The sequence below is a fragment of the Narcine bancroftii genome, chromosome 5 (assembly GCF_036971445.1).
Source record: "Narcine bancroftii isolate sNarBan1 chromosome 5, sNarBan1.hap1, whole genome shotgun sequence".
Lineage (NCBI taxonomy): Eukaryota > Metazoa > Chordata > Chondrichthyes > Torpediniformes > Narcinidae > Narcine > Narcine bancroftii.
In genome coordinates, this window is record NC_091473.1 from 47,087,500 (window position 1) to 47,548,755 (window position 461,256).

Consider the following 461,256-nt stretch of genomic DNA (forward strand, 5'->3'; position numbering starts at 1 on the left):
TAATTAGTCAAAAAATGGATGCTAAATTTGCTGAGGTTAAAACTGAATTACAAGTTGGGAGTGATTAAAGAGGAAATAACTAATGAAAACAGGTGTGACAAGATGTAATAAATCTGTGGATAAAATTAAAGTTCAGAAATTTGAAAAAAATATTTATGATTGCCTTATGGAAGTGAAGCAATGTAAGGATAGCGTTAACAAGATTGAAGACTCCTTTACTGATGGGAAGTTGAGAAGAAAAGTTTATTACAAATAATGTGTTGGAGAATCAGAGCAGAAGAGATAATGTTAAAGTAGTTGGTCTGCCTGAAGACTTTGAAGGTAATAATCCAGTGAATTTTTTTCAAAAATGGTTGCCTGAAATATTGGACTGGACAACTTTCCAAATAGTTTGGAACTTGATAGAGCACATCGAGCCCAAAGGAAAAAAAGTATCCAGGACAACTGCCAAGCTCCGTCTTGATTAAATGTTTACATTATCAAGAGAGGAAAATGATTTTAAGAATGGCAGTACAAAGAGCAAGAGAATGAGGACCTTTGGTAATTCAGAATAACAGAGTAATTTTTTAATGCTGATTCAAGCAATGAAATTGTCAAGAGAAGAAAAGAATTTGATCCAGTCAAATTTATTCTGTGGAATAAAGGATGTAAATTTGCATTTCGCTACCCAGCAGTTCTTAAAAGTTTTTTATGGACAATATCCATTTCATTTTTTTCTAATGAATTTGAAGCTTTGGAATTTGCCAAGTTGTTACCCAACATTAAGCAGAATGGAGGTTCTACATCTGTATTTCAAGAATGTCAAGAAAAATTGAGAGGGGGGGGGGCATTGATTGAAGTTCAAATTGAAGCTGATAAAGATCAAGCTAATAGAGACCTTGAAGCTTGCCATACTTGACTGAATAATTTTTTTTTATGATACTCTGTCTGGAGGAGGCAGATTAACTTTTTTTCCGCTTTCCTCTTCCGAGGCCTCGTGCCACCAGTGGCAAGGGCCACTTCTCGTTATTAAGGGAGTTAGCACTGACCTAATTGTTGCTTTTGGGTTTAAAAAAAAATTGACTTAAAAAAAAAAAAATTTCTTTCTAGTGTGCATTTATTTGGTAGTGCTGCTGTGGCAGACGCTACACCTCCTCCTTTTGCAAGGAGACGTGATAAACTGATGATCATGCTGTAATGTGGAGGAAAAACCAAATTACACCAATTAAGAATTTCAGTGTGTATGTACAATGTATGTGACAATTACAAGGTTCAAATGGCATTTGGTCAGGTATATGAATAAGAAAAGCTTAGAAGGTTATGGACCAAATGCAGACAAATGAGTTGTGCCCAAAATACCAATTTAGCTTGCATGAACGAGTTGGGTCTAATGACCTATTCCAAACTGTATAAGACATAGGAGAAGAAGCAACTATTCAGCCCATTGAAGCTGCCCCACCATTCAATCATGAGCTGATCCATTTCCCTACTCAGCCCCACTGCCTGGCCTTGTTATCATAACTTCTGATGCCTTGGCTAATTAAGAATCTATAAATGTCTGCCTTAAATACTCCCAATGGCCTGACCTCCACAACTGTCTGTTGCGATAAATTCCACAGATTCAGCACTTTCTGGCTGAAGAAATTTCTACGCATCTCTCTTCTAAGCAGATGCCCTTCAATCCTAAAGTTGGGACCTCTTGTCCTACACTCTCCCACCATGGGAAACATCCTTTCAACATCTACTCCATCCATGCCTTTAAACATTTGAAATGTTTCAATGGGATTTCCCCCCTCAATCCCCTAAATTCCAATGATAAAAGGCTAAGAGCTGTCAAACACTCCTTGTATGATAATCCTTTCATTTTTGGAACATCTTGGTGAACCTCATTTATACCCTCCAGCATCAGCACATCCTTTCTTAAATGAGAAGCCAAAACTGCTATCAATAATACAAGTGAGGTCTCACCAGTGCCTTATAGAGCCTCAACATCAATATTCTATTTCTCTTGAAATGAATGCCAGCACTGCATTTTCCATCTTCACCACCATCTTGACCTGTGTTTACCTTCAGGTTGTCCTTCACGAGGACTTCCAGGTCAATTTGCATCTAGTTATTTTCAATTTTCTCTCCATTTTAAATAGTCTGCTCATTTATTTTTTTCTGCTAAAGTGCATGACTGTACACTTTCTGACATTATCTTTCATTTTCTACTACTCTGCTCATTCTCCTAACCTAAGTCCTGCTGAAACCTCCATGCTTTCTCTGCACTATATGCTCCTGGATCTACCTTCATAATCATCTGCAAACTTGGCCACAAAGCCATTCATTCCATCATCCAAATCATTAATATGCAAGATGAAAAAAAGCGGCCCCAACATGGACTCCTGTGAAACATCACTAGCAACTGGCAGCCAATCAGAATATGATTATTGGACTCTCTGCTTCCTGCCAAACCGCCAATGCTCTACCCATGTTAATGTGTTTCCTGTTATACCATGGGCTCTTGTTAAGTAGCCTCATGTGCAACATCTTGGCAAATATCTTCTGAAAATCCAATACACAACATCCCCTGCATCTCCCTCATCCAGCCTCCTTGTCACCTCTTCAAAGAATTCCAAAAGGTTTGTCAGGCACTTTTGATTCTCCAGTCCTCTAGGACCATGGCAAAATCAACTGATTCATGAAAGATAATTACCAATGCTTCCATAATCTCTTTCGCGACTTCTTTCACAATCAGAGGATGCAATCCACCTGGTCCGGGAGATTTATCCACCCTAGACCATTCAGCTTTCTGAGCACCTTCCTTGAAATAGCAACTGCACTCAGTTCCCTTCCTTGGTACCCTTTGACATCTGGTTACTGCTAGTGTATTCTATCCTGAAGACCGATGCAAAATATACGTTTGGTTTGGTTCCTCTGGCATCTCCTTGTCTCCTGTTATTATTTCTCCAGCATAATTTTCTAGTTGTTCTATACCTACTCTCGCCTCTTTATAGAAAAAGCTTTTTGTATCCTCTATGATATTATTTGCTAGTCTACTTTCAACTTTATCTTATCTGTCCTTGGGAGTTTTTAAAAAAAACAAAAAAAAAGTAACAAAAACTCATCATCTATGTTCCCACTAATTTTTGCTTCCTTGTATGCCCTCTCTTTTGCCTTCACATTGGCTTTGACTTCCCTTGTCAGTCACAGTTGTAACATTTTTCGAATAGAATATTTCCTCTTTTTTGGTATGTATTTATGCTGCACCTTCTCTATATTTTTTTTATGCAAAAACTCTGTCCATCGCTGCTCTGCCGTCTTCCCCACTAGTGCTTCCTTTTAATCTACTTTGCCAGTTCCTCTCTATGTCACTGTAATTCCCTTGACTCCACTGAAATACCAACACATCTGACTTTAGTTTTTCCTTGTTTAATCTCAAATTAAGCTCAATCTTATTGTGATCACTGCCCCTTTACTCTAAAGTCTCCAATTATCTTTGATACCACAGTCTAGTACAGCTGATTCCCCTCATGGGCTTATTAACAAGCTGCTGTCAAAAGTCATGTTGTAAGCTTTTGTCAAGTTCTCTCACGAGATCTTGTATGATTCTATCTCTGGGGGCAAAGGGATACTCTCTTTGGGTTAAGACCTGGCATCAGTCTTGCATCAGACTCTGTATCCCCTTGTCTCTACAGATCCTTCTTTTCAAATCCATTGCCCCTCTCTATCTCTCCAGCATCATAACTGGAAGCCCTAAGCACTCTAATTCTACCCTCTCAATCACCTCCCATTTAATTGCTGCATCATTTGCCTTCAGCTGCTTGTGCCCTAACCTCTGGAATTCAACCCTTCCTCTTTGTTCATCATTAAGACATTCCTTAAAATTTACTTCTCTGATTGGAAAAAGCAACTTTTAAGAAATATCTTAAGATCTTGTGGTTTAAAATTCTGAAAGCTCTGAAAATGGGGACGTTCAGCTCTTTATTTAAAAAAAAAATCTTGTTTCTTCTTTTAACTTGGTAAGACATCCTTGTTCTGACCTTATCCCTTATTATTCTTAATACTCAGCAAGTTTGATCTTGGTCATGAATATACTCAACAAGTTAGCCTCTGCTATCCTTTTTTGGTAGAGAATTCCACTGATTTTTTTTTTCCCTAGTTAAGAGCCTCTGCCTCACATCTCCAGTGACTTGGGTTCAATCTTGACCTTGGGTGATGTCAGTTTGGAGTTTGCACATTCTTCCTGTGATCTTGTGGGTTTCTCCAGGGTGATCAGGCTTCCTCCCACATCTCAAAGATGTGGATTGGTAAATTAATTGGCTATTATTAATTGCCCTGACACTATATGCCAGTGGTTGGTTAGTTTGGCTGTTCTGTGACCAAATTCAAACATCATCAGATTTTGAGAGACTTCAGTCACCCTGACCTTGAATGTGGGGTTGACAACAGCTTTCTGCTTAGTTTAACTCCATATTCAGTTGTGGTGCTGAGTATCTCGGCTAAGCATTCAAAATGATTTATTTTTAAACTTTATCTAAATTAATGGGCTGTACGGCTAGCGAAATGGTGAGCTAGCTGAAATACTACTACAGCGCCAGTGACCCAGCTGCAATCTGGCAGTCTATAAGGAGTTTGGCACTCTGCCATGTTAACATGTTCTGGTTTCCTCCCACCCTTCAAAAATGTTTGGGGATTATAGGTTAATTGGCTTGGGGAGGGGGCTGGGCCCAGGCCTGTTATGGTGGTGTATCTCTGAATTTTAAAATGTATATAATTGGAGAAGCATGACCAGGAACCTACTTAAAATATTTGTTTTTGTTTTCCATCATTAAGACTCAGTTATGTCAAAATAATTTTCAAAATTCCATTTCCAAATGTTGAAATTAAGAGTAGACAACTGGCCGTTAACATTGATTTGTAAATAAATAATGCACGTAGTGCTCTGAGGGGTGTCGATAAAGTACATTACAAGGAACTTTTCCCAAGAGCAGAGAGGTTTGAATGAGGGATAGAAAATGTAGAGAGATCAGAGGAAGAAGTTTTTCAGCCGAGGGTGGTTGGAATCTGGAGTGTACTGCCTGAGTGTGTGGTGGAGATGGGCTCTCACAACATTTGGTAAATAGTCAGACTCTTGAACCATCACAGAAGTATAGAAGGATGTTTAATAGTGTGCCATAGGGCCTGTTGTGTGCTAATGAATATGACTTTACATATGAGAATTTGCAAATTGTTGATATAATTAAAGGTGTGGGAATGGCATCAGGAAGTTGGTGCTGGTGGGGGAAAAAAGGTAGGAAACTGTGGGTTACTCTGGTTGTAGAAACATTGTTTATTGACATTACCAAGTTAATTGCAGTTTTCTCTCTAAATCAAAAGTTAATGCATAGGCTTGATTTTTATTTTTTATTGACCAAAATAGACTATTGTACCAAATATTCCAAATAAATGGACAAATGTTGGAACTGAACTAAAAAATAAAAATGAAAATATCTTAAAATGAGGGAACAGCTGGTCCATCAAATAATACCATCAAATTGAAACAATTAACATGTATCACGTGGGCTAATATTGGTGCTTGAATCACCAGCGTCACTGAAGGCAGTCTTCAACCAAAGTGAGTCATTCCACATATCCCTACTGTGGGATTCTGAACCTGTGCTCCAGAATTAACTGCACCTCCTCTCAAGCCTATTTAGTTACAACACTAGCATGTACTTGTCAGGGTAAAAGATGAAACAAAAGTAGAAATGTTGGAAGACTCAACCAGTCAAGTAGCCACTGTGAAAATAGAAACCAGTCAGGGACCCTTCCTTGGAACCCTCCAGGCCTACCTGGAAGAAATTATAGAATAATTCAACAGCAGTAGGAAAACAAATAATGCTGGAATTTAAAACAAAAGCAAAAATAAAGGTTCAGGTTTAAGGTTCCTTTTTATTTTCACACAATAGTACATACAAAAAATGAGATGCATGATATACTTCAACTTTTGTCTGTAGTAAGGTAAACAAAGAATCGTCATGAGCATTGCTCACCACCCCCTTCCCCCCCCCCCCCCCCCCCCGCGACAATAAGAGAAAGTGGAGCCAAAAGAGAGTCCTTTCAGAGTCATTGAGAGTTTGAGGATTCACCTCCATCGCTTCTGCAGCTGCACAGATGCCTGTTCAAACATTGGCAACCTGAGCTCTAGGTCCGAACCTCTGATATGTTCAGGAAGCTATGCCAAAATGCTATTCATAGATTCAGTATAGGGCAGCACAGTTGGCGTAGGGCTGAGCACAATGCCTTGACAGCACCAGCAATTGGGACCAGGGTTCGAATCCCATGCTCTCTGAAAGGAGTTTTTATGTTCTCCCCGGGTCTATGGGTTTTTTCCGGGGGCTTTGGTTTCCTCCCACCCTTCAAAATGGCTGGGGTGTAGGTTAATGGGATGTAAATTGTGGGCCAAAATGGCCTGTTACTGTGCTGTATGTTTAAATTAAAATTAATTAAATGAAGCCTTCAGTGCCTCAGGCCCTTCGTGAGCCCATCTTGCCCCAACACCTTCTTAAAATGCTGGAAGAATGCAGCCACTCTCAAGGAAAAATGTGAAAGTGCTGGAGAGGGTGCAGGGAAGATTCATTGGAGGTTACCGAGGATGAAGCCTTTCAGTTATGAGGAGATGCTGAAGAGTCTGGGCCTGTTTGCTTTTACCTGGAGAAATCGGTTAAGAGGGGACATGTTTGAGGTATATCAAATTATCAGGGAAACTGCAGGAAATTTTCTCTGTATCACAGAGACATAACAAAATGGCATAGATTCATAATATGGGGAAAGTGATTCAGTGTGGATAGAAAGGGGTCCTTTTTCACTCTTAGAATGTACCTGGAATGTACTTCCAGACAGAGTAGTGGAAACAGAGTAACTGCCAGGATTTCAGAAGAATCATGGCAATTTCTTAAATGCTCAGATGTAGAAGGTCAAGTGCTGGAAGATGGGATTAGTATGAGTGGGTGTCTGCTGCTCATCAATGGACATGATGGTCCAAATGGTCTGCTTCCATGCCATACAACTCCATCCATGTGGAACATTGCTTGAGTTTGTCCAATCTGGCTAGTTACCCCCATGGGAAGTATTGTCACTCCAGACAAGTGCGAGGCAACAACTGTCTACTTTTATCTTCATTCACATCCTCGAGGCCACTATTGACCATGACTGCAAAAAAGGTTACAATGAAATATAGATAAGTGGCTAAGGATGTGACATGTAAATTGTGAAATTTCCCATTTTTATCAGGAAAACATGAAAAGCTTAATATTCAAAAGAACAGTGATTACAGAGATCTGAGATGCAGAGAGATTTGCATAAGGCTCATATCCAGGTACAGGAAATAATTAAGAAAGCCACTGGAACATTATTATTGAGTGAACAAATGGAGGCTGGAGGCACTTAATAGGTCAGGCAGCATCCATGGAGAGAAATTATGAATTAATATTTTGGGTTGTGAGTTATATCGGGACTAAAGTGGGAAGGGGAGCTTGAAAGCATAATATGGGGGAAGAAGAGGAGCTGGTGAGGGGTCAAGAGGTCATAGGATACTGGACAGAAGGTGAGAGGCAGATAGGGAGGAGAGAATTAAAAATGTTTGTGAAATAGGTGAGAAGAGGAGCAGATAAAGGAGAGAGATAGAGATGGGGGTGGGGAGGCAGTGTTCATGCATTTAAGCCTGTCCAGGAAGAATATTCCAGATCCTTTTACTGCCATCTAATAAAACAGAACATGTGATATTACACAAAATTTCCTTTTGTCTACCATAAGGCAGACAAAGATTCACCATCAGCAGAAAATGCCCAGTGTATTGTTCCACAAGTTCATATTTAGCCTCACCCTGGCAATACATGAGGCTAAGGACAGACATGTATGCGTCAGAATGGTGAGGGGGGAGTATAATGGCTGGGACATTATTTATTACAAGGGTAATTGATGACCAAAAGAGGGAGGTTCTTCTTCATTGGGCAGCAGTGTCCCCAGGACACTGTTTACAGCATTGGCCATCTTATTTAAGAAAGGATAATGATTATAAGCAGTTCAGAGAAAGTTCAGTATATTAATAACCAAAATGGCTGACCTGTCAGACAAGTAAGGCTCATAGGCATGAATTGATTGAAACATTTAAAGTCCTGAGGAGTCTTGGCAGGGTGGATGGGGAAAGAATGTTTACTTGTGTGGAAAGATCGAAAACCAGGGTCTCTGTTAAGTGGTATCACTCAAGACTGAGACATGGTAGAATTTTTTTCTCTGAGGGTGTGTGTCCTCTGAATTCTCTTCCATAGAAGGGACAATGAAGGAAGGACTGCTGGCATTTGGTTTCCAGATTGTTTCAGACCTCTGGGTGGCCAAGTCCAGGTACAGACAGTGGGAGCAACCTACCCTGTAGCCTAAATTGTGGTGGAATAACTTGATGGAGGACAGTGTGTGATCTGATTCATGGAAGGACCCAGGACCTGGATGCTGCCTGGAGTGGTGAGACTTTCTAGGTACAGTAGTAGGATTTTGGAACTGGACCTCTGAAACTCTTCCTTGTTTAATTATCAAGAGGAACAAAGAGGTTTTGTGAAGATTGCATCTCATCTGAAGACCTGTTTTTAGTTTGCAAATATCATCTTGTACAAGCTCTGTTTGTTCAGCTGAATACAAGGACTAAGGACTAGGGTATGTATTTTGAAAAGCATACAAACTCGTGTCTAAAGTGACATATTTCTTGTATCTTGGTATGAAAACATCAAACCTGTCTTTTGTAATAGAACTGAAATTTAAAATCTCAGCTATTGTGGATTTGTCCTCACCCCCACCCTCCACACCATTCATCATGGTTCTGAGAAGGAGGAACTGAACTTGTCTCATGGTGTGTGAAATGGCAGCCCAAATCGTAGATTTTTCAATGGCTCATGTGAAGAAGCAGAAATGGTGGAGAGAGTTAGGGAGTTTAGGAACTTGGCAGCCAAAGGCATGGCCTCCATTGGAGTGATGATTTAACTCTGGGTTGGCTAGATATGGAGGAGTTGTGATCTCAAATAGCTTGTTGGGTTGGAGATAATATATATGAATGGAGATAATATATATGGATGGAGGTGCTGCTTGCCTAGTGGACTAGCTAAAAAGGAGGTAGCTCAAAGAAGTTGTTCTACATCTGTAGGGAGGATTGTGGAGGGTCATGTGACCTCCTTTTGGATCCTGGTAGGAGTGTGGATTGCTGAAGGTCGTAGGACCTCTCTGAAACTTGCTGGGAATGTGAATTGAGGAGGTTCTCGACCTCTCCATCTGGAGCCTAGTTAGAAATCACATCACCTGCTAATCAAGGCTGGACTCTGCCCACCCATTAGTGCACACCTAATGATTACCTGTGCCAGACCCTCCAGCTTACTGTACTATAAAGTCCACCACATGCAGTAGCTCTTCCTCTTTTGCTCTTCGGTCCTGAGATGAACCCTACTCCATTCCAGGCTACAAACTGTGGACCATGCTGGAGGAGTTGCTGGTAAGATGTGCACTACACAGAGATCGGGGCTGTTAGCATTGGAGCTATGCCCATGTTAGACAAGGAATGGTGAGTAGTGTATTGTAATTCTTGGTTGTTACAAGTCTGTAGACAGTTGCTAGTATCGGTAGTGTTAAGTCTGATGTGACTGATTATACTGTGTTTTGTGATTGAGAGTACTAGTGTGTTATCCATGTTGTGATCCCCTTATGTGTCTTTTAATAAAGATCCTTCCTGTATTCAGTCGTTGCTCTTTGAATCTGCCAAACTATCTTCGAGATGAAGTGGTTGAAGTAATTTTTATTCCTAATCTCCCCCAAAAGAAAGAGAATCAAAATGCACCATCAAATATTTCTTGTGCCACCCCTCTCAATGGAAATGGATCCAGATTTCATTCTGCTTGGTGGCTAATTCATCAAAGGGAGAACAAGGCTCTCTCCCTACTTAAAAATTTGCTGCCTTTGTTGAGTGACTCAACCAACAACCCCAAATGGCTGCTCTGAAACAGCATGAAAATTAATCTTTCCAAACTCCTACAGGGTCACTGCTGTGATAATTCATGTTTTAAAAAAAACAAATAAATAAATAAATAAGTAGAAATTAAAAATCTTTATTCTATCACTATAGGACAACAGTGTGGCGGGGCAGGTAATACTACTACATTGCTACTCCAGCAACCATGGTTTGATCCTGATTTCCTATACTAACTGTGTGGAGTTTGTACATTGGGTTTCCTCCTGGTGACTCTAGTTTGTTCCCAAGGACATAATGGATCATAAATTAAATGGCTGCTGTGAATTCCTCCCCCCCCCCCCCCCACCACCCCTTCTTCCCCAATCACTCCCAGTTTAAAGGGCAGTGAGAGAATCAGGGTAAAGTTGATGGGCACGTGAGAGTGAACATTACCAAGAAATATATCAGCAAATGGGATTTCCCTGAGAGCTAGCGTATGCCTGATGGACCAAATGGCTTCCTTCTGTGTCATAAGAAAATATGAGACATGCCATAAAACTCTGATACTCTGGCATCCTTCCAATTTGGGTGGTGCCAGATTCAGAGATTTTCTGGACATTGAATGTTAGTTAATTAAAACCCAAACACATTATTTAGAGACACAAATTACTGCAGGTACTGCAGTAAAACACTGGTGAAAGAATATTTTAAACTCTTTTGCAAGTTATATAAACACTCCAGTTTAAACTAGTGGCTGAAACTTCCAATTCCCCGTCATAGCTTTCAAGTGTCACCCCCCCTTTCAAAAGGTAATAGGGAGAATCCTGAGAATTATAAACTTAAGAGTCATATGTAAGTAGTGTGCAAACTATTTGCCATGTCTACCATACTCTAGATAAGCCCGTGGTCCTTCCTTTATAACCGCAGTACTACCCCTGACCAATAATAATATTTCCCCCGCCCCTTACCTCCCATCCTATTCCTTTAAAACATCTAAACCCAATACTTGCGTCAGCCAATCATGCTCTTCCTCCACCAAAGTCTCTGTAATGGCCATCTTCCTACTGCAGGAAAAATGTACTTATAATGGAAGGAGCATAGTGAGATTCTGCCATTGTTGGTCATGTGATGACTGGTTTTCCAGACTAGTCTTTGAGTTTGGAAGGATAGGAGGTGATCACATTAAAGGGAACAAAATTCTTTCAGGGCTTGAAATAGTAGACGAGCAACTGACATTTCCCCTGGATGCGGTATCTAGAACCAGGGACTGCATAAGCCAGGAGTTGACAGTTTAGGACAGACGTGTGTGAAGAAATGCCTTCATCTATAGGCTAATGAGTCTTGAACTCTTCACCCAAAAGGTCTGTGGATTCTCAGTCACTGACTTGATGCAGGTTAGAGGTCCACAGATTTCAAAATATTGACAAGAGTTGAGGGTTGTGCTGATAGAGCAGAAAAATTAGAAGGAAGTTCGTGGTTGGGCAGATAAGATGGCCTGAATGGCCTCCTATTTTTTTTTCCTGTCTTTCATGTTGCCATCCTCTCAGGATTGGCAGTTGCTGTAATCAGGGATGTGGATCAGCCAATTTGCATGTTGCAAAGTCTAAAGCAGCAATGAGCTAAAGAGCAGTTTGTCTGACCATCTGCTCCACATTTCTGCTCTGCTCTTTTCTCAAGATGCTCTTTGATAAAGATCCTTTTTAATGTCTCCTCCCTTGGCTTGTTTGTGGTTTTAAGAAACCCAGAGGGTAGTCCTGTTAATTGTTGCTACTGGAAATTGAGTAGTATACGTAATTCTTTTGGACCTTTGAGATCATACTTGCCCCATTCCTGCTGATCTCGATTATCCCTGTTCCTGAAAGCTTGCTGGCCTGAACTGCACAGGCCTGCTTTCAATGTATGTGTCTGTCATATTTGCATGCACCTACCTTAATTGTGCTCATCCAATCCCCCAATATCTCAAACTTAACTGGGACCAGATGTGAAGTTGAAGTTGATTTGAACTTCAAATATGTGTCCTGGGAGCTGTAGCTTTTTCCCTCTAATTGTACATAAATGTTTAAGATAGCCAGTGTGTTTGGTAGGGATGATTGGCATGTTACAGTCCTTCTAAATGTAGTCTTCAACTTAGGCTGAAGCTGGCCAAGTACAAGCCACTTCTATTTCATTATAATGTACAAAGAGGATATATATCCCATTGAGCCTATGCTGGCTCACGGAAGAGTAAACCGGGAAGCCCTGCAAATTTTCTTTCCTCAGTTAACTATCCAATGTACTTATCTCTTTTGCCCAAAGCTCTTAGCCTTTGGAACATTTATAAGGCAAATGACATTTCTTATCTAAAACTGTCACAATCTGTCAAATAACCCCACAAATGTCTTGCAAGAACAACTCTGCTTCTCCAAGCTAACTGTGGCAGAAGGCCCTCATTCAGAGAACCATTCCTCTGTACCTTCTCAAAGATCTACTCATCCTTCCAGTGGTGTGATGGCCTGGAGTGGATGCAATGCTCTCAAACTATACAACTATAGAGGATAACTTGCTTGCTTTTGTACACACCATCTCCTGATAATGAAGACCGTGTACCCACATTCTTCATTCATCACTTTCTGAAAATGGACACTTGAAAGAAGGTAGATGCTGGAATCTGGAGCAAAAATCAAAGTGTTGGAGTATTTTAGCAGGTTGATCAGATCTGTGACGGGGTAAGGAATTGGAAGTTTAGGTTGATACCCTACATCAGGAATGAGAGGGAAGATGGCCTGTATAAAGAGGAGATGGGAAAGGGTGAGACAGGCCAGTGGATAATAGGAAGGGTAAAAGATGACAGACAAATGGAGCTGGGTGAGGGAGGTGGGAGGGTGGAATTAGAAGGCAGCTTCTGGAGGGTGTTATGTAGGGACACAAAGGCGACTAGGGCTGGAATCTGATGAGCAAGGTGATTATGAGTGTTTCATCTTTTATTCACATGGATGAAGGAAAAGTTTCTTTAAAGTTGTTGTAAACAGTACCATGAGGCATGCCATGAGGCTGCAAGTCTCCATTACAGATATGCATACTGTATGTCTCCTGCTCTGTGTCAGCCCCTGGTGTCAGCCAAGTCTAATCAAACAGTAAGGCATTGCTAGTTGCTTGCAACCATGATCACTATCATTGCATTTCCCTTAAAACAAAATTAGCTTACTTTTAACTAACATGGTTTCATTGTATAACTCTGCAATTTTAACTTTAACATCAAGAACTTGCATTTTCATTATTATCAACATTGTTAACATTCTTAAAACTTGTTTTGTGTGTTCACATTTACATACACCAAAACTTGAAGAGCAAATAAGGTAGCACTACTTCATTCTATAACAGGAGTCTTTAAATTTGCTCAATGAGCCTCTTAGGAGGATTTATGTGTCTTGACCATCTCCTGATTGATTGCCTTTGAATCTGAGTTGTTGTCCCAGATGATGTCTTCTCAGCTGTGTATTCAAGTTGTTCAACAGTATCTGTCTTTCTAACTACCGTGGCTGGTCCCATTTGAAGATCTCGACAATTTCTTCATGCGTCGGAGGCTTAAAGTATTCTCTCTTAATTGCTTTGTTTAGATCTCTTTGATCCATGCAAATACTAAGCTTTCCATTCTTTTTATCCACAACGACGAGTGAACTCACTCACTCTGTTGGGTCATAGGAACATAGGAAGTAGGAACAGGAGTAGGCCAAAAATGGCCCATCGAGCCTGCTCTGCCATTCAATACGATCATGGCTGATCTAATTTATGACCTAACTCCACCTACCTGTCTTCTCCCCATATCCCCTAATTCCTCTATCATGTAAAAATTTATATTTTTTAAACTTTATTTAAGATTTTATAACATGAATAACATATAGGATTACATTAAAAAAAATTAAGAATAAAATAATAAAATTACAATACAGTATCAGTAATCTAAATAAACTATACCCTCCCCAATAATTATTACACATTAATAACCCAACTCAAATTAGTCCAACCCCCCCTTTCCCCCAACATAAAGAGTGAAGAATTAATAAAGTTAATAATATATGTGAGAAAAAAACCCACTTACAAAAAAAACAAAAACATAACCGATTAAAATACTAACAAAAAGAAAAGTAATTAATACTAAGATATCAGACTTAAAAAACATATTTAAATCAAACTTAAATGCATATATTTAACAAACGAAGTTAAGATGAAACATATATTTAACTCAAACTTAATATAAAAAATTAGTAAAGTTAGTAACATTATCAAAAATTCTTAAACAATAATCAATTCTTAAAAAAAATTGTAGCATGAAAAAAAAGATGAAAAAAAAACTTTCTATAAGAGATAAACCTTCACCAAATATCAACTAACTTCACATCTATCATCATATTAGTCACATAAACCACCATCTTAAAACAAAATCCAAACCTCATTAAGCATTGTACAATTCAATTTTAGTACTCTTCCACCATTTTTCCCTTTTACTCTTGAATAGTTATCCAATAAAAGCTCCAATACCACATTTAAATATCCCCAATCATTACGTTAAAATTCAGATATCCAAATAATAAAAACACATCTACAACAAAATCTATATCTTCAACAAATGGAGCATAAACCACAAACAAAATTCAAGCCTCATTAAGAATTATACAATTCAATTTATAACTTTCACCATTATTCCCTTCGTTCTATAACTAAAATAGCAAAATAATATACAGCAGAATTACCACTCCTTTCACCTTAAAGTTAAAGAAAAAATAAAAAAAAACTTATCCATCCCATTCACATTTAAATTTCAGATATTCCTTATCTACTGAATAAACTTTACAAAAAAAACCACATCAATTTTTAGTTTTTTAAACAATCAAATACTTTCTTATATTTTTTTTAATATTTAAACAAAAAAAACCCCCTTCACTCTTTAATCTAATAATACAAAAAAAGGAAAAAAAACGGGTAGGTTAAAAATACCCCCTCCCGTCTAAACCGCGCAATGCGGTAACTCCCAAAAAAAAATGGGTGTGAGATAACACACACGTAGCAGATGACTTTCAGGAAATAGTGCCTATCCAGTTCTCTCCCCCAACTCTCACTTCATAAACTAACATCATCATTATTTAATATCCCATTTTTTAAAAAAAAACATTAAAAGAAGAGTTGTCCTTTTTTTTTCCTAATCAGCTCCAACTGCCGAGTCACCATTACAACCATTCCTTCTTGGAGCACGGCTCTTTTCTTCCATCTCTTGTCTCCTTAGAGATCGCGGCGGACTATGTCTCTGTTGAAACAGTAATTGGCAGCTCTTGAGCAAATGCTATAGCTTCCTTTGGAGAATCAAAGAACTTTGGTTGGCAACCATCTTGAAAAACCTTCAAAACAGCTGGATATCTAAAGGTTGCCTTGTAACCTTTCTTCCACAACAACTCTTTAGCAGGATTGAATTCCCGTCGTTGGAACATAACTTCTTGACTCAAATCCGCATAGAAGAAAACTCGATTATTTTGAATCAACAAGGGTGATTTTCTCTGTTGTGCATTTCTAATAGCCACTCGTAAAATTATTTCTCTGTCGTAATAATTCAAGCAACGAATCAAAACAGGTCTTGGACTTTGACCTGAAATAGGTCTTCTATGCAAGGCTCTGTGAGCACGTTCCAGTATTATACCTTCCAGGAAATGTTCTTGACCCAGCACCTGCGGAATCCATTCAGTAAAAACTTTTCTTGGGTCTGTCTGGTCCCTCCATACCTTCCGGCAAACCAATAATCTTTATATTGTTCCGTCTGGATTGGTTTTCCAAATAATCAATCTTTTTCACCAAATTTTTATTTTGAGTTTGTAAGTCTTCGACCATTTTGGTTACATCAAAAACTTGATCCCGTATTTCGTCTATATCTTCTTCACACGAATTAAATTTATCTCTCACTTCAAGCTTAAAAGTTCCAAACTCAGCCATCTGTTGAGAATGTATTTTCACCAGAGTATTAAACTTAGTTCCAAGTTCAGTCATAATCTTGGATAATCCCTGCATTGTATAAGATAATTTAGATTCAAGATTCACAAAAATCTTTTCAATTGGAAGAGATTTTGGCTCAACAGATTCCTGCTTCTTCTGCATAACCAAAGGATCTTCTGTTCCTTCCTTCATTCTGGTTGCCTTCCTTGTAGTATAACTGCGTGTGGAAACCCCAGCCACAGCCTCTCCAGCAGTGACTGGAGGACGCTGGCCGGGGTTTTCCCCAGTCCATAATGTATTAAGTTCTCCCAGTACGTCAAGTTGTATAGCTTCTTCTATCTCAAGAGGTGAGGTTTGCAGCGCCACCACTACAGTTGACAAATGCCTTTGAGTAACTCTTTGTTCTAAAGGCTGTTTGGCGCCCTCTTTAGGGGGCTCTACCGACGTAACATAGAGCTCTACATCCGAACACTGTACCTCTCTCCTGGGATCCATTTCTCGCTGAGTCCCGGTGTTTTTCCTGTAGGTAGCCTCCAAAACTTGAACTTTTGGAAAATATAGTTTTTTGATGATCTGTTGTCGTTTTTTTTTTTTTGCTCTTTTCCACCAATTGTACCATCATAAGTTAAATTAACAGCACTGAAATTATCTAAACTTTTAAAGAATTTTAACGGGCATTTCTAGACAAAACAATAAAATAGAGTCAGGAGAGGACTGGAAGGCACGTCTGATCCTTACGCCATCTTGCCACGCCCCCCGTAAAAAAAAAAAAATTTATCTAACTGAATTTTAAATATGTTTAATGAGGTAGCCTCAACCACTTCCTTGGTTAGAGAATTCCAAACATTCACTACTCTCTGGGGGAAAAAACTATTTTTCCTCCTCTCTGTCCTAAATTTACTCCCCCGAATCTTGAGACTGTGTCCTCTCATTTTAGTTTCCCCGGCCAGCTCAAAAACCTTCCTACATCTATCCTATCTATACCCTTCATAATCTTGTATGTTTCTATAAGATCTCCTCTCATTCTTCTGAACTTGAGCGAATACAATCCTAGATGATTTAATCTTTCATCATAAGTCAACCCCTTCGTCCCAGGGATCAACCTAGTAAACCTCCTCTGGACCATCTCCAAATCCAGTATATCATTCCTCAAATATGGAGACCAGAACGGGACACAGTACTCTAGGTGCGGTCTCACCAGTACCTTATACAGTTGCAACATTACCTCCCTACTCCTGAATTCAATTCCTCTAGCGATGAAGGCCAACATTCCATTTTCCTTCTTAATAACCTGCTGCACCTGCAATCTATCTTCTGAATCAGGTTCAGGCTTTCCATCCTGTCCAACTCTGCTTTTATTTGCTTTTGAAGTATAAATGGAACTTTTCTGCATGTATGTATTGTTGGTGGCACACATTTATCCACTCTGAGCACCCTAGACCCTGAAACAGGTCATTGTACTCTTTCTTGAGTTTATCATCGACTGTCTCCACTGCTTTCCACAATGAAGACTCTTTTTACCAGGTTCAGTTTCTCACAGACTGTTAAACCTTATATGGCCTGTACATCCTTTGGTACCACAATGAATGCTAGCATATGCTCTTTGTCCTTGTGTTTCACTTTGACCATGCATTCTCCTTGCACTGGTATATCAGTATCTGAATATTCTGTCACCTTCACTTTTGTTCCATACATCTTTGGTCTGGGTCTAATCATCTTAAAATCAGTCTCTGATATTGCATTAACTTGTGCTCCAGTATCCAGTTTAACTGAAATGTATCTGTCATTCACTTTTAAACTCAACATCCAGTCTGTTTTCTTTATTGTTTTTAGTCACAAGATCTGCATAGATTTCCTCTATCTCCCTTTCATCTACTGCATGAACCTTGCTTTGCTGCACTTGGTTCCTACAACAATGGGCATAATGGTTGCTTTTGTTGAACATATAGCATGTTTTACCATATGCTGGACACTTTTTTGGTAGGTGTTTACCGCATTGATAACATGGCTTTCGATTGACCCTTTAATTTTTGTTTGCTGGCCACTTTGGCGCTCTTTTTGTTAAATTGTTTGTCGGTTCTTGCACACTGCATCCATGTTGCAGCTTGTTTCAAAGAACAGCTCTTTTGCCTGCAATTTTACAGTTTTTGCAGCTCCACAGAGTGCTATGGCTTTTTCCAGGTCTAGATTTTGCCCTCTCCAGTTTTTCCCTTAGACTATTATCTGGAATACCATGCACAAGCCTGTCTTTTATCAGCGAGTCAGTCAGTCCACCAAATTCACACGTTTTGCTTCTGTTTCTCAATTCAGTCACATACTGATCAAAACTTTCTTCTGTTTTCTGTGCATATGTGAAAAATCTGTGCCTCTCAAACATCATGTTACATTTAGGTATGCAGTATGCCTCAAACTGTTCCAATATTTTTTCCAATTTAATTTTGTCTCCTTCAGCAACAAAAGTGAAGTTATTATACACCTCCATGGCTTCATCATTCATGACATGTAAGAAAACTGATGCTTTCACTTTATCACTTTGCTCGTCAGCTCCGACTGCCACCATATACAATCCAAAATGGTGATTAAATCTGTTCCAAATTTCAGCCACATCACCTGTCAACTGGTGGGTAATCCTTCCATTTTTCTCTTTGTTAGCTTCTCTTCACTGATCAGTTGCTGACTTTGGATTTTACCTTTTAAAGCATTTCCTTCATCTCACTTCTGACACCATGTTTCATTTTGTATTCATATGTGTGAGTTCTTAGACAACACATGGATGAACTTTATTTTAAAGTTGATATGAACAGCACATGAGGCTGCAAGTCTCCATTACAGATCTGCATGGTGTGTGTCTCCTGCTCTGTGTCAACCCCTGGTGGCAGCCAAGCCTAATCAAACAGTAAGGCATTGCTAGTTGCATGCAGCGATGATCACTATGATTACAATGGGAACTGTTAGGGGAGAGATGAAGGGCAGATGGAACCAGATATGGGAGGGGATCTTGTGGGTGAAGTATTTCATCCACCTACTACTCACACATGCCAGGCATCAGATTTCCTACCTCACCTCAATCTGGCTCCATCTGTCTGTCATGCTTCATCCCTCCTCATCTACTAATTGCCTACTTGCACTTTTCACTCCTCCTCCTCCTCCTTCTACCAGCTATCTTCCCTCCACCACAAATGCTGCTCGAACAGCTGAGCTGCCCGTCTCTGCCCGTCTCTGCCCGTCTCTGCCCGTCTCTGCCCGTCTCTGCCCGTCTCTGCCCGTCTCTGCCCGTCTCTGCCCGTCTCTGCCCGTCTCGGGGTCCCGCTGTCCCGGTCCCGCTTTAACCATTAGACTGAAGCCTAGGGGTAAGGTCTGAACCACTCCAGAAATTTGTGCTTTTGCATAGATTATGTTTATCATGTCCATGACTGCAGAGGCTATGATTGTACTGCAATACACAACTGTGCTGGACCAAGTCACATACCATCTATAGGAAGAAAGGGTAGCCTGTTCTTGGTTTATCGTTTCACACTTACTGAGCGGGTGAAGCTGATGACTGTGGACCAGAGTTGGCACCGTGTTGTTGTAGGGGGTGACGGGTGTAGTGGTTTCTGGGAGCTGGCAGTGGTGGGGGCTCCAGCCTGTAACCTGCGCTGCTAAGTGTATAACGTGAGGGGTGTGGGGCTGGTGGTGTCTGACCGGTGGCCAGTACTGCTAAATGTGAGGCCAGTAGTGAATGGTGGCTGGGTGGCCATGGCCTCACCGAGGATCGAGGGTCGGTGAGAGTGGCGTGGGCCATGACAGGGAGGGAGGAGAGGCAGAGGTAGCCCGGCCTATACTGAGGAGCGAGGGGTAGCTTGAGTCAGTGGTGGGGCAAGAACAGGGGGGCCTTGCTAAAGCTCAGCCTAGGGCCCAGGTGGTAGTTAATCTGCCACTGCTCCCAAGATGAGGTTTTCCATTCCAGAACATCAAAAATATAATCCTTCTCCAAGGCCATCAACTCAGCAATTGTCCTCACCTCCTCTATTTCCTGCACATCTGCCTGGTCCCCTCTGCTCCGAGATGCAAGAAAGATAAATTCCTCTGTCCTCACCTACCATTCCATACCCTCTGCAATTTCCACCATTTACAACATGATTCCACCACTAGTCACATCTTCCCCCCCTCTCCATTTTCCAAGGCACCATTTCCTCTGGGACTCCCTCGTCCACTCAACCTTTCCTACTAATCACCCCTTGGTACCTGTGACAACAAAAAATGCTGCACTTGTACTCGCATCTCCTCCCTCACCACCATTTAGTGCCCCAAACAGTCCTTCCAAGTGAATCTGGAGGGATCATCTATTGCATCTGGCACTCCTGTTGTGGTCTCCTCTACATCGGAGAGACTCGATGCAAACTGCGAGATCGCACCTTTGCTCTGTCTGCTGAAATAACAGGGACATCCAAGTGGCCAACCATTTTAATTCTAAGCACTATTTCCATAATGACATGTCTATTCATAGCCTTATATACTGCCAAATCGAGGCTACCTGAAAATTAGAGGAACAACATCTAATATTCCGCCTGTGCAATTTTCAACCAGACAGCATTCACATTGACTTTTATAGTGCCTGTTAAACACCATCACCTTGCCAACACTGAATCTCTCTTTCCTTATCCCTCTGTCTCTTCTCCTCTAGCTCCACACCCATTCACTCTTCATTCAGATGGTTACCTCTTCCTCATCACTTCTCAGCATTTTATCTCTTCTACCCTCCTACTTCTATCCACCTATGACCTCTTGGCTGTACTCCACCTCCTGCCCCTTGTCTCGTCTACTCCTCTCCTCCTATCAGACACTTGCCTGCTTTTTGCTAATGTCTTGAAGGGCTCAAGCCCAAAATGTTGGTTACCTTTTACTTCCTACTGACCTGTTGAATTTCTCTAGCACTTGTGTGTTGCATTCCTCCAGCAGGTTGTTTTCCTTCTGAAAGTGTTTTGTCACCTTCAAAGATCTGTGCACATAATCCCCAGATTCCCTTATTCCTGTGCATTTATTAAATCCATGCCATTACATTGAAATGGTCTCATCCTGTCCCATTTATCAAAATACATTAAAATATTCTTCTTGATTTAACTCCCATTTGCAGTTTATCTGCTTATTTTATCAGCCTATCTATGCCCGCTTGCAGTCGATGAACCTCACTATTCACTATTGTAAAATTTGGTGTTATTTTAGCAATTTTATCAAATAACAAATAATCTTGGTTCTGACGTATAAGGAACACTATTGTCCCACCTTGCTCTCGTCTAAAAAGAGTATAGAGGGACATCTGTCAGGTGGAAGCAGTAGTGTTTTGATTGGTTTGGGTATCATGTTTGGCATGATGTGGGCTGAAGAGTCAGTTCCTGTGATGTACTATTCTATGTTCATAATATAGATTGAGGTTCAAATATCCATGAGGCTGGAATAGCTCAGTGGTTAGAGCACTGTTCTTGTAAGCCAGGGATTATGAGTTTGTTCCTTGCTGGGGCCTCATTTCTGTGACATAGTTGAAGAATTTCATGTATGCTATGTTTCTAATGGAACTTTTACCTTTAACTGACTTCTTACTAAGAATGAGATCTGTGACTGTAAAGGGTTAAAGGCAAGAAGCAGAAATAATTAATGCTTGCATTCCTTCCACTCAAGGTATGCCAAACCAACCCTTTTCTAAGGGTCAGGTTTTTCCAAATTACACATCAGACATGTTTTGCCAGAGGGATGTGTTATCTGGAGGTTTTATGTATCCTTTCACTGAAGGAGGTGCAACAGGTCATGTTGTGTACAAGCTTAGAAGTGACATGTGCCATAGGGAGATTTAGCTGTGCTTTCAAACAACCAGTGAGCCTGCGAGGTAGCAAGGCTTCTGCAATTCCGACCACGTGCTTCCCTGTTTTAATATCTATTCCAATGCCATCCCTGTTTCCAAACTAGAGGCCTGAACTATGGCATTCTTACCCTAAATCTTTCTATCACTTTTCATCAAAATACTTGTCACCTGCATTTATGTGGCAGATTTTGCAGCAAGCTCTTTCATTGCTGACTTGGTTACATATTATATGTAACGTGGGAAGTACTAAGAATTCTCTGTCGTGGTGTCCTCTATGTGATAGGGAGTTAAGCTAGTTTCGTGTACAAAATGAGACAGGTTTGTTGGGCCCCAGGCAAAACTAGTCTGTCAATCTTAAATCTTTCAAATCTATTTTGAGGATTTTTGACACATTCTAAAGGTACAAGTTTAAATAAAAAAACATATGGAATATTAATGGACAAGATCACTGCAGGGCTCTTTAACTTTCAGGAATCTTCCTTTCCTCCCACTACCTTCTTAACTCTGAGGTTGGCGACGTTTTCTATCCTAATTAGGAGGAAATCTTTTGCCTTTTTTTCCAGTCTGCGGGCTCTCCCATCTCCTGGGCCGGTTGTGGGTAGGCAGGTGATGTCCTACAGAGATCTGTTCTCCAGAAGTACAAAAGTTAAACTGTTGCAATTCAAAAAATATTCAGATGCCCCAGTGAGCCATGAAGAATAGTGGATACTTTTCAAAAACAAATCTTTGGCCGTGGAGTGATCAGGATCTTTCAGAAGATGTTCTAAGATAGTCTTAACAGTTTTTCCTGACCAATGTTCAGTTGATTCAACCCTAGGGAGAACATTTCTGCTTCTGGCAACTAATGTCAGCAGGATTGCCAATCTTCCAGGATTGTCCTGGAATCTTCAGGGATTACTGCACACAGTTACCAGATACCCGGGAGAAATGTCATAGAGGCATAAAAATAATTGGTGCTAATTTTTCAAGCTACCTTGAACACCTTTCACTTATTCCAATTTTTTTCAGTAAGAGGGAAAAATGGCTTTTTGGCAAAGCTATAGATCAGGGGTCGTAGTCAAGGACATCTTTGCCCGAAGTTGGTGACATTTATTGAGACAATTGGTCACTCGTGAGAGGAGATAAGCTGGGTTAAGCTCTGCTTATTTATCCATTGCAATATTCTGGTAAACTCTGTTTAAAAAAGAGTTGTTAGTTATAGATGGTGTTTTGTGCCTCGAGAGGGTCCTCCATGTCAATAATGTCCTGCCTTAAGAAGCTCCTTAAAAGTTATTGTTTGAACATTATCTTGTGAGTCATTTTTAAAAACAAAAAACATTTTCTTGTTAAAAAATATGTAGATGTGTAGGTTAATTGCTGCTGTAAGTTGCCCTTAAGAGATGAGCGTAGAATCTGAGCGGAGTTGATGAGAATATGGGGGAAAAAAAATAGAATTAATGAGGAATTGCGTAAATGAGTGATTTATTGTCAGTTCAGATCTGGGGATTTTAAAAAGGAATTGAATAGGCTCTGTAGAGAGAATGATTTACAGGTCAAGAGGGAAGAACTATAGAATTTGCTGTACAAGGCCAGATGCCACCTAGTTCTGTGATAATTCCAAGAAAAATAATAATTCTTTCTTGAGTTTGGGAAACATTGCAGAAGAGGGTCAGGGGGAGCTTACACTGTATTTCACTGCATTCCCACTGAATTGGAAAGCTATGGTACTGCCAACGTGCTCCAAGCTTTAAAGGAATGCTTGTGGCAGGCGACCCACTTAGCAGCAAGTGAACTGGCTCCCAAAATGCCAGTGATGCTGTGGAATACATGGGAAATTCAACTGCATCCGATATAGGTTTTTTATCTGGGCTGATGACATCACTTCCTGTCCATATGATAGAAGCAGTGATGTATACAAGCCCAGCATGCAAGCTTGGAGCTGTCAGTCTTGCACTAGACTCTATAGTGTATACATCAACTTCCCCGTGTATACATCAACTCGACAATGTCTACAGCAATTCCACAATAGTAGCTCTTGTTACATGCTATTCTTTTTAAAACTTTATTTAAAATAAAACCACTTAGCAAACATAACAATATTTTATAGAATCCAAATAAAAAGGAAAAATAAGTAAAGAAATACAAAAGAAAGTAAAACCTCCTATTAATCTCCCCCCCCCAGCCCCCCTACAAACTAATAAAAGAAAAAGAGAAGAAAAAGAGGGAAAAGAAAACCACAATAGGAGTACTTCATTTTGGATACCTTTAAATATAATTATAGAGAACTATAAGAGAAAGGGAATATTCGAGATTCATTAAATTTTAATACCAACAATCTGTAAATATTGGCTCCATATTTTCCAAAATGTATATTTATCTCTTAAATTATAAGTAATTTTCTCAAGTGCAATACAACTCTAAACTTCTGCATACCATCTATCCATTCCTAAATCAGTATCCGACTTCCAAGTTATAGCAATACATTTTCTAGCTATTACCAAAGCAACCAGAACAAATTGGAATGCTATTCTTCAAGTCATTTGTGATTGGATTGAATGGTGTGAGAGTCTTGAAGACTATTCCTGCATTTCCACTCTCCAGTCTATTATGAGCAGACACTTTGTGCCTAGGAAGTACAGTATTTTCACTATGATTCCTTTTTGCCAAATGGATGGGATGCCTTCATTAACACACACTCTATTCTCTCTTATTCCAGACAGACACAAGGAAAATGTGGCTCTTGTTGCTTGCAACCATCCAGGCTTTGTTCCTTACCAGCTCAGAGGGACAAGTGCAGAAAGGTAATGCAGTTTGCAACATTATTGGCATAAGATTCAGAATGGATACAAACCCAGATGAGATAGAGCAGCAGCTGGTTGACTGTTCGCTCAGTGGTGACAAACACTGAGTTTAATGTGACAAGGCTCCAGTTAAACCATGCACATATGTATCACCTGGACAAGTCTACTTTCAGACAATACACGTACATGCATGAACATACAGTCATATTCATATTCTTAAATATTGATATACTTCTCCATGGGAGTGTGCCATCTATCACTTAGAGTCATAAAGATATACAGCAAGGAAACACACCATTTAGTCCACTACATCAATGCTGACCAGTGGGCAACTATCCACACTAATCCCATCTCACAGCTCTTAAAATTTTAAATTTTGACATACAGTACCATAACAGGCCTTTTGGCCTATGAGCCCATGCCACCCAATTAACTTACAATTCCTGATACATTTTGAAGGATAGGAGGAAACTGGAACCCCTGGGTAAACCCACACAGACACAGGGAGAATTTGCAAACTCCTTAGACTACGCAGGATTTGAACCGCAGTCCTGATCACTGACACTAACTGCTATGCTAACCGTGCCAGCTTGATCATAACTTTAGATCTTAAGTGATTCAAATGGTCATCCACATACTTCTTAAATGGTGTCAGCAACTCTGCTTCAACTACGCTCGTGGACAGTGTATTCCAACTAAGCCATTCTCTGGGTAAGAAAGGCCCCCAACTATCCCACCTGAATCTCTTCCCTCTTATCCTAAATCTGGCTCTCCCATTTTGTCTTACTTTGATAGGATGAAAAGTTTCTGGCAGTCTGCACTATCTAGACTTGCCATAATTTTCTACAGCACAATTATGACCCCTCTCAACCTCTTCTACTCCAGAGAGAACATATTTAAATTGCTCCATCCCAGGCAACATCCTGATGAATCTCTTCTGCACCTCCTCCAGTATGATTACATCCTTCGTATAGTGTGTGGCTGAACTGTACACAGAACTGCATATCAATTGTGGCCCAACCAATGTTTTATAAAGTTAGACATTATCGCTCTATTTCTGCATTTGGTTCCTTGACTAATGAATCCCAGTATCTCTGATGTCTTCCTGATCACATTATTTACTGCATTACCAGTTTCAAGGATTTCTGGACATATTCTAAGAGTCTTTTGAAGGTCCCTATTGTATTAGCCTCACTACCACCCCCGTACCTTTGACCTTTCCCTTAAACTTTCCTCCACTCTCCTCTGGTGTTGGCTGTTGCTTGGCCTGGGGAAAAGGAGGTGGCTGTCTGCCCTATCTATGTCTGTCATAATTTTAAACAAAACCCTGCCGTAACTTCGGAAAGGGAACACTGCCCAATCTCTTGTTCCAATGCATGTCCTCTTTTATTTCAGCGTCTTGCACCAATGTCTATGCAGCTGATATTGTCTACCTCGTGGATGGCTCCTCAAGCATTGGAAGAGTCAAGTTTGAACAAGTTAAAAGCTTTATAGTAACAACAATTCAACCGTTTGTAAATGTAATTGGCCAAAACGCAGTCAGAATTGGTCTTGTCCAGTACAGTGATGAACCCAGGTAAGATGCGCCTGAAGGGTTTGCAGTTTAGTGCAGAAAGCTGAAGCTTGAGATGTCAGCTACAGACTGTGCTTGAAGGGAACATGGCCAAAAGAATTGTTGCCACTCCGATCCCTTCTGGAGAAAAATATAATTTGCATTTATTTATTTCTTTACATCGGGAATATGAAAATCCTTGATGTATTTGTCAAAAGCTGAGAGGCACGTGTTCCAGGTTGAGCAGACTAAGATCCCACAAACTGCTCAAACCTGAGAGCTGGAAAAACAGATCAGGTCAGACAGCATCTGTAGGAAGAGAAACAGTTAACATTTTAGGTTGAAGACTCCTTGTCAGAACTGAGAGTGACAGTTAGACTGTGACAGTTATGTGTAACTTTACGGGGGAAGTGCTTCCATGCATGTGCTTTTCTGGTCCTGGTGGAGGAGGTCCAATTTCTTAGTAGACCTGATTTAATGTTGTTGGCAGAATGAAACACAAAATTATGCAGATGCTCTGATTATAGTAAAAGCACACAGAGATGCTGGAGGAACTCAGCCGGTCTCGCAGCATCCAGAGGAAGTAAAGATTTATTACCAACGTTTCTGCCTTGCGCCTTTTCTTCAAGCAATAAGAAAAAAGCAGGAAGGTGTCAGAATAAAGACTGAAGGGAGGGAGAAAAGTCTAGTCCAACAGAATGTGTTAATTGAATATGATGAGGAGAGTTGAGAATTGATTTTGGCTCTGAAAGGAGACAGAGGGAAAAAGAGGAGAGCAATGGAGCTGGGGGAAAGGCAATGGTGGAGGAAGAAGGAGAAGGGTGGTTTAATGGAAACCAGAGAAGACGATGTTGGTTCCATCTGGGCAGGAAGGTGTCGGAATAAAGACTGAAGGGAGGGAGAAAAGACTAGACCAACAAAATGTGTTAATTGAATATGATAAGAGGAGAGGTAAGAATTGATTTTGGCTCTGAAAGGAGACAGAGGGAAAAAGAGGAGCGCAATGGAGCTGGGGGAAAGGCAACGGTGGAGGAAGAAGGAGAAGGGTGGTTTAATGGAAACCAGAGAAGACAATGTTGGTTCCATCTGGTTGGAGGGTGATCAGACGGAAGCTGAGGTGTTGTTCCTCCAATTTGTGGGTGGTCTCATTCTGGCTGTGCATGAGATTATGGGCAGACATGTCAACAAGGGAATAGAATGGGTTTTTGAAATGGGTGGCCACTGGAAGATTCACACTATTACAATGGACAGAGCTGAGATGCTCAACAAAGCGATCTCCCAGTTTGCTTCCAGTCTCTCCGATGTAGAGAAGACCACAATGGGAGTACTGCTCAGGGCCTGATTCTAATAATCTGATCAATCCCCATAACAGCAGCTTGCATTTCTATAAGCCAGAAATCATGAGAAATCTGTCATAGTATGTCCTCCATGGCAGCTGCACAAAACGCTGGCATGGAGAGAAGGGAAATAAATGTAGGGAAAGGGAGGAATATATCCAACTCACCCACACCTCCCTTGATTAAGTCCACATATCCATTATTTTGCCAAAAATGGCCATGGAAATAATGCAGGCAATGGAGGGATTAAAGAAGAAATGGGACTGTAGAGATTGCTCTGCTGTAAGATGGTGTGGACTTGATGAGCTAAAGGCCTCATTGGCCACATGAATTAAATTAAATGCCCCATGACACTTTATACCAGTAGTGGACTCTAAAACCATTTCAGAAAATATTGGGTTGGATGACTAAGGCTTGCTCAAAATGTTGGGTGTAAAGAACATTTTAAATGAAGGATTGGAGAGAGGTATAAGGAGTGGTTACTAATAATGGTCACCTATAATGGAATGATTAAGATTAGCGATTTGAACAGGTTACACTGGAAGAATACAAAGATGTGATAAGATTGTAGAACTGGAGTTTGGGAGGATAGAGGATGCTTGGGGAATTGAAAAGGAAATTTCAAAATTGAGGTATTGGTTAATTGGCCAGCAAGCAGAGCGGTGATGGGTGAAGGGACTTTACCATTTCTACTTTTCGAGAGATTTTGAATCCATGCAATTTCATGAATGGAAGGCATTTCATTTCCATTGCTTCTGTCTTATCACCAGGACATCCTAAAGTCCTTCAAAGGCTGTTTATCACCTTTAAAGAAAGGGCAGCTTTTGTCAGCCAACATGTGTAGTGCACTCCCAGAAGTGGCAGAGAAATGAATGAATGGTGGTTCACCTCATAATGTTGGTAAAGGACCTAGGCTGGAACAATGATAAACCTTTCTCCTGCACTCTATGGTTTGCTTCAAACAAGTAAAACATGGCTTAATAATTACATGATATTGCAGATGTTTATGCAATCCAGATACTTGGAAATCTCTCACCCACTTGTTAGTTCATCAATAAATTCCATGTTTCTGGTTCAACCCTGGTCAGCGTTGCTTTAATTAACTTTACATCTGTTCTGATCCACTCGAGCAATCATGCTCCAAACAATTCTAGTGATTCATATGAGTGTTCAGTTCAGAACACAGGTCAGTTTAAATGAAATGGCAGGAGACACAACTGATGCTCTCCGAGTCCCACTGAGAACTGAAGAAGCTACATCAGAATGAAGGATTAATGGCTCATGTTTTTTTGGGCTTTGGGGATTGGATAGTGACTGAATGTTAGTGAATGATTTCCTTTGATATCTGATGGTATTGTTTGGGCCAATAAGAGTCTGAGTTGGTCATTTCATCCCCCAGGGTGATATGACAGGGAAGGTGATGATGAGTTTCGCTTTGAATCGTCAACCATTTGCTCCTGTTCCCTCTTCCTCCCTCTTCCCCCCTCTCTCCCTCTTCCCCCCTCTCTCCCTCTTCCCCCCTCTCTCCCTCTTCCCCCCTCTCTCCCTCTTCCCCCCTCTCTCCCTCTTCCCCCCTCTCTCCCTCTTCCCCCCTCTCTCCCTCTTCCCCCCTCTCTCCCTCTTCCCCCCTCTCTCCCTCTTCCCCCCTCTCTCCCTCTTCCCCCCTCTCTCCCTCTTCCCCCCTCTCTCCCTCTTCCCCCCTCTCTCCCTCTTCCCCCCTCTCTCCCTCTTCCCCCCTCTCTCCCTCTTCCCCCCTCTCTCCCTCTTCCCCCCTCTCTCCCTCTTCCCCCCTCTCTCCCTCTTCCCCCCTCTCTCCCTCTTCCCCCCTCTCTCCCTCTTCCCCCCTCTCTCCCTCTTCCCCCCTCTCTCCCTCTTCCCCCCTCTCTCCCTCTTCCCCCCTCTCTCCCTCTTCCCCCCTCTCTCCCTCTTCCCCCCTCTCTCCCTCTTCCCCCCTCTCTCCCTCTTCCCCCCTCTCTCCCTCTTCCCCCCTCTCTCCCTCTTCCCCCCTCTCTCCCTCTTCCCCCCTCTCTCCCTCTTCCCCCCTCTCTCCCTCTTCCCCCCTCTCTCCCTCTTCCCCCTCTCTCCCTCTTCCCCCCTCTCTCCCTCTTCCCCCCTCTCTCCCTCTTCCCCCCTCTCTCCCTCTTCCCCCCTCTCTCCCTCTTCCCCCCTCTCTCCCTCTTCCCCCCTCTCTCCCTCTTCCCCCCTCTCTCCCTCTTCCCCCCTCTCTCCCTCTTCCCCCCTCTCTCCCTCTTCCCCCCTCTCTCCCTCTTCCCCCCTCTCTCCCTCTTCCCCCCTCTCTCCCTCTTCCCCCCTCTCTCCCTCTTCCCCCCTCTCTCCCTCGTCCCCCTCTCTCCCTCTTCCCCCCTCTCTCCCTCGTCCCCCTCTCTCCCTCGTCCCCCCTCTCTCCCTCGTCCCCCCTCTCTCCCTCGTCCCCCCTCTCTCCCTCGTCCCCCCTCTCTCCCTCGTCCCCCCTCTCTCCCTCGTCCCCCCTCTCTCCCTCGTCCCCCCTCTCTCCCTCGTCCCCCCTCTCTCCCTCGTCCCCCCTCTCTCCCTCGTCCCCCCTCTCTCCCTCGTCCCCCCTCTCTCCCTCGTCCCCCCTCTCTCCCTCGTCCCCCCTCTCTCCCTCGTCCCCCCTCTCTCCCTCGTCCCCCCTCTCTCCCTCGTCCCCCCTCTCTCCCTCGTCCCCCCTCTCTCCCTCGTCCCCCCTCTCTCCCTCGTCCCCCCTCTCTCCCTCGTCCCCCCTCTCTCCCTCGTCCCCCCTCTCTCCCTCGTCCCCCCTCTCTCCCTCGTCCCCCCTCTCTCCCTCGTCCCCCCTCTCTCCCTCGTCCCCCCTCTCTCCCTCGTCCCCCCTCTCTCCCTCGTCCCCCCTCTCTCCCTCGTCCCCCCTCTCTCCCTCGTCCCCCCTCTCTCCCTCGTCCCCCCTCTCTCCCTCGTCCCCCCTCTCTCCCTCGTCCCCCCTCTCTCCCTCGTCCCCCCTCTCTCCCTCGTCCCCCCTCTCTCCCTCGTCCCCCCTCTCTCCCTCGTGCCCCCCTCTCTCCCTCGTGCCCCCCTCTCTCCCTCGTGCCCCCCTCTCTCCCTCGTGCCCCCCTCTCTCCCTCGTGCCCCCCTCTCTCCCTCGTGCCCCCCTCTCTCCCTCGTGCCCCCCTCTCTCCCTCGTGCCCCCCTCTCTCCCTCGTGCCCCCCTCTCTCCCTCGTGCCCCCCTCTCTCCCTCGTGCCCCCCTCTCTCCCTCGTGCCCCCCTCTCTCCCTCGTGCCCCCCTCTCTCCCTCGTGCCCCCCTCTCTCCCTCGTGCCCCCCTCTCTCCCTCGTGCCCCCCTCTCTCCCTCGTGCCCCCCTCTCTCCCTCGTGCCCCCCTCTCTCCCTCGTGCCCCCCTCTCTCCCTCGTGCCCCCCTCTCTCCCTCGTGCCCCCCTCTCTCCCTCGTGCCCCCCTCTCTCCCTCGTGCCCCCCTCTCTCCCTCGTGCCCCCCTCTCTCCCTCGTGCCCCCCTCTCTCCCTCGTGCCCCCCTCTCTCCCTCGTGCCCCCCTCTCTCCCTCGTGCCCCCCTCTCTCCCTCGTGCCCCCCTCTCTCCCTCGTGCCCCCCTCTCTCCCTCGTGCCCCCCTCTCTCCCTCGTGCCCCCCTCTCTCCCTCGTGCCCCCCTCTCTCCCTCGTGCCCCCCTCTCTCCCTCGTGCCCCCCTCTCTCCCTCGTGCCCCCCTCTCTCCCTCGTGCCCCCCTCTCTCCCTCGTGCCCCCCTCTCTCCCTCGTGCCCCCCTCTCTCCCTCGTGCCCCCCTCTCTCCCTCGTGCCCCCCTCTCTCCCTCGTGCCCCCCTCTCTCCCTCGTGCCCCCCTCTCTCCCTCGTGCCCCCCTCTCTCCCTCGTGCCCCCCTCTCTCCCTCGTGCCCCCCTCTCTCCCTCGTGCCCCCCTCTCTCCCTCGTGCCCCCCTCTCTCCCTCGTGCCCCCCTCTCTCCCTCGTGCCCCCCTCTCTCCCTCGTGCCCCCCTCTCTCCCTCGTGCCCCCCTCTCTCCCTCGTGCCCCCCTCTCTCCCTCGTGCCCCCCTCTCTCCCTCGTGCCCCCCTCTCTCCCTCGTGCCCCCCTCTCTCCCTCGTGCCCCCCTCTCTCCCTCGTGCCCCCCTCTCTCCCTCGTGCCCCCCTCTCTCCCTCGTGCCCCCCTCTCTCCCTCGTGCCCCCCTCTCTCCCTCGTGCCCCCCTCTCTCCCTCGTGCCCCCCTCTCTCCCTCGTGCCCCCCTCTCTCCCTCGTGCCCCCCTCTCTCCCTCGTGCCCCCCTCTCTCCCTCGTGCCCCCCTCTCTCCCTCGTGCCCCCCTCTCTCCCTCGTGCCCCCCTCTCTCCCTCGTGCCCCCCTCTCTCCCTCGTGCCCCCCTCTCTCCCTCGTGCCCCCCTCTCTCCCTCGTGCCCCCCTCTCTCCCTCGTGCCCCCCTCTCTCCCTCGTGCCCCCCTCTCTCCCTCGTGCCCCCCTCTCTCCCTCGTGCCCCCCTCTCTCCCTCGTGCCCCCCTCTCTCCCTCGTGCCCCCCTCTCTCCCTCGTGCCCCCCTCTCTCCCTCGTGCCCCCCTCTCTCCCTCGTGCCCCCCTCTCTCCCTCGTGCCCCCCTCTCTCCCTCGTGCCCCCCTCTCTCCCTCGTGCCCCCCTCTCTCCCTCGTGCCCCCCTCTCTCCCTCGTGCCCCCCTCTCTCCCTCGTGCCCCCCTCTCTCCCTCGTGCCCCCCTCTCTCCCTCGTGCCCCCCTCTCTCCCTCGTGCCCCCCTCTCTCCCTCGTGCCCCCCTCTCTCCCTCGTGCCCCCCTCTCTCCCTCGTGCCCCCCTCTCTCCCTCGTGCCCCCCTCTCTCCCTCGTGCCCCCCTCTCTCCCTCGTGCCCCCCTCTCTCCCTCGTGCCCCCCTCTCTCCCTCGTGCCCCCCTCTCTCCCTCGTGCCCCCCTCTCTCCCTCGTGCCCCCCTCTCTCCCTCGTGCCCCCCTCTCTCCCTCGTGCCCCCCTCTCTCCCTCGTGCCCCCCTCTCTCCCTCGTGCCCCCCTCTCTCCCTCGTGCCCCCCTCTCTCCCTCGTGCCCCCCTCTCTCCCTCGTGCCCCCCTCTCTCCCTCGTGCCCCCCTCTCTCCCTCGTGCCCCCCTCTCTCCCTCGTGCCCCCCTCTCTCCCTCGTGCCCCCCTCTCTCCCTCGTGCCCCCCTCTCTCCCTCGTGCCCCCCTCTCTCCCTCGTGCCCCCCTCTCTCCCTCGTGCCCCCCTCTCTCCCTCGTGCCCCCCTCTCTCCCTCGTGCCCCCCTCTCTCCCTCGTGCCCCCCTCTCTCCCTCGTGCCCCCCTCTCTCCCTCGTGCCCCCCTCTCTCCCTCGTGCCCCCCTCTCTCCCTCGTGCCCCCCTCTCTCCCTCGTGCCCCCCTCTCTCCCTCGTGCCCCCCTCTCTCCCTCGTGCCCCCCTCTCTCCCTCGTGCCCCCCTCTCTCCCTCGTGCCCCCCTCTCTCCCTCGTGCCCCCCTCTCTCCCTCGTGCCCCCCTCTCTCCCTCGTGCCCCCCTCTCTCCCTCGTGCCCCCCTCTCTCCCTCGTGCCCCCCTCTCTCCCTCGTGCCCCCCTCTCTCCCTCGTGCCCCCCTCTCTCCCTCGTGCCCCCCTCTCTCCCTCGTGCCCCCCTCTCTCCCTCGTGCCCCCCTCTCTCCCTCGTGCCCCCCTCTCTCCCTCGTGCCCCCCTCTCTCCCTCGTGCCCCCCTCTCTCCCTCGTGCCCCCCTCTCTCCCTCGTGCCCCCCTCTCTCCCTCGTGCCCCCCTCTCTCCCTCTGCCCCCCTCTCTCCCTCGTGCCCCCCTCTCTCCCTCGTGCCCCCCTCTCTCCCTCGTGCCCCCCTCTCTCCCTCTGCCCCCCTCTCTCCCTCTGCCCCCCTCTCTCCCTCTGCCCCCCTCTCTCCCTCTGCCCCCCTCTCTCCCTCTGCCCCCCTCTCTCCCCCTGCCCCCCTCTCTCCCCCTGCCCCCCTCTCTCCCCCTGCCCCCCTCTCTCCCCCTGCCCCCCTCTCTCCCCCTGCCCCCCTCTCTCCCCCTGCCCCCCTCTCTCCCCCTGCCCCCCTCTCTCCCCCTGCCCCCCTCTCTCCCCCTGCCCCCCTCTCTCCCCCTGCCCCCCTCTCTCCCCCTGCCCCCCTCTCTCCCCCTGCCCCCCTCTCTCCCCCTGCCCCCCTCTCTCCCCCTGCCCCCCTCTCTCCCCCTGCCCCCCTCTCTCCCCCTGCCCCCCTCTCTCCCCCTGCCCCCCTCTCTCCCCCTGCCCCCCTCTCTCCCCCTGCCCCCCTCTCTCCCCCTGCCCCCCTCTCTCCCCCTGCCCCCCTCTCTCCCCCTGCCCCCCTCTCTCCCCCTGCCCCCCTCTCTCCCCCTGCCCCCCTCTCTCCCCCTGCCCCCCTCTCTCCCCCTGCCCCCCTCTCTCCCCCTGCCCCCCTCTCTCCCCCTGCCCCCCTCTCTCCCCCTGCCCCCCTCTCTCCCCCTGCCCCCCTCTCTCCCCCTGCCCCCCTCTCTCCCCCTGCCCCCCTCTCTCCCCCTGCCCCCCTCTCTCCCCCTGCCCCCCTCTCTCCCCCTGCCCCCCTCTCTCCCCCTGCCCCCCTCTCTCCCCCTGCCCCCCTCTCTCCCCCTGCCCCCCTCTCTCCCCCTGCCCCCCTCTCTCCCCCTGCCCCCCTCTCTCCCCCTGCCCCCCTCTCTCCCCCTGCCCCCCTCTCTCCCCCTGCCCCCCTCTCTCCCCCTGCCCCCCTCTCTCCCCCTGCCCCCCTCTCTCCCCCTGCCCCCCTCTCTCCCCCTGCCCCCCTCTCTCCCCCTGCCCCCCTCTCTCCCCCTGCCCCCCTCTCTCCCCCTGCCCCCCTCTCTCCCCCTGCCCCCCTCTCTCCCCCTGCCCCCCTCTCTCCCCCTGCCCCCCTCTCTCCCCCTGCCCCCCTCTCTCCCCCTGCCCCCCTCTCTCCCCCTGCCCCCCTCTCTCCCCCTGCCCCCCTCTCTCCCCCTGCCCCCCTCTCTCCCCCTGCCCCCCTCTCTCCCCCTGCCCCCCTCTCTCCCCCTGCCCCCCTCTCTCCCCCTGCCCCCCTCTCTCCCCCTGCCCCCCTCTCTCCCCCTGCCCCCCTCTCTCCCCCTGCCCCCCTCTCTCCCCCTGCCCCCCTCCTCCCCCTGCCCCCTCTCTCCCCCTGCCCCCTCTCTCCCCCTGCCCCCTCTCTCCCCCTGCCCCCTCTCTCCCCCTGCCCCCCTCTCTCCCCCTGCCCCCCTCTCTCCCCCTGCCCCCTCTCTCCCCCTGCCCCCCTCTCTCCCCCTGCCCCCCTCTCTCCCCCTGCCCCCCTCTCTCCCCCTGCCCCCCTCTCTCCCCTGCCCCCCTCTCTCCCCCTGCCCCCCTCTCTCCCCCTGCCCCCCTCTCTCCCCCTGCCCCCCTCTCTCCCCCGTCCCCCCTCTCTGATGTTGTTTGACCTGCTGTGTTCCTCCAGTTGATTGTGTTTGGCTTCAGAGTCCAGCATTTGCAGCCTCCTGACTGTCTAAACTTTAATATTTATTTTCCTAGAAATTGGATCTCATTCATAAGTGATGCATGAAGTGCTAATGTTCAATGAGAAAAGGTTGCTAAATCGGTGATTTTAAAACATTGTAGGTGAGTTTCTCCCCCATGTTGATGTGGTGACCTGGAGATTGGGCCTTCTCCCTTTAACCAGTGGTTTTCAAACTGCCCTTCTAAAGTCACATTCCACTTTTAAGTAATCCCTATGCCATATGTACTCTGATTAGTATGGGATTGCTTAAGGTGATATGTGAGTGGGAAGGTAAGATTGAGAACCACTGATCAGACCCAATTGTAACTAAAATATTTTACTAGTGAAAAAATTGTGCACATGATGAGTCAATTAGGTAGGATTAAAATAATGGTTTTCAAACTTTTTATTTTCACCCACATACCACTTTAAGCTATCCCTTACTAATCACAGAGCACTTATAGCACAGGGATTTCTTAAGGTGGAATGTGAGTTTAGGGTGGAAGTTGAAAACCACTGTCTTAAACCTTCCCTATCCATGTAATGTCATAGAGATTTACAGCAAGGAAACAGGCCCTTTGGTCTAATGTCTCCTCACTGACCAAGCTGTCCACTCAAACCAGTCCCCTTTGCCTGTATTTAGCCTATATTTCTCTAAATATTTCCTATCAATGTACTGGCATAAATATCATTGCAATTGTACTTGTCTCTTCCACTTCCTGACACCTTGTTCCAATACCTAGCAGCTTTTTAAATCTTTGCCCTTTCATCTTAAACCTGTGCCCTCTAGTTTTAGATTTCTCTACCCTGGGAAAAGGACAATGATTGTTTATCTTATGCATTTATTGATCTTTTAGATTATAGTGAAGTCGAGGGTGGGAGGAACATGTCAGAATCAGGATTATGGCCAATAATTAGTTCAATGCTGGAGCAAGAAAGGTTGAATAGCACTTTCAATCATGATTCTTATGAAATTGTCAATCACATTGACATGATTTAGAATTCTAGTCAGTGAGATTTTTTTTCTGCTGACATCAGAAGAAGACTAAGGTCACCTTTTCCACCACTGGAAGTAACTAGAGGTCTTTCTTGGCTTGGCTGAGTATGTTGTTTCTCTTCAAAGGATTGAGTTCTCATTCCAAGATCACAGCACAGGACTGCAAACACTAAATGCAGTCCGCAACCTGCGCTACAAAGGTGGTAATACTAGGACGGGGGCTGGACTGAAGTACGTAGCAGACAACTTCTTTGGTTCTCCTAAACTACGGCGTAGAGTTCCCAAGGTACGTGAATGAAAACAAATATTGTATGTCTTCGGTTTAAGTCTCGTGTGCTTTAGTGTGACATTATAACACGATAGGAAGAAGATTAGATTTAATGAATGAAGGGTTGATCTCCATTGTGGGAATAAAACACTTCCACCTCTTCACTCTTTCTCAATGAATATAATGGAAACTGTTGCTAAATATTATGGGAATTAAATGGATATGATAAAGTGAGTGATAATTGTTCCACCTTTCTTGTATTATGAAAGCAAATTCTGGTTTCCATAGCACTGAACCCCCCCCTCCATATTTCCCTTTGTCTTTCTCTTTTTCTTTCTCCCCCCGCTCTCTTCGCCCCCCCGCTCTCTTCGCCCCCCCGCTCTCTTCGCCCCCCCGCTCTCTTCGCCCCCCCGCTCTCTTCGCCCCCCCGCTCTCTTCGCCCCCCCGCTCTCTTCGCCCCCTCCGCTCTCTTCGCCCCCCCGCTCTCTTCGCCCCCCCGCTCTCTTCGCCCCCCCGCTCTCTTCGCCCCCCCGCTCTCTTCGCCCCCCCGCTCTCTTCGCCCCCCCGCTCTCTTCGCCCCCCCGCTCTCTTCGCCCCCCCGCTCTCTTCGCCCCCCCGCTCTCTTCGCCCCCCCGCTCTCTTCGCCCCCCCGCTCTCTTCGCCCCCCCGCTCTCTTCGCCCCCCCGCTCTCTTCGCCCCCCCGCTCTCTTCGCCCCCCCGCTCTCTTCGCCCCCCCGCTCTCTTCGCCCCCCCGCTCTCTTCGCCCCCCCGCTCTCTTCGCCCCCCGCTCTCTTCGCCCCCCGCTCTCTTCGCCCCCCGCTCTCTTCGCCCCCCGCTCTCTTCGCCCCCCGCTCTCTTCGCCCCCCGCTCTCTTCGCCCCCCGCTCTCTTCGCCCCCCCGCTCTCTTCGCCCCCCCGCTCTCTTCGCCCCCCCGCTCTCTTCGCCCCCCCGCTCTCTTCGCCCCCCCGCTCTCTTCGCCCCCCCGCTCTCTTCGCCCCCCCGCTCTCTTCGCCCCCCCGCTCTCTTCGCCCCCCCGCTCTCTTCGCCCCCCCGCTCTCTTCGCCCCCCCGCTCTCTTCGCCCCCCCGCTCTCTTCGCCCCCCCGCTCTCTTCGCCCCCCCGCTCTCTTCGCCCCCCCGCTCTCTTCGCCCCCCCGCTCTCTTCGCCCCCCCGCTCTCTTCGCCCCCCCGCTCTCTTCGCCCCCCCGCTCTCTTCGCCCCCCCGCTCTCTTCGCCCCCCCGCTCTCTTCGCCCCCCCGCTCTCTTCGCCCCCCCGCTCTCTTCGCCCCCCCGCTCTCTTCGCCCCCCCGCTCTCTTCGCCCCCCCGCTCTCTTCGCCCCCCCGCTCTCTTCGCCCCCCCGCTCTCTTCGCCCCCCCGCTCTCTTCGCCCCCCCGCTCTCTTCGCCCCCCCGCTCTCTTCGCCCCCCCGCTCTCTTCGCCCCCCCGCTCTCTTCGCCCCCCCGCTCTCTTCGCCCCCCCGCTCTCTTCGCCCCCCCGCTCTCTTCGCCCCCCCGCTCTCTTCGCCCCCCCGCTCTCTTCGCCCCCCCGCTCTCTTCGCCCCCCCGCTCTCTTCGCCCCCCGCTCTCTTCGCCCCCCGCTCTCTTCGCCCCCCGCTCTCTTCGCCCCCCGCTCTCTTCGCCCCCCCGCTCTCTTCGCCCCCCCGCTCTCTTCGCCCCCCCGCTCTCTTCGCCCCCCCGCTCTCTTCGCCCCCCCGCTCTCTTCGCCCCCCCGCTCTCTTCGCCCCCCCGCTCTCTTCGCCCCCCCGCTCTCTTCGCCCCCCCGCTCTCTTCGCCCCCCCGCTCTCTTCGCCCCCCCGCTCTCTTCGCCCCCCCGCTCTCTTCGCCCCCCCGCTCTCTTCGCCCCCCCGCTCTCTTCGCCCCCCCGCTCTCTTCGCCCCCCCGCTCTCTTCGCCCCCCCGCTCTCTTCGCCCCCCCGCTCTCTTCGCCCCCCCGCTCTCTTCGCCCCCCCGCTCTCTTCGCCCCCCCGCTCTCTTCGCCCCCCCGCTCTCTTCGCCCCCCCGCTCTCTTCGCCCCCCCGCTCTCTTCGCCCCCCCGCTCTCTTCGCCCCCCCGCTCTCTTCGCCCCCCCCTCTCTTCGCCCCCCCGCTCTCTTCGCCCCCCCGCTCTCTTCGCCCCCCCGCTCTCTTCGCCCCCCCGCTCTCTTCGCCCCCCCGCTCTCTTCGCCCCCCCGCTCTCTTCGCCCCCCCGCTCTCTTCGCCCCCCCGCTCTCTTCGCCCCCCCGCTCTCTTCGCCCCCCCGCTCTCTTCGCCCCCCCGCTCTCTTCGCCCCCCCGCTCTCTTCGCCCCCCCGCTCTCTTCGCCCCCCCGCTCTCTTCGCCCCCCCGCTCTCTTCGCCCCCCCGCTCTCTTCGCCCCCCCGCTCTCTTCGCCCCCCCGCTCTCTTCGCCCCCCCGCTCTCTTCGCCCCCCCGCTCTCTTCGCCCCCCCGCTCTCTTCGCCCCCCCGCTCTCTTCGCCCCCCCGCTCTCTTCGCCCCCCCGCTCTCTTCGCCCCCCCGCTCTCTTCGCCCCCCCGCTCTCTTCGCCCCCCCGCTCTCTTCGCCCCCCCGCTCTCTTCGCCCCCCCGCTCTCTTCGCCCCCCCGCTCTCTTCGCCCCCCCGCTCTCTTCGCCCCCCCGCTCTCTTCGCCCCCCCGCTCTCTTCGCCCCCCCGCTCTCTTCGCCCCCCCGCTCTCTTCGCCCCCCCGCTCTCTTCGCCCCCCCGCTCTCCTCCACTTAGGTATGGGGTGATGAGGTCCATAATGTTTGGGGCACATAGGTATGAGGCAATGCCTACGTCCAACCAACTAGCCTTGATATTCCATGGAATTATCATCACCGTCAACATTCTCTGCTAGTGGTTCTCAACTTTTTTCTTTCACAAACCACCTTAAGTAATCCCTTACAAATCATAGAGCACGTATAGCAAAGGGTGTCATGGTCACCATTGACCACAAGCTCAAGTGATGCACCTCCTGCACTTTCCACTATCCACAAAGTTGGACTGTGATAGAATACTCACCACTTGTTTGGATGAGTGTAGAATTAGAATGGAGCAAGGACAATGTTATTTTTTGAAGGTGAGGTTCATTTCAGGAGTTTGCTAGCATGTTGAGAGTTGAGTGCTAGTTTGTTTAAATGAACTTCTCTCACATTTTCTCTCGCGCTCGCCGCGCTCGCCGCGCTCGCCGCGCTCGCCGCGCTCGCCGCGCCCTGATGGGGACTGGTCTTCAGATAACAAATCCAAATGGAGCACATCAAATGGGTCTTTAACCATGGCCTCTCGTGGTTTGATGTTTTTTTTTGTTTAGATCACTGTCTTGTTAACCGATGGAAAATCGCAGGATAATGTGAATCAACCAGCCTTAAAGTTGCGGAGCCAGGACGTGAAGTTATTTGCAGTTGGTAGGTCCTCCGTCCATTTGCTTGGATGGTACATGCAGTCTGGAAATGAGGAGTAACATTATGGCACTAAATGTTGGTTGGGTCATGAGAATTATGGTTCAATCTTTACATCTTTCCACTCCAGGGATCAAGAATGCAGATAAGCAGGAGCTTGATGATATTACCTCAACTCCTACTGAGGATTACTCATTTTTTGTGAATGATTTTAAAATCCTTCGAACTCTTTCGCCGCTGATTTCCAAGAGGGTTTGCAGCACGACAGGGGGCACACTGAAGGAACCAGGAGGTAGGAAATAAAACAAACCAGGAGCCTCTTATGATGCTTGCAGTAATGGGGTTTTTACCAGGATTTTGGAAATGTGCACGTGCTTGGACTCACTGAGAATTGACAGTTCAGGCGTTCTCGATCTTTTTTGCCCTAGGCCCCACTTTAATTTTTCCAAAAATACGTATGCCCCATCATTAGTAGAAAAATGTTATATATTCAAAATAAGTTTTAATTAAATAATTTACTGCAAGTTTATTTCAATACACTTGGCTGGGAATGGACTGGAACACATATTTCATATTCTCTCTCTACTACTTCAATATGTCACACATTCAACAATTGTCACTTCAGTGGGAACCTTGCCCCTGAGGTTGGCTGCAGATTTTTTTTGATTCAAAGGACTAATTTTGTTAGTTTCAATCTTAAATCTCCACGTTTTGTAATTTCCAGTTACTTTCTCTTGGCTTGTAGCAAATCACTAACAGCACTGAAGAGCAAAAACACATGTTACGAAAATAAAAAGAACTGATTTTATTTGGAAGTTACCACAATTGTGTCGTATAGACAGTGTTGCCAAGTCACATCTTTCACACCAACATGATGAGTTTATCTTTTCAAACCAACTTTTTAATTATTTCCCAAAATATTCCTACGCCCCACCTTGAGAATCTATGGTTTAAGTAGCTCTCTGTTGTAACTGATGAGCTGGTTGAGCTTTCAGTGACAAATCTGCACCCTGGTCAGGCAGGTGATGGCTATGTTTATGCTCAAAGAGAAGGAAATGGAAATGTCATTAGATATGGGGATAGTGCCGGAGGATTGGCGCATTGCGCATGTGGTTCCGTTATTTAAAAAGGGTTCAAGGAGGAAGCCTGGCAACTATCGGCCTGTAAGTTTGACGTCTGTGGTAGGTAAATTAATGGAGAAAATTCTTAGAGATAGTACTTATAAACATCTGGATAGACAGGGTCTGATCAGGAGCACTCAACATGGATTTGTGGGAGGAAGGTCATGTTTGACCAATCTGATTGAATTTTTTGAAGAGGTGACTAGGAATGTGGATGAGGGTAGCGCAGTGGATGTTGTCTATATGGACTTCAGTAAGGCCTTCGATAAGGTACCACATGGAAGGTTAGTTAGGAAGGTGCAGTCTTTAGGTATAAATTTTAAGATAGTCAAATGGATTGAACATTGGCTGAAAGGGAGAGGCCAGAGAGTGGTAGTGGATAATTGTCTGTCAGGTTGGAGGCCGGTGATCAGTGGTGTGCCTCAAGGATCTGTATTGGGCCCATTGTTGTTCGTTATATACATTAATGATCTAGATGATGGGGTGGTGAATTGGATTAGTAAATATGCAGACGATACTAAGATAGGTGAAATAGTGGATAATGAAGAAGGTTTTCAAGGATTGCAGAGGGATTTGGGCTGCTTAGAAAAGTGGGCTGAAAAATGGCAGATGGAATTTAATGCTGATAAGTGTGAGGTGCTTCATTTTGGTAAGAAGAATCAGAATAGGACATATGTGGTAAATGGGAGAGCATTGAGGAATACAGAAGAGCAGAAAGATTTAGGAGTAACGGTACATCGTTCCCTGAAGGTAGAAACTCACGTGAATAGGGTGGTGAAGAAGGCTTTTAGTATGCTGGCCTTTATCAATCATTGCATGGAATATAGGAGTTGGGAGGTGATGCTGAGATTGTATAAGACGTTGGTGCGGCCGAATTTGGAGTTCTGTGTGCAGTTCTGGTCGCCTAATTATAGGAAGGATATAAACAGAGTGGAGAGAGTGCAGAGAAGGTTTACCAGAATGTTGCCTGGGTTTAAGCATCTGGAGTATGGGGAGAGATTGGACAGATTGGGTCTTTATTCTTTGGAGCGTAGAAGGTTGATAGGGGATTTGATAGAAGTATTTAAGATTATGAAAGGGATAGACAGAATGGATGTGGATAGACTATTTCCGTTAAGAGGAGGAAAGATTAAAACAAGAGGACATGAGTTAAGAATTAAGGGGCAGAGGTTTAGAGGTAACATGAGGGGGAACTTCTTTACTCAGAGAGTGGTAGCTGTGTGGAATGATCTTCCGGGAGAAATAGTGGCGGCGGAGTCAATTGTATTATTTAAGAAAAGGTTGGACAGGTATATGAATCAGAAGAAGATGGAGGGTTATGGGCATTGTGCAGGGAGGTGGGACTAGAAAGGGGTGTTTGGTTCGGTGCGGACTAGAAGGGCCTAATGGCCTGTTTCCGTGCTGTAATTGTTACGTTATGTTAAGATGACGCAGTGCCACAGGATACAACAGAGAGAAATGTTCTTGTTCTCACCCAGTGTAGTCACAGGGAAGTCCTTTGTTCTGGAACATTATTCATTTTTTTTTTCAAACTTTATTTAAAAATTTTCAAAATACTTATCAAAGAATAAATAGAATAAAAATCAGAAAAGAATTACAAATAACCCCAACCCACCAACCCTACCCCTCACCCTCAGCAAGCCCTGCAAGGGGAGCATAAAAAAAAGTAAAAAAACATACAATGATTTAAGATATTACTAAACCCATACATTTCAAATAAGGCGACCACATCTGAAAAAAAATTATCATGTAAATTATGTTACTTTTTCCATATAAATACAAGATCTCAACTCATTATGCCAATGCGCTATATTCACTTCTACGTCATCCTTTCAAGAAATTGCCACACATTTATGTGCTACAGCCAATGCTAAGCGAAGAAAAGTGATCTGAAATTTATCCAACCCCAGATCATTAAACGGAACAATATAATCCAACAAAAAAAATTTCAGATCAAATTAAAATTTAATCTTAAACAGTTTTTGAAGAAATTCTCTAATTTTTTCCAAAATGGTTGAACCCTATCACAAAACCAAACTGAATGTAAAAATGCTCCTATACAATATCCACATCTATAGGGGCCTTTTGGATTTTCCCACTCAGGTTAATATCTCACCTCCAAAGTTGCTCCATTACCTTATTGTATTAGGGATAGAAATCAGTCAGATCCTTTGCCATTGGTCTGGATGATTTACTACTGCCATTGTCCCACATCATACCCATGATTCAGACTTTGAATAGAAATAATTTTCATATCCTGGATAAGGTGCATCATTTGCTTATTTCAGATGCTGGTTCTTCCCCTTCCCTTTCCCAATACATTGGCCTTGCACTTCTAGTAGGTAATGTATCACCTAGCTCCTGATTACTATGACATTAACAGGCTGGTCGACATGCCCAAATGTGAGTTTTTCTTTCCTATTGCTCTAGATACCCAGGTACCTGCTGGTCCATCAAATTTAATTTTCAGCGACAAGGGTTTTGAATCGATGCGGATTCACTGGACTGTGGCAGTTGGGCCTGTGACTGGGTACAGAGTTCAATACACTCCCCTCAACACTCTTGGCTTCCTCATCTCAGATGAACTCCGAGAGGTAAGTGGTGGTCATGGGGCAACTCCAGACCTAAAGGAGAGTGAAATAACTACAGAAAATGCTGGAAATACTCTGCAGGTCCCACAGCAACTATGGTGACATTTAAAAAAAAAAAAAAAAAAAAGTGGCTGGAAATATTTAGTGGATCAGACAGCATCCGGGAGGTGTAAAAGACAGATTACCATTGAGTACTGGACTGAAAGACTGGTTATCTGAAACTATAGATCAGTGTTTCTCAACCTTTTTCTTTTCACTCTCTTACCACTTTAAGTAATCCCTATGCCATTGGTGCTCTGTGGTTAGTAAGGTATGGCTTAAGGTGGTGTGTGAGTGGGAAGGGAAGGTTGAGAATCACTGCTCTAGACCCAATTGTAACTGAAATATTTTGTTTGAGGAAAAAATTGTCATTGGCCCATTTCCTTTGGAGTTATGAACCCGTGCACATAATGAGTCAATTAGGTACGATTAAAATGGTGGATTTCAAACACTTTCTTTCCCCCACATGCCACCTTAAGTGATCCCTTACTATATACGTCCAGAGCACCTATGGTATAAGTGGTATGTAAGTGGAAAGAAAAAGGTTGAGAACCACTGCTATAGACATTCAATAATGAGTTCCAGTAGTTGCAATAATCCTCATCACACCCACACAATCTTCACTCAACTGGAAGTGGCTTTCCTTTTCTGTCAAGGGAGGCTTTTATTTGCAAATGTGAATGATCCTATTTCCTGTTTCACTTGTGAAATTTGTAGGCCCTTTATTCCTATCTTGATACCAATGTGAAGTCCACTGATTACTGCCCAGTGAGGATACTCAGGAGAGAAATACATGAATATTTTCAAAAATCTCCAGCATTTTCTGCTTTTTTTCAGATTTGTAGCATCTGCATTTTTTTGCTTTGACTTTTTAAAGAATGCCAAACTTGAAGGAATTCTGCAGTGCTCTCCATCGGGATTTACAGCTGTTTTCGTGAACTAGCTCACTCAATGCTTTCTGTTTCCTTTTGTTTTTGATAAGGTATTGACCAAAGCTCACTTCCCCAGCCATCCCTTTCCTTAATAAACAGCTTCACCTTATCCCCGTGATTCGTGACTGAAATTTCAATCTCCACAGTTTGATTCCATGAGTGATCACTAGCGTATTCAAGCTTTCCAGTGTTTCTCCAATCACTGCCCTTCTCGCATCCCAGGATCCATGTTTAATGCCATTCATTGACAGGTACACACTTTTGGTCTTTCTCTGAAACAGTGATATGTTTGCTGTCTTTCTCATCCACCTTACACAGCCCTCCACCTATTCTTATTCCCCTTTCTCTGGTTCCATTCCCTTTCAGCCCCAGTTCCCCACTGCACCCTTCCACTTTCTCATCTACCTCCGACTTTCATTTCATCTAGTCTCTCTTTGTACAACCCTTCTCTTATCAGATTTGAACACTGGTAGACTACTCACCCACTCAACCCTATATGACTCATTTTCCTCCACCTGACCCCTGTGTTTTTTCTTGCCTCTCGGTTTATCTGGCATCTGCCAATATTTTAAAGTTATTTTAATGTAATGGCCCTTCCGGCCCACAAGCCTATGCCAACAAATACACCAATCAGCCTACAGACCATGTACATCTTTTGAGGGTGGAGGAATCCCATGCAGGGAGAATTTACCAAGCTCCTTGCAGTCACCGCTGGATTTGAACCCATGTCCCTGCCGCTGTCATAGTGTTGCACTAACCGTGCTGCCCTCCTGCATCCGCCCATCATGCTTTGCCTCTCCCTGGTCCACCAATCCCACATGGGCCTGGATCCTGCTTCTCCCACCCTGTTCTCTTTGCATTGGCTTCTCTGCATTCTCATCTTGTTGAAGGGTTAGAGCCCAAAATTATTCTCTCACTGATGCTGCTTGACCCACTGAGTTCCTCCAGCGGATTGTTCACTTTATTCTTCACCTCTTTTGTAGTTTCAAAGAAGACACTTTGCTTTCCTTTTGGATGCCAAAGATTGCTGAATGGTTGAATCAAGTTGTTTATTTTCATGTGTACCATTTGCATGCTATCCAGGCAAGTCAACCCATACTTAAGTACAGTTGGTAGTATAATGATGGAACAAAAGTCCAGGGTGTAGCTTTGCAAAGAGTCAGAGTACAGGCTGCAGTGTTACAAACATAAAGCGAAAGGTATAAAGAAATTTATAGTTCAATGAGTGCAAAGGCATAATCTTTTACCAAATGAGAGGTCCATTTAAGTCCGATAACAGCAGAAATCTGTTCATGAATCTGGAGGTTTGCATTTTCAAGCTCCGACATGATGGAAAGGGGTGGGGGGTGAAAAGAATGTGAGTGAGGTGGGACGGGCCCTTGAATAGTTTGGTAGCTTTTGTGAGACAGGAGCAGATAGAGACAGAGTTGATGGATGGGTGGTTGGCTTCTCTGATGGTATGAGCTGAGTTTGCAACTGTGTGCAGTTTGATGGATATTTTTCCTCCTTTCATTTTTTTTCCCACCCAATCCCAGACCATGCCATGTTTTTGTCATTCCCTCTGATCTTCCCTGATTTAGTTCCAAGTCAGGATGATGAGAGTCTGGGATGGGGTGGTGTTCTCGTGTGTTGTTTTTCTAGATGGTGGAAACAACAAGTTTGGAAAGATAAGTCTTCAGTCAGACTGTTTCACAAATGTTTTACTCAAATTGGCACATGGCAAATGTTAAATTCCACTGTTTAACATTTGTGGTGGATCCCTGAGCAATAAAGCAAGAGCTTTGCACTGAGATTGGCTTTTGCTGACCTTGGATATCTTGTTCTTGTAGATTATGGTTGGAGCAAATGAAAATTCGGCTTCTTTGCAAGGATTGAAACCTGCAACGGAATATCTGGTGACTGTGATTGCTCAATATGCCAACAGCATTGGAGAATCCACTTCAGGAAAGAGCAGGACAAGTGAGTACTGTGAATATGAAATTGTTTTCTCTCTCTACACCTGCCCAACTTTCTCCTGACTTTGAGAAAGAGAGCGTGTCTGGAGTGTGATAAGTCTATCAGTATTTTGGCTGTCTTTCCAGGCAACAGAAGATGTAGGTGGACTATGCGGAGGGGAGTTTGCATTATATTTTGAGCTGTATTCACTACCTTCTGCAGCTTCCTCTGACCTTGAGCAGAGCAGCTTCCATACCACGCTGAGATGCATCTAGCAAATACAGTATGCTTTGGATGGTGCACCTGCAGCAGTTGTTGAGGAACAAAGAGGATGTGCCAAATTTTCCTAAGAAAGTAGAGGCAGAAAAAGGGGTATGGAAAACATATCCCAGTGGTAAAAGCACAGTGCAAAGTTACAGAGAGATCAGTAAAGAAGCAAAAGGCAACATCATCTTACTCATGTAAGGTTTATTCAGGAATCAACAGTCCAAAATAAGATAAATCAATGAACATGTGTTTTTCCTTTCATGTAATATAAATACTGCTATATTCTTCTTCCACATAGTGCTGGGGATAATTCACATGCAATCTAATTATACCCTCTGTTAAAGACTCGCTTAGTGATTTGCATTGTGAAAGGGCCTCCATCACTGTTTAACCATTCATCTCTTTCAGATGCACAGCCAGGGATATTGAACTTCCGTGTCGTCACGGCCAGACACTTCACACTGCGCTTGGCGTGGAAACCTCCGGCCTTCCCCCTTCAAGGGTATCGGCTGACCTTCAAGCGTAGAGGTCAGTAAAAGCTTGTTATGTAGAGTGTGCTGCCATGTTCTTTTATGTGTTTATTTTTTCCTGTTGTTTCTTTGGGAGGAATAAAACAGAATACATTTCAGAGGGAACAAATTCTCCTGCATGGAACACTTGGACTTCCAGTAGCATTTTCTTTAAGAAAGGAATGTGTTGGAGAAGTATTGATTCTTTAAGTGTTTTAATTAAAAAATAAATGGAGTGTGGCCTCACTCTGACATCAATAAATGCATCCTTCTTTCCTCATGGATGGAAGGCTAAAGATTTATTTAGTTGAGGACTTGTGTTGAGCTTTTACAGTATACTCAGAAATTTTTATTTCTAAGTCTTCACATTGCACAATATTCATGGAACAGTGAGTGTTTATTATAGGCCACAGGATGGAGTATTTATTTTGGGGATGGGACAGGGACTGTTTATTCTGGGGTATGAGAGTTATTCTGGGATTGTATCAGGAATGTTTAAACTAAAGAGCACGTGTGGTCTAAACAGGAATGGGACAGGGAGTGATTATGTTGAGGGACAGGACAGAGAGTGTTTACTCAGGGGTATGAGGAAAGAAGCATTTATTTTTGGATTGGGATTTGCATGAAGTTCCTGAACCTGGGTAGATTCTTCCAACACCACTTGCACTTTACTGGACACGTTACCAGAGGGAGTTGTTTGTCTTCCAACATGTCCTGAGTCTGACCTCCCTGTTTTGTCACATCTCATTCTGATTACAGATGCTCCTCAACTTACAATGGGTTTACGTTCTGTCAAAAAAATTGTAAGTCAAAAAAAAGATACCAAACCTACCATTTTTATTCTTCAATTTTGAATACCTTTATTTCCACACTGAAAAAAAACCATTAACATACACAGCTGAAGCCCACTGGGCATGAAGAATGTATGAAGCATTGAGCTAAAATTAATTGCTGGATGAAGGGGGATGCTAAAGCGACAGGATCATCATTTTCTTTCCTCTGCTTCTTCTCACCAAAAGCAGGAGACCATATGGGTGTTTAGTAGATATGATGGGCTGTTTACAGTGCACTCGTTCATGTGATAGCTTCAGAGACTGTGAGTGTGGTTGAGTCAGCATCGTGAGAGAGTATGCTGTACGATACTCTTGCGCGATGCTGCCTTCGACCAGTGTCTCGAGAGAGTAGTGTTCAGCACATCACAAGCGCAGGAACAGATCGCAATTTGAAATTGAAAGTATGGATTCAAACCATTGTAACATCGAAAGATCGAAAGTAGGGGTGTAGTTCAATTTGTGCTGCTGTCCTTTGTTGGTCTTAATTTTGTTACCGTTTACCTCCAGCAGAAAAAGATTGGGTTGTATCATTTGTTTTTCTCCATGCCCCTCCTATCAGCAGAACACATCCATGAGTGTGAGTACTGGGTGTGTCTCATACTGACACTGTACGAAAAGATCTGTGAGATGAATAAAACAACTAAACTTTCTTATCTGCCACTGCATTCATCTCTGCCAGGTGTACCTTTGCAGGAGAGAGGTAAACACACCTGCCTTTTATGTTTAAGCTTGAGTTTATTTGTTTATTTACTTACACCAAGTACAGTGAGAAGGGTTCTTCTGTGAGCAATCTAATAGTTAACTTGAACATACATACAGCCATGAAACACTGGGAAATGATGTCATCCTCACTTGTAAAGTAAGAACTAATGTCAAGTCTGAACAGCATGAAAATTGTCTGTGGCCCCACACTTTAAATGCACAATTTATTGGGGGTGTGCTTGCAGTCCTGGTGGTTTCAATGTAATCAAATATCAGAAGAGGAATTAAATGCAGAGACAGTATTATATAGCAACAGCTTCAGCGACTGAAATTCCACGACAGGATGTCGTTGGTTGGTTTAGGACATTGAAAAAGGGGTGATGAGTCAGCCTAGAGGAGGGAGATTGAAAGCTTGGCTGAATGGTGCAAAAACAACAACCTTGCACTCAATGTCACCAAAACCAAGGAGCCGATTGTTGATTTCAGGAAAGGAAAGCCGAAGGTATATGATCCAGTGATCACTGAGGGGATCCAAGGTGGAGAGAGTGAGCAAATTTTAAGTTCCTAGGAGTCACTATCTTGGAGGATCTTTCCTGGGCTCAACACACAAATGGCATTGTGAAGAAAGCACGTCAGTACTTTTACTTCCTCAAGAGTTTGTGGAGGTTTGGAATGACACCAGAAACCCTGGCAAATTTCTACAGACGTGTAATGGAAAGTGTGCTGACTGGCTGCATCACGGTCTGGCATGAGGACACCAATATTCCTGAGCGAAAAACCCTGCAAAAGGTAGAGGACACAGCGCAGGACATCACGGGTAAACCCCTCTCCACCACTGAGAACATCTATAGGGAACGCTGCTGTTGAAGATCAGCAGCACTCATCAAAGACCCACACCTCCCAGCACATGCTCTGTTCTTACTGCTGTCATCTGGAAAGAGGTCTAGGTGCCACAAGACTCGCACCACCAGGTTCAGGAACAGCTGCTACCCCTCCATCATCAGACTCCTCAACAGCAAACTCAATCAGGGACTTGTTTAAGGACTCTTACTTTTGCACTTTATTCATTTTTTTTTCTTTGTATTGGTCAGTTTGTTTACATTTTTTTATTTGTTTACATGTGTACATTGAGTCAGATTTTTTTTGCACTGCCAATAAGTGGTAATTCTGCTTTGCCCTCAGGATAAAGAATCTGAGGGTTGTATGTGATGTCATGTATGTACACTGACAATAAATCTGAAATTTGAATGTGAACAGTACAGCATGGTATAGGTTCTTCGGAATCTTTGGCTTGGCTTCGTGGACGAAGATTTATGGAGGGGTATGTCCACGTCAGCTGCAGGCTCGTTGGTGACTGACAAGTCCGATGCGGGACAGGCAGGCACGGTTGCAAGGGAAAATTGGTTGGTTGGGGTTGGGTGTTGGGTTTTTCCTCCTTTGTCTTTTGTCAGTGATGTGGGCTCTGTGGTCTTCTTCAAAGGAGGTTGCAGCCCGCCGAAGTGTGAGGCACCAAGATGCACGTTAAGAGGCGATATCAGCCCACTGGCGGTGGTCAATGTGGCAGGCACCAAGAGATTTCTTTAAGCAGTCCTTGTACCTCTTCTTTGGTGCACCTCTGTCTCAGTGGCCAGTGGAGAGCTCACCATATAACACGATCTTGGGAAGGCGATGGTCCTCCATTCTGGAGACATGACCCACCCAGCGCAGTTGGGTCTTCAGCAGCGTGGATTCGATGCTTGCAGATTCTGCCAGCTCAAGTACTTCGATGTTGGTGATGAAGTCATTCCAATGAATGTATATATTCATTTGGTATACAGTGCATGGTAACCATCAACCACCCATTTTTACTCTAATCCAGTGGTTCTCAAACTTTTTCTTTCCACTCACATACCACTTTAAGTGTTCCCTATGCCATCAGTGCTTTGTGATTAGTAAGGGATTGCTATAAGGTGGTATGTGAGTGGGAAGGGAAGGTTGAGAATCACTGCTCTAGACCCAATTGTTATTGAAATATTTTGCTTGAGAAAAATTGTCATTGGTCCATTTCCTTTGGAGTTATGAAACAGTGTCACATAACGAGTCAATTAGATAAGATTAAAACAGTAGTTTTCAAACTTTTTCTTTCCACCCACATACCACCTTAAGTAATCCCTTACTAATCACAGAGTACTGATGGCATAGGAAATACTTAGTGGTATGTGAGTGGAAAGAAAAAGATTGAGAACCACTGGTTTAATCCAGTGTTATCCTATTTTATTCACCCCACAATCCCATCCCTCCCCAGATTCTGCCAGTCACCTGCATTTTCAGGGCATCTTGCTGCATCCAATTAACCTACCTTTGAGATGTGGGAGGAAACCATGCAGTCACAGGGACAAAGTGCCAAGTCCATGCAGACAGCGATCGAGGTCAGGATTGAACCCAGGTCTACAGAGCTGTGAAGCAGCCGCTTTTCCACCTGCACTATGTATTTGTGTATAGGATGTGCCAGCATTTATTTTCAAGGCATGATTTCCTCATTTGGATATAAAATCGCATATTGGCTACATCAAGCAAGAATAGCAAATCTCTGAGGCACTTGGGGTTATAGGACAGTCCAGTTAGTTTATGTTAACTGCTTCTGAGACTTATTCCAGATTGATTGAAGATACTTGAATTTAAATTTCCCTGTTGCTATTTGAAGATGTTCTTCACATCAGTGGCTGGAATCCTTCAGGTCCAGTAACTTGAGCTTTGTACAACCACACCTATTTTTCTGTTACCTGCCAACCCGAGCTCTTCCCCCTGCCTCCCTCTGTCCATATCTTGCACTTCCTGATGAAGAGATTTTTGGCTGAAATGTTGACTATCTATTGATTTCCATGGATGTTGCCTGACCCACTGAGTTCCTCCGGCGCTTTGTGTGTTGCTTCATCTTAAAGATATGCAGTAAAACCCCTAGTATCCAGGACCTATGGGGATGGGTAGATGCTGGTTAAGTGAATTTGCCAGTTGCTTGAGATTGTGTGTTGAGTGGATTGGTGAACTGACTGCTAGGTGGCACCAACTTTAAACTTCCTTATTTTTTACCTATTTATTTTCTGCTTGAGTCTGCTGGTTGGTTGAATTCTGGATAATGGATATTTTACTGTACAGGTACACAATCCTTTATCCGGAACCCTTGGGGGACGGTGTGTTCCGAATTTCAGATTTTGGAAAGCCAGATTTAAGCCAACCCAAATTGTGCTGCCATATCTACCCCCACCCCCTTCCAGTCGTGCTGCCGGTCTCTCCCCTTCCCTCGCCCGCCCAACTTGCGCTGCCGTCTCTTTCCTCACTTGCCGGTGTTTGGAGATTTCTGGATTTTAGATGTCCAGATAAGGGATTGTTTACCTATACTCTCTCTGCCACACAGTGGCTGCAGCATGGGTTGTCTATAAAATGCTCTCCATCTACTCACTGGGACGACCTTGATAAGGGAAGCAGGCAAATGGCAATGCCACGAGATGCTAGATTCATTTTCTTCCATTGCTGTAGGACTCTGGGATTTCAAACAGTAGTTCACTGATGTTAACTATATTATTTTGAATTTCTTCCTGGTTTTGGGGTGCACTCCCTGGGATCTGCAGATGCATCCACTCAGATTAGCAAAATTGAGTTCGTGGACCCAAATCACAGATAAAAAGATTGCTGTGGTTTGATGAAAGCTGTAATTCAGTGGAACATATTCCGAAATTAAGAAAGGAAACATATGGAAAATATTCATACAAGTCACTGTGGAATTAAACTTTACTGTGGTTGAGAAACATAAAGAGGGAGACTTTTTCTTTGGTTATGAGCTGTGTAGGTGCAATGATATTAATTGCAATTTTACTTTCTCCTGAACACTTAGTCCCATTTAACATTGACACAACCAAATTTTGGAACTGGGATAAAATATACAGCGACTAATATTTTTGTATGTTAAGTACCAGCAATCGTGGACTGTTATTTCCAGTAGTCACTGGTGGGATGTGGAAGCTGCTGACAAGGCCAGTGTATACTGCAGGTCCCTAACTGCTCTTGAGAAACCATCTTCCAAAATGCTGCAGTCCTTCTGCTGAAGATGCCCCACACAGGGAGTTCTGGGATTTGGGTCCAGAGATGATAAAGGAATGTGGTTCATATCATCCCTCTAATATAATGAATGCTTTATTTAAGAAGTTGACATCTGCGCTCATTGAGACCATGAGTTTATTTAAGCATTTTGAATGGACTATTTTCCTGAATTACCCCTTCTCTTCCTCCACCAAGATGCACCTGATTTAAATTCATTCCCTTGTAACCTTTTCAATCTAATTCTTCTCTTTCCCCCACTACTGTAGGTTGCCCCACTATTTCTTTGGTACTCACTTTAGAATGCTTTGCTCAGGTTCTTTGTTCATTCTTTGACCAAAGTCAGTGCTGCTTTTACTCTTCCATCTTCATTTCAGTGTCCTTGTGAATCCACAAAATACCATTCATTTTGGTGCTCATTTAAAGCAAGCAATTTTGGGTCAGAAACCGCTCTGCCTTAAGACCGCAAGAAACTGCAAAGAATGAAACTCAGGACATTGCACAAGTCTGCCTCCCATCCATCAACTTGGTCTGTATCCCCACTGCTTTGGGAAAGTTGCCAATGTGTTAAAGGAACCATTTCACCCTGGACACACTCTTTTCTCCCCCTTCTATTGAGCAGAAAATACATGAGCTTGAAACATGATCCTTCAGATTCAAGGACAGTTTCTTCCCTGCTGGTGTCAGATGGTTGAATGGACCTCTCTATGGGGGAAAAAATGATGCCCCTACATAGATTTTGCCTGTACCTGTACTTTGTGCTAGTAACAATATACATTCTTTGACTTACTGTAACAATATATTTACTTTTAGTTTGATTATTGCACTGCCTGCTACTCTGCAGTATGAATTGCACACAAAGCAAAACTTTTCACTATATCGTGGTAGAGTGACAAGAAGCAATTTGATTCAATTCAGTCTGCGCTCTTGAGAAATTGTGCTTGGGGTTCCCATATGATGGGGGCCAGAAATGAAGGCAAATGGAGGTCATCCCTAATAACGGGGTTGAACTGTGGAACACAGTGGAACTGTGGTTAAGTTGTGCTCGTTTATGACGCCAACAACCTGGGTTTGATCCTGACCTTGTGTGTTATGTGCATGGAGTTTGCATATCTTCCCTGTGACTGTGTGGGTTTTACCCAAATGCTCTGGTTTCCTTCCACATCCTGGAGAATTGCTGGTTGGTTAATTAGTTACTTTAACTTGCCCCTAGAGTAGGTGAGTGGTCGGAGAATGGTGTGTAGGGTTCATGGGCATATGAGGCAGACTAATTGGAGGAATGGGACTGATGGCAATGCTCTGAAAGTCAGAAATAACTGAATGGGTCGAATAGCATTGTAGAAGATGAATCAAAAGCATTTGTCATTTTTTTTGAACACTGATTGATTACAGTTGGTTTTATGCATATGACATTTTAACAAAGGATATTTTTCATTGTGATGTTATTATATATATATATATATATATATATATATATATATATTCAGCATGATGCTGAACCAAGCCATGAGAGACCCCAACAATGAAGACGCTGTTTACATCCGGTACCGCACGGATGGCAGTCTCTTCAATCTGAGGCGCCTGCAAGCTCACACCAAGACACAAGAGAAACTTGTCCGTGAACTACTCTTTGCAGACGATGCTGCTTTAGTTGCCCATTCAGAGCCAGCTCTTCAGCGCTTGACGTCCTGCTTTGCGGAAACTGCCAAAATGTTTGGCCTGGAAGTCAGCCTGAAGAAAACTGAGGTCCTCCATCAGCCAGCTCCCCACCATGATTACCAGCCCCCCCACATCTCCATTGGGCACACAAAACTCAAAACGGTCAACCAGTTTACCTATCTCGGCTGCACCATTTCATCAGATGCAAGGATCGACAATGAGATAGACAACAGACTCGCCAAGGCAAATAGCGCCTTTGGAAGACTACACAAAAGAGTCTGGAAAAACAACCAACTGAAAAACCTCACAAAGATAAGCGTATACAGAGCCGTTGTCATACCCACACTCCTGTTCGGCTCCGAATCATGGGTCCTCTACCGGCACCACCTACGGCTCCTAGAACGCTTCCACCAGCGTTGTCTCTGCTCCATCCTCAACATCCATTGGAGCACTTACATCCCTAACGTCGAAGTACTCGAGATGGCAGAGGTCGACAGCATCGAGTCCACGCTGCTGAAGATCCAGCTGCGCTGGATGGGTCACATCTCCAGAATGGAGGACCATCGCCTTCCCAAGATCGTGTTATATGGCGAGCTCTCCACTGGCCACCGTGACAGAGGTGCACCAAAGAAAAGGTACAAGGACTGACTAAAGAAATCTCTTGGTGCCTGCCACATTGACCACCGCCAGTGGGCTGATATCGCCTCAAACCGTGCATCTTGGCGCCTCACAGTTTGGCGGGCAGCAACCTCCTTTGAAGAAGACCACAGAGCCTACCTCACTGACAAAAGGCAAAGGAGGAAAAACCCAACACCCATCCCCAACCAACCAATTTTCCCCTGCAACCGCTGCAATCGTGTCTGCCTGTCCCGCATCGGACTTGTCAGCCACAAACGAGTCTGCAGCTGACGTGGACTTTTTACCCCCTCCATAAATCTTCGTCCGCGAAGCCAAGCCAACTGACCATTAACAACAACACAACGATGTTCTGTTGTCAGCACAGTAACAGTCGTACCTGATAACTCCAAGAGGGCTCTGGTTTTTGAAAGAGGATTTGATTTGAATTCTAGAGTAGAGATTTATTGAAAGAGGATTTGAATGCAAGAGTGGAGAGAACTTCCTCTTATTTATGGAATTGTGGAGAATTTGCTTCTGGAATATTCTACAGTATACACGTATGGTCTTTGCATCTAACAAAGGATGTTCTTACAAAGGAGCGACTGTATTGGGTGGTAGGGCTGTTGCGTGAGGAGGAATGAAGGTCCCTCCAAGGTTACTGCACCAGGTGACTCTAGAATGACTGTCTATAAAATATGTGCAGTGTTTCAGCAAAATGTATTATGTTTTAATGAAAATATTGCTGTAGTTATATCAACAAAAACATTTGTCAGAAGCCTAGCTTGCACGTATCAATGTACCTACAAGGCTAAAACTCTATGCTAATTTACTTTTTGATTCTTTTTTTTTAAACTTTATTTAAGATTTTATAACATGAATAACATATAGGATTACATTAAAAAAAATTAAGAATAAAATAATAAAATTACAATACAGTATCCGTAATCTAAATAAACTATACCCTCCCCAATAATTATTACACATTAATAACCCAACTCAAATTAGTCCAACCCCCCCTTTCCCCCCAAAATAAAGAGTGAAGAATTAATAAAGTTAATAATATATGTGAGAAAAAAACCCACTTACAAAAAAAAACAAAAACATAACCGAAAGAAAAGTAATTAATACTAAGATATCAGACTTAAAAAACATATTTAAATCAAACTTAAATGCATATATTTAACAAACGGAGTTAAGATGAAACATATATTTAACTCAAACTTAATATAAAAAATTAGTAAAGTTAGTAACATTATCAAAAATTCTTAAACAATAATCAATTCTTAAAAAAAAATTGTAGCATGAAAAAAAGATGAAAAAAAACTTTCTCTATAGAGATAAACCTTCACCAAATATCAACTAACTTCACATCTATCATCATATTAGTCACATAAACCACCATCTTAAAACAAAATCCAAACCTCATTAAGCATTGTACAATTCAATTTTAGTACTCTTCCACCATTTTTCCCTTTTACTCTTGAATAGTTATCCAATAAAAGCTCCAATACCACATTTAAATATTCCCAATCATTACGTTAAAATTCAGATATCCAAATAATAAAAACATATCTACAACGAAACCTATATCTTCAACAAATGGAGCATAAACCACAAACAAAATTCAAGCCTCATTAAGAATTGTACAATTCAATTTATAACTTTCATCATTATTCCCTTCGTTCTATAACTAAAATAGCAAAATAACATACAGCAGAATTACCACTCCTTTCACCTTAAAGTTAAAGAAAAAATTAAAAAAAAAACTTATCCATCCCATTCACATTTAAATTTCAGATATTCCTTATCTACTGAATAAACTTTACAAAAAAAACCACATCAATTTATAGTTTTTTAAACAATCAAATACTTTCTTATGGTTTTTTTATATTTAAACAAAAAAAAACCCTTAATTCTTTAATCTAATAATACAAAAAAAAAGGAAAAAAAATGGGTAGGAGGTTAAAAATACCCCCTCCCGTCTAAACCGCGCAATGCGGTAACTCCCAAAAAAAATGGGCGTGAGATAACTCGTACGTAGCAGATGACTTTCAGGAAATAGTGCCTATCCAGTTCTCTCCCCCAACTCTCACTTCATCTTAAACTAACATCATCATTATTTAATATCCCTTTTTTAAAAAAAATCATTAGAAAAAAAAGGACAACTATTCTTTTAATCAGCTCCAACTGCCGAGTCACCATTACAACCATTCCTTCTTGGAGCACGGCTCTTTTCTTCCATCTCTTGTCTCCTTAGAGATCGCGGCGGACTATGTCTCTGTTGAAACTGAGTAATTGGCAGCTCTTGAGCAAATGCTATAGCTTCCTTTGGAGAATCAAAGAACTTTGGTTGGCAACCATCTTGAAAAACCTTCAAAACAGCTGGATATCTAAAGGATGCCTTGTAACCTTTCTTCCACAACAACTCTTTAGCAGGATTGAATTCCCGTCGTTGGAACATAACTTCTTGACTCAAATCCGCATAGAAGAAAACTCGATTATTTTGAATCATCAAGGGTGATTTTCTCTGTTGTGCATTTCTAATAGCCACTTGTAAAATTATTTCTCTGTCGTAATAATTCAAGCAACGAACCAAAATAGGTCTTGGACTTTGACCTGAAATAGGTCTTCTACGCAAGGCTCTGTGAGCACGTTCCAGTATTATACCTTCCAGGAAATGTTCTTGACCCAGCACCTGCGGAATCCATTCAGTAAAAACTTTTCTTGGGTCTGTCTGGTCCCTCCATACCTTCCGGCAAACCAATAATCTTTATATTGTTCCGTCTGAATTGGTTTTCCAAATAATCAATCTTTTTCACCAAATTTTTATTTTGAGTTTGTAAGTCTTCGACCATTTTGGTCACATCAAAAACTTGATCCCGTATTTCGTCGATATCTTCTTCACACGAATTAAATTTATCTCTCACTTCAAGCTTAAAAGTTCCAAACTCAGCCATCTGTTGAGAATGTATTTTCACCAGAGTATTAAACCTAGTTCCAAGTTCAGTCATAATCTTGGATAATCCCTGCATTGTATAAGATAATTTAGATTCAAGATTCCCAAAAATCTTTTCAATTGGAAGAGATTTTGGCTCAACAGATTCCTGCTTCTTCTGCATAACCAAAGGATCTTCTGTTCCTTCCTTCATTCTGGTTGCCTTCCTTGTAGTATAACTGCGTGTGGAAACCCCAGCCACAGCCTCTCCAGCAGAGACTGGAGGACGCTGGCCGGGGTTTTCCCCAGTCCATTATGTATTAAGTTCTCCCAGTACATCAAGTTGTATAGGTTCTTCTATCTCAAGAGGTGCAGTTTGCAGCGCCACCACTACAGTTGACAAATGCCTTTGAGTAACTCTTTGTTCTAAAGGCTGTTTGGCGCCCTCTTTAGGGGGCTCTACAGACGTAACATAGAGCTCTACTTCCGAACACTGTACCTCTCTCCTGGGATCCATTTCATGCTGAGTCCCGGTGTCTTTCCTGCTGGTAGGCTCCAAAACTTGAACTTTTGGAAAATTTAGTTTTTTGATGATCTGTTGTTTTTTTTTTGCTCTTTTTCACCAATTGTACCATCATAAGTTAAATTAACAGCACTGAAATTATCTAAACTTTTAAAGAATTTTAACGGGCATTTCTAGACAAAACAATAAAATAGAGTCAGGAGAGGACTGGAAGGCATGTCTGATTCTTATGCCATCTTGCCATGCCCCCCACTTTTTGATTCTTCAAATGCATTCTGGTCAGAACACCCCCCCCCCCCACCAACCTAGCTCAGTGCTACCACCACCATCCCGGACATACAAGGAACACTTACTTGTTTCTTCTACGCTCGGTACACTTGGTCCATCGCGGGGTGGGGGTAGGTAACACCCTGAATTACTGCAGTGTGGACACCACTGCAGTTGGGTAATGGGCAGTGAGTACTGTTCCTATTGTAAAAAAAAGTGTTAGGTTGCACTGCAAGCCACAGAGTTTTATTTTACTGAACATCATGGTTGGTGTAGACTCAAGGGCGAGAGGGTCTGTTCCTGTGTTGCACTGTTCTTTCTTGGAGTAAAGTGGGGTTGAAACTGGTCTTCACCAGTTAAATCTTGTGTTGAATTCACATGGCTGCTGATTTATTTTCCATTTTAAGTGGAGAGCACATTCCAGTGAAACCTCTCACTGTGTATATTGTTACCAAATAATGGGCTATGAAGTACAGGTAAACCCTACTTTACGAATACTCGACTTGCAAAAATTTGCTTTGGTGAAGAAAGCAGGGTTTGCTTTTAAGAAAAGATTTGAATGGGTTTTCATTTTTATGAAAATAGCCTCCAATAGTAGTGAATGGGTCTTCGCTTTACCCCATTTTGGTTTACGAAAGGCTTAATAGGAATGCTCTAGTTTTGGAAGGTGGGTATACCTGAGCCACATATTATCCTTGGGAGTAGAATTTGCTTTGCAAGTTTCTTGTGGCATACAGTGCATGTGTCTTTTGTCATCAGTTAATATTTATGGATTATGCCACATGAATTCTTTGCCTGTTCTAGATTGTGGTGGATTTTGAAATGCTGTTATTGTCTTGGTTATCTTGTGCTTGTGATACTGTCGGGTGGGGAGTTTCCAGATTTTAACCTGATTGGTTCTGACCACATCAGGGGACCCTCATTCAGTCCAAGAATGGCCTCATCTTGACCCAAACACTTGGGCGATCTTCTGGTTAGTTCAAATGCAAAGCCCCTTCAGGGTGCCCCGTAAAGTGCCGAGGTCCTTAGGCTACCAATTCAACCTTCTCAGAAGTGACTGAAAATAATTTAACATTAAAATGGATGAGCTGAAATTCTGCTGGATGACAATCCCTGTGCAGTTTCCTACCACTTACAGGTGAGGTGAGACCACGGGTTCCCAGGCAGGACTGGTGACAGCGGTGGGAAGGTGTTAGGGATCAACACTGCTTGGGGAGGTATTGGGGATCGGCGACAGCTGATGCAAGTATTCTTTTGATGCTAGTGGTCTGCTTAGAGAAAATTCCTGAACATCTGAAAAATCCGCCTAACTGATCTAGTCCTAATCATTTCAGATAATAAGAAACTTACTGTATGTGCAAAAATATTTTGGTTATTAAAAAGGTACCCATCCATTGAAATGTAGACCTCTATTATATGGAATAATGAAGGCATCATAGTCCTTTATTGGTATAATATGTTATGAAATCATTAGATAGCGACACTAAAGAAAGGGTCAGCGTCAGAACAAGTCTAGTCAGGGGAGGGTGAGGGGGCACAATCTGATGTTTGAAAGCTTGCTTAGCATGGTGGTGGGATCCCTCTCTACCATGAACCAACTCCACTGCCATCACATTTCCCCCTCCCTCTGACGTGACTGACAAATGGACATCTTGTATCGTGTGGAGACTAGTGACGCTAGCAATGTTAGTGCTGCGGGGGGGGGGGGGGGTCACAATTCCATATTTGGAGGGGGGAACAATGGCCGTGAATGCCCCCTCCTCTGTCCTCCTTGGTGCCGGCCTTAACTAAGGATTTACTTCACCAGGAATGCTTGTCTCTATGGGTGATGATGCTGTTGAAGTGGAGAGGGAATCTGGTTCTCTGGAGGTGTCAGTGGAAGTCTGAGCTCTATCCTATAGACTGTGGTATTTTGGGATCCAATCCTTGGAGTAGAGCAGCATGGTAAAGTTAGGGGAGGAGAACCCAGAAATCTTGATGCACAGAAGACTCCAGATGCTGAAATCTGGAGTGTCTGGACCTTTAGTGCAGAGACGCGAGTTAAAATCTTGGGCATTTAAATCCACTTATTAAAAAAAACTCTCATGATGACATGCATAAAACTACAAGACTGTTGTGTAGCACAATCAATAACCACAAGCAGACTTGAAGTGAGCGATTAAAGGGTTTAATAACCTAAAACACAGGCATGTTGTCACATGCTGCTGGCCCAGTTCCAAGGCTGGTATGAAGAGAGGAGACAAGGGCGGCTCAGCCTTTATTGGGGAATGTTACAGGGAAGAGCTAGTCGGAGGCGGGCCAACCTGTACAGTGTACGTGCAATGCCGTGTTCCATCACATTCACCCCTTCTTTTTAGATAAAGTCCGGTGGGGTGAAGCGCAACAGATTCCATTCCAATACAGGCTTTTACAGTTCACGGATCCAGCTGGTCCACTGGCTTTATCCACTGCTGTGATTGCTGCAGCGCCATTTGTGTAGATGTCTGCTCCTGAAGGGCAGGCTGAATGTCTGGGGGCTGAACTGTATTAGTCCGAACCGGTTCAGGGGGCATGGGGGTGTTTGGGGTTCAGTTTGTGGTTGCAGGGGTGGTGGGGGCAAAGGCCAGAGGGGTAGTGGTGGTGGGTTCAAGCACTGGTTTGTCAGCAAGGGATCGGCTGGTCAGTGGCTAGGGCTCCCGGGTGCACCTCTGCTGACAGACCCCCTATGTGAGTCAGGTCTTCCCATCCATCCTGGTACTGCACATGGGCATATGTAGGAGATGCACCCCCTCAACTAGTGGGTCTGCCTTGTGGTTCCTAATATGCCTGCGATGGAGGAATGGCCCTGGGGTTGTCAGCCAGACTGGTTCCTGACGCCGACCTCCTGGGGAAGGAGAACAGTTTTTCATGTGGGGTGGCATTCGTAGCTGTACACAGGAGGAACCTGGTGGCATGAGGCTTTTCTGGAAGGACCTTTTGCCATTGGGAGACGGGCATCCCTTTTGACTTGAGGGCCAAGAGGATTGCCCTCCAGGTCGTGCCATTCTCCCTTTCCACTTGCCCATTCCCACAGGGGTTGTAGCTGGAGGACCTGCTGGTGGCTATGCCCTTGGTCAAGAAATATTGGCATAACTACTCGCTCATGAATGAGGACCCTCAGTCATTTTGAATGTAACTAGCATATCTAAACAAGGTGAAGAGGTTGCGGAGAGCTTTAATGACTGTGGGTGTGGTCATATCCAGACAGGGAATAACGAATGGGAAGCGTGAGTTCTCATCCATGATGTTGAGGAAGTACATGTTCCGATTCATGAAGGGGAGGGGGCTCTTGAAGTCCATACTGAGATGTTTGAAGGGGCAGGTGGCCTTGATTAGTTGAGCCTTCTCTGGTCAGTAGAAGTGCGGCCTGCACTCTGCACAGACTGTGCAATTATGAGCCAGCTCCCTGATCTCCTAAACTGAATAGGGGAGGTTATGAACCCTCAGAGTGGTAGAGCCTGGTAATCCCAGGGTGGCAGAGACTATCATGGAGGGCCTGGAAGCAGTCTGCTTGCATGTTGGTGGAGGTACACTGGGACAGGGCATTGGGTGGCTCATTGAGCTTCCCACACCAGTACAAGATCTCGTAATTATAGGTGGACACTTTGATTCTCCACCTCATGATCTTGTCATTTTTGATCTTCCCCCACTGTTTATTATTAAACATGAACGTGATGGCTCTCTAGTCCATTAGCAGGGTGAATGTTCTGCTGGCCAAATAGTGCCTCCAGTGGTGCACAGCTTCCACTATGGCCTGCACCTGCTTTTTGATGACCGAGTGGCTGGAGGGTACAAGAAAAGAATGCCACGGGCCTGCCTGCTTGGTTCAGCATGGCGGTCAGGATGAAGACGGAGGCATCACTCTTCACCTTGAAAGGGATGGATTCATCACTGGTGTGCATTGGCAATTTGATCTTTGATGCCATTGAAAGCCTTCTGGGCCTCCGCCGATGTGGTGGTGGTGGTCTTCACCAGGGTGGTGGGCCTTGTCCGCATAATTGGGAACCCACTGGGCATAGTATGAGAAGAACCCCAGGCACCTTTTCAAGGCCTTAAGGTTTTGGGGCAGTGGAAGTTCCAGCACTGGGTGCATGCAGTCGGGATTAGGGGTAATAATTCCATGCTACACCACATACCCTAGACGTGTAGTGCAGAACACATACTCCTTTTGGTTATAGATCAAGTTCAGGGCTTTTGAAAAGGTGAGGAACTTCTGCAGTTCTGCGTCATGTTCCTTCTGGTTATGGTCGTAGGTGGTGACATTGTCCAAATACTGAAATGTTGCTTTCAATTTATGGTCATCCACCATGTGGTCCATCTCCCTCTGGAACATGAACACTCCATTCGCGAGTCTGAATGGGACCCGCAGGAAATGATAGAGGTGGCTGTTTGCCTCGAACACCATGTATGGGCAGTCCTCAGGACAGATCAGGATTTGGTGATAAAGATTTGAGGTCAATGGTAGAGAAGATCTGGTACTGGGTGATCTCGTTCACCATGTTCACTATGTGGGGAAGGGGGTAGGCGTTCAATAAGGTGAACCAGTTGATGATCTGGCTGTAATCAATGACTGTCTGGTGGTTCTCTCCATTCTTCATCACCACCACTTGTGCCCTCCAGGGGTTGTTACTGAGCTCTATAATGCCCTCTGCTAGCAGTCACCCCACTTCTGCTTTTATAAACACTGTTTTTAGGGCTGTATCGCCTACTTTTCATGGTGACTGGTTTGCGGTCCAGGGTGAGATTCTGGAACATGGAGGGGGAAGGGACTTGGAGGGTAGCCAGGCTGTAGGTCTGGGCAGCATTCCGGCATCTGATTGGCTGTCTTCAGAGCAAGGGGTGGGCTATCCAGGAATTGGTTATTTTGGACCATGAGGGGAGGATGGGGCCTGACAAACTGCATGAGCATGCTCTTAAGCTGGCACTGGAAATCCAGTCCCAGTATGACCGGCGCACAGAGGTGGGGCATGATGAGCAGTTTGAAGTTTTTATACTTTGTGCCCCTCACGGTTAGGGTCACTGTGCAGCATCTGTGGATTTGCATGGATTGGGATTTTGACGCAAGCGCTACTTTACACCTCGCAGGGGACAGAGTGAGGGAATAGCGTTGTACAATGCCCAAGAGTATGAAACTTTGAGTGCTACCCATGTCAAACTTTTTACCTCTGTGTCCATCATGGATTGCGCCAGTTGGTGTGGCCTGTTCTGGTTCAGAACAATTGAGGCCAGTCAATTCATTTTCCGAGTTGCTGCTGCTGTACTGAGATGGTGGTTGCCGCCAAATGGCTGTCCTGGAGATGCAGAAGATGCCTCCCCCATGGATTGCATGTGGTGGGGTCTGGAAGAAATGCTGGAAGTGATATCGACCTGTGCCATCTTCCTCATGTTCCTGCCAGAAATGACACCAGAAGTTGGTCATTCTAAGATAGCAATGCTGGTTATGGCCCATATACGGTGCTGCTGGTGGAAGGTTTGGACTGGCATACCTTGGCGTAGTGACCCTACCTCCAGCAGTTCGAGAAAGTCACGCTATGGGCTGGTCAGTACTTCTGGTACTGCTTAGACTGGCCGCAGTAGTTGCACCTAGTGCTCTCTTAAATGCCTCCAATGTTTCATCTTCCATCATTATCCCTGGCAAGGCATTCCAGGCACCCAAAACTCTCTGTGCAAAAAAAAAAAGTACCCCTGATGTCTCCCCTAAACTCTCCTCCCTTAACTTTGTACACATGTCCTCTGGTGTTTGCTGATCCTACCCTGGGAAATAGGTGGTGGCTGTCCATCCTTATCTGCACCACTCATAACCTTGCAGACCTCTATCAAGTCTCCTCTCATCCTTCTGTCCTCCAAAGACAAAAGTCCCAGCTCTGCTAACCTTGCCTCCCAATCCAGGTAACATCCTGGTAAACCTCCTCTGCACCCTCTCCATAGCTTCCGCATCATTTCTATAATGAGGTGATCAGAACAGAACGCAATACTCTAAGTGTAGTCTTACCAGAGATTTGTAGTGTGCTACATGACCTCTCTACTCCTGAATTCAATTCCCCTATTAATGAAGCCCAGCATCCCACAGACCTTCTAACTATCTTATCAACCTGTATGGCAACTTTGGTCTCTCTGTTTATCCATGCTCTTAAGTAACCAACCGTTAACCCTGTACTCAGCCTCTGGTTTCTCCTTCCAAAATGCATCACCTCAACTTATCCAGATTGCAATCCATTTGCCATTTCTTTGCCAAACTCTGCAGCCTGTCAATATCCTCTTGTAAACTTCAGCTCCATCCACAAATCTTCCAACCTTCGAATCATCCTCAAACTTACTGACCCATCCTTCAGCCTCTTTATCCAGGTCATTTATAAAAATCACAAAGAGGAGGGGGTCCCAGAGCAGATCTGTTTGGAACTCCACTAGTCACCGACCTCCAGGCAGAATACTTTCCTTCCACTACTACTCCCTGCTTTCTTCCTCCAAGGCAATTATTTTTATCACACGGCCAAGGTTGGATGAGACTCTCATGGGGGTTCTTGTAAAATGTCTTGCTAAAATCCATGTAAACCATATCTACTGGCCTACCTTCAGAATTTCTTTTGTTATCTCCTCAAACATACTCAATTAGATACGAGATATTATCTTCCCTTCACAAACCCATGCTGACTATCCTTGAGTAGAGTGTAGTTTTCCAAATGCTCATAAATTCTATCCTTAAGAATCCTCTCTAATAGTTTAGACACCACTGATGTAAGACTCACTGGTCTATAATTCCTAGGATACTCCTTGTTACCTTTTTTAAACAAGGGGACTAAATTTGCCATTCTCCAATCCTCCGGCTCCTCCCCTGTGGCCAAAGAGGATTCAAAGTTTATAGTTACTGCCGCATCTATCTCTTCTCTCACTTCCCACAGCAGCCTGGGGAATATTGTGTCTGGCCCCAGGGACATATCAATCTTGATGTGTTTAAGAAGATCCAACACTTCCACTTTCTTAATCTCCACATTATCCAGCACACAGTTTCAACCTCACCGTGATCAAGGTCCTTTTGTCTTGTGAATACTGATGCAAAATATTCATTTAAGACTCCCCAATCTTCTCTGCCTCCAGGCACATGTTGCCTCCTTTATTCTTTAGCAGCCCCACCTTCGTTCTTCACATATGTATAGAACACCTTGGTGTTCTTATTCTACATGCCAAGGCCTTCTTGTGCCCCATTTAAGCCCTCCTAAGTCCTTTCTTAAACCCCTTCCTGGCTACTATATATTTCTCATTAGCCCTTCCTGTTTCCTGTTTCCTATATCTAATTTATGCTTCCTTCTTGCTCTTGACTAATTATCCTGATTCATCAGACATGTTTCCCTTTTCCTACCATCTCTGCCTTGTCCCTTGCTTTGTGGGACAAACCTATGTTGAACCCTGCACAAGTAGTCCCAAAACATCCTCCACATTACTTCTGTGCTTTCACCCTTAAACATCTGTTTCCAGTTTATTTTTGCTAGTTCCTGCCTCATTTCTTCATAATTAGCCCTTCCCCAGTTAAGCACTTTCCCATTTTGAGTGTTTTTATCCTTTTCCATAGCTATGTTGAAGTCAAGGGAGTTGTGGTCACTCTCATCAAAATTCTCCCCCACTGATAGGTCCGCCACTTGACCAGGTTCATTCCCCAGAACCAGATCTAGTGCGTGGCCTCTTCTCTCGTTGGCCAGTCCACAAACTGTCAAGAATCCTTCTTGTACGCAGCTGACAAATTGAGCTCCATCCATCCCTCTTGCAATTGGTAGGTGCCAGTCAATATTCGGGAAGTTGAAATCACCCATAACTACAACTTTGTATTTCACACCATTCAAAATCTGTCTGCTTATCTGCTCCTCTGCATCCTGAGGGCTATTTTGAAGCCTATAGTCTACTCCTAGCACAGTGATCGCTTCCTTCCTATTTCTGACTTCCACCCACACCAACTTATAGGACACTCCCTCTGCAGCGTCCTACCTTTCTATAGCTGTGATACTTTCCCTGACCAGTAATGCAACCCCCCAACTCCAACCCCATCCTTTTCTAACTCCCATCCTATTCTTTCTAAAACATCTAAACACTGGTCTCTACATCAGCCAATCTTGCCCTTCCTCCAGCTAAGTTTCAGTAAAGCCACAACATCAGAGTTCATTGTACTGATCCATGCTCTTTGCCCCCTGCCTGCCCTTCTTCACCAAATCCGTGCTCATAGCATCATGCTTTTGTCCTTCTACCCTAATCTCTGAACTCGCATTGTGATATTCGTCCGCCCCTGCCCAACTAGTTTAAACCCTCCCAACAGCTCTTTGCCAGCCTGCTTGCCTGGATATTGGACTCTCTCCAGTTCAGGTGTAGCCTGACCTTTTTGTAAAAGTCAAACCTTCCCCAAAAGAGATCACAATGATCCAAAAATAAGAACCCCTGCCCCTTGCACCAACTCTTCAGCCATGCATTCAGCTGCCACAACTTTCTGTTTCTACCCTCTGGCACGTGTCACAGGCAGCAATCCTGAGATTATCACCCTTGAGATCTGCTTTTTAACTTTCCTAATTCCGTATATTTCCTCTCTAGGACCTCATCCCGACTCCTATCCATGTCATTGGTGAAGCTTTTTTTATTTTTTTTACATTTTTTTGTTTTTCACACTATGAACCATATTAACCAAAATACACAACATTTCCCTCTTGAATATACACAATGTCATTTTTTTCCCTTTTTCCCACCTCCCTTCCCTCTCTCCTTCCCACCCCCTTCTCTACCCACTAAACATTCAACATGTACATTATAATAAACCCATTAAACAATGTCATCACACAATGAAAATAAACAAGAAAATTGTATCATTTACTTTTACATACTGGGTCAGTTCATTTCGTCTTCTTCTCATTCTATCATTTTAGGGGGTGGAGGTCCGAGGCAAGCCCTCTCTGTTGTGTTCCATGTACGGTTCCCAAATTTGTTCGAATACTGTGACTTTATTTTTTAAATTATATGTTACTTTTTCCAATGGAATACATTTATTCATTTCTATGTACCATTGCTGTACTCTCAGGCTCTCTTCTGATTTCCAGGTTGACATTATACATTTTTTTTGCTGCAGCTAAGGCTATCATAATAAATCTTTTTTGTGCTTCATCCAACTTGAGTCCTAATCTTCTTATATTACTTAGAAGAAAGATCTCTGGATTTTTTGGTCTGTTGCTTTTTGTGATTTTATTTAATACCTGATTTAGATCTTCCCAAAACTTTTCCTCTTTCTCACAGGCCCAAATTGCATGTACTGTTGTTCCCATTTCCTTCTTACAGCGAAAACATCTATCTGATACTGTTGGGTCCCATTTATTTAACTTTTGGGGCGTGATATATAGCCTATGTAACCAATTATATTGTATCATGTGTAACCTCATGTTTATTGTATTTCTCATAGTTCCGGAGCATAGCTTTTCCCATTTTTCATTTTTTTATCTTTATGTTTAGATCTTGTTCCCACTTTTGTTTGGGATTGCAGCTTATTTCATCATTCTCTTTCTCTTGCAGCTTGATGTACATGTTTGCATAAATCTTTTAATTATCATTGTGTCTGTAATCACATATTCAAAGCTGCTTCCTTCTGGTAACCTCAGCCTGCTTCCCAATTTGTCCTTTAAATAGGTTTTCAGTTGGTGGTATGCAAACATTGTACTGTGAGTTATTCCATATTTGTACTTCATTTGTTCAAAAGATAATAATTTATTTCCCAAAAAAACAATTTTCTATTCTTTTGATTCCTTTTCTCTCCCATTCTCTAAAGGAAAGGTTATCTATTGTAAAAGGGATTAGTTGATTTTGTGTCAATAATAATTTTGGTAGTTGGTAATTTGTTTTTTTTTCCTTTCTATGTGAATCTTCTTCGAAATGTTGTACTGATGAACTTCTATGTTGCACCGGTTTTTCATCCCACTTATAAAGTATATGTTCTGGTACCTTCTCCCCTATTTTATCTAGCTCTAACCTGGCCAATCTGGTTTTTCCCTTGTTTGATAAAAATCTGATAGATGTCTTAATTGTGCTGCTCTATAATAAATTCTTAAATTTTGGTAGCTGTAAGGCCCCCTTGTTTGTAACATTCTGTTAATTTATCTAGCGCTATCCTCAGTTTCCCCCCTTTCCATAAGAATTTCCTTATTATTTTCTTTAGCTCATTGAAGAATTTCTCTGTGAATGGAATTTGTAACGATTGGAATAGGTATTGTATCCTTGGGAAGATGTTCATTTTAATGCACTTTACCCTTCCTATCAGTGTTTGTGGTAAATCTTTCCAATGTTCTAAGTCATCTTGTAATTTCTTCATTAATGGCTGATAGTTTAATTTGTATAGATGGCCTAGATTATTATCTAGTCTAATACCTAAGTATCGGATTGCTTGTGTTTGCCATTTAAATGGTGATTCTTTCTACAACTTTGTGAAATTTGCATTGTTAATTGGCATCGCTTCACTTTTATTTGCGTTGATCTTTTACCCCAATATTTCTTCATATTCCTTAAATTTCTTATGTAATTCTTTTATTGATAATTCTGGTTCTATTAAGTATACTATGATGTCATCTGCAAATAGACTGATTTTATGTTCCTTCTCTTTTATTTTTATCCCTTTTATTTTATTTTATGTTCTTATCAGTTCTGCCAAGGGTTCTATAGCTAAAGCGAACAGTGAGGGAGATAGTGGACATCCCTGCCTAGTTGACCTGCTTAATTTAAGTTGGTTCGATTATATATCCATTTACTGTCACCTTCGCCAATGGTCCCTTGTATAATGCTTTAATCCAATTAATATACTTCTCTGGTAGGTTGAACATCTGTAGTACTTTGAATAAATAATTCCATTCTACTCTGTCAAAGGCTTTCTCTGTGTCTAAAGCAACAGCCACTGTTGGCGTCTTATTTCCTTGTACTGCATGGATTAAGTTAATGAACTTACAGATATTGTCCGTTTTTCGTCTTCTTAATAAATCCAGTTTGATTTAGTTTTACAATTTTTGGTACACACTCGGCCAATCTGTTTGCTAATAGTTTTGCTATTATCTTATAATCTGAGTTGAGTCAAGATATTGGTCTATACGATGCTGGTGTTAGTGGATCTTTTCCCGTCTTTGCTATTACTGTAATTATTGTTGTTTTACATGAATCTGGCATGTTTTGTGTTTCTTCAGTCTGGTTCATTACTTCCAGGAGAGGAGGAATTAATAAGCCTTTAAATGTTTTATAGAATTCTATTGGGAGTCCATCCTCTCCAGGCGTTTTATTGTTTGGTAGCTTTTTTAATATATCCTGTATTTCCTCTATTTCAATTGGTTTTATCAATTTGTTTTGCTCCTCTTCTTGCAATTTTGGTAGTTAATTTTGGCTAGAAACTCATCTATTTTGTCTTCTTTCCCTTCGTTCTCAGTTCAGTATAATTGCTCGTAGAATTCCTTGAAGTTTTCATTGATCTCTGTTGGGTTATATGCAATTTGTTTGTCCTTTTTCTTGATGCCAATACTGTTCTTTTAGCTTGTTCTGTTTCAAGCTGCCAAGCTAGTATTTTGTGCTAGTATTTTTCTCCTAGCTCATAATATTCTGCTTTATCTTCATTATGTTCTTCTCCACCTTCTACATTTGTAGTGTTTCGTATTTTACTTTTTTGTCCGCCAATTCTCTTCTTTTTGTTGTATCTTCCCTTGTTGCTCGTTCTTTTTCTGTACTTACTATTTCCCTTTCCAGCTGTTCCATTTCCCGATTGTAGTCCTTCTTCATCTTAGTTACATAACTTATTATCTGCCCTCTGATGAAGGCTTTCATTGCATCCCATAATATAAATTTAACTTTCACTGATTCCGTATTTATTTCAAAGTACATTTTAATTTGGTGCTCAATAAATTCTCTAAAGTCCTGTCTTTTAAGTAGCATGGAGTTTAATCTCCATCTATACGTTATTGGTGGGATGTCTTCCAGCTCTATTGCTAATAACAGGGGTGAGTGATCCGATAACAATCTAGCTTAATATTCTGTTTTCCTAACTCTCCCTTGGATATGTGCTGACAACAGGAACAGGTCAATCCTTGAGTATGTTTTATGTCTACTCGAATAATATGAGTATTCCTTCTCCTATGGGTGTTGTCTCCTCCATATATCCAAAAGTTGCATTTCCTGCATTGATTTAACCATAATTTGGCTACTTTGTTCTTTCTGCTAGTGTTTTGTCCAGTTTTATCCATCTTTGAATCCAAATTAAGGTTAAAGTCCCCACCTATCAATATATTCCCCTGTGTATCTACAATCATCAAAAAAATATTTTGTATAAATTTTTGATCCTCTTCATTAGGTGCATATATATTGACCAAATTCCAGAGTTCTGAATATATCTGACATTTTAACATTACGTATCTCCCTGCTGGATCTATTATTTCCTCCTCTATTTTGATTGGTACATTTTTATTGATTAATATAGCTGCATCTCTGGCTTTTGAGTTATATGATGCTGTCATTACGTGCCCTACCCAGTCTCTCCTTAATTTATTGTGTTCCAGTTCAGTTAGATGCGTTTCCTGCACAAATGCTATATCTATTTTTTTTTCAGTAAATTTAATAGCCTCTTCCTTTTGATTTGGTTATGTATTCTGTTAATATTTATAGTCATAAAGTTCAACATGGCCATTTCATACTTTGTTTACATCTCATTTCCGCTTCCTCACCACCACCTTTCCCCTTTTCCCCATTTCCATTTCTCAGTTTTCTTTTTTTGAACGCACTGTATGACAACACATATTAAAAAAAATAAAATATTTCAACCATTTCCACATCTAAAATTCCCTTAACCCCAAGTGTCTCCCCCCCCTCTTTGAGTCACCCCTTGTCCCTTGCCGGGCAAGCACAACTCCCCTCTCCATTCGGACTGCGAACGCGTTTGCAAGTGTCAACTGATTTTGCAGTGACTGTTATTTTCTTCCACCCAACCCCCTCCAGAAAAGACTTTTATCTTCACATTACAACAAAGCTCCCCCTCTTTTCTTTTTTCCTTTTTATTTATTTATTATTAATTTTTTGTAACCCCTCCTCTTTTTTCCCCCTTTTCCCTTACTTTCCTTTTCTTCCCTCCTTTAGTTCTTACTTATACATTATTTTTACTTCTTTATATGTAGTTTGTCATCGTTCTTTGTTCTTGTTACCTCTCTTCATCTCTCTTTCTGTCTTGCAGGCGTTCTGCAAATTCTAGATCTTTCTCCGGATCAAGAACAGTCTGTTTTGCTGCCCCGGGCTAACTATTTTAAGCACCATTGGATATCTTAACATGAATTTATAGCCTTTCTTCCATAGGATCGATTTTACAGCATTGAACTACTTCCTCTTCTTCAGGAGCTCAAAACTTGTGTCTGGGTAGAAATTTTTTTTTTGATCTTTGTATTCCAGTGGGTTTTTGTCTTCTCATTTTATTCATTGCCTTCTCCAATATATTTTCTCTTGTCGTGTATCTCAGGAATTTTACTAAAACGGATTTTGGTTTTTGTTGTGACTGTGGTTTTGGGGCTAATGTTCTGTGTGCCCTTTCTATTTCCATTCCTTCCTGCATTTCTGGCATTCCCAGGACTTTTGGGATCCATTCTTTTATAAAATCTTTCATATCTTTTCTTCTTCATGTTCCTTAAGGCCCAATATCTTTATATTGTTTCGCCTACTATAGGTTTCCATTATATCCATCTTCTGAGCTAACAACTCCTGTGTTTCTTTAACTTTTTTGTCACTTTCTTCCAGTTTTCTTTTTAAGCCGTTCACTTCCATTTCTATCGCCATTACATGTTCTTCCACATTTTCTAATCTTTTCCCTACATCTGTTAGCTCTATTCTACTCACTTTTTCCTCTGTACTATTTTTCTTTTCATTTCATTAAATTCTAGTGTAAGCCATTCTTTTAATGGTTTCATTTGTTCTTGAAATTTTTTTTATCTATGTACTGTCCATTCATTTTACCTCCTATTCCTCTGTGCAGAGCTTGGTGTTCTTCTTCTGTGTCTGGTCTTGGGTTTGTGTCTTTTATTTCTCTTCCTTGTATCTGTGTCTCCTCTGACTTTCTTGTTGAGCTGCTTGTCTCAGTTTGTTGGGTTTTGTTTCCCCATGGTGTCTTGTTGTTGGTCCTCTTCTGGGTTCGTTATCTGTTGTGTCTCTAGTTTCCTTTTTTCTTTCTCACCCCTCCCGTTCCCGTTGTTTTCTTTATCTTCCAGCTGGGAGCCCTGCTGTCAGGCATCTCGCAGCTGCTCGTGCTGTGTAGTTTCATTCCACAGCTGGTCCCCCCTCCCATCGGTGTTGTCCTTGTTGTGCGCAGTTGCGCACCCCTGTTTGGCTCCATGAGCCATTTTTGCAGTCCTGTGGTCGGTGGGTCGCGACCCTGTGGGGTCACCACTAACCTCAGGGAGTGGGCTCCTCTTTCCACGGTGGGTCCCTGCTTTTTCGTGCAGGTAAGGCCTTCACCTTTCTCTTCCGGTGTCTTTCTTTCTTCTTTTCTTTCCGTTGTTTTTGGCTTTTCTTTCTGAGGTGCCATTTTCTCCACACCTTTATTTTTTATTTGTTGTGATTTGTGTGATTTGTGTGTCTGGGGCTTTGCTTTTTCTTCACTTTTTTCCTTCTTTTCTGGAGAGGGCTCTGATTCTACCGGCCCCTATTCCATCATGTGACTCCTCCCGTCAGTGGTGAAGCTTGGACTGAAACTATTTCATCTCTACTGTTGAAGGATGATTGAAAATTTGCCAAAAATCAAGCCGAGTTTTGTCCAGGTGAAATTCAAGCTTCTTAAAGGAACCTGGATAAGGTGGAAAAAAGACTGGGCGGAGTTAAAACATAGTATATAAGATCTGGAAGTTTACTATATACAATGGGCGTTGGACCACTGTACAGTTTTGGTCTCTACATTTACAAGAAATATGGGATTATGCTGGAGAGGATGTAAAGAAAATTTGCGGTCACTCTAAGGGCTGGATATTTTTAGCTGCAAGGAAAGATTCGATAAAGTTTGGGTTGTTTTGTTTGGCACTACAAAGGCATGTGGGAGGCTTTATGACATGTATAATATTCTGAATTGGCTCAGCCTCAACCAATCTCCCTGACCACAATTCTATTCACCCATCACTTCTGAACACACTAGTTCCTATTCTGGCAAAATATTGTCATTCATGTTTCCAAATTCTCCATGGTCTTGGTGCATGACTGATGCCAGGTTCATAAATTTATAACTTCTTCGATAATTTTTAAACTTTCATAAACAATAGAACAACATTAACTTTCCACCAATTTTCCAGCACTCACCTGCATCTAAGGATGTTTTAAATACCTCTGCCAAGGCCCATGCAATTTCTACACTAGTCTCCCTCTAGGTCCAGGAGAATACGTTGACAGGCCTTGAGGATTTATACAACTTTACTTGCCTCAAGACAACAAACACCTCTTCCTCTGTAATATGAATAGGATCCATGACCTCAATGCTGTTTTATCTCAGTTCTTTAGCCTCAAGTGACTGTCTCCTGAATAAATTGATTAATAGAGAGTAATTCATCAGTCAAGTAGGAAAGCTTCTTTCTCCCTCAGACAAGGGTGGTGCTGTTGTGGTCTAGTGCACTGACCTCTACCTGGCTAAAGCCCGATGACAATCTCAGACACCTTTTCTTACTCATCCCTCCAAAAGGACCCCACCAAAACTCATCAGCAAGATCCACAAACTCAATTGTCCCGGCAGACCCATTGTGTTTGCATGCTCCTGTCCCACCAAATTGGTCTCCGCTTACTATATAACCATATAACTGTTTACGGCGTGGAAACAGGCCATGTCGGCCCTTCAAGTCCACGCCGGTTCACTTGAACAATGCAACAGATTCACTTCTTCCTGCAAAGTGGAAAATCTTAATGAAGTTAATTCTCAGAAATTGTTAGTTCCAGCAGGATTCAGAGTCTGCAATCGAACCTTTAACCCAAATTTTCTCTTTTAGAATGTCACGAACCTAAAGATTTTTAAATGTTGCATCAATAGGATTGTAACGCACAAAACTTCCCACCCAATTCTGATTGGAGACCCTGGTTTGGTTGCTCCAGACAGTATTCAGATAGATATGTACTGACAATAACCACAACAGCAGTGCGAGTATAAGACAGCTTTAATAAACTAATATGTACACTAAGAGGCCTCGACTGTTTTGTCCCTCTGGTCCAGTCCCTCCCCACCTACATTTGGGATGCTTCACACATCCTCCATCACTTCAACAATTTCCCATTCCCTGAGCTCGATCGCCTCATATTTACCATGATATCCATTCCTATACACTTTGATTCCCCAATACTCAGTATCAGATGTGAAAATAGGGTTCATCTATAATCCTAATTTTTTATAATAACATTGCAGCTAAACATTTGTTTCACAAAAATGCACATCATATTATACATTTATTAAAATGATATTTATGTGTCAATCTCAGTTGGGGCAGTTCAGTCAAGGGGGTGTGGGCAAGTGGGGGGGGGGCTAGTGAATTGAGCAGGATTTATTTCACGAAGATGGTGATGGGCATGTGGTAGGAGCTGTCAGAAGTGGTGGAGGCGGGGACACTTGTAGTGTTTGAATGACATTAGAACAGATACATAGATAAGAATGGTTGAGATGGATATGGGGCAAATGGAGGCAAATGGGATTAGCTTAGGAAACAACTTGGTTGGCATGGACCTGTTGGGGTAAAGAGTGCTGTAAAACTCCGACTGCCCTGGAATTAGAAGAGTCAGAATTAGATTTGGATACAATCACTTTGTTTGAGGGATGTAGACAGACATTTAAATAGATGTGAACAGAAAAATATAGTCCTAAATCCAAGGATTAGTGCAGATAGACCCTAAGGATAGTGACCATGGGGCAGACCAGCGAGGGGACTCTGTGGCTGAAGGACATACACAGGCAGTGAGCTGATGGCTTCTTGTGGGCTGCAGGTTACTATAGGCTGGCTCAAGGGAGCTGGGATGCGAGAGGATGCTGAGGGCAAGGACGGTCTCCGAAGGCTTGCCCATTGTATTGAAGGTTTGGATCTGGGCTTGGGTTTCCTATGGTTTGAACTGAATTGGAGTCTATGAAGCTGCAGAGGCTACTGGAGGTGAATGCATGGACACTCAGTGACTCTAGTAAGACACTCTAGCTTCTCTTTCTCTGACTATAAGGGGCACCAGGCAATGCTAATGGTTAATCTTTGGCCTGAAGGCAATTTTGTGTAATTTTATATTCTATTTTATTACATCGCAATATATAGTATCTGAGATAGGAAAAAGGGTCAGCACGGATGTTTCTGTGCTGCATGACTCCAGTATAAGTTAGCGATAACTTCTCCTGATAAATGGGGAATTCTTCCTGCCTAACTGTTCAGAAGTGATGTCTTTTTGAACAAGATGCACAAGGAATTATGCCATTTTTTAGGCAAATAGCATGCTGACTCAGCTCACGTGAAAAGAGTGGTTATTGCAAGAGGTAGTAGTAGGTGATCCATTTCATAGGAAATGCAGGGTCTGATGAAGAGCACTTAAAATCAAATCTGAGGTAAAAGGAAAATAGCCAGCAAGTCAGACAATATCCATGGAAACGAAGGCAGAGTTAACCTTTCAGATCGATGACCTCTACAAATGCTGCATTATCTGCTGACTCCAGTATTTTCTGCTTTCTTTCAGATTTCCATCTTCTGCAATGTTTGACTTTCAAAATAAAATCTAACAAGTCAGTACAGTAAAAGTCTGATAATCTGGCGAATTTGCAATGTTGGTGGTGCTGGATTGACAGATTTTTGGACTATTGGATATTATTCTTATTGATAACCAATGCTTATATAATTGACCTTATGCACTGCATTATCATAAAATTTTCAGGGTACCCAGTAAATTTAAAGGGAATGCAAGAAACATTCCTTGTATGCGTGTACATGTATACAGCCCCCAGCGAATGTGAAGGGAGCACGGAAAACATTGCCTGGTCAGCCAGATGCAGAAACATCTGGATTCCTAAGTAACTTTAATGTGGATTGTCAGAATTTCACTGAAAAATTTACTGATCAATGAACTGCTTCAATATTAAACAGATTGAATAATCAGGAGTTTAGAAGAATGAGAGGTGACTGATTGAATTGCTTAAATTCTTTGAGAGTTTGACAGGGAAAGGACTCAGGGCCTGTTTCCCCGGGTGAATCAACTAGAATTACTGGTCACTGTCTCAGAATAAGGGCTGGCCTGAGATAAGCTTTGTAAGTCTTTGGAATTCTTAGTCTCAAGAGCCTTGCAATATTAGTCTATTTGAAAGTCTCCATAAGTATATGAATGCAAAGATATTTAGAGAATTTGAGATCAGCTTGAAAAGTGGACAAGGTGGAGGATCAGCCATGATCTTGAAGAGTTTGTGGGGCTGAATGGCCTCCTATTGATTCCAAACCTCCCTAATAACGTAATGGCTTTATGTTAATTGCAATGTAAAATTGCATTCATTCATCTCAAGTTGAAATAAGATTTTTCTCGTTATTTCCTCCACCCCTGCTCTCAGGAGACGCAGATAACCTGCTGAAAGAGAAGACCCTAAGTGCTAACACAGCCTCCTTCACCCTCGAAGACCTGCTGCCAAACACAGAGTATATTGTCACCATTCAGCCCATACACCCAGGCAATACCACACTGCCATCTTCAGTCTCTGGAAAGACATGTAAGTACCTTTTGTGCACTGCATTAGATAGACCCCAGCATCTGCAGATTTTTTATTTACCTACATGCAAGTGCCTTTAAAGTGCTTGTCAAGAGACAGTTAGCCAAATCCAACACTTGACTGTGGAGTCAAGTCATTGGGCATATTTAAAGCAGAGTTGATAGGTCTTAATTAGTAAAGGTGTTTTTCCAGACTCTTTTGTGTAGTCTTCCAAAGGCGCTATTTGCCTTGGCGAGTCTGTTGTCTATCTCATTGTCGATCCTTGCATCAGATGAAATGGTGCAGCCGAGGTAGGTAAACTGGTTGACCGTTTTGAGTTCTGTGTGCCCGATGGAGATGTGGGGGGGCTGATGGAGGACCTCAGTTTTCTTCAGGCTGACTTCCAGGCCAAACATTTTGGCAGTTTCCGCAAAACAGGACGTCATGCGCTGGAGAGCTGGCTCTGAATGGGCAACTAAAGCAGCATTGTCTGCAAAGAGTAGTTCACAGACAAGTTGCTCTTGTGTCTTGGTGTGAGCTTGCAGGCACTTCAGATTAAAGAGACTGCCATCCGTGCGGTACCGGATGTAAACAACGTCTTCATTGTTGAGGTCTTTCATGGCTTGTTTCAGAATCATGCTGAAGAAGATAGTAAAGAGGGTTGGTGCAAGGACGCAGCCTTGCTCCACGCCGTTGTCAATGGAGAAGGGTTCGGAGAGCTCATTGCTGTATCTGACCCAACCACCTGAAGAAACACACAAAGATCAACGTGTACAGAGCCGTTGTCATACCCACGCTCCTGTTCGGCTCCAAATCATGGGTCCTCTACCGGCATCACCTATGGCTCCTAGAACGCTTCCATCAGCGCTGTCTCCACTCCATCCTCAACATTCATTGGAATTACTTCATCACCAACATCGAAGTACTCGAGCTGGCAGAGTCCGCAAGCATCGAATCCATGCTGCTGAAGACCCAACTGCACTGGGTGGATCACGTCTCCAGAATTGAGGACCATCGCCTTCCCAAGATCGTGTTATATGGCGAGCTCTCCACTGGCCACCGAGACAGAGGTGCACCAAAGAAGAGGTACAAGGACTGCTTAAAGAAATCTCTTGGTGCCTGCCACATTGACCACCACCAGTGGGCTGATATCGGCTCCAACCGTGCATCTTGGCGCCTCACAGTTCGGCGGGCAGCAACCTCCTTTGAAGAAGACCGCAGAGCCCACCTCAATGACAAAAGACAAAGGAGGAAAAACCCAACACCCAACCCCAACCAACCAATTTTCCCTTGCAACCGCTGCAACCGTGCCTGCCTGTCCCGCATCAGAAATGTCAGTCACCAACGAGCCTGCAGCAGACGTGGACGTACCCCTCCATAAATCTTTGTCCGCAAAGCCAAGCTGAAGAAGAAGAAAGAAGAGTAAAGGTGTTAAATGTTATGCAGAGAAAGAAGTATGGGGTTGAGAGGAACAATGCATCAGCTATGATTTGAATGGGGAAGAAGACTAGATGGGCTGAATGGCCTAATTCTGCTCCTCTGTCTTATGATCTGACACAAGTCCACTTGGCCATCATCGAATCTGTGCAGGCTGAGAAGGGATTCCCAACCAATTGAAATGGAATACATTGGACTTTGCTTACCTTTAGGCAATTTGAGGGCTGATTATTAAATGTGCCTCTATTCTAATCCTGTTAAATTGCCATTTTCACTCCCGTGAGCCATTTTTCAAGGATACATGAGGCACAGAAGGCAGGCGTTTGGTCCACAAAGTTTGTGTTCGCCTTCAAATTCTCGTTTATTGTCCCATGTGCTGAGGAATACTGAGAAAGATCATTTTACGAGCAGTCGACCTCGTCAACTGGCATTTTGCATGGAAGTAAAATTGCAGCATAGAGTTACAGAAGGAGATCAGTTAGTACAGAGCAAAGGCAGCCTTAAACACCACCCGTTCTTTCCTATAATGCTTTGCTGTCTTTTTTTTTCACAATTTATCCAAATTATCTGTTGAACCTGACACTGAATCTACTTCCATCTATTATTTTATGCACTCCCCGTCACATTTAACACATGGTATGCAAATAAACAACATTGTACACATGTTGACTCTTTTTGGTAATTAATCTCTGTCTCCAACTGCGCTCCCGCACCCCACTAACAACAATAAGACCATAATTAGCAGGAGCATAATTGGGCCATTCAGCCCATTGGATAATCTTTCCTGTTTGTCTTGGAATTGATAGTTCTGATGCAAGGTTGTTCACCCACAACATGAACTCACTTTTGCTCTCTCCACAGATGGTTCCAGAGTTGTTGACTATTTTCTCTGCTGTACCAGATTTCAAGCAACTGTTGTGTTCTGCTTCTCAATCTTGTGTTTCTTTTTCTCTCTCCTGCTCTCAATTATTTATTGCCCTGTTACCCTGCTCAAAACAGATCAATTGTGATTAACAAGCATTCTTTCTCTCAGATAGCTGTTTTTCATCTGTACAATCTTGGTCTCCTCCCATTATTCTGCTCTCTCAGCCCTCTAACCCTCTCTTACTTAAGCTGACTATGTCCCCTCTCCATGAACTGCCCTGATGAAAGATTTTTGACAGTCATCAATCCTTTTTCCTTTTCAGATTGTTTGTTACTTCAGATTGCAACATCTGCAAATTCTTGTGTGCTCCCTTATTCTCTCCTCCTGTGTCTCTCTCTTCAGCATGAAAGATTCTCGTTTTTTCAGATGAAGGGTGTTTGACCTGAAATTTTAACTCTCTTTTTTGTTCTGCAGATGCTGCCTGACCTGCCAAATATCTCTTGTCAGCTCCGTTTGTGCTCCAGAACAGTGCTGGAACATTGACTACTGTAATCATTTGTTGTGCTTTTATGTCCGTCAAACCTGGAACGTCCCAGTTCTCTGGCTCAAAGGTTGCTAGTCGGTGGCTTTTCCCAGAAATTGTGGGGAGAAGGACTCTATGAAGAAAAGATTAAAACTGTAACTTGTCTTGTATTTTCAGTGGCTCTGCAGCCGGTACAACAACTGAGGGTTCAGAATGTGACTCCGCAGAGTGCTGAAATTAGGTGGAGGGGAGTGAGTAGAGCCTCAGGCTACCGACTGAAATGGGGCCCATCCGCAGGTGAGAACATCTCACCCAACCCAGACATCTGAAGTCTTTGGAGTCACACAGGAGACTGCAGATGCTGGAATCTGGAACAAGAAAGAAGTCTGGAGTAGCAGCATCAGTGGGAGAAACAAAATGGTTGATGTTTCAGGCCAGAACTCTTCACCTAGATCTTGACGAAGAAGTTGGAACATTCCAGCACAATTCAGACACTTCAGCCCACAATATTGTGCCGACCTGGATAAGCCAACAGTACTTAACAATCTAAACCTTGCCAACCTCACACCCATAACCCTCTCTTTTCTTTGATCCATGTACCTGTCTAAAAATCTTTTAAATGCCTTTAATGTACTAGCATCCACCACCACCCTTGGCAATGCATTCCAGGCACCCACTACTCTGAGGTTTTTTTCATAAAACATACCCCTGACATCTCCCTTTAACTTTCCTCCTCTCTGCCATTTGCTCCTCTTTTCCAGATTATGTGTCTCATAATCTTGTAGACCTCTATTAAGCCACCTCTCATCCTTCACTTTAAAGAGAAAAGCTGTCGCTTTGTAAACCTTGCCTCATAAGATACATTCTCCAAACCAGGCAACATCCTAGTAAATCCCCTCTGTTTCTTCCACTGATGCTGCTTGAATCAGGTAGATTCCTCAGGCAGATTTCTTGTTCAATGTAGTGGGCTCCAGGGGAGAGTGATTATCTTATTGGACCAGTGATACAAAGGCAAACAATGAGCTACTGGAGGGACTCATTGAGTCAGACAGCATCCATGGGAAGAAACAGTCAGTCATTGTTTAGGGTTGGGACGTTTTGGTGAGATTCCAGCATATACAGTTTCTCCAATGATTCCAAGACCTGGGCTACTGATTGGGAAATATTAAAAACCCACCAGTGCACATGGGGAATTTACTTTGAATTAACTGAACAAATCCAAATTATATATATTTTTAAATTTAGTCTCAGTAAGGATGAACATAAAAGTGTGAGATTATAACAAAAGTGTAACTGGTTGAGTTGTGTTCGAGGGAAGCACTGTGGTAATACAACCACCTCACTGGGCTGCGTGCCCACCAGCCTACTGAAAGGGGCAATCTCTGTACCTGCAGGAAGACCATCTGGGAGGCTGACTCCACCTGGCCGGTTGTATATCACTGACCTGTATATAGACTTGAGCCGGCCCCTCCTGGGACAGTCGCACGTGGAGCCATCAAGACTACTACTGGTGTACGACAGAGTTTAAGTGGATTAAAGCCTAGAGTACAGTCTTTTCTGTGTTTTGTCTCTGCTTGCTGCACCACAGTGCACCACAAGGGCATGACCTGTTTTTTTTCCTTGATGTAGTGTGCTTCTGACTCCAAATTCACTCTCTATGAAGTTGATGGCTAATTGCTCTCTGAAGTGGATTTATAAGTCTCATAGTTCAAGAGTCTTACCAGTGACACACACAAAATATGAATCAAATGTCAATAAATCCTGCTTGAAGATAATAGCATTTACAATTTGGCATTGCCCTCCTTGGTCAGATAGCTAGCAACAATAGTCCTTTAGGTAATTTGGTAGAATCCTTTGCTCCTAAATGACTATACTTGCCATCTTTGAGTTGGAGAAATGAGACAGCATTTTATGAGGAGAAATAATGGTTAGTTAGAGTTCAAGTTCACTTTTTCAGAGATACAGTAAAGAAATTTGTTTTGTGTGCTTGCTAGTAGTCAACTCATACACAGCCCCACACTGAAAGCAGTGCGAGAGAGAGAGAGAACACTTTCCGATCCTACATAAGCAATTTGGCAATGTATGTGGGATGAGCCTCTTTTGTAACAAGCATCTAATGACAAAGAGATGATGAGAGTTGATTGTCAAGCACAAAAGTACAATGCACAAATTACAGCAATGTTTCTTCTTGCTGCAGCTACACAGGCTTGTAAAATATTCTAATAAACAATAAATGCAAATTAAATTACCACAAGAGAGAAAAAAATATTAAAGGTAAATTTACATCATTGCAGTTAGTGCAGAATTCTGAAATTCTGTTCTGTTGAAATTCTTATTATGTTTCTTATAACTGCGGATGAATTTCTGACTAACTCTGCTTGATGTTTCTTTCTTCTTCTCTTCAGGAAGAGATGTATTGATAGTCACACTTGATCCATCTGCTGAATTTTACCAAATTCAAGGTCTTCTGCCAAACACTGATTACACAGTAACCTTAACAGCATTGTATGGAAGAAAGGAGGGGCCTCCTGTGAATACCAGGACGAAAACAGGTACCAATCTTACTTCCCAGTGGATCAAAACTGAATCAGTCCCAAGCTCAATGGCTCATATTTCCATGCCTCAGTGTTTCCTAGCCTGATTGGCTGATTGCTTATCTCTCAGTCTAATCCTGATGCCCACCCACATCTACCTTCAATAGTATAAATAACCTTATTATGCTAAGATAGAAAAAGAGATAATAACTCTAAAGGATAGATAAATAAATGTTCACCTTGCAGATAATGCAAGAAGGTGATATTTCAGTAGTGAAGACAGATCTTTTGGTGGTCCCATGGTAGTTTATGGTTAGGGTACTATGGGCAGATTTGAGAGCTGTTGGGGAAAAAAGGCTGTCCTTGAACCTAAAGGTGCTGGACTTGGGCTTCTGTACCATCTGCTGAAGATAGTAGAGAAAAGCAATTATGAGCAAGGTGATGTGGAGTCTTTATAATGTTAACTGCTTGCTTGAGGCAGGACTTCACAGATTTTTTTTTGGTTTAAAAGCTACAGCTTCTTGATGCAACGTCAGCTTTGCAGATCTAAGCCCTGGAAAACACCACCCAAAAATACAGACTGTGCAGCAGTTTTGCTCACCATCATCTTCTCAGGGGGAATTAGGAGACCAAACCCCCACATCTTGTAAAATACAGAAAATAAGCATTTTGATTAATTGTTTACATTCTGGAGTACTCAATTTCCTTTCAAGATAACCGCAGGAACTTAGTACTTTTATTGCACTTCAATCTTTAGAGATGGTTGTGTTGCCAAAACAGGGTTGGCTTTGAGCGTAATAAAGGAAAACAAATTGCAGATTTAAGAACAGCGCAGGAAATACAAAACACTCTGTTTCATTGATGTTTTTGGCATTTGATGCAAAGGAAAAGAAATGCAGAGATCCTGACAATAACCAGACAGCTTACCCACCAATGAGAGGGAAACTGCTTGGACAGGGAAGGCTTTGGAATATTGCAGAGTGGAGATGAATTTGAATTACATAAAGTTTAATCCATTGGGATTCTTAGGCTACAAGTGAATTGGATAGATTAGCACTAATTGGAATTTTAGGCAATGCCTATGTATAGGAAGAGTTTAATCTCTAAGTGTTCTTGACAGTGAAAGGTCAAAGGATTGATCACTAGGATTTTCAAACTGGAATGGGAAGGGTTTTCATCCATTGGAATTTGTGAGAATTAGAGCTAAGAAACAGCAAATTTTGGAATTGGAAACAAAAAAAATGAAGCGCTATAAATATTCAGATAGTTGAGCAGCATCTGTGGGTAGAGTAATCACCCAATGTTTCAGGTCAATGAGTCTTTCTCATAACTGGGGGGAGAGTAGGAGGTCAGTGCTTTCCCCATATCCTATCCCTTCCCACCTACAAATGGTATACCTCGCATGGCCTCCACTATTTTGGCAACTTTCTATTCTCTAGCCCTCACAACCTAAACCACTGCATCAAAACCCCCTCAGAACCTTGTGTATTTTAGTTGGAATCTTCTTGGAGCTGTCTCCATTGCAAATATATCCTAAGGAGATATCCTAAGGTGTCTTGGCTGTAACCAGGAACAGTTAGGTTTCTGATCTCACTAGTGGTCTACTTTCTCTAAGAATTTATACTTTTTTTTCCCAGGTCTGGGAAGAGGGGGTGGTCAAGGAATTTCAGAGGGCCTCTGTGCCCCCATCAGGAAGCTTCCTTCTGCAGTAAAGCATCCATCAGTTCCCCTCCAAAAACACTCACTATCTGACAGAACTTGTTCTTCTCCTGGACAACTTCTCTTGTAACTCTTCTCACTTTGAACAAATCAAAAGTTCAAGCATGGGCACTTGTATGGCTCCCCGCTATGTCTGTCTTTTTATTAGCCGCATCTCCTCTGGCATCACTCCCTAGTTCTTATTCTGTTACCTCGACAACGGCATTGCTGCTGGTTCCTGCACACATTCAGAGCTCGTCAATTCTTGCCACCCTCCTCTCAAATTCACTTAGACCTTTTTCCGATGCATCTTTTTCTGGATCTTTCTGTCTCCATCACATAAGATAAACTATCGACTGACATTCACTATAAACCCACTTGTAAGGACACTGCCCCTTTCTCTCAGATTCTCTATCTCCACTCTATCTGCTCTCAAGATGAGAAATTCCAAATGAAATCTCCTTCTCTCAGAAACAGCTTCCATTCCACTGTTTGATGACTTCCTTGTTCCTGTTTTCCTCCTTTTCCTGGACCTTGGTCTCAAATTCCTTCCTTCAAGCAGAACAGAAGTTCTCACCTTTCACTCTACTAGCATGTTATCCTTCTTCATTTCTGCAATGGGATCCCACCCTCAGACACGCTTTCCCCTCACTCCCCTTTCTGACTTCTAAGGGACCAATCCCTCCATGACTTCCTGATCCATTCATCCTTCCCAACCACTCCTTCCTGAACCTGGCACTTTGCAACCTGAGGAGGTGTAACACATGTTCCTACATCTCCTCCCTCATCAGCCAGGAACCTAAAGAGTCTTCTCAATTGAAGAAGAGGGTCAAGTGTAGTCCTTCAACTTCATCTACTACATTCAATGCTCCTAATGTGGGCTCCTGTACGTTGGTGAGACCATAAGATAAGGCGACCGGTTTGAGGAGCACCTGCGCTCTATTGATTGCACATCATTTCAATTCCCCTTCCTATTCCCACACTGACCTATCCATCCTTGACCTTCTCCACTGCCAAAGTAAGGTCCAATGCAGACTAGAGGAACAAAACCTCATATTCCACCTGAATAGTTTATAGTAGTACAAGCATTGCATTTTCCAATTTCAGGTAATCCTTACCTCCTGTGTTTCCACTCTCTCCTTCTCATCCATCTCTGGGCCTCCCACTTTTAGTCCTTTACCCATATCTGCCTACTTTGTAACTGCCCCAGTCCCATCTCCCTCGAGCCACCTACCACCCACTTATTTTGCCCTCAATCCCATCCTCCATCTCTTTCCATCTAATTTTTAATAGTGGTTCTAATCACCTTCACTTATCAGATCCCAGATTCCTTGATGTTTTTCCAGTACCTATCCCCACCATCACCCTTCCCCCTGCTTCCATCTGTCCATCATCCATTTCAGTTATGAAGGGGGGGGAGGGATAAAAAACGATCAACATTTCGGGCCCATGATCAGAAGTGGAAGGTGCATCGGAATGATACTGTGATACTGCTTGATCTACCAAAAGCTTCTTGCTTTTATTTCAGATTGCAGGCATGGCATCTGCAGTGTTATGCCATTAATTTGTGGGTTTGAACATTTTTCCCTCAATGTTGTTCAATTGTTAGTGTGTAATTTTACACACATCTGTTTTGTTTCTGCCCTTTACTCCATGAGACAATGCAGAAAACCTGATTTTAAGGACAATTGGGATTGGTCCAACTTCCATCCGTATGACATGGAACCCGCAGCGTGATGCCAGTGGCTACAGAATAGAGTGGAGGAAAGCCACAGGTAAACCCACTCAAGTTATGCTCTGATTTGAGGGCCAGGAGTAGATGATAGAATCCCTCAAGCCTGCTTGGCCTCTCAGTGATAAACTGCTGATCAATATTTTTTATTGCGAATTTACTTTTGAACTGGACTAAAATTATAATAATATCATAAATCAGAATTATTGTTGCTCTTTTAATTATAGCCTGGTTTTGACAACTGTATGGTGGCTGTGGACATGAGATGACGTATTGTCCTTGTACAGGGTGGGAGTCTAGTTTACCTGAGGGAAGAGCTTATCAAGTAAAGACCTTGAACTAGAGGGCAGAATAAACAGCAGTGTGTCTGCATCATATACAATGCACAAATTAAACTAAATCGCACACGATCCATATCGCTCCATTTCTGTCATAGTCACGTGTTCATTGAACAGTTCCCATGGTACCTACTTCCACCACTATCCCTGCCAGCACAATTCAAAACTTATCACTGTGTGTAAACAAAAAAAAAACCCCAACCCCACACATCTCCATTAAACTCCCCACCACCCCCACTCAGGGGGTGGTGAGAGAGTGGAATGAGCTGCCAGCGGAGGTAGTGGATGTGGGTTTGATTTCAGCATTTAAGAGAAAATAGGATTGGTGCATGGATGGGAGATATTGAAGGCTATGGTCCGTCTGGTGGAATAAATAATTTGGCATGGACTTTATGGGCCACAGGATATGTTTCTGTAGTGTTCTATGGGTTTATGGAACAAAGATTCTGACTGTCTATCTGTGCCTCTCATAATTTTATATAGTACTCTCAAATCTTCCCTCCGGCTTTTCACTCCAGAGAAAACCAGGCCAACTTCTCCTTATGTCTCATACTCTAATCCAGGCAGCATCAAGCTAAATCTCTTCCACAGCCTTTCCAAACCCTCAACATCCTTTCTATAATCTTTGGCTTGGCTTCGCGGACGAAGATTTATGGAGGGGGTAAAAGTCCACGTCAGCTGCAGGCTCGTTTGTGGCTGACAAGTCCGATGCGGGACAGGCAGACACGGTTGCAGCGGCTGCAGGGGAAAATTGGTTGGTTGGGGTTGGGTGTTGGGTTTTTCCTCCTTTGTCTTTTGTCAGTGAGGTGGGCTCTGCGGTCTTCTTCAAAGGAGGTTGCTGCCCGCCAAACTGTGAGGCGCCAAGATGCACGGTTTGAGGCGATATCAGCCCACTGGCGGTGGTCAATGTGGCAGACGATACTCCAACTATAACCTAACTAGGGTTTTATTTGGCTGCAACATGACTTTCTTATTTTTGTACTCAATGCCCTGACCAATGAAGGAAACATACACCAAGTTAATTGCAAACTGGTTTGGAATAACATCACTGATGGGGCCAAAAGTCTGCAAGTCTCGACATCATTGGGGATGGTACGTGGCCGTATACCATGAATGAGTGAAAAAGAGAGTCCTGGTATACTGACACTACTTGTGAAATGGTGACCTTACTTATCAACCCTAAACTAGGCAAGATCAACCATTGTAAAAAAAAAAACTAAGAAGAGCTGGTCAGAAGACAATGACTAGCAGTCCTGTGTAATGAAAATATTTTAACCTTTCCATTGTTGACAGAGCCACAGACACAGCCCAACAAAGTTGTTCTGACTGCCATCTCTAACAGCTACGATATCATCAACTTGTCTCCTAACACCGAATATGCCATTACTCTCTACACTCTGTACAACGACAGGGAAGTAGCGACTCCAGTAACTATGTCTAAGACAGGTTAGTCATGCAGAGGTCCGAAACCTTAATACCCTCACCAGGTAAGTGGCTTACGCCAATACCTGGGCCATCTCTGTAATGAGTCAATACTGCTTCTGCTCTGGTTATGTCATGGAAATAATGTCGGTTTATACTCTAGAGCAGCCATTTTCATCTTTTTTTAAGCTATGGCCACCTTTGGACTCTGGTGAAAGTTTATGGGCCCCTTCTCTGTGAAGCAGTCAAATTTAGTTGGATTCTTCTGTACTTGTCCCCTACCGACTACATTAAAAAATATTAAAAAGTATTTTATGATTTCAGGCAATGGTTCCACCCCTTTAAATGTGCTGTGGTCCCTGGGGAGGAGGTGGGATGGAGGTGATGTAAAGCCCCTGTTGAGAATGGCTACTTTAGAGCACTGATGATTTGTGGGAGCAACATGGCTCATTCCCACTCCAGGTGCTGCAAACAGCTTTAATGGCCGAAATATTGTTTGCTGCTGGCCTTTGAGCTCCCTCCCTGTGTTCTGTACAAGTGCTCTAAGTTTAAGGTCAGACCTAATGAATACATGCACAACATTGCTTTTGAGTCTTGCTCCTGATGTTAAACTTTCACAGAGTCTCATAGAACCATGGCAGCATGGTTATTACAGCGAATCTGGTGCTGTCTTTAAGGAGTTTGTATATTCTTCCGTGACCTGCATGGGTTTTCCCCATGGGTGTTCCAGTTTCCTATGAACCCTGCAAAATTTAATGGGTTGGTAGGTTAATTGGATGCAATTGGGCAGCACAAATTTTATGGGCTAGAAGGGCCTTCCACCGTGTTGTATCATTCAAAAAGAAATATAGTAGTGAACAACATTCTGTTGGTTCTGAGCAGTGAATCTTAAACTCCTTGATCTCTTTGTGAAAGTAGGCTGTTTAAATTTCCCAGTTCAATAAACAAACTGCTGGAGGAACTCAGGTCAGGCAGCATCTGAGGAGGCAAAGGGATGATTGAAGTTTCAGGTCAAGGACTGGTCCAGAGTCTCACTGCAAAATGTTCAAGATTCCTTTATTGTCATGCAATAAAACAGGTGTTACACAAAATTTGCTTTAGTCTGTCATATGTCAGACAGATTTGACATCAGCTGAAATTTCAGGGAGCCTCTTTTAGTCAGAGAAAGAGAAACAAAAGAGGGTTCCCCCAAAGTCATAAAGTGTCTGTGGATTCGCCTCCAGTACTCCCACAGCCTCTGCAGCCACACTGAATCTTGACCAAACCATTGGCAACCCAAGCTCCACATCTGAACCTCTGTCACAATCAGGTACCCCTTCAGTCAGTCTCGAGCTAGTCTATAGCTTGGTGTGAGTTTTTTGACCATAGTCACCAGCAGACTACAGCCTGTTTGGGTTCCTCGCCTTGTCATCAACAGCCCGCAGCCTGTGTGTCCTTCAGCTGCAAAGCCCCACATGGTCCACCACCATGGTTACCATTGCATCAGTCGTCTCCTCTGCTTCTCCTCAAATGGGAGAGAGGGAGAGGTCTCCCCATTTTCTAGTGCCCTGCCCCAATCCTCTTCATCGCCTCAAGGCTGCTTCCGAACATAGATGCTGTGGCCACAGGATTTTAAATAAACCACTGTGAGCTCCTTTAACAGGCCGTTAAATGCCAAGTCTGTGGTTGGACTTTGCGGTAGAACCCTGGGGAGAAGTGCTCTGTCTCCTTTCCTCGCTCTCCACAGGGTTGATCAGATGAGTTCCTCCAGCAGTTAGTTTATTGCTCCAGATTCCAGAATTGGCAATCTCTTGAATTTCCAATTTTTGGTGTCAGGGAGTAAGCGACTTGTTGAGGCATTGTTTAGTGATAATTGACACCTGAGTTCATCATGGCTGTTTTCCTGATTATTGTGGTCATTCTTGTTGTACACACAGAATGTGGAAGCAAAACATATTTGTGCACATTATGTGTGGAGAGAGGAGAGGAAGGGGGATGATGATGAGTTTATTGTTATATACACAAGTATAATGTACAGTTGCACCAAAGTTCTTTTTTACTGCAGCCAACACATCTGTAAAATACACTAACAAATAAAAAGGATAAATTAAATTACCACGAGGGGAAAAAAATCATAAATTTAATATTATTCACAGTTAGTGCAAAAATATGTTATTAATATTCCAGGGAGGTTTCAGAGCTTGATTGTTGAGGAAAAAATGTTCATGAACTTAGTTAGAGATGTTGGACCAGGCTTCTGTACCTTCTGCTTGAAGTTAACCATGAGCAGAGATTCTGAACAAAATGATGGGGGTCCTTTAAGATATTGGCTGCCTTCTTGTGGGAGCGCCTCACATAAATGTTTTCAATGAATGGGAGGTCAGTGCTCGTGATGGAATTGACAAGGTTTGGCATTTTCTGCAGCTTTCCTTGGCACTCGAGGAGAATGAATGGGTTGCAGTTCGGGGTAGTGGCGTATAATGACATGAATTGCAAGGGAAATTCGCAGCTTCTAAAATGTAGGCAGAATAGTTGGATATTGGAGTGCAATATTGTACAATTTTGTGAATGTGTAATATTTGATGCTTTGTATTCTACTTCCCAGTTTTCCAAGACTGGTTTGATACCCAACCATCAGCTGGTACCTACTGGTGATTGTACTGTAAAGGCTTAAGTATGGACCCAGTCCGGAGTATATCTTATGAAAGGTTAAAAATGGCCGGAGTCCAAAAGGTTAATCACCAGCACTCTCTGCTGTGTCTTGTGATATTGGTCAAGCAGTTCCCCTATCATGCAATGATGCAACCTGATAGAATACTTTTGATACAATACACAATACAGACAACTATGGAAAGCATTAGATAGTCAACATCTCAGGCCTGAGGCTGATGAAGGGCTCAGGCCTGAATCATCAACGGCCTATAGCTGTTCATGGATGTTGCATGACTCCTGGGTTCCTCCAGCACTTTTGTGTGTTGTTAGAATAGTTTTGATGATGCAGTAGTTGAGGGATGCAGATGTCATGCCAAATTTCCTCATGCTTCTGAGGAAGTAAGGGCACTGTGGTGATTTTTTTTGGCCATCTGGTTGACATGGGTGGACCAGAAGAGAAATGGAGATGTTTCATCAAGTGACTTAAAACTGTCCACTATCTCTACCCCATCACCATTTGAGCAGCCAAGGGAGTGAGATTTGTGATTCTTCTGGAAGTCTACGATGAGCTCTGTAGTTTTGCTGGTATTGTGGGAGAGATTGTTGTCCTGGCACCAAGCCTTTTTGTGTTCCAACTCAGAATTGTTTCAAATCTGACCTACAATGGTGGGGGAGGTCATCTGTGAATTTTATTGAAGGAATTGGTGTGTTGTTTGTCACACAGCCATGCGTGAACAGTGAGTACAGTATGGAGCTGAATAGTAGACACATTGGTCTGTTTCTGCCTTCAGTCATCACAAAATACTCGGGTGAACATGCCGCTGTGTGATCACGGAGCTGCTAACATTGAAGTTAGATCTCCTGAAAAGTTTTAATGAGAAATGGCATTTTGTTTCCTTGTCTCTCTCTTTGTATTCTTTAAGCAGTTGATAAACTGACAGCTCTGGGCACTGTGACAAATTTAAGGATTGTAGAAAGAACCCACAACCGAATTCGGATCAGCTGGACGGGAATTCCTGGAGCATCGGCGTACAAGATAATCTGGAGAAACCCTGAAGGTAGGTCAGTGTGGTGAAAAAAAATTGGTAGAGGAGTCATTGAATTGAAATTGTTATTGTCTCGAGTATTGGGCAGTACTAAAAAGCTTTGATTTGCCTGCTATCCATGCAAGTCAACTCGTACAACAGGTAATGCAATAATAACAGCAAATAAATAAACAGCTAAGTAAATAACAGTGTAGGGAGTAGTGATACAGTGTCAAATAGTGCAGGATTTGCAGAAAAGTACATTTACAGAAGCAGTATGCGGGGCATTATCTTCTACACCTCCCACTGCCTTGGGGAAGCTGCTAATTTATTCCTTCCTACCCCAGTCACACTCTCTTCTCCCCCTCCCCACATCCATTGGTCAGAAGATAGAACATAGAATAGTACAGCACAGGACCAGATCCTTCTGCCGATGATGTTTGTGCTGAACGTAATGCTCTAATTGAACAACATCTCTGCTGCTTGCTAACAATCCACATCCCTCTATTCTTTGCACATTCATGTGTCTCTCTAGAAGCCTCCCAAATGTCACTATCATATCTGCTTGAACCACTACACCCGGCAGCCTACCATTCTCTGCGAAGAAAGAAAAATATGTCTTGCACATCTTTAAACTTTCCACCCATCCCCTTAAACACATACCCTCTACGATTAGATTTTTTTTACCTGTGGGAAAAGATCCTGATGTCAGATCCAGCCAAAGTCTTGCACAGGCTGCATGTACCCTTCTAAATCCTCAACATCTTTCCTGTAATGGAGCAACCACAATTGAACATGTATACAGAGTGCTTTTTAACATGAACCTCCAGATTCAAGAACAGTTTCTTTCTTGCTGTTATCAGTCTCTTAATTAGACCTCTCATTGGAAGATCATGATACCTTTGCACTGTTTTTAACTCTCCCTTTTTTAATGCACTGTACTGTGTTTTTGTACATTTCTCTAAACTCCCTTCACTTTAAAAAAAAATAATGCACTCCCTGTTGTATGAGTTGACCTACCTGGATAGCACGATAAAACATTTTGCTGTATATCAGTACCTGTAACAATACACAATTCAATTTAATTTTTTTCAATTAAGAGCCTGATAACAGCAGGAAATAAACTGCTCTTGAATCTGGAGGTTTGTGCTTTCAAGCTCATATCTTCTGCCTGACGGAAGTGGGAATGGGGGAAGGTGAGCTGGTTGGCAGTTTTCCTGAGATGGAATAGACAGATTTGATGGAGGGGAATTGTGCCTTCTGAGGTGTGTTTGCAGCTCTGCAGTTTCTTGTGGTCTTTGGCAGAATACTATCTGTACCAAGCTGTGAGCATTTGGATAAGATATTTTTTATGGTGCATCTGTAATAATTGTTAAGAGATCTTTGGACTTGCCAAATCTCTTCATGTTTCTGAGATGTAACATAACAGTGTTGTTGCAACAGATGTTGTAATATTGATAGAACATTTGATACCAGCAATAAGGTAGACACAGTAAATATGGTAGGTAGCAAATGTAGTGAAGGTGCAGTATTCAGAGAACTGATAGAGTACACAAGATAGTACTGGTAAATACACCGAACAGTGTGCATTGTGATGAAGCCTGAAATATGGGCTTTCCATAATTCTCAAGTGATATCAGGCCTCCACAACTCTTTTTCGTTGGGGAACTTACTGCCTTCGGGGTTAAAATATTTTTTTTCTTCTCAGTCCTGAATGACCAACTGCATATTTTGAAGTTCAGATTTATTGTCAGAGTACATACATGACATCACATACAACCCTGAGATTCTTTTACCTATGGGCCAGGGAGAATTTCTACTGATCAGTATTGTATACTGTATTCAAAAAGATAGGTATAAAAAAGAAAAATGTAAAGAAAAAAATGGTAAATGAACTGCAAATATATGTAAGAGTCCTTAAATGACTCTCTGAGTCTGTTGTTTAGGAGTCTGATGATGGAGTAACAGCTGTTCCTGAACCTAGTGGTACAAGTGGCACCTATATCTCTTTCCTGATGGTAGCAGTGAGAACAGAGCATGTCCTGGGTGATGTGGATCCTTTGTGATTGCTGCTGCTCTTCAACGATAGCATTCCACGTAGATTTTCTTGATGGTGGGGAACCTTTTGTCTGTGATGTACTGGGCTGTGTCCACTTTTTTTTTTTGCAGGATTTTCAGCTCAAAGGTATTGGTGCCTCCCTACTAGGCTATGATGCATCCAGTCAGCACACACCTTCCACCACACTTTCCAGTTTTCCCAATGGCATTCTGAAACTCAAACCCCTGAGGAAGTAGAGGTACTGACGTGCTTTCTTCATGATGACATTAGTATGTTGGGTCAAGGAAAGGTCCTCCAAGATGGTGACTTCCACAAATTTAATTCTGCTCACCCTCTCCACCTCTGATTCCCCCAGTGATCACTGGATCGTACACTTCTGGTTTTCCAGTCCAAAAGGCTCCTTGGTTTTGTAACATTGAGTGAGAGGTTGTTGTTAGTACACCATTCAGCCAATTTCAATCTCCCTCCCATTGGCTGACTCATCACACTTTTCCTCACAATACCACAATAGTGGGCTGTATAGAAATTTGTAAACAGTGCTGTTGTTCTGAGCCACGCAGTCATAGGTTTAAAGCTTGTAGACAAGGGCCTAATAATGCAGCCCTGTGGTAAAGATTGTGGAGTATTATTCTTGCCGATCCACACTGGTGTCCAGAGGTGAGGAAGTCCAGGATCCAATTACGCAGTCGAGTATTGAGTCTAATGTCTTGGAGTTTGCTGATCATTTTGAGGGGATGTTTGTGTTGAATGCCAAACCATAGTCAATAAAGCACGCACCCTGATGTATGCATCTCTGCTATTCAGTTGTTCCAGGGTTTTGTGCAGAGGCAGTGAAATGGATCTGCCATTGACCTGTTGTTGTGGTAAGCAAATTAGAATGAATTCATGCCACCTCTCAAACTAGAGTTGATATGCTTCAACACCAGCCTCTCAAAACACTTCATCACTGTGGATGTGAGTCGTATTGATTGGTAGTCATTTAGGCAGGTAACCACATCTTCTTGGGCACCGGTACAATTGAGGCCTGTTTGAAACAGGTGGGTACTGCACCCTGTTGGAATGAGATGTTGAAGATATCTGTGAATACATTGGCCAGTTGTTCAGCATAGGTTTTCAGTACGACTGGGTACTCCATCCAGGCCAGATGCTTTCCTTGGATTCATTCTCCTGAAGGCTTGAGATAATGACCCCTGATTTTTGACACAGAAATTAGAAGAAAGGTCATCTTTGCATTTACCCTGTCGAGCATCATATGACTTAGGAAGTTTCAACAAAATCACCTCAAGTCCAGTTTATTTTCATCTGATTGTACAAGAACAACCTGATGAAACAGTGTTCTCTGGTCCTCAGTGCAGAATAGGCAGATAAACCCACAACCAGATGCTGTGTGTGGGGTGGAAGGGGTCCTCAATGATTTTGCACGTCGATTTAGTGACAAACTTGGATATATTACATTTGGTCCCCTCATCCAACTCACTAATAGAGATTGTGAACAGATTGTATCATTATGTGATCGTACATTTGGTATTGGGTAATACCCAACTTGATGTGCCCCAAATGGATGAATAGCATGCTGTCAGCATCTCCCAATATGGTATATAATAGGATGGCTGGCATCTTGCAATACTCATTGCTATTTGGATAACCTGCTTTACAATCCTTGTTCAGGTTATGAGATCACTAGAGTTGTGTCACACAAAACAACTTCATTTGACATTGACCGTGTGCAACAAGGATTGAGCTACGTCATCAAAGTGTCTGCACTTTTCGGAGGCAGAGATGGAAGCCCCACTAGCATTGTTGCTAGAGCAGGTAAGGATGGATTGGGTAGGGTGTCAACTGTGAAGCCTTTCTTCTCAAAAGCAAAACGTGTGTCCTCCTGGGAATGCAAGTGTCTGCATGCTAGAATCTAGTGCAAAAAAAAAACTGGGGGAACTCAGTAGATCAAGCAGCATTTGTGAGGTGAAATGGACAATTGAACATTTCCAGTCCGAATTGTGTCTACTTTCCTCTATGGACGCTGCCTGATTGGCTGAGTTCCTCCAGCAGTTTGTTTTATGTCTTCCCTGGAGTCAATCTACATAGTTTTCCTGCAAATTAGTTCCATCTGAATTCAAATATAAAAGGAAGAATAATAAATTAATAAATAAATGGATAATAGTTGTTGTTGATGAGATTATTGAGATGCTTCTTCAGGTGATGAGAGTCTGCCTCAGGCAGTAGGTTCAAGATTCCAATCATCCTCTGGATAAATCTTTCTCAGTTCCCCCTCTCTGCTCTGACCTTCAGAATCTTAGCATTTTATAGCATAGAAAGAGTCCCTTCATGTTCATGCCGAACATCAGGCTTTTCCGTACTAATCCCACGACTGCATCAATTCCATGTCCCTCTTCTCATTCAAGTATTTGCTGAGACTCCGCTGAAAAATTGTTACTGTTTCTGTTTTCATCACCTCCTCCAGTTGTTCATTCCAGATTCCAATGACTCTTTGCCCTTTTGTATTCGACACCTCTGGTAACTACCCTATCCATCCTTCTCCTAATTTTGTCCACCCTAATCAAGTCTCCCTGTTACCTTTTCTCCAAGAAAAATAAATCCAGTCTGTGATGTTTCTTCTATTGTAATAAAGAAACTTCGGGTCTTTTAAAACAACTATACTTTATTAGCTATAGAATAGACCATTTAGAGGCATCCATCTTGAATTCCTGAGCTGCAAATAACTAGTCTCTGACTCCCTCTAGTGGTCAGGAGGATTAATAGCACTCTATCACAAAATCCTCTTGTGATGTTTAATCTAACAACATGACATACTAATACAATATTCATTTCAATTTAAAGTTCATCACAAATGTAAACACAAACACCTGCAGCACAAACTTTTTTTTAAGTGTGCAGTTCTTTTTCATTTAGAGATTCAGTCTGTCAGGTGCTTTGATAACACGTGTGGATCTTCTTAACACAGGTGTTTGTGTCGACTCTGCTGGTCCACTATAGTCGAGCACTAGTGCTGTTTCCTCTGTTGCTGTGCAGGCTGGATCTTCTTCATTTGGCTGTTCCTGCAGTGTCTCTTGCATTTTCAGCAGGTTCTTTCAATTCCTTCTCAGTATTTGACCCTCCTCTGTTCTGACAGTGTAGGATCTTACATTTACTTCCTCCCGAACAGTAGCCTTTTTGTCCCAATGTTGGAATCTGAGACTCACTGTGTCATGTTGTGCCAGTGGCCCCAAGTTTCCTGCTGACTTGTCATAGTTTGCCTTTTGTCTCCCTTCCAGACACTTTTGTTTCCGTTCAACATATCGGTTCTTGTTTGGGCCTGCAGAGTGGGGAAATGTGGTGCATAGGCTGCGACTCATCAGAAGCTCAGCGGATGACATACCATGTTCAAGTGGCAAAGCTCCATAACTCAATAGAACTAGATATGGATCTGAGCTGCTGTCTGGTGCTTTCTTGAGGAACTGTTTAACTATGTGGACTCCTTTCTCTGCTTTACCTGTTTAACTATGTGAACTCCTTTCTCTGCTTTACCATTTGACTGTGGATGCAGAGGACTTAAAGTCACATGTCAGAAATCCTACTCTTCTGCAAAGTTCTGGAATTCTCTACAGCTGTAGCATGGTCCATTGTCACTGAAGACAATTTGAGGAATTCCATATCTTGCAAAGATCAATTTCACATACTGGATCACACAAGCAGCAGATATATTAAGAAGTGCAATCTCCGGATAGTTCAATAGTTAATCAATAACCAGCAAGTAATTATTTCCATTAGCGTGGAACAAATCAGTCCCAACTTGCTGCCATGATTCCGCTGGTACATCAGTTATGATCATGGGTTCCTTTGTCTGCTTTGTGTGATGTTTCAAACAGGTCTCAAAGCTTGAAACCATTCTGTTAATGTCAGCATTTATCTCTGGCCAATAAACCGCAGTTCTGGCTCTCCCCTTGTATTTTTCCACTCCAAGGTACCCCTCCTGCACCCTTTTCAGCATCTCTTGTCACAGTGATTGAGGAATGATAATTCTGCTGTTGGATATGTTTTAAACTGAATTGGCAGGGGGACGGGAACCAGATTGATAGGGAAATGGATAGGAAGGATAACCTAGGGGTAGATCCGATAGATTGTGAAATCTCAAAGACAGAGGCAGCAAAGAGGGATAGGAGAGTTTCAGAGAGGGTGTCAGGCAGCGAATTGGAGAAGTTTCAAGGTATTGTATATGAATGTATGGACTATAAGGAATAAAATAGATGAGCTTTATTGGGGGATATGATGTTATCGGAGTAGCTGAGACATGGCTGCAGGAGGGACAGGATTGGGAAATTAATGTTCCAGGGTATACGACCTATCGAAGACAGAAAGTTAGGGAGAGGAGGTGGGGTGTCTCTGTTGGTGAAGAATGTAATTCAGGGGCTGGAAAGGAAAGTCATTGAATCAGGTGGAGTAGAGTCTGATGGATAGAGTTGAGAAATTGCAAAGGCAAAAGAACTATAATGGGGGTCATATACAGACCTCCAAACAGTGACTCAGATGTGGAATCAGTGCATGTCAGAGTGGTAGTGATAGAGTAGTTATGGGTGAATTCAACTTGCAAGTGGACTGGGAAAATCAAGTAGGTGTGCGAAAACTAGAGAGTGAGTTTATAGAATGTCTCCGAGATATATTCGTGGAGCAGCTTGTGATGGAACCTACCAGGGGGAAGTTGATTCTGGATTTGATGCTGTGCAATGACGTGGAGTTAATAAGGGACCTTGAGGTAGGGGTGCCATTGGGTAATAGTGACCATAGTATGATTACTTTTAATCTGCAAATGGAAAGGGAGAAGCAAAGGAATTCAGAAACATTAGTGCTACAGCTGAATAAGGGTGATTATACAGCTACGAGGGAGGAGCTAGCCAAAATAAAATGGAAGGACATTCTAGCTGGGAGGACAACTGGGCAAAAATGGCAGGTATTTCTAGAATTTTTCTCAGGATTCAGAATATATTCATTCCAAAGAGGAAGAAAGGCTCCACTAAGAGCAAATGGCAGCTGTGGTTGACAAAGGAAATCAAGTGCAGTATCAGATCCAAAAGAAATAAGTGTAAGATGGCAAAGCAGAGTGGGAGGTTAGAGGATTAGGAAGCCTTTAAAAAAATAACAGAGAGAAACTAAGTAAGTCATTCGGGAGGGGAAAATGATATATGAGAGTAAATTGGCAAGTGATATAAAATGAGATAGCAAAAGCTTCTTCAGTTATGTAAAAAGGAAGAAATTGCTTAGGGCCAAAATTGGGCCTTTAAAAATGGAGAAAGGTGAAATTATCAATGGGGACATGGAGATGGCTGAGGAATTTAACAAATACTTTGCATCTGTTTTCACCAAGGAAGATATGTTATGATCAGATAAGGGGTAGGGGTCAAGCAGTATCTAGGGACTTGGTGGAATTTCTGAAGGAAACAGAGAATCTGATGGATATCCAGATCCAGAAGCAGGTGGTTGTGGGTAAATTGTTAGAACTGAGGACTGAGTCCCCTGGGCTTGATGGGTGCCATCCCAGGGTACTTAGAGAGGTTGCTCTGGAAATTGTGGAAGTACTCGTTGACATTTTCCAAAGTTCTTTAGATTCGGGTAAGTGCCTGCAGACTGGAGAATGGCTTAAAAGTACCACTTTTTCAGAAGGGAGGGAGAGAATATGGGAGATTGTAGATTGGTCAGCCTGATGTCGGTGATGGGGAAGATGTTGAAATCCATAATTAAAGGAGAAATTAGCAGAAATAGGAAGAAATAATAGTATCGGTGCTGGTCAGCATGGGTTCCTTAAAGGAAAATCTTGCTTGACAAATCTGGAATTTTTCAAGGACGTAACAAGGAGGGTGGACTCGGGAGACCCAGTGGATGTGGTGTACTTGGACTTCCAGAAAGCCTTTGATAAGGTCCCACACAGGAGGCTAGTTAGCAAAATCAAGGAGCATGGTATCGGGGGTAGGGTGCTGTCATGGATAGATAGTTGGTTGAGAAATAGGAAACAAAGGTTTGGGATAAACGGGCCATTTTCTGGAGGGCAGAATGCGTCGAGTGGGGTCCTGCGGGGATTGGTGTTGGGTCCTGCGGGGATTGGTGTTGGGTCCTGCGGGGATTGGTGTTGGGTCCTGCGGGGATTGGTGTTGGGTCCTGCGGGGATTGGTGTTGGGTCCTGCGGGGATTGGTGTTGGGTCCTGCGGGGATTGGTGTTGGGTCCTGCGGGGATTGGTGTTGGGTCCTGCGGGGATTGGTGTTGGGTCCTGCGGGGATTGGTGTTGGGTCCTGCGGGGATTGGTGTTGGGTCCTGCGGGGATTGGTGTTGGGTCCTGCGGGGATTGTGTTGGGTCCTGCGGGGATTGGTGTTGGGTCCTGCGGGGATTGGTGTTGGGTCCTGCGGGGATTGGTGTTGGGTCCTGCGGGGATTGGTGTTGGGTCCTGCGGGGATTGGTGTTGGGTCCTGCGGGGATTGGTGTTGGGTCCTCACTTGTTTATCATTATTGTAAATGATTTGGATGAGGGGATTAATAACTATCTGCACATTCGCAGATGACACTAAACTGGATGGTAGTGTGAAGTGTGAGAATGATGTCAGGAAATTTTAGGGGGACTTGGACAGGTTAGGGGAGTGGGCAGATTCACATCTGTCTCTGTGGAACTCTCATTGTGGCAGATGAAGTTTAATGTGAGTAAATGTGAGGTTGTCCATTTTGGAGGCAGAAACAAGAGAGCAGAATATTATTTAAATGGTGTTAAGCTTGGGCGTGAGGTAATGCAAAGGAATCTGGGTGGAATTGTTCACCAGTCATTGAAAACGAGCATGCAGGTTCAGCAAGCGGTGAAGAAGGCGAATGGTATGTTGGCTTTCATAAAGAGGGGATTGGAGTAGAGTTGAGAAGCCCACCTGCAGTTGTACAGGGCCCTGGTGAGACCTCACCTGGAGTATTGCATCCAATTCCGGACCCCATATTTAAGAAAGGAAATGCTTGCTATAGACGGAGTGCAGCGCAGGTTTACAAGGTTAGTTCCCGGGATGGCAGGATTGTCATACGTGGATAGGTTAGAAAGACTTGGGTTATATGCGATGGAGTTTAGAAGGATGAGGGGAAACATGATTGAGGTATTTAGGATTATCAAAGGGCTTCACAGGGTGAAATCAGAGCACCTGTTCCCAATGATGGGAGAGACTAGGACTAGTGGGCATAGTTTAAGATTACAGGGAAAGCCATTTAAGACAGAAATGAGGAGAACTTTTTTTACCTAGAGAGTTGTGGATCTGTGGAATGCATTGCCACAGAGGGTAGTGGTGGCGGATTTTCTGGAGAGATTTAAGAGAGTTGGATAAGGCTCTTGTGGGCAGGGGAGTTAAGAGTTATGGGGATGAGGCTGGGATTGGTTATTGAAAGAGAAAGATCAGTCATGATCTGATAAATGGTGGTGCTGGCTCGATGGGCCATTTGGCCTACTCCTGCACCTATTGTCTATTGAGTAGAATCCCATTGACAATACTCAGTTCAGCTCTGATGTTGTAGTATTGGTGACATTCACTTCTAGGCCATCTGCATTCAGATTCTTGATGACCTTCTGTAGAACTATATCCTTTTCTGTTTCATCTGTGATCTGCTTGGATTTCGTGTCAGGTACAGGAAGTGATTCAGTGCTCAGGTTCATGTGGAGATTCACATCTGTCTCTGTGGAACTCTCATTGGGTGCTTCATTCTGCGACGTTCCCCTGAATAATGCATCAGCTAATACAATAAGTTTCCCTGGTGTGTACATCAATTCAAAGTCATAACACTGTAGCTTCATCATCAGTCTTTGGATTCGTGGCAACATTTCACTGATACTTTTCTTGATTATGCCTATTAATGGCTTGTGGTGTGGCTCTGCCATGAATGTTGGTAGATCATATACATAACTGTGGAATTTCTCGAGTCCATAGACCAGTCCATCGACATTCAGATGTTGTCATCATTTTTGATGCGTATACTATTGGCACCTATTCCATCTTTTGAAGCATCCATAGATATTTTCATCCTTCTGGATGTGTCATAGAATGTCAGAAGTTCTGGTTCCATAGTTAGAATGATCTTCAGTCATCCCCATCCTTCCTCGTGGTTGTCTGTCCACTTGAATTCATATTTGTCCTGTAACAACTTCCTTGGGTATATTGTTTTGGAAGGCAGGTTTGGTATGAATTTACCAACGAAATTGCTCGTTCCGTACACTCTCAATACGCCTTTTTTTTTTCAATGGGTCTGGACATCTCTAAAATTGCTTTCACCTTGCTCTTGTCTGGCTCCACACCTTTCTCCCAGAAAGGTGATTTTCACACCTGACTGACATTTTTCTCTGTTTAACTTTAATTCATATTTGAATATTTGATGAGCCTCGCATTGTGTTGTTCTTGTGTGGATCCCCATAGGATCATATCATCCATGTACACACGCACCCCAGTTATGCCTTCTATGATGTGTTCCATTGTCCTGTGGAACACTTCTGGAACTGAGGAAATTCCAAAAGGCATCCTCAGACAAGAGTATCAGGCAAATGGTGTATTAAATGTACTGTATTTTGTGCTATTCTCATGCAGTTTTAATTGCTAGAAGCCCTTGGATGCATCCAGTTTAGTGAAAATCTTTGCACCGGCCATCTTCATTTGTAATTTCAACCCTGGTCGGAATCTGATAATGTTCCCTCTTTGTATATTGGCATTCAAGTCTTTTGGGTCCATGCACATGCATAGGTCACCATTCTTTTTTTGACACACAACATTGAATTCACCCATTCTGTAGGCTCCTCCACTTTCTTTATGACCCCAAGTGCTGTCATTTGGTTGAGTCCTGCTTGAGATTTTTTTTAGTGGCACTGGAATCCATCTTGGCTGTATGTCCTCCTTTAACTATCTTTTGGGTGAATGATAGAACTCTAAACCTCTTGACAATGACTGGAAATTGATCCAGTATTTCCTCGATGCTGCTCCACTCTTTTTCGCTGTTGATATGGTACATTCTATTGACTAGGCTTAAATTTTCTCATGCTTTGTCACCAAGCAATGATTCATTTCCATCTGGGACTATTGTGATTCTAAGGTAGTGCTCTTTATCTTTAATTTTTACCTTGAGTTTACATGTACCTTTCATGTTGATGGTCTGTCCATTGTAGGCTCTGAGCTGTACACGATTTGCATGGATGTATGGCTTTATCTTCATTGCCCTGATGTCACGCTCACAGATCAAATTGACCTTTGCCCCTGTGTCAAGCTTTAAAGGAATATTTGTTCCATTTGTGTATAATGACAGTCTACTTGTCCTGCTTGACTCTGTTCACATTTGGCTGTTTAGATCTGTTGGTTTAGAATCTTTTTGCACTACCATGCCCACGAAAAGTGTATCACTGAAGGCATTTTCTTCTAATAGTATGTATAGTGTGCATGCTTTCACTTCCGTTTTGTTTCCTTTTTGAAAAAACATTCCTTTGTGTAATGATTCTGTCCTTTGCACTTATTACAGAGTTTTCCATAGGCTGGACGTTGTTTTGGTGCATGTTAAGTGCAGTGATTGAAATGAAAACACAACACTGGAAAATCTAAGTGTATTTGAATGCCTCTCCATCTTTTTGTTGTTTCCTATATATTTTGTTTGTTTGTGTGTGTCCAGTCACTGTGGCTACAACTATGCCTTCATTTTTCACTGGCTTTTTGACTCTCACTGAACTGCATGCTACAGAGTTAATTCACTGGTGTGGCATATCTTCAGAGCTCCAGCAAAGTTAAGCTCTGTCTCTCATGCAACCTTTCTCTCCCTTTCTTATCAATAACCCCAAACATAATTTGATAACAGATCGTTGAATCTTACAACGCTCCAAAATTGCATGTTCTTGCTTTTAATTTCAAGTTCCTTTATATATTAAAAAAAAGTATCAAAGCTTACTCCCTGCAGCTGCATGCTCAAGTAAAACATGCACCTCTTGAATGCTTCATTTTTCAAGTGTTCATCAAACATCTTGATAACCTTGTCAAACACATCCTAGTCTTCTGCCTTGGTAAAAACAAATGTATTGAAAACCTCTAGTGCTTAAGGTTCTGCCATGGTAAGTAACAGTGTAATGTTTCATGCATCAGGTTTGCTATCAAGTCCAATGGCTTGCATGTATAGCATCAATCTTTGTTTGTACAACCTCCATTCGTGGTCAACAGTTCCAGTCCAATTTATAGCATCAGGAACCTTCATACTTTCCATTTTTCTGCTGATATCAACAAATTCTCACTCTTAGTTCCAGGTAATGTTTCTCTTATTGTAATAAAGCCACTTGGATTCTTTTAAAACAACTATTTTATTAGCTATAACATAGACCTTGTGGAGGCATCCATCTTGAATCCCCAAGCTGCAACAAACTAGTCTCAGACTTCCTCTAGTGGCCAGGAGGATCACTAGTACTCTATGATAACACAATCTATATGGGTCTTTTGATGGAAATTCTTCACATCATGCAATATCCTGGTGAATCGTCTCCGCTTTCTCTCCATTTAAATAATATCCTTCCTATCATGTAATAATCAGAACACATCTTCCCCCCTCCTCTCCACCTTCTGCAAGGTTGCTTCCTCTGTGAGTCCTTTGTTCAGTCATTCCCTTCTCTCTAATTGCCCCTTGGTACGTTCCCCTGTGATCACAGGAAGTGCTACATTTGCGCCCATACCTCCTCCCTCATTCGGTTCTCCAAACAGTCCTTCCAAATGAAGCAACAGTTCACTTGTGAATCTGTGGGAGTCATCTTCTGCATCCGGTGCTCATGTTGTTTCTTTTTCAACATCAGAGGGACTGAACGCAGACTGGGAGATCACTTTGCTGAGCACCCTCACCCTGTCAGTGTCAATGACGGATTTCTCAGTGGCCAACTATTTCAGTTCTGCGTCCCAGTCCCACACTAATATAAATTGGAGGAGCAACACCTAATATTCCATCTGGGCACTCTGCAACCGGACGGCCTTAACATGGACTTCTCTAGTTTTTGCTAGACCACTCCCCATTCTCCCTTATCCCTCTGTCTCCTTTATCCTCTCCTTCTCCTGTTTTCTTTTGTAGCCTCCTCACTTAGCCACCTATTACCTTTTGCCTGTGGGCCTCTGTTCCTCCCCCTGCCCCTCTCCCACATAATTTTATTTATGCACCTGCCTACATTTTTCTCAATCCTTGATGAAGGGCTCAAGCCCAAAACATTAGTTATAAATCTTTATCTTTGCTATATAAAGATACACTTAGATTTTCCAGTGTTGTGTTTTTATTTCAATCACTGCATTTACAGACTTTCATGTTTCACTCCAGGCATCCTTAGCTTATGGTTTTTTTTTTTGTGGCACTTAATTGAATGTCAGAGATATTAAATGCTCCAAGTGGCTAACAGTACAGGTGGTATGTACTTGTTTGGAGAAGGCAAAGGGTTGTGGCTCCTAATCAGAATGGACAATGTTCCATGTGATCCATCCACCTCCACCTCCAATTAGAAACTGCATCTCCATCTAATGTTCAGCTAAAAGCTGACTAAATGAACCAATCACAGGTCAGGAGCAGCTGGAAACACACTTAACCACACACTGAAATGGTTTATGTTACTGAATCCAGAGGACAGAACTAATGGTCCGGAGAATTAGAATCAAATTGCTCCATGACTGAGAAGAAATTCTCGATTCAAATATTTAAATGTCTGCATTATATTTTTTTATAAAAAGGTCTCATTCACTACCTTCAGGGAAATAAATCTGCAACACTAATGCAGTGTGTCTAATGAATGACTCCAGATTTCTACATTGTGGTTAACTCCTAACTATCCTTTGGAATGACTTGTCAAGTCACAAATCAAGGGATGTTTCTTTAATATTCATTTTTGAGATGGAGACACCACTGAAAAGCTCAACATTTATTGTCCATCCCTAATTACCCTTAAATCACTATGGTCTTGGTGCCATTGAGGAGGGTGTTCCAGGATATGACAGCAATGTTGAAGGAATGCTGATACATTTCCAAAGCTGATTGGGGTGCATTTTGGAGAGGAAGCCATGTCTTCCTATCAACACGCTGCCCTTCCCTTCTTACTGGTAGAGGTTGCAGGTTTGGAAGGTGTTATTGGAGTGGCTTGGGCAAGTAACTGCCGTTCCTTTAGTCGGTGGCATTCACCCATTCTCATTTAGAAAAAAATAAATCAGACCTCCATTTATAACTCATTGAATTAACCTTTTTTTCCCTCTCCATTTGGTGTGATGTAAGATGCACCAATTGGGCTCGTGACAGAGCTCCGCTCACTGGAAACACAGAGTAATCGAATCCGGATTGCGTGGAGGGGATTGCCAGAGGCAACAGCATACAAAGTCATGTGGCAACGGGCAGATGGTAGGTCTCTTCTGTTAATAATTTCAAATCTCAGCTATCCTAATCCTTCCAAAATGCTTCATGGATATTGTGATACATTTACAGCACCAAACAATCACAAATTGTTGCTGAAGGCATGCAAGGTACATTCAATTGAATTGTTTATTGTTATATGTACCAAGATTCAGTGAAAGCTTTGTTTTGTGAGCTATCCAGTCAAGTAAACCCATACCCAAATACAGCAGATAGTGCAATAATAAAACAGAATTGCAAGGTGTAGTTTTTTAGTAATTCAAAAAGCCTAGGGTTTAGTGTTATTTGGACAAAGTGCAGGGGGATGGAGAAAAGTACAGTAGACAGTGCAGGAGCATCATTGGGTGCTGTTTGGTGTCTGCCTTTGCATCAGTTCTGGTTCCACCTTCACTGCATTTCTCTCTGTTTATCTTAGGAACTGAGGAGAGCAGAACCCTGAGTGCTTCCGTTAACTCATTTGACATAGAAGGATTACAATCAAATACGATTTATATCATTGGAGTTTCAGCCATGGTAGGGAACAGACAGGGAACTCCTGCCACAGTCACAGTTAGGACTGGTGAGTTGCCTTTTTTTTTTTGAATATTTTATGTAAAACCTTTAAAACCACAATTATATTTCAATTAATAATGGATTTTGTGTTTGTGTGTATGTCTGTGTGTATATATATATATATTTATGTGTGTGTGTGTGTGTATGTAAATAAAATATATGTGATATATAAACCTAATCCCTCACTTCCTCCCCACCACCCTCCTCCCTTCCCAACTACCCCTTAAAAGAAAGAAGAAAAGGAGATTATCAAAATAGAAATAGAAATTCAAATCAACTGCCATGAAACCAAGAACCATCATCAGGTCAAGCTATTGAGAGCTTAAATTTTCAAACCAACACGTTGTAGATATGGGCTCCATATTTTCAGAAAAAATGGTATTGTAGCGGCTACTACGGTAGAGCTAGTAAAGAAATACAAACACACACCAGAGTAGTCAACTCAAGACTGATCTATTCAGGGTTTACAGGCTTTTTTTTATATACTGTGTGTCCCGGGTTCCATGGGACAAGGTGGGACGTCACTATGAGATTGCTGCCAATCCACGGGACTGGCAGGTTTAAATCTAGCCTTGTAAGTTTCCTTTGCCTTCTGGCAGGAGACTCGATAGCTCAACGTGCCGTTCCTCGTCATTCAGTATACCTCGCACGTGGTCCATTAGGTGAGTAGGCAGACTTCAATATTAGGATTCAGCACACCCGCAGAACCGTGCCAGCGACAGTGTGTGTTGCCGCGCTGTCCACTACATGGCCGCTGCAGTATTTATCATGTAACTATGTTATTTTTTCAAGAGGAATACAAGATCTCATTTCAATATGCCATCTTTGCATTCCCAAATCCATATCAGACTTCCAATAATAGCTACACACTTCCCTGAAACAGCTAAAGCTAATTGTAACAATTCAATTTGATACATCATTAATCTTAATTTTAAACTGAACATTTTAATATTCCCCAACAAAAATAACATTGGGTCCAACAGAAGTTTTACCTTCAATATTTTTGCCAAAAATACTTTAATTTGTATCCAGGAAGGCTTAACCTTAGTACATTGCCAAGTTGAATGGAAAAAAAGAACCTTATCTCTTTACCACATCTAAAGCATAACTTTGAAGATATTAAATTAAATCTTTTTAATTTTTGAGGAGTTAAAATAATTGATGCAAAAAATTGCATTGTACTAATCTATATCTTACATTGGTAATTTTAGTTATATTATCTTTACATAACATTCTCCAATCATTTTGATCTATTGTTCTTTCTAAATCAATTTTCCATCTTAATCTTGATTAATGAATACCTGATTTGGACATTTTCCTTTGAAGTAACATACATTTGGGAAATAAATTTATTTGTACCTCCTTTAGTAACCAACATTTCTATTTCAGACTGTCTAGGTAATCGTAAACTTTGACCTAATTTATTAATTACAAAAAGCTTTAACTTGATAATAACAAAAAAAGGTATTATCTGGGATATTATATTTTTCTTTCATTCGTTGAAAAGAAATAAAATGACCAGCTTCACAACCTTTAGCACAACTAATAAGACAAGATACTAATATTAAAGGAATTAAAGTCAATAGTGATGAATTTAAGATTAATTTATTTGCTGATGATGTTTTGATATATATAACAGATCCTGAAAATTCTTTTTGCTCATTGTATAAATTAAAAGAGATTAAAAGAACATGGTGAAATATAAGGTTATAAAATTAATTGGGATAAAAGTGAAATTAAGCCATTGGTTGAGGGGGATTATAATCAATGTAAACAGATTATCCATTTTAGATGGTCAGATAATGGAATTAAATATCTCGGTATTAAAAATGATAAAAATGTGGATAATTTGTACAAGTTGAATTATCTACCACTACTTAATAAAATTAAAGAGGATTTAAATAGGGGGAATGATTTACTTATAACTTTAATAGTTAGAATGGATTGTATTAAAATGAATATTTTTCCAAAGATTCAATATATTTTTCAATCTATTCCTTGTGTTATACCTCAAAAGATTTTCAAGGATTTAAATTCAGTTATTAGGACATTTTTTGAAAATGAATTATGGTAAGATTATGTTTGGAGAAATTAACTTGGAAATTTGAATTAGGAGGTTTACATCTTCCATATTTTCAAAATTATTTTAAAGCTGCTCAATTGAAATTCATTAAAGGAATGTTTGATTTAGATAAATCTTTAACATGGGCTAAGATAGAATTAATTAAAATAGTTGAAAAATTTATACAAGAATTTGTTTATAAATGGAATACAAAATTATTAATTGGTAATAAAGACTCTCCTGTATTGAAACATTTAATTAAATTATGGATTAAAGTAGATTGTGAGATAGGATGGAAAGGTATGATGTCACATAAAACACCTTTATATCAAAACAAACTCTTTCCTTTTACTGTTAATAATTAAATTTTAAAGATAAGGAATCAAATGGGAACCGGTGAGTTGCCTTGGGTAATTCTATTAGAGTTTTCTGTTTAACTTTCTGGGCAGAAGATTGGTTTGCTGCATTGTGGTCACATTAACATAGAAACTGAATGAGGCCGTTCAGCCTGTTCAGCCAGTGCTGACTCTGAAAAATCATTCTCAATTGATTTAATATCTGTACCACCTTCCCCATAAACTGATCGTTATCAAGAACATTGCAATCTACTATGGTCAATTCCACTAGGTTTTCAAATGGCAGCTCAGATCACCATACCTTCTAATGACATAAAAGGTTATGTTACCAATTGAGTCTGCACAGCCCATAAAGCCATCCCATTCTCCCACTAATTCCCTGAACATATTATCCCAGCATTCCTTAGCTTCCTCCTCTCGCCTACATTCTAATGGTAATCTACAATGTTCTGATTATTTCTCAACTTGCATATCTTTGAAGAGAAAACTGGAGCACCCAGTGGAAATCCATGCACTGACGGGGAGAACATGCAAAATCCACACAAATAACACCAGAGGTGAGGCAGCGTGTCTAATTGCTGCACCACTTTGCGTTCCTCAGTCTCTGTACTCAGTGATTTGAAACTAGACTTGAGGTTGAACCAGTCCCCCTGCATTAGCCCTCCACCACCGTCAGCCTCAGGTTGTGTTGTCTGAAGTTTCTGCGGGAGTGTAAATAAAACATGTCATTCATTTTCGGGATCTTGACATCACCAGCAAGGCCAGCATTTATTGCCCATCCTTAATTAAGAAGGTGCAGTCTTTTCACAGTGCTCTTGGGTAGGAAGTTTCAGGGTTTAGTTTCAACAACAATGAAGGGCCAGTGATAAATTTCCAAGTCAGGATAGTGTGTAGCTTGAATGGGAATCTGTAGGTGATGTTGTTTCTGTGCATCTTTTGGCCTTGTCCTACTTGACAGCAGTGATCATAGGTTTGGATGCTTCTATTGGTCTATGCTGGGTGAGTAACTATAGGGCATTTTGCAGATGATGCATGCTGCAGCTACCATACTACTGCTTCATCAGCTGCAGTGGCAGTAACGGTACTGTGAAAAGTTTGGGTCCACATTGAACACTTGCTGTTCTGGAATGTTATTTTACCATAGTCATGGGCCAATGTCACCCCATGTCAAAGTTAGTACAGGTATCCAAGAGGAAGACATTAGCTAACACCCTTAGAGGCCTGATTAAAGGATAATCCTTTATGAATTGCATTGGGTTGGGTACCCTAACTCTGTCCAACTAGATAAGAATGCCTGAAACACGGTGACAGAACGCATACAAGAGCAACAGAGTTGTAGTGCTTTAGAGTACAGAAATAGGCTCTTTGGCTCAACATCTGTGCAACCCAATCTAGAGCCATTTACCTGTATTCAGGCCATATCCCTCTGAACCTTTCCTTGTACTTGTCTCTTAGGTTTTTTTTAAATATTTTCTCTTTCACCTTAAATTTATAACCTCTAAACTGTGATTCCACTACCCTGAAAAAAAGACTATGACTATTTACCTTGTGTGACCCTCACAATTTTATAAACCTCTATCTCCCCTTAGTCTCCTATACTCCAAGGAGAAAAGTCCGAGCCAATCAAACTTCTCCATATAATTCAAGCACCTCTTCTCTCCACCACCACCCCCCCCGCCCCCCCCCACACACACACACAAAGTCTCAGCACACCATATTTTGGAACTGTGATGTGGCTGTAACAGAGACTTGGCTGGTAGAAGGGCAGGATTGGCTGATGCAGGTACCAGGGTTCAGGTATTTTAAAAGGAATAGCATGGGAGATAAGATAGGGGGAGGAGAAGTATTATTGGTCAGGGCTATAGAAAGGGAGGATGCTGCAGAAGGAGCGTCCATTGAGTCGGTGTGGGTGGAAGTCAGAAATAGAAGGGAGCTTTCACTGTGCTGGGAGTAGTCTATAGGCCCCCAAATAGCCCTGGGGACACCAAGGAGCAGATAAGTAGACAGATTTAGGAATGGTACAAGAAATACAGTCTTGTAGTAATGGGTGATTGTAGAGCTCTTTGAAAGAATCAAAGACTTGTTGATCCAAACCAAGGCTTTTATTAGCAAAAGACAGGAGCTCTTCACAGGTGGCCGACCAGTCCGGAATGATCCGACCTGGCTAGGGACACAACCCTTTAAGGCCCAGACAATAGGTGTGGCTTAGCTCTCAGCCAATCGCTGTAAGCACAGTCTAGATACAGTAACTATATACTCTATGTACATTGGTGATAGATCTGTACTATCACATTCACCTCTTCTTGGAGAACTGACCCTGGGAAAAAAAAACAAAAACGAGGGAGAGAATGAAAGGAAGGGGTAGGTCAAGGACTGTAGCGGTTAGGGGGTCTGACCATCTGGCGTGACCGCCGTGGTGCCGAGATTGGGGTCACTAGAGTGGTGTCGCCAGCGGGCTCGTTGGGTGCGACTGCTCCGTCGCTCAATTCCCCAGTCGTGTTGTCGGCAGGGTGGCCTGGGTCGTTGGGGTGCTGTTGGTCCTTCTGTTGCGGCACAGGGCCTGGGGAATAAAGAGTTGTGGAAGGTTGGGGGGTTTGCTGGGTCTACCGCGTCCTGAGCTAGGTCCCGCACCGAAACAGTGTCCTCCCGCCCGTCTGGGAACTCAATGTAGGCGTAATGTGAGTTCGTGTGGAGTAGAGTCACTCGGTCGACCAAGGGGTCATTCTTTGAGTGCCGGACATGGCGTTGCAAAAGGACGGGGCCAGGGATGATGAGCCATGCCGGTACAGTGGTTCCTGATTCGGATTTCCTCGGGAAGAAGAATATCCTTTCATGGGGGGTGGCATTTGTTGCAGTACATAGGAGGGAGCGGATGGAGTTTAAGGCACTAGTGAGAACCTCCTGCCAGTGAGAGGTGGGGAGACCTTTAGACTGGAGAGCCAGTGTAACCCCTCTCCATATGGTGGCATTCTCCCTCTCAACCTGGCCGTTACCACGTGGGTTATAGCTCGTGGTCCTGCTTGATGCGATACCACACTCCAGAAGGTACTGTTGCAGCTCTGCACTCATGAATGAGGACCCCCTATCACTGTGGATGGAATTGTGGTACCCGAAGATGGCGAAAATACTGTGAAGGGCCTGTATCACTGAGGTGGCAGTGGTGTCTGGGCAGGGCACAGCGAACGGGAAGCGGGAGTACTCGTCGATGGCCGTAAGGATGTAAGTATTACGGTTGGTCGACGGTAGGGGCCCCTTAAAGTCTACGCTAAGACGCTCGAAGGGGCGGGTGGCCTTGATAATGTGGGAGTTATCCGGACGGAAGAAGTGGGGCTTGCATTCAGCGCACACCGAACAGGCTCGGGTCATGGAGCGGATCTTCTCGACTGTAGAGGGTAGGTTGCGCACCTTCACAAAGTGGGCAAACCTGGATAACAGAGCGCCTCATGGAGTTTCTGTAGTCTGTCCATCTGTATGCTGGCGCATGTCCCCCTGGAGAGCGCGTCAGGCGGGTCGTTGAGCTTACCAGGCCGGTACAGGATGTCATAGTTAAAGGTGGAGAGTTCGATTCTCCATCTGGCGATTTGGTCGTTTTTTTATCTTACTACGCTGGGTGTTGGTGAACATGAAGGAGACCGCGCGTTGATCAGTCAACAGTGTAAAGCGCCTCCCAGCGAGGTAATGTCTCCAACGACGCACCGCTTCAACTAAGGCCTGGGCCTCCTTCTCGATCGAGGAGTGTCTACTCTCTGGACCCTGGAGGGTTCTGGAGAAGAAGGCTACAGGCCGACCGGCCTGGTTCAAGGTGGCTGCCAGGGCGAAGTCGGATGCATCGCTCTCGACTTGAAACGGGACAGACTCATCGATCGCGTGCAGCGTCGCAGCGGCGATCTCGGATTTAATTCGATCGAAAGCCGCTCTCTTTGGTCAAGAGGGGAAAGGATGTGGTCATGATAAGAGGACGTGCCTTGTCGGCGTAGTGTGGAACCCATTGGGCGTAATACTAGAAAATGCCCAGGCAGCGTTTGAGCGCTTTCTGGGTATGGGGGGGGGGGGGTTAAGTCCATTAGGGGATGCATGCGGTCAGGATCTGGCATGACTATCACGTTCTCCACCACGCAACCTAGAATAGCGAGTCGTGTGGTCCGGAAGACACGCTTGTCCAACCAGGTACTCATCCTAGTGTTCATCGCTGACGACAGCCGGGGCCCGACCGCTGCGGGGGTGTCTGTGGCGGCGGCAGCAGCAGCGGTAGCGTCGGCCCCGGGGGTGGCTGTGGCGGCGGCAGCAGCAGTAGCAGTGGTTGCCACAGTCGGGACCGAGGCCGGGTTGAGTGTTCCGCACGGGGGCGAGAGGTGGGCCAACACCACGGTTGCGAGGGTGGGCTGCCCCTTCCGGGTTTGGCGTCTCCATGACGTCAGGCGTTGCCGTGCAGGGGAGCCCTCGCTTGCATTGGACGAGAACTCTGGGGAAGAAGAGTTTGAATGGGAGAGTGGCGATTGGGCTTCACACGAGGCACTGTGTTTGCTGGCGGCCATTTTAGACCTACAGACTGCAGCAAAGTGGCCCTTTTTAAGGCACTTCTGGCACCTGGCTTTTCTTGCTGGGCACTGGGACCTGCTGTGCTTGTCCCTCCCGCAGAAATAACATTTTGGGTTCGCACGGGGCAGGGTAGCAGTAGCCGACAGGCCGTCAGTATCTCGGGGGGTGGTAGGGTAGAAGGGCACTCTACTCACATCAGAACGAGGGGTCCAGTCCCTAGAGATCTCGGTGGACTTTAAGGCTGCATCCTCCATTGTGATTGCAATCCGGGCCACGTCCTCTAGTTTTTCTACCCCTTGCTCGAGCAAGCGCAGCCTCATTTCGTTCGATCGGAGCCCGGCCACAAAGGCATCCCAGACGAGATCGTTTGTGATCTCGGCAGCAGTTTTGTCCACACAGTTACAGTCCTTGCCCGACGCCTTTAATACTTTCAAATATGCCCTGCTGGACTCACCAGGCTGTTGCTTCTTCGAAGCAAGCACGAGCCGGGCATGAACTCTGTTCACCGGTTGATTATACATTTCTTTCAGTACCTTTATGGCTGCGGTGTAAGTGGTCTCATCCTGGATGTTCTCGTAGACTCTCAAGGACACCATAGACAGCAATGCTGTTAGATGCTGGTTATCCTCCTCCACCTCAATGAATCTCAGGAAGTTTTCAAAGTTCAGCAGCCAGAAGTTAAAGGCTTTGAAGGCTGTAGCTGACTGTGGGTCGATATCAAGTTTTTCTAGCCGAGTTAAACGCTCCATCCCTTTCAAAAAAAATTCTTTTTGCTAATAAAATTGTAGAGCTCTTTGAAAGAATCAAAGACTTGTTGATCCAAACCAAGGCTTTTATTAGCAAAAGACAGGAGCTCTTCACAGGTGGCCGACCAGTCCGGAATGATCCGACCTGGCTAGGGACACAACCCTTTAAGGCCCAGACAATAGGTGTGGCTTAGCTCTCAGCCAATCGCTGTAAGCACAGTCTAGATACAGTAACTATATACTCTATGTACATTGGTGATAGATCTGTATTATCACAGTGATTTCAACTTCCCTAATATTGACTGGAACAAAAGTGATTGATGGGCTGAATTTGTCAAGTGTGTTCAAGAAGAGGTCATACTGTATCTAATTCTGCATAATGAACTTGGTCAGATGGTGGACCTCTCGGTGGGGAAGCATTTTGGTGAGAGTGACCACAACTCCCTGAGCTTTACCATAGTTATGGATAAGGATAAAGATAAAAGCAGACAAAATGGGAAAGTGTTTAATTGGCGAAGGGTTATTAACAATTGAACGAGACAGGAACTTGCGAGAGTAAATTGGAAACAGATGTTCAAGGGTGAAAGCACAGAACTAATATGGAGGAAATTTAGGGACCACTGGTGCTGGGGTCAAGATGGGTTTGTCCCAGGAACAGGGAAAAGATTGTAGGAAAAGGGAACTAGGGTTGATGAAGCAAGAGAGTCAGCTAGTCAAGAGGAAGAAGGAAGCATATATTAGATACAGGAAACAGGAAGGCCTCATGAGAAATGTATGGTAGCCAGAAAGGAGCTTAAGTAAGGACTTAGGAGAGCTTGAAGGGGGCATGAGAAGGCCTTGGCATGTAGGATTAAATAGAACGCCAAGGTGTTCTATGCATATGGGAAGAACAGAAGGGTAAAGGAGGCAATATGTGCCTGGAGGCGGAGAAGGTTGGGAAGGTCCTAAATGAATACTTTGCTTAAGTATTCACCAAAGAAAAGAACCTTGATCATGGTGAGGTCAGAATAGAACAGACTTGTATGTGGACAATGTGGAGATTAATGAAGAGTTGGATCTTCTTAAAAACATCAAGAGCCAGACGTGATGTATCCCAAGGTTCCTGTAGCAAGTGAGGGAAGAGATAGCTGGGGCAGTAGCTGTGATCTTTGAGTTCGATCGGATAGTCAAGGATAGTCAGTATGGCTTTGTGAAAAGAAAACTCACAAGCCTAATTGAGTTTTTTGAGGAGGTAACAAAAGAAATTGATGAGAGTAGGGTGGTAGATGTGATCTATATGGATTTTAATAAGACATTTGACAAGGTCTCCCAAGATAGATTTGTTTAGAAAGTCATGTGGCACAGGATTCATGGAACCTTGGCTGTGTGGATAAAAAATGGGCTTTCACATAGAAAGCAGAGAGTAGTAGTGGAAGGAAAGTATTTTGCCTGGAGGTAAGTGACTAGTGGAGTACAAAGGTTGCAGGAGTTGTGGATGGAGCTGAAGTTTACAAGAGGATATAGACAGGATTCAGCGTTGGGCAGAAAAGTGGCAGATGGAGTTCAATTTGGACCATGTGAGATGATGCATTTTGGAAGGACAAACCAGAAGGGTGAATACCGGGATAATGTCAGTTACTGAAGAGTGTGGATGAACAGAGGGACCTTTGGGTCCAAATCCATGCATCCCTCAAGGTTGCTGTGCAGGTTGATAGCATAGTTAAGAAAGCCTATGAGATACTGGGCTTCATTAATAGGGGGGATAGAGTTCAAGAGTTGAGAGGTCATGTTTCAAGTCTACAAATCTCTAGTGAGACCACACTTAGTATTGTTTTCAGTTCTGGACTCCTCATTATAGGAAGGATGTGGAAGCTATGGAGAGGATGCAGAGGAGATTTACCAGGATGTTACTTGGATTGGAAAATTAATTTTATGAGGCAAGGTTAGCAGAGCTGGGACTTTTCTCTTTGGAGCATGGAAGGATGAGAGGAGACTTAACAGAGGTCTACAAGATTATGAGAGGCATAGATAGGGTGGATAGCCAGTGCATGTTTCCTAGGGCAAGAATAGCAAAGTGAAGGGGAGGGAAGTTAAAGGGAAACATCAGTGTAAGTTTTTTATTACTTAGAGTTGTGGGTGCCTGGAATGCCTTTCCAGGAGTGGAAATGGAGGCTGAAACATTGGGGGCATTTAAGAGACTCTTAGACACGTGGATGGAAGGAAAATAGAGGGTTATGGTGTATGGAGGGTTTAGTACTCTTTTTTAAGGAATATATGGGTTGGAGCCACATCACAGGTCTATAGTATGCTGTAGAGTTCTATGTTCTATATTTCAAGTTGGTCTGACCAATGTCTTGTATATCTGAAGATAGAAGAAAATAAATAAGATGGTAAATATCTTGGAATAATGGTAGATAATGACCTCCAGAATTTGTACCAACTTAATTACCTCCCATTATTCAATAGAATTGAAGAGGATTTGAGTTTGTGACTGAGTTTGCCCATTACTCTAATTTTCAGAGTCAATTGTGTGAAAATGAATATATTGCTGTGATTACAGTATCTTTTCCAGTCCTTGCCCATTCCATTACCCCAAACCTTTTTTTAAAAAAAACCCTGAATAAACTCGTTGGATAATTTATATGGAACTGTAAAGTACCCAGAGAATCCATGGAAAAATTAACTTGGGACTATAGGAGGCATTCAGTTACTGTTTAAAAAATACTTATTGGAGGCCCAAATGAGATTTATCTCATCCTTTTTTTTTGAGGGTGGAGATGTCCCCTCCTGGGTACAAACTAGATTGGACTCCCTAAAAGAGAAGGTATGCAGTGATTTTATTTATAAATGGAACTCTAGAATTATTTCCAACAGACAACCCTATTTTAAAGCATGATTAAAATATGGTGTGAGACTTGTGGAGGCTCTGGACTGAAAGAGGAAAGGTCACCAAAAATACCTTTGAGACAAAATGTACTCACACCCATGATTTTAAACAACAAAATTCTGGAGACTTGGCATAATAAGGGATACAATATCTGGAAGATTGCAACAAAAAAGGACTTCTTATGTTGTCTGAACAGTTGAAGAAGAAATATGACTTGCCCAACAAGATCTTCTGTTACCTTCAGTTAAGATCCAACTTGGGCCCTGAAATGACTTTACGAGGACTCAATGAAATGGAGAAACTGCTTCATGAAGGAAATGTATATAAATTTATTTCTAAAATGTATTACTTACTGATGAATGAGGGCCCAAAGCCAGGTTTGCATAAATCTAGAGTGAGATGGAATCAGATTTGAACATAACAATTGTTGAAGAACGCTGGTCAGATTTATGTCAAGTAAGTTTGTCACTATTAATGCCAGGTTCATTATAATTTTCTCCATCAGCTGTACATGAGTTGTCAGAGATGTGCTTCAGGTGTGGTATACAGGTTGGTTCCTTTTTACACTCTACCTTACTGTACTCTACCTTCTGCTATGACCTCTGTGACACCCTGGCTAAGATCACAGGAGTCACCTTCCCAGTAGACCCAAGCCTTGCTTACTGGGGAACTTTACGAGTGTTGGTAGATCGTTAACTAATTTCCAAATTAAATTTACAGAAATTGCTTTATGTGTGGCCAGGACATGTATAACAGTGACATGGAAATTTGACTCCCTCTCCTCTTTGATAAGTGGTCTTCAGAAATGAACAGCTGCATTCCTCTTGAAAAGATCACATATAGTCTTAGATATAATGCCTTCCTGAAAATTTGGCAACCTTATCTAGAGCATAAAGGCACTTCACTGACACCACCATAGGGATGCAATCACTTCTGGCTAGCCATTAGACCTCTGTAAAGGATATAAAATTGTGATAATATCATGTCTCTGTATTTTATTGTACCACCTGATGATAGGATTATTTTCTTTTAAGTGTGTTTACACAGAAAGAGAAGAGAAATGGGATTTTCTTGACATTTTGTATTTTGTATAAATGTTATCTATTAAATATACTTAAAAATGAAAAATAAAATAGATAATTTGATTCAAAAAGATTCAGCCTGTGCAGCCAATTGACCTCTCTGTCTGTCTTTCTTTCTGTCTGTCTGTGTATGTGTGTGTCTGTCTGTCTGTCTCTCTAAATAAGAGCATAAAAATTAGAAGCAGGAATGGGACATATGACCAAGCAAATCTTCTCTACCATCCATCAAGGTCATGGCTGATCTTTTACTCAACGTCACGTTCCACCATTCTTATTATATGTTCATTTGATTCCTTGCTTATAAAAGTCTTCTTTCTCTTTACAAGAATCCATCACCGGAGAGGTGAGCAATCTTCAAGTGGTTGAAACACAAAGTACTCGGATTCATGTTGGCTGGGTGGGTTCTGCCAGAGTAACGGCCTACAGAGTGACGTGGAGACGAGCAGATGGTGCGTGTTCCTCTTTGGTTGTTTGGGTCTGCAAGGTTTGGGTATGAAGATCAAAGACCTATTCATTGAGTGTAATGGGTCCACAACACTATCAGTTGCCCTATTGGTCAAGCTTCATTTCATCCTCATCTCACTTCTCCTCAGTGTATCTCCCCAGCATATCCTTCCATTAATTTTCTCAAACACAGAGGTGCTTTTCACTTTGACCACAATCTACTCACTTACTTCAAAAATATATTCCACTGAAATTCTCTGTTGAATTTATTATTGACTTGGATATTACTTCATATACATCAGAACAATGGACAAGCCACACAGGTATGTAAAATCCACCAATTATAGTAACATCAATTACATGATCACAATGTGCCACAAGACAAAAAAAAAGTATAATACATCTGTACAAAGTGAAGGGAGGTTAGTTTAGTGGAGACATCATGGGTAAGTTTTTTTTACACAAGAGTTGTGGGTGCCTGGAATGCACTGCCAGGGTGATAGTGGGGGACGGAACAATAGGGGCATTTAAGAGATTCTGAGACAAGCACATGGATGAAAGAATAATAGAGGATTATGAGGTCAGGAGGGTTTTATTTTTTTTGGTAGGTATTTACGGGTCAGCACAACATCGTGGCCTGAAGGGTCTGTACCTGTGCTGTAATGTTCTATAAAAGGATAGAAAAATACATATTTGCAATTGAATTACTGATGTACCCAATAATCAGAATTGTTTTCTCTGCACTTATCCTGTTGAGCCATGTCATTGTACCTTGTTGGCCCATTCTGGAGAGAGAGAGACCTGGCTTGTCCATTTTTCCTGATGAGTGCATCTATTCTGGTCTGAATCCTTAACATTCAGGTCAGGAACCAAGACAGTTCTGTCTCCCTCTACCCTTTAAAATATTTTTATTGAGTTTAATGTATAAACTTGCATGCAAAAGTCAATGAGGCATAGAACAAGTCATCTCATATACATGTAAAGAAAATCAGAAAAATATAATATAACAGCATTAGCCAGTTGCCTATTCATATGAAAAACCAAGTAATTAACATATTCTTAATGTACATAATTAAATCCATTTACCAAATTATTTGGTTAAAAAGGAAAAAAAAACCCTATAAAACTAAAACTAATCTACCCCTCCCTCTATTCAAGGTTACCATTCGTTATACAAAAGGAAGTTTCAGATCAGACTCTTCACTCTACAAAGGCAGTTTGGGATCATATATAGAATAACAAAATGGAATACAAAGCTAGTGTCAGTAATAGTGATCACGAAGTTACCAAATTAAGTTAACATACATCTGGCTCACTGGTGGCTGTGGGGAAGGAAATCTGCAGTCATCTGTGGCTCAAGATGCACAGCAATGAGGCTGAAGTAGCTCATCAAGCCATGCATTGCAAGGGGCAAATAGAAATGGGCAATAAATGTTGGCCCAGCCAGCAACATCCACACCCAGTAAACCAATTAAAAGCCTGTAACTTAATGTGACAGCGAGTCAGAATTAAAGTGGGGAGTCCAATCTCCAATATTTTTACATTTGCATATTTAACATTTGCAAGTGTTTGAAGTACCATATTTGATAGCATACAACCCCCCCCCCCTTCTTCCCCTCCCTCCCCCCTTTTCAGCAGGGAATATTAAGAATTTATTTTAGTTTATTTATGGGTAAGCATTTAATGTTATTAAAATACTGGAGAGCAGAAAAAAAACTTGTCAAGGACAACAAGAAAAATCGTTTTAATAATAATACTGCTGTAATTTGCAAGAGAAAACAAAAAGCAGGTTAGCTATAGCAGGAAACATTTTATAAAAGCAAACTGTTGCTGCTGGTCCCTGCACTGATCCCACTGTCCTGCTCACTCCTGGTGGCGGGCTGTCAGGGAGGAGAGGGGCAGTGGGATCAGTGTGGGGGCTGATGGTGGGCTGACGTGTGGGGGGATCAGTGTGGGGACCGTCAGCGAGCCACTGGGAGAGCGAGTGGGGCAGTGGGACCAGTGCAGGCTCCGACAGTGGGCTACCAGGAGTGTCTCCTGACAGCCCATCACTAGACCCCATACTGATCCCACCTCCCCGCTCCCTCCTGAAAGCTCGCCACCAGCCCCCAACGATAGATAGCGGTGATGCTAGTGAACCATGTGGCTCACCATTATCACCCTAATTTCAACTTCGCATTTAAGATTTGGGGGATATTTGGAGGGAAAAATAAATGATCTTGTATGCCATCAAATACAGTAAATAAAAAAGATAGCACTCAGATGTTCCTTTTGCATTACTCACAGCAAGATCTTGGGGAATAATTCTCAATCCCTGGAGATTCCTTACCTAACTCTTCTCTTCTGTCTTCTTGTACCTAATTAAAATGTACCCATCCTTCTATCACCCTCTGTGAGAGTGTGGCCAAATTTTCCCTGCAAAGCACCATGAAATGCATTAGGCCTTATATAAATGTAAGTTTTTGATGATAGACTCGATTGGTTACTGGCTTGTTCTTCCGTTGCTCAGGTGTCAAGGACAGTCGACTCCTCAGCAGCAGTACCACCTCATTTGTTATCGAAGGCTTGGAGCCCAATAATGTTTATATGATTGAGGTTTCGCCATTGGTGGGATCTAGAGAGGGGAACCCAGTGGCAGTGACTGCAAAAACCAGTAAGTGATGAAATAATAGCCCACCACTGATAACATCAATATTGGACATAAGAAATAGAAGCAAGAGTGGTCCTGTGACCTCTCAAACCTACTTTGTCTTTCTGTAAGATCCGCCTCAAAGCTGCCATGTATTCGGACAAGTGTGTGTGTACCTGCTCTGAATACGTGTTTACTGAAGTTCTAATGATGGGATGACTTAATAATTTTGAGTGAGAATGTTGACTTCCTATTGGAGCCAGGAATTCCAATGATTTTGGCTCTGGTCATGCTTGTGCGGTTTTTATTATGATACTCTCATATTTCTCTTCAGATTTTGGACTTGAGGCCAGGATTGAATCTGGGTTGCTGGAACTGTGAATCTGCAGCTCTCCTAGGTGCACTGTTGAGTTGTCTAGAAACCTATTTCATGGCCTTTATCTTTGTGGGAGCAGAAATAAATTGCTGTGTTTCTACATAACTCCATTGACTTCCTAAATGGTCCAATGGCCGAAAAGGACTTCAGCAGGTCCTGCAAGACATTATTGTTTCACAAATTTAAAGTTTAAGTTTATTTGTCACAGAATACCTAGTACAGTGAGAAGTGTTCTTCTGCAAACAGACTAACCAGTTGTCTCTAACATTTATGCAGCTGTATAAGGGCACAATTTGCAGAGTATAGGATGGCAATGAAAAGGAAGGATAGGATGAGAGCACTGTGGGGTTCATTCAGAAGTCTTATGGACACAGGGTAGAAACTGCCATTAGCCTGTTGACAGGCCATAACATTCTTAAGCCACCTTCTCGATGGGAACAGGGAGAAGAGTATATCTGGGGTGTGATGGGTCTTTCAGTTTGTTGGTTGCCTTTCCTAAGTCACAGGAGATGTAGATGAAATCTACGAAGGGAGGGAAGTTTGCGTGATGTTCTGAGCTGTAGTCGCCAGCTTCTGTACCTTCCAATCTTCAGCAGAGCAGCTTCCATACCACAGTGTAGCTGTTCTACCTGATAGGGTATCATGATCCTACTGAATTGAGGTACAGGCTTGCGGACCTTGGCAGCCCACTCCTGCTCCTATTTTATTGTGTCCTTGTCCTTTATTGATCTTCAGAATAGAGCTACAGAATCTTTTATGTTGACATTAGAGATGAGAGTCCTTGGTTTAACATCTCAAGCGGCACAGTTAGCGTAGCAATTAGCGCAACGCTGTTGCAGCACTAACAACTGAGGTTTGAATCTGGTGCAGTCTGTAAGGAGCTTGTATGTTCTCCCCATGTCTGCATGGGTTTCCGGTTTCTTCACACCCTTCAAATGTATCGAGGGCTGTAGGAAAATTGGGTGTAATTGAGTGGCACCAGTTTATGGGCCAAAAGGGCCTGTTACTATGCTGTATGTCTTAATTCAAAATGTAAAAAAATTAACAAAATTTGATGCTAAACAATTGCGCGATACTTAATTTCTGTGGGTTAGATTTGTGTTCACATCTGTCGAGTGAGATATAAACCCACAATCTTCAGTAGCATGAATACTACTCATTGAGCCACAGCCAATAAAGCATCAGCAGTAAAGCAATTGTAGGAATATTGATTGATTATAGAAATGGGAGTAAGAGGAGGAATAAAAGTCATATTTTCTGCTTTCAAATCAATTTGGAAATTTAAAAACTCCTGAATAACCTTTTATCTGTGTCTTTTTAGAACAAGATTCCAGTGAAGGAGATGTAACCAACCTGCGAGTGACTACAGTGGAAAGGGACATGCTCCAGATCTCATGGACTGCCATAGGCAGGGCTTCAGCGTACAAAATCACCTGGAAGAGTGCCGATGGTGGGTTTAATATTTCATTAATGATGTAGAGTGGTCACCTAGTTCTTTTCATTGTGAAAATTCTTTCCTTCTCCATAATGTAGTGCAAGGACTGTTTTACCAGACCATTGATCCAGAGGCTTGACTATTTTCACCCAGAACTTTAGGAAGGGCTCAGGCCCAAAATATCAGTAATATATCTTTACTTCCAATGGACGCTGCGACTTCAGCTGAGTTGGTCCAGCATTTCTGTGTTTTGATTACCAGACTAATAATTTGGTTGATAATTTCCAATTCTGAGAGTTTGATTTCCACCTGGAAATCAAGGAGAGTAAAATGTGACTGAAATTATTGGAAAGAATAGTCTTAAAAGTTAAACAGCATGGAAGCAGGACCTTCTGTCCAACTCGTTCATGTCTGCCAGGTTGCCTACCTGAGCTAGTCCTATTTGCTTGGATTTGACCTCTATCCCTCTTAACCTTCCCTATCCATCTATCTGTCCAAATCTTTTGAATATTGTAATTACCCTTATTACTTTCTCTGGCAGTACATTCCACATCTTTGGGTGAAAGATTTGCCCCTAAGATCCCTTTTAAATCTTTTCTCTCTTACTTTAAACCTAGTTTTGGATTCCCCTCCCCTGGGGAAAATATTGTGGCCACATAAATTCTGGAAGAACTCAGCTGGTCTTTTCAGCATCCCCAAAAAAAAACAAAGATATATTGTCAATGTTTTTGGGCCTGAGCCCTTCTTCAAACAATAAGAATGAGCCAGAAGCAGGAACTCTCGGAAAGACTCAGAATTCAGACAATGCTGACAATTCCCTGTCTCTTTTCGCACAAACATGATAAGTTCTTATCTTGTCCCTTATCATATCCCATTCTTATTCCTTGAAGAACTCAGGCCTGAAACATCGGCAATATATCTTTGCTTTTTGGGCACTGAAAAGATTGGCTGAGTTCCTCCAGCATTTCTGTATTTTTAACTACAATCACAACATCTGCAGACTTTCATGTTTCACTCAAAATACTGTGACAGTTCATCTTATCCATGTCCCTCATGATTTTATATATTGCCATATAGTCACTTGATTTGCAAAGGTACGTTGGAGATGGAATGAGTCATCTTTACTAGGACTACCCAATATGTGAGTCCAGTGAACAACCCAGTGGGGTTCAAAATGGCCCACCATCACATTCTCAGGCAACTAGGGATGGCCAGTATGCATGAGAGATACAGAAGGAGTGGGTCACAGAACCCTTCTGTCTGTGCTGCCATTTGAACAAATCCTGGTCAATCCCATGTCTCATTCACAATATGAATGAATACGTTTATTGTCATGTACTTTGTTAGAACGTGGTAATTGGGGTCCAAGATTTCATATTGCATTATAGCCAAGTCAGAGTGCCCATGGATAATCAAACCCAAATAGCCACCCTCCCTGCTGCCGACAGCCCCCCGGCGCAGGAAATCAGGGCTGGAGTGGCCAGCGTGGTACTACGGGGCTGGGGCGGCTGGTGCGGGACTACAGGGTCCACAGACACCAGTGCTATAAGCTATTCTGCGGATTAATGAATTGCATTCTAACGAGGTTTTACTGTATTATGTACAGGTGCAATGAAAGTGTTATTTGTTGCATCTTTTCCATTACATAAAGCACCCAACATGAGGAAAAAACATATTTAATATAAAAGAAAGAGAAAGAAATTCTATACGTTAGTAAAGCTCTTATCAATCACTGTCAAACAAAATGTCTAATCATGTACATCTCTCAGGGTGATCGAATACAAGGATACAAAACACTGAGAGGAGAAATGTCATTTCTCAATACCAAACAGCCCCTTATCCTGAGATATACCCTGGCTGATAATGTCCATGCAGTGGTGATCTGGAACCAGGGCAACCATCCCATCTACAGAGAGATTGCCAAATCTTCCTTTTGCCCTCCTGCAGCAGTGCTCTCCATGTCATTGGCTGTCCAGCTCTTCTAGTGCCAGCTGAGATTTCACAGGGTAACTAGGTGGTGGGAGACACTAGCAGAGTGAGACCTTCAGGTGCAATGGTGACTGCTGGTAGAGCAACTTGGCTTCACTCCTGCTCTTCAATGTGTGGAGTTTGGACTTTTTCCCAGTGACTATGCAGGTTCTTATAGATATTATGATTTCAACCCATAGAATCATGCAGCATTGAACAGGCCCTTCAGCCCAATGCACTTATGCTGTCCAAGATGGCATTCAGGCCTGGTTCGACTTTTCTGCATTTGGTCCATAATCTTCTAAGTCCTTCCTATCCATAAGTTTGTCTTTTGAATCTCCAAATTGTCCCTGCTTCTACAGTTACTTCTGCTCCCTTTGAGTGTGGAAAAAATAGCTCCTCAGGTCCTCCCTAAATGTCTCACCCTCACCTTAAACCAATGCCCAGAACTCCGCGCAGCACTCTAATTGTGAAATCACCACAATGCCTTGTAGAGCTGAATCATGAAGTTCCGAACTTTTAAATTGTTTACTTTTAAAAGTTTTTAAATTTAAATGTAGACATATAGCACGGTAACAGGCCATTTCTGCTCATGAGTCTGTGCCGCCCAATTTACACCCAATAACCTACATCCCCCAGTACATTTTAAACAGTGGGGGAGAAACTGGAGCCCCTGGAGAAAACCCACGCAGGCAAGGGAAAACATTCAAACTCCTTACAGACAGCACTTTAAAGACATTGGGCTAACTGCTATGCCAACCATGCTGCCCATTACTCAGTACTTCACCCAGTGAAGGTCAGTGTGCCAAACACCTTCCTCACCACTCTGTCCCTCTTTCAGGGAACTGTGCAAGTGTGGCACTAGGTCTCTCTGTTTAATAACACTTTGTGGGGCCCTACTATTCACCATGCAAGTCCTACCCGAGTTTGACCAAAGTGCAACGTCTAACATCATCCCAAAAATACATTGGCTCCTAGGCTAATTGAGAAATTGATGGGCTGTGAGAAAGAATGGGTTACAGGGAAATGGGTAGTTGAATGGGACTGATGGGATTGCTCTCTGAACCAGCATTGACTTAGTGAGCTAAATAGCCTGTGTCATCACAAAAATATAAGACTACAGGTTAGAGTTTGGAAGGGTTGGCTCAGGTTAGTTTAGACTTGCGGATTTTAAGCTTCCCCTCTAAACTCACATTCCCTATGCCATAAGTGCTCTGTGATTAGGAAGGGATTGCTTAAGGTGGTATGGGAGTGGGAAAGGAAGGTTGAGAATCACTGCTTTAGACCCAATTGTTACTGCAATATATTGAGAAAAACTGTCATTGGCCCATTTCCTTTGGAGTTATGAAACCGTCCACATAATGAATCAATTAGATACGATTAAAACAGTGGTTTTCAAACTTTTTCTTTCCACTCCCTTACTAATTACAGAGCACTTACGACATAGGGATTGCTTAAGATGGAATATGAGTTTAGGGGGTCAGGGACTTATTGAAGGACTTTTGCACTTTTATTAATTTTTTTTCTCTTTGTATTGTACAATTTGTTTACATTTTTAAATTTGTTTACATGTGTATGTTTAGAGCTTTTTTGCATGACTATTAAGTGATAATTTTGCCTCACCTGCAGGGTAAGGATCTTAGGGTTGTACGTGATGTCATGTATGCACACTGATAATAAATTTGAAATCTAAAGTAATGGAAGAACTGTTTAGTATCATTATAGCATGTACCTACTCCATTGAAAAAATCTTGATCAGGCCAAAAGTTTTTTTTTGTTTGATTTAGCAGGGTTTACATTCCAAAAGATCCTGTTTCAGTGCAGGTTATTATTGCAGTCATTTTTTCCCCTCCATTTTAGCCATTGAGGAGAGCAGGATGGTGAGTGGAGATATCAAGTCATTCAAGATCAAGAACTTGAAGCCTGGGACTGCTTATGCTGTTAGAGTCACACCCATAATTGGAAACAGGGAAGGAATCCCTGTCATCATCATGGCAAAGACCGGTGGGTATTTAGTGGCTTCTGTACAATTTAGCGCTGAGACTCTTCTCAAATCATCCAATCTCCTGCCCCACAGTTGCTGCTCGACTCACGGAACTACTGCAGCAGTTTGTTTTTTGCTTTTGCTTTTGTCTCAGAAAAATGTTCAGATTTGGAATTCCTCCTTAATCATGTGTTGTAAGCCTGGTATGTCAGTGACTGTGCATTCAAAACTCAGGATTATTTCACATTGTACAAGAATGCATTAGGTTGTGTCCTTGAGCAAAATTAATGTAAAACATGATTAGATACAAGAACATGGGTACAGTATGCCATTTGGCTCTTAGGACTGCCTAAAGAAATCTCTTGGTGCCTGCCACATTGACCACCGCCAGTGGGCTGTTATCGCCTCAAACCGTGCACCTTGGCGCCTCACAGTTCGGCGGGCAGCAACCTCCTTTGAAGAAGACCGCAGAGCCCACCTCACTGACAAAAGACAAAGGAGGAAAAACCCAACACCCAACCCCAACCAACCAATTTTCCCCTGCAACCGCTGCAACCGTGTCTGCCTGTCCCGCATCGGACTTGTCAGTCACCAACGAGCCTGCAGTTGACGTGGACATTTACCCCCTCCATAAATCTTCATCCGCGAAGCCAAGCCAAAGAAAAAAAACAGCCCTAGCTATCATTCAGATCATTGGCTAATCCTGTGCCTCAAGCCATCTTTCCTGCCGGTCTCCATATCACCCAGATGTCCAGAAATACAATAAAAATCTTACTAATGAAGAAAATAAACAGAAAATACAGGAAGCACTTAGCAAGCCAGGCAGCAACTGTGGAAAGAGAAGCAAAATTGAACTGAACCATTAATAGTTTCTCTTTCCACAGATGCTGCCTCATCTGTTGAGTATTCTCAGCTTTTCCTGTTTTTATTTCACGTAGTATTTGCAGTTTTGATTTTCATAGTAAGTAGGGAAGTCACTTTATGGTTGAATAACTGGAGGTTGTTATTGTGGGGAAGGATCATACTTGCTAGTATCTTGAAATATGTGACTTCCTCTGTAATGCCGGCAGCATTGTCCCAAGATGACCAGGTCCGTGATGTTCGGGTACTTGAAGCTCGCAGTGATGTTCTCCGGGTGTCTTGGGTTGGTGTTCGTGGAGCCACTTCATACAGGATCAGCTGGAAACGCAGTGATGGTAAGTCCCACTGGTGGCCATATCTGTGACAAAAGTCTCCACACCTGGTTGGAATTTCCTCTGCCTTGAAAAGCTTACTTTAAAACTTCATAATTGAGCAAAGGGTGTAGCAATGTCGTGGTTGAGCTACTGTCTATCAACAAAAAATTTGAATGACTAGTCAAGAGACTGGAATTAAAATTCCACCATCAGTGGGGAATTTAATTTTGTTATTGAATACATTTGGAATTTGGCTCAGTCCGCATGAAACCAATGGACTTCCATAAAAATCCATCTGGTTTATTATTTGTTTTTTCAGGAAGGAAGATATTTGATATTGAACCCACCAATGAGTTGATTGCTAACTCCCTATTTAATTTAGGGGCATGTAAGGGCAGGCTTAAATGCTGGTGTGACCAATGGCATCCACATCCTGTGGGCAAAAATTAATCTTTAGGTCAACTATTGTGATTTTCTTTTCATCACTTGGAGTTGACAATTCTTGTGTCAAATTGCAACAATTGTATAACATCTGTCTGGGCTTCTATACCTCTCTCGGCTGAAGATATCCATATAATCATTTAAAATATTTTTAAAATCTGTTTTAAATAGTTAATGCCTTGTACTGTGGCAGTACACAACAGATACACCGAGGGAAACAGCCACTCCAGAACTGCCCTGTCAAGCACTTCGTGCTGTCCCACACGGAGTAGTTGAGATGAAGAGTTTGGTTACTTTTAAAGGGGAGAAAGAGAGAAGGAGGAATGGGATCTGCTGTAAGGGTCTGATGAAGCAATTCAGCTGAATGGCTTGCATACGATCATTGAATCATTACATATCAGGTCCATAAGGTTCATCTTCGCTCCCACTCCATCAATCTCTTCGGGCTTTGTGAATTTTTTTAACCTTACTAATTTCTTTCTTAAACTCTCTCCTGCAAACTATTCCTTGAGATTCCCTTAATCCACTTACCTCTTCAAGATTCCCAAATTTTGCCATCAATGCTTTTCACCCTTACTGGGACATGCTGGTTCTGAATGTTCATGTACTCCAACTTTTTAAAAAAAAAACTGCCATTTGTTTGTTTCTGTTCACTCACAAGCAATTACTCCCAATCTACTCTCTCTTATTCTTCCCCTATTTTAAAACCTTAACTTGTGAACTAACCTTATTCCTTTTTTAACTATCTTGAAACATAGAACATATACTAGTAAAAACACAAAATGCTGGAGAAACTCAGGAGGTCAAACAGTGTCCTTTATGTAGCAAAGATTTAAAACTGATGTTTTGGGCTTGAGCCCTTCATTAAAGTATTTTGATGAAGGGCTCAAGCCTGAAACGTCGGTTATGTCTCACTATTGGTGAGACATAATTAAGGGAGTTAGTGCTGACCTAATCGGCACTTTTGGGTTTTTATTTTCATCTTCTTTTTCTTCTGTTATTTTATTATTTGGGGTTTCTTGCTTTCTATCTTTGGAGATCATGCGCTTTGAAAGTTGGCTTTGGCGCTGGGATGACCTGGGGTGGAGAGGAGAGTTGGGTTTTTTTGTAAATTATATTATGGTAACACATGGTTTGAATTATGTATCGTATAATGTGAATGGGCTCAATAATAAAAAGGAAGAGAGTTTTGGCTCATTATCAAGAAGTTGAAAGTAGAAATTGCTTAAACTCATCTAACTGAGAAAGAACATTAAAAGTTAAAGAGAGAATGGGTTAGTCAAGTTATAACCATCTTTTAATTCTAAAGCACAAGGAGCAGCTATTTTAATTAATAAAAACATGCCATTTAAATTCCAATGAACAATTATTGATCCTGTAGGTAGATTTGTGTTGGTAAATTGTCAAATTTATTCAGAATCTTGGATTTTTATGAATATGTATTCTCCTAATATAGATGATGAAAAATGTATTCAGTATACTTTTCTTAATGTATAAGTAAATGGAAATATAATAATTGGTGGAGATTTTAATTGTTGTTTGCGCTCAATTTTAGATAAATCTACAAATTTTTAATGAAAATGAAAAAAGCTAAAAGAATATTGACATTAATGGAAGATTTAAATTTGGTGGATATTTGGAGGAAATTGAATCCTGAAGAGAGAGTTTATTCAGTTTATTCTTATCGGTTTGATTCTTATTCTAGAATAGATTTTTAAATTTTTTTGGCTCATCTACAAGGAAGGATTGAGTATGTACAATATAAACCTAGAATTGTATCAAACCATTCACCATCATTGATGTCATGCTTAAATTCTGATAGAATTGAATCAATTTATATTTGGAGATTTAATTCGTCATTATTAAAAATGTAGAATTTTTGTGATTTTGTGAGAAGTCAAATACAGATGTATTTAGATACAAATATTAATTCAGTTTGTTATGAGCCCAAAGGACCCCAAAACCCAGTAGCAATAGACATTCACCAAGACAAGTAGTTACTTAAACAAAAATTGTTTTTAATTATCTTTAAACATGAAAACAGAATCAAGCTTTAACTTGTCTCTATTAACTTAACTAACCTTAACACCCTTCTAATTCTATGCGCACGTGAATGTAATGTGTGTGTAAATTTAAGTAAAGTTCTTTGGTTCACAGCCAATCTCACTTCGCATTCTTCCAAGTTCACGGGTTGTAGGCAATTCTTGCACTGTACACAGAATTTAACATGTATAAAGTTCACCAGGCTTTGATGCTCGAAAGGTAAATGTTTACCACTCAGAAAGGTTCTTCGGAGGTTTGCAGAGAGAGATTTGTTGCTCCAGGATTTCCACAACTGAGGTACCACCATTAGTCACCTCAATGTCTTGCTGATGAAACTTGCCCCATCAGGGTTCTCCAGATGATGACCTCTTTCTTTCAGGCTACCACAGAGTTCCTTTCTGATGCCCTATTCCAAGAGAAACATCAGACAGATAGCACTTCCAGTCATCCGCCACTCTGGAGCTTTCTGTTTCCAACAAGATTCTTGGCTTGCACTGTTCAGTATCTGCACACACACTAGCTGAGAGAGCTTGTTTCACCTTTCTCTCTCTCTCCAATTGAGACTGCTAGAAAGCCCATGTGATTCTCTCACTTGCCACAAAACCCCCACCTTCTTCAGCAAACCACAGGAGTTATCCTTCTGCTTCCATCTGTTGCTTTAGGTAAACAAAACACAGGAGTGACTTTTCTGTGAGCACCAAAGATACTTGCAAACAGCCAGCGTGTCTCCAGTCCAAAACAATAGTCTATTCATTTTTTTTAACTTCATTTAAGAATTTTACAAAATATTTCAAAAAAAGATACAAGATACAAATATAGATATATTAAAAAAGGAAGAAAAATATAAAAAATAATGGTATTAATGATAATATTCCCCCACCCCCCTCTCCTTCCCTCTTCTAACTACATCATGTTAACTTCCTACCCCACCCCTCAGAGTCTTAAAAAAATTATACATTTAAAATTAGTTAATCAACATGCCAACTCTTTACATAACTCTTACTTAAGTTCAATAACCATAAATCGAAATATAAACTCCACATTTTAATTAAAAAAAAGAATAATTATTTTGCAAATTATGTTATTTTTTCCAAATATAAATACAATTGCAATTCATTATGCCATCTTTGTATATTAAATTGCACATAATTTTTCCAAGTTATTGCTATACATTTTCTTGCAACGGCTCACCCTAACTGCAAAAATGCCAATTGTGGCTTATCAGCCAATCCCAAAGTAACAGCATTCATATAACCCAATCAACACATCATTGGATCCATTTGCAAATCAACTGTAAATAATTCTCTCAAAAATTTAATAACTTTTTCCCCCAAAAAATTAACTTTCTTACATGTCCATACACAATGCACAAAAGTACCTGTCTTTTCTCCACATCTAAAACACAAGTCTGTTGGACTAAATCCATATTTCTTCACTTCTCAGGAGTCAAATATAATTGATGAATAAAATTATAATTAACCATATTATATCTCACATTAATTAATTTTGTAACACTATCAATACAGATATTTGAACATTCCTCTCAAGACGATTCAATATCTAAATTTTTTTCCCATTTCTCTTTTTTCCTATATAGCCCAACTTTATCCATCTTTTCTTGCTATAACCGATATAAATCCTTTTGTTTCCTTGTCAACCATTAAAATCTGAAACTTAGATTAACTTGGTAAAATTAAATCCTTACCAAATTGTGTTCGCAAAAAATCTCAAACTTGATAATAAGCAAAAATAGAATTTGCAGAAATACCAAATTTCTCTTGTAATCTATTAATTGTAGAAAATTTACCCGCCTCAAAACAATCTTGTATAATACTAATTCCTTTCAGTTTCCAATTTTTCAAATAAGGATTATTTAAAGAAATTAGTTTATTCTGAGATAATGGTGATTTAGTCAAAATTTTCCATTTAGAGCCCTATAAGCTGATGCTACTTATACCAAATATCCAGTATATGTCTTAATACTGGTAAATTATATTTTTGTAACAATAAGGGATTCCATTTATAAATAAATTGACTCATTTCTTTCTCAAAAATATGATCCAATTCGACTTTAGCCCAGACAGGTGATTGTTGAACATCAAACAACCTATTAATGAATTTCAACTGTGCCACTTCATAATATTTTTGAAAATGTGGTCATTGAAGTCCTCCCCATTCATACTGCCATGTTAATTTATGCATAGAAACCCTAGATAATTTACCCTTCCATAAAAATAATCAAATTACTTTATTTAATTCTTTTGAAATTCTTCAGAACCACACATGGAATAGATGGAAAAAGATATTCATTTTTATACAGATTACTCTCCCAATTAAAGTTGGTGGCAAATCTTTCCATTTCTGTAAATTAATTTTAATCTTATTCAACAAAGGTATATAATTCCAAATATACAAGTCCTGATATTCTTTATTAACCATAACTCCTAAATATTTAATCTTAGCAGACTATTTAAATTTAGTAATCTGTCTACAATCTAAATAATCCTCATTTGATATTGGCAATATTTCACTCTTCTCCCAGTTAACCTTATAACCTGACATTATGCCATATTGATGTAATAAATTTTGCAGCACCCTAAGGATTCTTTAGGATGTATTAAATATAATATAACATAACAATTTACAGCACGGAAACAGGCCATTAGGCCCTTCTAGTCCGCACCGAACCAAACAGCCCACTCTAGTCCCACCTCCCTGCACAATGCCCATAACCCTCCATCTTCTTCTCATCCATATACCTGTCCAACCTTTTCTTAAATAATACAATTGACTCCGCCGCCACTATTTCTCCCAGAAGCTCATTCCACACGTCTACCACTCTCTGAGTAAAGAAGTTCCCCCTCATGTTACCTCTAAACCTCTGCCCCTTAATTCTTAACTCATGTCCTTTTGTTTTAATTTTTCCTCCTCTTAACGGAAATAGTCTATCCACATCCACTCTGTCTATCCCTTTCATAATCTTAAATACTTCTATCAAATCCCCTCTCAACCTTCTACTCTCCAAAGAATAAAGACCTAATCTGTCCAATCTCTCCCTATACTCTAGATGCTTAAACCCAGGTAACATTCTGGTAAACCTTCTCTGCACTCTCTCCACTCTGTTTATATCCTTCCTATAATTAGGCGACCAGAACTGCACACAGAACTCCAAATTAGGCCGCACCAACGTCTTATACAGTCTCAACATCACCTCCCAACTCCTATATTCTATGCAATGATTGATAAAGGCCAGCATACTAAAAGCCTTCTTCACCACCCTATTCACTTGAGTTTCTACCTTCAGGGAACGATGTACCGTTACTCCTAAATCTTTCTGCTCTTCTGTATTCATCAATGCTCTCCCATTTACCACGTATGTCGTGTTCTGATTCTTCTTACCAAAATGAAGCACCTCACACTTATCAGCATTAAATTCCATCTGCCATTTTTCAGCCCACTTTTCGAAGCAGCCCAAATCCCTCTGCAATCCTTGAAAAACATCAGCAGCAAACAAATTAATCTTATACTTTTGTTCACCTACTTTAATACCTTTAATATCCAAATTTTGCTTAATAGCTTGAGCTAAATGTTCTATTACCAAAGCAAACAATGCTGGTGAAAGAGGACAACCTTGTCTAGTTGATTGAGATAATGTAAAAGCTGATGAAATCAGACCATTCATCATTATTTGTGCTGTAGGATTAGTATATAAAGCTTTAACCCAAGTAGTAAAGATCTGTCCAAATTGAAATTTTTCTGAAACTTTAAATAAAAATTTCCACTCAACCCTATCAAAAGCCTTTTTTGCATCCAGTGTCACTATCATTGGTTGATTAGCTTGTTGTCTAGCAGCATTAATTATAGAAATCAATTTAGTGACATTACTAACTGAATATTGATCTTTTATAAATCCAGCTTGGTCAAAATGTACTAATTTTGGCAAATAATTAGCCAATCTATTAGCTAATACTTTTGCAACAATTTTATAATCTACATTTAATAATGATATTGGTCGATAAGAAGACACTTTTAATGGATCACTCTTTCTTTGGAATAACAGTAATCAACACCCTCAAAAACTCTTCTGGAAATGAACCCACTTCAATTGCCTGCTTCAAAACTTCCATATAAACCGGAAACAGCAAATCATTAAATTCTTTATATAATTCTACTGTAAACCCATCTTCACCCAGGGACCTTCCTCCCAACATTGATTGCAGTGCTTCCTTTAATTTCAATTCTAAATCATTAATATCCTCCCTAGTCAATGATGGCAAATTTAAATTAGCCAAGAACAAATCAGTTTGCTCAGTATTTTGTCTACTTTCAGATGAATAAAATTCATTATAAAATCTTTAAAAATCCTCATTAATTTCCTGAGGTTTATGTAATCTCCGAATCTTTCCTAATTGCATTAATCGTTCTTATGCTTGTTCCGGTTTTTAATTGCCAAGCTAAAACCTTATGAGCTCTTTCACCTAACTCATAATAATACTATTTTGATCAATTTTTCATATTTATAGGATTGCAATATATTATATCGTAATTTTAATTTAGATAAATATATCTTATTATCTTCAGTAGAATTCTTCTGAAATTCTTTTTCTAACTTTTCAATGTCTTTTTCCAAATTTTCAATCAAATATTGTTTTTTAAATTCTAGCTGTATAACTAATGATCTGACCTCTCAAATATGCTTTTAAAGCATCCCATAAAACAAATTTACTCTACACTGAATCTTGATTCATTTGTAAATAAAAAATAATTTGTTCCCTAATATATTTAATAAACTCATGTCTTTTTCATAACATCTCATTAAATCTCTAATGATAAATATTTGCTGCCTTCTCAGTACCTAAACAAGAAGCCAACAACAGTGAATGGTCAGACAAAATTCTATTTTTATACTCTGCAATTGAGCTGAAACTAAAAATAAATCATTCTAGAAAATGAATTATGCCGTGCAGAATAAAAGGAGTAATTTTTTTAGTCGGATATAATTTTCTCCATATTTCCACCAAATTTAAATCCTTCATTACCTCAATAATTCTCTTTGCCATTTTAGTTCTCTTCAGAGTGTTTGGAGATTTATCCAACAAATGTTCTAAACAACAATTAAAGTCCCCTACCACTAAGATATTTCCATTCGATTGGTTCAAATTTTAAAAAGTATCTGTAATAAATACTTCATCATCCTCATTCGGTGCATAAACATTCATCAAAGTCCAGGCTTCTGAAAATTTTTTACAGTTCACCACCAAAATCCTATCAGCATTAACAAAAAAAAATCCAAAATAAACGGTACTTTCTTATTTACTAAAATGGCTACTCCTCTGGCCTTAGAATTAAAAGATGAAGCAATCACATGTCCTACCCAATCTCTTTTCAATTTCAAATGTTCCTTCTCAGTTAAATAAGTTTCTTGCAAAAATGCTATAATCCACCTTCAACTCTTTAATATAATCCAATACACGTTTCCGTTTTATCGGATGATTTAACCCCTTAACATTAAATGTTGCAAAATTCAAATTATTCATTATCACCTATAGAGTGACACTTAACAAAATTTACTCTTACAATTAAACCAGCTCCCCTCTAAAACTAATAAAAGTCCTCCAAAAAAGGAAAAAAAGAAACAACAAAAACTTCCCTTCCCCCACTTACTAACTCAACTATCAAATACAAATACAAAAATTCCCCTCCTCCCCTCCCCCCCCCCCCCCCAAAACTGCTAAGCAGTACCCACCTCGTCGACCGGGTGTGATTGATACCATTAGTGGCAGATGACTTGGAATTCAGTGGGTCATCTGCCTCTCCCTGGCGAGACTTCTTAAAAAAAAAAAGCAAAAAGTTCATAAAATTATTGTCCAGTCTGCTTTATAATGCCACATCGATCAGCTGTAGCATCTCTATCTTCTTCAATTCACTCCCATTTCCGTTCTTGACTTTAGGAATGTTGATTACTGGCTTCTTGGAAAGATCAAAACTCAGTTTATTATCTGGTAAAGAATTAGCAAAAGAAAAGACATCTTGAGTTTTCTCAAAAAATTGAAACTGAACACTTTCAGAACAGCAGGATATCTAAATGTCAACCTGTAACCCTTCTTCCACCACACTGTCTTAGCTTTATTAAACTCCTTATGTGGCTGTATAACCTCCTGACTTAAATCCACATAAAAAAACCTCTACTACCTTGAACCATTATTGGATTCTGATCAATTCTGGCTTTCTGCACCACAGGACGCAAAATCGTCTCCCGATTTTGATAACTTATGCATCTAATTAAAACTGCTCTTGGAGGTTGTCCTGGCAAAGGTTTTCTTCTTAACACTTGGTGAGCCCTATCCAATTCCAATCCATCAGGAAACACTTCCACCCCTAATATTTCTGGAATCCATTTACAAAAAAATTTCATAGGGTCTTGACCTGCAAAGTCCTCTGGAAGTCCAACTAACTTTACATTATTCCTTCGACTTTGATTTCCCAAGAATCAATTTTCTGCATAAGCAAATTCTTTTGCATATCCCACCCAGATACTGATTCTTCCACTTAATCTATTCTTTCTTCCACATTCTTTCATCTTTCCTGTACTTCATCCACTGCAATCAAACATTTATTAAGATCTTCTTTCATAGCTGCAATATCACACACATCTGATATTTTACTTTTCACATCCACAAGTTGTTCATCAACATTATGAAAGCCAGTGGTTATATAAGTCATAATATTTTCATTCTGTTTTGTTAACACCTCAAACATTGTAACCACATCAGGTCCAGGTGAAGGATTAGAAGTAGATGAAGTAACAGATTTAAAAGGAGAACCCATTTTTGTAGTTCTGGGCCTATCTTCTATTGCTTCAGTTGCCATCAATAACAACTCTTGATCTTCTTCGTCCAAGTATTCAATTTGATCTTCTTCCTCATCTTCTGGTACCAAAATATCCTCTCTAGTCATCATGCTGAGTGTTTGAACCCTATCCAACGTCAGGCCGACTTCGTCAGCTTGACGTGGAGCAGGCCCCTCTGCAGCACAAAATTGATTTATGACCTCACGGAAACGCGACATTGGGCGCATGCTCATTGGGCCCATTGCATAGTAGCGGGTGCTCGCAGGCACGTTGGCATGCACTAAAGCGCTACTTACAGCGCTATCTCACCCGCTGCTCTGGGCAACCCCACTCGATTCTCTCCCCGGCCACACTGATGGCGCTGCTTCCACGGGGATCCTGGCTGACATTGGTGCCGTCTTTGATCGGTCAAATCATCGGAGACATTGATCTTCTTTCAAGTTGATCCAGGGACATCTTCTGCAGCTTGGGTTCCATCCTTAATTGATCCTGATCCAGATTTTTCACTTTTTACAACAACTTTAGTAACTAATTTCTTCTGCTTCTGACTTTTCCATTTCTTCATTTCTTGCAGCCCCAACACTTAGTAATACATCTAATGAACTTTTTAACTTTTCAACAGTTTATATAACTCGGGTCAGTCCATCCAGGGAGAGACAGAATCTAAATTTTGGTTCTACGCCATCTTGCCATGCCCCCATCTATTCATTTTTTGACGTCATTTCAATTGGCACTTGCTTGTGAAATGTGCATAGCATTCTCCATAGTTTCTGTAAAGTCCACTGAATATTTTCAGTATTTAAAAAAGACACCTGTTTTAAAATGTGTGTATGTATGTAACCTACTCTAATTTTACCAATTGCCTTGCAAATATATATTCCATTTCAAGTTTATAATAAATTTGTTTTAAGCGATGGATTAAAAGCTTATTTAAGAGGCCAAATAATGTTATTTGACTAAAATTAAGAAAAAAAATATCTTAAGGAAGTAGATACATTAGAGAAGGAAATTGTAATTTTGGAAAAAATTTACAAAAAAACCCATATGAAAAAAAGTTAGAATGCGTGTAAATAAAATTGCATTATAATTCGATTCAGAGTGTTATAGGACTGAGAAATTAATTGATAGAACTAAACAAAATATCATGAATTAGGAGAATGAGCACAAGGTTTTAGCTTAGCAATTGAAAACTGAGCAAGCATCAAGGATTATTAATGCTGTCGAGAAGAATTCAAAAATTACATAAACTACAGGATATAAATGATTCTTTTAGAGTGTATTATACTAAGTTAAGTTCATCTCAATCATTGAACAATGAAGAAATTAATGAATTTTTACAGAAGCTTCAACTTGCATCTTTGAATTGCCAAGCTCAGAAAGATTTAGATTCTCAATTTACATTGAAATAAGTTATTAAGCCTTGAATTCTATACAAAATGGTAAATCTCCTGGTGAAAATGGGTTTATGTTTGAATTTTATAAAAATTATTTAAAGACTTATTGATGCCTTTGTAGCGGCTACTATGGTTGAGCTACTAAAGTAATACAGACACACACCAGATTAGTCAACTCAAGACTGATTTATTCAGAGTTTACAAGCTTTTATATACTGCATGTCCCGAGCTCCACGGGACAAGGTGAGATGTCACTACGGGTTTGCTGCCAATCTACAGGACCGGCAGGTTTAAATTAAACCTTGCGATCCTCCTGGGCCTTCCGGCAGGAGACTCAGCAGATCAACGTTGCGTTCCTTGGCACTCAGTATCTTTTGCGTGCAGTCCATTAGGTGAGTACCACGCCGGTGACAGTTTGTGATACTGTGCTGTGCGCCCGCTCAGCCCGCTACCTGGTCGCTACACCTTTATTAATGAAACTATTAAAACAAGCAACTGTAACTTGTTCATTACCAGAATCTTTTTCAAATGCTATATTAACAGTCATACTTAAGAAAGTTAAAGATTTATTAAAACCTGAGTCTTTTTGGCCTATATCATTATTAAATGTTGATTATAAGATCGTTGCTAAAGTTTTGGCAAATAGAGTGATTGAATATTTACCCAAGTTGATTCATATCGATCAATTTGGATTTATTAAAAGATATTCTGCTGATAATATAGCTAAATTAATGAGTCTAATTCATAGGTGTCAGAGACAATCGGATTTAGCATTAGTTTTAACGTTAGATGCTGAACAGGCTTTTGACAAATTAAAATGGAATTATTTACTTAAGGTTTTGCAAAAATTTCAATTTGGGCCAATATTTATGAATTGGATTAAAGCTTCATATAGAAATCCTTTGGCTAGAGTAGTTACTAACGGACAACTTTCTTCTTTTTGATTAACTAGATCGGCGAGACAAGGTTGTCCCTTATCTCCTGCATTATTTATTTTAGCAATTGAACCATTGGCACAATTATTAAGGCAAGATTTTAGTATTAAAGGAATTAAAGTGAATAAGGAGAGTATAAAATTAGTTTGTTTGCTGATGATGTATTGATTTATATAACAGATCCTGAAAATTCTTTAATTTCTTTATATAAAAAGTTACATGGGGAAATATCTGTTTATAAATTCATTGGGATAAAAGTGAAGTTATGCCATTAGTAGAAGGAGATTATCATTGTTATAAATGTGTAGTTCAATTTAAGTGGGCATACAATCTGATTAAATATTTAGGTATTTGAATTGAAAGAAATTTAGACAATCTGGATAAGTTAAATTATGTTCCATTATTTAATAAAATGTAAACAGATGGAATGACTTACCTATTACCTTAATAGGCAGAGTGAATTGTATTAGAATGAATCTTTTTCCAAGGATTCAATATCTTTTTCAATCTATTCCTTGTGTAATACCTCAAAAATTTTACAAAAGTTTTTAATTCAATTGTAAGGAAATTTTTATGGTATCTTTGGAAAAATTAACTTGGAAATTTGAATTAGGTGGTTTACAACTTCCACATTTTCAGAATTATTATAAAGATGCACAATTGAAATTTTTTATTAATGCAATGTTTGATCTAAATAAATCTATTTAGGCAAATATAGTGTTAGATAAAATTGATGAGAAGTCGATGTCAGAATTTATTTATAAAAGGAATTCAATATTGTTAATTTTGAAACATTTAATTGAAATATGGAATAAAATTGATTGAGAAAGGTGGAAAAGGAAATATTTCAGTGAAAATGCCCTTATATAAAAATAAACTTAATTATAATATCTTTATGAATATGTCATAATTAATGATTTAAAAATTTATAAGTAAAATATATATTAAAAAAAACCCAACTTACCCTGATGTCTCCCCTGAACTTCCCTCCTTTCACATTGTACATATGCAATTACAAACCACTTCTCTTCACCATTAGCCTAGTTCCATTTCCTGAGATATAGTTGTGTATTGGTGCTTCTCCAGTAGGACCCTCTGCATATTGTCTCAAACATTTTTATGGCTGCACTGAACAAATTCTACCAATGTAATCCCATATGAGCAATTGCTTCTCTTTTACTCCATCTTTTACAAGTTCTTTACTTATGACTTAATTGAACAACCCTTCAAGGATATCCTTTCTAAATATTGCTGTTATGTTTACCCTAATCAGTGGTGAGATTCCGCCTTTTACATTCCCCTCTGTTATGTCTTAACCCTTTGGACTCCAGCCATTTGTATCTTTTCATAATATATACTCCAGTCTGGGGTCCATGGGTAAACTACAGTACGAACACCAGCATGAATCAGCTGATGGTTGGGTATAAAACTAGTCTCAGAAAATAGGGACATGGAATATATGTGCTTATTGGCAGTCTCAGAAAACAGGGACACAAGAGTCCAAGGGGTTAACCTTCTACACCCCTGAGCATGAAGTTCCCAGCCCTGCTCTTCCCACAGTCATATTTCTGTGATTACAATAATATCAAAATTCCAAGTTCCAATTCATGCTCTAAGCTCATCTGACCTGAGAAGTTCATTGCATTAAAATAAATGCAGTTGAGCCTGCTAGCCTTCCTCTGTCTGCTCTGCCCAATAGCTTGATTTATCCCCTATACCTGCTGCACTGCTACTGTGTTTGCCACAGTCCCCTTCCCCACCAAATTGCTTTAAACCATCCTGAGTGACAGGAGCAAACCTCCCCGCAAGATCACTGGTTCCCTTCCAGTTTAGCCTCAACCCATCCTTTGTGTACAGGTCCCACAAGTTATTTTGAGTGACCAATGCTTGTTGTGTATTTCTTCACTGTTTCCAGGAGGACCTGAGACTAGCAAGGTTGTATCTGGAGATACAAGTACCTTCGATATTGTGGATCTTGAAGGTGGAATTAATTACCTCGTGAAAGTAGTTGCATTGATCGAAAATCAAGAAGGACGCCCTGTAACAATTACTGCAACTACCCGTAAGTCACTCATGGTGATGATGCTACTCCATACTTTATCATTCTTTCTCTCCCAATGGAACCATTCCGCTTATACCCTCCTCTTTCCTGCTGTCATGTGTCCTCTTTTGTGTAGTGATCCAATTTCCTCATTAAAATTGTTATGATTCCTGCCTCAGCTGCCACACGAGACAGTGTTTATAGCAGTAAACCAACTGCTGCTTCCACGTGCACACGTTGTTGAGTCAGCAGATGGGTTGTGAGTTCTTAGTTCTTGTGTGCCGTTTTGGTCGTCGAATTACAGGAAGAAACAAACAGAATAGAGATAGTGCAGAGGAGGTTTACAAGAATGTCATCAGTGTTTCAGGGCTAGAGTTAGAGGGAAAGGTTAACCAGGCTGGGACTTTATTCCTGGAGTGTAGAAGATTTTTTAAAAATATTTTTTTATTTTTCACACTGTGAACCACATCAACCAAAATACATACATGTGGAAGCAGATAAATGGGTGGAGATTGTTGCTGGTGCAGAGAAGTGTCCAAATATTGTCAGATATCTTCCTCAGCCTTCACCTTACATTTGCTATCCTTGCTGGTGAGACTGGCGGTTAGCTCTTGTTTGCAGATTTGAATATATTCCCCCTTTACCATAGTAAGAATGCAGCTAATCGACTTCACAAGTCTCCGATTTATTGTTAGAGTACATACATGACATCATATACAATCCTGAGATTCCTTTTTCCAGCGGGCACAGCAGAATTACCAATAATTGGTCATGCAAAAAGTAAACTGTACACAGTGTGAACATGTAAATGTGGGGATGGTTTTTCCTGTAATCTCCTGGGCTGTGTCCACTACCATTTTGCAGGGTTTTACACTCAAGAGTTATTGGTGCTCCCATAACAGACAGTGATGCGGTTGGTCAGTACACTTTCCACTACGCATCTGCAGAAATTTTCCAGGGTTTCTGGTCTTACCAAACCTCCACAAACTCCTGAGGAAGTAGAGGTGCTGACGTGCTTTCTTCATAATGCCATTGGCGTGATGGGTCCGGGAAAGAATCTCCGAGATAGTGACTCCCATGAACCTAAATTTGCTCACTCTCTTCACCTCTGATCCCTCAATGATCTGGCAGTAACTCTGTGCCCAATGTCCACATGCCCATCCTGCCCCATCCTGTATTAACAAGTTGCAGTCTTTTCTTTGCATTGAAACTACAGCTGCAGTTGAGCGTCCACAAGAAGGAGTTGGGAATCTCCGGGCCATTGCCTCAACAACGAAGCGGATTCAGATTGCCTGGAGTGGTGTGCCAGGAACCACGGGATATCGGATCTACTGGAGACAGGCTGAAGGTAAAGTGTTCATTGTGATTTAATGTCCAAAATCAATGAGAGAATTAATTGGACAGGCAATCAAGAAATTCCTGTAGTCCCTACCTCAACAGCCACATGAGGCAATATTTACAGTATCAAGCCATTACATCTGAAGTGTGGTCCACATTAACTAGCCATCATAAGCAGGGATAAGAATATGATGACTGGATTTGCTTCCATTGCTCACTTTGGGTTATTTTTCCCAGACTCCAAACCTCAGCCTTTTAACTTTGCACTTTTTTCCCTCTGTTTCCAAAGAAGTTAATCGTTTGGAGTTCCACAGGGTGTATTTCCACACTGACAATCCTTTGTCTCCATGCTCTCTCGCTAAGTCGATGCATATCACCACCAATTCCAGGATTATCTACTGCTGCTCATTTGCTTCCACATCTTTTGTTCCCTGGGAGTTGCTTCTGTTGGATCATGGACATGCTAATTCTCCACCAGTCCTTAGTCTAAGCATACAACCATTGCCTTTTCACCAGTCCTTCCTTGAATTGTTGGCTCCATTACATACCCGACGTACTGGGAATCTGCATATCTTAGAACAAGACAGTATCGTGTGCAGTTTGATCACCTACCTACAGGAAAGATATCAATAAGATTGAAAGAAAACAAAATTTATAAGGATGTTGTTGGGACGTGAGGAGCTGAGTTATAGGGAAAGCTTGAATAAGTTAGGACTTTATTCCCTGGAGCATCAGACAATCAGGGGAGATTTGATGGAGGTATACTAAATGAGATTGGTTGAGACAAGAATTTAAGGACATGGGTGAAAGGTGAAATGTTTAAGGGAAACATTCAGGGGAGCTTCTTAACTCAGAGGGTGGAATGAGCTACCAGCAAATGTGGTAGATGCAGATTCAATTTTGACTTTTTAAGGAAAGATTGAATATCAATGGGAAGGGTATGGAGAACTGTGGTCTGAATGCAGGTCGATGGGAATAGATGGAAAAGTTCAATACAATCTAGATAGGCTGAATGGCCTGTTTCTGTGCTGTAATGTTTCATGGAACATTCAAAATGGGAGAAATAGATCATTTGACCCTTCATTTAGTAAACAAAGGCTGATTTGATTGAAACCTCAGCTTTATATTTCTATCTTTCACATCCTTTCTTTTCAAAAATCTATCTACCTCTGCCTGAAAATAGCCGAACTACTTGGTTTTTACATCCCTGTGTGTGTGTGTGTACATACACACATTAAATATAGATATACTGTATTAACTCGTGTAAAAGTCAACCCTAGTGTCTCACCTTGACCACAGCTGTCCACCAGCCAAAGCTCCCGACTCCTCAGTTGTAAACCCGCGCTCTGGCCACTCACAATCCGGAGATTCCAATGCCTCCGATCACGCAGATGTTTATCTTGGTCCCAACCACTCTGGTTCCGCCCTCCATGCCAATCCCTCACCAGTTCCCACACCAATGTCAGCTTCTACAAAGATGACACCAGACACAAACTGCTGAATCCCACAGGCTCTCCCCCTCTCCCCCCCAACACCTTCTTCCCAATCCCCTCCCACCTCTCGCTACTCAACTTTGAACTCCCCCTTTCTTTCCACCCTCCCAATCATTGTGTCTGCTGACTTGTGTGTTTTATGGTTTTTGTGGCTTGTTGGGACGTGTGTTTTGATGCGCACACTCTATTATTACTTCAGTCCATTGTGTTTTTAGTTCTTTGTTCATTTTGAGATCATTTATTTCAGATTCTAGTGTGAATTTCAGTCCCTGAAAAATAGTAACCCTGTAATAGTCGACCCCATAAATTTAATATTAAAAATGGTCTAAAAATTTGACTTTTGCGTATATGGTACTCAGAATTAGCTATATATGGTACTCAGTATATATGGTACTCAGAATTAGCTGAAATTCTCCAATTGGTGCACACCAATGTCCATCACTCTTTAAATGACTAAATCACACACAATCAGACGTCCAAATGCACACACGCATGCAGTCTTTGTTTAGATCATGGTTTGGAAATAAGATTCTGTTTTATCCACAGGAGGACCAGATAACAATAGATATGTTACAGCAAACATCAACTCATTCAACATCTTGAACTTGCAGCCTGGGAGGAGTTACATAATCAGAGTGTCCTCACTATTTGGTGATCAAGAAGGGATTCCTACCACAATCTCTGCTAGTACTGGTTAGTTAACAGGGAAATGTATGTAATTAATTGCAAGTAAATTGAATGGGAATATGATTATACTTGCATTATTTCTTGAATCTTTTCAAAAAAATCTCTGCACTTCTCAAAGTTCTTTACAGTCAATGAAGATTTTTTGAAGTGTAGTCATTGTTAATAATGTAGGAATAGGGCAGCCAATTTATACACAGCAAGCTTCCACAATCCCCAATCTGATCACAACCAAGTAATTAGCACAGAGATACAGCTAATAGAGCAGCTGCCTCAGCACCAGAGACTCTGGTTCAATCCTGACCTTGGATTGAATGGGTGTATTTGGGCTGCATGGATTTTATGCGACGGAAGGGCTTTCTACTGTGCCATTTATTCCCACAGTGAGAGGTAAATTTCACTAATGCATAATTTAAAAAAAATTAATTAAGAATTTAAGAGTACTCTTTGTTAATTGTAGAAAATTCAAGTTGCTGCCAGCATAATTGTTTTTCTTAGCTTTTGAATATTTTTCATTGTTAATGTGTACTAGAGACATTCTAGCTCATTGACAGTTCTGAGTTTGTTTCTCCAGACTGGGGAGTCCTTTACTAGGAGTCACACCTTTGTAGTGAGGATTGGCCAGTTGGGACCAAAGTAGAGAGAAATCTCTTAAATCAGAGGCTGGTGAATGTTTGGAGATCTGTGGAGTCTTTATCATTGTTTGAGCTCCTAACACAGACTGATAGATTATTGTGGTACTTGGGGATATGCAATAGTGCTGGGAAGTGGTGCTGAGGTCAAAGATAGGCAGTGATCTTGATAAATTGTGGGGCAGGTTGGGTGGCTTACTCCTGCTCCTTGATATAACCCTGATGCTTACAGCAAATCATTTCTGAGGAGATAGAGGTGACCTTTTATGTTGAAGTTGTCTTGTTTTGCATTGAACCTGTCCTACACTGTGCAGGATTTAGGAATATTCTCCAAGTAAGTAAGGTCAGGGATGTTCACTGAGGCAGGTTAGATGAGACTCTTGGGTGGAATGGATGTGGTCTGCACTTTGTAAGCTGTGCCCTACTGGGATAGACTTTGGGTCATGCTGGATATTAGTCCTCCATATTTCTCAGACTGTTTCCACTGTTTTTTTTCTGTTGTAGCTCGAGCTGAGGAAGTGCAGGATTTCCGAGTGACAAATGTCGACATAAGCAAGGTGATTTTGGGCTGGAGTCTCATTCCTGGTGCCACCAGCTTCAACCTCTCTTGGAGACTTGCCTCGGGTAAGTTCAAACTGAGAAACCTCTCGCCTTTGTGCGCCTTTAATTGGAGGTCAAAGACATCACCATTCGCAAGCATGACCACTTTCTGTCTCAAATCTGAAATTTAAAAACAAACAGGAAATGCACTGTGTGCTGACCTTCTGAGTACTCTCAGTATTTACTGCTGACAAGTTATTTGATGATGTTAAGAGTTTGTCATAATGCATCAGTGCAATGTACAGAGGCACTGAAATTCTTCCTTGCTGCAGCCACACACATTCAAATGATACATGAATTACAATAGTATAAATTAAATTTACACCGTATGCCAAGAAAAAAATAATAATTATAAAAGGTTAGATAATTATTCAAAATTGCAGTTAGTGAAAGAAAAAGTGATGTTTCAATGGTGTATACAGATATTTTGATGTTCCTGGACTAGACAGATGGTGATGTAATGATTCCATTACTAGATTAATCTGGAGGCCTGGATTGATGAATTATTTAAACATGGATATAATTTTAAAAATAGGATCATTAAGCGAGACCATGACTTTCTGAGTCACTATTATTTTCTTCGTGCAAGATATGACTCTAAGGCCTAGAGAACAGGGTTGATTTTTATCATCTCATTAGCAATCGTCCCAGTTATGGGAGTGGTTTGAGGAAAGTTGGATGGGGAAATAGGGTAGTATGGTGGTGCAGCAGTTAGTGCTGCTGCTCACAGCTCCAGCCTCCTGGGTTTGATTCTTACCTCGGTGTTGTCCATCTGGAGTTTTCATGTTTTCCCTGAGACCACCGGGGTTTCTCCCCGATGCTTATTTCTTCTAGATCCCAAAGACATCCTGACAAGTAATTAGTTACTGTAAACTCCCCCTGGTGTTGCTAAGTGGCATTGGAAGTTGATTGGCAATGATGAGAGAGTTAGATACAAAGGAATGTAGAGATAAAGAGATAGGAATGGGGCCAACTGATTACCATGGACCTGACACAAAAATGGTTTCCTTCAATGGCATTTTAAGTCAGAAATGTTGACTATTCCAGTGATGTCCATCTCCATGAATAAAGCTTCATTTGGGACCTTGCACTCAGCATCTTCAACAATGCATGATGAACAGACCGATTACCATCCTCATCCTTATTCCTGCTAAATACTGATGAATAAATAGGTATTCATTTAGGATTCTGCTCATATCCTTCCCTCCACAAGTAAATGTCTGAGTCTATGAGTTAGTAAAAGAAAGCTTCAGTTAGGACCTTGCTTTCCAGAACCTAAGCATCAAGAAAAGCCAACTGATGAATGGGAATCCCTGGACTGTGACTGAAACAGAATGGAGAAGGGCCCAAGGATCTCCTCTCCTTGTCTGGAGCATGTGAAAGCCCTGAGGAAATAATATTTGGGACAGTGTACTGCCTATTCTATCAAACATCTCCTGCCCTACCCCTGGCAGACCTTGTGGGGCCCACATGGACCTCATTGGGCATCTCAGAACCCAGAGATGTCACCATTTCTCTGGGGCAAGGGGACTACCTAGGTGAAAGCAGGAGAGTGCTGACTCTAACCTAACAAATCTCTTGGTGTTTTCTTTTTTTTAGCACAAGAAGAACAGGAGTCCATCACGCTGCCAGCAACTACAGCTTCATACCCGATCACCAACTTGCAAATTGGGCAAGAGTACGTTTTTACCATCCGGCCCATGTTTGGAACGGAGTTTGGACCTCAAACTTCCATTTCTGAACGACTTGGTGAGCAATATAGCAACACACCTACCAAATGGCTGTCTCCCAACCCAAATCACTGACTGACCATATCTAAGTGTGGATGCTACCTGTCCCTCCAGCTTCTCTTTGCTCATGCTTTTCCAGTTTAAGTCTGCTGTCTTATTTACTCGCCAGTACAGTTGATATTTCCTTTCTCAGAGATACAGAGGCATAGTGATTGTAGCGACATATCAACCAAGTAGAGCATGAGATTGAAATGGAACTTTAATCAACAAGAAACCTAACACAGCCTTGCCTTTAGCCAGGAAGGTCAGAAGTGTTCAATAGCCGATACCTTTGGCCACGTGATGAAATGGCAGGTATCCATATCATCACATTCTAAGTCAGGGAGAAGAATTTTGAGCTCCCGCCGCCCCCACCCCCCCCATCTATACATTTTTACATAGTCAGTTTTACTGGGGCTCTTCTCTGTCTCGAGGACTTCTCCGGACGGGCTCGGGTGCTGCCTAGGGTGAGGGTGGAAGTAGGGTTAAAGGATTGTTTGGGAGTGTCTGATCAGCAGTGTCCAAGGTCAGGGGTGGTAAAAACACATTGTTCTGGGGCCCCGGCGATAACATCACAGTTCCTGGCACTGTTCGGGGCATTCTTGGTGCCGACAATGGTTCCTCCTCTTCTTCTTCTGTGTTTCCTGCTGGAGCAAGGTCCTGCATGGATACCGAGTCCTGTCTTCTGTCAGGGTACTCCATGAAAGGATACTGTGGGGTTATGTGCAGCAGCTCTCCCTTTTCGACAATCGGATCCGTCTTTTGTGTCTTTCCATGGTTCCGAATGAGCACTGGCCCTGGCGCACTCATCCAGCTTGGCACTGCTGTGCCTGATGTAGATTTCCTTGGAAAAGAGAACAGGTGGTCATGGGGGTGGGGTCATGTTCGTGGCAGTACATAAGTGACCGTATCGCTTTCAAAGTGTCTGACAATACTTCTTGCCACCTTGATACTGGGAGGCCTTTTGATTTTAGCATCAGGAGGACCATCCTCCAGATGGTGCCATTTTCCCTCTCTACTTGCCTGTTACCTCTGGGGTTGTAGCTCATGGTGTGGCTAGTCTTAATCCCCCTTCATCACGGTTAATTAATGGATGCTGAACTAATGACCTGGAATGCAAGTAAATTCCCATCCAAATTCTATACAATTTCTATACAAGAAAACTGAAGTACAGTTGGTTTAAAATGTGTGATAATTTTTTTACAAAATGTCATTCTCTATAATGCTGACCATCAAAGTACTGCATTGTTGTAAAAACCCACCAGGTGCACTGAAGGAGGAAAATCTACCATCGTTAATCATCTTAGCCTATCTCTGATTCCAGGTCCACAGTAATATTTGGCCTCAGTTGTCACCTCCGCTTCTCAAAGAAGATTTGGAGAGCCAAAAGTGCTGGCCTTGCCATTGATATTCAGTTCCCATTAATGAATCAAAATTAAGCCTCAGATTTCTTTTGAAGAGATATCCCTGCCTCTTTGCCAATTTTTCACTCAAAGGCATGAGGAACCAATTGATTGGAGAACAGTGTGATCTCAAACACGCTGCCAGATTCAGCTGGAACTTTCAAAAAGGAACTGGGAACATATTTGAGAGGGAAGTATTGACTGTATGTTCACTCAATCTCCTGCCTGCCTGCACATGATCCCTGACCTCTATTCCTTGCATAAGTGTGTGTTTATCTAGAGGTGTCTTGAACATTTGCATGGTGTCTACTTCCACTGCCATATCTGGGCAGCCTGTCCCACTTCCTGAGTAAAATTCCTGTCTTGAACATTTCCCTTAAACATTCCCTCTTTCATCTTGAATACATGTCCTCCAGTACTCATATTTTTACAATAGTAAATACATTCTTAACGTCTACCTAATCAATGTCTCTCATTATTTTATAAATGATCTCCTCTCAGGCTCTGACACTCCATAGAAAACAACTTAAGTTTGTCCAGCTGTTGTTCATACTCTCTTACCCAGGCAGCATTCAGGTATATCACTTCTGAACTCTTTCCAAAGCTCCGACACCCTCCAATGGGGAAGGATGGGAATAAATTGGAGAACTGTAAAAAGAACCAACAGGATACAATGACTATTATCCTGTCGGGTTCTCTGATATATTTTTACTTTTCAACGGGTGAAGGCTTTTGATTCCAGTAATTTCCTCTCACCTTGAATTACTTTTGTGATTGCCTTAAATTTACAAAGAATTACCAGACTAGAAGGCTAATGTTCAAATCTAAAAGGTACTTCTCCTTGGAATTGGGGCCTAATTAGTGTAACATCAATAAGATGTGATTAACCTATCCATTCTCTTCATATGTGTGGGTGGGTAGGTTAATTGGACACTGTAAATTGCTTCTAGTGTAAAGCTGAGTGGCAGAAAATGGTAGGTGTGAATGTAGAAGAGATTGAGACTGATGTAAGATTAATGTAAGTAAGTGAGCAATTATTGGTCAATCTTGATGATGGGCTAAAGGGCCTGTTTCTGTGCTGTACCTTTCTGTAATCCTAGGAGAGCAGGCTGGAGGGCTCTTTTTGCCTATTCTTCCGACTTTGTGTTCTGATGGGACAGTTTTGCTTTGCTTTGGTTGCAGCATGTACCAGAGCTCGAGCTGATATTGTGTTCCTCATCGATGGCTCTGGGAGTATTGGGCTTGAGAACTTCCAAAAGGTGAAGCAATTCCTACACAATGTGGTCTCTCATCTTCCCCACATTGGTTCTGATGCAACTCAGGTACGTCTATTCCATCACATTATTTGTCAGGAACATCGAAGTTGAACTCCTCATGGATAATCTAAATACGGATAGGGATGAGATGTTTGGATTTTGAATTTACCATAACAATGGTTTTAATTTATTCATTTGTGGCTTAATGGAGCTATGGACAAGACTAAGATTTATCATCCATTCTTCAATAGCTACGTAGTAGATAAGCCTGAGTTCAAGCCTCACCGAGGCTTTGAAGACATGAACAAAGTGGATGTGATGTTAAATGGAAGGTGTAGTGAATTACTTCTAAGGGCACAAAAGGAGCCCATTCAGCCCATAGTGTTCATGTCAGCTCCCAGAAGAGCGATCACATCAATCCTCTAGTCGTACTTAAATTTTATTTCAAGCACGGTTGATTCTGGCCATTGAAATCTGTGCTGCCCAATTGCACCCAATTAATCTACAACCCTGTACATTTTTCAGCATGGAAGGAAACAGGAGCACCTGGGGAAAACCTATGTGGACATGGAAAAATTGGGCAAACTCTATTCAGACAAGACCAGTTTCGATCCCTGGTTGCTGGCGCTATAAAAGTGTTGCCCAAGAAACTCGTGCATTCCAATTATACCCAATGAACCTGCCTACCCTGTACATTTTGGATGGTGGAAAGAAAAGGGAGCACCTGGAAAAAAAAACCACACAGGACATGGGGAGAACATAGAAACACTTTGCACACTGTACTGGATTCGAATCTGGGTCACTGAAGCTGTAATGACATTGTATTAACCACTACACTGACTGTGCCACCCTGGTCAGGGCCAGGGGATTTCTCCACCCTTGTATGCTTCGAGACAGGATGCTCTAGACCCAATTGTTACTGAAATATTTTGCTTGAGAAAAATTGTCATTGGCCCATTTTGTTTGGAATTATGAAACTGTGCTATTAACAGGTCATTCAGGCATGATTAAAATGTGGTTTTCAAACGTTCTTTCCACCCACATACCACCTTAAGCAATCCATTACAAAGCACAGAGCACCAATGGCATAGGGAATACTTAAAGTGGTATGTGAATGGAAAGAGAAAAGGTTGAGAACCACTGCTCTGATGGGTCCACGCATAGATTTCCCTTTTAGTCCTTGATGTGGCCTACCTTTAGCTACTCTTTTGCTATTTACAAAAGGTTTGTGATTGTCTTTAACCTTGCATGCCAAGGCCATTTCATGTCTTTTTGTCCATCTAATATCTTACCTGTCCTGTCCAAATACCTATTAAACATTATAATTGTATTTGCCTTTGGGTGCTTTACTGTGTTAAATGTGCAATAGTCCAAACCAAGTCTGAGGTTGAAAAGCAGCCATTCAACCCTGTTCTTCTCTTGTAGGTTATACTGAAGCTTTGAAGTTGTTGGCTCTGACAGTTCCACTCAGTAGTTTGAATAGTAGTGCCAGAACTATTTTATCTTTTAACTTTGTCCCTATCTCTTGATTCAGGTCTCTGTAGTTCAATACAGTGATGATCCCAAAATTGAAATCCCACTGGGCAAACTCACCACTCATCAGGAGCTCCTCCGGGCCATCAGAGAACTTCAGTACCGGCACGGTGGGACGAAGACAGGTAGAGGATCTGAATATCTAACAAATGCACCAAGAGAGGGCCATCTGACAATCTGTTTTTGTCACTGGTGCAGGCTGGCAAGGTTGAAGTCAGGTTGTTTATTCTCTCCAATTCCCAAAATAAAGTCCAAGAGTCAAAGACGTGCAACACATAGAGGTTCTTCAGTCCATTAAGCAGTACCAACCAACAAACACCCATTTGTACAAAGATAACATTAATCAATAGGGCTGAATTTACCTGTTTGTTTATAAGAGAGAAATGGCATATACCTGGAGGAATGGCAAACAAGTAAGTTAGAAGCTAAATTCACTGGATTATGCTGGGAACCTCGTTGCTTTTGAGGAATGTTGCAGCTTCTGCCAGTCCTATTCAGGGTCTATAAAGCAAACTAAATGGAGCCTTGGGCAGGGGTTTTGACTTATTGCGACTTTGTGAATAGGCGAGGTAGAGTAAACCATCCTTCAGCAGATCATGTTGTCAGAAGATGTCACAACAATCAATACAACAATGAATGGAGCTGGCAAGGTCAATATTTCGAGCACATCCTTATTTCCCTTTGAGAAGGTGATGGCGAACCAGTCTGTTGAACCCCAGTTGTCCAGTTGAAGGTGCTTCCATGGTGCTGTTAGGGAATGACCTTCAGGAATATTGTGTCTGGTTCTGGTTACTGTATTCTAGAATGGGAGTGATTCAGTGGAAGACAACGCATAAAAAGGATTTACAAGGATGGTGCTGAGAATGGGCTTGAAGTATCGGGAGAAAATTGATATGCTAGAACTGCTTTACCTGGAATGAAGGAAGCTTACTTTTTTTTCAGGATTAGGTCAGTCTAAAAGAGGGCATAGGGTTTAAGATGTGGGGAGAAATATTTTAAAATAACCTCAGGACAACTTGTAATTGGAATGGACTGCCAAAGAAAATGGTAGAGGTGAGGACAATTAAAAAAAAAATATTTGGACAGGTTCATTAGTTTGGAGGAATATGGGCCAAACTCAGGCAAAGGTAACTTAGGATGGGAGAGTTGGGCCAAGAGGGCTATTTACATGCTGTTTTTCATGCTATAATTCCAGGATTTACACCTGGCAGGGATTTATTTCCATATCTGGATGGAAGTGCTGTTGAAGTAGTCAAGACAAATAGCTGCAATGTAAATTGTACTCACTGTAGCCACTGTGCAAAAAGGATAATCCAGAAAATTATAGGTCAGTAAACCTATCAGCAGTAGGAACACTACTGGAAAGATACTTAGATAGGATTTACTATATATGCCAGTGTATAGGACGACTGTATAGGACAACCCTGGAATTTCCACCTAAAGTGTAAGTTTTGAGCTATACCCTTTGTATAAGACAACCCCAAAATCTGGCATTTACCACTGACCAGTGGATACTGTTAAAAGCAAATTACAATATTTTAATAACAAATTACCCCTGTAAAGGTTTTGATTTTATTAGCATATTTTAAAATAAACTACTGTCAACTCCTGGAACAGGCCGTTTAAAGTGTGCAGAACTGATTATAGTCGGACTAGGCTGATGGACCTCTGGGGCAGTGCTGAGAGTTTGTTGATAGCTAACAAGACATGCCCGAGATTGCATTGGGACAGTGGGAAGATGGCAGTAGTGTTGAGACTTCACTGTCAAGGTTTGGATTTTAGACCCAGTGTACAAGATGACCTGATTCTGAGGTGACACTTTTAAGTTTTGCAGATCATTCTATATGCTGGCATATATGCTATGCACATTTGGAAATTTATAGTCAGATTAGGGACCGTTACCATGCCTTTGTGAGGGGTAGGTCATGTCTTACCAATTTGATTGAGTTTTTTTGAGGAGGTGACAAAGGTAGTTGATGAGAGAAGGCAGTGAATGTTGCCTACATAGACACCAGTAAGGTGTTTCACATGATGCGAATCCATAGGATCCACGCTAAGTTGATATTAAATTGGCTGGCTCATAGAAGATGGAGGGAAGTGGTGGAAGACTGTTATTCAGACTGGAGGACTGTGACCAGTGGTGTTCTGCACAGATCACTGTTGGGAGCCCTGTTGTGAGACACATTAATGACTTGGATGAAAAAGTATATGAGTGGGTTAATGAGTTTGCAGATGATACAAAGATTGGTGGAGTTGTGGAGAGTGTGGAGGGTTATCAAAAATTATAACAGGATATAGAGCAGTTACAGATATGGCCAAATAAATAGCAGATGGATTTTAATCCAGTCAAGTGTGAGCTGTTACACTTGAAACATGTAATGGGAATGTATGCAGTTGTCAAAGGGCTCAGAAAAGTATTGATATGAAAAGGGATCTGAGGTCCAAGTCCATAACTCTTTGAAAGTGACCATGCAAGTAATAGGGTAATATGGTATGCTTGGCTTCTTTGGATGGGGCCTTCATTCCAAAAGTAAGGAGGTGTCTTGGGTAAACTTGTACCTCTCACTTTGTTCATTTTAGATTGGTCACAGTGTTCGAACTACCGAAAGAAAATAGACACACACACACCGAGAGCAGTTCGGTTTATACAAGTCTTTATTACTAAATCTAAAGCTGAATTCACACTACAATATGCAAGTCCTTCCCAATTATACTTATTCACGCCTGGACTGGTCCCAACTGCCGAAGCGAGGCAACGAATGCACACTTGTAGTAGGTTGTCGGGGCGCTGGTAGCAGCTTCTCTACCTCCCTCGACCGAGACGTTAGCTGGACTCTTGAAGTTCTTCTTCTTACTGAGAGATGTAGCCACCTCTTCCAGAGTCTCTCTCTTCAGCAGTGGGACCAGGGCTTATATTACCCAAAAGTTTACTTCAGATCTTATCTTTTTGAACAAATGGTTTATTATTTTCCTCTTGCTGAGAGATGTTGCCACCTCTTGGAGAGTCTCTCACTTCAGCAGTGGGACCATGGCTTATCAAAAGTTGTTTACTTCAGATATTATCTCTTTGAACAAATGGTTTATTATCTTCCTCTTGCTGAGAGATGTTGCCACCTCTTGGAGAGTCTCTCACTTCAGCAGTGGGACCATGGCTGGCTCATATCATCCCAAAAGTTGTTTACCTCAAATCCTATCTCTTTGAACAAATGGTTTAAGTATCTTCAAGGTCTCCTGACAGTCTGCGACCAACAAATGTAAACTGCTCTGGGCCTCATAAGTGTAAATTAGATAACAGCTTCCTATGCATCCCGGGCCCCATGGTGGGTGTTTACTAAATATGCATCCTGGGCTCATGGTGGAATTTAGATTATGTCTGCTGACTCCAAACAGGTTCTCAGCCTTGCAGCTGCAGAAGTAAAAACACAGTTTAAATCTTTCATAACAGAAGGTCATATTGCAGGTATGTAAAACTTTGGTAGGGCTTGATTAGAATACCATATGCAATTCTGGTTGCTCCATTACAGAAAGGATGTGGAGGCTTTGGAAAGGGTACAATGGCAGTTTACCAGCATGTTACCTGGTTTAGAGGGTATGAGTTATGGGGAAAGACTGGACAAAGTTGGATGAAGGAGGCTGAGGGATGACATGATAGAGCCTTATAAAATCATGAAAGGAATTGATAGGGTGGACAGTCATAATCTTTTCCCTCAAGGCAAAAGCGTCACACATTGGAGGATGTGCCTTTAAGATGAGGGTAAGGAATAAGGGAGAGGAGGAGGGCAAATATTTTACAGAAGGAGTAGTGGGTGCTTGGAATGGGCTGCTGGGAGTCGTGCTGGAGGCAGATATAATCATAGTGTTTAAGTGGCTTCTAGGTAGATACATGAATATGAAGGAGATGGAGGGATATCTATCAGGTACAAGCAGCAGGTTTGGAGCTATTCTGTCTGGGCACTCTCCAACCAGATGGCATTAACATTGACTTCTCTAGTTTCTGTTTGGCACCCCTCCGAATCTCTTGTCCCCTATCCCTAAGTCTCCTTTCTTCCAGCTCCCCACCCCTTATCTTTCTCTCTTTCCCTATGCCTGTCTCCTTCCATCTCAGAATTCACAGATATCTGTTATGTAGGGGGGTAACCTCAAGGAGTAATGTTATGGAAGACCAGAAGTAAAGGAGTTAGAGCAAGGGTAGAGTTCTTGTGTGCACATTCTGCACATGTAAATGAATATACAGAGATATTAAGGTGAAAGAGTTGCTGAAAAATTAGAGCATTCTATATTGAATTACTTTTCTTTCCGCTTCCATAAGAACTGATCAATTTTGTCTGGGATTCTTCCCTGACCAATTCTCAGTTTTCCTCTCCTACTCTCCTATTCATGTCCAATTATGGTCTCTTGGCGTTTGCCTGTAATCCTCCCCCTATCCCTTCTTCCCTCCCCCCAACCTTTTTAATTAGGCGCCTGCCTGCTTTTTGTTAATTTCTTGACGAAAGACGCGGGCGTGAGTATGCAGAGAGTATAGTAGGGGACCAAGTATACAGCCTTATTGTGCCCTAATGTTGAGGATAATTATGAAGGAAGTTCTGTCAGCAATCTTCACTAATTGTAGCTTGCGGAATAGTAAGTCATGCATTCTTTGTATTAAAGTGAGTTCTTTATTTTTTCTTTCCATCTCTGTTTCTATTTCTTCCACAGGCAGAGCCATAGATTTTGTCCTGAATTACGTGTTTCAGATCTCTGCAGGGAGACGCCCACAATTTCCTGCCTTGCTGGTCCTCATAACAGATGGGCGCTCAGATGACAGAGTCGTGGAAGCTGTAGCAAGAGCAAAGGGCGCAGGTATTCTTCACCCACTCCTCACTTTGTTGAAGGCATTTCTTGGAAACATGGAGAAGCGATGTAGTTGTGGCAAGGAGGATAAAATTATGCTCCTCACAATGGAATTGCTTATGCAATATGGTTGTGGATGTGGAACATGTAACAACTTTAGAAAATATGCATGGGAAGTAGCATCTCCCAAGCCTGATATCTGTAGCTGTCCAAATTCTTCTTAAACGTTAAAATTGAGCCTGCATTGCTCGTTCCAGACTCCCACCACTCTGAGTGGAAAAAGCTCCCTCTTATGTTCCCACTAAATTTTTCCTCTTTCACCTTTAACCCACCTACCCTCAGTGGAAAAAAGTCTATCTACATTTACTCTGTCTATCTCCCTCATAATTTTAAATACCTATATCAAATCTCCCTTCATTCTTCTATGTTCCAGGGAATAAAGTCCTAGCCTGTTTAACCATTCCCTGTAATTCTTTAAAACATCCTAGTAAATCTTCTTTGCACTCTTTCTATCTTATCGATATCTTTCCTGTAGTTAGGTGACCAAAACTGCACACGATACTCCACATTTGGCCTTGTACAACTTTACCATGACATTCCAACTCCTATATTCAATACTTTGATTTATGAAGGCCAATATGCCCAAAGCTCTCTTTACAACCCTATCCTGTGACATCGCTTTTAGGGAATTGAGTATCTGTATTCCCGGATCATTCTGTTCCACCCACTCCTCAGTGCCCACCATTTACCATGTATGTCCATTATTGCTTTGTCCTTCCAAATTGTAACATCTTACACTTGTGTGCATTAAATTCCACTTCCATTTTTTAGTCAACTTTTCCCATCTGGTTCATATCCCTCTACAAGCTTTGAAAACCTTCGCTGTCCACAAAACCTCCAATCTTAGTGTCATGTGCAAACTTGTTGATTCAGTCTACCACATTATCATCCAGATGACAAGCAACAATGGTCCCAGCACTGATCCCTGAATCACACCACTAGTCACAACCTCCAGTATGAGAAGCAATCATCCACCACTATTCTCTGGCTTCTCCCATTCAGCCATTGTCAAATCCAGTTCACCACTTTACTATGATTAACTAGCATCTGAACCTTCCTGACTAAACTCCCATCTGGGAACTTGTCAAAGGCCTTCCTAATGTCCATGTGAGCAATACCCACAGCCTTTCCTCCTTGAAAAACTCTACAAGATTGGTTAAACACGATCTACCATGCACAAAGCCATGTTAACTATTCCTAATCACTTTCTGCTATCCAAATAATTGTATATCTGATCTCTTAGAAACCCTTCCAATAATTTACCTACTACTGATGTCAGATTCGCCGGCCTACAATTTCTTGGGTTACTTTTGAAGTATTTTTTAAACAATGGAACAACACGAGTACCCTCCAATCCTTCGGCTCCACACAAGTGGCTAAGGACATTTTAAATGTTTCTGCCAGAGCCCCTGCAATTTCTACACTAGCCTCCCTCAGGGTCTGAGGGAATATCCTGTCAGGCCCTGGGGATTTATCCACTCTTAATTGCTTTCAGAGAGCAGGCACTTCTTCTCTTTAATCTGTATAGATTAACTTGACTTCAAAGCTGGTTTTCCTTACTTCCCACAACTCTGTGCCCACTTCCTGAGTGAAACAGATGAAAAAAACTTTTAAGATCTCCTCCATCTGTCCCTTACTATACTTTTGCTCTTAATATACCTGTAGAAACCCTTATGTTTTTCCTTCACATTGTCTGCCAAAGCAACTTCATGCTTTATTTTAGCCTTTGATTTCTTTTGAGGTTTTTCTTGTATTTTTATACTCCTTCAAGTTGTCTATACCTGTTATGCACCTTTTTTCTTCTGAAGCTCCTCTCTTCTTCCAAAACACATCTCCAAAATCCCTTGAAAAACCAAGGTTCCCTATGCCTGTTAATCTTGCCTTTAATCCTGACAAGAACATACAAATTTCACCTTTATCCCAATCTATGCTTTCTAGATCCTTTCTTATTTTCTCAAAATTGGCCTTTCTCCAATTTAGAATCTCATCCCGAGGCTCAGAGGTATCCTTCTCCATAATTAACGAAATTATTAAGGCTTTATGATCTCTGGACCCAAAATATTTGCAAACACATACTTCTGTTAACTGTCCTGTCTCATTCCCTAATAGGAGACCCAGAATTGCACTCTCTTGTTGCTACCTCTATATATTGATTTAGAAAACTTTCCTGAATACATTTCACAAACTCCAAGCCATCCAGCCCTTTTACAGTATGGGAGTCCCAGCCAATATGTAGAAAATTAAAATCTCCTACTATCATAACTTTATGTTTCCTGCAGCTGTCTGCTATCTCTCTACAGATTTACTCCTCCAATTCTCATTGACTATTGGGTGGTCTATAATACAATCCCATGAGTATGGTCATACTTTTCCCATTCCTCAGCTTCACCCATATAACCTCAGTAGATGAGCCCTCTGGTCTATCCTGACTGAGCACAGCATTGATATTTTCCCTCTGAGCAATGCCACCCCTCTCCCACTCCCAAATTCTATTGCATCTAAAGCAAAGGAAGCCCGGAACATTGAGCTGCCAGTCCTGCCCCTCCTGCAACTAAGTTTCACTAATGGCCACAATGTTATAATTCCATGTGCCAATCCATGCTCTAACCTCATCTGCCTTTCCTACATTACTCCTTGCATTGAAATAGATGCACCTGACAACATTTCCACCATGTACAACCTGTTGACTTCAAACAGTGCATGCAATTTGCACATAATCTTTTCCCTTCTCCACTCCTCTATCTGCTTGGCCCTCTGGTTCCCATCATCCTGTATATCTAGTTTAAACTCACCTGAGCACCACTAGCAAACCTTCCCACATGGATATGTTCAGACGCAAACAATTTCATTGGTACAGGTCCCACCTTCCCTGGAAGAGAGCCCAATCATTCAGAAACCTGAAGCTCTCCCTCCAGTACCACGTTTTTAGCTATGTGTTAAATTGCATTATCCCCCTATTTCTAACTTTACTAGCATGTGGTATGGGTAGCAATCCTGAGATCACAACCCTGGAGCTCCTGTCTTTCAACCTAGCATGTAACTCCCTGAACTCTCCTTACATGACCTCCTCTGCCTGTTCCCTTTCCCTCTCCTGACTGTCACACATCTACCCTCTTCCTGCCTCCTAAGTGTGATAGTGTCCCTGTAACTCCTGTCTAATACCCCTCAGCCTCCCAAATGATCTGGAGTTCATCCAACTCCAGCTTCAATTCCTAACTCGGCTTGTCAGGAGCTGCAGTGAACACACTTCTTGCAGATGAAGTTGTCCAGGATAGTGCTGGCTTCCCTAACAACCCACATACTGTAAAAGGAACAGTCCCCTACCTTGGCTGCCATTCCCACTGTCTATGACTAGAGGAAAACAATATTACCTGTGCCCACCTGCTGAATCCTTTTAGTGCCCCTTTTTTAATTTCACCTCCTGCACCTCAGCCTTTTCTCACCAAAGCTCCTTGAGCCAAAACATTTCCACTCTGACTCAGACCATACCAACAATGACCACCCTGCTGCACAGTCCCTCACTTTTTTAGTGATGTTGGGGCCACCTAACCTCAATGCCCTTCAACAGTTGAACTCGATTGCCCAGTCAACTACTTCTCTGTCTTCAACTGTTGAACTTGATTGAGGGATATAGATAGGGTAAGTATTCATAGTCTTTTTCCCAGGACGGGGGAATCTGAAACTAGAGGGCGTAGATTTAAGGTGAGAGGGGAAAGATTTAAAAGGCACCTGAAGTCCACCATTTTTGCATCAAGGGTAGTGAGAATATGGAATGAGTTGCCAGAGGATGTGGTGGAGATGGGTACAATTGTAACATTTAAAAGCTGTTTATACAGATACATAGATCGGGAAGGTGTAGAAGATTTAGAAAGGAAAGATTTAGAGGGATATAGGCTCTCTATATAGGCATATAGGGATATAGGCCCATATAGGCAAGTGGTCGGCTTGGACAAGTTGGGTTAAAGAGTCTGTGCTACAGAACTCTGTGACTCTATGATCTTATCTCCATGTTAGGAATCCACATGTATGCTGTTGGTGTTGGGGAAGCAGATATCAATGAGTTGCAGAGTATAGTTTCCAATGGAGACTTGAAGAACATCTTCTATGCAGAAAACTTTGACTCGCTCACCCGGTTTGAAGGGGTCCTTGCTGATGTAATCTGTGTTGCTGCCAGAAAGCCAGATGTAAGTGACATTTCGGAACATTTTAATTTGGACCAGTGGACACGACATAAGAACTAAACTCTCCTACTTTCCCCACAAAATGAGTAATGTACTCATTTCCCTAACCTTTTTGATCATCTCAGTCTCAGATCATCTGTTTGGGCTCTAAATTCTGCATTTCCCTTACTAAACCTCTCTTCCATCCACTTTCTTAAATCCCACCTTTCTATTCAAATTTTGATCATCTGCTGAGTGACATGGTTTGTCTGAGAACGTGTTTGTCATGCGGCATATGGCTTACAAGTGCTATATAAATGTAAATTATTGTTATAACCAAGTGTAGGATTCTTGCTGTTAATTTTGAAAGTACTGGAAATGCAACATTGCAAGGAAAGGTTAATTCTGAATGTTTTTCTTTCTTCCCCCCACCCCCCCCCCCCCCCACCTTTCCCCTAGGGTCACTGTCCTACCCATTGCCAAAAGGTAAATATTAAGAGTTCTTCCTTCTTGAGCTTTTCAAGGTTGCATGATCTAACAATGTCATATCCTGCATTGAGTTTTCATTATCCTTGCTTTATGTCACTTGCATTTGCTACCCTTTAGGCAACCAGTAATAGCATTTCGAATGAAGACCAGCAAATTTGTGCAAAGGTGCTGATAGAGCTAGTTGTATTTGCTTGATAAGAATTCACAATGTACTAGATTATTAGTTACCAGACTTGCCCAGAACATCAGGGAATCACTGTGGTGGAGCATGCAGTCAGCGCACTATCAACCAAGATAGATGAATATGGAATTACAGAGCCAGGGAGGTACCCAGCAGAGAAATGCTCATGCATCCCACCGACTCCATGCTGACTGTCGAGCACCTACTAACAATAATATATTAATCCCATTTTTACTTTCTTCTCATTCTCATCAAATATCTCCAAATTTTACCACTCACCTGCGCACTATTGGGAGTGTACAATGGCCATTCAACCTACCAATCTTTGGAATGTAGGTTGAAACCAGAATAGTTGGAGGAAACCCATGTAGCCAAAGGGAGAACATGTAAACCTTATCTACGCCACACTGGAGGTCAGGATTGAACCCACGTCACTGGAGCTCCAACTGCACCACATGTTCATACAAGCAAGCACAGCTGCATATTTTTCCACAAAGTCTGATGATCAAAACTCTAAATAGGTTTTTGATCCATAGGTTAGAGCCATAGAATTCTACAGGCCATTCATCCCTTCTAGTCTGTGCTGACCATTATTCCATTAGTCCCGATGATCTGCTCCCATTCTATATCATCCAGGCCTCTCCCGTCCATGTATCTATCCAATTTATTTTTAAAACTTATGATCGAGCTTACATTCACCACATCAGATGGCATTTCGTTCAATACTCCCACCACTCTCTGAGTGAAAAAGTTCCCACTCATGTTCCCCCTAAACCTTTCCCATTTTTCCTAAAGCCATGTCCTCTCATACTTATCTCCCCCAATCTGTGGAAAAAGCCTACTTGCATCTGTATATTCCTCCCATAACCTTATAAACCTCTATCAAATCTCCCCTCATTCTTTTTCATTCCAAGGAATAAAGTCCTAACTTATTTAATCTTTCCCTGTAACTCAACTCTTGAAGACCTGGAAAAATCTTCTGATAACCTTCCTGTAGTTAGGTGACGAAACTGCACACAATATTCCAAATTTGGCCTCACCAATGTCTTAAACAACTTCAACCTAACATCCCAACTCCTATTCTCAATATTTTGGTTTATAAAGTTATAAAGATGCCAAAAGCTTTATTTACAACTTTGTCTACCTGCAACACCACCTTCAGGAAATAAGGCATCTGTATTCCCAGATCTGCAGTTCATGATTCTATTGTATTTCAAGATGGAATTTGTAATTTCAATCAGGAAGTGGCATTTTTGTTTATTTGTTACCTCAAAGAGATAGGAGTGCAGAAAGGGAATACTGAAGAAGATTGAGCTAAGATTGTTGGTTATTTTCTTCAGACATTTCCAAACTAACATTTTGGCCTACAAGTACCGGTGTGTCAGACCTCATCAATTTCCACTCCTGAAATATGACCTCAGGGGCCATGTTCATGAAAATAGGTTGAGGTCTGCAGAGCTTCGTGAACTCTGCCCATATTTGAGGATGATGAGCATGCTGCCTTCAGGAGAGTGAGTCCGAGGAAAATCTGTGCTGACCAACTTACTAAGGTATTCATGGATATCTTCAATATCTCACTCCAGCAGGGTGTGGTACCCACCTGTTTCAAATGGGCATCAATCATACTGGTGCCCGTGAAGAGTGTAGTAACTTGCCTTATTGACTATCAACCAGTAGCACTTACTTCAACGGTGATGAAATACTTGAAAGGCTGTTGTTGAAGCACATCAGCTTCCATCTGAGCAGCCACATGGATATGTTCCAGTTCGCTTACCGTACCACAGATCTACAGAGGATGCCATCTTATTGGCTCTACTCAAAGCCCTGGAACACCAGGACAGCAAAATGCATTCATCAGGATGCTCTTTATCGACTACAGTTCAGCATTTAACACCATCATCCCCTCAAAACTGATCAGCAATCTGCAAGACCTGGGACTCAACACCTTACGGCGTAATTAGATCATGGATTTCCTCATCTCCAGACCACAGTCAGTGAGGAGTTGTTAAAACATCTCCTCCAAAATCTCCATCAACACCTTAGCACCACAGGTCTGTGTTCTTAGCCCCCTGCTCTACTCACTTTACGCCTATGACTCTATAGATCAGTACGACAATAATACCATCTACAAATTTGCCAATGAGGCCATGGTAGTGGGTTATATAAAGAAAGGTGATGAGTCAGCATACAGGATGGAGACTGAAAACTTGGCAGAATGATGCACCAACAACAACCTCACTCTCAATGTCACCAAAACTAAGGAGCTGATTGTTGCCTTCAGAAAGGAAAGTAATTGCTACACAATCCAGGAATCATTGGGGGAAATCAGAGGTAAAGAGGGTGAGCAAATTTAAGTTCTTGGGAGTCACTATCTTAGAGGATCTTTCCCGGATTCAAATCACTAATGACATCATGAAGAAAGCACGTCAGTGCCTCAACTTCCTCAAGAGTTTGTGGAGGTTTGGTATGACACCAGAAACCCTGGCAAATTTCTACAGATACGTGGTGGAAAGTGTGCTGACCAGCTGCATCATGGTCTGGTATGGGGACACCAATATGCCTGAGTGTAAAACTCTGCAAAAGGTAGTGAACTTAACCCAGCACATCACAAACAAAACCTCCTCATTATCAAGAACATCTACAGGGCACGGTTCTGTCAGAGAGTAGCAGCAATTATCAAGGATCCACACAACCCAGAACAGACTCTGTTCTCACTGCTGCCATCAGGAAAGAGGTATAGGTGCTAGAAGACTCATACCACCAGTTTCAGGAAGAGCTGCTACCCCTCCACCATCAGATTCCTCAATAACAAATTCAATCAGGCACTTATTTAAGGACTCTTGTGTACTTTATTGATTTAAAAAAAATCTCTCTGTATTGCAGTCAGTTTTCTTACATTTGTTAGTATTTACAGTTCTTTATTTGTTTACATGTATATGCTGTGTACAGATTTTTTTGCACTACCAATAAGTGATAATTCTGCCTGACCTGCAGAAAGAGAATCTCAGGGTTGTATGTGATATCATGTACATGCTCTGACAATAAACCTGAAATTTGAATCTGAAAACATTAGCACGTGTATTGGAGAGGAAAGACAAAATCTAAAAAGATTAATTTGGAGGAGGTGAGAATAAATATTATACCAACCTCTTTGTGTTCTTTTATATAGAATAACTTCAAAATTCACATTTTTTTTGTTTTAGAGCCAATCCATTTCTCACTATTGCAATGCATTTGGTGCTCCAGTAGTTAAATCAGCAGATTATTACTGCTTCTCCTCCATTGCTGTAATGCCACCTCCTGCCTTACCTGTGGAAGAGTTTATGGTTCCCAAATTGGCTGCATCAACTGCCTCAGGACCTCCAACATTGGAATGGAAGCTAGTCATGCTTGCTCCATTGACTCTATCTAAATTAATGTAACCCAGATGCCTGGAATAACAATCCAGAGACTCAAGTTAAAATCTGGAATTTAGATGCACAGAAAGTAGTCTTAAACAATGTTAACCTCAAACAAAAATCTTATTAGATTTTCACCAAAGCCCATTTGATTCAGAAGTGTTTGGTGGAGGAAATATGATGTTCATGCTTGGTCTGATTTTTGTGACTCATTCCATGTAGTTCATTTTTAAATGTCCCAGTAAACCAATCCTTCAGGGATGGCTCGCCACTACCTTCTGAATTGGTACTCAGTGATGGGAGGTAAACACTGCTAGAGATTACCCTAATCACCGAATAAGCACAATAAAACAATACCATTCCCACCCATAACTAGTCTTATGCCCTTTCTGAAGCTGTAGGATGGGATCAACAGGAAGGTTAGAAGTTTGAACAAAAGAACAGCAGAAGCAAAGGACCAGCTACTTGGTCCACTTTAGACATTTAGATTCATGGCTGAACCCCATGCCTCTTCTGTCCACTCCCAATTCTGAATGCTATGGTGTCCAAAAAATAGGGTTGATCTCCATCTAGAATGACCCAACTGATTGCTCAGCTACACTCCTCTGTGGTAGATTATATTAATATTTCATCATTTGTCTTGGATGGAATTAATCTTATAGAGTAAGGGCTTTCCATCAAGTTAAACCTGCATCTGATGAAATGTTGGCTGATCCTCAGAGTTACTGCCATCCACCAGCAATGACCCCACATCCTAGATTTCCATAATGTTCAATTATTTATCAACTTCTATTCTTGAGTTACTCCATAGCCCTCTGGTGTTTATTATCCATGACCCAACTCACCAGCAAAGAAGGTATTTTGATAGTTTTCAAAATGATTCACAAAATTATGTATGTCTTCTTTCATGTAGGGTGAGAAAGGTGAATCAGGGATTACAGTAAGTATTATCTTTTATAAAATCAGAAATTTTTATATATATAAAAAAAAGATCCAGGGCTTGGATCATTTACCTTACATTGACATTCTCCCATGGGGACCTGGGGATTAAAGTACAATGACTCCACTGTATAAAATGTAATGAAATGTTAATATTTATTTGCCTGCACTTGTTGCACTGGTACCTCTTGGTGGTAAAGCATGCAGGTTTAGGGGTGCTGTTGGAGTAGCTTGTGTGAGTAACTCCAGGGTGCAACATTGCATTGTGCTATTTCAAAACAGGGAAGGAAAATTTATAAGGCCCTGGTGAGACCTCACTTGGAGTACTGTGAGCAGTTTGAAGCTTCTCATTTAAGAAAGGATGTGCTGACGTTGGAGGGGGTTCTGAGTGAGGTTCATAAGGATGATTCCAGGAATGAAAGGGTTATCCTATGAGGAGTGTTTGATAGCTCTTTTTCTGTACTCATTGAAATTTAGGAGAATGAGGGGGGGGGGGATCTCTGAAACATTTTGAAAATTGAAAGGCACAGACAGAATAGATGTCGAAAGGATGTTTCCCATGATGGGAGAGTTTTGGACAGGAAGGAACAACTTTAGGATTGAAGGGCATCATTTAGAAAAGAGATGCAGAGGAATTTCTTTTACCAGAAGGTGGTAAATCAGTGGAATTTGTTGCCACAGGCAGTTGTGAAGGCCAAGTCATTGGGTGTATTTAAGACAATGATTGATAGGTTCTTGATTAGCCAGGGCATCAAATGCTATGGGGAGAAAACCAGGGAGTGGGGCTGAGTGGGAAAATGAATCAGTTCATGATTAAATGGCAGGACAGACTCAATGAGCTGAATAGAGTTGAGTTGAACTGAATAGCCCATTTCTGATTTGATAAGTCATATTGTTTTATAGTTTATATTTGTTGAAATTAATGGCTTGTTGTGTAAACTCATCTGATTCTCCAACTGGGGAATCAAACCCATTGGCCTCATCTGCTGAATCAGTTCATGATTAAATGGCAGGACAGACTCAATGAGCTGAATAGAGCTGAGTTGAACTGAATAGCCCATTTCTGATTTGATAAGATGTATTGTTTTATAGTCTATATTTGTTGAAATTAATGGCTTGTGTAAACTCATCTGATTCTCCAACTGGGGAATCAAACCCATTGGCCTCATCTGCTATGTAATTCCAAACTTGAGGAACTGCAGTTGACTTTGAAATGATCTGGAAGGCTACTCAGTATCAAGAAGGTGATTCAGCCCCTCCTTCTGAAGGCCAGTGAACAGTTAAATTTGGGCTTGCTAGTGACCAAGGACCCATAAATTAGTAACATATTACCAAGTACTGGCATGGCCTCCAATTCTGTCTAAATTAGACAACAGTAGACTGTTTGTTCCAATCTCATTCTGGAGAGTAATTTCAGGACCGATTTACTTTATCAAGTATGGATGAGTGACCATAGATTCAAATTAAATCTCTTAAACATTCAAGTTTAGATTTATTGAGATATGTACTGATATACAAGGTTTATTTTGCATGCTATCCATACATAAGTACAACCCAAAAAAAAAGTTATATTGCTGGAGCCGCTGTAAAGGCAGTCCTGGTGTAGCCCTGCGGGGAGCAAGGAGCAGCAATACAACGGCCCTGCGGGGTCCAATGGCCATCAGGTCTGCACAGGTTTGAACGTCTCATTAAAGGAGCCAACATGTTCAAGTTCTTGTATAGCACATTTTTTTCCAATTTGCATTGACCAAAGTGCTGTACAAACAAAAGCAATCAATCAAGACTAGTACAATTATTTACAGGACAATGGATTAAGGTGTTATAAATATGCCACAATTGCAATAAATAGTGCAAGGCTGTCAGAGGTTTGGAACGTACAAAGGGTTTCAGACATTAAATGCTAATCACAGAAGGTACATCTTTAACCTGGATTTAAAGCATTTGAGGGAGGGGGCTAGTTTATTGGTCAGGGGGATGCTGTTCCGCAGTTTTGGGGCCACAACCGTGAAGGCTTAGTGCGTGGAACAGCCAGGCATCCTGCGGTAGCTGATCTTTGGTGCTTAGGAGTGAAGTAGGGCATAAGCAGAGTGGAGATATGGGGGGGGGGGGTGGTGGGGTTGTTGGGCAAAGTCATTGAAGGCCTTGAATATAAAAAGCAGCAGCTTAAAGTTGATTCTGAGCCACACCGGTAGCCACTGGAGGGAAGCCAGAATTGGGGTGATACCATGTCTCTTTGGCATCTGTCAGGACCCTAGCCATGGCATTCTGAACAAATTGGAGGCAGGTTAGGGAGGACTGGCTAATCCTAGTGTATAGAGAGTTAGCGTAGACCAGATGTGAGAAGATAAGGGCATGAATAACCCTTTCAGGGTCCTTGAGTGAGAGGTACGGTTTTATTTTAACAATGGTGTGGAGCTAAAAAAAAAAAGCAGGGCTTCACCACTTGACTTGACCTGTTTGTCAGATTTGTAGCCAGGGGATTTAACGTGAGGTTTCATAAGAGTGGATCGATTACCTAGGAAGTTGTGTAATGTTTTGGTGAAATTAGGGGGAGCTGAATAAGATGATCTCAGATTTTGCCTCATTGAAGTTGGAGGAAGTTGCGGGCCATCCAGCATTTTATTTCTTCCAGGCAGTTGGTGAGGTTGGTGATTTTTGACTGGTCATATGGTTTTAGGGGGAGGTAGAGCTGGAACAGTGTAACAGTGGAAGGAGATGCCATGTTTCTGCATGATATGGCTGAGGGGGAGCATGCACAACAAGAATGGAGCCAAGGATGGATCCTTGTGGAAACCTGCAGGAGAGGGTGGCTGAGGCCAATGTGTAGTTGCCCATGTTGACCGTGAAAGTCCTGTCAGTGAGGTAAGATTTGAACCAGGCCACGCTACTGATGCCAACCTCCTGCTGGAGCCTGTCTATCAGAATAGCATGATCAACAGTGTCGGAAGCTACGCTGAGGTCTAGGAGCATTAGAACAGCAGCACCGTCTGAGTCCATAGTGAGGAGTAGGTCATTGTATACCCTTAATAAGGCTGACTCTGTGCTGTGGTCGGCTTCGTATCCCAACTGAAACTTTTCTGATATTTTAATTTGGTGAAGGTAGGGAGATAGTTGGTTAAGTATTACTTTTTCAAGGACTTTGGAAATGAAAGAAAGTTTTGAAACAGGTCTGTAAATTTTGGGGATAGTGGGGTCAAAGTTAGGTTTTCTCAGGAGGGGCTGAGCCGTTGCATGTCTGAAGCAGGGTGAGAAAAAGCCAGTGGCTAGGGAGCTGTTGATGATGGAGAGGATGCTTGGACCCGTAATGTTGAAGACATCCTTCAGGATGGTGGTAGGGATAGTGTGAAGGGGGCAGTTTGTAGGTTTCATGGTAAACACAATCTTTCTGAGAGTGGGTAGTGTGATGGACTGAAATTGTCCTGATTACGTGGACAGAGCTGAGGTCCAGTGTCGTTACGGGTGATGGAGGGCGGAATAATTTTTCCTAATGTTCTCAATTTCTCGATGAAAATTTAAAAAAAATTATTCACATTTGTCGGGGAATGTGTCCAGATTGTAGTGTGTGGAGGGCCTACAACCGAGTTTATGGTGCTGAAGAGGACCCTGGGGTTATGGGAGTTATTGGCCATTAAGTTAGCGAGGTATTTTGTTCTCTCGGGTTTTTAAATGAAACAGTAGTTCCAATTAAATCCCACAACCATGGGGTCTGCACCCAAGATGGCAGCGCCTCTGATTGGCAGCAGCCATGAGGAGTTGCAGATTCCAGGGCAATGGAGGATTGGTGTAGGGCACCAACCCCTGCCTAAGAAGGAGAATCAGAGGAGATGACCCATGGAACACTGACCCTGGCAGCAGACCAATGAGGGGGCTCTGTGGCTGAAAGACCTACGCATGAGATAGGCTGCTGGCATCTTGAGGCGAGGAACCCATTGAGGCTGTGAGCTGCTAGAGACTGCTTCAAAACTGGCTGAATGGGTACCATGTATCAGAACTGGGTGTGGAGGCTGCAGAAGCGCTGAAGGTGAGTCAATGGACACTTGGTGTCTCTGGGGGACTCTTTTGCTTCTCTTTCTCTGACTACAAGAGATATTTCAGGCAATTTCTGCCGATGGCAAATCTGTCTGCCTTACAGCAGGCAAAAGCAATTTTGTGTAATATGACACTGTTTTATCTTGAATCAGTTCAGACTGATTAAGGACAAAATTGTTTTGTTCGTTCACTAGTCTGATAATGGTGAGCAGGAAAGTATCCTGTGTGATTTTTACACTCCTGATGCTTATTCCCGATAGGAGAAGAGACTGGGCTGGGTTGAGTGAGTCATGTGTAGAATGTTTTAGTAATTGTACATTAATGCCACATAGCAAAATTACCAAAACAAAAACAGAAATGCTGGGAGAATGCAGCCTCTTCAAAGAGTGTAACCAATTAACATTTCAGATGAGGGACCCTTTCTCAGAACAGATTGACTGCCTACTTAAGCTTATCCCAAAATGTTGGTGGACTTGGTATATTTTTTCCTTCCACTATTGTCTTGCAGCCCCTGGTATCTTTATTTATAACATTCCATGTTTATTCTGCTCCTCAGGGAAAACGAGGCAGAGATGGTTCTGATGGACTGAATGGTGAACCTGTAAGTCTTGTGTTCCACAGTATTTCATCTTTCCTGTAACATTTGTTGCCCACATCCTAACTTCTGGTCATCCATCATTGTGCTCACTGACCAACTCTTGATCCAGCCCTAACCAGCCTTGTTCTATAATTTAGTCCTGAGGGCAAGCCATCCTGATAGTTAAATGAATTTACCTGAATCTCCATTGCCTGTTCAGACAGGTCTGCTTCAAGCAATGGGTAGCACGGTTGGTGGAGTGGTTAGTGCAACACCAGCGATTGGAACTGGGGTTTGAATCCCACACTATCTGTAAGGAGTTTGTATATTCTCCCTGTGTCTGTGTGGGTTTCCTCCAGGGGCTCTGGTTTTCTCCCATTATTTGAAGCATAATGGGGGCAGGACGGGCTTGTGGACTGAAATGGCCTGTTACTGTGCTGTATGTCTAAATTTAATAAAAAGACATGTTTCTGTGTCTGGCCTGTGCTATCACATGTTTACAGACATGGTCCAGCACCTTGAGGTTCAAATAATATTTATTTTCTAATAGCTATCAATCTCTTGAACCTCCCCTCATTATACCCAAATGACAAACTAAACTGGCACCACAAAAAGACCCGTCTGCACTATTTGAAATACCACTTTTTATTCTTACACAAACTGTACCTGTAATTATTTATCATTGATATATCTTTTTAATTTATTATCTATTTCATACTGGGATCATTTGGTCTATACTATTGCTTCCTTTTGACAAAAGTACCTGTTTGTTGCATTCTGTATGTACATTGTACAATATTTGTGACAATAAACTCAACGTCATTATCATCTCGGCACTGGAGTCTAGGCTTGCTTTGTGTGATATTAGGCATCACTGAGCATGCATAGGTTCCTTTGTGTGTTAGGAGCATCTGCCCATAAAACACCCACTTTATACAACTTGTAATGATTTTCTTTTACAATGAATTGATGTTGGCTTGAGGAGCACTCAAAATCCTGGTATAACACTATCCAATTTCTTGGTTTGCTTTTCTGAAGTGGATAGAAAGAAAAAAAAAAGTGTGAATGTGCTGTATTTAAGAAGCTCTTGCTGAAATAGTAACCTCAGGTTGTGTTGACCAGGGTCGGCCTGGTTTGCCCGGACCTCGGGGTCCAATGGGACCAGTTGGGCCACCAGGGAGGCCAGGCACTATCGAAGGGATCCCTCCAGGGCTGAAGGGTGAGAAAGGGGACCCGGTGAGTACATGATGTGCAGTTTCTCCTTCTCGTTCATTGCATAACCTTGTTTTTTTTGGATAATCCTCTGATTCATGCAATGTTTCTGCTTTTCAGGCACATCCAGGGAGGGATGGGACGCCAGGAACCCCCGGCAGGCCAGGAAACCCAGGCTCTCCTGGACCACCTGTGAGTAACTCGTACACCGAGGTATACCCTCCTACCTTCCCAGGGAGATCAGAAGCCTGGTGTCTACACTCATGTTGACCCATAAAGTTGTATTCACAGAAACATGTCCACTGAGTCAGTGCTGACCTCTAATCTCATGTTATTCACTTCTCATTTCCAACATTACCCTCCTCCCGTAGAGGTTGACAGCACGGAAACAGTCCCTTCAAACAACCAAGCTACTCTAATTTCCCTGCTTTCTGATTAGATATCTATAAATCTTTCCCACCTGTCCTTTGAGTATAACAGTTGTCTTCACTTTTTCCACTTTCTCCAATAGCTTGTCCCACATATCCACCGCCCTTTGTGGGAAGAAGGTGCTCCCTTTTAAATCATTCCCGACTCGCCATAAATCTGCACTCAAGTTTTAGATTCACCTACTCCAGAAAAACAGCTATGGCTATTTACCTTGTCAATGCTCGTGAAAATTTTATAAACTTCCATGAGGTCCCCTTTCAGCCTCCTATGTTGCAGGGAGAAAAGTCATAGCTGATCCAGCATCTGCTTACAATTCAAGCCTATCAGTCCCATTAACATTCTCATGAATCTTTCCTGCATCCTCTCCAACTTAATGAAATCTTTCCAAAACCTGGGTAACTAAAACGGCATACAATACTCCGGGTGGCGTGACCAATGTCCTGTACAGTTCCATCATGACCTCTACATTCTGTCATTCACTTACATGTGCGTGGCAATGTATGTTGGCTAATTAATCTACCAGCCCACATCTTTGGGATGTGAAGGGAAACTGGAGCATCCAGAGGCAACCCATGTGGTGATAGTAAATGTGAGCAAACTTCACACAATCAGCAATGGAGATTGAACCCAGGTTGCCGGAGCTGTGTCGCAGCAGTTTGGCAAGCTGCACCATTGTTCTGCCTGCTTCAAACATTATTAATAATTCAAGCGAGGTCACTGAAAAAGCAGTCTGCCCTACCTATTCTTGCCCGTGTGTGACTCCAGTTCTGTACCAAGGTTTTGAACTGTTTTCAGTCCTTGAGCATAGACATGCATGATACTTTGGTTGTATTGAACCATTAAAAAAAAGCATTGCATGGACCACAAAGGTTCTTAAAAAGTGGCCCATGGCTGATTTTTGTCCATCTCCCACCATGGGAAACAATCTTTCAACATCTACTCTGTCCACATCTTTCAATATTCAAAATTTTTCAATGAGAGTCCCCCTCATTCTCCTAAATTCTGAGTGCAGGCCAAGAACTGTCAAAAGCTCCTCGTAGGATAACCCTTTCATTCCCGGAATCATCCTTGTGAATCTCCTCTGAACCCTCTCCAATGTCAGCAAATCCTTTCTTAAATGAGGAGCCCAAAAGTGCTCAAAATACTCCTAGTGGGGTCTCACAAGTGCCTTGTAATGGTTCAGCCTCACAAGCCTGCTCTTATATTTTATTCTTCTTAACGTGAGTACCAGCATTGCATTTGCCTTCTTTACCACTGACTCAACGTGCAGCTTTAGCTTCAGGCTATCCTGCATGAGGAGTCCCAGGTCCCTTTGCATCTAGGTATTTTCAATTTTCTTTCCATTTAAAAAAAAATTAGACTATCCATTTATTTTTTCTACCAAATTGCATGACCATACAATTTCTGGCATTATATTTCAATTGCCTCTTCTCTATCCATTCTCCTTATCTGTCTATGTCTTTCTGCAGTCTCCTTGTTTCCTCAACACTACTTGCTCCTCTGCCTACCTTATCTGCAAACTTGGCCACAAAGCCTTTCATTCCATAATCCAAATCATAAAAAGAAGCTGCCTCAAAATCGACCCCTGTGGAACTCCACCAGCAATTGGCAGCCAACCAGAATCTAATCCCTGTATTCTGACTCTCTGCTTCTTGCCAATCAGCCAATGCTCTCACCACACTTGTATGTTTCCTGCTATACCATGAGCTCTCATGAGGCACCTTGTCAAAGGCCTCCTGAAAATCCAACTACACAACATCCACTGCATTTCCTTTATCCAGACTGAATGTCACTTCTTCAAAGAATTCAGTACATTTGTCAAGCAAGATTTCCCCTTAAGGAAATCGTGTTGGCTTTGGCCTACCTTGTCGTGTGCCTTCAAGTACTCCAGAACCTCATCCTTCAAAATTGACTCCAACATATTCCTAATGACTGACATCAGGTTAACTGGTCTATAATTTCCTTTCTCTGCCTCCCTCTATTTTCCAGTCCTGGACCATGCCAGAATCCATGATTCCTGGAAGATCATTGTGTGATTAACAGCTTAATGTTAATAAATTTTGTTTGTATTTTTAAATGATAATTTTTAAAGTAATTCTGCTAATTAATGTCTCTGATCAGCAAGGACAGTGAAAAATTATTTTGACTGCGTGAGCTGTCAAAGAGCCATCAGAGGCAGGGCTGCAGGTTGAACTGCCTGCATCCTCCTCACTGAATGAATGCTATTATGCCTTGTGGCATTGCCATGGTGGCAAGGAGACAAGATTATAGAGAGCCATGCAGCAACATGAGGTGAGAGTGACTGCAGGAATGGTTCGAGGAGTAACTGCAAGGATTGGTAGGGTTCTATGTGATCCCGCCCATTAGCTATGCCCCCAGCCCAGGGTGATTTGTGGTACCATTTAGTTGCCATATTTCCTATTCAATGAACTCATAACTGGTGGCATTGTGCTCTGGGACTCACTGGGGCTGTGAAAGACATGAAAGAAATGCAAGTTCTTTCCTCTCTAGGGAATAAGTAATGGGTGATAAAATAATATCCACATCCAACAATAAATGAAAGGTGAATATTTCTGCAGTAGACTGAGTGAAAGTGTTGGGGTCAGGTCACTTTTTATCTGAGTGCTACTGATACCATTACCACCTGTAGGGTGGTCGGCGACTAAACTGGCTTCCTCACCAGGCTTGCCTGGTGTGAGCTACTAGACACCCTTCAAGATGAAAAACAAGACCTTTTCAAAGGGTGGACGGTCCCTCTGGTAGGGTCAACAGCCATCTAGCAAGCTTGTGCTGTGAAGTGCGTAAAGGGCATCCCTTGCATCAAAGCTTGGTCTGGTCACTCACTGCAACAGAACTTCCCCCAGCCATCTTGTTCTCACCATACCACTGGATCTTGGAGGGGATGTCGAAAGGGTGGGTCTGGAGCTGTGCAAGCCCCTACTCACCTAAAATCCATTCACGTGCATATTTTTCCTTTCTGAGGAGTGGGATATCATCACATCACACCCTACAAACTGATTGAAAAGAACCATCATCATCCTATGTGGTGGGGAGCCAGAGGAAGAATTATTGTATGTGTGAAAGGGAAAAATGACATCTGCTCTATTACAGTATATCCCAGAGTTTTGGCAATGGCATAGACTTATCTATATTTCAATCAAATATATATTTTCATTTTCCATGTTTCACTGTAACTTTTTTTCAGGGAAGTCCAGGTATTCCAGGACCAAGAGGAAATCCAGTGAGTATAAATTTCAGAAAGAAATTCCTATCTTCAGTTAAGAGAATTGTCAAAGCCAACAGTTCTTGATTTTGTGGGCAATAGATTAAAAGGAAGTTGGTGTCTTAAGATTCAAGGTTCATCTTATTGTAATGTACACAGGATACATTGAAATGTTTTCCTTTGTTTGCCCTTCAAAGAATCGCCAGTTAATCAAGTGCCTTTAATAAAAGAGGAAAGAAAAGCATGAGGCCATGGATTTTACTACCTTCTCTGATATAACCACCCCTGTGGTCAACCTGAGTTTGATGCCTCATATCCTTGACCCTTGGTTGCAATTCCATGAATCATTAAGAAGTCATCGGTGCCTGAAGCCTGTCGGGAGCCCTGCTCATCATCAAACCTGGGCTCATTTGCTGGTTCCCAACATGAGGCTTTTGACCTTTGTCCAAGCTTGAGTTTGCTATAGCAGCCACACTTAGCTTGGGCTCCATACCACAACTTGACAGGACCGACAGATTCCTCTTCAACCACAGCATTCCAATGGCTCAGTGCTGGCTGGTCTGTTGCTGTGGGTTTTGTATCTAGAATGACCTCCCTGTGAATCTTTAGGAAGTGAGGCTAGAGTGAGCTATATAATAAAATCAAAATGTTCAATAGAGAAAGAGCCCTCCGGCCCACAACATCTACACCGATCATTGCACCCATCTATACTAATACCACTTAACTGCATTAGGTCTGTAACCTTTTGAGAGTTGGCAAGTTGTGGCATATTGTGAGAGTAACTACCTCCACCATCTCCTCAGACAGAGTGTTCCAGATCCCATCAGCTTTCCGAGTGAAAGAAATTCCTTGTGATCCTCTCCAAACTTCTTACCACTCAACTTTTACGTAAATCCGGTTTTCCGGGACATCCCCATCGTAGGAAAAAGATTCTTCCCATCTCGTTTATCAATTCCCCTCATAGTTTTATAATCCTCTCTCAGATTACCTCTCCATTTCCTCTGCCTAATTCTTAATCAAGAATGGGGCAGCATGGCAACGTAGTGGTTAGCACAACCCCATTACAGCATCAGTGACCCAAGTTTAAATCCACCACTGTCTGTTAGGAGTTTGTACATTCACCCCATCTCTGTGTGGGTTTCCTCCAGTTGCTCTGGTTTCCTCCCACATTCTAAAGGCATAGTGGGTTAATTAGTCACATGGATGTATTTGAGAACTATATATTTTGATATATAGGCTTTGGCCTACCTGGACCATGCCAGAATCCATGATTCCTGGAAGATCATTGTGTGATTAACAGCTCGTGGGCCAGGAGGCCCAATTACTGTGCTGTATCTCTAAATTAAAAAGAAATAAGTTGGCATTCTCCTATCTGCTCCTAAAAGATGGCTTCACATGCAACTTATCGATGTATGGAAGGAAGGTGATAGAAAAGTTTGAAGAGACTTCTCCAAAAAGTAAATTCAAGCCTTGACAACATTTACTGTCCAACCACCATCTCAAACAAGGAATCACTCATCATTGTCGCATTGCAATTTGAGGGAATTCTCTGCACACAGATTGGCTGCAGTGTTTCCTACAGTACCCAGTGAATACACTGCAGCAGTACTTTATTAGGGTATTGGTTGTCCTGAGGTTGTGAAAAACGCTACAAAAATGAAGTTTTGTTGTTGTTAGTACTTAAAGTACCAAACAAGAGAAAAATTCTGAGAGTTGTTTCTTGTTTCAGGGGGAGACTGGGTTACCAGGAAGAACAGGGCCAGTTGGTCCAAAAGGAGAAAGGGTGCGTATACACATCAGCCAATGGATGATGACTATTGAGAACTACCATTGGGTAGGGCTAAATGCATAACATTGAATAAACCAAAATGAAAGCTCCTAGAGTGCTAACTAATGCATGTGCAGTTGCTATTATAGGTGGAGTTGGGGGGGGGGGGGTCATAGTGACTTTGTTTGGTTTTGCTTTGGGGTTGTAACCCGTTCCGTTGATGCATGTGACCAAATGATTCGTGGGAGCAGAGACAGAGGAGACCAAAATCTGGTGGAGAAAGGAAATCTGGTGGAGGAACTCAGCAGGCCAGGCAGCGCCTGTGGGGGCAAAGGGATGGTTAACATTTCGGTTTGAGTCAAGATCATAAAGGGGAGATGATCAGGCTCTGACTGCCCATCAACCTCTCCTCACCTGGATCCACCCATCGCTTGCCAGTGTGGAGAGATGAGAGGAAGAAGGTGAGGCAGAACCAGGCAAGCAATGGGTGGATCCAGGTGAGAAGAGGTTGATGGGCAGATGGAGCCTGATTGGGGAGAGAAAGGAGGAGATGGTGCTAGAGGCTGGGAGCTGCACCTTCTGAAATTTGAGAAAGGAAAGTGATGCGGGCATCAAGATGAGGGAGGGTGGGTGGGTGGGAACAGCAGGAGGAGGAGGGCAAATAGAACCAGGAGGGTGAAGAAAAAGATGTGAGGTAACTTGGGAGCTGGGAGGGTCTTTGGAATGAAGGGAGGAGTGAGAGGACCTGGGTAGGTCAGAATGAGAGAAAAATGAACAGAGGAGGTGTGGGTTACCTGGAATTGGAGAATTCAGTGTTCATACCTTGTAGACTACCCCAAGTGGAATATGAGAAGCTGTTCCTCTAATTTTCATTTGGCAATCACCCTTGACATGGAGGAGGCCAAGGAAAGATGCTGTAGAAATGGCAAGAGGATTAAAATAGCTTGAATTGGGAGCTCGACAAAGAGGTCACTCAATGTAGAGGGGACCATACCAGAGGACCTAAATGAGGTTGGAGAGGGTGCATGTGAATCTGGAAGGGTTGTTTTAAGAACCTTAGTACTGGTGAGGGAGGAGATGTAGGGACAGGTTTTGTATACTCTACAGATGATGGGGAGAGATGACTGGCAGGGGGTGAGTGAACCAGGTTCTTACAGAAAGAGTGGTCCTTGCAGAAGATGGAAAAGGATGGGGAGGGGAAGTAATGGCTGATGGTGGGATCAGGTTGAAAATGACAGAAATGGGAAAGAATGATGTGCTGGATGTGGATGCTGGTGTGGTGAAAGATAAGGACTAAGGGGACTGTCTCTGTTTTGTCTGGGGGTGGGGGGGGATGGTGGTGAGGCAAAGTGAAAGCAGATGTGTAGGAAAAGGGGGTGTGGATAAGAGCTCCATCAACTACAACAGAAGGGAAGCACCTTTCTGTAATAAAGGACATTTGAGATGTCTTGGAGTACACAGCTTCAACTTGACAACAGATGTCAGTGAATCATAAAACTCTGTAGACCCTGTGATTATAGTAAAAACACATATGCTGGTGGAACTCAGCAAGGTCTTGCAGCATCTAAAGGAGATAAAAATATATAAAGCATGCAGACACTGTGATTGTAGTACCTTGAGGAAGGACATAGGCTCCAAAACGTCGGTTATATATTTTTACTTCCTCTGGTCGCTGAATTCTTCCAGCAGTTCTGTGTCAGAGACAGCAAAATTAAGAGAAAGGAACAGGATAGAACTATAGAACCATAGAATATTACAGCAAAGAAAACAGGCCCTTTGGCCCTTCTAGTCTGTACCAAACTATTATTCCGTCTAGTCCCACTGACTTGCATCCAATCCATAACTCTCCATACCCCTCCCATCCATTACCTGTCCAAATTTTTCTTAAATGTTAAAATTGAGCCCACATTCACCACTTGAGCTGACAGTTCATTCCACAACCCCACTACTCCCTGTGTGAAGAAATTCCCGCTAATGATCCCCCTAAACTTTTCCCTTTTCAACCTTAAACCATGTCCTCTGGTTTGTATTTCACCTACTCTCAGTGGAAAAAGCCTACTTGCATTCACTCTATCTATACCCCTCATAATTTAGTATACTTCATCAAATTTCCCTTCATTCTTCTATGCTCCATGGAATAAAGTTCTAACCTGTTTAATCTTTCCCTGTAACTCAGTTCCTGAAGTCTGGGCAACATTCTAGTAAATCTTCTCTGCACTCTATCCATCTTATTGATATCTTTCCTGTAGCTAGGTGACCAAAACTGCACACAATACTCCAAATTTGGCCTCATCAATGACTTATACAACTTAAGCATAACACCCTAACTCCTATACTCAGTACTTTGATGTATGAAGGCAAACATGCAAAAAATAAAACTTCATTTACAACCCTATCTACCTGGAGCGCCACTTTCACGGAATTATGTACATGTATTCCTAGTTTCTTCTGTTGTACTGCATTCATCAGTGCCCTAGCATTTACTGAACAGTTCCTACCTTTATTTTGTCCTTCCAAAATGCAACACCTGGGGAAAAAATGTGTAGAAACACAAACATCTGTAAATCCTAGAATCTTGGGTGAGCAGTGAAAAGCTGGAAGGACTGAGCAATTCAGGCAGCATTTATGTGATGTATCAATGTTTTGGGCCAGGACCCTTTGTTTAAACTAAAGCAAAAGGTCCTGATGCAAAAAGTTGACTGATCATTTCACTCCATGGATTCTGCCTGGCCCATTGAGTCCCTCCAGATTCTCATCCTTCACTCTGGAAGAAGGTGTAATCCAAGAAGTGGAATGGGTGAAGTAAATGACTTTGAATACTTTGCCTCCTGATATGGAAGTGGAGATGAAGAAAGTGGGAGAGTAGTGTCAGAAATCCATGAATTTGAGGGCAGGGTGGAAAATTGGGGTAAAATTGATAAAAATTGATTAGTTCTGCATGGGTGCAGGAGGCAGCTCCAGTGCAGTCATTGATGTGGCAAAGAAAGAGTTGCATAGTGGTGCCAGAGAAGATTGGAACAAGAATGATTCCACATAGCCAGTGAAAAGGCAGGAATAGCTAGAGGTGATGCAAGTGTCGATAGGTATCAGTTTGTAGAAAATGAGAAGAATTATAAGAGTTCTTCAGTATAAGAAGAGGATCTGCTAAGTGGAGGAGAATGTTTATCGAGAGGAACTGACTGAAGCTGTATTGTGGAAATAAACAGAGGACTTCTAATAGGGAATGTAGGTTTATGGGGACTGCATGATTATGACAAAAATGAGGCAGTGGGATCCAAAGAATTTAAAGTTTTTAAGATAATGGAGAACAACAATGTGTCCTGGATCAATGTGGGAAGAACTAGATAAAGGTATTGGGGGTGGGGGGGGGGGCGGTGGGGTGGATAAGCTCAGTAGGATGATCAGACAGAAACAATGGGCCTACTAGTACAGTCCTGTTTGTGGATCTTGGTTGTGGCAATTCATAGATGCATTGTTTAATAGGAAACATGTGGCATTGATGCACTGTAAATATAATAATTTAATGGCACAATGAATGCAAGGAGAGTCGGGGACAGATTTGAATTTCCTGACTATTTTTATGAATAAAATATACGTTTTGAAGTAATAAAAGGGCAATCATTAAACATTGGATTCCACTTCGAAATTTGATTAAATTTTCTCCAGTTGAGCCAAATTTCACAAATAGTATACAATGGGCAGTCAAATCTGAGTTGTGTTTAACGATAACATCCCAGGATGAACTTCTCCCTAAAGAATCTCGTATTGAGATTTACGTACTGGTTTCCTACAACTTTGTGTAGCAAGTGTGCTCAATCCCACAGAGCAGCAGTAGCCTAGCATCCTGATATTGGCTAAGGAGTGGGGCGATGATCAGAGAGAGAACTGCTTTCTAGGGGTGCCTGATACAGTCATAAGACCTTTGCTATACTGTATCGTTGAGAAAGCAACAGTAAATTTTTTTCCCCCGAGACAGAACATAGAACGCAACTACACAGTACAAGCCCTATGACCCTTGATGTGGAACCAACCTATATATTCCTTAAAAAATAGTACCTCCCTACCCCGTAACCCTCTATTTTCCTTCTATCCATGTTCCTGTCTAAGAGTCTCTTGAATGCTCCTAATGTTTCAGCCTCCACTACCATCCCTGGCAAGGCATTCCAGGCACCCACAACTCTCTGTGTTTATATAAAAAAACTTACCCCAATGTCTCCCCTAAACTTCTCTCCCTTCACTTTGAATATGTCCTCTGGTGTTTGCTACTCCTGCCCTGGGAAACAGGCGCTAGCTGTCCACCCTATTTATGGCTCTCATAATCTTGTAGACCTCTATTAAATCTCCTCTCATCCTTCTACACTCCAAAGAGAAAAGTCCCAGCTCTGCTAACCTTGCCACATAAGACTTATTTTCTAATCCAGGTAACATCCTTGTAAATCTCCTCTGCACCAGCTCCATAGCTTCCACATCCTTCCTATAATGAACACAATACTCCAAGTGTGGTCTCACTAAGATTTGTAGTTACATGACCTCTCTTTTCTCGAACTAGCTGGGGGAAGCAACAGTGGCTGCACCTCTGGCACAGGGTTGGCACCTGTGACTCAGAAGGGTAGGGAAAGGTAAAGGAGAGCAATAGGGGACAATAGTTAGGAGGACAGATGGGGGATTCTGTGGACACAGTAAGGAGAATCGGATGGTGGTGTGCTTCCCTGGTGCAAGGGTCCAGGATGTTGCTGGTCATGTCCAAGGTACCCTAAAATGGGAGGGAAATGAGCCAGATGTCGTGGTACTGGTCCTGAAAAATGAGTACAGGGAGTTAGGTAGAGAGCTGAAAAGAAGGACCGTGAAGGGAGTAATCTTGGGATTACTGCCTGTGCCACGCAATAGTGAGAGCAGGAATAGAATGGGGTAGAGGATGAATGTGTGGCTGAAGGGAGCAAGGGGCAGAGATTCAAGTTTCTGGATCACTGGGACCTTTTTTGGGGGAGGTGGGACCTGTACAGAATGGATGGGTTGCACTTGAATCCCAGAGGGACCAGGATCCTGGCGGGGACATTTGCTAAGGCTACCCGGGACACTTTAAACTAGACTGGTTGGGGGGAGGGAACCAAATGAAGGAGAACAGCAAGGAGAAGGTTAGATTGCAAACAGAAAGCTTGTAGACAGTGTTAGAGTAGGGAAAGGAAGGTGGTAGAGAAGGGAGATGCTCTGTACGAAGATGGAGGGGAGATGATAGAAAAAGAACATAATAGAGTTGTTTGTAAAGATAGGGGCAAACAGAGACTAAGTAGTGGGAAATCTCTGAAATGCATTTACTTTAATGCTAGGAGCATTGTAAGGAACGTGGATGAGCTGAGGGTGTGGATAGACACTTGACAGTATGACATTGTAGATTGTAGGAGGGATGTGATTGGCAGCTAAATATTCCTGGATTTTGTTGCTTTAGGTGTGATAGAATTGGAGGGGCAAGAGTGGGTGGTGTAGCATTGCTTGTCAGGGAAAATATTACAGTGGGGCTTAAGCAGGATAGATTGGAGGGCTCGTCCAGGGAGGTGTATGGGTGGAATTGAGGAATGGGAAAGGTGTAGTCACACTAATAGGGGTGTCTGACCACATAATGGGGAGTGAGAACTAGAGGAGCAAATTTGTAGGGAGATAGCAGATATTTGTAACAGGGTTGTGATAATGGGGGATTTTAATTTTCCAAATATAGATTGGGAAACCCATTCTGTGAAAGGGCTGGATGGATTGAAATTTATAAAATGTGTGGAGGATAGATTTTAACAGCAATACGTAGAGGAACTGTCTAGAGAAGGGGCAGTGTTGGATCTGCTGTTGGGGAATGAGATAGGGCAGGTGACAGAGGTATGTGTTGGGGAGCACTTTGAAGCTAATGGCACTATGATCACTAGATCCAATGTAATTATGGAAAGGGTTAGGTCAGGGCCTGGGGATGAGGTTTTCGAATGGGGAAAAGCTAGGTTTGAGGGGATGAGAAAGGATTTATGAGGAGTGGATTGGGATTATTTGTTTTATGGGCAGGATGTAGTAGAGAAATGGAGGTCTTTTAAAGGTGAGATTTTGAGGGTACAAAATCTCTATGTTCCTGTCAGGAATAAAAGGCAGAGTCAAAAGTTTGAGAGAGCCATGGATTTTGAGGGATTTTGGAAACTTGGTTTGAAAAAAGAGGGAGACCTACAATAAATATAAGAAACAAGGAATAAAGGAGATGCGTGGAGAATACATTGAATGTAAAAAGAATCTTAAGAAAGAAATTGGAAAAGCTAAAAGAAGGTACAAGGTGGCTATAGCAAGCAAGGTGAAAATAGAACCAAAAGGTTTCTACAAATATGTTAATAGCAAAAGGAGAGTGAGGGATAAAATTGGTCCCTTAGAGAATCAGAGAGGACAACTGTATGTGGAGCTAAATGAGATGAGGGAGATTTTGAATGTTCTTTTCTTCAGTATTCACCAAGGAGAAGGATATTGAATTGTATGACAAAGAGGGTAATTATGGAAAATGTAGTGATTAAGAAAGAGGAAGGACTGGAACTTTTAACCATATTAAGACAGATTTTCCCTAGGACTTTGAGAGAAGTTAGTGAGGAAATAGCAGTGGCTCTGACTGTGATTCTTCACGTCATTAGAGATGGGTATAGTGCAAGAGGATTGGTGTATTGCTAATGTGGTTCCATTGTTTAAAAAATTTTTGAGGAGCAAACCTAGCAATTATAGGCTTGTAAGTTTGATGTCTGCGGTAGGCAAGTTAATAGAAGTGTTCTTAGAGATAATATATATAAATATCTGGAGAGACAGGAATACTCAACATGGGTTTGTGCATGGAAGGTCATGTTTGACCAATCTTGTTGAATTTTTTAAGAGGTGACTAGAAATATTGATGAGGGGAAAGAAGTGGATGTTGTCTATATGGACTTCAGTAAGGCCTTTGATAAGGTTCTGCATGGAAGGTTAGTTAGGAAGGTTCAAATGCTAGGTATTAACTTTGAGATAGTCAAGTGGTTTCAACAGTGGCTGGAAGGGAGATGCCAGAGAGTCATAGTGGATAACTGTTTGTTAGGTTGGAGGCTGGTAGCAAGCAGTGTGCCTCAGGGTTCTGTATTGGGTCCCTTGCTGTTTGTCATTTACATTAATGATCTGGATGATGGGGTGGTAAATTGGATGTAAATATGCAGATAATACTAAAATAGGTGGAATTGTTGATATTGAAGAAGGTTTTCAAAGATTGCAGAGGGATTTGGATGGCTTAGCAGAGTGGGCTGAAAGATGGTAGATGGAGTTTAATGCTGAGAAATATGGAGTGCTTCATTTTGGAAGGAATAATCAAAACTGGACTTGCGTAGTAAATGGGAGGGCATTGAGGAATGCAGTGGAGCAGAAAGATTTATAAATAACAGTTCATCGTTCCCTGAAGGTTGAATCTCATGTGGAAAGGGTGGTGCAGAAGGCTTTTTGTATGCTGGCCTTATAAATCAAAGCATAGAATACAGGAATTGGGAAATTATGTTGAGAGTGTTCAAAGCATTGGTGAGGCCAAATTTGGAACAGTGTGTGCAGTTCTGGACACTGAATTGTAGGAAGGATATCAACAAGGTAGAGAGAGTGCAGAGAAGATTTATGAAAATGTTACCTGTGTTTCAGAATCTAGACTACAAAGAAAGGTTGAGCAGATTAGTTCTTTATTCCTTGGAGCGTAGAAGGTTGATGGGGGATTTGATAGAGGTATTTAAGATTATGAGGGGGATAGATAAGAGTTGATGCGAATAGGCTTTTTCCCTTGATGGTAGGAGAGATTGAAACAAGAGGTTAAGATTTAAGGGAAAAAAAGTTTAGAAGTAACATAATGGAAAACTTCTTTACTCAGAGGGTGGTAGCTGTATGGGATGAGCTTCCAGGAGGAGAAGTGGCAGCAGCGTCCATTTTGTCATTTAAGGAAAAATTGGATAGTTATATGGATGGGAGGAGAATGGAGAGTTATGGGCAAGGTGCAGGTAGGTAGGATTAGAGGATAGTACTTGGTTCAGTGTGGACTAGAAGGGCCGTAATGGCCTGTTTCCATGCTGTAATGGTTATATGATTATATAACTAAATCCACCTATTAATGGAGCCCAGCATCCCATAGGCCTTAACTATCCTATTAAATTGTGTGGTGACCTTGAGGTATGTATGGATTTGGACCCCACATTCTTAAGTAACCGACCATTAACCCTGTACTCAGGCTTCTGGTTTGTCCTTCCAAAATGCACCACCTCACACTTATCCAGATTGAAATCCATCTGCTACTTTTCTGCCCAACTCTGCATCCTGTCTATATCCTCTTGTAATCTTCGACAACCTTCAGCTCCATTCACAACTCCTCCAACCTTCACATCATCTACAAACTTACAGACTCATCCTTCTGCCTCTTCATCCAGATCATTTATAAAAATCACAAGGATCAGGGGTCCCAGAACAGATCCTTGGTCTACTCCACTAGTCACTGACCTCCAGGCAGAATATTTTCCTTCCACTACTACTCTGCTTTTTACCTGCGAGCCAGTTTTTTTTATCCACACAGCCAAAGTTATGGATCCCATGCCTCATGAGTTTCTGAATGAGTCTCTTATGGGGGATCTTGTCAAATGCCTTACTAAAATCCATGTAGACCACATTTACCACCCGATCTTCATCAATTTCTTTTGTTACCTCCTCAAAAAACTCAATTAGGCTAGTGAGGCACGGCCTTGCCTCCACAAAGCCATGCTGACTATTCTGAGTAGACTGTACTTCTCCAAATGCTTATAGATCCTATCTTGAAGAATCCTCTCCAATATTTTGCACAACCCTAATGTAAGACTCACTAGTCTATAAATCCCAGAATTCTCCCCATGACCTTTTTTAAAAAATGGGACTACATTTGTCATTCTCCAATCCTTCGCCACCTCCTCTGCATCCAAAGAGGATTCAAAGATCATAACTACTGCTCCTGCTATTCCCTCACTTCTCACAGCAACCTGGGGTATATCACATCTGGCTCTGGGGACTTATTAATCCTGATGTTTTTAAAGAAGATCCAACTCTTCCTTAATCTCCACTGTCCACACACAGGCCTGTTCTATTCTGACCACCCTGACCAAGAACATTTACTCAATACTGAAGCAAAGTATTCATTTCGGACCTTCCCAATTTCTCCACCTCCAGGCACATGTTGGGCCCTTTATCCTTTAGCAGCCTCACTTTCATTCTTGTCATCCTTCTGTTCTTCACATAGGCCTAGAATGCCTTGGGGTTCTCCTTAATTCTATATGCCAAGGCCTTCTCATGCTCCTTTCTGGCTGTCATATATTTCTCATGAGCCCTTCCTGTTTCCTTCTTCCTGTATCCAATATATGCTTCCTTCTTCCTCTTGACTAGCTACCTCTCTTGCTTTGTCAACCACAGTTCCCTTTTCCTACCATCTTTTCCTTGTCCCATCAGGACAAATTGCTCCTGAGCCCAACACAAGTGGTCCCTAAACTTCTTCCACATTAATTTTGTGCTTTCACCCTTGAACGTTTCCAATTTACTCTCACTAATTCCTGCCTCATCCCATCATAATTAGCCTTTCCCCAATTTAAAAAAATCCCATTTTTTTTGCCTTTATCCTTGTTCATGGCTATGCTTAAGCTCAGGGAGTTGTGGTCACTCTCACCAAAATGCTCCCTCACCAAGAAGTCCACCACCTAACCTGGTTCATTACCCAGAACCAGATCCAGTATGGCCTCTTCTCTCGTCAGCTGGTCCACATACTGTATCAGGAATCCTCTTGAACACAACTGACAAATTCAGCTCCATGCATCCCTCTTGCAGTCAGGAGGTGCCAGTCAATATTAGGGAAGTTGAAATTGCCCATAACTACAACCCTGTATTTCCCACACCATTCTATAGACTACTTATAGTACAGTGATTGCTCCCTTCCTATTTCTGACTTCTATCCACATTGTCTCAGTAGACACACCCTCTGCAGCATCCTCCCTTTTTATATCTGTGATACTATCCCTGACCCATAATGATACTTCTCCTCTCTCCTTCCAACTCCCTCTCCCTTTACCTACCATATTATTCTTTTTAAAATACCTAAACCCTGGTATCTGCATCAGCCAATCCTGCCCTTCTGCCAGCCAAGTCTCTGTAATGGCCACAACATCATAGTTCCACATACTGATCTATGCTCTAAGTTCATCCCCTTTATGCCTAATACGTTGAAATAGACACATTTCAGATTCTCTAACTGGCTACCTTTATGCCTGTCCTTCCTCACAAACTCAGAACACAAGCCATCATGCTTTTGATCTTCTGCCCTACTCTCTGAACTCGCATTCTGGTTCCCAGCCCCCTGCCAAACTAGTTTAAATCCTCCCCAACAGCTCTAGCAAACCTGCTCACCAGGATATTGGTTCCTTTCCAGTCCAGTTGCAGCCCGTCCTTTTTGTACAGGTCAGACCTCACCAGAAGAGATCTCAATGATTCACAATCCTAAACCTTTGCCTTCAGTCACACATTCATCAGCCACAACTTCCTATTCCTACCCTCTCTGGTGCGTGGCACAGGCAGCAATCCTGAGATTACCACCCTTGAGGTCCTGCTTTTTAACTTGTGACCTAACTCCCTATACTCCCTCTTCAAAACCTCATCACTTACTCTTGTCTATGTTATTGGTCCCCACGAAGACCACAACATCTGGCTGCTCACCCTCCCCTTCCAGATTACTGTGAACTCGATTAGAGATACCCCAGACCTTGGCACTTGGGAGGCAACATACCATCCTGGAGCCTCGATCGTGCTCACAACCTCCTATCTACACACCTAATGACACCCCAATCACCATAGCTCTCCTCCTCCCCCCCACTTCCCTTCTGAGCCGAGGGTCCAGCTTCTGCGCCAGAGATGTGACTGCCACAACTTGCCCACTTGCCCCAGTAGATCATCCTCCCCAACAGCATCCAAAAACTATACTTATTGTTGAGGGGAATGGCCACAGGAGTGCCTTGCACTGTCTGGCTATTCCCCTTCTCTCTCCTAACAGACACCCAGTTACCTGCCTCCTGATATTTGGGGTAACTATTTCCTTGAAGCTCCTCTCTATCACTACCTCTGCCTGCTGAATGATCCTCAATTCATCCAGCTCCAGCTCTAATTCCCGAACTTGGTCTCCCAGGAGCTGCAGCTGGATGAACCTTTTGTAGGTGTAGTCATCAGGGACAATTGTGCCAGATTTTCCACATGCAGCAATCAGTGCATTCCACTGCCCTAGCTGCTGTCTCCATCAACTCTTCCTAATTTAAATACAAATATCTTATCTGGCCTTACTTTGCCAGAAACAAGCTCGTTGAAGCCTCGTGAGCCAAACCCTCTAAGTCCCACTCCTACCCTGAGCTGTTCTCTTCTGCCCACTCTGCTTGATCTACCCCTCTTTTTATTTGTCACTTGCCCTTATTTTTATTACTCTTCCCACAAATCACTGTTATTTGACCTTTAACGTCCTCCACTCCCTTTTTAAATGCACTCACCTCATCCCTTTTTAAATGCACTCACCTCAAGCTGGTTCCCAACACTCACAGCGCTCCTGAGTCCCTTGCTCCTCCTAATCCAGCAACAGTTCCGAGATAACTATGGCCTGAGTCCCTGCTCTGCTCCCTTTTAAAATGCACTCACCTCAAGCTGGTCCCCAACACTCACAGCCTTCCTGAGCCCCCTTGATCCTCTTCTTCCAGCAACGGTCCTGAGGTTGTAAAGAATTTTGTCGAGACCTCGTCTGGAGGACAATATATGTATTTTGGTTTCTGTACCTTAGAAAAAGCCACTACATTCCTATGATGAAAGGTTGTCCCAAGAGGAAAGATGGTGCAGGATGGGCCGTTAATATTGAGAAATTATCTCATTAAACTATATAAAGGCTGAGAAATGGTAACCTAAAAGGTTGAAAATCTTTGGTAGTCTCCACACAGAAAGCTGTGGATATTATATTGAAGACCACAGTTAGCAAAATGCTGTTTCAGTCCCAGCAACCTGGGTTTGAATCATCTACTGTCTCTAAGGAGCTTGTACATTCTCTGTGTTCATGTGGATTCCTCCGGGTGCTCTGGTTTCATCCCACATTCCAAAGACATACAGGGTGAGTAGGTGCAATTGGGTGGCGTGGCCTCATGGGCCAGAAGGGCCTGTGGCCGTGCTGAATCTTTAAATTAAAAAACCCCCACCGTTGATAGATCTTTAGAAAAAGAGGAAGGTGAGAGGAAAGGACCGGATGTAATCCGTTCAAATGGCAGAACAGAACTACTGACTCTACTGCTTTTGTTTTTGTGGATTGCCTCCTTTTTAACACTCTGGATTTTTTTCTGTTCTAGGGTGAGCCTGGCATTGTGGTTAATGGAGGAGGAGGATACACAGGCAGAAAGGGCGAACCAGGTCGTCCTGTATGTATAGCCTCTCTAAGTACTTAGAACTCATAGCATGAAATAATCCATTCGATGTTTGTCTTGGACTTGAGCTGATTCACGTCCTTCTACATTTTCCCCTGTCACTGTATCCTTCTGTTCCTTTCCCTTGTAATGTCCCCTGAAGACATTGCTGCCATTTAACTCAACCACTTGAGGAAAGGAATTTCACTTTCACGCCACCAACTGGGTGAAAAAGTTTTCCTCAAATTTCTCATGTGATTTATTCTTATATTTATGGATTCTACTTGTGATCTCTCCACATTTCTCTGCATCTTTTCTGTTCAAATGCCTGACTTCATGTCTGCTCTCCTCTATATAACCATTTCTAGATGTCACATTACACTGATCAGTCACAGCATGTGGCTTCCACTGAGTTTCTTGTTAAGGTTTGTACTGCTCATTTGATTACATGAATATTTCAGAAAACATAATTTTTTTTATGGCTGCTCAGAAGTTTGATTTAACTTCTAAAAATGTGTACAAACGAAAATTAACCAACGCTGAAATCTTGGACTGTCATTAAAGTAAAAATTCCAATGTTTATAAATGTCCACCTCTGAATTTTGATCCAGCAAAGCAAGGCTGTGATCTGGGGAAAGGTCCCCTGTTGGACTCCGTGTGGAACAGGGTAAGCATCACCATGTGTCCATTGAATGAGACCATGAAGAGTATCTATAATCTGCTTCAGGTACCCAAACTGAAACAGCCCCTGACATTTTGTCCTATTGGAGGACCTTGATGTCCAGATGCTGATCACCCTATTGCTTGAGTAGAATTCTCTGGCCTTTGAATCAGTTCCCTTGAAGTAAAAAAAACACACACATTCCACCCCTTTCCAAACTCTTAATCTATTTCATTTTCTGAAATCATCATATTGTTGAACAGGAATGGAATTGTGCCTCTTATCTTCTCATTCTTCACCTCACAAATCTCTGCATTTCCCCAATTTTGGCCTTTAATATTGCTCACTTATACCATGCACCTGCCAAGATCCGAGGCTCTGGAATTCTTCCCCTCTTTATCTATGTTCTCACTTTCTTTCAGAGACTTCTGTCATCTGTCCTGATGTGTGGCTCAAAATGTTATTTTGTTTCATAACAAGGGTGACATACCTTGGGACGTTTTGTTACTTTAAAGCTTCAGTGTGAATGCAGGATACTGTTGACCTTTGATGCAATCCCCAATTGATAATACTTTTAACACACATTTCACTGATTTATTACAGGGTGTTCCTGGCTCAGCTGGTCTTCCTGGACTTGAAGGTGAACGTGGGCAGCCCGGTCATATAGGACCACAAGGTCCGATTGGACCTCCAGGTCCTCCTGGGAGATCCATCAAGGTATGTTGTCACCTCAACAGGTACATCAAGACCAACACCTTGTCACTTTTACTTGCTTGAAAAGCTCTATTGTGTTTAATAATTGTCAAAAGAGATGAACATCACACGTTTTAAAAAAAAATCTGCTGGAAGTGCTCAGTGGATTGAGCAGCATCAGAGGGAGAAAAAGAAATGTTATTGTTTTAGAACATCTCATCAAGACATTGACTTAGTATTTGCTGAGTTCACAACCAAAATCGCTTAAGATATTTCAGTAGGCACTTTCAGGTGGCCAATTGCCCCATTTGTAAAGCCGCATATTTTGGCAATATGCGGCTATTGGGAGGCCACCTGAATGTGCAGGAGGCAATTGCAAAGTGAACTTTGTAACCCTCCTCCGAGAGGGATAATCGCCGCAGCACAGTGGCCTCCCCAGCCACCTGAATGACAGTTAGCTGGCGAGTGCCTGACGGCACAGGACGTCAGAGCAGGGGCAGCTGGCTGGGCTGTCAGCGTGGGAACTGCGGGGCTAGAGCGGCCGGCAGGGGAGAAGAGGACTGGAGCGGCCGGTGGGGGAGAAGGGGACTGGAGCGCCCGGCGGAGGAGAATGGGGGCTGGAGCGGCCGGCGGGGGAGATGGGGGCTGGATCGGCCGGCGGGGGAGAAGGGGACTGGAGCGGCCGGCGGGGGAGAAGGGGACTGGAGCGGCCGGCGGGGGAGAATGGGGGCTGGAGCGACCGGCGGGGGAGAAGGGGACTGGAGCGGCCGGCGGGGGAGAATGGGGGCTGGAGCGACCGGCGGGGGAGAAGGGGGCTGGAGCGGCCGGCGGGGGAGAAGGGGACTGGGGCGGCCGGCGGGGGAGAAGGGGACTGGAGAGGCCGGCGGGGGAGAATGGGGGCTGGAGCGACTGGCGGGGGAGAAGGGGACTGGAGCGGCCGGCAGGGGAGAATGGGGGCTGGAGTGGCTGGCAGGGGAGAAGGGGACTGGAGGGCCGGCGGGGGAGAATGGGGGCTGGAGCGGCCGGCGGGGGAGAATGGAGGCTGGAGCGGCCGGCGGGGGAGAACGGGGGCTGGAGCGGCCGGCGGGGGAGAATGGGGACAGGGCTGTTAGCGTGGGGACTGCAGTGCTAGAGCGGCAGGCGGGGGAGAATGGGGACAGGGCTGTCAGCGTGGGGACTGCAGTGCTAGAGCGGCAGGCGGGGGAGAATGGGGGCTGGAGTGGCTGGCGGGGGAGAACGGGGACTGGAGGGCCGGCGGGGGAGAACGGGGACTGGAGGGCCGGCGGGGGAGAACGGGGACTGGAGGGCCGGCGGGGGAGAACGGGGACTGGAGGGCCGGCGGGGGAGAACGGGGGCTGGAGCGGCCGGTGGGGGAGAACGGGGGCTGGATCGACCGGCGGGGGAGAATGGGGGCTGGAGCGGCCGGCGGGGGAGAATGGGGGCTGGAGCGGCCGGCGGGGGAGAAGGGGGCTGGAGCGGCCGGCGGGGGAGAAGGGGACTGGAGCGGCTAGCGGGGGAGAAGGGGACTGGACCGGCTGGCGGGGGAGAAGGGGACTGGAGCGGCCGGCGGGGGAGAAGGGGACTGGAGCGGCTGGCGGGGGAGAAGGGGAACTGGAGGTCCGGCGGGGGAGAACAGGGGCTGGAGCGGCCGGCGGTGGAGAATGGTGGCTGGAGTGGCTGGCAGGGGAGAAGGGGACTGGAGTGGCTGGCGGGGGAGAACAGGGACTGGAGGGCCGGCGGGGGAGAACGGGGGCTGGAGCGGCCGGCGGGGGTGAATGGGGGCTGGAGCGGCCGGCGGGGGAGAACGGGGGCTGGAGCGGCCGGCGGTGGAGAATGGGGGCTGGAGCGGCCGGCGGGGGAGAATGGAGGCTGGAGCGGCTGGCGGGGGAGAACGGGGGTTGGAGCGGCCGGCGGGGGAGAATGGGGACAGGGCTGTCAGTGTGGGGACTGCAGTGCTAGAGCGGCAGGCGGGGGAGAATGGGGGCTGGAGCGGCCGGCGGGGGAGAAGGGGACTGGAGCGGCTGGCGGGGGAGAAGGGGACTGGAGCGGCCGGCGGGGGAGAAGGGGACTGGAGCGGCTGGCGGGGGAGAAGGGGACTGGAGCGGCCGGCGGGGGAGAAGGGGACTGGAGCGGCTGGCGGGGGAGAAGGGGAACTGGAGGTCCGGCGGGGGAGAACGGGGGCTGGAGCGGCCGGCGGTGGAGAATGTGGGCTGGAGCGGCCGGCGGGGGAGAATGGAGGCTGGAGCGGCTGGCGGGGGAGAACGGGGACAGGGCTGTCAGTGTGGGGACTGCAGTGCTAGAGCGGCAGGCGGGGGAGAATGGGGACAGGGCTGTCAGCGTGGGGACTGCAGTGCTAGAGCGGCAGGCGGGGGATAATGGGGGCTGGAGTGGCTGGCGGGGGAGAACGGGGACTGGAGTGGCTGGCGGGGGAGAACGGGGACTGGAGGGCCGGCGGGGGAGAACGGGGGCTGGAGCGGCCGGCGGGGGAGAATGGGGGCTGGAACGTCCGGTGGGGGAAAATGGGGGCTGGAGCGGCCGGCGGGGGAGAACGGGGGCTGGAGCGGCCGGCGGGGGAGAACGGGGGCTGGAGCGGCCGGCGGGGGAGAACGGGGGCTGGAGCGGCCGGCGGGGGAGAACGGGGGCTGGAGCGGCCGGCGGGGGAGAATGGGGACAGGGCTGTCATCATGGGGACTGCAGTGCTAGAGCAGCAGGCGGGGGAGAATGGGGGCTGGAGTGGCTGGCGGGGGAGAACGGGGACTGGAGAGCCGGCGGTGGAGAACGGGGGCTGGAGCGGCCGGCGGGGGAGAATGGGGGCTGGAGCGACCGGCGGGGGAGAATGGGGGCTGGAGCGGCCGGCGGGGGAGAATGGGGGCTGGAACGGCCGGCGGGGGAGAATGGGGGCTGGAGCGGCCGGCGGGGGAGAATGGGGGCTGGAGCGGCTGGCGGGGAAGAATGGGGGCTGGAGCGGCCGGCGGGGGAGAATGGGGGCTGGAGCGGCCGGCGGGGGAGAATGGGGGCTGGAGCGGCCGGCGGGGGAGAATGGGGGCTGGAGCGGCCGGCGGGGGAGAATGGGGGCAGGGCTGTCAGCATGGGGACTGCAGGGCTAGAGTGGCCGGCGGGGCGGGGGGTGGGGTGGGGGGATGGTTGGAACGGTGGCTGGAGCAGCCGGTGGGCGAGAACGGGGGCTGGTGCGGCCGGCGGGGGAGAACGGGGGCTGGAGCGGCTGGCGGGGGAGAAGGGGACTGGAGCGGCCAGCGGGAGAGAAGGGGACTAGAGCGGCCAGCGGGAGAGCAGGGGACTAGAGCGGCCGGCGGGGGAGAAGGGTGCTGGCCGAAACAATGCTGGTACCCGACTTGAATGCCATACTCACCCGCCAGCCGCTCCAGCCTCCTCCTCTCCCGCCGGCCGTCCGGCCGTCCGCTTCAGCCTCATGAGTGGGGAGAGAGCTTGGTAGCGGGATCAGTGTGGGGACGTTCCCGCGCTGATGGCCTGTGCTGGCTGTCCCAGCTGACAGCCAGCCATTCTGAATTGACAGTCCAAGAGACAGGAGCCGGAATACACTCAGATGCACATCCCAGCGCAGCTGTCCTTTCAGGTGGCCAGCGTTGTGCTTTAAATGCTGCCACCTGATCAGCAATTTAAAGGGTTGCTTCTGCTTCTTCAGGCACATTCTTAGCGCAGAATGCACCTGAAAAGCCTAGTGTTTTATTGCATATATTGTATAAAGAATGATTTCCTCTTCTTCAGTGATTGTTGCTCATAGAATCTCTTCCTTTTAAAGCCTATCTCATTTTGTTACAGGGAGAGAAGGGAGATCCAGGTGAGAAGGTAAGTGAATAATTTATTTGGTCAACAATTGATTTTTTTTTTCTGATCACTTAATTTGCTTCTGATTTTCTTTGCCTTTGATTCTGGCTGACATGGTTTTAGTTGATCAGATGCTGTGAACATAAGGCCATGACAGAGGACCAGAAATAGGCTATTCAGCCCATCAAGTCTGCCCCATTATTCATTCATGAACTTCAATCCTGAAGTTGTGCCCTCTTGTCCTAGACTCTCCCACTGTGGGAAACAACCTTTCTACATCTACTCTGTTCATGCTCTTTCAACATTTGAAATGCTTTTTCCAGGTGTTTCATTAGCTTCTCGTACCAGCCATGGTGTTGCCGTTGTAGGAGCCACTCATGTACCCACACTGTCTTTGCCTTCCTGACACCCTTTCTGGCCCTATCCTGAGCCCTGGCCTTTGCCTTGTTCACGGCCAGAGCTATCAGCACGAGGGCCAAGGCCTCCTTCTACTCATCCTTCAGGTAGGGATCCTGCTCCAACAGCATAACAGCCTCATTGCTGATGTCCATGGTGAGAGTTCTTGACTGTCTGACATCTGAAAAGCGAATGATAGATCTAGTTGTAGATCTAGGTATATATAGACAGGGAGAAGTCATGGCGACGTCTCCGCAACCTTGCGGAGACCCCTAGTGACCTCTCGGCAACGTCGTGGTGATGTTGTGGAGGCATTGCCACGACTGCTGGAGATGTCGCAGAGATGTCACAGCAAACGGCCGGAGATGTCGCCGCAACCGCTGGAGATGTTGCAGCGATGTCCTCGTGACTTTCGGGTGAATCGGTCGTCACCTTGTCTGGAGACGTTGCGGAGACGTATCGGACGTCACCCTGGCTCTCACCATTTTTTTGTCTCCCAAGTCGTGGCGACGTCTCTGCCAATGAGCTAGGTCCTTTACTCTAAGCTCTCTAATCACCTCTGGTGCATTGCACGACACCTAATCCAGTACAGCTGGCCTCCTAGTGAGCTCATCAACAAGTTTTCCTAAAAATCCATCTCTCTTGAGATCCAGTCCTAGCCTTGTTTTTTCAATCCACTTGCATGTTAAAATCCCTCATGACTATCATAACATTATTCTTCCAACACACAATTTCTATTTGCTATTGTAATTTGTTGACAACATTCTGGCTACTGTTTGAAGGTCTGTCTATAACTGCAACAGTGTCATTTTACCCTTAACTCAACCCATAATTAGTTCTTTTTCTTCTGATTCTATGTAACTTCTTTCTAATGATTTCATGTTATTCTTTACCAACAGAGACACAACACCCCCTCTGCTTACTTGTCTATCCTTTTAATAAACTGTATATCCTTGGACATACATCCTTTAGCCATGACTCCATGATGGCCACAGCATCATAGCTGCCAATTTGTAGCTGTACTGCAGTCATGGGGGGGTGGGTCTTTGATGGTGTAGGTTGGAGATGTGAAAATACGCCTCTCCTGGCAGAATTAATTAAAACCCAAATAGAAAAACTTTGCTAAAAAATTACTGATTTTAAACCTTACAATGGCTATGAAAAAAAATCAAAAGCTCAAGCTGCAAAAAAAACCCAACTACTAAAGAGGTTAGTATGATTGAAGAGATGAGGCCTACCTTAGTGATCAATCCTGCCGACTCGCTTCCTCTCTCTCCGAGGACAGCCCGACAGACAATGGCCGAAGCCTATGTTATTCCAGCGCCACTTCCTCGGGGAGCCAACGAAGATGGCACTGGAGTGAGGAAGAGAGTTCCTGAACTGGCATCACAGGAGCATTTGCGCATGAGAAGAAGGATTTACAAGGTTTGGAGGGTGAGGAATTGGTAGATCGTGGATACAGGCCCCAATGCATACAAGCTTTGCAAGAAGGTATATTTGAAACCTCTCGAGCTACTCAATCTAGATCCTTCAAATCAATTTACTTTGATCTCACAACAAATTCAATCACTGTCTAATCAAATTAATCAAGAATTTGTTTCTGTTAAGGTTCAATTTAATTCAGAATTTGAATATATTAAAAGTGAAATGACTACTATTAAAACTGATACAGAAAAATATGATAAGGCTGTGGATAAGGTTAAAGCCAAAGTTCGGAAAATTGAGGATTTTCAAGACTGTCGCTTTGATGTAGGACAATGTAAAGATACAGTTAATAAAATGGAAAATTCCTTTACAGCTTGGGAAGTTCAAAGGAAGGATCTTTTACAAAAAATTGATGTATTGGAGAATCAAAGTCTTAGGAACAATGTAAAAATGGTTAGGCTACTTGAAGATTTTGAAGGTCCTAATCCAGTACAGTTTTTTCAAAGATGGATTCTTGAAGTTTTAGATCCTGAAAATTTTCCTAACGGTTTGGAATTTGATACAGCTCATAGAGCTGTTTCCAGGACAGACACCACGCTCTATCTTAATTGGATGTTTACATTGTCAAGATAAAGAAATGATGTTAAGATTGACAGTCCAAAATGCTAGGAAACAACAAGGTCCTTTAACCATTGGGAACAACAGAATATTTTTCTATGCAGATTTGAGTGTGGCTATTGTTAAAAGAAGAAAAGAATATAATCCAGCAAAATCTGTTCTATGGAAAAAAAGGATACAAATTTGCCTTTCGATACTCAACTGTACTTAAAGTCTTTAATGGAGAATTTCAATGATGGTTTTTTTTAAACTGATGAAGATGAAGCTTTGGTGTTTGCTAATTCATTGCCTAATAATAAATAAGACGGTAATAAAAGTTACCCTCTTCAACAATCTAAATTGAGCAAAATAGGTCACGAGACAGATCTTAGATGTTGGAGTACCGAGAATCGATTGATGATAATCAAGTGAACAAAGATCTTGAAGAAGTTTACCATGCTTGATGGACTGATAAATATGTTTTATATATTCTATCTAGGTGGGGGGGGGGGGGGGTGGGGTGGGGTGGACTTTTTGTCCTTCCCTTCCAAAGCCATGTGCCACTTATTGGCAAAGGCCGTTTCCTGTATAATAGATGGAAATAGTACTCTTTTTATTAATCAATACATTTTTGTGTTTTTTTTCCTTTTTTAGGGGTTTCTTACTACAAGATCATCCACTTTATTTCTTATGCTGTGTGCTTTTAAATATAAAACCTTTTGCCCTTTATTTGACTCTGTGTCCCTGTTCCATTGTAACTGAAATTTTGCTCTGTGTCCTTTCACACAAACTCCCAATCAGCTGTCCCTAGTTGTGCACAAGCCAGCTCTTCCTCTGCCACCACTTTGGTTCCCCGCCTTCCCCATTTACCCCCCCCCCCATGAATCTAGTTTAACCACCTCTCACCCTCCCCAACTGCATTAGCAAACCTCCCTGCCAGGATATTAGTTTTCCTCCAGTTCAGGTGCAACCCGTCCCACTTGTACAGATTATTCTGTCCCCAAAAATGTTTCCAATGATCCAAGAACTTAAAACCCTGCCCACTGCACCATCTCCTCAGCCACACTTTTGTCTCCATTGCCTTCCCTAGCTCATGGCACCAGGAGTAATTCAGAGATTACCACCTTGGAGGTCTTGCTCTTCAACCTCTTTCCTAATTCCCTAAACCTACTTTGCAGGACCACCACCCCACTCCTGTTCCATGTCATTGGTACCAAGATACACCACAATGTCTGGCTGCTCACCCTCCCTTTTACAAATATTCTGCAAATACTCAGAGACATTCTGGACCTGAGCACTGAGGAGGCAACACATTATCCTGGAATCCCTTTTGCTGCCACAGAATCTCCTATCTATAAAGTCCCTTATGTCTATTGCTCTACCTGACCACCCTTTCCTTCTGAGGCTCAGAATTGACCACAGTGGTATTGGTCTGACTGCTGCCTGGTCCAGATAGGTCATCCCTCCCAGCAATATTCAAAGGGGTATACTTGTTGCTGAGGGGAATGGCCAGAGGTGTACCCTGCATTACCTCTCTATTCTCTTTCCCTCTCCTGACTGTCACCTTGATACCGTCCTCCTGCATACTCGGTGTAATGGCTTCCCTGTGTCTCCTGTCTATCACCCTCTCAGTCTCTCAGATGATCTTGGCTAGAAATTTGACCTAGATTTATAAAGTAAAATATGCAATGATTGAGGCCTGTTCTCTGTATCTGAAATTCAGTTTTCTTGAAGGTGCTACAAGTTACACATTTAACACGTGCCACAGAACAAACTTCTATTGTGGTTTAGAGTTGACTGGATCTCAGCACAACTTTACCATCATATGATATTAATTCCAGTCTGGATGAATACTTCAGGAATCCGAGTTTACAAACTGTTCTCCATTCTCCCTCTCCACTTCCCCTACTCCAGAATGTGTTGAGATCTGATGTACAGGTAAAGCTTCAAAATATCATCATGTTATCAATGAGTGTACCCTGAGCCTGGATTCTCTATCTAACTTGATCCCAACTCACGTTTCCCTGGATGAGGCCAAAATTTAATTTTAAAAATGGATTTCTGCCTTCTGGGCAGAACTGGTAATACTAGCATCTGTTGCACTTCCCAAAAATGAAGATGAGCTACTTTCTTTAATCCTGAAGGCCAATCTCTTCCACCGTGATTAGGGAGTTCCAAATTTGCTTAGGCAGGGACTAAAGACCCAACAATGATGGTCCACCCTACTTGAATCATTATACTTATTTGGTTCCTTGATAGAGATGACAGCGGTTTCAATACTCTGCATACCTTAATAAAGCTACAAGAGGAATGATTATAGATCAGTATGATTTTTGTTTTTCATCTCCTGTCTGTACCTTAGTCATCTTCACCAATAACCTCTTGTCAGGATTATGCAGATCATGGTTGATGTCATGTTTGGTGACAGGTTTCCTGGACTCCCCATACTTCTACCTTCACATGGAATTATCATGGTACAGGGGAGGATATCTCATTTAGTACAAAAGCAGGTTTGAGTCTGATTGAATACTTGACTTTTCCCACAGTATCCAGGATCTTCAGAGGGTGGACCGGGTCAGAAAGGAGAGCCTGGTGCACCAGTGAGTATGTCAATCATTGGGAATACTGTTGAAAAGTAAGACAATCTCAACATATTACCAATTAGAAATAACTATATCTTTTCATTCAAGGGGCGTCCTGGTGAGACAGGGAGTTCTGGACCCAGAGGATCACAAGGGATTGCAGGACAGAAAGGGGATAAGGTAAAACCGATTCTTTCCATGAGCAAGGAACAAGACTTTTAGAAAGGCACCTTCACTCTTCCAGCTAAATTAGGCTATCTATTGCTTGATTTAAGCTTTTTGGGATAAAATAAACCCTCATCTTCCTGACTAGCTGTTTCTTAAATGAGCTCAGTGAACTTCCCTCAACATCCCATTTTGGAAACATTCCACCTATCCCAGCAAATCCTCACTCAGGATAAAAATGTCACATTAGAGGGCATGTGCTTAAGGTGAGAGTGGGGAAAGGTAAAGGAAATATGCAGGGCAAGTTTACCACACAGGATAGCAGGTGTCAGAATGGGCTGCCAGGGTGGGTGGTAGAAGCAGATACAACAGTAACATTTAAAAGGTTGCTGTATGGACACATGCATATGATAAGCTTATTGTTACATACATCGTACATTGTGCATATACACCAAAACTCTTGCTGTATCTGAACAGGAACAGAATTTGTAGGGAATAGAGGATAAGTATCAAGTGCAAGCAGTAGTGTTTTAGTTTAATTTGGGCATCATGATTACTGCAGGCTGAAGGGCCTGTTCCTTTAGTGTATTGTATGTTTCAATCACCACACAATGGAGTTGATTGGTCAGAGATGGAAAGAGGTTAGTGCATACTGTAAGATGAGTTCCAGTGCAGACAGCTGGTCCAGAAGTGGTTGGATTAAGAACTGAGCTTTATGAAAACAAACCAGAGAATGTGTGTGGAACTGAAAGCACAGTGGCTGGAAATACAGTTACCAATAAGTAGAAATTCTGCCTGGCTTGCAGGAAAAAGAATCTCAGGATTGTATGTGATGTCACGTATATACTCTGACAATAAATTTGACCTTTGAAAAATCAACAGTTAAGAAATGTCATTTGTGAAAAACAATTCAGTAATTTTCTTTCTTTCTTTCCAGGGAAGTGTGGGTGAGGGCTTCCCAGGACCACCAGGTCGTCCAGGAGAACCAGGTGACCGGGTTAGTGATGTTGCAAATCTCAAGAAATGGCAGGGGTGACGACTCTGTTAAATAAGTGAGGAGAGAAGTTCTGGATATTCTTCCTTCTATCTCATCTCAGCTAGTGGATCTGACAAAGAGAAACATTGGAAGAAGGAATGTTTGTCAGGAAGCACGGGTAATGTGAAGGGATTTCTTGGGATAGACACGGAGGAAGTTCTTCTCCAGTGGGGAAATTGGACAAAGAGGTGGGGGTTAGGGGCACAACCCTTCAAATTAAAATAAGGCCATTCAATTAAAAAAAACCATCTGGGATGATATTACTCCTTAAATTTGGATTGAATGCTTAGGGACAACTGAACCTTTCTAAACAGGACTTCAGCTATTTTTATTAGGTATGCATTGTGGTTTGAGAGCAAGTGTAGGTGCATGTGTATGTGTTGGTTAGAGTGCAAATGAACTTGGGTCTGTCATGGTCAGAAGAGACCCAAGGAAAATTTCAATAGGGCACCCAGAAATGTATTTTTCTTTTACTTCATGTATAAAGTTTCAAATCATAACAAGTTTTAATGTTCATTTCCTTTTTTTTTAGGGTCCAAGAGGTCCTCAAGGTGAACAAGGTGAAAAGGCAAGTGTTCCAGAACCAACTTCAGTACACTTTATTTTCTTTATTCTGATTAAGATGAACATCATTTGTTATATTGCAGTTATCGATAGAATTCCTGAGCCAGTAGTGTTTGGAGAGATTAGTGCTGGTACGGGGCCTTGGATCTAATTAATGAGATGTGAATATTGCAGTTTGCTGCATTTTTGGTCTGGCAAAAAGTGATTTGGGAGAGACTATAGTCTCAATGGGCCTGGATTATGTGGTAGGACTATTGGTGAATTTCTCACTGCAGATTAACAGGAATGTGGAAATTAACCAGGACTGCCAGCAATCATGCCTGATCAGTTAAATGTGAAAATTTTGTAACTGTCCTTCACATCACTATATCATTAAATGTCCTCTTTAGCCCTTTTTATAATTATGGAGTCTTATCTAGAACAGACCCCTTGACTACTGTGTCTGCGTTGACCATGGAGCCAATCTAATTAATTCCATCTATCTGCATCCGATCTGTATCCCTTGATTGTTCATGTGCATGCCTCTTAAATGCCGGTATCATATCTACTTCCACCACCTCTCCTGGCAACAGTTAGCAAACACAAGCCACTATGTAAAAAAGTACTTGCTTTGTAATTCTCCTTTTAAGTTTCCCACTCTCACCATAAATCTATGCCTTCTAGCATTTGGAATTTCTACTTATGAGTAAAAGGCTCTTATCAACCCTCTATTTTATAATAGATTGCCTATCAGCCATTGATATACCAAAGTAAACAAATACTGAAGTTGTTCCAATGTCTTTATTGCTAATACACTCCAATCCAGACATCATCTCAGTGAGCCTTTTCTGCACTCTCTCCATAGCCTCCACATCATTCTTTTAATGGAGTAACCAGAACTGCATGAAATACTCCAAATGTGGCCTCAACAAAATTTTATGCAACTGCTAAATGATTTTTACAACTTTTCTATTCAGTGGCCTTCCCAAGTCATGTTCCTTTTTTGTCACCCATCTACTTGTGTTGTCATTTCCATGAAGCTCAGGACACCACGATCTCTCAGTGCATTGATAGCCCAAAAGATTTTACTATTTGTTTCCCCTTACATTTGATCTCCCAAAACACCTCGCCTCACATCTTTCCAGATTAATCTCCATCAACTCTGGAATTAGATTGGCTCCATGGTCAATGCAGACACAGTGACCAAGGGGCCTGTTCTAAACAACACTCTATATTTATAAAATAGGCTCAAGGATGTTTATCAATAGTAAAAACATCATTTTAACAAAAAACTCATAGACAACCCCTTACTGTCTCTGAGGAGTTTAAAAGGTATCTCCAAGTAAGTAAAATATCTTTTTGCTCTTCTACATATTTAAATGGTGAATTTCTTTGTGAGATACTAATTTTTACCAATAATTGACATTCTTATCCAAGTCATATACAGTATATTTTCAGTAACACCTCTCCACCACTACCTTTAAATATTCAAGATTCTTTTACTGTCATGTAATAAATCAGAAAATGTAATATTACTCAAAATCTTCTTTCGTCTGCTCAAGGCAAAGAGTCACCATTAGTATTGCCTGGTCCCCTTACAGATAGAGAAAGAGAAGCAATAGAGAGGCCCTTCAGAGTCACCAAGTGTCTGCGGATTTTCCTCCAGCGCTCCCACAGCCTCTGCAGCCACATAGACCCCCGTTCTATCTGCTGACAACCTGAGCACCAGATCCAAACTTCTAATACAATCAGGAAGCCTTTGGGAGCCCTTCTTGCCCTCAACACCCTTTCAAATCTCAGTTTCAATACTTGGTTCCCATGAACCACTCTCCAGCAGTCTGCAGCCTTGTGACTTCTTTGACTGAAAGTCACCATCAGCCTGCAGTCTGTGTGGGTCCCTCGTTGCCATGGTCACTGTCCTGCAGGGCCATTTCCTATGCTTCTCATTCTTAACAGGGGGTGTTCCTTCCTGTTTCTGGTGCCCTGTGCCAGTCCGATGCTCTTCTGGAGGCTGCTGCCAGCAAAGTTGCCACAATATTGGGCACAGACTTCACAGCTGCAGGATTTTAAATAAAAATGCTATCAGCTCCTTTAATAGGCTGTTCAAGCCTCTTTAGAGCCACCGGTTTTAGAAGAGGGTGGTTGAAACCTGTGGAGGAGCTCTGTGTCTCTGTTTCCCACTCTCTCCAGGTCTGCACCACTGGCAGCGCTGCCTTTACAGCCATTTTTTTCCCATTTATTCTAGGTTCAAGCCAATTTTGGATCAATATAATAACTCAACATATATCTTGTGTGCCTTAATCTTCTGCCCATGAGGAACTTTGTCATATGGTTTCCTATAATTCACATCGACAGCATCCATTGCCCATTCAGCTTCTTCAACTCCTCAAAAACACCTCAAATTTGTGAGACGTGACCTCCCCACACAAACTCAGGCTGTGACTATCCCTCATAAGTCCGTGTGTTTAAGTTCGTAAATCAAGTTCAAGCGCAGCAAATAGTTCACTGCATTCATTTTTTATTGAGCACAGCCCATTGAAGATAAAAACAAGGAAAAAAAATAAAAAAAGATTTTAAAATCTGGGATAAAATTATGAAAATGCTGGCAGTGCAAAGCAAATTTTGCTGTTTCTGTAAATAGAAAGTTATCTTAACATTCTGGTAACAGTGAGAAGATAGAGAGTAAAGTTCTGGGAGGACCAATGAGGATGTCATGGGTTAACCATGCTAGATGCTTGGAGAATTCCATAAGCCAATGGTGCTGGTCTCTCAGAGTTTATTTATTGTTCAAAAGATGGAGAATAAGGAATGTAAAATTATAGTCAAATCCCATAATCTCTTGTGAAAAGAATTGGCAGAAAGCAGTGTTAAATGAAATGTTCCAAAATGTAGATAATAACAGCTTTATTAATGCAGTTTGTTGCATGTTCTTGCTGTTGTATTTAATGAACAGGGAGACAGAGGTCAACCAGGAGAAACTGGTTCCCCAGGATTCCGGGTAAGTGTACATCCTCCCCTTCTCTTCTGTGTATCACTCTTTAGAGGGGAGCTTGACTGAACATAAGTTTACGGAAGTGCACTGCCTAGGCTGGTCTGATAGTACGTTATGACCTCCACAACAAAAATGAGGGTGATGTGCATAGAAGCACCTTCATTTGCAAGGTACCCTCCAAGTCACCCACAGATCTGACTCTGAGATATGTCACCAGTCTTTCACCACTGAATCTCAATCCTGCCACAACACTGGGAGGATCAAAGGATCTGTTGGAGGAACTCAATGGGTTGAGCAGCATCAGTGAGAGAAAAATACATGGTGAACATTTCAAGATGGAACTTTTCATCAAGACTGATGAAGAGTTGATGACTTGATAAAGTGTTCCTATCCAAAATGTTGACCATTCATTCTCTCCCACTAATGGTGCTTAACCTGGTGAGTTCCTCGAGAAGATTGTTTGTTGCTTCAGATTCCAGCATCTGTAGTCTGTCCTGTGTCGTCAGCACTGCGGAAGCAACTTCATCAAAGCCACCTGTGAAGTTCAAGAAGATAGCTCACCACTGCCTTCTTGAGGGCAGTTACAGATTGTGTTCATGCCAGGAGGTCAATTGGTTTGGACACAAAATCCTATCTCCTTGACCTTGCGTTCCGACCCAACCCTGTCCAATGAGGGAACAATCACTAGGAGCTGATGTCAAGTCCAGACTGGCTCCTCGTTATAAATCAGACTTGTTTGGGAAGTTGTGGTTGAGGTGAAATTGTGGGTAAGCCACAAGGATGTTTATTGTTCCCGGCAATGTAGCACCATACCTGCTACAGATTAGATTGTTTGGTAGAATGTCCAGATACTCCAGTGGCAGCCATGCAATTCCCATCCTCTACCTGAACTGGGATACTGTCCCCAGTTCCTGTTTCCCATTTATGGATCAGTCATTGAAGGAGCCTTAAGCTTACTGACATAACATTGCTTGTGGCTACTTGGTTGATATGAGGCCTTTGCAAGGTGTCTCAAGCTGCACTAATAGACTAGTGCTGCACCTGTAGCATATTCTTCTCTGTGTTTGGACAGTCATCAACAAACCTTTTATCCCCCAAGGCTTCATGAGAATTGCAGAGTATCTGTCACATCGTAAGATGGTGATCGATTTTAGAGAAAATACCTGTCTGCTCATTTCCCTCCAACTAGTCAAATAAATGGACAGTACAGAAAAGGCTTGTGATCAATTATGTTGTTTCCTATTTGCAGGGAGAGAGGGGGACACCTGGATTACCAGGCCTCAAGGTAAGTGATATCTATTTGTTTAAGGTCAGTGAGGCTTCATAAAGTTTGGTTTCTAGGTTACAAGAGTTACTCCACTTTACAAATACTTTGTAGAATATAAAATGACCTGAGGTTGTGAAGGGCTGTCATCCCTCACTGTCTTCCACTTTTTAAAAATCTTTTCCTTCCTTTTGTTTTCTTTATTCACTTTATTGCTTGCTGTTTATCCACATCTATTTTTCTCCTTTTGTTAATCACCCTTCCTTACGCTCAATTTTTTTGTCTTTCTCTCAACTAAAAAAGGAAACCTGTTAAGTTCAGTAATTGGGCAGTGTATTTTGTTATTGAACAGGGAAAAAACAAAAGGAACAAATCTGTGCCCTGAACAAATAGATTTACGACAGGACAGACTGTAACTGAGTGAATGACCGTGACTCTCCCCTTGTGGTCTTTCTAGTGATGATGCCAAGCAGATCAATGCATCCATGATATGGAACTAATTCCCAATGTGTCTGGTTTCCCTTTTTATAAAGCACCAAATTACTGCTGCACCACAAATGTTAAGCTACTCTTGCCTAACAGAATGATGGCTCAATATTTCTGACCTTAGGATAAACTGTATTAAAATGAACATTTTTCCAAGGATATTATACCTATTTCAGGCATTGCCAATACAACTGACAGAGAAATTCTTCAAGGAGTTAAAGAAAATAATAAGGAAATTTTTATGGAAAGGGGGGAAACCGAGGATAGCACTAGATAAATTAGCAGAATGGTATAAACAAGGAGGCTTACAACTGCCAAACTTTAAAAATTATTATAGAGCCGCACAATTAAGATACCTATCAGATTTTTATCAAACAAGGGAAAAGCCAGATTGGACTAGATTAGAATTAGATAAAATAGGGGAAAAGACACCTGAACACATATTATATAAATGGGATGAAAAATTGGTACAACATAGAAGTTCTCCAGTATTACATCATCTACTCAATATTTGGAAGAAGATTCATGTAGAAAGAAATAAAACAAATTATCAATTACCAAAACTAATATTGACGCAAAACAAGTTACTCCCTTTTACAATAGATAACCTTTCCTTTAGAGAATGGGAGAAAAAAGGGATTAAAAGAATAGAAAATTGTTTTTCAGGAAATAGATTATTATCCTTTGAACAAATGAAAGATAAATACAATATAACTCAAGATACAGCACTGGCATATTACCAATTGAGATCCTACTTGAAGGATAAATTAGGAAGCAGTTTGAGTTTGCCAGAGGGAAGTAACTTTGAATATGTGATTACAGATACAATGATAATCAAAAGATTTATAACAAATATGTATATTAAACTGCAAGAAAAGGAGAATGAGGAAACAAATGGTAAAACTAAACAAAAATGGGAACAAGATTTAAATATAAAGATAAAAAAGGAAACATGGGAGAAGTTGTGCTCTGGAACGATGAGAAATACAATAAATACGAGGTTACGTATGATACAATATAACTGGATACACAGGCTATACATTACACCTCAAAAGTTAAATAAATGGGACCCAACAGTATCTGATAGATGTTTTCGATGTAAAAAAGAAATGGGAACAACAATTCATGCAATCTGGACATGTGAAAAAGTAGAAAAATTTTTGGAAGATCTCAATCAGATATTAAATAAAATAACAGAAAACAAAATACCAAAGAATCAAGAGATCTTTCTCCTAAGTAACATAAAAAACAAAGAATTTGGAATTGATTTGGAGGATGCACAAAAAAGATTTGTTAAGATAGCTCTAGCCGTAGCAAAAAAATGTATTATGTCAACCTGGAAATTGGAAGATAATTTGAAAATACAACAATGGTATATAGAAATGAATAAATGTATTCCATTAGAAAAAATAACATATAGTTTAAGAAATAATATTGAAATATTCGAACAAATATGGGAGCCTTATATTAAACACAATAGCGAAAACCTACCGGGGACAATCACTACCTAAGTTAACGGAAGGAAAAGGAAATGAAAAGAATGGACTCAGTGGAATTTCTGGTGTATTTTTATTGAATGACAACATTGTCTGACTGGTTTAATGTATCCTAGATTTTATACCTTAAATGGACAGGAGGGGGGAGGTGGGGAGGGTGGGAGGGAAGGAGGGGGGGGGGGGAGAAAATGACATTGTATATGTGTGAAAAGGAAAAAATGTGTATCATGGTTAATGTGATTTATGGTGTGAAAAATAAAAAAATATAAAAAAAATATTTCTGTCCTTAGGGAGAAAGAGGACAAATTGGATCACCTGGTGTTCTGGGATCAGTTGTAAGTATTGTTCCAATTTCATCACTTTTCTTACAGGTCAGGAGTCTGAGGTCAGAACAGCAGCAGGTGCAAATGGGTGACAGATAAGCTGAAGTCAATCAAGAACCAGTGATCAAGGCGATACCGAAGTTTGTCCTTTGAAAGATGATACAAAAGGAATATTGGGACAGTAAGACTGAGATAGAGGGCACAATGAGATCTGGAAAATAATAAATTAGGAGACCACTTTTTATTTGCAGTGTAAGAATGTAGAGCAGGGGAATGTTGGATATGGAGCATTTGGTGAAGTAAATGAGGATAGATGAAAAGTACAAGGCCATGTGATTTGTGAATATGGTGAGATTGAAGCTCGAGAAAAGATGTTAGTTTTGTCATTTACCTGAATATAACACCATAAGGCATAGAAATAGGCTGTTTAACCCATTGAGTCTGCCCCATCATTCAATCACAAGTTAATCCATTTTCCTACTCAGCCCCACTTCTCAGCCTTGTCCCCATAGTTTTTGATATCCTAGCAAATCAAGAACCAATTGATATCTGCCTGTAGCAACACATTCCACAGATTTACCACCTTCTGGCTAAAGAAATTTCTCCATCAATCCTAAAATTGTGAAGTATAGTGCAATATTAAAGATCTTGTGCACCTGTGTAGCTACAGCGGGTAAGAATTGTGTACATTGTACTTATGAATATGACAATAAACTCTTATGCTCATAGATTTAGAGAGTCAGTTAAAAATTAGCCCTCTGACACCCATGCTTAACGTGCCTGAAGCTGTGAACATTACAACAAAATTCAAATTTTCGTTCCATTGAAGTCATTAGAGCAAATATTGTTTGAGAAGCAGAGCAAGGTGCACAACCCTGTGAATATGCATGTTTAAAGCATCAACTAAAAGACTAAATAACTACCTTTGGGTTTTACATCGAGTAACACAGTTAATGCGAGGGGAAGGACAATCCAGAGGAGAGATTGAGGAGACTAGGTATATGTACCCCCATATAATAGAGAATTTCTCCTCCCACCATCTACGCTGCTAAATACTTTTCCTGGTGGAGGAGTCGAGAACTGGGGAACATCATCTCCTGAAGAGAGTTTGACCATTTACAATGGAAGTAAAGAGACATTGTGAATCTTTGGGATTCTTTGCAGCAGAAGGTTGCCAATGCTCAATTGAAGACAATGATCAAAAGCATTTGGATGTTAGGTCAACTGACCCCTGAATGTGACCACACAAGTAGATAGGGAAGTAAAGAGGGCATATTACATGTTTGCCTTTATTGGTTAAATATAAATTAATATTTTATTAAATATAAAATGTCAGAAAGCCATGTTGCAGCTGTACAAAACTATGCTTATACCATGTGGAGTATTGTGTGCAGTTCTGGTTACTACATTATAGTAAGGATATAGAAAATTTGGAAAGGGTGCAGAAGAGGTTCACCAGAATCTTGTCTGGCTTAGAGTGCTCCAGCTATAAGGAGAGGTTGGATAAAGTTGGTTTGTTTTTTTCTGGAGCAGTGGTTCTCAACCTTTTTCCTTCCGCTCACTTACCACTTTAAGAATTCCCTATTCCATAGGTGCTCTGTGATTAGTATGGGATTGCTTAAGGTGGTATGTGGGTGGAAAGAAAAAGTTTGAAAACCACTGTTGTAATTGTACCTAATTGACTCGTTATGTGCATGGTTTCATAACTCCAAAGGAAATGGGCCAATGACAATTTTTCTCAAGCAAAATATTCAGTAACAATTGGGTCTAGAGCAGTGATTCTCAACCTTCCCTTTGCACTCACATACCACCTTAAGCAATCCCTTACTAATCAGAGCACTGATGGCAAAGGGATTACTTAAAGTGGTATGTGAGTGGAAAGAAAAAGGGTTGATACCCACTGTTCTGAAGCATCAATGGCTAAAATGAGACCTGATATAAAATTACAAGAGGAAGAGATAAGGTCGATAGTTGGAGTCTTTTTTCCTAGGGTGGGAATAGGGTCGAATACTTGAGGGGTTAGGTTAAACATGAGAGGGAAAAAATTGAAGAGAGTTTTGTGAGGCAAATTTTTTTTTAACAGAGAATGGTAAATACCTGGAATGAGCTCCCCAGGGGAGGTGCTGGAAGCAGATGAGATACCACCTTGTAAAAGGTATTTAGACAGGCAAGGGATGGAAGGATACTGGCCATGTCCAGTCAGATGGAATTCACAGCCCTCATAGACATCATGTTGAAGAGTCTGGTCCTGCACCATACTATTCAATATTCTTCCTTCTTAATGAAGTACCCTGATTGTTAATCTGGACCAGGCACTACTTTCCAGTATCTTTGTGAGCTATTCAAACAAATTCTGTCTACTCAAGTGCCCTTTTCCCAATAGACACCTGAATTATTTTGACAGTTTATTGTATGAAATAATACACTCTCCTCCAAAGGAGGTGAACAAGAAAAATTTTATACTGTGGTCTAGTGCCAAACACAAAAAGTGCTGGAGAAACTCAGCAGGTCACACAGCATCCAGAGGCAGTACTGACAACGGGCTCAGGCTCGAAATGTCGACTGCCTTTTATTTCCTGTGGCCTGCTGAATTTCTCCAGCACTTTCTCCTCTGAACTGGACAGGTCACAACTACTTTTTGAATGTTCTATGTTATTTCTCCAATAATTTAATTTATTTTTTTGAATAGGGTTTGCCGGGTCCCAGTGGTCCCAGAGGTGAAAAGGTAAGGACACCTTTCAAAATATGTAAGGAGGAGTGGAAGAAGGCCTTCTGCTCATTGTTTAGCAGTCACACATACAGTGGACTCATCCCACCCTGGCCATACTCCCTTCACTCCCCACCAAACCCCAAACCGCATCGGGAAAAGGATTCACGAGTGTAAGGTCACATAATCAGATTCAAGGACAGTCTATTTTCTTTCAGAGTCCAGAACCTAACTCACACTAGTAAAATAATGGTAGAAGTTTCAAGTGAGAACCCGTTATCAAGTTGAATAGTCCAGATGAAGGATTCTGGCCTGAAACATGAACAACTCTTTTTATCCCACTGGCACTGCTTGATCCAGCAGATTGTTTTGATCTCCAGATTCCAGCATCTGCAGCCTCTGTGTCTTTTCTCTCTCTGTAACACTGTACTGTGCTTTTACTGAGTACTATGTATGGGTTGACAAGCTGAACTACTTGCAGATACAAACTTCCTCACTGCACCTCAGTACACCTGACAATAAACTTGAACATGCACCACCTGATTTTCCTCTCTGATACACTTACCTAAGTACCCCCTTTTCCCTGAATTATTCACCATTTGTCATTTACCGATTCCACTCTCTACTCTCCATTGCCTCTTTGACTCAACCAAAGAGGTGAGTTTAAATGCTTGATTCCAGAAACAGCCCCAGCCCATGTTGGAGGAGTAATGCCAGGGAGGCTGTTGATCCACAAATGTGCCACATCAGTCTTAAATAGCGTGCACTCCCCAGACTTTAGTGATCTTCCTCAAAAGTTTAGGTGTCAATAAAATACATCCTCCTGGTTGAACACAAAATTGATGTCAGCAAAATGATAATTAGGCCAAACATAATGGAGCCGATTCAACACCCTTTGATATTGCATGATACTCCTCTAGATGCTGAATGTTAATGAACATTTGCATCTGTACTATAATTGATGTTGTATTCCGGAGATCTGAATTCAAAGTGAAGACACTTCAGTGGAATACCGTATAGTTTAAGGACCCATGATTTTGATAAGATATTAAACCCAAGATATTCTCATCCTTCCATGTGGATGTAAAGATCCCATGATATTATTCCATTAGCCTGGTTAATATTTATCCCTCAACCAGCATCAAACTTATCTCTTCATTGCCATATTATGCTTGCAGGAGCTTGTGAGTGCAAATTTCTCAATATTATACAGTGATTCCATTTCAAAATATTTGAGACACACCAGAGACTACAGATGCTGGAATTTGAAGCCAAACATAATCTACCAGAGGAACACAGTGGGTTGAGCATCATGTGGTGATACACCACTAGCCTACTGCAGGGGGCGACCTGTGTACCTGCAGGAAGAGCACTGGAGGACATCAACACCTGGCCGGCTGTCAATCAGCCAACCTGAATGGACCAAGCCCCACCCGGTTGGCTGCCGATCATCCACCGGGATATAAGCCACATCCGGCCCCTCGAGATCAGTCACATGGAGCCAGCATAGCTAACTGCAGCAGGGACTTTAAGTGGAAGAAAGCCTGCTGATCAGTCTTTAAGTCTTGTGGTCTGCTTTCTGTATGACAGCGCACCACACAGTGGGAGAAAAAGAATGGTCGACATTTCAGGTCAGAACCCTTCATCAAGACTGCATTCTGGTCCCTAAGAATGGTTCCGGCCCAAAATGTCAACCCTTTTTCTACCACCGATGCTGCTCGACCCACTGAGCTCCCCCAACAGATTGTGTTCAGCTTCCAAATATGAAGTTGTGAAAAACCTTTTTGAAATTATGCTTTTTTTCTTTCTTTTGCTGTTGAAAGATATTCTGTATCCAAAGATAAATTTGTCTGAAATTCCAGTTCCTAATCTCTTCTTGTTTCAAAAGCATGGGCCACGTGCTCTTTCTTTGAGATCAGATTTCATAATTTGTGGATCATTTTTTTTCTCCCAGATCCTTGTGATATCAGTTGTTCTCTGTGATCACTCTGCATTTATTGACTGTTCTCATGTGTTTCATTTTCAGGGAAGTGAGGGCCGAAAAGGAGAACCAGGGCAGACTGTGAGTGTCATGGAGTTGTGCAATATGGATGGTGGGATCAAGCTAACTGTGCCTGCAGGGAGCTCCCTAGTTATTTCCACTCTCTTCCCCTATGCCTATCGTTCCCTCTCAAATAATTCCCTAATCCTCTTGTCAAAGCTGCCATTAAATCGGCTTCATCATCCCTGAAAGGAATGAACAATAACAGCAAATAAAGAAATGATTTTAAATGAAGTTAAACAAGAAAGTTTGCAGACACTATGATTGCACTTGAATTCACAAAAGTGCAGGAGAAAGTCAGCTGGTCACACAATGCCCATAGGAAGCAATAACCAATGTTTTGGGCCTGAGCCTTTCGTCAAGGTATAAACAAAAAGCAGGCAGGTGTCTGAATAAAAAGTTGGGGGTAGGAGGAAAGAAGGGGCGGGGGAAGAGCCCAAGCCAACAGGTGGATATAGGTGAGAAGGCAGAAGAGAAAAAAGCTCTTGAGGGATAGGGGAGGGAGGGTAGCTCTCTGGAGAGGGAAGGGGCTGGTGGTAAGGAGAACAGACTAGAGAGAGAGAGCGAGAGAGAGAGAGATCAGGGAGGGGCCTAACAGAAACTGGAGAAGTCGATAATGCCAATCGGTTGGAGAGTGCCCAAAGCAGAATATCAGATATTGTTCCTCCAATTTGCTGATAGCCTTGGTTTGGCAGTGCATGAGACCGTAGACAGACAATTCGGCGTGGGAATGGGGCTCAGTATTGAAAAGATTGGATACCAGGACATCTCCATTATTGCAGCAGGTAGAGTGAAGGTGCTCAATGAAACAATCTCCCAGTCACTAGTCTCTCTGATGCAGAGGAGTCCACCACAGGAGCAGCAGCTTCAGTGAATGACCATTGCAGATTCACAAGTGAAATGTTGCTTCACTTGGAAGGACTGCAGAGAGGGATGGGAAATCTCTTGCATAAGAAATAGGAGCAGGAGTTGACCATCTGGCCCGTCGAGTTTGCTCTACCATCCACCTCCATCTTTTCTCCCATTACCCTCAATTCCCCTACCGTGCAAAAATCTACTGTGTCTTAAATATATTTAATGAGGTAGCTTCTACTGATTCCTTGGGCAGAGAATTCCAGTTAAGCCTTCTCTCTAAGATATTTGTCATAGTCTTCTCAGAAAACACGATTGCCATTTATCCATGTATCTTCAATGCTGCAAAGTGATGTTGAACTCGATGGCTACTTCCCAAAAAAATATTATTTTTGTTCACACACCACATTAAATTTAAGCTAGTCTTTCAATAGGATTAACATCTATTATGTAAGATGTATTTCCTATTCTAAAGGTAATGGAAGGAATGCAAGCAGTTTTAATCAGTCATTTGGATGTTGCAAGCAAAGTCTTGTGAAGCAAACCATGGGATTGAGGATGATCTGCTTTCCGTTACACTTGGAAGGTGATTGAAGTTGAGACCAGTGAAGGCTCTTTGATGTTTCTTTTATTGTAATAAAGAAACTTGGATTCTTTTAAAACAACTATATTATCTAAAGTACACACATGACCATGTGGAGGCATCCATCTTGAATCCAACCAAAGCTGCAAGCAGTGAGTCTATGATTCACTCTGGTGGTCAGGAGGATCACTAGCACGTTATAATTATATCCCCTTTCCTTGAGTTGTTTAATCTAACAACATAATATACTAATACAGTATTCATTTCAATTTAAAGTTCAACATAAACACAAACATCAGCAGTACAAACTTTTTTAACTGTGCAGTTCTTTCTCTTTTAGAGATTCAGTCTGTTAGGTGCTTTGACAACTCAGGTGGATCTTCTTAACCCAGGTGCTTGTGTCGGCTCTGCTGGTCCATTACTGTCTAGCACTAGTGCTGTTCCCTCTGTTGCTGTACAGGCTGGATCTTCTGCATTTGTCTGTTCTTGCAGTGTCTCTGGTGTTTTCAGGGGCTCTTTCGATTTCTTCTCAGTATGTGACCATCCTCTGTTCTGACAGGGTAGGATCTTAGATCTACCTCCTCCAGAACAGTGGCCTTTATGTCCCAAGTCTTGGAATCTGATTCTCAAGTGTCATGTTGTGCCAATGGCCCTCAGCTTATTGTTTTTTTTAATCTCCTTTGCAGATTCCTTTTCCATTTGACATATCTGTACTTGTTTAGGTCTGCAGAGTAGGGAAGTGTGGTGCATAGTCTACGTCCCATTAGAAGCTCAGCGGGTGACATGCCATGTTGAAGTGGCGAAGCTCTGTAACTCAGTAGAGCAAGATATAAATCTGATCCACTGTCCAGTGCTTTCTCAAGCAACTGTTTTAATTACATGAACTCCTTTCTCTGCTTTACTATTTGACTATGGGTGAAAAGGACTTGAAGTCTCATGTCGGAAATAGTATTCTGCAAAGTTCTAGAATTCTCTACAGCTGTAGCACATTCCTTTGTCACTGTAGACAATTTGAGGAATTTCGTGTCTTGCAAAGATCAATTTCAAATATTGGATCACACAATCAGCAGACATGTTAGAAATACTGCAATCTCCAGATAGTTCGATAGATAATCAGTAACCATTCACGTGGAACAGATCAGTCCCAACTTTCTGCCATGGTTCTACTGGTAAGTCAATTATTATCATGGGTTCCTTTGTCTGCTTTCCATGATGCTTCAAACAGGTCTCACAGCTGGAAACCATCCTGTCAATGTCTGCATTTATCTCTGGCCAATAAACAACAGTTCTGGCCCTCCTCTTGCATTTTTCTATTCCATGGTGCCCTTCATGCACCCTTTTCAGCATCTCTTGTAGTGATTGAGGAATGATAATTCTGAGTAGAACCTCAGCTCTGATGTTGTAGTATGGCTGACATTTACCTCTAGGCCATCCTTCATTCAAATTCTTGATGACCTGTAGAATTGTGTCCTTTTCTGTTTCAGCTGCGATCTGCTTGGATTTCATGTTGGATATGGGAAGAGATTCAGTGATGAGGTTCACGTGGAGATTCACATCTGTCTCTGTGGACTCTCATTGTGTGCTTCGTTCTGCGTCATTGCCCTGGATAACGGATCAACTAACATAATAAGTTTCCCTGGTGTGTACGTCAATTCAAAGTCATAACATTGTAGCTTCATCATCAGTCTTTGGATTCATGGCAACATCTCACTGAGATTTTTCTTAATTATGGCTATTAATGGCTTATGGTGTGTCTCTGCCACAAATGTTGGTAGACCATACACATAACTATGGAATTTCTCGAGTCTATAGACCAGACAATCGACATTCAGACATTGTCATTGTCTTTGATATGTACACTACTGGCACCTACTCCATCTTTTGAAGCATCCGTAGATATTTTCATCATTCTGGGTGCATCAAAGAATGCTAAAAGCACTGGTTCTGGACTTAGAATGGTCTTCAGTCATCCCCATCCTTCCTCGTGGTTGTCCACTTGAATTCATATTTGTCCTGTAACAACTTCTTTAGGTACATTGTTTTGGAAGACAGGTTTGGTATGAATTTACTAATGAAACTGGTCATTCCCTACTTTCTCAATATGCCTTTTTTCGTCAGTGGGTCTGGACATCTCTAAAATTGATTTAGCCTTGCTCTTGTCTGGCTCCACACCTGCCTTTAACAGTTTATCACCCAGAAAGGTAATTTCCTTCACACTAGACTGACATGTTTCTCTGTTTAACTTTAATCCATACTTCTGGATGCATTGTCGCACTTTAATGAGCCTCTCATTGTGTTGTTCTTGTGTGGATCCCCATAGGATCATGTCATCCATGTATACACGTATCCCTGTATATTATCTATTAATGACAATCATTGGAGAGGTTATTTTGGCTGGCTGTAATGTCATTGATCGCCACATGATGGTGCTGGTGTTTGGAATATGTCCAAACAAATACAATAAAACCCCTGGTATCTGGAATTCATCAACTGGCAAAAAAATTGAGGAAAATAAATTAAAGAAATAAATAAGAATAAAACAGTAGTTAAAATACACGTTTAAAATTGTAAAAGTAAATGTTCTCTGAAGTAACACATAAACCTTTGGTGAAGATGGGAGCAAATATTCAGCCAGCGAGTGCCTTGGTCGTGCTTTGCTCATAGCAGTTGTTTGAATAAAGTTGTGTGAAGCAGCAATAGCATCGCCCAGGATGAAGAGCTGGTTGATGCCGCTCTCTGTTGGGGTGACTGTCTGAAAGTGAGTCCCTGCTTAGTAAGAGTTGCCCAATCAGAGGCTTTATCTGTAAACTTTGGGGGGGGGGGGGTGTTAATTATCTATAATGTTACTGTTTGTCTTTTGGACGGCTCCATGGAGGAAGAGGAACCTGCAGATGCAACGACAGTTAAGTGCCTTCAAAGAATCTGACTGAAAATAATGTAAAAATGCTTTAAGGTTTATATATTTATGCAAATGAAATTTGTTCAGTGTAAGTACAGCATATAGTATTTTTGTCTTTTAAACTGTTTATTCTTAATGCAGGTGTATTAGGCATGGTAAGAGTAAGTCTCAAGCAACCGGAAAATAATAGTGTCTGGCATCTTTTAATCTCCAAAGGTGCTGGATACCAGGGGTTTTACTATAGATGTAAATGTAATCTAGCAGAATAAAAGTAGTATGTGGTTATAATGTTATAACTATACAAACTAAATGATTGGTCAATGTTAACAATGTGGAACAATTAAATCAGAGAAATTGTTTTCGAACCACCCCACAGAATTAGCCACATTCCCAGTAGAGATTTGCAACGAGTCAGATTATGATCTCCACTATCAGAGTTCCCTCCATAATATAAAAGAGTCTTTTACTGACTTCTAGAGTCTCGATGCTCCACCTCTGGACCTCCAGTGTTCCATAAATACATCACAATGTCTCCAGCTACTCACAAAAGTCCTCAGTTACTCCACAATAGTGGAAAATGTGTGGTAAAATATAGAATCCTGAAGGCGGAGAAGTAGAAATGCTGATAATTCACTTTCATTTATTGGAAATGGGGTCAGAAGGAGATAGTTCAACCCTTGACATGCTCCATCATATCAGGTTCTCACCACTTATCTACTTACACTCTTACATTTCCATACCTTGACCTTGGATACTCCAATGACTCCACCTTTACATCTCTCTGTGTAGAGAATTCCAGAGATTCATGATATTTTCAGGGAATAAATTTCTTTGGTTCCAGTTGGCCCCCACAAGGTGAAGCATCATCTGAGCATTTTCCCTGTCAAGCTCCCTCAGAATCTTATGATCCCAATTCTCTAAATTCTGATGAATTTCAACCCAACTTGTTCTGCCATGCAAGAAAATTGAGGCTGATTCGATCTTGTCCTTGACTTCCAGACATTGATAAGTCTTGACTCCACCAGATCTGTCCATCTTGACCTTGAATACATTTGGTGACTCCACTTCCACAACTCACTGGGGAAGTGAACAGCTTGGAAAAGATGAGCAATCCTCAAATAGAAGGTGTTCCCCTGTGTTCCCGGCAGGCAAACACGCTACCTTTTACTGGCTGTGTTTTGAACTATGTATTCATTTACTAGAATTGGCTGCTGCCCCAATGCACTACATTTTAAATCCTTGTCTTCATCTTTCTTTTCAAATCCTTCCAAAATCTATTCCCTGCAAGCTCCTCCACCCTAATACCTCCACTGAACTGTTGCTATTTCCAGACCTAAGCCTGCAGAGACACCTTGCATTGTTCTGCTGACTAGGCCCCTTCACCTCCACCCTTTGGTACCTTCACCTAACCAAACTACCTTCATGACTTGAACTTTTACCCCCACCTCTGTCACTCACCACTCCAGGTGAAATACTTGGGGGATGGTTAATGGGTCAAGTCTGATGTTTACTCTTGTCAAAAAGTGCCATTTCTAAATGCATCAATTGTTTTGTCTCACTCCAGATTCCTGGTCCAGCAGGAAGTAAAGGCGATCGGGTAAGATAAGTAGCAAAACCTTCTTTCTAAGTCATTTTCTCTGATGTTAGTTGTGCATTTTCAATTTATTTCTGGAAGAGAACATCATTGGCTGAGTCACACTTATTGGCCATCCTGTTATGCTTGAAGTGAGGTGGGGGGGGGGGTGGGCGAGAAGTGAGTGGAGGTATCATTGAAGAGATGTGGGCTTTGCACACTGAGCCAACATTTAACTGCCCTTCCCTAATTGTCCTTGAGAAGGTGGAGGTGAGATGTCTTCTTGAACTGCGACTGTCCCCTGAGGTGTGGTCAGTTAACAAGCATAGGACAAATTGGGGGAGGGGGCTGCCCTTGTATGGTCCTGTTATAGGGCTGTCTACTATGACCTGCTTTCTACTGACACTAGACCTGACTGCTGAGTTTGATGATGTACAGAGTGTAGCCTCCTCCCATCACATATGGCAGACCCGAACTTTAGAAACCTTTAACAATTTGGCAAATCCATGCCCTCCAGGCTGTCAAAACCATCAAATTATTAAAAGTATTGGGCAGAAGATACAAGCTTGAAAGCGTGCCCACCAGATTTGATGATCAGATGAGGACCCTGTGATATCTGTCTCTGAGGGTGACATAAGAACATCATTCAAGAGGGTGACCCCTTGCAAGGCATCAACCCCTGACGGTGTACCTGACAGGGTACTGAAAATCTGTGCCAACCAACTAGCCATAGTGTTCACGTACATTTTTAACCACTCATTGTGGCATATCCACCTGCTTCAAAATGGGATCAAGCATCCCGGTAACCAAGAAGAGCAGAGTGAGCTGCCTCAATGACTATCACCCAGTAGCACTAACTTCTACTGTGATGAAATGCTTTGAGAGGCTGGTCTTGGCCAGAATTAACACGTACCTAAGCAAAGATCTGGACCTTCTGCAATTTGCCTAATGTAACAGTGCTCCACAGCAGATGCAATATTGCTGGATCTCCACTCAGCTGTGGATCACCTCGAAAACAGCAATTCATACATACAGCTGCTCTTCATAGACTACAGCTCGGCCTTCAATATCATTATTCCCTCAGTGCTAGTTAAGAAGCTACAAATTCTGGGCTCTGGACTCCTCTCTGCAACTGGATCCTTGACTTTCTCGTTGGAAGACCGCAGTCAGTACTAATTGGAAGCAATGCCTCTTTCTCTCTGATTATCAACACAGGCACACCCCAAGGATGTGTGCTTAGCCCACTGCTCTACTCATTTTCCAACCATGACTGTGGGACCAGGCACACTTCCAATGCCATCTCCAAGTTTGCCGATGACATCACAGTTGTTGACAGAATCACAAACAGCAATGAGGAAGCAACAAGGAGGGAGATCGATTGGCTCATTGAATGGTGTCATGTCAACAACTTTGCGGCCAACGTTACTAAAACCAAGGAGATGATTGTGGACTTCAGGAGGAAGTCGGGGGAGCACGACCCAGTCCTCATTGAGGGCTCAGTAGTGAAGAGGATCAAGAACTTCAAATTCCTGGGTGTCAACATTTCCAAGGATCCGCCCTGGAGCCTCCATATTGATGCAGTAATGAAGAAGGCTTGCTAGCAGCTATACTTTGTGACGTGCTTGAGGAGATTTGGTATGTCACTGAAGACTCGAAAACTTCTATAGGTGTACTATGGAGAGTATTCTGGCTGGTTGCATCACTGCCTGGTATGGAAACTTCAATTCTCAGGACAAGAATAAACTCCAGAGGGTTGTTAACTCGGCCTGCGACATCACAGGCACTAGACTTCACTCTATTAAGGACATCTATATGAGGCGGTTTCTTAAAAACCAGCCTCTATCCTCAAAGACCCGCACCACCCAGACCCTGCCCTCTTCACTCTGCTACCATCGGAAGGAGGTACAGGAGCCTAAAGACAGCACTCAGAGGCACAGGCACATGGACAGCTTCTTAGCACTGATCAAAGACAGTGGTTTACTTTTTATGCACTACTATTTTAATCACACACACACTCACACACACATACACTTTGTTGTAAGATGATTCATAATATGAATATATGCATTGTGATGCTGGTGGCAAAACACCGAATTTCGTGACTTATTCTTGAAAATAAATTCTGATTCTGATACAGTGATCCTCTCATTAGTAAAATGATCCTTGCACTCTTTTAACTGAACCTTTTCTCTTTAACATTATACTCTGCACTTTTGTTATATTTTGCACTACTTATGGCACATAAGTGTGGGTTGACTTGTCTGGATAACACGCCAAACAAAGTTTTTCACTGTATCACAATACATATGATAATAAACAATTCATTTCATAAACTACTAAAAATTTGTGCTGTGAAAGCATTCTAAAATTATTAATATTTGAAATTATTATAACCTTAAAAATTAAAATGATCTCATTAATTACATTTAACTAAATTAATGTAAAAAATGTACATTGCTTGATGCCGCTTTGCCCTGCATTTGTTCCTTTCCATTCATATGAATGGAGATATGGAACCTGGTGTAAATTGCAGGAATTTGGCATTACACTGCTGCACCCCACACCTGGTGTCGAACCACATACTGAGAGACAGAAACAAGGACTTCTCAGGAGTTTTGAGTCTGACCTGCCCTAATAATTTCTTGGATCAGAACCACCTCACAAAAATGTTGTCTACACACAACTGTAACTTGTGGCATTCAGTCAAGGAGTCGGTAGTGGTTTGAGTGACTGGGATTGATTTTACTGGCAGCCAATTGTGCTGACAGCTGGGAGCTGAGAATGAGTGAGCAGGTAGTTGGGGGATGGGGTTGATGCAGGAGACTTATTGAGTGTGAATGGTGAGAGATTTGTAGAGGAAATGGTGTTAGACTTTTTCGTAGGATTGTAAAGTCGTCCATTTGGTGCTGTGCCCCAAACCTGACTACACTTGTGCCTGCCACATCTTTGCACTGCTCATTCTGGCCTTTGTAATGGTTGCTTTTGTCTATCTCTAGGGTGAAAGGGGACCCCCAGGAATTCAGGGGGAGAAAGGATCAAAGGGTCAGCCTGCAGACAAGGGACAAAAGGTGAGGAACTAATGGTGTGTAACATCCATGTAGGTCCAGATGGTGCATCTGCATGCTGTTCCTGGCTTCTTTCGTGTTCTGTAGTCATCATCTCTGTGGAGGTTTCCAATTTGTAAAGTTCAGAGCCCAGTAATTTCAGGAGACATTTGCTACAAGGCCAGACAGTGACACACAAGCTCCTTCATGCCACACACTCTTTGGCAGCTTGCTCTCGATAAGTCAGGGACACTCCATGTCATCCACCCCTGGAAAATGATTGCCAAACCTCAAGGGTTTGCTTACTTCCGCATTCTACTGCTGAATAATTTTGAATGTTTTGGTCTTTATTCCTACTTCAACCCATCATGCCATGTTTCACAATATTTATCTTTCCTCTCAAATAGGGAGAAACTGGATTTGGCATTCCTGGACAACCAGGACCCAAGGGAGCTGCTGGCGACAGAGTAAGTCCTCAGTATTCACAAGGTTATGACCATAATCATTGAACAGGTTCACTCCCTTAGCTCCTTACTGATGAAATTATCCTCTTCAAAATATCACCAATTCCCTGTGGGAATTCCTGTTCTATCTGCTGTTTTTGCCCTTTCAGATACCACATTATCAGGGTTACAGAAACTCTATGAGTTTAAAACAATTCTTATCTCCCTTTGGTATTTTTGCAAATTCTTCTGAGTTGGTTTACCTCTGGTTGCTATTCCTTATGTCTAAATCCTCTGTTATTTTGAACAGCTCAGTTCCATCAGTTTTTAATGGGATGAATTGCTCAGTTATTTTAAAGAGCTAGAAGAGACCAATGGGCTGAATGGCAACCCTCTACTGTATGGTTCTTTGATTTTGGTCTGAAAGGAAATAGGCTCAGTGTTATTAGAAGAATGACTGGACTTGAGGGATGGAACATTTAAAGAACACCTTGAGTTGATAAGCAGGAGTTATGGAAATGGTCCCTCAGGCTGCTCCCCCATTGAATTCTTCCTGAAAGTGGCCAGAGCTCCAGCGAAGTGAATGGTCATAGGGTTGGACACCAATGTAAGGCCACAGAATAATCATGATGCAAATTACAGGAAATATTGTTGGAATGGGAAAAATGTGATGTGGTGAAAGTTCTTCAAATTACAAAAGGAGGGATTGGGAAGATGGACAAGACCAGTTCCACTAAAGAGCAAGGATGAATCAGCTGAAGTGAGATAAATAATCGTGTCTGAACATTACACCCATTCCAACATTTTTATTGTCCACAATTTATGCACAGTGACAATTTTAAGTATATACTAGATTGCACTAGCGATCATTTTTTTGGTCCATTAATGAATGCTGAAAGTCAAGGAGCAGATACAGCAAGCAATAATAAAGGCAAATAGTACGTTGGACAGAGGGACAGAGTACAAGACATTTTTGTTCCAATTATACAGCTCCCTGGTGAGACCCACCAGGAACACAGTTTAGACTCCTCCCTAAACCTGTAACAGAAAGCATGCAGTGAAGGTTAACCGAGGTTGATTGCTGAAATGGTGGGTTTTTTTGCATAATTTCCCTCACTACAGGTACAGCCATTTTACACTGCATTGCTCTAGCTGCTAAGAGGAGGGTTCTTCCCGTTGATTGGTGGAGCAACAAACTAGCTTCTGTCAGCCTTGGGTAGTTGCCTTTAGCTGGATGAAAACAAAGATTTTTTTCACCAATTTTCCCCCTATTTCTGGATGTGTGTCACATGATTGGGCATCACCACTTGTGCAAAAAGAAAGGTCAATATCTAACTGTGGGACTGCAGAAGTTAAATTGGGGAAGACTGAAATGAGGCTTGTGTTCCTTGGAACTTGGAAGGTTGCCAGGCAATTTGATTGACATTAAGAGGAATTGAGAGAGTGGTGGAAAAATTCTGTTTCTCCCTCCCTTGGTGTATCGAGTGTGGAGGGCAGTGTCCAAGCGTTGGAACCCTACATTTCAGGAATGAGGTCGAGAGACAGTTCGATAGTCATGTCGAAGTTTGCAGTTATTTTTCATAAACTAATTTGATTCTGTGTAAGTTTGTTAGTCATTCATTTTTTTTTGTTGTTGATTGTGAGTTCAAGGTGACATCTGGTTAAGAGCGCCTGACTTAGGCACATCCCTACATCAGAACAAGCCCCAGGAACTACGATCAGGAACAGCATAAGAAGGCTGTGCCTGAAGTGAGGAAAATCATGCAATAAACCCACCATTTCAGCAATCAACCTCAGTGACCTTCACTGTACTCCTTCTGTAGCAAGTTTAGGTGGGGAAACTAATTTGTACAGAGTTCCTGGTGGGGTCTCACCAGGGTGCTGTATAATTGGAAGAAAATGTCTTGTACTCTGTCCCTTTGGTTAACATTTGCTTTTTTCATTGCTTACTGTGTCTTCACCTTAAATTTCAGACATTCACTAATAGACCAAGAAATGATCCCAGGTTAAACCTAACATGCTTAAAATGATCCCCATAGTATAATTAAATTCAAAATTCCAACATACCTTCATACCTTTGTTTCTTTGAATGGCAGAACTAGTTTCTTCTCTCTCTCTTTCCAAATATTAATACCATATATTTCGGCATATAAATCAACCAGTGTATATCGACCTCCTTTTCAGCCTTATTTGATGGTTTGATGGTATATCTGGCATCCTCAATTTTCTGGCTGCCTGTGGTGCCCCGTTGACCGGCATATAAGTCGATTTCCATTGCTCGCAATGCCTGAGATGGTGCGTTGACTGGTGCATACATCGAACCCCCCCCCCCCCCCCTTAGATAGTACGAAATGATTGCTATCATAGAGGATCCATTGACACAACGCAGCACACGACAAAAATATGAAGCAAGTTTTAAGCTGGAAATTATAGAAATGGCCAAAAAAAACAACAGGGCTGTTGCAAGAAAATTTGATGGGTATGAGAAGCTGGTAAGAGATTGGAGGAAGAAAGAAGAGACTTTAAGAAACATACCAAAAAGGGAATTTATTTTGAGAAAAGGAATCACTCGTTGGCTAGAGTTGAAAAATCACTTGCAGAATGGGTACGTGAACAGAATCAAAATTTATACAGGACATAGTCACCTGAAATAAAATAAGAACATTTGGACTGCAGTGGGCCAAGTCACACTCAGACCTCAGTGATGATGTTGAGGCTACAGTAAGCAGGTGCAATTGTTTTATGAACAGGAAAAATCTGGTTTACGCCAAAAAACAAAAATTGCACAGAAACTACCAAAAAAGTTGCAAGTTTTCACCAGTTTATTATACGGAATTAACAGAAACATCAGTTTGCATTGGCAAATATTGAAAACATGGACAACACCACCATGAATTTCCTCATGATAGGTGATAGAACAGTGGAATGGAAAGTTGTTAAAACTGTGCAAACCAGAAGTACAGGCCACAAAAAGAACAGGTTTACTGTAGTGTTATCGTGATAAGACAAAGTTAAGACCCAACTTCAAACGCAAAATTAAACCTAAAGTAAAATTCCCTGCAGGTATTTTTGCACATTTACATGAAAAAGGATGGATGAAAATGGTGTAAAACTATGGATAGACAGTGTGTGGAATAGGCACCCAGGTGGTTTAAGCAAAGAACAGTTTTTGCGGAGGAGGTCACATGATGTTGAGGGAGTAGGAGGTGGAATCTCGGAGCTCCCAAGCCAGGACGAAAATTAGCAAAAGAAAACTTCTGAAGAATCGCCTGAATACCATTAGAAGATATGGGCACTCGTGCAGAATATAAATATGACAAAAATGTTATATTTTTATGTCAAAAAATGGGAGAGAAGGGCTTCTGAATCTGGGACCTGGTGTGGAGGAACCTCATAGCAAAGAAAATGACGGGGCTACATTGAGGCCTGCTGAAAGTGCGTCACCTTCCAATGAACGCTTGGTTGAATAGGAAGACCCCCTCCTGGAAGAAAACGTCTCCCCAGGGTGTCAGACTACAGCAGACAGCCCTGGATCGAGTGGTGGAGGGAGAGAGAGGTCCAGTATTTCCCCCACTTCCACGGCATGGGGCTGGAGTGAGTGGCCCAGTGGAGCGCGGGAACAGAACAGCAGTCCCGGCGGGCATGAAGACTGCGGGTTGGGGGAGCGGAGCACCATGAAGAGGGGCGCAAATTGGTATGTAAAGTGATCAGGGGAGACCATTGCCAAACCCAACCTTTAGAAGAATGGCGCTTGTATGAATCCCGGTGCGAGGCAGTCCTGGCGGGCGTGAAAACAGTGGCACGGATGAGCAGAGTGCTATGGAGAGGAACATGAGTCGGTGTGTAAAGAGGTCAGGGGGTGCTGCTACCATTCTCAATCTTGAGAGAAGTGGCATTTACCTGGATCCAGACAGCTAATCTGTCCCAAAGCCAAGGGGAGTGGCGAGTCCGTAGGCATCGGACAGAGTTGGGCCCGATGTGAAGAGGAGTTCTGGCAGCAGATCTGGCTGCAGGATGAACGAGGTGGCTGCAAGCAGGAGCTGCAGCGGAGGGTCCAGCACTGGATCTTGTGGAGAAGACCGCAGTAGCAGTGACAGTGAGGAGGTTGGGGACTATGGGAGGGCCATGGGTAGGAATGATCCTGGAGAGGGGAGACTGCGAGGAGCCTTAGGGCTCAAGAGGAGAGCCTCAATGAGGCAAAGCACACAGGGAGGCTCACAGCTTTCCCTGCATGATGTTATGTAGGCATTTACTCTCATGGAGAGCAGATTATCCTTGGTCATGGATAAAATGGCTGAGGTTATGGGCAAAAAGTTGGATAAGGTATAGGGGCCCTCACAGGATTAATGGAGGGGGAGGAGAGAGTGGGGGTAACAGAGGACACTATTAATAGCATGGGGAGGAGAACTGACTCTAATTAAATGAAAGGGATCGGATATGGGGAGAGTTAGATTCCTGGAAAATTTTGGTAGGAGAAACAACATCAAAATAGTGGGGTTGAAGGAGGGGGCCGAGGGTCAGAACCCCATAAGTTTTTTTCAACCCCAAGGTGCTGGGCGGAGGCGTACTGGGAGAGAGGGTGGAAGTAGAAAGTGCACACAGGTCCCTCTTCTAGAAGCCAGGTCCTGGACAGAGACCACGCTCTGTCTTGGTAAAATTATTACGATACCAGGACAGGGAGGAAATACTGAGGGCAGTAGCAATTGGGGCGAAACAAAGAGGGGGTTCCCATGGAGATAGATGGGAACAAGATCTTTTCCTACCCCGAGGAAAAGTGAGGAAGGCACTGGAGCCAGCAAAAAGGACAATTAAACAGAAGGGCCATGAGTGCTCACTGAGGTACCTCAGATACTCTGAAAGTGTTTTTGCCGGTGGGTGGGGGGGGGGGGGTGGGAGGGAGAGAGAGAGGAAATTCATTATAGATCCTGAGAGAGCGCAACAAATGGCAGAGGATTTACCCACATTGGTGAGTAAAAAGAAAAGCCCAAACCAAAAAGACAGCTAATCTGCAGAAATATATGGGCTCACTGTGAATTGTAAGATACTTGGGTATTTAAATGAAAAGAAGACAAATGGAAGTAAACGTTATAACTGTAATTTCTTTTTGCTTGGGAGTGTGGGAATTGATGGGGGGGGGAGGTGGTGGCAGCCATTGGAAGGTTGTCACTGACCAAGGAGGGGGGAGGGATATGATATGAAGAAGGGGCAATTGTGGAAGGGTGATTGGGGATTAAACGAGTATATGGTTACAGAGGGTATATATATTTGTCTTTACTTTTTTTTGGTTGGTTCCCTTAGTTTTTACTTTTATCCTTGTCCTTTACTAGTGAAGTGTTGTGAGCGAATGGGGGTGTGGTGTTTCTCTTTTCCAGGGCTTGTCATGGCTCGGATGGAGCGGAGCAAAGTGTGGATGGTAAGAGATTGGGGGGGTGTGGGGGGGAGGGATGTGGTGGCTGGGGGGGGGTGGGGGAAGTATTTAGGGTAGGAACCCAGGGTAATGGCTAAGAATGTAATGTTTGCTACTTTTAATGTCAACGGCTTAAATGATCTGGTGAACTGGAAAAGAGTCTTGGCACGCATTAAAAAAAAAATGGGGATAGATTTGGCCTTCCTTCAAGAGATGCATTTAACTGAGCGGGAACATCAAAAGCTAAAAAGGGGGTGGGTGGGTCAGGTTATATCCTCCTCATTCAGCTCAAAGACAAGAGGTGTAGCAATTCTAGTGGGGAAGAGTGTTCCATTACAAGGGCAGAAGTGATTACAGACAAAATGGGAAGATTTGTTATGGTGCAATGTCAAATATATTCAGAATCCTGGACCCTAATGAATGTGTACACCCCCAACTATGATGATGAAAAATTTATACAGGACATTTCCATATGACCGGCAGAGGGGATCTCAAATATTCTAATGGGGCCATCTATGTCTGGATCCTGTGCTCGATAAATCTACAAGATGGATAACTAGGACCAGGAAGCGAAAGCCACCATTTACTGCATGAGGGAACTGAATTTGATAGATATGTGCGGAGAAAGCATCCAAGAGAGAGGGACGACTCGTTTTACACAAAGCAACATGACTCCTACTCTAGAATAAAAAAAATTTCTGGCTTCAGCCCATTTGGAAGGTAGGATCATGGAATCCAAGTATAGGGCAAGGCTTTTCTCAGACAATTCCCCCTTGGTTTTGACTATAGATATGTCAGATAAGAAAGGCACAGCATATAGGTGGCATCTTAATACTTTGCTGTTGAAAAAGCCAAAGTTTTGTAGTTTTATAAGAACTCAAATAGCCCTGTTCTGTGAGGATAACTGCCCTCTTACTCCAGATAAATTTCTTCTGTGGGTCACCCTTAAGGTGTACTTGAGGGGCCAGATAATTAGCCATAAAAAGACAGACAAGAAAAATTATATGAGGGAAGTGGAAGAATTGGAAAAGGACATTACCCAGTTAGAGAAGACTTTTCAGGAATCAGGCTTAGAGGACCATTATAGAACCCTCACAAACAAGAAATTTGAATATCATATGCTTCAGACGTATGGCATTGATAAGGCTATTATGAGATCGAGACAAAAGTATTATGAGTTGGGGGAGAGAGCTCACAAGGTCCTCGCTTGGCAGTTGAGGGTAGAACAAGCCTCTAGAACAATTAATGCAATACAAATGGGGAATGACCAGGTCTCGTATAAACCAAAGGAAATTAATGAGACCTTCAGGGAATTCTATGAAGGATTGTATAAATTTGAATTGGACAAGCTCCTGGCCAGATTAGATCTCCCACACCTGAATCCAGAGGAATAGGTGGGATTAGAATTTCCTTTTACAGAAGAAGAGCTGAGTAAAGCATTGAATCCGCTACAAGCAGGCAAGTGTCCGGGGGAGGATGGATTCCCGCCTGAGTTCTGTTAAGTATTTAAGGACTTATTAATGCCTCTGTATATGGAGGTGATTGACTAGTCTAGAGAAACATGGCCCCTCCCGGAATCTTTCACAATGGCAATTCTTACAATGATTTTGAAGTAAGGTAAATATCCACTCATGCCCTCTTCTTATAGGCCAATTTCCCTGCTGAATACTGATTACAAGATCCTAGACAAAGCCCTGGCAAAGAGATTGGCGTTGCATTTGCCGAAATTAATAAACAAAGGCCAGGCAGGCTTTGTGCAGGAGAGACAAGCAGCGGACAATATTGGCAGACTGCTCAGTGTAATGCATCTGGCACAATCTAGAAATGAGAGGGGATTGGCTGTTTTCTTGGATGCAGAGAAGGCTTTTGACAGACTGGAGTGGGATTTTTTATTTAAGGTACTGGAAAAGACAGGGTTGGGACCAACTTTTCAAAATTGGATCAGGACGCTATACCATATGCCCAAGGCGAAATTTGTAACCAATGGGCAGGTCTCTTCAGCTTTCCCACTTACCAGATCTAGTGGACAAGGGTGCTCGCTGTCACCGGCTCTCTTTGTGCTGGCAATGGAACCTCTGGCAGAGGCCATTCGTCAAGATCCAGACACTAAAGGTTATAGAGAGGGCCAGGAGGAACACAAAATTAACTTTTTAGCTGATGATGTACTGATATATCTGACATACCCTGCAACCTCTCTGCCTCGATTGCACAAGGTACTGGAGGACTATGGGAAACTTTCTGGGTACAGGATCAATTGGGAAAAGAACGAGGTGATGCCACTCACCTAGGGTTATTATAGCCAATTTAAAGAAAATACTAATTTAAAGTAGCCACAGGAGGGGATCAAATACTGAGGAGTTAATATTGATGGTAACTTGAATAATCAATACAAATTAAACTATGCCCCCTTGCTGGAGAGAGTCGAAGAGACCTAAAGAGGTGGATGTCCCTGCCCATAACAGTGGTGGGCAGGGTTAACTGCATCAAAATGAATGGTTACCAAGATTCCAGTATCTTTCTCAAACATTGCCTGTGCCATTGCCCTGGGGTTTTAAACAGCTGCTACATAAGGTTAGAAGGTTTCTCTGGAGTGGTAAGGTGCCAACGGTCTCTGGAAAAATTAACATGGGATCATAGTCTAGGTGGATTGAGAATGCCAGACTTAAAAAAATATCATTGGGCAGCTCAGTTGAGATGTATCGCCTCTCTTTCAGGGAGGAGGTGTATCGTCCTTGGCACAAATTGATCTGCACTTGGTGGGTGAGAAGGTGGCAGCGGATTTAATTTAGAAATGGGACCCCAAATTGCTGTCAGGGAAGAAGGGCAGCCCCATACTAAAACAAGTGATTAGTATCTGGGCCAAAATTAACCAGTATCTGAAAGCTAAAGTGGAGCTGTCACCAAAAACACCCCTAACTCGTAATAAATTAATACCATTAACGGTAGGTAACGAGATCCTGGACATCTGGCGCTGTAATGGCATCAGATGCATAGAGGTCTGTTATGAGCGGGGGCAATTAATGTAATTTGAGCAGCTAAAAAATAAATATCCTTTGCCAAATCAGACGTTCCACTGCTATCTTCAAATAAGGTCTTTTCTACAGGACGTATTGGGCTCAAATATGGTCCTACCTTGATGCAGAAACATAGAGACCTTGATTTAAAGGGGGAGCAGTATTAAATTTATTTTGGCAATGTATTGCCTGTTCCAGTTGGATGGACCCAAACTGGGCCTTCATAGGTCGAGAGGAAGATGGGATTCAGACTTGGGCATTGCAGTTGATGAGAAATGCTGGTCCAACTTGTGCTAGTAAAGCATGACCACAGTCATCATTGAAAGGTACAGGATGGTCCAGTATAACTTTTTGCACCTGTTGTATCTAATGCTACAGAAAATAAACAGGCCAAAACCAGAACTCTTGGACCAGTGCTTCAGATGTGGCGCTGTGTTTGGGATGTTCATGCACGCAATCTGGTCATGTACCAAGGTGAGGCCCGTTTGGGTAGATCTAGGCCAAGTCCTGGAGAAAATTATAGGCAAGTGATTCCCATGGGACCCAGAGTTGTTCCTGATGGGAAACATAATGGATATAAGGCTTACAATGAAGCTGTCCAAATTTCAAATCCAATTTGTGTTAATCGCATTGGCTGTGGCCAGGACTTTACAGTGACTTTTAAATCTGACTTTAGGCTTAGTATCAAACAATGGAACAAGGAATTGCAAAGCTGTGTTCGCCTGGAGAAAATAACTTGTAACCTGAGAAACAAATACAATACTTTTCGTAAGATCTGGCAGCACTACATAGGTGCATGGCGGTGATCGGTTTCCCTGTTCCTTGCTGCGGCTTCCTCTCCCTCGCTTGTATATATAGTCATAAAGAGAATGAATATATGTATATTTGAATGTGAACTGCCATTGTTAGCTGTACATTGTATGAAAATATGAATAAAAGATTTTTTAAAAGTGTTTGCTGATCTGGTGTATGTTTCATTGCCACTTAGAACACTAAAAGTAGATTAGCACTACATAATACTTACATGGCGTTATCCTGGGTGGTTTGACGTCTATATTGCAACTTCTTGAAGTCTACTTGAATAAGCCATTCAAAGACCATGTGCTTGAAAAATGGAATACATGGACGTAGAGTGCGGAAAAGTCATTTACAAAAGCCAGGGCAGTGCATGCTGTATCTCTTAATGCGCTGTGTAACTTTGTTCTCAAGGCATTGGACAAAGTTAAAGTAGAGATTATGATAAAATCATTTAAAAAATGCGATATCTCTTGTGCAATTGATGGCATGGAAGATCATTTATTATGGGACCCTGACAACGAAGCTGAAACCGCCTCATCAGATGCAAACTGGGACCCATATGATGACTGTTTAAACAGTGAGAGGATGGATGTGCTCGCTGCCATCTTTGCTTCAGACGACGATAGTGAGAGTGATTTTTCAGACAATGATAGCGATTTTGAAGGGTGCTAATTGTGTTGTTTTATTTCAATGAAAAAATATGTTGCAGTCGGGTTTTTGGTTTTTCAAGGGTCGACTTATATGCCAGATCAGCGCGGATTAGATATTAGGCTGAATTTAAGGTCTTAAAAGTATATGCGGCATATAAGTTGACCCGTATTTTTTTTGAGAGATTTTTTTGTGTTTTATGACTTATATGCCAAAATATATGGTAATTGTTTATTTAATCAGTTTTGTGTGTTTGTGATGCCATTTATTGCAATATAGTACTATGGAGATATGCTTAGCATATTAAGTGATTTATGTGCATTTTCCAACTAGTGGATAAAATTGGCATGATAATGAGTTTATTGTCATATACATAGAGCAATGTATATATGCAGCTAATTGCTTACTTGCTGCAGCCAAACAGGAACTTAAAATAACGTTTACAATAGTGTACATTGAATTAAATTGAAAAGAGATAATAAATACAAAAGGTGGATTAAAATTGTGCGACAGTAGTTGGAATAGGTTCATGGTTAGTATAACAAGGGGAGGTGTTTAAAGATGGTCATTTAAACATAAAACCTGTACTTTTCCTGGGTATAGCCTGTATAAAGGGATGAGGAGAAAAGGAATTGTATAACTCAATGATCTCATTAAATGACAGAAGAGCTTTGATGGGCCTATTCCTTTTCATTAATCAGATTTTGAGCAGAAGGATTATGAACGTTGATGAAATGTTGATCATTCTTTTTCTCCCACTGATGCCCCATGACCCACTGAGTTCTTTAAGTGGGTTGTTTTTGGCTCCAGATTGCAGGATCTCTTGTGATGGAAGAGTGATCCTACTAGTTGACAGTAGTCTGCAGTCTCTTGTGGACAGTCCACCTGATGTTAGTGTCTTAGTGGTTGAAACCAATGCAATAGGAAATTGGATGGGTGAATGGGGTCAAGACTACTTGTTGATAAAGAAACAAGTGCTCAGATTGGATATGCTGAATGGCCTGCCTCTGATAAAGCATAAAGATGTATTGCCTCAGATTGACTTAGTGTTTGATGCTAGATCCTAACCGTGTAAACCAATCCACAAGAAGCAAAGTTACATTCAACCTTTGTAAACCACTAGTCAGATTTAACAGGAGATGTGTCCAATTCTGATCACCAATGTTTTGAAAGTGAAAGATGGTTCAAGAGATGAGGAATTTCAGCTTCTGATTTAAACCAGGATTGCTCTTCTATTAAGCAAGGTTGAAAGCAGAGATGAGAGGAGCAGTGCCCATTAACACATAGTTCAAAGGCTGGGGGAGGCAGGTGCAAAACTTGGGGTATAAGACAGAAAGTGGACAAGGATAATCCCAGGTGTTTCGGAAAACCCTAAGGAAAAAGTAGGTGACAATAGTTGGTAACTGAAATTCCTCTGCTGCAGGACTGGTGGAAGTAGAATCAATTGGGAGTTTGAAAGGGGAATTATACAGTTGCTTGAGATAGAATGGGTGGCACCATTAGTGCAGCAGTTGCTGCAATGCTATTAGAGTACCAGCAACTCTGGTTCAAATCAGCCCCCACTGTAAGGAGTTTGAAGGTTCTCCCTGTGACGTGTGTGGGTTTTCTCTGGGTGCTCCAGTTCTCTGCAACCCTCCAAAATCATACTGGGTTGGTAGATTATTTGGGTATAATTAGGTGGCAAGGGTTTGAATAGCCAAAATTTGACTTCTACCGTGTTGTAAAAAAAATTAACAAAATAATAATCTGCAGAAACAGGAAAATGCAAGGAATGGAACTGATGGGTCATTGGGCAGAATGGCCTCTTTTATTGTGTTGCTACATTTCAACAATTCTGTGATAACGTGTCTATGGTCTATATCTCTTTGCAGGGTAACATTGGGCTTTCCGGCAGGCCGGGAGAAAAGGTAAGTGATTCCCAGTGGCAGGAAAAAGTCTTGTCTGGATCCAATGACTCTACTTTCAAATGGCTGCTCATGGTGACTTGTGTTTCAGGGACACCCTGGAGTGCCAGGCGAGAAAGGCGAGCCTGGTAAAACAGGACCTCCTGGATTAACGGGATCCCGGGGAAAAGAGGTGAGTGAGGGTCCAGTTATGTTCACTGTTTGAATTGAATTGTTTATTTGTTACAGAGCAGACATAGAGTGAAGAGGTTTTTTTTCATATTTGAAGGTAAAGGTTCCATTGTCACTTCATACTACATTTAGAATGTGACATACTTGAGATTCTTCAACTTTTGTCTTCCTTAAGGCAGATAGAGAGTCACCACTTTGTCCAGAGCCCCTCATAGAAACCTACACCACCAGGTGTTCCCACGTGGTCTCCCCTCCAAGGACTGACCAGTCCTGAGGCTGCTTAGTTTCTGAGATCAGACAATTTCAGGCATATTCAGTCTATTAGGTGCTGTTCAGATTTAATTCAGATATGCAGCATGACAACAGGCCCTTCTGCCCCACACATTAGCACTGCCCAATTCCACCCATGTGACCAATTAACCAACTAATCCATATGTGTTTAGGACATGGAAGGAAACCAGGACACCCAAGGAAACCCATGTTGCTGTGTGGCATACAGGCAGCTCACATAAAGTTGCCCCGCTCTGGATCCACAAAAATAAAAGTTAGAATGGTTGGATAGATTGGAGACTAAAATCCATTTTAAAGTTGGTTATGGAGTGAAATAAGAAAATCTGCAGATGCTTTGATTGTAGTTAATACACACAAGTGTTGGAGAAACTCAGCGGGTCTCACAGTGTCCACAGGAGGCAAAATTATATAACCAAAATATCATTAAGGACCTGCTGAATTTCTTCAGCACTTTGGTATATTAAATTAGAGTTGGTGATTGTTGGTTATGAACCTATCCTTAACAGTTTCAAATATAGGTTAGGTTTCACATATAACCATGGAGCAGCATGGTTAGGCTAGTGCTTAGTGCAATGCTGTAACAGTGCCAGTGACTTGGGTTCAAATCCGGTAATGTCTGTAAAGAGTTTGTATGTTCTTTCTGTGTCTGTGTGGGTCTCCTCTTGGCAATTCCTCCCACCTTTCCAAACCTATGGGGGTTGTAGATAATTGGGTGTATTAGGATGGCACAGGCTCATCAGCCAGGAGGCCTTATTATCTTGCTGTATGTCTAAATTTTAAAAATTAAATAAAGAAATGGGGTATTGGCATTGCTAACAAAGCTAGCGTTAATTGCCCATTCCTGATTGTCCCTTGGATAGGTGGTGGCAGGCCACCTTGAACGTCTGATGGCCTTCTGATGAAGGTGAACCCCTTTAGGTGATGACAATGTACTTTCAATGTCTTCCATGAGTGTCTTGGGAGATGGGAAGTGTTGGGCCTTAATAATACAGGGTAAGGGTTTAGGAGGATTTGCCAGAACAGTGCTTTTCGTAGCTAGTACATATGCCCACGAATAGATAAACTAATTGTCTTGAATGGTGTTCAAACTCTGTAAAAGCAACAGACTCCTGAGGAGCTATTTTGTGGAATTATTTCAAATGATGCTTCCTGCGCTGATATGCCCGACTGCTCCTTTCCTGCGATAACTGGTTAGACCTCCATATTTTATTCTACAAGTAAAAGAAAGCAAATAAAAGGATAATAAACCAAGACATTTTTCATTCATTCAAAGGAGAGGGGCTTTGAAGGCTGAGCCAGCAGTTAATTGCCCATCCCTAGTTGCCTTTGAGAATTTGGTGCTAAACTGCCTCCTTAAACCTCTGCAGAGCTTGAGATATGGGTTAGGGAGGGTTTTCCAGGATTTTCCAGCAGTGCTGTATTGTGGTCACTACCTAAGGTGTGCAATAAAAAAACCTCAGAGAATTGGATGATGCATGTTGGCCAAGACACTGTGCCCACTTGGGTATGCTGGTCGACGTCAGGAGATCACTAAGCCACAGTGATGGGTAGACAGGAATTAAAACAGACCATTTAATATCTCATCTGAATCCTTCCTGGTACTCCATGTTGAGCCAGACTGCAGGATGCATCAGTACCATTCTTCTTACTTGTATTTGTTTGTTCCAGGGTGAAAAGGGAAGCAAAGGAGAGGAAGGAATGCCGGTAATGTCACTGTTAAAACACATTTCTCTGAAGTTCTCAGCTGTTTCACTTCCTGACTATGGTCATGAAATAACTGATCAGTGCCTTATCTTCTTTTCCCAGGGAGAGACGGGTTCACCAGGCCGGACTGGGGAGAGAGGGCTTCGAGTAACACTGCTACATTTTCTTGTGCACTCTGGATAAGTGGCTTTACTTGCAAAACCCATGTCCTACAGTGCACAATGTGACATTGTCCATCGCTTGTTTAATTGTCCTAAACTTGCCACTTTTGTTTGTCAATGGGATTCCAGTATGTTTATTGCCCATCCCTAGTACGCCTGAACTGAGGAGGCAGTTAAGAGTCAACCACATTGGCCGGAGACCAGATTTCCTTCTTGAGGCACAGCAGTTAACCTGATAATCCAATGATGTCAAGGCTACCATTATTGAGACTATTCTCTTTTTTAAAAAAAACATAGTTCAAGCTTTATCAAATTACTTGAATATAATTCATCCAACTTTTGGGATGGGATTGGAATTTAAATTTCTGGGTCATCAAAATAGTCAGGCCATTGGCAGGAATCTAGCTAACTCTCTACCCTGTTGGAATCTGTCGGGAGAGTTCCTGCTCTCAGACAAACAAGGGAACACCGTTCAAATTGTGGATGGTGTTGGGCAAGCATTTTCATATTCTGGTTTCAAAGAGATGATTGCCTTTTCTGAGCTTTTGGCGCACATCCACTGATTCAATGAGTTAGCAAACTTAGACCCACTTTATGATCCTTGACAGCCTCAACCTCAGCTCACCTGCTGCCTCAACTCTTCTCATCCTTGCCGCTCTCCATAACTGAGCTCCTCAAGGACTTTACCTCCAGAATTCAGTCCAGCAAGCCCGGTTAACCCATCACCCTGTCAGGCTCCTGCTCCAATCACATCCCAGCTTCAAAATTTTGACCTGGTTTTGGATTTCACATGAACTTAGAACTCTCTTTTTCTAATGCCTGCAATTCTGGCTGTGTAGCTGTAGGAAGGATTTCATAAAGCTGGAAGGGTGCAGAAACGATTCACAAGGATGTTACCAGAGCTGATCAATTGCTTCCCATCAGTTTCACAAAGTCATAATCTAGCAGGAAATGGACTGTGGAAAATAGAAATGTAGAGAAGGCTTTACTAAATGAAGAAGTAATTAAATGTAAGAAATGCACAGTGTTCCATTTCCCATGCCAGTCCCAATTGCAATTCCATGCATGAAGAATAGAGTTAAGCATATCATATACGAGAGCACATGTGTTTAAGGCGAGGGGAGAATGTTTAAAGGGGATGTGTGGGGCAAGTTTTTTCGCACAAAGAGTAGAAGGTGCCTGGAATGGGATGCCAGGGTTAGTGGTGGAAGCAGATACAATAGTAGCACTTAAGAGAATTTTAGATAGATACATGAATATGAAGGGATTGGAGGGATATCTATTAAGTGCAAATAGCAGAGTTTTAGTTTGATTTGGACATGTTCAGCACAGACACTTGGGCTGAAGGGCCTTTTTCTCTGCTGTATTGTTGTTATTTATAACTTGTCATTTCTATATTGTTGGCAGTTTTTGTTTGATCGAGTGTATTTGCAATCTCTTGCACTTGTTACTAGTCTACAATTTACCCTATACCCTTTAGTTTACAATTCACTTTGAATGATTAAAAAAAATATTTTCCTAATGTCAGAAGGGTTGCTTTTGCAAGTAAAGCCATTTTTTTTCAATAGCTTTTAAGCATGTTCAACAGACAACAAAGGGTGAGGTTGTTTGAAACTCTTTTCTTGTTTTAGGGTTTCTCAGGAACAGATGGCAGACCTGGTGAAAAGGGAAGTATTGGTGAATCGGGGCAACCTGGGAGAGACGTGAGTACTGACACAGGATGCTGACCTTGTTCTCGGTTTCTTCTGCTCTGTTTTGGGGTCATTGTTCACAGGCCTCAGCACCATTGACTCTTGATTTTTGTTGTTGTTATGCTCTAGGGGACCAGAGGACCTGCTGGCCAAAAAGGAGACCAGGGAGAAAAGGTAAATATATTCCGGGAGTTTAAATGGGAGATTTTGGAGAAATGTGATAACAGAAAAACTACTGAGGGAACTGACAGAAATCTGTAAGGGAATCCAGGAAATTTGCAGCACTGTCTGTCATAATCAAGGCTTGATATTGAATGTTGTGTGGCAAGTTGTCTGATATCACTACATATATCCAGTGTTACCCCTGTAATTCGCTACAGTATACAAATAAAGGATCTAGGCTAATTTTTGGAAGCCTGTGACCTTTACACAAAGGACAAATTCTAAATTACATTCTTTCATGAGACTCACAAAGATGTTGCACAATGTAGAACAATTGCGAGTTCAATAAAAATGAAAGGATTGCCTGACCAAAATAATCCAACCAGCCAGAGTGACCTAGCCTCTTACTCTATCCACTCAGAAGTAACCTACATATCAGAGATGTATAGATAAAGTATTAATTTTTATTTCTTGACCCAGGGATCAAAAGGATCTACAGGATCTCCTGGACTCCCTGGAAAATTGGTAAGTAAAGAAGTTCCAACAGGAAATGGATATTAATGATGATCGCTGTGCCCCACTGAGTTCACCGACTCAACTTCTAAGTTGTTGAGTTTAGAATTCCTATCAACTGGAGGAGCAACATCCAGAATTAATGACTGGGAGGCCACTCATTTAGGTTCACTTAATCATATCAGAAGGGATTAGTCACATGGAAGGGTTGTAGGGGATTGGATGGGTAATAGAGCAAGGGAAGGTGTGTGTGTGTGTGTGTGTGTGTGTGTGTGTGTGTGTGTGTGTGTGTGTGTGTGTGTGTGTGTGTGTGTGTGTGTGTTTGCCTAAGTCTATGTCTTTTTGTATAGTGTGTGTGCACGCGTACGTGCAGGGCGGAGAGAAGTGCAGTGGGGTAGATATGATGGAGGGCTCTTTGACAGGGAGGAGATACAATAGGTACAGGAATAGGCCATTCAGTCCTTCAAGCCAGCACCGCTATTCACTGTGATCATGGCTGATCATCCACAATCAATACCCAGTTCCTGCCCTCTCCCCATATCCCTTGACTCTGCTATCTTTAAGAGCTCTATCTAACTCTTTCTTGAAAGTATCCAGAGAATTGGCCTCCGCTGCCTTCTGAGGCAGAGCATTCCGCATATCCACAACTCTCTGGATGAAAAAGTTTTTCCTCAACTCTGTTCTAAATGGCCTACCCTTTATTCTTAAACTGTGGTAGAGAAGGGGGAAGTGGTGGAAACTAGCACTGTCCTACAGTATGAATGGTAGTTGTGTGATTACATACTAAACCAGTCACCTTTAAAATTGAGATGGCCTCAAATATCCAAGTAAGTCACCATCAGGGGATCCGTTTACATCCAAGTAAAGCCCCATGAGGAGATGTAATTTATAAGCCTGTGAATTCAGGATCAGTGTGGCAGTTTGTTTGATATGTCTGTCGAGTGCAATACACGCAGGAACCTGGTACAATTTCAGAATTGTGTACCTGCTAAATTGCATTCCTTAATGCATTCCTTAATGCCCCATAACAAAGAATCACAAGCTCATGATCTTTTTAAAGAATGAAGCCATAAAGGAATGATTGTCTGAAATGGCAAGTGCTAGCAATCTACATGAAAAATAATGAATAGTCCTTCATTGGAATGTCGGAAACTAGTAGCCAGAGTGAAAGTTAAGCAAGCATCATCACAATTGCCAAAGGTGAACATGGCAGCCAATGTTGCCACAGAGCGACCTTTGAAACGAGTGAGAGAGAAGAGGCCAAGACGTTTTGCAGTCACATTTAGGATTCTTGTCATGCAAATGCAGTCGGGCTTGTTGGAATTCCAACCAGCAACAGGACTAAATATTCATCTTTTCTTGTGCAGATTAATGTACAAGGTGGAATGCCAAGTGTTAAAGGAGACAAGGTAATGTCTGCTGATCTCAATATACCTTTTGATCCTGCTTGATTTACCGGTTCCATGTTTTAGGATTGCAATATATTGCAGCTGCAGAAAATGATTCAAAGAACAGTCTTCTAACAATCTTTGTCTGTGGTTTAGCTGCTTTTTCACATTTGCTTGTAGATGTCTCATCATTGTAATATTTTCAGGAACTCCTCTGTCAAGTTGACAAACAATATTTAATTGTAATATCTGGATTATTAAGTTTCAGTAAGAATTTTTTGTTCACAAATGTCCTTTTATACAAGAAAGCTGCCCTCTTCTCTGGATGACCTGCCTGTAACTGAAGTCCAAGTTTAGTTAAGCAAATGGAATCATAGGAACATAAGAAGTAGGAACAGGAGTAGGCCAAAAATGGCCATTCGAGCCTGCTCCACCCTTCAATACGATCATGGCTGATCTAATTTATGACCTAACTCCACCTACCTGCCTTCTCCCCATATCCCCTAATTCCTCTATCATGTAAAAATTTATCTAACTTTCATAATCCTTTTTCCCATTTCTTATTAGCCGCTTTGTAACCCCTTGTTGTCTCTTAAAGTTATCCCAATCTTCCAGTTTCCCACTGCTCTTTGCAGCTTTGTACACCTGTGCCTTTAATTTTATACTCTCCTTTATTTCCTTTGTTAACCACGGTTGATTTTTCCCTCCCTTGCTGCCCTTTTTCCTGACCGGAATATATTTTTGTTGAGCATTACAAAATATTTCTTTGAAAATCTTCCACTTTTCCTCAACTGTTTCATCAATTAGCCTGTGCTCCTAGTCCATTCTGCCCAATTCCTCCCTCTTCCTATGGTCGTCACCCCTGTTTAAGCATAATATATTAGTTTTAGATCTAACTATTTCCCCTTCCATCTGAATGAGAAATTCAATCATACTATAATCACTATTTCCCAGATGGTCTCTGACTATTACATCATTTACTCTACCTATCTCATTGCACAACACGAGATCCAGGAGAGCATTTTTTCTTGTTGGTTTCTTAACATGCTGCTCAAGAAAGCTATCGCGATGCATTCTATGAAGTCCTTTTCCAGACTCCCACGACCAACTTGATTTTCCCAATCTACGTGGAAGTTAAAGTCCCCCATGACTACTGCTGTATCATTATTACATGCCTCACTTATCTCCCTATTTATTTCCTGTACCACTAAACTATTGTTATTTGGTGGGCGATAGATAACACCCATCAATAATTTTTTTCCCTTTGTTATTCTTTATCTCTACCTAAATGGACTCAACATTATGCTCTTTAGATCTTATATCATCCCTCACTACTGCCTGGAGCTCATCTTTGATTAAGAGTGCAACTCCACCTCCCTTACCATCCCTTACCATCCTGTCTATCACTTTGCACCACCTGATACCCTTGAAAGTTTAATTCCCATTTAGGGTCACCTTGTAGCCATGCTTCCATGATGGCTACCAAATCATAGGCATGGTGTCTTGGGTAAACTTGTACCTCTCACTTTGTTCATTTTAGATTGGTCACAGTGTTTGAGCTACCGAAAGAAAATAGACACACACACCGAGAGCAGTTCAGATTATGCAAATGTTTATTACAAATTCAAAAGCTGATTTCACACTACAATATGCAAGCCCTTCCCAACTATACTTATCAACGCCTGGATTGGTCCCAACTGCCGAAGCGAGGCAACGACTGCACACTTGTAGTAGGTTGTCAGGGCGCCGGTAGCAGCTTCTCCACCTCCCCCGACCGGGATGTTGGGTTCTTCTTGCTGAGAGATGTTGCCACCTCTCGGAGAGTCTCAAACTTCAGCAGCGGAACCATGGCTTATATTACCCAAAAACTGCTTACCCAAGCACCTATTCCCAGCCCAGCAAGAAAGATAAGCGAGCAAGCTATAAGCTAGCATGCTAGGCTTCTATGGAATAACATAATTTTCAGCTTATCACTTGGAATACAATGGTTTATTTTGCATCAAGGCTAGGCCTCTGACAGTCTGTGACCAAAACAAGCAGGAAGATTAAATGTTCTCAGTACACAGATGTCCTTTCATCGGATAACAGCATCTCTGGCCCCTCGGTGGAATTTAGCTTATGTCTGCTGATTCTAAAAACAAGCAGGTTCTCAGCCTTGCAGAAGCAAAGGATGCAAAAGTAAAAAAACGCGATTTAAGTCTTCCATTACATTCCACCCCTTGGTCACAGGCTGTCAGACACGAGACTTGACAAGCATAAGAGAACAAAAAGCGCGCAAAAGAGAAATCAAAACTACAATAATCACAAAAAGAAGCATTAATGCGAGCAACCAACGGAGAATAGTGTGGCCCAATCCACAAACAAAATATAGGAACTGAGACTGGCAATAACATATTAATATAAGCTGCACTTGAGGCAGGTGACCGAGGATTTCCTTGATGTAATGCATCGGACCGTGTCTCCCACGGGCAACTCCCTTGGAACGTCCTCGACATTACAAATCCAATTGTTGGCACCAAAGCAGCTGTTAAGCCAGATCACCAGGAGCGTAAGATGGAGAACCTGGAACAAAGAAGCCTGACACATGTCACTCACGATACCGTAAGCGTTCAGAGTTTAAACAGACTAAATCATCCTGTCCCTCAATAGCTACCCACCGAGTGTTACCCTGGGAAGGTGTCACTATTTCTCTTTTTACAGGAAGGCCACTACTTGGTGGTGCCACCCATACTTTTTGTCCGACATTCTCTAGTTTGGGAGTGGGGGGCAATTATTGTTTTTCCTCTGGAATAGGCTGTAATTTAGAAGCGTGAAGAAGTCGGCGGAAAGGTGTACCTCCTTTTAAAGGGCGATGATTCAAATTGTCAACTGCCTGCTGCAGCACATGGCTCCACCCCTTCAGGGTCCCCAGTAGTGTTAACAAACAAATTTGTTCCTTCAGTAAGCCGTACATTCGTTCAACTAACCCGGCAGCCTGCGGGTAATAAGGAATATGGTGAACCCATAAGATACCGTTGTCATTTGCCCAATCACAGATTGCCTTCCTGGAGAAGTACAAGCCATTATCAGTCTGAATCTCCTCTGGAACATCATAACGAGAAATTAAATGGTTTAGTCCTTGGATAGTGCTAGCTTGGTCAGCCGTCTTGGTGGGAAAAGCAAAAACCAGGCCCGAAAAGGTGTCAACCATTACTAGGACGTAACGTTTACCTATACAGTCTGCCATGGGGCCTATGTAATCAACTTGCCAAACCGCAGCTGAGCGAGCACCCCATTTTATTCGGCCATGCGGACCAGGAGGAACGGTACGGGACTTCACAAGCTGACATTCTGGGCATGTACGCACGACTATACGGTCATCATCCAGATGGATGGGTAAAGTATGTGTATGGGCCCACATAGCTGATCCCTTCTCCTCCAAATGGCCACTCTGTTCATGTGTCATTGAGCCAGGGGGACGGTATCGGCACGGCTGATAGTAGCAAGCTGATCTGCTACTGCATTATGTTGTGCCATGTTAGTCGCCACATTGGTATGGGCATCAACGTGATATACGGTTATCTCACTATGATGGGAAGCATCCCACAACAGCTGCCACAACTGTTTGCCCCATACTGGCCAGTCATGTATCAGCCAGTCGTTCTTTTGCCAGTCAGGCATCCATATCATAAGTCCATTAGCCACAGCCCAGGAATCAGTAAACAGGCGAAGAGGGTGATCATGGGGATCTAGTGGTAAAGTGACTGCCTTCAACTCAGCATACTGACTGGGGGCACCATCCCCCTCCTCCGATAAGTGAGTTCCTGACTTGGGATGGTAAGCCACCACCTTCCACTTTTGCTTTCCTGCACCCACCAGCTGCTACCATCAGTAAACCAGGCATCCTCTTGTTCTGCTGGAGTGAGCGAATCATATGGTTTACCCCACTGAACTGGTGAAGGGGGTAAAGGAGGGGGAAAGGCGGGTTCAACGTCCTCATGACGAGACGGAAGATCAGCCACCTGTTCGTGTATGCGGCCCACCCCTTCAGGCCCTCTGGTCACATGACTCTGAAAATACCACTTCCATTTAACAATAGAAGACTGCTGAGCCCACCCAATCTTTAGATTAGCATCATTAGCCAGGACCCAATTCATTATTGGAAGTGCAGGTCACAATTGAGAACATCTGCATTGCCTGTTATTCTTTCAGTCTCCAACAGGGCCCAGTAACAGGCTAGTAACTGTTGTTCAAAAGCAGAATAACGAGTGGCAGCCTCGGGCATGGTATGTGACCAGAATCCCAGTGGGACTTGGCGGCCCTCTTGTTTCTGCCAGAGGCTCCAGGAGGCCACATCATCAATAACGGAGACTTGTAGTTCGTAGGGGGTATCTGGGATGCAGGGAGCAATGGGCAGGGCCTGAAGAATAGCCTGCTTGGCGGACTGGAATGCCCTTTCCTGATTGTCACCCAATACAAAGTCTGTTTTCTTTCGGGTTACCTTATGTAGACGACGTAAAAGCAATGCAAGTGTGGAAAATGGTGTCACCAGTATCCCAATAACCCCAGGAAACGCTGGGAGGAGTGGCCAAGTCTGCGATTTTATTGTGAACTTTATCGGGAACCACCTGTTCTCCAGCATGCCACTGAATTCCAAGGAAAATAACCGTCTGGGACGGGCACTGTGCCTTGGCGGGGTTAATGGCCCATCCCTCTTTGCATCAGGGTATCTTGAACACTCTCCAAACCTTCCTGTACCATCTCTTCTGTGGCCCCTTGGATCATCACATCATCAATATAATGGTGAATTGAGAGGGAAGGCGATACTGGCACCGTCTCCAAATCACGGGCAATTAGACTGTGGCAAATAGTGGGAGAGTGTACATAACCCTGAGGGAGGCGGGTGAAGGTATACTGGCGCCCCTTCCAGGTAAGGGCGAACTGATCCTGTGAGTCCTCAGCTATAAGAATACTGAAGAAGGTGTTAGCGAGATCAATGACAGCATACCATGTTCCTGAGTTCCCAGTAGCAATGTTTTCAATAAGGGTAACAATGTCCGGAACTGCCGAAGCAAGTGTGGGGCATGTTTGCTCAAAAAACGCTAATCAACTGTCATTCTCCAGGAGCCGTCTGGCTTCTGGACTGGCCAAACAGGGTTATTAAAGGGCGACGTTGCGGGCCTCACTACCCCTTCTTCTTGCAATCGATGGTGGCACTAATCTCTTCTTGCCCTCCAGGGAGGTGATATTGTGGAATGCACACTGGTTTCATGGGGGGTGGCACCATCACAGGATCCCACTTAGCCTGACCCACTACTAGTTTTTTTGTAATAGTCCGAATTCCAAATGCAAATCCCCCTTGGCTACTATTAAGGGCCGTACCGGCCAACATATTAATACCCAAGATACACTCATCAGTATACACTCATCAGTAGCAGCCACCAGGGCATGTAACCAGACAGGGGAAGGGCTATCACCCACCGTGGCACAGACTTTTATTTCTTTTGCCAGGGTGACCACTCCTCCCAACCCCTTTATTTGAAATGTTGGTCCAGTCCAGAGGTCGGGGTTACCCGGAATCACCGAGTGCTCCGCACTGGTATCGACCAAGGCCAAATATTGGCGGTCATTACCCCCACCCCAATGGATTGTTAACAGTATGTAGGGCCGTGGGTCCCCGTGTATCCGCCGTATCTCAATGGAGTAGACACGGGAGCCCTGCCCACACCTTCATGCTTTAGTAGGGTTCGGGGGCTTCCAGGCCCACATGCGACTATTATCCATAAGAGCCTTGTTAATCATTTGTTTTACCTCATCACGGGTAACTGGAGCAAGAGAAGCTGGTTCAATAGGAGCAGCAGTGGGAGCGGAAGGCACAGCTGGGCCAGGAGGACTCAACGGCTGGGTATGATGTTCCCCTGCCTTTCTCTTATAGAGGGCATAAAGGACCGCAGTAGATTTCCCATCAATATCACTTTTAGGTGCACCTAACTTTAACAAGGTTAGAAAAAGGTCCTTTCTTGTCGGTCCATTATTAGCAGCAGCCCCTTGTCTGATTTAACCTGGGTTGTACGTGGGTGGATTTTACCTCCCAATTCTTTGGCTCAGTCCTGACTGGTGCGAACAATATCACTCATCATGGAACAGCGTTGTCGTATGGCTTCTAGCTCCTCCTCTAATTGTTCTCTCTTGCGCTGAGATTCTACTGCTCTTTGAACTGATTCTGCTTCACGCTGAACAGAGTGGCGTAAGGCTGTGGCCAGCAGCCAAAAACCATCAGTCAGCGTCCCCTTTTTATCAGGAAATTTACTTTCTCGAAGGAGAGTGGCAACCCACTCTCCCAGAGATGCACTTGATGGGTCTAACTTCTCATCCCAACTAATGGGTGGTCCCAACAAAGACAGGGTATTGGCCAACATGCCAAACTCATCGTCTTTGGAAGTCCATGCCTGTAGAGCTCATCGAAAGAACCAAAGACTTGTTGATCCAAACCAAGGCTTTTATTAGCAAAAGACCGGAGCTCTTCACAGGTGGCCGACCAGTCCGGAATGATCCGACCTGTCTAGGGACACAACCCTTTAAGGCCCAGACAATAGGTGTGGCTTAGCTCTCAGCCAATCGCTGTAAGCACAGTCTAGATACAGTAACTATATACACTATGTACATTGGTGATAGATCTGTACTATCACAATCCCGAAATCAAGAACTGCTCAGGGCTCACCTCTTTATTTCGGCGAAACATCTTGAGACCAACCCTGCTCGCTGCGCCAATTGTCTTGGGTAAACTTGTACCTCTCACTTTGTTCGTTTTAGATTGGTCACAGTGTTTGAGCTACCGAAAGAAAATAGACACACACACTGAGAGCAGTTCAGATTATACAAATGTTTATTACAAATTTAAAAGCTTGATTTCACACTACAATATGCAAGCCCTTCCCAACTATACTTATCAACGCTTGGACTGGTCCCAACTGCCGAAGCGAGGCAACGACTGCACACTTGTAGTAGGTTGTCAGGGCGCCGGTAGCAGCTTCTCCACCTCCCCCGACCGGGATGTTGGCTGGACTCTAGAAGTTCTTCTTCTTGCTGAGAGATGTTGCCATCTCTCGGAGAGTCTCAAACTTCAGCAGCTAGACCATAGCTTATATTACCCAAAAACTGCTTACCCAAGCACCTATTCCCAGCACAGCAAGAAAGATAAGCGAGCAAGCTAGCATGCTAGTCTTCTATCGAATAACATAATTTTCAGCTTATCACTTTGAATACAATGGTTTATTTAGCATCAAGGCTAGGCCTCTGACAGTCTGTGACCAAAACAAGCAGGAAGATTAAATGTTCTTGGGACACAGATTCCTTTCTTCAGAAAACTGAATCTCTGGCCCCTCGGTAGAATTTAGCTTATGTCTGCTGATTCTAAAAAAAAAACAAGCAGGTTCTCAGCCTTGCAGAAACAAAGGCTGGAAAAGTAAGAAACACGATTTAAATCTTCCATTACACATGGGTACCAATTTGCACCTCAAGTTCACTAACCTCATTTCTAATACTGTGGGTATTCAGATAAAGTGCCCTTATGCCCTTTGTCCTTTTAAAATCTAATGACTTCTGTAACCTTTTCTTTTGATTTTTCTCCCCATTATTTTTCTTTGTAATTTTCTATCATTGACTCGAAAACTCACTGCACCATCTGTTTTTTTTACTTTCTCCTCGCAACATTTCTTTTCCTGGCCATTACTTTATCTTCCCTACCCTTTTCCCTATCACTCTGGTTCCCATACCCCTGTCAAATTTATTTAAACCTTGCCCCACTGCTGTACCAAACATACTTGCCAAAATGTTGACACCTTTTGGATTAGATGCAACCCGTCCCTCTTGTAAAGATCATGCCTTCCCCAAAAGAGATCCCAACGATCCAAGAAGCCAAATCCTTGCCCTGTACACCAGCACCTCAGCCACAGGTTCATTTTCCTTATCCTTATATTCTTTTCATCACTTGCATTTGGAACAGGTAGTAATCCCGAGATCACCACCCTAGCGTTCCTGTCTTTCAGCTTTTGTCCCAGCTCACTGTAATTCCTTTTCATTACCTCCATCCTTTTCTTGTCAATGTCGTTTGTACCCACATGTACCAAGACATCAGGCTGATCTCCCTCTCCTCTCAGAATATTTTGGACCCGATTTGTGATATCTCATACCCTTTCACCAGGGAGGCAGCACACTATGTGGGTATACTTATCTGGCTCACAGAACCTCCTGTCTACCCTGACAATGGAGTCCCCATTTTCCTTTTCCTTTTCTTTTACACCACTCTGCCAGGCTCATTGCCATTGACCTGGTGCCCGTGACCATCTTCTGTCCGGTCATCTCCCTCAACAGAATCCAACACAACATAACTGTTGCTGAGTGGGATAGTCACTGGTGTGCTCTCTGTTTTTCTCGCTTTTTTCTTTCCTCCCTTGACGGTTTCCCACTTAGCTGACATGGGTTTTGGAGTATTTATTGCCCTGAAAGTTGAGTCGATTAACTCCTCACTCTCCCTTACAATCATGGGATTAATTCATAACAACATGAAATATAAAATCAGGGACATTCTGTGGAAGCGGAACAAAGCAATAATTAGCCCCAATGGAATATTGAATCCAATTCTGGTCACCTCACTTTGGGTAAGATGTGAAATGCACAAAGTGGATAAAAAAATAGGGTTGCTGCAGTGCTTCCAGGGATGAGTGATTCCAGTTATGAGTTTGTGATTCTTTTCCTTTGGACAAAGATGGTTGTGGATATGTTTGGTGGTACAGATGCCTAACCTTTTATCCAGGATCGACAGGACCGGACACCTGTTGCTTGGAATCTTCCGGATTTTAGAATCATTTTAAAATGGTGGTCCCTTAAGCGGGGTGTTAATTGAATTTAGACAAATAAAGACCATAATATCACTAGCTTTTCTTTTAAAGTAAGCATTCAAAATAAAACTGGCTCAGACTCCTGCCCCCACCGTCCCAATCCCTACCTTCTCTTAACTTCAATGGAAAGGTGAATCTTGAGACAGAAGCAGGCGGCGGCTGGTGGCTGGCTCAGTGCGAGAGCAATGGGCGTCTTCCTTACCCATAAACCCCATGCAGCTGGAACCACCCTCGCATTGAGCCGTCGCTAGCCGACACCAAGAAAGAACTTCAGGCTCGGCAGCACTGTACCCCTGCTGCCGAATTGGGAGTTAGATGGGACGGGGGGGTGATAGAGGACGGACAGACGGGGGAGGGTGATGGATGGACAGCTGGGGGGGGCGATGGAAGGACGGACTTGGTGGGGGGGGGAGGAGGGCATGGGCGACAGATAGATGGCCGGTGGGGGAGGTGACAGATGGACAGCTAGGGGTGGGGGTGGACGGCTGGGGGCGTGGTGCTAGGAGCGAGGTGGTCAGGTGTTTTCATTACTGAAAAAAAATCTTAGTTTTGGGATTCCAGATAAAAGTTAGGCACCTGTACAAATCCTGAGAGGCTGAAAGAAGGGAACGGCAATGATTTTTATCTCATTAACAGGTAGCTCAGGGACCAGGGGACAAGAGTTTTGCAATCCTTTTGCAAAGGTTATGTTTTGATCAAATCTATTCCAGCTTAGTTTTGAAGTTTGGTATTATTTCATATATATGTCACTGCACTCAATCCAGTTTATCTGCTTTCTCCTGTTGTACCATTTAACAAACTATTTGGATCATCCTGCCACAGTTGTTCAGTATTAAACACGTAAATCTAGTTGTCCGCGGTTAGGGAGCAAGCATGTGGATTGGGTCAATAAAAAAAAATCTGTGCTCATGATTGATTCTGTTATGGTCATAGTCAGTGGCAGATTTTGTGGATGAATGGAATCTATTTGTGCTCCTTTAAGCATCCTGGATTAGAGGGACGTTGAGTAATGAGGTTTTGGAACTGATGCAAGAAATAATTTTGATGTGCAGTGACTGATGTAATTTGGAACCTTCCTGCAAATGGTTAATGATGTGAAGTTAATTGTTTATTTAAATTCAAAGTTGTGCATTGATCAGTTTACTTCATAATCTAAATGTCACCATCTATTGTCCATCTCTCACTGCTCTTGGAAAGTGGTACATTTCCGAGACACTACAATTTTTCTGATGTTCTCACAGTGTTGTGGGGGAGGGAGCTCCAGACTTAGATCCAGCAGTGATGAAGGAACTCTCAATATTTCCAACTTGGGATAGGGTGTGGAACTTGGAGGGGAACTTCAGGTGATGGTGTTCCTTTGCAGCTGGAGGAAGGACATCAATAAACTGGAAGTGGTGCAGAGGGGATTCACCAGAATATTTGTGGGACTGGAGGGCTTGAGTCAGAGGGAGAGGTTAGATAGGTTTGGTCTTCATTCTCTAGAACATCAGAGGCTAAAAGTTAACCTTATAGAGCAGGGATGTCAAACTCAAATTCACGGAGGGCCAAAATTAAAAACTTGGACTAAGTCAAGGGCCGAACTAAATATTTATTGAAAATTTTCAACAACATCTGCATGTTTTCTCTTCTTTCAACATATGTAATAATAGTTTTGGATAAACTCTTTCATTGTCATTGGCCCATTTCCTTTAGCGTCTGAAACAGTGTACATGACGAATCAATGAGGGATGATTAAAGCAGTGGTCTTCAAACTTTTTCTTTCCACCCACAGACCACCTAAAGCAATCCCTTACTAATCACAGAGCACCAATGGCACAGGGACGCGAGTGGAAAGAAAAAGGTTGAGAACTGTTGTATTGTGGTAACTCCACATCTGATTAGGTTAATTGTTAGGCAAGTGGACAGAGAAGGAACCCCCCCCCCCACCCCAAGAAAGGCTTAAATCACAGGAACAAAATAAGCTTCCGTCTCACTGCTCTCAATCTTACACACAGTCCTGATGTGGAATGTGGGGTCGCAGCTCCACGTTCACCCGAGTTCAGGTGTTGTCTCTGTGGAGTTTGTACGCTCTCCCCTTGTCTTGGACCAACAGGTCGGTCGCCTGACGAAGGCACCCGAACCCCCCGTTGAAACGCCGGCGTCCGGGGCGGTGGAGGAATTGGCTGAGAAGAGCGCGTTGCTCCCACCCCCTCCCGTGGTTGGAGAGGGATTAAACTGCGATCTCACGGTGCCGGGCTCGTCTCCAACAAAAGGAGCGGGAGGCAGGGTCCGCCGCACACGGAGCGAGGGGGAAGGCATCGCCAACAAGACGTTCGGTCCGGCGTCGCCGCTGAAGCGCAGACCCAGCGAGGATGGTCCCCAACTCCAGCCGCGTCTGTGTGTCCGGGAGCCGGGCAGGCTGAGTGCGGCGCTCCGATCCCCGGGATTCGGGACTCTGAGATCCCGCCACACCTCCGGCGTCTTCATTTTCACCTTCAGTGTGCTTGCGCTATACTGGCGCGGCGGCCAGCGGGCCAACTCTAATATATATTTAATATGATCTTGCGGGCCAAATATAATTATATCGCGGGCCAGAGTTTGACTTGTGTGTTATAGAGGTTTGTAAAATCGCGAGGGGCATGGGTAAAGAGAACCAGGACTCTGAATCATTTCAACAGTCGATGTAGAAGATTCCCTGTAACTGTTTTGAACTCTATCTTTGCCAATACATCACATGATATTAATACTTTGTTATCATAACACCGTGTGCAAATCTGCTAAGGAGTTTCTTATATCATATTAATGGTTACATTTCAAAAGTGAAGCCACACTTAATTGGTTCCCAACTGCTACAGGACATCCTGAAAGAGTTAGAAAATGCAACATTTTCATTCTGAAGTTATCGTCCAGCTGAGGTGGATATAAGATGTTCAGTGATTAGTTAATTGAGTTTCTTTTCCAGGGAGACCCTGGCAAACCTGGTGAATCTGGGACAAGAGGACTCAGAGGAGAATCTGGCATCCCAGGCCTAGCTGGTGATCGGGTAAGTTTAAAGTTTAATTTTTTCTCAATGTACATCTGAATTCTTACTTTTCTGTGATTTGATATTTCACCACCAAATATGATTTAGACATTAAACTTCCAAATGAACTCAACTCTGATGTAAATGGGCAACGTTCAATGGATCTTTCACTTTGGGTAGAGATGAGCTAATATCAACTATGCTTGAGCATTCAGAGGATATCTTGCTCCAAGTCTGATTGAATTGTTTTGAGGGGAAAAGGTTGGATAAAAAGTTCTTGGACTATCATTGGGCATTTTGCATTAAGTAGATCACTAAAATACCACCATCCAGGGACAGAACCTGGCAAAGTGACATGGGGGAGTCCAGGAGGAGTAGTTAGTTGCTGGGAGTTTTCTCCATTCAAGTTGTCTGTTGAACACTTTCCAACATGACAATAAATTAATATATTTTTATTGTGACAGGGTTTGCCGGGTCAACGAGGTCTCCCAGGACCAGAGGTAAATTCCTCATTGTGTATCATTCTAGCATTGCATCCATTCCATGATGCAGAATATTTGTATAAAATGTTGCAACTCAACATCAGGATTTGACTTATTTTGGGTAATGATTTGGTGCTTAAAGTATTGTTGGCAATGATGCAGACATCAAAGGTATTGATGTCTGACCAAGAAAGTATTTAATGAATTCATATCCTGGTTTTATTCTGCCCGCACTGATACTACAGTTTGCATTAGGTAAATGTCACTTCTCTCTAAATAGTCTCTGGTAATAATCTGCACTGAGTCCTGATGTACACAGCAGAAAGTTAGGATGATTTTAAAAATATGTCCATTGACTAAATGTCAGACCTACAGAATAAGTAGTGAAATCTTTTGAGGTCAGAAGATTCTTTGAGTAAATTCAATTTTTATTTACTCTTAATAAACCCAGAGACTTGAGAACCAATATTTGAAATTCTTGAGAAGAGTATTTGAATGGAACACAGGAGATTACAAAAGAAAAAAAAGTTTGATGATATTCAGAGTAGGTGAAGTGCATGAATGAATCACAGAGAGACAACAAGGAAAGAGGCCATTCAGCCCATTCAGTCTGTGTGACAGCATTCTGGATCATCCCACATCCCCACTCTCCACACATTGACTTTCAAATTCATTCCTTTCTGATATTTATCCAGCTCCATTTAGAACACTACAAGTAAATCACCCCTCACTACTTCCATTAGCTGTGTGTGTATATCGTGCGCACACACACACACACGCACACACACAGACACACACACACACACAGACACACAGACACACACACACACACACACACACAGACACACACACACACACAGACACACACACACACAGACACACACCCCCCTCACATGTTTGGAAGAAATCAAAATTTTTCATCAGAGCTGCAGGGGATTAATTCCATAAGATATGGATTTATTTAATGTTCAAATTTGATCTTTAAATTTGTTAAACTTTTTTCTTATTTTGACTTTCCTTTAGGGAGGTCAAGGCCCAAGAGGATTCCGAGGAGAAAAGGTGATGTTCCTTTTTAAGTTGCAGTAATATTGTCCAATATCCTTTCTTGAAAATAAGGCATATCTGTTTTCTAATCCCAATTTATGGGCTGTCAGGGTCACAGAGGAAATGTAATGGTTCATTTAGACTAATTCTTGGAATGTTAGAATAGTTACAGTTGAATACCATTATAAAGTGGTAGTTGGGGTCCAAAAAATCGCATCATGAAAAAAATGGGGTCGTGCAAAATCAGGATTCAAGAAAAACAGCAGTTTTAAAAAAAAAATAAAGAATACCTGCATTTTCAATCATCTTTATATTTCTTACAATATTCATTTTATTTCTTAAAAAAAGCGATTGAGTATTTGTTGCCTGAACGCAGCGTGCCACTGGCTGCGAGCAAAATCCAAAATGGCTTTGAGCTGGAGGATTTTTATGTGGTCCATATCCTAGGTCTCCAGCCAATGTAGGCTAGCCTCGAGGTACTGAATAGCTTTAGACACCTTTAGAGGTGGGGATGGAGTTCCTCATTAACATCATCCTGTGGTTCGAGAACCGGTGCTATAGTAAAGTTACAGACGATCTCAGAGTCCGTCAGGTGTTCATATGTTTGGTATTCATCATCGGCAGAGTACCACTGGTGTAAATGCACCTTTTCAACTGTGAAGCTGTAGAATCTTCATCATCATCTTCCTTAGTGGATTGTCAGGATGAAAAGGCTGGACCCAGACCCTTCTCCCACACACGAGGAGCTGACTGCTGCCCAGCCCTTCCCACCTAAGTGGCAAACTTCCTTAAAGTTCATGCTTGATTCATCCACAATTCTATGAATTTATTCACACCTGTAATTCTACTTGAACATGAAGATGATCCCCTGATCTAAATGCTGGATTTTAGATGTAGTGTTCTTTGGGAGTTAAACTCTGATATTTCTGTCGCGGCTCACTAGGTTGGCAACTGACGGGTGGGTGGGACATTTGTCGAGCTTTAAGTTCTAGCTTTTACATGCGCAAATGAGCACGGACAGCAGGGACAAAAGTTTTGTAAAACCAATCCTCAAATGTGACACTGGTCATCCAAACATTGCTGCTACGTATGCATTCAAATGGTAATGACTTCACATTGACAAGGTGGATTCTGCGGGATGAGCAAAATTTGCCAATCATGAGTGGTTTTAGCTCATGTGTTCCAGTCTTTTTAACACAAAACAACAACGTCATGCGACCTTTGTTGTTTGAACCCCTTAAGTCGATGGCGTCATCTTTGCCAGACAGTAGCATCTTTGTCTGACAGGTAGCAGCCAAGGCCTGTTTCATCACAGTTGTACACTTGTTCTTCAACGTAGCCATCTTCTAAGAGTTTTTAGTTCTGCTGGGTATTCGCTGGTGGTGGCACTGTCAGCTGAGCGAATTTCTCCAGACATTAACTCTTGAGGAATCCCGTGACGGCGCTTAAACTGAACTAGCCATCTGTTGCTAGCTTTGAACTGTGAGATTTCTCCATTGATCAGCTGGTCAAACCTTTGAGAATAGCCTGGAAATTGGAAGGCCTGCTGAGCGCACTTGAATGAACCACTTGTACAAGGAGACATTGAGGCTGACATCTTTGGCTGTCTTCATGCATTTGGCCTTTTGTCCCGCCTTTTCCTCAACTTTCCAAAGCGACGTGCATAACTTATCTTCCTGAGATTTCCAGCCATGAAGTGTTGATTCAGGTATGCTGAGGTCTTGAGCAACTTGGGTTTGACTTTTATTCTTGATCGCATCAAGTGCGTGAAGCTTATATTTACATAAAAAAACTTTTCATTTTCTAACGGTGCGTTCAATTTTGAAAAAAGTTCACTTCTGGAAAGAGCAAAAAGCTCCAATGGCTCATCACATTAAATCAGGGCGCATTAAATTGGGGTTCCACTGTATATGGGGGGGGGGGGGGATTGACTAGGGTTTTATTCAATTGATCTTGGAGAAATAAAGAGGGATCTATTTAAAAATTATTAAATTTTACCTGAGATGGAAGTGTACAAAATAGTGATATTCGGGTGTCAGATTATCCAGAAAGAGATTTGGTCAGAGCTGATGAGCAATTTCTTCAACCAGGAGGCGATGAGCGTATAGAATTTGTCATCACAAAGGGTTTCTTTCCATAATATTATCCAAATACAGCCATAAAAAGTTAGGTGTTAGAAATGAAAGCGTGATATAATAATGGGACAGAGGATTTTTAGAAGCAGTGTGAAGGGGGTAAAGCCTTACTCTGCACAATGCTTACTTTGCATTTCATTTGTCATTTTTTGTTTGTGGTATGGGAAGCTGTTCCACTCCCCTGTACTGGCACATTTCACTTTGATGGCAAAATATTCATGAATTGCAAAACAGGAAAACAATGTGATTAATTGTTCAAGAGAGTGAAGAATCAACTTTCTACACATTTATACTTTTCTAAGTTTAAGACTATTGGATCTTTTATTAAGGGTTTAGCCATAAATTTCATTCCTTTTCCTTTCTTAATTTCTCCATTTGGATGAAGTTTAATCCCATTCCTGATATCCAGTGATGTGCTTCCAAAAGCTTTCTGGGATTGCTGGTGAGAATACAATTAAAAAAAAATCACCAAGTAAACATTGGTTCTCTCATCTACGCCATCCAAATGTTTGTTTCTGTAAATTATTTTGACTGTCTGCTTATCCTAGTCTGAACTATTCTCTTTTTAATCTATTTGCACTAAACATAGACTGACTTCTTTGCTTTCTTTCTACTAGGGATAATCTCCCATCACTCTCCATTGCCTGCAACCAACAGACTGTGGAATTTCTTTCAATCTTCCTTCTTAACCTCAATATGCCTTTATGGGGTGGCATAGTTAGTGTAACGGTTAGTGTAATACCATTACAGCTCCGGCAAATTGGGTTCGAATCTGGTGCTGTCTACAAGGATTTCATATGTTCTCCCTGTGTATGTGTGGGTCTCCTCTGGGTGCTCTGGTTTCCTCCCACATTCCAAAACTTGGAGAATCATAGGTTAGTTGGGTGTAATTTGATGTTATTGGGCAGCACGGGCTTGTGGGGGTTGAAAGGGCCTGTTACTGTGCTGTATGTCTAATTTAAATTTTAAATTCCATTCTTTCACCATCTTATCATTGATAGCACAACAGAATTTACTTTTTGTAATTTTATTCCTGATGTGTCCTGTTACGAGCCTAGAGGACTCCAAAACCCAGCAGCAAAAGATATTCACCAAGACAAATGATCACTCAAACAAAAGTTGCTTTTAATTATCTTTAAACATGAAAACAGAATCACACTTTAACTTATCACTATTGACTTAACTAACCTAACTTAACCCCTTCTAATTCTAAGCCCACTTGTATGTAATGTGTGTGTAAGTTCAGAAATGTAATTTGATTCACAGTCCAATCTCACTTCTCATACCTCCAAGTTCACTGGTTGCAGCCAATTCTTATACTGTGCACAGAATTTAACATTTATCAAGTTCACCAGGCTTTGGTTCTTGAAAGGTAAATGGTAACTGCTCAGGAAGGTTCTTGTCAGTTTTCAGAGAAAGATTTGTTGTTCCAGGACACCCATAACTGATTTATTTCCATCAGCCACTTCAGTGTCTTGCTGATGAAACTTTCCCCCTCAGGGTTCTCCAGATGATAACCTCTTTCTTTCAGGTCACCACAGAATGCCTTTTTGTTTCACTTATTCCAAGTGAAACATTAGACAGCCAATCCTCTCCTCTTGCATGAACCACAAGGACTTTGACCAGGCTGAACTAAGCACTTACAACCCACTTTCCAAATGGGGTTTTCCACAAGCTTGTCAGCTTGTCCTGTTCCAGTCTCAGCTGCTGTTACTGTCTGTAACACTGTAGAATGAATCTCTCTGTCTGTCTGTCTGTCTGTTTGTCTGTCTGTCTGTGTCTCTCTCTCTCTCTCTGAGAAAGACTGTTTGACTCTCTCTCTCTCTCTCTCTGAGAAAGACTGTTTGACTCTCTCTCTGAGAAAGACTGTTTGACTCTCTCTGAGAAAGACTGTTTGACTCTCTCTCTGAGAAAGACTGTTTGACTCTCTCTCTCTCTCTGAGAAAGACTGTTTGACTCTCTCTGCTTGCAAAACCATATGACCCTCTTAGAACAGCAAGTTTCACTCCAGACAGAAGGCGGCTCCAGCAAACTCTTTCATCTGTTGCCTTTTTGTAAACAACAATTCATTAATGAAGTCTCTTGGGCACTCTCCAAAGCTTTTGCAAAGGTTCTGAGGCTCCGATATGTCTAACATTAGCAGAGCTCCAGTATTTTAGATAAGATATGTTCTAAAGTGTTTGTATGCAACCTACACTAACAAACCCTGCCCCAATTTATCCCTGCCCCAATTTATCTCCCAAAAACATATCTATATACTCTGTCACAATCCTAACTAAGAAATTCATTATGAATTGATACCTCCATATGATTTTGTCATTTCATTGAACTCTGACATTCATTCCATTAACTCCAAACCATATTGCACCCTTGATGAAAGATTATCTTTTTGGACTTCTCTTGGGTTTATTGAGCATGCATTCCAAGCCAGAAAGTTGAGAAGACTACACTAGAGCTTGGGTTTATGTCTCAGGTGCATTGAATATTGCATGACCGTAGCCATTTCAGCAAAGCCTTGTTCATGAGCCCTTAGCTTTCCCTCTCTCCAGTCTGCAGAAAACCCTTTTAATGCCTTTGCCACCTCAAAGCAGCTGATGGATCTGTGCTTCAGCACTTGAATGTTGTGTACATGCGAATATCAGCTGCTTCCCCACCATGCAACCTGCTGAATCCTGTCTGATCTGATCCAGGGGAAAGGAATCCATTCAGGGGCAACTCAATGCCACAGGATATGGCAGTAGCAACATGAGGAAGGTCCACTCTGATGTCCTTCATTCCACCGGAGTCTGTGTCCTTTTTTGATCCAGATTCCAAGTAGGATGAAGTGCATGAGGTGTCTCCACAAACAGCAGAAAGATGTTCTTTCCCTGCCCCCATCCCACAACTCCTGCTGCTTTGAAATGGGTAAGTGTCTTGTCAATTGTATGGATAAAAGAAAAAATCTACATCAATTGACCCTGTTGTACAGCAGGAAGCTATTTCTGACATGAGGTATAGCTTTAAATTAACTTGTTGTCCAAGTGCCTCTAACCTTCATTTAGTGTTTGAGGAAACTAAGGTAATGCGGATATCAGCTTTTGAATGTTCAGTCTCGAATTGATTTTTGTGACAAAAATAGTACCAGTGCCATAATTGTCTCTGGTCTCCAAATGCAGGGAGATAAAGGACTACCTGGAACAGATGGCAGGAATGGAATTGATGGGAAGAATGGTCTCCCAGGACCTCCTGGGCTGAGGGTGAGTATTTCTTTGTCTTGAGGTAAAGGATCCAGTTGGGTAGATTTACAGATTCTGCAACTTGTAAGTAATCAGAAGGAGGGAAAAAAGAAAATAGAACCAGCTGAAAGAATGGGAACTCAAAGTAGATCCTACAGTTACAAGGGCAGAGCTCTTGCATTTGAGAAGCAATGTATCCTGGTACCAGAAGTCCATTATTTCTCCTTTGGTATTACATCTCTAAAGGTAGGAACAGGAGTCAACAATTGAATTCCTCAATTCATTTAATAATACCGAGGCTTGACCCTTGTTTTGACATCTCCATCCTGCTTTGTTCTCTAAATGTGATTCCCTTTCCAACCAAAAATATCTTGATCATAGCCTTGAATATAATGATTGGGCATGCAGTCTCTGGGGAAAATAACTCCAAGGTTTAACTCTCTGAGTTAAATATAAGACTATAAGGCATTGGACCAGAAATAGGCTATTCAGCCCATCGAGTCTGCCTTTGCTATTCAATCGTGAGCTGATCTATTTTTCCACTCAGCCCCACTGCTTGCCCTTCTCCCCTTAACCTTTGATGCCCTGGCTAATCAAGAACTTATCAATCTCTATCTTAAATACATCCAAAGACTGGCCTCCACAACAGCCTGAGGCAACAAATTCCACCCTCAGATTGAAGAAATTCCGATGCATTTCCGTTCTAAGCCGATGCCTTTCATTCCTGAAGTTGTGCCCTCTTGTCTTAGACTCTCCCACCATGGTAAACAAATTATTTACATCTACTCTGTCCATGCCTTTCAACATTTTATATGTTTCAATGAGATTTTCCCCCTCATTCTCCTAAATTGATACAAAACATATTCTCAACTCAGTCTGAAGAGAGAGAGACCCTTTATCCCGGACTGAATTCTAACTGGTGGAAATCTGCATCTCAGCACCTACTCTGTTAGAGAGGGTGAAGCTGGAGGAAACCAATAAGTGGAAGAAGAGAAGCTGACAGTGGTAATGTGATAGCAATTATCATGGGGAGAGGTGAAAGACAATTGGTCCAGATAGAACCAAAGGGGAGGGGATCCTGTTGTGAAATGTGGATAGAAGGCTGATGGAACCATTGTGTTAACAATGCGGCTGATATGCAAAGGGAGTATGAAAAACACAATAAATGTGAGAAATTGGTTAGTTCAATATATTATTCATCAGTTACATTTAACACCACAAAAATTACATAATATTAATTATATTTATTCAGATTTATGTTTTTGATGTGGATAAGAAGTTTGTACTATTTTGAATTCGACTTCCACATTTAAACCTTTTTGGTTTGATTTGGGTAATTTATTAGAACAAATAACTGGAATAAGATTCCCACAGGATCCAATGTTATTTTTACTGGGAGATATTAGGGGAATTAAACCTAAATTAAAATTGAATCTGTATCAAGTAAAATTTGTTCAAATTGCCTTGGCAATAGCAAGAAAATGTATTGCTATAATTTGGAAGTCAGATAGTGATTTGGGAATGGACAGGTGGAATGCAGAGGTTTAGAGTTGTATTCCATTTGAGAAAATTACTTATAATTTAAGAGATAAGTATCATACATTTTGTGAAATATCAAATGTTGGTCTTAAAATTTAAATGAATCTCGAACATTCCCTTTCTCTTATTAGTCTCTGATATTGGAAAATGAGGTGCTCCTGTTGTGGTTTTCTTGTCCCTTTTTCTTTTTCTTTTTTTTAAAGTTTGTAGTGGGTTGGGGGAGGGGTGGGGTAATTTATTGGAGGATTTTCTTTCTTTTGTATCTCTACTTTTTATAAAATACCAATGTATTTGGATTAAGTTTGAAATATTGTGAAATGTTTCCTAAGGGGTTTTATATTAAATAAAATGAGCAAGGGTCTAAGCTTGAGGTGTCTCTGTGTTGATGGCCAGTGAGCAGGAGGTGATGTTGCCAATCCACACTCTTTTCTATAACCTTGCACATTATGAAGTGTCAATCCAACTTCTGTTGGAAGGTACTGAATGAGGCTGTTCCACAAGGTGCTTTTCACATTTTCTCGTATTTTTTGACCAAAATGTTAAATCTCTTTTATGATTCTTAATCTCAGTGGAACCTTTTCTTTCCATTTACTCTGTTTAAACCATCCTGTATATCGCTAACTAATCTAGTCTTACCCTTCTTTTATTTATATTGGCATGACAAGAAATTTGGAGGTGCCGATATAATATTTGGATAATTTGTCCCAATTTTGCCCCCTGTGTGGACTATTTGCTCCAGTGCTGGGCTGATATCCGAGCGGTAATGGATGGGGTGCCTAGCAGTCAGTGGGTAGATTTACATTAGTTGAATCCATTAGTTGCTGCTGACGGGAAATATCAAGGCAGCACTTTCAGGATTTCAGGTTCAGATTGAAATCTGATGTTGACATCAGAACTCAATACTAAAATTATATAAATTTATCGTAGTCACACAAGAAGGCAAAAACTGTGAAACCTATTAAGCACACTGGAAGAAAAGAAAAGAAAAGATTGTGTTTATCTAACACCAAGAATATTTTTCACAATCAAATTTGTCAGATGCACAACAGGAACTGCTTAATGTAAATAATGATTGACAAGTTTTTCTTGGACAAAGCAATATCGCTGTACCATAGTAGAAATTTTAAATTAGTGTCAGCTTTCAGAAAAGTAAAACTGAAACTACACTCCACATGAAGTGTAGCAGAAGCCTTCTGGCTGGCAACACTTCTGAGCATTCACTGTTGTTTGCTGAACATAACTCTGCTCTTCATGCATGCTACCATTTTCCAGACAACTGCTTCTAAATTCAATAATGCAGACTACTGAGCCGCACGTGAATATGCCATTGAGATCAAATGATTTGAACTGACTGTGATCTGCATCAGTGAGCAACATGATCCAAGTTGAATGTGTATTTGTAAAGTTTTACATCATGATTTTTAAAGCCTGATTTTAAACATATATTTTGTTTTGGCTCTTAGGAAATGCAGTACAAAAATTTTTCTGTGGAAATTAATATTCATTCATTATTTTTAAAAATGCAAGAACCATGTTTTTAAACATGGAAAAGTTGGATGCATTCGGCAAGATGGCAAAAATAAAATGGAATTAATTTGTCAAAAAAAATCTGGCTGTACCAGTGAGAAATTTTGAGTTACTCTCATCCCTGCCCACCATGTTCTAACACTTCCCTAAACAAATTGGCACTGGAGTACAGTACACAAAGTGCTGGAGAATTAACAGGTCACACAGCATCCATAAGAAATAAAAAACAGTCAATGTTCTGGTCTGAGCCCTTTTTCAGGAATGTAATAGTTAATAGGTGGATACAGGTGGAAGGGTAGAAGAGAAAAGTGATGAGGATAGCTCTCTGAAAGGAGAGGGAAGTGGGTAGTGGGATAAAGGAAAGATGACAGGGGTAGGGAAAGAGAGAGAGAGGAAAAGCCGTTGACAGAAATTGGAGGTCAGTATTGATGCCATCTAGTTGGAGAGTGCTGAGATGGAATTAAGTGTTGTTCCTTCAGTTTGCAGGTGGCCTCATTTTGGCAGTACATGAGACCCTCCACATCCCTTTCTGTCTCCCTCAGCCCTCCTCCCCACTCTGACCTCCTCTACTCCCTGACTCCTGCTGGATCTTCATTATCCCCCCTCCAACATTTCTCTTTCTGAGACAGAACACTCTGTCCTTGGTGAAGACCCTCGTGCCCCTTAACTCACCACAGTGCTGAACTCCTCTTCCGCCGTCTCAGTCTCCAAACCTAGTTGTTCAGCAAGGATTCTCCATGCCCACTGAGGACCTCTTCTCCTCCCTTGAGCCTTTTTCCTCCTCTTCAACACCTCTTTCAGGTCTTCTGCCCACTCTGGATCTTTTCACTTCTAATTGCCTTGGAACACTGGACAATAAAGATGAACTTGATCTGCCCATCCCATCCTTGTTAACATCGGTGCTTTTGTAGATTGGGAGCAGATGGTGGAAATGGGTGTTCTTGTCATCTCTCAAGCCAGTGAGTACTGGCAAGGGGTGATTAGAGATTAATTTACCATTCAGTTGCATCTATCTGGTGACTTCTGCTACTGAATTGTGGTGCATATGATACTTGAACTTGATTTTGTTAATGCTCATCTAACCATTTCACTTCTTCTTCAGGGTGATCAAGGGAAACAAGGAGAACCTGGTAGAGATGTGAGTATCAATACAAGTGAAGACCTGTGCTCTAATCTATGGTTCTACAAACTGCTTTCATGATTCCTTTTATATCTGGAACCCCATCTAGCCTTCTAAGAACTCCAAAACAGACCCTCATTTCCTGCAGCGTGCCCATCCTTCAACCACCATTTTAGGTTAGCCTGCTCACCTGCAGCTTAAGTTCAGGAATTCTCTCCCTAAACTCTTCCTCTTTTAAGTGCTCCTTAAAACCTACATCTTAGACTAATTTTTAGGTCACCAATCTAAATAACTTATTTATTTTGGGATTTGTCTGATGATTGTTAAAGAGCTTGAAAACGTCATCTACATTAAAGGTGTTCTCGCAAATATATGTTGCAACAACCTTTTCCTTTTGAAAACTACTTAATTGGCAGAAAGGTTTTGGGAAAATCTGGGATTATGAAAGACACTATAGATATAAACTATTTTGTCATGAAGAACAACATAAATAAATAATTTGGAGGATGGATTGGGAATAAATCAAATATAATTGGTATTAAATTCTGCTAGAATAGTGCTTTTTGTGAAAAATCCTTTAAACATGTTTGTCATTAAACAGGAAAGTCTGCAGTTATTGGGATTGTAAAGCAATGCACAAAATTGCTGGAGAAATTCAGTGGGTCATGCAGCTATTTGCCCAGTACCTTTTTTTTACGAGGAAGTATGTTGCAGTATTTGGCTGAAAAAAAATTATTCAATCCAGTGTATTTAGATAAGGTCATATAAGAATAATAATTCCTCCCAAAAGGGAGGAAAATCCTTTTTTATCCTCTCTTCATATAAACAGGGGAGACATTTTTACTTGATGGCAAGCACTTAAATTGCAATGAAATTTGAATTTGTGCAGCAGGAGTACACTTGTAACAACATGTTTAGTGTGAATCAATGAAAGGCAAAGTTGTAAACATCTCATTGAACAGCTTTGTCTCCGAGAGACATAGAGTGCAGAAATGGGTCCCTTGGCCCACCTTGTCCATGCTGACTGTGATGCTTATCTATACCAGCCATTCTTAACCTGTTTCAGGCTAAGCCCCCCTTGGGATTCTGCTCAAAGTATATGGTCCACCTTCCCTGTGAGGCAGTCAATTTTAGTTGGTTTCTTTCATACTTTTCTCTTACTGTCTACATTTAAAAAAAACATAAAATATTTTAAGATTTCATTCCATGAACCCCTTACACTGATCTACATTCACCCTCATTTGCCTACATTAGGCCCTGTATCCCTCACCTCCTTTCCTATCTGTACCTATGCAAATGCCTTTGAAGCATTGGAATTGTACCTTGCTCTATGACCTCCTCTGGCAGTTCATTCCATATCCTCACCACCCTTTTCATGAAAAACCCTTCAAATTGCTCACCATTCACCTTAAAATTATGGCTTCTAGTTCTAGATTCCCCACTCTGAGGGGAAAAAAGATTCTGACTATCCATCCTATCTCTGCCCCTCATAGTTTACAAAACATCTATAAGGTCACCTACTACATTCCAATAAGAAAAAAAACCCAGCCTATCCAATCTCCTTAGTCTTCCATTCCAGGCAACATCCTGGTGAATCTCCACTGCACTCTCTCTATTGCTACCATATCCTTCCAGTGTTGTAGTGACTGGAAATGTGCACAATATTCATACTCTGGTGAAGAGCTTCTCTGTTTCAGAAAGTGTAACTGTTAAATGTAGAATAGGGAATAGTAAGCAGATGAGCAGGCCATTCAACCCTCAATTTCTAAACTTGATGCCTAATTAAACTATATTTCTTTTACCTGCACATGATATACAGTGTATGTCCCATTCCCTGCATGTTCATGTCTCTAGCTAGAAACCTCTAAATCTTCCATTGTGTCTGCTTTCACTACTACTCCTCCTGGCGGTCTGTTCCAGGCACTCACTGTTCCCTGTGTGTATATAAAAAAAAGAACTTGCCCACACATCTCCTTTAAATTCCCCTCCCCCTCACCTTAAATGCATGTACTCTAGTTTTTGACATTTTATCCTGGTGTTATGCTCTAGCGACCCTTTTAATTATGTTTGGGATGAAAAGGTTTTTGTTAGCACTAACACATGATCAGCAATGAAAAATTCACCAGCCAATGACAAATTCAAAATTATAGTTTTAATTAAACTATTAATACCATAACATTTCTAACTTAATTGTAAACTTAACCCCACTACGCACAAATATAAATGTATGTCATTCTGAAAAGTTGATCTTTAAAAGTTCTGCATCATTTTAGTCTTGCAAGAAGGTCTTAAATTTTCAGTTCAGAAATAATTATAAAGAGCTTTTAAACATTGTATCTTCAGGCCTCTTTTATTCACAATGTTTTGCACATGAAGAAGCTGCCCTCTTCTCAAAGACAGCAAATGTGGCTATTTTCTTCCACAATTAAGTCACAAACCCAGACAAGGATTAAACATAGTGGCCAAACACAAAAATAGACCCAGTAGAATTCTGTCTTCTTTTCCAAAGAGGCAGCAAGTGGTCTTCATTAATTCAAAAACCATGGATTCTGTGTTTCCTCTCTTCTAGGAGTAACACACAACAAACAGCACCAATTCTGGTTACTGTAACCCTGTCTTTTACAAGGTTTCAACCTCTTTATGTCACAGGGTTTTGACTTCTGTAAACTGCAAGCTGAACTGCTCCAAAATTGAAAACAAAATGTCTGAATTCATTAATATATTCCTCCAAGTCATGTGACAGTTACATCATGGTCAAGGTGAGACCCAATTCTGGAAACTACATGACCATCAGTTTTATTTCTACCAAAATTCTGTTCTTTTTTCAAAACCATGTCATATCCATAACGACCTCTGACCTCATCTCTGTTCAAGAAACTTAACTGGCTTTGATTAAAAAAAAAACAGATGGCTTCCTCAGCAGTTCTTGAATAATTAAGACTCACTTAGCTCTGCTAGTCCAAGACACATCGACTCCAAGAATGAACGCTCTTTGAAAATAATGATTCTCTATAAATGTGCTGTGACCTGTGTGTGGCCCTATACCAACCCACAGCTAACTTACTAATAATACAGATACAATAGTTTAACTCTATAAATTTACTTTACTAAGATGTTTTTCTAAAAGAAATATAGTTTAACATTAAATTAAAGGTTAACACAAAACTGCTACTCTGGGATTGTCTATCCTATCTACACCTTTCATCATTTTATAAACTTAAAAAAAAAAATATTTTTATTGAGTTTAACAAAAGCTCTTTACACAAGGTATAGTAAAGATAACATAAATAAAATAATATACATATTTCACATACCAATTGTAAATTAGAAGCATAAACAATTATTACATAACTTATTTCATTTAGGACATCAAATATTATAATTATAAACATCCTAACTTGTACTATGTCCAAAAATAATATTGAATACAAAAATTATACAAATAAATAAGCATAAAATTCCCTTATACAAGATATTTTATACTTTTCTTATGTGATCATGTTGTAGGGTGATATGATCCGTGATCTGTAGTTATGCCCCTTTGCTTGTTTGTCTTAATAATAAAAGGGAAAAAAAATTCCTACTAATCTATCCCCTCCCTCTAAACAAGGTTATCTGTAAATATAAATCGAATAATGGCCCGCAATAAACTTCTCTCAGGTCTTTCCTCAGCTTTCAACACTGCAGAGAAAACAATCCAAATTTGTCCAACTTCTCCTTTTATTGCTCCTACCCTCAAATAGTGGGAACATTCTGATAAATTTCTTCACTTTTTCCAAAGCCTCTACATTTCTTTCTGCTGTGGGGTAACCAGAATCGCTCTCAAAGTTGTGAACATCATTAGAAAAGACAGGTGTCTTAACAATATAATTTAAACAGGCTCTGTTTGTAAGTACTGCTATACCTTTCAAAGAGTGAAAATAAAATGACATTCTTATTTTACAACACAGGGGTTGCCTGGCCTTCGGGGAGTTCCAGGAGCTCCAGGGGCAATTGGATCTCAAGGACCACCAGGTCATCCAGTAAGTTGCATCTTTATTTGTTTAATGGTGAAATATCAGAATGATTTCACAGAGCTTTGACCTGCTGATATTTGGTGCAAGCGGTTTGATCAATTAGCAGGAAGCTTTGCTGACATGGGTCAGAATGTTTGTATTGCTTCATGGAAGAAGCTCTTCAACTCTAGTTTGAACTGGGGAATGAGTCCTGAGGAGCCGCGTTGGGGGATGTTGCAGTGTAAATTAGTCCACTCAAGACATCTCCTGTCCACTGCCTCCAGATTGGCACGGGAGTGGTGGAAAGTGACTAACCCAAGCATCCTCTTTCCAAGCAGGAAAAGAAATGGGACGGATGTTGATGGAGGCGAAAATGGTCTTGGGTGATAGCAGAAAATACCGTAAAAATGAAATTAACCAGAAAATGCTGGAAGCACTGAGCAGGTCAGGCAGCATCTGTGTAAAGAGAAACAAATGATGGTTTTAGGGTTATAGTACTTGGTCTGAATTCTGCATTGCAGACCCAACTGGCGCTTTCTACAGATGCTTCCTGACCTGCTGAATTTTTCTAGCATTTTCCATTTTTGTTTCAGACTTCCAGCAGCTGCAGCCTTTTGGATTTATATTCAGTTGAATGAGCCATTTACTCCAATCCCTGACTGATTCCCCTTTCCATGAGATCATTAGAATGTGAAACATGAGAAATGAACTTCCACCCAAAAGCTCACCCACCTTCCCCTGCAACCCCTCCTACATTGTCCACCATATTAGAATGTGAATATTACCTGTTTAATTTAGATGCTTCATAGATTATTATTTATGTGTATCAAGTCAGAGTAAAGACAAATGCTGTGCATTAATGTCTTACAGCTGTTATTGGATTATATGAGATGAATTGCAACAATTCACAGAGGCAGCCATTGGTATGAAATACAGTAACGATCACGGATAAAAATTTGAAGAAATAGAATCAGATTCTTAACCATTAATCATCCATCTCATTTCCTTAAGGCAAAGAGGTCTGACTGTGTAAGACTGTTTCATGTCTGAATGCTACCTAGGAAGAGGAGAGATTAGTCAGGGCTCGTACTCCTGTCGTCTGACCTGCGCTACAAGGAGGATTCAGGCCTCAGTGTGATGACATTTACATTGGAATATCCCACCTGCATTGACTTTCCCAGCAGGTGGCGAGACCAAGAAAATCTGTCTATGATACCCTGCCTGCAGGGAACGAACAGAAAATTTGTTTAAGAATGTGTATTTTCATTGTTACTGCATTATATTTCTTTTCCTCCCACCTACACAGGGCAAACCAGGGGAAGAAGGGAAGCCTGGTCTTCGTGGGAGGGATGTAAGTGTGTTCAACGACTGTTCTTTGTCTTGACTGCCTGCTGATACCAGGCTCCAACAGGGTAACAGGGCTGGTAGTGGGATCCAAGATCTTGCTCCTCACGGGTCTTGACATAAAAATGAGACCTCTATTTTCAAGCAATCAGCAGAGAAATAAGTTAAGGTCCAGTGACAGAAGCCAGGGGATTACATGAAGAACTTGGAATCTCAGGATGGAATGCACCCTGGCAACAAGAATAGTTCTCTTAAAGAGATAGCACAAGCATGGTGATCTGAATAGCCTAATTCTGTGGCATTTCATTCTAAAGATGTACCATATTCAAGAGATATGTGTGAAATTACAAGGGAGGGGAAAGGACTGAGAAAGTAAGGGAGGTGTGTGCGTGGAGGAATCTTGGTTTGGAAAGTAAATTCTTTGACACCTCTTAAGCGTCTTGAAAACATGACATCTTCCAAACCTCCTCCAGCTCCTTCCTCCTTTACTCCTTTTTATCATTGTATTAATTGTAAAAGACATTGTAAATCCTTGAACATTGTTAAATCTGCCAAACAGTATAGAAAGTGAGACTTACTTTGATGCAGACACAAATGCCTCCAAAGAGGTACTCCCCATTTTTCTATTACCTTCCCTAGGATCCTGCTCATCTCCAATCCTTGTTTTTCATTCATTTTCTGAGAACTTTGGCTTTGACTTGAATTGTAAATTTTGTTAAATGAGTGTCTCCTTCAAACTGATGGGAATTTGGTAGATAACTGTTTTTAATTTCTTGGTTTTAAATGTCTGATACAATGTATGCTCCATGCATTGTCCAGAGTAAGTTTACTTTATTTGTCACAAAATATATAAAGAATAAGAGAGAGACACGTGTTGACATAGGATCTGATAGAAAACGGTGCTGGGTAAATTATAATGGGTTATAAAGAGATGGCAGAAGAACTAAATCAATATTTTACATCTATCTTCACTGTGGAAAACATTAGTAATATCCCTGACAGACAGAGGTTTCAGGGAGTAGAGTAAGATACAGTTAAGATTACTAGAGAAATTGTGCTAGATAAACTGAATGGATTAAAGATTGATAAATCTCCCGGATCGAATGAGGTGCACCAGCGGGTTCTGAAAGAGGTGGCTTTGTAGATTGTGGACTCTGGCATGATTCCAGGGGATTGTAAGGTTCCAAATGTGGTTCTGCTGTTTAATAAAGGTGGGAAGCAGAATAAAGGAAACTATAGGCCTATTAGATTGACATTGGTGGTTGAGAAGATATTAGAGTTGATCCTCAAGGATGAGGTTATGAAATATCTGGAGATGCATGACAGGGTAGGACCAAGTCAGCATGGTTTTTTAAAGGGTAGATCCTGCCTGACCAACTTATTAGAGTTTTTTAAAGAAATCTCAAGTTGGATAGACAAAGGAGAGGCTGTGGATGTTGTATATTTGGATTTTCAAAAGACTTTCAATAAGGTGGCACAGGTTAGGCTGGTAAATAAGATGAGGGCCCATGGAATTACAGGGATGCTATTAGACTGGATAGAAAATTGGCTAATAGGCAGGAAGCAAAGGTTTGAAATTAAGGGATCCTGTTCAGGATGGCTGCCTGTAACAAGCAGTGTTCCACAGGGGTCGGTCTTGGGGCCGTGGCTGTTTACAATTTATATTAATGATTTGGATTATGGAGTGAATGGTTTTGTGGCCAAATTTTCAGATGACACCAAGATAGGTGGCGGAGCAGGAAGTGTTGAAGAAACTGTAAAGTTGCAGAAGAATAAAGACAGATTAGGAGACTGGGCAAAAATATGGCAAATGAGATACAATATAGAGAAATGTACCATTCTACATTTTGGCATTGGAAATAAACAGGCAGAGTACTATTTAGATGGGGAGAAAATTCAAACCAAAGGGATCTAGGTGTCCTTTTGCAGGGAAACCTAAAAGTTAATGACCTGCTGGGGTTGATAGTGAAGAAACCAAATGCTTTGTTGGCACTCATTTCAAGAGGAATAGTGTACAAGAGTAGAGAGGTATTAATGAGACTCTGTGGGGCACTGATGAGATCTCATTTGGAATAATGTGTACAGTTTTAGGCCCTCTATCTTAGAATGGATGTGATGTTGCTGGAGGGGGTGCAGAGGAGATTTACTAGGATGATTTCTGGAATGCAAGGGCTAGCATAGGAGGAATGTTTGGTAGCTCTTGGACTGTATTAATTAGAGTAATAGAAGAATGGGAGGGGATCTTGTAGAGGCATTTCGAATTTTGTAAGGTTTTAACAGAGTGATTGTGGATAAGATCTTGGTGGGTGAATCAAGGGCAAGGGGTAACAGTCTTAAAATTAGAAGTTATCCATTTAAAACAGAGATGAGGAAGAACTTCTTTAGACAGAAGGTCGTGGACCTGTGGAACTCACTGCTGCATACAGCAGTGGAAGCCAGATTATTGGGAGAATTTCAACAGGAAATTGATCAGTATCTAATTAGTAAAGGTATCAAGGGATATGGGGAAAAAGGCTGGAAACTGGAACTAGGTGTGAGCATAGTTCAGCTTAGTGTAGAGTTACAGAACAGACTCGATGGGCCTACTGACCTGCTTCTGTTCCTTTATCTTGTGATCTTGTGAAATACCTATTGCAGGGAGAAGGGTTTGTCTGTAAACAGACAAATATTTCATACAGCAGTTTAAAGAGTGCAATTTAAAGAATATAGATTTACAATGAAAAGGAAGATCAATTGGTACAAAGCAAGAGCAGCATGAGAGCATTATTGTGAGGTTCATTCAGATGGCTGAGGGGAGACGGTGCTGCCTTTAACCCTGTTGATGCGTGCATTCAAACTCTTAAACTTTCTCCCCAATGAGGTCCAGCCTGTGATGGGTCTTTCAGTATGTTAACTGCCTTTCCTATAGGCAGTGGGAGATGTAGATGGAATCCGTAGAGGGGAGGGGAGTTTGTGTGATTTTTCTGAGCTAAATTCACCACCTTCTACAGCTTCTTCTAATTTTGAGCAGAGCTCTCGTCCTATGATGCACCTGTAGAAGTTGTCGAGAGACAGGAGAGACATGCTGAACTTCCTTCGTCCCCTTTGAAAATAGAGGCACTGGTGTGCGATCTTGACTGTCCCATCAATGTGCTTGTCTCAGGTCAGGACATTGGAGATATTTACTCCTAAGAACTCGGACATTTCTGCTATTTTGACTTCAATGCCATTAATGTGATCAGAGGAATGGTCTCTGCCCTCTTTCCTGAAGTCAGTGATCATCTTCTTCATCTTATTGATTTCCGAGTATTCAGTCTCATTATTATTGTGGTATATGGTTGTGTGTACTGGCTGGCCCGCCCTCCTGGTGACATCCTGTCCTTGACTCCTCCCTGGTCTCCCCCATATTACCCAGGCCAAAAAGGTCAAGTTCTCTCTCCCTCTCCTCATTTTCCCTAGCCTGGACCCGGGTCAGCAGTCTCTTCTATAATAAAGCCTATCGTTCCCCTCAGTCTTTGTCTCCATAATTATTGGGGCAACTGGTAGCGCCCAACAATTATCTTGAACCCAACCCATTACTGAGTTGTCATCAGCAAATTTGAAGATGGAGTTGAAACTTAGCTGTATAGACATGGGCATAAAGCAAGTGTAGTAGGGGACTGAGTACACATACTTGATGAGTGCTGGTGTTGAGAGCAGGGTCAGCACCAAGGGGGTGGGGGCGCTCACGGCCATCGCTCGCCATCAGACTCATCCGCCTGCGTCGCTAGTGATCGTCAAACACCACTAGTGTAATGCACGCTAGTGACTCTCCACACAATTAAAAACAGCACTTTTGGCTGCTATGTCAAAGGGACAGAGGAGGTTAACGTTCATTCAGCAGGTAGGTTCAAGCACGTCTGTGCTCCCCCCCCCCCCCCCCATTCCAGTTACTCTAATGCCTTCCTTTAACACTCATTCTGGCATCGACCCTGGTTAAGAGTGATCATTGGAGGAGATGTTACCCATCTTCATTAATTGCGGTCTGTTGGACAGGAAGTCAAGGATTCAGTTGCAGAGGGAAGTGCTGAGACCAAGATCCTAAAGTTTGGGAATGAGTTTGCTGGGGATGATATTGAAGGCAGAGCTGACGTCTATGAACAGTAGCCTGATGTTGGTGTGCTTGGCATCCAGGTGTACTCAGGCTAGGTGGAGAGCTAGGGAGATGGTGTTGCCTGTCGATATGTTTGGCTGGTTGGCAAATTGAAGGCAGATGTGAGTCATGATGGTGAATGCTAAAACTATCTGTCAATAGTCATTTAGAGATGACATCAGGAAGTGACTAGTTAAAAGTAACTCAGATTTCAGATATTTATGGTCAGAGTACATACATGACATCACATACAACCCTGAGGTTCTTTTTCCTGCAGGCCAGGCAAAATTACCCCTTAATGGCAGTGCACTCCAGGTAAGATTGGAATTTCTGCCAAGTCTTCTGCAAAGTTACCCCCATAAGTTATTTGGAATACCAAGGAAATTTCTGCCAATAGTTTCATTACAAATAACAGCAGAAATTGTAAAGTGGAAAGATTGATAGCCTACAACTATTTTCACTGGAGTTTAGAAGGTTAAAATGGTGGGGAGGGGGTGGGAGGAGGAGGAGGTGTGCGGGGGGGGAATGAAGGATTGAACGTATAAAATTATGAAAAGAATAGATTAGTTTGAAACAGAAAGGTTGTTTCCACTGGCATGTGAGAATAGAACTAAGGGACAAAGCCTCATGATTCAGGGGCATAGTTTTAATACAGGGAGGAGGAACTGTTTCTCCCAGACCCCAAAGAAGCAGTATAGACTAACAATATTTAAGACAGGTTTTTGAATAGTAGAGGAATTATGGGTAATGGAGAACAAATGGAGAAATGAAGCTGGATCCATGCCCGTCATCTTATTGAATGGTGGAGCGGGCTTGGTAGTAGGCCAGATAGCCTACTCTATCACCTATTTCTTATGCTATAATCACAGCAGCAAAAGACAAGGTCTCACCCTATGAAGACTCAATAACTGATAGGAGATGTAGAGAGGATAGATTGTAGTTAATTGGTAAAAGAAACATTTTCATTCTATACGAGTCTTTCTTTGTTGGCCATCCCACTCATTTGATGAAAAAAATGTCTTGAACCAAGTCTTTCTGCTTTACCACAGGGAGAAGATGGGAGTCCAGGAGAGGATGGAAGGAAGGTAATACCCAACAGAAAGACAGGGCTAGACCTCAATTTGAATCCTTGTGCGGGGTGGGGGTGGGGGGGGTGTAAAGCATGAAAACATCCATCTAGCTTCTTTACAAAAGTCATAATTTGCTCTCAAAAGTGACAAGAACTTTTTTTTAATCATCCTTTGTTGACTCTTTCCAGAACACTTCAAGGATGACACCTTGGGTTTTCATTGGTATCCATGGAATGGTCTATTCAAAATGATTGTAAAGGTTTAAGGGGTGTGTTTAATTTAAAAAAAAATCATTTACAACACAGTAGAAGCTCATTCTGGCCATTGAAGCACATGCTACCCAATTGTACCTAATTAACCTCCCAACCCTGTAGAATTTTGAAGGGTGGAAGGAAACCAGAGCACCCGGGAGAAAACCCACACAGGTCATGGGAAGAACATGCAAACTTCTTACGGACAGCATTGGATTCGAACCTTGGTCACTGGCCCTGTTCTAACTGTATTGGACTATGTTGCCTTGGAAAAGATGGAGTTTAGGATAGAAGAAATCTCATAGTCCTCTGTTGGACCAGGAGGAAGAAAATATTATTGAGTTGGAACTTACCTGAGCATTCACACTGACAACCTTGATGTGATTAAAGGTTCAGGTGGCAGGTAAATGGGATTAGTATGGATAGGTGCACTGATTGACATGGATATGTTGGGCCAATGGGCCTGTTTCTTTGCTCCACAATGATGGAAATGGGGCTTTACATCTCTTCAGACCCCAGGATATCAGTTGTTAAGAGGTTCCCACTAGCCTTTTGTATCAATACCCAGTCAGATTTGAAATGTTCACTTATGAGGATGTACTGAGGAAGAAACTACATGAACAACAATCTGTGCACTGATGATCGTCATCATTTTAACATGCACTGCTACAGATCTCTGCCCATTCTAGCCTATAAAAAGCTGTTGAATTTCGCTGTTGTTCCTGGACAAGATAACAATTACATAGTGCTTGGTCTGCAAGATGCATTGGAGTGAGTCATCATCCCTTCTTGAATATCGGCTTTCACAGCCCACCCCCCGAAACCGCCTCTAGTTCCTGCAAGAGTAGGGGCTGCTGTCGGAGGGCAATGCCACCAACTCCAGATTCTTCTCCAAGGTGCACAGCAACCTGACCCATGTCAAGGTCACTGGTCCTAATCCTGGAACTTCTCATCCAACAGCACAATGGGTCTACCTTCAGCACAGGTGGTCCAAGAAGGCACTGAAAGAATGCCTAACTGCTGATTTGGACCATGGCACCTTAGACCATACATTAGAAATGTCTCCATTATACCTGGTGCCATAGCCACGTAGCCAGGAGAATAACATTTAGGATTAACAATGAAAGGAGTTGTGCAATGAAGAAAGTTCTGTAAAATCTTTGCTGACTGTGTGCGGTTTCAGGTAAATGGAGTGAAATCAATGCTCCCACTACATTATAGGACAATTACACTTTGGCCAGGGCTCTCCAGATAGCATGCTGGGTTGTTGCTCATCCACTAAAGGATTTGTATTTCTGTTGTAGGGGGAAAAAGGTGACCCAGGAGAGACTCCACGAAACGTATGTATGTTACAGGAATGGCTGTAGTTAGAACAAGCTGTTGCAAGGGTGGATGATGTAAATCATCAAAAGTGTTCTACATTTTACATGTAAATAAAACCTTTTATCCAGGAGTGGCTCAAAGCATTCTATCATGTGGCTTCATTTAATTTCTTCCATACAATTCAGATGCAGTGTTGACAGAATTAGAGGATGGTTAACCCATTCTCTACTATCTGCATCATCTCTCCCATTGCAGAATTCAGATGTCTCTGAATAATACCCGACTAGATTCCTTCCCTTACAATGAGTCATAGTTACTTTCACCATTTGAGCCAAGAGGTTTATCCCAATTAGCTGTTCCAAATTTAACTGGTCACTAATTTCCATTTATGGCAATCAGCTCCATTTCAAAAGTTTGTTCCTTTTGTTGATGTAAATTGATGAAAATTCCCAAAACACAGAGAGGTAGTTCAATCCATTGCTAATGCACTCTGGTGGACTCATTCCCAAGGCATTTCTCCATGGCATTGTTCTTTTTTAATTCTTTGAAAAACTATGCCATCCCCTTTTTGAAATTGCTTCCACCAGTTCATCAAGCATTATGCTCCAGATAATGATATCACTTGTATGGCTGGTTGGTGCATACACACCTGGATAGTGAGTTTTAATGTATCAGTTAAATTGAGTCCATAAATCTGTTTGATCCATATTCCAACAAGGCCATTGGGAAATCAGAAGTGAGAATGCTTTCTCTCCTCTTAAGTGCAGGATTAAAGTTTTGTTATATTACCATCCTGAAACTCCTGATTGTACCAGATTGGAATCAAACCTGTAGGCTCTTGCTGGTGAAAACCATGGGGACAAACATTGTATAGATTTCTGGAGATAACTGCACAGATGAATTGCTTGATTGCAAAAATGTCTCATCATTTATTTCATGCTAAATAGGGTCGAGATGGTGTCAAAGGTGAGCGTGGAGATCCTGGGGTGCCAGGACTTATTGGAACTCCCGGACAGCCAGGTTTAATAGGACCTCCGGGACCACCTGGGCAGGTATGCAATATTCTACCTGGAAAATCTATCAGGTTTAAAGAACATGGAGGTTCACTTTTTAGTGTTTGACATTTTTTCAGTTATTTGTTGGCAAGTTTTGGACATTTCTCACAACGCCAGCACTTATTGTCCAAGCCTAATTGTCACCGGACTAAAAAAGCAATTAAGAGCCAATCACATTGATGGGTCAGGAATCCTATGCAGAGACCACACAGGGTGAGGAGGACACATTACTTTTTCCAAAAGTCATTAGTGAACCAATAGACAATACACAAACGTGCTGGAGAAACTCACCAGGACACACAGTGTCCATAGGAAGTAAAGGATAACCAATGTTTCGAGCAAAATGAACCAGATGGCTTTTTACAGCACTCTGATGCTTTCATGCACACATTGAACACAATGTTCAAATCATCTGTTCAAACCCTCACACTTGGTTTGATATTTAATAAGGTTGTGGTAGACCTTTTACCTCAGCCCATTGACTTCAGAGGGATTGAATAGCAGAAGCAGAATTTAATGTGCACGTGTTATACTGTAAAAGTGCTCCTCCATTTGCCTTTCATCACAAAAAAAAGTTCCCACTTCATAAAGATTTAGTCTTGATGATGAGGGGTTCTGACTCAAAATTTTATCAATTCTTTTTCTCCTGCTGATGCTGCTTGGACTGCTGAGTTCCTCCAGCAAATTGTGTTTTGCTCTGGATTCCAGTATTTACAGTCTGCCTCTAAAATTATTTTGGTCACATCTTTGTTTCATAATTAAGGCATTGTTTTCTGGTGTTACCTATTTCTCCAGGCTCACTGCACTTCTTAACTACAGTGAGTTGTACAAGAGGCCGCCAACCAAGAGATTAATGTGAACAGCTAAATTTTGTTGCCTATTCTCATCAACAAGTTTCTGAACTCATAAACCTATAATGTTGGCTATTTCTTCTCTCTCTCTCTCTCTCTCCTCCCCCCACCCCCCCCCCCCCCCCCACAAATGTAGACATAGCTTCAGCAATAAGCTTGACAGATTTCTTATTAATTTCCAGGTCATCTTTATCAAAGGACTTGATTCATCCACACCAGTAACTGGACCACAAGGACCCGCAGGAACACCAGTAAGATAACAAGAATCATTGATTACTTTAGCTGTCTCAATTGTGGTCGGATGCTGGTACACCAAGAGATGGTGACATAGATTCCAATAACACAGTGACCCTGGATAGATCTTAATGCAGCGAAGAGTCCTAGGTGGATTTAGATGAGGAGATGGGGATTGTGGCTGGGCAATATGGAGGGAACTTCACCTTCAATCACAGTTCAATGCCGACTCTAAAACCATTAAAAGTTACATCTCCCATCTGACAAAGCATCTAACATTTGACAAGAATTTTTAAGAAACAGAAATTTACCAAGAATTGTCAAGAGACAATGTAAAGAAATTCGACTCGCCACAAGGTGTGGCTCTACTATTCATGTGGCTTGGCAACATCCAGGTCAAAGCAACTTGCTTGATTGGCACTACATCTACCATTCCTCCAGCAACATATAGTGACTGCAGGCTATCTGATAGCACCTCCCAAGCCTGTGAATATTACCATGAAGCAGGGCAACAGGTAGAGTGGTAGAGTTCTCCACCTCACCATCCTGATTTCTAAATAAGAACACAAGAAATTGGAGCATGAGATGGCCATTTGTCCTTTGAGCCTTCTCCACCATTCAAAAAGATCATGGCTGATCTGGCTCTGAACTCAGCTCTACCCTCCTTTCCCCATTACCCTTAATTACCCTACTATGCAAAAGTCTATCTAACTACATCTGAAATCTATTTAATGAGGCTGCCTCTCCTGCTTCCTTGAGTCGTGAATTCCATAGATTCACTATTCTCTGTTCCTCCTCATCCCTGTCCTAAATCTATCCCAACCTCTCTCCCAAATGTTGAGGCTTTATCCTCTAAAGTTATCATAATTCCTTCAACTCTCTCGCCAGCATTACTGTGAGAACTCCTTCACCAAAAGGACTTCAGTCTTACTGGCAGCTCACTACCACTTTCTGTAATGCAAGAAGAGGCATTCAATAAATGGAGCCGCATATCCTACAAATGCATGAATTTTTAAAAATGTTAAGCTGAGGAGACTAGATTTTATAATGTATAAATGCTAACAACTGTACTTAAACTGTTATTGACTTGATGCAGGACCAAGTGATTGTAGATCTTGTAAGTACACAGTTCTGTGTATTTGAGTCTAAGTGTCAGTAACATAGTTCCTTTTATCCAGTGCTGTCTAATGTCACTAATAATACATGTCACTATTAGAAGCCAACCCTTTTCCACAATGGTGATCCTTCTTCCATATTAATGACAGATGTTGATTTTCAATTTTTTTAAATATTTCTGCTCAGGCCAAAGCCCCACAATATATTTTACAAAAAGCCAGTATTATGTGAATTGCTTTTTTGAATGCTTAAATAGGTTTATTTCTTTTAGGATCATCAAAAAGTCTCTACTACAGGGAAAAAGAGTAGTGTAATGATTGTATTAAAGGGAAAGTAGATCAGCGACCCAGTCTTAACAGACCCGAGTTCAGATCCCACTACAGGAGGTCAAGATATCCTGTTTGCAGTACAATGTTTTATGTGTTGTGCAATGACGTTTTATTGAAATATTATCTTTTTTAGCATGCTGGTAGTACATTTCCAAAGGTTTGTCTGGTTTGCTGTGCATGTGAAATGCACAGCACCCCCCAGGTAGTCAGGTAGGTGGCAAGGGGCAGTGCTTTGGCATCACCTGAACAGACTTGTTTTCTGCATTTGAGACATGTTAATGTCACTTGAAGCAGGGATTAACTTGATGGTTACGACCATGGGTATGGCACAGGAACTGACTCTTAAGTCCACGGTGCCTGCGCCAAACATGATGTCCAAATTCAACTAAAACTCTGCTATTTGCAATGATCCCTATTTCTTTATCCCTGAACATTCATGAGTCTATGTAGAACCATCTTAAACACTGCTATCACATCTGCTTCCACCACTAACCCTCTCAGTCCATTCCAGGCACACCACCCTCTGTGTAAAAAAAAAAAAAAAAAAAAAAAAAAAAAAAAAAAAAAAAAACCACTTGCCCGAATATCTTCTTTAAATTCCCCCCACCCCTCCTCCCCCACTTACCTGAAAAGGATGCCATTCAGTATGTGGAATTTTTGCTCTGGGGAAAAGATTCTGAATCTCTATCTTATCGATACTTCTCATAATTTTGTATTTTTCTGTCAGGTCACAACTCAACCTCTGATGCTCTTGAGAAACAACCTAAGTTTGTCCAACCCTCTAATCCAGTAGGCATCTCAGTAAATTTCTTCTGTACCCGTTCCAAAGTCTTCAGATCCTGTAATAGAGGAACCAGAATTGCACAGAATGCTTCAAATATGGCCGAATCAAAGTTTTATAGAACTACAACATGACTTCCAGGTTGAAGCAAGTTTCTGCTTTAGTTAAAAGGGCTCCATCCTTTCCTGTAACCTTTCTTCCAGATAGGTTCTGCTTTGAGAAGTTTCTATGATAATAATTGTCACCATCCAACAACTCCCCAATCTTTGCATCCAATGATTTTGGATCTCCCTATTGTCCACCCAATGAGCATGATCCCTATCCTTAACCCTACCCATCCTGAACCATAACTATCCTCTCCCCATGTTTGTGAATAAGTCTGTTCTTGTGTCATTGATTGTTGTATGTCTTTAAGTCGGAAAGTGTACTCTAACTTCTGGTGTTTGATGTTGTGTGATTGTCATTGATACAAGGAACAAATGGGACAATATTTGATTGTTGAGCCACCTTCAAACCCTTGCTCCCTAATGACCTATAGCAATGAAATGCATCGGTTCACTCTGCTCATCCATACCTTCAGTTCACAAATATATTGTGAATCATTGGGACCCTCCCAAATTAGCCTCATTGCATCCAGCACATGGGGATCTTCTCTCTGAACAACCAACTCCTTTGGGCATGATATTATGCCTGGCCAGGCTACATTTTTTAAAAATCAATGCTTCTTTGGAAGATTCTGATCTCTTTCCTTTGTCTGGAGGCCACTGATGCTCAAAGAGGAATCTGATTTGCACTGTCAAAGCCACCTAGTTTTGGATGAGATGTCAAACTCCGATTTCTTCAAGTACAATTGCAAAACAAAATGTTTAGGTGACGCCAATACCCTTTCACAAGGACCTGATGTTGGACTGGAACTGGTTTCTCTTGATATTGACGGTCCTTGAAATTGTAGTTGTTATAAGATTCCTTAAAAATATTTGGCTCTGCTTATTTTCTACAGGGAATCCCAGGTATCCCAGGATCTGTAGGCCCTCGTGTAAGTCCTTTACCTTCTCACTATCATAAACTAAGATGTTCAGGCAAGAAATTATTCTTGATAATATAATTTTTTATATGGTATGAATTTTGTCAATTGTCTCTTGATGGCATTACCCTGTTTTATTTATAATGGGCACATTTAGAATGTGCAAAGGAATATTTTAGTTGGCTCCCTGCCATTATCAGTAGCACTAATTTCAGCATTGCCCTGGCCAATGTTTCTCACTCAACCTGTAGTGTTTAACAGAAATACAGTCATCTCAATGCTGTGAAATGCCAGCTAAGGTACAGAACCTAGACTTTAAGGTATTGATGTTGTGGAATTGTGGGCCCTTCTAAACTGGTCTTAAAAACTGAGTGTCATTGTTTCTCACTCATGTCAACCCAGGGCTTCAGGCAAATTCAGCTGTTGGGTGAGGCCACCAGCTTTCAACTGTACTTCATATGTGCTTTAAGGTAGTAGTAACATGCCAACGATAAGGTAACCCCTTTCTTGGCATTTTGCACACAGACACTGCAGGTGTCTGAGACAACCCGAGAGATGTGGTAATGCTCTATGTCAGACATTCTCAACAGAGATCATATGGTCCTCCTGGGGCCATAGCAGATTTAAAGGGGCCATGGACTGAAATCATAAAATGTTTTGAATTTAGTCGGTAGGAGAGAAGTACAGACAAAACCGATTAAGTGAAGGCTTCACATGGGAGGGGTCCTTAAATTTTAAGCAGAGTTTCTTGATTGTGGAATTCAAGTACATGTCTGATGTGTTCTTGTACTTACAGGGAGAGAAAGGAGACATGGGATCCAAAGGTCATAAAGTAAGTACCTCAAGTTCTGTAAAAGTCAATGCATCAAACACTGGAACAACATAATGTGCTCATCAGCCTCTGTAACGTCAAATGTAGTCTCATCAAAGTTTTGGTGGGCTTAATGATTCTTTCACAGATGTGATAATGCCCTCACTTATGCATCATCCCACTCTGGCTCTTTGTGAGCTGGCCCCAGCAGATCTGCTCCTTACATCTGTTACAACTGTTCTACTTTTATTAAGGCTCAACTCTAAGACTATCAGAATAACTAACAATGTTTTCTTAAATAAATTTTCCTTTCCACTGTTTTATCTACACTTTTCTCTGTAATCCTATATCATGCACCTTTGTTTTAATGTTAACGCTATTTTGTTGTGCTTGTGCATGGGTTGATTTGCCTGGATTGTTTTAATGTTAATGCTATTTTGTTGTGCTTGTGCATGGGTTGATTTGCCTGGATTGCATGCAAACAAAGCTTTTCACTATACCTCGGTACAGGTGACAGTAAACAATTCAATTCACTGAGCAGAGTAATCTTCCAGTGCAATACAGAGGGAGTGGCAAACTGGCAAAGATGCAGTCATTCAGGTAAAAGGTTAAATTGTTTGCCTGTTTGGGTGGGTGGTTTACAAATGCTTTCTGCACTCAGAGGCATATTATTCATCCTTGCACACAGTGCCAGTGGTAATTTAGGTTAGGCCCATTTCAATGAAGAGCAGGGATATTTACAACTATACTTATTCCTCAGTCAAGATCATTCATGAGGATAACCTGATTATATATATATTTTTTGTGGGAGCTTGCTATGCATAGCTTGTCTGTTTTTCTTACTTTCTGGTAATGGAATTACTGACCAAGTTTTATGGTTAATGGCTGGGAATGAGATTATACATTGTTGTTTATCTTGATTTGCAACAGGGTGAACCTGGTTTTGATGGAAAACCTGGGGTACCTGGGTCATCCACTGTAAGTACAGAATGCTTACAATTTGGTTCAACTTTTGTTTGATATTGCAAGCTCAAAATACATATCAGAGCACTGAAAATGGAGGTTGGAAATTCAGCACTTTGAACCTGTTTTGCTGTTCATTGAGCTCACTGTGAAATTGTGCCCTCAATCTACTAACCCATCTTGACTCTGAACACCTGTGGTTCACCCTCAAATTTTAACTATTGACTCTGCACCAATTGCTATCAGTTCTAGGACTGTCAAAATGTCTCCTCAGAAACATAGTGGTTTGCACAACGCTATTACAGCACCAGTGACCTGGGTTCAAATTCGCCACTGTCTACGTTCTCCCCGTGTCCGCATGGGTTCCTTCTGGGCTCTCGAGTTTCCTCCTATGTTCCATAGTCCTCCAGAGTTAGTAGGTTAATTAGTCACATGGGTATAATTGGGTAGCATGGGGATCATGGGCTGGAAGGGCCTGTCACTATGCTGTAATAAAAGGAACTTAACCTATGAAGTGCCTGGATCTAATTTTTGAACTTTGGCCCCTGGTACCAAACCTCTCCTGCCATCAGAAATATTTTCTCTCTAACCATGTTTTTCTTTGTACCTTCAAATCTTCAGTTGAATCATTCCTTAACCTGATGAAGTCCAAGGAATACAACAAGGTTTCTTTAATCTCTGATAATTAACTGCTGGATTTTAGGCTTTATTCTATTTCACTCTCTCCAAGGCTAATGTATCCTTCTTGAGGTGCAGTCACTGGAAATACCCACAGTGTTCTGGTTGTAGCACATCAATCCACCACTTAGCATCCGAGTTTTCAAAGAGTTGTTCTCATTTTTACCCTCACCATAACCCATAATTTTCCTCCCTGATGCTACCATGTATCAACACATGAAGAGCAGTTTAGAGCAGCCAGTTAACCTCCCAGCCTGCATATCCTTGGGTTGTGGGAGAAATCAGAGCACCTGGCGAAAATTCACTGGATCATGGAGAACAACCTAACTCCACACAGACAGCACTGGTGGTCAGGATTGAACCTGCATTACTGGAGCTGCACCACTGTATTATTCCTAAATTGCAGAGAATGTAACCGGAGTAACTACCCCGTATGTATTTAATTTCTCTGTACATAGTGATGAAATTTTATTTTGGGTTACATTGATGGGTAGTAAAAGGACAAATGCTAAGAGTGATATGTACATTAAGAAAGATCTGTAAAATCTAATCCCACCCCCCTCCCCCCCCATAACCTCCTCCTATCAAATAGTGAATAGATACATGTCACAATTAAACACTTCCCCTCAAAGCAGTTGCATTTATGCTGTAGTAACCCTCCATCCAGTTGCCTGTCTTCAGAGAAGTGATTTTTTTTCTCTTCGCAGAATGTTGAAGAAGCCCTGTCAAAGTTTGGTGTTAAGGTAACCTACAATGAATTAGGTTTTTGCTCATTTAGAGAAAAGAAAATTCCACTGCTGTGATTTAAAGTATATACTTGTGTAATCATCGATACAGTGTAATAGTCAAACACCCCCCCCTCTTCCCCAGCCCAAAAAATTGCTTGTTTTTGTATGACTTGTGTAAAAGCCGACCTGACAACCCATACACGAACTCACCACACAGTCCCGGCCATCTGAGCTCCTGACGCCTTGAACAATGCAAATACATATCACAGTCAAAAAATTGACCTGAAAAATTTGATGATTACGTAAGTATATATGGTACACTTATTCTTTGCATTGATTGTGTGATCTTGCCTTTTCTCTCATCACTGGTGTTTAAACTTGTCTCCATCAACAGTAAGGTCAGAACTTGCCTTACCATTCCTATTTTCCTGCATTAACTCCATACCTCAATCTCATCCGAATCCATGATTTTATCTGTTACTGTCTTGAATCTTCTCAGTGTCTGAAGCTCTAATGCATTCATGAAGGAGGAAAATGGAGTACATACATGACATCAAATACAACTTTGAAGTTCTTTTTTCTGTGAGCCAGGCATAAATTCCGCTTACCAGTAGTGGAATAAAACTGTACTCAAGAAAAGAAACACATAAAACAATATAAAGATAGTGGGCCTTAAGGAAGATGAAAGAATTTATAAAAGAATGGATCCCAAAAGTCCTGGGAATGCTAGAAATGCAGGAAGGAATGGAAATAGAAAGGGCACACAGAACATTAGCCCCAAAACCACAGTCACAACAAAAACCAAGATCCATTTTAGTAAAATTCCGGAGATACACGACAAGAGAAAATATATTGGAGAAGCCAATTAATAAAATGAGAGAAGACAAAATCCCACTGGAATACAAAGGTCAAAAAAATTTTTCTACCCAGACATAAGTTTTGAGCTCCTGAAGAAGAGTAAGGAGTTTAAATGCAGCAAAATCGATCCTATGAAAGAAAGGCTATAAATTTATGTTAAGATATCCAGCGGTGCTTAAAATTGTTATCCCGGGGCAGCAAAACAGACTGATCTCGGATCCGGAGAAAGCACTAGAATTTGCAGAACGCCTTCAAGACAGAAAGAGAGATGAAGAGAGGTAACAAGATCAAAGATCGATGACAAACTACATATAAAGAAGTAAAAATAATGTATAAGTAAGAACTAAAGGAGGGAAGAAAAGGGAAGTAAGGGAGAAGGGGGAAAAAAGGAGGGGGGTGGTGTTTTAAAAATAAATAAATAAATAAATAGAAAAGTGAAAGAGAAGAATGGAGGGGGAGCTTTGTTGTAATGTGAAGATAAAAGTCTTTTCTGGAAGTGTTTGGATGGGAGAGAATAACAGTCACTGCGAAATCAGTTGACACTTGTGAACGGGTTCGCAGTCCGAATGGAGAGGGGAGTTGTGGCATGGGACAAAGGGTGACTCAGAGAAAGTGGTGGGGGGGGGGAGATACTTGGGGTGAAGGGAATTTTATATGTGGGAATGGTTGAAATATTTTATGTTTTAGAAGTGCTGTCATACAGTGCGTTCAAAAAAGAAAACTGAGAAATGGAAATGGGGTAAAAGGGGAAAGGTGGTGGTGAGGAAGTGGAAATGAGATGTAAACCAAGTATGAAATGGCCATGTTGAACTATATGATTATAAATATTAATGGAATACATAACCAAATCAAAAGGAAGAGGCTATTAAATTTACTGAAAAAATAAAAAATAGATATAGCATTCGTGCAGGAGACGCATCTAACTGAAGTGGAACACAAGAAATTAAGGATAGACTGGGTAGGGCACGTAACGGCAGCATCATATAACTCAAAAGCCAGAGGTGTAGTTATATTAATTAATAAAAATGTACCAATCAAAATAGAGGAGGAAATAATAGATCCAGCAGGGAGATACGCAATGTTAAAATGTCAGATATATTCAGAACTCTGGAATTTGTTCAATATATATGACGATCAAAAGTTTATGCAAGATTTTGTTTTGAAGATTGTAGATACACAGGGGAATATATTGATAGGAGGGGACTTTAACCTTAATTTGGATTCATAGATAAAACTGGACAAAAGATGAGCAAAAAGAATAAAGTGGCCAAATTTATGGTTAAATCAATGCAGGAAATGAAACTTATTGATATATGGAGGAGGCAGCACCCAAAGGAGAAGGAATACTCATTCGAGTAGACATAAAACATACTCAAGGATTGACCTGTTCCTGTTGTCAGCCCATATCCAAGGGAGAGTTAGGAAAACGGAATATTAAGCTAGATTGTTATCGGATCACTCACCCTTGTTATTAGCAATAGAGCTGGAGGACATCCCACCAAGAATGTATAGATGGAGATTAAATTGCATGCTACTTAAAAGACAGGATTTTAGAGAATTTATTGAGCACCAAATTAAAATGTACTTTGAAATAAATACGGAATCAGTGAAAGATTATGTTATGGGATGCAATGAAAGCCTTCATTAGAAGGCAGATAATAAGTTATGTAACTAAGATGAAGAAGGACTACAATCAGGAAATAGAACAGCTGGAAAGGGAAATAGTAAGTACAAAAAAAGAACTAGCAACAAGGGAAGATACAACAAAAAGAGAATTGGCGGAAAAAAAATACGAAACACTACAAACGTATAAGGTGGAGAAGAACATAATGAAGATAAAGCAGAAGTATTATGAGCTAGGAGAAAAAACACCCAAAATACTGGCTTGGCAGCTTAAAACAGAACAAGCTAAAAGAATGGTATTGGCATCAAGGAAAAAGGACCAACAAATTACATATAACCCAACAGAGATCAATGAAAACTTCAAGGAATTCTACGAGCAATTATACCGAACTGAAAACGAAGAGAAAGAAGACAAAATAGATGCGTTTCTAGCTAAAATTGAACTACCAAAATTGCAAGAAGAGGAGCAAAACAAATTGATAAAACCATTTGAAATAGAGGAAATACAGGATATATTAAAAAAAGCTACCGAACAATAAAACGCCTGGAGAGGACGGACTCCCAATAGAATTCTATAAAACATTTAAAGACTTATTAATTCCTCCTCTCCTTGAAGTAATGAACCAGACTGAAGAAACACAAAACATGCCAGATTCATGTAAAACAACAATAATTACAGTAATAGCAAAGACGGGAAAAGATCCACTAACTCCAGCATCGTATAGACCAATATCTCTACTTAACTCAGATTATAAGATAATAGCAAAACTATTAGCAAACAGATTGGCCAACTGTGTACCAAAAATAGTAAAATTAGATCAGACTGGATTTATTAAGAAAAGACGAACAACAGACAATATCTGTAAGTTAATCCATGCAGTACAAGGAAATTAGACGCCAACAGTGGCGGTTGCTTTAGATGCAGAGAAAGCCTTTGACAGGGTAAAATGGAATTATTTATTCAAAGTACTACAGAAGTTCAACCTACCAGAGAAATATATTAATTGGATTAAAGCATTATATAAGGGACCATTGGCGAAGGTGACAGTAAGTGGATATATATCGAACCAATTTAAATTAAGCAAGTCAACTAGGCAGGGATGTCCACTATCTCCCTCACTGTTCGCTTTAGCTATAGAACCCTTGGCAGAACTGATAGAACAGAAAATAAAATTATAGAGATAAAAATAAAAGAGAAGGAACATAAAATCAGTCTATTTGCAGATGACATCATAGTATACTTAACAGAACCAGAATTATCAATAAAAGAATTACATAAGAAATTGAAGGAATATGAAGAAATATTGGGATACAAAATCAACGCAAATAAAAGTGAAGCGATGCCAATGAATAATGTGGATTTCACAAAGTTTAAGAAAGAATCACCATTTAAATGGCAAACACAAGCAATCTGATACCTAGGTATTAGACTAGATAATAATAATCTAGGCCATTTATACAAATTATATTATCAGCCATTAATTAAGAAATTACAAGATGACTTAGAACATTGGAAAGATTTACCACTAACACTGATAGGAAGGGTAAATTGCATTAAAATGAATATCTTCCCAAGGATACAATACCTATTTCAATCGTTACCAATTCCTTTAACAGAGAAATTCTTCAATGAGCTAAAGAAAATAATAAGGAAATTCTTATAGAAAGGGGGGAAACCAAGGATAGTGTGAGATAAATTAACTGGATGGTACAAACAAGGGGGCTTACAGCTACCAAACTTTAAGAATTATTATAGAGCAGCACAATTAAGACATCTATCAGATTTTTATCAAACAAGGGAAAAACCAGATTGGACCAGGTTAGAGCTAGATAAAATAGGGGAGAAGGTACCAGAACAAATGGCAAACCATTTAGGACCAAGATGAGGAGGAATTTCTTTACCCAGAGGGTGGTGAATCTGTGGAATTCATTGCCACAGAGGGCAGTAGAGGCAGGTTCATTAAATATATTTAAGAGGGAATTAGATATATTTCTTCAGTATAAGGGTATTAAAGGTTACTGAGAGAAGGCGGGGAAGGGGTACTGAACTTTAAGATCGGCCATGATGTCGTAGAATGGCGGAGCAGGCTCGAAGGGTCGAATGACCTACCCCTGCTCCTATTGTCTATGTTTCTATATACTTTATAAGTGGGATGAAAACTGGTGCAACGTAGAAGTTCACCAGTACTGCACCATCTGCTCAACATTTAGAAGAAGATTCACGTAGAAAGGAAAAAAACAAATTACCAACTACCAAAATTATTATTGACGCAAAATCAACTAATCCCTTTCACAATAGATTACCTTTCCTTTAGAGAATGGGAGAGAAAAGGGATCAAAAGAATAGAAAATTGTTTTTTGGGAAATAAATTATTATCTTTTGAACAAATGAAGTACAAATATGGAATAACTCACGGTACAATGTTTGCATACCACCAACTGAAAACCTACTTAAAGGACAAATTGGAAAGCAGGCTGAGGTTACCAGAAGGAAGCAGCTTTGAATATGTGATTACAGACACAATGATAATTAAAAGATTTATAACAAACATGTACATCAAGCAGCAAGAGAAAGAGAATGATGAAATAAGCTGTAAACCCAAACAAAAGTGGGAACAAGATCTAATCATAAAGATGAAAAATGGGAAAAGCTATGCTCCAGAACTATGAGAAACACAATAAACATGAGGTTACACATGATACAATATAATTGGTTACACAGGTTATATATCACGCCCCAAAAGTTAAATAAATGGGACCCAACAGTATCAGATTGATGTTTTCGCTGTAAGAAGGAAACTGGAAGAACAGTACATGCAATTTGGGCATGTGAGAAAGTGGAAAAGTTTTGGGAAGATCTAAATCAGGTATTAAATATTGTGAACTTCAGGAGGAAGTCAGGGGAACATGATCCAGACCTCATCAAGGGTTCAATAGATGAGAGGGTTAAGAGATTCAAATTCCTGGGTGTTAACATCTCGGAAGATCTGTCCTGGAGCCTCCACGTCGATGCAATCATGAAGAAGGCTCACCAGTGGCTATACTTTGTAAGGTGTTTGAGGAGATTCATTATGTCACCCAAGATTCTCAAAAACTTCTACAGATAGAGGATTCTGGCTGGTTGCATCACTGCCTGGTACTGAGGTGCCAAATCTCAGGACAAGAATAAACTCCAGAGGGTTGTTACGTGACATCACGAGCACCAGCCTTCACTCCATCAAGGATATTGACATGAGGTGGTGTCTTAATAAAGCAGCCTCTAACCTCAAAGACCCCCACCACCTAGCCCATGCCCTCTTCACTCTGCTACCATCAGGGAAAAAGGTACAGGAGCCTAAAGACGAGCACTCAGCGGCACAAGGTCAGCTTTTTCCCTGCTGCCGTCATATTCCTGAATAATCAATGAACCAAAGGCCCTGCCTTACTTTTTGTGCACTATTATTTCTAGTTATTGTTGTAATAGTGGTTTATATATATGTTTGCTCCATGATGCTGCTTCAAGACACCGAATTTCATGACTTGTTCATGAAAATAAATTCTGATTCTGAAACATCAACCATTTCTTCCTCTGATGCTGCTCGACTCACTGAGTTCCTCTGGCGGAAATATTTTTTTTGCTCCAGACTCCAGCTTCTGCAGGCTATCGTGTGTTTCCATATTTTTGTAAGTGAGATCCAGTATGTGGTGTTCCTCACTTCTTTCCCCATTAACCTCCACATTTGTTCTCTTGGAGCAGTTAACCAAATCTCTCTTGAAAGTTTCAAATAAATACATTCCCCCACCCCACCCTTTAAGGCAGTGCATTCCAGATCATAAGGCATTAAATTTTATCCTTTCATTTAAACCCATGGATCTGAGGACAGATTTCTCTGTGTAAACATTGTAAGAGAATGAAGTTACAGGTGTAATTCCAGTGCCTATTCAAAAATGCCCCTACATAATATCATGGAAGGGAAAGCAGGAATCACAGCAAAAGGATCGTATAATCTTGACAACTCCTGACCAGGAGGTTTATGATGGAAAATTGGTACAGTGGTCAATCTACTTTCTACTCTGTGGAAATGATGAAGGAAAATTTTACATAATCACAGATGCTTTGCTTAAAATTCTTCAGATTTCGATCCTGCAGGATATCCTGGAGAAGCATGACAAGACTGACCACGCGATCCGTGGGCTGCCAGGGGAGAGGGGATTGAGGGGGGAGAAAGGAGACCAGGGAGAAAAAGGACAGAAAGGAAGTGAGGTAATGTGCCATCTTATTGTCTATGAATGGAAGAAAAGAGCCCATGGGAGTATTGTAAATGCGCGAATAATTACAAATTCATAACACATGGTTTAGTACCTGCAGTATATCATGAAAATTAAAACAATAGAAAAAGGAAAAGGGGTTTGATGGTTGTAATATCTTGTATCCTTGAAACTTCTATACTTCTGTTGGAAATTAGTACTCTGGTTAATTGATATTCCACTGTAAATGATAACATTTTGGTTGGGAAACTTAGAGGGCTACCATAGAACTACTTTTAGTAATAGTCTTTCTTGTCAATGTTATGTCCTTTTGATACCATTCATTGTAGGTCTAGGTGGAGGTCATTTGGATGAGGCAGAATAATAATTTTGCAGAGACTAGATGGACTGAATGCCCTGTTTCCATGCTGTAGTGCTATGTCACAATATGGTGATAGTATAGTTGTATATTGAGTCATTTCATTTGTATTTTCTGACTTGTGAGCAAAATAAACTTGTGGCCATTTATAAAAATGGACCTTGTACATTGCCTGAGAAGGACTGTAAAATTCCACTGCAAACAGATGCCCCATCCATCTTCATCATTCCCAACATATCCTCAGTTGGATAAGCAGCAGAGCAGAGGGGCAGGTTGAGTTACCTGAATTGATTAGGACCCTGACAGGAAAGATGTCTCACCTGAGCTACACTGGATGATGGATAAATCAGGGCAATTCCAGGAAGGACCAGCAACATTTACTTTGTAAATAAACTGACAATGTTTTCAACAGCATGTGAACTTTGCCACCAGGGGAGAGAATGCCTTGGATTGGGTATACACTAACATCCCTGGTGCATACGAGGCTTCATCTCACCCCCACCTTGGTTACTCAGATCAGATCTCTGTCCTGCTAACCATGGCGAACGGTCTGCTGGTAAAGCAAAGTAGCTCAGTTAACAGGGTGATCAGAACATGGCCCAAGGGAGAAGGGGGGGAAAAATAGCGCTACAAGACTGCTTTAAAACCACGGACTGAAGCTTTTTCAGAGAGGTGCCCACCCACAATCATCATGTTCGCGAGGTCGGTGACTGGCTACATCAGCAAGTGCATAGAGGATGTCACTGAGATCAACCGCTTCACAACCAGGTCTAACCAGAATCCACAGTTGGATGCAGAGGTCCAGGCCCTTCTCAAAACTTGTGATGCTGCCTTCAGGACAGGGGATAGGATGGCACTAAGATCAGCCTAGGCTGAACTCTCCCATGCAATCCGGAAGGCAAAGTGAGGATACGTGCAGAAGGTCCACAGACAGCAGTGTGACACCAGCGACACAAGGCGTATGTGGCAAGGGACTATTACGGATCACAAGACTGTAAGACTATAGTCTATAACGGATCACGTCAACCTTGTGAATTAAGGACAATGACACCTCCCCTCCAGACAGACCGAATATTTTCTGTGCACAGTTGATGAAAAAGAAAAACAGGATGATCCCAAAGAAAGCTGCATGTCCCCCAATGAACAGACCACCTGCATACTGTGGCTGAGATGAGCAGAACACTATCCAAGGTGAAACCACACAAGGCAGTGGGACCAGACAACATACCTGGTCGGGTGCTGAAGGGCTGCGCAAACATCTTCAACACCTCACTGCAGCAGTCAATTATTCTTGCAGGGTTCAAAACAGCCACCATCATCCCAGTACCCAAGAGAGTGATAATAACAGGCCTCAATAACTACTGCCCTGTGGCACTGACTTCCACCATTATGAAATGCTTCGAACGTCTGGTGATGGAACGTATCAGAGCACACCTCGCAGAGATGCTGGATCCATTTCAATTTGCCTATCGGAGAAACTGTTCCACATAGAATGCTATAGCCTTGTCGCTTCACTCCGTCCTGGAGAATGACACCTCATTAGCCAGGCGGGAATTCATTGACTGTGCAGCTCAGTGTTTAATACGATCATTCCCCAGAGGCTGGTGGAGAAGCTGTCCTTGCTGAGACTCAACACTGCTCTCTGTAATTGGATCCTGTATTTCCTAACTGAAAGATGACATATTGTCCGGGTCAGTAGCAGAATATTGAGCATCATCACAGTGAGCCCCTCAGGGCTGTGTGCTCAGCCCGCTCATGTACACGCTACTGACCCACGACAGCAACACCAGATCCAACAGTGTCATCAAGTAGTTGGCCTCATCAGCAACAACAATGAGCCTCGCACACAGAGAAGAGATGGGAAATCTCGTGAAATGGTGCAAGAGTAACAACTCTGAGTTTCAATGTGGGCAAGATGAAGGAGATAATCTTGGACTTCAGGTAGACCAGGAACGACCATCCTCCACTACACATCAACAACTCTGTAGTGGAGAGAATGGAGTTCAGTTAACTAGAGACCTATCGTGGACACTCAACATTTCCTCATTCGTCAGGAAGGCACAACAGCGGCTGCACTTCCTGAGAAAACTGAAGCGGGCAAGGCTACCATTAGATCAACCTTCTATAGGAGCTGATTCCTGCAGAGAAATGGATTGCGGGTCAATCCACAGGACCATAAGAGTGGCAGAGAGGATCCCTGGAATCTCCCTCCAACCACCCCCCCCCCACCCCCAGTTGCTGTGTTCTACCGGGATCGTTGTCTGAAGAGGGTGTGCAAAATCGTTGAGGACCCCTCCCACCCTGCACACAGCATCTTTCAGCTGCTCCAATTGGGGAAGAGATTCAGAGCCAGCATCACCAGGCTGAAGAACAGTTTCTTCCCACAGGCAGTGAGATGGCTGAACCACCAAAGGAACTTCTCACAGTAACTATCCGAGGCTCTCATTTGTACAAAACAATATTTATTTATTTTTATAGATTTAATACTTGTCCTGCACATGTATTATTTGTCTGTATGTGTGTTATATCTGGTTGTGTGTCTGCATGGTTTTGCACCGAGGACCGGAGTACACTGTTTCGTCGGGTTGTACTTGTACAATTAGATAACAATAAACTTGAAAACATCATGGACTGCTCTGACCCCACAGCATGTAATACTGCATGTACTACTGCAAAGTCACTTGTGTGTACTAGGATCACAAAATATATCTATTTTTTATATTTATTGTCTCTTTTTAATCCAATTAAGTATGCCATTTTAGTTGTTTTTTAGATGTTTTGAAGTTTTCTTACACAGTTCCTGATGGATTGCCTGATAATCCTGGTGGATATGTACATTGTACAAAGTATATAACAATAAACTCATTATCATTATCATCCTTGGAAGTGAGACAATTGTTAATTAGAGGTGAGCTGATGCTTTGCACTAATTAATCAAAAGTTTCTAATCCTTTCACCTGAATTTGCAGGGATTCATTGGGATTCCAGGAGAAAAAGGATTTAAAGGAGACAAGGGAAATCCAGGTGTTCCTGGACCAGAAGGACCTTCTGGACGTGTGGTCTATGAGCAAGGTCTAAAGGGTGCTCCAGGCCAGTCTGGTGAGCCAGGAAAGCCAGGCATCCCAGGGTTACCAGGCCGGATTGGAGAGAAAGGGGAGCCTGCTCAGAAAGGAGAAAAGGTTTGTGGGAAGGATGAGTGTCTTTGTTCTCTGCCTGACTCTTTCTCTCCTCCCATGTCTTCTCTGACTGTTGTTCCTCTCTGTCTATTTGTGTACCTTTTTCATTCTTTCTGGCAGTCCATTCATCTAAATAGCCATGGCAAGCACTTGAAATGCCAAAGCATAAAAGGTTATGGACCAAGTGCTGGTAAATGGGTTTAGTAAAGTTGGCTGAAGGGCCTATTTCTATGCTCTATAATTTTATGTGTGATTTAGCTCTCATTCTTTTTGTATTACATAAAAGTGCTGGAAAAACTTAGTGGGTCATGCATCATCCATTGGAAGTAAAGGGTGTTCTCACTCTCTTTTCCTCCCTCCTTTTCTCTCTCTCTTCTCCCTCTTACATTCACTATTTCTGCTATTTTCTTTCTTCTCAGCACTCACCAGCCAGACGGCATCAATAATGACTGCTGATTTCTGTTACCCCCTTCCCTATGTCTCACTCTCTCCCTCATCCCTCTGTCACCCTTCCTACACATCCCTACCCCCTTTCTCCCATCAGAGAACTATTTCTCAGCCTTCTGCCCTCCTTCCCTATTACTTTTCAACTTCTTCCCTCTCCCACTTGTATCCACCTGCTAACTTGTATTCCTCCCCCTTCTCCTCCTTCCAACACCCCCACACAATTCCGCCCCCCCCCCCACTTTCTTATTTAGGCATCCTGATTTTTGGCATGCCTGAAGAAAGGCTCAGGCCCAAAACATTGACTGCCTTGTGCATGACCTCCTGAGTTTCTCCAGCACTCTTGTGTACTGCACTAGATCCCAGCATCTGTAAGTGTCTTGTTTACCTGCCTTTTTCTTTTCCCTTTTCTCTGGTTCAATTTTTCCCCACTGCTGTCTTCTTTTCCTTTTGATAGCCTCCATTCCCTTATCATTCTCTCTGCCCTGCTTTGCTCTGGCTTCACCAAGAGAATGCTGCATTTTTAGAGTTGCCTTCTCTTGAGTTGGACATTAAACCAAGGCTCCATTTCTAATCCAGACATAGACATTATCACAGCAGCATTCCAAAACAGGGGCAATTTGCTAATATCCTAAAGCTATTGGCAAATAACTGGGTCTTTAACATTGTTTGTGGTTTCCAATGGTTATTAGAGTTTTACTGGAAAGTTTCCTTGATTTTAGTTATATTGCTCTGGAGTTGTCTGTATAAGCATGAGGTAACAACAATGGAGGGAGGTTGATAGAAGATCTGGGTATTGGTGAAAGCTGAGACCATCCTTAACCAATGAGATTTTACAATTGAGAAGAAATGGGTGAAAGACTGTTCATGGAAAATGTAATTTGGAGCTGAATCAGGTACAGAGAGAGAAATAAAGAGCCCGAATGAAAAATCAGATTAGGGAGGAGGGGAAAATGAAAGTTAAGTTGTAGATTTTTGCATCTGATTTCTTGACCTGTTTACTGTCCATGAGAATTTCAACTTGTTTCTGGATAAAGAGGTTTAATCAGAAATCTTAACATTAAATAAGTATTTTGCTGGGATTTTTATTACTGTTCAATAGATATTAGCCATTCATAGACTAAATGTCTTTGAGAATATGGAATGGGAAAAGTGAGCTGGTAAACTCTTGTCTAAAAGTAATACTTCTTTTCTCGGATACAGGGTGAAAGAGGGGATAAAGGTGACCGAGGGGAACCTGTAAGTATTGAAGTTTCATTTTGATATTCCACTCTACTTAGAGTGTATTGGAGCATGTGAGTACCCTCACTCAGATGCTCACTGTCGCACATTGATGCTCACTGTCACACAGTTATTTGACAAGAGACTTGGCATCTTTTATCCATGCTATCTAATTTGAGTCCTATTGTTTGTATGGTTACATCTCCTTGTATTGGACCTGCTTGCTCTAGGGAAGTTTATGTCTCATTAACAATAATTTATGTTCCATTCCAGGGGCGAGATGGGCTGTCAGGCCCAAGAGGCTCTCCTGGACCCAAGGTAATTATCAGAACCATTTAACTTATTTAACTAAATGAAGCATAACATTTCTCTTTATGCTATTACCAGGATTAATCATTTGGGCTGTTCTGCCATTTTTCTGCTATTTATTTATAAATTGAGAAGGTTGTTTGATACATCAGGATTCAAAATGACTGTGTATATTTACATGAAATAATCGGGACTTATGTTCAAGTGTTGGTGAGAAAAGGTGAAAAGGAGTTGTTATATTCTGTAAACTTAGCATTTGAAAACAATCCAGTCCTAGCTTTCTGATGGTGAAGTAGAGACGATCACACCTGAGGAAGAGGAAGGAGAAGAAAAGGATGAATGCAGTGGATGTAATTGGTGATCAGTTGTCCTGGAGAGACCTTGTCCATTGTGCTATAGAGAGTCAAGACTGAGCTACTGGAGGCACCCAGCGAGTCAGGCAGCATCTGGAGGAGGGAAATCAATAGTCAGTATTTCAAATTAAGACCTTTCAGCTGTACATCTGCAGGGTTTGACCCGGACACATTTACTGCCCATTTCCTTCCATAGATGCTGCCTGACCACTGAGTTATTTCAGCAAGTCCAATCTCTTGTGTATGCAGGAAAATTGACTCATTGGATTTTAAGTAAATACTTCTTTAAAGTGAGGAAATATAGTTGATTATTTATGGGATATTTGGCTTAACATTTTTTTGTGCCCTTTACTCAGGGAGAAAAAGCAGAAGTATCAGGCTTTGGCCTTCCTGGAGAAAGAGGACTTCCAGGGCCCCAGGGAATAAAGGTCAGTATCACTAAAACAAGGGTCAAGGTTGGGAATTTCCAAGCATGAGTTATTTTTCCTAGATTGTTTCAAGCTTCTGCTGTCCTTTGAGCATCTCTCCTGATTTGATGTATGTGGAACATATGGAAGGTTAGCTTTGACTATGTCTACAAGGTAACTGACCCTTTAAATCCTGACTGGCTGAATGCAAGAGCCTTGGCATTTATTGTTCAGGCAACTAAAGCTCAGCTTATGCAAAGAAAGCTCACTCTAAACTGTCTTTTGAGACCTGACCAATGATGCAGAGGAAATGTAGTTTACAGCTGAAAGGCTTCTTTGAGAAGTTATTCATTAGCAATGGACGTCTGCAAAACCATGAGTAATTAAGTAGGTACTTAGAACAAGGGGTCTTTCCTTCCTCCTTCCCCATTGGATTGTGAGGAGACGGTTGGCTCTGGAACAATCATTAGAAAAACCCAGACAGTTTGGCTTTTTAAATAGGAGGAGTGACCTTATTCAAACACAAAAGATTCTTGATGACAAAAGCAAACAGCTGGAGGAACTCAGTAGGTCAAGCAACATCTATGAAGGCAAAAGAATGGTCAACATTTTGGGTGATAACCCCTTGATCCTGATGCAGGGTCATGACTTGTCATGTCGACGAACTCTTTGCCTTCATTGAGGCTGCCTGATCTGCTGAATTTCTCCAACAGTTTGCTTTTTTGTTTGCCTTACATTCCAGCATTTGCAGGTCTCTCTAAAATCCTAATAGGGGCTTCTCTCAGGGTAGATGGTGAGATATTTTTACTAGTGGGAGAGTCACGAACATGGGAAGATGACTACAAAATAAGGGAACATTCATTTAAAACTGATATACATAGAAATGTCTTCTCTCAGAGTTTGAAATTCTCATCCTCCAAGGGTGATGAAGGCCTAACTATTAGATATAGTTAAGATGGGGAGCAATAAATATGTGAACTATATGGGGAATTGACACAAGAAGAGTTGAGGTCAGCCATGATCATTATGAATGACGACACTGGGTTGAAAGACCTGGGTTGTATTCCTGCTCCTATTTTCTTGTATGAAATCCAACTTAACGTTGCAAATTGGACACTTAAATACTTACTCTCCTTTAAACATGCTTCCTCTACTGAAGATGTAGAATCATGCAGGGCCTTTTAACCTCACCCAAGTGGCCAATTCTCAGAGACAAGTCAGAGTTATCTATACATTGTGGATGGCAAGCATCCAATCCAGTCCCTCGCTCATCAGAAACACACACTCAGTAAGAGCGAGTGGATAACAATCAAAGTGTAAAGATAGATTTCAGTTTTCCCCAAAGCTTTGACCATTCATCAGAGATCATAATTTTAGCACCGATTCTGTCATAGAGTCATACAAGGCAGAAACACTACCTGAGCTCATTAAGGAGAGAAACAACACCTTGTATTCTGTCTTGTCAGACTCCAACCAGATGCCATCAATATCGACTTCTCTAATTTTCTATAACCACCTTCTTTGGTCTCTGCCTTTCTCTCATCCCTCTGTATCTCTTCCTCTACTTCTCCAGCCCCTTCCCTTCCTTCTCCTGTCAGAGAGCCCTCTGCCTTATCCCTTCTTAATTTTCTCCTCTTCCCAACTATCACCCTACTACCCTGTACTCCTCCCCCTTCCCTCCCCCCTCATCTTTTCGTTCATTCACCAGCCCGGTTTTTAGCACTCCTGACGAAGGGCTCAGGCCCAAAATGTCGACTGGCTTGTGCTCTCTACGGATGCTGCAGGACCTGAATTTCTCCAGCACTCTTGTGTTCTGAGCTATTTGGTCTATAATCCCTTTAAACCAGTGGTTTTCAAACTGCCCCCCTAAACTCACATTCCATTTTAAGCAATCCCTATGTCATAAGTGCTCTGTGATTAACAACAGATTAATTAAGGTGGTATGTGGGTGGAAAGAAAAAGATTTGAAAACCGCTGTTTTAATTGTACCTAATTGACTCGTTATGTGCATGGTTTCATAACTCCAAAGGAAATGGACAATTTTTCTCAAGCAAAAAATTTCAGTAACTATTGGGTCTACAGCAGTGGTTTTCAACCTTCCCTTCCCCTTAAGTAATCTCGTGATGGATTAGTAATCACAGATCCCCAATGGCATAGTGGTTTCTTAAGGTAAAATGTGAGTTTAGGGAGACAGTTTGAAAACCACTGCTTGAAACCTTTCCTGTTCACATACCTGTCTAAATGTCTTCTAAATGTTATAATTGTACCTGTTTCAATCACTTCCTCTAGTAGCTCATTCTATTCACCTGCCACATTCTGTGTGGAAAATATTGACTCTTCCATGGGCAGTGAGAAGGCTGAACAACCAAAGGAGTTGCTCACACTAACCATCCAGACTCCCATATTCATGAAACAACATTTATTTATTTGTATGGATGAAATTCTTGTCCTGCATGTGTATTGTTTGTCTGTATGTGAGTTATGTTTCATATGTCTGCGTGCTTTGCTCCGAGGACCAAAGAACACTGTTTCGTCGGGTTGTACTTGTACAATCAGATGACAATAAACTTGACTTGTCTTAGAAACCCTTTAAATCTTCCATCTCTCTCCTTAAACTTTTGCCCTCCAGTTTTAGACTTGCCTATGGAAAAAGAGAAGGATGGTTCATCTGTCCCTCGTTATTTTTGCATCACACTCTGGGAGAGCTTATTCACTGAAATGCTGTTTCCACAAGTCAGCTTTGTACTGGAAACTTCTGCTTCATATTACTTAAACTTCTCTTTTGCAGGGTGACCGTGGATCAACAGGACTCGTTGGACCCAAAGGAGATAAGGTCTGAGTGTAGTAAGTTCCTTATAGCCTACTACTGTTACACTAAGACCACAAAGTAATGCGTTAAAGCTAACAAAAGCCCAGTAGCACAGCATCAGATTCAACTGAGTGCATTGAGGGCAGCTTTCATGATAATGCCATAAAAACATAAATCCAATTCAAGAGGAAGAAAAATACCCAATTAATAATATTTAATATGGAAATTAAAACTTTTTTAACCAGTTATATTCCTTGAGCAATCAAGCAGCTTGGTTAGTGTAGCAGTTAGCACAACATTATTATAATGCCAGCAGCCCAGGTTTGAATCTGGCACTCTCTATAAGAAGTTTGGATGTTCTTCCTGTGTCTGCATCTTTCAGAAAGTACAGGCATTGTGTAGGCTAATCGGGGTTTTTAGGCGGTGTGGGCTCGTTATCCTGGATGACTAAATTTAAAATGGAGCAATAATGCAGAGGATTTGAAATTGCTTATGTTGTGATGGTTATATTGTTGGATAATGATGAAGAGTTTTACATGCACATAGTAACAACGTACATATGCACCATAAATGTTACTGCTTCAGCTGAAAAGGTCATTAATTTTAAAAAACCAGCTACAATGCTATACATCTAGTTAAGTTAAAAAAGGATGATAATAAACACAGTTACCACAGTGGAAAAAAATGGTGTTACAATAATGCAGACAGTCCATTTGTAGTGCCGGAGCAGTCCATGATTTGCGGTCCAAGAGTCTGGTGGAGGTAAACAAGAAGCCTGCAGATGCTACGGCACAATATACAAGTGCTGGAAGAACTTCATCAAAAGCAATAGGCAGTCGTCGTTTCAGGCTGAACCCTTCATCAGGAAGGCTGAAATCAGGCAAAGTCCCGGGTGGGAGGTGGGGTGGTGCATAACCTTGCAGGTAATGGACAGAGACAGGTGGGAAGGGCTGAGAGGTGATGGGGGAGGAGCGGTTCAAGAGCCTGATAGCTATTGGAAGGAGCCTAAACAGAAGTCAACTGGAGACTTAGACAAATAGTTTAGCATCAGAGGTTAATATCCCATGGCAGAAGCAGAGAATCAAAATGTAGTTAATAAAATATATTGAATAAAATTTGGTGCAGTTGCTAAACCTCCAAATACTGTAAAAGCCCCATTTTGTTCACCAACATAAGGAAGGAAATCTGCCTCAGTTATCTTGTAATCTCTCCAAATGGCCCATCAAAACATTCAGTTCAAGGACTATTCAGATGGACAGTAAATAATGACCTTGTCAGATATATCATGAATGATTGGCTCTGCACACTGTGAAGATCTATTGTATGCTCTTGGAGCATGAGATATATTTGTCCTGGTATTCAAATGCATTATTTATGATTGTTGTTGGCGTCCAGTGTCAATAAGGTCGTGCTGTGAATTGTAGGGTGATTCAGGGGCCAAAGGCGAACGAGGCGAACAGGGTGAAGTTGGAGCAAAAGGCAGAAGTGGCCTTCCGGTGAGTAATTAATGACTTAAACAAGAATGAATCACACTATAAATACCTTTATTTTAAGTTAGTTTTATCACAAGTAAGTCGTATAGTGAGAAGGGCTCTTGTATGATCAGATTAACAGGTTATCTCTAACACATCACCTAGCCAAGTAAAGATCACAATTCATAGCAAATAGGATTACAATGAAAAGGAATATCCATTAATGCTAAGCAAGGGCAACATATATTGGGTTCATTCAGGAGCTGTTGGTTGTGAGGAAGTAATAGACTTTATGTATGTTAGTGTGAGTGTGATAGTACAGATCTATCACCAATGTACATAGTGTATATAGTTACTGTATCTAGACTGTGCTTACATTAGTGATTGTGCTTAGTGATTGTCAGGCTAGTTACAGAAGTATTTATTGTGTTGTTGATTGGCTGAAAAAAGCAGCTACAGTAAAATCTTAGAGAACTGACTGAAGTTGTCCTTTAGATGTTACTCTGCTTTGGCAGCCTGCTGGGTCTGATTAGGTCGGATCATTCCGGACTGGTCGGCCACCTGTGAAGAGCTCCTGTCTTTTGCTAATAAAAGCCTTGGTTTGGATCAACAAGTCTTTGATTCTTTCGACAAGCTCTACAGTGAGTTTCCAATGGGAGGAGGGAGAAGTGAGTGTGTCCAGAGTATAGCAGGTCTTTCAGTATGCTGGCTGCCTTTCCAAAGCAACAGGAGATTTGCTGCCATTCTCAGTGCTTCATTCTTCTTCTGCAGGGTTTCACAGGAGAACCAGGCCCTCCAGGATTAGAAGGAAAACCAGTAAGTAGTATTCACAGTGAGTCCAAATAAATTACAGTTTTTAATGAATTCATAGGGTTGAATCAAGACTCATGTGGTTTTATTCACTGCTCAAGTTTATTTTGAAATTCACTAACCAATATTTTAGCAATGGTGAAAAAGCTAAAGTTAACTCCCTTCGACAGGTGACACCATTGCTAAAATAGAAACAACACCTTTCACGCCACCTCCTTCACTGTGACTGAAGAGCCATCTCATTCTGAACATAGGTATTGTTGAATTCTGAAGCAATTCAGTGCAGTGCCTGTCCCCTGACAGAGGGAGAACTTTATTATCAACATACAATGTGCATGTGGAATGAAAATCGTACTTCTGCATCTTCCCAGTCACATCAAACACACAAGCCGAGAAAAGAAAGATGAATAAAAGATAGAGGAGAAAATTAATAAATAATAATAAATATTATTAATATTTATTAAAATTAAATATTAATTATTTTTAATAAATAATAAATTATTTATTATTAATAAATAATAAATATTCACAGTTGGCTGTAGTGCAAGTCACATTTGCCTTGAAATTAGACACACGCACCAACTTTTATTGTATAAAATGTTTCTATTTGAAGTCACCCTCACTGGGATGTTGGGCATGATTCACTTTGAATAAGTGTCACTTCCCTGGTACCATGATGATGCCATCAATGTGAGCACTCCACAGTTCTTCAATCTTCAGTGATTGAAGTTGATACAAAAATGCACTGCCTGCAGTTTTCATTTGCTGTCAAACAAGTAGAAAAAGTATACCATACAAGGTTGTTGCCTTGGTGACTGATACTTTATGGCTATGGCACACTTCCCATGGTTCCTTGCAGCAGTAATACATAGTTGTGGTTTCTGCAGGAAATCACACCGAATAAATTCATACCCTCAATGAGAGAAAACATAAAAGAAAATTTCACCAATTTAACAATCCTTTGGGGTGCTCAGATTGTGCATGACAGCTGAAAGTGGGTCTTTGGAGAGTGAGGGAATGAAGGGGTTCAGGAAAGTTCATTGAAGTTGAGTGAAATCCATCACACACACACACACACACACACACACACACACACACACACACACACACACACACACACACACACACACACACACACACACACTTGTTAACTCACCTCACCCTGCTATATCACAGGCACCAGACTTCACTCCATCAAGGACATCTACATGTGGAGATGTCTTAAAAATGCACCCTCTATCTTCAAAGACCCCCACCACCCAGGCCATGCCCTTTTCTCTCTTGAATTCAGAGTTGAAATACTGTAAGACCTACTGTTAACCCAGCCAAGCTGGTGTTTTCACTTGCACATTATAGAGGTGGTGGTGATGCCATGCACATGTTGCCATTGTCTTTCTAGATGAGGGGAGACATGGTAATAATAATGGGTTTATTGTCATACAGATTGTATGTACACCAAAATTCTTACTTGTTGGGGTTGAAAAAGTAGTTTGTAAAAGAAAACAACTACATAAACAACTAACAGAACAACTTCAACAGTATACCGAATTGAATTAAAAGAAACAATAAATTAAAAATTGATAATAAATATTCACATCCTAGAGCAAAAAAAGTGACTTAACAGTTCATGCAGACTACTAATTGTTTTAAAATCACAAATACATAAAGTAACACAAAAACTTATAATTAGACAATTATTTTAAAACAACGTATATCGGCTAACAACAGATAGCTAGGGATTGCCCAAGGGAGAAGCATTGGTGAATTGTCCTCAGCTTTCTATCTCAAACATTAAGAGGTCAACAAACATCTGCACCATCTTTGTGTCTCACGAAAACCTTTGTGATTGCAAAAACTCTATTAAATGACAAGTGTTAAAGGGAACATTGGTCTTTGGTGAGAGGCTATCCATTCTTTACAATCCATTCAGTAGCAGGGGTAATTCATCTGAAGGGACACCACAGTGAAATATAAAAAGTGATTGTCAGGCTAGTTACAGAAGTATTTATTGTGTTGTTGATTGGCTGAAAAAAGCAGCTACAGTAAAATCTTAGAGAACTGACTGAAGTTGTCCTTTAGATGTTACTCTGCTTTGGCAGCCTGCTGGGTCTGATTAGATTTGTCCTATCAAACCAATTGGATGATTATTCATGGGGTTGACACACTGTATATATGTGAATTATATCCTAAATTGTTATTTTCATGCAACCCTTGTGTAGATAATTAACATTATAGGCTTTATTCTGCAATGCAACTTGATAATTATGTTGGTTTTAAGATGTGCGTCTTGGGAGAGCCAACCCTTAAATCTCCACTAATTATTTCAACCCAACAGAATATGCCTGGACTTTTGTTCTGTCTTGCTGTTACTTGTTTGATAAATGTGTGTCCTTTGTTATATGTTTCTTGTATGTGGAACTTCATCCTGTCTGTTAACCCACCAACAAAATTCAGGACTGTCACTCAGTAATATTACCATGCAGCTGGATTAAAGAATCAATGATGTTATTTAATGAAAGATCAATTTGGCAGTATTTAAAATTGTTTGGTGATTAAATTCTGGGAATCAAGTTGATTAATTCAATAGTGAAAGATTTCTACTAGACCTGCTTTACACTGACAGTTGTGACACTATTTAATATTGTCTGGCGATAAAGCCACCGGCAGGTGGATGCTCTTGTTTTCTTTTTTCTTTCTATCTTCATTTTGAAGTTCTCTTGCCATTTTCTCTGTTCGATATCTCCCTCCATTGTTTCCTTTAGCTTACTCTGCTGGTCTCTCTCTCTCACTGCTTGATCATGATAAGTCACAGCCTCTGTCCTTTATTCTCTCAATCTCCCTCCACCTCCCCCCTTGTTTCAATCCCACTTTCTCCATCTCTTGAGCTCTTTTACTCAGTATCTCAATCTCATATTTTCACTCCTTTTGATCTCACTCTTAATCTCTCATTCTGTTGTAGTCTTTTCTGTTCGATCGCTCTATCTTTTGATCCATCTCTTTTCCCAATCCCTTCTCTTTGCTTTCTATCTCTTTCTTTCATTTGACCACATGTTCTTTCTAACTTGCTGCCTGTTTCCTTCATGCATTTCCTCAAATTGTTCCCAATCTCTTTGTTCTCGTCTTGCCTTTTTAAAAATTTGTTCTCAAGTTTGGTTTTCCAAAACTCCCTCTCTTTATCACTCATTCTTTCTCCATCATTTTCTATCTCAGCAGAGTTCCTTTTTTTTGTCTGGATACTGATTTACCATCTATTCCCTCTGGTACCCTTCAGTATTTCAGAACTCCATTACCACAACTTTCAACCTATCTGGATCATTAAGGCAGTTGATATTGTTACAATTGCACGTGATTCCTCAAACTGTGAACAATTTTTGGCCTGTTATTAAAATCTCCTAAACTTCATTGCTGTTGTGTTTACACAGTCCTTATCAACCTCTGTCTGAATGCTGCACAAACAAATGGACCACCATGTGTAGAAGAAGAAAATGTTGCCTCCTTGGTATTTATAAGTGAGAATTAGGGAATCAATCAAATGAAATGAAGCTGATGTCTAACTTCCCACCAGTAATATAGATCATTTCTTTTTTGTCTGTTGCATTTGACCACATCTTGGTGTCTCAGCGACTATTGTCTTGGGTGATAAGGTTTTGATGTTATTTGTTATGTTGTCATGTGTCATTTATTTTCTTAAATTCAGGGTCGACCAGGGTACAGAGGGCAATCTGGCCTTCCCGTAAGTAAACCAAATTAGCCTTGCAGCATCAAGTGAGTACACAGGTGCTGAATTGAATAGGACACTGCCTGGACACCATCTTTCTCTGCAGCTGATAGGCTGTTATGTCTGTTTTGTTGTGCACTAACAATAGTAACTCACTGTAAGACTGGAACCATAAGATTGCACAGCTGCTCTGCAAGAGAGGTAGAGTCTATGTCACCATCTCTTCCAGGATTTGCTCAGTTATCCAGCTCCTGGCTCTGGGCAAGAGTGTTCAGAACTGGGACTGCAGCGAGCACACAAGTTGCTTCCTCACCTTAGCCTGGACAAAGGAGGGGCATAATAAGAGGTCTTCAAAATTCCCAGGCCTTTGGAGAAGCAAACAGGTTCCTTGCCAAGTTCAGCAGTAAGTGGTGTTTCATTTATAATAATTAACAAAGAAGTGAGCGGTGCTCAAGAGGGATTATTACACACTGAGATTTGTCTGAAAGACGAATTATTTTGCAGAGGCATTTGTGGCATGGTATAGAATGAATTTGAAGGGTGCAAGGAAAGGGCAGGAACTGATTGTCCAGAAGCTGACTCCGGGACCATGAGGTGTGAGCTCTTCCTGTGTGTTGTTTCAATGATTCTGAGCCAAATTTCTATCCAAGGAGGCTAGTGGTTGTATCTGTGCAGGATTTACTCCACAGTTTGCCTCCCAGAGCAGAACCACCTCATACACTGGCTAGCAGGTAGCACATTGGCTATGAACTGAGGCACAGCAATACTCACCTAAGAACAGCATGAGAAAACCTGAACCTTTCCCGCTTAACATCCAAGGAAGAGAAAAGTTAGGAGACCACCCATGGAGATTTAACAAGTCATGAGCAAATAATAGTTTGAATAAACTTTATTGAAGGGATTAGAAATTAGTTGAAGGAATAGATGAGATTGGAGAAAAAAAATAATTGGCATCACAGGTGAGGTGCCAGAGGATTGTTCTGTTGTTTAAAAAAGGCTCCAAAAATAAGCCAGGAATTTATAGCCTGATGTCAGTACTGGGTAAATTATTGTAAGATGTTCTGAGAAATAGGATATACAAGTATTTTGACAGCCAAGGGCTGATTAAGGATAGTCAACATGGGTTTGTGTGTGTTAAGTCATGTTTAATTAATTTTATAGGGTTTTTTGAGGAGGTTACCAAGAAAGTAGATGAGGGAAAGACTGTGGATGTTGTCCACATGGACTTTAGTAAGGCCTTTGACAAGGTCCCACATGGGAGGCTAGTTCAGAAGGTTCAGACATTAGGTATCCATGGAAAGGTTGTAAAATGGATTTGAATTGGCTGAATTGGAGAAGACAGAGTGGTGGTGGATGATTGCTTCTCAGGCTGGAGGCCTGTGATTAGCGGTGTACCTCAGGGATTGGTGTTGGGATCATTGCTGTTTGTTGTCTATATCAATGATCTGGATGATAATATAGGAAATTAGATCAGCAAGTTTGCTGATGACTCTAAGAGTGGAGGCATTGTGGGTTGTGTGGAAGGCTTTCAAAGCTTGCCAAGGGATCTGGACCAACTGGACAAATGGGCCAGAAAATGGCAAATGGAATTTAATGCAGACAAGAGTGAGGTTTTGCATTTTGAAAGAACTAGCCAAGGTAGGACATACACAGTAAATGGTCGGGCACTGAGAAGTGCGGAGAAACAAAGGGATCTGGGAATTCAGATACATAATTCCCTGAAAGTGGAGTCACAGGTAGACAGGGTTGTAAATAAAGCTTTCGGAATCTTGACCTTCATAAATTAAAGTATTGAGTACGGAAGTGGGATGTTATGGCGAAGTTATATAAGACAATGCTGAGGACAAATTTGGAGCATTGTGTGCATTTCGGGTTGGAAAACTATAGGAAGAATATCAGTAAGAACGAAAGAGTACAGAGAAGATTTACTAGGATGTTGCCGTGTCTTCAAGGGTTGAGTTACAGGGAAAGATTAAACAGATTGGGACTTTATTCCTTTGACCATAGAAGGAGGGGAGATTTGATAGAGGTTTACAAAATTATGAGGGGAATAGACCGATGCAAGTCGCCTCTTTTCATTTAGATTGGAGAGTTAAATACGAGAGAAAAAGGTTTTAGGGTGAAAGGTTTAGGGGGAACCTTCACTCGGAGAGTGGTGGGAATGTGGAATGAGCTGCCATTTGATGTGGTAAATGAGGGCTCACTCTTAAGTTTTAAGAATAAATTGGATAGATACATGGATGGGAGGGTTATAGAAAATGTGCAGGTCAGTGGGATGAGAGGAATGATGTTTTGGCACAGACTGGAAGGAATGAATGGCCTGTTTTCTGTGCTGTAGTTTTCTATGGTTCTATCTGTAGGCAACATGGGTTTGAATGTGGTGGATTTGTAAATAAGTAAGACACCTCAAGTTAGCAGGCAGGAGCTGCCAAAGAGCAAGCATTAATGGTGACATTGTGATGTGGTTCCAGTCTTGTCTTTGTCTCTCTCTGTCTGTCTTGTGACAAACCACCACAATCTGATTTCTGCAGCCCGTTTTATCCATCCTTTCATTTACAGCCTTGTTATTCTTGAATGTAGATTGCAGATAGTGAAGCTGCTTTGCTCAGACAACTTCTTTCACTCTTAACTTTTTTGGCATGACTCAAATGTTCACAGGGGCTGCCAGGCTTCCCTGGAGTACTTGGCCGGCCGGTAGGTGTGCATGCTTTGCTTTCCATAACTGTTTTTATTTGCATGTATTAATAATGCTTCTTTACACAACTGGCTTCTCTATAACGAGAGCATCAGTTAATCTCAGAGTTGACCATACTGGATGCTGTCTTTTGAAAGGGTGTTGCACAATGGGAAAGTGGAAGGGAACAACTCCCTATGCCCAAAGGGATGCTTGGTTATGAAACGCAAACCCAGGGGAATAAATGTGACTCTGTGCTGAATGCACTCTAATCGATGTCAGTATGCTGGAGATGGGATTTGAGAAATAAAAGTTTGGGGGTGCATTTCTATTCCTGGATTTCCTACCAAAATTTTAGGAATTTAATCAGGGTCAGAAATAATGTCTCTTCTTCCCTTGATTAATTGACATGACAATATTAATTGATACCCCTGCGAAAGATCCTGAGAGGTGATTAGCATCATTGTGGAAGGTCAAAGAATTGGATAAAAGACACAATCTTAGTTGAGGTGTGGAACTATTTGCACGTGACCCACTGACTTGTCACACTCCAGTGGGGTCCCATGTATGGAGGTGAATGAAGAGAGATGGGCTGAGTGCATTTTCCTGAGGGCAACACCCATTCTAAAGATTAGAGGAGAAAAATATTGCAATGTTTGCAGGAGGCTCCTGCTGGCAAAGAAGCTCGACTGTACCTATTGTAATGTGTATTTATGGAATAAGCAAGTGGATATGCAACAAAATATAGAAATTTATTTGCCCAGTTTATAAAAAAGTTTCATTAAGGAATTACATCGTTGTCAATAATTTTATGATGCCTAGCACCTTTCAACCGTGGTTCCTACTGAGTTGCTCAATCTTGAGTCCTATTGGGTGCATAGGAACTGAGGCTGATCAGCTCCTCCACTCTGAAGACAAACTAGACTCCAGATGTTAGAATTCTGGAAGAACTCATTCCTGAATCCCTGGAGGCAAAAAGTCTATGTTGACATTTTGGGTCAAGATCCAAAGCTGAGATGAGAGTGGGGAGATAGGGAATTGATGGGCAAATGGGGTCTTCTTTAGTTCAGCTTTCTCAACCACAGGTTCTCCCACCTGGTTCTATCTGCCTATCATTCCCTCCTCCTTATCCACTTAAAATTTACAAGCCTCTATCCCACCCCCACCTCATACTGTCATACACTGGCAATCTTTCTTCTTCCCTCTCAGTCCTGATGTAAGGTCTTGACCCAAAGTGTTGACATACTCCTTTTGCCTCCACAGATGCTTCTTGCTCATTGAATTCTTCCTCCATCCTTTTTTTTGTATCGAATCATTCAATTAAAGGTTTAGTATAAAATCCACCAACTCCATTTGATAATCCACAATATCCTTAGTTGACAAAAACAGACAAAGTTCTGAGGTATTCACTCTCAGAAGTTTACAGAAGACCGCATTAGTTAGGGTGTCAACTTTTCGTTGCCAACTATAGTCCTTGCAGTAGGTCCTTTATTCAAAATTGTGGAGCTCAGAATGGCCTGTTACTACGTAACATATTCTATTCTCCCAGCCTGATAACAGGATAACCTGTTGCTCTGAGCTCACTCAGGATAACAACCCTTGTTAAGTTTGTTCCTGAAATAAATAATTTCCAGAATGATGCAGGAGGAAGGGATGTTTCCAATGAATTGGTTAATATTTCTGTTTTCATCATGATTTGCTTGTGAAGGTTTTCCAACAGTAGCAGCAGATCTGTGAAGTTGCTGAGTGATTCACCTGTTCAGAGCTAACCCCTGCAAACACCCCCTCCACTCTTGGTGATGCTGGGATCCTTATCCAAAAAAAATCAGAATAAATTCACTTCAGCCATCAAGGAATCAATTTGATCAGCATCCCCTTGCCATCTCGGATGCTGAGAGCATTTATTCTGAGCCATGAAATCCCCTTCTAGATTTTGAGAGATTTCAAAGCTCATGAAATAGCACCTCAAGCATTCTAAGGTGGCTTATGTCAGGCCAGAGTGGGCTTGCTGACGGAGTTCAGGTGTTTCCTCTATGAAGAACTGGCATTTAGATGAGGAATCCAGAAAGATAATGGAAATATAGCCCAGAATAATTCAATTTATTAAGGATAAAAGAGGGAACTGTCGATGAAAATAAGATGTAGATTATTGAATAATTGAACCATTAGATGACAAGACCATTTTGGCCATCAAATCTCCAGATCAATCCCACACTGTCTGTTCCCCACTCTTTCTCCATAACCTTTAAATTGTTTTCTCTCATGTGCCTATCTAAATCCCTTTTGAAGCTGAGATTTTGCATCCACTAACCCTTCTTCCAGTGAATTCTAGATTGTATCCACATTCTGTGTGTGTATATATAAAAAATCTTAACCTCCCTCTTGTAATCCTTTGCTCTCCACATAAAACCTGTACAAGTGGTCTCCCTGAACTGTCCATCCATGGGAACAGTTTCCCTCCATTTACCCTCTAAATATTGTTATGGTCTTATACATCTCTACCAAATCTCCTCTCGAGTTTACTTGCTCCAGGGAGAACAATCCAAGGTTTTCTGGACTAACTTAGAGTACAAATGCCTCATGTTATTAACTCATCCCTGGAACCAATCCAGAATGAAATTTATGAACTGGAGAAGAGGCTAAGCCTACATAACTTAATTAAATAAGATGACTGCTGAAGTGAAAGTTCTTGCTTATTTTGAGGCATGTAGACTTTATTGATGAAACAAGCCATTTGGTGAGCAGATTAACCCATTTGCATTTGTTGATCAGGGTAACCAAGGAGATCCTGGTCCAGCAGGTCCTCAGGTACGTACAGATCCTGAGCAAACAGTTTCACAGATTTTCTCATCTAATATAACCAATGATCATAAATAGCCAATATTTTAGAATACTAATATGCCTTTTCTTTCCAATTGTTCCTGGGAGTTGGCAGAAACCTACTCTTTGCCCATCTTGTGTTGACCTCTGAAAGTAATGGCTTTCATTTGCACCAATTGGTTCTGGTCACTTCAGAAGCTGACCACTGCACTCAGTAATGGACTGGGGCAAGTATTTGCTGCAATAAACAGCTGAAACTGGAAAGCAAAGAAAGTCCATCAACTGCACTCTCTTGCAATAAAGGTTTGACCATCACAACTAGAATCTTTTTTCCCTTTTACTACCCAATGTTCAAATATTTTTTGTAGTTTCCTGAGAATAAGAAAAGAACAGTGGAACATTTGAGGGAGAAAGATTATCTCTAACCCTTCCGGGCCATTAGACCAGTCGAAAAAAACATTTGTTTCCTTTATGTTCCCAACTCTGCCTTCAGGAGTTTAATTGGCTCCTGATAGGGGAGCCAATTAAATTCTTTATCTACCACTACCTGGCAAACCATTACAGGGGCTCCTTATCCTCTCTGAAAGAGGACAAGCCTAATATCAGTGTAGACTTATTATTCCAGCTTCAGCTTATGCCCAATTTAAATTGGACCTTCATTATTTTATGGGCCTCCATTAGTAAAAGTAAACAGGACACCATTCCTGGTCCTATCTGAGTGGTTCAAGTTATTTTATCTGGGAATTTTTCCAAAGCCACCCATCTTGTAGGGGAACTGAAACTGGGTGTAACATCCTGTCATAGTCTTACTTGTGTTCTGAATTATGAGGGAATGGTGTCCTCAGATCTATAATGTTATAGCCTGTCACCTCCATAGCCTGTCACCTGTGGCCTCTGGGAAGGAGGGCATGATATTATCTACTTCTCTCAACTTTTAGAAGTGTTCCCTGCAAAATGATACACATATTCCAGGTTCCTCAAGGACGCTGGTAAACAAATTGGGCATTTCTGCAATCCGGTGATCCACTCCGTATCTCTGTGCCACCACTCCAGTTTCATAGCCTCCATGGTAATCTATTATAGCCTAAGATGTCACTTTATTCAGCCAATGTGCTTTATTCAGCTTAAAGTGTACTAAAACTGCCCAAGATTTTGTGGTCAAAATTTGACACCAAATGAAGAATAGGTAGCTAAAAACTAATCAACATGATCTCTTAAATGAAGAAGGATTGAGGGAGAGCATTCCCACATTAGGCTCTGCACCATAAGATGAACAAGAAGATTAAGGGTGTTTGAACACAAGAGGAGGCCACTCAGCCCCTCAAATCTGTCCCACCATTCAATATGATCACAGCTGATTTCAGCTGGCTTCAACTCCTCTTCCATGCCAGTTTCCCATCAATTTTAATTCCCCAAACTTTTAAATATTTATCCGTCTTCATTCTAATGATCTGGCCTCCACTATCCCTTGGGTGAAAAGAATTCTATAGTTTACTAACCCTCTGAGCAATTCAATTTCTGTGCATTGCAGTTTTAAATTTATTTTGTAGTTATGTCCACTTGTTCATGACTCTTCCACGAGTGAAAACACCTCAACATGTTCTTATATGTTTGAATAAGGTACCTCTCTTTTTCCTAAACTCCGAACAATACAGGCCTGAACTTTATAGAAGGAAAGCAAACTTTAAGTTCTTCTGTTGCCTCAGCAGATACAGAATCTACTCGATACTGTTCACTGAGACTTGATCCTTGTAGATATTGCCCCTGGAAAGGCAAAGCTTGAGACACAATTCTGTTCCTGATATATACCATCAGTACTGTGCAGCTGATGGAAAATATGTCAGGTGGTAAGCTTCTGCCAGTACTAACCCATTAGCTGCATGGTCTCATGAAACCTGGATGGACATGCTCATTTTCTTGCTTTTTAGAAAACCTCAGAGGTCACTTGTTTTTCCCTGCTACGGGCCTGATAGAACTTGGTCAAATATAGGAAGTAAATCATCTGAATTGAACATTACAGCACAGTACAGGCCCTTAAGCCCATGATGTTATGCCAACTTTTGTAAACCTATTTCAAAACAACCTAATTTTCCCTCCCTCCCATGTATAAACCTCTATTTTTCTTACTTCCATGTGCCTATCTATATTTGTTTTAATGTCCCTATTGCAGCAGGCGTCCACCACCAACCAGCCCTGGCAATGCATATCAGACATCCACCACTCTCTGGGTATAGACAAATTACCTCTAACCTCTAACTTAAACATTTCTCCACTCACCTTAAACTGATGTCCTCTGGTATTTGCTATTGTTGCCCCAGAAAAAAAAAGGTACCATTGTTCACCCTATCAAATCGCCTCATAATCCCACATCTCATCCTTTGTCGCTCCTCAGAGAAAAGCCATTGTTAACCTTGCATCATGTGACATGACTCCAATCCAGGCAAAATTCTATGCATTCTCTCCAAAGCTTCTACATCCTTCCTGTAATATTTATCTTCTTGATGTAATCCCCAAGACTTCAAAGATTTTGAAAACCAAATCAGTGCAAAAGGGAATTGAAGGGATGAGAACCTAAATATAAATTGACATTGTCCACATCTGCTAATCTTCTTTCTCCTTTCTCCAAGGGCCAACCAGGACCACAAGGCCCAGCGGGTGTTCCCGGAGTGAAGGTCAGTGCTGCTGTCAAATGATGTTGCATTCAGCTGGTAAAGGAGGAGGCAGCAGAAATGTATCAATGCAGAGTTTGTTAGAGTCCAATGTGCTTTACTGCAAAGTAGTGAGAACATTGCATTCTTAAAGAGAACAGGTAACCTTGGAGTGGAGGGTAGCTCAGGGATCTTGTGGGACTGTCCATTGAAGAGCTGGTTCTGAGGCAATGATCTGAATAGCCTCATCCTGTGACGCCAACTACTGCTGGAAAATGAGAGAATAATGAAAAGCTGCTGTATTTCTTGTTATTTCTTGTGGTGTGGGGTTTCCCTGGATCCTCCAGTTTTCTCCTGTATGGGCTGGTGGGTCAATTGACCCAGTTGTGTCGTGAGTGTCAGATTCTGGGGATGGGTGGGAAGTCGAAGGTTGATTGGAATTTTTGGAGAGTAAAAGAAATGGAATTAGTGTAGGTAGATCATTGGTGGGCACGAACTGGATGGGCCAATGTGCTGCATAACTCCATAATGTGCTGAGAAATTTGACTGTGTATGGGAGTCTCCATAAAGTCCTCCACTGATTCCATCTACACTTCCTGCTGCTTTGGAAATGCAGCTAACATAATAAAGGATCCAACCCACCCTTTTCTCTCCTCTCCTGTTGACAGACACGAATTTGAAATCATCTGCCTCCAGATTGAAGAAGTTTCCTACAGTTATCAGACTCTTGAATAGACATCCAACATATAGAAAATTATCTCTTGTTCTCACAAACTGTCTTGACATGAACCTTTCAATATTTTAACTGTACTTCTTTCTGTAATACTGTTATGCACTTTTATTTCACTTAGCACCACCCATTGCACTTAAGTGTAAGTTGACTTTGCCTGGATAGCATACAAAGCAAAGCTTTTCACTGTATCTTGGTACATGTGACAATAATCAATTCACCTCAGTCAGGTGCCCAATGGATTTTCCAACCAAGCAGCAATGTCTCTGTGAGCCCCACAGGAGATTCTTATTTTCTGTCAGAGGAAATGTGAATGTGTGTGTTTAATAGACTCTCGACGGATCATGTTAATTGTATTAATAAAATAAAAAAAAAACTAGCCAAAATCATCACCATTCTCTTTGAACTCATAGACCGTCCACTGATGAGATCTCATCTCACTTTTGAGTCATGCTCAATGGCCTTCCACAACTTAAAGACCAAAATTATTGACAAACTATTGAAAAGCAAATGTCCTCTCCCCGTGGAACTCTGAGCTTCTATTGCAAGGCTTGTGGTGGTGGTAGTGAGAGCTACTAATTACTCTTTATCATTAAAAATTGAAACCTTAAAATATATGGAACCAGATACTTATCCTGGGTTGTTTCTTCTTCCTTGGCTATTTAACCTGGCTTGTTAAAGTTATTCTATGTTGAGCTATTACTTCACATCTTTAACAGATTCTTTTTTTTCTCTATCATAGGGCAACCAGGGTGACGCAGGTTTGAGCATTCAAGTAAGTAAGAACAGAAAACCAGAAAACATGTTGTCTGTGCAGGATTTAATTACCTTTGTGATAAACATTCTTGAATTGCTCTTCCTCCATGCTCTTAATTTTCTATCTCCTCAACAATTCACCACTAGTCTTGATTGCTCATAAGAAAATGGTGGTGAGCTGGTCTCCTGAACAACTGCAGTTCACATGGTGAAGGTGCTCCTACAATGTCTTTTGGGTGAGGAGTTTCAGGATTTGGATCCAAAGCCATTGAAGGGCAGCCAATATATTTCTAAGTCAAGGTGACTTGCAATGGATGGGAATCTGCAGGGATTAGTGTTCCTATCAGTCTGCTTGCCTTGTCCTTACTGATTTTTGAGGTCATGGGTTTAGGAGAAGCCACTGAAATGATGTGGTGAGAGACCACATTGGCTAAATTTCTCTTTCAGCTGGTCTGCACAACACAAAAAGGAGCTTTAATGGAGGGAGTGGTTAAAATGAGGATGGTGGTTAATCAAGTTCAAATGCAATATCATTTGATTTCCAAGTAATGGCTATCCTCTTTCTAGAAACAGCTAAAGCCAATCATAAAAATTCAAATTGGTACTTAGATAATCGTAATTTAAGACTAACCAGTTTAATATTACCCAATAAAAATAGCATCGGATCCTGTGGGAGTTTAACACTTAATATTTTCTCCATATTTTTTTTAACCTCTAACCAAAAAGGCTTTACTTTAGAACATTTGCAAGTAGAATGAAAAAAGGAACCAACTTCCTGATCACATCTAAAATATAAATCTGACAATGTTGGATTCAACTTTTTTAATTTTTGAGGAGTTAAATATAATTGATGTAAAAAAAATTATATTGAAGCAGTCTATACATAACATTTATAATTTTTGTCACTTTTAACAGAATTACTTTGTCATTCTCATCTATTTGTCTATTTAAATCAACTTCCCATCTTAATCTTGATTTATGAATTCCTAACTTGGGAGCAAACTTGAAGTAATCTATACATTTCTGAAATAAACTTATTTGTACCCCCTTTACTTATCAATATTTCTAATTCATTCTGCCTAGGTAATATCAATTTAGGGATGGAGAGATGGCATGAGGAAATGTGTTCTTGCATTTCACCTGAGAAAATAATAAATACCATTTAAAAAAAAAAATTATGGAGCCCATATTTACAATATATTGGTTTGAAGGTGTGAGGGACTCTTGAAGGCCCATCCTGTTGGTAACCCTTAACTCCATTATTGTTTGTATTGAGAATAATAATTCCTTTTGACATTCTTCATTTCTTTTCTTTTCTTTTTTTTCTATATTTAGTTTAGGCTTGGAGGGTGGAGTGGGTGGGAGGGTTCAGGTTTTTTAACACACACACACACACACACACACACACACACACACACACACACACTTTTATTTTTTTGTATACCTTTATTGAATATGTATGTATGAATGTGGTTTTTAAAATTCTTTAAATAAAATGTAAAATAAAGATTATTATCATTTGATTGTACAAGTACAACCTGTCGTAACAGCATTCTCTGTTCCTCAGAGTAAAAACATGCAAACACATGTCCAGACATAACACACATACAGACAAACAGTGTACATACATATATAAAAACAAATGATTATTGTTTAATAATCAGTATAGTCTCAGAGGGTTTGTATGAGCAGTAAGTTCACTTGTTCACCAATCTAACTGCCTATGGGAAGAAGCCATTTCTCAGTCTGGTAGTTCTGGCTCTGATACTCCTGTATCTCTTTCCCGATGAGAGCAGCTGAAAGGTACTGTGTGCAGGATGGTAGGGGTCCAGAGTAATTTTGTAAGCCCTCTTCAAACAATGATCCTGGAAGATCGTGTCGATGTTGGGTGGGGGGGGGGAAGAAGGTGTGTCGATGTTGGGTGGGGGGGGGGGAAGAGAAGGTGTGGGGAAGAAGGAGAGCCTAATGATCCTCTTTGCTGCTCTTATGGTCCTGTGGATTGACCTCCAATTCAATGCTCTACAGCAACTGTATCGCATTGTGAAGTAGCTGACCAGGACGCTCTTGATAGAGCCCCTGAAGAGAGTTGACAGGATGGTAGCTGGTAGCCTTACCCACTTCAGTTTTCTCAGGAAATACAGTCACTTTTGTGCCTTTCTGACTAGTGAGGAGATGTGAGTTCAGAATAGGTCACTTCTTAAGTGGGGTCTGAGGAACTTGGTGCCCTCTCTACTATTGAGTTATTAATGTGTAGTGGAGGATGGTTGTCCCTGATTCTCCTGAAGTTATCTCCTTCATCTTGTCCACATTGAGACTAAGGTTGTGATTCTTGCACCCTCTTCACTGTCATGCCACTCAACATTGACCTGAAATGCCACTTGCGCAAATGGACATACTCCTGAATTTGTCCAAAGTTCTAAATGTATATTTAAAAAGTAAATTTGACTTAATTAACCATTGTTAGCTGTGATTAGGTTACTCTCATTTAAAATAATACCACCTGAAGACTTCCTAAACCATTAACCTCAGTTAACCCACCCATCTTGACCCAGGTGGTAGGGGTCCATAATAATTTTGTAAGCCCTCTTCAAACAATGATCCCGGAAGATTATGTCGATGTTGGGTGGGGGGGGGGGGAGAAGGTGTGGGGAAGAGGGAGAGCCTAGTGATCCTCTTTGCTGCTCTTATGGTCCTGTGGATTGACGTCCTACAAAATGTTGTAAATGTCCATTGCCAGGATTTTTCAGCTATGCTTATTTGACCTGTGCTCCATAAAGTCATACTTTCTGTTTAGGGTGCGTCTGGTCCTCCTGGTAACATGGGACTTCCAGGAAACCCTGGTGCTCCTGGAGCTGTGGTATGTATTATTTGCAGTTTATCTTCTGTGGTCAAATTTTTATTGCTTTCCTGTTCAATCACAGAATAATTGACATAATAAACCTAACTTCACGCTTATGTTTTTGCTGCACACAAACCATCTCCTGCCGTGATTCCCCACAACCCATCTTCTATTCCCTTCTTGCTGTAATTTGTGGGTTTAAGCTGTACTGGTAGTGACCCATTGATTAATTTGAACTGACCAAAGCCCTTGGAAAGAGAAGCAATAACATCAGGGCAAGGCAAGTATAGATAATGATGAATGCTGCAGTGTGTGCTTTGTCCCTTGAACACAACCCTCTTTAATTGCTCATTGGAAACTCAGTTCTGAGTCCCAGGTACAAGAGACAAATGTAGAAGAGCTTACACCTCCAGCAACCAAGGTTAATCCACAATTTCCAGTGTAGTGGAGACGCACTACAGATATTGGAATCTGGAGGAAAAAAAAAACAATCTGCTGGAGGAGAAACATCAGTGGGAGAAAAAGAATAGTCAATGTTTGGGGTCAGAGCCCTTCATCAAGACTGTGTGCAGATGGAAGATACCTAGTATAATGAAGACATGGTGCAAGGGATTTGTAGACCAAGGAGGGGTGAAGGACAACGGACAGATGGGGAGGGTGAGGGAAGGGGGTAGTTGGGAGACATAGGCATAGATTGGCAGGTACAATGCACAGAAATACTGGAGAGATTCAGCAGGTCACAAAGCATCCATAAGAAGAAAGATCATCAACAGTTTGGGCCTGTACTCTTCATCAGGAATTCTTGCTATTGGATGCTTTGTGACCTGCTGAGCCCTCCAACATTTTTATGTATTGTACTCATCCCCAGCATCTGAAGATTTTATTGTTCCACTAGATTGACAGGAGCCAGACATAGAGAAAAAGTCATTGGGGATATTTAAGGCAGAGGTAGACATCCTCAGATCAGGAAGCTTATCAAGGAGTATGAGGAGAAGGCAGGAGAATGGGGTAAAAAGGGTAGTAAATCAGACATGATAGAATGACGGGGTGGATTCAATGGGCCAAATGGCCTAATTCCTCTCCTTGTCGTCTAAAAAGGGGATCAGGAGGAGGAGGATGAGTCATTCAGGGTGAAGCTGGAGAGTCCAGTGGAAGCAAATGCTACAGTGCTGGAATCTAATAAGAAGGTGATATAACAGAAACTATCAGGGTAAAGGACAGATTAAACCAGATAAAACAAAGAACTCTGGAATACTCAACAGGTCAGGCATTATCTGTGGAGAGCAAAACAGAAATAATTGGTTGGCAGGGTTAGTGTAGTTAGAGCAATGCTCTTACAGTACTAGCCAGTCGGGTTCAAGTTCGCTGCTGTCAAAAAAGGAGTTTGTAGATGCCATGTGTCTCTGTGGGTTTCCTCCGGGTGCTCTGATTCCCTCCCACTTTTCAAAACATATGTGGGTTGTAGGTTAATTGGGGTATTTGGGTGGCACAGGCTTGTGGACTGGAAGGGCCTGCTACCATGCAATATGTCTAAATTAAATGAACATTTCAGTTCACTGAACTTTTATCAGAAATTAGACATGCAACCATTTTTAAGTAAAAACGGTGGAGGTCAAGGAAGAAAGAATAAAAGGGAAGGCTGTGATAGAATGGAAAAGAGAAAATATTAAATAGCAAAAGGGGTGATGGTGCAGTGAAATACTATGGTGGGGGGAGGTAAGTGAAGAAACAAAAGGTGAGCCAAGAGGAAGTGTGAACAGCAACAGCTGAATGCTCACTTAGACTTTCAGTTCTTCTTTGCAGGGGCCTCAAGGAGCACCAGGATTGCCAGGACAAGTGGTAAGTTTGAACTTTATTTTGTGGGTGTGCTTGCTTGCAGTTTCAATGTCGAGGGGAAATCTCCGTTCTCTTCAATCGTAACTTTGTTGAGATGAGGAAACCCTCAAACTGTTTCACATACAATGAATTTTGAACTGCAAAGTACAAACTCAAGTTTTGTATTTAAGTGGGAAAGTTTATTGGGTACTACAGAAACACACAAAGTCAATGCTGAGGGAAGGCAAGAAATACAGAGTGAGCTTTGGCTTTAACAGTTCCTGCTTCCTATTTTCTCAAGTTGCAGTGCTCTATTCTTCCTGTGTTCTGTTGACCAGGATCCCAATTCTCCTTTGGATATGCTATTGATTTGCAGGACCCACACTCTTTGAGTTACTGATTTTTTGTATAAAGTCACAGACTGTAGCAGTTCATTATGAGGACCTTTGCCTGTGTCTAGTTTGAGAGAGACTCAAAGTTCACCGTTCTTATAATACGGCATGCTCTCTGTTAACTTTGCTACAGCCTAGAAGCTATAGGCGGAAATGGATGACCTCTTGGCTCTTGGCCTGTGCTCGACCCCCTCGTCTCTCCTTCCCCTACTATTTTATTCATGCACCTGCCTGCTTTTTGCCCATACCTAGACAAAGGGCTTGGGCCCAAAATGTTGGTTATGTATCTTTCCTTCCTATGGATGCTGCGGGCTCTGCTGAGTTTCTCCAGCACTTCATTGCATTACCCCTCTTCAGTCAGTGCAACCATTGTCATTCAAACATACTCTACATTTCTGTGCTAAGTATGATGGCCAATTTATATTAAAACTTTGCTGCTTGTACATGATATGTATCCTTTTAGTCTCTGCATATTGACGTCTCTATCTAGAACATGATTTCTGCTTCCACCACTGCCCTGGGGGGGCCTGTTCCAGGCACTTACACTCTGTGTATAAAAAAAAACCTACCCCATGTACCTCCTTTAAATCCCCGAGCCCCTCAGATTTAAACATGTCCTCTCATATATGACATTTTTACCCAGGGAATAAAATTCTTACTCTCAATGCCTCTCATAATTTTGTAACCTTCTATCAGGTCACCCAAACCTCTCCCTCCCCATATGTCATTGTTAAATCAGTTATTCCAGCTAACACAATAAAGTATTTGTGTCTTAACTGAAGCTTTATCAGCATGTCTTGTGGGTATGGTTGCATCTAAACACAGCAAGTAAATATCATTAAACTACATTTTAATTGAACAAACCTTGCATTCTGATGACTTTTTAGACTGTAATTGTAAACTGTATGATACTATTCATTAATTAACTTGCAGGGAGAACCAGGGAAGCCTGGTGTGCCAGGAAGGGATGGAGTTCCAGGAAAAGATGGAGAGAAAGGACTTCCCGGGCCTAAGGTAATTTAATTTTGTCTGAGTTCAACCATTTTAATAGTTATATAGAAAGCACCTTGGGAGATGGACACCATCAAAAAGATGATGAAGATTCACTCAAAGATTGTAATGCAGCAAATTACAAACACTAACTGTCCCCCAGAAGTTAATGAAGTTCAGTCCCATTTGTTAGAAGTTCATTTCATTTCAACATCGCAGGCCTTGTTCCATTACATTCAACATTTTATTGTTAGAATCTCCCCATGCTGATTTCTTTGGCCTTCCTGCCTTTTTACCTGACAATGAATCTCTTATTCCCTAACCTACTACTGATTTCTGCAGGTAATTTTCAGAATTCATCAAGGTACGGGTGCACTACATAGACACAGTTGGACTTGTTCTTCTCAAGGAAAACTGTAGGTCCATATCACGATCCCAGTGCCATATCCTTCAATGCCTCTACTTGAAAATGATTCATTTAAATCTCAGCTTCACTTGAGTCCCAAATGCTAGCTGCAGAAATTCTCAGGTTTCCTCCACCCCTTGTATAAAGCATTGTTTCCTCCTTTTGCCCTGTGGCCTGGCCCTAATTTTAAGGTTAAGAAAGAAATTCTCTAAATCTATTGAATCGATTTTAAATGCCTCAATCAGAACATTCTCTCATCTCAAGCCAAAAGTGATGTAATTTTCAGAATGCTGCCACTCGCATAGTCAAGGAAATTTTCATGCTACTGGGGTCACTTCCCAAGTCATGTTTAAACCTCTGACTCTGATCCAGTGGAAATGCTGTGCAATTTCAGGTATTGTTGACTCCCATCTTGTTTCCCGCTCCTTGATTTGAGCACAATTGGTGAAGTTTAGCTTTGCTGAGGAACTAAAATTAGCAGAGAGGGAAAACTGAATTGAAATATTTATTGTGACATGCATTGAGGTACAGTGAAAGAAGTTGTTGTGTATGCTGTCCAGGCAAGTCAATCTCTACATGGTACAACAGGAAGTACAAGAATAGAAACATAGTGTTACAATAAAACAAAAGTGCAGGGAATAGCGTTAAAGAGAAAAGTACAAACAGTAAAAAGGCATAATCATTTCCTAATTGGAGGTTCATTCAAGAGGCTCAAACAGCAGATAAGAAACTATCCTTGAATCTGTAGGTGCTTATTTTCAAACCTGTGCAGTAACTTGTTACAAGGTAGAAGGAACGTTCTAACCCATCTGGCCACAGTTCCTGAAGCAAAACACTTCTCAATACTTCCTAGAAATGTGACATCATTGATGGAGTTCATTTCTGATCCTACTTACTGGTAATCCTAGAGATTTAATGATGTGATCTTCCATCTCTTACAGCCCCATTATGTCAAACGACACATTCTCAGGGCATTATCTTTTGATTAAAGTAAAGTTAGTCATAATATATCAGAACTTGTATATACCTAATAAGCAAATTATACAGAGAAAATGCTGAAATATCCAGACAATTGGAATATTAGTGAGATGATCAGAATTGCGCCCATGGGAAGGATGTAGCTGCATTAGAGTGAGTGCAGAAGAGATTCACCAGGATATTGCCTGGATTGCAGGATTTTAGTTATGAGGAGAATTTTCCCTGGAGCAAATATGAGGCAGAAAGATAGAGTTATAAAATTATAAGAGGTAGATAGAATATTTTACTCATGGTAGGAATATCAGAAAAAAAAAGAAAGCACAGGTTTAAGTTGAGAGGAAGAGTTAAAAACATACCAGGGGTGTAGGTTAATGGGGTGTAAATGGGACATAAATGGCCTGTTGTATGTCTAAATTTGAAAAATTAAAAGGGGGTTTTCAAGTTTCTAACCAACAGTGGTTAATATACAGAAGTTGCTGGCAGATGACTCAGATATAATTACTACATTTAGGGGGCATTTAGATAAGCATTTGGGAGGGCAGAGACAGAAAGGAACTAAAACAAGCAAGTGGGATTAATGGGATCAATAGGAAGGGAAGATAAGCACGGATGCTGTAACTTGATGACCCCTTCTGATTTTCTTGCTTATGGGATTCTGTCATGTCTCTCACATTAATCCCTAGTTCCTAGTGATTTAGGGACAATTCAAGAAGATTTTCAAGCGCCAGTTAATGGTTGAGCATCCTCCTTGTGCTTCCAATGATAGTCTAAATTTCTCCCATCCACAAGGTTGAATACAATTGATTCTTTATTTTCAAAATCTACTTGATTAATCCCAGTTCTCACTGATATATACTAGTTTGAAAATCCCACAGGAAGCATCAATTCAATAAGGATGAAGGAACATTAATTTAAAACAGAGATGTGGAAAAATTTCTATAGTCAGAGGGTCGAGAGTCCGTGGAACGTGTTGCCACAAGCGGGTGTGGAAGCGAGGTTGTTGGGTGCATTTAAGGCAAAGATTGACAGGTATTTGATTAGTCAAGGCATTATGGGGAGAAAGACAGGAAGTGAGGCTGAGTGGGTGGATGGATCAGCTAATGATTAGAATGGTGGAGCAGACTCTATAGGCCAATGGGCCTACTTCTGCTCCTATATTCTTGTGAATAAGACATCTTGCTTAAAGTCTAATGCCCTTAATTTTCAGATATGAGACTATCAACTAATTCTTAATTTTTTTTCAGGGAATCCAAGGATTTTCTGGTGTAAGGGGTCCAAAGGGGGAGCCAGGACCTGTAGGATCCCCTGGAAAAGTGAGTTAATTTTGAACTTTAATTGTTAAGCAGATAGCTGGAATGCTTTCACTGTTGAGTAAAAATGGTTCCTTCAGCTCCTCTTGAGGTGCACCATAAGCCCAACACATCCAAACATTAATAATGCATCCAGATCCTACAAAATCCTGGATAGAAATCAGGCACTGTTTCTTAGACCACTCTACTCTAGCCAAAATTTTAAGTGAGGCATCTGTCCTGGCATGATGGCGATTTAATGCACTGAACCATAATATCAACAGTAGACAATTCTGATACTCTGCTCCACTTACCTTTCCTCCCCAACTATTCCAGATCTCTTACCAGTCTTCCCACCCACTAATTGCCTGGTAATTAGTGCTCGGCATTTGGACATGTTAGGACCATGTCAATAAACCAAAGACACTATCTTACTTCTCAAGCACTATTATTATTTTTTTTTCTTACAGGGATGTAGAAAGATGGTATAAAATGAATGTTGCTGCTGCAAGACACTGAATTTCATGACATGTTCATGACAATAAATTCTGATTCTGATTCCCTAGAGTGGTATTGCTGATTGAACATCTTCGTTTGTGTGAAGAGGGATGGATTATATTGGCAGCCCCTAATTGTTCTGGCATTTGATGCTATGTGACATATTAATTGGATCAGAACATCTCCCATCAGCCTCCAAAAAAGGTTGAATGAGCTACCATTTATGAAGATCAAGGCATTAGGCTTATTGAAGAAGACATAATGATGCATTGTAATGGAGAAAACTTTGTCTTAACATCTGGAAAGAATCAAAGGGGTTGAAGGAGCTGTTCTTATACAAATATATTTTGCCATCTTCTGAATGACCTTGGAATGAAACAAGCACAAAAGGAGAAGGATTTGGAGACGGGAATATTAAGATTGCATTCCATGAGATTCCTGTGTAAAAAGTAGTCATTGGTCGATAGTTGCCATGTGAATTCATGTGTCAGTTTACTGAATTTTTTTTTCTTGTAGTCCATTATTGGAAATCCTGGATCACTTGGACCAAAAGGAGAAAAGGTAAACTGTTCTTCTAATGTGCAGAAAAAGGTCATGTTTACACAGAAATTCTAGCAAACTGTTTATGCTCTATGTGAATTTACCCACCGTCCCTAATGTTTGACAAATCCTGAGTTGTTTTTTCAGTCAATGCAAAAACTCACTGCTATGTTTCATTCCCTCACCTTTGATATCAATTCTGCAATAAAATTGAACATTTTGGATTTACTCTATATGGTCCAAAATGTAATCCCGCCAATGTTAAATGTATAGTTTTTTTTAACCTCAAGTTTACTGTAATTTGAGCTTTCTGAATGAACTATATGTGAAGCATATAGGGTTTTGTAACTGAGATTACTGAGGAAGCAGGTAGATTTCAGTAGCATTGTGAATATTGAGAACTTAACCATACCACAAGCTTATCGCCACGTACGCTGATAGACTTCATCCTGATTCATGGAGAACATTATAAAATGGAGATGATTAAATTGTTCTTCCTTGGTATGCAAGGCAGCACCTGTTGCCCATCTCTAATTGTCCTTGAGAAAGTGGTGATGAGCCACCTTCATGAGCTGCTGAAGTCCTTGTGGTCAAGGTGCTCTTAAGGTGCTGTTGGATCAAGTTCCTGGATTTATATTCCTGTGGCAGTGAGGAAACAGCAATATATTTCCAAGTCAGGGTGCAGAGAAACTGTCGTTCTAACATGCCTACTTCCCTTGTCCTTCTTGGAAGGGGATGTTTCAACTTGGGAGCTGCTGTTCAAAGAAGCTCTGGTGAGTGGATTTTCCATGATGTGCTGGCTGCTTAGGTAGGTTGATGCAGGACCAAACCAGCAAACAGCTTCATCTACCCTTGGTATTGGAGCTGTAGTTGCCCACATATGATGCATTTCAATCTTTGTACAAAGGCTTTGCGGTATCAGGAAGTGATTTCCTCACCAGAGGATACACAATTTCTGATCTATTTGTGCATATTCCAGAAGGAAGGAAAGGGAAAGGTTATTCCATGTTCTCCGTGTGTGAAATGAAACAATGCTGCTGCTCTTTAACTTTGGGACATGGTTTTGTACTATGTTACCTCATCTTTCACCTTTCTATTTAGGGAGCACCTGGTGAAGTGGTGCCTGGAGGCTCTGGACAGAGAGGCCTAAAGGGTGATGAGGTAAATTAATGCATCTGGTCATGAGTACTGCACTGTTCTATGCTCAGAATTAAGAACCACCAGCACTTCAGCTTGTTACTGATACCATGAGTAAATATGCCGAACCCATCATTTAATTCAGGAGCTGATATTGTAGGTTGAGGTTGCCATTGAAAATGCTAGCCTGCAAGTATGAAAGTTAGGAAGGTAATTGGTACATCAACCTCTGTGACGAGAGGTTTGGTGCGTGGGACCAAGGACTTGCTGCACATATAGGATATTGGAAAGAACATGTGCATGGAGCTTGGTCTCATTGAAAGAAGGAAATGCTTGCCTAAAGGTTCACTGGACTAGTGCCAGGTTTGAGAAGGTGGTCCCAAGATCAGAAACTAAGTAATGAATTCATTGTTAAAGACATTATACAATGTACATATGGACCAAAATTATTACTTACTACAGCTGAACAGGTACTTTATTTAAAAAAAAGCTACAATTGTTTACATTAAATTCACTTAATTATACAAAGGATAGAAATAATATTCACAATTATCACCATGCAAGAAAAAAGTGGCATTTCATTAATACAGACGGTCATAGAAACATAGAAGATAGGAGCAGGAGTAGGTCATTCGACCCTTCGAGCCTGCTCCGCCATTCAACGAGATCATGGCTGATCTTAAAATTCAGTACCCTGTCCCCGCCTTCTCTCCGTAACCTCTAATACCCTTATACTGAAGAAATATATCTAATTCCCTCTTAAATATATTTAATGAACCTGCCTCTACTGCCCTCTGTGCAATGAATTCCACAGATTCACCACCCTCTGGGTAAAGAAATTCCTTCTCATCTCGGTCCTAAATGGTTTGCCTATTATCCTCAAACCATGGCCCCGGGTTCTGGATTTTCCCATCATTGGAAACATCCCATCTGCATCCATTCTGTCCAGTCCTGCCAGAATTTTATATGTCTCTATGAGATCCCCTCTCAATCTTCTAAACTCCAGGGAGTACAATCCCAATTTGCGCAATCTTTCCTCATAAGTCATTCCTGCCATTCCAGGTATCAGCCTGGTGAATCGCCTCTGCACTCCCTCCATTGCAAGAACATCCTTCCTTAGATAAGGTGACCAAAACTGCACACAATACTCCAGGTGGGGTCTCACCAAGGCCCTGTACAGCTGCAGTAACGTATCCTTGTTCCTATACTCAAACCCTCTTGATATGAAGGCCAACATACCATTTGCCTTTTTAACCGCCTGCCGTACCTGCATGCTTGCCTTCAGAGACTGGTGTACAAGTACCCCTAGGTCTCTCTGCACTTCCCCATCTCTTAATCTATTGCCATTCAAATAGTAATCTGCCCTCCAGTTTGTATTACCAAAGTGGATAACCTCACATTTATTCACATTGTAGTGCATTTACCATGTATCTGCCCAGTCCCTCAATTTATCCAAATCACACTGGAGCTTCCTGACCCCCTCTTCCTTTAATTGTATCGGAGTATTTTTTTGATTAGTGTAGCAAGAGGCTCGTAGCCATTGGAAAGAAACTGGTCTTCAAATTTCTATATCTTCTTCCTGCACGTAGCAGTGAGAAGAGGTTGTGCTTTACGTTGAATAAGCCTGCACTCTTCAGTCCGTGTGTGTGTGTGTGTGTGTGTGCTCATCTCTCCTTGTGCATCTGCATGTCTGTGTTTCACTATTTGTCTAAGTGTCTGTGTCTACGTATTCATGTATATCTGTGTGGGCATGCACGTGTCTGTGTGTGGGCATGCGCGTGGGTGTGTGTGCATGTGTGTGTGGAAATGTCATATGCTTCTGTAAAATGAAATTAATTGAGGAATTTGGGCTTGATGTTTTTTTAACTGATAACAAGATGTCCCAAGGTAAATTTGGTGTAATGGGTATACCATCATATACTTTTGGCAGGCAGTATTATGTCTCTAAACTTGCTCCAGTTTCATAGACGTGAAGAGACTCTGCTCCAGTTCTTATCATTTGTGATTCAAATGAAAGAAGCATGAGATATTAACAAGAGTGAGAAAAATTGTATTTATTTTCTCTCCAGGGTATGAAAGGTGATAAAGGACCAGTGGGCTCGAAAGGACAGAAGGTACAAACTCTATGACCTGAATGTGTGATGCAAAAAAAAAGCCATACAGTGCACAATTTTGGAATCACTTTCACCTAAATAAATTGAAAATCAGGAAAAGTTTGTGATTGAGTATAAAGTAAAGGAGTTGTAAGATGGGATGGTAGTTTAAGTGGACATTGGTGTCAATGATATATGACCAGGTGATTTATTATTTTTATCTTTGTTGAATCCAGTGAGAGAGAGGGAGAGTAGTTGCCAGAGACCGAACCCCCTTTAAGGGGGTTGATCCCATAAGATTCTTGCACCTCGGCACGAAAGATTAAAAATGTTTGGCTCCCACAGTGCCAAACCCCTTGCACACCCTTTACAGGGTGTGTAAATAGAAATATGACTTGGCATTAATTGAATAGAGAATGAGGTTTAGTAGCTATTTTAGATTGCTCTTCATTGCCCCTGTTGGACAATTTCTGAGCTCACTTGATACTCAACCACACTACTGTTGGTCTTGAGTCACTCATAGGTTAGAGCAGGTGAGATTAAAATTTTCACTTCCCTAGATCAGTTTGCCAGTGGTTAAATTATCACTTTTTTCTGATTTAAAAAAAAATCTGAATTTATTTACTTATCAAAATTTAATTTCCCTGGCTCTTCTAGTTGGATTTGAATCTGTCCTCCGATTAGTCAAGGTTTTTTGATTGTGCAACAGCATAAAATTATCATAATTGCTTTGTTACCACACTGGAAGGTGGGTGTTAGATATTGAAAGGTTAATGTTGAGCAAACAATGTGCATGTGATAGCTAGTAACTGAATAGCTGGAATTGCTGCTCTTTTTTGGCCAGCTGTGGTTCTGTGTCCACATTCTGTAAACTGAATGGGTTCTTCAAAAGTCAGGCTAGTTCAAAGGCTGGGCAGCAGAGCTGACAATTTCCAACTGCCTCTAATCTATTAATGTTTCTGCCCTGAAACCTCTCTGATGCTTTACTTCTCACTGGGACTTTAGATGTCCAGTTCTCCCTTACAAGAAGCCAAGGGAGGTTTCCTAGCCTAAACGAAATGTATCCATTGCCATTAGCTTTTTTTGATGATTTCATCTCATTTTACCTCTGTTAATCAAAACTGGGAAATCACGTATATTTCACTGGTGATTATGGCGAGGATTCAAATGTGTTTTCTCTCATTCAAGGGTGAACAAGGTGAACCTGGAGAGCCAGGACAGAATGTGAGTAGACAATGGATTTACTGGGTTCTGACTCTTTGTTGTAAATAAGATTGAACAAGTACGATAATTACCCATAGAAGAAGGATTTCTTTAAGTGGGAGCTGATACATTGTGTAGACATTTAGACAGGTACATGGATAGGAAGGTTAGAGGGTTATGGACCAAGCACAGGCAAGTGGGGGTAAATTAGCTGGTCATCTTGATTGACAGGAAGGGTTGGGTCAAAAGGGCTGTTTCTGTTCTGTGAATCTGTGATAGTGAAGAATGAGTTCACTTTTACTTGGTGGCATCAAGAATTTGGTCGTTGCCTCCAGACACTTCTTTCTAAAACAATCAATAGAATTAAGTGTGAATACCTTGAGAGGCCCTGATGCTCTTCCATGCAGAAGAACTTTGGGTGTTTGAACCTGATCATCAGAGAGACATCAGAATGGAAAATGACTCCAGGGCATTTTGAGCTCAAACACACTTCAGAGACAGACTAATACCCCTTACATCCTCTAGACCCAAGGCATTCTGTACTGTCAGAGATGCTGCTTTTTTTGAATGAGATTTTCCCTTAAAGTGGAAATAAATGCTAAAATAGTTCATCAGGCAGGTCATTTAACAATTTTCAGTATATGAATATACAGTATGCACAGTACAGGTTAAAATGACTGCACTTCGTACTGCTCTATTGCTCTTATAGCATATGAGTGTTTTGAGATTGCATAAGAAATTTAAAATAAAAAACAAGCATACAAAGGGAGCAAACTATACTCTTTCCAAAGAAGAGTTTGCAAAATATTTTTTATCATATCATGATTGATGCACCATCAATTACTTCAAAAGACTAGAAGTTATATAGAAACTGCTAGGCTTTTACTAACAACAGGCTGGAGGCACGTCCTTGATGACTGACTGTCCTGCACTGAAGAGGGAGCTGTGGCAATAGGGGTCTGGGGGAGGAGGCACAATCAGCAAGGGGTGTGTCCAGTGAACCATGACAAGTACTAACACAGCCAAAACATACATTCAGTGGTTTACCGCATTCACTCCGATGGGGTGAAGTGAATTGAATGTTCTTACAAATTGAATCGTTTGGGCGGTCTGGTCTGCTGCTGCAACCGTCGTAGTACTGACTGCAGCACAACTGTTGAATCCTGAATGATCTGGTCTGTAACACCTGTATATTGTCGTCTGCATTGGTTTGGTGGATGCGTGATGATGAATCAGACACGCCATCTACTGGAGCTGAGCTAACATGGCATGGCCCTGGTGCATCATGGATAGTGGTAGGTGAAGGGGGTGCGTGGTGGTCGGAAATGGTCTCATGAACTCCTGAGGGTGCCAGGTCCCGATTGGAGACTGGGTCCTTGTGCCACATAAGGGTATTGGGGGTTGGCGTGGAGGAGATGGTCCCTTTCAACCAGTAGGAATAGGACCGGCCCTGAAGACATCAGCCAGTATGGCAGTGTGGTCTCTGAAGCAGACTTCTTAGGGAAGGAAAACACTTTTTCATGTTGAGTGGCATTGGTGGTGGTACATAGAGTGATCTGATTGAGTGGAACTCATCGGGGAGAGCATCATGCCAGCAGGAGAATGGAAGGCCTCTAGACCTCAGGGCTATGAGGATGGCCTTTCTGACTATAGCGTTTTCCCCGTTCCACCTGCCCGTTCCCTCAGGGGTTGTAACAAGTGGTCCTGCTCGTGGCAATACCTCTGGCCAGCAGGTACTGGCACAGCTCATCACTTATAATATAGCGGGGTACCCGAACAGGGTGGTGGAGGGCCTTGATGACCGTGGCAGTGGTCGTGTCCAGGCAGGGAATGGCAAATGGGAAACATGAGTACTCATCAATGATGTTGAGGAGGTCCAGATTGTGATCAGAGGGGTCCCTTGAAATCAATGCTCAAGCATTCAAAGAGGTGGGTAGCCTTTATCAGATGCACTCTGTTTGGTCAATAGAAGTATGGTTTGCACTCCGCACAGGTAGGTTGCGGGCTTTAATAAAGTGGAAGAACCTGGTGACCCCGGAGTGACAGAGGTCACTGTGGAGGTCTTATAACTGGTCTATTTGTGCGCTGGCACGTTCCACAGGATAGAGCATCTGAGGGCTCATTGAGTTTCCCGGGCGGTATCACAAGATAACATAATTGTAGGTGGAAAGTTCAATTCTCCACCTCAATATTTTATCGTTTTTGGTTTTGCTCTGCTGCTGATTGTTGAACATGAAAGCAATTGCACATTGGTCAGTCAGCAAAGTAAATCGTTTGCCAGTGAGGTGGTGTCTCCAGTGCCATACAGCCTTGAAAATTGCTTGAGCCTCCTTCTCGACAGTATCAAATTTTGTGGCCCTGGAGGGTGCAGGAAAAGAAAGCTATGGATCTGCCCACCTGGTTAAGGATGGTGGCCAGGGCAAAGTCAGACGCATTGTTCTCCACCTGGAATGGGGTGGATTCACCCACAGTGTGTATTGCAGCTTTGGCAATGCCTGCATTGATGCAGCTGAAGAGGTAGATTTGATAATTGGGGACCCATTGGGTATAGTAGGAGAAGAAGCCCAGGCACATTTTCAGGGCTTTGAGGCTATGGTGGAGGGGAAGTTCCAAAAGTAGGCGCATGCAGTCGGGATCAGAGCCAGTGACTCCATTCTCCGTGACGCAGCCAAGGACGGCAAGGCAGGTTGTGCAAAGTACACATTTATCCTTATTGTATTCAAGGATAAGGAGTTGGACGGTCTGGAGAATTTTTTGGAGATCAGCGTCATAATCCTGCAGGTCATGGCCGCAAATGGTGACATTGTCCAGATATGGAAATGTGGCCTGCAGCTCGTACTGGTCAACCATTCAGTCCATCTCCCTCTGGAAGATCAAAACCCCATTGGTGACACTGAAGTAGACCCTCAGGAAATGGTAGAGGTGGCCATCTGCCTCAAAGGCAGTATACTGGTGTCCACTGGGTGGATAGGGAGCTTCTGGTATGCCAATTTTAAATCTATAGTGGAGAATACCCAATATTTAGTGATTTGATTTACCATGTCGGATATGCAGGGAAGAGGGTACACATCCAGCTGTGAATATCTATTAATGGTCTGACTGTAGTCAATGACCATTCTGTTTTACTCCCCATTCTTCACCACCACCACTTGGGTTCTCCAGAGGCTGGTGCTGGTGCTCCCTCATTCAGTAGCCCATGACATGTCTTTGATCAAGTCCAACGTGTTCACTGCTGCCGCCATGGCCTTGCAGTAGCAAGATTGTCCGAGATCATGCAGGGCCCAAAGGTACTCAGTGCTCGATTTCCCCGGGTTGCTGTTCTCGGGTAGCCAGGAGGTGCCTAGTGTATACCTCATTTACCTTCCTCAAGTATTGGCTTTGACTTGGTGTCCATGATCATTGAATATACCAGGGGCCTGACCCAGGAATATAGTACTTGCAGTCAGTCGTTCTCTGATTGAATGATAGTAGAGGAGGCCTGCAGGAATGTCAAAGCAACACAGCCAGAGTTTGAAGCTGTTGGATGCATCAGGCGATTGTGGGTCAAGTTCCAGCTGTTCTGGTTTCAAAATCTGCTCCATTGTTAAAAAAAATCTATTGTTAATAAACTTGATGCACCATCAATTACTTCAAAAGACTAGAAATTATATAGAAACTGAGAGGCTTTTATTAACAACAGAATGGAGGCACGTCCATACTGGTTGACTGTCCTGGACTAAGGAGGGAGTTGGGGCACAGTCGCCTTTACTCAGGGGTCTGTGGAAGGAGCCACATGCACAGTCAGCAAGAGATGTGTCCAGATGAACTATAACAAGTACTAACACAGCCAAAACATATATTTAGTGGTTTACCACAATGATACTCTGTCAAGCCGTAGGTGATGCCGGTAGAGGACCCATGATTTGGAGCTGAACAGGAGTGTGGGTATGACAACGGCTCTGTATATGCTAATCTTTGTGAGGTTTTTCAGTTGGTTGTTATTCCAGACTCTTTTGTGTAGTCTTCCAAAGTCGCTATTTGCCTTGGCGAGTCTGTTGTCTATCTCGTTGTCGATCCTTGCATCCGATGAAATGGTGCAGCCGAGATAGGTAAACTGGTTGACCGTTTTGAGTTTTGTGTGCCCGATGGAGATGTGGGGGGGCTGGTAGTCATGGTGGGGAGCTGGCTGATGGAAGACCTCAGCTCCTAGAACGCTTCTACCAGCGTTGTCTCCGCTCCATCCTCAACATTCATTGGAGCGACTTCATCCCTAACATCGAAGTACTCGAGATGGCAGAGGCCGACAGCATCGAATCCACGCTGCTGAAGATCCAACTGCGCTGGGTGGGTCACGTCTCCAGAATGGAGGACCATCTCCTTCCCAAGATCGTGTTATATGGCGAGCTCTCCACTGGCCACCCTGACAGAGGTGCACCAAAGAAGAGGTACAAGGACTGCCTAAAGAAATCTCTTGGTGCCTGCCCCATTGACCACCGCCAGTGGGCTGATCTCGCCTCCAACCGTGCATCTTGGCGCCTCACAGTTCGGCGGGCAGCAACCTCCTTTGAAGAAGACCGCAGAGCCCACCTCACTGACAAAAGACAAAGAAGGAAAAACCCAACACCCAACCCCAACCCACCAATTTTCCCCTGCAACCGTGTCTGCCTGTCCCGCATCGGACTTGTCAGCCACAAACGAGCCTGCAGCTGACGTGGACATTACCTCTCCATAAACCTTCGTCCGCGAAGCCAAGCCAAAGAAGGAAAGAAAGAAGACTCTGTCAAGTAAAATTTCATTTGGGAGTTCAGGGTTGCGATTCCTTTGTTCATTTGGACTCTATTTTGCTTTTGACATTTACTTTTTATTTACTGCACTGAACCAACTTTTAGAAATGGAAGGACAATTCACACCTACCCCTAGTTAAATGTGTTACACAGAACATTGAGGGAATTTACTGCCTACGGTGTTTTTACCTCTTATTTAACATTTAACTGATCATTTTTTTCTTTGCAGAAGTGCTTTGGCATATGTATTTTTATCTAATTTTCTGACATGAAATTGCTTCCTCACTTCACCTGCTGTCCACATTTGTGCAAAAAAGTGGTCAAATTAATGAAAGAACCTCCACTGGTTTTTCAACAAAAACTAAAAGAAAACAGGAGCCGGCTACGTGGCCCTTCAAACCTGCCCAACTATTCAAGACGATCATGGGTAACCCACCTCTGTGCCAGTTCCACTTAGTCCCCAATCTGTTCAAAAATAACTTTCTCCATCTTCAAAAACTTGCTTAAATGCTAAAGATTCAAATACTTGAATAACAAAGACAAAATTTTCCATTTATCCAATTATGTCAGTGATAACTATACTCTACGTCAGTATAGGGCATGAAGAACCTATATTCAAACATTATTCCCTTTAATGTATTTTAATAATTATATTTATTGCAGGGTTTCAAAGGCTCACAAGGACTCAAAGGAGATAAGGTAAATTATCTGGGGTTTTTTTGCTTTAAAGAGATAACCAGGAGAGTGCATCTGTGTCTTCACCTATATTTATATCATATTGAGTATCATTGAAATCAGATTATAGGATCATTGTAATGGGATCATGGTGTGCGTAGACTGGCTGCTTTAAGTTCTTAATTGGAAATGGAGGACTTTGTATTGAGGTCAGGAAAAGAGCTATAGAAACACGAGTCCTGCTCTGGTGTTGGGGAGCAGGTCCTGTACACGAGGACTGAGTCTGCTGTTTTAATTTATTTAAACAGCAGATGAAAAAAAATCAACAAGTACAACTTTTTGCCAGTTGTGATTCTGATGTTAGGAATGGGGGTAGAGAGTCCCACCCACTGAATTTATAATAGAAAATCAAGGTGTGAAGGAAAGAAATGAGACTAGCTGGTTACCTAGCCATGTCCTCATACCACGTGTAACCACAACATCCTGTCTCCCCTTCCCTCTAGGAAAGTAAATGTCTGAGGAAGAAAGCCTCAAGCCATTTTTGACAGTCTAAGAAATTTCACTATAACCCTGCAGTAAAATGCAAAGGGCCACTTTGACCATCAATTAAACAACCCTTAACACAATAAATCTTTCATTTTAAGGATTCTCTTCAGCTCGTTAATCTGAAGACTGAAGCAAACCCATACCCATTGGTGACCTGCTCCACTCTCTACAATGTGCATGATTCCCCATGTTTCCAAATCCTTGTATAGGCTCACCCCTCACTATCCCTGTTATCTGCTTCAGCTTTTCCATCGTACCTCTTCAATGCAGTGCAAGTTACTAAATGCAGTCAGGAAGAGGAATGTTGCCTGGTTCCACACTTCACATTCCCATTTGAGGTTTATGGAAGTCAACACAACCAGGAATGGCCATCATCCCAGAACCTTCTCTACATGAATGGTTCTGCAGGACATTAACCAACTGAGTTATGGGAACAACTGTTAACTATGTCTTCTGGTGCAAGTTAGTTCAGTGACTGAAAAATCTTGAAAGTACAAATGGGGAAATCTTGCATTTTTTAAAATCCTTCTCCAATTTTCCTCGTAGGGACAAGCAGGCATTGGATTACCTGGTCCCACTGGATTGCCTGGACCTCCAGGTCTTAAGGTGATTGTTGTGTTTTTCATTATTACCATTATGTATTTTTTCTGATATCTTTCTATCCAAAAGAGTAAAAAAACCTGGAAAATAAATTAGCACCAAAAAATCTGAAATAAAAAGTAAAATATGGTGGAAAAGCACCTCAAGCCAGTTGACATCTGTGGAAAGAGAAACAGTAAATATTTTCAGGTCGGAGAATGAGAGAAATGGGTTAGTCTAAGTAACAGAGAACGTGGGAGAGGGTGATGAAGAGAATTTCTCTAACAGGTTGAAATAATGAGATTTGAGGTGAAAACTGTCTAACATCTTGCTAATGTTGTATAGTCTATGCAATGTTGTTTCATCTGTTTTTTTTTAAAAAAGACATAAAAATTTGAAAATAAGCCAGAGAAAAATTGAAGTAAACAATGTTTCTCATACAAAGAAAAAGAGTAAGCTAAGCAAAGTTGGAGAGTTCAGTGTTGATTACACAGACAGCAACATCCCCAGACAGAAGATGGGTTATAGTTAATTGAGCTTGACTGAACAAATAGAAGCTGGAGAGATTCAATGGGTCAAGCAGCATCTATGGAGCGCAATGGTCCGTTAACATTTTGATTCAGTACCCTTTATTGAAACACTATCGTTAAAGGATCCCAACCCACAATTTTGACTCGTCTAGTTAATGTGGTGCTAGGTGTGGCCTCTAGCAGTGTTTGAAGATTAGGGGCAGCAAATTAAGAGGGACAAGTGAAAGTGTACCTGGAGACTGGCCTTGCACAAATCCCAACACAAGAATGCGAGCAACTTTATGATATTGACCCAGGTTCCCCATCTTGCTCATCTCTTGCTACTGCCCAGCATAAATGTGCCTCTTCAGCTTTGTAGCCCAGGATCTTGCCATGCTCACTATCAAAAACACCTGCCATGGCAGATTGATGCCACAGAGCCCAGCCTCACCTCACACCACCCTTAACAACTCTAACCTGCTATCAATGTCCACTGTAATTTGTGGCCACAATCCTTTCCAGACATCTTCTGCATTGGTGCTCTGCCCCTATCCATATTGCTGCCACTGTCATACAATTCCTGGCTGCTGTCACCCTTCCCACCTGCCTGGTTACATAACCCACACCTCTTCCCCACATAAAAGCCTCTGCCCTCCTCTAGCTATTGAGCATTGGATTGGAAGTGGAGTCAGGACAATAGGATGTAGGATAGACCAGAGTGTCAACCTGTCAGGTCTTCAGCCCCAGGCGAGTCCATCCACAGACTCCTAACATTGCACTGCAAAGTGAATAACATTTTATTTTGCTCTTTTCAGGGAGACCCTGGGTTCACAGGCCCCCCAGGCCAGCCAGGACAACAAGGCCCGATTGGTATGTCTGGGCAGCCAGGCCTTCGTGGTGAAGTTGGACTACCCGGCCTACAGGGAGCAGCGGGAGAGAGGGTATGGCAGGCACACACGTGGGAACTCCCACAGCCAAAAACATAATCTTTCTGACCATTATTCTCTTATTTACAATGCTGAGACCAAGGATAAAATGATAAAAGTAACATTAGAGACTTACCGAGACTTGGGGTAAATTAAAAATGCAGGTATAACCCTTGGTTGACAAAAATGTAAACCTTGAGATATGTGGATGAATCCTTTCAGATCCCACAACAATGGAAGGAAGAGTAGGGATCCCAAAAAGAAAATCCAAATGTACAAGCATCCTATTCCATTTGAAACTTATCTATAAATCACCTCATGAATCTTGTGTATCACTCAAAAGTAGATTCCACATCATGGCAAGTTTTTAACTTTGCAACTTGCAATGTAGAGAACGATTCTCCTCATCCGTCTTGTATCCATACTGTTAAGTGCTTACACAAAAATGCTGGAGAAACTCAGTAAATCATGCAGTGTTCTTTATGTAGCAACGGTAAAGATACATAACCAACATTATGGTCTCAGACTCAAACACTGGTTATATATCTTTGTCTCTTTGGGATTGCATAGTTATCATAGCGGTTAGCGCAATGCTGTTACAGCACCAGTGATCAGGACCGGGGAATGAATCCTGCACTCTGTAAGGAGTTTGTACATTCTCCCTTTGTCTGTGTGGATTTTTTCCGGGTTCTCCGGTTTCCTCCCACTGTTCAAAAATACCGGGGTTGTAGGATGTCGTGGACGTGAACTTGCCTGTAGTGGAAGTATTCGCCAGTCCCACACTTCCATGCGGCGGGAATGGCGCCGGTCACCGCAGATGACGTACCCAGGGCAACACGCGGGAGTAGTAGCATGCACGTGCAGATCAGCTTAGAATTGGCTGCGTTCACAGTGATGGATCTTGGACACAGGAAGAAGAGATTAAGAGCGTTTGGTGGATTAAAGATTTCATTGTTGTGTCTGAGGGGAATAAAGATGGATGACTCCATTTTGTACTGATGAACCGGTGAGAGTATTCTTTTGATTATGTGTATATCGGGCAAATTATATCTGTTACAAGTGGTGACCCAAGGGGAGGGTCACAGGACCTTCTAGGTAAAAATGGAAAGAGATGAGATTAAACCCCTTACAGGAGCAGTTGGGGAGGTCAAGCTGTAGCCCCCCCCCCCAATGTTTATTAAAATATGCTAGCATGGCTCACAATCCTCAAGGCATGTTTCTCCAGCCTCAGTGTGACAAGTCAGAAGACAAAATTCATTTTACTTGTGGCTCAGCTTCCAGAGCAGATTGCCTGTGAAGTGGAAGATATTTTAGTTAATCCAGATGGATTAATCCCATATGACATCTTTAAGGCTGCTATTTTGGAGCATGCATGCAGCCATCTCAAGAGGCTCGAATTGCCGAATTGGTAGCTGACGATGGCCTAGGTGATATGAAGCCATCACAGATGCTGAGAAGGTGACGCAGGCTAGCTGGGACAGACCCTATTGAAGGAATGTATGGAAGCAGAGATTCCTCCACTGTTTACCTCCTCGAGTTCAGAGACACCTGGTGAGTGCCTTTCGCGCAATTTGGCAAGATATGCCGATCTTGTTACATCCACAACCTCTGCAGTAAAGCTAGAAGCAGTGGCCACTCCCCCTAATCAAAAGATGCAAACGGACCTGGAACAACTGCTTACTGCACCTTGTCAACCTAGGGTTACTGAACTGGAGAAGCAAATAGCAGTACTAACTACACAAGTCCAGGCTTTGACCACCCAATGGAGTTACCCCTGCCAGCCTTGTTGGAATCATGATGGTCGAGGATGCGATAGAGGCGACAGGAGGCATATTTGTTGGATGCACTGGAAATTTGTGGCAATGACCAGGCCCAGCAGTAGAGGCAACTGCTGCTCGTGGGCACTTCGACCACCACCTCTTCCTCAAAGACAGTCACTTGGGTGTTCAGTTTCTTGTTCATTCCAGCGCAGAAATTTCTGTGGTCCCTCTAACCGCTGAAGACTGCAGACCCCATAATACATCATGTTCTGTCAGTTGTGAGCGATTCTTATATTCAGACATTGGTCAGAGGTCACTCACACTGGATTTTGGTCTCAACAAACCATTTCAGTGGGTATTAATGGTTGCAAATGTGGTGAATTGCACTTTTGGGGCAGATTTTCTGTCACATTTCTTGCATGCAAGTTAGCTGCATTTGTTGTTCCTCCAAAGTTGTCACCCACCTGAAGAGCCTCCAACCTGGCTCCTGCCCTTTCCGAGCATTGCTCCAGTATTTTCCTTGCCTACTCACCCCATTGTATTGTTATGGAGATATTAGGCATGCAGTAACCCATCATATAGAGACCTGGGATCCTCTAGTTGCAGCGCAGGCTCGTAGATTACCCCCAGATCATCTTAAATTCGCAAAAGTGGAATTCGACCACAGGCATAGTCCGCAGATGTGACAGCTCCTGGGTGTCGCCATTGCATATAGTTCCAAAGAAGTCTCCTTAGGATTAGTGGCCTTGTGGTGATTATTGTGACCTCAACAATTCCACCGAGGCTGACCAATACAACATTCCCAATTTAAAAGATTTTTCAACAAATCTGCACAGCAAATGTCTATTTGGAAAAAATAGACCTGGTGCATTCTTATTATCAGATTCCAGTGGAGCCATCTGATATTGCCAAGATGACAGTAATGACTCCTTTTGGCACATTTGAATTTCTTCGAATGCCATTCGGTTTGCGAAATGCTGCTCAGACATTCCAGCAGTTTATGGACCACGTACACTCCAGCCTCAATTATGTATATCTCTATATTGACGATATTCTTATAGCAAACATGGATGAAGAGAAGCTCATGCACCATCTTATATCACTGTTCCAGAGATTTGATGAATCCGAATAAATGCATTTCTGGTGCCGTTAAACTAATTTTTTGGGACATAGAATTGCCCGGCACGGTATCTTGGCCGATGAAACGAAAGTGCAAGAGATTCAAGATTTTCCTATACCCGTTACATTTGGCCAGTCACAACATTTTTTTTTTATTACAGATGATGAATTTCTACTGCCATTTCTGACAAATGCAGCAGTCTCCTGTACCCCTGATCGAACAACTTAAGGGATCTGATAAGTCTGTTTGGGCGATGATGTTTTCAACTATGTGAAGTCACGTTACTTGTACACCAAAAGCCTAATGCCTTGCTCTCTCTTACCACAGATGGCTAAGTCAGAGGTGTGGAAGCGGTGTTAGAACAAAGAGTCAGGGGGAAGTTGAAATCTTTGGCATTCTTTTCAGCCAAGCTCTCACTGGTTCAGGCAAAATATAGATTGTTCCGGTGAGAACTCCTAGCCATCTGTAGTGAAGCATTTCCAATTTATGTTGCAAGGTCGCCCTTTCACCATTTATACAGATCACCAGCCTCTTACATATATTGCACATACAAGCACACATCTTTTCACGCAACAGGAAATTTGGCACTTGGACTTCATCTTACAATTTCCCTCGGACATACGGGACATCCGAGGGAAGGCGAATGCCATGGCCGACACCCTGTCCTGGTGTGACATTGAGCTCTTACATACAACGGCTACCATTGATTTCACTACTATGGATTGTGTACAACATACCGATCTCAATCTAATTCAGTATCACTGGATCAACACAGGTCTCTGGCTACAAGACGTGCACCTGGATGAATCAGGTGAACCACTGGTTTGTGACTTTTCACAGGGAAACCTCAGTCTTTTGTGCCAGCAGCAATGTGGCAAGAGATTTTAGATGCTCTTCATAACCTGCCTCATCCTGGTAGAAGAGCATCCATTAAACTGATTACGGAGCATTTTACCTGGCCTCACTTTAGACAGGATGTTGGATTATGGGCAAGAACCTGCTTGCCGTGTCAACGGTCTAAAGTCTCCAGGCACATGAAATCCAGGCTGGGAGATTTTGCTGTTTCGGATTCCCATTTCCAGCATGTAAACCTGGACTTGGTGGGTCCTCTTCCATCATCTAGAGGATACACTCATCTGCTCATATGTGAGGACCGGCTTAGCAGCTGGCAGGAGTCCATTCCTGTCACCAACATCTCTGCGGAGACAATCGCTCAGGTTTTTGTGGATCGCTGGGTTCTGTCTTTCGGTGTTCTGGGCACCATGGGACCAAGAATCTCAATTTGAGTTGGTGTTGTTCCAAGCTCCCATTGATTGGGCATTACTTGTATTCAGACTACGACTTCATTAAGTGTTTCCACCGCCACTTGAAAGCAATATTGACAGCAGGTGGGAATGCATTACTGTGGTTCTCCTTGGCATGCATATTGCTGTAAATCTTGGATGTCTAATCTTGGATGTTCAGTGGCAGAAATGGTATATGGCACCACACTGACTCTGCCCGGCGAGTTTGTGAATCTGGCTCTGGGGACAGTGCTCTATGATTCAGGGAATTGTGTTGACCATCTTCAGGAAAGCATATGGTTACTCAGACCAACACCTATGCGACATGCATCACCTGCAGTGTATGTGCTGGATCATTTACAATGCTGTATGCATGTGTTCCTTTAAAATGATGCTGTTTGCAGACCACTTCAGCACGTTTATGAAGACTTTTGTGAATATCACAGAAATGGGAAAGCTGACACTGTCTCCATTGACAGGTTGAAGGTGGCATATGTTGACGGTCCATGTACTGCGTCGCTGCCAACGTCGAAGGAACAGTCACACTCGCGCAGTTGGAGTATACTTAGCTGCGTCAGGAGCAGTGCTGGTTGCCGCAGATGAGGCGTCCAGGACGACGCGCGGGAGTAGTAGCGCACATGTGCGGGTCCCTTTAGAAATCTGCATTCATGGTGATGGATCTCGGATGCAGGAGGAGGAGATTGAGAGCGTTGAGATCACCCATGTGGTGGAGAGCCAATGAGAATGTTGGGGATGGGGTTTAGCTGGGTGGCATTTTGTGGATTGAAGATTTCATTGTTGTGGCTGTGGGGAATAAAGATTTTGTACTGATGAACCAGTGAGTGTATTCTTTTTATTATGTGTATTTCTGGTAAATTATAGCTGCTGTGACATCTATCAGGTGTAATTGGGCAGCATGGGCTTATGGGCCGAAAGGGCCTGTTAATGCCCTTTATGTCGAAACGTAAATTTTTTAAAAAGTTAGTAAAGAATGCTATGCGACTCACTGAGTTTCTCCAGCATTTTTGTGTAAACTATAAATCACAGCATTTGCCAATTTTCTTGTTTAACTCCATTCTGTTAAATCTATGACCTCTGTGGCTGAATTTTTCATCTGGTTAACTCAAGTGTTAATAAAACCTTAAAGTAACAATAAAAATACATGATGAATACAATGGGCAGCACAGTGGTGCGACTAGTCGAGCTGCTGACCCACAGTGCCAGAGACCTAGGGTCAGTCCTGGTCTTGGGTGTTGTCTGTGCAGAGTTTGCAGGTTCTCCCAGTGACTGCATGCATTTTCTCCAACTGCTCCAGTTCAATTCCAAAGAGGTGTGAGTAGTAGGTTAATTAGCTGGTGTAAATTGCATCTAATGTGTAGGTGAATGGTGTAATATGAGGGGAATTAAAAAAAAAACTGAATTAATGTAGGATGAGTGTAAATGGGTGTAGCATGGATTTGATGGGTAGAAGGGTCTGCTTCTATGCTATATATGATTCAGTAATCAAGTTATTTTGACATGAGGCTGAATTGCATGTGTATTCTTTGAATTTAAGGGCTTACCGGGACTTCCTGGAAGAGATGGAACAATGGGTGCCACGGGAGCACCAGGATTGCCAGGACCTCAGGTCAGTTCACCCACCCCCACTGTAATGTTGAGCTCAGTTTATGAACGGTAGCTGACTTCAGAATCCAAGCTGTTTCTCCCACTTTCCTGCATGTGTGAATGCAGTACTGTTTGGAGTTGCTGACTGCACCCGATTCACAATTCATATTTACCATACATGACTCAACATACCATTCACAGATGTACAGCACCAAACATCCTCCCAGGGCCAAGAACACAGTGGAGCAGCAGGCAGACACTGATTGGGTTAAGGCGCCAGAATCTGAAATCCCCAAACATGACTAAACTCCCCAAACTGTACAGTCAAAGTCTCTTCCCTGTCTCCCAATGTAACTGATGATCAGATGCATGGACAAACAACGAAAGATATCAAAAACTAAAAACTAATAAATTCAATTACAGTTTGGCATTTAACACCATCGTCCCCTCAAAACTGATCAGCAAACTCTGATACTCAACACCCCACTGTGTATTGGATCCTGGATTTCCTCATCTCCAGACCACAATCAGTGAGGATTGATAAGAACATCTCCACAATTTTCATCATTACTGGAGCACCACAAGGCTGCATGTATTCTTAGTCCACTGCTTTGCTCGCTTTACACCTCAGACCATGTGCCTAAGTACAACATCATCTACAAATTCACTGATGATACCATGGTAGTGGGTTGTATAAAAAGGCACGATGAGTCAGCATGCAAGAGGGAGATTGACAACTTGGCTGAATGAAGCACCAACAACAACCTTGCACTCAATGTTCCCAAAACCAGGGAGCTGATTGTTGATTTCAGGAAGAGAAAACCAGAGGTGTACAATCCAGTGATTATTGGTGAGCAAATTTAAGTTCTTGGGAATCACTAATTTGGAGGATCTTTCCTGGACCCAACACACCAATGGCATCATGAAGAAAGCATGTCAGCACCTTGATTTCCTCAAGAATTTGTGGAGGTTTGGTATCGCATTGGAAACTATGGCAAATTTCTGCAGATGTGTGATGGAAAGTGTGCTGCATTGTGATCTGTTATGGGGACGTTAATGTCCCTGAAGGAAAACTCCTCCGAAAGGTTGTGGACGCAGCCCAGGACATCACAAGCAAACCCCCCCCCCCTATTGAGTACATCTACAGGGAACGTTGCTGTTGAAGAGAAGCAGCAATCATCAAAGACCCACACCATCCAGCACACTTCTGTTCTCACTGAAGCCATCAGGAAAGGGGTATAGGTGCCACAAGACTCGCACCACCAAGTTCAGAAACAGCTGCTACCCCTCCACTATTAGACTCCTCAATCAGGGACTCATTTAAGGGCTCTTACTTTTGCACTTTATTGATTTTTTTTCTCCTCTCTGTATTGCACAGTCAGTTTGTTTACATTTCTCTATTTGATTATACATGTCCATTTTGTGTACAGCTTTTTTGCACGACCAGTAAGTGGTAATTCTGCCTCCCCTGCAGGAAAATAAATCTCAGGGTTGATGTGATGTCATGTCTGTACTCTGACAAGAAATCTGAAAGAAGCTAAATCCTACAGTCCAAACAGTGATGGATGGGTGCAAAAGTTCTTGGGATCATACTTAATGCAAATAATTAAGAAGGAGGGAATTATGATGAGAATGAAAATAGTTATATTGATTAACACTAAATTATTTTATACAGGGTTTGTCAGGGCCACAGGGTCCACCTGGTGACAAGGTAGGAATCAGATTTCAGATATTCTGTATTGCTCTCCTTTTATTGGTGACGCATTGTTGATTACTTCAGTGGTAACTTTTGTAAATTCTGTGAAGGGAGAAACCGGAACGGGAAAGCCAGGATCAAGAGGAGAGAGGGGAGATCCGGGGCCAAGGGTAGGAGCTCTTTTTTGTTGCACCTGAAGCTTAAGAATGTATAAGGGCTCAGGCCCAAAACGTTGACTTTTTTTTAAACTTCCTATTGATGCTGCGAGACCTGCTAAGTTTCTGGATCACTTGTCTAGACCCCCGCATCTGCGGACTTTCTTGTTTTCACTTTTATGCTTCATCAAAGCTGGAATGTAAAGATGCTGCGAGGTCATTCGGCACAAGAGCAAGGTGCAGAGATTCTATTTCTTTTGGACATCACGTTCAGTGCAGACAAGTGGGCTGAAAGGTTTATTCCTGTGGTGTATTGTTCTATGTGATGTTAAAATGCTCAAAGTCCAGTTTGACAATTGTCACAATTAATCTTGTTAAGTTGTTTTTACTATGTGATTTTCAATGGCAACTTTTTAGTGATTCTGGGATACGTTGCAAAATTTTTCACTGTATCTCACCACATGTGACAATAGACTATTAACTATAAAATCCAAAGCTTCCCTCACCCCTCTCCAATATCATATAATAATCTGGTCTGATGGACTGCTTTTGATTCCTATCTTAGAACAATTTGGATCAGCACCAAAGATCATTTTAGTGCTTGCACACAGACACCCAGAATACTGGATTATTATTTTCAACTGTGGGACTTTGCAGAGATAAACAAATTGGCAAAGGGTTGAACTCAGAGGCTTTCCCTGTGAAAGTTACAGCTTTAAATATATTTAATTTTGGAGGTTAGCATTATTGGTGGGTCATACACTTGGGACATTCAGGGATTGTGAAAGGAGCAGAATAATACTGCGGTTTTTTTTTGCGGCTGCTTTGATTTAAAGGTAGTCTAATTATTTTCATTATCAATTGCAGGGTGAAGATGGAAGACCAGGCTTAGCTGGAGACCGTGGACCACCAGTAGTTAACATTCTCTTTTAACTTTCTACATTAAAGTTTTACTTTACTGTTTTAATCTTAATTTTAAAACATACTCCATTATTTTTTTTATCAGGGGCTACCTGGTAGTCGAGGTGAACCTGGAAGCAAAGTAAGTATGTTCAATGCAGATACATTGTAAGATTTCCATTAAAAGATGTTGAGGGAATAGACATTTTAAAAATAAAACCTCACTACAGAGACACTAATTGGGCAACAAAGACAATGACATTGTGACCATTGGCATAGCAATTTACAATAGTGAGTGACAGGTTAAAGAAATTGGCAAGATGAATGGGGTGAATTGTGGTAGTGATGGTACAGGTAAGTAGTCCAAGGAGTTACAACCCTCAACATGTGTGTGTTAATGGTAAAAATGCAGAATGCATTTACAAACAGGAAACAAAATGGAAGCAGGAGACCACATGCCCACACACAAACTGATCTTGCACATAGGCAGGTTACCTGAGCTACAATTACCTATGGAAGCTATCTGATGGACTGAGGGTTAAAGTAAACGGTACCTGCCTCCCCTTCCACAATGTACAGGCACAGTACACAGATTAAAGAAGTTATTATCCAGCTATTAAGAAAGTGCAAGTTAAACTGGCTGAACCATGATGATTCACCCAGGTGTGCACAAAGACTGAAACCCCACACTTTGCAGCACACACCTGACAATTGGTTCTTTGGCACTGCCAGCGGATCGCAGCCAGAAGTGGTTTCAGGATAACAAAGAGAGAGAATTAAGCACATATTACTTTTTATACTCCTTGGGCTAGAAATAGGCTCAGGTATCAAGTCATGTGACTTGAGGTGAAGAGGATGAGACGATGGCATTGGCTGAGGGCAAATCTGATATATATCTGGATAAAGCCGAAGTGTCTTTCGTCCTTTGTCCTGTCTGACCAGTGAAGTGTCCCTCCATGTTACAGGGGTAAACATAGAAACATAGAAGAGAGGAGCAGGAGTAGATCATTCGACCCTTCGAGCCTGCTCCGCCATTCAACGAGATCATGGCTGATCTTAAAGTTCAGTACCCTGTCCCCACCTTCTCTCCGTAACCTTTAATACCCTTATACTGAAGAAATATATTTAATTCCCTCTTAAATATATTTAATGAACCTGCCTCTACTGCCCTCTGTGGCAATGAATTCCACAGATTCACCACCCTCTGGGTAAAGAAATTCCTCCTCATCTCGGTCCTAAATGGTTTGCCTATTATCCTCAAACCATGGCCCCGGGTTCTGGATTTTCCCATCATTGGAAACATCCCATCTGCATCCATTCTCTCCAGTCTTGCCAGAATTTTATATGTCTCTATGAGATCCCCTCTCAATCTTCTAAACTCCAGGGAGTACAATCCCAATTTGCGCAATCTTTCCTCATAAGTCATTCCTGCCATTCCAGGTATCAGCCTGGTGAATCACCTCTGCACTCCCTCCATTGCAAGAACATCCTTCCTTAGATAAGGTGACCAAAACTGCACAATACTCCAGGTGTGGTCTCACCAAGGCCCTGTACAGCTGCAGTAAGGTATCCTTGTTCCTATACTCAAACCCTCTTGATATGAAGGCCAACATACCATTTGCCTTTTTAACCACCTGCTGTACCTGCATGCTCGCCTTCAGAGACTGGTGTACAAGTACCCCTAGGTCTCTCTGCACTTCCCCATCTCTTAATCTATTGCCATTCAAATAGTAATCTGCCCTCCGGTTTGTATTACCAAAGTGGATAACCTCACATTTATCCACATTGTAGTGCATTTGCCATGTATCTGCCCAGTCCCTCAATTTATCCAAATCACACTGGAGCTTCCTGACCCCCTCTTCCGTGCACACAACCCCTCCTAGCTTAGTGTCATCTGCAAATTTGGAGATATTACATCCAATCCCCTCATCCAGATCATTAATGTAAATTGTGAACAGCTGGGGTCCCAGTACAGATCGCTGTGGCACCACACTGGTCACCGCCTGCCACTCAGAAAATGAGCCATTTATCCCAACTCTCTTTCTTCTACCTGTCAGCCAGTTCTCAATCCACATCAATACTTTGCTCCCAATCCCATGAGCCTTGATTTTGGAAGCCAGTCGTTTATGCAGGACCTTATCGAAGGCCTTTTGGAAGTCCAGGTACACCACATCCACTGGCTCTCCCCCATCTATTTTACCTGTCACCATCTCAAAGAATTCCAATAGGTTTGTCAAGCACGATTTACCTTTTGTACATCCATGTTGACTCCGTACGATCCCTTCTCTGCTAGTCATATGCTCCGCTATTACATCCTTAATAATGGATTCCATCATTTTGCCCACTACTGATGTAAGGCTCACCAGCCTATAATTCCCCGCTTTTTCTCTACCCCCCTTTTTAAATAGTGGGGTAACATTAGCTACCCTCCAATCCATGGGTACTGATCCTGAGTCTATCGAGTTCTGGAAAATAATTCTTAAAAGCATCTGCTATCTGAATGGCCACTTCCTTAAGTACCCTAGGATGTAGATTATCAGGCCCTTGGGATTTATCTGTCTTCAATCCCATCAATTTCCCCAAGTCCATGTCCTTAGAGATACTGATTTCTTTCAGTTCCTCCCTTGCATTAGTCTCTATGTTTCCTAACATCCTTGGGAGGTTATTTGTATCCTCTCTTGTAAAAACAGAACTAAAGTAAGAATTTAATTGGTCTGCCATTTCCTTATTCCCCATTATATATTCCCCTAATTCCGACTGCAAGGGACCTACTTTGGATTTCACCAATCTTTTCCTCTTGACATATTTTTAAAAGTTTTTGCAGTCGGTTTTTATATTTGCCGCAAGCTGACTTTCGTAATTTATTTTTGCTCTCTTGATTAATCCCTTTGTCCTCCTTTGCTGCATCTTGAACTGCTCCCAGTCTTCGCTTGTGGTACCTTTTTTGGCCAATTGATATGCTCTCTCTTTGGACCTAATGCTGTCTCTAATTTCCCTTGTTATCCATGGTTGAGTCACCTTTTTTGGTTTATTTTTATGCCAAACTGGTATAAACGATTTTTGCAATTTCTCCATTAGATCTGTGAACGCTTTCCATTGTCTATCCACAGTCAACTCCCCCATAAACACCACCCAATCAATCTTACTCAACTCCCGTCTCATACCATCATAATTCCCTTTATTTAAATTCAGGACCTTAGTCTCGGTTTTAATTTCATCACTCTCCATGTCGAGTGAGAATTCGATTATATTGTGATCGCTCCTACCCAAAGGGCCTCGTACAACAAGATTGTTGATTAGCCCCTTATCATTGCATAATACCCAATCTAAAATGGCCTGCTCCCGAGTTGGTTCCTCGACATATTGGTCTAGATAACCGTCCCGTAAACATTCAAGGAATTCCTACTCCTCAGTATTTTTACCAGTTTGACTAGTCCAATCTATATGCAAATTAAAGTCTCCCATGATGACAGCTGTTCCCTTATTGCATGCTTTTCTAATTTCTCTTTTAATGCCTTCCCTCACCTCTACACTACTATTTGGAGGCCTATATACCACCCCCATTAGCGTTTTCCACCTCTTGCTATTCCTCAGTTCTGCCCATATAGATTCCGTATCTTCCGAGTTGATATCCTTTCTGTCAATCGTGTCGGTCCCTTCTCTCACCATCAATACTACCCCACCCCCTTTTCTTTCTTGCCGATCCCTCCTAAATATCGTATACCCGAGATGGTAAATAGTGACTCAGAATCAGAATTTTATTGTCACAAAATCCATTGTTTTGCAGCAGCATCAAACATTTATATAAACCATCTTACAAAATAAATAATAGTGCAAGGTAAAGAAAAAGACAAAATAAGGCAGTGTCTGGTTCATTATTCATTCGAAAATCTGATGGCAGAGAGGAAGAAGCTGTCCTTGAGCCTTGGAGTACTCATCTTCAGGCTCTTGTACCTTTTTCTCCGATGGTAGCAGAGTGAAGAAGGCATGATTTTGGTGGTGGGTGTCCTTGAGGATAGAGGCTGCTTTTTTTAAGACACCGCCTCTTGTAGATGTCCTCGATGAGTGAAGTCTGGTGCCTGTGATGTCGCAGGATGAGTTAACCATCCTCTGAGTTTTTCCTAAGCGTTGGCACCTCTCTACCAGATAGTGATGCAACCAACCAGAATGCTCTCCACAGTGCATGTGTAGAGGTTTTCAAGAGTCTTCGGTGATGTACCAAATCTACTCAAACACCTCACAATGCATAGCCACTGGCGAGCCTTCTTTGTGATTCCATCAATATGGAAGCTCCAGGACAGATCCTCAGAGATGTTGACATCCAGGAGTTTGAAGTTCTTGACCCTCTCTAGGCTAAAGGTAAAGGGATTCTCTCCACAATAATTGATTTTTTATATTTTTAATTTTTTAACATTTTTTATTTATGGCATGGTAGAAGCCAATTCCACCCATTTACATCCAAAATAACCTACAATCCTGTACATTTTTGAAGGGTAGGAGAAAACCAAAGCACTCAGAGGAAACCCACATAGAAAGATAGTACAAACTCCTGGCACAGGGGCGAATTCAAACCTGGGTCACTGGCACTGTACTAGCATCATAGTAACCGCTACACTAACCCGCTGGAAATCCAAACACATTACATCTACTGGTTTCCATTCATCTTGCTTGTTTGTACATCCTCGATGAACTTGGCAAATTTGTCAAAATATTATTTTCTTTTCATGAAACTATGTTGACTTATCATATTGGTTTTATAGTTTTCTTAGCACCCTTCTATTGGACTTTGAAAATAGATTTCTGGATTTTCCCAATGCCAGATGTTAGGTTAACTGACTTAAAGTTTCCTTTTTTCTTTAATTTTCCTCCTGGCTTGGACTATAGTGTTACATTTGCAGTTTTCCACTCCTCTGGGTTTTGGAGACAGGTATGGATGTGGTGGGCTTGGGAGTTGATGCCAAAGAAATTATTTGGTTCAGTTCTTCCTATGTGGTACCTAGGGCAGCACTGAGTTCCAGTGATGCAGGAGGCAGATGTTCAAAGCCAGATGCACACAAAGCTATTAAAACGTGTAAAATGAGGAGAGTTCTCTGTATTTGTGTTGCAGGGTGATCGTGGATCCAATGGGCAGAAGGGGGAGAAGGTATGTAAGACCTTGCGGAACACACAAACTATTAGCAAACCCAAGCACAGAAGTCTTGTATCTTGCATTTGTTTTCTACTTGTGTTGTGAAAGTGGAAGAGAAGCAATGTGTTAAGAATCATCTGAAATGGAAAGAGTCACGTGATGGAGTAGTGGCCGGACGGTGAACTCCAGCCCTCTCCAGAAAAGTCGGAAAAAACAAAGGAAAACACAAAGGCACAAAAATAAAAATTAAAGAAAAGTGAATATAAAGGTGGAAAGAAGATGGCGACGAAAAAAGAAAAGTCGAAATCAACGGTAAGAGAGGAAGAGAAGACAACGGAAGAAGAAGGAGAAGGCCTTACCTGTTCGAAGAGGCCCGCGGTGGAGAGAGAAACCCGCTCCCTCAGGTCGGTAGAAAGTGGACTACAAAAATGGCTCGCTGAGCCGAGTAAAAGTGCGCAACCGCGCATGCGCGACTCCTTGCGCATGCGCGATGCGCATGCAAAAGAACACACCGACGGGAGGGGTGACCAGCTGGGGAGTCAATCTCCACAGCCGGCAATGACAGCTGCAGAACACCTGCAGCAAGAGGAGAACATAGAAGACAACGAAAACAAGAAAGAAGAGAGGAAAAGGGCAACAAAGAAACAACAGATGGCCAACCCAGAAGAAGAAGAAGAGGAAGAGTACAGTGAAATAGAAGAAGAAGGGAAAGGCAAGATAAAGGACATACTTTCTCTTATTAAAGAATACATGGAGTCATTTAATGAAAGGCAAGCGCAAGAATTTAATGATTTAAGAAGAAGAATAAACAATACAGAAGAGAAAATGAATAAAATAGATATGACCTTAACAGAAATGGGAAAGAGAATGGACAAGATGGAAGAGCGGGAAGCAGCAGTAGAAATGGAGGTAGAGGACTTAAAAAAGAAATTAGAGGAATCTAATAAAAAAGTTATAGAGACACAAGAACTATTAGCTTAGAAAATAGATATAATGGAAAATTATAACAGAAGAAATAACATAAAGATAGTGGGCCTTAAGGAAGATGAAGAAGGCAAGAATATGAGAGTGTTTATAAAAGATTGGATCCCCAGGATCCTAGGGTGTCCAGAACTACAGCAAGATATGGAAATAGAAAGGGCACATAGAGCATTGGCCTATAAACCACAACCACAACAAAAGCCAAGATCTATTTTAGTAAAATTCCTAAGATATACTACAAGAGAAAAGTTACTGGAGAAGACAATGGAAAAAGTAAGAGAGGGCAACAAGCCACTGGAGTATAAAGGGCAAAAAATCTTCATTTATCCAGATATAAGTTTTGAACTCCTGAAGAAGAGAAAGGAGTTCAATACAGCAAAGGCGATTTTATGGAAGAAAGGGTATAAATTTATACTAAAGCATCCAGCAGTATTGAAAATATTTATTCCAGGACAACAAAACAGACTATTCTCGGATCCAGAGGAAGCACGAAAATTTGCAGAACAATTACAAAATAGACTGAGGGATGAAGACGTGTAACGAGAGTACAAAAGACTGCGAACTAAAAAGACACATAAGTTTTGAACTCCTGAAGAAGAGAAAGGAGTTCAATACATCGAAAACGATCTTATGGGGGAAAAAAAAACTATTCTCGGATCCAGAGGAAGCAAGGAAATTTGCAGAACAACTGCAAAACAACCAGAGAGATGAAGATATGTAATAAGAGTAAAAATGACCACGATTTATATGTATGTGGGTAAAGAGGTATATGTGTGTGTATATGTATAATGTGCATACATGAATGTATCCGTATTTAGAGGAAAATATAGATAGTATAGACAAGAATTAATAAGGGAAGGAAATGGAATAGAGGGAATAAGGAGGGAACTAAAAGAGTGACCTTTGTTACATATGAAAAGTGAAATCTTTTCTGGTGGGGCTGGGTGGGGAGGAGTTGCGGTCACTGCAAAATCAGCTGACGCTTGCGAGTGAATTCGCAAATCCAAATGGAGAGGGGAGATGTGGTTGTCCGACAAAGGATAAAGGACAACTCAGGAGGGGAAGGGGAGATTGGGGCTAAAGAAGTTTTAAATAGGAGAATAAGGAAAATGTTTGATGTTTTAGGAATGTTGTCTTATAAAGGGTTCAAAACAAGAAAACAGAAATGGATAAGAAGGAAAGGTAATGATGGAGAAACGGAAAGGGAAGATAAACAAAGTATAAAATGGCTACGTTGAACTATATGACTTTAAATATTAATGGAATACATAACCAAATTAAAAGGAAGAAACTGCTAAATTTACTGAAAAAAGAAAAAATTGATATAGCATTTGTGCAAGAAACACATTTAACTGAATTGGAGCATAAGAAATTAAAGAGAGATTGGGTAGGACACGTAACAGCAGCATCGTATAATTCAAAAGCAAGAGGAGTAGCTATATTAATTAGTAAAAATGTGCCATTTAAAATAGAAGAGGAAATAATAGATCCAGCAGGGAGATATGTAATGATAAAATGTCAGATATATTCAGAGTTTTGGAATCTACTCAATGTATATACACCTAACGAAGAAGATCAAAAGTTTATGCAAGATATCTTTTTGAAGATAGCAGATACGCAAGGGAACATATTAATAGGAGGGGATTTCAACCTGAATTTGGATTCAAATATGGACAAAACTGGGAAAAAAATTAACAGAAAGAACAAAGTAACCAAATTTATAATTAAATCGATGGAAGAAATGCAACTTTTGGATATATGGAGGAAACAACACCCAAAGGAAGAGGAATATTCATATTACTCGGCTAGACATAAAACATACTCAAAAATAGACCTATTTTTGTTATCAGCTCGTATGCAAGATAGAGTAAGAAAAACAGAATATAAAGCTAGAATACTATCGGACCATTCACCCTTAATATTGACAGTAAAGTTAGAAGACATCCCTCCAAGAATGTATAGATGGAGATTAAACCCCATGTTACTTAAAAGGCAGGATTTTAGAGAATTTATTGAAAAACAAATAAAAATGTATTTTGAAATAAATACGGAATCATTGGAAGATAAGTTTATACTATGGGATGCAATGAAAGCATTCATTAGAGGGCAAATAATAAGTTATGTAACCAAGATGAAGAAGGACTATAATCAGGAAACAGAGCAGTTGGAAAGGGAAATAGTAAATATAGAAAAAGAATTAGCAATGAAGGAAGATACAACTAAAAGAAGAGAATTGGCGGATAAAAAAATAAAATATGAAACACTACAAACATATAAGGTGGAGAAGAATATAATGAAGACAAAACAGAAATATTATGAACTAGGTGAAAAAACGCACAAAATCCTAGCATGGCAGCTTAAGACAGAACAAGCTAAGAAAATGGTATTGGCATCAAGGAAAAAAGACAAACAAATTACATATAATCCAAAAGAAATTAAGGAAAACTTTAGAGAATTCTATGAACAATTATACTGAACTGAAAACGAAGGGAAAGAAGGGAAAATAGATGAATTTCTGACTAAAATTGAACTACCAAAACTACAAATAGAGGAACAAAATAAATTAACAGAGCCATTTGGAATAGTAGAAATACAAGAGATAATAAAAAAATTACCAAATAATAAGACACCAGGAGAGGATGGATTCCCAATAGAATTCTACAAAACATTTCTTTGGCTTGGCTTCGCGGACGAAGATTTATGGAGGGGGTAAAAAGTCCACGTCAGCTGCAGGCTCGTTTGTGGCTGACAAGTCCGACGCGGGACAGGCAGACACGATTGCAGCGGTTGCAGGGGAAAATTGGTTGGTTGGGGTTGGGTGTTGGGTTTTTCCTCCTTTGCCTTTTGTCAGTGAGGTGGGCTCTGCGGTCTTCTTCAAAGGAGGTTGCTGCCCGCCAAACTGTGAGGCGCCAAGATGCACGGTTTGAGGCGTTATCAGCCCACTGGCGGTGGTCAATGTGGCAGGCACCAAGATATTTCTTTAGGCAGTCCTTGTACCTTTTCTTTGGTGCACCTCTGTCACGGTGGCCAGTGGAGAGCTCGCCATATAACACGATCTTGGGAAGGCGATGGTCCTCCATTCTGGAGACGTGACCCATCCAGCGCAGCTGGATCTTCAGCAGCGTGGACTCGATGCTGTCGACCTCTGCCATCTCGAGTACTTCGACGTTAGGGATGTAAGCGCTCCAATGGATGTTGAGGATGGAGCGGAGACAACGCTGGTGGAAGCGTTCTAGGAGCCGTAGGTGGTGCCGGTAGAGGACCCATGATTCGGAGCCGAAAAGGAGTGTGGGTATGACAACGGCTCTGTATACGCTTATCTTTGTGAGGTTTTTCAGTTGGTTGTTTTTCCAGACTCTTTTGTGTAGTCTTCCAAAGACGCTATTTGCCTTGGCGAGTCTGTTGTCTATCTCATTGTCGATCCTTGCAACTGATGAAATGGTGCAGCCGAGATAGGTAAACTGGTTGACCGTTTTGAGTTTTGTGTAATCATGGTGGGGAGCTGGCTGATGGAGGACCTCAGTTTTCTTCAGGCTGACTTCCAGGCCAAACATTTTGGCAGTTTCCGCAAAGCAGGACGTCAAGCGCTGAACATTTAAAGACTTATTAATTCCGCCCCTCCTGGAAGTAATCAACCAGATTGATAAAACACAAAGCTTACCAGATTCATGTAAAACAGCAATAATTACTGTAATACTAAAGCAAGGGAAAGATCCACTTTCACCAGCGTCATATAGACCAATATCTTTACTTAACACAGATTATAAGATAATAGCTAAACTATTAGCAAATAGATTAGCAGAGTATGTACCGAAAAGGGTAAATCTAGACCAAACTGGATTTATCAAAAAAAGACGCACAACAGACAATATTTGTAAATTTATTAACTTAATTCATGCAGTAGAAGGGAATAAAGCACCTACAGTAGCAGTTGCTTTAGACGCAGAGAAGGCCTTTGACAGAGTAGAATGGAATTATTTGTTCAAAGTATTGCAAAAATTCAGTTTACCGGAGAAGTATATTAATTGGATTAAAGCATTATATAAGGGACCGTTAGTGAAAGTGACAGTAAATGGACATGTATCAGAGCAATTTAATTTAAGCAGGTCAACACGGCAGGGATGCCCACTATCACCTTTATTGTTTGCGTTAGCTATAGAACCACTAGCAGAATTGATAAGGACAGATAATAATATAAAAGGAATAAGAATAAAAGACAAGGAATATAAAATCAGTTTATTTGCGGATGATGTTATAGTGTACTTAACAGAACCAGAACTATCAATAAAAGAATTATATAAGAAATTGAAGGAATATGGAGAAGTGTCGGGTTACAAGATAAACGTAAATAAAAGTGAAGCAATGCCTATGAATAATGCGGATTTCTCAAAATTTAAGAAGGAATCACCATTTAGATGGCAAATGCAAGCAATAAGATACCTAGGTGTACAAATAAACAGAAATCTCGGCCAACTATATAAACTCAATTATTATCCACTAATGAAAAAATTACTGGACAATTTGGAGCATTGGAAAGATTTACCACTAACACTAATAGGAAGGATAAACTGTATTAAAATGAACATTTTTCCAAGGATATTATACCTATTTCAGGCATTGCCAATACAACTGACAGAGAAATTCTTCAAGGAGTTAAAGAAAATAATAAGGAAATTTTTATGGAGAGTGGGGAAACCGAGGATAGCACTAGATAAATTAACAGAATGGTATAAACAAGGAGGCTTACAACTGCCAAACTTTAAAAATTATTATAGAGCCGCACAATTAAGATACCTATCAGATTTTTATCAAACAAGGGAAAAGCCAGATTGGACGAGATTAGAATTAGATAAAATAGGGGAAAAGATACCTGAACACATATATAAATGGGATGAAAAATTGGTACAACATAGAAGTTCTCCAATATTACATTATCTCCTCAATATTTGGAAGAAGATTCATGTAGAAAGAAATAAAACAAATTATCAATTACCAAAACTAATATTGACGCAAAACAAGTTACTCCCTTTTACAATAGATAACCTTTCGTTTAGAGAATGGGAAAAAAAGGGATTAAAGGAATAGAAAATTGTTTTTCAGGAAATAGATTCTTATCCTTTGAACAAATGAAAGATAAGTACAATATAACTCAAGATACAGCGCTGGCATATTACCAATTGAGATCCTACTTGAAGGATAAATTAGGAAGCAGCTTGAGTTTGCCAGAGGGAAGTAACCTTGAATATGTGATTACAGATACAATGATAATCAAAAGATTTATAACAAATATGTATATTAAACTGCAAGAAAAGGAGAATAAGGAAACAAATGGTAAAACTAAACAAAAATGGGAACAAGATTTAAATATAAAGATAAAAAAGGAAACATGGGAGAAATTATGTTCTGGAACGATGAGAAATACAATAAATACGAGGCTGCATATGATACAATATAATTGGTTACACAGACTATACATTACACCGCAAAAGTTAAATAAATGGGACCCAACAGTATCTGATAGATGTTTTCGATGTAAAAAAGAAAGGGGAACAACAATTCATGCAATCTGGACATGTGAAAGAGTAGAAAAATTTTGGGATGATCTCAATCAGATATTAAATAAAATAACAGAAAACAATATACCAAAGAATCCAGAGATCTTTCTCCTAAGTAACATAAAAAATAAAGAATTTGGAATTGACTTGGAGGATGCACAAAAAAGATTTGTTAAGATAGCCCTAGCCGTAGCAAAAAAATGTATTATGTCAACCTGGAAATTGGAAGATAATTTGAAAATACAACAATGGTATATAGAAATGAATAAATGTATCCCATTAGAAAAAATAACATATAGTTTAAGAAATAATATTGAAATATTCGAACAAATATGGGAGCCTTACATTAAATACAATAGCGAAAACCTACCGGGGACAATCATTACCTAAGTTAACGGAAGGAAAAGGAAATGAAAAGAATGGACTCAGTAGAATTTCTGGTGTATTTTTATTGAATGACAACATTGTCTGACTGATTTAATGTATCCTAGATTGTGTACCTTAAATGGACGGGAGGGGGGAGGTAGAGAGGGTGGAATGGGAGGAGGGAGGGGGGGGGGAGAAAATTGCACTGTATATGTGTGAAAAGGAAAAAGTGTGTACCATGGTTAATGTGATTTATGGTGTGAAAAATAAAAAATTTAAAAAAAAAGAATCATCTGAAATTTATAAACAGTTGAGTTAGGCATTGAATAAATTTTGGATTTTCCCCCATGACACTATTCCAACATTTCAATAATGTTGTCACTGAATCAACCCACAAAGTATATTTCTTTTCCAATCCATTAACCTCAATCTGAACACAGTAAAATCCCCGTTATCCAGAATTCAAGCAACTAGCAGATTTGAGCAACAGGCAAAAAAAATTGTTGAAAATAGACAGGTAAAAATATGTAAGTTTAAAATTGGCACCCCCTCGCAGTCAGTTCACCTGATCGCAGCATGCAATCTCAAGAAACCAGCAAGTTCATCATTCCGGCATCCATCAATCCCTATAGCTCCATGATACCAAGGGTTTTACTGTATTTTCAGAAACTTAGCACCCACCCATAGTCGATTGATACAGAGAATATCAAAGATCCTCAAAACTCTGTGCAAAACAAAATCACCTCAGACTTGGGACCTGACCCTTGATTTCTGAAGTCTTGTCTGAGAGGAAACGGTTGATGTTTCAAATCCCTCCAGAGCTAGAAGCATAAAATCTAGTCTAATAGTTCCTGGAAGGAGAGTACTGATTGCCACTTCTCAGAGAAGGTGAACAATTATCTTTGCAGTGTAATTAGACTGCTGAGGTTACATTACAAAGTGGGATTGGACAAAGTACAGTTACACAAATCAAGATTCAGAAAGAATGGTGGAAAATGTCCATGTTATACCGTGCACATGAAAGCCTTGCTTTCATTACATCTAATTTAAGCCCCCTTTCAAATATAGCAGCATCATGGCATAGTGGTTTGTGCCTCTGTCTCCAAGACCTATTAAGAACCTGACCTCGGTCCATGCATCCCAAGGATGTGCTGGTTGTTAGGTGAAATATCTACTATTTCTCACCCATAGCGCATGTGTGTGGAAGGAGGCATAGGGTGAAGATCATTAAATTGTAAATGGAAATAGGTTTCTGGTAAATAGGTAAGGGAATGCGACTGATGGGAAAGACAGCATAGACCCAGAAGGACTAATGGGTTTTTATCATGAGAGGTATTCATGAGGATGCTACCACGACTCATGGGCTTGAGTCATCTGGATAGGCTGAGACTTTTCTGTCTGAACCAAAGTAGGCAGAGGTTAATAAAATCATTAGGAGTCTAAGTAAGATAAATAGTCATAGTCTTTTCCCCAGGATGTGAGAAGGCGTAGATTTAAAGGGAGGAGGGAAGGTTTACAAAGGACGCTGAGGGACACCTTTTCATGGAGAGGGTGGTGGGCATTTGGAATTGGTAGAGGCAGGTTCAATTGCAATGTTTGAAAGACATTTGACTAGGTACAAGACATGATAGGAAAGATTGAGATGGAAATGGTCGAAGACATAATGGGAACAAGTTTGGGTCGAAAATGGCAAATTGGGCTAAGAGTCTGTTTACCTTTTGTAAAACTATGACTAAATCTGGTAATATGATCATTTTCAGCTTCAGAGAGCATTCAAAGGCTTAATAATAACACCGTTATGTTCCCTGTGCAGGGTGATGCGATTGCTGTAATTGGAACACCTGGGATCAGAGGAATCAAAGGAGAGATGGTAAGAAATAACATTCTCACACTTTCGAAAGGAAAAAGCAGAAGTATTTTTACTGCTGCTGAAGAGGGGAGGTGTTTGAGATGCTGTTAAAGTCTCCTTTACTCACAGGGAGACCGTGGTCAGAAAGGAAGTGAGGGACAAAAGGGAGTGAAAGGAGAAGAAGGACCCAGGGGAGAGAAGGTACGTAGTCTGGTGACGTACTTTGTAAAAGAAGCATTGTGATCCAAAGGATCAGAGTTCATATCCGACTGGAGCAGACTGAGCCTGTTAATTTAGTCTTGAAAAGAGGCAGGAAGATGTGAATAATTCTAGATTAGGTCAAAGTTTAAATTTATTGTCAGAGTGAAATCACATACCACCCTGAAAATATTCTTTCTACAGTTCAGGCCTCATAATTTCTATCCCAGTAACTGTAAACAGTCCCAGTAACTGAAAACAAACTGAAAATACAGATGTGTGTATAAATATGTAGTAATACAATAGAAGTCTGAAAATAGGGACTGCTCGGGGATTGGGTCGGTCTGAATTTTTCAGATTCCTAGGTGGTACTTTTGAAATTCAATTTAAGGAGGAATAAAGAAGAGGTAGTTTATTCATTCGCAAACACAGCATGCTTCAGTTATCAAAATGAGCATTTTTAAAGAAAAATAAGCAGTTGTTTGTGCAGCTGTGCAACAAAATTTAAACTTAGACATGCAGCACAGTAACAGGCCCTTTTGGCCTAGGAGCCTGTGCTACCCAAATATCTCAATTGACCTACAACAATGGGAAGAAACCAGAGCATCCAGGAAAATCCACGCAGACACAGGGAGAACATACAAACTCCTTAGAGACAGCGTGGGATTCGAACCTAGGTATCTGGTGCTTTAACAGCATTGCGCTAACCGCTTTGCTAACTGTGCCACCCGCTAAATTTTGAAAGTTTAGAGTTTTAGAAAAGGATGGATTCTTGGGTGATCTGTATTTCTGGCATCCAGATTTTTGGACTTCTATTGTAAATAATGAGTAAAACATGAGTCCTTAAATGAATCTCTGAATAAATCTATTAATCAAGAATCTGATCGTTGAAGGGTAGCGACTATTCCTGATCCTGGTGGTACGAGTCCTGTGGCACCTGAACCTTCTTTCTGATGGCAGCAGCAAGAACAGAGCATGTCGTGGATGGTGTGGATCCTTGATAATTGATGCTGTTCTCCATGTAGATGCGTTCCATGTAGATTTTCTCAGTGGTGGGGAGACATTTGCCTGTGATGCACTGGGCTGTATTTGCCTTGTCCACTTCCTTTTGCAGGGCTTTCTTCTCAGGGGTATTTGTGGTGCTCGTATCAGGTCATGATGCAGCTAGTCAGCAAATTTTCCACCACATATCTGTAAAAGTTTGTCGAGGTTTCCAATGGCATATCAAACCTCGACAGGCTCCTGAAGAAGTAGAGGCAGTGCTGTGCTTTCTTCACAATGACATTTATATGGTGGGTCCAGGACAGTTAATCAATTGATTTTAATACTGATTGCTTAATCAACTCAATATAAATTGCCAGTCACAATGATATGAATTGTTATTTAGTCCAATCCTCTGGGAATTTAATTTGGTGGCATTTGCTCTCCCAGTATAACTCAGGATAAATGTGATCTTCTATAGGGTATCTTCTATACCCTAGTGATACTCGACTATACTCCCTCTACATTCATGACAGTAGAGTCAAATCCGGTCCCACTCCATCTTTTTTTTTTGCCATTCTTTTTTTTTAAATTTTTTATTTTTCACACCATAAATCACATTAACCATGATACACACTTTTTCCTTTTCACACATATACAGAGCCATTTTCTCCCCCCCCCCCTCCTCCCATCCCACCCTCCCTAACTCCCCCTTCCCGTCCATTTAAGGTATAAAATCTAGGATACATTAAACCAGTCAGACAATGTTGTCATTCAATAAAAATACACCAGAAATTCCACTGAGTCCATTCTTTTCATTTCCTTTTCCTTCCGTTAACTTAGGTAGTGATTGTCCCCGGTAGGTTTTCGCTATTATGTTTAATGTAAGGCTCCCAAATTTGTTCGAATATTTCAATATTATTTCTTAAACTATATGTTATTTTTTCTAATGGAATACATTTATTCATTTCTATATACCATTGTTGTATTTTCAAATTATCTTCCAATTTCCAGGTTGACATAATACATTTTTTTGCTACGGCTAGAGCTATCTTAACAAATCTTTTTTGTGCATCCTCCAAATCAATTCCAAATTCTTTGTTTTTTATGTTACTTAGGAGGAAGATCTCTGGATTCTTTGGTATATTGTTTTCTGTTATTTTATTTAATATCTGATTTAGATCTTCCCAAAATTTTTCTACTTTCTCACATGTCCAGATTGCATGAATTGTTGTTCCCCTTTCTTTTTTACATCGAAAACATCTATCAGATACTGTTGGGTCCCATTTATTTAACTTTTGAGGTGTAATGTATAGCCTGTGTATCCAGTCATATTGTATCATACGTAATTTCGTATTTATTATATTTATCATCGTTCCAGAGCATAACTTCTCCCATGTTTCCTTTTTTATCTTTATATTTAAATCTTGTTCCCATTTTTGTTTAGTTTTACCATTTGTTTCCTCATTCTCCTTTTCTTGCAGTTTAATATACATATTTGTGATAAATCTTTTGATTATCATTGTATCTGTAATCACATATTCAAAGTTACTTCCCTCTGACAAACTCAAACTGCTTCCTAATTTATCCTTCAAGTAGGATCTCAATTGGTAATATGCCAGCGCTGTATCTTGAGTTATATTGTATTTATCTTTCATTTGTTCAAAGGATAAGAATCTATTTCCTGAAAAACAATTTTCTATTCTTTTAATCCCTTTTTTCTCCCATTCTCTAAAGGAAAGGTTATCTATTGTAAAAGGGAGTAACTTGTTTTGCGTCAATATTAGTTTTGGTAATTGATAATTTGTTTTATTTCTTTCGACATGAATCTTCTTCCAAATATTGAGGAGATAATGTAATATTGGAGAACTTGTATGTTGTACCAATTTTTCATCCCATTTATATATGTGTTCAGGTATCTTTCCCCCTATTTTATCTAATTCTAATCTCGTCCAATCTGGCTTTTCCCTTGTTTGATAAAAATCTGATAGGTATCTTAATTGTGCGGCTCTATAATAATTTTTAAAGTTTGGCAATTGTAAGCCTCCTTGTTTATACCATTCTGTTAATTTATCGAGTGCTATCCTCGGTTTCCCCCCTTTCCATAAGAATTTCCTTATTATTTTCTTTAACTCCTTGAGGAATTTCTCTGTCAGTTGTATTGGCAATGCCTGAAATAGGTATAATATCCTTGGAAAAATGTTCATTTTAATACAGTTTATCCTTCCTATTAGTGTTAGTGGTAAATCTTTCCAATGCTCTAAATCGTCCTGTAATTTTTTCATTAGTGGATAATAATTGAGTTTATATAGTTGGCCGAGATTTTTGTTTATTTGTACACCTAGGTATCTTATTGCTTGCATTTGCCATCTAAATGGTGATTCCTTCTGAAATTTTGAGAAATCCGCATTATTCATAGGCAGTGCTTCACTTTTATTTACGTTGATCTTGTAACCCAACACTTCTCCATATTCCTTCAATTTCTTAAATAATTCTTTTATTGATAGTTCTGGTTCTGTTAAGTATACTATAACAGCATCCGCAAATGAACTGATTTTATATTCCTTGTCTTTTATTTTTATTCCTTTTATATTATTTTCTGTTCTTATCAATTCTGCTAGTGGTTCTATAGCTAATGCAAACAATAAAGGTGATAGTGGGCATCCCTGCCGTGTTGACCTGCTTAAGTTAAATTGCTTTGATACATGTCCTTTTACTGTCACTTTCACTAATGGTCCCTTATATAATGCTTTAATCCAATTAATATACTTCTCCGGTAAACTGAATTTTTGCAATACTTTGAACAAATAATTCCATTCTACTCTGTCAAAGTTCTTCTCTGCGTCTAAAGCAACTGCTACTGCTGGTGCTTTATTCCCTTCTACTGCATGAATTAAGTTAATAAATTTACAAATATTGTCTGTTGTGCGTCTTTTTTTGATAAATCCAGTTTGGTCTAGATTTACCATTTTCGGTACATACTCTGCTCATCTGTTTGCTAATAGTTTAGCTATTATCTTATAATCTGTGTTAAGTAAAGATATTGGTCTATATGACGCTGGTGAGAGTGGATCTTTCCCTTGCTTTAGTATTACTGTAATTATTGCTGTTTTATATGAATCTGGTAAGCTTTGTGTTTTATCAATCTGGTTGATTACTTCCAGGAGGGGCAGAATTAATAAGTCTTTAAATGTTTTATAGAATTCTATTGGGAATCCATCCTCTCCTGGTGTCTTATTATTTGGTAAATTTTTTATTATCTCTTGTATTTCTACTATTCCAAATGGCTCTGTTAATTTATTTTGTTCCTCTATTTGTAGTTTTGGTAGTTCAATTTTAGTTAGAAATTCATCTATTTCCCCTTCTTTCCCTTCGTTTTCAGTTCGGTATAATTTTTCATAGAATTCTCTAAAGTTTTCCTTAATTTCTTTTGGATTATATGTAATTTGTTTGTCTTTTTTCCTTGATGCCAATACCATTTTCTTAGCTTGTTCTGTCTTAAGCTGCCATGCTAGGAGTTTGTGCGTTTTTTCACCTAGTTCATAATATTTCTGTTTTGTCTTCATTATATTCTTCTCCACCTTATATGTTTGTAGTGTTTCATATTTTATTTTTTTTATCCGCCAATTCTCCTCTTTTAGTTGTATCTTCCTTCATTGCTAATTCTTTTTCTATATTTACTATTTCCCTTTCCAACTGCTCTGTTTCCTGATTATAGTCCTTCTTCATCTTGGTTACATAACTTATTATTTGCCCTCTAATGAATGCTTTCATTGCATCCCATAGTATAAACTTATCTTTCACTGATTTCGTATTTATTTCAAAATACATTTTAATTTGTTTTTCAATAAATTCTCTAAAATCCTGCCTTTTAAGTAACATGGGGTTTAATCTCCATCTATACATTTTTGGAGGGAAGTCCTCTAACTTTACTGTCAATATTCAGGGTGAATGGTCCGATAGTATTCTAGCTTTATATTCTGTTTTTTTTTACTCTATCTTGCATACGAGCTGATAATAAAAATAGGTCTATTCTTGAGTATGTTTTATGTCTAGCCGAGTAATATGAATATTCCTTTTCCTTTGGGTGTTGTTTCCTCCATATATCCAAAAGTTGCATTTCTTCCATCGATTTAATTATAAATTTGGTTACTTTGTTCTTTCTGTTATTTTTTTCCCAGTTTTGTCCATATTTGAATCCAAATTCAGGTTGAAATCCCCTCCTATTAATATGTTCCCCTGCGTATCTGCTATCTTCAAAAAGGTATCTTGCATAAACTTTTGATCTTCTTCGTTAGGTGAATATACATTGAGTAGATTCCAAAACTCTGAATATATCTGACATTTTATCATTACATATCTCCCTGCTGGATCTATTATTTCCTCTTCTATTTTAAATGGCACATTTTTACTAATTAATATAGCTACTCCTCTTGCTTTTGAATTATACGATGCTGCTGTTACGTGTCCTACCCAATCTCTCTTTAATTTCTTGTGCTCCAATTCAGTTAAATGTGTTTCTTGCACAAATGCTATATCAATTTTTTTCTTTTTTCAGTAAATTTAGCAGTTTCTTCCTTTTAATTTTGTTATGTATTTCATTAATATTTAAAGTCATATAGTTCAACGTAGCCATTTTATTCTTTGTTTATCTTCCCTTTCCATTTCTCCATCATTACCTTTCCTTCTTATCCATTTCTGTTTTCTTGTTTTGAACCCTTTATAAGACAACATTCCTAAAACATCAAACATTTTCCTTATTCTCCTATTTAAAACTTCTTTAGCCCCAATCCCCCCTTCCCCTCCTGAGTTGTCCTTTATCCCTTATCGGACAACCACATCTCCCCTCTCCATTTGGATTTGCGAATTCACTCGCAAGCGTCAGTTGATTTTGCAGTGACCGTAACTCCTCCCCCCCAGCCCCCCCCCAGAAAAGATTTCACTTTTCATATGTAACAAAGGTCACTCTTTTAATTCCCTCCTTATTGCCTCTATTTCATTTCCTTCCCTTATTAATTCTTGTCTATACTATCTATATTTTCCTCTAAATACGGATACATTCATGTATCCACATTATACATATACACACATATACCTCTTTACCCACATACATATAAATCGTGGTCATTTTTACTCTTATTACATGTCTTCATATCTCTGTTTGTTTTGTAGTTGTTCTGCAAATTTCCTTGCTTCCTCTGGATCCGAGAATAGTTTTTTTCCATAAGATTGTTTTCGATGTATTGAACTCCTTCCTCTTCTTCAGGAGTTCAAAACTTACGTGTCTTTTTAGTTCGCAGTCTTTTGTACTCTCGATACACGTCTTCATCTCTCAGTCTATTTTGTAATTGTTCTGCAAATTTTCGTGCTTCCTCTGGATCTGAGAATAGTCTGTTTTGTTGTCCTGGAATAAATATTTTCAATACCGCTGGATGCTTTAGTATAAATTTATACCCTTCCTTCCATAAAATCGCCTTTGCTGTATTGAACTCCTTTCTCTTCTTCAGGAGTTCAAAACTTATATCTGGATAAATGAAGATTTTTTGCCCTTTGTACTCCAGTGGCTTGTTGCCCTCTCTTACTTTTTCCATTGTTTTCTCCAGTACCTTTTCTCTTGTAGTATATCTTAGGAATTTTACTAAAATAGGTGTTGGCTTTGTTGTGGTTGTGGTTTAAAGGCCAATGCTCTATGTGCCCTTTCTATTTCCATTTCTTGCTGTAGTTCTGGACATCCTAGGATCCTAGGGATCCAATCTTTTATAAACTCTCTCATATTCTTGCCTTCTTCATCTTCCTTAAGGCCCACTATCTTTATGTTATTTCTTCTGTTATAATTTTCCATTATATCTATTTTCTGAGCTAACAGTTCTTGTGTCTCCTTAACTTTTTTATTAGATTCCTCTAATTTCTTTTTTAAGTCCTCTACCTCCATTTCTACTGCTGCTTCTCGTTCTTCCACCTTGTCCATTCTTTTTCCCATTTCTGATAAGGTCATATCTATTTTATTCATTTTCTCTTCTGTATTGTTTATTCTTCTTCTTAAATCATTAAATTCTTGCGCTTGCCTTTCTTTAAATGACTCCATGTATTCTTTAATAAGAGAAAGTATATCCTTTATCTTGCCTTTCCCTTCTTCTTCTACTTCACTGTACTCTTCCTCTTCTTCTTCCTCTGTGTTGGCCATCTGTTGTTTCTTTGTTGTCCTTTTCTTCTCTTCTTTCTTGTTTTCGTTGTCTTCTATGTTCTCCTCTTGCTGCAGGTGTTCTGCAGCTGTCATTGCCGGCTGTGGAGATCGACTCCCCAGATGGTCACCCCTCCCGTCGGTGTGTTTTTTTGCATGCGCATCGCGCATGCGCAAGGAGTCGCGCATGCGCGGTTGCGCACTTTTACTCGGCTCAGCGAGCCATTTTTGTAGTCCACTTTCTACCGACCTGTGGGAGCGGGTTTCTCTCTCCACCGCGGGCCTCTTCGAACAGGTAAGGCCTTCTCCTTCTTCTTCCGTTGTCTTCTCTTCCTCTCTTCTTACCGTTGGTTTTGATTTTTCTTTTTTCGTCACCATCTTCTTTCCACCTTTTTACTCACTTTACTTTAATTTTTATTTTTGTGCCTTTGTGTTTTCCTTTGTTTTTTCCGACTTTTCTGGAGAGGGCTGGAGTTCACCGTCCGGCCACTACTCCATCACGTGACTCCTCCCGTCCCACTCCATCTTGAGGTTCATTGATGACATCACTCATGACGGAAAATAGCAAGAAGATTGAGAGTCTAGTGGCAAGATAGCAATGTCTTTCTGAATGCCATTAATACAAAGGAGCTGATCATGGAATTCAAGGAAAGGAATAGAGCTCATGCTCCTGTCCACATCAATAGGTGTGATGGAAGATAGCATTATGTTCCTGAGAGTAAATATTTCCAAAGAACTGACCTGGACAATCCACATTGACAAGGTGGTCAAGAAAGCACACCAATGCCTCTCCTTTCTTCGAAGACTAAGGTAATTCGACGTGTCTTCCATGTCATTAAACAACTTCTATGGGTGCACCATTGAAAGCAGACTTGCTGGGTGCATCACAGATCGGACAAAGCTACAGGTGAATGCAGCTCAGAACATCACACAATCCTTCCCTCCATGGGCTCCAGGCACACCTCCTGCTGCCATGTAAAACAACATACTAAAGGACCCATCCCAACCTAGACACGCAGTCTTCTCCCTCCTCCTATCAAAGAGATGGTTCAAGTGTGTGAAATTGTGCATCAATGGGCTTAAAGACAATGTATTCCCCACAGCCATCAGGCTCCAGAATGAACCACTTTACAATGCTACCTGCTGCTCTTTCCATGTACTAACTGATCTTTCTCATTGTAACCTTATGCTCCATATCTGTGCTCTGGTCTTGTTATTTTGTATGGCTGTATGAATGACAGAGTTGACTTGATAGACCACTCACAGAAGAACCCTTCACTCTACCATGTAATGTGACAATATACTTGAAAAAAATTAACAATTGGACATCTGGATGGTAATGCCAAGAAGAAAGGTTTCTATCATTCACAGTAAGTGAGTGCTTAGAGTGTTCCACAGGCAAACATATCCTAATCATTGACCATATCAAGATGAGTCTAACCACATGGACGTGTTTTGTGTCTGCTCACTGTTAGGGCAGTGCTGCTTCCACATTGAACATTGTAGAACAGTGGTCCTCAACCTTTTTCTTTCTGCTCACATGCCACTTTAAGTAATCCCTATGCCATCGGTGTTCTGTGATTAGTGAAGAATTGCTTAAAGCGGTATGTGAATGGGAAGGGAAGGTTGAGAATCACTGCTCTAGGCCCAATTGTTACTGAAATATTTTGCTTGAGAAAAATTGTCATTGGCCCATTTCCTTTGGAGTTATGAAACCGTGCACATAACGAGTCAATTAGGTCCAACCAACCAATTTTCCCTTGCAACCGTGTCTGCCTGTCCCGCATCGGACTTGTCAGCCACAAACGAGCCTGCAGCTGACGTGGACATTACCCCTCCATAAATCTTCGTCCGCGAAGCCAAGCCAAAGAAAGAAGAAGGTACGATTAAAACAGTGGTTTTCAAACTTTTTCTTTCCACCCACACACCACCTTAAGCGATCCCTTACTAATCACAGAGCACCTATGGCATAGGGAATACTTAAAGTGGGATGTGAGTGGAAAGAGAAAGGTTGAGAAGCCCTGCTGTAGAAATTCAGCAAATCATTGAATCACCGTGCAAACCATTCAATCTGTTGATTATTAATTGAACCAAGACTGAAGAATCCAGTTTGCTGGCCTTTCCCTCCTTGTCTTTTAAAACCTTTCAAGTTCTCTTCTTTGCTGCAAGTAAACCAGAAGACTTTGGTAACGACTAAAGTCAGTGTGTATGTATTTAGATATTGTACTTAATTTTCTCTTCTCTATAAAGGGACCGAAAGGAGAACAAGGTGATAAAGGTTCAATGGGCTTCCCAGGAGCAAGAGGTCCTCATGGTCAAAAGGTATGAACTTTCATTCTGTTAAATTCAATACAGATATTCCTTAATTTGTGAGCATTCACTTTTGAATTTTCAATGCAACACCATTTACAACTTCGATGGACAAACCTATTTTTTTGTAATAATGAATTGTACGCATGATGTCTCAGGACCATAAATTCAACAAGCCGTACCAGTAGTTGCCTTTATGTCTTAATCTATTGAATCTCAGATGGTAACACAACCTTTCTTTCCATGCATAACCTTGCTGCTATGAATGTGGAACATGGAACAGTACAAGTGCAGGAACAGGCCCTTTGGCCCACATGTCTGTGTCAAACATGATGCCCTAATTAACTGCTGTTTGCACATGATCCATAGCCCTCTACAGTATTTCCAGCATAGTTATCTGTCTATCAAAAAGCTTCTTGGAAGCTACTATTGCATGTACTTCCAACACTAGGACATAGAATAATACAACACAGTAGAGGCCCTTCAGCCCTCGATGTTATGCCAACCCATATATTCCTTCCTAAAAAAAAGTAATAAACCTTCCCTTACCCTGTAGCCCTCTATTTTTCTTTCATCCATGTGTCTGTCTAAGAGACTCTTAAATGCCCCAAATGTTTTAGCCTCCACCACCATCCCTGGCAAGGCATTCCAGGCATCCACAACTCTCTGTATATTAAAAAAAAAAATACCCCTGATGTCTCCCCCAAACTTCCCTCCCTTAACTTTGTACACATGTCCTCTGGTGTTTGTTGATCCTGCCCTAGGGAACAGGTGCTGTCTGTCCACCCTATCTATGCCTCTCATAATCTTGTAGACCCCTATTAAGTCTCCTCTCATCCTTCCTTGTTAACCTTGTCTCATAAGACTTGTTTCGCAATCCAGGCAACATCCTGATAAATCTCCTCTGCACCCTCTCTATAGCCATCCTTCCTATAATGAGGTGACCAGAACTGAGCACTACTCTGTGTGGTCATAACCAAGATATGTAGAGTTGTAACATGACCTCTTTTCTGCTGAATTCAATCCCCCATTAATGAATCCCAGTATCCCATAGGCCTTCTTAATTATCTGATCAACGTGTGAGGCGACCTTGAGGAACGTATGCATCTGCACCCCAAGGTCCCTCTGTTCATTCACACTCTTAAGTAACTGACCATTAACCCTGTACTCAACCATCTGGTTAGTCCTTCCAAAATGCATCACCTTACACTTATCCGGATTGAAATCCTTCTGCCACTTTGGCCAACTCTGCATCCTATCTATATAGTAACCTTTGACAACCTTCAGCTCCATCCACAACTCCTTGAACCTTCGTGCCATCCGCAAACTTACTGACCCACCCTTCCACCTCTTTATCCAGGTCATTTATAAAAATCACAAAGAGCAAGGGTTCCAGAACAGATCCTTGTGGCACTCCACTAGTCACTGACCTCCAGACCTAGAAGTCCATTCCAGCCACCTACTATTCTCTTTAAAAAAAGAAAGGCCTTGTCCCCCATATCTCTTTTAAACTATTTCCCATCACCTTAAATGCATGTCCTCCAGTATGTGACATATTTTCCTTAGAAAAAAGATTCTAATGCTATCAATGCCTCATAATTTTATAAACTTCTATCAGGTCTCCCCTTAACTACCATTGCTCCTGAGTAAACAACCCAAGTCTGTCCATCCTCTCCCCTTTGTACATATCCTCTAATCCAGCCAACATCCTGGCTAATCTGTCCTCTTTCCAAAGATTCCATATTCTGTCATGGGACAACCAGAATTGCATACAGTATGCCAGTATGGCTGAACCAAAATTTATATAGCTACAGCATGACTTCCTTACCTTTACACTCAAATAAAACACTCAAAAGAAATGATCAGTATCATTGTGGTATTGCTGGTTTTCTTGGAAAATAACTCCCTTTGCTCTCTCCTGGATACTGTTGTCACATCTGTTCATCATTGCACATTGGAGCACTAATGTGTGGTATTCTATCATTATACTTCGGTGACTGTATATACCACATACTATTGAGCTTTGGGTTTCATAGACCGGGATGAACCTAGATCCCAGATTCACAGATCCCAAGTCTTTGAAAAGGCTGAGTATAAATGCTTCAGTATGCATTCTTACATCAGTTGCATTTCAATATCTATCATCTGTTAAGCTATAATATGTATATTCCTTTTATGTCTGTTACACTACTTCCTGTAACAATATATGAACACTTTCCCATTCAAGCTACATTTGGGGTTATATAGTTTGACTTCTTGCTGGCTCTCTACTCAGTTTCTCGGTCTACTCTCAAGGAAAGGTTCACTTTGGCCCTTGTTTTATCTCCAGGTACAACCTTTTATTACCTGAGTTTCCTGCTTTATGACTACACTTCAAAAAGCCAGTATAGAAATTAGTACCTGTATCTAGAGGCCCTGATAGCGCCTCATTTCTGCGAAGAGCTCTTGACAAAGTGGTGACTCTCTGTCTTCCTTATGGTAGACAAAGAATTTCATGTATGTTACAAAATGTTTTATCATGTGATAATAATGGAACCTTTACCTATTTATTTATATATTTGCTTGTTCTCTTGTTTTCTCTCCCTCTCCCTCATCTCCCTGTCTTGCTCTCTCGCTCTCACTCTTGCCCTCTCTTGCACTTTCTTTCTGCACATCTTTGTTTGGCTTCTAGGATAGGTATCAGGAGTGTGGTTCAGCCAGCTTGGTCTATAATGCCACTCAAGAATATCGTGCCAACACTCACTACCTACATTTGCAAGCCAGCAACCACTTCACTATTGTAAAAGTAATCCCATATAACATTCCAACCCAATTTAAAGATGTACCAACTTCTACTTTTGTGGTAAACCACTGTTCTGCTAAGATTGGCTTCTGCCAGCTGGACACGCCTCCTGAGACCTATCCTACCCTTAGCCCTTTGCATGCTTCCCATTTCACTCTGCCTTGATCAGTCAATGACGTTGACGGCTGTTCCAGTCTTTAGTTAATTAAAGCCCATCAGTTTCACAACTTCAGTCTTTTGTGATTATTAATGGTGCATCATCTTTATCTCTTGTTACCAGGGTCAGCAAGGTGAAACTGGGGAACCAGGGAAACCGGTAAGATTGGCACTCCTGTTTCCTGTTGATGCTTGAAAATGTGACCTGTTAACTCATTACTGTACATTGCAACTGAAGGTGCAAATTCAGTGCACTGACAGTGTGTGACAATTCACCTTAGGGCACCACATCATCAAGTGTAAATGCACTGCAGAGTTTAGTTTGAATCTTAAATGTAGGGTGGAGGTCTGCATTCTTGGCCCTTCTCTATATTGTCTCCATGTTCCTGAGCAGATGACAATGCTTGGTGTCCATTTCTATGACTAACTTTATTTTCCTTTGGGTGGATTATTTTTAGGGAATACCAGGAAGAAACGGTGATCATGGAGCAAAAGGAGACCATGGTGACAGAGGAGAAGCTGGTCCGAAAGGTTTCAAAGTAAGTCACTGCGATTGGTGCAATGATACCTGGATAAAATCTTTATTATTTAGTACTCGAACTGTGAGCAGCTTTGATCACTTAATACAAAGGGGTTTTCCAAGTATGAGTGTGATTCTGCAAAAATACAGTTAAGTCCAAGCTAACAGTGGGGTCATTTACAGTGAGTTGAATCATATTGGTCCACATTTAGTTACGAACTGGATTTTGCCTTGAAAATGTCAAAGGATTGAATAAAAAAGACTCTAAAAGCCGTTGTTGTTAGTCTCAGTATTGTGTTGGGATCTAGTCCAAGGGTCCACACGTCAACTGCCAGGAATTCCTCCAAGAGGAGCACATTGTCTCCAAGGTTACATAAATGGGGTTTCACACACACCTTGTGTATTTTATGCAGTAAATTGCATCTGCATAATTGCATCTGTTGTCACTGTTTCAGCGCACACAAGTCCTTCATATAAACAAAGTGCTGATGACCCTTAGGGTTTGTATATGAGAATGAACAAAGAGTGGTGTACACACAGGCCTTGTGTGCATAATTAGTCACAAAGAGCTAGTGCACACAAATGAGTTGGTGTGTACCAGAGCCCAGTATGTGTCGAGTCAGTGTCCATTGTAAGCAGCACCTTTGTTCATTTTACAGGGTGACAAAGGAGTGAAAGGCGCCTGTGGTTTAGATGGAGAAAAGGGAAGTAAGGTAAGAAGCTGGCAGAACTGATTGTATCTGACTTCAAAAAGAAAACTGTTGAAAATTGCTGGTTAAATAATACTAGAGTGTAATCTGGTTACTGACTCCAGTAAAGTGGTAGTTTATGTATGCAATGTTCAATATGAGTCTTTTGTCATATCATCAGTACAAGGTGCCGATACATTGACATTCTATTGTCATGTCATCAGTACAAGGTGCCGATACATTGACATTCTATTGTCATATCATCAGTACAAGGTGCCGATACATTGACATTCTATTGTCATGTCATCAGTACAAGGTGCAGATACATTGACATTCTATTGTCATATCATCAGTACAAGGTGCAGATACATTGACATTCTATTGTCATGTCATCAGTACAAGGTGCCGATACATTGACATTCTATTGTCATGTCATCAGTACAAGGTGCCGATACATTGACATTCTATTGTCATGTCATCAGTACAAGGTGCCGATACATTGACATTCTATTGTCATATCATCAGTACAAGGTGCCGATACATTGTCATTCTATTGTCATGTCATCAGTACAAGGTTCAGATACATTGACATTCTATTGTCATGTCATCAGTACAAGGTGCCGATACATTGACATTCTATTGTCATGTCATCAGTACAAGGTGCCGATACATTGACATTCTATTGTCATATCATCAGTACAAGGTGCCGATACATTGACATTCTATTGTCATGTCATCAGTACAAGGTGCAGATACATTGACATTCTATTGTCATGTCATCAGTACAAGGTGCCGATACATTGACATTCTATTGTCATGTCATCAGTACAAGGTGCAGATACATTGACATTCTATTGTCATATCATCAGTACAAGGTGCCGATACATTGACATTCTATTGTCATATCATCAGTACAAGGTGCCGATACATTGACATTCTGTTGTCATGTCATCAGTACAAGGTGCCGATACATTGACATTCTGTTGTCATGTCATCAGTACAAGGTGCCGATACATTGACATTCTGTTGTCATGTCATCAGTACAAGGTGCCGATACATTGACATTCTGTTGTCATGTCATCAGTACAAGGTGCCGATACATTGACATTCTGTTGTCATGTCATCAGTACAAGGTGCCGATACATTGACATTCTGTTGTCATGTCATCAGTACAAGGTGCCGATACATTGACATTCTGTTGTCATGTCATCAGTACAAGGTGCCGATACATTGACATTCTGTTGTCATGTCATCAGTACAAGGTGCCGATACATTGACATTCTGTTGTCATGTCATCAGTACAAGGTGCCGATACATTGACATTCTGTTGTCATGTCATCAGTACAAGGTGCCGATACATTGACATTCTTTCTCAATTGGTACATGAGAAACACCAACTTCGATAGTACAAATGTAAATTACCACAAAGCTAATGTATGGATTTTCATTGAAAGAGTACATTAGTCCAAGCCCAATGCATCCTAGATGAGAAAGGAAGTAAAATAAAGTGCTTGTGAGAAATATCATCAAAACAGCGTTTTTTTTAATAGCTAGGAAGATTATGGGTAGAATAAGAATGAATTCGTAAAATTAATGTGGGAGGCAGAGAGATTGTGAGAAATGATTAGAGGACAACATTAAACTGAACTTTTGAATTCTTTGTAAACATGCCAGGTCTTAGCAGTCAGCAAGGGAAAAAACTAAAGCAATTAGTGCCTGAAGGAGATCTTCAGAGGGAGCAGCCATGCTTAATGTATTACATGAGAACTTAACATCTTCATGAAGGAAGTAAATGATGTGACAAAAAAAATCTCGAGGTGAGGCAAAGAGAAAGTGGAAGGAATTAATGTTTCAGGAAGTTTCCAAGGCTCTAAGCCCAGGTTCCAGAAAAAAGCAAAGTTAGAACTAGCTGATGTTTTCTTTCTGATACAGCCAAATGCATTTGAGTGTTGGAGTGCTGAAGGATTGTTTCGGGAACATTGTTATTTTAGAAATGAAAATTAAACCAGGAAAGTATAGTCCTGTTGGTGAGAATAAATTCTGTTATTGAATGATGATCTACCGGGACCAATGCCTGAAGAGGGCGCACAAAATCAGTGAACCGGCCGGACTCGTAAGGCCAACATGGCCTGTTTCCGCTCCGTAAATGGTTATATGGTATGGTTATGGTTAATAGATTACAAGCACAACCTGATTATGCTTCAAAGTGATAAATCACAGGTTGGAGGTCTGCAGAGTATTGTCAACAGCACATGAGGAAAGATGTAAAGGGCACAGAAAGGGCAGAAGATTTATCAAAGTGGAGGGAGTTCAGTTGTGAACAGAGCTTGGAAACATTTGTACCATTCTCTTTGAACAGACAAGATTAAGCCATGGCCAAATAGAGTGTGGCAAGCGGTTTAACTGAGCAGAAAGAAGAGAAATTTCTGTGTCCAGCAAGTGATATGTGGTAATAGAACCATAGAAAACTGCAGCACAGAAACAAGCCCTTTGGCTCTTCTAGTCTGTGCTGAACTACAATTCTGCCTTGATCCACAGACCTGCAACTGAACTATATCCCTCTATACACCTCTCATCCATGTACCTATTTTAATTGTCAAAATTGAGCCTGCATTTACCAATTCAGCTGGAAGCTCATTCCACACATTCACAACTCTTTGTATGAAGAAGTTCCCTCCAATGTTCCCTTTGAACTTTTCCCCTTTCATAACCCTTGTCCTATAGTTTTTATCTCTCCTAATCTCAGAGATGGATTCAAACTCATTGTAAAAGAGTTGGAGAAGACGGGATAAGAATATTTTCATTTAGAGAACTGTAAGGAATTGGAACACTGAAGCAGAGCTGGTGGAACCGATTCCATAACATTGTTAAATGAGATTTTGGCCATCTCTTAGAAAAAATGCAGTAAATGACAGAATCTTGGAGAGTGTTGTAGAATGGGGAGACCCAGGGGTACAGTATATAGTTCCCTGAAAGTGGTGACAGATATGGTGGTGAAGAAGGTGTTTGGCATGCTTGTTTTCATCAGTCAAAGTGCAGGAGTTGGGACGTCATGTTACAGTTCAAGAAGACATTGGGAAGGCTACATTTAGATTATTGATTGCAGTTCTGGTTACTGTGTTGTAGGAAGGCTGTCAAAATAAGATTCACAAGCATGCTATTTGGACTGGAGAGCTTGAGTTATAATCAGAAATTGAATTGGAGAGAGTTCCCCCCCCCCCCACCCAGAACACTGGAAATGAGGGATGACCTTTTGGAGGGGGCATAGATGATAGATGAGCTGAATAATCAAAGACTTTCCTCGGAGTAGAGGAATTTACCAGTAAACCAAGAGGATATAGACTTGAGATGAGAAGTGAAAGATTTAGAAGGGACATAAGGGGCAACTTTCTTGTAGAGAATGGTGGTCATATAGAATAAGACGCCAGAGGCAACTATAGAGGTGGTGACAGTTAAAACATTTTAAAGATGTTTGGGCAGGTACATGGATAGGGAAGGTTTAGAGTGATAGGGGGAAAATGGAGGCAAAAGCAACTAGCCAAGATCAACAACTTGGTCGGCATGGACAATTTGAGTTGAAGGGACTGTTTCCATCCTGTAAAGTTCTATAACTCTTCGAGGTGCAGACCCAGTTACGGGCCCAAAACATCTGGCCTTTCGAAGAGCCTGTTGAGCAGAATGTTTTCCTGCTAAACTTGTGATCCCAGAGCATGGCTTATCTGCACTTGCTCTCTCTGCTGCCTGTAATACCTTTCACAATCAAAAATATTTCCAAGCAAATTTTAAAATATTTTGTTGACACCTCCATTCCAAATCAAGGTGGAGAATTCCAGCATCATGGTTAGTGCAGGGACAGCATGGTTATTGTCAGGGTGGCATGGTTAGCGCAATGCTATTACAGCACCAAAACCTGAGTTTGAAGATGGCGTTGTCTCTAAGAAGCTTGAACCTTCTTCCCATGTCTGAATGGATGTCCTCTGTGTGCTCCACTTTCATCCCATCCTTCAAAACATACAGCTTTGTAAGCTATTTGAGCATCTCAGGCTCATGGGCCGAAAGGCCCTGTTACCGTGCTGTCTGTGTAAATCCACTCCTCAATGTATGCCGAGAAAATCTGTCATGAGAGAGAGAGAGAAAGAGAGAGAGAGAGAGAGGAAGCTGCCACAGCTGACAAAAATAATTAAGCAGCCATTGTGAAGCAAATGGCCTTTTCCTGTTTGTGTCTTGCTGTTTTGAAGAAATGCTCAGTTTTGTTGTTCATGCTGAATAATCTTTTTCCAATTGGATAATTGTTTCTCAACAGTGTGCATTTATTCTGTTGATGAAACAGAAAATGCTGGAAATATGGAGCTAGTTAACAGTGTCAGTAGAGTGAGAAATAGAGTTAATCCATATTTCCCCCCTCCTTCTCCCTCACTCCCCTTTTCTTCCCTCCTTTAGTTCTTATTACATTATTTTTACTTCTTTATATGTAGTTTGTCGTCGTTCTTTGTTCTTGTTACATCTCTTCATCTCTCTTTCTGTCTTGCAGGCGTTCTGCAAATTCTCGTGCTTTCTCCGGATCTGAGAACAGTCTGTTTTGCTGCCCCGGGATAACTATTTTAAGCACCACTGAATATCTTAACATAAATTTATAGCCTTTCTTCCATAGGATCGATTTTGCTGCGTTAAACTCCTTCCTCTTCTTTAGGAGCTCAAAACTTATGTCTGGGTAGAAAATTTTTTTTGACCTTTGTACTCCAGTGGTTTTTTGTCTTCTCTAATTTTATTCATTGCCTTCTCCAAAATATTTTCTCTTGTCGTGTATCTCAGAAATTTTATTAAAACGGATCTTGGTTTTTGTTGTGACTGTGGTTTCAGGGCTAATGTTCTGTGTGCCCTGTGTATCTGTGTCTCTTCTGACTTTCTTGTTGAGCTGCTTGTCTCAGTTTGTTGGGTATTTTTTTCATGGTTTTTTGATATTGGTCCTTTTCTTCTGGGCTGGTTATCTGTTGAGCCTCCTGCTTCTATTTTTCTTTCTCATCCCTCCCTTTCCCGTTGCATTCTTTTTCTTCCAGCTGGGAGCCCTGCTGTCGGGCATCTCTCAGCTGTTTGTGCTCTGTAGTTTCACTCCACAGCTGGTGCCCCCTCCCATCGGTGTTCTTCTTGCCGTGCGCATTGCGCAGCTCTGTTTGGCTCAGTGAGCCATTTTTGCAGTCCTACGGTTGGTAGGTCGTGACCCTGCGGAGTCTCCACTAACCTCGGGGAGCGGGCTCCTCTCCACGGCGGGTCCCTGCTTTTCCGTGCAGATAAGGCCTTCTCCTTTCTCTTCCGGCGACTTTCCTTTTTTTCCCATTATTTTTTTTTTCTTGGGTGCCATTTTCTTTCTTTTCTCCACACCTTTATCTTTTATTTGTTGTGTTCTGTGTATCTGCAACTTTGCTTTTTCTTCTCTTTTTTTCTTCTTTTCTGGAGAGGGCTGGTATTCACCTACTGGCCACTACTCCATCACGTGACTCCCGATATTATTTCATCCATATTGAGAAATGTCTTTCAATACCATTTTCTGTGAAAGGTCTTTGAATCTGAAACATTGACTTACTTTCTCTCTCCACAGATGCTGTCATACCCACTAAGTAAATTTGGTATTTTATGTTTTAAAACAGTTCCCATGTTTTCCTGTTTTATTCTGTGGTTGCTACTTCTCCTAAATTGTGCATTTGTTGTTTTAGGGGGACCCTGGAATTCCTGGGAGAATTGGGTTCCCTGGCAGAAAAGGAGATCAGGTAGGAAAATGTCAGAATGCCACACAGGCCCAAGCACCTTCAGCTGATGTAGGGTTGGGATGCTTGAGTCCATTGAAATCATCACCATGTGACTGAACGACAACTTCACCCAGCACGAGGACCAACATTGATCTGTTCTTCTATTACATCATTCTTATATAAAAATAGACCCCAAAGGTCAATCAAAGCTTCCAAAGCACAGTAGCAGAACTATTGCCTCACAGCTCCGGAGACCTGTGTTCAAATTGACTTCTTGTGCAGAGTTGCACTTTCTCCCTGCGACTGGGTGGAACTCCTCCAGGTTCTCTGGTTTCCTCCCAAATTCATAAGATTGCTGTAAATTTCCCCCAATACATAGGTTGGTGGTAGAATCAAGTGGAGGTGAGTGGGAGAAAGCTGGGCAGTGGGGCTGAGTGGTTCAGCTCATGATTAAAATGGCATAACAGACTCGATGGGCCTACTTCTGCTCCTATACCTAGTGATCTCATGAATCTGGGGGATGTTGAGGAGAATGTGGGGAGAATAAAATTGGATGACCATAGGATTAGTATAAATGGTTGGTTGAAGGTTGGTGTAGATTCGATTGGGCATGTGGCCGACTTTGGTGCTGCATTTCTCTATAACTAGATAAAACTCCAAAGGCAAGACATCGAGTCCCCAGGAAGTTATTTTAATTGTTACCAGACTATTGTACCTTGATCCCATGCTGGGCATAGAGACCACAGGTGATTCCCTGTAATAATCCCTCCAACATTTCCTCTCTAGTTTACTGATGACACAATATTCAGCTGGGCTGAATTCTAACAGGAAGAATGGAGTTACTCCATTTTCATTCCTATGTTTTGTCTTGCAGGGTGAACCTGGAATCATTGGATCCCCAGGTTTAACAGGGAAAGAAGGCCTCATTGGACCCAAGGTATGACTCCAATGGAAAATCATTGAAGAATAGCACCAAGGGTTACAGGGATTTCTGCCACTTGACCTTTTTGTCATTTATGGCATTGGTCTGTTCTTTTCTAGGGTGACCGAGGGTTTAATGGACTCCAGGGGCACAAAGGAGATCGAGGAGAGAAAGGCGAGCGAGTGAGTTATAGTTACCAATACAAAGTGTGCGGTTCTGCTTTACAAATCACAAAGATAGGTTGCAGGTACTGCTCCGGGTTTTCAACCTGGATTATAGACTCGTGATCCTGGAGTCGGGCAAACCTCAAGCCTTTGGCTCAGATAAAAGGTTGCTACTACCTACTGAACTGTGAATCACCATCATTATGCAGCTTTGCCTCTAAAATGGAATTGGATTCTCTGGTCAGTGGAAATTACTCTAAACTTTGCATCTTCAAGAAGATCGTCCGGGAGGAGTCACGTGATGGAGTAGTGGCCGGACGGTGAACTCCAGCCCTCTCCAGAAAAGTCAGAAAAAACAAAGCAAAACAAAGAGGCACAAAAATAAAAATCAAAGTAAAGTGAATATAAAGGTGGAAAGAAGATGGCGACGAAAAAAGAAAAGTCGAAATCAACGGTAAGAAGAGAGGAAGAGAAGACAACGGAAGATGAAGGAAAAGGCCTTACCTGTTCGAAGAGGCCCGCGGAGGAGAGAGAAACCCGCTCCCTCAGGTCGGTAGAAAGTGGACTACAAAAATGGCTCGCTGAGCTGAGTAAAAGTGCGCAACCGCGCATGCGCGACTCCTTGCGCATGCGCGATGCGCATGCAAAAAAACACACAAACGGGAGGGGTGACCAGCTGGGGAGTCGATCTCCACAGCCGGCAATGACAGCTGCAGAACACCTGCAGCAAGAGGAGAACATAGAAGACAACGAAAACAAGAAAGAAGAGAGGAAAAGGGCAACAAAGAAACAACAGATGGCCAACCCAGAGGAAGAAGAAGAAGAAGAGGAAGAGTACAGTGAAATAGAAGAAGAAGGGAAAGGCAAGATAAAGGATATACTTTCTCTTATTAAAGAATACATGGAGTCATTTAAAGAATGGCAAGCGCAAGAATTTAATGATTTAAGAAGAAGAATAAACAATACAGAAGAGAAAATGAATAAAATAGATATGACCTTATCAGAAATGGGAAAAAGAATGGACAAGGTGGAAGAATGAGAAGCAGCAGTAGAAATGGAGGTAGAGGACATAAAAAAGAAATTAGAGGAATCTAATAAAAAAGTTAAGGAGACACAAGAACTGTTAGCTCAGAAAATAGATATAATGGAAAATTATTACAGAAGAAATAACATAAAGATAGTGGGCCTTAAGGAAGATGAAGAAGGCAAGAATATGAGAGAGTTTATAAAAGATTGGATCCCTAGGATCCTAGGATGTCCAGAACTACAGCAAGAAATGGAAATAGAAAGGGCACATAGAGCATTGGCCATTAAACCACAATCACAACAAAAGCCAAGATCTGTTTTAGTAAAATTCCTAAGATATACTACAAGAGAAAAGGTACTGGAGCAAACAATGGAAAAAGTAAGAGAGGACAATAAGCCACTGGAGTACAAAGGGCAAAAAATCTTCATTTGTCCAGATATAAGTTTTGAACTCCTGAAGAAGAGAAAGGAGTTCAATACAGCAAAGGCGATTTTATGGAAGAAAGGGTATAAATTGATACTAAAGCATCGAGCGGTATTGAAAATATTTATTCCAGGACAACAAAACAGACTATTCTCGGATCCAGAGAAAGCACGAAAATTTGCAGAACAATTACAAAATAGACTGAGAGATGAAGACGTGTAACGAGAGTACAAAAGACTGCGAACTAAAAAGACATAAGTTTTGAACTCTTGAAGAAGAGGAAGGAGTTCAAAACATCGAAAACGATCTTATGGAAAAAAACAATTCTTGGATCCAGAGGAAGCAAGGAAATTTGCAGAACAACTACAAAATAAACAGAGAGATGAAGACATGTAATAAGAGTAAAAATGACCACGATTTATATGTATGTGGGTAAAGAGGTATATCTGTGTATATGTATAATGTGCATACATGAATGTATCCGTATTTAGAGGAAAATATAGATAGTAGAGACAAGAATTAATAAGGGAAGGAAAAGTAATAGAGGGAATTAGGAGGGAATTAAAAGAGTGGCCTTTGTCACATATGAAAAGTGAAATCTTTTCTGGGGGGGCTGGGTGGGGGGGTGTTACAGTCACTGCAAAATCAGCTGACGCTTGCGAGTGAATTCGCAAAACCAAATGGAGAGGGGAGATGTGGTTGTCCGACAAGGGATAAAGGACAACTCAGAAGGGGAAGGGGGGATTGGGGCTAAAGAAATTTTAAATAGGAGAATAAGGAAAATGTTGATGTTTTAGGAATGATGTCTTATAAAGGATTCAAAACAAGAAAACAGAAATGGATAAGAAGGAAAGGTAATGATGGAGAAACGGAAAGGGAAGATAAACAAAGTATAAAATGGCTACGTTGAACTATATGACTTTAAATATTAATGGAATACATAACCAAATTAAAAGGAAGAAACTGCTAAATTTACTGAAAAAAAGAAAAAATTGAAAGAGCATTTGTGCAAGAAACACATTTAAATGAATTGGAGCATAAGAAATTAAAGAGAGATTGGGTAGGACACGTAACAGCAGCATCGTATAATTCAAAAGCAAGAGGAGTAGCTATATTAATTAGTAAAAATGTGCCATTTAAAATAGAAGAGGAAATAATAGATCCAGCAGGGAGATATGTAATGATAAAATGTCAGATATATTCGGAGTTTTGGAATCTACTCAATGTATATTCACCTAATGAAGAAGATCAAAAGTTTATGCAAGATATCTTTTTGAAGATAGCAGATACGCAAGGGAACATATTAATAGGAGGGGATTTCAACCTGAATTTGGATTCAAATATGGACAAAACTGGGAAAAAAATTAACAGAAAGAACAAAGTAACCAAATTTATAATTAAATCGATGGAAGAAATGCAACTTTTGGATATATGGAGGAAACAACACCCAAAGGAAGAGGAATATTCATATTACTCGGCTAGACATAAAACATACTCAAAAATAGACCTATTTTTGTTATCAGCTCGTATGCAAGATAGAGTAAGAAAAACAGAATATAAAGCTAGAATACTATCGGACCATTCACCCTTAATATTGACAGTAAAGTTAGAAGACATCCCTCCAAGAATGTATAGATGGAGATTAAACCCCATGTTACTTAAAAGGCAGGATTTTGGAGAATTTATTTTGAAATAAATACGGAATCAGTGGAAAATAAGTTTATACTATGGGATGCAATGAAAGCATTCATTAGAGGGCAAATAATAAGTTATGTAACCAAGATGAAGAAGGACTATAATCAGGAAACAGAGCAGTTGGAAAGGGAAATAGTAAATATAGAAAAAGAATTAGCAATGAAGGAAGATACAACTAAAAGAAGAGAATTGGCGGATAAAAAAATAAAATATGAAACACTACAAACATATAAGGTGGAGAAGAATATAAGGAAGACAAAACAGAAATATTATGAACTAGGTGAAAAAACGCACAAAATCCTAGCATGGCACCTTAAGACAGAACAAGCTAAGAAAATGGTATTGGCATCAAGGAAAAAAGACAAACAAATTACATATAATCCAAAAGAAATTAAGGAAAACTTTAGAGAATTCTATGAACAATTATACTGAACTGAAAACAAAGGGAAAGAAGGGAAAATAGATGAATTTCTAACTAAAATTGAACTACCAAAACTACAAATAGAGGAACAAAATAAATTAACAGAGCCATTTGGAATAGTAGAAATACAAGAGATAATAAAAAAATTACCAAATAATAAGACACCAGGAGAGGATGGATTCCCAATAGAATTCTATAAAACATTTAAAGACTTATTAATTCTGCCCCTCCTGGAAGTAATCAACCAGATTGATAAAACGCAAAGCTTACCAGATTCATGTAAAACAGCAATAATTACAGTAATACTAAAGCAAGGGAAAGATCCACTCACACCAGCGTCATATAGACCAATATCTTTACTTAACACAGATTATAAGATGATAGCTAAATTATTAGCAAACAGATTAGCAGAGTATGTACCGAAAATGGTAAATCTAGACCAAACTGGATTTATCAAAAAAAAGACGCACAACAGACAATATTTGTAAATTTATTAACTTAATTCATGCAGTAGAAGGGAATAAAGCACCAACAGTAGCAGTTGCTTTAGACGCAGAGAAGGCCTTTGACAGAGTAGAATGGAATTATTTGTTCAAAGTATTGCAAAAATTTAATTTACCGGAGAAGTATATTAATTGGATTAAAGCATTATATAAGGGACCATTAGCGAAAGTGACAGTAAATGGACATGTATCAAAGCAATTTAACTTAAGCAGATCAACACGACAGGGAAGCCCACTATCACCTTTATTGTTTGCGTTAGCTATAGAACCACTAGCAGAATTGATAAGAACAGAAAATAATATAAAAGGGATAAAAATAAAAGACAAGGAATATAAAATCAGTTTATTTGCGGATGATGTTATAGTATACTTAACAGAACCAGAACTATCAATAAAAGAATTATATAAGAAATTGAAGGAATATGGAGAAGTGTCAGGTTACAAGATCAACGTAAATAAAAGTGAAGCAATGCCTATGAATGATGCGGATTTCTCAAAATTTAAGAAAGAATCACCATTTAGATGGCAAATGCAAGCAATAAGATACCTAGGTGTACAAATAAACAAAAATCTCGGCCAACTATATAAACTCAATTATTATCCACTAATGAAAAAATTACAGGATGATTTAGAGCATTGGAAAGATTTACCATTAACACTAATAGGAAGGATAAACTGTATTAAAATGAACATTTTTCCAAGGATATTATACTTATTTCAGGCATTGCCAATACAACTGACAGAGAAATTCTTCAAGGAGTTAAAGAAAATAATAAGGAAATTTTTATGGACAGGGGGGAAACCGAGGATAGCACTCGATAAATTAACAGAATGGTATAAACAAGGAGGCTTACAATTGCCAAACTTTAAAAATTATTATAGAGCCGCACAATTAAGATACCTGTCAGATTTTTATCAAACAAGGGAAAAGCCAGATTGGACTAGATTAGAATTAGATAAAATAGGGGAAAAGACACCTGAACACATATTATATAAATGGGATGAAAAATTGGTACAACATAGAAGTTCTCCAGTATTACATCATCAACTCAATATTTGGAAGAAGATTCATGTAGAAAGAAATAAAACAAATTATCAATTACCAAAACTAATATTGACGCAAAATAAGTTACTCCCTTTTACAATAGATAACCTTTCCTTTAGAGAATGGGAAAAAAAAGGGATTAAAAGAATATAAAATTGTTTTTCAGGAAATAGATTATTATCCTTTGAACAAATGAAAGATATATACAATATAACTCAAGATACAGCACTGGCATATTACCAATTGAGATCCTACTTGAAGGATAAATTAGGAAGCAGTTTGAGTTTGCCAGAGGGAAGTAACTTTGAATATGTGATTACAGATACAATGATAATCAAAAGATTTATAACAAATATGTATATTAAACTGCAAGAAAAGGAGAATGAGGAAACAAATGGTAAAACTAAACAAAAATGGGAACAGGATTTAAATATAAAGATAAAAAAGGAAACATGGGAGAAGTTATGCTCTGGAACGATGAGAAATACAATAAATACGAGGTTACGTATGATACAATATAACTGGATACACAGGTTATACATTACACCTCAAATGTTAAATAAATGGGACCCAACAGTATCTGATAGATGTTTTCGATGTAAAAAGGAAATGGGAACAACAATTCATGCAATCTGGACATGTGAAAAAGTAGAAAAATTTTGGGAAGATCTCAATCAGATATTAAATAAAATAACAGAAAACAAAATAGCAAAGAATCCAGAGATCTTTCTCCTAAGTAACATAAAAAACAAAGAATTTGGAATTGATTTGGAGGATGCACAAAAAAGATTTGTTAAGATAGCTCTAGCCGTAGCAAAAAAATGTATTATGTCAATGTGGAAATTGGAAGATAATTTGAAAATACAACAATGGTATATAGAAATGAATAAATGTATTCCATTGGAAAAAATAACATATAGTTTAAGAAATAATATTGAAATATTCGAACAATTACAATGGAATGGGAGCCTTATATTAAACACAATAGCGAAAACCTACCGGGGACAATCGCTACCTAAGTTAACGGAAGGAAAAGGAAATGAAAAGAATGGACTCAGTGGAATTTCTGGTGTATTTTTATTGAATGACAACATTGTCTGACTGGTTTAATGTATCCTAGATTTTATACCTTAAATGGACGGGAGGCGGGAGGTGGGGAGGGTGGGAGGGGAGGAGGGAAGGTGGGGGGGGGAGAAAATGACATTGTATATGTGTGAAAAGGAAAAAATGTGTATCATGGTTAATGTGATTTATGGTGTGAAAAATAAAAAATTATAAAAAAAAAAGATCGTCCATCAAAACCCCACAGAAAAATACTTCAATAAGTTGGTATTCTTTTCCAGATGCATCCTGGACATGAAAAACAGGAGTAAGAAGAGGTCATTCAGACCCTTTTATCTGCTCAAACTTGTAATTAGATTATGGCTGATCTTTTGTTTCAGCACCATTTTTCAGCACTGACTAATATCTTTAATATCCAAAGTTTCATTCATCTCTCTTTTAAATGTATTTAATGATCGAGCCATCATAGCTCTCTTGGGTAGAGAATTCTTTGGGTGACCATAATTCTTCTCAGCTCTGTTCAGAATTGCCATCCTCTTGTACGAAGACTGTGATGTCTGGTTCTGAACATGTTTGACAGCTCCTGGCCTGTACTCGTTGGAATGTAGGAAAATGAGGGTGGATCTCGAATAAATATTTTGCATGTTGAAAGGCATGGACAGAGTAGATGAAGAAAGGCTGTTGCCCACAGTGGGAGAGTCTAGGACAAGAGGGGACGACTTCAGGATTGAAGGGTGTCCATTTAAAAAGATAATTTTCTTAAGTCAGTGGGTGGTGAATCTGTGGAATTTGTTGCCACAGGCAATTGTGGAGGCCAGGTCATTGGGTGTATTTAGGGCAGAGATTGATAGGTTCTTGATTAGCCAGGACATCAAAGGTTATGGGGAGAAGGCTGGGGAGTAGGGCTGAGTGGGAAAATGGATCAGTTCGTGATTGAATGGCTGGGCAGACTTGATGGGCTGAATAGCCTATTCTGCTCCTATGTCTTACGGGCTTATCTCAGCCAGGGGAAACATCTTCTCCTCCTCCCTACACTCCCCTCCCCCATCAAAGGTAAACAAGAGAAACTGCAGATGCAGGAAAACTGAAGAAACCACAGAAAATGCTGGAGGAACTCAGGAGGTCAGGCAGCATCCATGGAAGGCCAAAGGTAGTCGACCCTCCTTCTTCACTCCTGATGAAGGGGTTCAACTTTCTAAACAAAAGACGGCATATAGATGGTGCCTTAATTCATTGCTGTTGAAGAAATTGGAGTTTTGTAATTTTATCAGAATAGAAATAGCAATGTTCTGTGAGACTAACTGCAATTCTCCTACCCACAAATTGATCATATGGGACACTTTAAAGGCTTATTTAAGGGGACAAAATAATTGATGACACATAAAAGATTAAGAGGGAGGTAGAGGAATTGGAGATAACCCAATTGGAAAAAGATATTCAAAAATCGGGCTTTGAGGAAAAATACAGGTGCTTACTAGAAAGAAGGTCAAGTATAATACTTTGCAGTCATAAAATGGAAAAGCTTATAATGAGAACCAAGTGCTAGGGGAAAGAGTCCACAAGTCCTATTCTGGCAGTTAAAACAGAACAGGTCTCAAGAACAATTAATGGGATCAAAATGGAAAAAGCCAGGTCTTCTTATAAACCTCAAGGTACAAATGAGACTTTCAAACAATTTTAACAAACCTGTATAAATTAAAAGCTGAAGGAGATTTTAATAAAGTAGAAGATTTCCTATCAAAATTTGAGCTTCCAAATTTAGATTTTGAAGAATGAAAGGGACTGAATGTTCTCTTTACTGAAATGGAAATAAAGAAAGCACTGTTCATTACAGGTTAATAAATTTCCTGGGGAGGATGGGTTTCCCCCTGAATTTTATAAGGAATTCAAGGACCTCTTGATGCCCCTTTTTATGGAGGTGATAGATCAGTTAGCTGAAACTTGTACCCTCCCAGAATCTTTTTTGACAGCAATAATTATGGTGATCCCTAAATAAGATAGGAATCCATTGAAACTCTCATCTTATAGTCCGATATCATTATTGAACACATACTATAAGATAATTGCCAAACTCTTGGCAAATAGATTGACAAAGCTTTTGTCAAAATTAACAAATAAGGATCAAACAGGCTTTGTGCAAAAAAAGTCAGTCTGCAGACAATGGAAGTAGACTGCTTAGTATAATACATCTAGATCAATCAAGAGGTGATCCGAGTGTGGCTGTGGCCTTGGATGCGGAAAAAGTTTTTGATAGACTGGAATGGGATTTCTTGTTTAAAGTGTTGGAAAGATTTTTATTAGGGCACACTTTTATAAATTGGATTAAGGAATTATATTATGGGCCCAAAGCAAAAGTTGTGATTAATGGACAGATCTGTCTCGCATTCCTGTTAACTAGTTCTAGTAGACAGGGTCATCCATTATCTCTGGCTCTTTTCATTTTGGCTATTGAGCTATTGGCAGAAGCTATTCACTGTGATATAGACATTAAAGGATTCAGGGTAAGGCAGGATGAACACAAGAACAATCTTTTTGCAGATGATGTACTGATATATTTGACAAAACCAGCACAACCATTGGAAAACTGCATTCTGAATTAGAAGATTATGGGAAGGGATCAGGATGCAAGATAAATTGGGACAAGAATGAAATAATATCACTTACGGGAGGGGAATACAGTTATTATCAAAGAAAATGTCAATTTAAATGGCCGCTCAATGGGATAAATATTTAGGGATTAAAATAAATAACAATTTACAAGATTTATATAAATTAAATTATGTCCCCCTTCTGATTACATTAGTTGATAGAGTCAACTATATTAAAATGCATATGTTGCCAAAACTTCAGTATCTCTTCCAAACATTGCTCAGATCATTGCCCCAGAGATTTTTTTTTCAGGATCTAAATAAACATATTAGAAAATTCCTCTGCAACAGTAAAATGGCAAAAATTTTCATCGAGAAATTAACACGGGATTATGCCATAGAAGGATTATAGCTCCCAGATTTAAAAAAAATATTATTGGACAGCCTCCAGTCCAAGTTTATCTCCCCGTGCACAAATTGAGCTGCACGAAAGGATAGCAAGAGATCTTATTTATAAATGGGATGCTAAACTGGCTTTGGGAATAAGAGAAGCCCCACTATTAAAACATGTAATTAATGTTTGGTATAAAATAAATCAAAAGATTGGAATTAGATTCAAAATAGATGATTAACATCAAAATTGGATAACAAAATCCTGGACACCTGGATCAGTTGTATCGAGGACTGTTATGAGGAGGGGAAACTTGGTCAATGGGTCAGTTAAAAAATTCCTATGGTTTGTTAAATAATTCTGTTCCCTTCTATCTTCAACTGAGATCTTATTTGAGGGACAAATTAGGTCCAACAATGACTTTACCGAAGTGCAGTGTTTTGGAGACTCTGATTCGAAAGGGGATTATAAAGAAATTTATTGCAGCAGCGTATTTCCTATTTCAAGCAAACTCTCTTAAAAGGGGGTTACGTAAGTCAAGACAGAGGAGGGAATCCGACTTGGACATAATAATTGGGGAACAGTGCTAGCCTGATCTATGTCGAGACAGTATGGCAAATACAGTTATTGTTAGATATAGACTAGTACAGTATAATTTCTTGCATGAGTTGTATCTCACACTGCAAAAATTAAATAAACTTAAATCAGAAATTTTAGACCGATGTTTTAGATGCAGCACAGAGGTGGGAACCTTTCTACATTCAATCTGGTCATGTTCCAAGGTGAGGCCCTTCTGGATAGATCTAGAGAATTTCCTAGAACAAATTAGAAGCAAACATTTTCCACACAACCCAGAATTGTTTTTATTGGGAAACATCATGGGCATAAGACCTATAATGAGGATGTCCAAATTTCAAACGCAATTTATAAAGATGGCTTTGGCAGTGGCCAGGAAATGTGCAGCTGTTACCTGGAAGTCTGATTCCCATCGAGGAATGGTACGATGGAATGTGGAAATGCAAAGTTGTGTTCCCCTTGAGAAAACCTCTTACAGTTTGAGGAACAAATATGATGTTTTTAATCAACATTTGGCAGCCATATTTATGGAAAATAGCTGTAAATCTTTAGTTATCCCCCCCCCCCCCCACTTCAGATCACCCTGTCTGAACCCCTCCCCTGGATCTAGAAAAGCTCGATAATTTAAGGCCTGGAAGGTGGATGGTGCATACTTGATAATTTCTTATTTTTTTTCTCTCTTTTTATTCTAGGCTTCAATAATCTTGTTTTCTTGCTCTCTATTCTTTTTCTATTTTTCTTACATTTTCTCAGGGGAGGGGAGGAGAGGTACAGTTAATTATAGTTAGATATGCAATAGCTATTAATTGATGTAATACTACTATTTTTTGGAAACTTATTTTGTCCTTTGCACTGTTTGACTTGAAAATTTGTAAATAAAATTTTTTAAAACTTCATGGATCTGCCTGACTCGCTAAGTTTCTCCAGCAAATTGTGTGTGTTTTCCCCTGTCAAAACACATTGTGCATTCTTGGAGAGTCCCAAGTTGAAGTTGAGATGACTATAATTGGCCTTTTTTTTTTCCCAGGGTCTTCGGGGGGGGGGGGGGGGGGGGGGGGGGGGGCCGGGGTCCCGGGGGGGGCAGACCAGGGGAATTCCTGGTCCACCAGGGCCACTTGGGCCAAGTGGCCCCAGGGGATCTGAAGGAATGCAGGGCCAGAAGGTAATGAATGAATCTTTTTCTGAAGTTAATGAAACTTTTATAGTTTCCCTTTAACTAATATTTCATGTCACCTTTTCACTTCTTGTTGCTAACACAGTGGAAGTCTTCAGCATACAGCAGGTAAGCAAAATTGGAGTATGTTCCCATCAGAACTACAGATAAATTATGATTGTTGAGGTCAGTGAGCATCAGAGGCGTTACCTCATTACACCTCCATTCACTTTTGCAAAGCTACAGTAACGTTTTACAGTTAAGTTACATTACAGGTAAGAATAGGCAAGAATATGATGGGCTAAAAAGCATTGTCTCTCCATATTGTTCAGACCGGTTATAAAGTACAGTCCCCCAGAATATGAGGGTTAAATACCAGAGTTTTGACCATTGTCTTGCCTCTGCAGACGCTGCTGAACCCTTTGATTTCAGCATTTTGATTTTTGTTACAGCTAATTTATTTTCCCTGCCTTTCTCAAATTTATTCAAAATTTATGGATTTTTTTTGTACATGCCACAAATTAAATTGTACAGTACAAAAGACTTGAACCTAAATGGCATTCACAAGCCAGGATGGTTAGTGTGGATTAAATAGCATAGTCTCTCCATGTAGTTCTGAATGAAAGGGTTAAATGCAGTGGATTGGCATTGAATTGAATTGTTTACTGTATTATATACTGATATACAGTGAAAACTTTGTTTTGTGCATCATCCAAGCAAGTCAACTTATTCCTGAGTACAACAATTAGAATCAGAATTTATTGTCATGAACAAGTCATGAAATTCAGTGTTTTGTGGCTGAATCATAGAGCAAACATTTCATATTATAACTACCTTACAACATTACTGTAAAAAAAAATAGTAGTGGATGAAAATGTCTTTGGTTCATTGATTATTCAGGAATCTGATGGCAGTGGGGAAGAAGCTGTCCTTATGCCGATGAGTGCTCATCTTCAGGCTCCTGTACCTTTTTCCTGATAGAGTGAAGAGGGCATAGCCTGGGTGGTGGTTAAGGATAGAGGCTGCTTTTTTTAAGACACCGCCTCATGTGGATGTCCTCGATGAAATGAAGTCTGGTGCCTCTGCTGTTGTAGGCTGAGTTAACAACTCTCTGGAGTTTATTCTTGTCCTGAGAGTTGGCAACTAACCAGAATGCTCTCCACAGTATACTTGTAGAAGTTTACGAGAGTCTTCACTAACATACTGAATCTTCTCAGACACCTCACAAAGTATAGCTGCTGGCGAGCCTTCTTTGTCATTGCATCAATGTGGAGGCTCCAGGACAGATCCTCAAAGATGTTGACACCAGGAATTTGAAGTTCTTGACACTCTCCACGACTGAGCCTTCGTTGAGGACTGTAAAATAAACGGAAATGCAGAGGATAGTGTTGAGAAGAAAATATTCTGTTAAAACCATGCAAGGACAAGATCATTTTATTAATGGAAGGTCTATTTGGTGGATTGATAACAGCTGGAAAGAAACAATCTACTGTCCAGAATACAAGATTTAATTGATAGTCTCACACCCACCCCACTGCATCTGAAATATGAGGGGTTAAATCCTTAAATGCAGGTAGGAATAAAAACAATTTTTTGCTCACAGCCCAGGGGTTCCACACTTTATTCTTCACTCTTGAGTTTTCATGAAAGGCCAACCTACCTTCAAGAGAGATTTGGGTGAACCACTGTCTTCATTTAACTTTTCTAAATCTATGCCCACTCGCCTTTTGCAATGGTGTTTTCTTCTTCCAGTGGTCCTGAGATTTTCTCCTTGGGTTGATCCTGATGTGACCCGGAGCCTGTTTGCTAATTACAGTTTTGTGGCTGCTTGTGTTTAACTCTAGGGTGAAAGAGGCCCTCCAGGAGAGAGTGTTCCAGGACCCAGAGGAATTCCAGGAATCCCAGGAGAAAGAGGAGATCCAGTAAGTATCCTATGTCCCTTATTTTTATATATATATTATACACCTCTGTATCCAGCCTCACTTTATAGCTCAAGCCCTCAAATGCTGGCAGTATCCGAGTAAATCACTTGACCTTTCTAAAGCTGGGCAATGAGAACTGCACACAGTGCTCCACTTCATTTACTTTATTCTTCACTCTTGAGATTTCTTGAAAGGTCACAAGATCTTCACAACATCTTGTACACCTGTAGCAAGTTGTTCCAACTTTTGTACTCATCTCCCTACCTAATGAAGGCAAGTGTACCAAATGCCTTCTTCACCACCCTGCCTACCTGAATCATTACTGTCAGGCAACGATGCACCTACATTCCTACTGGGCTCATTGCCATGACAGGACTGAACCTGGCATTTGAGTGGTCAGTTCAGGAAAGAGAAAAGAACTGGAGCTTTGTTCCTGGCTCCCCATCACTCAGCAATGTGCAAGGTTGTAGCCATGACATAGGCCATGCTGATCTGAGCCTCTGCCACCATTTCCACACCTGTTCTCGAGGAGAGGGCCACTTGTTGAATACCCACCTCTCTCCATTGATGCTGCCTGGCCCATGAGTCCCTCCAACTTCTTATTATTGGTGTCAGCAGTTTCTTGTGACTCGAGATCTTGATCTTTGATCATGGTTTTTCCTCACCGATCGAAGGCTGTGCTTGATGACCTGGAAAATGTGGGAATTTTAACACTAACATCAACCTTCATTGAGAGTTATTAGCTTCAAGTTTCTGATATCCATATCCACCTCTCCTACGGCCAGGACTATGAAGAAGGCATACCAATGTCGCCACTTTCTAAGTAATTTGAGGAAATTCAGCAAATCGTCAATTATTCTATTGACTTCTGTGGATATTCTGTGTAAAGTGCAGTGATTTGATGCATAATGGCCTGCTTTGGAAACCTGAATGCCCAGGAATGCAGAAGGCTGCAGAAAGTGATAGACATAGCCAAGTACAGTACAAGCATCGCCCATTGAAAAGATCTATGTGAAGGGCTGCTTCAAGAAGGGCGCCAATGACATGAGACCCCTGTCACCCTGGCCTTGCGCTCTTCTTGCTGTTACCTTGAATCAGAGATATAGAAACCTTTACATTCAAGAATATCTATCAGACAATCTTGAACCACCCTGTACTGCCCCAACCATAACGCTGATATAAGACCACAGAAGATCTGTCTGCACTGCTGACTCAGCATTTTTGCCCTTATGGCCAACTGTGAATACGTATTATTTATTCTTTAACCCCCCCCCCCCCACCTCTTCCTTTTATCTTATAACTTTTATTTCTCTCTCCCTGTCTGTTTTATGTACCTGGGAAGCTGCAGCACATAAGACTTAATTACATGAATGTGTGTGTAATATTTTTAAAACTTTATTCAGATTTGTAGTGTATCTTTGTTTTTGGATATTTACTCTGAGTTCGATCCTCAACTCAACTTCTGACATGATTTGGAGCTCACTTCCAAATGTCCACACATGCAAATGTCAATGGTATATGGTAAATTAATGATTAATGTTAGGGTGATCATGGTTCTGAGAATGGAGATGGTGGAGCCTGAATAGTTTCCTATTTATTCTGCCGATCAACTCCACCACAGCGGAAAACTCATTGGAGGTGAGATGCAGTATTGCACTAAAGAAGGTTTAGAAAAGGTTAATGTGATCCCTTGCTTGAGCCCAGACTCCACTGGGATTGGATAGATTAATTGGGATCATGGCTTGCAATTTATGTAGCAAGCACAGAAAGATGCTTTATTTCCATAGCCAGCAATTATTTTATAAACAATTTTTTTATTTTTCACACTGTGAACTATATCAACCAAAATACACACAAACATTTCCCTCTTAAATATACACAGTGGCATTTTCTCCCCTTTTTTCCCCCCTACCTTCCCTCTCACCTTTGCCACCCCCCTCCAAAACCAATAAACGTTCAACATATACAATATAATAAACCCATTAAACAATGTCATCGCACAATGAAAAATAAACAAGAAAAATGTGTCATTTACACACTGGATCAAGTCATTTTGTCTTCTTATCATTTTAGGGTGTGGAGGTCCGCGGTAGGCCCTCTCTGTTATGTTCCATGTATAGTTCCAAAATTTGTTCAAATAATGTGACTTTATTTTTTAAATTATATGTTATTTTTTCTAATGGAATACATTTATTCATTTCCACGTACCATTGCTGTACTCTCAGGCTCTCTTCTGATTTCCAAGTTGACATATACATTTTTTTGCTTCAACTAAGGCTATCATAATAAATGTTTTTTGCACTTCATCCAGTTTGAGGCCTAATTCTTTACTACTTATATTTCTTAGAAGAAAGATCTCTGGATTTTTTAGTATGTTGTTTAATACCTGATTTAGATCTTCCCAAAACTTTTCCACTTTCTCACATGCCCAAATTGCATGTACTGTTGTTCCCATTTCCTTCTACAGCGAAAACATCTATCTGATAATGTTGGATCCCATTTTTTTTAACATTTGGGGCGTGATATATAACCTGTGTAACCAATTATAATGTATCATGCATAACCTTGTGTTTATTATATTCTTCATTGTTCCAAAACATAACTTTTCCCATGTTTCATTTTTTATCTTTATGTTTAAATCCTTTCCCACTTTTGTTTGGGTTTATTGCTTATTTCATCATTTTCCTTCTCTTGCAGCTTGATGTACATGTTCATTATAAATCTTTTAATTATCATTGTGTCTGTAATCACATATTCAAAGCTGCTTCCTTCTAGTAATCTCCGTCTGCTTCCTAATTTATTCTTTAAATAGGCTTTCAGTTGATGGTATGCAAACATTGTACCATGAGTTATTCCATATTTGTACTTCATTTCTTCAAATGTTAATAAATTATTTCCCAAAAAAACAATTTTCTATTCTTTTAATTCATTTTCTCTCCCTTATAAAGGGGATTAGTGGGTTTTGTGTCAATAACAATTTTGGTATTTAGTAATTTGTTTTTTTTCCTTTCTAAGTGAATCTTCTTCCATATATTGAGTAAATGATGCAATACTGGTGAGTTTTTATATCGTACCAGCTTTTCATCCCACTTATAAAGTATATGTTCCAGTACCTTCTCCCCTATTTTATCTTGCTCTTTCTTAGTACAATCTTGTTTTTCCTTTGTCTGATAAAAACCTTAATTGTGGGGCTCTATAATAATTTTTAAAGTTTGGTAACTGCAAACCACGTTGGTTGTACCTCTCTGTTAATTTATCTAACGCTATCCTTGGTTTCCCCCTTTCCATAACAGACTGGAGAGAGTCTGTGACCTGTACAGTAAGGACGGGTTACACTTAAATCCCAGGGGGACCAGAATCCTGGCAGGGGTATTTGCTAGGGCTACTCAGGATCCTTTAAACTAGAATGGTTGGGGGGAGGGAGCAAAATAGTACAGAGCAGTAAGGAGAAGGTTAGAATGCAAACAAAGAAAGTTTGTAGTAAGTATTTGAATATGGATGGGAAGGTGATAGAGAAAGGAAATGCTCTGGAATAAGATGAAGGGCAATTGGCAGGAAAAGGAAATAATGTTATTATTAAAGATGAGGGAAAACAAGGATTAAGAATTGGGAAATCTCTGAAATTCATATATTTTAATGCCAGGAGTATTGTAAAAAAGGTGGATGAGCTGAAGGTGTGGATTGAAACTTGGAAGTCTGATGTGGTAGCGATTAGTGAGACATGGTTGCAGGAGGGATGTGATTGGCAGTTGAATATCCCTGGGTTTCGTTGCTTTAGGTGTGATAGAGTCGGAGGGGCAAGAGGAGGTGGTGTTGCATTGCTTGTCAGGGAGAATATTACAGTGGTGCTTAGGCAGGATAGATTAGAGGGCTTGTCCACGGAGGCTATTTGGGTGGAACTGAGGAGTGGGAAAGGAGAGGTTACACTTGTAGGGGTGTATTATAGACCACCCGGAGGGGACCAAAACCTAGAGGAGCAAATCTGTAGGGAGATAGTGGATATTTGTGATAAGCACAGGGTTGTAATTATGGGAGATTTTAATTTTCCACATATAGATTGGGAAATGCATTCTGTGAAAGGGCTGGATGGGTTAGAGTTTGTGAAATGTGTGCAAGATAGTTTTTTACAACAATATGTAGAGGTGTCGACCAGAGAAGGAGCAGTGTTAGATCTACTGTTGGCAAATGGGATGGGTCAAGTGACGGAGGTTAGTGTTGGCGAGCACTTCTGGTCCAGTGATCATAATGCCATCAGCTTCAATGTAATTATGGAAAGAGATAAGTCAGGGTCAAGGGTTGAGGTTTTTGATTGGGGAAAAGCTAGACTTGAGGAGATGCGAAAGGACTTACAGGGTGTGCATTGGGACAATTTGTTTTATAGGCAGGATGTAGTAGAGAGATGGAAGTCTTTTAAAGATCAGATTTTGAGAGTGCAAAAGCTTTATGTTCCTGTTAGGTTAAAAGGAGGTTGGAGAGAGCCGTGGTTTTCAAGGAATATTGGAAACTTGGTTCGAAGAAAAAGGGAGGCGTACATTAGGTATAAGAAGCAGGGAATTAAGGAGATGTTTGAAAAATACATTGAATGTAAGAGGAATCTTAAGAGAGGAATTAGGAAAGCTAAAAGAAGGTACGAGGAGACTATAGCAAGCAGGGTGAAAATTAATCCAAAAGGGTTCTACAAATATGTTAATGGTAAAAGGAAAGCGAGAGACAAAATTGGTCCCTTAGAGAATCAGAGCGGAAAACTGTGTGTGGAGCCTAGAAAAATGGGGGAGATATTGAACAGTTTCTTTTCTTTGGTATTCACCAAGGAGAAGGATATTGGGATATGTGAGATAAAAAAAGCAAATTGGGTAAATATGGAGAATATAGTGATTACGAAAGATGTAGTGTTAGGGCTTTTGAGGAATATAAAGGTGGATAAGTCTCCGGGACCAGACGGGATCTTCCCCAGGACATTGAGAGAAGTAAAGGAAGAAATAGCAGAGGCTCTGATGGTAATTTTCGAAATGTCATTAGAGATGGGGATAGTGCCGGAGGATTGGCGTATTGCGCATGTGGTTCCGTTATTTAAAAAGGGTTCAAGGAGGAAGCCTGGCAATTATCGGCCTGTACGTTTGACGTCTGTGGTAGGTAAATTAATGGAAAAAGTTCTTAGAGATAGTACTTATAAATATCTGGATAGACAGGGTCTGATCAGGAGCACTCAACATGGATTTGTGGGCGGAAGGTCTTGTTTGACCAATCTAATTGAATTTTTTGAAGAGGTGACTAGGAATGTGGATGAGGGTAGCGCGGTGGATGTTGTCTATATGGACTTCAGTAAGGCCTTCTATAAGGTACCACATGGAAGGTTAGTTAGGAAGGTGCAGTCTTTAGGTATAAATTTTGAGATAGTCAAATGGATTGAACATTGGCTGAAAGGGAGAGGCCAGAGAGTGGTAGTGGAAAATTGTCTGTCAGGTTGGAGGCCGGTGACCAGTGGTGTGCCTCAGGGATCTGTATTGGGGCCATTGTTGTTCGTTATATACATTAATGATCTAGATGATGGGGTGGTGAATTGGATTAGTAAATATGCAGATGATACTAAGATAGGTGGAATAGTGGATAATGAAGAAGGTTTTCAAGAATTGCAGAGGGATTTGGGCTGCTTAGAAAAGTGGGCTGAAAAATGGCAGATGGAATTTAATGCTGATAAGTATGAGGTGCTTCATTTTGGTAAGAAGAATCAGAACAGGACATATGTAGTAAATGGGAGAGCATTGATGAATACAGAGGAGCAGAAGGATTTAGGAGTAACGGTACATCGTTCCCTGAAGGTAGAAACTCATGTGAATAGGGTGGTGAAGAAGGCTTTTAGTATGCTGGCCTTTATCAATCATTGCATGGAATATAGGAGTTGGGAAGTGATGTTGAGATTGTATAAGGCGTTGGTGCGGCCTAATTTAGAGTTGTGTGTGCAGTTCTGGTCGCCTAATTATAGGAAGGATATAAACAGAGTGGAGAGAGTGCAGAGAAGATTTACCAGAATGTTACCTGCGTTTAAGCATCTAGAGAACAGGGAGAGATTGGGCAGATTAGGTCTTTATTCTTTGGAGCGTAGAAGGTTGAGAGGGGATTTGATAGAAGTATTTAAGATTATGAAAGGGATAGACAGAGTGGATGTGGATAGACTATTTCCGTTAAGAGTAGGAGAGATTGAAACAAGAGGACATAAGTTAAGATTTAATGGCAGAGGTTTAGAGGTAACATGAGGGGGAACTTCTTTACTCAGAGAGTGGTAGCGGTGTGGAATGAGCATCCGGGAGAAATAGTGGTGGCAGAGTCAATTTTATTATTTAAGAAAAAGCTGGACAGGTATATGGATGAGAAGAAGGTGGAGGGTTATGGTCATTGTGCAGGTAGGTGGGACTAGAGAGGAGTGTTTGGTTTGGTGCGGACTACAAGGGCCTAATGGCCTGTTTCCGTGCTGTAATTGTTATGTTATTATGTTAACTAGAGGTCTTAACATAAATTTATAACCTTCTTTCCACAGGATCGATTTTGCTGTATTAAACTCCTTCCTCTTTAAGAGTTCAAAACTTTTGTCTGGGTAAAAAAATATTTTTTGACCCTTGTATTCCAATGGTTTATTATCTTCTCTAATTTTATTCCTTGCCTGTAAAGTATATTTTCTCTTGTTGTATATCTAAATTTTACTAAAACGGATCTTGGTTTTTGATGTGTCTGTGGTTTCGGAGCTAGTGCTCTGTGTGCCCTTTCTATTTCCATTCCTTCCTGTATTTCTGTCATTCCCAGGACCTTTGGGATCCATCCTTTTATAAATTCCTTCATATCTGTGCCTTCTTCATCTTCCTTTAGGCCCACTATTTTTATGTTGTTTCACCTACTATAATTTTCCAACATATCAATTTTCTGAGCTAACAACTCTTGTGACTCTTTAATTTTTTTATCACGTTCTTCCAATTTTCTTCTTAAGTCATTCACTTCTATTTCTACGGCCGTTTCTCATTCTTCCACATTTTCTAATCTTTTCCCTATTTCTGTCATGACCAGCTCTAATCTATTAACTTTTTCTTCTGTACTTTTCATTTTTCTTTTCATTTCACTAAATTCTAATGACAACCATTCTTTTAATGCTCTCATTTGTTCTTGAAAAAAAAACTTTATCTATATTCTGTCCATCTGTTTTACCTTCTATTTCTCTGTGCAGATCTTGGTTTTCTTCTTCCTCTTCTTCTGTGTTTGTACCTATGTTTGTGTCTTCTTCTTCTCTTCCTTGTATCTGTGTTTCTTCTGACTTTCCTGATGAGTTGATTATCTCACTTTGCTGGGCTTTTTGCTTGGCTTCTTGCTGTTGGTCCTCTTCTTCTGGGCTACTCATCTGTTGGGCCTCCTGCTGTTGCTCTTCTTTCCTTTCACTCCCTTTCCTGTCGCTTTCTTCTTCTTCCAGCTGAGAGCCCTGGTGTCGGGCATCCCTCAGCTGGTCGCATTGTGTTTGCCCGTTCCTCGGCTGAGCCCCCCTCCTGTCGGTGTCCTCCTTCTCCTTAGTAAGTGCACTGCGCACTTTTGTTTGGATCAGTGAGCCATTTTTGCAGTCCAGAGGTCGAGGGGTCGCGACTCTGAGGGGTTGTCACCAACCTCAGAGAATGGGCTCTCTTCTTCACATCAGCTCCCTGTTTCTTCATGCCAGTAGGGCCTTCTCCATTCTCTTCTGGCGTCTTTTCTTCTTTTTTCCCCGTTGTTTGTACTCTTTCCTTCTTGGGTGCCATTTTCTTTCTTTTCTCTACAACTTTATCTTTTATTTGTTATATTTTGTATTTCTTGAACTTTGTATTTTCTTCACTCTATTTCTTTTAAGGAGAGGGCTGTAATTCTCTTACTGGCCACTACTCCATCACATGACTCCTCTCATATAGACAGCAAATTGAAGAATTATTCTCCATACTTATGTATCTGCGGGTGTCATCTACTTCATCCGGTGCTCCCAGTGTAGCCTTCTCTACATCCAAAAGACTGGAAGTAGACTGGAAGATTGCTTCAGTGAGCACCTTCGCTCTGTCTTCATCAGTGACAAGGATCTCCCAGAGGCCATCCATTTCATTTTTGTGCCCCACTCCCATGGTGACATGTCTGTCCATGGCTTCATGTACTGTCAAACCAAGACCACCTGTAAATTGGAGGAGCAACTCCTATTTTTCATCTGTGCCATCTCCAAACAGATGGCATTAACATTGACTACTCTGGTTCTTGCTGTCCCACTCCCCATTCTCTCTCTTCTCTATTCCTCTGCTCCTCTCCTCCAGCTCTCCACCCCCTTCCCTCATAGAGCCATCCCTCCTCCCCTTGATGGCTGGTGTGCTCTTCCCTCCCTTATCCACCTCTTACCTCCTGCCTATTGGTCTGTGCTTCTCCCTCTGCCCTTCTTCCCCCCCCCCCCCATTTTGTTTGGGTAACTGCCTACATTTTGCTTGTCCCTTGATGAAGGGGTCAAGTCCAAAACGTTGGTTATCTATCTCTATCTTTGCTACATAAAGGACACTGATTGACCTGCTGAGTTTCTCCAGCTTTGTGTTTTTATTTTAAACCATTCTCCATTGCCCCTTATCAAGTGGCCTTGTGTGGTTGAGAAAGTCCGTGCATAACACTGCTGCGGATTCCTGTGGATTTGTGAAAATCAAGTTAATTGCATCTCAAGTGTGGCTGATAGACTCCAGTGATTTTCCATGTGACAGACATGTAATGCGCGTCGTAAGAACCAAAGACTTGTTGATCCAAACCAAGGCTTTTATTAACTAAAAGGCTGGAGCATATCACAAGTAGGTCGACCAGTCCAGAATGACTTGGTCTGCTAGGAGCAATCCTTTAAGACCTGCCAGTAGGTGTGGCTACACTCTCAGCCAATCACAGTCATCCTACACTACCATCTGTACATATGTACATATACACATTGGTGATAGAATCTGTACTATCACAAGACAGGATGGAGAGCTGTCAGTGTAATGTTTATTCCTTGAAGAAGAACAGCCTTGCATGGTTTTTAACACTTAAAGAACTTTATATTTTCGAGCTGCTTAAACACTCGACTTCTGTCGTAGTCTACTTTTATTCCCGTGCAAACCCCATGCCATGCCTACTAGGCAATGTATTTCTTTATTTATACACGCATAGCAACACATCTTTTCCCTTTTTAGAAAAAAGGAAAAAAACACAATACTACATCTACATAACAAGGTATTTACATTCTGTGGCCAGTCTCTTTCCACTCAGAAACTTTCAATCAGTCTCTGAGCTGGTTTTAACAGTCCTTTTTGGTCTGGTATGTGTTTCCACTGGTGTATTGCTTGCATTTGCTGTGTTAGTATTTGTGTCTTTCTGTGAACTCTGAACAACATGTTCCTTTTCTACATGTGCTGGCCCCTTTTGTGCACTGACAGGTGATAGGTCACAACCATGGGTTGGAGATTATGGTCGTAGATCCATGCAGTTCATTCTCAGAGGTGCACCTCCCTCTAGCCATTCTTAAATTGCAGCCCCTGGGTAGCCCTCCTGGGACCCGAGTGCAATTACTGGGGCAAAGGTGCAGGAAGTACCTATTAAATTGAAGGGGGATTGACCCATTAAATCGCCAACCTGGCGAGTTAAAGGGATCCTGCCCCTACAATGATGCATCACGCACTCACCAGAAGAACTGCCGGATGTTCAGATGCTGGCTGCCAAGGAGTCGCATGCACGGAAGCGCTGACGTCACCGGAATAAGCGGGTCGGCCGTTTTCATTTTCAAATTGGCCATAGATGAGACCTAGGTAAGCTTAACTGGGTTCACTGACTACCTCTGAGGTAGGTCAGGGACCCAGTTGGGTTCTGACGAAGTTGACCCAGTTGGACCCTTTCTAACTACTATGTAACTGGGACGCTAATTGGGCAAATTGCCCGGTTAACCCCATTTTACATGGCAATTTGAAAGGGCCTTCCATTTGAAGCATTTCCTTGCATAGCAACACTGGAATCATAAACCTGTTCCCTTTGAAGACTGTATCTTTCACAAATGACAGTTCATCTCTGCATGCCCAATAATCCCAAATACCTATCGGACTGTCATTCTTAGCTGCTGGCCATCCTTTCCGTATTGTTTCTTTGACTCATTGTTTCCTCTGTCTCTGTTGCTTTCCTGATCTGCTCTGTTCTATCCCAGGATACTGGAAATGAGGTGATAATCATGCCAAAGTAGGTCTGTATCTGCGCATTAACCTTTCGGTCGCTTTTTTTCTTTCTTGTCAACTGCTCGAGACTGTGCATCAGCTGCAAACATGTATCTTCCTGGCGTGTAGATCATTTTCACATCTTATTTCTTCAGCCTTATCCACATGTGTTGTACTCTCATGGGACAGTCATTCAGTGGTTTGGACATAATTGAGACCAGTGATTTATGGTCTGTCACCACTTCAAGAGCTTGTCCATAAATGTATTGATAGAACCTTTCGCATGCATAAGTGCTGGCAAGAAGCTATTTCCCCATCTGTGCATAATTGGCTTCTGCACTTGTTAAAACCCTTGATACGTAGGCCACAGGTTGCCATGTGACCTCATGCTGCTGCAGTAGTACTGCTCCAAGGCCATAACAGGATGCATCATCTGAGATCCTGGTGCACTTTTTGGGAGCATAAAATTTTAGTACAGGTTCTTCTGTCAGGACTTACCTGGAAGCACTCTTCTTGCTCATACGACCAGATCCGCTCATTTTTATGCTCAAGGAGTGGTCTAAGTGGTGCTGACACACTTGACAGATGAGTGATAAACTTAGCCACGTAAGTCACCATCCTCTTTGTTTTGGAGCCTCACAAAATCTTTCTTGGATCAGGCTTCATATATGACATCTCCTATGAAGGTCGGTGTCTTTACACCAACTCACATTTCTCTTTATTTAATTTGAAATTGAGATTCCATGTCACGTCAAACACTTGGCTTAGTCGTGTGTCATGTTCATTCTTGGTGGACCCCCTGGTCTCAACTCCAGGTATATTTTCAAAGATTATGTGGATGGTTTTATGGTAGACTTCTGGTTCAGAAAAGATCCTACAAAGAAGCCAAAGAAGGTGGTATCTTCCATGTGGAGTATTGAAAGTGCACAGTCTCGAACTTGCCTCATCGAGTTTCATCTGCCAAAATCCTGATGATGCATCAAGCTTATTAAACCACTTGGCACCTGAAAACTGGGACATGATTTCCTCATGTGTCAGCAATTTGTGATGTTCTCTCTTGATGCCTTTAGTGAGATCTCTTGGGTCCAGATATGTACTCAATGCTCCCTTTTTCTTTTGCACCATGACCAGAGAGCTGACCCAATCTGTAGGTTCTTCAGAATTCTGTATGAATTCCATGCATGCTAGTTCTTGTTTAAGTTTGTCTCCAAGTAGAAATGGAACTTTCCTGCATGTATGGACAACAGGAGCCACTGTCTCATCCACTTAGACCTTGTGTACACCAGGTAAACATCACAAGCCCTTCAAAAACATCTGTGTACTCTTCCAAGAGTGTTATGTGGTCACCTTCCGTCTGTGAAGCCACTATGAAAACTCTTCACTAGGTTGAGCTCTTCACATGCACTCAGATCTAATATTGGCTGTAATTCTTTTTTCTATAATCAGTAGCTGTGACATTAGATGCCGTCCTTTGAGTTTGAAGATCGTCAAACAGACACTTTTTACTGGAATGTTCTCTTCAGTGTAGCCTGCCACTTTTCACTGGATAGATCTTGCTCTTTATGGTGAGTGTCTTGTAATTGTCCACAGAGAACAGATTCACCTGGGTTCCGGTGTCGAGCTTAAATGGAATTACTGTCTCATTCTCAGTCACTGGAATGATCCATTTTGTTTTACCAGCAGCATCAGTTTGTCGTGAATCCATGAAGAATCCCTCCATTTCTTCATCCACTGTGTGCACCTTTTTCTTGGTAGTCTCTGCTTTGCAGCACTTTGTAAAATGATTCTTCTTCCCTCATTTATTGCAGGTCTTTCCATGGGCAGGGCACATCTTTGGAATATGTTTTCCTCCGACCTGCTGTATTTGCTTCTTGAGCTTATCTCTTTGTTTTGCTGTAGCTGTGGGAAACTCCTGGTGCTCTGCTTCATTTTTTTCACCACATGCACTCTTGTTTCTATCCTCTGCAGCTCTTTAGCTGGTTCTCGTGTGGTCTCTGCTGCCCTACACATATTCACAGTCTTTCTCAAGCAACAGTCTTTCTCTAAGCCCATTATCTGTGATTCTGCAAACTATTCAGTCTCTAATGAGTGAGTTTTTCAAATCTCGAAATTCACAGGACTTACTCAGTGTGTGAAGCTCAGCTAAGTATTGGTCAAAGGTCGTACCTTGTTTCTGGTCACATGATAAAAACTTGAATCTTTGGAACGTGATGATTCTACTTGGAACAAAATACTCCTCAAATATTGTCATCAGCGTGTCCAATGTGAAAGCTGTCTCATCAATTTGAAAACTGTTATGGATGTCCAAGGCATCTTCACCATAACGTATAGAAATATAGATGTTTTCAGTTTTTCATCAGTCTCTCCACTCCATTAACCTCTAAATAAATGTTGAATCGCTGTTGAAGCATTTCCAATTATGGGTTAGATTGCCAGTAAACTGCATTGGTGTGGGACGACTTATCCACGACGGGAACTATTGTCTTTCATACTTAACTCACACACATCTGATACCATGCTATGTTTGTTCCTTGAAGAAGGACAATCTTGCATGGTTTTAATGCCTAAATAACTTTATTTTTTTCAAGCTGCTTGAACCAACAATGCCCTCGATGTCTGTCGTCGTCTACTTTTGTTCCCACACACATTGCCTACTGGGCAATGTAGTTTATTATACACACATAATAACACAATCAGTAACTACTATAATCCTTTCTTAATGATCAAAATTATAACTTTGAGTTCTCTTGAGATGCTCTCTTCTTGCAAATGCATGAGATGAGGGCAAGGAGTCATGCCAGAGACATTTCTGCTGTATTTTAGAACAAAAAACATTGAACATTGTAGCACAGTATAGGCCCTTTGGCCCACAATGTTGTGCCGACCTATTTTACCAGCGAATTTAACTTATCGACTGGCCCATGTCCTGTCCAATCTGAATAATTACCATGCATCTACCACAGGACTGCAGCATATGTGAATCCTCTAAATATATGCTTGCAGTGTAATGCTACTGCAAAGTTTCTTTAGTATTGAACCAAAACCAAATTAAAGCAGGGGAACCCCACCCCCTGCGGTTTGAATCCAGATCACATCTCAGTCTGACTTGGAAGTATAATAGCATGGTTCTAAACTCAGCAGTTTAGGTAGCATCTATGGAGTAAGAACTGAGTTAATTTGTCAACTAAACTATAGATTGTAAAAATAAGAAACGTGAAGATGTCACAAAAATTGGCTTTTGATAGTAAACCCAATGAGATGAAAGCTTTACACAGTTGACAACCCGCAGCTTGAGCTGAGATTCCACCAAATCTTGATTACATTATATAGGAAAGTTGTTATTTTATTTCTGTAAGTTTCTTAAATTGACATTGACCTAATATTTGCTTTATATTTTTGTCAGCCTCATGTTACCTTCACCAGTAAATATAACCATTTAAATTGTTCTTTTTATGATTAAGGGTGAGATGGGTCATGATGGTCCAAAGGGAGACCAGGGAAATCCAGGAATGACGGTATGTGGATTTTTGTTTGGAAATGTAATGGAACTAAACACATTTTTTTAAAAGTCAACGTCATTTTACCGCTACTTTGCATTTAATATGGTATAAATTCATCCTGACAAAAGGACTGTCTGGACTGTAGCAAGTCACTTTTTTTTGCACTAGGGTGACTGGAATATTTATTAACTGCAGATATTTATTATGTCTTATATATTTATGTCTCTTTTACTATAACTAAATTAGTTTACTTTAATAGTTTTTACAACTGCTGTACCTGTTTTGCTGCAGCTGGGGAAGAATTTCTGTGCATATGTTTATTATACATTATGGATGACAATAAACTCATGAACATGAACCCACACCTCTTTGGGAGAACGTCCAAACTCCACACAGACAGCACCTGAGATCAACATTGAACCCAGGTTTCTGGAGCTGGGAGGCAGCTGCTCCACTAGCTATGCCATTGTGCCAGATTCTTTCTATCTAAGGAATGGCACATAAATTAAAAATTGAAGAACATGTTAAAATTAAAAGTTCCATTGGTTCTAGTTCACACCAGATTTAAATGCAGGGTAGGTGTTCACAATTACTGCAAAATGTTGTCATATACTTGACAAAAGTTTTTAAGCAAGGAATACATTTGTACAAACTGATGCGATTAAGAGGTACTGTAGACCTCAGAGTGTGTGGATTTGAGTAGCAGTCAAGCAAATATCAACATATACTCAGACCTCTTCCTCCCACTGTCCCCTACAGGAGGGACAGATTCGTGTCTACGTACGGCAGGAGATGAGTGAACACTGCGGTGAGTGAATTTATTCTGATTTGAAGTTGACAACCTGCAGTTGACAACACCTACCGCCACTCCTATCACAATAATGTAGAGCATATCCTAGCCTATTGCATGTAACGTTGACAGACGGAGTTTTTTCAGCAATATATACCAGATTGCAAGTGTAAACTCATGGAGATTGACAACACAATAAAGCACAAAAGTCTGCAGATGCTGCGATCAAAGTAAAACCACAGAAGGTCTGGAGAAACTCAGCAGGTCTTGCAGCATCCATAGGAGCTACATATATAACCGACATTTTGGGCCTGAGCCCTTTTTTAAGAAGGGCTCTTGAAGAGGGGCACAGGATTGAAATATCATTTATATATCTTTACCTCCTATGGATGCTGTGAGACCTGTTGAGGTCCTCCAGATCTTCTGTGGTTTTATATCTACAATACAGAAGCAGGCTCTTTGGCCCAACTAGTCCATGCTGACCAAACTGTCCCATTTACCTGTGTTCGGTTCATATCCCTCTAAACCAGTGGTTCTCAACCTTTTTCTTTCCACTCACGTACCACTTTAAGTAATCCCTATGTAACTGGTGCTCTGTGATTAGTAAGGGATTGCTTCAGGTGGTATGTGAGTGGGATGGGAAGATTGAGAATCACTGCTCTAGACCCAATTGTTACTGAAATATTTGGCTTGAGAAAAATTATCATTGGTCCATTTCCTTTGGAGCTATGAAACAGTGCACATAACAAGTCAATTAGGTACGATTAAAACTGGTTTTCAATCTTTTTTTTTCCACCCACATACCACCTTAAACAATCCCTTACTGATCTCAGAGGACCTATGGCATAGGGAATACTTAGTGGTATGTGAGTGGAGGAAAAAGGTTGAGAACCTCTGTTCTAAACCTATCCTTCCTATCCTTGTACCTGTCTAAATGTCTTTTCAACATTACATTTGTCTCCACTTCTACCTGTTTCTCAGGCAGCTTGTTCCATACGCCTACCAGCATCTGTTGAAGAAGATACTCCTCAAATCCCTTTAAAATCTTTCCCCTCTTGATTTAAACCTGTATCCTCTCATTTTAGATTCCTCTAGCTTGATAAAAAGCCTATGCCAACTTACCTTACCTATGCCCCATAGGTTCCATCCCTCAGCCATCAGGAATGGTATGAATGAAAATGCTGGCCCAGGTGCATGTTTGGTGGCCATCAATAGACTGAGACATTGAAACAACAGTGAGAGAATGGAAAATATGTCAGTCAATGCAGCCAAAAATGCCGCAGGCTGAGGCCAACCCATGGAAATAGCCTTCCAGACCTTGGCATCGGATTAACGTAGACTTTGAAGGGCCATTCATGGGAGAGACTTCCTTTATAGTAGTGGACGCACATTCCAAATGGCCATTAATTTTGCATATGAAAATCACCAAAACCGATTCTACAATTGAAAAGCTACGGGCCATGTTTGCCATATACTGAGTACCTCACGAATTGGTCATGGACAATGGACCCCAGTTTACATCAGAACCTTATAAGAGATTTATGTGTGACAACAATACCAGACATATTTTGTCAGCACCCTATCTCCCAAGTACTAATGGGGAGGCAGAATGCTTTGTGTAAGCATTCAAGAAGGCGATGAAAACCAAAAAACTTGCCTCCTGGACTCCAAAAATTGCAGATTTCCTATTGAGGTACTGAAACACACTGCATTCTACCACAAATCGCACCCCAGCAGAATTGATGTTTGGCTGCAAATTGTGGCTGCAAATGGATCTGGGCCTCCATTTAGAAAAATCCACATCGCCACAAACTTTACCTAGAACACTGGAGATGGGCAAGAGAGTACTGGCACAGGATTACAGACAAAGATCCATGGATGGTAGGGGTGATCCTACAAATGTTGAGCCCCTACTCATACTCTATTCTAGTGGGAGACAGACTGTGGAAATGACACATTGACCAACTGTGGCCATTGTCTGACACCAAAGTCCACAAACTACCTCACGACCTGGAGGAGGTAGAACCAGACCAGCCGTGGCCTGCCATGGCAATCCAACCCCTTGGGCTGAGTGAAAGGGGTGGAGACAGGTAGCCCAGTAACTGCAACAAACAGCCCAGCATGTAGAACCCTGAAGGCCAGCAGTCACCGTCGACCTGAATATCCATGGGTCCCACCCAGAACAGCCTCGAGCAAAAAGCAGTCCAACATGCCACGCCAAGACAGTCCAAGAGAGAAAGAAGACCACCCACCTGAGCACTTTAAGGACTATGTTCCATAATTATTATTAAGTTCCTTACCGTATTATAATCACTCAGTATATGTACACTAATTCTCATGTAGTCAGAGGCCCAATGTAGTAATAGTAGTTAGAGGGGGCCCATTCAACATTTATTGCACGGGGGGGGGGGGGGGTGGGGTGGGGAGAAGAGTGTTGTGTATAAGGCCATCCTGCTGTTCATCATGATACTCACATCATGATGTCACCATATATATGTATGTATGTATATATATATATATATATAGTGTGTGTATTATATGTAATACACACACACACACACACACACACACACACACACACACACACACACACACACACACACACACACACACAATCCTTTATCCGGAACCCTTGGGGGACAATGTGTTCCGAATTTCGGATTTTTCCTGATTTCAGAAAGCCTACCCAAATTGTGCTGCTGTATCCACCCCCACCCCCTTCCAGTCGCCCGGCCGTCTCGCCCCAACCGCCGGTCCCTCGGCTGTCACCCCGACCACGGTCTCTTGGCTGCCCGGCAGTCTCCCTCGGCTGCCTCCCCCGACCGCCAGTCCCCGCTTGCCGAATTTTGGAGCTTTCCAGATTTTAGATGTCCGAATAAAGGATTGTGTACGTGTGTGTGTGTGGGTGTATATATATTATATATATGTGTGTCTGTATATATATCTGTCAGTAGCCATGTTAGTCTGATGGTATTAAAGACTGAGAAAAGCACCATGTCTCCGAGACCTCATTGTGGAAGTGCTTACACAACAGATATAAGAGGATGTTGTCTAGTAGGAGATCTGACTAGATTGAGGTTGTTTTCTTTAAAGCAAAGAAGGTTGAGTGAAAATTTAATTGAGTGTAAAATTATGAGAGGCTTGGACAGCATAAACAAGAAAGACCATTTTCCCCTCAGTAAAAATGTACATAAAGTATAGATTTATGTTTTAGCATTGGAAGGAGTAGTGATGATTTGGAGAATTCTTTGTTAGCCATGGAGAAAGAGGTGTACTGTGTGAAGGGTACTTTATAAACTCCCTCATGTACAGGGTTACTGGCTGATAGATGGGTAGTGGAACATACCATATGTACGTAATAAAAGTGCTTTTAAAGCGTCATTCTTGCTGATACGTGGTGGATCCCGTAGGAAGTTGTCGACCCTCTTAGCAATGGCCTAGTCCAGGGCACTGACAAGATGGTAATAATGAATGATGTCCAATTTGACTTTCCGAAGGTGAAATTGAGCTTCAGCCTGTTGGATCCACAGTTTAGGCTCTGTTCAGAAATGTGGTAGCTTCACAGCAACTGCTGCAGAGTCCTTGTTTGTCCAAAAATAAGTTTTTGGACTCGTCAGAATCACCAATTGTGGCCACTGGAATCACAGTGGAGACGACAAAATAACTACACCAGGCATTACTCTTCATCACTCACGCAACCTTTTAAAAGCCGGAATCATGTGCTCAACATGCGCTAATGTCATCACACACTGACATCACATGGCCGATATGATGCCTCCTGAGAGTTATAGTGCTGCCATAGCGCCGCTACATGTGCAAATTCAGGTCCATATTGGTTTACGTGGATTAGATAACCATATAACCACTTACAGCATAGAACAGGCCAGTTCGGCCCTATTAGTCCATGCCGTAACAAATCCCCACCCTCCTAGTCCCACTGACCAGCACCCGGTCCATACCCCTCCAATCCTCTCCTCTCCATGTAACTATCCAGTCTATCCTTAAATGTAACCAATGATCCCGCCTCAACTACGTCTGCCGGAAGCTCATAAGTGCAATAAATTCCTGTACCTCTGAGGATAAGGATATATAAATTAACGAAGGATGTAAAGGGGGAGAGAAAGAAAGATGGGATTCAGAAATTTTAAAAAAGATAAAACGAGAATCTTGTTTTTTTAAAGATTTTAAAATTCCCCTTTCTAAATTCTCCAGCAACAACTTACAGTCCAATGAAGTGACATTCTACACATTTAGTTGTTCACATTCTAGGCTAAAGAGATGGATTGGTTAATTATTAAATCATCATTGTTTTTTTAAACTTAAATATTAAGCTGATCTTTCTGAGTGAATTTAAAGGCAAATAACCCAAAAATGCTGCAACTTCATCAGACAAAATGGGATCCTGACGTCCTACACCCTCCAATGTGCCTGCACTCTCAGAGACTCACAGGAGGACTTACTCCAGTGAAAGGGATAATGGTTGGGACAGGGGGGGTTGGGTGGGGATGGCTGATGGTTTCAGCATTGGAGAGAAATGTAGGCTGGAATACTTCAAACAAGTTATCTTTGTTGCTTCAAAAGATCATTCTTGTCCCAACAGTGTCGCATGTTTGTGTGTAGGACAGTTCTAGCTTCTGATCCTTATCCATTTGCTCCACTGAACAGCCATCAATCTTGAGAATGTCTGTCCATTTGCACCATGTTGGAAATCTTTGAAAATTGTTGGATGTTTCATTCTGTGTTCTGAGGGAATCATACCACTTTGAATTTCGGTAGATTGTTGACCAGGTATTTGCTGTACATCATGTAAAACAAAAGGGCATAATTTCAGTTCAGCCATCTAATATCATACCAGTCAGGCCAGATGTGGTCTTGCTCCCTTCCTCTCTTCTGCACCAGCATTCTTCAATTAGTTCTTTAGAAAATATATTGATCCTGTCCAGGCGCATCACTACATGGAACAGGACCTGTCCTGCCTAAATCCACAAGACACTGCAGAAAGTTGTGAACAAAGCTCAGACCATCATGCAAACCAACTGTTGCTCCATCGACTCCATCTATATCTCTTGCTGTCTTGGGAAAGCTGCTAACATAGTAAAGGATCAATCCCACTCAAGTTGCATTCTATTTTCCCTCCTTCCAACAGGCAAATGAAACATGAGCTTGAAAATACAAACTTCTTGATTCAAGGATAGTTTTTCCCTACTGTTATCAGACCGCTCATTGATAAAAGATCATGCCCTTGTATTGTTTAACTGTAGCTCCAAGAGAAGTGTAGCAAACAGAACTGTATGCGATGTTTGTTGGCCTTACCAAAACATTTGGCACTGAGCAGGAAAAGTTTGAGGCAAATCATGGAATGACAGGGATGCCCGCCAAAGTTCCTCAGCATGGTCATCTAGCTACATGAAGTTCAGCGTGGCCAAGTCAAACACATCAACCTCTCAGAGCCCTTCTCAATAGGCATTGGTATAAAGCAAGGTTGCGTCTCACGTCGACTCTCTTCACCATCTTCTTCAGCACGATGCTCCAAAGGGCCACAGAAGACCTTGATGATGAGGACAGTGTCTACATCTGATACTGCACCAATGGCAGCCCATTCAACTTGAGGCGATTGCAGTCCCACACCAAGACAACGGAGTAATTCATTTGAGAGCTACTCTTCGCCGATAATGCTGCCCTTCTTGCCTACACAGAGACAGCCTTGCAACGTATAACATCCTGCTTTGTGAAGGCTGCAGAGGTGACTTGTGACTTTGTCACCAACCTTGAAGTCCTAGAACAGGCAGAAGTTACCAGCATCAAGACCATGCTGATGAAGATGCAGTTATGCTGGATAGGGTAATGTCTCTAGGATGGAGGCTCATCGCCTGCCTAAGATTGTGCTAAATTGCGAACTCTCCACTGGTCACTGTGACAAAGGGGGTCCGAAAAAGAGGTACAAGAACTCTGTGAAGAAATCCACTTGGTGCCTGTCACATTGACTATCTGCTCTAGCCTCGGATTGCGTGGCCTGGCGATACACCATTCACCTGTCTATCTTCTCCTTTGAGAGCGAACGCAGGGCTGGCCTTGAGAACAAAAGGATATGGAAGAAAAACTGATACAGCAGAACCAGACCCAGAACCAAAGTTCCCTTGCAGCCACTGTATCCCACATTGGCCTCATCAGCCACCAGGGAGCCTGCAGCAGACATTGTCAGCCCCCTTCCTAAATCTTCATTCGTGGTCAAACCATGATACTTTGCACTTTTGTTTAATTATTGTGCAATCTGCTGTACTCAAGTATGAGTTGGATTGCACTCAAAAAAAAAGCTTTTCACTGTATTCCAATGTACATGATATTATTCATTTAAATTGAATTCTATTCAATGACTGGAAAATTGGTTCGGTAACAGTTCCAAATTTAATGAGCTGCTGGAGGGACTCAACTGGTCAGGCAGCATTCATGTCAGAAATGGTCAGTCAGTATTTGCTGTTTGGACTCTTAATGAAGAATGCTGCGCTGAAATGATGCCTGGCTTGCTGAGTCCCTCCAGCTTCTCAATGTTTACTCAAGTCTTCAGCCTCTGCAGTTTTTGTGTTTCTCAACAGTTCCTAATTAATTGTCTTTCTTTCTCTCCCCAGCCTGTGGAGGTGAGTTGCAACAATCATTTATCCTATGCTATTGCATGTTGTGATCACATGAGTGACACTGGAGGCCAGATTTATGTTTGTTAAGTTGGATGGGGTGGCCTGGTCATAGGATCTCATTTAAGGGTCTACCCCAAGCCAGATAGGGAAGAGGTGAGAAAACTGCTGTGAAACTCTTTGCCCTCAAAAGTGGCTCATTACTGCCAAGGAAAGGATATACCCTCCACAAAAAGGTGAAGAAAAGCCAGAAACAGGTAAGATTTTTTTCCAATTATATTTAATGGAGATATCAGGGTTCTAAGGTACTGAAGGTATTCAGACCAATAACAAGTCTAATGGAAGTGCAGAGTAAAGAGGGGGAGTTTACATTTGAATCTCATCTCATGAAGCATCATACTATCACCAAATATAGTCCAAAGGCAGATAGGTCGAACCCCAAACTCTGCTCAAAGGAACCAAGAGAAGCCCCTGGCCTCATAAGCACTAGAACTTATGCAACCTGAGCAATTGTCCTGAGTGCTACTGTAAACTGGGCAAGATGGAGGGATTGGGGATTCAGCTAGACTGAACCCTAATCTCTGCATTCTTCACAAAAGGGAATTTTGATCTAAAAGACTTTAGCTCTTTGGTCATTGAATATACTAAACAGAACATAGAACCATCAGTTATGGACCAGTTTTCATGAAGGAGTTTTATAGACACAGATAAAATTGGAGTGGGAGAGTAGTGTTGAAATAGAGGATCTGCCACAATATAAATATGCGAGTGGCAGGTTTGGGGGCTTTTACATTCAATTCCCATCCCTAAGAAGTTGGGTTAATTTAAATAGCTTTCGTGTGGGTGACATCAATGTAATGTTACCATTACATTATTTTAATTAATTTCTTTTGCACTTTTTATGAGTGAATTATTGTACTGTTCAGAGTTGGAGCCAATCAAGTTAATCCTGTCCGGAGGCCGGAAGTGACTTGTTAAGTTACCTCCATAGCTTCAACATTCCTTCTCAGTCTTTCCATTCCAGGTTGCAAGGATTGATTCTGTATCACCTTTTTGAAAATTTGTTCTGCTTACTATTGTCTTCAAGGGAGTTTAATTTTCTTATTAGGTGCTGCTCAATTGCAGAGTTTTTTCCAGTATGCATAAGGGTTACTTTCTGTCTGAAACGTTCAATGTCATATTAGTTTATAGTATCTCTTGTGTGTTTTTATGGCAATCCTATCATTTATCCATGGTTTGGTTATGTGTTCACTTTATATTTCAGTAGTTAAATGTTTTAAAGACCTCTGTCTTTAAAGATGCATCAACTTTGGATTGAAAGCAAGTGCTGAGTAAAAGTTTGAACAAGTCCTGCCCTCAAAATATTTATCTTATTATTTCAATTAAAATAATAGTCTTCGATCATCATATAACCATATAACCATTTACGGAGCGGAAACAGGCCATATTGGCCTTTCGAGTCCACATCTTATAACTTATAAGAAATCACAAAACAGGTTAAAGATTGCAGGAACATGAAAATGTTCAATCACCCCATCCAGTTCATTCCATTAATTCCATCTGTAACCTCTCAGACCTTTAGACTTCATCACCTTGTCGGAGATCAACACGCCTGGAAATGTATGAATGGCTTTTGGGTCTTTTTGATCATTATTGTCCAACATTTTTACTCAAACTTGTTTTATTCAAAGTCTGATTTGACTAAACATTTAGGAAATGATCAGATTCGCATTATCTGGTGTATAAGTTGCAGGAGCCAAATAATCAACCTGGAAACAGATTAGTGTTCCTGATACATTTGGCTGAATTGCTGTTTCACCTTCGTACAGCTATCTTGTGTTAGAAGGCACAGATGGAGGCCAAATGTTTCACTAAAGGGCAACAGCAATTGTAAGCAGGAGTCAGCCTTCTGCTTCCCTTGACCTGGCAAAGAGTCACTGCAGTTGTCAAGATACTACACAGAAGACTATAATACAGTGCAGGCCCTTCAGCCCTCAATAATGTGGCAGTCCATATGTATCTTAAAAAAATTATGAAACCCTCTCTACTCTGAAACCCTTTATTTTTCTTCCATCCATGTATCTGTTTAAGAGTCTCTTAAATGGCCCTAATGTTTCAATCTCCACCACTATCCCTGGAAAGGCTTTCCAGGCACTCACAATTCTCTGTTTTTTTTAAATAACAGATTTACCCCTGATGTCTCCCCTGAACTTCACTTTGTACTTGTGTCCTAGGGTGTCTGCTATTCCTGCCCTGGGAAACAGGTGCTGGTTGTCCTGTTATGCCTCTCATAATCTTGTAAACCTCTATTAAATCTCCTCTCAGCCTTCTACAATACAAAGAGAAAGTCCTAGCTCTGCAAATCTTGCCTCATGACTTATTTTCCAATCCTGGCAACATCCTGGTAAATCTCCTCCACACCCTGTCCATAGCTTCCACATCTTCCTATAATGAGGTGACCAGAACTGAGCACAATACTCTGAGTGTGATCCCAGCAGGGAATTGTAGCTTTGCAACATGCCCTCTCAACTCTTAAAATCAATTCCCCAAAACTCAATATCCCATAGGTCTTTGTAACTATCCGATCAACCTGCACGACGATCTTGAGGGACACATGGATTTGGACCCAAAGATTCCTCCGTTCATCCACACTCCAAAATAACCAACTATTAACTCTGTATTCAGCCTTCTGTTTAGTCCTTCCAAAATACATCACTTCATATTTATCTGGATTGAACTGTATCTGCCACCTTTCTGCCCAACTCTGCATCCTGCCTATATCCTTTTATAAACTTCAACAACTTTCAGCTCCATCCACAAGTCTTCCAACCTTCGAATCTTCCACAAACTTACTGACCCATCCTTCCGCCTCTTCATCCATGTCATTTATAAAAATCACAAAGAGCAGGGGGTCTCAGAACAGATCCTTTTGGAACTCCACTAGTCACCGACCTCCAGACAGAATACTTTATTTCCACTACTACTCTGCTTTCTGAAAGCAAGCCAATTTTTTAACTACACAGCCAAGGTTCCATAGATCCCATGCCTCATGAGAGACCTTGTCAAATGCTTTACTAAAATCCATATAAACCACATCTTCCACCCTACCCTGTTATGCTCCAAACCAGAAGCAAAGAGAAGACGTACTTCAATAGGTTATATTTTAACTCTATATTTATTAACAACAATTAACAAATGCAGTGTCTTCCCAATATTAACCGACTTTAGTACAGAACTAAATAAATACTGTCTGTACCCAATACTTCAAAATTCAAAGGGAAAAAAACTCCAAATTGCTCAGTCCTGACAGGAAAGTCAGTCAAGACAGAAAAAAACACCATCCTCAAAGTTACTTCTTAATGTTCAAAGTCCAAAGTTTTTTTGACTGAACAAGGACATCCAAAATTGAACACTGAAGATAACAGGAGGGTGCGGCACTACAGGCTTACAGCTCCTCCACAGACCTTGGCACAACGGGTTTTATAAACACCTCTTTCACTAGAAGACGTTAAGTGACTTCCTCTGTCACACTCAAGTTCAGTCTGCTGAACCGTGTCTCTGAGTCTCCTAGGCTTGACTGGTGAACTCTCTCATCTTCCTTTCTCTAGTTTCTTCCTACTGATCTCTTATGACTCCTTCACATTGCTGCAATTAAGTCTTTTTTCACTTTTCCTTATCTGCGTAGTCCAACTTTGGCCAGTTAGCACAGTCTGTGAAACAGAAAGCTGCAGAAGAAATCCATGTTTTAAAGTCACAGTCCACCGTCCAAACAGTCATAGTCCCTAACAACCCTCATCAATTTCTTTTGTTACCTCCTTAAACTCAGAGGCATGTCTTTCCCTTCACAAATCCATGCTGACTATCCTTGAGTAGACTGTACTTCTCTGAATGCTCATCGATCCGATCCTTAAGAATCCTCTCCAATAGTTTGCACACCTCTAATATAAGATTCACCAATTGGTAATTCCCAAGACTCTCCCTATTACCTTTTTTAAATAAAGGGATCATGTTTGCCATTCTCCAGTCCTCCGGCACCTCCCCTGTAGTCAATGTGGACTCAAAGATCACAGCCACTGTCCCAGCTATCTCTTCCCTCACTTTCCACAGCAACCTGGGTATATCGTATCTGTCCCTGGAGACTTCTTGTTTTTAAGAAGATCCAACACTTCCTCTTTCTTAATCTCAACATTGTCCAGCACACAATCATGAGCTGACATTTACATTAACATCTCACTCAACGACTAATCTTCATTCATCATCTAAATCTTAGAACTTACCTTACAATCACCCTCTGGAAGCACCCTCACTTTTCAAGAAGACATTTCAGAATCACATTCTCAGAGACAATTGGGGAAGGGCATAAATTGCTTGTCATGCTGGAGATACCCATATCTGTAAGCAAATTTATTTAAAAAAAAAACAATTCTTTCAAAAGACAGAAGTACTGGCTTACATTTGATGAAATACAAGTTCACTGGAGTTGAACTTGGAGTGATAACTTAACGTTGGCAAGCTTACAATTTTGTGTCTAATTTGCAGTGCGTCGCCCCTTACATCCAAAGTGGAAATTCTGCCTTCTGTTCTATTCTGCTTTGCAAAGGGCAGATCCTGCTCTGAAAGAGCTGATAGATTTTCCATTCCCTGCACCATTTTCCCAAATCCATCAAAGTTTGGGGATCGATCTCTTTGTTCTATTTTCTTATCTGACCATTTGAAAACTGATTTTTGCTGTTGGGAACATCTTATTTTTATGGTGAATTGATAATGAGGGCAGTATAAAATGTCATCCAAGCAACTGACAGCTTATACACCAGATATTATGATCAGTGTGGGTGCCTTTAGAATTGTTTGTTTCTTGTTCACGGTATTTGATGGATTTTTTTGATGCTGCAATTAGAGTCATAATTTACACTTAATAATAAATAAAACAATCAATAAAGAAATAAAATATGTGATAATACCACTCTATTGCTTTGCTGATCGATAATGGTAACTCCCTATTTATTAACAATAGAGTAAAGTCTTGAAATGAACAGTATTTTTGGGTTTATCTCCTGAGTTCCTCTATTGTATCAGGAACCTTGAACTTATGTAGCATTAATAATATAGTAACATTTTCAACAATCATGGATGACCTACCAAACAAAATTTGAATCTGATCAAAATTCAAAGATAGAGTTTAAACATCATGTGATGTGGAAAAGAATGCAAAAAATGGCTAGTTATTTCAACCACTCTATTCTGCTCCTTGTTTTCCTCATTTACCCCCATATATCTTAACTCTTGTAGCATATCCTTTACTCCCATTTTATCTCATTTACTTTACATTCTAAGCTGCTTGCCTCAGAATGTATGGCCTCGGGTCCTACATTCCTAATAGTGAGTGAAGAATTCCTACTTAATTTGCTTTTTGATTTATCGGCTAACATGTTCCCAGGTCTGTCTTTGCTCCTCGTTACCACAAACCTACCTTCTCTGGATCCAGAAGGCCAATTTTGCTTGTTCTGGAGGTAATTTTCAAGAACTCAAGCAACAGCAAGGTCTCACACAATATAACAGGTTAAGAGAAAGACCTACACACACAACAGTTCTGTTAACCAGGCCACTGAGCTGGGGCAACTGCTTGGAACTTGCTAACACTTACAGTACAGAATGCCATCAAAATCTAGCCTTGAAGAAGGTAGACAGACAATAGATGAATGAACAGTGAGAAGTACACATACATAGATGTCACTACGTCTCCCCCTTGCCTCCTCCCAGGACCATAAACAGACCTTCCATGTGAGGCAGTTGCATATGTACCCCATCCAACCTCATAGACTGCATTTATTGCACTTTGCATAAGCTTCTCTTTGTCAGTGAGACTAAATGCAGGTCAGGCAAATGCTTTGCTGAGGACCTGATTTCTGTCTGTGGGGGCTGGGTAGAACTTCCAGTTGCCAGTCATTTTAACTCATTTGGCCAGTCCCACAGAGACTTGTCTGTTCTCGGTCTCATCCATTGCCAGGATGAGGTTAAATGTAAATCTGAGAAACAATACATCATATTCTTCCTGAGTAACCCAAAGCCCAACAGCACAGTATGGTTGGCGTAGCGGTTAGCACAACGCCTTTACAGTGCCAGTGATCGAGACCAGGTTTTGAATCGTACCCTATCTGTTAGGAGTTTGTACATTCTCCCTATGTCCATGTGGGTTTTCCCTGGGAGCCCAGTTTCCTCCCACTGTTTGAATTCTACTGGGGGTGTAGGTTAATTGGGTGTAAATTGGGTGGCTCAGACTCATGGGCTGAAATGGTCTGTTACTGTGCTGTAGGTCTAAATTTAAAAATGTACATTTAAAAGTATGAACATTCAATTTTCTAATTTTAGATGACCCCTATGACAATCCAGTTTGACTTTCTATGTGTTCTTCATTATCTTCTCTGCTTGTGTTTCTTTTAAACCCCCCCCCTCCACTTTCCTCCCCTCCCCTGAGTGGTCTCCTCCACTTTTTGTCACTCCATCATTCCCATCTTCAAATGTTCAGTATCTATTACTTTAGCCCCCTTTTTATGCTTGATATCCCCCCCTCATCTTGAAAAAGCATCCATTTCTCTCCCTGGATGTTAATTGACCTGCTCATCATTTGCTACATACATATGTGGTTTGATTTTGGTCTAAAAATTCAAAACAAAATTAAGTGTATCTGTGTCTCATGGAGTTAATCATGGATTTCAGTTTGGACTTATCTTCTACCAAATACCGTTCACACTTGTGGTCACTACTCTGTGTTAATTATTGTTGTGTTGTCCGTGCTGTGCTTGTCCTTGCTTTGTCTAGGTCTCTCATCAAATCCAACATCATATTATCGTCAACTCCCTGTTTTAAAGATCTCGCATGAGGAGGACTATGATGGTGAGTCTGCGTCACTTGTCTTCTGTGTCTCACCTCTCGAGTTTTAAATGTCACATATGAAGAGCCTTTGAGGTGGGAAGAGACTCTGAAGTATAACAGCAGCACAGGCTAGATAAGTTTGTTTCTGCCCTACAAGTTGTATGCAGACAGACCTTAAAACCCGACGACATGTCTTACGTTGTTTAATCTGAGAAGAATCTTTGGCAGTTTCACTGCATTGACATCAGCCGAGAAGTAATTAATACTGGTTATTTACTCTGCTGAGTGAGTGGATTTCAATCTTTTTAAAGGTACAGTATATTAGTTCCCCATTCAAATTTAAAATTAATTTATCCTGGCCTGTCAAAATGGCCACTATTTTAATACCTGGGGTCTCACTGTTTGTTGCTGGTGTGCAGAATGATTAAAGTGAACTTTCCTTTTTGTTGCCACTCTTAATTCTGTAGGGAAGGAACTCAGAGTGGTGGTAAATGGCAATGACCCAGACTACGAACACTTCTACACCATAGGATCCTATGACGCACCAATAGAAGACTATGAGCAGTTCAAAAGCTCAGAAATGATGCGTATGTGTTCCTCACCACCTTAACAATTAACATTATGTTTCTTTAGAGACGTTATGATTATGCATGTAGGATTGAACGTTTCAACAAGGATCTGTCTTCTGGGTGCTTCTTTGCACAATTAGCAGTCTGGAGAGACTCCTCAATCAATGCTGAACTTTCCGGCAACAGATGGTCTGTGTCTCTTTAACATGTGCCTTTTCTTTAGCTTGTGATTTTAGGAGACTGTGATAAGAAGGTGAGTAAGGTCTGACCTGGGCTTGTTTCAGGATGGGAGATGTTCTGTTCCACTGTGTGAATCGCATAATAGACCCCAGATATTCAGGAAGGTAAAGAAAGATCCTGATCTTTGAAACTTGCATGGAAATGTTACCTGGCATATTTTCTTGAAATGGAAGTCTCAAGGTCTTTGCCTCAGGGGTGTTGGTGCTGGGGAATAATTGAGATCCCAGGTTGAGATTGACTTTAACTATTTCAGATCATGCCCACAGCTCCCATCCTGTTAAGCAGCACCTTCTGGAAATGTGGCAATTTTTCTGCTCCTCTTCACTTATCCCATGACAACCCTCTTCTGCTTGATATTATCATCCTTTTTGGCTTTTGGGCTCTCCTGCCTTCCACCTCCTTTTCTCCCTTCTTGTTTTTCCCTACTTGCTTAAAGCTTGTTGCAGCTTTTTACAATACTGGCAAAAGGCCATCGATCGGAAACGTTTCACCCTGTTCCACTGTCCTCAGATACTGCCTGATCTGCTGAACATTTCCCGCACATCAGTTTTATTTCTGATTTTTGTGGCTTTTGCAAGAGGTTGAAGGGCTTCTGCTGGATAAGGACATCAAAGGGTGGGTGGGTATATGGAGATGAGAGGTATTCCTAATTAAATGCAAAGGGCAAACAGCTGGTCCATTTGAAAATAAAGTCCCTCCCTTCAATCATTTTGTTTTCACAGATTTCCTGGTTTTCTGTGTAACTACTGTAGAACCAACTGCTGGGAGAATGATTGAAGAGCCACTTGATTGTAGAGTCATAGGATCAAACAGCATATAACAGGCCCTTCAGCCCAACATGTTCATGTCAATCATGAATAACGGACAAAGCTTGGAGCTTGTCCTGATGACCCATGATGGATGCGCAAAGATTCAAGGCCTCAACTCATTAGTCTATTACAGGATGTATTCCTGCCTGTGGCCAGCTCTCCTGACCCATCCCCTTTGGTCACCAAGATCGTTCATCCTGAAATCATATTTAAAGCAAAGCTAAAGACTTAAACAAGTAGGGCCCCAATCCTTCCCTTCATGCTTCTATCACATACCCCAGATACACAAACAGGATTGTCCTGGTTAGACAATTTCTACCTGCTCTTACTCTCTTTGAACTTATTTCCTTGTATCTTGGCTTGATCATGTCTCCCCTTGTCAACCACTCTACCTAAATCTGGCCCCCATTGCCTCATCTTCCCTATAGATGTCCAGTCTTTAGACACCTACATCCCCTGTCAGGAAGGTATTAAAGTTTTCTGTAACAAAGATTTAAGCAGTTCCCCTCTGCCAACACTTGCATTCACCTGGAAGAAATTATTCTTACCGCAAGCAACTTCTCTTTTCTTCTCACTTCTTGCTAATCCAAGCTGCAGCCATGGGCACTTCTGCCTTTTCGTTGACTTCACGGAGCAGTTCTAGGCCTACTATTATAATACCACCCAACTTTTTCTCTGTTACATTGACTATCGCATTGCTGCTGCTTCCTGCCCCCACACAGGCCTGTTCAATCCTTGGTCTTCTTCAATGCCAGATGAGGATCAATGCAAGCTTGTAGAACACCACTTTGACTTATCTTAACATCCTCCAGCAGCTGTGTCCACCCTCTGTTCGCCACACTCGGTTCCTTCTGTCCATCATCCTTCACTCTTTCTCAGTCCACCTGTTGACCAGTCTCACCCCTCCTCCATATTTCTTTATCTTCCCACTCTACTCTCAGTCCTGATACGAGCCCTCAGTTCAAATGGTCAACAGTTGCTTCCTCCACCACCCCTGCTGCACCCTAAAAGCTGTTCAACCCACTTAAGTTCCTCTAACAGTGTTTTGCTCCAGATTCCACCATCTGCAGTTTCTAACCTCTCCACAAAGCGAACCCTCTTTGCCCAATGGATAATCATTGTCTCTTAGTCAGTCTTCCTCTCTTGCTATGTTTTAATTACATCCCCACCTCCTCCAACTCAATAATTTATCCTAGAAATATTTCTTGAATGTCTGGAAACTCCTGGCCAGTTTTGTATTTCTCTTTAATTTTGCTTGGGATCACATGGACTAGTTCACAAGAAGCAACACACATACACACAAAAAACAAAAATCAGAGTCTGACAGCAGAACTGAAAGGATATTCTTATCAGGAAAGCCCAAGCAGACCTGGTCTCCCTGAAGGATAATCGGAGAAAGTTTTTTTTTCCAGAGAATGAAAAGACTTTGATGTGGTTTTTAAAAGCAGAATCTGATCTAAACAACAGATCTGAAACAGTAAAATGTAGCACAGAACAGCAGCAACTTTAGAGAGAAAAACAAAGTTAATATTTTAATTTGATAACCTTTGAAGTTTCTTCTGGGTTAGTTTCAAATCTGGATTCAATTTTATTTTATACGTAGTTTTCAATTGCTAGTAAATCAATGATGCTACAGAGTACTCACTAATAAATCCACAGGGAAATTGAGGAGAAAATTCTTTGTCACTTTTGAGTATATGGAGAAGGTAAATGCAAATTTGAAGAATAATTAAGACAATATCATTAATAAGCTTAAAGGGAAGTTGGATACAGACATGATGGAGAAATGAATAGAACAAAGTTATATAGCATGGAAACGAGCCATTTGGCCCAACTCATCCACATCTACTTGAGCTAGCACCATTTGCTTACGTTTGGTCCTTCTAAACTTTTCCGATCTATTAACTTGTCTAAATGTCTTTTGAATATTATACCCACCACCACTCTGGAAGAAGTTATCGCTCATGTCCTTTTAAAAAAAAAAAAATCTTTCCCTTCTCACCTTGAGCATAGAAATCCACAGCACCGTATGGGCTCTTCAGCCAACCTAATAACCTAGCATGACAACTACCTAGAATTTCCCTAACGCAGAACCCTTCATTTTTATCAGTTTGTCCTCTAGATTTAGTTTCGAGTATCCTGGGGAAAAGTCTATGACTATTCACCTTATTTATGCCTCTCATCATTTTATATGTCTCTACAAGGTCACCCCTCATCCTCCTACATTCCAGAAAGAAAAGGCTCAGCTTCCTTGCCCTCCAATCTCAGCAACATCCTATGAGTGTGTGCCCTTTCCTGCTTAATAACACCCTTTCTATAGCTGGGCGATCAGAACAGCACACAGTACATCAAGATGAAGAGGTATAGATGCTAGCCTGCTCCTGTGGGGCTGGATAGCCTATTTTGGTGACATATACTCAATCTACTCAGGACTGTGGGGTCAGGAATGAGTTATTTAATAAATGAATGTGTTTAGTGGTTTGAAATCCTGAACTTGTGCCTTCAGTCCAATTAAAGAGAGCACTGACTTGGTTTGCCTTCCGTCAACAGGTGATAATGTAGATGCCACAGAGCTTCCAAAACAGGAAAGGTATAGAAGAGAAACCTCCATACAAGGTAGGAACCTTGCGCCCCTGATAAAGCCAAAGGGGGATGGGGCAGGAATTATCTCAGCCTTCTCCAAATGGGGTGGGGAATATAGATGATACTTTCCTTATTCGAATATATCCTAATTTCAAAGCATCATCTTCCAAAAGCATGAGCTACGATATTCTAAATTTGATCTCTTTAATCCTTCAAATCAAACTCTATGGCTGCTGCTTTATGTAATTTTAATTCATTGATAAAATGGATAAACATTTTGCATAGCTTTGCATTAAGACTTTCATAACTATGAATAACAAAGTATTTACTGTAACAATATTTAAAGAGATACACAGAAAAATTCAAAGAATAATGAGCAAACCGTTAGTCTGGGCAGATATTACATCATAGTCACTATGGTAACACTACAAACAATAGTCTCTTAAAGAGATAGGTACAAAATTAACTAAGAATTAAAAAACACAAGATTTTAACCTTTACAGGGAAAGGGAGGTGCAAGGGAGAGAAAGGCATCTAATCAGCTCAATCAAAGCCAATGTCCACCTATGCTAGCTGGAGCCATGGATCATGCGGAGAATAGGAGCTCCTTTCACAGACTTCCCTAATCAATGATCTACATGTAAGGGCTAAACAGACTGCCACTCTTTGCTGAATGGCATACTAGCTCCAAGATTTGCATGAATTGAATTTACCCTTCTATTCCTTGTAATTGCTCCTCCATTCAATAAGACTGTGGTTGATCTTTCATCTCAGAACCACTTTCCTGCAGTTTCCTCAATCTATCAGTCTCTCTTGAATACAATGAGTGACTGAGCACAAAATTATTGGACCTGCACTCATCTAGACAAATGGAAATGACTCCACCATGTTCCTGATTTGTGCCTCTTAGTTGGTACATCAGAAGTCCCTTACTGCAAGATATTCAGTATTTCCATGGTCTAGCTAGTCAACTTGCTGGTTTCTTACCCTCCGATAATATTGATAGTGGAAGGACTTGGGGATGTTAACTCCATTGAAAGTCAAGGGTAGATGGTGAGACTCTTGCTGGATATGGGCTGCCTTGATGTTTTATTCTTGGTCTGCAGTTACAACCTTGTGTCAGAGACCAGGACAGGGTCTGTGCTTTCCCGTCTCTTGATTCACAATCAGGTTCAGGACATGTGACATCAGTTCATCGGGTAACACTTTTGTGCCTCACTTCCCCATGATTCACCTAACCTCTGCATGGAACCTCACAGAAACAAAGGAGCTCACTAATTCTCTGCTCTTCATAGCAATTGTTTTCTTCGTTTTGTCAAGCAATTTCACATCTGCTTTGTTGTAATTGGTTCAATCTCAATGAGGGAAGCATAGTCACTTGAGCAGATAAACTGGTCAGGTGTCTCAGCAAGATTAGACTGTTCCCACCATCATTTCCCCTTGGTTAGGAGCTTGTTACTTCTTCCAGTATGCCCCACATAGTGTTCGGGACTCGTTCTGCAACAGGAAGGAAGAAATGAATTTCTGTAACGCCTTTCCCAATCGCAGGAAATTTGAATAGTGAAAAATAATACGATGGTGCTGACTGAGGTAGTCCACACCTGGTGGCTGACTTAGATGGTGAACTGTTACTCTAGCCTTGTTGATGCCAAACTATTCTATTTCTTGATGTCAACTAGCATTTATCTGACACTTAATAAGGAGCAGAGAGCTGTGTAGCAAGGACAAAGTAAGTGGCATATTTGGAAGAGATGGATTGCAAGACTTTGGGGACAAAAAGAGAAAGGAAATGAGGGGAGTGAAAGAAAGGGAACAAATAGTGATTGTTCTACATTTTTTTACTTATATATTTACTTTCCTTCTAATTATTTGCACATGCTTTGGCTTAAGCAGACCCTTGCCAGTTGCCCCTGGATGAGGGCAACTGTTCCAGGTACACACTGCGTTGGTACTACCACAGAAAAAGTGGCCAGTGCCGCCCCTTCATCTACAGTGGCTGTAATGGTAATGCCAATCAGTTTCAGACACCAGAAGACTGCGAACACACTTGCAAGAACAACAAAGGTACGGCTGAGTTTCTGCAAAGAAAGTCAAAGAGACAGCATTGAAACACGCCCTTCAACCCAACTTGTGCACGTCAACAAAAATGTCACACCCACACTTGTCCTATCTGCATGAGTTTGGCCCATATCCCTCTAAACCCATCCTATCCATGTATCAATCTAAATTATACATTTCTTAAACATTGAAACACCCTCTTGAATTTTTTCTCATCCTTTCTAGTTTAATGAAATTCCAACGTTTCTCTTTCCCAACCTCAAACATTTTTACTAAGAACAGTTTAGGAATGGCAAATCTATTTCAATATTTTGCCCCATCCTCTTCAACTTTGACTGGGTCAGCTGTCGTGCCCCCTCAGTTGCCATCTCAGTTTTAATCAGTGAGCTGAATCTGGGCCTTCCCCTCCTCCACGTTCTTGGACAGGGAGACTGCCACTTGCCAAACTGCACATTACTTTGCATCAGAAAGCAATTTAAAGCATTAAAATGCTTTGAAAATAATCATTTTCTTTTCATTTTTTTTAACAGCACTGACAAAGGAAGAAGGAACCTGAATAAACAAGAAGAGTCAGAACAATTTAAATTTTAATCTTAAGGAATTTGGAGTTGGGGCTGGGGGAATGGGGAGCCCCTTGTGTAATTATTGAGCTTGGCAATGGTTTTTTTTAAAAAAAAGATGGTGCTATATATTTTCCTAGTTATAATGAAATCTTTATGAATGATTTTTGAATGAACAAATCAAATACTATTTTAATGGTTATATTTGTCACAATTCAGTGGTGTTTAATTAAAGACTAAACAGATATCGGCACAGAAAAAAAGCTTGCAGTCAGGTTTACAATTTGAAGCTTTAGGTGATAACCTCCATGATCCCTCAAATATGAGTCTCTCTATTTGAAATCTCCCCTCCAGCATATCTCAGTTACGCAATCTGGTGAGTCAAACAATAACTGAATCCTTCCTCACCCATCACCAACAGGGAATGATATCACCTCTTTGTTGTTGACCAATTTTGAAATTAACTTTTCAATTTCAAATGACAGTTTCAAAAACCTGCAGCAATAAACTGCACCTTAATTTGGTAAAGAGAAATGGATGGGAAAATGTGAAAGTAGTTTTTGAGGTCAAAAATAGAGGGAGCCAAGAGACGTTACTATCTGATATGTGTGAAGAGTTGTCATAACTTCTCTTGCAAGGAAAATAATAAGGCTATGCATCATTTATTTCTACTTGCAGTACTCCTTTACAATGAATCTTTAAGACAGCTCAGAGAACCTTGGGTCTCACTGCCACAAGGGATGTTATTTATGCTAAGCAAATTGTACTTCTGTCTGTAATGTCTCCATGGGATTGCATGATGTCAATTCAGTAAGGGGTGGAGTGTTAGCACGATTGTGTGTGCAAGAATATTGGCCACCAGATGCACTGACCTCTGAACAGATAGTACCACTGGAGACCATGGAACTGAATGAATGGGGCTTACAAAATTGGCAGCCAGTATTCCCAATCCTGTCACTAAAGATGAAACTTCCCCCCCCCCCCCACTGCTTAAAAATTCCTCTTTTGCTGTTGCCATGAATCCATTTTTTGTGCTTGGAGGACAGATTATTATTAAAGTTTACTATTCCAGTTTCACTTTCAACTTCTGTTTAAAAGGTGAAGTGTGGAAAACTCCGTGGGAGGGCAGAGAGAAATTATTAAAATGCAAACTATACAATCAAACCTCATTGAAGTGGATTCATGGGTCTCTTTTTTTACGTTTATTAGGGTGACATCATTTATAAACCAATGCAAATAATTAAATGTAACATGTAAGGACTATATTAGGCAATGTTCAGAATGTACAGATTATGCGTGACATTATCCAGCATCTTTGCCTACAAATTGCAAAATTGGATGGTATATTTTTTCTCTCCTTGATTTGAACTCGTATTATTTGATGTCCATTGGTAATTGCTATGTTATTTTCTGCACTGAAATTGCTTCTTTAAAGAGATTCTTCTACTGATTCTGTTGATTAATACACTACCCATAGATGAAAAAGTCCAACCTCTGACTCTTGTCCTGTATTGGCTGAATGGACTTTGTGGATCTCATCCATGAGTTTGGTCTTAGCATAGTGGGAAGGGCAAAAAAAAAATCCATCCCAACTTTAAGATGTGTGCAATTGAGGTTAAGATTGAAAGAGAATCTGGCTCTTCTGTGATGCCTCCTAATTGAAACTCATTGACCTCTGCCACATATTAAAATGTGGCCACTCTTCTTGGTGACTGGGTCACATGTAGTAATGCATTCCAACCACAGGATCTTGGTTACTGCTCCTTTAACATGGCAATGGAACATCACACAGAAGTCAAAAATTTCAAGTAACATAAATTAATGTTGCCATTTGCAATCTTTTGACATTCCAAAATAGCTTACAAACAATATGTAAGAAATTTAGCAGGCAAAATTCACAAAGAAAGCTCTCCACAAATAGTGGTGAGATCATGATCAAATAGTCTCCCTACTGGTGTTTGCTGAGGGAACTAATATTGGCTGGGACAGCAAGGAGAACTCCCCTGCCCTTAGCAACAGAATCAAGGTAACTCTTCATTAATCTCAAAGAGCAGGTGAGATTTTGCTTTAATTTTTCATCCAAAAATAAAATCACTTCTAATTCTTGTAGTATTACTTTGGACTGTTTCCCCAGATTTCTGTACTTGGGATTCTGCAGTTAAGTTTTAAGGATTCAACAGTTTCAATAATGTTGCTGAAAATTTCCACCCTGCCCTCACTTTCATGTGGTCATCTCTGACTCCCTCTTTTCTGAATTACTGAGTCTCTACATCAGGGGATAGGCTAGTTATTAAATCCATTAAAAGCCAACTGACTCCCACAGTTAATTTGACTACACTTCCTTCCACTGTGTCCCCTGAAAGGACTCTACACCTTTCTCCAATTTCCTCTACCTCCATTGTGTTTGCTCCAATGATAGGACTTCATAGGTACCTCTGAAATAAATATTTTTTTCTGAACCAAGGGTTTCCCTCTATTATTGTTAACAAAAGCCTATCTTCTAACACCTCTGCTCTCATCCCAGGATAGAAGGAGAAGTGAGTTTCCCCTGGTTTTCACCTTCCACCGCACTCCTTCCACATTCAACAGATTTCTGCCATGTTCAAAAATGTTCAACTTCCAGATGCACATTACTCTCCTCTCCTCTTGTTACTTTACCATACTTTTTGTGACCCTCCCCATCCCCCTCTCCATTCTTCTGTTGCCTGCAACCATCTGCATGTTGACATCTTCCCTCTCAACAGCAGGTGATGCAACACCTGCCCTTTGACCACATCTTTTCCCACTATCCAGGGACCAAAACTGCCTTTCCAAGTGAAGCAGTAATCACTGGCATTTCTTCCAGTCCAGTGCACTGTATTCAATAATCACGATGTGCTCTCCTCTACATTGTTAGAACCAAATGAAAATTAAGTGCCTGCTTTGCAGACCACTTGCATTCTGTCTGCAAGGGAGACCCCAAGTTTCTTGTTGCCAGCCACTCTAATTCCCCATCTCACCTCACACTCATCTATTGATCTGTGGCCTTCTGGTCTGTCACAGTGAGACCCAACACAAGCTTGAGGAACAGTGTCTCATCTTCTGCCTGGGCATGTGACAGCCTTCTGTGTTCAATATTAAGTTTGACAATTTCAGGTAACTTGATTTCTTATAAATATCAATCATCTATCTTGTCAGAGATTGAAACTGAGGGAAGATGTAACAGAGTTTATAAAATTATGAGAGGCATTGATAGAATTTTTTCCCTGGGTAAAAATGTCACATAGGAAGTAGGAACAGGAGTAGGCCAAAAATGGCCCATCGAGCCTGCTCTGCCATTCAATACGATCATGGCTGATCTACATGCAAGAGGAGGTTTAAGTTTTTGGAGTGGGTGGTGTTTAAGGGAGATGTGCAGAGCATTTTCTTTTACATAGAGTGATAGGTGCCTGGAATAGGCCATCAAGGATGGTGGTGGAAGCTTTTCAAAGGTTTCTAGACACATGAATATGCAGGGAACAGAGAGAGAGAAAAAAAAACCATATCGTGCAAGCAGCAGTGTTAAATTTATTAGGGTGTTATGCCTGTTCCTGTGCTGCATTGTTCCATGTTCTATATTCTATCAGTGATATTAGCTCAGCATTTTTTCCCTTTTTTTTTCTTTGAGGGAGTGGAGAACATATCAAGCTTGACCTGCCAGCTGGTCTTCCTGCTCCACATTTCACAACTTGCATGTCCTTTTGTCTAGGTTCTCACCCTCTCCTAGCTCTCACTGACTTGGTAACCTTATCCCCACAGTCACTGTTATTTTACCCTATCAGAGGTGTCTCCCTCTCTGCATTTTTATGGGAAAGTCTCGTTTTCAGTTCAGACGAAGTGTTTCCAAATGTGAAATGCTGGCACCACTCCTCTTTCCACAAATGAAGCCTGACACCTCCCCTCAACCCCAAGTGATTTTGTGTAATGTTTTAAAATTCAGCTTGAAAGAGATCATGTGTTGGGGAGATGTCGGGATGGAAGTTAAAAGTCCAGAATTTTCATGCTGATGTTAACTCTCATCTGCATTCTACACCACCATTTGATCCCAAGTCTTCTTGGCTCAGCATTTGGCTATAAATAAAATAACTATATTTGAGGATTAATAAAGGAAACTCGAGGACTCTGACATAGTTACGAAGGTCTGATGGGTGCCTCAACTAATGCTATATCAATCCAGAGTGAGTTGTCCATTCTATTTACTGGTTAAGTCTCCTTTACCATTTTGAGCTAACTCCCACTGGATTAACAGCCATACTCATTACATTTCTTCAGGCACATCAAATGTTTCACCTGGACACTGTGAAAGGGAACTAATGTTGGGTAAAATGTCAGTGAAGCATGTGTAACATATTTTAAATAATTATACTCTAATAAGGATAACTTTCAACTATGATTGAAATCATCAAGGGAAAAAAAACACTCAAATGGTGCTAAAGTTGTGATCTATTTTAATACTAATGTCAAGTTTCTGTATCATTATTTATTGTGCTGGATGAAAATGCTTGCAAATCTTGTAAGTGCCATCAAAGAGAATACCAACCATTCCTCTTAACACTAAACTTAATGTGTCCCGTACAAACTCAACAATAATCTTGTTAAAGGAAGATTGACTTCACTCAATTGTGGAAATTTGATCACTTTTGTAAATTAAGAAACTATGACAATAATTGCATCAAGCAAGAGTTTACTCCATGATCGTAAGCCTGTCAGTAGGTTCAAGGTCAGTGGCCTAATTGTAAATTTATATAGCTCTGGTTTTGTTTATCCATTATGGATGATACCATGCTGTTCAAGAGTTTGCTGTAAGAGTCTTCTGTCCCTTAACATGCCCAACACACAGTCATAGAGTGCTGCAGCCCAGAAGCAGGCCATTAGGCTCAACTTGCCCATGCTATCTAAGCGAGTCCCATTTGCCTGCGTTTGGCCAATTTCTCTAAACCGCTTGTATCTACCTATTTAAATGTTACAAATGTAACTGTTCCCACTTTGACAACTTCTTCTGCCAGTTCATTCCACGTGACCCCTATGTAAAGGTGGAAATGCTTCCCATTGAAATTGATAGAGCACACCTGAGTATGCCTGGGTTCTGAGACAGACAGTCTGTTTGTATTGTTAGTGTGAAGCCAATCCGTCCAAATCATCCATTTTCAAGCTACTTGATGTGCAACATTAAAGGTATATATTTTATTTGAGAATGTTTTCCCCCTGGTCTCCTCTGCCCTCTCAGACAAAGTGCCATAGGACAAGTGGCCCCATAGCATCGACTTCCTTGCACTAACTTCACTTTCTCCCTCTTATTTACCCCCCAGCCTTCTCCAATACTGGGATTATACCTCACATTCTATACTCTTCCCTCTCTGATGTTGGTTCATGCTCCAGGTTCTCTACACTGATTATGTATTCTTCCTTCCTGATCTCCCAGTGAGGAAATCAAGAGCCTCTCCCAACTTGTACTCCGATGAACATATTCTTCAGCACCGAGGTCTGACTCTCCCCAACCCTAGTTTCTGTGGACTTATCAACCATTCCTCCACACCTCCCCAGCTACTCCAGACTATTGAAGTCCAAAAGGGATACCAATGAATGGGTTCCACTTAAATCCTTTCAAACCCACTGAGAACCTTTTGCTGTTTGGGGTTGGCCTCTCAAACCCTTCCATTGATTATTAAAATTTGGCAGTCCTTCTCCCTCAAGAGGTTCTTTTGGGACAGCGGTATGAAATTAGATAGATAGAATTATTGTACATTAGCAGCAGAATAATCTTTGGGCTGAAGATTTGCAAAGTACCTTTATCTATTTTCATGGCACAGTCTTTATGCCTTTAAAATGACCATCTCTGGGACTACAGCAATGTTAACCAGCTTCTGATTACTTACTGAGTGTGTTTGTGTATGTGTATATGATATAAATATATATATATAAAATAAAATTCAGCCACAGACCAAACTTGATGAATTAAAGACTGCATACCTCCATAAGTAACAGTGACCTCTTACTTTCAAATGGTGCTTGTGCTTTAATGAAGGGGAACAATCATTTGTCCCAACCCTGGAAGATTCAGAACTTGAAATAAACTTTCACATACATGCATCATTTATTGCTCTTGAGTGGATGATGTCGAGATATCTTTTTGACTCGGTGCAATTTATTTAATGAAGGTGTTTTATGGTACCAATAGGTAAGGTTTTCCTTTAATGCCAACCAGTTAACGAGAGTTCATGCCGCAAGAAACAGCCTCCAAGTTTCAGCATGTTGGCATTTTCCATGAAATTGGTGACATGCAGGAGACCTAATGAAAGGGCATAATTGGGCCTTACCACAGGATGAGTCTGTGTGAATTCATTCAATCCCACTCTTACAGAAAGGACTGGGGTGAAGAGGTGGGTGAGGGAACGCTAGAGTTATGTGGGATTTTGTCAAGTATGAAAATTGGGTAAAATCTCTGCTCAAGGACAGATTTTCAATTGACAGGATTCTCCCCATCTACAGTCTATAGTAAGTTTATGATTTTTCTTCATCTTAAACAGCTTCTGATGCAGGAATGAGATTGAAATGCAGGGTAGACAGAAGAAAATGTAGATGCTGGAATCTCTAGCAAATACCAAAACTCGTGGAGGAACTTTGTAGGACTTCCTTCATATGTGGAGGAAAAAGAAAGGTCAATCATTTGGGTAATGTGCTAGGACTGAGAGTGAAAAGGGGAGATCGCCAGTATAGGGGAGTGGGTTAAGGGGAAGAGACTGGAGCAGGCAAGCATAGGGGGTGAGGGGCAGTGGTGCAGTGCTAATTTATTAGATGCCAGAGCTCATCAAAAAACAGCAACAAGGAAGTGCCTAGAGTGGCCCCATGAGGTGCTGGAGCTGCCCTCTGAGGGGCCGGAATGACGCGCCGATGTTCTCCAGCAGCACTGCACCCCAAGTGAGGAGGGAATTGATGGGCAAATAGAAACTGTGGAGGCAGGAAGGTGATCAGTGGAGACATTAAAGGGCTGCAGATGATGAAATCTCACAAGAAAGGAAGGTGATGCATGGAACCAGATCTGGGAGTGAAGGCAGGCAGATGGGAAGAGAAGGGGGAAGGGGAACAAGGGGGACAGTGGATGGAACCAGGTAGAGGAAACAATAATGGGGACTGGAAGGGGAGTTTAGAAAGACTGGTGTGTGTGAGAGGATCTGAGTTGGTCAGGAGAGAGAAAAGAGTTCTGGGAAAATTCAGTGTTCTGAATTCACTGCGGATATTGGTGAGTCAAAGCGTAGACCAAGCAGCTGGGCTCTGTCCACAATGGCCATCTTGACTTCCCATTTGCAATCCATTTTAACTCCTCTCCCCATTCCCGCACTGACTTGCCTACCCTCATCCTCCTCCTCTGCTAGGGAGAGATCTAATGCAAACTAGAGGTCCACCTGATTGGTCTACTACTGTATATACTTGTGTAATAATAACCGTGCCTGCCTGTCCCGCATCGGACTTGTCAGTCACCAACGAGCCTGCAGCAGACGTGGACATACCCCTCCATAAATCTTCATCCGCGAAGCCAAACCAAAGAAAAGAAAGAAGAGTAGATTCTGTATAATAGTTGACCGTTTCCGCACCCTCTTTTTTTGGCCCCAAAATCATGTATTTTTTATGTGACCCTGGTGAATGACAATCCCTTATTTTTGGCCCTGACCGCTCGCCCATCTGAGCTTCGATGCCCCAACCATGAACCCTTGCCTTGGCACCCATCCAAGCTCCCAATGCCCTGACTGTGGATTCTTGCCTCAGATAGTTGCACACCCACTGGAGCTCCTGACACCCCATCTGCAGATCCTTCCCTTGGCCTCTGGCCCACTGGAGACTCCAACACACCGACCGTGGACCATCACCCTGGCCGCCCACCCACCAGAGCATCTGACGCCCCGGCCACAGACTCTATCCTAGGCCCCAGCCATCCACCCCGAACGTGGACTTACCACCTGGTCCCGACCATTCAAGCTCCCAACGCCTTGAACGATGCAGGTACTTACCGCGGTCAAAAGTACAACTCGTAAAAGTTGAGCCACCCCCCTCAGCCATAAACGACCTGAAAAATTGGTCTAAAAAAACTTGACTATTACACGATATGTATGGGCATGAATGTTGAATTTTCTAAGCGTTGATTATCCTTTGCTTTCACAGATGCTTGGCAATCTGCTTTACAGTTTGATTTGTTGCAGCTCATTCACAGTACATTTAATGCATTGTAACATAATTATTTCCTTTATGTTCCTTCCTCTGGTGACTCACTGAATTTAATCAATGTAATCAATTTAATCTAAATGGCTAGGTTTCTTATGAATTTATCAAACCTGTGAAATAGTCTGTGGAATTGAAATAGTTGGCTACTGGGAAATTCCCATTATTGCAATGGATAGAGTGAAGGTGCTCAACAAGACGATCTCCCAGTCTGCGTCCAGTCTCTCTGATGTAGTGGAGGCCACAATGGAACTTCCTCCAGGACTTTTGTGTATGGCACTGCAATCACAGCATCAGCAGTCTGTCCTGTTAAAAGTGCTCCCATTGTAGCTTGAGTTATTTGGGGATAAGGTGAAGTTAGAGAAAATCACAATATGAATGCAAGTCCTTTAGTTTTTTTCCTCTTTCCACATGGAAATGCTTGACCTTCATTTTCCCCAATGAAGTCTGTTTAAAATCATGACCTTAAAGCCTGAAGTAACTAGTCAGCTCCAGCCATCTCTGGAGTTTCCATCCAGAACGACACAGGCTAAGACTTTGGCTTGAGTTATATTTACTACCAGGCACACAGCATCTTTCAGCTGCTTCACCAGTAAAGAGATGCAGGAGAATCAGCCAGCACCACCAAGCTGAGAAACAGCTTTTTCCTGCAGGCAGTGAGAATGCTGAACAACCAATGGATCTGCCCGCACTAACCATCTGAGACTTCATTTTTACAAAACAATGTTTATTTATCTGTATATTTGTCCTGCATAGGTATGTGTGTTATATCTGGTTTCGTATCTGCATGCTTTGCACCATGGAATTCAATTTCATTGGGTTGTACTTGTGTAATTGGATGATGATAACCTTGAACTTGATATGTCCCAAAATAATTTATTTGCAGTAACAAAAAAAGGAAAGTGCAGAGAGTGTTCAGAACATTGGGCAGCATCTCTAGTGAATGAATCACCTAGCTTTTAAGGTTCATGATCTTAACTCAAAATATTAGATTTTATAACGGATGTACAGCAGTGTTTGAACTTTAGTACACTTTGCAATAATTGGATTCTGACACAAGGGATTTTCCCACTGAATAAGACCTCTATTGGCTAGACACAAGCATTACCATGCCATGCACACATGACATCTCCAGTAACCTGTGCTCGCGTGATGCATTAAGTATGCTCAGCACATTCTAAAGTATTTTGCAGCTATTTAACTACTTTTGGTCTATATTTACTGTTCTAAAGAAGCCAATTTGTGGATAAGAAGCTCTCATAAACAGTATTGCGGTAATGACAAGATAATCTTGCAGCAGTGCAAGTTAAAAGAACAACTGGATAATTGTCCATCTTCAAATGCATGTAGAGCAGAGTAGTTAAGTTCTGGGACCTATATCCAGTTCTGTGGACAACATGACCACTCACTTCATTTCAATGTTAATGATCTTTTAATGAAAGTATTTCATTGATATAAAGTACTTGGAAACTGCAAGTCATGGTAGTTATAGCAATTAGTGCTGTACCTCCCAACTATAACCATATAACCACTTACAGCACACAACAGGCCAGTTCAGCCCTACTAGTCCATGCTGTAGCAAATGCCCACCCTCCTAGTCCCACTGACCAGCACCCGGTCCATAACCCTCTAGTCCCCTTCTATCCATGTAACAATCCAGTCTTTCCTTTAATGTAACCAATGATCCCGCCTCGACCACGTCTGCCGGAAGCTCATTCCACATCCCCACCACCCTCTGCGTAAAGAAATTTCCCCTCATGTTCCCCTTATAATTTTCCCCCTTCAATCTTAAACCATGTCCTCTAGTTTGAATCTCCCCCTTTTTTAACTGAAAAAGCCTATCCACATTTACTCTGTCTGTCCCTTTTAAAATCTTAAACACCTCTATCAAGTCCCCTCTCAATCTTCTACGCTCCAGAGAAAAAAGCCCCAGTCTGCACAACCTTTCCCTGTAACTCAGACCCTGAAATCCTGTCAACATTCTCGTGAACCTTCTCTGCACTCTCTCTATTTTGTTTATATCTTTCCTATAATTTGGTGACCAAAACTGTACACAGTACTCCAAATTTGGCCTCACCAATGCCTTGTACAATTTCATCATAACCTCCCTACTCTTGAATTCAATACTCCGATTTATGAAGGCCAACATTCCAAATGCCTTCTTCACCACACCATCTACCTGAGTATCAGCCTTGAGGGTACTATTTACCATAACTCCTAAATCCCTTTGTTGCTCTGCACTCCTCAATTGTCTACCATTCAATGTATATGACCTATTTAAATTTGCCTTTCCAAAATGTAGCACCTCACATTTATCTGTATTAAATTCCATCAACCATTTCTCAGCCCACACCTCCAGCCTTCCTAAATCAGCTTTTAATCTACGGTAATCTACCTCACTGTCCACAACATCACCAATCTTTGTGTCATCCGCAAACTTGCTTATCCAATTCTCCACCCCTACATCCAGATCGTTAAAATATATAACAAATAATAGTGGACCCAGGACCGAACCCTGAGGAACTCCACTAGTCACCGGCCTCCAATTGGACAAACAATTTTCTACCACTACTCTCTGACACCTCCCATCCAACCACTGCTGAATCCATTTCATTACCTCTTTATTTATACCTAATGCCTCCACCTTTTTTCCTAACCTCTTGTGGGGAACTTTGTCAAAAGCTTTACTAAAGTCCAAATAGACAACATCCACAGCTTTCCCTTCATCAACCTTTTTTGTAACCCCCTCGAAGAACTCAATCAGGTTTGTCAAGCATGATCTACTCCTGACAAAACCATGCTGATTACTCCCTATCAATCCCTGTACCTCCAAAAATTTGTAAATAGCATTCCTCAGAACACTTTCCATCAACATGCCCACCACAGATGTCAGACTTACAGGCTTATAATTCCCAGGTTTGCATTTGGACCCTTTCTTAAACAGAGGAACCACATGCACCACCCTCCAATCCTTTGGCACCACCCCCGTGGCCAGTGACATCCTAAATATCTCTGTTAATGGCCCCACTAACTGTCCACTAGCCTCCCTGAGTGTCCTAGGGAATATTTTGTCCGGTCCGGGAGATTTATCCACCTTTATCTTTTTTAACACAGCCATCACTACCTCCTCGGTTATCCTTATATGCTTCATGACTTCCCCACTATTTTTCTTTACTTCAACTGGTTCAACATTTTTTTCCCTAGTGAATACCAAGGCAAAGAAATCATTCAAAATTTCCCCCATTTCCTCAGACTTCTCACTCAGCCTACCCTCGCTATCTACAAGGGGTCCAATTTTATCTCTCACTAATCTTTTACTTTTAATGTACTTATAGAAACCCTTTGGATTTATTTTTACTCTATCAGCCAAAGCCTCCATGCCTTTTTTTGGCCTTTCTAATTTCTTTCTTAAGATTCCTTCTACACTCCTTGTAGTCCTCCTTCAACTTCTCAGCTCCCTGCTCTTTATACTTCTTGTACACCTCCCTTTTTCTCCTAACCAAATTTCCGATATTCCTCGAAAACCAAGCCTCCCTATGACTTCCAGCCTTTCCTTTGATCCACACTGGGACATAACTACTCTGTACCCTCAAAATTTATTTTTTGAATATCCTCCATTTTTCATTAACATCCTTACCTGAAAATATCCTGTCCCACTCAATATTCCCCAAATCCCTTCTTATTCCTTCAAAATTTGCTCTTTTCCAATCCAGAACCTCAACTTTGGGCCTCTCCTTGCTCTTCCCTAAAACAACCCTAAAACTAACAGAATTATGATCACTAGACCCAATTGGTTCTCCAACATTAATGTCCGCTACCTGACCTAGCTCGTTCCCTAACAGGAGATCCAGTATTACACCATCCCGAGTCGGTTCTTCTACTAACTGATTTAGAAAACAATCCTGAGCACATTTAACGAACTCCAGCCCATCCAGCCCACTAACCGTATGGGTATCCAACTCTGCCAACTTACTAACCATTTCAACTCCATTCTCATCCAAATCATCAATACAAATGACAAACAACAGTGAACTTAACCCTGATCCCTTCAGCTCACCACAGGTCACTGAAAATCCAGCCTCCACCACTATTCTTTGACCTCCTATCATCACCAAACCCATATTGTTTCCATTTGGTTAGCTCAATCTGGATCCTGTGTGATCTAAACTTCTGGACTAGCCTACAATATAAAATCCATGTAGGCTTTACTGCCTGCCCTCAGCAATCCTGTTGGTCACCTATTAAAAAAAAACCATTATATTAGTGAGGCACAATTTCCCATACACAAAGCCAAAATTGGACCTTGCTGTTCCGAATGCAGGTATATCCTGTCTCTTGGAATCTCCTCCAGTGAAGTTCCCACCACTGATGTCAGGCTCACTAGTGTGCACTTCCCTGGATTATCTTTGGAGTCTTTCAGTATTCTGGTTCCTTTCCTAAAGATGAAGAACCTCAGCAATTTCTTCCCCAGCTTCCCTTAATGTCCAAGGATAGACTTGGTCAGGCCATGGGGATTTATCCACCTTTATATGATTTAAGATCACAGTACTTTTCTAATGTGGATATGTTTTCAGGACATCACTCAGAATTCCCTAGTTTCCATGATCATCTCCACCATATTCATTTAAGACTTTACCTATCACCTATGCTTCCACAAGAGGCAACAACATTGATGTTAATGGAACATACTTACTCGCTAATTGTTCTTATTTTAAGCTTATTGTGGATTTTAAGTTCCTGAGAGTCCATATATAAGATGACTTCTCCCTGAAACAGCACATTGAGGCAACTGTGAAGGCTTGCAAGTGCCTTTACTTCCTGTGAACTCTAAGCTGATATAGCTTGTCATCCAATTATCAAACTTATAGTGGTGCCACTGTGGAAAGAATACTGATAGGTTGCATTACAGCCTGATTTGGTAGTTCGAGTGCCCAGGGACACAGAAAGTAGTGTTATGAGCCCAGAAGACCCCAAAACCCAGCAGCAATAGATATTCACCAAGGCAAATGGTTATTAAACAAAAATTGCTTTTAATTATCTTTAAATATGAAAACAGAATCAAACTTTAACTTATCTATTATTAACCTACTTAACCTAACTTAACCCCCTTCTAATTCTAAGTGCACTAGTATGTAATGTGTGTGTAAGTTCAGAAAAGTTCTTTGGTTCATAGACCAATCTAACTTCTCATTCCTCCAAGTTCACTGGTTGCAGGCAATCCTTATACTGTGCACAGAATTTAACATTTATAAAGTTCACCATGCTTTGGTGCTTGAAAGGTAAATGGTTACCGCTCAGGAAGGTTCTTGTCGGTTTTCAGAGAGAGGTTTGTTATTCCAGAATATTCACAACTGATATACTCCATCAGCCACTCCAGTGTCTTGCTGATGAAACTTGCCCCTTCCGGGTTCTCAGATGATTACCTCTTTCTTTCAGATCACCACAGAGTTCCTTTTTGTTTCTCTTATTCCAAATGAAACATTAGACAGCCAGTCCTCTCCTCTTGCATGAACCACAAGGGCTTTGACCAGGCCATTTTGCAAAATAGGGGGCTTTCCATAAGCTTGCCAGCTTGTTCTGTTCCAGTCCCAGCTGCTGTCTGTATCACTGTACAAGTGATCTCTGTGTCTTTCTCACTCTCTCTGAGAGAGATAAACCTGTTTGACTCCCTCTGTTTGCAAAACCACATGATCATCTATTGCCTTTTGCAAACAACAATCCATTAGTAAAGTCTCTTGAGCACTCTTCAAAACTATTGCAGAAGCAGTGTAGCCGATATGTCTAGCATGGGGAAGAACTCCAGTATTTCAAATAAGATCTGTTTTAAAGTGTTGGTATGTGACCTACTCTAACAAACCATTCCCAATTTATTTCCCAAAAACATATCTATATATTATCACAGTAGCAAACATAGACAAGTCCATCACAGGCTTTCATCCATTGAAGACATCTGCATGAGGCACTGCCTCAACAAGGCAGTCAACATCATTAAAGACCCCCAATACTCCAGTCACAAACTCTTCTAACTGCTACCTTTGGGAAGGTACAGAAGTTTGAATTCCAGCACCTCTAGGTTCAAGTACAGTATTTTTCTAATAGTTTTCAGGCTCTTGAACCTTCCATTACTACCCTAACCATAAACTTCTCCTGGACCACAAAATGACCTGAGTGGATTATTGCTCTGTTCCATTCACTGAACCGTTTTGAACTTGCATTAATTGTAACTGTGTATATTTATGATGTATCTTTTATATTTATTATCTCTTTCTGTAATTTAATTTATACTTTTGTTTACAAAAGTACCTGTTAGGCTGCAGCAAGCAAGAATTTTTGTACATCTGTACATTATACCTCCTCCCCATCAGTGTGATCTCCCGGGATCGTTGTCTGAGGAGGGCGTGAAAAATCAACAAAGACCCCTTCCACCCCACACACAGTATTTTTCAGCGGCTCCTGTTGGAAAAGAGATACAGGAATATCAGAGCCAGTGCCACCAGGCTGAGGAACAGCTTCTAACCACGGAGAGGGAGAATGTTGAACAACCAAAGGAGCTGCTCACACTAACCATCCGAGATTCTCACATTCATAAAACGATCTTTTTTATTTATTTGTGTAGATGAATACTTGTCCTGCATATGTATTGTTTGTGTTATGTCTAGTTGTGTGTCTATGTGTTTCGCACCAAGGATCAGAGAACACTGTTATGTCAGGTTGTATTTGTACAATCAGATGATAATAAATTTGACTTGATTGTATATGTCAATAAACATTATTATATAGAATCCCTTTGGATTCTTTTTTACTTATTTGCTAATGGTATCTCTTGTCCTTTTTTCCAAGTTCAAGTTTATTTAGCATAACATTGTAACATTACAACTGCTGAAACAGTGTTCTCCAGTCCATGGTGCAAACACACATAAAGACACAACGCACATACATACAGATAAACAATACATATACACAGAATCTATAGACATGTCATATACAAATATTAAAATAATATTAATAAATAGTAGAGTCACAGGGAGTTGTTTCAGCAATCATTTAGCAGTCACACTACCTGTGGGAAGAAGCTGTTCCTCAGCCTAGTGTATCTAGCTCCAATACTTCTGTACCTCTTTCCCAACAAGAGTAGCTGGAAAATACTGTGTGCAGGATGGTAGGGGTCCTTACAGATTTTACGAGCTCTCTTTAAACAACAATCCCAATAAATCATTTCAAAGGTGGGGGTGGTGTTGAGGGTGGAGAACTCAATGATCCTCTCTGCCACTTTTATGATCCTTTGGATTGACCTCTGATCCAATACTTTACAGTAACTGCCTCATATTGTGATGCAGCTGGCCAGAGCTCCTGTAGAAAATTGACAGAACGATTGCTGATAGCCTTGCCTGATTCATCCTGTATCACTTGTACAGTGATACAGTGCAATCGCTGTTGTGCCTTCCTGACAAAGTAGGGAGATGTTCTGTGTCCAGGATAGGTCACTTCTTAAGTGGACTCCAAGGAACTTAGTGCTCTCTACTCTCTCCACTGAGCTATTTTAATGTGTAGTGGAGAATGGTTTTCTCTGGTCCTACTGAAGTCCACTATCATCTCCTTTGTCTTGTCCATGTTATTCTTGTACCATTTCACAAGACTTTCCACCTCTTTTCCGTATTGCAACTCATCGTTGTGGCTGATGAGACTGACTACTGTCATGTCATCGGCAAACTTGATGATTCTGTTGGAGCTGGATCTGGCAATGCATTCATGGTCAGCAGCGTGAACAGGAGCAGGCTGAGCACACCACCCTGAGGTGCGCTAGTGCTCAGCGTGACAGTGTTCGATGTTCTGCCCTCCCTACTCCTATATACCTAAACTCCTCAAGGTTGATTCCCTCTGCCCATACTTGAAAGAACCCTTCTTCATCCTTACCAGAGACTATATATCCCTCAATTATTTCTCAAAACATTTTCTGTGCAGGTTTGCCACATTTTAATGATCCATAGGGTTGGAGCTCCACTGCCCATAACCACCAGAACTAACTTTTCCCCATTTCCCCACTCCCTTCCATCACCATATAACCATATAACAATTACAATATGGAAACGGGCCATCTTGGCCCCTCTAGTCCATACCGATTTAAGTGATCTCCTCTAGTCCCACTTGCCTGCACCCTGCCCATAACTCCCTTCACATCCATGTAACTATCCAACTTTTTCTTAAATGACAAAATTGACCTTGCTCCAACCATCTCTTCTGGAAGGTTATTCCACTCAGCCACCACTCTCTGAGTGAAGAAGCTCCCTCTCATGTTACTTCTAAACTTTTTCCCCTAACTCTTAACTCGTGACCCCTTGTTCCAATCTCACGTACCTCAAGGGGAAGAGCCTATTTACATCTACTCTATCAAATCCCCCTCAACCTTCTATGCTCCAATGAATAAAGACCCAGTCTAATCAATCTTTCTTTGCATTCTAGATACTGCAATCCAGGCAACATTTTAGTAAATCTTCTCTGCATCCTCTTGATATCCTTCCTATAATTTGGGGACCAGAACTGCACACAGTATTTCAAATTTGGCCTCACCAATGCCTTGAATAGTCTGAACATCACTTCCTAGCTCCTATATTCTATGCATTGATTTATAAAGGCCAGCATACCAAAAGCCTTCTTTACCACTCTATCCACACGAGATTTCACTTTCAAAGAACAATGAACCATTATTCCAAGATCTCTCTGTTCCCCTCCATTCCTCAATATCCTCTCCTTCACTGCATATTGTCCTGTTTTGATTATTCCTCCCAAAATGAAGCACTTCACACTTATCGATATTAAACTCCATCTGCCATCTTTCAGCCCACTCTTCTAAGCATCCAAATCCTTCTGCAATCTCTGAAACCCATATTCACTATCCACAACTCCCACTATTTTTGTATTGTCCGCATATTTACTAACCCAATTTACCACTCCATCATCCAAAACATTAATGTAAATGGAAAATAACAGGGGACCCAACACCAATTCCTGACGCACACTGCTCATCACCGACCTCCATCCTGACAGACAGTTATCCACCATGACTCTCTGGCATCTATCTTCTGGCCACCGTTGAACCCATCTGACTATCTCAACATTAATACCTAGCACTAGAACCTTCCTTACCAACCTTCCATGTGGAGCCTTATCGAAGGCCTTACTGAAATCCATATTGACTACAACCTTCCTAGTCACTTCCTAAAACAATTCAACAAGATTTATCAAACATGACCTACCCTGCACAAACCCATGATCAGTCCCTGCCTCCCTAGATACCAATATATATTATCTCTAAGAATACTTTCCATTAGTTTACCAACCACCGATATCAAACTCACTGGCCTATAATTGCTGGGCCTACACCCGGAGCCCTTTTTAAACAGAGGAACTACGTTTGCAACATGCCAATCCTGCAGCACCATGCCCCCTCTGGTGACTGTTGAAAAATCACTATCAGAGCCTTCTCTATTTCCTCCCTGACTTCCCTCAAGGTCATGGGGAAAATCCTGTCGGGACCCAGAGACTTAACCTTTACATGCCTCAAAAGTTCCAATACCCCCTCTCTCCTAATCCCTACATTTTCCATAATCACCCCTTTTGCATCTCTTATCCTACACGATTCCATATCCTTTTCCCTAGTGACTACTGACAGGAAGAACTCATTCAATATCTCCCCCATCTCATTCGGCTCTACACACACTCTCCTTTTGCTATTTACATATTTGTAAAAACCCTTAGGATTTACTTTCACCCTGTTCACTATAACCACCTTGTACCTTCTTTTCTTTTTCCTAATTTCTTTCTTAAGCTTCTTTTTACAATCCATATATTTTCTAAGCATCTAGTTTATACCCTGTTTCTTATATTTAATGTAGGCCTGTGGTGCTATGCGCAGCTGAAGAAAGCAACTATTTTATTTGAATTTAGCATGCGCCCCTTTAAGGGCAGTGCTGGCTCAGTCACCACATGAGTGGTGACGTCATAATCGCTGCCTGAGGCGCGCGCTGAGCGGGAGGTTTGAGTCCGGAAGAACCCCTGACAGCACCATCTTCCCATGGCTGCCCTGCCATTTGGCATTACACGTGGAGCTGGTTCACCATGAGAGAGTGTGCCACCAAACAACCCCCCCCCCCCCCCCCAAGAACCGGCTATGCGTCCCATCACTTGGGCGAACAACCTCGGTGCTTAGGCATAGCCGTCTGCGATGTCCAAGTGGGCCGTCTTCAAACAGCCCACTGGAAAAAGTTCCTCTCCCCCCCATGACTAAAGTGAAAGTTCCGCCAGATTGCCGGAGGACCTTATACGGACCTTCATACAGGCGCTGTAACGGTGCAGTCTGCGGTCCTCTCCGGACGAACACAAACTGTACCGAGTCTAATTCCTTGGGGCGGTGAAACAGCCGGGTGCCGTGGCGTGATGGGGGTGGAGGGGCCAGGGAGACAAATTTCCTGTGGATTTCCACCTGCAGGTTCGTGTCCTCGGGTGCGGTGTCGGGTTCTGGGCCAAAGAACTCGCCGGGCAGGGAGAGTGGCGCACCATATACCAGTTCCCCCGACGAAGCTTGCAGGTCCTCCCTGGGTGCGGACCTGATCCCGAGGACTACCCAGGGCAGTTCGTCTTCCCAGTCTGAGCCCGTGAGTCGGGCCATGAGCACGGACTTTAGGTGCTGATGAAACCTCTTCACCAAACCATTGGATTACGGGTGGTAGGCCGTGGTGAGGTCGAGTTTAACCCCCAAGAGTCTCGCTAGCTGGTCCCAAAGTGCGGAGGTAAACTGGGCTATCAACTGTCTGACCAGGGTCCTAGCACACAGATGTAGCAGCTTCTCTGATCGGGATGGCCTCGGGCCATCTCGTAGCTCGGTCCACCACCATAAGGAGGTAGCGCGCCTCTCTGGACACCAGCAAGGGACCGATGACATCAACATGGATGTGCTGGAACCTCCGTGCCGATGAGTCGAAGTGCTGGATTAGGGCCTGTGTGTGCCGGTGGACCTGGGAGGCCTGGCATCTAGTGCAGTTCCTAGCCAACTCCACCACCTCCTTCTCAAGCCCGTGCCACATGAATCGCTCCGCAACCATCCGCACGGCCATCTTCACCGAGGGGTGAGCAAGGTCATGGACTAGGCTAAAGACTCTCGCCTTCCACCGCGGTGTGACTACTGGACGTGGTGGACCTGTGGAGATATCGCAGAGCAGCGTGTCCGGGCTGTTGGGCAACTGGATGTCTTTGAGGTCAAGGCCTGAGATGGTGGTCCGGAGGGCTTGTCTCACTGCATTGTACTGCTGGGCCTGGGCTAGCTGCTATAGTCAAGGCCGGTGGTGAGAGTGTTGATGGACGAGTGTGAGAGTGCATCCACTACCAAAATGTCCTTGCCTGCCCTGTGCTGGATGTCAGTCGTGAACTCCAACACGTAAGAGAGGTTGGCGCTGTTGCCTGGCTGACCACGGGTCCTTGGCCATCGCGAGTGCCTGGGTGAGGGGCTTGTGGTCTGTGAAGACCGTGAAGAGTCCGCCCTCCAGGAAATACCGGAAATGGCAGATGGCCAAGTACAGTGCCAGGAGCTCTCGATCGAACGCGCTGTACTTGAGCTCCGGCGAGCGCAGCTGCTTACTAAAAAAGGCCAGCAGGCACCGTTGTCCATTAAACCATTGCCCCAGAACTCCCCCAACTGCCGGAGCTGAGGCGTCCACCGAGAGCACCGTGCGTGGGTGCATCAGCAGTATCGCGCTGGCAAGGGCTTCCTTCATTGCCATAAAAACCTTGTCCACCTCTTTCAACCAGGATAAAGTCTTTTTCTTTGCAGCGATCAGTGCGAACAGTGGATGCATGGTACGGGCGGCATCAGGGATGAACTGATGGTAAAAGTTCACCATCCTCATGAACTCCTACAGGCCTTTGAGGGTGGAAGGTTTGAGGAAATGTTGGACAGCCGCCACCTTATCCGGTGCAGGAGTGGCCCTAGCCACCGAGATGGTGTGCCCCAGGAACTGCAGCGACTGCTTGCCGAATTGGCATTTGGCCGCGTTGACCGTGAGGCCGAAGTCCGCCAGCTGGGCAAATAGGGTGCGAAGATGGGCCTTGTGTTCTTCGCGGTTGTGACTGGCCTTGAGAATATCATCTAGATAGATTAACTCAAAGTCCAAATCCCTACCCACTGCGTCCATGAGGCGCTGGAAAGTCTGGGCTGTGTTCTTTAACCCAAAGGGCATCCGGAGGAATTTGAAAAGGCCAAACAGGGTGATGATCGCAGTCTTTCCCACATCGTTGGGGTACACTGGGATCTGGTGATATCCCCAAACTAGGTCAACTTTGGAAAAGACTTGTATGCCGTGGAGGTTGGATGAAAAGTCTTGTATGTGAAGGACTGGGTATCTGTCAGGAATTGTTGCATCATTCAGCCATCGGTAGTCTCCGCAGGGTCTCCAGCCCCCAGACGATTTTGGGGACCATATGGAGAGGCGATGCCCAGGCACTGTCCGAACACTGGACAATCCCCAACTCTTACAGCCTTGAAAATTCCTACTTCGCCTGTTGTAGATTTTCGGGCAGCAACCATCTGGGTTTGGTGTGCAACAAGGGGCCTTGTGTGGCGATGTGGTGGAACACTCTGTGCTGGGGCATGGCTCCAAGATGGCAGGGAACTCGTGGAGTATATCGGAGTACTCATCCCTTGCGGCAGCCACGGTGGCGATCTCGGGTTTGCAGGCATCCACGGTGTCCAAGGGTATGGATTGGAACGGGAGGATGTTCACCAGCCTCTTGCCCTTCCTATCGACCAGCAAGCCGTGAGCCCTCAGGAAGTCGGCCAACATAAACCTCCAGTGGAATTTTTCTTTGCCAATCTGGATCTGCGCTCCGCGGGTGCCACAGGTCTTGATGGTGGAACCATTGGCCGCCCACAGGGTTGGACCGGGAGATTGGGTGCGAGTCTCTAGCACTGTGGGTGGTAGGATGCTCAGCTCGGCCCGTGTCCACCAGGAAACACCCACCGGTGGATTTATCGGTGACCTCAAGGAGGCTGTTCATGTGGCCAGCCGTCACAGCCATCAACGGTGGCTGACATGGTCATTTCCCTGGAAGCTGCAGGGTTGGCAACACATGGGATTGTGCTCCCCAGCATTGGTGATAAAAGCACCAGGTGGAATGGCTCTCCTCTGGCTTGTGCTTGGGGGCGGCTTGTGGTCAGCTGGTTCCTGGTCACGAAACCTGGTGGAGGCTGCCTCGTTCTCCCTCTTCGTGCGCCAGAGGGCATCTGCTCGGGCTGCGACTTTACGTGGGTCCGCGAAATCCTCATCTGCCAGGAGCAGCTGGATATCCTTCGGCAGTATTTTGAGGAAAATCTGGCGGAAGAGGAAACAAGGCTTATGATCCTCTGCCAGGGCCAGCATTTCGTCCATTAGCGCTGGTGGGCTGCGGTCCCCAAGCCTGTCTAGGTGCAAGAGCCTGAAAGCCCGCTGCTGGGGGGGTGAGGTCAAATGTCCCCAGGAGCAAGTTCTTGAGGGTGGTATATTTACCTTCAGCCGGAGGATGATGGATGAGGTTGTCAACCCTGACTGCTGTTTCTTGATCCAGGATGCTCATGACGTGGTAGAACATTGTGGCGTCTGCTGAGATGTTTCTAAGATGGAATTGTGCTTCTGCCTGCCCCAACCACGTTCGCGGTTGATGGGTCCAGAAGGGGGGAAGCTTGATTGCCACAGCATGAACCTCAGCCGAACCCATGTCACGGAGACCAGAGAGACGTCTAGCTCGTCGGGGTCAGCAATGTGGCGCTATGCACAGCTAAAGAAAGCAAAAAAGCCACCACATTGAGGGTCGTTAATGACTGTTTTATTTGAAATTAGCGCATTCCCCTTTAAGGGCAGCGCTGGCTCAGTCACCATGTGCATGGTGATGTCATAATCGCTGTCCAAGGTGCGCGCTTATCAGGAGGTTTGAGTCAGGAATAACCCCTGATGGCGCCGTCTTCCCATGGCTGCCCTGCATGTGGCATTACACGCGGGACCGGTTTGCCATGAGAGAGTGCGCTGCCACAGGCATCCCTTTTAATTTGAACCAACTTTCTAACCTTCCTTGAAAACCACGGCTCTCTTAAACTTTTGGCTCTGCCTTTTATCCTAACAGGAACATAAAGGTTCTGCACCCTCAAAACCTTTAAAAGACCTCCAATTCTCCCCTGCCTCCTTCTCATAAAACAAATCAGCCCAAACCACTCCTTGCAAATCTCTTCAAATCTGTCTTTCCCCCAATCAAGATGATCATACTTTATTATATTGAAATCTATTTTCTGCAGTTATGTCCATTTGTTTAAAATATTTATATCTGTAATTTAATTCTACTCCCAGACTCCAATGCATTACCCACTCTTAGATGGGGCACGCCTTGCACAGAGGTCATAATGACCATAGAGCAAATCAATATTACACAACTTCAGTTACTAGTCACAAATCCAAGATCAGCTATTGGAAACGGAGGCACTGAATGAGAACAGAACTAGCCTTGGGCTTAATTAAAAGTAGACTAAAAGTAGTTTAATATAAATTTCTGTTGTGAAATGGAAGTCCAATCAGCCCATTGATCAATGCTAGAACAATCCCATCAAACCCACTAATTCACCCTATTTACTTCCAGATCCTTTCAGAATTCAAGTTGTTCCAAAGAGAAATCCTTCAATAAAGAGCTGTCATAGTGGTAACAAGGAGGAAATTAAGTAGTCGAATTATATACAGCAAGTTTACTCAGACAGAAAGGAAATGGTGAAAATATTAATTGGTAGATGTTGATTGAGGGTTACAGGAAAGTAAAAACTCCCCTTCTTTTCTATAAAAATATATAATGATCTTTTACAACCATATGAAAAATAGCTCAAGTCTCATCCAAAGAAAAGCAATATGCATGTCCTTCCACCAGTACTTGAAACTTGGATTGTCAGTCTCCACCCTTTAAAAATATGAGTTCATTGTTGTATACATAATGAACAGATGGTTCAAAATTCTTACTTGCTGCAGCCAAAAAGGTACATAAGATACACCACCAACAACAGTAAAAATTAAATTACCACAATATGTTGTGAGACAGAAAAAGAGATAGCAAATATAACATGATAGATTCTTCATTGCAGTTAATGCAAATAGAAATGGTTTCAATAGAGTCGACTGATCTTTTGATGATCCCACAGTAGTGTTAGGGTAGTTCAAGAACCCAACAGGTATTGAAGGAAAACTGTTCTTGAACTGAGGGGTGCTAGATTTCAGGCTTCTGTGCCTTCTGCCTGAAGGTAACAGTGAGAAGAGAGCATGGTCAGGATGATGGGGGCTGGCTGCCTTCTTAAGGCCTCACAAAGATGCCTTCAATGTATTGATGACCATGATGAGCTTGATGATTCATAGATGAACTTGATTTAAACCCACCACATTTTTATCCTCCACTTGAGAAAGTTGTTTACGAGGCAACATGTTGATTTTGCCTTTGGAGCCTGTACTCAGAGACAAGTGAAGAGTACAAACACACGTTTAATAGCTGGTAGACACAATAGTCCTCAGGTGAATCTGAGGTAAGGCAGGAAAACCAGGGTTTATATTGGGGTAGGTGAGGGTAGAGCCAAGGGAGGAGCCAGCCATCTGAACAACACACAGACCATGAATTCCAGATCACTGCATTCACACCTTCCTTCAAATATAACAGAGTCCATAGATTTTAAAAAATAGTTTACAAATATTTACAAGTCTGTTGGAGGGACTAGCTGATTTTATGTTCTTCTTGTCCAACTTTGAAGCCTTTAACATCTGGAACTCTCCTTATAATCTCCGCCAGTGGTTCAATCACAAGGATAAAAAAGCACTGGGGACAGGGGACACCCCCGTCTACTTGATCTAGTCAAAGAGAAAACTGCTGACATTTGACTATTAGTTATGATTTTGGCTTGTGGTTTATGATAGAGAGTTTTATCCAATTTATGAATGTTCTACCTATTCCAAATTTCTCCATTTTAAATAATAAAGGCCATTCCAAGCGGTCAGATGCCTTTTCCACATGGAGGGAGACTGTTATACTAGAATTTAATTTTGCTTTAACCAAATATATATTAAATCGCCTACACAGACGATTTGAAGAGCGTCTTTCTTTAACTAATCTCACCTGATCTACATATATTAATTTTGGTAAATATTGTCCCAGCCTATTAACTAACACTTCTGCCAGTATTAGAGTCAGCATTCAAAGCAAGATAGCTCTATAAGATGAGGTTTTTAAATGGGAGCTTGTTTTTTTTTACTGGAAACGCTAATAATAGCTGTTGAAAAAGAGTCCGGGAGAGTCTGAGTCTCCACTGCCTGGTCTAGCACATCCATTATAAGAGGCATCAATAGATCCTTAAATTGGTAATGCAGGAACCCATCCTCCCCCAGAGTCCTATTGGCCTGCAGAGTGTTCAGAGCCTTTTCAATTTCTTCTCTTGTGAAAGGGGTGTCTAACTCCGTCTGTTTTCCCACCTCTAATTTTAGAAGCTCAACATTTGCTAGAAACTTGTCCATCTCATTATCATCTCCTAATAATTCTGATTTATATAGTTTTGTGTAATATTGTTTAAAATATCATTAATCTCTTTTTGATTGTACGTTAGAATGTGGGCTTCTGTTTTAATTGCAATTATTATCCTCGATGACTCCTCTGACTTCACTTGCCAAGACAAAACCTTATGTATTTGTTCTCCTAATTCATAATATTTTTGCATAGTTTTTAAAATAATTTTGTTTCGTTTTATACATTTGTAATGAGTTATATCTCAACTTTTAATTCTTTTTTTATTTTTATTTTTCACACTATGGACCATACTAACCAAAATACATACAGACATTTTTCTCTTGAATATATAGTGTCATTTTCTCCCCTTTTTCCCCCTCCCTTCCCTCCCTCCCTCACCCCCCTTCCCATTTATTCAAAGTTCAATCTATAAGATACATTAAATCCATTAAACAATGTTGTCACTTAATAAAATAAACAAGAAATTTTTATCTTTTACTTTTATATATTGAGTCAGTTCATTTCGTTGTCTTCTCCTTCTGTCATTTTAGGTGGTGGAGGTCCATGGTAGGATTTCTCTATTGTGTTTCACGTACGGTTCCCATATTTGTTCGAATATTGTGATATTATTTTTAAATTATATGTTATTTTTTCTAATGGAATACATTTATTTATTTCTATGTACCATTGTTGTATTCCCAAGTTGTCTTCTAATTTCCAGGTTGACATAATACATTTTTTTGCTACAGCTAGGGCTATCATAATAAATCTTTTTTGTGCTCCATCCAAATCGAGTCCAAATTCTTTATTTCTTATATTACTTAGAAGGAAGATCTCTGGGTTTTTTGGTATATTGCTTTTTGTGATTTTATTTTATATCTGGTTTAGATCTTCCCAAAATTTTTTCACTTTCTCACATGTCCAAATTGCATGAATTGTTGTTCCCATTTCCTTTTTACAGCGAAAACATCTGTCTGATATTGTTGGGTCCCATTTATTTAACTTTTGGGGTGTGATGTATAGCCTGTGTAACCAATTACATTGTATCATGCGTAACCTCGTGTTTATTGTATTTCTCATAGTTCCAGAGCATAGCTTTTCTCATGTTTTATTCTTTATCTTGATGTTTAGATCTTGTTCCCATTTTTGTTTAGGTTTACAGTTTGTTTCCTCGTTCTCCTTTTCTTGCAGTTTGATGTACATGTTTGTTATATCATCGTGCCTGTAATCACATATTCAAACTTGCTTCCTTCTGGTAACCTCATACTGTTTCCCAATTTGTCCTTCAAGTAGGTTTTCAGTTGGTGGTATGCAAACATTGTATCGTGAGTTATATTATATTTGTCCTTCATTTGTTCAAAAGATAATAATTTATTTCCTGAAAAACAATTTTCTATTCTTTTGATCCCTTTTCTCTCCCATTCTCTGAAGGAAAGGTTATTTATTGTGAAAGGGATTAGTTGATTTTGTGTCAATATTAATTTTGGTAGTTGATAATTTATTTTATTCCTTTCTACATGAATCTTCTTCCAAATGTTGAGCAGATGGTGCAATACTGGTGAATTCCTATGTTGCACCAATTTTTCATTCCACTTATATTGTATATGTTCAGGTATCTTCTCCCCTATTTTATCTAGCTCTAATCTGGTCCAATCTGATTTTTCCCTTGTTTGATAAAAATCTGATAGGTATCTTAATTGTGCTGCTCTATAATAATTCTTAAAGCTTGGTAGTTGTAAGCCTCCTTGTTTGTACCATTCTGTTAATTTATCTAGTGCTATCCTCAGTTTCCCCCCTTTCCATAAGAATTTCCTTATTATTTTATTTAGCTCTTTGAAGAATTTCTCTGTTAGGTGAATTGGTAATGATTGAAATAGGTATTGTATCCTTGGGAAGATGTTCATTTTAATACAGTTTATCCTTCCTATCAGTGTTAGTGGTAAGTCTTTCCAGTGCTCTAAGTTGTCTTGTAATTTTTTCATTAATGGCTGATAATTTAGTTTATATAGATGGCCGAGATTATTATTTAGTTGTATACCTAGGTATCGAATCGCTTGTGTTTGCCATCTAAATGGTGATTCTTTCTTAAACTTTGTGAAATCCGCATTATTCATTGGCATTGCTTCATATTTATTTGCGTTGATCTTGTACCCCGATACTTCTCCATATTCCTTCAATTTCTTATGTAATTCTTTTATTGATATTTCTGGTTCTGATATGTATATTATAATGTCATCTGCAAATAGACTGATTTTATATTCCTTCTCTTTTATTTTTATCCCTCTTATTTTATTTTCTGTTCTTATCAGTTCTGCTAGTGGTTCTATAGCTAATGCGAACAGTGAGGGAGATAGTGGACATCCCTGCCTTGTTGATCTGCTTAATTTAAATTGGTTTGATACATATCCATTTACTGTCACTTTCACCAATGCTTTAATCCAATTAATATATTTCTCTGGTAGGTTGAATTTTTGTAGTACTTTGAATAAATAATTCCATTCTACTCTGTCAAAGGCTTTCTCTGCGTCTAAAGCAACCCCTACTGTTGGAGTTTTGTTTCCTTGTACTGCATGGATTAAGTTCATGAATTTACAGATATTGTCCATTGTTCGTCTTTTTTTAATAAATTCAGTTTGGTCTAGTTTTACTATTTTTGGTAAACAGTCAGCCAATATGTTTGCTAATAGTTTTGCTATTATCTTATAATCTGTGTTAAGTAGAGATATTGGTCTATATGATGCTGGTGTTAGTGGATCTTTCCCCGTCTTTGGTATTACTGTAATTATTACTGTTTTGCGTAAATCTGCTATGTTTTGTGTTTTTTCAATCTGGTTCATTACTTCCAGGAGAGGAGGAATTAATAAGTCTTTAAATGTTTTATAGAATTCTATTGGGAGTCCATCCTCTCCCGGTGTTTTATTGTTTGGTAATTTTTTAAAATATCTCCTGTAATTCTTCTATTTCAAATGGTTTTATTAATTTATTTTGCTCCTCTGTTTGTAATTTCGGTAGTTCAATTTTAGTTAGAAATTCATCTATTTTGTCTTCTTTCCCTTCATTTTCAGTTTGATATAGTTGTTCATAGAATTCCCTGAAGTTTTCATTGATCTCCATTGGGTTATATGTAATTTGTTTGTCCATTTTCCTTGATGCCAATACCGTTCTTTTAGTTTGTTCTGTCTTAAGCTGTCAAGCTAGTATTTTGTGCATTTTTTCTCCCAGCTCATAATACTTCTGTTTTGTCTTCATTATGTTCTTCTCCACCTTATATGTTTGTAGTGTTTCATATTTTATTTTCTTGTCTGTCAATTCTCTTCTTTTCATTGTATCTTCCTTTATTGCTAATTCTTTTTCTGTATTTGTTATTTCCTTTTCCAATTGTTCTATCTCTCGATTGTAGTCCTTCTTCATCTTAGTTACACAACTTATTATCTGTCCTCTGATGAATGCTTTCATTGCGTCCCATAGTATAAATTTATCTTTCACTGATTCCGTATTTATTTTAAAGTACATTTTAATTTGTCGCTCAATGAATTCTCTAAAATCCTGTCTTTTAAGTAGCATGGAGTTTAATCTCCATCTATACATTCTTGGTGGGATGTCCTCCAGCTCTATTGCCAATAACAGGGGTGAGTGATCCGATAACAATCTAGCTTTATATTCCGTTTTTTTAAACTCTTCCTTGAATGTTGGCTGATAATAGGAATAGGTCTATCCTTGAGTATGTTTTATGCCTGCCCGAATAATACGAATATTCCTTTTGGTGTTGTTTCCTCCATATATCCAAAAGTTGCATTTCCTGCATCGATTTAATTATAAATTTGGTTACTTTGTTCTTTCTGTTAGTCTTTTTTCCAGTTTTATCCATGTTTGAGTCCAAATTAAAGTTAAAATCCCCTCCTATTAGTATATTCCCTTGCGTATCTGCGATCTTCAAAAAGATATCTTGCATAAATTTTTGATCTTCTTCATTAGGTGCGTATACATTGAGTAAATTCCAAAATTCTGAATATATCTGACATTTTATCATTACATACCTCCCTGCTGGATCTATTACTTCCTCTTCTATTTTGATTGGTACATTTTTATTGATTAATATAGCTACTCCTCTGGCTTTTGAATTATATGATGCTGCTGTTACATGTCCTATCCAATCTCTCTTTAATTTCTTGTGTTCCACTTCAATTAGATGTTTTTCTTGCAGGAATGCTATATCAATTTTTCCTTTCTTCAATAAATTTAATAGTTTCTTCCTTTTGATTTGGTTATGTATTCCGTTAATATTTAAAATCATATAGTTCAACATGGCAATTTCATACTTTGTTTGGAGAAAGAGATAACAGAACTGGAGAAAGAATATCAGAGGACAGGTTAGCAAGACAAATATACACGCATAAAGAATAAAAAGTTTATCTTTCCTGTCTGTTTCCTCATCACCACCTTCCCTTCTTATCCATTTCTGTTTTCTTTTTTTGAACACATTGTCAGACAACATTTCTAAAACATAAAATATTTCCACTATTCTCATATCTAAAATTCTTTTAACCCCAATAGTCCCTCCCCTCTCTGAGTTGCCCTTTGTCCCTTGTCGGGCAACCACATCTCCCCTCTCCATTTGGATTTGCAAACCCGCTTGCAAGCATCAACTGATTTCACAGTGACTGTTATTCTTCCCCACCCAGCCCCCCAGAAAAGATTTTAATCTTCATATATAACAAAGCTCACTCTCTTAATTCCCTCTTTACTTCCTTTCTTCCCTTTCTTTTCCTTCTTAGTTCTTACTTATACTTTATTCTTTTTTTATATAATTTGTTGTCATTTTTGTTCTTGTTACATCTCTTCATCTCTCTGTCTGTTTTGTAGGTGTTCTGCAAATTTTCCTGCTTTTTCCGGCTCCGAGAAAAATTTGCTTTGCTGCCCCGGGATAACTATTTTGAGCACCGCTGGATATTTTAACATAAATTTATAACCTTTTTTCCATAGGGTCGATTTTGCTACGTTAAACTCCTTCCTCTTCTTCAGGAGTTCAAAACTTATGTCTGGGGAGAAAATTTTTTTTTGACCTTTGTATTCCAGTGGTTTTTTGTCTTGTCTTTTTTTTTCATTGCCTTCTCCAATATAATTTCTCTTGTCGTATATCTTAGGAATTTTACTAGAATGGATCTTGGTTTTTGTTGTGGTTGTGGTTTAGGGGCTAATGTTCTGTGTGCCCTTTCTGTTTCCATTCCTTCGTGTAATTCTGGCATTCCTAGGACCCTGGGGATCCATTCTTTTATAAATTCTTTCATATTTTTGCCTTCTTCATCTTCCTTAAGGAATCTTTACATTTTTTCTCCTATTATAGTTTTCCATTATATCTATCTTCTGAGCTAACAGCTCCTGTGTTTCTTTAACTTTTTTGATCAGATTCTTCCAATTTATTTTTTAAGTCATCTACCTCCATTTCTATGGCGGTTTCTCGTTCTTCTACCTTGTCAATTCTTTTTCCTATTTCTGTCATGACCATCTCTAATCTATTCACTTTTTCTTCTGTACCTTTTATTCTTCTTTTTATTTCACTGAATTCTTGTGTCAGCCATTCTTTTAATGTTTCCATATATTCTTTAAAAATTTTTTTATCCATGTACTGTCCCTTCCCTTCATCTTCCATTTCTCTGTGTAGAGTTTGATGTTCTCCCTCCTCTTCCTCTGAGTCCACTCCAGGATCTGTGTCCGTTACCTCTGTCTCTTCTGACTTTCTTGTTGGGTTGTTTATTTTGTTGGGTATTTTTGTTTTTATTATTTTTATTAAAGGTGTCTTGGTGTTGATCTTCTTCCTCTGGGTTGGTCATCTGTTGTTTCTTTGATTTCCTTTTTTTATTCTCTTCCTTCTTGTTCCCGTTATTTTCTATGTTTTCCTGTTGGGAGTCTTGCTGCTGTGTTATATTTGTCTGTTTCAGCTGTGGAGATTTACTCCTCAGCTGGTCCCCCCTCATGTCAGTGTTGTTTTTGTCTTGTGGATTCGCGCATGCGTGTTTGCGCACTTTTGTTTGGCTAAGATTTTTAGTATAAGAAATAATTTTCTCTCTCAGATAAGCTTTAAGTGTATCTAATATCAAAAAGCTGTTATCGGTGGAATGTAGATTTGTCTCTCAAATTAGTTTATCTGTCTCCTAATAAACTCAGAGAAGTCTGTCCTTTTCAACAATGTGACATTAAGATGCCAACTGTGCACACTTTCTTGTTTTTCTGCTATCACAATAGTTAAGGTTAATGGTGAGTGTTCTGACAGTAGCCTCACCAAGTATTCCATTTTTACCACACTGTTTTTCAATTGTGCAGACATAAAAATAAATCAATCCCTGTAAGTGAGTCATGGACCCTTGAGTAGAATGAGTAGTCTCTGTCTGTAGGATTGAGCTGCCTCCTGATATCAGTTTTAAATCTTTCATAAATAATGTCGCTTTTGCCCTCGTTACCGTTCTCGCTGATTTATCCAATATCAGATCAAAGAGAAATTAAAATCCCCCTGATCAATATATTTTGCTGACCCTCTGCTGCTTTTAAAAAGAAAACCTTCATAAATGCTTCATTGTCATAATTTGGAGCATAAATATTCATAAATGTCCAGGATTCCACATAAATTGTACAATGTAACACTGCAAATTTTCCAGCTTGGTCAATCAATATATGTTCTATATTAGTGGTACATTTTATTAATTAAAATTGCTACTCCTCTTGCCATTGAACCAAAAGAAGAAGATATTACTTGCCCACCCATTCTCTTTTTAATTTAGCATGCTCCGATTTAGTAAGGTGTGTTTCCTGCTGGAAAACTACATCTGCCTTTAGTTTTTTAGGTGTGCCAAGACCCTTTTCTTTTTCATTGGCCTATTTAGCCCATTAAGATTCAGACTAATAAACTTTAATATTCTATCCATACCAGTTCCTAAACAAATACTGTTCAGCAATAAAACCTTTCTGATTATTTAAGTAATACAGTGATATTTTTTTTCCCCTTTAAAAAGCATAATAAATGCCCTGCTCTGATGGTGACACAAACAAAAGATCCTGGAAGCCAGCGATAAAAGCTCGTGGAATCTTCCGAGAAAGAAGCACCCCTCCCTTTAGCACCATCTTGCAAAATTGCTCCTCTCCTGGTGCCATTATCCCCCATAGATCGGATCTATGGACCCTGCTACTATTTTTTACCAAGTTCCTGGCCTTTCTTGAGCTCTCCGTGCAAATTTCAATAATATTTAACAATAAATACAAGACGGTTCAAAAAATACACTTTTTATTTGGTCTTGTAAAAATTCCTCTTAATCTTGTTTAATATCTTTAATCTTTTCATAATCTTTGTAGAAATTCTTCCACTTCTTCCTTTGTCGTGATAAAATGTCGATTGCCATCCGTTACTTCGACCCTAAAAGTTGCAGGATATATCATCGAGTATTTTATATTCTTTGATCATAATTGGTTTTTACTCCTTCTTTGCTCAATCAAAGTTTGGCTGAAGTCTTGGAAGAATAACACCTTTCCACCATTGATCTCAAGTATGACTTGGTGTAATCAAATAGTGCACCCAAAACCGCTTCCTGTTCCTGATATCTCAAAAGTTTTATCGTGACCGGCCATGGTCGCTGCTCATCAGATCTTCTGGGTACAATGAGCCCTTTCTATTTGTTGTTTACCGTTGAATTTATTTTCTCCCAACACTCGTGGATCTAATTTCAAAGAAATTCAGGTCTCTCCCTTTAGTGCCTTCCTTCAAACCAATAATCCGAACATTATTGCTTCTGCTAACATTCTCCATGTGGTCAATCTTATCCAGCTTAGCTTGTTTATTCAAGTCCCACCTCTTCATATCCTCTTTTAAAGCTTTCTACTTTTCTTGCTTTTTAACCAAATTGACTCACTTGGG

General features: G+C 41.7%; 3 protein-coding genes across 3 annotated transcripts; all 3 read left to right on the top strand.

The window, feature by feature from the left end:
- The first annotated feature begins 27,610 nt into the window (after positions 1-27,610).
- On the top strand, positions 27,611-202,495 carry LOC138765291 (collagen alpha-1(VII) chain-like). Its single transcript, XM_069942337.1, has 47 exons — positions 27,611-27,679; positions 28,445-28,583; positions 35,711-35,792; positions 35,977-36,136; positions 39,419-39,512; positions 39,637-39,798; positions 43,058-43,221; positions 46,019-46,148; positions 46,800-46,919; positions 77,086-77,241; positions 80,223-80,342; positions 82,451-82,597; positions 85,936-86,052; positions 87,641-87,793; positions 91,327-91,458; positions 95,153-95,296; positions 105,745-105,867; positions 106,295-106,438; positions 118,409-118,531; positions 121,036-121,179; positions 122,853-122,981; positions 126,795-126,938; positions 127,989-128,114; positions 141,672-141,818; positions 143,014-143,145; positions 145,175-145,321; positions 146,449-146,568; positions 148,144-148,293; positions 150,899-151,038; positions 152,507-152,630; positions 157,201-157,344; positions 161,410-161,579; positions 162,015-162,041; positions 166,537-166,563; positions 171,148-171,192; positions 172,291-172,404; positions 172,501-172,572; positions 176,015-176,050; positions 177,762-177,815; positions 190,184-190,252; positions 191,502-191,615; positions 195,393-195,419; positions 200,363-200,416; positions 200,507-200,578; positions 201,501-201,560; positions 202,132-202,294; positions 202,338-202,495. The coding sequence occupies exons 1-47, from the start codon at positions 27,611-27,613 to the stop codon at positions 202,493-202,495; spliced, it is 5,388 nt and encodes a 1,795-aa protein (XP_069798438.1).
- Positions 202,496-202,692: 197 nt separating this feature from the next.
- Positions 202,693-391,393, top strand: LOC138765292 (collagen alpha-1(VII) chain-like). The gene is made up of 72 exons (XM_069942338.1): positions 202,693-202,775; positions 205,059-205,140; positions 206,384-206,419; positions 208,671-208,715; positions 211,393-211,428; positions 213,437-213,472; positions 219,350-219,382; positions 222,355-222,426; positions 222,810-222,869; positions 234,584-234,619; positions 234,708-234,788; positions 236,747-236,782; positions 236,885-236,929; positions 238,575-238,646; positions 238,764-238,808; positions 239,277-239,321; positions 240,677-240,718; positions 252,518-252,598; positions 253,042-253,077; positions 254,083-254,118; positions 259,394-259,474; positions 263,622-263,657; positions 267,590-267,661; positions 268,941-268,985; positions 274,139-274,174; positions 275,715-275,750; positions 276,681-276,785; positions 277,822-277,890; positions 281,100-281,135; positions 281,920-281,955; positions 282,865-282,912; positions 284,283-284,318; positions 290,899-291,027; positions 294,360-294,569; positions 296,214-296,249; positions 296,505-296,549; positions 297,250-297,321; positions 300,089-300,133; positions 301,534-301,605; positions 302,353-302,397; positions 306,089-306,124; positions 308,768-308,803; positions 311,556-311,591; positions 314,231-314,275; positions 315,724-315,756; positions 318,532-318,594; positions 320,380-320,415; positions 321,717-321,797; positions 324,402-324,470; positions 325,461-325,505; positions 326,586-326,645; positions 328,691-328,735; positions 329,903-329,938; positions 335,344-335,379; positions 336,448-336,507; positions 337,805-337,930; positions 343,634-343,705; positions 345,359-345,394; positions 345,490-345,549; positions 346,402-346,446; positions 346,541-346,576; positions 351,542-351,577; positions 360,278-360,334; positions 360,443-360,514; positions 369,924-369,995; positions 373,046-373,081; positions 373,380-373,460; positions 374,101-374,154; positions 379,842-379,895; positions 380,749-380,811; positions 380,916-381,043; positions 391,384-391,393. The coding sequence occupies exons 1-72, from the start codon at positions 202,693-202,695 to the stop codon at positions 391,391-391,393; spliced, it is 4,083 nt and encodes a 1,360-aa protein (XP_069798439.1).
- Positions 391,394-391,781: 388 nt separating this feature from the next.
- On the top strand, positions 391,782-414,937 carry LOC138765293 (mannose-binding protein C-like). The gene is made up of 5 exons (XM_069942339.1): positions 391,782-391,853; positions 393,689-393,766; positions 407,430-407,483; positions 408,228-408,276; positions 414,885-414,937. The coding sequence occupies exons 1-5, from the start codon at positions 391,839-391,841 to the stop codon at positions 414,935-414,937; spliced, it is 249 nt and encodes an 82-aa protein (XP_069798440.1). The 5' UTR covers positions 391,782-391,838.
- Positions 414,938-461,256: the final 46,319 nt, after the last annotated feature.

Coding starts and splice junctions, on each gene's coding strand:
- LOC138765291 (XM_069942337.1), top strand. CDS start 27,611: ATGGCCATGGAAATAATGCAGGCAATGGAGGGATTAAAGAAGAAATGG. Junction 77,242..80,222: donor TTCAGTCTCTGGAAAGACAT/GTAAGTACCTTT, acceptor TTGTATTTTCAG/TGGCTCTGCAGCCGGTACAA. Junction 143,146..145,174: donor CTACTGGAGACAGGCTGAAG/GTAAAGTGTTCA, acceptor TTTTATCCACAG/GAGGACCAGATAACAATAGA.
- LOC138765292 (XM_069942338.1), top strand. CDS start 202,693: ATGCCGGTATCATATCTACTTCCACCACCTCTCCTGGCAACAGTTAGC. Junction 274,175..275,714: donor CAGGAGAGGATGGAAGGAAG/GTAATACCCAAC, acceptor TTTCTGTTGTAG/GGGGAAAAAGGTGACCCAGG. Junction 301,606..302,352: donor AAGGCAGAAGTGGCCTTCCG/GTGAGTAATTAA, acceptor CTTCTTCTGCAG/GGTTTCACAGGAGAACCAGG.
- LOC138765293 (XM_069942339.1), top strand. Junction 393,767..407,429: donor CAGGAGAAAGAGGAGATCCA/GTAAGTATCCTA, acceptor TTTATGATTAAG/GGTGAGATGGGTCATGATGG. Junction 407,484..408,227: donor AGGGAAATCCAGGAATGACG/GTATGTGGATTT, acceptor TGTCCCCTACAG/GAGGGACAGATTCGTGTCTA.